This window comes from Eublepharis macularius, chromosome 6 (genome assembly GCF_028583425.1).
Source record: "Eublepharis macularius isolate TG4126 chromosome 6, MPM_Emac_v1.0, whole genome shotgun sequence".
In the NCBI taxonomy this organism is placed as follows: Eukaryota; Metazoa; Chordata; class Lepidosauria; order Squamata; family Eublepharidae; genus Eublepharis; species Eublepharis macularius.
In genome coordinates, this window is record NC_072795.1 from 24,068,570 (window position 1) to 24,584,581 (window position 516,012).

At 43.8% G+C, this 516,012-nt stretch overlaps 3 protein-coding genes across 6 annotated transcripts; 1 reads left to right on the forward strand and 2 right to left on the reverse strand.

Annotated features, from left to right (window-relative positions):
* Nucleotides 1-19,138: 19,138 nt before the first annotated feature.
* Nucleotides 19,139-313,097, reverse strand: LOC129332024 (multiple epidermal growth factor-like domains protein 6). Its single transcript, XM_054982775.1, is given in 31 exon segments — nucleotides 19,139-19,185; nucleotides 21,578-21,706; nucleotides 28,893-29,021; nucleotides 30,212-30,340; nucleotides 34,306-34,434; nucleotides 35,177-35,305; nucleotides 37,220-37,345; nucleotides 38,628-38,756; nucleotides 59,643-59,774; nucleotides 66,619-66,747; nucleotides 73,543-73,671; nucleotides 81,465-81,593; nucleotides 98,296-98,424; nucleotides 103,890-103,994; nucleotides 103,997-104,017; nucleotides 108,059-108,193; nucleotides 108,831-108,959; nucleotides 112,911-113,039; nucleotides 115,035-115,166; nucleotides 125,944-126,117; nucleotides 129,139-129,261; nucleotides 130,726-130,848; nucleotides 135,012-135,149; nucleotides 137,053-137,175; nucleotides 139,791-139,913; nucleotides 154,709-154,831; nucleotides 187,227-187,349; nucleotides 307,734-307,838; nucleotides 309,339-309,451; nucleotides 312,438-312,572; nucleotides 313,033-313,097. Coding segments are annotated over 31 exon segments (3,714 nt in total).
* A 61,520-nt stretch (nucleotides 313,098-374,617) lies between these two features.
* GOLIM4 (golgi integral membrane protein 4) lies at nucleotides 374,618-444,267 on the forward strand. 2 transcript variants are annotated; one of them, XM_054982290.1, is made up of 16 exons: nucleotides 374,618-375,548; nucleotides 406,261-406,335; nucleotides 407,228-407,277; nucleotides 408,552-408,605; nucleotides 410,532-410,682; nucleotides 410,893-410,975; nucleotides 413,031-413,114; nucleotides 417,902-418,069; nucleotides 422,511-422,846; nucleotides 428,197-428,435; nucleotides 431,414-431,490; nucleotides 432,365-432,486; nucleotides 434,344-434,514; nucleotides 437,584-437,652; nucleotides 437,898-437,978; nucleotides 439,436-444,267. In XM_054982290.1, exons 1-16 carry the CDS (start codon nucleotides 375,362-375,364, stop codon nucleotides 439,592-439,594), a joined length of 2,106 nt encoding a protein of 701 aa, XP_054838265.1. In that variant the 5' UTR covers nucleotides 374,618-375,361; the 3' UTR covers nucleotides 439,595-444,267. The 2 variants fall into 2 exon arrangements, with proteins under 2 accessions (XP_054838265.1, XP_054838266.1); XM_054982291.1 differs by lacking the exon at nucleotides 413,031-413,114.
* Nucleotides 444,268-481,746: 37,479 nt separating this feature from the next.
* On the reverse strand, nucleotides 481,747-505,948 carry LOC129332823 (uncharacterized). Of its 3 annotated transcripts, none has more exons than XM_054984102.1 (7): nucleotides 505,759-505,948; nucleotides 491,265-491,421; nucleotides 489,185-489,278; nucleotides 486,813-486,931; nucleotides 484,746-484,888; nucleotides 483,296-483,353; nucleotides 481,747-481,880 (listed from the first exon to the last, which is right to left on the reverse strand). In XM_054984102.1, the coding sequence occupies exons 1-7, from the start codon at nucleotides 505,767-505,769 to the stop codon at nucleotides 481,788-481,790; spliced, it is 675 nt and encodes a 224-aa protein (XP_054840077.1). In that variant the 5' UTR covers nucleotides 505,770-505,948; the 3' UTR covers nucleotides 481,747-481,787. The 3 variants fall into 3 exon arrangements, with proteins under 3 accessions (XP_054840077.1, XP_054840075.1, XP_054840074.1); XM_054984100.1 differs by having other exon boundaries at nucleotides 483,184-483,353; XM_054984099.1 differs by having other exon boundaries at nucleotides 483,156-483,353.
* Nucleotides 505,949-516,012: the final 10,064 nt, after the last annotated feature.

Sequence of the window (516,012 nt, forward strand, 5' to 3'; positions counted from 1 at the left end):
GCCAGTTCTTGAAGTCTGGTTTTCTTTCTGAAGGAGATGAGCTCTAATATGGCCCCTGACATCGGCTTTGAGCATATCCCACAATCCAGAAAAGCTGATGTTGTCATTATCATTGGTCTATTTAATATAGATGCATAGAAATTATACAAAGGTGAGATCATGTGGCTGGCTTTCAGTTACATCTGGATTCAGTTCCCCAAACCATGAAATTTGCTGGGTGCCTCTGGACCAACCTAGCCTACTTTATGAGGTTGTTGTCAAGATAAAACAGAGAAAGGGAGCACCATGTGTACTGCCCTGAGCTTCTGGGAGTAGGCCAGAATAAAAAGATTAGATTCAGGGACACTGTGATGATATGGTTATGTGAGAAACAGTTGGAGGGTCCACAAATACTGGTGTAATGCAACTATAGGATTAGAATACTAATGCAACTATGGGATTAGAATAGATACATACAGGGCTCATTTCAAGGGAAAACACGCAGGAACACAGTTCCGGAAGTTCCCCAAAGAGTTCACATGTCAGGTGGCCCCACCCACCTGAATCTCGGCCATTTTGGGCCCGTTTCAGCCTGGATTGGGGCTGAAACAGGCCGGATCGGGCCTCTGACGGGTGGTGGATTACTCTCCCACTCAGCAGCGGCCCGATCCTGACCATTTTGGGCCCTTTTCAGCCCTTTTCAGCCCCTTTTTGCCATTTTGGGCCCAATTTCAGCCCTGAATGGCCAGGACTGGGTCCAAAACAGCCAGGATAGGTGATGTCGGGGTGTGTGGCATATGCAAATCAGTTGTGCTAATGACATACTTTTGGCAATGGCAAGGGGCATGGCATATGCTAATGAGTTGTGTTAATGAGTTCCTCTAGCTCTTTTTCTACGAAATGACCCCTGGATTTACATAAACTAAAGAAAAGAACAGGAGTACTGAAATAGTTAAGATGGAGGGCAACCACAGTGAATTCCAGCCATCCGAGATGTCAAAGCACTTGCATGTATTTGTTAGGAGTGCTAAACCCCTTAATGTCTCACATGACAACAAAGCTCTGACTCTCAAAAGCTCACATCCTGGAAATCTAGTTGGTCTCTAAGGTTCTACTGAACCCGGATCCTGCTCTTCTACTCCTACTACAGGAATTGTAAAAACCTGATCTGAACTACCATAAACTACCCCCTCGTGGCCAGCATTCTTTTTTAGGCAAGGTGCTTGAGGGGGTTGTAACTAAGCAGCTTCAGGGAATCCTGGAGGAGGAAAGATTAACAACAACAACGACGTTCAATTTATATACTGCCCTTCAGGACAACTTAACGTCCACTCAGAATGGTTTACAAAGTGTTATTAATTATCCTCATGACAATCACCCCGTGAGGCAGGTGGGGCTGAGAGAGCTCCGAGAAGCTGTGACTGATCCAAGGTCACTCAGCTGGCTTCAAGAGGAGGAGTGGGGACTCAAACCTGGTTCTCCAGATTAGAGTCCTGCCACTCTTAACCACACCAAACTGGCTCTAGATTTGTTTCAGTCTGGATTCAGGCTGAAATGGTCTTGGTTGTTCTGGCTGATGGACTTTGCCAGGAGATTGATAAGGGAGGTGGGTCCCTGTTGATTCTCCAAGGCTTTTTGGTGGCCATGGCCATGGCATCCTTCTGGAGAGGCTGTCTGAGTTCGGAGTGGGGTGCAACAATGTTTCTGCTTTTGGCTGTTCCAGTACCGGGGGACTGCTGCTCAGCCCTTGTGGCATTTGGGTCATGGTGTTTACCAAGGATCCATTCTTTGCCCCTGAAGAAGGGAGCTTTGACTCTCAAAAGCTAAAACTCTGAAAATCTTATTGGTCTGTAAGGTGCCACTGGACTCCAATCCTGTGTGGATCTGCCTTTGAAAATGGTCCAGAAACCCAGCTTCTCCCAAATGCAGCAGTCAAGCTACTGTCAGTGGTGGGATACGGGGATCAGATCACACTGGTGCTGGAAAATTTGCATTGTCTGCACATTTGTTTCTGGGCAGAGTTCAAAGTGATGGCTCTTACCTTTAAGGCCCTAAATGGCTTGGGGCCAGGGTACCTGAAAGACCGTCTTCTTCCATACTATCCAGTTATCACTGGTGTGTGTAAAGTGCCATCAAGTCACAACAGACTTATGGAGACCCCTGATGGGGCTTTCAAGGCAAGTGAGGTACAGAGGCGGTTTGCCAGTGCCTTCCCTTGCAGAGTCTTCCTTGGTGGTCTTCCATCCAAGTACCGACCCTGCTTAGCTTCTGAGATCTGATGAGATTGGGCTATACCATGTCGCCTTCCCTCCCCCAACTATCAATTAAGATCTGCCTTTCAATCCCTGCTTTCCATGCTCCTGCCTTCAGAGGTGAGGTGGGTGGGAACTAGAGACAGGGCATTTTCTGCAGTGGCACCTCACTTCTGGAACAGCCCCTCTCCACCGCCCTTGAGGCTCACCTGTTACCTACATTACTTTCTTTTGGGCATCAGGCCAACAAAAAATTCTGTTTACCTAGGCTTTTAATTAAGAGGTTGATTTTGTTTGAACCTAATTTTAAAGTCTGGTTTTAGTCTGAGAAATGTGTGATAACCACTTTAAACTTCTCTGTTTCATGCCCTAGCTGTGTTACAAATGCTGGGTTTTAATACCTCTTACGATGTTTTGTTTATGTTTTTAGTTTGTTTTATTTTGTAAGCCACCATGGGCAGCTTCCCTCAAGAGGTGGCACAGACATTTTCCAAACAAATGAACAATAGTGCATACAGATAGTAATGACGTGAGTCTGAAGAAGTAGAGTAGGAAGGCAATTTTAATTGCATGCTTACTCTGGAAGCATCAATACTAGAGTCACACAACTAGGAGATAACGTGGAAGAGATGGAATAGTAATGCAAAAAATTTACTGATGCTTGTGGTTTCATGTAATAAAAAGAAAATGGATAGAAAGCCTAAGAAAGGCAGGAAGTATGAGAGAACCATGTTGTCAGTTCATGAAGCAGAGACAATAGCGAACACGTTTTAGATACTCTCCGTTATTACCCTAAGTCCACTTACCCACAGTAGATACCTGTTGGATTTGTCTCCCTCACTGTCAAGAAAACATGTGTGGATATTAACCATGCCAAGTCTGGTCTGTGGAGCTCTTGTTGAAAAGTTGTCTCGACATTTTTGACTCAACCCCTGACAGTCAGCATTAAGAAAACAACATGCACATAGCAAGAACAATATCATCATTGCTAATCAACAATAAGAAATGTTGCCTGCAAGTCTAAACAGACCGCAAGAATTTTGGACAGCAGCAATGTTTCTGTAGCTTGTGGTGAGGATAGAGCATTTGCTTATGTTCTTATTTGGCTGGATGCTGCAGGGGAAAAATCGTGCCCAATGTGAAGGCAATGTGCTTTGGCTTCATGTCTAACATGAGCTTGACTTTCTGAAGCATAAAGGGAAACCGCAGCGGTGAGGTGGGGCAGCTGGTAACCGTCTCCTGGGCATAACTTGCCCTTATGAAGTGCAACTTTAGATGGGAAGTTATCAACCTGGGAAGGTATATAACCAACCAAACGCACAATTTATGGAGAAACTGAATACTGAAAACCAATCTGTCAGCAGAAGGCAGAGGAACGAGATTATGCCCCAGGTATCTTTCATCCTTAGTTCCTAAATGAGCTAAAGCTGTGTGAAATGGTCCCGTCTTTGTTCCCTTGGCCAGATATTTTGGTGAGGTCTTGTAGTAGAACACAAAAACCGCCTCTCAGTTTCAGCTAAGAAATTGGTCTCGCCAGGACACTTGTTCAGAGCTGGTGCGGGTAGGGGGAAATCAGATGAGGGCAATGGCATTCCGCTTTGCTTTCTTCATACTTTCTGCATTCTCTCAAACACCAGGGCTGAATCCACACACCTGCAGAGTGTCCTGGCATTGTGCTAAATGTTTGCTAAAAACTCAGAACTGTAGCGTCTTTCTAGCGCAATTCAGAAATCGCCGGGACGCTCCACGGGTGTGTGGATTCAGCCCAGCTGGCTGTGCAGTGGAAAATCCATGGTCTTCATGTGCTGTTGGCACTGGGGGGAGGGTAACAACCAAAGGATGCTTTTGCCTCTGGGCTTCTACTTGCGGGGGGGGGGGGCTGGGGGTACCTGGCTGGCCACTGTAGGAAACAAGATGCTGTTACCCAAACCAGTTTCTGCACCAGGCCTGTCATGCAAGAACATTCCCTATTCATGTACAGCCAAGACACAAACTGGGGGGGGGGGGCAAAAAGGAATCTTTCAGTATCTTGTATATATGACTCTCAGTTTGGCACAATAAATATTAGATAAAATAAAGATGGAAGGGAGACAAGCACTTAACAAGCAAGTAACTTATATAGACTAGAATGTGAGGCATCATTATGGAAAAGCAAGAGTAAGCAATTATATCATGGAAACCAATGCAAGTAATTCACTTTGCACGATATGAATATGTAGTTTGTATTACTTTAAGCTAAAAGCCCAATTAAAGTTTCATTTACCCCAAATTATGTTCCTCCTACGTGGCTAGTCCAGAGCAAACCAACCCAGAGAAAGGAAATCGATGAGGGATTGCACAAACTGGAACAGAAAAATGCAGGAGGATAAATAGGAATAGACAATACCAAAGAAGGGAAGGAGTCAGACAGTAGGACAGAGAATGGAGAAGCTAAGAGAAGATAAATAGGTAAACAGGACATAAAGGGTTAATCTTGAGAAAGAACACAGAGTAAGAGGAGAAATCATACTTTGCTCATCTTGAAGAAGTGTCCAGTGATTTTATCATCATCATGATGAAAGAAGATTCTAGAAGGGCACCAAACAACTACAAAAATGGAGGGCTTATGATACTCTTCTTATGTGCTTGAATTTTTAACCAATGAATGAAGTCTGATATTGATGCAATTTGGTGTACAACTAGGATTCCTGAGTGCTATTGATGAAATTTGGACTGCACTATAATTGGTGCCATTTTAGTTTCTGGGACTCACTGGTGTGAGGACAAGACGTGTTGTGATAGGGTAGTTCAGTCCTATTAATGTGGAAGGGGGCACCTCACAGTGTCCAAGAAATGGGTTCACCTGCAATGGTTCTGATTGGGTGCAGAAAACCCTGGAGTGGAGAAAGAGAAAAAGACTGGCCCAAAGGTACTCAGTGAGCTTCATTACTGAGTTGGAATTTAAACCTGGACTACTCAAGTCCTAATCTGACCCTCTAACCTCTACACATGCTCGTTGTTTAGTCCGATCCAGCAGGGATTTTTTTTAAATGTTCTTACACATACATGGATCTGTTGTAGAGACGTGTATTGTGGGGCGGGAGGAATTCAACTTTTTTCCAAGGTAGCTTTCCCTCTTTTTCCTTTCTTTTGGCTAGAGGAAAAAAGTAGCACATCTGCATATGTACTAATTTATAAACACAGAATTCCTCACAAAATGCATTGGAATAACAATGTCATCCAGATGCTTTTAGCATCTGAAGTCAAATGACATTTTATAACTATACCACTAGAGCTTAACAGAATACTCGCAAATATTTGACATTTAGCTTCCAGTTTGGAAATGTACATTTTTTTTAAAGGAATTTGAAAGCAAAAATCAAATTTACAGATTGAATGTGATGTTTAAAATACTTCTAGATTTGTTAGTACGAGGGCAAATCTTGATTGCTTTGATTTTGGTGGGCTTTATATATGAAAATTTTATATACTGTCAGCTACTGGTGGTTGTAGCATGTTATAGATCAGGGGTGGCCAAACTTACTTAACATAAGAGCCACATAGAATAAACGTCAGATGTTTGAGAGCCACAAGACATGATGCACTGAAGTGACTTCAGATGAAGAGGAGGGTTTGGGGGGAGTGTCCTGAAAGTGACATCACAGGAAAGGGTGGGGTTTTGGTGCAGTATGCTGGAAGTGACATCATCAGAAGGGATGGAGCTTGGGAAGAGCCATCACCTGACCTTAGACTTGGAAGTGATGTCACATCCTTGCTAGGCTTCATCCCCAAAGTCCCCAGGCATTTTCTGAGTCAGACCTGGCAACCCCAACATTTTTATTGAAAATATGAAAGACATGGAAAGAAAGAAGAAAAAAAGGGAAAGGGAGGGAAAGACATGGAAAGAAAGAAGGAAAGGGGTGGTTATCTCATTATCACAGGTAACTGATTTCATTTACATAGGCGGGGTCAGGGAGAGTCCAGTGGCACCTGACGTGGGCTTTCGAGGACCACAGTTCCCTTTGTCAGATGCATCTGGCGGGGAGGGCTGTGGTTATCGAAGGCTTGTGCTGCAGTGGAATTGTATGGTCTTGGTGGTGCTGCTGGACTCTTTGATTTTGCTACTACAGACTAACACGGCAAACTCCTTTGAACCTTTACACAAGCAAACTGATCCCCACATCAAAAGGAGCTGTCTGCATCTCCATATCAAAGGAGTTGTTTACATCCCTCCTCTCCTCCTCTATATTTGACCAGTTTCTTTCTGCCCTCCATGCATCTGACGAAGAGAACTGTGGTTCTCGAAAGCTTATGCTACAATAAAATTGGTTAGTCTTAAAGGTGCTACTGGACTCTTTTTGTTGTTGAGCTAAATCACTCTGGCTGATCATTTGGGCTCCAGGCTCAGTATTCAATAGAAATAAACTAAACTAAACTAAAATGTATGGCCATGGTGATACTCAAGAGACCACCGGGAGCCACACAATATGCCTAGAAGAGCCACATGTGGCTCCTGAGCCGCAGTTTGGCCACTCCTGTTATAGATCAAGAGCTGGCAGGTATTAAATACCATTATATGTCAATGATCAAATGCTTTGTTTGTGTGTGTGTTTGTTTGTTGCCCACTTTTTGGCAATTCCTCCAAACCAGCTAACTTTGTGGGACTGCCTTTGGAGACTGTTTGGAAACGTTAATAGGTGCAGAGACCACCATGTGATTCAGCTTTATAGGAACACATGAAGCTGCCCTATACTGAATCAGACCAGTGGTCCATCAAGCTCAGTATTGTCTATTTAGGCTCTCCAGCATCTCAAGTGGAGGTCTTTCACATTACCTACCTCATCTTTTAAAACTGGAGATGCTGGGGATTGAACCTGGAACCTTCCACATGCCAAGCAAAGGCTCTACCAATGAGCGAAGGCCCATCCCCTAAACACATCTTACCAGTATTAGTAGAAGCTCTACTGGCTACCAGTTTGTTTCCCTGCACAATTCAAGCTACCGACTCTTACCTTTAAATCTTTAAATGGCTGGGGAGCCAGATACTTTAAGGACCACCTCTTCCCATTTGAACTTGCCCAGCTTTTAAGATCATCGTCAGATCTTCTTGCATTCCCCAAAGAGCACCTGCTGATGATAGCACATAGGTCATAAACTGCTCATTCCATCTCTTGAGTTCTGGATGGACACCAAATTCATATGATTAGTGCCAGGTTATTCTTCCCAGGTTATTCCTCCTTCCAGCTGTGAAGTGGATGGTCACTGATAGCTTCAGCTCTGGTTATGGAAAAATGGCATTTGTTTCTTGCTTTCTTCTAGGAACTGCTGGAGAGGTATTGAGACTCATTGCTAAGTATAACTCAGACCAAGGTTACCTTCCAAGCATCTTACATTGGAGTCACACATGATTAGTTTACTTTGACTGTTTTTAAAATGGAATAGAGCTGTGAACACTGATCTTAGAGAGATCGGCAGGGTGAGCGAGGGGCTATTTAACTCTTTCCCTTTATTTAACATGTTTAGGCTGCATCTCTGTCTAGAGGACCTCAACATGGCTTACAAGAAAAAAGGGTTCCAAATCACAAAATCTAGCTGGTCGTGGTCCAACAAGCAGGTTACTACAGGCTCCAGGCTACAAGTGAAGGGCCAAGACACTTTGGGTCTTATACCCTTTAGTTTGCATCTCTGCCCCACTGCAGAAAGAAAAGGGGACATCAGCTGCAGAAAGAGGACGGGACGTCAGCTTAGATGGACTTCACTGGCAGCATGCCAGCAGAAACTCCCTCTATTTCCTTCTCTAATGTACATTTGCACTGCTTTTCCTGCTGAAAGTCACTCTCCCCCACTAGCTGCTTTACTCCCAATGAGAAAAATTTACTGCTACCAGTATTCCCCCCCACCCCGGTTCAGGCAAAACCACTTTGGGGACAATAATTTGAGTTAAGTAACTGGTGTAAAGGAAAGAGTAAGAGCCAGCATGTTGTAGTAATTAAAGAGTGTCAGACTAAGATCTGGGAGATCTAGGTTTGAATTTTCACTCTTCTATGGAAGCTTGTGGGAGGGAAGGTGGCATGGCATAGCCCGATCTCGTCACATCTCAGAAGCTAACCAGGGTCAGTACATGGGTGGGAGACCACCAAGGAAGAAGCTGCCGAGGAAGGCTCCTCTGCTTCTCACTTGTGTTGAAAGTCCCTTGCTGAGATCACCTGGCCCTGAGGTCAGGGCCAAGCTACAAGTGACGAATGACACTTGAAAACGGCAAGTGTATTTCTCTCTGTTCACTTGCCCTCCACTCAGTCCACTTGCCGTTCAAGTGTCATTCGTCACTTGTAGCTTGGCCCTCAGTTGTGACTTAATAGCACTTTACACACACACACACACTCGGAAGCTTGCAGGATGACCTGAGGCCACTCACACCATCTCATTCTAACCTACCTCTGAGGGTTGTTGTTGTGAGGAACCAATGGAGAAGAAGAGAACAATATTGTAAGCTGCTTTGGGTCGCCATTGAAGAAAAAGGCAGGATTTAAATATGCCTTCTCTTAATGAACGTTTATAATTTTCAGCCCTGCATAACAGCATTTTGTTAGTATAAACTTTCAATAAAATAATCATGGAACTTTGCTTCAGCCCTTAAAGTAATCGAAATCCACCTCAGCCTTTCTGGCTTTCAAAACGATAGATCTGCACAGGCAGGGCTTTTTTTCAGCTGGAACGCAGTGGAACAGAGTTCCGGCACATCTTGAAAATGGTCACATGGCTGGTGGCCCCGCCCCCTGATCTCCAGACAGAGGAAAGTTTAGATTGTCGGCGCGGAGGGCAATCTAAACTCCCCTTTGTCTGGAGACCAGGGAACGGGCCACCGGCCATGTGACCATTTTCGCCAAGGGCGATTTAAACTTAAAAAAAAAAAACTTGTTCCAACTGACCCAAAGTGATGTCATTGTGCAGTCCTGAGTTCCAGCACTGAGTTCCACCACCTCTGTTCCCAGAAAAAAAGCCCTGCTCACAGGGAATGTGGATGCCGCTGTTTTATTGCACTTCAGTTACAAGAATGCTTGCTAGCAAAGCCTTTCCTCATACATAAAAACATTTCACAATCAAGCTGTATTGTCCACTTTTACTACCAAAATTTGACCAAGAAAAATGAATTGGTAGTTAAAAGCTTGCAGAGCTTTAAAGATAATACTTTCTAAATTGCTTCCTCTTTTCCTGGACAGTTTTTCCATTTAGGGGGTGTGGTGGATGCTTCGAAAATTTTAGTGCTTGGGAAAATGAGAGGTTGATGGCAATGGTTGACTTTGGCATCGTGTTGTGGGAGACGGATGATATGTCTTCTCATCATGGGTAGTCAAGGGCTGGAAAAAAAATCTGAGCTTGCCAAAAGCTGCAGTTTTCTGAGAGTTATGACATAAACACGAGCTTCTTTCTGGATAGTAAATGTCACTTGTTATAAAAATGTTTTAAATCTCTCAGCTGCTATTGAAATGTAAGACTTTTTTGTTTGTATTTTAACATGGATCATCTTTTACTATTGTTGATTGTGTGGTGAGAGTGCCCTCAAGTCATAGTTGACTTATGGCAACCCCTGGCGGGGTTTTCATGGCAAGAGACTAACCGAGATAGTCTGCAACCCTGGTCTTTGTTGGAGGTCTCCCATCCAATTACTAACCAAGGCTGACCCTGCTTAGCTTCTGAGATCTGGCTCACCTGGGCCATCCAGGTCAAGGCATTATTAATTGTACTGGTTCTTTTATATTTTTATGGAATGGTTGTGCACTGCTTTGAGAACTTTGTTGAGAGGCACACCTTAAATAAATACATTTATTTATTTATTTACATCCTGCTTTTCTTCTCAAAGTGGCTGACCAGAAGACCACGGAGATCTGTGAATGTGTTTATTAAAAATGTTTATACACAACAGGATAGTACGTTTTTGACAAACACCTTTACAAGTATCAAGTTCTCTGAAGTACTAAAACTTTGATCTGAGATGTGTTGCTCACAAATTGCTACAAAAAAATCCATGCATACAGACAACTGGCACGAGAACAAAAGATTTAAGCTATAATTATTTTCCTTGATGTAAGTGTTCTGTATGGAGTCATATATGTGACCTCTCAGGCACAGTCTTAAGCTAAGCAACAGCATTCCCATTGCAGTGAAACCTTGGGCTTGATTGTTAGACAGTCATGTAGAGTCAACATTCTCAAGTTACTGATCGGTGAAAGCAAACAACAGAAGCCAAAGCAGAAAACAAAACAAGTCCTAAAACAGTGAACTTCCAGTTTACACAAGGCATGTAGGGCAAACCAGGATCTTTGAGTAAATTCAGTTGCACCTGTTAGAGTAACTGGATTTAAAAAAAAAATTCAGAAAGCACAAGTGTTGCTAGGTTATGACTTATGATATCAAATGCTAATTGGACTGTATGCTGCAATGAATGGAGGGAATATTTATGAAAGGGACATTCTGTAAGGGTTATACATGATGAAGTCAAAGGTACAAATACAACATTACCTTTTATAGTGTGTGTAGAAACCATAATCCCCTTTTAGGCCTTATTTAAGAAAGGCAAATATCTGAATTAAGTCCTGTTTTGACCCATTTATGTCTCAGATGTCCACCCAAATACAGTTCTTTGAGGACTGCATGGTCATTTAATCTTTTTTTTCAAACACAGCCCTATCAGCTCAACATAAACTGCTGATGGGCATTCTTTTGCCTGATATTGGCATGTACAGCTTTGGAAGATGCGGAAAGGCACAGCTTTTCAACAAAAAGGTTTACTAAACTTACATAGGCTTGGTTCACATATAATGTGAAACCAGGATTTACCATAACTATGGGCAGCTGTGACACAAGTGATTGGCTCACAGACAATCACCCAAGTCTTGCTTTGTCTTGACAAATACAGGATTCATCTGTTATCTTTATTGTATGTCAATATGCCCACCTTCCTTGTGATCACATGGCCCATTGCCTTCGTTTTTTCAACCTGTCTCCCCTGCAAAGTCCAGGCTAGTATCCCAACTAGACATAGGCACAAACCACATTATGAACCAAAAAAACCCACGAACCGTCCAATCTTCTGTTCGCGATCCGGCAGTTCGTGAGCATCCATGGCCAACGAACCAGCGTTCGTTAGAGTGCACAGTTCGTTGCATTCTTCTGCGGTTTGTGAAGCCAGACAGTCAGGCATCATCAGTCAATTCCCTTGAAAACAGAGCTGGGGGAATGCCTGAACTCTGTCTGTACTCCTTCTGTCGCCCTGGAAACCCGAATGGAAGCCCAGCTTACCTTGACTTGCAGGTCTTCCTTCCAAACATGGAGCTGCAAAGTGGTTACAACCTGGGAGAAGACACCCAGGGGACGGAGGGGAGAGGGGTGTATCAAATGGGAGTTTCCTGGGGGCCTTGGATTGGAGAAGGTATAACTTCAAGATCCCTCTTGCAATCTTGACCAAACTTGGATGCTGGCTGGAGGAGAGCCTGCTAAACATTCCCCGTGAATATGGGCTCTCTAAATCCAACGGGGGCCGTTCTCACACCCACAAACCACGAACCGGTTCGTCAGCAGGAAAAGTTCGTTGTGGTTCACTAGTTCAGGTTCATCAATGGCACTGAACCACGAACCACCAGTTCATTAAATTTTTATTGGTTCATGCCCATGTCTAATCCCAACTTCCATTGCCATGATGACAGCAGCAGGGAACAAGCCAGGTGGTCCATGTCCATACATTATACAAAATCATAATTAAAACTAGAAGTAGTTAATAAACTAATCAACCTCAAACTAGTGGCTTGGATCCAGTGATGAGCAAATGGACATACACAGACTTAGCACAGTTCTACTTGTGCAACTGTTAGAATATAGCAATGTCCTGTGTACAAATAAAAAGAGAAAAGCGAGCTTTAGTCAGTCAGGATTGAAGGGGGAGTGTCTTCTTTTTAAAATGGTGTCTCTTTGTCTGCAGAATGCTGTTCTTAGGTCTTTCTTCTAGAACTTTGCACACTCCTCAACTAGCAAGGCAGCTAGTTTATTTTCTTCTCATTTCTATCCAGTCTGTTAGTTCTATAAATAAAACTTCTGTTACTGTTAATCCTAACCGCTGCATAGGCACTCTGTGCAACACCCAGCACTTTCCACCTAATATATTATAGTGCCCAGCAATTGGTTGCATTAAGATCTGGCGCAAATGCAGAAACACAAGAAATCTCACTTAGCAGTCACTGCAGCCACAGTCTTTTCCCTCGCATTTCTGCTTCTGCAACAACTCTAGCACAAGTGGAAGTTTTGTACTAGATCCAAGCCATGGCTTCAGATCCTGGTTAGATATAACCCAATTATCCAGAGTTAGTGGAGTAGCCTGTGCCTGGTCACCCATAGTTCATTTAATTAAACTATGGTTTTGTGTGATGTCTGAACAGAGCCATAGACCTCTTGCCAAGTGAGAGTGTGTCTGGCGACAGGAGGTACTTATGGCAAGGTCAGCTGTTATCCGGAGTGTTGTGTACCTCCTTGTACATCCAAAACAGCACCCTGGTGAAATTTGCCCAGATTATTTTTTTTCCTGTGGGACAGACTAGCAACATTATAACCACCGATGCTTCTAAAATGTCTCTTTGGTTCTTAGGGAAGGAATAAGAAGGTATAATTTCCATGTTTGTCCTGCTGGCAACTTCTAACACTGTGTTGGTTATTACTTAGGCAAACAGAAAACCTGCAGCCAATCAAAATAATATCCTTGGCAGGAGAGCTGGGCAAAGTTTAATAGCTCTGGTTCCTCAACATAAAAAGGATAAAAATGGAATAATAATTTCTGGCAACGAGAAGGCAAGGAATATTTAAAATTCTGATTGTTTTCCTATGAGGTTCATGTTATAATTATCGAAGTCTAACCTAAAATATGCAGCTCCATTCTGTCAAACTATGTGTAAATAGAAATTGGCTAGATTTTGACTTCTATGAAACTTCTCCAGGTGTCAGGTCTATTCTCCATAGACCCTTCCCATTGCTGGACTAAATATGTTTGACATAACAAGGTGGTGAGAGAGGGGAGATATGGACTCTTTCAAGTGCCTCAGACCACAAAGGAAGGGCTTGGTCTAAACCTTTTTAGCCTTTCAAATATGGTACTCCTCAGCATTTCAAAAGTTGGCATGGCTTGCCCTGCTCCAGTCCTTTCTTCTTCTCCTTTTGATAGTTCCTTCACAAGGGACTTCATCCTTGTGCAGGCACATCAAAGCTAAAAAGTTGGAAGAAGTAGGCTTAGCCAGCCCCGGGTAGCAGTGTGGCTGCATGCATGGTCAGGAGGCATCTACAGCTCCTTTGCTACAGACATCATTAGCATCAATTCTGACCAATGGAGGTGAATCTACCAGAGCAGAAGATCTTCCTATCCACAGTGGATGGAGTTTTGGTGCTGCTGATGAGAGTCACAAGCTGCCTCTGGTTACATTGATCAAAATGATCAGAAAAGCAACAAAGCATAGTGGTTAGAATATCAGACTAGGATTTGGGGGACCCAGGTTCGAATCTGCCCTGTGTCAGGGAAGCTTGCTGGGTGACCTTGGGCCAGTTACATATACTCACCCAGACCTACTTCACAGGATTGCTGTGACATAAAATGGAGGAGAGGAGAACAATATATACTACTTTGTGTCTCCTTTAAGGAGAAAGGGATAGGAGAAAGGCAGGGTATAAATGATGTAAATAAATAAATAAATAAATAAATACTTTCCCCTCTACTGCTGTATTCAGATATCACTGCAATGAGACTGGTTACTAGGGAAGAAACTAATTCTAATTTGTTGAAGCATGCAGCTGGCACAACAATTTGGAAGCAGAGTGAAGACTTCTTAAACTAGGAAGTCTCCATCCATTCTTCACAAATAAGGGGAGAAGGGAAGGAATGCATGGGCTTCATAACAAACTAGGCTTGTGCTCATCATTAATGTCAAATTCTGCAAGCTGTCTCTAATGCCTAGATCTGAATAACTCCATGGATTTCAAAAAGGCAAGTCTACATTTACACTAATGAAAGAAGGAGACAACCATATCTGATCATACACACTGATGACCTAGAAATGGAATCCTGAGCACTTAAAGGGCCATAACATTTATTTAGGATAGCACTGTAACTTGTAGCAGTTCTGTTATAAACAACAACTTATCTCTGAAGGATGGGTGAAGGGGACTGGCATCAATTTCTCAACACCTCTCACCATTTTCTGTATTGTTTGGTGATATTTCCTACCCCCATTCCATTCTACCAATAAAATGCAGACATCTTGAAATGTGCCAGAGCAATCCCACAAAAAAAGGCAGAGAATTATAGATTACCCAGTTGTTGAGTCAAGCAATATTGAAACAAGTCACCCCTGTGATATCACCATGAACTAGGGTTGCCAGTCCCCTAGTGAGGGCGGGGGATCCCCCGCTCCCACCCTCACCCCCGCTTACCTGGCTGGCAGGGGGATGCACCTCTAGGGGTGCGCTTCTGGGCCATGCAGTGTGCTCCAGACTGAATCAGCCTAAATCGGGGCTGAATTGGCCTGGATTGGGCCGCTGCACAGTGCAGCAGCATTCCCATGCTCCACAGCAGCCCGATCTGGGCTGAATTGGCCCAAATTGGGCCAAATTCAGCCTGGATCAGGACTGATTCAGCCCGGATTGGGCCCCTGTGGAACGTGGGAGCCCACGCAAAGACATCACTTACCAGAAGTGACGTCATCACGTAGGCTGGGAGTGAACGCAACCAGGGAATGGCAGGTTTCGGGCCACCCACCTCCCACCTTGGGGGTGGTGAGACTTGGCAACCCTACCATGAACTCTTACAAGGGAATGGCTCGATAGGGTATATGTTGAGGACAGAAGCAAACTTCCAGCCCCCAGAATTTACCTCTTCTTTGCCTCACAAGATTTCACGGTGAGAACCTGGTAGAATGGATAGCTTGCAGTAAGCAATAAAAGCATACCAATTAGAGAAAGGATAGCAAAGCTTGTTAATGAGAGGATTGGGATTTTAAAAAAATGGGTTTGTTTTAAGGCAAAAAAGAAAAACTGTTTCCTTCCAAAAGATTACTATTGAATGCAAAATTCAAAACCTATGGCAATTTCTTCTCAGCCTTCCAACAAGTATGAGTTTGTTCCTTTGTACAGTATTTTGCAGCTCTGAAACATAATGCCCGAATGCTCTACTCTAATCTGTGTTTTACTAGAGACACTGTAGTAATTCATTTGATTTCAAAAGTAATTCATTTGATTTCAAGAGGCTTTCAAAACTAATCAGTAAGCAAGACGATTTTATCCAGGCGAATTTGAAATGTATTTTACTGTTTTCATTGCTGGCACTATGCTAAGACTATGTTAGATGAGAACGAACACTGCAGTTCTATAAAACAGAGTATAAACAAGTCTGTTAACATTTATGGCACAGTTATGAAATATAAAATATACTACATACTACGGGATATCCACATTCAAACAAAATATGCATAATAGCTACCTGAACAGATTCTCTGGGCTTAATATAATTTATTAAACAATATTTTAGGCATAAAACCTCTCATTCTTTGGTCTTTTATATTGGTATTTTATCTTAACCAACATGAGTGAAAAAAGCCAATGAAACAAAGGTATATTCTAGACCATTGTGAAAATGTACCATTCCCTAAAGAGATTTTTGTTTATTCCATTTCTAGTCTGTAGAAACCAATATTGATACCAATATTGATACTTTCTCCCTTTATGTCTCAGACTATAAATTCAAAATTATTTATCCTGTTTTACAGTACATATTTACAATCTAAAATTCAGAAGGATACTGGAAAACATACAAATGGTAGGCCACAACTGTTTTACAATGAAAATACATAATGGGGGGGGGTTCAAAAAGTGATCTGCAGAAATTTCATAACATACACATGTATGTACAAGGAAAAATTAAAATAAGATCCACTGTACAATGGTATGCATGCAACCTTGTCCTACATTCCTCCACCACAGAGTAAACCAATTTTTTTAACAGATGAAATTGGTATTTTTGCTTACTTAAAATCCTAATTAAAAACCGAACAGATCCTACAATTACTTAACATGTTTGGAGTAAGAGACAAATGAAAGTATCCTGAAGGGCTGGATTCTACATATCCATCCTGCCAAGTATAGCACTTTTCTCCAGCATTAGGAAACTTCAGCTGGTACAGAAGACTTCCATCAGTGGAAGGCATCTGATGCTGGAGGAAAGTTCCACTGTTAGAGGAATGGAGCTGTGGGGTCTAACCCACAGATCTAGGACCAATGCTAATCATGAGGCTACTACCATGACCAACAGAAACTCACATCCAACTCTTTCTCTTCCTGAAACTTTTAGAAAGGGAAACATGCAATGTAATGTGTTCTGCATTTCTCTGCCCCCAAACAGCAACAGCCAATAATGCGGAGCAGGAAAAATGCATAATATGTTTGTGTTATATCTCATGTTTCCCTTACTACAAGTAGCTGGAAGAAGAGGAAAAGGATGTAGGACTGTTGGTGGCAATCCTAGAATGCGTGTCACTTTTAGTTCTGCTCTGGAGGGATAAGTGATATCTGAGTCTACATTAGTTTTGGGAGAAAGAAACCTGTATTTAACCTGTTTGAAGGCCAAACTAAAGATTACCCAAATGAAACAAAACATAGGACATCAAGTAAATTCAACTTGATCTTCCCTTCAGGGAATTCTTTTTCTTGTCAAAAAATGGGACTCAAATCCAAAGAAAAATAATTGTGCAGCTGAACGTACTACAGAGGGAAAAGAGTGTAATTAACTTTCCATAGACTGGGGCAAATGAATAGAATTGAGCACGGTCTGTGTGCCAGGTGCTGGACAAAACGGAAAAGTGCCTAGAGAAGCTGAGAAGTCCACTATGTTGTACAGGTGAGAGGGACAGGGATGGACTATTCTCTTGTTAAATCTTAGACGAAAACTATGAAAACAGAAAGCGATGTGTTGCGGGAGGTCAGTAAACCCCCTTTTAAACACACAATTTCATCCTCTATACTTAGTTTACTAGGAGTTTGCCCACAAGGTGATTTTAACATGTCAATAATATGTGTTAACCCTGTTTGCCCAATGTGCCCTCATGTGGTGCAATTTGGTACTTTACCACATCATAAGAATGATCTGGTTTCAGTGGTTAGCTCTGTTGTGGTGCTGGCTCCACATGAATTTGTTCAAAATGACACAACCCCCTACTGAAATAAAGATTGTGAAATTACCTTACATTGAATTTAATATCTTAAATAAGTATTGTGAGAACCAGATTTCAGGCTGATCATCCCAGTTACTGTACTCATTATTGCAAAGCACAGTGGTTAGTAAACAAAACAAGGACTTGTGGCTGAGACCTTGAATTACTAAATGAAGCGTACTGCCGAGAGAACGCATACTAGAAAATCCCGAAACCTCATGTCTGGATCCGTATCCCTTTGACAAGAGAAATAGTGATGGATGATTAAGAAGGTGGAAATTACTACACAAGTGATACTAATTAATCTTAAGCTGCTTTTTCTTCAGCTAAGATTGATAAGAGGATATACAGCTGAAAATGATCAACAGGCCCTTAGATTTAGGAACGATAACTCGAGAGACATCTAGCACAGGTTTGCAGCTCCAGGTTAGAACCTGCGCCTGGTGTGATGATAACCACTGATTCATTCCCTGGCATCTACAGTCAAGGAATTTCAGGTAGCAGGTGTAGGGAAAGACCTAGAGTAGGTTTGACAGAACAAGGGACTGGCTCAGTATAAGGCAGAGGTAGATGTTCTTGTTTGAAATAAGAATGGTTGGTTGTTCTGGAATACTTCTGTAAATCCAGAGTAGAAGATGGCCAGAGCTACACAGGCAGCAGAATGGGTGGTCCAAGCTGGTAGAATGCTAAGTAGTAAAATGGACTGCCCAACTTCAGACTGCAGGGGAGGCTGGACATTTTTCAAGCTTTCCCATTATTAATAATTGGAAATGAGTGAAAAACTAGCACAGCATGAAAAGGGCTAGACTACAGCTTTTCTCCCTGATGTGTTAATGTTTTAATGGCTGGGATTTTTTCCTATACAGAAGAGCATGAAAAGTACGACCCCTTCTCTCACAGTCCAAAGAGGTACAGGCCATTCTACCCCTTCATTTGGCTATGTGGGTAACTCATGCTTTATGCCTTCATAAATTCTCACCTGGAGAACATGTCATTTACATTTCCCCCCATTTTTAACTAACTTGACACAACTCTAATCACATGCCATAATTTTCACACAACTGCTCAGGGCTCACAACAGAGAGAATCCACATCTGTTTTAAGACTTTCAGCCAGTCAGTTTAATAGAGTTTGGGTACAGGCCTGAAAGCCTGCTTCTGCACGCCGCTCTCTCTTGCTGGATTAAAGCATAAATATTTTACCTCTACTGCCTATTCCACAGAATCAATTGCTTTTTTTTTCATTCTAAAAATATTCGCCTTCCCTAAGCACAGCTGGACTTGACAGAAAAATACACAGGCAACCTACTGAAAAACAAATCAGATCCCACATGGTGCACTTTCTTTAGATCTCCCTGTAATCTGGTTGCTGACAAATATGAAAAAATAGCTGTATTTTCTGGTTATAATAATACAGCACTGACCCTTGGAAAGGATCCTGAGAATGGATTAATCAGAAGGAAGCAGGAGATCAAGAATAAACAAACAGAACAGAATTTAAAAGCTTTAAGTGGGATCCAGCTACTGAACGGATACTGTAGCCTTGCAAGAAGAAGTGTGAATTTTTCAGTACAGTTCGAGCTGAAATGAATAGCAGCTCTCATTTCCAAAGTTAAATACCGTCTGTGCATATAAAACAGTTCATTCATTAGTCCAAGTGTTCCTGTTGTTGCGATCTTGAGAAAGCATTCCCTCACCCCTGAGTTTGTTCTCCATAAAAAGGAAGCTTTGGAGGGCCACCTAGAGAATTACCAAGAAATACATTTAGAGGTCCATAATGCAAATCCCATTTACACAGATTACACAATTTGCCCTTCAGCTACTGAATACAGCACAGATCCTGAAAGAAGGTGCAAGCACTGAACGTAAGAGCCCTACATGACTTCAGTACCTTTTCACCAACAATGCCACCCGGATGACAACTGGGCTATTATTGCGGTTCCTGGTTGTTCACGGTGTTTAGTTTTGCAGGCATGCTTTATATTGATGTACTGTAAAAATAAATACAATGGGCTTTAGCAGTGGGGCCAAGGCCCCACTGCTGCCACAGAGGCAGCAGGAAAGCCACATGGGGTGGCTTCCCTGCGCTGCACCTCAGTCCCCACTGGCTCCGTGGCCCCCAGAGGCAGTGGGAAAGCTGCGTGGGGGAGGCTCCTCCATGCTGCGCCTCCCTGCCAGCTCCACAGGTAGTCCTCTGAGGAGCCACGGATCTCCTCAGTGCAATGTGGCCCTGCAGCCACTGTGGATGTGGCAGGAAGGCCATGGGGGGCTCCCCCATGCTGCGCCTCCCTGCTAGCTGCAGGGTCCCTCAGAGGCCTGCTGCTGACAACTCTCCTTTTATCCTGGCGCAGGCGCACCACAGGACCCTCAGTACACCTGCACCAGGATAAGAGGTGAGTTGTTGAGAATACTGCTCACTTTTAATGTTTAAGGATGGTTTCATTCACTGCTTTGGAACTTCAGTATAAAAATATTGCAAATGAGTAATCAAACCAGGCACAGAGGCGAAGACAGCTCTCTGTTGCTGCTTGTACCAACACCTATAATTCAAAAATATATTGCCTCTGAACATGAAGGATCCATTTTGTGATTATGCCTAATAGTTAATGGCTACAGTTAGATCTATTGTACAAACATCTGCCTAACGATGCAATCCTCTGCAAAGCTATTCCAGTCTAAGCCTAATGAAATCAATTTCATTGGATATCCCCAATTCTAGTTTTGAGTTTATTTTTTCTGTACTATGCCTTATGTTTTAGATAATCACAATAACAACAATAACAACAACAATAAATAATATACATAATAAACAACAACAATAGGAACTAGGATAGGGATTGTCAGCTAGTGGCTCCTGAGCAAAATCTGGCTCTTTATGACACCCATTTGCCAAATGCCAACCCAGATGTGAAAGAGATAGACAATAGCATGACTGGCTTCTAAAACATGTCAGCGGGCAGTAATTTCAATGGCCTTAGACGAGAGTAGCTGTGCATAGCATTGCATTGCTTGATCTTTGGACAACCTGTGCAAATATTTGTTTACACAGGACGTATTATCATATAGATAAAATGACTCCACAATTTTGCCACCTTCTTTGCAGGCTGCACGCTAGGGGCTGGGGAGTGGGTGGAAACTCTGGCCATTTTAAGAGGGTCATGAACAGCATGGAGCAAAGTATTCTCCCATTTGTAGGATTCTGGTGTCAGTAGCAATTGGTCCCTCTATGTTGCTGGGCACCATTTTTTCCTTGCTTCTCTTTAATGCCAGAGTAAAGAATGACGGGGCTTCCCGACAGAACTATGTAGCACTAGCTATGTCATCTTTTAACAGGACTACCAACCAAGAGGGAGAAGGAGGAGCAGATAGACTGGAGAAGATGAAAAGGGAAATTATTTAAATGTTAAAGTAGCCTTTATAATTATTTTTCATTTTTATTTTACATCATGTATACTCACTTTCTCCCCAACAAGAACCCAAAGTAGTGCCCATCGTTCTCATCTTCTCCATTATATCCTCACAACTCTGTGAAGTAGGTTAGGCTGTGTGTGTGTGACTGGCCCAAGGTCACCCAACAAGCTCCTATGGCAGACTAGGGATTCAAATCTGGATCTCCCAGTTGCAACTTGCTAGTCTAACACTAGAACCACTACACCAGACTGGCCATATTGTGTTCATTTGGCATCCTCCCCAGTAGTTACCAGAACCGCTACAGAAGTAGTAGTCTGAAGAGGATTTCTTTCCCTCACGTAGATATTCCACTAGTGAGAATTGCGTAACAGTGATCTAAGAAGCAATCAAAGCAAATTAATTCTGACCTGTAGTAATTCCATAATGCCCTGAAAATGCATGCTGGGAGGAGGAGTCAATAATATTGCTGCTTCCTCATGTCTGTTGCCCAACTAGATGGAAGAAAGATACTCACATGGGAATGAATGATGTTGTTGGCCCCACCTCTACAGTTTTATTAGACAAATATTCAGAATGATTATATGATGGAGAATATTTTCAGTACAACAAGAAATAATTGGCCCTCAACGTAGGTTATCCCCAGAGTGAATGTCAGACATTTTGTGGCCCTCTCTCCCAGAACTGAACATATAAACATTTCTGCTGGCTCATCATGCGTTACCTTCTTCACAAGTTGGTCCCATCCATTTGTGGAGACAAGTGCATCTCCCGTTGCGAGGATTGCATTGGGATTTATTGGCACACTGGCATTGCTGAGAGCAGTTGGGGCCATATCTGTTTGGCCTGCATTCTGCAAAGCCAAAAAAAAAAAAAATGTTTAGCATATGAACCTCACTGATTTTTTTTTAATTGGTAGTACTTTTAGTTTTTTCAAAATAAACTGCTATAAAGCAATGTGGAGAGGGACAGGAAAAGAAATACAAGGATGCTTTTCAGATACCATTGGAACCTGCCACTTCAATTCAGTCAACAGCTTAAAAACTGTTTGGATTGCCTTTAGCTGAAAACATTATTGCCAACTTCCAAAAGTTCAGTGAAGGGGCATCCTGGGAGGATGCTCAAGGGGCTGCATATACTGTCAAGAAAGCGGCATCTACCAATGGGTAGATGCCCTGGATGTACCTCACCAACTGCTGAAGGCAGGTAGGAATTTTCATAAAAATCCAATCTGAATAAGGTTCTTTCTTGAACAAAAAAAATGATCATGACATTTAGCTTTAAATCTCATTTGACAATTTGTGGGGAATTTGCTGTTAAAATATCTTTTTAACTTCAGGAAAAACAGCCTTCTTACGCAAAATGTTTCACAGTTATCCTATGCGAATGACTACCCAGAGGAATTGCTGGTTGTACCCCAGTTAAGAGATTGGAAGCGGGGTGTGACCTTGCAGATTCGTTTCCCCTGCCCTCTCTCCTGTCCTCTCTGGTACAATTTTTTTTCCCCTTCTTTGCCTTATTTGTTCATTCAGGAAAATTTTATACTGCCACCCCAGGGAACCTGCCTGAGATGACTTACAAAATAAAATATAATAAAAGCATAAAACATCATAAAAAGTGATCAATTAAAAGCCAGGATTTTAGAAATCTAGGCAGATCATAAAAATATAGACCACTGAGCAGCTGCAAATAAGTTTTCAGAATAAAAGCGCATTATAAAATGGTGTTGAAAGAGTGACCCCCTTAATTAAAAACCTGGGCAAACAGAAAGGCTTTGGCTTGGTGCCTAATAGAGAGCAATGTAGACACATCAGGCAAGCCTCAAGGGGAAGGGCATTTCCTAAGCAAGGTTCCACTAATGAAAAATCTCTGTCTGTGGTTGCCACCTACCTTATTTCTGAAGCACGGAGAGGCACAGAGAGCAAGCTTATGAGGCAGAACTTAACTGGTTGTACAATATGGGATTAGTCAGGGTTCAGCATTAAACCTTTGTCAATGCAAACAGTGCTTAATGCTAACCATGGTTCCCTTCTTAACCAAGGCTGCACCCCCAAGGCAATGATTCCTCACTGCGTACTCATTGCCACTGTGAATGAAAAGGCATTTCCACATTGCTAAACATGTCATGTGAATTTGTTATGCTTTGTTTCAAAAAGATTTCATCTCTGTGCTCAGCTTTATGCTTGTTTTTCAAATTTTCTGCTCCCACACCCTACTGGATCTCTTTCACTGAATGTCCTAACTGTTGTTCATTATTGTACTTTGCTCAGTGGATATCCCAGCTGTTGATTACACTGTATTTTCACTTGCACTGTGTAATCTGCTTTGGATCTCAGTGAAAAAGGCAGATGATGATGATGATGATGATTTTTATTATTTTTTCTTATTATTACTATTATTATTATTTTTTAAACCTTTTAAAGAAGTCACCTGGGATTCCTAATTAGCTTTAAAAATACACAAAAAATCCTAAAATCCTGGCTGAAGGTCGCCTACGGTGCAGCCCAAAGCAAAGTTATACCTGTCTAACAGTGAAATCCTAAGTGGAGTTACTCCAGTCTAAGCCCAGTGGAGTACTCCAGTCTAAGGGCCAAGCTACACATGATGAATGACACTTGAACAGCAAGTGTATTTCTCCCTGTTCACTTGCCCTCCACTCAATCCACTTGCCGTTCAAGTGTCATTCGTCATGTGTAGCTTGGCCCTAAGTGGAGTAACTTCACTTAGGATTTTACTGTCTATTGAAATGAAACGGCTTAGAATATTCTAACTGTGCTTAGGGCTGTACTGCAAGTAATTTCCATGGCAAAGTGAGAATGTGAACTCAGTTCTCCCTGTAACATCACACTGGTTTTCATCACTTTCAGTTACTGATTGAATTTAAGGTAAATGGCAAGACTGGGTGTTCTGTCGCATTCTCCCCCTCTAGACACCTTATCCCACCTGAACTGTGATGAACACGAGAGAGCTTTTCTTTACCCCATCCAGTTATCATATAATGAACAATGATCTCCAGGCAGTTCAAAATCACAACTCCCATGTGTGGGAGAATTTTTTAGTTAGATTCAGACCCTCCAGCTCTTTCAATTAAGGAAATGTTACGAGACAGACTCTCGCAAACACCTCTGGGCCTGATTTTAATTTAAGTAATAACCACATTTTCATGTTCATAACAATGTGTATTTAAGACATCTGTTTGAAAGTCTGCAATGTTAATTTAGCAGGAGGGGGGAAGCAACCCAATAAAAGCCTGCTATATATTCTCTTTCTCTCTCTCTCTTTTTAAAATTAACATTATGGTTGTTTAATGGGTGCTTTACCAGAGTTCAAATTAAAATCAGTCCTTTTATCTTTATAGCTCGTGCCAAGTCACAGCTGCTCCTGGTTATATCACAGATGAACTGGGCCTAATTGAAAATAAAAATGCAAATAAAATTGGCCCCATAAGAGGTCCCCCCTCCCCAACTTTAGAGGTTGTACCGCCTGTTTAGAAGAAAATAAAAGTGAGGCATATTTTTTTCCCTCCTCCTTTTGCAAAGAGCAGGAAACTTCGCCCTTATTTTTTGGGCTGAGATTCCCCCTTGTGTTCTCCTGCTGGCTAAACAAAAATATATAGCTGGAAAAAAAATTCCTCTGGATTCATGCTGCCTTGCTCGCTTGGGCTGTGTGGTCCTAATTCAAACCGCAAAAGGCTGAAAGATTGAGCTAAGTTGGAATCTTGACCACAGGGCGGTGCAGTGAGAAAGGAAGTCATTTCCTTTTCTTCAGCTCTTCGGGTTGCATCGACTTGTGTTTCCAACATTCTGGGGCACCTCACTCGCCCTGGCTGCCTTTAAAAGCAATTCCTGCCATTTCCCTTTGGAGTTGTGGATCCCAAGTCTGTAAGCAACCAATTGCTTCCAATTCCTTTATACTCTGGACCACATTTCAACACCGGGTTGTTGTTTTTTCATTCACAAGAACTGACTGATAAGTGGAGACAATCTGGGATTACATTCCAATGTAAACCATAAATGCGCTGTTTTATATAACCTCTTTAAGGCCAGCAAGGAGGAGGAATCTGCACGCAGCATCCTTCAATAATTAATTCTGTTTTGTAACTGTAGTTGAGGGTTGGATTCAAAGGTTCCCTTTCTGCTAATAGTGGAAACTTCCTCCTGTGGAAGGTATACGTTCTATTAATGGAAGGCTCCATGCACAGAAGGAAGACTCCAACATTAGTAGAACATAACCTTTTGTCTAAAGCATAGTCCGGAAAAATATCTTCTTGAGAATAAATAATAAATATGACTCAATGCATCATAACTCTGATTAATCAAAAATGCCACTTAAAAATGACTGTGATGTATATATATACCCATGTACAAAAGATTTTTGACTATGTAAACTTGGTACAAACAGCTGTGTGAATCTCTACTTTGATTCCGAAAGGATGATTGGGAAGCTCGTACTCAGGAAGCTTTGTTATTCAACACACAGTTGCATCCCTATTATTACATTCCTACAAATCACTACAAATAAGAGCCCTTCACCCCTAGATTTTGTAAAAAGTGTATTATAGAGCAGATTTCCTACCGGATTATCTACCACTGCTGGACTCAAGATTAAAAAAAAAAATAATGGGAGAATCCAATGCAAAAGTGTTGATTTAAGATTCTTCAAGAATCTTTGCCCCAGGCTTGAACAAAGATTTGAGTTGCACAGTTATGAAAAATGTTAATAGCTAAGCATTACTCATTTCTTTTACAGATGTTAATTAGTTCTGTTTCCCATGTTTCCCATTATACCTTCCTTGATTAGATTTTATGTTTATCCTACTCTGCCCACTTTCTATAGTTAACAGTGGACTCCACCCACTCTTTATGGATTGAATTCCCTTTGACTAGTTATTGTTTCAAAATGCCTTCTCTTTGTAAAATCATACTAACCCAACTGTTGTAACAGATGACTGCTATGGCAGTATACTCTACATATCTGATGAAGTGAACTACAACTCATGGACCTTATGCTGGAATAATTTTAGTCTTTCTGTTGCCACTGGATTTCTGTTTTATTCATCTTCAAAGACTCTGAATGAAGATGTCATGTGCAGCTGTGTATTCCCCCAACAGATTCACCCTTTTCCCATTCAGACTATCCAAGAGAGATTGGAGGAACATCCAGGTCTATACAGGATTTGATTCAACTACAAAATGATCGATATACCTTGTGACTACAAGAAGAGGGAAGTAGAGTTGCTAGGCCAAGCCTGAAGGGCTAGTGCAGGGACATGGTGGAAAGACCAACATTGCAAGCATGATGATGTCACTTCCAGAGAAAATCTGGAAGCATCAGCAGTAGCTCTAGAAATCACTGGAAACTCCATGGTAAAATAGATGGTAGTAAGCTCCATGGTAAAATAGATGCTAGTAAGCTTGGAGTGGCAGCAGGGAATGAGAGCTCAGAGTGGGGGCTCCCCTGCCCCAGCAAGGGGCTTGGCAGCCCTGGGGGAAAGACAGCTTCTATAGCATATATCTGTAGAGAAGAAAAGCCTCATCTTTGGTCACTAACACAAAGTCCAGTGCCTTTGCTATCTAGTAACACATGCACTGTATGCATTTTAGCTTGCCCCACAATTATTCTATCCTCCTCTCCATTTGCAGCAGAATGAGGCAAGCAAGCGATGGTAGTGAGCTGAGGTGGCTAGATTGGATTAAACTAGTGGAAGATTGTGTTTTGGAATGTTTCTCTAAGGGGAAAAAATTCTTGGCAAGTAAAAAAATAAAACCTAACACAGCAGATAGTGTGTTGAGCTGCAATTCTTCCCAATGCACTAGGTTCCACTCTCCCACCCAAGTCATGACACTACAGATATGTAAAACATTTTTTCTGATTTTTTAATCATAAAATGAAAAGCAGCCATGGGATGCTTTGAATTTGAGCTGAGGGGTGGCCTTCTTTCCCCTCTGCCCCTTTTCTACTCAATATCAAATGTGCTCTTCCAGGACCCATTTCTCTCCCCTTCAGTGGAAAAGCACCTGAACAGATATTTTGAGAAGAAGAGAATCACTGAGAGGGTTAAATATCCCCTCTAGGGATCTAGGGATCCTTCAATGCCCACTAGTCTGGATCATGTTCTGCTTGCTGGTCTTGAGCAGGGAGTCAATCTTTTCGTTGAGCAGTTTGTCTGTTTGTGAGCAGCCCAACCCTGTTTAGTGTGCTACTTTCTGAGAGTCTGAACAGTTCAGTGCAATCAGCAACATTTTGCGCATGCACATGCTTATACAGACCAATAACAGTCTTGCTTTCCTTCCCGCATATCTGTAATTGCGATGCACTGCTTGGCAGGCGAATGTTTTAATTAGTGAGCAATAGGAGTGTGTGTAATAAAAATCATGACCCATAACTGTTTCTGGGTCTTACTTGTGACTCTCCAGAACAGAAACACTGGCTGCATTTTTTTAAATACGTTTTTTGTAGTTCTGGCCTTTTCCAGCAACTCAGCATGTGCTTGCATTTCACTTTGGATCTGTACTGATTTCTTGGAGAATTTCTCCCTTCCAATCAGATTGTTACAAAGTAGGAAGCAAAGAGCACTCCCAGCCAATCCCAAGCTGCAGAGAACTGCCATTCTTCTTCCCCCTTACCCTTCTGGGCTGGGGAGAGACTTTTTCCCTTCCTGAAAGTAGAATAGCCTTGGCATGTTCAGTGACCCATAGAATTCTAACTCTTTGCCTAATTTGCTTAAACTTTGGCAGTTCTTTGAAGGACTGCCAGAAGACACTCTGCTGCAGTTTTGGTGACAATTGGTTGAAAAAACAAGGACTCCAAACCACCACCACCCAGTCCCCCATAGGGAATAATGGAAGTGCAACGATGGCTGGGGAGGCAGTCTACAATGGAAGCCTTTCTCACTTTTTGAAAGGAAATAAACAACAAGATACAACAAGAAAGAAAAATGCAGAGTTTTCGGTGGAAAGGTAAAAGAAATTAATATAGACAGGATGTTTTTTTTTAATGCTGGTGGCTGGCTGGAGCTCTCTCCTGTTGGCTGCTGCTTGATGGCCATTTTAGGAATCCACAGAGAGAATATACTGCATTTGCACAGTGAGGGACCTGCTTTGAGGATCTGTAAAATCTCCCCCCACCACCACCCTTTGTTGCTTGAAGCATAAGGTTCTTTAAATTAGAAGGAAGACTGTGTTCTGTGCAATTTTGGTGCCATTGTGCAAAAACAGCTGTCCCAGAGGATCCAGTGGGACCCTCTTCCCCTTCCCCATTGAAAAGAATGGCCACAAAAATCATGAGAACAACAACAAAAGTAACAAATTTCAATCCTGACCTGGCAATAACCCATCAGAAAATTACCCAATCACATTAAACATTTGACTTGACAACCCCAGATCCAAAATGACAATGAAAATTTTCTAGATGCACACCCCTAGTGAGCAAGCCAGTCAGGAAGCCAGCCAGTGTGTTTCTAAAACAGTTTTATAATTTAGTGTTTGTCTAAGCCAGTATCATTGATTTGATTTCATGCATACACATTTTAACACAGACTCATAAGTGCCCTTCCCTCCATTCAGGTAATTTAATTACTTGATCCGTCTGCAACTCCGGGGGAGAACTGATTTCACCTACTTTGTAGATGTAAAAGCAGTCACAAGGAATAAAGAAATGAAATCTCACCACCACAGCTACCGTGTAGCCACAAAACTGTCCAGCAACTGCTTAGGTCGAATTGCAACTGTCAAAATTGGTATGTTTGCCTGTCGAAGACATTCACTCTGAAGTTTGTGGAGCTTCTAATCCCCTTGCCTAGTTGTTCCTCCTCTAAAACTTGCAGCTTCCGGTGGCTTTTTAATACTTTGTAAAAAGCATTAAAAAATTGCTAATGTATCTCTGCTATGTAACATCTAGCTTGACCTTTATTTGTAGGGAACTTTTCTTTTATGCAGAGGACAATTTCACAGTAGTATCTCCTGTCACTATACTACACGTGTATAATAGGCAAGTGTGAAAACACAGAGAAAACAATGATTAAACTCCCATTTTCTTACCAATTTCACACCTGTCCCCAGTCCTGCCAGGCAGGCAAAGGCACTTTCCAGTCACCAGATCACACTGAGATGATCCTTCACAGTCACACCGGTGTTGACATTTATCACCAAACCACCCAGTGGTGCAACCTGAAAAACAGGGCATTGTTATTTTTTATGCCTTATTTAAATTTTTCGTTACATTTACCATTCCAGATTGCAAAAGGAATTTCCATCCCATGATTAACAAGAAGTACAAGAAGAGGAGCAAAGTTATATTAGGAAAGTTAGATGTTGCAGTAACAGGTTAACATATAACGTACTATCCTTATCATAATGTTCCAACATTTGATCTAATGAGGACTGCAGTTATAAGATGATGTAATAAAATTAATGGGTTTTACTTACAATATTATTTAATATCACTGCAGGTGGAACCTATGATGTCCTGGCGAGAGGGGACTGGGGAGAACCTGCCATCTAGGGCTGAGCTTTTCCACCTGCTGGCTGCCAGTAAAAAACTAGAAACCTGCTACTGTTTTGTTGTACACTGGTTATTTCATGTTTGTATTATACTTGGGTGTTTTACATCTGTTAGTGTTTTTTTTTAAAAAAAGACAGGAGGGATATAAATAAAAAACGAATGTTAAGAAATTACATTCCATAGCCACACAGCGTTTTAATGAGAATGACCTGTATACAAAATATGATTTTCTGTTAATAAAAAAGGAAAGAAGGGTTCATCCTTTGACCATAAAAAAGCTACTCTGGGGATGACGAGACCTGCATGGAGAAAAGCTAAGTGGAACAAGGGCTGTAATAAGGATAGAAAGTGAGGGGGACTGAGTGAAAAAGTTGGAAAATGGCCATAATCTCAGCACCACCACCCCACCCCCGGTGCTTCAGCCAGGGAAGGACTGGCCATTACGGCCACTGGAACTTCTTCCAGGGGAAGAGGGGTTGATGGCCTCCACCCATCCTGGGCTGGGCCAGCCTAGTGGTGAGAAGAGCCTGCAAAGGGGAAGGCAACACCCAGCCTGCCTAAGTGAGGAGGTGACACCCAGCCTGTCTAGCCCTAGAAGGAGGCACCTGGTATACCCAAGTCTCAAACAAGGGAGATGGTGCCCAGCATGCCTGAGTAAATTGTGGGGCTTGGAAAGAGGTGACTGACTTGGCAGGGAGGTGGAGCTGGGTTGGGGCAGGGAGGCTGCCCCTCCATCCCTCCTGCTTTGGTGGGGGGGCAGGGCTGGGGCAGAGGAGGACCCTTTTCCAGGGTTGTTTTTCCATCCTCTTGGGCAATTTAAAAATAATATATTTTTTTTACTTTTTAATATTCGTACCTTTTTCACACTGTACGCCTTGGAAGCCAGGAAGACAAAGGCACTGCCCAGTTGTTGCAAGACATGTAGCTCCATTTTTGCAGTGGCACGGATACAGGCATTTGAGACCATAAAATCCAGAAGGGCAGGCTGAGAAACAAAATGATTACATTATTTCAGAAACTCCACCATTCTCACAGGGAGTTGCCACGGTGACCTATCCATTTTTATCCCAAACTTCCTCCAAGAAGCTCCAGACAGTGAGTCTCAGAAGTCTGCAACCTTTTCCAATTAGTAAGACAATGTATGTCAAAATTCAGAGCAAGAGTTCAATAAATAGCCATTGCATGAAAGGCCATTTCATAAGTGAAACTTTGCATTGTAACATTATTGATAACTGACAGGTTGATTCATAATCCATAAAGTTTCTGCAGTCCAAACGCTGGCTTTTGCAAGTCATATATTATGAAGAGGCAGCATGCACAAAGTCTTTCAACACAGGAGTTCCCTTGGTAATTTTTTTCCAGCGCAACGGCATAGATCTGTGCATGGTTTGTACTTGGGAAATGTTCATCCCTATTATTTCCTTTTCTGTCTGTAAAGTACCATCAAGTTACAACTGACTTATGGTGACTCCAGCAAGGGGTTTTCAAGGCACGTGAGAAGCAGAGGTGGTTTGCCATTGCCTTCTTCTGCAGAGACTTCTTTGGTGGTTGCCCATCCAAGTACACAGCTTCTTGGGGGGTCTCTCAGCCCCACCCACCTCACAGGGTGATTGTTGTGAGGATAATAATAACACACTTTGTAAACTGCTCTGAGTGGGCATTAAGTTGCCCTGAAGGGTGGTATATAAATTGAATATTGTTATTATTATTATTACTGACTCTGCTTAGCTTCCAAGATCTGACAAGATCGGGCTGTACTATGCTACCTTCCCTCCCATTTCCCTTCTGCAGAACATCTTTAAGAAGCTGTTTAGACTTATAACAATCTTTGCCTTCCATTCCCTTCACATACTGGTAATCATAGCATTCTATCTATCCCTCCAATATAACACAAAGATGTTATATTTTTTTTAAAAAAAATTGTTTCTGTACTGAATCACATTTGGTTCTAGAGCTATAGGCTGTAAACCCCAGTGTATATAAAGTTCTCCTCCATTTTATCCTCAAAACAACCCTGTGAAGAAAGTTCGGCTAAGAGAGAGTGACTATTTCTTTGGCTAGAGCCCTAGAACGTATAAAGCTACTTTTGCACAAGAACAGAACCTGTATTTGTGACTACACAGAAATGAAGAGCCGGTATAAACCTCATCCCCATCTCAGCACATGGGATGCAGCTGTTCTCAGCTGTAGATGGGAAGAGGGTTAGACCCTGGAAAGATCCTCTAGGGCACAGTTAGGCCACAGGTTGCCCTTCCTTTGTCTTCATCATAAGAATGGTCCAGCAATCTCTTTTGGTGCTACACCTCTGAAGATGCCAGCCACAGCTGCTGGCGAAACGTCAGGAACTACAATGCCAAGACCACGGCAATACAGCCCGGAAAACCCACAACAACCATCGTTCTCCGGCCGTGAAAGCCTTCGACAATCTATGAAGCTTGACAATCAGACAATGGGGCATTAAAAGGTCCTAAGAAGAGGAAATTTGATGAAACTCGCTAATAATCTAAGCTAAGCACGAGTTGACAGATGCAAGCATATTTTCATGCAGTATCTTATTACATGATGGATAATGTAAAATCTTAATGTTTAAGATGACATCATGTGATATGAAAATTCTGTTTGTGGCTATTTTATTTGTAATGACCATTTCACACATTTAAGATCACTTGACCTTGCAATCAAGTAACAGTAGGACCACCTTAAGAGAGAGTCAGTACACTCCAACCCAAATCATTTTATAGCATACAAGAGGAATACAGAAATAGCTTCTGCTTTTCCTTATTCTTTTGAAAAAACAACACGGTACAGGCAACATAGGGTAGCTGATTAAAAAGGGTTGCCCTGTCCCCAATAAAGTGTAAGAGTTCTTACTCTCTATTTTGGATGTTTTGCTGCCCTCACCAAGAACCATATGGACAGGGGGTGGTGTGTCAGTAAATACATGAAATGATGACATCAAATATGGGTCTGTGTTCCCAAAATCTTCGTTCAGATGTCATACAAAACTGTGGTTCGTATTATTGTCATTTACATGGGACACTCTGTTATTATTATAATATGTCATTTAATTAAGGACATTTATATTCCACTTTTCACCCCAAAGGGACCTGAAGAGTCTCACAAAACTATTCCTCCCCAATACAATAATAGAATAAACCAACGAAAACAAACAGAAAGAGATTCCAGGCTGGTCCTGGAATTAAGTTGGCTAAGACAGGCCATGGGCCACAACCCTTTGGCTTTTGTCCTTCGGCTCACACTTCTACCACCACCCAGGCTAGAAGTATCTGTGGGAAGACGAAGACAATACTTCCCGATGGGATTCAGGTTGAGCGTTCTAACTCCCACCTGTCATCATGAACTAATCAACACATGTTAAGCTGCCCTGTACTGATTCAGATCATTGGTCCATCTCAGTCATTACTGACTGCTCAGACTGGCAGCGGCTAACCGGAATCTCAGGCATGGTATTTCATATCACCTATTACCTAGTGCTTAACTGGAGATGTCAGGGGCTGAACCTGAGATGTCTGCTCTGCTTCTGAATCACAGTCCCTCCTCCATTCGGTTGGTGTCACTCAAACCAGGCTTTGAAACCATGAAGTTGGTTTAATCTTAATGATGGTTTCCTGTGATGCACAAATGAGGCAAGCCTGGCTTAATCTTGGCTTGTTCTGCACCCTTGTGCACTTCTTGTCTACTGAAGACTAAAGGTGATGAAACCAGCATTTGCTGAAGCAAACCATGTTTTGAGCAAACACCTGAGAGCAAACAGGTGAACCACAGTAAAAAAATGTCCCATCTATCTTCTAAGGCTCTGAACCAATCCTTCTCATTTAAGCCTTATGCAAATCCCAGAGACTGCCAGCCAATCAGAGCCCTTGGAACTCCACTGGACAGGAGGTGGTGAGCCAACCTCATCTTAAGGAGGGAAAATAAATACTTTTTCCTTCAGTCAGGGATTTGGTGGCTGTGGATAACAGTGTGAGCTTAGATTAGCTTTTATTTTGGCTTTCATTTAGGATTTGGTGTCAGGTTAGCGGAGAGAAGCCGTTTTTAGTAAAATAAATAAATAGACAACCCCCACCCCCGAAGGGGTTGTCTAATCTAGCTTTCTATAGTTTCTATGACCAGGCCCTCTGTGAGGTAAAAGAGGTAAAAGAGTAGCCTGGCAGTAAGCCTGTCGGCTGTGGTAAAAAGGTTACAGTGGAACCTTAAATGCTGAGGAATCCTCTCAGGAGAAAAAAAGAATCAATTCTCCCCTCAGTGTTTGTGTTTGGTTAATTAAGACTCAATTCAATGTGCAGTCTCACAGTGGGGAACATGTATACCCTCTGTGGAGTGCAACTGAGAGCCAGTTGTACACTCCATACTGATTATTCCACACTAAACCTTTAATGTGTTCCACCTTATTATCTGTAAATAAATGTTCGTTGTTCAGTTCTATCTGCATTTTGTCTATCAAGTCAAAACAGCTGTGTGAAAGAGTTTATGCTTATTGCACCAATAAGTACTGTATTATTCTGTTAGGGTCACAGACAAGAATGCAAAGCTTACATGCTACCAACCAGTTAAATATAGCTTGTTTCTGCCCTTTTTACTGATTATGGATGGCTGAGGGGGCTCATACAAATAAAAGGCAGGAACAGAGAAAGGGTAGAATTTGATCAGCCATAAGTCCAGAGGGCATTTACCTTAGAAGTCTTCCTCACCTCTCTTTCTTGTCCTCCCCCCATCCCCTTCTTGTTCTGCCACAGATGGTTTTATATTACATCTGATCATTACAGCAGAGAATTTAGCAAAGGGCATCTTTCAGCGACATCTCTGTAGCATACTGTCTCCATTATGTGTACATGATGTTCACATTAGCTTTCAGCTTCAAACATCAGTGGACATTAATACAGTATCCATGCTGCAAAAGCCAGGCCTTGCTCTTGGCTGACTACTTACTATGTTCACAGGAATGTCCATAATAACCTTCTGGGCAATGACAACAGCCAGTAAACCTGTCACAGGTTCCATTATTCTGGCAAGGGCAATCTAGCTGACAACCTGAACCGTATTTTCCAGGAGTGCATTCTGGAAAAAAGAAAGAAAGAACAAATGAAGATAAACTTACTTGGCTAAGCCACAAAAAATGACCAAGATACACCTCCTTATAAAAGACAAAATGAAGATCTCATAAATGCATTTATTTCATGTTTCCATTCTGCAACTCACTAGGAAATGTGTCCTGCATATTCCAAATGTGTTTTTATCCAGCTGAGATCTTAAGAAAAAAAATTCAGCACCCTGGTGGATTTCATTGTTAAGTAAGGAACCATAACTGTCTCATCATAAAGTATTACATGGATAATAGCTTTGTATCTTCTCTGTAACATTCTGTGTCATTCTAGTGCACTGGTGATTCAACTACCACAGAGTTAGCTCTCTCATGCCATGGTAACTTGGGGTCTAACTAGATATGATTGCTGGAAAGATCTGAAAATGGATCCTCCATGCAGAGAGAAAGAAGCAACCACACAGAGTCCCTTTTTGGATCAGGGCTGTAGGCCTGCCTCACATCCCTTGTATGGTTTTACAGAATGAAAAAGACCCTCTGTCCAGGTTGCTATTACTGTTGAAAAAGAAAAAAGACAGACACCCATTTTGCTTCTTTTTTCCTTCCAGGGTTAACAACTGCAGCTTGCGGGGAGGGCAGTTTTGATTGGTTAATTTGGCCCTTGGTCTGTATTACTTAAGTGGTGGTGACAATTTTACAGTACATGGTGAAACGGACATCCACACCTGCCCAGTGAAAGAAGATAAAATGGAGTAATACCTTTCTCACAATATTTTCCTGTCCAGCCAAGTCCACAGGTACAAGTCCCGTTCATAGGATCACAGACACCATCATTCTTACACAGACATTTTAGCTGACAGTAGGGGCCATATCTTCCCTGGGGACACACTATAGTAAATTAACAAAGCTTTTTTTTAAAGAAGAAAAAAATTACTATAACAACAAAATGGATGCACTAGAAGGAGAACCCCCCGCCCCTGCTTGCAACAACACTCAAATTGACCTTCTCTATGTGGCATAACTAGTACCAGGTTCTATAAAATATTATTTTGCTCAAGACATACAATAATAATTCATTGCCTGGACACCCCCTTATTTTAGCTAGAGAAGCGGACTGCACCACAGAAATGTGTACAGGTGGGAAAACTGACAGGGTGAGTCAGGGTTATTGATGGGGTGACAGCCTCACTCCTCAATATAGTTTGAACCTAAATAGTCTTCCTTTGCAGAACCAGAAAAGGAGTGAAGAAATTAACAAAACAATAAAAAGACCATTAAATCCACAGGAGGGGCCATAGCTTTTTGGCAGAGCATCTGCTCGGCATGCAGAAGGTGCCACGTTCAATCCCCAGCATCTCCAGTTAAAATGATCAGGTACTAGACAATGTAACTCACTCTACACAAGGCTCTCCTTGAGTCTGACCCAGAAATTGCAGCAGGTCCAGAATGCTGCTGTGTGTATCCTGATGGGTACACTATACAGGGCACATGCAATTCCAGCCTTGCAGCAGCTACACTGGCTCCCCATGGAGTTCCAGATTGGGTTCAAGGTTTTGGTTTTAACCTACAAAGCCCTAAACAGCATACCTGAGGGACCGCCTCTTACAGTATGCACCCCTGGAGGGTGCTGAGATCAGCAGGTAAATTTCTACTGGTGATCCATGGCCCCAGGAAGGCTTGACTGGCCCTGACCTGTTAGAGTACACTCGGGCCCGCCAAGATTTTGCATCCTTTCAGCAGGCCTGCAAGACCGATGTTCCACCAGGCATATGGTTGTAGCCAATATTAAATCCACCAAATGAATCTCCCTGCTGGTCTCTACTTGCGGGGGGCTACATGGCCATCTGCCCCCCACACATGAGCAGCCACTGGATACCAATCCACACCTCCACCCTCCTTCATATATGGTGAGCAGGTGAATTGATTAAATGTTGTGTTCCTGAGATTTTATCATTCACTCCTGTATATTTTACCTATCATTGTAACCCACCCTGAGCCTGCTTGTGGGAAAGGTGGGTTATACATTAAACAAATAAACAACAACAATAACAACAACAATAATAATGAAAGACCTCTGCTTGAGACCCTGGAAAGTTGCTGCCAGTCTGAGTAGACAATACTAACTCTGATGGACCAAGAGTCTCAATCAATATAAGACAGCTTCACGTGTTCCCTGCCTGTATGACCCTTCTGTCAGTGGAGGACAGATGGCCAATTTTTGCTGATTCCCCTCTCCCATTGCAGACCCCAACTTCACTTCTCATACTGATTACATTCCCCTGACCCTCAGCAATAGAATTCCAGGAGGTTCTGTGGAGTACAGCAGAATAGGGAAGGTGTGGGAAGAGCCCTGTACCAAGAATTCCACACTGCTTTTACCTCATAGGACACAACCCGGTTCATTCAGAATTGAGCGAACAAATGATACGCTTCTATAAAGATGCTTGTAAAATAGGATAAGAGAATCTTGCTATGACCTTACAAAGGTCATAATAGGAAGAGGCATGAAGTGTAATACTTTTCATAAGGATCTTTTCTAGGCAGAGGTGCCAGAATGGGTTGGCTAGAAAAGGATGATGTATGTTGATCACAAATAGTGGGAGAAAGGGATAATGGGACAAGGATGGAAGGACAGACTAGATAAAGGTAGCAATGAAAGAGCGATTGTTCATAACCACAATCAAAATTTTGTATGCAGGCCTTGTAGAAATTCTGGCACGTTGCTGAGGGCAGGCAGAAATAATCTGTTTACATTTCATATTTTATCTTGGTGTCACACATCAATAGCCGATGGTATTTTACCTTGAAGGCAACTTGGTCCAATTCGGCCAGGTGGACAGTAGCACTTGCCGGTCACTGGGTCACATTGTCCTTTACCACAGGAACAGAACGAGGTGCAATCCTTCCCATAGTGATGCACTGGACAAGCTACAGGAAGACATGTTATCGTTTACCAGATGATCATCAAAATTTGAATCTAAATGTTCCTTTGTTAAAGGCAATTCTTTTAAAAATTATTGCAGGGCAACATTCAGCTTGGCTAGGAATCTGCAGTTATAAAGCTATTTAATGCTGATGATGTTGCTATTTATGACTGAACACCCATCAAGCACAAAAAAGTGAGATCATATCTGCGCTACAAATGTATGGGTTTTATGGCATTTTAATTTTCTTGGCTTCCCCTGAAAGAATACCGGGAACTGTAGTTTAGCAAAGTGTTAAAACTGTCTGTTGGTCCTTCCCTGCTTACCTATCTTCCTAAAAAGATAAACAATTCCCAGGGCTCCTGAGGAATTAAAACCAATGTAGTTCTGTAGTGTAATTTGCACTCTGGATGCCTCTCATAAACAGATTTAAATGCATTTCTTCTCAGCATAACCATCTTCACTATGCCAATAAGCACACTGTTTTAGTGGGCCACATCTGTATACCATATCATATTATGGGCTGCTGTTCTAAATGGAGGCATGTGGCTAAAAATTGATGTGATACTCCCTGTATACATGTGCTCCTGTCTATGTAGTAGGAAGCCCAAACAGAGAGTAAATGAGTCTCAGATTTTAAGCAAGAAGCCTGCCTTAGAGTGATTCCACACACGTTGGATAATGCACTTCCAATCCTTTTTATAGATCATTTGGAATGGATTTTTTCATGTGCGGAACAAAAAATCCACCTCAAACGATTGATAAAGTGCATTGAAAGTGCATTATCCAACGTGTGCGGAATCAGCCCTAGGTGTCTGATGTTAACTCCTCACAGTTATCAATCAGTTCTTAAAGTTTGAGTCAAAGGCAGCATTTTCTATTCTCTTTCGTGGAACAACACTAAATAGCAGTGTATTGTGAATCACTACATGGACCAAAAGTGATTTCCTCAAAGCTATTTGGTGTCAATCAGAAATCCAAACCAAAGTTTTCTATGTAAAAACCCAACCCTCCAGGCGTCTGCACCACACTGGCTCCCCCTATGACCTTCAACTGCCTATTGTAATATGGTCCAAATGCTTAGTTACCAAAGCAGATAACCTTTGCTAGAGGTAGTCACCTATTCCTTGGTAAAACAGAGGGAAAGCAACAGAATTAAACTATTGACTTTCACGTTAAAGTCTGTATGTGACCATATTGCTCGAAATGGTGCAATAAATAAAATCTGTCCAGGGCTGAATGCTAGCATTTGTAGTCGTGAGTGACACCAAAGGGAACTAACTTACTTTCCCCACAGTCCGCTCCAATGAAGCCAGGAGGGCAATCACAGGCTCCTGTTATAGCATCACACTGCCCTCCGTTCAGGCATTTGCATGCTCGCCTGCAGTATGGGCCATAGGTACCTCTTGGACAGCCTAATTAAAAAGCAGGAGGAAAAACAACTGTAAGTATAACCACACAGCTAAACAAAACACGACAGCAACTTATCTATTTATTTAAGTCCAGGTCTGCCCCAAAGACATTTCAAGGGCATGTGGGGATGTCTGCTTTTTGAGGCACAACTAACATTTTTCTTGTATTTACTGCTTACTTAGCTTCTGCCCCCAAGGGCTTCTTACCCTTCCCAAAAGCTCTAGTATTGGAGCACAGTTGGGCATGAAAACAAACGGGCTCATAAAAGGTGAGAAGGTAAGTGCCAGGAAATATGTGTGGGTGGTATCTCCAGCCAGGTACTCATTTTGGTTAAAAAAAATGGATCCCAAACTGCCTTTTCTACACCTCTGGGCCATACCTGGATTGAAACCCACAGCTCTGCAGAAATTAAATACAATGCAATTCCTGTCCAATAGTGCACTATGAGGTTTACTACTGTTAATGAAACTATCGCTAGATCCTGGGTCTGTGAGGAAAGAATGTCAGTGTTCCTTAATGGCTGTTGATAAGTGACAGGAGATTGGGTTGCATCCAGTCTAATTCTTCCACTCTTCCAAAGCACTTCAGCCAGTAGAACAGAATGTTCCTGTCCTGTCATTGTAGCCCAGTGATCTTCACGAAATGCTGCTCCTGGGGGACAGGGGACCCTCAGTAATAGCATGAGGGGTCTGCGGCAGCAAGAAGGAATCAGTGGAAACTGCCCCACCACTTCGGATAGTGGAAAATTTAGTCTAGATCCAGCCCAAAATTTCCTGATTGCTTTCCAATTCTGTCATTCAAAGATCCATTAGAGCTTGGAGCAGATGGCACCTCCCCACCATTAGGGAGGTACAGGAGGGCTGGAGCACTTGGTGAACTGGCCAAATGAGAAACACTTTGAGGGTGACAGTCTTTCCCTTTGGGGGAGGGGGTCTGATATGGGATTGCAAATCTCCAGCCTTGTAGGAGTCAGCCTTTGCCTCCAGCTGTGTTCTACTCATATATTTACAAACAGAGCAAATATTGAAGACACTCTCACTCGTATAACACACACCAAATCTGGTAGAACTTGGAACTTATCACCACTTGGGGAACTGGGGAGTAGATAACAGTAGTAAAGAAAAGAAGGAATTTGATACGACCAATGCAAAGGGCTGACTGAGTATTCCCTTTTGCTTTTTATGAGCCAGCATTTTCAAAAAACCTCAGTAAATCGTAAGATCTAATAGAGCATGTTTACCCCTCAAGAGCAGCATCAGCCCAACAATATCAGGCAGCTTGCCATTTCATCTCAGCCCTTCAAGCATTGCTTGATCAAGTGGGCTTTGGGCAGATCTCTCACCTCAAGTCAGTGGCCTCTAGAAGGTAACTTCAAAGCCAAAGTACACATGATATTGGAATTCTTTGATTGGAACTCCAGATGTATCGTTTGGCATTAAAAAGCAGCCAGAGGGGGCTCAATATAGACTAGGGCTGGGAAATACAGGAGCGTAATATTTCTTCCTTTTGCATTATTTCTCTCATCAAATTCCCTCCTCCTCTTCTGGGCTGCTTTAGGCCCGGGGGAGGGGGGCGGGAAGAGCAGCCAGGGGAGCATTTTGAATCTAAAATAGTGGATCGAAAATTCTGGTTCTAAAATATTTTAGAATATTGGATTTAAAATAGTGTGTATAGAATGAACCTTCCCCATTGCTTCAGCCCCAATCCATAACAGGGCCCTCTATGGCAGCTTTCTAGGGCCAAATTACACACCGGGCATTCCAGTCATGGAATTCAAATGCCATGCACAGCTTTGGCCCTCAGTTCCACCCCCAAAGTTGTGTACATATTTCTGAATTCTGAATGTTTTGTACTTTAAGTACGACTGTCTTTGGCATGTTTCCCCTCTTCAGAAAGTAAAATCATCCAGGGAGCTTGGAAAACAACAGTGTCTGTCGGCCCTTCATAGTAGTCCAGCGCCAAGTCGGCTGGAGCAGGGTTCATTTTCTGAAACTTTTAAAAAAGTATTCTTAAGCAACTGTAATGTATCAAAAATTCCTTTTCTTATACAGAAATATAACAGCACACCAACCACCCATCAAATTGGACCTGTTTCCCTGTCTGTTTGGGTAGAAGATTAATACCGAGCCATAAATGTGGAGTCTAAATTCTATGCTTTGTATGTATATACTTGAAATCTCAATTCCTGGCAAGGAAGAGTGAATCACTCTGGCAGTCTTTTTAATATCTACCCAGCAGATGTGCCAAGAACACACCCTTAATGTAATGAGCTCATTTGGCTCGTCTTTCGATGAATCTTTCGCCCACCCCACTTCCTTTCCAGTCACTGGTTGGCTTTTGTTTCCATCACTTGCTGTTTCAGACACCTGAATCTCTCTCTTCCTCCCCATCTTGTCTTTCACCCTTCCTCCAAAACTCCCCTCTTTTTAGGCAAATCTTGTGGAATTGTTTCCCACTTTGAACTGACAGCACTTTGTTCCCTGATGGGAAATGGCTGTGGTCATTCATGTAATCCTGTCTCTTTACCGGGGGACTAGCCTTCTTTTCCTTATTTATTTCAATTCGAGTGGGTGCAACACACCCACAAATCACACGTCTGAGGCAACATTTAATGCTATCATCACCAGCACATGTCTTCTTGCTGATTCCCGTGTTCCCCCCAAATGGGCTATTCGTAGACAGCGAGGCCAGTTTGTGCACTATTCTACCACTTTTGTAAGGCCAAGTATCCATAAAATGAGGTTTTCAGGTTCCAACTGCCAGTTATCTAATAAAGACATTTTCTAATTTAACAGTTTCCTGTGTATCTGTGTTATGTTTTTTCTGGGAACTGCAGGAATGGCAGCCAACCCTCTAAGTCATTTCCTGATTTCTTCCTTCTGGCCTGGATTAGTCCTGCCATGACCAACAGCTCCTAAATCCTCTCACAGCGGTAGCGTGGAGCAGGGCTTTCCTGACCAACATTTTTAATGACACTGCAAGAACAAAAGCAAACAAACAAACAAAAAAGGACATTGGAAACGTCCCCATTGCCTGCAATGAAGAGGAGAGGGATGATATAAAGTAAAGCCTCCTTCAAGAGGAGATCCTTCCCCCTCTTAGCGGTTGTTGAGCGCACTGCTGGCAGAATGCCCCAAAGAACTGCAACTTCTCCAGGCAAGTCCGACTTGGCAAATTCAAAGGATAATAGCAGTGACAGAAGGAAGTTGAGGAGAAGCTGCTATTCCCTCAACACATACACACACCCTGCCTTCAAATATTTGCTTTCCGTTCCCATCAGTGGCTTCTTTCTAGAGTCCAGAAAATGCTCTGAAAGCCCATCATGCGGTTATAGTGCCAAAGCTAAGCAGCTCTGGCTCTGCACCACTTGGATGGAAGAGCAACAGAGACGCCTATAAGCACTAGTTGGAGCTCTCTGGAGGAAGGACAACAATTACATACAGTAAGTTACTCATGAGAGCGCTTGATCAAATTGGTCTTGATGAAGGGGCTGGGAGAAGAGTGAGGGGAATCTTTCTCTATTATACTTTCTCTATTATACAACCCATGTACAGTGGGAGCAGCTGTGCCTCTGGGCCCTTTTTAGCTCCTTGTGCATTACAGGGAGAAACACCCTACTCATTTGATGGTTGTTGTGGATTTTCCGGGCTGTATTGCCGTGGTCTTGGCATTGTAGTTCCTGATGTTTCGCCAGCAGCTGTGGCTGGCATCTTCAGAGGTGTAGCTACCAAGACCACGGCAATACAGCCCGGAAAACCCACAACAACCATCGCTCTCCAGCCGTGAAAGCCTTCGACAATACACCCTACTCATTTCTTTATTGCAATATTTCTAACCTGTCTTCCACAAAACAGGGGCCCAAGACAGCTCAGCTATCATCATTTTTAAAATGCATTTTAAAAAGCTTTATACTAAAACAATTTAAAACCACAACACAAAATCAGTATTGTCCCACAGTATTGTCTTTAGAGCTGAGAAGAGTAACGGGCTTCTGGGTACCTTTAGCTCTTACCTGAGTCTTCTTCCTTTTTTATATAAACAAATATATTATCTCCTTTACCAGACTTCATATCCATGTGTTCATTTCTTTCTAATTGGGCAGAATACACAGGTACACAGATTTGTGTTTAACAGTATCTAACAGTAGCCCTTTCCAGTTGTTACATCTGGGGGTATCCAACTGCATATACTGAAAGTGTGAGCTACTTACAACCCTACCAATGTGTGGTTACCATTTATTCTGAACAGGACACTGTACATATTTTGTGCTTCAGTATATATTACTTGATATATACAGTGGTAGGCTTCTGCTATATATGTGATTTTTATGTTTGAAAAGAGCTAGTCAGTCCCACTGTCATGTGATATCAAAAAACATTTGAATAAAAGTGTCTTGAGAGTTTTTCTAAAAACTTAGAGGCAGATAAGCGTTTTACCGCCAACGGAAGGCCTTTCTGTAAGGAAGTGGCTACCAATGAAAAGCCTAATGACTGAAGCTATTTTAATCAGAAGTGAAAACAAGAAGAGTGCAGCGGGCACAGAGGCTCATACATGGACAGAAGGACACTAGAGAAACTGGCCTCAAAACATGTTTTCTGTGGAGAAGAAACTTATCTTTGCCATCACCACCACTAGCTCATAGGGCCTGAACATGGGCTCCATGACATGTTCTTTCTGATTTGTCCCAAGTTCTCCACCAGCATCGCTCTAGTCATATTCAAGTCCTCTTCATATTGCCCAGCAAACTGATAAACCAAGGAGCTGGGGAGGGGGGCTCACAGAGCATGGAAGAGGATGCTATGGAGCAACTCTGATTATGGCCTCAGCAAGCCCATCATTCCATGCAGCTATCAGGGCCTTCACACAGTCCCTGGGGAGGCTCTCAAAGTCCCCCACAGCCACCTGGAAACCAACAGAGACCCATTAATCTTTGAAGGTGAGATATCCAAATCAGTCTACCATCCCTTCAGGGCCATGCCTTCAGAAGACAGTCTGACCAAGACAATGGACAAACCTCCACTCCCCAATCGGATCACCAGCAACCCACTCAATGCAGAAAAGAAGGTCTAGTGTAATGTCCTTTTTTATTTCTTGGGCCCATTACAAGCTGAGACAGCTTGTTATGACGGCCATGAAGTCCTGAGCCTGACATGACAGGACGGCCTGACATATATGTTGAGATTCCCTAGGACAATCATACCTGGGGTCCTTAGCATCAAGTTCAAGACCACCCCATCAGATCAGCCTGAGACTATGCAGGTAAGCTAGGCAGATGGTACACCTGTAGGAATCTGTCCCTGGTGCCCAGCACAAGGTACATACAATCAAACCCAGCCTATGCCTGCACCGGGTACTTGATGTTGGGGAAGTGGAAAAGAAATGTGACTCTCCCCCATGCACCCTTTCTCTGGTGCATGTGGTATACTTATGTTCTTGCTACTTAAACTCAGCTGATCTGGCCACACTGATCCATGCTTCTGTAACCTCGCAGCTGAATTACTGCAATGTGCTCTATATGGGACTGCCCTTGAAGACAACCCAGAAAATACAACTGGTCTAGAATGAGGCAGACTGACTACTGTTAGGGGCTAGCTTTTGGGAACATGTGTTACCCATTTTGAAACAACTATTTTTTTTTTTTTTGAAAAATTTTTTATTGGGTTAGAACATTTTTATTTTTACATTACAATCAATTTTCCCCTAATTTTTCGTTTCTAACCCCCTCCCTTTCCCCCCCTTTTGTTGACTTCCAACAGCTTTCCCACCCTCTGTCCCTTTTCCCTTACTTCTATTAAATTCCTCTGTCTAAAACAGATATACATTCTCCATTATATTAAGCAGTGCATCATTAACTCCTTTAATTATTATACACCCAAACTATACGTCTTTAGATAAACAATTTATCCCATTTTCCAGTTTTGAATAATTCTATATAAACCTATATATCATAAACCATAAAAATTTCCCACATTTAAATCAAACAATTTGATTTGTTCTCTATATATCACTCATTTCAACTTTTTATGGTAATTCTATATAACTCCTCAGATACTCAATCAATTTAACTCTTCTATACATTCAGTTTGGTGCATATAAATCTTGTCAAAGAAAGAAAATATTGTTAGTTAGTCAATCCTCATGTTTAAACCTTATCATTAATTATTCTCTATCAGTTGACCTATACATATCTATATATATCTCAATCAATTAATCTAACTGCTTATAAATTCACATTTCTCTTCCTCCCCCGGTAAAGTCACCCCTCTCTTTTATACTTTTATTATATTTCAGTAGTTTTCAAACTGCCACAGTTTTCCTCCCACCTCCCATTTCTTCTCCAGGTATTGTTTCAGCTTCTCCCAGTCTGTGTTGAACTGCCCTGAGTCCAGATCTCTCAGTTTTCTTGTCATCTTGTCCATTTCAGCCATATACAGCAATTTGTAGATCCAATCTTCAATAGTTGGTACTTCTTGTACTTTCCATTTCTGCGCATACAAAAGTCTAGCTGCTGCAGTCATATAAAAAATCAACGTCCTATGATGGGCTGGAATTCCCTCCATTCCCAAGTTTAGCAGCAGGAGTTCTGGGTTCTTATTTATTTGAAACTGTAAAATTTCACTCATTTCTCTTATTATTTCCCCCCAGAACTGCCTAGCTACCTCACACGACCACCACATATGATAGAGGGAGCCCTCATGTTTCTTACATTTCCAGCATTTATTAGAAGTATTTAAATTCCCTAGCGCAATCTTCTTTGGTGTCATGTACCAACGATAGATCATTTTGAAAATGTTCTCTTTAATATTGATACATGTCGTTGTCTTCATTGTAGTTTTCCACAAGTATTCCCATGCCTCCATTGTTATTTCTTTATTGAAATTTATAGCCCATTTCACCATCTGTGTTTTAACTATCTCATCCTCAGTATACCATTTCAGCAATACTTGGTATACCTTGGATATTCTTTTCTTGTCTTCTTTAAGAAGGGTCTGCTCTAGTTCCGAGTTCTCTGTTCGTATGCCCCCTTTTGCAAAGTCTGAGTTGTATAAGTCTCTAATCTGTCTATACTGAAACCAATCATAGTTAGGTGATAGTTCCTCTTGTGTCTTTATTCTAAGTTTAGATACTTCAATCTTAGTTATTTCTTTGTACGTTAAACATTGTTGTTCATTATCCACAGCTCTCGGATCTATCACCTCATATGGAACCACCCACAAGGGGGTTCCTTCTTGTAGGTAAGTTCTATACTTCTTCCAGATTGTAAATAGACTTCTCCTTACAAAATGATGCAGGAACATCGAGTTGACCTTTACTTTGTCATGCCATAGGTATGCGTGCCATCCAAAAATTTTTTTATATCCCTCTAGGGCTAATAGTTTCTTATTCTTTAATGTCATCCACTCTTTTAGCCAAACTAGGCAGATTGCATCATGGTAAAGTCTCAGATTGGGCAGTTGCATTCCGCCTCTCTCCTTTGCATCTTGTAAAACTTTTACTTTCACTCGAGGCTTCTTGCCTGCCCAAACAAAATCTGATATTTTCCTCTGCCATTTTTCAAATTGTTTAGAGTCTCTGATGATTGGTATTGTCTGTAACAAAAACATTACTCTTGGTAACACATTCATCTTAACTGCTGCAATCCTGCCCAACCATGACAGGTTCAATCTATTCCATTTGATCAAGTCTCTCTCTATCTGAGTCCATAATTTTTCATAATTATTCTTGAACAAATCTATATTTTTTGCAGTCAGCTCAACTCCCAAGTATTTCACCTTACTAGTTACTTCACAATCCGTTGTTTCCATTAACAATTGTTGTTTCTGCTTAGTCATGTTTTTGCATAATATCTTTGACTTCTTTTTGTTAATGAAGAAACCTGCCAAATCTCCAAACTCCTTGATCTTGTCTATCACTTTTGGCATGTTCTCCAGTGGGTCTTCTACAATTAACATTATGTCGTCTGCAAATGCTCTGACCTTATATGAATAGTCCTTTATTTTTATTCCTCGTATTTCCTCATCTTGTCGAATTTGTATCATCAGAATCTCCAATACTAAAATGAACAACAATGGAGATAACGGGCAACCTTGTCTTGTTCCTTTACTAATCGTCAATTTTTTGGTCAATTCATCATTCACTACAATTGCTGCAGTCTGGTCTCTATAGATTTCCTTGATTGCTCTGACGAATCTTTCTCCCAGTTGTAGCTTTTCCATAGTGGCAAACATAAAGTCCCAGTTTAAATTGTCAAACGCTTTTTCAGCGTCTACAAAGAAGAAACCAACCTCTTTGTCACAACGCTTGTCGTAGTATTCAATAGCATTGATCACTGTCCTTAAGTTATCTCTTATTTGTCTATCTGGCAAAAAGCCTGCTTGTTCCTCCTCTATGACTTCCGAGAGCCACCCCTTCAATCTCTCCGCCAATATCTTCGCAAAAATTTTATAGTCATTATTGAGTAGTGATATAGGCCTATAATTTTTCACGCTAGTCAGATCTTGGCCCTCTTTTGGGATCAATGATATATTCGCTTCGCTCCAAGTGTCTGGAATTCTTTGATCCCTAAAAACTCCGTTTATCACCTCTTTTAGGAATGGTGCCAGTTCATTGGCCATTGTCTTATAAAATTTAGCCGTAAGTCCATCTGGCCCTGGCGCCTTTCCTAGATTTGCGGATTGTATTGCCATATTTATTTCCTCATCAGTTACTTCACTGTTCAGCTTATTTCTCCAAGCTTCCGAGATCTCTGGAAGTTTGGTTTTCTCCAAATATGATGCTATTGATTCTTTGTTTACTTCTTTTTTATTATACAGCTTAGCGTAAAATTTATAAAAGGCTCTGCTAATGGTAGTCTGCTCCAAATACGTTTTGTTTTCTTCACAAATTTTATTTATTATTTTCTTTTCCCTTTTCTTCTTTAATTGCCATGCCAAATATTTCCCAGGTTTATTAGCACCCTCAAAAGCTTTTTGATTCAGTCTTTTAAGGTTCCACTCCAATTCTTTGTTACTCATTGCTGTTAACTGTTCTTGAAGAATTTTGATTTCCTGATATATTTTCTTTTTCCCTGGTCTCTTTTTTAACTGTACTTCTTTGGCCTTTATTTTCTCCTCAATCTCTTGTCTTTTCTCCTCTTTCTTTTTCCTTGCTCTACCATTTAAGTCCATTAGTATGCCCCTTACAACCGCCTTGTACGCGTCCCAAACTTTACTGGTTGGTACTTCTTTATTCACGTTGTATTGTATAAAAAACTTAGTCTCTCTTCTCAGTGTTTCCATATTCTCACTTTCCTGTAACAGGTCCTCATTTATTCTCCAGGCTTTCCTTTTTCTCCTTTTTCCAAATTTCCACATAATTGGGTTGTGATCTGAGCCTACCATCGGCATTATTTCTACCTCCTTAGTCCATAGCGCTAAGTCCTTTGAGGCCCAGATCATATCAATTCTTGATAATGTAAGATGCCTTGCAGAATAAAAAGTAAACTGTTTGGTTTTAGGATATTCTCTCCTCCATACGTCTTCGAGAGTCTCTTGTTGAATCAACTCAAAAAAAAGCTTTGGCAATAGTCCTCTTTTCTTTTGTGCTTTTGTAGTCTTTTTGTCTAATTCCAAATCTGTCACTCCATTGAAATCTCCAGCAAGAATTATCTGGTCATATACAAGATCGTCTAGGTGCTTCCTTAAGTCCTCAAAGAAGCTTTCCTTTGCACCGTTAGGTGCATAAAGTCCGACTACCAACACTCTCTTTAAGTTCCAATTACATTCCACTGCTACAAATCTAGCTTCCACATCTCTCATAACAAATTTTGGCTGCAGCTCCTCTTTTATATACAACACCACTCCTCTTTTTTTCTTGTTGGAAGCCGCTACAAATTCTTTGCCCAATTTTCCAGATTTTAAATATTTTACATCCTGTTTTCTAATGTGGGTCTCCTGCAAACAAACAATATCACATTTTTGTTTTAGTAGCCAATGAAAAATATTTTTTCTCTTATTCGGTGAGTTTAGTCCATTTACATTCCAAGATAATACTTTACACTCCATATTCATGGTTTTGTTGGTAAGTCTTTTTCATTGTCCTTGATAAATCTCTCCATCTCCCGCTCAGATCTGATGCGTTTTTTTGCCCCTCCAAACTCAAAGGACACTCCTTCCGGTAACTCCCATCTGTATCTGATATTCATGTCCTTCAAAGTCTGAATTAGCACTCTATATTTTTTCCTGTCCAATAACACTGATCTGGGCAGTTCCTTCATTATAATAATCGTCTTGCCATCAATCTCCAATGGATCTTGAAATTGTTTGGTCACAATCCTCTCTTTCATATTTCTAGTTGTAAACTGCACAATCACATCCCTTGGTAGTTTCCTCTGGGTTGCAATTCTCGAGTTCACACGATACGCCACATCTAGGATAGCCACAATTTCCTCCTCCTCCTTCCCCAGGTAATCAGCCAACACCTCAGTCATCTGTTCTTGCGCTGACTTCCCTTCCACTTCTGGCAGACCACGAAAACGAAGCTGCTTCTCCATGTGTTTAGTTTCTGCAACTGACATCCTCCCCTTCACCAGCCTCATCTCTGTTTGTTGCGTGTCTATTAAATTCTCCATCGCGTCTTCTACTGTTTTAACTCTCTGCTGCGTTCCTTGTAATTCACTGCTAATCGTTTCCACACCTTTTTTCACTTCTGACAGCTCCGACTTTACTGTCTGTGTAACTTCCTTGACCTCTTTAATAAGCTCCAATTTCGTGTCCTTAAGTTCTTTCATCATGTCTATAAGTTTTTTGTCCAAGTTTTCTATTGCCGATTGCCACTCTTTTTTCGACATCGTGGGGCTTGCTTTAGCTCGCTCCCACGAATCTGCTCTCTTCCTCAGCTCCGTGGCGTATAATTAAACGTTTTCCTTTTTTTTAAATGTCCCAATCTTTGCCAAAATTAATTTTTTATATCCAAAATGTCGGGCGTCTTTTCTCTATGGTTTCTCTATGTTATTATAATCCAAGATGGCCTACTTCCTCTTCCGCTGAAGCCACGACCCTTCCACTTTCAAAGATGGCGATTCCCCACTTCCTGTCCTTTGGCAAGGGCCGCTTCCCTCCAGCCACTCTATTGTTGTTACGCACTTCCTGTCTCCCGTCTTCCCACAGCAGGTCTCGCGATGGTGTCTTTTTCCCACAGCTCCAAAACCACAGGTATTCAAAACAATAGTCCGGTTTTTGTAATAACTTCTTTAAACTTAGTCTCTTTTAAAATACAACTCCTGCCGAGTCTTCACCTCCTTTTCGCTAGTCTGTTGCAGTTTAAAAGTCTACTTTCTTTCCTCTCTGTTTTTGTCAATCTGTCCCGTTTCAAGAGATAGCGATCTTTACCTTCCATTTTGAAACAACTAAATTGGCTGCCAGTTTGTTTCTGAGTTCAGTTCAAGGTGCTGGTCATAACCTTTAAAGCTCTTCACAACCTGAGACCCACATTTTTAAAGAACCGTCTCTTTCCATATGTTCCAGTGCACTACCTACAGTGGACTCAAATCTATGAAATGGATTCCCTGGAGAGGTGAGGGGAGTCCCCTCCTTGGGAGATATTCCAGAGGCTCTGCAAAACATGCTTGTTTGCCAGGGCTCCTAAGGATGTGTGAAGTTCAGGCATCTTTTAAGGTAGAGGGGGGATGTTAACTTGGTTTTAAAATTGGACATTTTAAAATTATTTTGTAAGCCATCTTAAACTGTGTGGAAAGCCTGGGTATAAATGCTTTAATAATGAATGAATGAATGAATGAATGAATGAATGAATGAATGAATGAATGAATGAATGAATTAATTAATTAATTAATTAATTAATATGCGCCATTCCCTAACACATTCCCCAAGTGAACAAAGGCCTATTAGAGTCAGACAAAACAGAACCAGCCTGTCTTTTTGTGTGAGTCTGAAACTGTCTGTATGGTTCTTAGATTGGTACAACATTCTCCATCTCAAAGATGCACTGCACTTATAAATACCAGCCAAAAGAGGAGCTCGTTGCCAAGTTCCACCTCTTCTTCCTTAACATCTCATTCAACTTACTGGCATCCTGAAACCATTACAATGTTTTCGCTACACATGATTAGTGGTGATGATGGTGGGGGAGGAATTCACACAGCACTATCATTATCAGTGGCAGCTCTGTATTTTTTGTAATTCTACCTTTAAATACTGTCTGTTGCAAGTTTAAATACCCTTTCCCAACATCTTGCACATCTGTATATGGTACAGTCACGCCATGAAGCTTAACATCGCATATAGTTGTACTTTTAAAAGTCAAAACACTGCAGTGCATCAGGAATATAAGGCCTTGTGCTGATTTATGGGCAAATAAAGCTATTCTTATTGCTAGGCTATCTGCTTCCTTTGGTCCCTGCCAAGAGACTATTTCAATTCTTCACTCCAAAATTTGAGAACATGAAAGCCCAGTTGCTCTTGGCGGCTGAAAACTTCTGCTTACCAGCCAGCTACACCTTTTATGGATAACTTCTTATACTTTGCTCTCTTTTTTCCTCCCTCGTAGTACTATAAAGTACAGCAGAGGTTGCCAGGAAAGGTTTCCAACCATATCCAACCACTTGCTTACTGGATTCAGGCCAACTTAAGTTCTCTGGGAGAGGCTTTGTATATTGAACCTGTTTTTAAACAGCATACTGAAAGCTCCTGCAGGGAAGATACTATACAAGTCCATTTTGCATTTAGCCTAAGGCAGTATTTTTATAAATGTTTTTAATATGGGGGGTGGGGTTGCTATCTTCTAAATCTTTGAGGTTCCCTCAACCAAATACCATTTGTGACAGTGGAAGCTACCTTATATAGATCTGGTTCACGTGTTTCCTATTCTGAGGAGGTACGAATGAGAACTTACACAGAAGAAGCATAAAAAGTTTCCTGACGCCTTTAAAAAAAATGAAAAGCAGCCACAGGAGGCTACCAGTTTGAGTCTAGTAATGCAGGAGCAAGGGATGCTTAACCAGATCCCTTTTCCACTGTTTGTCTGCTCAAAATCAACACCACTGCAGGAAGGGGAAGAAGCAAGCAAAACACCAGGAAAAATTCTTATCCAAAAGTCATGAAGAGTCCAGTAAAAAGTGCTGTTTTGGATGGATGCAGTCCTGCCTCCGATTATGTACATTTCCAATCACATAGCTGTAAACCTTTATCTAATTTAAATTTATATGCCTGTTAATATCCTGTTGAAATCAACAAAATGCAAACGGCTCACAGGTATGTGCTGGATTGCAGTGGAAGGACACAATTAGGATTATCAATCTCAAGGTTATTTTCCTGGAATTACAACTGGGCCGCTTTCTTGTGCGAAATCTCACGAGAAGACGCTGTTATCGTGCGAGAAGACGTGATAACAGCGTCTTCTTGTGCGATTTCGCGTGAGATTTCGCTGTTTTCCAGAACAAGGTAAGCCATGTGGAAACAGTCCTGATCTCTAGTCTACAGAAATCAGTTCCTGAAGGAAATAACACCTTCAGCAGAGGGACTCTATGGCATCACACCCCTGCTGAACTCTCTCTACAAATTGTTATCTTCCCCAGACACCTCCCTGAAATCTCCAGGAATTTCTCAAGCTGGAGCTGGCAACCCCAGACACCATCCATCAGCAGTGCACTGTTACTACACACCCTCCGTTCATTTCAGTTGTGCTTCTGCAGGAGGTTCACAGAACTGTATGAAGTATGCCACGAGCAGTGTTGGCTTATTGTTCCTAAAGGACTCAAATCAAATATGTTCCAGTAATTTTGTGCCTATACACAGGATTTTCAATGGAGGAAGGACAAAATTATTTTCATTCCCCTCCCTCAGCAGCGACAGCCAGTGAGTGCTGAAAATGGGAATTTGCATAATTCTTTCCCCCTTCTTTACTATGTAGAAAATACACATTTAAAATTACATATAGAAATTATACTGCCTTGAGCAGGCCTACTCCTCACAAAGGGATCTCTGGAGAGGTGGCATATACATTTTCCAGACAGATTAAGGATAATATTTCTGTACCCTGATAGAAGCCTATCGTAGTTCTGGCTGCTCTGAGCCACAACAAATAAGCCACTTCACACTAGGAATAGGCAAACTTCCCCCGGCTTAATTCAGCTTGGCCAACTGAACTATTTCCCAATTACCAGGAGTGCAAAAAGGGGAACACAAAAGACGCAAATTGCCCTGGGGCTCCACACAGCCGAGGACCCCAATGTATTTGTTCATATTGTCTAACTTGAGGGTGTAAGTGGTCATACTTGCCCTCAAGATATTAAGGCTTATGAATATGGCAATATAATAAGCCCCTCTGCTCATGTGTTTAAAACACAGACAAGCTGCCTGGCTAGGCAGGAGATGGAAAAGTACCGGAATGTGAGAAGTAAGACTAACTTAGCCCCACACCCCGGAGTTTGTGTATAACCATAGAACAATAGAGGTCTCCAGAAGTACTTGAATGAATCCATTCACACACATCCATTCTACCCTTTACCCACTCTCCTATTATAGCCTCACCCATCCAGCCATCGTGGGTCCTTAAATAATCTTTTTACACCTATAGTTCCTCTCAGGAAGACCTAATCAAATCTTCCTAGTTCATTGTCCCACCTTGGAGACAGTTTGCCAGCCTTATTGTCTCACCCTGGAGACAGTTTCCCAGTCCTTTGTCCCACCCTGGGAAGAACCATTAAGGCATTGATTGTTGCGCGTTTTCCAGGCTGTATTGCCGTGGTCTTGGCATTGTATTTCCTGACGTTTCACCAGCAGCTGTGGCTGGCATCTTCAGAGGTGTAGCACCAAAAGACAGAGATCTCTCAGCCTCTCTACACCTCTGAAGATGCCAGCCACAGCTGCTGGCGAAACGTCAGGAACTACAATGCCAAGACCACGGCAATACAGCCCGGAAAACCCACAACAACCATCGTTCTCCGGCCGTGAAAGCCTTCGACAATACATTAAGGCATTGTTTTAGGGCAGAGACTCAGTCCTGCCTCAGGGCATGTTTCACAGTATATCTGACTGTTCTGCCATGTGCTCAGTGTGTGTGTGTGTGTTCTTGACCTTCCACACGCCCTCAGATGCCATGTCTGAGCCCTTCTCCCTGTACCCATTTAACCTTTCCCCTTTGACAGTGGTTTCCCCTTAGGGCAGTGTTTTTCAGAAAGCCTATCTAGTGATCTGGCATTCATGGCTATTAATGAATTTTATCATCATTAAATACTACATGCAAAAATGCTACATGCAAAACTTTATTATCTCTATACTGTATTTCATTCACTTTAATCCTTTTGCACTACTCCTGTTCTAGCCTTCCAGTCCTTCTATGGTTGGAATTATGATCTGAGCCAATGAAGAATTCTTACAGATATGGCACTTGCTTCAGCTAATATCCAAATGTTAGAAGCTATACAAATTTAGATTCCACACTGCCCCTCCTAATTTTCAGTGGCATCTGTGATTTGTACTGGCGTGTCTACCACTTGATGCACAGCGTTGCAATGTGTGAATGCGCCTTGAAGAATCAGTCTGCACAGACCTAAACTTAATTTTGCTGCACTTCAAAGCAGTGCTGGCAGTGGAGGGGGCTCACACATTAATGGGCCACAAAGCCATTTGAAAAATCATATGAACTACATGCATGCATGCTATCTCAATGCCATTAACCCTGAGCCCAAACTCTGTGTATTCATGCATCCTGATAATTATTGCTAAAAGAATACAGCAGATAAAAAACTGCCCCACTTGGGAGACTGCTGCACACAGACCTAAGCAGAAAGCAAAACAATCAAGTCTGCCAAAATCCAGGCTAGAAAGGAGACATTTCACTATTATTTCTGTAAGAGGATATGAAATGCATATAGCAAATACACAATTATAAGGTGGAGATAAAGATGATTATCTTCCTTTTTTTCAAGCAACACCACTGTATTTTCTTATTACTACATTGCTTCAGTCTACAATCCATTTTACAGAAATCACATTAACTCTGTAGACTAAAAAAAAAATTATTAAGAAAGGCTCGGCCAGATGGTGGCACTTAAGTTTTAAGAATACATTCCTCAGCCTAGGATAACAATTAAATTTAAATTAACCTGATTATCCTGTGCAACTTCTGGCTGCTTCTATGGATCAAGTGCAACATCTCCCCCCCCCCCTCTTTTTTAAAATAATTATCATTTGTGCTCAGTTTAATATGAAATTTGGGGGAACTATTTGGAGTCAGTGTAAAGGTGCTGAAAATGAGCATGCAAGGAACTGCTGCAAAACTAAGGGCCAAGCTACAAGTGATGAATGACACTTGAACGGCAAGTGGATTGAGTGGAGGGCAAGTGAACAGGGAGAAATACACTTGCCGTTCAAGTGTCATTCGTCACTTGTAGCTTTGCCCTAAGAGTAAAATTTAGTCGATCAGACACTTAGGGTTTTTTTTTACAGCCCATTCTCAAGATCGTTTTTAAAGTATTTAGAACCAGGAACACAACTATGTATCTGGTGCAACATGACAAATACCACCATCTCTTTCAGACAATATTTTCTTCTCAAGGTTTTATCCTCCAACTTTAAGTCTTATAAATTCAAATCAATAAACTTCTATCACTATGGGGAAAAATAAATGACTGGACAGGGAGATCCAACATTCAAAATCTGCCTGAGCCCGCATCAAAATGTAGGTTTTATTTTCCAGATTCATGGAAATTTTAAAATGTGCTTCCTCACCCTGCAGTTATTCATAATAATAATAACAACAACAACAAAAATGACAACATTAGATTTATATACCAACCTTCAGGACAACTTAACACCCACTCAGAGTGATTTACAAAGTGTGTTATTATTCTCCTCACAACAATCACCCTATGAGGTGGGTGGGGCTGAGAGAGCTCTGGAAGAGCTGTGATTGACCCAAGAACACCTAGTTGGCTTCAAGCAGAGGAGTGGAGAATCAAACCCAGTTCTCCAGATTAGAGTCATGTCACTCTTAACCACTACTGGCTCCCCTACATCAGAGTGAGGGGTTCAAAGGTAGGAGAATATGAGGAAACATGCAACATTAAGTGTTATTCCTAGTCTTTTCCACAAGGGGAGGAGATTTCTTCTGAACAGGAAGCTAGTTTGGTGTAGTGTTTAGTGATGGGACTCTAATCCGGAGAACCGGGTTTGATTCCCCACTCCTCTGCTTGTAGCCAGCTGGGTGTCCTTGGGTCAGTCACAGCTTCTCGGAGCTCTCTCAGCCCCACCACCTCACAGGGTGATTGTTGTGGGGATGATAACAAGATACTTTGTAAACTGCTCTGAGTGGGTATTAAGTTGTCCTGAAGGGCACTATATAGATCAATAATGTTGTTGTTATTATTGTTAAGTTGCAACAGTGTCTCTTGCTTCATTTTGGTTTGGGTGGAATTCTCTGTTTTGATGTCTCTGGTTTCATGTTGGTCCCCTTGATTCACTTTGGTTCGGGGGGGGGCCTTCAGTTTGGCTCTGTTGGGTTTCCTCTTGCATTCGGGAGTGTGCCTTTGGCCCCTGGCAGCCTTGTCCCTGTGTGTTTCTGCCTGAGACCCAGCTTGGAAATGTTTTCCCCACAGGAAACAATGGAGAGCAGCTGGGCAGCTTGTCCAAGGGGCACTTGGGTTTGGAGAGGACTTCAGTTTGGTTGTGTTGGGCTTTCTCTGAGTTAAACTTGCATTTGGGAGTGTGCCTCTGACTGGTGGCTGTCTTGCCCCTGTGTATTGTGACCTGAGAGGCAGTTTGGAAATTTTCCCGTAATAGGGAACGATAAGGGCCATTTGTTCAGTTGGCACTTGGGTTTGGGGGAGACCAGTTTGGTTCTAATGGGCTCCCTCTTGTATTTGGGATTGTGCCTTTGGCCACTGGCAAACTTGCCCCTCTGCTTGGAAATGTTTTCCCATAGGAAACAATAGTGAGTGGCTGGGGGCACCTTCTTCAGCAGCCCATAGAACTGGACCCCAGAGTCCAATCTTCCTGAAACTTGGGAGTTATTTAGAGGATAGTCTGTAGTAGGTTCTCTGAAAAGTTTGCTTCAAAAGTATCCTGCCCCAGATATCCCCCAGATAGTTTTTCCCTTAGAGAATAATGGCCAAATAAATCTAGTACTCTCTGATCTGTCTTAAATGATCAGAGAATCTTTCCCAGATTTCAGGAAACCTGGAATTTTTTCCTGAGATCTCTGAAACCAAGATCTGGATTTCCTAGATTTTTTTTGAGGGATGCACACCCCTATACTTCTCCAATTATGGAAAAAACCCTTCCTTCATACATAAAACTAAGCACATCAGAGAAAGAGCTGACTATAATGTGTCTTCCTAACATATTAGTTTTATAAATACAGATTTACGTGGGTTAATATGGAGGAGCATTCCAACGTGCAATCCTGTACCTGGTGTTGTCTCAGGTGAGCACAGATGAAAAGTGAGGCTTGTCCACACAGCTGTGCTCAGCTCTGGAAGCATTCAACAGGCAGCAAGAAATGCTTGCTGTTTTCCAAGTGGCTGTAAAGACATGATGTTCACCCCGAATTCACACTCTGGAGACTACAAATTTTGGCTGGCGAGACCACCAAGGAAAATTCTTTCGACTGCGCTTAAAACCCCAACACAAGTTTTGTTTGACTACAATTAGCCTCACATTTCACTTCAGGACGAATCCAGTGACACTGCAAATGTCAGTGTGCTGCTGTGGTTAAACTGCCACCCTATGACTGGGGAGACCCAAGTTTAAATCCCCACTCTGCAGTGACACTTACTGGGTCACCTCTCTGTTTTACCTTACAGGATAGTTGTGACTATAAACTGAGAAGGTGGGGTCCAAATTGGCTACCCTTGGTTCCTTGGAGGAAGGACAGAACAAAAATCTCAGAAATAAAATAGCATGAACAACAACATAGCTTTATCCATTTGCCATGATCCACCCTTGCTTAAAAACAAAACAGGGATGGATGGGGGACCTTGAATTAAGTTCTATGTACAGGGTGCATTTTGGGGGGGGGTATGTGTGGAGGCATGTGAAGGAACCCTTAGAGGTGTGCAAAACCCATTTAACTCACAACAAACTTATCAAGTTTGTTTCTCTCTCGATCTTTTTCAAAAGGCAGCAGCAATTCTATTCACTAATTGAAATAAAAGATACTTTTGGTGCAGTCCTAAGCCAAGCTACATTCTTCTAAGTTCCTTGAAGACAATGATCTTAAAAAGTCATCATTATGCTTACTATTGCATTGTAACTCAGAAAGAACACAAGGATATTGCCTAATACAAGAAGATGCATCCAGTTGGTTTTCCATATAGCTGTTTGTACTGAAACACTCTTGTACATGGAATAGAATCAATCACTATTTTCTTTTTTCTTTTTTTTTAAATACACTTTTTAAAGGTTTGGGTAAGTTAACTGATTGATTAATCACTGTGATCCATCAATTAGTGCTTTTAGTGCTAATAAAAACGGTTAACGGATAATCGAGAATGAGTTCTTCCCCTGGCAAAATGTGCTATGTAATAAATTCTACCCGGCTTTAAATCAGTTCTTATATTTAAATTTATATCCCACCTTGCCCCACAGAGGCTTAATGTGGTTTCGAGCATCTTAAAGTGATCAAGGATACATGAAGTACAACTATACACATAAATTCTAAGCTAAAGTTTGTACACCTTTTGCCAGTTTCTACACACACACGCACACAGTATTTATGAACAGCTGATGCATGAAAAGTGTGGTTGAGCCCTTGGTCCTGATCCAAGCACAACTGTTTGCAACACCACAAATACAGCTCAAGACAGGGGTAAGGGATATGACATTTGCACCCCAATGTGGTAGAAAAGCACACTTTTGCCAACACCTTGTAGTGCAAAGGAGGGACATGCTTGATACGCATCAAGATTCGTGCTGCGATTTCCAATTCTGCAAGGGAATCTGTGCACAGAAGTGGCTTCTATGCATTTCCCTTGTCAAATCAAGGCGCTTGTCACTCATTATCACAATAATTCTATATGGTATTTTGGCAAGGCCTAATTTCTGCAACCATAGTTTTCTTTATTTTGCATGATTTTTAAAAAAAAACGAACACTTTTCTATATGATAACAGCTCCCTATCTATTACGTTTTTGCCTGGCCTTTCCTCCAAGAAGCTCAAAGTGGCTTACCTGGACCCATTTTGTCTTGACAGACCCATGACCCAAGGCTTCCTGTTGAGCTTCACAGCAGAATGGACCTACATGGTTTTCTACACACTATAGTAGAGTGGGGACTTGAACCCCTCAGTTCTAGTACAACACTCTAAGTACTGCACTATACTTGCTCATTGTGTCAAGGGAAAGGTGAAAAGTCACAAGCTACATGACTTGGTTCATTGCCAGCTTTCCACACAAAATTGCACATCCATATCCATGCAAAGTTATCACACACAACTGACAAAATGAAATCAAAGACTGCCAAACCCAGTTAAAACCAAGCTCTGAATCAGACTTTACTATTCCCATTTCACAGACTGAGAAGTAGCAAAATGCTAAGGTCATCCAAAAAGTCTGCTGGCGAACAAGGATGGCTTCAAGGCCCAGGCCAAATATACTTCTCAGTGTCTAACGGTCACAATATGATGGCAAAAAGTAACACATCTAATAAGTCTAACACATTGCTCACTTGTACACCAAATAAATGACAAGTACATACACTAAAAGATAAATATGACTCAAACAAGCCAAGACACTAAGTCTAAACAAAAAATTGCTTCGCGTTACTATGGAAAGTTCTCATGAGACCCATGAAAGCTGAAGCTTCCGTTGAAACCATCGGCGCCAGAATCCTGGCATTGCAACCCACTGACGGAATGCTTAAGAGAGAAGACGATGAAGCAAGAATGACACTTACTGAGGTCACAGTGGATTCCGTAGTAACCTGGCAAGCAGCCGCACTGGCCCGTGACATGGTGGCACTCTTCATTCTTTCCAGAGCACTGACATACTTGGTTACAGTTCTCCCCATACGTGCCTGGCAGACAAGCTGAGGGAAGAGGAAATGTAAACCGATGAATTACATTTGTCTTGGTAAACACAGTGCTCAAACAAAGAGCGGGGTAGCATTTATTCAATAAGACCACTGCCTGCAGAAGAATGCTGCCCTCTGGGACTTTGGGTTTATTACGTTTGCTTGGGGATTACTTTGCCGTTTGATTTTGTTTTGCTCGGGTCAATTTGTGCCCAACTGTCAAGGGCCAGTTGCAATTTTCTTGTCACTTAGAGAAAGTCATAGGTGGATGTCAAGGAAAATCGACTAAAATAATAAACTCGGGAGAGTCCCCCCCACCCCACCCTCCACATAGGCATGCAGGCTCTGTCCTTGGCAGATGCCTGAAACCTTCAAGACAGCTTCAGATGCTTAAATAGTTTTATTCTTGGATCTCTCCCTGGTCCTGGAGACCCCCACCAAAGCTTGTGATTCTTGGTATGCATGGTGCCTCCCACATCTTATTTCCAGAAACACATCACAGCAGGGTTTCTAAAGAGCTGGTTCACATTTACAACTGGGTGTACAAGGGCTTCAGTGATGTGTTATTTTAATGCAGGTCCTTTAAAACATGTGTCTCGTTTATTATAAACTAGTAACAAAGTCCATTGTGGGAAAACATACAATGGACTCTAGAAAGGGGAGGGCAAGCAGGCAGGCATTCCCTCCTCCTCCGTCACTGATCCCAGCCGGATGAAGGCGGGGGGGAGGGGCATTTCCACCTGCTCTGCACATGATCCCAGCTGAGTGAATGGGGAGCGGGCATTGCGTCCTGCTCCACACCTGATCCTGGCTGAGTGAAAGGGGCAGGCCTTGCCACCTGCTCCTTGCCTCTTGGCCCGGTGAAGCAGGGGTGGGCATTGCCACCTGCTCCGCTCCTGATCAGCTGGATGAAGAAGGGACAGGCATTGCCTCCTACTTTGCACCTGATTCTGGCTGGGTGAAGTGGGGGTTGCACTACCACCTGCTACACACCTGATTCCAGCAGGTTGAAAAGGGGGCAGGCATTGCCTCCTGCTCTGTGCCTGATCCAAGCCAGATGAAGGGGGGGCCAGCATTGCCTCATGCTACATGCCTGATCCTAGCTGGGTTGGCAGGCATTGCCCACTACTCCACTCCTGATCCCTGCCGGGTGAAGTTGGAGGTGGGCATTATCTTCTTCTGATCCAGGTTGGGAGAAGGGGGAATGGGCATTGTCACCTGCTCCACTCCTGATCTCAACTGGGTGAAGGCAGAGGGCAAGCATTGCCACCTGCTCTGCTCCTGATCCCAGCTGGGTGAAGGCAGAGGGCGGGCATTGCCATCAGCTGGTCCCAGCTGGTGAAGGTGGGCATTGCCATCTCCTGATCCCAGCTGGTGAAGGTGGGGGAGCGGGTATTGCCACCTTCTCCACCCCAAGCCCAGCTGTTTGAAGGCATCTGGGTGAAGGCATCTGCTCCGCTCCTGATCCCAGCTGGGTGAAGGGGGGCGGGCATTGCCGCCTGCTCCATGCCTGATCCCGGCCTGGGTTTCCCACTGTGGCGCACTCTCTGGAGGTCTGGCTGCCTCATCTGGGCTTCCCTCCCCAGCAACGCCCTCTGGTTGCGCACCAGGGTAGGAAGTGAGTTGTCTTGAATATGCTTAGCCTTTTATATAGTGGGATTACATTTTAGGTATTGTTGGAAGCTGCCTTGTGTGTGTTACAGAGAAGGTATAAAAATATTAATTAATTAAAAAACAACACTCTGCATAAACCTTCATCACTTGAGAAGATAGATGATACACAGCAACACTCCTCTAGCATGTGAATTAAATCCATCAGAACACATTATGACAGTAGTGTTTCGAGACAACATGAACATTCTGATGTGCTGGCCCATTCATACATGCAAGCCATTATTTAATGTGGCACAGTGGTACTCAGTCCATAGTTTGCAGAGTCACATTTGCAATAAGCATCAATCAAGTCAGCAGCATGACTTCTGTGTGCCACCCCACCAAACACACACATACAACAATATAAGAGATACCTGTACATTTGTAACTGTAGCTGTGTGTGTGTTATGTGTCATCAAGTCACCTATGACCTACGGCAACCCTATGAAGGAAAGACCCAAGTCCCAAACATCCTATCATTAACAGACTTGCTCAGAGCCAGCAAACTGGAGGACATGGCTTCTCTAATTGAGTCAAGCCATCTCGTTTTAGGTCTTCCTCTTTTTCTACTGCCTTCCACTGTAGCTGTACCCATATGATTTTCTAGGCCCTTTTCTTTTATCCCTAACATGTGGCCTGCATCATCCACCAATTCCTTCAGCAGCTGATGTCTCAAAGTGGGAAGAAGCACCTTAGAACCCAAGCCCCGCTGGGCAATGGTTGTCACATGGGCACTCAAGAGCATATACAACCCCCTGGATACAACAATCCTGATCCCAGCTGGGTGAAGGGGGGCGGGCATTGCCGCCTTGCCTTCATGTAGCATCACACAAATCTGATGCTACATGAAGGCAAGGAGATCTCTATTAAGGGATATAGACATATCATTGGCCATTTTGCAAACTGTCTAACGAAGGGGGTTGTATATGCCCTTGAGTGCCCATGTGACTTGATTTATATTGGCTGTACTCTGAGACCCATCAAAGTGAGGGTGCTGGAGCATATTTCACGAATTCGCAATAACGTGATAGAGGCACCACTCACTCAACACTTTAAGGAACAGAATCACCGGGAGAATAACTTTAAGGTGATGATTCTGGAAGTAGCCAATAAGGGAGAGCGAGAGGGGGTCCAGTCTTGGCTCCTTCGCCGGGAGGCTTACTGGATCTTCAAGCTCGACTCTGTCAAACCAAAGGGTCTGAACAACGAATTATTACTTAACTGCTATTTGTAAAATAAGATTGCCGTGGTGGGGATTGATTTAGTGGGGGTCTGTAGCTTTTACGAGGAAGATAGTTAATCAGCCAGTCATGATAAGAGTGCAATTAACATGAACAGGGGTCGTGCCAGAGAATGCACGGCCGCCTTTCTTCGGGTCAACTGTTTGCCAATGTGTATTATGAAAATGTACCTCTGATGTGATGTGTAAGTATAATAGGGGAATTTTGTACAGCTAAGGGATTAATAATTATGGAACCGGGGAGTTGATGGACCTCTATCCCTATTAGGAAACACGCTCCTGAGGAAGTGGGCACGAAATCTGATGTTTGTAGCCGGCCCCAGATTGAGCGTGAGGAAGGGCTTGTTCCTTACCTGCACATCTATTTTCATCTGAAGGAAGAGGATGATACACTGAAGAAATGCTATCTGAGGAATTGGAGAAATTCACTATCTGAGAAATTGGAGAAATATATTTAAAAGAACTGTCGCGTCTCCATGATTTTCGGTTGTACCTGATATAGTCTGTTGTTGTAGTACCTATTGTGATTGTAGAGTTTAATGTATTGTATTGTATATTAAGTGTTGTTACGTAGTTGGATGAGAATGAATTGTAAAGTATTTATTGAATGGTTATAGTAGCACTAGCACTTGCACTTTAAAGAATTTTTCACTTGACTAAATAATTGGTGTGAACCGTAAGTTTTGTTAGTTACCCGTGGGGTTTTCCCTCCCAGTGCATTCAGCATAGTGATTACGGGTACAGCCATTACTGCCAGTATAAAGAGACACAGGTGGCTCCTGAGCTTCGGTGTGAATATCACTGACGGAGCAACTCTGCCTAAGTATGTTGCTGAAAAACTGTTTCACGTGCGCACATGCTATGGGTTTTCAGAGCATTAAGCGTGCTCATGAAGTGACCGTTAGATTCTGAGAAGCAAAACTTCATTCAATGAAGAGCTAAAACAGGGTTCCCAGTGCTATGGATGCTTTTGGAATTCTGAGGAAGAGCTGCAATGGGAAACAGGACCAATCATAAAATAGCTAGAGGGAGGGGGGGAATCACAAAATGTTTGGAAGTTCCTTGTCAAGTGCCTTCTTAGGATGGAGGCAGCTATTTTTGAATGCAGACCCAGGGAGTTGTCTGGAATATCTCCTGCTCCAGTGAGGTGGAAGAAAACAGCCTCTACGGCAATCCCTGAGATAAGGCATGAGAGCAGGGTGGTTTCAGCCAGTTGCAGCTACTCATTGTAAATGTAAAGGTTGAACCTACAATCCAAAGAACCAGCTTGTAGAACAGTTATTTTCCTTGCAAGTGCATCAGGAGAATCTATCCTGCACATGAAAGCTCTTTTGCATAATTAGTTATTTCCCCATGTGCTTTATTTTGTTAACTTTATTTAAGGAGATCATTGTTCTCCATCTGTTAGGCAACTTGAATGTGGACTGCACAGAGTCCTATGATTTGCAGCTGCATTCCCACTGATGCCAACAGGGGAAAAAAAAAACTAGCTGAAATTCTACTTGCTATTCAGTGTTCTTTGACCATAGCACCCACATTAGTCAGAAATGTGCATTTTCTCTTGATAGACTGAACTGGTTTCTCAGTGTCCACAGTTATCCTTTTTTCTCCTCTTTCCAATTAATGGCCTGGATCCAGCGAATTTTTAACACCATCTTTTCCAGTCCCCCCTCCCCTTAGTACAGCCCCAGTTCCACATGGCTTTTGTTTAAATAGGTCCCACACTCCAAGTATGTTCTGATATGGATAACTCAGGTGAGCCTGATCTTGACAGATCTCAGAAGCTAAGCAGGGTCAGCCTTTGTTAGTAATTGGATGGGAGACCTCCAATGAAGACCAAGGTTGAAGAGGCAGGCAATGGCAAACCATCTCTGTTAGTCTCTTGCCATGGAAATCACACCAGGGGTTGCCATAAGTTAGCTGTGACTTGAGGGCACTCTCCACCACCACGCTTCAAGTGTAGCCTTTATTGGTGGTTGAAGGGGATGCTGCTTTCCTTTTTCACCAGCTGAAAAACTGGTTGCATCCAATCCAATTTCTTGTTCAGTGATGGTTTTTCAGTCCCTAATTTATGTTCGCATCTTCTTATCCAACTGTATAGGCTATACTAACAATTTTAATTTTAATTTTATTTATTTATTACACTTTTATACCATCTCTCCCTCGTACAAGGCTGGTTTACAGCATTAAAAACAGCAATCAATATTATATATTAAAACTAAAAAACATAACACTCCCATTGATGGGTCCCACAAGAATACAATCAATAATAAAGATCCCATGACATCATGGCTGATTAAAGGCCTGCTGAAACAATTTTGCCTTGCACGCCCTGCAGAACTTAGGTAGGTTCTGCAGGGGATGCTTACTATTGGACAGATCATTCCACTAGGATGGGGCCACCACAGAGAAAGCCCTTGACTTGGTGGAAGAGAGACAAACCATTTGAGGACCAATCCTTCAAGTATGATGGTCCCACACCATGTAGAGCTTTAAAGAATAAAACCAGCATCTTAAATTTGATCTGGAAACCAATTGGAGGCCAGTGCAGCTGCCATAAAATAGGCTGCATATCGGCAAACCATGATGAATCAGTCAGGAGCATAGCAGCTGCATTCAGGGTGACCTGCAGTTTCCAGAGCATCTTCAAGGGCAGCCCTGCATAGAGCGAATTACAGTAGTCTAACTGGAGATGACAGTGGCGTGAATCACCATGGCCAGATCCAACTGAGACAGGCATGAGGCCAGCTGGCGAGCCCAGTAAAGATGGTAGAATGCCAATCTTGCTACTCTGGACACCTTATCCAAGGATAGCAAGGTAATCAAACCACCTGGCTCTTCATAGATTCCACCAAAGATACCTGGAACCCATCAAGAACCGGTAGCTGCATTCCCTCCAGAGGCCTGATATTCCCCAACCACATAACTTCCATCCTAGATGAAAAGCTAATGTCCAAAGGGTGAAGGTTTGATTTAGAAGTGGGGACAGGGAATACAATTTATTTCTTCTGTGTCATTGTTTGGGATTGACAGCAGATTCCATGTAAGAAATGATCATGCTCATTTCCTTAACTGATCTGTTATCTATGCAGTGCAAAAGTAAGGAAATGGGACCAGTCTGTCACACTTCCATAGAAGCCAGCCAGAGACCACATATGAAGCTGCCTTATATGGTGTCAGACAATTAACCTATTACAGTCATTACAGTCTGCTCTACGGGCAGAAGCTCTCCAGGGTTTCAAAGATCTTTCATATCACCTACTACCTGATCCTTTTAACTGGAGATGCTGGGGTTTGAACCTGGGACCTTCTGCATGCTGAGCAGATGCTCTCCCTGCTAAGCCACAGCCCCTCCCTGACCGGATATCCTGTTTTCTTTGAGTGGTGCCCTCGAACAACAGAAACTTCTGATTCAATAACCATGTTTTTGGGTTGGAATAATCAAATGACTTCAAGCCAACTGAAGGAAGGCACAGAAGCTCATTCTCTGAGTGATTCCTTGTGTGGTCCGCCTATGGCTCAGCAGAGGACGTCCTGCTCCCTTTGGCCAAATGTTTTTTGTATATAACACTCCATGCAGGTCACTGTATGGCTTTCACAGAGCATAGGCACCAGTCAGGCATGCTCTGATGAAGTTTTGTTTTGCGGATGGAAGGTTCCCAATTTGTTGATTACTTTTCTCTGAGGACAGAGAGATGAGTGAGGGTGCTGAGTTTAAAAGTGTTCAGAACTGGAAAAAGACAGAACGTGAAGAGACGGGGATGAAATTCCCCTGAGGAAGTTATCTACCCTGCGTCACAACTTCTAACCCAATTGATTTCCCAGAATTCCCTGGACTATGAACTGCAAAACATCCTCATGACTCACATGTTTTGCTTGGATAGGTTTCTTTACCCACAGGATAGTCTTCGGACACCACAAAACGAGCTTTATTCCTCCATGACAAAAAAGAAAAAGAAGACTTACTTCTTTCGCAGCCACTGCCCACAAAACCTGGAGGGCAGCCACACTCTCCATTCAAGTGGTTACAAGGGGTGCCAGAAGAACATTTGCAATGTTCAGTGCAGTTCCTACCATAGAAGCCTGGCAAACAAGCTGAAAACACACACACCTCAAAATAATCTCTATTAGGGCCACAAATATGCTTGGTAACTTCACCTAGTTCTGCCCTTTGCTACAATATGGTTGGAAAGGAAATAATTAGAATTGTCACGATTAGAATGCCATCGCTATGAAGAAGGGGCTAAAGCCTTGGGGGGGGGGGGTTGGTTTAGGAAAAAAATGCAAGAGAGGGACATAATATAGGGTTTATAAAATTATGAACCATACAGAGTACGAGAACATTTTCTTGTGGAATACTAAGGCTGTATTCGGGCAGCAAACTTAAGTGTGGATAACTTAAAATGTGCATGAATCGGGCTTGTTGCCAGAGGTGCACGCCCCTTTCCTCCCTCCTTGTGCACAGAAATCCTGGTGGGAAACTAGCTGCAATTCACCATGACATACAAATGCTGGCCTGTAGGTTTAACCAGAAGCCCGTTTCCACTAGGATTGGGGCCCATTTCCGCTGGGATTGGGGCCAAAACTGCCTGGATAGGATAGGTCTCGGGTGGGGGACCCCACCCCTGCCCTGCACCAACCCGATCCGGGCTGTTTTGGGCCCATTCCAGGCAGAAACATGCCCCAAATGGCCATTTTGATCCCATTTCGGCCTGGATTGGGCCGTTTTGTCTAATTGGGGCCAAAACAGCCCTGATTGGGCCACTGTCAGGTGGCGAACACTTCCCCATCTGGTAGCAGCCGAATCCTAGCCATTTCAGGCCTGATCCTGGCCATTTTGGGCCCTTTTCAGCCATTTTGGGCCCAATTCTAGCCCAAAATGGCCAGGATTGGGCCCAAAACAGCCAGGATTGGGCCTCTGACAGGTGGTGAATCACTCTCCCACTCAGTAGCGGCCAGATCCTGACCCTTTGGGGCCCTTTTCTAGCCCTTTTCTGCCCGTTTTTGCCATTTTGGGCCCAATTTCGGCCCTGAATGGCCAGGACTGGGTCCAAAACAGCCAGGATAGGTGATGTCAGAGGGTGTGGCATATGCAAATCAGTTATGCTAATGACACACTTCTGGCAATGGCAAGGGGCATGGCATATGCTAATGCTTTATGCTAATGAGTTCCTGCAGCTCTTTTTCTATGAAATGACCCCTGTTAAAGACATTCTTGGGTTCTTAATGGATAGCTTTGTTGCCTGTGAGCTTATTTCTTTGGCTGGAGAAATCATTAAAGCCTTCCATTGGGCAAATGATGTACCACAAAGGGACTTCAGCAATCCTCCTATTTTCCCTCTCCTCCTGCTATCTATCTAGTATATTTTCATCCTCCAAGGAGTTCAGGGCGGCCTACATCATTTTCTCTCATCTTCATTTTATCCTCACAACAATCCTATGAGACATATTACACTGAGAGACAGTGACTCAGCGAGTGACCCAAGTTCACCCACCAGAGTGGGGATTTGAATGGGGCTCCTAGTATGACACCCTAACCACTATTACATCACACTGGCTATACTATTTGGGACAGGAGAAGGAATACCTCTCCTTTTTCTATACCACCAAGGTTTGTAGATTCCAAAGGACTCTTGCTGTCCTCAGATCTCTGTCTCCTTACAAACATGCATGCCTGTGTTCAGACCTTCTGCTCTCAGTCAAACAATACATTCTGGAAAAATTGTGGGCACAGCTTAAAGGGAATAAAAACAGCCCACATGATCTGGACTTCTGAGAGCTGCTGTAACAGAGTAGTTAAGTGGTTAGGTTGCAAATCAGCACTCTGTCAGTTTGAACCCCACTACTACCTTGAGCTTTGCAGGTGGCCTTGGGTAAGCCACTCCTCTCAGCCCCAGCTCCTCAGCTGTATTGTGGGGATAATAATAACACTGACTTTGTTCACTGTTCTGAGTGTGGCACTAATCTGTCCAGAAGGGAGGTATATTAGCACACTGTTGTTGCTGTTGCTGACATGGATTTCAAATGAGTGCCTCCCAACTGGATCACATGCAGTTGGAGAGAACTTCATAGGAACTCACATTTATCACACCATTTTCCATCTGCCTTATTTCACAGTGACACACCCGAATCAGGTGATGGCAGGAGTAGCTGTGCTCACAATCACACTGTTCCTCACACCGTTCTACAAAGAAACCAGCAGGACAAGCTGAGACAAGAATCAGACACACAGATGTGGGTAAAGACCTTTCCCTGTCAGAAACCCTGGACAGCAGCTGCCGGTCAGAGTAGACAAGACCGAGCTGCCTGCTGCAAGGCAGCTTCTTATGTTTGTATACATCTGTAACATGCTTTTTATGCAGTTAATAGGACTTGAATCAGAAACAACAGGCTTTTCCAAGAATGATGTTGATATATATTCTAAATATATAGAATATATCTTTTTAGACTGTATGAAGCATTTGGTCTACCTGTGAGCTACTCAAGACAGAGATGAAAGTGAAGCTAAATAACCCAATGACCTGCGAAGTTCAAGAGACAACATAAAGGAAAACCAATTAGCTCAGTAGTTCCCAACCTGTGGGCTGAGGACCCCTGAGGGGCCACAGAGTTATTGTAAAGGGTGTATGAATCCATTGTTATTGTAAAAGGTGTATGAATCCATCCATCCTGGGCAGGTTTTTGCCCTCCCCACCTGCGCCTTTTTTCTGGGTTTCCTTCATCGTTGGCCATGCCGCTCCCCGCCCCAGCTCTTGAGTCTGGCTGCCAAATGAGCTTCATCCACCAGCTGGGGCCAGGAGCTTCCGCAAGACACGGCATCTCCCTCTCATTTACCCCAGGGTAGCCTGGTGATTGAGGGAGAGGCTGGGTTGCCCCAGACAGGTCATGCATCTGAAGTTAGCTCTGACTCAAGAATTATCCTGTAATTGGGGTTGTCAGGTCCCTTGAGTCCCCCGGCGGGAGACTGGGACCCCGGCACTTACCCCGGGAAGTGCTGATTCTCCATCGTGCTCGCGTGCTCCCAGCATGCGTGATGACATCACTTCCGGGAAGGTGAGGATGGGGGGACAGCCAAGCATTACTGGGTGCAATTGAGTATTCTCTTCATAAGGAATATTTTATATTGCACTTTCATCACTATTTGTGTTAGATTCTGGTATCTAAGTCATTAGTCTGTCCTGTCTACTACCTTTGACCTAAACTTCTAGTCTCTGAAAGCTGCAAAACAGCACCAGCTATCTCATTAAATGACTGAAAAGCACACTTTCTGTAGACTAAATAAATAATGTGTCTTACACATTTATGTGCTACGAATTTCAAATATATATAGAACGTGTTGTGATGAATAAGATACAAATTCATTTAAAAGTGTTACTGAACTCATAGTAGCTTTTTGTCATTATGGATTTTCCTCAGTCAATGGTTATTAACAGTACAGCCACTATCATGTGGGGATCTGCAATATTTTTCATGTTAAAAAGGGGTCCTCATACTCCAAAAGTTTGGGAACCACTGAAGAGACAGAAAGAAGACATACCTTGAAGGGGGGGAAAGGAAGAAAGGAATCACCAGACCTGAAAGGACAGCAAAGTGTCAGAGAACAAAGAAACGGATTCAGTAATTAATATAACATGGTAAGACAGAAGCTCTAAAATCATTTAGGCATAGTTTTACTGAAGTCTCATATGACCAGACTGGCCATTGTAGCCACTGGGAAAAATTCCAGTGGGCTGGTAGCCTGTGAAAGGGCTCTTCTAGGCTGCTCTGCCCAGCCCTGGAGGAAATCAGGCTTGTGAGGGGACTGCAAGGGCAGCCCCTGAGGGCACTAGTCAGGCGAGGATGAGTGAAGGGAGGCAGGAATTTGCAGCCCTGCATGACTGGTTCTCCTTTTTGGCAAGGGGATAGGGTCAGTCTGCTCAGTCTGCTCCTGTGTCCCATTAAAGGCTCCAGTGCAAATGATATTATGGCAGTACATTGGAAGCAAGTGCTATTGTGTTCAAGGGGCCTTACTCTCTATAAAGCATATTCAGGGTCAAATTTGCACTGATAGTGTACGGGTAATACAATGCTTTCATATTAAACAGGTAAAGGTAAAGGTAGTCCCCTGTGCAAGCACCGAGTCATTACTGACCCATGGGGGGACATCACATCACGACATTGAGAACGAACATTCATTTGTTCTGTATGTTTTGCTTTGTTATATAAACTCAGTTTCATTGATCTAGATGATGCAGTGTTTTCCAATTAAGGTTGGATATTCATTCTTTTAGAAGCATTGTAAGTTTCATGCTATAGCAATTTTAGTGCTTAAGCATCTTTTACCAAGAGGGCCTAATTATTTACATTTTAATATTTATTACCAGTTTTGCTATATACACTTTTTATTATTGTCATCCACACTGCAATTACAGAATTCAATAATTTTTAAAAGAGTGTTGAGGTCATCATAAGGCTGCTGCACCAAATGGGTAAGGTACAGGTGCAGGATTGTTGAAAATCTTTACAAAATACAATCACATAATTGTGGAAGTGCTGCTCCATTGCAAGGAGCAGCACAAACACAGTATTATCATGACATATTTTAGAACATTAAAGGCACTGACAGCATATTTCTTATCTCAATATCACAATGCTCTCTGAGTAGGGTTGCAAGGTCCCCTCACCCTATGGGTGGAAGGTGGGAGGCCTGGCACTCACCTTTTTTGATGACTGAGGATAATAAGTTCAGACAGGTTCCCCTCTGGAGTGAGGAAAAAGGAAACTTTTGCCTTTACTGTAACATCACTGTCCTGAAGAAGAACTCATTTTAAGAATTCTTAGTATAAGTGTCAGCTGAAGCTGAAGCCTGCTTAACACAGACACCATAGAACTGTATTTGGGCAAAGATTGATTGGGTAGTAGGGTAGACTCCCATTCAATCCAAAGGAAGAAGGGTTATATCTTCTTGGGAGAAGAAGATTAATTTCTGCCCATTTTCTAAAGAGGGCTTGGCTCTAAGGAGGACCCCAGGTCTATTGTGAAGGGAAAACAGTTTTAAACTAACTTCAAGAAACCTGAACTGTAATAGGAAACTCTGTGAAGAAACATTGTTGCTGTAACTAAAGTATTAAGTAAACAACCCCTCACTGCAAAGAGCAAAAAATATAAGAAATTAAGCTTCAAGGAAACTATTTTGCCTGTTACACAAAGTGTATTCCATACTACCAACAAAATTTTACCTCAGCACTTTCATTTGGCGTAGCGGTTTGATGTTGTGTACTGGTGTAGTAGTAGCCAGTTTGGTATAGTGGTTAGGAGCGGCAGGACTCTAATCTGGAGAACCAGGTTTGATTCCCCACTCCACTGCTTGAAGCCTGATGGGTGATCTTGGGTCAGTCACAGCTTCTTGGAGCTTTCTCAGCCCCACCCACCTCACAGGGTGATTGTCATGAGGATAATAACAACACACTTTGTAAACTGCTCTGAGTGTGGCATTAAGTTGTCCTGAAGGGCGGTATATAAATCAAAACTTGCTATTATTATTATATTATTCCCTGACTGCCCTTATTCAATCCTTGTCTGTTAAATAAAATTATTTCATTTTGAACATTATACAGTCTCCAGTGCTGTTTCCAACAAAAAGGAAGAGGGCTTCTGCTTCTCCCCATCTAGTTTCTGGGCTGGGCTAAAAAGCCAAAATTATATTTGACTGTTAGGGTGTGACAAACAGACTTGCATACCACAAAGATTAACATGCTACTTGGAGCTGCTCAGCCAAAGCAGGCAAATTGAATTTGGAGGGAAAATCTACCTAAAAGTGGGGGAGTGATGGAGGGGCCGCCGTACCATCAAACTAATTGCAGCTGCTATTAGTTTGATGCTTTAGGCTGATCCTGCACTGGGCAGGGGGTTGGACTAGATGGTCTGTATGGCCCCTTCCAACTCTATGATTCTATGATTCTATGCTAGACTTGCTCACTGCAAAGTTTGTGACAGTCCTAATTTTGTTGCCAATAAAAGGACACTCATTGCCACCTCCCGATCCACCACTGAACAGATCCAGGAGGAAATGTCCATCATCTTCTGGGCTGCTGATGGCAGGGAGGGAGCCAAAACCTTTGCTACCTCAAGAAGTCATTTAGCTGGTCTGGATGGAGCCTTGCCTGAATGTTTCATCTAACACATGCCAGGTCACATGCAACAAATAGTTATTGCATTAATGCCTATTACATGTTTATACTGCAAAGTGTCCTAACTAAAGGTCTGAGATGGTTCCACTTTTAACCACTGATTTTTATGCATGTTTCAATTGTTCTGAGTTACCTTGAGCAAGCTTGTGAAGTTAACATCCAAACCACTGCAATATATGCTTCTTAAACATCTGGATTTATCACTTTTGCTGTCTTCTTGTGAAAAACAGGCTTAGGCTTGCTTCCTGTATTTCCCTCGGACTTCTCTCTGGATTGGATCCTGTGACATCATGCCCACTGTGCTTCTCTTTGGCCACTGTGGAGGCTGTCGTGTTTTTCAAGAAGGCTTATGCCTGCAGTAGAGCTACTGGCAGAGGAAGCAAGCCTCCACAGTGGCCAGACAGAAGCACAATGGAAACCATGTCATAGGATCCAAGCCCTGATTCTTAAAAGCAGACAGTGAGGCAATTAACCTGCAGCTAGGCTGTACCACTTCTGAATGCAAGTAGAGGCCCATTAGAAAAATAAAAATCCAACACACAGAGAACGAGGTTAGAACCCATCTCACTTCCCCGATGGCTAGTTTTCTATGTGAAGGGAGATTATTGAAAAGAAGAGGATAACTTATCAAGCAAATTTTTGCCTGGAGCCTAAACACAGTTTTTCCAGAAAACCTGCTTTCAGGGAACACTCACGTTAAGTTCAAAAATTCACAACATACCTTCTTGACAGAGTGGTCCTCTCCACCCCTTTGTGCAAATACACACACCGGTTGTGTGATCACAGACCGCTCCGTTCTGACAATTACAAACTGGACGGCAGCCTTGCCCATAACTGTTAACCTGACAGGCTGTGAAGAGAGAGGGGAGAGCATGAATCACAAAGCCAAAATCGCAAGACTTCAAAGGAAACATCATAATCATTAGAACTCAATTCAAGGAAAACAAAAAGGGAATTTACTTCAGATGGGCCCATCCTTTCAAGTCATATACACATATTTGCATGCTGAGCATGGCTGACAGAATAACTTGCACCCGCAAATATGTATTACAACGCCCACTGATTTTTTTTCTTTCAAAGCAAAGAATGGAATCATTCACAGGATAGATCAGGCGCCACCTTTCCCTTTTATGGAACATCTCTGTATAAACCAAAGGCCTCACGAAGCCTCACAGCCAGTCTGACAGGCGGGCTCATTTATTTGCTGCTTGGTAAGAAAATTCTCCTGAAAAATCAAGAGTTTTTTTCTTCTATAATTGTTAGAATTGAACTCAACACACTGAGATTTTATTGGATTTCTCCGCAAGGGCTGCAGCCAAGGTGATCTAGATTTCTCTGTATTCTTCCCAAACACCTAAAACAATTATGCAAATTCAGCACAACCACAAAAGGCTCAGGAAAGGTTGCACCAAGATCTGGCCTCAAAACAGCACTGTCCAAAAAGAATGCGCACAGGCTTAGTGCTATTAAGACTGTTTGATCAGCTTGCTAAATTCCGATCTCCGTAATCGAGTTTCCTCTGTAACTTGGCATCTTTGGCTGGTTTCATACACGTCGGATACTACACTAACGGGAAAACCCACTTGCAAATTATTGCTAAAGTGCACTGAAAATGCATTATCCAACACGAGTGAAAGCAGCCTTTGATTGAAGAGTGATGGAAAAAGTGATGGAAGTAAAGGGAATTCTCCAGATTTGTTCTAAAACCATTGCCCAGCACAGGGGAAAGAACTGTGCCCAGATCTGATTCAACAATATATACAAAGGGCCAGGCCTTATATGGGATCCATGAACAAGGGACTGAACTTTGGGATGTTGGAGTCGGATGTCACCAATATGCAGATGACACCCAACTCTGTATCTCGCTATCCAGGTCCCCTCAGTGTGCAGTAGAAATCTTGGATCACTGCCTGACAGCTGTAGTGAAATCACTAAAACCGAACAAATTGACAAGATGGAAGTGATGCTTGTTGGGAAGGCAGAGATCTTGAAGGACATTGTACTCTCTACTTTCAATGGAGTCCGTCTGACCCTTGCAGATGCGCTTAAGAGACCAGGGGTTATATTGGATCCAGAGCTACTACTAGAAAAAAAAGTTAAGGCAGCTGCAAAAACCTCCTTTTACAACCTCACTCTAGCCTAGAAGATGGCTTCTTACCTCAGCACTGCTGACCTGGCCACCTGGATCCATGCTATGGTAACATCATGACTTGACTATTGTAATGCATTATATATAGGTCTCCCATCCAAATTAACTAGCAGACTCCGATTGGTGCAAAACGCTGCAGCGCGACTGCTATCAGGAGCGAGCAGGAGTATGAACATCACCCCCATTCTGCAGTCACTCCATTGACTACCTATCAGCTGCTGAGCTCAGTTCAAGGTATTGGTTATCAGTCACATACAAAGCTCTTCACGGCCTTGGCTCGGCATATCTACAGGACTGCTTCCCTCCATGACATCTTCACTCATCTGAACAGGGTCTCCTGCAGGTGCCACCCTGCACATGGGCGAAATCAACAGCAGCCCATGCACAGGCTTTCTCAATTGTGGCCTCTATCCTGTGGAACAGCCTGCCTGATGAGGCCAGGAGAGCTCCCACTCTCCTAGCTTTCCACAAACAATGCAAAATGAAATTATTTGAAAAGGCTTTCATATTGTAGGGAGGGGCTCTCAGATGCTTTGCTAATGAGTTAAGGACCATAGACTTCACCACTATGTTGCCTTACTTGTTGTCTTAAATACGTGCTCCTATGAGCTACTTGTGCTTCATGTGGTCAAATGTCAGTCCTAGAACTGCTTATGTTCTGTTTCAGCATTTCTTCAACTCCGTATTAGATTCTTACTAATGCTACGTCTTTGTAAAATTGTGTTTATTTACCCCATGGCATTGTTTATGGAAATGTCCTTGAAACTGACTGTACTAATCCCACACTGTGTAATCTGCCTTGAGTCAGTGGGAAAGGCAGGCTATAAATGACATACATAAATAAATAAATAAATAAATAAATAAATAAATAAATAAATAAATAAATAAATAATACACTTTGCACTTCGGCTTTGGGACCACCTGACAGAGAGCAACAACTCAACACTAAGTCACAACACTGTCCATGGAATCCGAAGTTGCAAGGTCTTCAGGCATCCCAAGCTGCAGAGACTTGGCCCGGATCATGCTATTGGTGGCAGACGCCTCCTCCTGTGTGCCAGCAGCAGCTAGGAGCAATCACAACTTCACTAGACTGTGGATGTTTTAGGACTTGCCTTGGACCCCAGCCGGTGGGAGTGATGGCAAGCATACTCTGCAAGATCCTGACCCCCCCCCCTTAGGTTTTTATTGCAATGCAGTATTTTGCCACTTCTCCTTTCCCTGCGGCTCATGACGTGGGTTGTTTGTTTGTACCATCTGCACATGGTCTTCTGCAGCTTCTGGGGATTGCTGAAAGGTATGAAGTGCTCCTTCCTGCAGGCCAGCCCCGAGCCAATTAGCCAAGCCACTACAGATACACAACTTCTGTCGCAGCGAACAGCTAAATGAATGAACACACCTTTGAGCACCCTCTAGAGGGCAAGATTAGAAAAGCAACTTCTGTCGCAAAGATGCAGAGCAGAATCTGCCAAGATTATTTTGTGTCGCCTCTATCGCTCAGTATACAATCCTGGGGTTTCCGAGTCTCACCCCCTAACTTATTTAAAGTACCAGTCCGTGACTCTGAAATGTTCAAATTGATGAGAAAGCAAAGCATTCCTCTGAATTTCTGGGAAACACAGGCCCATCATTTTCACTTTTAAAAATTAACCATTTGTAACACAGGAAAAGAAACAGACCAGAAATAGACCCTGTGAGGGTTGGGTGGTTATCGCCAAATACAGGAACCCTACTTATCATTTCCCACAGTCCCAGGAATATCGAGGATTCTGTAATGTATGAAATGACTCCATCATATGTCAGATTAACCGCACTTGCAGGTGGCAGCTGCTGAAGTGGGCTGTGTGTGTGTGTGAAGAAATTCTGAACACATTTGCTTCACATCATGTGCTAAATATCCTTCAGTGTTGCAGGGGAATGAAGAGGCGACATCACAAGATGTCTGCATTTGGCAGCAGTCACGTAACACATAGAAAAAACAGTTTCAACCTTAGCTGTTTGCAACTTCTATAACTCAGGAAAGCAGAACCAGCCATTTTAAAAAAAAAAAAAACACCACCAGAGATTGGACAGCCCACTCTTCAAACTCCTGAGTCCCACTCAACCGTAGTTATGAGCAAAGCTTATAAATGTTGCAACTGTTAGCACCAGTGCTTCAAATTCACCCTGCAGGCTGGTGCCCCTCTGTGCACACAAGAATAAAAAGCGGGCTAATTCATTTTGTTTGAACTTGTTGACAAGTTCTCTGCAGATGGGCGGGCATCTTCTCTTATCAATAATTTTGAAAGCTTTTTTTATTCATGCTGCACGTTCTCCCTAAGCCAATGGTTTTTAATAGCACAGAATCTTTGAGCAAATCAATTGCTGTCTCAGGTTTCCTACGTCCCTCTGAACCTTTTATTTCTCTCTCCGGAGGAGGTCTCTCCATTACTTTGTGACACCAGGCCTGACTATAAATTTGGTGTCCAGTGTTGCCAGGGGACCTGGAAGCCAGCCATCCTCCTCCTGTTTAAGAACAACCTTTGCAAGAATGCGGCAGTGTCACTGTGTATTACAAGGCCTTACTGGCCAGTCTTAAAATCAAAGTGATAATTCATTGTTCAGCTAAGAGGAAAAGAAGGGGTGGGGGCAACTACCTTTTTGTATTGTTGTTTGACCTTCTCCCTTTTCACTCAGAGGGGGGGGAAAAAACCTCGCAGCAGCTTTGGCATCTTAACTAGTACAAGGAATAAATCAAACATGGTCTGTAAGGTTTTAACAGTCCCAATGCACAAGGACAAATAGAAACTTCGGAGAGAAGTACAGTAGATTATAGCGGGAAGATGAAAGAGGCCAGCATGGCTTAAGATGACAAACTGCATTTCTTAATTAAACTTAATATGCAGAAGGAAAAGATGCAAGGGTTTGGAAAGATCAGTCGATAGATCAGTCACTGCCTTTGCACACGTTTTGAAAGTCAGAACAAATGGCCTGTAACCAAAAGTAAAGCCATTACACCAGAGTCAGAAACACTCTGAAGTCTCAGGCAACACAGAGGGAATACAATAAGGCCATATTTCACCAAACCTAGAGGGCAGCTAGCCAAGGTGGAGGATCTTACTGAGTTGCTCTATTAATAAGTGGTGGGAGGAATTGAGTCAAACATCCACTCCAGAACCATGTACCTTGGAATCTGGGACAAGATTTGGCAGCTTGAATATCTCATTTTTTAAAAAAAAAATTAAAAGAAGGTTCAGGACTCTGCCATAATTATAATATAAAAACAACAACAGTGCACACCATGGCAAAGAAAAAATTAAAGGACATGCTGGCTGTCGTCTGTTGGGGTGGGAGGTGCTTGGAAAAAACAAACCCAGAGGTTTGATCAGGCTGTTGGAGCAGAGGAGCTTCTGAGCTGCGCACTGTGCAAAGCTGGCTCTCTCTCTTTAGGAGTCCATGGGCATTTGGCCAGGAAGGGTGTCTCAGGAAGGGTTTGGGTTCAGAGTGCTACCTGAGCCATCACAGGAGAGTCTAGAGGGCAGCCCTGACTTCATGCAGAGCCCAGTATGGTTGGAAGCAATACTTGCCACCTCTGAATGCCTACGCCTTGTGCTAAGTGAGAATCAAGATGGCAACACTGCGCAGTGTCGTACCATCCAAGTGCAGAAGGGCACAGAGACTTTCCCTATATGCTCCTCTGTTGCTGCAACTCCCTCTGACCCCCAGGAAGATCACTCCAGGGGCTGCGGGATCTGCAGAGGGACAGCTGTGAGGTCATTGGGCTGGAGTGAGATTGGACCAAAGGGGATGGAACTGCCCCCTCCCCTCAGTGGAGCTGCACGTGTGGAACAGAGAGGAGGAGCACCTTCGACCTCTTGTCCTCCTTTAGCTCCAGCCCCCACCAATATGCACAGCTGTTCTTCCACACAGGTCTCACAGCCCTGGAAGTGGTCTCCAGGGGTCAGAAAAAGCAACAACAACAGAAAAGAATGCAGAAAAATGACTCCTTCGGCACATTAAGTGGTAGGATACTGCCCGTGGATTATGGAAGGATGGGGCCTGTAACACCTCATGGCCGTGGCAACTGCAGAGCCTCTTGAATCCCCAGGCCTCCTTTCTCCTGCCTTTCCTCCAAGGCTGCAATTATCAAATACACTTTCAATTGATCTGCCCAGTCCTATTTCAATTATTCTACCTTCTGCCAGCCAAATCCCTAGCAAAACTAAACGTTCAAGACCAGCTCCTTAACTAAACACCTCAACTGCGCACAACATATGCAAATATCTTTCCATTGTATAATTTACTTTGACAGTTGAACTTGAGTTATTATTGGCAACCAGCTTGGATTGAGTGCAGCGTACACACCTTCACAATGTGTTGGCAAGCTCCAAGATGTACCAAACCAAGCCATTTACATTTTTTACTGGCTTAAAATCAGGGACATCTGTATGAATAAGTCATACACTGAGTTTTTTTTATTTAAAAAAATCATTGTTTTGAAGTGTCCAAAAATACCTTTCTTAGTATTTTGTTCCTTTGTAAATGATAATTGGGAATGGTTTCTATGCTGAAATGCTCAAATAAATGATATAATAGTTAAGATGAAATTTACTTTTTCTTAATAGTTAAAAAGACCAGGATGCAAAGAGGCCTAGGTGCACACATCAGGCAGGGAAAGAAGGAAAGGGAAAAGGGGAAGAATTGTGGCTCAGAAGCAGAGCATTTGCTTTGCATGCATAACGTCCAGGGTTCAATCCTTAACATCTCTGGGATCTCAGCAGGTATTGCAGAAGACTTCTCAGTGCCTGAGATCCTGGAGAGACATTGTCAGTTTGAGTAGACAGCACTGAGCTAGATGGACCAATGGTCTGACTTGGTACAAGGCTGCTCCATATATATATGATTTCCCATTCTGTCTGCACCTCCCACCTACAGAGGTAGCTTGGAGGGAGGCCAAAAAGGCACAGGGCATGCATGGCCCTTTAAAACCCAATCAACAATGGAAAACGTAAGGAAGAAGATGTTGACCGACTCTCTTCTATCCAATGCACTGATGCCAACTCTGTTCGCCTGGCAGACATGGAGAATGACATCATCAGTAGGATCATATTGGAAAGGTGTAACACTGAGACAGCATGTTGGCTTGGGCCAATGGAATCAGTTTCATGGTGGCTGAAATAGGTGTTTATCAGACATTCTCTTGCTACACTCATTCCTCGGTTTTGTAAGAGGCCATCTAGTGAAGGGAGCATCAGGCAGCAAAATCGTTTTGATGCATTCTGGGCACCAATGAGATATCAACACTTACAATGTCATCTCAAGGAGTATTCTGCCCCCAACAGACACATTCCTCAGAGGATCTGCCTGTTCATCATCGTTTACCTAACACTGTTTAACTATGTTTAACTTAGGAGTTCGGTGGTAGAGCATCTGCTTTGCATGCAAAAGGGCCCGGGTTCAGTCTCCGACATCTTCGGCTAAAATGAATGGGTAGTAGTGGGTGAGAAAAACCTCTGCCTAAGTCGCTGTACACTCAAATCAGAAAAGATAATGCTAACTTTGATGGACCGCTGATCATACTTGGTATAAGGCAGCTTCCAGTGTCTTTACTCAACTCCTTGTTCTAGATAAGAACAGTTAATATACCAAGTATGTCATGGAGGGATGCATCCATGTGCTTTCTGACATGGAGGAATGGCTTTGCAAAATATGGCACATTAACTCCATGGGAAACTGACAGCACGTAGACAAGCTTGGGATGATAAACAATTTGAACAAGATAATTTTGCTAAAAATGGTACCCATTTTTACAGTATTGGAACAAAACTAAATCTGATGAATGTGTAAATAATGAAGAAATATTTATATTCTATGTTGCATACTATATGATGATTATAAATTATTGTATTTATGTTATTTTATTATAATAAAATGTAAAAAGAAGTGTATTTGGATAACCAGGGGATGCTAATTAACAAATATAGAAGGCAATAGATACAGTAAACATGTGGGAGTAATTTCGAATAGCTAGACCATCATGTAATAATTGGAATAATCAAAAAAATGTATAAATCATCTCTTGTTATCTCCTCTTTGCAAATACAGTGTTCTGCTTTGATTCAGGAAAGGATTGTATGAGCACCTAACCATAAGTTTATTTGCACTGAACTACTTTTTTAAATGTGTGTGTGTGTTTTTGTGTAGGAAGGAAGGAAGGAAGGAAGGAAGGAAGGAAGGAAGGAAGGAAGGAAGAAAGGAAGAAAGGAAGGAAGAAAGGAAGGAAGGAAGGAAGGAAGAAAGGAAGGAAGGAAGGAAGGAAGAAAGGAAGAAAGAAAACTCACCCACCTGCTAACTACTGGGGAATTACTAGAAGGTTAGGGGAAAGAAATGGCATTGCAAATCTCACCACATAGATCAATCTGGCATTCCCACAATGCTGAATCGTGGCCTGCTCATTCAGAGAAGTTTAGAGAAATGTTTTTTCACTACAAGGATTCTTGCTCCGGTATACATACGTCGGTCACACTTGGGTCCCATCCAGCCAGGGAGGCACTGGCACATTCCAGTGATGTGATCGCAGGCAGCTGCGTTCTTACAGTCACACACCTGGCGACACTCGAGCCCAAAAAGGCCATCTGGACAAGCTGGAGATGGAAAACGAAGAGAACGTGATTGTGATTTGTATATATAACCATCTGGCAAAGACTATCCCCTGCCCCCAAATGGAGTCTTTAGGAAATAACAGGGGAATGAATTATTTTAAGCTTTAGTTGCAGAGTTGATCCAAGTGTCTGTCCTTGTGCTGAAGGAAAGCAGGGCTGGTTTTGTAAAACTGGGCTTCCTCAGCTTGAGAATGTATAAATACAACTTATTTGACACTGGCCAGAAAGATAGGTTGTTGATAGAACAGCTCAAAACCTACAGTCAACAGCTGATGTGACTACACGGTAACAGGCCAGCAGAGCTTGTTGTGACGAGGTCAAATGCATCATTCCAGCCAAGCATTGATTCGGTGGGCTACCAAGCAGGTAGTTCCGTGACACACAGACCTTGTGGAAAAGAGTGCCCCATTTTTGGCTCATTTATTTACAGGAATTGCAGGAACTGATATGCTGTGATCTCACCCCTTGCTTATGACACAGGGTTGGATCCATTGAGGGAAGGGATTTCTATCAGCAGAGTAAGAAATATTTCTCTTTTCATAGAATCATAGAGTTGAAAGGGGCCATACAGACCATCTAGTTCATCCATCCTGCTGGAGCTGAGAATGCTCCCTGATATGCAGCTTCTGGTGGACAAGCTGGAGTTCCATAGGTGGTGGCGGAGAGTGCTGTCAAGTCATAGCTAATTTATAGTGACCCCTTTTGGGATTTTCATGACAAGAGATCGACAGAGGTGGTTTGCCATTGCCTGCCTCTGCAACCCTGGTCTTCGTTGGAGGTCTCCCATCCAATTAGTAACCAAGGCCAACCTGGCTAAGCTTCTGAGATTTAACAAGATCGGGCTCACTTGGGCTATCTAGGTCAGAGTGGAAGTCCATAGAAGAAGAGGAAAATCAGTGAAAATCCCCGTCTGCAGAAATCCACCACTGAATCAAAGGTGACTAAAGAGGCACAAGATAGTAGTTTATTAAATTAGGCATGGGATGGAAAAAGTGACAAGAGAGAACTTTTTCTTCCTCTCTGAAAATACTGAAATTCAGGGGCACACAATGAAGCTGATGGACAAAAGAAAATGCTTCTTTATTCAACTAGTAAGCAAACTGCAGAATTCACTGCCAATGGACACCACAAGCATAGATGGTTTTAAAAGGAGATTCGACAGATTCATGGAGGAGCAGTCCATCAATGGCTATTAACAATGGTAACCAAAAGAAACTTCTTTGCTCACAGACAGTAAACCTCTGAATATTATTGCGGGACACAGCATCAGGAGATGGTCTGAGCTCCTAGCCCCTGGATGTTCTGCCCTCCAGGGAAACTGCTGGCTGCTGAGTGAAACAGGATGCTGGACTAGCAAAACGACTGGTCTGAGCCAGTAGGGCTGTTCTTAGATTGAGGTTTAAAAGAGGGAAGAGAAGAAAACCAATGGATTCTAATTAGAGATGGGCATGAACCAAAATATGAACCAAAGTTTGGCATGAACTGGGTTGGTTCATAGTTTGCGAACAGGCGGTTCATCAGAGCCCATTTCTGACGAACCACCACGAACTTTAGGCTGGTTTGTTTGGTTTGTTTTTCGGTTCGTCATTGCAGACAGCCTGGCGCCAATCAATCAGTTTCCTAGGCAATGGGGGATGGGCTTTCTGCAGACCTTCTGCTGACCTGGAAGTGACGATTTGCTGATCTGGAAGTGACATTTCCATGAACCTAACGAACCAGTTCACGAACTGGGGCAGGTTCATGAAAGTTCATGGTTCATGAAACACGATGAACAACGAACCACATGGTTCATTCCCCCCCCCCCCCCGGTTCATGCCCATCTCTAATTCTAATCACATTACATCTGAATTTACTATGTAGTCCAGACAGATTTTGGAGGATATGCTTTTTACTGAGACATCAAGAGCCTATTGATACAACCAGGACATTTTTTTAAAGTAGCACTGGCAGTATTCTAGCTGTCCATTTGTTCATTGTTGAGGGAGAGATGGATTTATTCTGAGCTGCCTTGTTCGCAATAAGCATCTTACAGCCAAGCCTAAGGGCAGTCAGTGATTACAGCCTTGCGTCTGGGCTGGGGGAAAATTATTACTGGCACTGTCTAGGAGAGAGGAGGCACATTTCCCTTTTTAATAAGATGATTTCTGTGCATGCTCCAGGAATGAAGGCTTTAACTGGGCCACAGACTGACAGCACTTCATTTGTGTTTGAGTTACTATCCCTTAAGGCAAAACCCCTTGAAGTCATATTTCTGGGGGGGAAACTGTATCGACAGCCTGTGTGGTATTCTCAACCTATATAAGTATATATAAGTATAGCATCAGTTTGAGCAATGAGAGGCGAGCCTGCCGGGCGTAGCAGCCTTGAAGGAAACAGCAAGAGTTTTCACTGGCCCTCTGCAGCTGCAGTACTGGTGACCTCTTCCATGTCATTCAAAGGCAGGCCTCTTGTGTCTGAGTCTGTCTGTGAGAAGTAACACCATCACTGCCCCCACTGATGAAACTCGGAGTCACTGGCTGTCCTTCATCACCTTAGGTGGACTTGCAGGATTTGAGTCCAGTGGCATCTTAGAAACCAGTAAGATTTTCAGTGTGCATGCTTTTCAGAGTCAAACCTCCCTTCTTCTCTTGACTCTTGAAAGCTTACACCCTGAACATCTTCAAGATGGGTAGCAGTAGAAAAGAGCAAGAGTCTCGTAGCACATATAAGACTAACAAAATTTGTGGTAGGTTATGAGCTTTTTTGAATCACAGTTCACTGTTGGTCTCTAAGGTGACAATTATTCCCCGTTCTTGTTCCCAAAAAGATAATGATGTGTGAGTGGGGTAGGGGGTTACTGTCTGATCCCCTCAGCATTTCCCATTTCCTTCACTGATGCAGGCACCATCTCATAAGACAAACAACTCTTCAGATTTGGACAAAAGGGTCATAGAGATTAGTATCTTCCTAAAGCGCTCTGAATACACATGAAGCTGCTTTATACTGAATCAGGCCATTGGTCCATCAAGGTCAGCATTGTCTACTCAGACGGGCAGTGGCTCTCCAGGACCTCAGGAGTGGACATTAAGTCATCCTGCAGGGCGGTATATAAATCTATTATTATTATTATTATTATTATTATTATTATTATTATTATTATTATTATTATTATTATTATTATTGCATCACCAGAGGATTTGGATAGTGAGATATAGAGCTGGGTCTGTTCCACACATTGATGACATCCAATTCCAAAGCTACGAATGATTTATCCCAGGGCTTTTTGTCAGCCGGAATGCGGTGGAACTGCGTTTCGGCATCTCTAGAAAATGGTCATGTGGTGACCATTAAACCATTAAACTTTAACCCCTTCCTTGCTCCAGCTGACTGTCGACAGTCAGCTGGAGCAAGGGGGGAGTTTAGATCGCCCTCCGTGCCAGTGCGGAAGGTGAATTAAACTTTAAAAATCCCCCCTTGCTCCAGCTGACTGCCAACAGCTCTGCAGCGGCATGGAAAAGGGCATTTAAACCCTGCTGGCTTGCTTGGGCTGCCTGGCAGGAAGCCTCCGCCAAGCTGCTGAAGCTGGGCTTTAAATGCCCCTTTCCCTGCCGCTGCGCAGCGGCACAGAAAGGGCATTTAAACCCAGCCGGCTTGCTTCTGCTGCCTGGCCAGGCAGTGGATTCCATGGTTTAAATGCTGCGCAGTGGCACGGAAAAGGGCATTTAAATCTAGCTGGATTGCTTTTAATTCTTTAGAGCTAAGCCTGGCCTCATTATCTTGTGTTTTTATATCCTCTGGGGGGTGGCTCCGCACTGCGCGATGACCTCACTTTCCAGAAATGATATCATTGCATGGTCCTGGGAGTGCACACATGCTTTGTGTATGTGCATATGATACCAGTGAGTTCTACCACTTCTTTTCCCTGAAAAAAGCCCTGCCTTACACAGAGGTTGAATAAGAGCCAAAACACACGTTAAGAAATACCTAGGTTCAGCACGTGTTCTCTTACCTCAAGGTTTGCCGGGATCTGTAGGAGTCCTGGAAGCTTAAAGTTTAGCATTTACAGAGCAGCAAAAAGGGGAAGGGAAATACAGGCTCCTGTATTTTAAGCTTTAAGCTTCCAGGACACCTTTAAGCTTCCAGGACGCTTACAGATCCTTTAAGCTTCCAGGACTTTAAGCTTCCAGGACCCCTACAGATCTTTAAGCTTCCAGGACGCCTACTTTAAGCTTCCAGGACGCCTACAGATCCCGGCAAACCTTGAGGTAAGAGAACACGTGCTGAACCTGGGTATTTCTTAACGTGTGTTTTGGCTCTAAGATGGAGGATTAGAATGCACCCTGTGGAACCCTGCAAGATAATTCTCAGACTGAGGATAATTGGTCTCCAACAGCAACCTTTTGAGTCTATTCCCTGACTTGTTAAAAAAACAGCCTTCTGATACCCATTTCTGCCTCCACACACCTCAACAGGATGGCATGATCTACTATATCAAAGGCTGCAGAAAGATCCAGGAGCAGCAACAATGAAGCATGGCCTTGAGGTCATCAGTGGATTTCTGGCTTCTGGTCTGAGTGAGTGACCACTATGAGGTTGCACTCCATTCAGCAGCACTCTAATTTAAATGTATTTACTTTATATTGGTGTTTTCTGTTGGTATTAATTTTATCTCTGGATGTTTGTAGAATTAAGCTCTATCTTATTTGGTTTCCTCTTTCTCTCTTTTTATCTTGTTTTTATTTTTTGCTAAAGTCACCAGAGCCATCTCTATCCCAGCCTGGTCTGAAACTGAACTGAAAAGGGTTCAGAGCACCAGAGTTATCCAGGAAAACCTGGAGCTAGTCAGCTACTGCTCTCTCAACCACTTTGCCTAGAAGGAGCAGATCTGAGACTAAGTGAAAAAGAGCCACGTTATATTTGTCTAGGGATGGTTGTTCAAGCAGTGGGCAGATGACCACCTCTTTGAATGGCCAAGGGGAGGCACTTTGAGTTAGTGACTGATTTATGATAGACATCAAGGGCTCATTTATGTTATGTTTTACATGATTCTATCAGCCAGGATGGGCAAAGATCCATTGCACAAGTAGCTGCCTACACAGACGCCAGGATCCTGTCAATATTGATCACTGTAAATGAGTCAAAATGGTTGGGTCATCCGACTCATGTGTCTTGGAACAGACTCTTTAATTGTACATAGTAACGTCAGCCCTTCCAGGATGATACAAATGAGACAAAAGTCATGCGCAGAGCTGTGTCATGGTCTCATGCGAGTCCCACCTCATTGACATAACCCCCTCACTAACAACTGCACATAAAGTATGTCCAGTACAACCACATCCACCAATGGAACAGCATCTGTTAGATTTTGGAGGCATATCCATCTAAGCAGTGCTCTGTGTGCTGGATCAAACACGTGCAACGTTAGCACACTGAGGGCATGCACACTCCACTGGCAGGGTAACAAGACATGAAGGCTGCTTGGTGCACAAAACAGCAATTCATTGAGAAACTAGCCACAAGGAATGCTACTGGGAATAAGCGATTTCCCGGATGTTTAATCTGAGCTTCTCAGCCTCTTTGAATGCATCATATGGGGCTGTGGGGAAACAAGCAAGCCAAGGTATGACTCCTCCTTTCACTTCTGGTGACTCCTGTGAAGTGATATTTGCACGTCCATCTCAGGGAGAGTTCTACATACTCCCAATGATACTAGGACTGGAGCTCAGCTCAACTTTGATGGTGAAAGAATCGGAAAAAGTAAAAAAATATATCTTATATCCTCAAAATAAATGATGCCTTGTAAAATCACGGTGTCTGTAAATAGGCCCAAGAAGAAGGGGAGATATAGCTTGCTGCAAGTTGGCTAATGGATTTCCTTTGGGACTTACACAGTGCGATCCTAAGCAGAGTTACTCCAGTCTAAGCCCACTGATTTCTATGGGCTCAGACTGGTGTAACTCTGTTTAGGATTGCACTGAATGTGTAGTCCTAAGCACAGTTACACCCCATTTACTTAAACTGACTCAGAAATATGTTTCTCTTCTTAGGATTGCACTGTTTTCTTAGTTGGATTTGGATTTGGAAGAGTTCAAATCCTTGCTCAGCCATGTAAGTCACTGGGTGACCTTGGAACAGGCACCGTCTCTCAGTCTAACCTACCAAAGGTGGTTGTTGAGACACCAAACAAGCACAACTTGTGTATATGTCACATGAGCACCACATAGCTCAATTCATCCACATTTTTAAAAATCCCCTCCATATAGGAAAAAAAAATAGCACATGACTGCAGGTTCAGCTAGAACTCTTTTCCCTGGCATCTAGCTTTCTATGCCCATTTGTTACCCTGTACCTTTTTTTCCTAACCATGCCAAAATTTGGTGAGCATACACCCTCCAGCTGAAAATGAGGCCTGGCAGGCATGAATATATTTGCAACCCCTTCCAAATACTGACTTTCTCAGGACATGAAAAGAAACCATGAGGGTGTCACAGCTAGAGATGGGCTCAATCTGAATTACGATTTCAACCCCCCCCCCCCCCCGATTTTGGCGTTTGCGTCATCGTGACTCAGCTAATCGGTTCTGTCCACAGCAACCAATCCACCAGTTGGGAGTTTGCTTGTTCGGGACTTGATCGGATGGGTCAGTTTCTGTTCAGAATTGCAGACACTCTGGCACCTGCAATTTATTCCCGGGGAAACGGAGTCAGGGAAATGAACTGTGTTTGCCCTCCTTCTGTCGCCCTCGAAACATGAATGGAAGCCCAGCTCTCCTTGATTAGCAGGCTTCCTTCCAACCACGGAGCAGCAACCCAGGGGAGGGAGGGGGAAGGGGGTGGGCACAAAGGAAAGGCAAAAGGCAATGCGGGAGGCTGGGAGGCCGCCCGTGCCGTTTGCCTTTCCCCAGGACAAGGGGCATGTGGGCAAGCCAGCCGCCCCTTGTCCTGGGGAAAGGCAAAAGGCAGCACGGGAGGCTGAGAGGCCACCCGCGCTGTTCGCCTTTCCCCAGGACAAGGGGCGGCCGGCTTGTCCACGTGCCCCTTGTCCTGGAGAAAGGCAAAAGGCAGCGCGGGAGGCTGGGAGGCCGCCTGCGCCGTTCGCCTTTCCCCAGGACAAGGGGCGTGCGGACAAGCCAGCCGCCCCTTGTCTTGTGGGGCAGGTGAATGGCGCAGGCAGCCTCCGAGCCACTCGCGCTGGTGCCAGCTCCGCAGCGCACCAGGACAGCCGGCTTGCTGCGCGGGCAGGGGCGACGCAGGAGCACGCACACGCAAGAGCCTGACTATGGTTGCCCTGGGCGCTGGCCTCCCCGATTCCCAATTTCGGACCGGAAACAAGACTTGATCGGTTAGAGTCGGGGATCTGCGTTCGGCGGCAGCCCAGATCCATGAACGGCTTAATCGGAATTTTTTTTTGGATCGTGCCCATGTCTAGTCACAGCATTGACTATGTGATCTCTTGCTGGTTGGGATCACTTACTCCAAGGAAACATTTCAGGATCATTAGAAGACATGACATTACATGGGCTGACTTTTGGCTTTTATTGTTATGATAGATTCCCTGTTTCTTTTATGATACTGTTATTGTGACGTGCTGCCTCAAGCCCCTTTTGATGCAAAGAGAGAAAGACATACGTGTGATTTCCATTACCGGCAACCTTAAGCAGTAGCCATTCAATGAAGAACAGTATTTCCAACCTTGCTAGCATAAACTAGGCCTACATACAATCTGGTAAAGAACAGTCTGTAATGGAACCCCAGCTGGGTTCTCTGCTCATTTTGCCCTCTTTCCATAGCCTCCGAGGCAGAGTAAAGCCAATGGATTTTGCTGAACATGTTCTATAGCAGTTACATAGTTTGATAGCTGTCCTAGATACACATAATTTTTTTTAAAAAGCAATGCACAATTCCATGGAGTTTGAAACAAGATCAAAAGCTCACACGTTTCATTCTAAGGGATGGCTGAAATCATTGTTTCATTTGGCCTACTTGCTGCATTTTTCCTCATACTGACTTAGACGGATCCCTACAGATATATTGCACACGTACTTGAACAAGTGTTTTCTCCAAGGTGAATGTCCTGTGCTTCTTTGTCCCAACATATTTTGATGCAACCTGAGAGCTTCCCCTTCCTTCCTCCCCCCCCCCCAATCGAATCAAAAAGTTTTTGATTTTTGATGTATTGTCGAAGGCTTTCACGGCCGGAGAACGATGGTTGTTGGGGGTTTTCCGGGCTGTATTGCCGTGGTCTTGGCATTGTAGTTCCTGACGTTTCGCCAGCAGCTGTGGCTGGCATCTTCAGAGGTGTAGCACCAAAAGACAGAGATCTCTCAGTGTCACAGTGTGGAAAAGATGTAGGTCATTTGTATCTACTCAGGAGGGGTGGGGTTGAGCTGAGTCATTCTGTAAGAGTTTCCCAGGGTGTGGAATGCTAATGGCGGGAGGCTTCACTGTAACCTGAGGAGGTTCTTTTGCATATGGATTGGTGCTTGATGTGCTAATCTTCTCTGCAGGGCTATTGTCGGGTGTGGAGTGTTTTGTTGGCCTGGTGTTTTTCAGAACTGGAGCCCATGCTCTGTTCATTCTTAAGGTTTCTTCTTTCCTGTTGAAGTTTTGCTTATGCTTGTGAATTTCAATGGCTTCCCTGTGCAGTCTGACAAAGTAGTTGGAAGTGTTGTCCAGTATTTTGGTGTCCTGGAATAAGATACTGTGCCCTGTTTGAGTTAGGCTATGTTCAGCCACTGCTGATTTTTCAGGCTGTCCAAGTCTGCAGTGTCTTTCATGTTCTTTTATTCTTGTCTGGATGCTACGCTTTGTGGTCCCGATGTAAACTTGTCCACAGCTGCAGGGTATACGGTATACTCCTGCAGAGGTGAGGGGGTCTCTGCTGTCTTTTGCTGATCGTAGCATCTGTTGTATTTTTCGGGTGGGTCTGAATACTGCTTGAAGGTTATGCTTTTCCATAAGCTTTCCCATCTGATCAGTAATTCCTTTGATATATGGCAAAAACACTTTTCCTGTAGGTGACTGTTTTTCCTTGGTTGTTTGATTCATCCTGGGTTTGATTGCTCTTCGAAACTCTTACAGAATGACTCAGCTCAACCCCACCCCTCCTGAGTAGATACAAATGACCTACATCTTTTCCACACTGTGACACTGAGAGATCTCTGTCTTTTGGTGCTACACCTCTGAAGATGCCAGCCACAGCTGCTGGCGAAACGTCAGGAACTACAATGCCGACTTCCGGTTTGGGATTCATGGAGGTCTAACGCAGCTCCATTTGTGGAGCTGACCGGATTGCCGTTTTAACCGGCCGGAGGGGTGAAAATAACCCGCGGCCGACTGCTCTCAGGCGGGGAGCAGGCAAAGAACGCTCAAGACCCTAGGGTGAGTTAGATCTCGGACGAGGGGGGGCTCTACACAAGGAGTCTCCCCCCCGATCCTTGAGGTCCCACCTTGCGACGGGTCGGCTATAATCTCTGCGGCAATTTTGGGGCCAATTCGGCTGGCATAAGACCTACATACCCAAGCTTCGATCGGGGAGGGAAGTCGAGAGGAGAATTTAAGATCGAAACAGCGATTACAACCCGAGAAAGCTGGAGAGAAGGTAAAGATCGCTATCTCTTGAAACGGGACAGATTGACAAAAATAGAGAGGAAATAAAGTAGACTTTTAAACTGCAACAGACTAGCGAAAAGGAGGTGAAGACTCGGCAGGAGTTGTATTTTAAAAGAGACTAAGTTTAAAGAAGTTATTACAAAAATCGGACTATTGTTTTGAATACCTGTGGTTTTGGAGCTGTGGGAAAAAGACACCATCGCGAGACCTGCTGTGGGAAGACGGGAGACAGGAAGTGCGTAACAACAATAGAGTGGCTGGAGGGAAGCGGCCCTTGCCAAAGGACAGGAAGTGGGGAATCGCCATCTTTGAAAGTGGAAGGGTCGTGGCTTCAGCGGAAGAGGAAGTAGGCCATCTTGGATTATAATAACATAGAGAAACCATAGAGAATAGACGCCCGACATTTTGGATATAAAAAATTAATGTTGGCAAAGATTGGGACATTTAAAAAAAAAAAAAAAGGAAAACGTTTAATTATACGCCACGGAGCTGAGGAAGAGAGCAGATTCGTGGGAGCGAGCTAAAGCAAGCCCCACGATGTCGAAAAAAGAGTGGCAATCGGCAATAGAAAACTTGGACAAAAAACTTATAGACATGATGAAAGAACTTAAGGACACGAAATTGGAGCTTATTAAAGAGGTTAAGGAAGTTACACAGACAGTAAAGTCGGAGCTGTCAGAAGTGAAAAAAGGTGTGGAAACGATTAGCAGTGAATTACAAGGAACGCAGCAGAGAGTTAAAACAGTAGAAGACGCGATGGAGAATTTAATAGACACGCAACAAACAGAGATGAGGCTGGTGAAGGGGAGGATGTCAGTTGCAGAAACTAAACACATGGAGAAGCAGCTTCGTTTTCGCGGTCTGCCAGAAGTGGAAGGGAAGTCAGCGCAAGAACAGATGACTGAGGTGTTGGCTGATTACCTGGGGAAGGAGGAGGAGGAAATTGTGGCTATCCTAGATGTGGCGTATCGTGTGAACTCGAGAATTGCAACCCAGAGGAAACTACCAAGGGATGTGATTGTGCAGTTTACAACTAGAAATATGAAAGAGAGGATTGTGACCAAACAATTTCAAGATCCATTGGAGATTGATGGCAAGACGATTATTATAATGAAGGAACTGCCCAGATCAGTGTTATTGGACAGGAAAAAATATAGAGTGCTAATTCAGACTTTGAAGGACATGAATATCAGATACAGATGGGAGTTACCGGAAGGAGTGTCCTTTGAGTTTGGAGGGGCAAAAAAACGCATCAGATCTGAGCGGGAGATGGAGAGATTTATCAAGGACAATGAAAAAGACTTACCAACAAAACCATGAATATGGAGTGTAAAGTATTATCTTGGAATGTAAATGGACTAAACTCACCGAATAAGAGAAAAAATATTTTTCATTGGCTACTAAAACAAAAATGTGATATTGTTTGTTTGCAGGAGACCCATATTAGAAAACAGGATGTAAAATATTTAAAATCTGGAAAATTGGGCAAAGAATTTGTAGCGGCTTCCAACAAGAAAAAAAGAGGAGTGGTGTTGTATATAAAAGAGGAGCTGCAGCCAAAATTTGTTATGAGAGATGTGGAAGCTAGATTTGTAGCAGTGGAATGTAATTGGAACTTAAAGAGAGTGTTGGTAGTCGGACTTTATGCACCTAACGGTGCAAAGGAAAGCTTCTTTGAGGACTTAAGGAAGCACCTAGACGATCTTGTATATGACCAGATAATTCTTGCTGGAGATTTCAATGGAGTGACAGATTTGGAATTAGACAAAAAGACTACAAAAGCACAAAAGAAAAGAGGACTATTGCCAAAGCTTTTTTTTGAGTTGATTCAACAAGAGACTCTCGAAGACGTATGGAGGAGAGAATATCCTAAAACCAAACAGTTTACTTTTTATTCTGCAAGGCATCTTACATTATCAAGAATTGATATGATCTGGGCCTCAAAGGACTTAGCGCTATGGACTAAGGAGGTAGAAATAATGCCGATGGTAGGCTCAGATCACAACCCAATTATGTGGAAATTTGGAAAAAGGAGAAAAAGGAAAGCCTGGAGAATAAATGAGGACCTGTTACAGGAAAGTGAGAATATGGAAACACTGAGAAGAGAGACTAAGTTTTTTATACAATACAACGTGAATAAAGAAGTACCAACCAGTAAAGTTTGGGACGCGTACAAGGCGGTTGTAAGGGGCATACTAATGGACTTAAACGGTAGAGCAAGGAAAAAGAAAGAGGAGAAAAGACAAGAGATTGAGGAGAAAATAAAGGCCAAAGAAGTACAGTTAAAAAAGAGACCAGGGAAAAAGAAAATACATCAGGAAATCAAAATTCTTCAAGAACAGTTAACAGCAATGAGTAACAAAGAATTGGAGTGGAACTTTAAAAGACTGAATCAAAAAGCTTTTGAGGGTGCTAATAAACCTGGGAAATATTTGGCATGGCAATTAAAGAAGAAAAGGGAAAAGAAAATAATAAATAAAATTTGTGAAGAAAATAAAACGTATTTGGAGCAGACTACCATTAGCAGAGCCTTTTATAAATTTTACGCTAAGCTGTATAATAAAAAAGAAGTAAACAAAGAATCAATAGCATCATATTTGGAGAAAACCAAACTTCCAGAGATCTCGGAAGCTTGGAGAAATAAGCTGAACAGTGAAGTAACTGATGAGGAAATAAATATGGCAATACAATCCGCAAATCTAGGAAAGGCGCCAGGGCCAGATGGACTTACGGCTAAACTTTATAAGACAATGGCCAATGAACTGGCACCATTCCTAAAAGAGGTGATGAACGGAGTTTTTAGGGATCAAAGAATTCCAGACACTTGGAGCGAAGCGAATATATCATTGATCCCAAAAGAGGGCCAAGATCTGACTAGCGTGAAAAATTATAGGCCTATATCACTACTCAATAATGACTATAAAATTTTTGCGAAGATATTGGCGGAGAGATTGAAGGGGTGGCTCTCGGAAGTCATAGAGGAGGAACAAGCAGGCTTTTTGCCAGACAGACAAATAAGGGACAACTTAAGGACAGTGATCAATGCTATTGAATACTACGACAAGCGTTGTGACAAAGAGGTTGGTTTCTTCTTTGTAGACGCTGAAAAAGCGTTTGACAATTTAAACTGGGACTTTATGTTTGCCACTATGGAAAAGCTACAACTGGGAGAAAGATTCGTCAGAGCAATCAAGGAAATCTATAGAGACCAGACTGCAGCAATTGTAGTGAATGATGAATTGACCAAAAAATTGACGATTAGTAAAGGAACAAGACAAGGTTGCCCGTTATCTCCATTGTTGTTCATTTTAGTATTGGAGATTCTGATGATACAAATTCGACAAGATGAGGAAATACGAGGAATAAAAATAAAGGATTATTCATATAAGGTCAGAGCATTTGCAGACGACATAATGTTAATTGTAGAAGACCCACTGGAGAACATGCCAAAAGTGATAGACAAGATCAAGGAGTTTGGAGATTTGGCAGGTTTCTTCATTAACAAAAAGAAGTCAAAGATATTATGCAAAAACATGACTAAGCAGAAACAACAATTGTTAATGGAAACAACGGATTGTGAAGTAACTAGTAAGGTGAAATACTTGGGAGTTGAGCTGACTGCAAAAAATATAGATTTGTTCAAGAATAATTATGAAAAATTATGGACTCAGATAGAGAGAGACTTGATCAAATGGAATAGATTGAACCTGTCATGGTTGGGCAGGATTGCAGCAGTTAAGATGAATGTGTTACCAAGAGTAATGTTTTTGTTACAGACAATACCAATCATCAGAGACTCTAAACAATTTGAAAAATGGCAGAGGAAAATATCAGATTTTGTTTGGGCAGGCAAGAAGCCTCGAGTGAAAGTAAAAGTTTTACAAGATGCAAAGGAGAGAGGCGGAATGCAACTGCCCAATCTGAGACTTTACCATGATGCAATCTGCCTAGTTTGGCTAAAAGAGTGGATGACATTAAAGAATAAGAAACTATTAGCCCTAGAGGGATATAAAAAAATTTTTGGATGGCACGCATACCTATGGCATGACAAAGTAAAGGTCAACTCGATGTTCCTGCATCATTTTGTAAGGAGAAGTCTATTTACAATCTGGAAGAAGTATAGAACTTACCTACAAGAAGGAACCCCCTTGTGGGTGGTTCCATATGAGGTGATAGATCCGAGAGCTGTGGATAATGAACAACAATGTTTAACGTACAAAGAAATAACTAAGATTGAAGTATCTAAACTTAGAATAAAGACGCAAGAGGAACTATCACCTAACTATGATTGGTTTCAGTATAGACAGATTAGAGACTTATACAACTCAGACTTTGCAAAAGGGGGCATACGAACAGAGAACTCGGAACTAGAGCAGACCCTTCTTAAAGAAGACAAGAAAAGAATATCCAAGGTATACCAAGTATTGCTGAAATGGTATACTGAGGATGAGATAGTTAAAACACAGATGGTGAAATGGGCTATAAATTTCAATAAAGAAATAACAATGGAGGCATGGGAATACTTGTGGAAAACTACAATGAAGACAACGACATGTATCAATATTAAAGAGAACATTTTCAAAATGATCTATCGTTGGTACATGACACCAAAGAAGATTGCGCTAGGGAATTTGAATACTTCTAATAAATGCTGGAAATGTAAGAAACATGAGGGCTCCCTCTATCATATGTGGTGGTCGTGTGAGGTAGCTAGGCAGTTCTGGGGGGAAATAATAAGAGAAATGAGTGAAATTTTACAGTTTCAAATAAATAAGAACCCAGAACTCCTGCTGCTAAACTTGGGAATGGAGGGAATTCCAGCCCATCATAGGACGTTGATTTTTTATATGACTGCAGCAGCTAGACTTTTGTATGCGCAGAAATGGAAAGTACAAGAAGTACCAACTATTGAAGATTGGATCTACAAATTGCTGTATATGGCTGAAATGGACAAGATGACAAGAATACTGAGAGATCTGGACTCAGGGCAGTTCAACACAGACTGGGAGAAGCTGAAACAATACCTGGAGAAGAAATGGGAGGTGGGAGGAAAACTGTGGCAGTTTGAGAACTACTGAAATATAATAAAAGTATAAAAGAGAGGGGTGACTTTACCGGGGGAGGAAGAGAAATGTGAATTTATAAGCAGTTAGATTAATTGATTGAGATATATATAGATATGTATAGGTCAACTGATAGAGAATAATTAATGATAAGGTTTAAACATGAGGATTGACTAACTAACAATATTTTCTTTCTTTGACAAGATTTATATGCACCAAACTGAATGTATAGAAGAGTTAAATTGATTGAGTATCTGAGGAGTTATATAGAATTACCATAAAAAGTTGAAATGAGTAATATATAGAGAATAAATCAAATTGTTTGATTTAAATGTGGGAAATTTTTATGGTTTATATATTTTTATAGGTTTATATAGAATTATTCAAAACTGGAAAATGGGATAAATTGTTTATCTAAAGACGTATAGTTTGGGTGTATAATAATTAAAGGAGTTAATGATGCACTGCTTAATATAATGGAGAATGTATATCTGTTTTAGACAGAGGAATTTAATAGAAGTAAGGGAAAAGGGACAGAGGGTGGGAAAGCTGTTGGAAGTCAACAAAAGGGGGGGAAAGGGAGGGGGTTAGAAACGAAAAATTAGGGGAAAATTGATTGTAATGTAAAAATAAAAATGTTCTAACCCAATAAAAAATTTTTCAAAAAAAAAAAAAAAAAGGAACTACAATGCCAAGACCACGGCAATACAGCCCGGAAAACCCCCAACAACCATTTTTGATTTTTATTCAGTCCTCCTGATTAGGGTTGCCAGGTCCAGACTGGGAAATTCCTGGAGATTTTGGGAGTGGAGCCTGGAGAAGGCAGGGGATGGGGAGGGAAGGGATCTCAGCAGGGTACAGTGACATACAGTCCACCCTCCAAAGCAGCCTTTTTCTCCAGGGCAACTGAGCGCTGTGGCCTGGAGATCAGTTATAATTCCAGGGGATCTCCAGCTACCACCTGGAGGCTGGCACCTCTAGTCCTGATTAAAAGTATTACAATATCATCCCTGCCGGGATTCTATTTGAAAGAAAAAATAGCTTTACGCATTTTTTTGTCTATATTGCAAACTACTCTTGTTTCCTCTAGAGGGCAGCATATGCAAACAAGAGACAGAATCTGCAATTTACCCAGGAACTCCGGGCACTAGAACATTATGAACAAACTTGATACACCAGTTTGCATGAAAAACAGCACAAGAGATTTTGCTCAAAGGACAGAGGATTCTATTCCAGTGTTACTGACCTTGGACTTTTGTTTGCAAAGGGCTTGCTTAAATCTGCATTGCCACTGCACCTCAAAGAACACATGAAGCTGCCTTATACTGAATCAGACCATTGGTCCATCAAGGTCAGCATTGTATATTCAGATTGGCAGTGGGTCTCCAGGGTCTCAGGCAGAGATCTTTCCCATCACCTACTACCGGATCCTTTAAACTGAAAGTGCTGGGGATTGAACCCGGGGCCTTCCGCATGCCAAGCAGATGCTCGACCGCTGAGCCATGGCCCCTCCTCAAGTAGATGAAGAATATTCTTCATTTACTTTTCTTGCATTTCCAGGTTCAGATGACAAAGAGATTTGGCAATGGACTGGCAGGTAGGAAACTCAATCCAAACCACCCACTGCTTTCTTTTAGCAAAAGCTATTCTGCCGCAACCGACAACACAAGTTTTAAAAGCAGATTTCCAAATATTCCACCTCCAGGGGAGTCTTTTCAGGTGGACAATTTAACTGCAGTAAATGGGTGTGTAAATGCCAGTCTTAATTGCCGCTGAAGTACCCACTAAACTTGGTTCTGAGAAGATCACCGAGGGACTATGGGTGCCTCGTGCTTGCTTAACCAGGATTAAGAGATTAGACCCATTTGCTTCACATGGGCCAAGTTTATCACTGAGCTGATGGATTTTCCCAGGAGGATCAATATAATCGTTATGACAAATTTTAAATCTCCAGAAAACATCTGTTGAGAAATATGTTGATTTTCATCTGTAAGGAAAAATTGGGAAAGTGGGGGAGAGGGAGAGAAATACCTCTCTCGCAAAAGGTTCCCAGCCAGCCAGCTGCACAATCGCAGGCTCCACTCACGGAGTCGCAGGCAGCTCCGTTCTTGCACTGACAGCTGGACTTACAGCTTGGGCCAAATGTTCCCTTGGGGCAACCTGCAGACACAGAACAACAACTGCACATGGGATCAAGCTGAGCCCAGGCTTGTGGATCAAGTCTGGGTGCTCCAATCAGTCTAAAAGCCAGTCCATTCGCACAAAATCAAGGAACGATGCTGGAATAAATGCCTGCAGGAACATTCTGAGAGCCAAGCTATGAGAGACGAATTACACTTGCCTGGCAAGTGAACAGACTCACGTGTATTCCTCCCTGTTCACTTGCCATTCACTTGCGCTCCACTTAAGTGAGTCTGTTCACTTGCCAGGCAAGTGTAATTCGTCACTTGTAGCTTAGCTCTGAGCTCTGCTGCACAGTAGAGGGCGCTCCAGAGCAATCGTGTCCACAGCCAGGATGGTCTTTCTAGTTCACAGACTGACTGAGGATGAGACAGAAGTGCCAAACTTTCTGGCCAAAAAAAGGAATCCCCAAGTAATGGGATGAAACCATCCAGATTCATCAACTTCCTAGGGCAGACCATCCTAACCAGCCCTTCCTCCTTGCAGAGGTTCTGAACACTTAGCTGCCACCTGACAGCTATGATGATTCTATGACTCACTTTGAATTTAGGCAGATCACGAGAGGGAGGGCACGAAGGGACGAGCCAGTGCAAGGCTCTTGCTGCCCCTTCTTACATGCCGATCACCACTTTGGGGTCAGGAAGAAATCTTCCTCCAGTCCAGGCTGTACTGGGGCCATGGATCCTGAAAGTGTTTTTTGCCTCCTCTGGGCATAGAGCTGTGGTCACTGGGGGAAGTGGGAGGGGGGAGGTAGCTGTGAATTTCCAGCATTGTGCAGGGGGGTTTGACTACATGACTGTTGGGAGTCCCTTCCTGCTCTACATTTCTATGTTTCTAATAATTTTAATAAAGCGCTTTGGAATTCCAAATACTAACCATTAGTATTGTAATTTTCATTCACTGGAATATATCATCAGTTAACTTCCATATTAAAAAAAATACAGATATGGAAAGGACGACTACTCGTATCTAATGAGGAGAGAAGAATGGGTATGTTCACCCACTCACAGTATTCTCACCCTAGTGCTACATCTGGCATGCAAATAAATGGTGAAATAAGAGCTTTTATTATTTTCATCAGATTAATGGTTGAAGGTCCACACAGGCAGACATAAACCAGGTGCCTGTGTGGGAGTTCTGGAAGCACGCCGACAGAGAACAGAACGTGGCCCTGGATGCCGGATGGAGCTTCCCCCAAGACTCAGCCTTCGTTTAGAAAAAAACAGGAGTTACAGTAGCAAGTTTAAATCTGCCTAGAAGACCCTTTAAAAGATGGAAGCTATGCTATTTTGAAAGGCAGTCTAGAAGTTCCTCCCTATACATGGACACAGGGAGAACTCAATCTCTTCTTCCAGATCATTTCCATGTGGCTGATGCTCTTCGGCATCCTTCTCAATGGCAACCACACTTTAAATACACATCAAGTGTATTTGTCCACATTCATTTACTTCTTTTATAGTGTGGAGTCACACCTTTCTAAGCATAAGGGTAGCTCTGCTTATAATTACACAGCTACAGCCTGCCTTTCTTTCATCATGAAACTCAAGGTGACACACACAGGGCTTTCCAACAGGCCTCTCATACAGGCAGTGACCAGATGCAAGCTAGCTTCGCTCCGGCATGGCGGCTGCAGCTTAGATTGTCCTGACTGGGGCTGCAGAGAGCCGCTGCAGGCCTCCTGACAGAGATTTCCTTTACCTCAATCTGGCTCAAACATCATTGGACAATAAATCACTTGACTTGTCAGGGTACCCCAAATTTTGTCCCCTTCGTGTCCCCCACTCCACTGGCTTGCCTCCAGCCATCACCTGGGACCATCTCTGCCCTCTTTTGGGGATGTGTTCCTGCACTCTCTTCTTCCTCTCCTTTGGCCACTAACTCCATTGCCTATTTTAGATCTTCATCTCCTTTGGGGGGGGGGCAGCAACACGTTTCTTTTTGGCAAGGTAAACTTTTTAAGATGCCACATACATTGATGCTTGTGTATGTATGTCTTGCATATGTATATAAATAATAAAACAATGAAATGAAACATAAATTTCATTTGACAGTCTATACCAGGAACAAGAGGAGGAGATATAAGGCATTTGAATGATCCTAACACAAAGTCCAAGCGCCAAAGTCCAAATCTGAAAATAAACTCTCTTCTGCAAGGGCAAAACATTCTAGTGTTCCGGAAATATGACTTTCCCCAAGTGAACTTCTCAATGTCATGAAGGATGTACCAGCTGGACCTTTTCCTAGATGTGTGGAATAGGAAAAACAGTTTCCTGCTTGTGGGTTCTAAGAACTCCCCACTCCTGGGCTTTGACATGGTTAGGGGCTTACTTAGTTCACAACGATTTCCGGTGTAGCCTGCTTCACAGATGCAGCTCCCAGTGACAGCATCACAACTTTCATTGCTGTTCTTGCAGTCACATGAGTTTCTGCAGAGTTGTCCCCAATAGCCAGGATCACAAGCTGTAGAAGAAAAGAACGGAGGATGCATTTTATGTAGGAAGCATCCAATGGAGTGACTCTACGAAGAAGGAAGCATTTTATGCAGGAAGCATTACATGGTGACTTTTATTTTGCTGTGATCTCCCAGTATAGACTTCATGGACTTAGGAGTCTATAAAATCAGTATCGACTCACACTGAAAACACGAAGGAGAAAAAAGTTAACAGTGGTAGGATGAGTTTGGGAGTCCCTGGAGATCACTGAGAGTCAACTGAGACTCAGGAGCAAGTGAGAGGTGCATTAGGAGAAAATTTGTCCCAAATAATTTCATTTTTGCTGTTCACTATGGAGAAGAGGAGGGTTGCTTTGCTTGTGTCTTGGTTGGCAGGATAATGAGTCAAAGGGCACAGCAAACACTGCTGGCCATTTACCTCTTAGGCAATTCAAAACAGAGTCTTTGTTATAATTTAGCTGGGATCAGGGCACTAATTTCCCCTGTATGCTTGTGCATTGTTATACACAACCATGTGCAAAAAATGACCAGCCTCCCAGAAGCATGGGCTTGCATTCTATCACTGCTCTCAGTCAACTCTGAAGCCTTCCTCCAACCTCTCTCAGAGCTCTCTCAGCCCCACCCACCTCACAGGGCGATTGTCATGAGGATAATAATAACACACTTTGTAAACCACTCTCAGTGGATATTAAGTTGCCCTGAATGGCGGAATATAAATCGAATGTTATTATGTTATTATAAGGAGTCTTTCACCAACAGAAGTGCCTCTTCCACTGAAGGAAGAGTCACTATTCTCAGCAGAAAAAATGGAGGGAGGCCTCAGACCTGGCTGTGTGGTGGTATACGCACCATGATTGCTACATTTCAGTCTCCCAGAGTAGAACTGGTGTCATTCACAGTGGGAAGTGATGTTGCTGTCCTTTTGTATCCTCCCCTTTCGAGTACTCTGAGATATACGTTACGCTGGTGTTTACGCTGGTGGCCTTCGGCTTCCATCTGAGCCGGAGAAGAGCTCCTCCCTCTCACTTCCACCTAATTATTTTTGCAGCAAGTACTGCTGCTCTTTCAACATGGAATGAGGGAAGTCTCTCTTCTCCGGAGTTACATTGGTAGTGTTAGAGCAAGATCTGGGTCCAGTGGCACTGTAAGGACCAACTAGATTTTCAGGTTATGAGCTTCCAAGAGTCAACACTCCCTTCATCAGTTAGAATAATCCTTCTAGGTGGTGGCAGCAGCTGGAGAATAGGAAGGAGGTCTCCATTTCCTTCTTCTGGGTGCTCTCCTCTTTTACCCCAGAATCCTGAACTTGGTTATGGCAGTATTTGAGGCATCAGTGGTCCTGGGAAATATAGTTCTTTCCCTCCTCAGCAGGGTATCTAGCAATCAGGGTGCTAGGAAGGAGGAAGAGGAGGGCACCAAGGAAAGGTAGTTCTTTCTTCTCTCTGACCTTGGTGCAGCCATGTGCTACCACCAACACATCTAGAGGGGATACAGAGGGACCGCGCTCACCTTCCATTCATCCTTATCACCTCTCCCTATTCTGTGTTGGAACAAGTAGGAACATCTGCAGTGCCATCCAAAGCACAGTCCACTGAAGTCATAGGGCTTATAAAGCTGCAAGATTGGTTGGATAACAAAGAGTTTTGGAGGGTTCAAATGCAGGGAGCTTGGGCCAAGGACTCAGAACTGAGAGATCACAGCGAGGATGAGAGACCCAAAGCAGTTTTGAGCAAGGGTGAGAAAGCCACAGAAATTATGAGCGAGGGTCAGAATGAAATCCATAGCAATTATGAGTGAGGGTGAGAAACCCATAGCAATTATGAGTGAGGATGAAAACTCATAGCAATTATGAGCAACCAGAGATCTTGGTGATGGGGGGTGGGGGTGGAATCTTTTCCCCCAAGACTCCTTCCACCATTGCCTGGCTTGGCTGGTGTCTTTGCAATTCAAAACTGAGGGACTTCGCTGATAACTATGGTTGAGTGTATACTTCGGGTTGCTGCTGTCTGATGTGTCAGATGGTGGCTTTGTTTTCTCCTAGTTCAACTATTCTCCAAATTGTTGTGATTTAAAGAAAAAAAAGAGAGAGAACCCTGAGAATGCCATCTAGAGTTCCTCAGAGGTAGAGCATAGGATAGCAAACAGGACAGGTAAGTAATCACAAATGGGTGCTATAGAACAAGCATACATTAACTAACTTGTTGTGACACATGCAATGCAGGGGAGTGCTGTGGCTCAGTGGAAGAGTCTCTGCCTTGCATCTACAAGGTCCCAAATTCAATCCCCAGCATGTCCAGTTTAAAAGGACCAAGAAGTCGGTGTCATGAAAGGCCTCTGCCTGGAGAGCCACCGCCAGTTTAAGGAGACAGTACTGACCTTGATGGTCCAACAGTCTGATTTGGTGTAAGAAGGTTTCATGTATGTTCAGACAGACATGACATAATCTTGTCTCTCCAACTGTTCTGATGTTAATCATTTGCGATGCATGGCACAGAATCTCACCTGACATTCATAGCCAAGCTTTAGGGGACTGCCATCCCAACCTAAGGCACTGAGAGGCCCTTGCTTGTGGAGACAAGCCTTTCCTCAAACATCAGGAATTAGCCTCGAACTAAGCTGCCTTGAAAATGTGTGTGTGTGTGTGTTTTGTAACCGGTTGTCAATCTGAGCACTGAAGGCTCGGAGGAACCAGTGCACAGTGACGGAATGAAGTTTGCCTATCGAGACTCTTCGCTTCACCGGCCATCACCCTCAGTACTGTAGACTTAAGATAATTAAGGATTATCACCAGCCAGGCTGCATAAAGCCATAAATACACAATTTCAGAAGCAATAAGATTAGCAGGTTGGGGCATACATACATACATATATATATATCAGGAAAGTTTAATTGCCTACAAAGCAGCCAAGCTGGTTCTTTAGGATTTCGATTCCGTCAGCTGAGATGGAAGGAAGAGGTGCCGATAATGGGGGGGGGGGGCGCTTTGACTTGCATTGCTTGCAGACATGGCCGATCCAACGTGGGGGACACACACATTCCCCCGTGATGGGGTTACACACAGCATTGCTATTACAGCTGCATTGCAGCAAGCAGTTTTTCCATGGTAACCAGCAGGACATGCTGGGAAAGAGGTAAACACGCAGCACTTGTCACTCAGATATCTTAACTTAAACAAAGGCATCTGCTTCACATGGGAGAGAACGTCTCTGATCACTGGCCAGTCCTTATGATCTGCAGGGATAGAAGGGAATGGGTGGGCATATCACCTATCCCATGACTACCCTCTGTTCCATGCACTGTGCAACTGAACTGCACCTTCCGGACCGATAACCCACTCATTACTCTGATGGTGCCATACCAGCCACTTTGCACAAGAATGGTATAGCATTGCATTTCCATGGTTTCAGTAGCATTTCAGTGGTTTTGGACTTGTGCACTTTTCTCTCTGTGTGTATTTATGAGAACTTACAATGCAATTCATTTATACTCCACTTTTTTTTTTTTGCCCGATATGGATTACAAAATGTTAAAAAATACAAAAAATGTAATTAAAAACATTTTTTTAGAACATTTGTTTGCTATCTTGCTTTGCTGACGGCAACTTATAACTAAAACAATAAAAGCAAGATAAGGAAAACAAGTCAATAAAACAAGCCAATATGAATAAAAATAATAAAAGTATCTAATTCTTAATACTTAGCAATGTTTTATATACCACTTTCAGTATTCATAGTGCTTCATGGACATCGTGCGTGCGTGTTATGTGCTGTCAAGTCACTTCCGACTTACGGTGCCCCTATGAATTAACAACCTCCAGAATATACTATCATAAACAGCTTTGCTTAGATCTTGCAAACTGAAGGACATGGCTTCCTTTATTAAGCAATCTCATTTTGGGCCTTCCTCTTTTCCTATTGCCTTTCACTTTTCCTAGCATTATTGTCTTTTCTACTGAGTCCTGTCTTCTCACAATGTAACCAAAGTAAAATAGCCTGTTTGGTCATGGACATTAGCCTGTTGCAATTCTTACAAGGATAGTGTAAAGTAGATCAGTATTATTATCTGAACATTGCAGAGAGAGGAGATAGTTGAGTCTGAGGCTGATTCCGCACATGTTGGATAATGCACTTCCAATCCTCTTTAGAGATCATTTGGAACTGAATTTTTCGAGTGTGAAACAAAAAATCCACTTCCAAACAATAGCTAAAGTGCATTGAAAGTGCATTATCCAATGTGTGTGGAATCAGCCTGAGTGTTCAGGACTGCCTAAGGCACCAATCTTGGCAACCAGGAACCTCTCAGATCCTAATTTCATCTCTGACTTATTTTGCTATATTAATAAGCCACTCTGATTTCTACTGATTTCTAAATGAAGTCCAATGACTTACAAGTGTTACAGTGTTCTCCAGTGTACCCTGATGGACATTCACATTTCCCAGTCACTTTGTTACACTGTCCTCCATTCTCACAGAGTTCACACGGGAACTGACAGTTCACACCCCAGAAACCATTAGGGCACTCTAGAAAAACAAAAAGAACAAGGAATCAGCACACGACCAATATAGGTATAGATCAATCTGTCTCCTACAGTGGTATTCACTCCATGGCTTGCAGTCACATTCACAATTATCAATCAAAAGAGCCACGTTTACTTACTGCTTTGGCATGAGGATTTCGCTTCAGGGAGGCTAGCAGCTTACCCGTTCCTCTAGAGGTGGCTGTTTCAAGGGGGGAACCAACTGCCAACTAAAAGCACCACTAGCCATGGGCCTTGCAGGCACCACATTGGGGAATGATGCTCAGAAGAACCACACGTGTCATGCCTCAAGAGCCGCATGTGGCTCCCAAGCACCTGAGTGAATCACACCGGTCTATTACATATTTATTCCATCCTTCTGTCAAGGAACTCGGGTGCTTTGCATCATCCACCTCCCCCATTTTCTCTTCACCACCATGGGAAGCAGGTTAGGCTGAGAGTGCACGACTGCTCTAAGTTCACCCAGCAAGCTTCACGGCTTAGTGGGTATTACCTGGGTCACCTAGAGGCTAGTCAGACACCTCCACATTCCCACTGGAGAGGGAAGAGGCCATCGTTTTTCATGCAGTTCCTGAATGAAGCCAATGTTTTGTTTTACCTTTTCTATGAAGTGGGCCTATTAACTTACAGCTCAAGAATTTCCTTGACTCAGTGGAAGGGTGCTGGCTTTGCATCCCCAACATCTCTACTTAAAACGATCAGGCTGGTGATGTGAAAGACTCCACCTGAGACGCTGGACAGTTGCTGCCAGTCAGAGTAGACAATACTAACCCTGACAGAACAAAAGGAATGAGGCAGTTTCATATGCTAAATTGGCCCTGACCCGACAACTGTTTACTTCTAATAAGTCCTACCCAGTTCAACTGGGTTTGCTTTCAAGTAAAAGTGCCTAGCTCTGCAGACTCAGAAGATCAACAGGTTCTCTGAACTTCCATGTGCTCAAGATTTTACCTCTTTCAGAGTTAAAATTTGGAACCCGTGATAATCCTGACAGTGTGTGCGTGCCAACAGGATGACATTTGGCACTCTGAAAATACGAACTGTCCAGCCTCTGGATCCCAAAGTGCTCCACTGCATGCCTCTGCCCTGTGCCACACGCTCAACCTGCCTGAGCCACACCCTGTTAAGAGACTAAGGCAAAGAATGCAGACTGCGCACCTAGGGTAACAAGGCCATCTGAGGCATTAGAAGACACCTGCAGCAGAAACTGCAAAACAAATTAAATACCCAGCTTTAGAAATAAGCCCTACTGACTCGTTCCATAGAAGCATGAACAATTATTAAAAGGATGTGGATGAACTATAAAACTGCCTTCGATCTCAGAGAAAAAAGGCAGACAGTAAGCAAACAATCAGGAAAGTCTGGACTGAAACTAATCCTAGCCTCACAGAAACAAACACATTTGGCAAAGCACAGTGTTTACACTGCTTTCGGAAAGAGATCATCTGGGAATTCTGCTAAAGTTTTCCCGGTCCTATCCTAGACGAGGTCCTGAAATTTCAACGTTCCGGCCCAACTTTGTTCTTTCCCCCATGTTCAATGATGTCCCACTCCAGGAGCCAACAGCAGCTCCCAATGCTGTAAGGCAGCGAAGTTCAGAACACGAGGTGGGCTGGCGGCTCAACTGCAAACCCGTAGGAATGCCTAATGAATTTGGTCCAAACTCAAAAAGGTTGAGGGGTTTGCATAGTTCAAGGTTGCCACGTGCCCAGAGGTCTTATTTCCATTGGCAGTTTGGCTTTTTAAAAAGAATCTATGTTCCTTATAATTTGGAAACTGAGGCTATATTCAGATGATACAACAAGCTGGTATTAAACTAGCATATGGACAAACCTGGCTTGTTGCTTAGACTCCAGCCCACCCCTCCTTCCTTGCTTCTTGCATAGAGAATCCCAATTAGAAACGGCTCCATTTTCCTGCGATGTGCAGATGGTGGCATGTGTGTTGACTGGAGTTAGGCCCTGCAACTAGGATTCTAATCCAGTTTTTAATGCAGTTTTAAAATGCCAGTGGGATGGGGGGGGTGGGGGCGGTAATTCCAAGTAACCCGGATACCTGCATTTGTATATCATGGTTACCTGGAGTCAGTTTGTAACCAGGATCCTCCACTCAAGAAGAGAGGCACGTGCACAAGTCAGGCAGCAGGTCATGTTCACACACATCCCCGTTTGGCGTCACCTTGTCCTGACACCAGAGAGGGGAATCATTTGCCAGCATTAAGGCTTTAGCAAAGAGTGGCTTGCATGCAGAAGCAGGACCTTTTGCAGAATGCTCAGACATGGTACTCGTCCTTGAACGCCCCCCGCCCCCACCCCAAGCTGGATTTCAATGCACGCATGCAAAGCCTGACAATCGTCTGTTTGGATTCTGCCCTTTCCCACCAAAGAGCTTATTGGCTCGATTTTTAAAAGGAAAGAGCTATACACATGTAGCCCCAATGCCTTCCACGGTAGGAGCTACGTTTTTTAAGGGCCACGCATCGCATGCACAGCTCTGGCACCTTTTGACGGATCAGAACCTTAAGAGGACATCCAACTTTACGAAGAATAGCAGTAACTAAGTCAAATATTGCATGATGAACCTGTGTGAAGAAAGGATCCCAACCAAACAGCAAGTTAACGTACCTTTTTGACACTTGTTTCCTTCATAACCTGGTTTACAGATGCATGAACCATTTCTGGGATCGCAATCCAAAGTGTTCTGTTTTAAGCACCAGCATTCTTCTGAGCATCCTGCTCCAAAGACCCATTTGGGACAAGCTATAGTCAGAATAGGGGAAACTATTAACATTATAACTAGGTTGATAGGACTCAATTACATTGCAGAGAGTCTAGACAAATTAATCAATGCCAGTCTAAAACTCCAGTGCAACCCAGAGAAAGTGATCAAGGGACAGTTTGATAGAAGGAAGGAAAGCAGTCTTATTCAGAATGCAGTCTTAGAAACAATGTCATAATTTCACATAAGAGAAAAAGATGTGCTGAGCACCAGAGGTTACGAACGTTTATAAAACAAGATTAATGGCTGCACGTGTGCATGAAAGCAGAGGGTTATACAGAGACATAAAGACAATAAACAATGTACGACAGCTTTGTGCATTAACTGCTGTTTTTTTGTGCATTACTGTGAATGTTATTGCTGAGGTTTTGTACATGGATTGCTATGTTTTCTGTGCATTATCATCAATGTCTTTGTACATTGTTTATTATTATTAAAGCACATGTGCAGCCATTAATTGTGTTTTATAAACGTTTATAACCTCTGGTGCTCAGCACATCTTTTTCTCTTCTCCTTGTAGAGGTTTCTCCTCTTCCTTTGTTTTTATCATTTCACATAAGCCATATCTCTCAGGTATTTAAGTATATTCCTTACATTGGTCAGAGTGATTTGACTTACTTAGGTGGCAAAAGCGGCCGTACAACCCGGGGTCACACAAACAGGCTCCATAAAATCTGTGGCAGTGTCCATTGTGAGCACAATTACATTTCTTGTTGCAGTGCTTCCCAAAACGTCCTTTGGGGCAACCTGACAGATATTGAGCGGGGCAGGGGAGAGAACGGAGGGTTGTAATGAACAATGGTACTGTTTTCTCTGTTTATATTACAAATATACTAACAGAGCACCATGGAAGATCCATCTATTGCTGGCAGTTCTGTGAAATGTGATCACTTTCCGCACACCCTGTGCACACCCTTTCCAGTGTGCTACATTTGATTAGAAACAAAGAGACCTGGATTCAAATCTCTCCTTGGCTACGAAGCTCATTAACTGATCTTTGGCAAGTTGTCCTCTTTCATTAGGCCCAACCTACCTCGCAGGGTTGCAGTGAGGATAAAATAAAGGAGGAGTAACCCATATGTGCTGTTCTGAACTCCATGAAGGAAGGGTGGGCTACGAATTCAAAGGAGAAAAATACATTTATGTTGGTTCCGCTGCTCACAACGTGGGTGGCAAATGTCTGGGACCTCAGGACCTACTACTACATACTGGACAGTCTTTTCTGCTGTACCCATCTTTAGGGAGCTTATCCAGGAAGGGATATGCTGGAGAGGGATGCTAAGAGTGCCGTAGCCAGGCACTGGGAGATGAACTGCTACCAGGCAAATTTGCAGGGACATTTAGCATGGAGATCCTTTAGGGACTATGTGCCTGATATCCATTTATTCTGGATACGGGCCTTTTTGAACGGGTGGAGCTTGGGATACGTGCATGCAGCATCAAGTGCTTGCAGGGCAACTTCTCTACTATTAATTCCACTGCTTTGTTTTAAATGGATCTGGCTCTTTTTTTGCCAACATACCTCGCCAGCTATTAATAGGTGGCATTTTAGCGATCTTACAAATATATTATAGAGTAGAAATAGCATATGGTAGTTGGTCTTCCAGAACAAAGCTTGTAAATCATGAACTATATATTGTTTTGGTTTTTGTGGGTTTTCCAGGCTGTATTGCCGTGGTCTTGGCATTGTCGTTCCTGACGTTTCGCCAGCAGCTGTGGCTGGCATCTTCAGAGGTGTAGCACCAAAAGACAGAGATCTCTCAGTGTCACAGATCTCTCACTGTGACACTGAGAGATCTCTGTCTTTTGGTGCTACACCTCTGAAGATGCCAGCCACAGCTGCTGGCGAAACGTCAGGAACGACAATGCCAAGACCACGGCAATACAGCCCGGAAAACCCACAACAACCATCGTTCTCCGGCCATGAAAGCCTTCGACAATATATATTGTTTTCTCCACCTGATACTGCATTATAAATGTATATTTACTTTTAGAAGCAATACCATTTTTAGAGACCACTGAAGAAGTGTTGGGTTGAAATGTGCTTAGTCCACATGATTGTTTATCTAAAAATTTTCTTAGCTTATGATATTTTATTTTTGAACTTAAGTAGGGGACCCACAAGAACTTGCAGGGGGCATCTCACTTCCCCACCCCCCACTATTTTCTTTCCGTACACTGGAAGTCCCTACAGCATCTCACCTTTTCCTTTTCCCTTCTGACTCTCCCACTCACTGACCAACGTGCCTATATCTCTCCCAGTCTTCTGTTTTCTCTGCATCCCTACCCCTGGCAGCCTCTTCCTGGGAAGTCTGGCCAATTTTTTCAGTGCTGACTGTGAGGCCATGCCCGGTTGTGCGTTGGGAACCCACAACAAGTATTGGCAGGGCACATGCCATTTCCCTTGTACCCCCCCTCCCCATACTATTCCCTCTTTCCATCTTCCTGGCAGCCACCATATTCTCAAATTTCCCTGCTCCCTTCCTTCCCACCCACCCACTCATCTTTTATCTGTCCATCACTTATATGTATCATTTATTTGTTTCATTTATACTCTGCTTTTCTCTAAAACAGCTACCCAAAGCAGCTTACATCATTTCCAACTCCACTTTATCCTCCCAACAATCCTGTGAGGTAGGTGGGGAAGAGACTGTGTGACTGGCCCAGAATTACCCAGTGAGCTTTCACATCAGAGTGGAGATTTGAACCTGGGTCTCCCAGATCGTAGTTTGAAACTCTAACCGCCACACTGGATTTTGTGACTGCTGTTGAACAGTAACAAGTAGGTGGGTCTGGGTAAGTCATGCAAGCTGCATGATAGCAAATTGCCTGGTGGCTACTGCCCGACCTGATCCCAAAGAGGGAATCCTCCCTCAAAGGCCAAAACAGCCCTGGAAAGGGCCCTGCCCCCTTCTCCTGCCTTTTCCTGACTGAAAAAACGGCTTGAATACTATTGTGGTTGCTAAGCAACTGCCACTGAGGGCATCTGTTTGTTAGAACAACAGGCATTTTTTATCATTTTGGGGTTTTTTAACCCCTACCTCACATATATTTTTCTTAGAAGTCAGATTTTCCTGAAAACCTGGAGCTTTTCTCAGGTTTGTAGAAAGATTTGCCTTGCCTGTCCATGGCCCAGTCTCTGTATTTAGGTATCCGCAGATGGGGCCATGCTGAGAATTAGATATATTTGTCACAAGTCCTTTATCAGGAAGTGGCACATGCGATATCTCACAATAAATATACACAGGAGCACCCTCTGCAATTGTTTTAGTGCAGTAGCATAAATCCCCACATGGTTCTCACCCCAATATGGGCAGCTGTTCACCACAAACATTTAATCATCTCTAAGAAGCCCTTTGGTCCCTAATGATCTTTATCAGCCATTCCCACCACATTCTAACAACCCACCTCTCCCTCCAATACAACTTAAAGATTTTAATTTCTTTTTCAAAGAGAGACATTTGATTCTATAGTGAGCCAAATTTGACTCTAGAACCATAAATGGCAGACTTCTGCTCTGGAGGCATTTATTTATTTATTTGATTTATACCCCGCCCTCCCCACAGTTGGGCTCAGGGCAGCTAACATTAAAAAATGCATTAAAAGTTACAAAACCATAAAATCAATAATAATTTTTTTTAAAAGTCATTAAAATAGTCCAGGACCAGGTTATTTAAACAAATATTGGGAGTCTGTATATGGGCATAGCAGATGGCCGAGGGCAGCCTCAGAAAAAGTGGTGGTCTTAGATGGAAAAAGGAGGACACCCGCTGGCACTCAGCCAAAGGCCCGGCAGAACATCTGTTTTACAGGCCCTGCAGAACTGTAACAGGTCCTGCAGGGCCCGGATTTCCAGCAGGAGAACGTTCCACCAGGCCGGAGCCAGGGCAGGAAAAGTCCTGGCCCTGGTGGAGGCCAGACGCATGTCCTTCGGGCCAGGGACCACCAGGAGTTGCTTGTCTGCAGAGCACAACACCCTGCAGGGGACCTTAATGGAAGAGGCGGTCCCACAGGTATGGAGGTACCAGTCCATGAAGGGCTTTAAATACCAAGGTTAACACCGTGAACAGGATCTGGAACTCCACTGAGAGCCAGTGCAGCTGGCACAGCACAGGATGAATGTGTGCTCGGATTGGCGTTCCGGTAAGGATGCGTGCCGCTGCATTCTGGACCAGCTGTAACTTCCGGGTCAGGCCCAAGGGCAGCCCAGCATACAGTGAGTTGCAGTAGTCTAGCCTGGAGGTGACCATTGCATAGATTATTGTGGCCAGGTCCCGGGGCAAAAGACAGGGCGCCAGTTGCCTGGCCTGTCGAAGATGAAAAAAGGCAGACCTGGCAACAGTCATGACCCGGGCCTCGGCTGAAAGTGTGGCATCTAAGGTCACACCCAGGCTCCTCACCATCAACGAAGGTTTCAATTGTACCCTGTTGAGGACTGGGAGCCATATATGGGCATAGCAGCCCATCGAGGATCACTGGGATCATTATACAAAACCATCTGAAGAAATCAGTTGCCTAAACTCCAGTGTCCAGATCCAATCTTTCCCAGAAAGATTGTTTCAAACCCCAGAATGGACTGTTGTGTCTATTTTATACTGACAGAGGCTTTATATTACACATCAATGCCAATTAAAATAAGACAATGGCCTAAACCACAGGCAATAATAAGGTGGCCAAGATAAACAATAAAATTCTGACCGTCTTCACAAAACTTTCCATTAATTCCTGGTGGGCAATGACAGTCCCCTGTCGCAGGGTCGCAGGAACCTCCGTTCTGACACTTGCAGAGGCTGCGACAATCTTTCCCGTAGGTCCCCACGGAGCAGGCTGCAATGAAAGGGTAGAAGATGAACGAGCAAAGCAATCTTTCACCTGCATTAGGGATGAAGAGAAATTATGTTTCTGCTATTGTGCTGGAGTGAGATGGAGCTATTAGGGAACGGTTTTACACAAACAGCCCGCATGCAAGGCTGAGCTGGAGCAGATCCTGTAGACAACAATATTTATTTGTTTGCTACTGAGCGCTGTAGTGAATTGCAATGCATCACACCAGTGTAACTATGTGCTATAAAGAGTGTGGGTTGGATGCTGTGAATACATTCAGCTAATGGTGGTCATTTCACACAGCAGAAGGAGCCATTTCAAGATGCAAGAAGTGGAACAGATTGACAGGATCCAATTCTGGGTCCTTCCTGGGTGCGTGGGAAGTGGTTGGTGGCAGCAACTACCTTCTTTTACCAGCTTCATCTGCCCTGGTTTCATCTAGATTAGATTGCTGCAATGCTCTCTACATGGGGTTGCCCATTTGGAAACTTCAACTGGTGCAGAATGCTGCAGCCAGGGTTTTAACCGGAGTGGGTCATATGGCCAATCTACACTGGCTCCCAATTTGTTTCTGGCTGTAATTCAGGGTGCTGCTGTTGACTTTCAAAGCCCTTTATGGTTTGGGACCAATATACATGAAGCACCGCCTAGTCCTTTATAAACCTACCTGACCACTGTGGTCATCTTCTGAGGCCCTGCTTCAGGTTCCCTCACTTTCTGAGATTAGGCAGATGACAATCCAGGAGAAGGCCTTCTTGGTCACGGCACTAAAACTCTGGAACTCTCTCCCCAGGGAGATTTGTCTATCCCCTTCTGTCGTTACTTTCTGCCTGCGGGTGAAGTCTTTTTTGTTTCGTTCGGCATTCCTTCAGCGATCCCTCCTTTGTGCCCAATGTCTTGTTTTTATTGTTTTTATTGTTGTTATGTTGTTTGTTTTTAGCTCTTGTTTAACTGTTGTTACTGTTTTGGTTGGTTTTAATCATTTTAAAATGTGATTTTTTATTATGTATGTTTCTATTTGTTAGCTGCCCCGGTGGCCCTTACGAGAGCAGAAAGGCGGGATATAAATTTTGTTCAATAAATAAGTAATTCCCTTCTCTGCTTGCCTTCTCCCTCACAGCCCCAGGCCCCTAGTATCGCTACTGCTTGCTCACTCAAAAGGAACCCGGTTGAGTGGCAAGGAACACTAGCTGATCCCCACCTAGGTTGCTGACATGCCATGGTGGTCTGGAGGAGCAAGCCTGTAGATGAGGACAGGTTTTTGCCACAGCCCAAAGAAAGAAGGAAGGCAGCAGCCACTCCCAGAACATGTTTGTCGAGGTAGTAGTGGGTTTCCCCAGGGCCTGGGCCATTGTCAGTTCCTGAAGATCTGGCATCCTAACATCAGGTCTGATGTCCTAATACATAGCTGGTGGGTTGCATTCAGCATGGTGGGTCATACTGTGCAAACCTGTGTTAGACTGCATTCACGCATCACAGCGGACTGTGCAATCAATATACCATAGCAATCATTTGCACCTGGAGTGTCTTGTCTGCACTGGAAAATCCAGCTGAGAATGATTGCTATAGCACAACAACAGCACAATGCAACTTTACGCACAGTTACCCTCTTCTAAGCCCACTGAGTTCAAGGGGTTTAACTCTGCTGAGGACTGCACTGACAAAGCATGTTAAAACAGGGACAAGGGTTATTCCACACTGATACAAATGTTAATACACATTGATGGGCAAGGTGACCAAATGAAAAGGAGCAAGAGACACTGATGAGTTTTGATTTTTTTCTTTTACGAACTCCACTCCAAGGAGCACTAAAATATACAGGCACAGCCTTACACTGGCCATTAAATGTATAAACAATTATTAGACAAAGTAAAGGATTTTGCTCCCTTGCCACTAAAAGACTCACAGGGCTAGAGGTCACCCCCATTAACATTTTAAGCGCAGCTATGCAAGAACAGCAGATAGGCTGGGGAATGTTGCCAAATGTCCAATACTTACTTTCATTACAGATAACGCCAGTCCAACCAGGTGGGCAGTCACAGCTGCTGTTTTCACTGCTGCATTTCCCTCTGTTCATACAATCAGAACAGCTTAAGCTGCAGTCACTGCCAAATGTGTTATCCAGGCAAACTGGAATGAAAAAAGCACATCGTTGGACTTGGACTTCCAGATTCAGTGTCCTCCATTCATACAATGGAGTCGGGGACGATTTCTTATTTATTGGCAGATACTATTCTGAAAATAACGGTCTCAGTGGCGAAATTTCTGTCAATAATAATTTCACTGAAATGCAAAATCAGTTTGAAATAAGTTTTAGGTGAGACTCAGCACTGTCATCTCTATTTAGATATAGTCAAGTTTTATTTTTCTTATATTTAAATGCTGAATTTTAATTATATGACCCATTTTTATCTATTTTATAAAATATCCTATTTATCATATATTTTTATCTTATAGATCCTGTACTTTTAAGCTGTTGTTATTTAGTAATTGCATATTTGTACTTGATTTTAACTGTATTAAATTATGCTTCAGGCCTATGGCCATATAAGCAGAACAAATGATGGCCATTTCCACACGGCTTACCTTATTCTGCAAAATAGCGAAATCTCGCGAGAAGACGCTGTTATCATGTCTTCTTGCAAGATTTCATGCGAGATTTCTCTATTTTGCAGAATAAAGTAAGCCATGTGGAAACAACCGATGATGATGATACAATATTCGTGTGTGTATGTAAAGCGCCAGTAAGTTGTAGCCAACTTATGGTGACCCCATAAGGTTTTCAAGGCGTGAGACAAACAGAGGTGGTTTGCCATTGCCTGCCTCTGTGTAGTGAGTCTGGACTTCCTTGGTTAGTTGGTTAGTCTTAAGGGTGCTACTGGACCCCTTACTATTTTGCAACTACAGAATAACATGGCTAACTCCTCTGGATCTATGGACTTCCTTGATGAGCTCCTATTCATGGACTAACCAGGACTGACCCTGCTTAGCTTCCAAAACCTAACAAGATCAGGCTAGCCAGGGCCATCCAGGCCAGGGCTCATATGATATTTATATTGGTCTTTATAAAAGAACCCATCTGCAAGTTGAATGACTGTGAGGGAAGGAAGAGCGGGTATGAGTGTCCTGGCTCTGCCCCCCAATCTCTGTGCAACTGGCACATCAAATGCATGGAACGAATGCGAAGAGAAAGTGTCTATGCATAACGCTTCCTCCCCGTGATCAGTGATGCAGCTTTCACAACACTGCCAATTACAATGAGCAGGACAGACACTTCCTCCACCCATTTGCTCCAAGCAGAAGACTTCGTGATTGTACAGAGGCAGGGAACTGGGAGAGCATGCTTGCTTGTACTCACTCTCCCTCCCTGCACAGGCCATCAGTGCCTGGACAAGTCATCTTGACTGGGCTACTGCATTGTGCTTTCTCCTTACTACAGACAATTACTTATAGCAGTCCAAAATCAACAGCCCAGAATAGACGCGGCAGGGGGATAGAGAGCCAAGCTACAAGTGACGTCTTACACAGGTTGGACACTTGTCAGCTTACCTCAAGTTTTGATGGGAAATGTAGGCGTCCTGGTTTTACAGACTGGCTCTCCATTACAGCTGCAAGACCAGGATGCCTACACTTCCCATCAAAACTTGAGGGAAGCTGACAAGTGTCCAACCTGTGGCAGGCGTCACTTGTAGCTTAGCTCAGAGAGTCTATGAAGACAGAGACAAGCTTGTTTGGGATAAAATGACTAGCTACAATCTGGTTCACAAACCAAAGGTAGGGCAAAATTGCAGTTGCCTGCAATCACTAGTAGTTTGGATCTACCTCTCAAATAGCCCTTACAGAATGTTAAACGAAGATGAAGAGACAACTGGTGCAGAAGAAAAAGATTCTTTAATAATTGTACAATCCCTACGCATTTTGCATGCAGCTTCATCAGGGGGAATCTTCCAGATTCTTTTTAGTTCTGTTCCTGTATACGCACTTTAGCAGAGGGGTGGTACAATTTCTTCTGCACCATCTCTTCATTTTCATTTTACTGTGGTGCACCCCCCCTCACCCCTTTATCATTCCTTACAGAATGTGGCCTAAGTGACTGTAGATCATTGAGTGATATTCCAAAACATAAACACATCAACAAATAAAAATCCATGAGGATATGTGGATACTTTTTCTCTATATATCAGTGTGAAATGTAAAGTTCCCTTTTCTCACTTTCACAGTAATCCTGCATACAAACTGTTCCTGGGTTCTCACCCTTTCTCAAACTTTTCCCCTTCCTACAGCTCCCGGCCATCAGCTACTGAGCAAAAGGTCACTCCTTTCCAGCCTCACATCCTGCTTCCACAGCGAAAGTGATTCTTCACCATTCCACATTTTTCCATACTCTTGCCCTTCCCACTTTTTAAGCTTAGTGTCATCCTTCTAGCCAGGGCTTTTTTTTTCCTGGGAAAAGAGGTGGTGGAACTCAGTGATGGAACTCAGGACTGCACAATGATGTCACTTTGGGTCAGCTGGAACAAGGGGGGAGATTTGTAAAGTTTTAATCACCCTTGGCAAAAATGGTCACATGGCTGGTGGCCCCACCCCCTGATCTCCAGACAGAGGGGAGTTTAGATTGCCCTCTGCGCCACTGTGTGGAGGGCAATCTAAACTCCCCTCTGTCTGGAGATCAGGCGGCGGGGCCACTGGCCATGTGACCATTTTCAAGTGGTACCGGAACTCCGTTCCACCGCATTCCTGCTGAAAAAAAGCCCTGCTTCTAGCTGTCAGGTCCAGTGTATATCTAAACTGTACTGACTCCATTTTCTAATGCTTCTAGTGTTTAAGTGCTTTCTTCCCAGGTGCACCAGTTCCCAGGCAGCATTCCCACCGGAGGCGACTGTTTTGTCTAACACCGTTCCACCAAGCATTGGCCTTGAAGGAGAGCAGCTTCCCAGGACTGAGAGATGTTGTTTTGAGAACTGTGGGGGGAGGCAAATCCAGATGGGTATTGTTACTTTGTACCTCATGCTTTGCCCTTCATTGGTAACAATGACTGTGTACCATCCTGAGTCTCCTATTCAGGACTGTGGACTATAATGGACCTTTTCTGCAGTAAAGTTTCCTTATTCAATCAATGGACTCCTGTTTGCTTTTGAAAGGGAACCTGTAGGAAGAGCCTTATCTAGCCACAAGCTGACATTTTGTTACCAATCATGCCTGAGTCGGGCCCAGCGGAATCCAAGGGAATCCCGGACAAGGATCCCTTGTTTGATCCGTATGCGTCCCCCGACAGTCAAACAGCGCAACCCCAAGAACCTCAAGAACTGGTGTCGGTCGGGGCCGGAGCTTCGACCTCCACACCGCCTCTCATCGACCTCGGCGGTGAGGGGACCAGGCCGAAGGCTACCGCTCTCCCCTTGATCTCGTTACCCACCCCGTCGGAGTGGGGAGCCAGACCCCGAGAAACGCGAGAGCGCCGGGCCGGAGGACTACATCCTAGAGTTTCGATGGACGGGCGCCGAAGCCTAGGAACTGTCCCTGAGCTGGATAGCAGCCAACCGTGGCTGTTTTGGAACAGGACGACCGAACGTACGGACGGGAATACATCCCACCGCGGCGCCCTGAGTTGGGATTATTCGGAACTTGCTCCATGGAAAGAACCAACGGAAGTTCCTGAACAAAGTTGGGTGCAGATGCAAAGTCGCACCCATGCTGTAGATTCCGGGATCTCGGCAGTGACGGGTCTAGCCAAAGGAATTTTAGCAGCGAGATCGAGAGTCGATCAAGGAGATCCTCCGCCTTGGGAGCCGTTTTCCCCGGTGAGTACAACTGAGGGAGATTCCGCTACGGGGCAACCGGGTCCAAGCCGAATGCAACAGTTGGAAGCTAGACTGATTGACATGGAGGAAAGTTTGGCTCATGCCATCCACCTAATCTCAGCGATGGGGGCAGGAGAGAGGCTTTCACCTGAAGAAATGGCTGTACAAATAGCCACCCTCCAAAGCGTTATGTCCTATCCAGTGGAGGACGTTGGAGAACCGGGGGAAACGCCCGAGGAACCCCCTAGATTAGACGAAATTCCGCCTAGCGGGGATACTCCAGCTGAGGCACCCGGAGAGACTCCAACGGAAACCCCTAAATCAGACGGGGATACACCTGCCGAGGAGACTCCAGCTGAGCGGCCTGGAGAGGGGGAAGAAGGACCAACCCGTCCAACCGAGACGACGGTGATACCCCCTCCTGCTTCTACAACGACGGTACGGCCGACTCAGACGGAAGAGCCTCCGGCTCCTCCTGGGGAGGAATTGCCACAACAACCACGAGAAGCGGTCCCCATTCAACTAACCCCGAGGGACGGCCTACCGGCACCTCAAGATCAGCCTCTGCTTCCCAGGATCACGGCGTCGGGAGGGGCAAGCCCGCGCGACCCACCACCCATCAGACCTTCGCCGCTGCGGCCCCTTCCCCTTCGACCGCAGTTAACCCCGTTGCAGCAACCGATACGTTTGCCACTTGATCAACCCGTGTTACCACCTCCGAACCAACCGGTGGGACCTACACCACTACGACCCCACCAACCCATCCCTCAGCGGCCGGTCATTACTCAGCCGCACAGGCCACCTCCACCTCAACCGCTACTGCCAGCACCTCCTGTATTGCCACCACAAGCCCGACCGAGATTGCAGCCGCCTGTCCGACCACGACTGCAGCCACCGGCCCAGCCGAGAGCACCACCGCCAGCCCAGCCGAGACCGCCACCCCCGGCTCAACCGGTGAGGCCGCCGCCAGCACCGCTACCACAACCGGGTCCCCCCATACCTCAAGTGCCATTGATGCTTCCGACGGACTTCTACCCAGCACCAGCTCCGAGGCAAGACCTCCCGATGGGTTGGGTGAAACTGGAAGCTACTTTTGATGGAGATCCCTCCAAACTGGGATTTTTCTTAGTGCAAGTGGTGCAATTCTTCAACCGGTGGGGACACCTCTTCGGCAGCGAGGCCAGTCAAATTGAACATCTCGGCTCCCGCTTACAAGGCAAAGCAGCGGACTGGTATGTAGGACTATACAATATCGGGGCCCCGGAACTCGATACTCTCCAGGGGTTGGTGGATGCTATCCGAGCGCAATATGAAGACCCCTTAGAGGAAACCAGGGCCCGAACAGAATTGCAAGCCCTTAAACAGGGCAGTATGTCGGCGAGAGACTATATTACGAAATTCCGACAATTGGCCGCCAAATGCCCTAGGTGTGAGGAGTCCACCAAAATCATTCTGTTCAAGCAAGGACTAAACCCGAGACTTTTGGACAGAGCCCTCATGCAGGACAATCCCCCTACGTTGTTAGGTTGGATCCAACTTGCATGCGAAGTTGAGAATCGCATTTTGGAAGTCCGTTTGGTTGAACAACAACAACAAACGGGACAAAGAAGACCCTTGACTTTACAGAAGGGAGGACGGGGAGCTGGGTACGCCACCCGTGGAGCGAGAGATGCTAGATGGCAACAAGGGCTGTGTTTGCAATGCGGACAAGCCGGTCACTTTGCAGCACAATGCCCCTACCGGCCTGTGCAAAGACCTCCGCTTCAACTACGGCGCTCAACCCTTGCTCCATTTCCTACTCTCCAACGCCCGATTCCCGCGCCACGCGCGAACAGAGGCCGCGGCGCTTCCCAAAGGCCCGCCTCAGAGAGAGGACTGGAAGCGGAAGAAGTTATGGAATACGACCCCGCTTCCCCAAACGCAGAAGTCAATCCAGAAAGCCCCCAGTCGGGAAACGAGATGGATCTGTCGTAAGAGGGCCCAAACGACAGATCCACCCCAAGCCCGTCCCTGCACGGAACCGGCCGCCTGGGTCCATCTTATTCATGCCAGTAACTCTAATCAACCCAGAGAGAAAAATGCACATCCGAGTGCAAGCCCTTATCGACTCGGGCTGTTCGAGAGACATCATCGCCCCAGCTCTAGTCAATGGACTAGTCTTACCAACTCGGGAATTACAAAATCCAGTAATCTTTGAACAAATGGATGGCACCAATATGAACCCCGTTACCACTGAGACCATCCCAGTGATCACAGGCATGGGACAACATTGGGAAAAGAGGTCTTTTGTCATCAGCTCCACTGCCAAATACCCGTTAATTCTAGGCAAGTGGCTATGTGATCACAATCCCTACATAGACTGGGCACAAGGATGTATCACCTTCAGTCATGCCAACTGCAAAAATCACCGTTGGAACCAAAACTGGGGCAATGATCCAACTCATACTGAAAAGGCCCTTCTTACTCAAGAAGAAATCAACCAAATACCCGAACCGTATTGGCCTTTTCTAAACGCTTTTTCCGAGGAGGAAGCTGATACTCTACCCCCGCACCGACGAACGGACTGTGCGGTGGAAATTTTACCCGGAGCCTCACTGCCCAAAGGACGACTCTATCCCATGAGTCTCCATGAACGAGAAGAGCTCCGGAAATTCATCGACACCAACCTCCAACGAGGGTTCATCCGCCCAGCCAACAGCCCCCACGCCGCTCCGGTTCTCTTCGTGAAAAAGAAGGATGGGGGACTACGACTGTGCACGGACTTTCGAGGACTTAATGCAGTGTCCACCAACAACGCCTATCCTATACCACTCATCCGAGACCTTCTCAACGTCGTGGCCCAAGGTAAGATCTTTACAAAATTAGACTTAAAAGATGCTTACTTCCACGTCCGTATCAAGGCAGGGGATGAGTGGAAAACAGCATTTAATACGCCCCTCGGACAATATGAATACCTAGTTATGCCTTTTGGATTGACGGGAGCCCCGTCTGTATTTATGTCCATGATAAACGAAGTTCTGCACGAATTTCTGTACAAAGGGGTGGTGGTGTACCTTGATGATGTCTTAATTTATTCAGACACAGAGGAAGAACATATTCAAATGGTACAAAAGGTCCTGGCCACCTTGATGAATAATAAACTACCCATCAAGTTGTCCAAATGTGAATTCCATAAAACCGAACTCACTTACCTTGGGTATTGCATCTCCCAAGAGGGTTTAAAAATGGATCCAACCAAAATACAAGCAATTCAAGAATGGCAAACACCCACCACCCGTAAAGAACTACAATCCTTCCTGGGTTTTGCCAACTTCTATAGAGACTTTATAGCAAATTTCGCCCAAATCACGCTCCCCTTAACAGAATTGTTGAAAACAAAAGATAAAGGGGACCAAGCTAAAAAACCCTCCTCCAAACTACAATGGACCTCCGATTGCCAAACTGCTTTCGAATGCCTGAAAAAGCAATTTGTAACGGAACCCATCCTCTCCCACCCCAACGAACAGTCCCCTTTCGTAGTGCAAGTCGACGCCAGCGATACGGCAATAGGGGGAGTTTTACTGCAGAAGGGGGAGGATGGAAAGTTGCGGCCTTGTGCGTTCTTGTCTAGAAAATTTTCGGAGGCGGAAAGGAATTGGAATGTGTGGGAGAAGGAGGCTTTTGCAGTAAAAGCAGCCCTTACTAATTGGAGACATTGGCTGGAGGGGGCGCGATACCCCTTCGAGGTTTGGACAGATCATAAAAATCTGGAGGCCCTCCGAAGCCCACGCAGACTAAATGCCAAGCAATTGCGATGGGCGGAATTCTTTTCCAAATTCAACTTCACTCTAAATTATCTCCCGGGCAAGACTAACTTTTTGGCGGATGCCCTATCACGCATGCCCCAACACAGGAGCAAACGGGAGGAGACTGTCGACACGGTCTTCTCGCCTACGCAACTTGGGGGCGTGGTGACTACTCGCAGTCGAGCCAAACAGCCCCTCCCGGCCAACCAGGAGTGGAAATCGAAACTTAAAACTGAGGTGGAAAAGGAGGGGGATAAGGCTCCGCGAAACAAGCTGGTCCAATCCCCACAGGGGGATTGGCTAGCGGGGAGCAAGTTTTATGTCCCAGACAGCCTCCGGCTGGAGGTTTTGCAGCGCTGTCATGATGCTCCCACTGCTGGTCATTATGGGTATCTGAAAACATTGCATCTAATCCAAAGGCAGTTCTGGTGGCCGGGCATGCGCAAAGACATTTCCCAATATGTTAGTTCCTGCCCCGTTTGCCTCAGCGCCAAAACCAGAAAAGGAAAACCTCCGGGTCTCCTGCAACCATTGGAAACACCCAACAGACCTTGGGAAATAATATCTATGGACTTTATCACTGATCTACCTGTTTCAAAAGGACATAATTGCATTTTAGTCGTGGTAGATCTGTTCTCCAAACAAGCTCATTTTATTCCCTGTACTGCTATACCCACCGCTCGAAAACTAGCAGATTTATTTTTAAAACACATCGTAAAATTACATTCTTTTCCGTCCAAGGTGATTTCGGATCGCGGCGGACAGTTCGTTGCCAACTTCTGGCGGGAGCTTTTGAGAATGTTGAATATTGAGCAAGGCATCAGCTCAAGCCACCACCCACAAACCGACGGACAATCCGAAAAAACAAACCAGATACTAGAACAGTTTCTTCGTTGCTACATTAATTTCCAACAAGATAATTGGGTAGACCTTCTCCCTCTGGCCGAATTCTCATATAACAACAGTGTACACGCTTCAACTGGAGAGGCCCCTTTCAAAATTGTCTATGGAGCTCACTTCAATCCCTTCCCGTTGGACGCTCCCCCTCTCCATTCCTCTAATTTGCCAGATGTATCTTCGTGGTGGGGGGAGGCGGCGCAACAATGGACTCTTATTAAGAAACATCTTGAAAAAGCCAAACTGGATTACAAAAAATACGCAGATCGCCATCGTGTGGCCGAATGGGATTTACAACCTGGAGATCATGTGTATATTTCCACAAAGAACCTGAAACTAGCTCAGACAAGCCGCAAACTCGCTCTGAAATTCCTAGGACCCTTCCCTGTGCGCAAAATAATAAATAAAGTGACTGTTGCTGTAACTTTGCCCAAGAACTTACGCCACGTACACGATACGTTCCATGTCAGTCTTTTAAAAAGAGCTCCTACCGATGACAAGTGGCACATCAAAGCTCCACCCATTCCAACTTTGATTGACGACCAAATACACTATGAGGTGCAACAAATTTTGGACTCTAAACTCAAACGAAATCAGCTTTTTTACCTCATTAGATGGAAGGACTTTGATTCTGGGTACGATGAGTGGGTGAACTCTGTACATGTTCATGCTCCTAAATTAACCAAAGCTTTTCATACTCGCTACCCATATAAACCAGGGGGGGATCTGTTTTAAGGGGGGCAGAATGTCAGGTCCAGTGTATATCTAAACTGTACTGACTCCATTTTCTAATGCTTCTAGTGTTTAAGTGCTTTCTTCCCAGGTGCACCAGTTCCCAGGCAGCATTCCCACCGGAGGCGACTGTTTTGTCTAACACCGTTCCACCAAGCATTGGCCTTGAAGGAGAGCAGCTTCCCAGGACTGAGAGATGTTGTTTTGAGAACTGTGGGGGGAGGCAAATCCAGATGGGTATTGTTACTTTGTACCTCATGCTTTGCCCTTCATTGGTAACAATGACTGTGTACCATCCTGAGTCTCCTATTCAGGACTGTGGACTATAATGGACCTTTTCTGCAGTAAAGTTTCCTTATTCAATCAATGGACTCCTGTTTGCTTTTGAAAGGGAACCTGTAGGAAGAGCCTTATCTAGCCACAAGCTGACACTAGCTAAGCATTTGCTCTACACTGTGACCATTTTCAAGAGGTACCGGAACTCCATTCCACCGCATTCCTGCTGAAAAAAAGCCCTGCTTCTAGCTAAGCATTTGCTCTACACTTCTGATTAAAAACTCCACTTGTCTCATGGTCAGTTCGTACCACAGTAATTCATTAGACTATGACTTCTGCTTTAATCATAGTCTTGGAGCAGGATGGCGGATCCTTCTAGGACATCTAGCCCAACCTTCCACTCAAAGCAGGAAATGCAAAGCTAGAGCACTCCTAACAGACGGTTCAGTTTTTGCTGGAAGTCCTACAGCGAGGAACAGTCTACCTACACCCAATGTAATTGGCTCTGTTGTTGAACAACTCTTACAATTTCTTCTAACGTTCAACCAAAATTGATTTTCCTGTAACTGAAGCCCACTAGTCTTGCCTTCTGGAACAGCAGACAATAAGCCTTTGCCCTTTTCTATGTCACAGTATTTCAGGTCTTTGATGAGCACAATAATACCACCCAGCCTATTTTTTGTAGCCTCAACTACCAAGTTCCTTCAAACATTTCTTGTAGGATTTGATTTGAAGACCCCTGATCATTTGAATCTGTTCTAATTTGTCACACCAGGATTAGAAGGGACACTCCTTTTAATGTTGTGGCATCACCTGTCTTCCTCTTAGCTCCAGATTTCTCTTCCCAAAGATCTCATTCCTAGCAGAGCTGATCCTTCATTCTACAGATATATTTCACCTCCAAAGATCTTCTTCTTGTAAGTACCGGAAAGAGTTTTGTGAAAACTAAAAGACTAATTAATTTATTGTGGCATAAGTTTCCATGAGCCAGAGCTCCCTACATCCTCACCTACATGTGAACACAGGAAGTTGCCTTATCCCACGTCAGATCATTGGTCTGTCAATGCCAGTAATGTCTACTCTGACTGGTAGCATCTTGCCAGGGTCTCATGTAGAGCTCTTTCACATCACATACCACCTGCTCCTTTTAAATGAGGATGCTGGGGATTGAACCTGGGATCTTTGGCATGCCAAGTAGACAATCTACCACTGAACCACAGCTACAACTCTACTGTGGCTTCTGCTACAATAAATTCATTAGTCTTCAAGGTGACACAAGACTCTGTTGTTTCGGCTCTTGGAGACTAATAATAGGCTATGTGCTCTGCCTTTCTTCTGGTCTGAGCTGATCCACCGTTGCATGGAAATACACCCATCCCATGTTTGCTTTGAAAATCCCCCCCTAAATTATCTCACCGGTTTTGTGCTCAAGAGCAAGTTCTCCACGAACATCTTGTTCCAGATCCTCATAGAAGGAATCAAGTGAGGTACTGAAATGAAGGAGCTGAGGTGGACTTCTGAAGCGAAGGTAAGGAATCTTGACATCTTCCAGCTCTTCGTCTTCCTCTTCTAATTCCTCATCATCTTGTGCTAAGTGTAGAGATGCTTTTTCAGTTTAGAAGACATGTTCATTTTATATACAGAACAGTATGATGTTCACATCAATAACTAAACTACATTACTACTAAAGGGAAATAAAAATAGATGGAATCAGCAAAACCTTCAGAGAATCAGTGTGTAGTGGTGGGCTGAATGTCGGACGGGCACTGTGGAGATGCAGGTTCAAAGCTCACTATGCCATGAAACTCACTGGGTGACCTTGAACCAGCCACACTTTCAGCCTAATTTACCTCACAGGGTTCTTGCGGCAATAAAATGTGTGTATGGGAAGGGGGCTGATTTCACTGCAGGAAGCACACAATAAAAAAGGTACTAGACAGATGAATTGGTTCTTCTGTGTGGCCTTAGGGAGAGCTAATTTTGAAAACTGACAGTTCCAGGAATTTGTTTTGGGAATGAATGAGTTAAGCAACAACCACCAAGCCACATGCTAAGGCACTAGTGTTTTGCAAAATAATGCAGAGTGGGACAAGAGAAACAAATTAATTGAAAAGTGCCCTGTGAACTCAAAGTACTTTCCTACTGAAGGAAATGCCCAGTGCACCTCTGGACGAGTCACCCCTCTGACACTGCCTCTCTTTGATCAGCCTCCTCTGGTGAAAGGTGAGGGCAGGTGATTCTTCCACATCACATCACTACACAATTCTATTGCTCCTGACGTAGAGGTGGAACAGAGTTACTTGCCCACACAAGAAGAATGACAGCATGGTCTAGTGGACTAGAGTCTGGGAGACTCATTTTTGAATCTCACCTCTACAGTGGATGTTTGCTGGGCCACATTAGGCCAGTCCCCCCTAACCTGCCTCATAGGGTTGTTGTGAGGGTAAAGTAGAAAAGGAGAGAAACTTTGTAAGCTATTCTGGGATCTTAGGGGCGAGAAAAGTGGGTATAAATGAAGTAAATAAGTACACACAGAAACAAATGGGATGGGCTCCTTGGAAAGCAGGTAGTTTCTGTCTTACACAGATTAAAACCTAAACTTTACGATACGTAAGTGTACTTCCAATTTCTGTTCAGGAAAAAAAAGTGTACTTCAGCGATCAAAAGTATGGAAATCACTGAGTTAAGAATTGCAAAGAATTGTTCATCTTAGGATCACCTGCACCAGGTGCACGGATAAGGTTTGCTGGAAAGGCCACTCTGAGCAGATGGATGCTTTGTTTGTTGCCTGAGTTACGTTGTGTATGCACTGAATACTCCCTTCAAATTGTTTGTCATCGGAACAATGTGAGATTTTACACATCGCTGCTTAACCTACCTTAGGGAGGCTAATTATGGCGTCCTGCAAAACAAAGGATTTAGACAAGCTGTTTGTCACTTTTGCTGGGTAATCTGAGCATCTCTTGAAAAAAAGTGCCTACCAAGCAAGCTGTTATCTATCTGCCTTAAATTCCATTGATTTCTGGGTGACATGCAAGCCATTGGGCCACAGCTAAGGAGAGCACAAATAATTTAAAGATGTGACATTTGAACCAAAGGCATGCAATACCTAATGATACATTTTGTTCTAAAGGGAGCACACAACTAAATTAAAAGCTAGCATTTTCACAAATCACGCACTTTAAAATAAATATACCGTTACAACCTAGATCGCATTTTTAATTCTGTAACAAAAAAGGCTGGTTGAAATCCAAAGTAAAGACTTTGGTTTCTCCTGCTATGGCATTAAAGTCAGTCGTTTTAGGAATTTAGTTTTTTAATACGTCTAGGAATTCAGCAATATCCAGTCCAGGGTCAGTGTCAGCATAACCCCAGGTTGAGCTTCTGCTGAGGCCCACGTCCCCAGTAGAGCTCACTGCTGCTGAGCCCCTGCTCATGCTGCTCTGCTGTCCCCTGTATGTGTGCCATCATGCAGGGCTGGTTCCAGGTTTAGGGGAGCCATGGGAAGAGAGTCGACCCCCCTCTCCTCTGTCCACCACCAAGCTCTCATGCCTTCCTTCCCTCCAAACCACCTGACACTTCCTACCTGCTTTCATGTCCTTTTCTAGCCTGCTCACAAGCCCTCCCACCACTTCTCATGCTCACAGACATCTGAAGACCTTTCCCAGTGGCACCAGGCAGTGCACACAGCAGGGAGCATGGGTGACAGAGCACTAACAAGTGAATGGGTAGGGGGTGCTGACAGCAGTGGGATCTGCCAGAAACCGTGGGCCCCAGGAGCTTCCCCACCTCGGGGTATGGTGTTATCAGCCCTGCCATCTGGAGAAGGGCATCTGGTGGTGTGTGAGGCAGGGAGTGAGGGTGGTGGGAGGGCTCAGAAGTGCATGGGTGTGGCCACACAGGTAGACAGAGGAGGAGGTCACATGCGTGGGTGAATGGGTTATAAGCTGGTAGAGCAGCAAAAGCATGGGAGGGTGATTCGGACATAGGTCACTCCAAAAACTGGGGCTTACCCTGATCCATTTGGCTAGAAACCAGATCCCTTGAAAGAGACCTCATTTTTAAAGAGCATACATCATCTACAAGCTTCAGTTTCCATTTACAAATCCCAATTGTAACTTCTAAAATCCTGGACAGTAACTCGAATTTTCATTCAGGACAACTTTCCTTTCCTTTTCCTTTCCTCTCCAGTTCCTTTCATCCAATGATCTTAAGCAGCAGATAAAGAGTCTTTATTTCTATAAGGAAAATATGGTGGCGAGATACTTGGCCACGGCCAGCATAGTCCTTGGGCGTCTATCCACCAACAGATAAGGAACTATATTATCTTTGGATAAAATGGAAGATAATTTAGTTTTAAAAAGAACAATCCATAATATGTGATTAAAATTATAATGAGGGCATTCCAATATCATATGGGACAGGTAGTCAACCTTTTTCAAATCACATTGGCAGAGTCTGTCCAAATAAGATAAATTACTGTATCTCCCATGTAGGACTGCTGTGGGGGCAGCATTCTGGTGTGTGAGCATGAATGCTTTGCAATAGCAAGGCACTGTTAGGTTTTTAATGTAGGCTGGGCGACTTTCCTAACTTGATGGCATTCCTTACAGCTGCAAGACTGTCCATTGATGCCAAGCCGGTATCCATCCTCACATGCACATTCATAGGAACCCAAGGAATTAATGCAGCGTTGGTCACAACCATCAGTGTCAGCGAGGCATTCGTCCACATCTACAGCATGAAGCAAGGAAAGTCAAACAGAGAGGTAGTTAGGAATAAGGAGAAAATGGGGTGGAGCTGGTCATTTTTTTATTTAAAATATGTATATCCCACCTTGCTGCAAATCTCAAGGCAGCTCACAACCTAATTAAAGCATAAAATAAACAACCCATGAATATACAGCAAACCGAAACAAAGCAGAACAAAAATAGCATAAACAGTATCAAATATTCTTTGACTGCTCCTAACAATACACTTTTCCTTGTGTCCTTCTCCTGCTCCGCCTGATCAGGTGTTTGTTGTAATTTGTATGCTGGCAATGTAATTCCCACCCTCACCTGCATGACCCAGGCGAGCCAGATCTCATCAGAGCTCAGAAACTAAGCAGGGCCAGCCCTGGTTAGTCCTTGGATTGGAGACCACCAAGGAAGTCCAGGGTCGCTGTGTAATGGCAAGCAATGACAAACCACCTCTGTTAGCCTCTTGCCTTGAAAACCTTGTGGGGTTGCCATAAGTCAGCTGCAACTTAACAGCACTTTTACACACAAGGTCATTTCCTGGCATGCACGGATCTGATTTGAATCAGGACCACAGCATGTGGTGATAGGGGGCTTAAGGCCTTCCCTCTGTGTTGTTTTCCCAACCTGATATAATCCTAGGAGGGCATTATGGCCCCACTGGGGAAACTTGAGTGTATCCCATCCATACATGTCCTAAGAGGGCAAACGGCCCTCCCTTCCAGGCCCATTCAGGTCAGGAAAATGGCACAGGGTGATAAGGCTTGAGATCTCTTTCCCTATGCGTGGTGGCTTTGTTCCAAACCAGGCCTATACATGAATTAAGTTCCCAGTATGAAACTGACAAAGGGATGTGATTGTGCTACACCTAGGAGGAGGCAAGGAAAATGTAACGTGGAGTTAGGCCCCTGCTATCCAAATGTCCTCCTGGCAAGATGAAGCAGCTGTTGTCTGGGGTTTTGCTCAGCATCTTGCAATTTCCACCAAAACATTTCAATGGATCATTATATTCTGTCATATACCCCAATGGCAGAACATAATGCTGGAGGGGAGGCTCTTTATTTCCTTATTATATTTATATCTCATCTTTCTTCCATGGCAGAGCTTAAAGAGGCATACACAGGGCTGCCAGTGGGTTGTCCCACCCAAGCTCTGGCCAGACCCAGAGCAGCTTAATTTTGGCACAGCTACTGACATAGTGCAGTTCTATACTGAGCTGTACCTTCTACAGCCATGGACTCTGTTTAGGATTCCACTGTGAAATATGTGCCCTCAAACACATATTCTAAACTCCAGATTTTCATGTAGAGAAAGGGACATCGCCATTGCTTGTGGGACCAGAGCTGACAAGCAGAATCCGTCACACAGGTAAATCGTTCAAACAATCCCTCATTCTACAGTTCTGAATGAGTCTTTGGAGGTGCACCATGACAGTGCCTAACAATCCTTATGTGCTTACCATCACACCCACAGCCGTCAGGGTTAAGCCGGAATCCTGCCTTGCAGCCACACTCGTAGCCTCCGAGGTAGTTGATGCAGAATTGTGAACAGCAGCCATCTCCTGTCTCACATTCGTCCAAGTCTACAGGCACCAAGAAAAAGAATTCTTATGAAAATGTCAAAGAAGAAACAAAAAATAATACTATGCACAGGTGCACAATGCACAGGTCTTAGGAGAGGTTTATTTATAGGAAGATTCAGCCAGATGATCAGTTTGGGGAGAGGCTCTATACCTCTCCCATTGTCAAAAGGAGTAATCCCAGAGTACACAATACAAACTATTATCACAATTTTATAATTTTTTATGAATTTCTATAAAGTGCTATAAGTGCAAAACTGCCTAATTTCATAAATACTTGTCTATACAATAAATACCATTAACAACATTTCATATAAAATATTCATAACAATACAATTATAACAACAATCCAATTGGTGGGAGAAATACACAAAGATGATTAGTCAGTTCGATTCATGTATATCAGTTCATTCATATTGGTGCACCAGGCACTCACACCAATCAAAGTAAAAGCTGAAGCTGCAAGATAGCTCGATGAAATTTAAGAAGCAGTGAAGCAGAGAAGCTGTAAGATTTAATGACGTTGTGAAGCTGTAAAGTTGTCAATTGCCACACCTATGGGTTTTGCCAGCATACTTTGTCCAATCCCATTTCGTATTACCACTTCTTCACAGGCATATTTCTATAGTCATTGCTTCAAACAATCTCACACCACCATATTGGTATTCTCCTGACGGCAGACCACACATTAACACTGGTTGGGTTCAAAGTCCTTTTCTTGTGTAACAGTCACGCATGAGTGGTGGGTTCTCCTCAAATCCTGCTTGCACAGTGCCCAACATGGATCACAACTGAGGCACACTCAGAGGGATTCGGCCTTCTCCACATACCATTTTCTTGACCTGAAACATGCATTATTTGGGAAACCCTTAAGTATAGAGAGGGGTTTGCCTAGCTGGTCGAATATCACAATGTGCAGGGGGAGAAAACGAAACACTGGGAGAGGGGGTGAAGCTTCTTCTCCATATGTGCCTGAGTCATGATTGAAATTAGACACCACACATGCAGGAATGAAGGAGAACCCACCACTCAAGTATGACTGTTACAGGAAATGGGGTGGGGACCACGGATCCAACCTGTATACTTGGTAATGTATGAATGAGGGTTAGGCATGGTTCTGTAGAGTCTATTTGCTGTCACTGCATATGAATTTTAGTTTTTTAAATTTCTCCTAAGAAAATGAGGTCATAATTCGTTAAAACAGAACGAAAAATATGACTGCATTCAGATTTAATTTTCAACCGAAATTAAGCTGGGGTGTACATGCGCCTAGCTTGTCTGCCACTCAGCCATCTATGTCTCCCTCCCCTCCCTCTTTCTTTCCAGTCAAGAGAATCCCTGTCAAAACTAGCTCTGGTTACCTGGCGACATAAGAATGCAAATGTACAAGTTAACCAGAGGTAGTTCTCTACACCACAAAACAGTACTATAAACTGGGATTAAACTGGTTTGGAATCCTGGGTGGGGGAATTATCTCTGGTTAACCCATGCACTTGCATTCACACCTCATGGGATTATCTATGTGATGGGGAGGGGAGAAGAAGGAAGGCATGAGGGCTTGCGTGCAACCTTGGCAGCAAGCGGGGTTAATGGACATTCCAGTTTAATGTCAGTTAAAAGTAATGTCTGAATGCATCTATAACATTTTCAGCTAAAAAAAGAATACGTTTTTCAAAACTGCTTCTTTATTTTTAAATGCAGAGGAGTTAGCCGTGTTAGTCTGTGGTAGCAAAATCAAAAAGAGTCCAGTAGCACCTTTAAGACTAACCAATTTTATTGTAGCATAAGCTTTCGAGAATCAAGTTCTCTTCATCAGATGCCTGATACAGATACTGGCCAAATACAGAAGAGCAGGAGAGAGAAGAGAGGCGGCAATTAGGGGGGGAGGGGGAGGGAGCAATCAAAACATTCCTTTGCTAGTATATGTAAACATCTCCTTTTGGTGTGTGTATCAGTTGGCTTCAAAGGAGTTTGCCCTGTTAGTTTGTAGCAGCCAAACAGCTAGACCATCCAATTCTGTCCTTCTGCTCTGTACATTGGACAAACCAGCCAACCTCTACGCAAAAGAATAAATGGACACAAATCTGACATTAGAAATGGAAACGTCCAGAAACCAGTGGGAGAACACTTCAATCTACCAGGACATTCCATCAAAGACTTAAAGGTCACTGTAGTTCAACAGAAACCTTTCAAAAACAAAATCCAACGGGAGGCTGCTGAACTGGAATTCATATGCAAATTTGACTCTGTCAAGCTGGGACTGAATAGGGACTATGAATGGTTATCACATTACCACAGGTAACAGATTTCCTTTACAGAGGTGGGGTCTGGGGGAGCTCAGTGGCACCTGGTGTGGGCTTTCGGGGACCACAGATCTCTTTGTCAGATGCATCTGGCAGGGAGAGCTGTGGTTGTCGAAGGCCCATACTACATTGGAATTGGATGGTCTAGCTGTTTGGCTGCTACAAACTAACAGGGCAAACTCCTTTGAAGCCAACTGATACACACACCAAAAGGAGATGTTTACATATACTAGCAAAGGAATGTTTTGATTGCTCCCTCCGCCTCCCCCCCTAATTGCCGCCTCTCTTCTCTCTCCTGCTCTTCTGTATTTGGCCAGTATCTGTATCAGGCATCTGACGAAGAGAACTTGATTCTCGAAAGCTTATGCTACAATAAAATTGGTTAGTCTTAAAGGTGCTACTGGACTCTTTTTTATTTTTAAAAAGATGCAGCCATTGTTGACGACTCAGTGACTTTGTGACACCCAGTGACTTTGCTGTAGCTGGAACTGCAGATGTCCTAAAATTGCTGACCCACTACAATGAAACAAGGCAGAAACGAACCTCAGATTGATCTAAAAGATTTGCTATCTGAAAGGTACTTGCCCAGTGCTGAATTTGCAGAGTTCCATTGAAGGAAGCAACAAGAAAAGCAAAAGGTGAGAGTAGCAATTAACCTTGGAAAGAGTGCTAACATTATTAGGGAATGCAGGCAACGAGGACAGAGAAGGAAGGGGGAGAAAGTGTAATCAATCAGTGGAGGTTAGAGGCCCGTGCGAAATTGATTAATGCAGGTTATTGGAACTGGCAATGTTGCTTCCCCTGAAAATGTCACAAAAAGGCTCCCGGGCAATATTTCAGATCATATCAAAGCTTCCCTAGTTCTATTAAAACTTATGGTGCCTTGAAGCATGTTGCCTATCAGTTAGTAGAAAATATTCTCTTTCCTCCCTCATATAATAGATTTTAACTTCCTCTGCTGAAGTGTCTGCTCTGGTACCATCTCATTCCACTTAAGCAACCTCAGCTTTAATGCAGACAACTACTTACACCTTAGCAGATATTATTTCCATTAGTTATGCTGAATTCTATTGCTTACGCAAAGTTGCCAAGCTGGAAAAAGGCCAGAAGAGGGTAAACAAAAGATAAAGGGTTTGAAACATTTTTCCTATGAGGAATGGCTTCAGAGTTTGGAACTTTTCAGTTTTGAAAAAGGCAATGAAGTTTATAGAATTATGCATGGTGGTGGAGAGGGCCATCAAGTCACAGCTGACATATGGTAACCTCCTAGTGGGGTTTTTATGGTAAGAGACTAACAGAGATGGTTTGCCAATGCCTACCTCTGCAACTCTGGTCTTTATTGGAGGTCTCCCATCCAATTATTAATCAAGGCTTACCCTGCTTAGCTTCTGAGATCTGATGAGATCAGGCTCACCTGGGCTACCCAGCTCAGGAAAATTACTCATAGGATGGAGAAATTGAATAGAGAGTGGTTTTCAACCCGTCCCATAATACCAGAACTTGGGGGCATCCAACAAAATTGTTGGGCAGTAGATCCAAGGCAGACAAAAGAATTTGCTTTTTTTTACCCAATGAGTAACTAAATTCTGGAATTCTCTACGAAGGGAGCCACGTGATGCCCACAAAGATACATTGTTTCAAAGGCGGATTTAAAAAGAATAGAGTTGGTGCAGTGGGAAAATTAATTTTAATTCTACTCTGAGACCCCTCTGCATTTCACAAACACTTTATCTGGAAGGACCTGAAATAAATACAAGAATAAAGGTTTACCTTAAAAACGTTAATTAAAATGCATAATTTTAAAAGCGCTCAACCACAGGCCGCAGTCTCCTTCAAAATGGAATAAATTTGATAGTGCATCACCTGTGCATGTCTTCCCATCCAAATCCAAGACGTATCTTTGGTTACAAGAACACAGAGGCCCACTGGTTGAATGCTCACAGAGATGAGAACAACCGCCATTGTTGTCTTCACAACTATTGACAATTTCCATTTCGATGCCTTTCGGGAAAAGGAACAAATTATTGTCATCAGCGAAGAAGAGAAAGAGGGTTGCTCCTTCCAGACTGTAAGAAGACTCGTGTAGCTTTGTTCAGCCCATTGAATTTCGCCATGTCTGGCTCTTCCCATCCATATAGATAGGGTTTATTTATTTTATGCTATTTCTTCAATGTTTATACCACTTCTCTTCAATCAGGCTCTGGCAACTGGTGGGAGATGGATGGGGAGACGGGGGCATGTAATTACTGCAATGTCACTCCCAGCAGACCCTGGAAATGATATCACATAGGTGTGATGCTCCAGGATTCCCTCAAAACACTATGGTTTTACCATAGAGTTGGGTGGCAAGTCCCAGAGCATGATGATACCACTTCTGGGGTTGCCATTTTGTAGACACCAACTGTGGCGTTTGTGGGAGTTCAAGACCTATCCCTTGTATGAGTCTCCATACACTGCCCCACTTCTTGCCCTTCCCAGGGGCTGCAGCGCCTCAGATGGAAAAGAAGGAGGAGGTTCCCTTCAGTTTTTTTCTCTGAGGCTAGTTAGTCCTCCACCCTGGCTCATGGCTTATAAGGCCGATGTGCCATGCTGTACAGGCGTTGTTGTCTCCCCCAGTCTCTCATGAGAAGGGAAGTTCTCCTGATAGATTGAGATTGAAAATGTACGTGGTTTTTCTTGATCCTGCCCCTTTCCTCAGCATCCAGCCACTATCAGCTATTTGTGGTAGTGACAGAACCTTTAAGAGCCCAAACTGCAGGGGTAGAGGGTCTTCTGTGTGCCTGCCATGGTGTATACTGTCCCTTTTAAGCTGACTGGTAGGAGGAGGAGAAGCCCAGAGGCCAACCCAATGTCAGTTCAGGCACTGATCCTGGACACCAGCTGTTAAATCTCCCTGCGCCTCAAGTTTTGCGTGCCAACAGCTAAACAAGCAACATAAGCAGATGCCGTTTGAGTCCTGGTTCAGACAGTGGAGTGGGAAGTGCATTTCTCACACTGCTCTGATTATGAATGAAGGAAACACATGGGAATGGCTGTGGTTCAGTGGGTTAACATCTTCTGCCTTTCATGAAGAAGGCCTCAGGTTCAATCTTCTGGACTCTTTGCTATTTTGCTACTAAAGACTAACACGGCTAACTCCTCTGGATCTATGACCTTAGAATGGAGTAACTCTGTTCTGTCTCAGAATAATTTTACACTTTCCCTTACTTTCTACCTCCCTTCAAATAGCTTCAGTGTTGACTGTGAAGCATTTCCACGCTGATGGTCAGTCCTCTCTTGCTCAAGAGTTGCTCAGAACAGAAGAATTGAGAAACACCATTTTGATGGAGGCAGTTAATGGATTAAACAGCCTTGGCTTTCCAACTGTCTTATTATTTTCACTGTTTCAGAGTTTGGGGCTAAGTGGGAAGATTCACAGACATTTTAAGATCATACTATAGCTTTAAGTCAGTTATGAGATGAAAACTCACATACATGAGTTCCAGGTGAGTTTCTTCAAATTTCTGGCTGTATCCAGGATGTAAAATGAGGACCGTGGGGGCAATGAGAGATGGGCAGAAATATTCAATCTAAAAACAGTAGTATGAACATGTTCTTTGTGTAGCTCCAGGAACTCTCAGACACATTATTATTATTTACAGTCTCTCAAAGGTAAATCAGAAGTAGCATCTGCTTCTTGAAATGCAGAGGGCATAGTTCAGGTTTGGAATTCATGCTCACGACCACGAGAAACCTGTGGCTTGAGCACCCCTACAAAATGGAGCATATACTTTAAATTTAGGTGTGCATTATCTGTAGAGTGCTAACCATATCGGCTCTTCAGCAAAACAACGCACAACCAAAGGCACACCATTTCCTAGACCAACATGGCCTCCAAATGCATTTCTGCAAAAATATCACTTACGGTAGCATTGTCTCCCGTTAGCCCCAAGCTCAAAGCCTGGATTACAAATACAGGCAAAAGACCCCAGAGTGTTCACGCAGCGATGAGTACATCTAGCTGTCCCCTCAGCACATTCGTCAATATCTACGAAACAAAAGAGTAGAGGGAATCATCACCTTCACTATGAGACTGTCAGGGAATTTTTTCCCCAAGCGAACAAGTCTGTCAATGAGTGGGCATCTGCTGCAGAAGATTCTGGGGCATGCTTTAGGGCAATGATCTCAAGTGTGGTGGTTTTGGATGCTATGGTACCCACCAATGTGTTTTCTGACACCCACTGGCACCTTCCCCCAGAAGCAAAGAGACAATCCTGCATATCCTCAGGAAACAACACATTTGGGTGTGCAGGGAGCAACCATTCAGAAACAGCTTCTCCCACCATCGGATGTCACTTGGATTAGAACCTCTCAACGTATTGTGACTGCCACACAAGACGGCCATTTTTTAAAACTGTTCCCAACTTGCATGGCAGCTATTTTGGGGTGGTACCCATTATCATTCCCAAAGTTTCAAAAGTGCCCATATGCTTAATAAAGGTTAGGAATTCCTGTTCTAGGGTAAGGCTTCTAAAGGGGATTAGACAAGTTTATGGAAGACAGGTCCATCAATGGCTATTAGCCACAATGCCTAAATAGGATGTCTGTATTCCAGAACAGTAATCTCTTTTTTAAAAGCGCTGGGGGGAAACAACAAGGGGATGCTTTGACGTCTGTGTCCTGCCTAAAAAGCTTTTAAGGGCATTTGGTTGGCTGTTATGGGAGACAGGATTCTGGACTGAAGAAAATGGATTTGGTCTCATCCAACACATCTGCTCTTATATTCTACATAATCCATGCAGGTAGAGCAGTGGCTCAGCTTATTTGGGCCTTATCATTACCCTCTTTTAATGGGGAAAAGATGTTCTAGAACACACCCAACTTTCTCCTGCAGTTGTGAATTGCAGAGGAAGAGAGATTGTGGTTGTCAAGTGGTATGTCAGGGAAGCAATTATGCAATTATGTATGTAGATAATTGTGTATATAATTATGGATCTTCTCTAACGAAGGGAGTTTGACTTTCAAAAGCTTATACCCTGAACATCTTGTTGGTCTTTTAAGGTGCTACTGGACTTGAATCTTGCTGTTCTACTACAGACCCACACAGCTACCCACCTGAAACAAGAAATGCATGTATACAGAGCCCAGACTGAACACTACTATTTTTGTCAGTATATGTGGAGCTCACTGTGGATTGAAGTGAGTGAATGAACCAAAGGTAGGAAGGAGAACAGAAGGAAAAATGTGAATTGGAACCCCACAACTTTCTGAGATGAATCATGGAGGAAAATACCACAGAAACGTTCATAGGTACTGTCACAGCTGGCTGGGGCCCAGGGAAGCTCTCCGAGGTTTTCTCGGAAGGGCCCAGAGTACCCAACTGATCCCTTTTGTTTACTCTCTCCTAGTAGGTTTTATTTATTAAGTGACTGAATTAGGCATGAGGACCCAGGCAGAATAATAAAGAACTTTATTTTAAAAGGTTTATTAATAACAGGTGTTCAAAACTTTCTAAAATAAAGAGAATAGTAAAGGTTGGCGAATAAACAAACTAACACACCTTAATGCGTCTAACTAAACTGTTCTTAACTGTCTCTTAGTGACTGGCTTCCAACTGTCTCTCACCCCTTCAGGATGAGCCATCACTCCTTTTACAGCAGCCTCTCCTTGGCTCTGCTCCTAGGAGTGAACCCCCTCCCACTGCAGTGAGGCCTTTTATCCCTTCTCTCAGGCACCATCCCTTACTTTCCTATAGGTACACTTTTCCCTCAGAATCTACTATTACCCTATCACAGGGGCCAAAAGGAACTTGGGAGATGTAGGCCCTGCAGTCACTTTAGTGCAGGCTTCCCCAGAGCCACTAGGCCTCACTAAGCCCAGGCTCATAACAGGTACATGCCCTATCATGAGAAGTAGGGTTACCAGGTGCCCGTTGGTGGCGGGCAAACTCCTGGGGATTTGCCCCCTCTTCCACCGATTGCTGAGTGATCGGCGGGAGGGGGCAAACTCCCAGAGTGTGCCCGCCACTGGCATGCACCTCAGGAGCATGTGCTGTGTGCACGCTCCCACCCCTCATGCTGGCCGCAGGAGCATCCCTGCGCTCCAATTTGGCCCCAAACTGGCCAGATCGGAGCGTGGGAGTGCTCCCGTGGCGGGCGCAACAACGTCACTTACAGAAGTGACATTGCCACACACATGGCATGGTGACATCACTTCCAGAAGTGACATCATCACGCCGCCGCCAGAGTGCGTGTGCGTGAGGGTAAGTTTCAGGCCCCTATCGTCCCACTGAGAGGCAACCCTAATGCAAAGAAATGCAGTAGTGAAGAACAGTTCATCTTCCCCACCTGTGTTCAAGAAAGAGGAAAGTTTGTAGGGAATTACCAGACTCTAATGGACCACTTCACTCTAAATGTTCTTTCCCAACCAGCTTCTTACAAGAAGCTTACAAGAAGTTGGTGTGAATGTAGGTGGTACAAGTATCACTGAAGTGAGACCTCCCATGTTGTGTCTTGAGCCCTGGAGACAGTCCTGATAAGAAATTTAAGTAACTTTCGTATTAGAAACCATGCTCTAGTACCCACTACAGCTAAACTGATTTCAGAAGAAGGCTGCATTTAACATTTCCTGTTTTATTTTATTTTCTCACAAATAGTTCTTTACCTGCACAAGACTTCCCATCTGCAGAAAGGCGATGTCCAGAATAGCAGTCACACTTTGCAAGTCCACTTTCATTTCGGCAGATATGTAAGCAGCCACCATTTCCACCTGCACAGGGGTCAAGCCCTGAAAGCAAACACCAGGAAAACAACTGAATAAGAGTCAAAGATTCTTGCATGATTATTTTGCATGAGCATAATTACATAATGCAATACACATACACACTACAATTGACCCACATCCAGCTGACACCAGTTGCAGTAGCTTCTACAACATCACAATAATTTCTGTCTTAAGAAATCCATTCCAGTGATTGGCCACAAACAATTTAAGCAGTCCATCTGTCAGGCAAACTTCAACCTACCTTGAAGTATTACCAAACCAGCCAATGTGTACAATGGTTCAGTGTTCATGAAGCTATTTTCCAAATGACAAAAAAAAGAGAGGAATGAATTAGAGGGATCTTTCAAAAACCCCACTTAATGATATTCTTAGTTCCCTACAGTGCCAAATAGCTTTTCCTAATATTCTGCAGAGATCCGTCACAGATTCTTCCATGTGCCTCTCTGCCGGCCAACAGTTTTCTGTGCCAGTAGTTCAAAACTGATGAAAATTGCTTGTACAGCTTTTTTTTTTTTTTGCAATTTGGCCAATGCCATTGCTCAAACATGTCTGGGAAACTGCAACTGGTTTTTAATGACCAGAGATCCTGATGTGTGTGTGTGAGAGGGGGGAGGGTTACAACCGAGAATACTGCAGAATCCAAAAGAATGTTTGCAACCGCACCTCCAAGGATACGAAACCGACCTCTAATTATTTGCAAGGCTGATAATGAATCCGTAGTTTCAGGAATTCAAGTATTCAGATAATATTACAAGTTTTTAGCATATGCCTCAGAGACAACTAGTAGAAAAGAGACCAACTGCACAGCAGAACAGACCACAACACAAGTCTCTGAAAATGAGCCCCCACCTAGGGTTCCATACACCAAGGTATGTTGATTTCAGCTGGTGACACCTGAGGAATTGGACATGATACTTAGAAGTCTGCCACCTACCCCATCTGGCTTGCCTCTTACTAATTTATTGTCCTGAAGGGACTCAAAGGGGCTCATAACAGCATCATGCAATATAAATAATTCAAACAAGCAAAACACCAACATGTCTAGGGCTAAGCAGGATTCAGGAGTTGGTTCATCCAATGGAATCTGCTGCCAGCCAAAACGCCAAGAGTTCTTTGGCTCTTTCCCTTCAGCAAATGCCCAAGGGATCATACCTCATGCCCAAGCTTTATAATATCTGGGATAAGAGGAAAGCAAACTTATTGCAGATGGAATTCAGCTGCTTCTAGTTGTTGCCCCCAAGATCTTCCTCACACTCCCACCCACTGTGGCTAATAATCTCTTTCTGTAAGGAATTGGCCAATAGGTCTGGCACAGTATAAACACCTCATTAAAGGAGGGGCCTGTTTCAGACACTCTGGAGGCAATTCCAGGCTTCATCTACACCAATCAATCAGTTCTGGCTTCAAGAGTAGACTGGGACATTAAAACAGCTCTGGACAAAGTTGCTTGATCGCCTGGGGTTGCAGCCTCCAGGTGGTAGCTGGAAATCTCCCAGAATTACTAGTGAACTCCAAGTGACAGAGATCAGTTCCCTTGGAGAACATGGCTGCTTTGGAGGGTGGGATCTATTGGAGGGTGGGCTCTACGGTATTATGTGGCCTCCATTTAAAAAAATCTTAGATAAAGAAAGTGTAGGTAAATGTAAGGGTGAAGCACACTGAAACAAAAAAACCCATGCTAATGGAGTCTGAACTTGCCAAGATCATGAGGGAAACAGACTTTGGAAACCAGAGTTCCACATAGGGTTGCCAGGTCCAGGTTGGGAAATTCCTGGAGATTTGGGGGGGCGGAGCCTGAAGAGGGTGGGGTTTGGGGAGGGGCCTCAGTGGGGTATAATTCCATAGAGTTCACCCTTCAAAGCAGCCATTTTCTCCAGGGGAACTAATCTCTGTTGCCTGGAGATCAGTTGTAATTCCGGGAGATCTCCAGCTATCACCTGGAGGCTGGCAAGCCTAGTTCCACAGCAATGAAAAAAGCAAACTCAGTTCTGGATGTAGTGATGGCCACAAGCATAGACAGCTTTAAAAGGGGATTAGACATATCCATGGAGGATAGGTCTACAGTGGTGACTAGTTATGCTGACCTCCAGATTCAGTGACAGTAAACCTCTGAATACCAGTGCCAGGAGGCAACTTCAGGGGAAGGCCTCAGCCTCTATGGCCTGCTGATGGCCCTCCTCAATATATAAGACAGTATGCTGTACTAGACAGACCATAAGTCTGATCCAGCAGGACTCTGCATATGTTCTCTTTGGATGTTCTTAAAAGCAGATGGCTGAGCAGAAAAGATGGACATCACTCAGTGGCAGAGCACATGCATGCAAAAGTCCCTGGGTTTGACCCCTGCTAAAAGGATGGCAGGAGTCTTGGGAAAGACCTTCCTCTGCCAGAAGCCCTGGAGATCTGTAAACAGTCAGAGCAGACCATACTCTGCTGGAGAGACCAATGTTCTGGCTTACTGTAAGGCAGCTTCAAGACTAAATCAGGCATGCTGAGAACTTTGCAGAGAACATGCTCTCCAGGTGAATTTACCCAGTTCAGATGCAAGCAACCTACTCACAAACCAAGCCTCAGATTTGCTTGCCTCAACGTCACTGATCACCGCGCAACTTGAACACCAAGCCTAGTGGCTCGGTTGCCTCAAAAGGCTGGGCTGGTTCAGAGAAGTCCCAGCAGTCAGTGAAAGTGGAAGAATTTATCCCCTATCGAGGCAGTTACTTTTACACTTCCTCAGACAAGTCCCTGCTACAAACAAAACTGAGTTGCAGAAACACGGGCCTTGGAACCTTAACTGTTTATGAATAGCTTATGGCAAGCCTTGTGCAGAAGTCAGACCATATGGTGCTGAGCATATGATGAGCTTTCTATGGGAGCTTGAGTAGAATTAGGCTACAAGATTTGGCAAATGAGCCCTCCACTGGATCAATGGAAATACAGGTTATCACAAGCTTAATGGGATTTAAAAATCCTCAGACTACCAAGGTCATATTTCCTTCCTAGGAAACCACTACGGAAAGGTAAACCAAAGCCTGCATCTCATGCAAAGCATTGCTAAGTTTACAGATTCTTCAATTGGTCCATTTGATTAAGACTGTAGTGGTTTTGATGCTATGCATTAAATTAGTCCAACAAGTTAAAAATGCCCATGATGACCAAAGGAATGGCAGCTGTCTCTGAAGACCTGAGCACAGTCTCTTGTCAAACATTTCGTTTCTATATCGGTAATCTTCCTGTTACGCCAAATCTAGGTGGTTTCCAAAAACATATATTGTAAATGCTATCAAAGAAACCCAGTTTTAAAAACCAAGCAATTAACACTCTCCGTTACAATCATAGTGTTTAAGGAAAGAAAGAGACAACCTAAAGCAACCATCTTATCTGGTGTCCTCTGTGTTATTGGATGAGCCTCCCTACCAGAGTCCAGCTGGGAGGGTGCTGTATTATTATCCTGGCCCCCCATACGAATCAACCTGACTGGAATGTCACACCCCTCAGCAGGGGTGGATGTTAAGGATGAAGACTGCCATCTTGGAGACTGCAAATTGTAAAATTTACGTGTATCATGATTGTATGATTTTATTGTGATTTTAAATTGTATTTATGCCTGATGTAACCGGCTAAGAATAGAATAGAATAGAATAGAATAGAATAGAATAGAATAGAATAGAATAGAATAGAATCTTGGCTCTTACAATCTCATATCTTATGAAATTGGAAATTGTGTGCAAAGAAGACTAAGGAAGTTTCTTGCACTCCTGTCAGTCCCTGCCAGCCTCAGGCTTGTCTCAGTGACACTGAAACTCAAAGCTGCACGCCAAAATAATGTCCTTTAAGATCCATGTAACTCTCAGCTGAGGAGATAAGATCTGGGCAATCAGGCCTAGAAGAGGATATAAGGGCTCAGCTGTCCCACTTCCTGTACTTCTGTGATAAGAATACAGCCTCCACCTCTCAGCTGATTCTCATTTTTTTTTTGTACTTGCATATGCATAGTACCTATAAGGAGATGTAAATGGTTTCCAATCAAAAGCAGCATCTTTCTTATGCCTAACAAGGTCGTTCACTGAGGCATGTTATAAAGCGACTCAAGTCCAAATTGTACCTGGGTCCCATCATGTGAAGGATGCGCATGCAGAATTACGATCATGTCTCTTCAAAGCACTCAGATACGATCCTGGCTGCTTTGCAGGAGGCGTATGCCTTACCAAGGAGCATGTGTAGTTTGGCCCATATGAAATATAAAGTGGGAACCCACTCGGTTATTTACTTGCTACCTATGAATCTACTGCCAGTACAAGCTGGCTCAACTGAAAGTCTACTCCCTTGAGATTCCAGCCCTGCTTTCCACAGACTTATAAGCCAGCGGCAACCGAACATCCCTTGCTTGTGGATGCCACCTTGATCATCCAAGCATAATGAAAAATACAGGCAGATTCTGAAGTTTTGAAAACTATTCAAATGGAAAGGAGGTCCAATCATTTTGTTGAGAAGGCCAAATCTTCCCCAATCCCTCTATCTGTCAGCCTTTACTCTTAGCTGGATTCTGATCAAATCCACCACCATCTGGACCAGGCATCCATTCTGAACCAAAACTGCCAGCTTCAGTTCAGGTGTAAAAATGAAAAGCCTGGCTAGCGATCACCAGTGTCCCGATGATATCGAATCCTTAAATGTCTCAATTATCTAACTTAATGAATGAATATAAACAGTGATGAACCCCATAAAGAGGGTTAGGGGCCGTAACCATCATTTGACATCTAACCAAAGTTATGAGTGGAGCCCCTACAACACTGCCCAGAGAAAATAGCAGTAACTGCAAAAGTCAACTTCATAAATTCCGACCCACCCCCCCTGCAACACTGTAGATTGTGGGCTAAATGAGACAATGTGATATAAACATCCATCAAGAGGCACATAACTGGAGCATCTTAAGATACCTTAAATCATTACAGCAGTTATTTTCAAATCCTTTTCATGGTCATTGTGGAAAGCTCATTTCCTGTTGCTTATGACATGTAAAACATCTCCGTTCCACGCAGCTTGCTCAATTACGTTTTATTTATTTATTTACATCATTTATAGTCGACCTTTCTCACTGAGACTTGAGGTGGATTACACAGTGAGAGTCAGCACACCAATCTCAAAGGCATTTCAATAAAAAATGCAATAGGGTATATAAATACAAATTTGCAAAGATTCACACTAGCAAGAATCCAATATAGAGTTGAAGAAATGCTAAAACACAGCATAAACCATTCTAAGACTGACATATTAAACAACATAGAAACGATCCCGGAGAATCACACAGTGACAGACATGATAGTACATGATAGTAAAGTCTAGTCCTTCCCTAGCCCTTTACTTACGTACCTCTTTGAGACTACTTCTTTACAGTACAGCCCTCGTATTAGAGTAATATAAATCCTCTTGAATAATTCAGTTTTTCATAGTTTGTGGAAAACCTGGAGAGGGTGAGCTTTCCTGATCTCTTCAGACAGGCTATTCCATAAGGTGGGAGCCACGACATGTACAGACAGCTGTTGATTTTGCTCTTGTGCAAGGTGGCACCTGCAGAAGGCCCTGTTCAGATAAGTGAAGCTGCCGTGGTGGGACACAGGCAGAGGGGCAGTCCATGGATATGCTGGACCAAGGCCATGAAGAATTTAAAAGCATATTTCCTGCTCTCTACTGTAAAGAATTTCACATTCTTGTGTTCCCTCTTCAACTCCTATTCCTAGCTGATGCAAGGAGTCAACAAAAAGTAGTTAAGTCAAAAGGGTCTCTATATGAACTCAGAGGAGAACTTCCAATCCTCTCATTTTGTGAGTGGTCACTACTGATTACCAGCAAGCAGGAAATGGGAAAGTGACCTCCATCTAGCTAGCAGAATTGGCATACGGATGGAAGGGAGATTATCATTAGGAGAAAACAACATTGGTAGCTTTGACATGCCCCAAACTGGAAGCTTCTATTCATGAAATACGTTCTCTTTCAAGAGAATATCTTCATGCTACCTTTTCTACAAGAAGAGTCACTTAAAAATAGCCTAAGAAAAGCCAGAGTGAACCTTTTCTTTTTAAAAAAAATACTGCTGGTGCTTTAGAAATAGTAAACTGTAAGTGTTCCTTTCAACATGTATTTTATCTTTATCGAAACACTATAGTATCCCATTAGATTTTACTTGAGTGGGTGAAAAAAAAACATTCTCAGAAGTTTTCTGCCCCAGGGGCCAACATTTTGGTTCTACTTCTATTCAAGGGAAGCTGTACCAGTGAATCAGTCTGTAGGGACAAAACAGGTAAGAAGAATCTTCTTCAATATATCACTTAGCAGTTTTACTGCTCGGTAACATCCATTAAATAGCTATGCAATAATTTTTAAAAAATTAGTATAGCCAGGAAATCAGTTTAGGAATACAGGCTGATTAGCTCATCCAAACTTGCTTCCCAGTTAAATATGGCCACTGGCTAAAAGGGGTTTAAAAGGGGAGGGACAGATTTATGGAGGTCTGGCTGTTAGCCCATGACAGCTGAATAGGACTTCAAAGAACACATATGTGAATGCATTCTTGAAGCTGTGTTATACCAAGTCAGACCCTTGGTCTATCAAGGGCTGATTCCACACACGTTGGATAATGCATTTCCAATCCTCTTTAGAGATAATTTGGAACTGAATTTTTCAAGTGTGAAACAAAAAAATCCACTTCCAAACGATAGCTAAAGTGCATTGAAAGTGCATTATCCAACGTGTGTGGCATCGCTAAAGGTCAGTATTGTCTACTCTGGCTGGAACCAGCTCTTCAGGGTTTCAAGCAGAGGTTTTTCACTTCACTAATTACCTGATCTTTTTAACTGGAGATACCAGGGTTTGAACCTGGGACCTTCTGCATGTCAAGCAGATGCTCTTCCCCTGAATCATGGCCTCACCACTAAAGTCCATAGGCAAAAATACTAATTGTTAGAGAGCAACTAAAAGATGAGAACCGCTGCCTATGAAATCTGACTAATCATTACTGGAAACAACATGCTGGATTTGACAGACTATTGGTCTGACCCAGCACGGCTACTCTTATATCTGAAGCGAAAGTGAAGAAAAGACAAATGTTTATATTCATGCTGCCTTTCAGTTCTACACCAGGCACCCCAAGGCTACTTAAACATTAAAAACTCATATCTATATATTAAAACATCATTATAAAAGCCAACCAGAGGGTTTAATAAAAGAACACAGTGCCATCAAGCAACCAATCGGTCACCTCAAAGGCATTCCGGAAGAAGAGAGTATTCAGTTTTGTCTAAGAGGCCTGTCAAGATGGTGCCAGATTTGCTTCCCGGGAGAAGTTATTCTACAACCTAAGGATGAAGTTTACAGATGGATAACACTTTGGAATAAACAAATGTGGGAAATCAAAACACTTCCTATAACCATCTTTTCCAAAGACTGAAAAGCTCAGCGGTTTCCTTTCCAACATATGTCTTTTGACCCAAGGAGACTTCACTCCCTCCTTTCTCAGCCTCCCCCACTTGCACATTAGACCTTTTGGCTTAGAGTGGCCCTTGGAAGAATTCACATCTCCAGATGCCAGTGCTGCACTTAGTACAACATGAACCTTTGGTAAAAGCATCGTGGCGTCAGCAGCTTATGGTCAGGCCTTAGACTGCATTTTTCATTAGGGCCGGTTATCCTGTTCCCCACTCTCCCCCCCCCCCCAAAGCTTTCTTCACCGATAAACTTCATACACCAAATACAGAAACGATCAAAAGGACAGTCGAGAGGTGAGACTCCTTCCCCCCACACACATATTAGCACACTGTTGTTGTACCACTGATTGGTTGATTAAAAACCTTTATATCCTACCCTTTCTCCTAAACCCAAGGTGGCACCCGGCAGTTCAAAGTACAGAAATAGCATACACAGGGCTTTTTTTTCTGGGAAAAGAGGTGGTGGAACTCAGTGGGTTGCCCTCAGAGAAATAGTCACATGGCTGGTGGCCCCGCCCCCTGATCTCCAGACAGAGGGGAGTTGAGATTGCCCTCTGCGCTGCTCAGTGGCACGGAGGGTGATCTAAACTCCCCTCTGTCTGGAGATCAGGGGGCGGGGCCACCAGCCAAGTGACCATTTTCAAGAGGTTCCGGAACTCCGTTCCCCTGCGTTCCCCCTGAAAAAAAGCCCTGAGCATACTTAATTAAAAATAACACAGCTTCATAGTTTACCAGAGCTAGGCCTGATCACATTCAGTTCCAATGAACAATTATTTATTGAAAATATTAAAAGACTGGGTGGATTTCGAGGGATCTCAGGATCCCTTGAAAGATATTAATCCAGTTTGCTATTAAGAATCCATTACGAATAGGATATTTTCCTGGTAGGGGGCAGAACTTGTTGGCTCTAAACTGCCCTAAGAAACAGCAAAATAACCCAGTGGTTGGTCCCCAAGTGCATCGAGTCCTCTGCTTAAAACCAAGGAATATAAAAGAATGGATTCAGCAGATGTCATGTTATCCATACTTCACTGAGCTGTTTTTCACATTTTAAGCTGAAATCAATTGGGATTGCAACCACAATCTCTCTGTGCCGATATGCAGATTTGCAAAGCATGTTAATCCTTTCCACAGAACTTGGCAACAGCAATTGGGATTCTATGCACCATTGCTCTGGTATCTCAATTAAGATATCTATTTGCTTTGATTTTTTCCCCCAATGTGATAAAATACAACTTTTTATAAACATAGGGTTTTGAATGGGTGATTTTTAAATGCCTGGCTCTATTCATCATCTTTTTAAGCTCTGACTTTCCATTTACATCTCCAAGGACCAATATTTAGGGTTAATTAGCCTTATCACACACCAAGGTTTAAAATTGGCCTGCATTTATGCCAATGAAGCTGGCAGAGCTCTTCTGTTGTATTCACTTAATTCCTCACATCTCATTCAGTCTCACTAGAGAAGATCACTCAGCCAATTTGGGTAAAATCTAGCCATTTATTGAAGTTTATGATGAACAGGAAGAAAAAGCTCTGCCAATCACACTCATATGAAACAAACAAAGGAAAACTACTAGCAAAACTACTTGATACTGTTGATATTGCAGAGACTCATGAGTCTTTTTTAGATGTAATGTTTGGAGGTATCCAACCGTGCGTATTCGGAGTGAGTGCCACGATCCTTCTAATTTGTGTGGTGGACATTTTGTTTAAATAGGGTACCGCACATATCAGTTTGGTGACATGGTTAAGAGCAGCGGGTCTCTAATCTGGAGAGCTGGGTTTGATTCCCCACTCCTCCACTTGAAGCCAGCTGGGTGACCTTGGGTCAGTCACAGCTTCCAGGAGCTCTCTCAGCCCCACCCACCTCACAGGTTGATTAATGTTGTGGGGATAATAATAACATTCTTTGTAAACTGCTCTGAGTGGGAGTTAAGTTGTCCTGAAGGGCAGTATATAAATCGAATGTTGTTGTTGTTATATAGGAAGCTGAAAATACGTATGGTGTCCTCTTCAGACAAAATGGTTACCACATGTATCAGGACTGTGGGAAATGTATGCTTCCAGTACAGGCAGCTGGTTACCTTCAAACACGGCATCTAAAAACGTTATGGTCAAATAAGCAGGTATCTGTTAGTTTTTGAGTAAATCCTACCACCTTTTCCACTGGACCTAGAGAGAGGAGTGGCCCCTTATTCCTAATAAGGCATAGCTAGGTACTGCGGAAAGGGGCTGCAGTGAAGAGGAAGATCATTCTTCATCTCACTTGCACCAGAGGTAAAACGGATAGGAGCCAAACCTTTGTGCTTTAAAAGAAGCATTTTAAAAACACTACGTATTTCTTGGACACCCCTCCAGGCTGCCTGAGGTGGCTAAAGATTGAAGACTCTCTCTCTTGAGTGGAATGACAGGTTATGTGTATTGTAGGGATGTTGCCAGGGCAGCTCTCCCATGAATTCCCTCCCTCAACATGTAGGAATGCTGCGACGTGATGCCATCATGCTGCGTGGCCTGACTCCTAATGGTGTGAAGTTGGAGCAGAAAAACTTTCAATATAATATATGACAGGAAAGGGGAAAAGATGTTTCTAGCAGCAGTATGACAGAAGGATGCCAGCTTCCAGGTGGTGGCTGGAGATCTCCCGGAATTATAGTTGATCTCCAGGCCACAGAGATCAGTTCCCCTGGAGAAAATGGCTGCTATGGAAGATGGACTCTATGGCATTATACCCAGCTGAGGTCCCTCCCTCCACAAATCCTGCCCTGTCCAGGCTACACTCCCTAAATCTCCTGGAATTTCTCAACTTGGGGCTGGCAACCCTATCACAGACAGAATTCAGCTGCTTCTAGTTGTTGCCCATAAGATCTTCCTCACACTCCCACCCACTGTGGCTAATAATCTCTTTCTGTAAGGTATTGGCCAATAGGTCTGGGACAGTATAAGTGCCTCATTAAAGGAGGGGCCCAGATCACACCCAAATCAATACAGATTGCACCCAAATTGGCCCAGATTGCATATGAATCAGGTGCAATTCGGCCCCCTGTGGAGCATGGGAGTTCAGGCCAGGAGTGCGTATGTGCTGTGTGCGCGAATGAGAAAAGACAACGTAGGTGCCAGGCATCAAGCCTCCCATCCAGGGGGTGGGGGGACCTGGCAACCTCATATCCCACTCAGGCCCCTCCCCCAACCCCACCCTTTCCAGGCTCCACCCCCAAAATTTCCAGGAATTTCCCTACCTGGACCTGGCAACCATATGCTTGCCTCATTTTGGTAATTTTGTCAATTTCCCTCCTGAATGGCAACAACTTGCACGATGTCCTGCTCAATTAGCATGCATGTCCTGCATTTCCTGCTCAATTAGGCCTAGTTTACACAACAGACTTTGAACCAACCTTATGTTCAGAGGCCTCTGGTGAGTATAGCAGCAACTGTCAGAAGTGAAAGCTACAAGCACCAACAGAGTATCTCTTTCCGGTACAGGCAGTGAGACCGCTGGCTGCTGATTGGACACTCACCAAACATACAAACTGTCATGTCTGCCTACCATTCATCCATGCCATTCATATATTCTTTGCTCTCTGTATTGATCTGATCAATGTATTAATGTATTAATACCCTGTGTGCTTTCATGTCATGCTCATATACTGTAACCATTATAATCATGCCATCCTTGGCCTGCCTAAAAACAAAAGTACTAATGCTGAGCCTGTTATCTCTGGAGTCTGCTTGTTGACCTTGCAGCTGTACGGTAATTTTTCACAAGAGACAGAGAGAGTTGGATTCCTTGTAATCTTTTGCTGTTCTCTGCCCAGACAAAGCTATTGTGTTCTCATGAGACTTAGGGATTTTCGCACCTCGTTGCTAACTGCCCAAGGGGAGGGGGGAATCATGCTCCTTATATCAAAGTGCATATGCTTGTATCTTCATTCCTGCCAACTTATCCATCTATGGAAGTACCCATGACCTTACTGGATCTCAATAATAAAACCTTTTCATCCAATGCACTGGAGTGCTTGCTGTGAGGGAATTGTGATTCTCAAAAGCTTATGCTACAGTAAAATTGGTTAGTCTTAAAGGTGCTACTGGACTCTTTTCTATTTTTGCTACTACAGACTAACACGGCTAACTCCTCTGGATCTATATGCCCTAACTGTAACATCACTGTCTTGAGGAGGAATTCTAGTTAGGAATTCCAAGTATAAAAGCCAGCACAAGCTGAAACTCATTTACACAAACACGATAGAACTGGAGGGGGCGGTGTTTTTGGCAAAGTGTGATTGGGTAGTAAGTGGAGAATCCCATTCAAGCCAAGTGAAGAAGGGTTATATCTTCTTGGGAGAAGAAGAATTCCTGCCCAGTGTCTAAAGGGGGTTTGGCTCTTGAGGAGGACCCCAAGGTCTGTTGTAAACGGAAAACAGTTTTGAACCAACTTCAGGAAACCTGAGTTGTCGAAAGGAACTCTGTGAAAAAACGTTGCTGTAACCAAAGTATTAAACACAATACCTCTCACTATTATGAACTAAGAATAAGAAACTAAGCTTCAAGAAAACTATTTTGCCTGTGACTTAAAATAATATTCTGTTCTACCAACAAATTTTATCTCAGCTCTTTCATTCTCTGACTGCCCTTATTCCATCCCTGCCTTTTCAATAAAGTTGGTGTTTCTTTTGAATGTATTGTCGAAGGCTTTCACGGCCGGAGAACGATGGTTGTTGTGGGTTTTCTGGGCTGTATTGCCGTGGTCTTGGCATTGTAGTTCCTGTGACACTGAGAGATCTCTGTCTTTTGGTGCTACACCTCTGACGATGCCAGCCACAGCTGCTGGCGAAACGTCAGGAACTACAATGCCAAGACCACGGCAATACAGCCCGGAAAACCCACAACAACCATCTTTCTTTTGAATGTTATACAGTCTCCAATGCCATTTCTAACCTAGAGGAAGAGGGCTCTTGCTTTCCCCTCCATGAAGTTTCTGGGATGGACTAAAAAGCCAAAAATATAACTGCTTATCAGGGTGGGACATGAAAGAACTTTAAAACCACAAATAGAGATATGCTCAGCCAAAGCAGGCAAACTTGGATTTTGGTGGGAAAATCTGCCTCAGAGTGAGGGAGTCAAGTGGGGGGTCCAGGCTAATCAAGGAACTATCCATCAACACCACATCTAAATGAAATTCACCCCTATAGAATAATCTACAATTTACATTTAGAAGATGACTGTAATTGAGGACTCAGCTTACACGAAAACAGGTGGTCCCTCAGGGATTCTGGTCTTGGACTGCTTAGAGTTTTAAATTATGGAATTTCCTTTCCACTGAATTTCAGCAAGCTTGTTCTCCTTAGAAAGGCAACTGATATCTTTGTGGTCTGCAAGGGAATGTTGGCTGAATTGTTTTTCTAGCTCCATCTGGAGCAGATATTAAAGGCATCAACCTGCAAGCATCTGACAGACAACATGGTGATACAAGGAAGTCAGCATGGATTTGTCCCCAACAGGATGTGCCAGACCAACGACTACGACCGAGTGACAGGCTTATTGGATCACGGGAATGCTATCGATGTAGTTTATCTGGATTTCAGTAAAGCTTTTGACAAGGTTCCTCATGATGTTCTGGTGGATAAACTGGAGGACTGTGGACTGGTCTCTAATGTGGTTAGATGGATGGGGAACCAGCTAGATAACTGCACCCAAAGAGTAGTTGTCAATGGCATCACATCTGATTGGAGGGAGGTGACCAGTGGAGTGCCACAGGGCTCAGTTCTGGGCACAGCGCTTTTCAATATTTTTATAAATGATATGGATGTGGATATGAAAGGATCACTCACTAAATTCACAGATGACACCAAACTGGGAGGAATAGCAAACACCCTTGAAGATAGGGATCGAATTCAATGAGATCTGAACACACTGAAAAAGTGGGGAGATTTGAATAAGATGCGATTTAACAGATAAGTGCCAGCTTCTCCACCTGGGTAACAAACAAAAATGCAAAGCATGCATACTGGATGAGGGGTATACTTCTTGGTAGCAGTGTATATGAACAAGATCTTGGGATACCCAGTGGATGGGAAGCTAAATATGAACAGTCAGTGTGATGCAGCAGCAAAAAAGGCGAATGCAATCTCGAGGTGTAACATCCAAATCACAGGATGTCATTGTCCACTGTACTACCACATGGGTCAGGCCCCACCTAGACTACTGCATGCAGTTCTGGAGGCCTGACTTCAAAAAGGATATAGACAAATTGGATCAGAAGCAGAGGAAAGCAACCAAGATGAACAGGGACCTGAAGATCAAGCCATACAAGGAAATACTCAGGGACCTGGTAATGTTCAGTTTGGAGAAGAGGAGGTTGAGGGGAGACATGATTAGTCTCTTTAAGTATCATCATCATCTACCTTTATTGGCATAAGTCTCTTCAAGTACTTAAAAGGCTGTCGCTTAAAGGAGAGAAGAGAGCTGTTCCTGTGGGCAACAGATGATAGGACCCAAAACAGTGGGTTTAAAATACAGGAGGGAAGGTACCAGCTAGACATTAGGAAAAGCTTCTTCACATTAAGAGTAACTCAGCAGAGCAATTGGCTGCCTAGGGAGGTGGTGGATTCCCCCTCATTGGCAGTCTTCAAGGAGCAGCTGGATGAATACGTATGGGGGATGCTTTAGGCTGTTCCTGCATTGGACCAGATGGTTTATAAGGCCCCTTCCAACCCTATTATTCTATGATCTCTAGCTTTTATTCTTCACTTTGCTTTAATGCCCTTTTCTTTTTACTGCTAGCGCTTTTCATTCTGATGTTACAATGGCTATCATGTTTATATTTTTCACATCAGTTTTTATGGTGAGCAATCTGATTAATCTGAAGCCTAAAGGAAACTGTAGTGAACTTTCCAAAGGGCAGTGGGTTTAACAAGGACATTGAAACAGCACATTCCCAAACATACATCACATACAGAGAGCACCATTAATTCAGCATCTTACTTATGCTTAATACTCAAAATCGAAAGAGCGGAGATTATTTTATTTATTTATTTACAGATTTTTTTACCCTGCCTTTTCACCCTCATAGGGCCACCAAAGCAGCTCACAAATTAAAGCATGCATTCATGACGCTCAAGTGCAATATAATAAAAAGTCAGAACCGACCTTGTAACATTTCTGACCACATAAGAATGGTTATATAATTTTTGTTTAAAACAAATCTATATATTTTGCTTTTCCCAAAGACCGCAGCGTTAAAGGCTTCCCTTTTTCATTTTGCACTCATGGATTTACTTCTCCCCAAAGTGCTGCATAAATATTACCATCATTACTCACTTATGCAGGTACGTCCATCAGTATGCAGTCGATATTCTTTATCGCATTCACAGTGGTAGGACCCCACAGTGTTAATACAACTCTGCTGGCAGCCTCCATTTCTTACTGTGCATTCGTCAATATCTAAAAGGTGAGAGACGCATGGTTGAGATGTTATAGGCTCACTTGTCTTCATAACACAGTCGTGTCCATTTCTTTGCCAAATACTGGCCATGTGATATGAACCTTTGGACTGTAGATCCGAAGCTAAAGATTTGGTGGTTTTTGTCAAATCAGTTTTTATCAAGTTGTCCACTTTTCTCAACTTCTCTGTGACCTGGTTTTTCAGGCCCCGAGACCTCTGTTTCCCTAATGCCCTTATCTCCCTCTCTTCCTCCTCCCTATAACCACAACACAAGTACAACACAAACTTCTCTTCTTTCTAAATCCAGTTGTAGGATACCACCTATCCCAGTCATAATTGTCAGCACGGATAGTGTTGCAGCCTAAATGTGGTACTCGGAGGGTGATAGGAAATAGAAGCTTCTCTTTTTCCATCAGACATAGCACCACAACACAAGGCGGAACCTATCTATATCTTTCACATACCTATGGCTTAGGAGGCAAGATTGTCACAACATAAAAAATTACATTACATTCTGCAGCTTGGAATTTGGACACAGCATGGACGAAAACTGGGCAGCTGTTAATCTCTTTTACACACCCACATGCACACACAAACACACACAGACACCTGATAGACTGCCAAGTCACGCTTTACCTCTCTTGTTGGCACATGGATCTGTCACGCCAATATAAAAAGAGAAGTGTGAAAAGACAGTGTACCAATGGAATACCTTGTATTTTCCATCTCTTCAGAGCACCTAATCCTCTGAATTCAACTGAAAACCATAACTTTTAATTCCACAGGAGCAAGGCCCGGCTGTCTGCCTTTTGTGATCTTGCATTTGCCATAAACCTGGAAGAGATTTTCTTTACTATCACCTTGAAGATGCACAAAAGCTAAGGGCAGGAGTCACTGAAATTCAATAGCCTTCTCTGATACTCATCCTCTTGCGGATGCAGCAAGCCCTTCTTCACAATCTTCAGCCTAATAAAATTCCTATGTTCCTTTTTACAGAGAAACAGGTCTTGAAATTGCACCTGAAGTGAAAGAAATGCCTTGTCACCAAATCAATTTGACAATGCCTTGATTTTTGTTTGGTCAGAAGAGAAGTCCAGGGACATTCTTAATCAATAGAGGCCCAAGTAGAGGTTCAAAGGGCGTAATAATTGGATTTTGTAGATGCAATGAGGCTACCTACAACAGCAGTTCTTCAAACCGTTTGTCTCCCTGCTCCTTCTCAGTCTCTTGCACTGGGTTAAATCTGGTGCCTTGAGTATCAACACCTGTTCCCTAAAGAAGGATCTAAGAAGTTTTTCTATTGGGAAAAGAAAAGTTTGTCTTACCCAGCGTTTGTATCAATGGTTGTGCAAAGAGTATCAACAATGGACAGCATACATCCTTGTGTGCAATCATTTTCTCTCCAGGTTTCTATTAGAGATGGGCACAAACCACAAAAAAACTGAACCATGACGTTCATGGTTCATGGATTTTCACAAACCAGGAACCACAAACTGGCACAAACTGGGGTAAGTTTATGAATCAGTTCGTGGTTCATGGGGTTTAAACACCCCTTTCCGGCCGCTTAGCAGCAGCAGGGAAACAGGCATTTGACAGTTTAAAAGGCCCTGTCCTGCCTTGCAAGTGGCAGGACCCTTTAAACTATCAGCTGGCAGGTGGCAGGGGGGATCCCTGTGTGGATCCCCACGCAGATCCCTGCGCAGCGTGGTGGAGGAAGCTGAAAATGGCCTCCCCACCCCTCAAATGGCCACCATGGCAGCCATTTGAGGGGCAGAGAGGCCATTTTCAGCAGTAGAGAAAGCCGAAAATGGCCTTCCCACCCCTCAAATGGCCACCGCAGTGGCCGTTTGAGGGGCAGAAAGGCTGTTTCTGGCCTCCTCCACCACCCTGCGGACCCACGCAGTGGCAGAAGAGGCCAAAAATGGCCTTCCCATCCCTCGCAGGAGGAGGGGGAGGATTCCATGGGCCCGCAGGGCAAGGAAAGTGTGGGGCTGGGGGGGTTGGACAGTTTATAGGGTCCCTTTAAACTATCAGCTGGCAGGTGGCAAGTTTATATGGCCATTTCCCTGTGGAAATGGCCATTTAAACTGCCTTTTACAACCCAAACGAACCAGTAGATCAGTTCGTGGAAGTTCATGGAAACGAGCTTCCACGAACCACTGGTTCGCGAACCACAAAGCCACCTGGTTTGTGCATTTTTTAGGGTCGTAATTCGATTTGTGCCCATCTCTAGTTTCTATACCGAGCAATGAGCAGGATACGTGTACAAAGTTGTAGCGGTAAAGGGAACAGGGAAGGAAATTTCTACCCCTATCCCCACCACAACCTTGCATGGATCTCACACAATCATTGTTCATTATAGAAATCTGGAGGGATCCTTTCCTTGGGGGAGACTGCATTTTTCCACTTGGATCCTCCCACTGCAAAATGTGGACCAGGGAGTATTGAGGAGAAAACTCTTTGCAGGAGGCTCAGAAATGGGCAGGAAAGGGCTTGGCTTGCTCAGATGCAGCTTCATATTCAGCCAGTTCCTCTTCCTCCAGTTATTTCAAAGTTAGGGTTGGCTGAGGATGAGTGTAGAAGTCTGCATCTCTATCCCTTTACCCAGTGATCCAAACCTTGTTCCTAATCACCCCCTGCACTGATTGTGCATGTGGTGTTGTCTTGGTAAGGAAGACATACATGGCAAGTGGCGTACTTCCCCAGAGCTCAGCCCAACCACCTCTCAAAATCAACAGTAGGCAACGGCACCATTGGTGTCATGCCAATTGAACTCTCCCCCTATCAGCACACCTGTTACCTGTGAACCCTTTGACTTCAAAAAAGGATTGCAGTGCAGGATTGACTTGACCTGCCACCATTTTTTTTGCAGAGGAACACAAATTCTCTGACTTGGACCAACCCTTTATGTTGAGTTGTCCTCAGGCTGACAGACCAAGGTCACTAGAAATTAAACTTGAATGGCAGCATGTTTACCAATTCAAGGTTGGTGGTTTCTGGTAGTCACCTAGGTTGGTCTGCAGAAGAACAGCAGGATATGAGTCCAGTGGCACCTTAAAGACCAACAAGATTTTCAGGATGCGCGACAAGATTCGATCTGAAGAAGGGAGCTTTGACTCTCAAAAGCTTACACCCTTAAAATCTTAGAAAAAAGCAAAAGTCCAGTAGCACCTATAAGACTAACACAATTTGTGATAGTCTGAGCTTTCGTGAGTCACATCTTACTTCCTCAGATACCTGAGGTGATTCATGAAAACTCATACCCTACCACAAATTGTGTTAGTTTTATAGATGCCAGTGGACTCTTGTTCTTTTTTCCAGCCTCTGAATTTCAAAAGTGTCTACAGGTTTAATAATGCTGGGAGGCCCTGCTATCGACACTCAGGTATCTGAGGAACTGAGCTATGACTCACGAAAGCTCATACCCTACCACAAATTTTGTTAGTCTTATAGGTGCTACTGGGCTCTTTCCTCTTTTCTACCGCTACAGACAGACCCATCTCGACCTGTAAATCTTGTTGGTCTCTAAGGTGCCAATGGACTCAAATTGTGCTGTTCAACTTCACATTGGGAAATTCCCGGAGATTTGGGTGTACAACCTGAGAAGGGTGGAGTTGGGGAGAGACCTCAGTGGAGTACTATGCTAGAGACTATCCTCTAAAGCAGCCATTTTATCCAGGGGAACTGTTGCCTGCAGATCAACTGCAATTCTGGAAGATCTCCAGGCCCTACCTGGAAGTTGACAACCCTAAATGAGAGGAAGAAACACTGTATCAGCTTTTGAATGAAAAAAACATCTGCTTTCTTATTTACTTTTTCAAAATAATATCAGCTTTGTATTTGCCTTTCATGATTTTTAATGCTTATGTTAATTTAATCAAAACCAGCCTTATAAATATGAAAGAAAAAAATTGAGAGAAAAGAGCTGGAGAGACAACTCTGAAAATAAAAGAGATCCTTGGTTTTTCAGGCCTAAATTAAAGACTATTATGAGATTTGTTGTTAACACTTTACATGTAAAACATACTCATTTCATGTAAGTGCTAGAAATGACTGGAGCTCGTTTTAAAAAACCAAGTACTAGCCCTGGAGTTTCATATTCACGTAAGACATACAGCACAAGGCTATATTTTTGTGTATGCAAACCATCTGGAACCTTTTTGGCATTAGCAGATGTTGCTTGAGATGTAAATAATAAACATATCTTCCAATTCCACTTACGTTATACCAAGTCTGGTCAAAGTCTTCTATTTGAACTTTGATATTACCACATCAAGCCAAGCAAAGAATGCCATTCCTTCAAGAACATTTTTCATTCATGGAAAAAATGAGATGGTTCAGTTTCTGAGGGGATACAGGGCTGGATCCAGCCAGCTTTTGGGAGCAATCTCAACCAATCTCAGCCCCAGTTCCAAATGCCTTTTGCCCACGATGGTCCCACAACCTGCAGCATAATCCTTTCGATGGGTCAGAAGGGACCCCTTCCTCCCGTTTTTACAAGCAGAAATCTGATTGGAGTCAACCCAAAAGGCTGTTTTTCGATGGGTGGAGGTAAAATTAGTTTATATTTCCAAATACATGATGGACAAATTACTATATAGGTTTGAGATAAACTGCAACGCCTGCCTGGCATATGTAAACTGCCTCCAATCCTGGTCCACCACTTTTTTGAGCTTCAAAGAACGATATTAAAAAGGGTGGGAAAAAAGAAACTTTCATGATCCGACAATTAACTGGGAAGTCAAACTGAGGGCTTAAAATAAAAAGGAGAATGATTCATGAAGTGTCAAGGCTGGTGATATTCCCACATGCTGCTATGAGAAAGCGCCTCCTCTTTTTCACATGCCTGATAAAACAACAGCGTTACACATCATTACTATCTTCTCCAGCACATCAGAGGTGAAAATAAAAATCATGCTGAACAAAAGCCAACATACAGTTATGTGTATTTATAAGTCAAAGGCTGGATCTATAGGTGGGCATGAAAATGCATCCCCGCTATGGCAGCAGCAGCAGCAAGCAGGGTGGGAACGCCGCCCACACACATCCGTTCCTGCTTTGTTGCTGCCTCCAGCTCCTACACTGCTCCTTCCTTTTCTCTTTTACATCTGCTCATGGTCCAGAACGCTCATGTTCTTGATGGAGCTGCACTGTATCACTATAGTGACATTCAGCTGGGTGGTGGTGGAGAGTGCCCTCAAGTCATAGCTGACTTATGCCGACCCCTAGTGGAGTTTTCATGGCAGGAGACTGGCAGAGGTGATTTGTCATTGCCTGCCTCTTCAACCCTGGTCTTCATTAGAGGTCTCCCATCCAATTACTAACAAAGGCTAACCCTGCTTAGCTTCCAAGATCTGATGAGACTAGGCTCACCTGGGCTATCCCAGGGTAAGGGGGGGAAACCCTTACCCCAGGGTAAAGGGGGGGGGGTTGGCCTGCTGCAGGCTGCTGTATTTCACCATTTCAAAAATGGAGTTTCATCCCAACCATTCTCCTGCAGTGGCTAGGTGGAATATCCAAACAGATGCCGCACCTGTAGACACGCTGGGCTTTCCCCTTTAGACAGATGAAGTAAGGTTTATATGTTTTCCAGATGAAAGGAGCAAAAACCAGAGCGAGTTTGGCAAAACATAGTCTGGATGCTCCAATTTACTGAAGGCTTCCCATTGTAGAGAAAAATTCCCATGTGGAAAATGCTATAGAGTCCCCTGTTGCCCAACCCCCTGATCAACACAAGAAGCCTAAATCAAGAGCATCCCTGCTAGACTGCTATCCAGCCCCGCCTGAAGGCCTCCAGTGAGGGAGAGACCCCTCTTGTGACTGGTTCCACTGCTTGTCCACTGTTACCATCAGGACATTTCTCTTAATCTACCCCCCTAGGCCATTAGGCGCAGTTGTGCCCTCCGAAGTAGTAAAGAACCAATCTTTGTCCTCAGTCTGTTCTGTAGGCTAAACATAACTGTTTTTTTCCCTCAACGCTTCATCATAGGACTTCTTTTACAGACCGCCAACTGTCTTCAATGACCCCCTCTGAATCCATTCCAACTTGCTTTGGCGCAAGATATAAAAGAAATGTTATGAAATATTGATATCATAATATATAGAAAGACTGTTTTAAAAAAAACTGAGTAGGCCCATTTGTCCGTCTGAAGTGGAAATGTTTAAAAGGGTTGCCAGTCCCCCAGGAGAAACTGAGGCAGAGCCTAGCAGGAAGTGACATCTGTGGACGCTTTAGCACTTACAAAATGCTCTATATTATTACCATAGAGTGTTTGTAAAATGCTTGAGTGTCCATGTGTCACTTCCACTTTCTACAGGAAGCACACTAGCTGGCAAAGGGTCAAGAAGACCCCTGGCATCTCTATTGTTCACCCTGGCAGGCATCAGCTAGCTCTGTTCCTTTGACAAGCAAATAACGGGCCCATGGCTCAGAGGGAGTACGTGAGTTTTCACACAGGTGTTCAAAGGTTACATGCATGGCATTACCAGTTAAAGAATCTCAGGCAGCTGGTGTCAGGAAAGAGTTTTTGCTGAAAAAAGATACCAGACAGTATTTATTCTAATGTACATCCACAAAAGTTTATATTTTGTCCATCAGTGTCAAGCACAATTCATCAGAAAATGAAACTTGAGAATCTCAAAATTGGCCACCAGCAACAGGATGATCGTGAGTGCTGAAGTGCCAAAACGGGATTGGACCATGTTGGCCCAGATTATTGCCAGAACACTCCCTTTGGTTACAGTGCTCTTTCTAAAGGAAACTAAGTTTTTCTGCATAACTCGCCAGAAAATAAAGCCACAACGCTCAAAATTGGCCACCTGCTTCAGGATGATAGTGGGAGTTGCACCGCCAAAAAAGAAGGGAATTGGAACCTCCTGGCCCATGTAATCTTGAGAAACCCCCAACGCCACGCTTCTGGGCATGGAGTAAGGGCCACTGTGGGGGAGGGTATTTGGGAATTTCCTGTATTATGCAGGGGGTTGGACTAGAGGACCCTAGAGGTCCCTTCCAACCCTGTGATTCTATTGGCAATGGAGGCTAAGGTCCTTCATTTGTGGCAAGAAATCATCAGAAAATGAAGCTACACACCTCCAGATTGGCCATAAGCTTCAGGATCATGATGGCATCATATCAGTTGGGGGGAAAGGGCAATGCTGTGCACTGAACTGGACGCCTTGTATGAGAAGTCACCTGTTGTAGAGAGCTGCTGTAGCATAGTGGTTAAGTGGATGAGCTGTGAATCAGTGCTCAGCTAGTGCAACGCCCACTACTGCCATGAACTCTGCAGGTGGTCTTGGGTAAGCCACTCCACCCAGCCCCAGCTGCATTGTGGGGATAATAATAACACTGACTTTTTTCACCACTTTGAGTGTGGCACTAATCTGTCCAGAAGCGTGGTATATAAGCACTCTGTTGTTGTTGTTGTTGTTGTTATTATTTTGTTGTTGTCATCGTCGTCGTCGTCGTCATTGGCTTCAGCACTCCTCTTAATTTCACCTTAACAATTCCTCCCTCTAATACAACAGATCTCAATTAAAATGCTTTTTTCAGTTTTCTAGTAAGTTGTGCTACCAAACTCAGCATGTGCTTCTCTGAAGTGTTGTGCTTAATAGTTTAATTCTGGTCCCTACTCATATTTTACAGGTGAGCGGGCACACACGCACACACGCACCGATCAGTGCCTGCATTTAAGTCATATAAAAGGAAAGTGCTGTGATTATTTGTGAAGTGGGACTTAGTCTCTTTCTCTCAGCAGGCTATGACAGTTTGAAAATATAGTTATGCTGAAAACACACAGAGGAAAAATGTCTGATCTTTTGAAAACCTCTGTACTTTGACAGCAGCTAGACAGATGCACTCTTTCCAAGCTTGGTTAGCGGCTTTCCACACTTCATCAGCTTCCCTTCCCACCATGACATCACACAGTAGGCAGGTGTTGCTACAGAGGTAGACCCATGCAAACGTGGGCCTAATTCGATCTGCTGCCATCTAAGCCAGATTGCAGCTGCAGCAAATGTGTTGAATGCTGTTAGACCCTTGGCCAATTGAGGCCAGTCTATGCCGACTCACTAGCAGTGGGCCTCTGAGGTCTCAGGGGAGGTCTGTCATATCTCTTACCAGAGCTTTTTTTCAGCAGGAATGCGGTGGAACGGAGTTCCGGAACCTCTTGAAAATGGTCACATGGCTGGTGGCCCTGCCCCCTGATCTCCAGACAGAGGGGAGTTTAGATTGCTCTCCGCGCTGCTGGAGCAGCATGGAGGGCAATCTAAACTCCCCTCTGTCTGGAGATCAGGGGGCAGGGCCACCAGCCATGTGACCATTTTCTCCAAGGGCAATTTAAACTTTAAACCCCGCCCCCCTGTTCCAGCTGACCCAAAGTGACATCGTTGTGTGGTCTTGAGTTCCACGACTTAGTTCCACCACCTCTATTCCCAGAAAAAAAGCCCTGTCTCTTACCATCTAATCCTTTCAACTGGAGATGCTCTGCCACAGAGCCACATAGCAGTGTTCAATTACGTAACCCTCATTCACAGATTGAATTGAAGAAAGGATTATTTATTTATATCCATGAAGCAGTGGGAGGGGTTTATTTGGCATAGGATAAGGGTCAGATGGCTCTGGGGGATATTAGCTTTCTGTTTTCTAACCGCATGACTGCTGGGAAACTTAATCAGGTATATATCTGCTGGCAGCAATATTTTTTTTATTATTATTACAAAATTAATACTCAGCCTTTCTGCCCTCATTAGGGCAACCAAGGCACTGCTAACAGGTTAAAAACATACATAATAAAAACACACCTTTAAAACCATTAAAACCAAACAAAAAACACCAATAAAACAATTAAATCAAGATAAAATACACATAGAAAACATTAAAGCAACAATTGAAACGTACGGCAGGAAGGAGGGATCCACTAAGGGAATATAAAACAAAATAGTCTTCACCCACTGGCAGAAGCCAGTAACAGAAAGGGACAGGCGAGAGAGTTCCAGAATCTCAGAGCCATGACTGAGTTGACTCTCTGGGTTGCCACCCGCCTAATCTCACAAGGTAGGAGCATGTGAAGCAGAGCATTTATTTCTCACTGAGACTCAAGGCAGATTACAGTGTGAGATTAGTACAGTCAATTTCAAGGTCATTTTCATAAACAATGCCATAGGGTAAATAAACACAAGTTTTCAAAGACATAGCATTAGCAAGACTCCAACACAGAGTTGAAGAAATGCTGAATCAGAACATAAGCAATTCTAGGGCTGACATTAGACAGGCAGCTCCTAGTGATCAGGTAAACCCTTAGAAAAATAATCCAGCAGCAGAAGCATAGTACAGTAGTGCTAAACAACTAAATGTCATTTAAACAAACCCTAAAAGAAGTTCGAACATACTACTGTTGTTTTTAGATTTGTTCTAGTATGTCCAACCCATACATACATCATCACGGGTTGGACCCAGGCAGCTTCTTAACTTAACCCCACTCAATTAATCTCCTTATTACAGCCCTCCCCCTCCCCCATTACTTTTATCCATGCAGATCCCATCATCTCCAGTATTTCCCTTTCTGATGGTTAGAGGAGACCCTCTCCTTCCTTTTTCATCAGTTGAAAAGCTGATTGGATCTAACCCTCTATAAAAGTACATAATGTATCTTCCACAAACACAGATGCATGTATTAACAGCAAGCTCCAAAGGTTCAGCCACAGAGGTGGACAAGAAAAGATATTTCAAATGAAATGTGCAAACGAAGTGAAGATGTGCAGATTACAGGGGGCTTGGTATGCAACAGAGCCCACCCGGAATAGGGAACAGGTTATCTTTTCCCACAATGGTGTATTTTATTTAGCTATTTATCCCCTGCTTTTTCCTCCAACAGGTAAAGGGGCTTACAACATCATGCTCCTGACCTCCATTTTATTCTCCCCATAGCCACCCTGTGAGGTAGCTTCAGTTGGGTAGCTATATTGGTCTGTAGCAGAAGAGCAAGATTCAGGTCCAGTAGCACCTTAAAGACCAACTAGATTTTCAGGGTATAAGCTTTGACTCTTAAAAGCTCATACCCTGGAAATCTAGTTGGTCTTTAAGGTGCTACTGGACCCAAATCTTGCTCCGGTGAAGTAGGTTCAATGTCCCCAAACAAATTTCCATGGCAGATGGGGATGGGCTCCTAGATCCCAGTCTGACATCCTAACCACTATACCATGCTGCCTCGTTTCAGACCCATCCCAGATCCAGTGAATGGTTCCCATTAAAAGAGTGAAAACAATCATTTTGTGTATGGAAGAAGCGTGGGATGGGAGTCATAAGTGAAATGAATACATAATGGGGCTATACTTGGAGACCCCCTGGGTGGAGCAAGCAACACTTGCCTCCCACCATTCACAGTGGCTGGATCAGCATCCCCTGACAGAGCTCCCACGGGTGGTCTAAGTTGTCTCTAAGCATGCTCCCACAGATGCACTACAACTCTTTCAGCATATCAGCCTTTTTCTCTACATGTAGACTAGTCATCACAAAAGCTGGGATTTCGCTGGCACTAAACACAGGGGAGAAAATTATCAAAAGAACTCCTATTTTTAGGTTCACTGTTAACTTTGCTTGGGGCTGGATTTGATAGGTACTGTATTTGGGAGCTTCCGTTGACACACAATACATTTGTGGGTGGTTTTTAGCACATCAGAATGATAGTTATGTAAACCGAAGCTGTTATGTTCTAGACTTCTAGGTGCTGGCTTTTACTTATGCAGTTATTAAAGATGGGCCAAAGATATTCAGAAAACATTATCTACTTTGTTCCCTCAGTTATCTACTTTTATTCCTCAGAGACTAGTCAAATGTTCGGATCTACCCCAAGTAAATTTTTGTGTGGGACTCCATTGCCTCAGAAGGCATGTGAGGGTTCATTCGCTTGAAAATGTCTGCATGTCAAAGCCTTTTCTGCTTCTGTAAAATTAACAACACAAGGGAAGAAATAAGGCTACAATTCTTATTGCAGTCATGCTGAACCATGAATAACCGTGAATTTTAGAATGCTTGAGATTCCAAGCAAGAGCATCAAGTGTATAACAACTAGAGATGGGAACAAACTGAAATATGAACCAAAATTAAGCACAAACCGGGCCGGTTCGTGGTTCATGGACAGCAGTTCGTCAGATCCAATTTCTTTTTTTTTTTTGAAAAATTTTTTATTGGGTTAGGATCAAATGTTTACACATTACAGTCAATATTCCCATTTCCCAATTTCTAACCCCCTCCCTTTCCCCCCCCCATTTTGTTGACTTTCAACAGTTTTCCAACCCTTTATCCCTTTTCCCTTACTCTTTATATATTCCTCTATCTAACAAATATATATTCTCCCTTTATTCTAAGCAATACTTCTTTAACTGTTTTTAATACTCTGTACCCTGACTATGAGTCCCTTTTTCCATAATGGATAAACAATTTATCCCATTTTTCATTATTTCACTTTCAAATATTTCTATATATCATAAACTATGTAAACCGTACATTCATATAAATCAGCCAGTTTAACTTATACTCTATATGTTATTCATTCTATCTTCTTCTTTCTATTTTAATTATATTTGTTTACATTAGTATTTCTATTCCCCTTCAATCATAAGTCTATATATGATATCAATCAATTTGACTCATATACAACTTCAAATAAACATATTCAGTTTGGTACATTGTACGGAATCAAAAAGAAAATATTATTAGTTAATCAATCCTTATAGTTAACCCTTATGATTAATTATTTTCTATCAATATTCTATTTGTTATTCTATATATATCAATCTAATATCATAACTGCTTAGAAATTCTCTTTTACCTCTTCTCCTCCCCGGTAAAGTCACCCCCTCTACATTTTATTATACTTCAGTAGTTCTCAAACTGCCACAGTTCTCCTCCCACCTCCCATTTCTTCTCCAAATATTGTTTCAGCTTCTCCCAGTCTGTGTTAAACTGTCCTGAGTCCAGGTTTCTCAATTTTCTTGTCATTTTGTCCATTTCTGCCATATACAGCAATTTGTGGATCCAATCTTCAATGGTTGGCACTTCTTGTATTTTCCATTTTTGCGCATACAAAAGTCTAGCTGCTGCCGTCATGTAAAATATCAACGTCCTATGATGGGCTGGAATTCCCTCCATTCCCAAGTTTAGTAGCAGGAGTTCTGGGTTCTTATTAATTTGAAATTGTAAAATCTCACTCATTTCTCTTATTATTTCCCCCCAGTACTGCCTAGCTACCTCACACGTCCACCACATATGGTAGAGGGAGCCCTCATGCTTCCTGCATTTCCAGCATTTATTAGAAGTGTTCAAATTCCCTAGCGCAATCTTCTTTGGTGTCATGTACCAACGGTAAATCATTTTGTAAATGTTCTCTTTAATTCTAGTGCATGTCGTTGTCTTCATTGTAGTCTTCCACAAGTATTCCCATGCCTCCATTGTTATTTCTTTGTTGAAATTTATGGCCCATTTCACCATTTGTCCTTTAACTATTTCATCCTCAGTATACCATTTCAGCAGTGCTTGGTATACCTTAGATATTCTTTTCTTGTCCTCTTTAAGAAGGGTCTGCTCTAGTTCCGAGTTTTCTGTTCATATACCTCCCTTTACAGAGTCCGAGTTATATAAATCTCTAATCTGTCTATACTGGAACCAATCATAATAAGGTGATAGTTCCTCCTGAGTCTTTATTCTGAGTTTAGATTCTTCAGTTCTAGTTATTTCTTTATAAGTTAGACATTGTTGCTCATTATCAACAGCTCTCGGATCTATCACCTCATATGGAACTACCCACAAAGGGGTTCCTTCTTCCAGATAGATTCTATACTTCTTCCAGATTATATATAAACTTCTCCGTATATAGTGATGCAGGAACATCGAGTTCGCCTTTACTTTATCATGCCATAAGTATGCGTGCCATCCAAATATTTTTTTATATCCCTCTAGGGCTAGTAATTTCTTATTCTTTAACGTCATCCACTCCTTCAACCACACCAAGCAAATTGCGTCATGGTAAAGTCTTAGATTGGGCAGTTGCATTCCGCCTCTTTCCTTTGCATCTTGTAAAACTTTCATTTTCACTCGAGGCTTCTTGCCTGCCCATACAAAGTCTGATATTTTCCTCTGCCATTTTTCAAATTGCTAAGAGTCACTGATGATTGGTATTGTCTGTAGCAAAAACATTACTCTTGGTAACACATTCATCTTAACTGCTGCAATCCTTCCCAACCATGACAAATTTAGTCTGTTCCATTTAATCAAATCTCTCTCTATCTGAGTCCATAGTTTTTCATAGTTGTTTTTAAATAAGTCTATATTCTTAGCAGTCAGTTCGATTCCCAAATATTTCACCTTACTTGTTACTTCACAATCCGTTATTTCCGTTAACAATTGTTGTTTCTGCTTAGTCATATTTTTGCATAGTATCTTTGACTTCTTTTTATTAATATAAAAACCTGCCAAGTCTCCGAACTCCTTAATCTTATCTATCACTTTTGGCATGTTCTCCAGTGGGTCTTCTACAATTAACATTATGTCATCCGCAAATGCTCTGACCTTATATGAATAGTCCTTTATTTTAATTCCTCGAATTTTTTCATCTTGTCGTATTTGTATCATCAGGATCTCCAATACCAAAATGAACAGCAGTGGAGACAACGGGCAACCTTGTCTTGTTCCTTTACTTATAATCAATTTCTTAGTCGCTTCATCATTCACCACAATTGCTGCAGTCTAGTCTCTGTAAATTTCCTTAATTGCTCTAATGAATCTTTCTCCCAATTGTAGCTTTTCCATAGTGGCAAACATAAAGTCCCAGTTTAAATTATCAAACGCCTTTTCAGCATCAACAAAGAAGAAACCAACCTCTTTGTCACAACGCTTGTCATAATATTCAATAGCATTAATCACTGTCCTTAAATTGTCTCTGATTTGTCTGTCTGGCAAAAAGCCTGCTTGTTTCTCCTCAATGACTTCCGAAAGCCACCCCTTCAGTCTCTCCGCCAGAATCTTCGCAAAGATTTTATAATCATTGTTAAGTAGCGATATAGGTCTGTAGTTTTTCACATTAGTCAAGTCTTGGCCCTCTTTGGGGATCAATGATATATTCGCTTCATTCCAGGTATCTGGAATCCGCTGGTCCTTTAAAACTCCATTGATCACCTCTTTTAGGAATGGTGCCAGTTCATTGGCCATTACCTTATAAAATTTCGCTGTAAGTCCATCTGGCCCTGGCGCCTTTCCTAGATTTGCAGATTGTATTGCCTTGTTTAGTTCTTCACCTGTTACTTCACTGTTCAGTTTATTTCTCCAAGCTTCCGAAATTACTGGAAGTTTCATTTTCTCCAAATATAATGCTATTGACTCTTTATTTACCTCTTTCTTATTATACAACTTAGTGTAGAATTTGTAAAAGGCTCTGCTAATGGTAGTCTGTTCCAAATACGTTTTATTATCTTCGCAAATTCTATTTATTATTTTCTTTTCCCTTCTCTTCTTCAGTTGCCATGCCAAATACTTCCCAGGTTTATTTGCACCTTCAAACGCTTTCTGATTCAATCTTTTAAGATTCCACTCCAATTCCTTATTATTCATTGCTGTTAACTGTTCTTGAAGTATTTTAATTTCCTGATATAATTTCTTTTTCCCTGGTCTCTTTTTTAACTGTATTTCTTTGGCTTTTATTTTCTCCTCAATCTCTTGTCTTTTCTCCTCTTTCTTTTTTCTTGCTCTACCATTTAAGTCCATTAGTATGCCCCTTATAACCGCCTTATAAGCGTCCCAAACTTTGTCAGTTGGTACTTCTTTATTTACGTTGTATTGTATGAAGAACTTCTCAACATCTCTCTTCTCTCTCTTCTCTCTTCTCTCTCTCTTCATGTCTCTCTTCTCAACATCTCCATATTCTCTCCTTCCTGTAGCAAGTCCTCATTTATTCTCCATGCTTTCCTTTTTCTCCTTTTCCCTAATTTCCACATGATTGGATTATGATCTGAGCCTACCATCGGCATTATTTCTACCTCCTTAGTCCAGAACGCTAAGTCTTTTGAGGCCCAGATCATATCAATTCTTGATAGTGTACAGTGCCTTGCAGAATAAAAAGTAAATTGTCTACTTTTAGGATATTCTCTTCTCCATACATCTTCTAAAGTCTCCTGTTGTATCAAGTCAAAAAAGAGCTTTGGTAATAGTCCTCTTTTCTTTTGTGCAGTTGTTGTCTTTTTATCTAATTCCAAGTTCGTCACTCCATTGAAGTCTCCGGCAAGAATTATCTGGTCGTATGAAAGATCATCTAGTTGCTTCCTCAAATCCTCAAAGAAGCTTTCCTTTGCACCGTTAGGTGCATAAACTCCGACTACCAACACTCTCTTTAAGTCCCAAGTACATTCCACTGCAATAAATCTGGCTTCCACATCTTTCATTACAAATTTTGGCTGTAGCTCCTCCTTTATGTACAACACCACTCCTCTTTTTTTCTTGTTGGAGGCTGCTACAAATTCTTTGCCCAATTTTCCAGATTTTAAATATTTTACATCCTGCTTTCTGATATGGGTCTCTTGCAAACAAACAATGTCACATTTTTGTTTTAATAGCCAGTGGAAAATATTTTTTCTCTTATTCGGTGAGTTTAGTCCATTTACATTCCAAGATAAAACTTTACACTCCATACTCATAGTCTTGTTGGTAAGTCTTTTTCATTGTCCCTTATAAATCGCTCCATCTCTCGCTCAGATCTGATGCGCTTTTTGGCCCCTCCAAACTCAAAGGACACACCTTCTGGTAACTCCCATCTGTACCTGATTTTCATGTCCTTCAAGATCTGAATTAGCACTTTGTATTTTTTCCGATCTGATAACACTGACCTGGGTAATTCCTTCATTATGATAATCGTCTTGCCATCAATCTCCAATGGATCTTGAAACTGTTTTGTCACAATCTTCTCTTTCATATTTCGTGTCGTAAACTGCACAATCACGTCTCTTGGTAATTTCCTCTGGGTTGCAATTCTCGAGTTCACACGATATGCCACATCTAGGATAGCCACAACTTCCTCCTCCTCCTTCCCCAGGTATTCAGCTAACACCTCAGTCATCTGTTCTTGCACTGACTTTCCTTCCACTTCTGGCAAGCCACGAAAACGTAACTGCTTCTCCATGTGTTTAGTTTCTGCAACTGACATTCTCCCCCTCATCAGTCTCATCTCTGTTTGTTGCGTGTCTGCTAAGTTCTCCATCGCGTCTTCTACTGTTTTAACTCTCTGCTGCGTTCCTTGTAGTTCACTTTGTATTGTTTCCATACCTTTTTTCACTTCTGACAGCTCCGATTTTACTGTCTGTGTAACCTCTTTAACCTCTTTAATCAGCTCCAATTTCGTGTCCTTAAGTTCTTTAATCACATCTAAAAGTTTTTTATCCAGGTTTTCTATTGCCGATTGCCACTCTTTTTTTGACATCATGGGGCTTGCTTTGGCTCGCTCCCACGAGTCCGCTCTCTTCCTTAACTCCGTGGCGTAAAATTTAATGTCCTTTTATTTCAAATGTCCCGGTCTTCTTACAAAAATTAAATTTTAAAGAGTCCAAAATGTCGGGCGTCTTTTCTCTATGGTTTCTCTATGATTTTGCAATCCAAGATGGCCTACTTCCTTTTCCGCTGAGGCCGCGACCCTTCCCCTTTCAAAGATGGCGATTCCCTTCTTCCTGCCCTCCAGCAAGGGCCGCTTCTCTCCAGCAACTCTATTGTTGTTACGCACTTCCTGTCTCCCAACTTCCCACAGTAGGTCTCGCGATGGTATCTTTTTCTCACAGCTCCATAACCGCAAGTATTCAAAACAATAGTCCAATTCCTTTAATAACTTCTTTAAACTGAGTCTCTTTTCAAATACAACTCTTGCCGAGTCTTCCCCTCTTTATCGTTAGCCTGTTGCAGTTTGAAAATCTACTTTTATTCCTCTCTGCTTTTATCAATCTGTCCCGTAACAGAAGATAGTGATCTTTACCTTCTCATTCACTTTTCTCGGGTTGTAATCGCTGTTTCGATTTTAACTTCTCTTCTCCGTTTCTTCCCCCAATCGAAGCTTGGGTATGTAGGTCTTATGCCAGCTGAATTGGCCCCAGAACTGCCGCAGAGATTGTAGCCGACCTGTCGCAGGGTGGGACCTCAAGGATCGGGAGGGGACCCGTTGTGTAGAGCCCCCCCTCGTCCGAGATCTAGCACACCCTAGGGTCTTGAGCGTTCTTTGCCTGCTCTCCGCCTGAGAGCAGTCGGCCGCGGGCTATTTTCCCCCGCCGGCCACTTAAAACGGCAGTCCGGTCAGCTCCGCAAATGGAGCTGCGTTAGACCTCCATGAATCCCAAACCGGAAGTCCGTCAGATCCAATTTCTGATGAACCGCAACAAACTTTAAGCTGGTTCATTTGGTTCGTTTTTTGGTTCGTGACTGCAGATAGCCTGGTGCCAATCAATCAGTTTCCTAGGCAACAGGGGATGGACTTCTTGCAGACCTTCTGATGACCTGGAAGTGACCTTCTGCTGACCCAGCAGTGATGATTTTCTGACTCGGATGTGCTGTTTTCACGAACCAATCGAACTGGTTCCTGAACCAGGGGCGGGTTCGTGAAAGTTCATGGTTCGTGGTTTGTGAAATTTGACGAACCACGAACCGCATGGTTCGGTTTTTTTCTGGTTCGTGCCCATCTCTAATAACAACTACAGACCGATTGCAGTAGGTTGTTTTCTCAAACTTTTATACTACTATCTTACAAGTCTTCTCCCCTTGGTCACCCACCAATTCAGTTCCTTCTAATCTAACAACACTCTCCAACAGAGTTGTCAATCAACCAGGGAGACAAAGGCCTAGATGGTTTTCTTCCTTTGGAAGCAGTTGCCATCCAAACAAGGCCATGGTTCCCCCTACTCCCCAAGGCTTTTTAAAAATGTTTTTTGCATTAATCCTGGAATTGCTAGAAACCCACCAACAACCATTAGGCTCTTTTCTTTTCCACCCTTGGAATTGATCTTAGCCCTGCCCAGTTACAAGACTTGTAAGCTTACTGCCCATGTGGATCAACATTTTTTCTTTCAAGCCACTTGCTGACTAAGGAGTCAGAATGATTGAATTTAACTTGAAATAAACTAGGACATTTAACCCATAAATGATGAGATTCCTCCCTGCAGCATACCATGTCCTTAATCACTGCTATTCCTGGCAAACAAATACAAATACTGTTTGGAAACATAATGACCAGAACATTATTTTTCAGAATACAGAGAACTATGAGAACACATCACATGCTCCTGAGAGGCTCTAATAATTGCCAGCTTCCTGGCATCTGTGTCACACAAGGTACTGATCTGTAAACTGTAAGCCATATACTTTCTGTCCTATTCACATTTATGTTTGACATTTATGTTCACTTCCTTTGTGCTTTTATTATTTTAAAAGTATCAACAGGTTTTTATTTCTTTTGGATGTTAACAGGTATTTTGTTGAGTTTTTATTAAAGGAAACATCAGAGGTTTGCTAAGACCTGGAAATATTTTAATCTAATAAAGACACTGTCATAGCCTGGGGCACCCTCTCCCCAGGGGAGAAATGGTGGAGCATGGTAGCCGCAGCCATAGGAAGGCAGCAGCCCAGTTGCAGGGTTGAGAGAAGAGCATCAGAGCTGACAGGAACAAGGGAGGAGTAGACAGGAGAAAGGCCAACCAATACCAGCTCCCTATGGAGCTACAGCCTCCTCTGGTGTGAAGGCCTCCCCTTGAGACAAAAGGGCATGCTCAGGAGGAAAGAAACAGGAACTGGAAGTGGCCAGGGGAAGAGAGATAATGAGCAGTGGGAAGTCAGGATTGGATCCTTTTCAGAGAGTACCAAGCCTCCTGGAGACATACCTGGCCTAGAGGGATGCCAGAAGGAACTTTCCCCACCTGACCCAGGAAGCCCACTTTTGCCCCACTCTTAGCTGCCACTGCTTACCTGGCTGGCGGATGGGGAGGGGCGTTAGCAGTCCGACCCCCTCCTCCCACTGATGGGCGGTTTATAGATATGAAATCATAAACACCCTCTCTCAAATATTATAAGCACAAGGCACTGCCTGGCATAAAATAAGACAAAATGGATGCCAGCCAGGTAAGAGCTTGGGAAAATATTTCAGAAGGTGAATCAGAGCAGCTGACTGACTAATGGCCCCCTCCAGGCCCTAGAGAGAGTCATATAATTTAGAAAAATGAGGTCGTGAAACTCAAGACCACACAACGATGTCACTTTGGGTCAGCTGGAACAAGGGGGGGAGTTTTTTAAAATTTAAATTGCCCTTGGAGAAAATGGTCACATGGCTGGTGGCCCTGCCCCCTGATCTCCAGACAGAGGGGAGTTTAGATTGCCCTCCATGCTGCTCCAGCAGCGCGGAGGGCAATCTAAACTCCCCTCTGTCTGGAGATCAGGGGGTGGGGCCACCAGCCATGTGACCATTTTCTCCTAAGGCAACCCACTGAATTCCACCACCTCTTTTCCCAGAAAAAAAGCCCTGCCCATAGTCTACCTCAGGAAGACCTATTAAGCCTCTCCTAACTCATTATCCACTTCCGGAAAACCCATTAAATCGTTTTGTGTGTCAACTTGCGCCAGATAATTTGGGCATCACCTTGCCCAACATGTCAGCTTGCCCCAGGGACTCCCTAGCCACCAATATGTGTGTATGTGTGTACATTTGGGTCTCTTCTACTTCTCTCTGTGAAATGCTGGTCATTTCATTGCTGCATCCATGAACCTCTATCCTCGAGACTGCTAACTATAGCCTTTCCCAAAATTGCTTTCTCCTCTTTACTCCCTGATTTCCTCTTATTTAGCTTCATATATGTGCTGTGTGTGTTTGTATGTTTGCCTTTTTATTTCTTTTTAAATAAAAACCTTTCCAGTTGAATATCTAGCAAGTTCATTTCAAGAGTTCTCTTAAGGGAATAATCCCTGTAAACGTAGGTGGAGAATCCCACTTACCCCACCTCTCACATTGTCTCCTTTAAGCTAATTCCCCCAACTAATTAGGAGATTACCTATTTGGGTAACAGAAGGGGCAGGCTAGCAGGCATGCCCATGCCTCCCAGATATTATATCATTCCAGCATGACCTGGAACTGGTGGTTGCACCATGGCCAATTTGTAAACAATTGACATGACCCATTGCTTCTGGGTTGCAATGATGTAATTGTTGGTGAATGCAGGCATGCACAGGTACTTGTGCCCCCCCACAAGGGTTACCAGCCTCCAGTGGGAGCAGGGATCCCTCGCTCTTAGCTTCTGCCCACCCCCCCCCCGCCACCTCTCACCTGGCTGATAGAGGGAATGCTCGTGTAACGTGCTTGGAATTATGTCATTCCCAGCATGATCCGGAAGCAATGGGTCGCACCAGGGGCTGATTTGATAAAAATTGGCTCCAAACACTAAGACCCCGCTGGCACACACACCCCAATTCCCCCCCATCCCTTGCTTTCTGTTGTATAGGACCTGGCAACCCTACCACACCCCCTAATTTTGACTTGGGGGGGGGAGATCTGGCAACCCTGTGAGTATGAGAGAAGACAGAAAGGTGCCTGTCTTTTGAAAGTTCAGGAAAACTGACAACATACTTTCAGGGGTTCCTCCACAACAGTTCCAGAGAGGGGGGTGGGCTGTGTTGGACTGCTGAAGCAAGAACAAACAGGATCCTTGTGGCACGTTAATAATATTTGATTCCAGTAGGCACAAGCTTTTCTAGATTAGAACTATATGAAGAAGTGGGCTTCTCTTGGAATAAAACGCTGTTCATGTTTAAAATTGCCACAAGAATGTTGTTTATTTTTCCTCCACACCCCATAAACTTTTTAAAGTGCTGAAATTCTCAGAACCACTTTGCCACAACCAGTTTGTTTTTTAAAACATTACAGACTATATCCTACGTTCTGTCATATATAAGGTAAGCTACCATGCAAAATGCAAGATCCTCTTATTTTTCTCTTTCAAGAAGAATTTCAGTTAAAATGACTACTCTGACGACCGATTTGTAGTTTTTACTAATTCCTTGGAAAACAAACTATAATTATATCTTCAGAATTGCCCATTAGGTGCTAACTGTCTTTTCAGAGACAATATCCACAATGGGTGAGATTCTCACATGTGCTCCAAAAGTAATTCATTTAACTTCAATGGGATTAATTCAGAATCAGCGCTTGGCACAAGGCAGCCATGCAAAATCCTGCTAGCACATTTCCCCCACATTTTATAAAGAGCATCCATTTATTCTTGACAACTGCAAAGTGTATTCCTATAATTGCAGAGATAACAGCCCAACCGATTACAATTCTTCCTCCCTTTTCAAATAAACAAATTATTGCCATTTAGAAAGGTGGAAATGTTGTCTTAATTCATAATTTACACTCCAAAGCTATTCATAAATGCCAACAACAGCTAATATAATGATTGTATGCACAAATTGCTATTGTTTTAATTAAGAAGACCAATAAAATCTGGGGGGGAAATAATCACATTAAGATTTAGTTGTGCAAGCTTCCAAGGTAAATATAAAAAGAACTAACCTCAAATTTCATCGGCCAAATTTTCTGATACCTTTCCCTACAGCCACTTAGCATGAACACATGAAACTGTTTTATATAGTCAGAACATTGGTCATGCAAGGTCAGTATGGGTTACTTTGACTAGAGGAGGCTCTCCGGGATCCTAGGCAAAGGACTTTCATATCACCTACCAGCTGATCTTTTTCACTGGAAATGTTGGGGACTGAACCTGCAGCCTTCTGCATACAAAGCAGACACTTTGTGACTGTTCTACTATTAGGGTTTTCCCAATCACTGCAAGCTTCTAGAAAGACAACGGCATTCAGACTAGACAATACTGAGCAAGATAGATCGGCAGTCTGTCTCAGCATAAGGCACTGATGAGACACTGATGAAATGTCATGGCAACTGTATTAGAGATCCTGGAGTTCTCCATCTACCATGCTACCTCCTAGAGCGGACAACTTGGTTGAAGAAAAAGGTCCTCAAAGAACTCCTTTATCTATTCAGATCTTCCATTTGTAGGGTACATTGGTACTTTCTTCATAGTTTGACCTAACTATACAAATTATGGGCTTTTGCTGGCCCTGTTCTCTAGGAGCAGCATTTCAGAGGACACTTTTAGGCTACAGTGGGAGGAGGAAGACCATAAAGTCTCTCTCCACAGGCAGAAAATGTCTACCCATCAAAATGTTCAGCTGCCTCTGAAACTTAAAATGTCATAAATATATATATTTTGGGTGCTATTTGATGCCATTTTCCCTCCTGGATAATGTTCCTTTCAAGCTGTTAAATGGGAGATCCTGTGACTGCAGTCATAAATAGGATGCTTTAACATTAAGCGGCCAGAGCTGACTGCATGGTTCTCTCAGTGACAGCAACTGGGGACAGATGGAGAGTGAGGGTGGCATAAACACATAAGCAATCATTTTTGCAAGCTAAGCTCAGGAGTAAGCATTTGGGCTTTGCAGAGACACCTCGCATTCTCTTCCTCTTGCATTTCATTTCCCTTTGAATCCTCTGTTCAGTTTTTTCCTATGCCTGTGCATGCACGGATTTATCTGCCCAATGTGCAGTGACTCAAAAAAGGATGTGGTACCTTAAAGAATAACAGTGCAATCTTAACACAGTTACTCCAGTCTGAACCCATTGAAAACCGTTATTTCAATTGAATTAGACTGGATTAACTCTATATAGGATTGCACTGTACTTCTTGGGAACTTTTCACTTTAATTATTTATTGACTGGGAAATAAAAGTGTCATAAAATCAAGGTGTGGCCTTTACAGCCTCAAAGTAAATGCTGAAGATTAGTACCTGACTCTAAGGCTGAATTTGAGACCAGTGGCACCTTAGAGACCCAAAAGATTTTCAGAGTGTAAGCTTTCAAGAGTCAGAGCTCTTTTCTTCTACCTACCTAAAACTAAGGCTGCAATACAGAATATTTGTCTCAACGTTTATGCATTTCAAAAGTCATGGTATTTGCCAAATGGTGTGATGAGAATGTCTACCGATCAAGTTACAGGCATAGGACTATTAACCAAATCAGCACAACAAAGGATTCTTTTGATCAACAAGTGATCACAGATTGTCACTCATCTCTGACTTCTGGAAATGTGATGGAAGAAAACCTGATGATATAAATGAGAAGTGACAACCTAGCAAAGGGAGTTCGCACAGGGGTCATGAACTTCGTAGCTAATTTCTAAAGTTTACCCAAGTGAAGAGAGATGCATTAAAGCTTGTGTCACACGCTCCAGAAGACAAACTGTGTGGATGAACTGGCGTCTTGAACTCTGGTACTGAGCAGGATAGGGTGGTAATTTCTACCTTTTTTAACCGTAAGGCTTGTCAGTATTTCAAGGTGGATGTATATGCAGAAAAACAGTAACAACAAAAAGGTGTAATATTAATTGGGAGCTAGGACAAATTTAGCAAAATAACCAAAATCCTACAACATGGGAATAACAAGGACTGCAGCAAAACATGTAGATACATTAAAAGTGATATATAAATGATAAAAATAAAAACTTTCCCCCAACAACATGGTACTCCTGCGTCACGATACCTGAAGTGTCCAGGTGCAGATGGAATCCATCCTGAAATATTTTACTGCAACGAATACCAATTGCTAGTGATGGTTAGTATAACCAAGCATTCCATTTGTCCAAACTCTATGTGCTACTAATTCAAAAACAACCACCACCAGCAGCTATCCAAATACAAACTTTAAATTTAGGCAACCCATAGCCCCCATTAAGTCCAAGGAACCTAGATCTGAACCCACAAGTGAGGGATTATGGTTCATTTTTATGGAAACACCCATGCTAGGTGGAAACCTGAATTCAATTTTTCAAACTGTGTCATATATACATACTGCATTATCTGCCTATCAGTGGGACACAGGAGATAAAACTGCCATAATACAACAAGCATAAAACTTCCTTCTGAGAGGCTAATCAATCCACCCCCTCCAGCATTTTAATTCAGCTGTGCAGTTATTTCACTGAACTGGAATTTATTTCACATCTGGAATTTGCTTCAAGATATAAGCACTGCTTATTCCAGTGCTGTGAGACAATCGAAAACCTTGCACTCTAAACAAACTATAGATTATGGAACAGGCTCTCAAACTGTCAGAGTAGGTTTCCCAAACTCATTGCAACTGCCTAAGGCTCTCCCAATGTTAAGGTTAAAGGCCAATTTAAATTATAAAAGAGCTACAGCGAGGCTTCTGAAAAACATTTGCCTACTGCGGGGGTAATATAAGTGTGCTAAGACAACACATCTATCTAGCCGTAATGCAGTAGGGAGAGAGAGATCTCTGAATCAGAGTTCAAGAGGACTATGGAACAAAATTAGGCAGACAATCCAATCAGGACTGCAAATCAGCCAGGCTGTTTGCTATTGAACAGTGCACTTGAAGTGAGAAGCAAAAGCATTGGGGTAGATAGCCAAGGAGAAAATTGCTAGTCTGTTCTTTGCTCCAGTTCCAGTTTGCTTGAACCTGCTTCCCGAATGCTATCCCTGGTATCAGTTGCGACCATCATATTTGTGCTCTTCTAGTTAAAACCTAGGGCCTAATTACATGTGCACTAATCACATATTTAATGGGGGGGGGAACCTCAACCAAACTTGCATTTTATGTGTGATCGTACTCACCTTCAAAATGGTTGTGGGGGGGGGGAGGACTTGCAAGTGCATGCGAGACGGAAGGAAAGGCTTTGTCATTCCCTGCTTTCTACTCATTGGGCCTTTGCAGATACAAGAGGGGGGGAGGAAATCTCTGACTGCCATTTTCAGGTATCTGCTTGAAAGTATCTTCAGCAGGAAGACAAACAGCTTTCCCCCCCATAGCTCTTGTGTCTCTGCAAAAATGCTTTTGGTAAAAAGCAAGGATGGACGAAGCCTGTCCTCCCTCCACACACCTACTTCTCAGCCTCCCCGCAAACCATTTTGAACATTAGTGAGGTCACATGTAAAATGCGAGTTCAGTTGCAGTTTCTTCCCAATAAAGATGTGTTTGGTATACATGTAATCAGGCCCCTAGTTGCTGCTGAGGGACAGGAGAATGAAAGGATGAACATACAGCAGCTCCAGCTCCAAGCTTCTTTATGGCCATAAAGTACAAGCACAGCAGGAGCATCCATGCTAGTGCCACATCCCCACGCTTGGGGATCTAAAGAAGGAAGAACAGGGGGTGTTCCTTTAAGCCAGGTATAGAATCTCAGTAGCAGCTCTCCGGCATAAGAGGCAGTGGAAAGTGTTCTCCCTTGTATTCAAGTTTGTGTGAAGTATGGATCAAGCTGTAAAATGGCCCAGTCAGGCACGTGTTCTGATAATACATGGAACAGAAGTGTGAGAAAATATATAAAGGAATAAGCACATATGCATTAAAATCAATTACTACGTCTTTGGCAGTCTTTTATAAATATTGTTCTGCGGTATAAATAGAATACTGATGGGGTTGGGCCATGGCTTACTGGTATAGCATCTACTTCACATTCAGAAGAACCCAGGTTCAATTCCTAGCCTTTTCAGTTGTAAGAAAAGATAGATCAGATGTGGAAGACCTCTAATTGTCAGTTTGGTGTAGTGGTTAAGAGCGGCAGGACTCTAATCTGTAGAACCGGGTTTGATTCCCCACTCCTCTGCTTGAAGTCAGCTGGGTGATTTGGGGTCAGTCACAGCTCTCTCAGAGCCCTCTCAGCCCCACCCACCTCACAGGGTGATTGTCATGAGGATAATAATAACACACTCTATAAACCGTTCTGAGCACGCATTAAGTTGTCCTGAAGGGCAGTATATAAATCAAATGTTGTTGTTGTAGTTGATGCCCTTGAGAGCTGCTAGTAAGTTAGAGTAGATAAGATTGAACTTGACAGACCAACGGTTAGTCAGCTTTATGAGTGTTCATATGTCCCTGGATAATTAATATAGCAATAAGCAGCAGTTTTCCATGAACAGCTATCACAGACCATTGTGTTTTAAACCCCTGTCTTGCTAGAGCTGGTGAACTGGAATAGTATTCTTTGTTCTCAGGGTTGCAGCACACAGTTGGGCCAAACCAGTGTATCTGCAACTGATCCAGAGAGGACTTCCCTGCCTGAAAACCCCAGAAGCTTCTTTCACAATACACCACCAGTTTGGGGTGACAGTGGTGGCTAACATTTTGACCCACTATGAACTATCTTCCAACATATCCTTCTTAGAACAGTAAGCAGTATTAGGATGGACAAATCTTGTTGCTTGGAAAAATAATTGATATCTGGAGGACTTACAGAATGACTCTGTTTAGTATGCTAGAAAATTTTAATCAATCTAAAGACGAATAGGAAATAAAATTGGTTTCTTCTTAGTATCTAGGATCGAGTCCATGCTGATCATGGTAAAAAGCTTGTAGCATTAGCAGGAATTCTGCATAGCTTTCATTGTTTCTGGATATATGAAGCTTAAGAGCCCACCCAAAGAAATTCATCTGGGAAGTGGATAGGAAACCTGACTTAAAAGGAAATGGGTGTTGAAGCACTTTTCAAAACCATCCATTCAACAGTAGCTGGTAGTTTCCTGGAGAAGTTAACCCAGCCACTTTCCAGCGAGGGAAAGAGGAGTGGGGAAGAAAAAGTTAAATTGCAAAATGCGTTTTTGCTGCCATGCACCTAGCCAGTGAAAAATACTAGGAAACAGAAGATTGGGGGTAGGTGAATGAAATCCTAGTTCAGAAAAAGCTTGTATTCAAGAGAAGTGAAAGAGCTGTTATATGTACTTTGCATACAGAAATGCACTTCTTGTGAAAGCCATTCATTTTTCCTATAAGAAACTATCAGAGTCTCTCTACACTAGTCATCTTACATGAGAACACTCAAGTGTAGGAAGATGCAATGTTAGCTGGTAAGTGTGGTTTAAAAAGACAGAGCCAAAGGCTCTGTCAATTTCATCTCTCTACACTAGGGTAGTTTAAAAAGACAGAGCTGGCAGAGATCGCTCCTTAGGTTTGTTAATTTCATTTTCACCTCCCAGAAGGCTCTGTCAATTTCACCTCTCCTTCCAGGAGGCGAAGATGAAATTAACAAACGCTCTGACCAGCAATTTGCAGATGTCTTTTTAAACTCCACTTCCTGGCTAACATTGTGTCTCTCTACACTTGAATGTCCTCGTGTAAGACATCTCATGTAGAGAGACTCTCAGAGAGCAAAGGCTTTTTCAGTAGAAGTGTTTTAAATGCCAGACCTATATGTAAGAGAATACGAGCAATTCAAGTCAAAGCTATTAAAGATGTCTATCCACACCCAGGTGCAACGCAACAGTATACTGAAGCCTCATACTTGTAGACCAACACTACAATGAAGCCCCATAAACATTACAGTGGCAAAGCAGCTCCGGTGGTGTGTCCATTACCCACTTCCAGAGGGACACATCATAAGTGCTAGAACACCAGCTGACACAGTTGGTAGAATGAATGACAAAGCTTTTTTCTTAACAGTACCATTTCAGAGCACTGACAGTAGGGTCGTTTCAGTGCTCCCTCTCCACCGCAAAACCCTTTTCCTGAAAACTGAACAATAAAGTAGCTGGGGAGAAAGGAAGGCTGAACCCACTTCTTTGTCCTACTCAGTTTTCTGTCTCCAGGACATTATTTCCATAGGATGTCATTCAAACATTACCCCCCCCCCCCCAACACACACACAATGATGTGGTATACTCTAAAAAAAATAATTGCCTCTTGTCTCTGCTGGCTGTTTATATTAGCTCATTTTATACTGAGATGATATTCAATGACACCAGCAGACATAATCTGGGGTATAGGGTTACCAGTTCCTTGGTGGGGGAACTCCTGCTCCCAGCCTCTACCTCCCGCCACCTCTCACCTGGCAAGGTGGGGAGGAGAAGCGGGAATGGGCCAAGGAACTCCATAGCATGCTCCTGTATGATTTGGAGCACTTTTATGTTGCGCTGGGAAAGATGCCATCCCCGGCACGATGCAGAAGTGATGTGTTGCGCATGAGGCTGATTTATTAAATACCAGCCCCAAACACGAGATTGAGGGCTGATTTTTACCGAATCAGCCCAGGGCATGACCCGTCATTTCCACATCATGCCAGGATTGACATCATTCCTGGTGTGATACAGAAGTGCTTCAGAGTATGTGCACGATGCGCGTGAGGTGAGTCCTTCTGTTGAGCCAACACTCATGACCCCCCCCCCCCATCCACTGCTTTCATGCCAGGGGCTCTGGCAACCCCACTGAGGTACCAATTGTGGCTACTACTCCTTACCTGACTGAGCATCTGTACTATTACATTGTGCCTACGGTGTTCCCTTGCTGGCAGCATAATGCGTTCTACTCATGCACAACAGCAATTTTAAGGATGGTGTGAGGCTTCTTCCTCTCCCATTCTGTCCGATGCCCCTTGGCCATCCCAGAGGTCTCCAAGGGAGGCTCCCCTCCACCAGGACCCTGAACAGGCGAAGGAAGGAGTTGCATCACCTTATTCCTCTTTTAGCCCTGGCTCTGTGATCTCTCAGACTGCAGAGCCACTCCGAACTTCCTCACTGGCCTGTTCCTTTTGCAGGGCCCTTTTGAAGGCCTCTACTCCCTCTTCCCTATCCCCATCTGGCAATCCAGGCCCTCCTGCCAGGAAGGCAGGGAGAGCTCCCTTTGGCCGGCTGGCTGTCAACCACAGCAGCCCCCGCCCGATGGGGATATTGCCAGCTGGTATAGGGCACAGGGCTCTTGCTATATAGCAGAGGGCTCCTGCCAACCCTGCCTCGGCTTCCCTGGACCTCCCCTGGACCTCCCACACTCTTAACCACTACACCAAACTGTACCTTTTCAAGCGCACTGCAAGAGTGCTAGCTTTCATAAAGCTGAAAACATGGGTGGATATGTACTGAACAGATAATACAGGTGTCCCTGATGAAAACACGTTCACAAGTGAGAGCCAGTTTGATGGAGTGGTTAAGAGCATGGGACTCTTGGGTCAGTACAGCAGCTTAGTTGCCCCTTTCCTATGAGAGCCAGTTTGGTATAGTGGTTAAGAGTGGTAGGACTCTAACCAGGAGAGCTGGGTTTGACTCCCCACTCCTCCCCTTGAAGCCAGCTGGGTGACCTTGGGTCAGCCACAGCTTCTCGGAGCTCTCTCAGCCCCACCCACTTCACAGGGTGTTTTGTTGTGGGAATAATAATAACATACTTTGTAAACTGCTCTGGGCATTAAGTTGTCCTGAAGGGCGGTATATAAATTGAATGTTGTTATTATCATTATTACTAAGTTAGAAGAGAGTCAAAAGAGATGGAGATCGCTTTCAAGATGTAACAATCAAGTCATGAAATCTGATCTAAGATATGACACTCTTGGCCATGTATTTTCCTAGACTAAAGGAAAAAGAAACTAAAATGTTCGTCTGGCAACTGTGTTGGTCTGCAGTAGAACAGCAGGATTTGAGTCCAGTGGCACTTTAGAGACCAACAAGGTTTTGAGGGTGTAAGCTTATGAAAGTCAAAACTTCCTAGGTATCTGAAGAAGGCAGCTCTGAGTCTCGAAAGGTTACACCCTGAAAATCTTGCTGGTTTCTAAGGTGCCCCTGGACTCAAATCCTAAAATGTTTATCAGTTTGCTTCCACTTGCCCCTGCTCTGAATAAACTATTTAGTACTCTTAAAGTATATTGATACGAAGATGGCTGTGCCGATTCCCAGTCATATAAGACACAGAATTCATAACACTCTTGATATTAAAAGGCAAATATATCTTTGGACACTGCAGGGGAAAAGGAATGAGCTGCTAAGCATAACACAGAGAGGACCTGTTAGGAAGAATAACGCCGGAGGATCCTTTTCCTTTTACCAAGTCAACTGCAGACTCTAATTCAACCCAAGTCAACTGTCTGGATTAAAAAAGAGAAGCCTTTGGCAAAATAAACATTGTGGTTCATCTCAGATATTGCTAGCTATTAGACTGAGAGAGATTTGCTAGCATTTTTAAAAAGCTCAACACATAAAGAAAATCAGATGAACTTTCCCTGCCTTGGCCAACCAATCCTGTCACCAGGAACAGAAATCATACCCTGGAGATGGAGAGATTACTTCAGTTTCCAGGTAACTTGTTTGAAGCAAGTGAGAAATTAAAGCTCAAACTATCCCACTTAAACATTATGTCTGTGTGCATCAAGAGGCCAGCAACCACATATCATGATCATGTTGTTCCTGATATGCACCGTCACCGTGTTGACCGAACGGGGACATTGTGTGTACTTTGCATGTGCATACTGCTTTGGTACAAGCAAACTGACCAACAGATTTTCCATGGATTGGTTCATGCATAATAAAGCTTCATGTGCATGCAAAAATAAGTCCCTGCTCAGTCAACATTGTGAGCACACACATTTTGAACTGCATACTAATACATGCAGCTACCAGCTTCCTCATACATGCAGACATCATGTCTGAAAAGGACTACTGTTCTTTGTCTATTTCTTCACAAGGCTCTCAAAAAATCTTGGAGGCTGAATTGCACCAGAATATATGTTACTTCTCCAATTAGAAAGCTTATTGCTCATTCCAAGTGGCTGGCATCATCAAGTTACACAAGGTTATATTTTAGAATGCACTGTAATCCACAGGAAATATTAAAGTTAAAATAACCAATTTTTGTAGGGCTTTCCAAATGACATTGGTGAATGACGATGGGGCATGGGAAAAGCTCCACACCTGACCTATCTGTATGCAAGTGAATGAGAACTGAGAGAACCCTAAGAGTCTCCACTTGTACACATGCCTTCCAAGGGCTGAGCTTGCCTTTCTGCTCCCTATCTGCACATGCACGTTCATTCTCCTTGGGTCCTTTGAAAATGGTGCATGACCTGCATTGCACCAGAGAAAGACCCTGCAAAAGGCAAAAGCTGTAAATAAAAGACGACAAAAAGCCATGGACCATCCAAGCTGAAAATGGTCAAACAGCCACGTTTCATGTCCCATGCCACTCTGTCGGCATTGAAACATGGAAGCCACACATTAATTAATTAATTAATTAATTAATTAATTCATTCATTCATTCATTCATTCATTCATTCATTCATTCATTCATTCAGTTAGATTTTTAGTCCACCCTCCCTGCCAGGCGGGCTCAGGGCAGAGTACAACATTTCAATTTACATAAATACAGTTAAAAACAGATAAAACAGTATACACACAACATTAAAACATGATGTAATCACAGGTCCATCCTTGACTCTTCACATCCAGCATTTAAACAGGACTGTACAGGCACAACAACAACAACATTTGATTTATATACCACCCCTCAGGACAACTTAATGCCACACTCAGAGAGGTTTACAAAGTGTGTTATTATTATCCTCACAACAATCACCCTGTGAGGTGGGTGAGGCTGAGAGAGCTCGGAGAAGCTGTGCCCAAGGTCACCCAGCTGGCTTCAAGCGGAGGAGTGGGGAATCAAACTCGGCTCTCCAGGTTAGAGTCCTGTCACTCTTAACCACTATACCAAACTGGCTCTCATAGGAGAGGGGCAACTAAGCAGCTGTACTGGCATTGAATTTTCAAAGTGAAGAGAGAATCTCTGCAACCCAGATAAAAAAAGGGAGTCTGGCTGGCAGCTTAAAGATTAACACACATTATCTAGCAGGGAAAACCTCCTATCATCCAATGCAACAAGGACAGCGTAGCTCAAGGAGGCAAAAGAGAAATGCAATTAAGTCAATTACAGTATATTGATACATATAATATACTGATTTTATTCATATACATATAATACTCCTGTTTTATTCTGCAGATACAGATTAATATGGCTGCTTATCTGAAACGCTCCCTATAACCAGATCACTATTCTGTTTTATTGAAGAAGTACCTAAAACTACCAGTTTCAGGGAGGTAGCTGTGTTGATCTGCAGTAGAACAGAAGGATTCGAGTCCAGTGGTAGCTTAGAGACCAACAAGATTTTTTCAAGGGTATAAGTTTTTGAGAGTCAAAGCTCTGAAGTACCTGAAAAACAGAGCTTTGACTCTCTTGCTGTTCTAAAATTACCAGGTGCTGCTCAATATATTTAAGATGAAACCTCATCAGCAGCTAGCAACAAAAAACTGGGTCACTGACAAAGCAATGCAAATTATATTCAATTTTTTTCCATTTCCAAAAGCCCCTTTGAAGTATATAAAGATGCAACAGCATTGGTATAATCTAAACACATATCTGCATTCTCAACTAAACAGTTTGAACACATAACCATTAAATTGATTTCCAAAAAACAAAACACCCACTTGCTTTCATTCAGGAAGGGTTCCTTTGTACCTCATCAAGCCAGAGACCCTACACAGGCTGTTACCTTCACAGGTTTTCTTGTCTTCTCCCAGCTTCTGGCCTGTTGGACATTTGCAATAGTAGCTACCGATTGTATTGCAACACTGTTCCTGACAGCCTCCATTCTCCACAGCACATTCATTTACATCTGTAACAAGAAGCATTTCATGAGGGTTAGGCACAGGAAATATAATACAACAGGATGCAAAATCAGCTCCTCTGCTCATTGCAAGCATGTATATGTTACCTGCCAACCCAAACACAATCCACCTGTAAGGAATACTGGTTTATCAGGTGGTTCTATGACCATTTTGTGTTTGCTACCTACCAGGGACTACGACGCAAGCATCTCACAGGCCACAATACATGGCTGATGGGTCGTAAGGTTTAGAAACCTTTACCATTATTCTCGACTCTAGATGCACAAATTAATCACATTTGTCAAAGACTCCATCAGGTTCTCCAACTGGAATAATACTAACAACATGTGACATATTGTGTTACGTATACAATTCTTTATCTGAGTTAAGATATTCTTTCCCCATTGAAAATGGCTTTTGGATGATTACTTTGAATTTAAAGAAGTGAGGCACTTCTGCTTGCCTGAGAGTGTGCTACAGAAACCAATGAACCCATGAAAACCAACTAAGCAAAAGATAACCAATGTATAATAATTCGTGTATATCATAATTTGTGTATATTATTAGGTAAGGAAATATTTAAATACAACACGTATTTCTGTTAAACAATACACACTGTAAAGGAATTTGAATATTGTAATTACCTTTGATACTTCCTTTGTCTTGTTTAACAGAAACACATGTTGTATTTAAATATTTCCTTACCTAATAATATACATGAATTATTACACATTGGTTGTTTTTTGCTTAGTTAGTTTTCGCAGGTTCATTCGTTTCTGAAGCTTTTTCCCGTGATACTCTCTTAGGTCTCTGACCAAGATTGTGTGCATCTCTTTGTGTGTCTCCATCCCTTACACTACATTCACACCAGGGCCTCCTTTTAGTATTTTTTTTAATAATGTTGAGAGAATTCCTGTTCTGCTGGCAGAAGTCTACATGAGGTTATTGGGGTCCAATCAATAAGTCACGGACAAACTGCAGCCTTCATGCTGCACATGCTACAGTTTGGATCTGACCAGCTTCTCTGCTGGTGAAAAAGGAATGGAAGTAACCATCCTTAGCTATGACCTGGCTGAGATCGGCTGAAAAAACTGGCTGGATCCAATGCAGAATGTATTTAGTGAACCTCTGTTCACATTCAGTAGGCCTCTTAAGCTTCCTGTTCTGAGATCCCAAAAGGAAAATTTAAAAGAAATTAGGTAAACTACATTTTGCAAGGCACTAGAGTTGCCAGTCTCCCACTGGGGACAGGGGATCCCCCGCTCCCATCTTCCACCCCTGCTTATCTGGCCAGCTGGGGAGGCATGGGCTTCCTGGGGGTTTGCTCCCAGGCAGTGCAGTGTGCTCCTGTGGGCCCAAATTGGCCTGGAATGGAATGCTGTGGAGCATGGAAGCGCTCCCGCATGCTGCAGCTGCCCATTCTAGGCCGATCTTGGCTGATTTGAGGCCGAATTGGCCCGGATCAGGCCACTGTGGAGCGCAGGAGCACTCCCATGTTTCACAGCAGTCTGTTCCGGGCCAATTCGGCTCCTGGGGTGGCTGCAGCCATGTGATGATTTCACTTCCCAGCAGTGATGTCATCGCACTGGCCTAGAAGAGCACACATGCGAGACCTGTCATAGCTCACTGGACCTCTAAGAAGCCACTGGGGTGAAATAAGTTCTGTGGAAAGCTCTACGACTGAGCTACGGTCCCTCCTCCTCCAGATGCTAGAGCCAATAATGATTATAAATCATTAACACTAATAAAGAACCCAATCATAGATAATTACAATTTTCTGCTCACTATGATTTTTGCTTGGAGGCTGAAGAACTTTCCAAATATTTGGAGTAACTACTCACAGACACAGAGAGAGAGAGAGAGAGAGAGAGAGAGAGAAGATTATCTGTTTACCTAAGTCACACTGCAGTTTAAGATAGGTGTCAAGGGCGACACGAAGTCCAGCACCAGCACCCAAAAGGACAGCACAACTATTGATGCTAGGGTCTTTGACAATAGCATATTTGTAAATTAATCTTTTCCTGCTTGCAATACCTACTTTCTCTTGAGCTGAGCACTGGCAATCTGTTCCCAATTTATATCGAGTCGTATTTTGAGCATATCTGTATCTGTGCCGTAAGTGGCATTCCTCATCACTTAGGCAGCTGGCCGGTAGCTGCTACTGCTAAGTGCACAGAACTTACGAGATTGCTACAGCCGATGGGAAACTGCAATTTCCTCAGCCTTCAGATTCAACCACAGAAGCAACAGTTCCCATCAAGGCAAGCGGATACTGGAGAAAACGGGAAAAATCACTCACAGGATGGCTCCTCCCCAGTCAAAGTTTATATTTAAAGAACTTGTCCTTGTGGCAGATTGTCCCACATTCACAAAGGTGAGGATTATGAAATGGGACTGGAACTAGTGTGGAAGGGTCGGATACCTCAGTGCGTGCACAAGCAGGCCATTTGCAGACATTCCCACTGAATTTTTACAAATGCCTTAACCTTTCTGAGCATTCAACCAAGACGCTCGCAAAAATGCAAGATTTTTTCACATCGCGCACAGGGATGTTTTCCCATCACAAAAAGCAACCCATGTCAAGACTGCTTCTCACATTATGATCTAAAGACACATCTTGGAGAAGATATGAGACAATGTGCCTTGGGAAATTCAGCATTCTGAGATGTCAAGATTTCCAGCGCAGCCTCTCCACTCTTCTTCTGGAACTAGCTACACGGATTGTACTTCTCACGTAACATGGACTTGCATCTTTTGAAACAGCCATTGCTCACTATGATGTAAGAAAATGGACCTTGTTTCCCTGTAGAGAGGCGAGAACTGCTTTTAAAGCTAATTGATCAGTGTTTCCTGCTTTAGTGCAACAATGTCAATCTAAACCATATTATGCATACTCAAAAGTGAACAATCACTCACTGGTAGCAACACCACAGCAACCAAGCCCCAGGAAAAGCTCCAGATTGTCAAAAATTATCAGGGTCTAACATGCATATCTTTCACACTGCATATTTTCATACAGACCAGAAAATGTGCCAACAATTTTCCAATTAAACAGCAACACTGCATAGGAATTATCAGTTATTATGACTTCCTTACACTGCATACTGCATTAACCATATTCTTTTGAAAGAGAGAGCTTAGAAAGCAGGCATTCATAACTTTGCTTGTAGCCTTCAGTTAAAATCCATCCCAAGTCTCAAAGCCCATGAAAGGTGACAAAGTTTGCAAAAGCCCACTGATTTACAGTAGCAGTACTTTGACATAAGAAACTTCCATATAAGTGCAGGATGCTTTAGCCAAGATCGTGACTTGAGTGGGTTGCAGCAAACATATCACTCCAGTCATGGCTCATCTACACTAGCTCCCCATCTGTTTGCAGGCACAATTCAAAGTTCTAGTGCGGACATTTAAAGCCCCATACCTGAAGGAACAGCTATCAACTTTTGAACCTACCCAACCACTGCAGTGATCTTTAGAGGCCCTGCTTTGGATGCCCCATTCTTCTGAAATTAGACAGGTGGCAATCTGGGAGAGGACCTTCTTGGTAGTGGCACCAAAATTCTAGAACCCTTTCTCCAGGGAGATTCACCTTCCCCGTCTGTTCTGTCCTCCATCAGCAAGAAAATACTGCTTTGCTTTACTTGGCCTTCCCACAGTGATCCCCCTTCCTCCTCAAAGTTTTAACTATTGTTTTATCTTTTGTACTTATCTTAAACTCTGTTTTTAAATTGTTTTAATAATGCATGTATGTGTTGGTTTTGATAGCTTTTAAGATGAGATTTTAATTTGTATGTTTTAAATTTGTTAGCCTCCTTGGTGGCCCTGTGAGGACAAAAATGAGGGTGAAATTTTTGTACATAACTACATAAATAGTATCGAATTGGAGCGGGAGTTCACAAGACTAGTTTTCCTTAAAAACACAGAAACATAGAGCTGGAAGGGATCCCAGGAGTCACGTAATGCAGCCCCCTGCACAATGCAGGAAATTCACATCTCCGTCCCCACCCAATCTACCCATATGTCCTTCAGAGGGCCTTGTGGTCAGCGGACAAGCAGCTGCTGGTGGTCCCCAGGCCGAGGGACATTCGCCAGGCCTCAACCAAGCCAGAGCTTTTCTCAGCCTGGCGCCAGCCTGGGGGAATGCTCTTCCGGTTGAGATTTGAACCCTGCGAGATCTGTTACAGTTCCACAGGGCCCATAAAATGAGCCATTCTGCCGGGCTTATGGCTGAGGTGACTCGTCCCTCCTGACTGCCCGTGTCTCGCCACCCTGCACTTTACAGCTTTACTCAGCCTTTTAACTGGAACTGACGCCTCTTTGTAATTGTAATTTATTGATACTGTTATGGTTTTATTATTTTAATAAATTATAGTTCTCTATTTTAATACTGTTGTGACCCGCCTGGACCCTGCTTGCAGGGAATGGCCAGTGCTCTATGCCCAGAAGAAGGAAAAACCCTCCAGGATCCCCAGCCAAGCTGACCTGGAGGAAAATTCCTTCCTGACCCCAAAGTGGAGATTGGTATTACCCTTGGCATATAAGAAGGGGCCATGAGAGCCCAGCCCTGGCTCATCCCTTCCTGCCCTAAAATTCATACCGAGTGATAAAATCAAACTGGAGTGGGAGTTCACCAGACTAGTTTTCATGGGGGGAGGGGGAATCAGGGTGACTTTTTTCTCCTCAAACGGGATTCACCTGAATTCTTAAGCTCGCTTCATTCTCCTTTCTTTGTGCTTTCCTTGTATTGCACCCAGTTCCTTTTGTTTCATAGTGTGGTTTCTTTTGACCCTGCCTGTGTTCTACACATTCACCTTCACTCATTCCTGCCCATTCTCTTCCCTGCCCTTCCCTTTATCACATTTCTAATCTTCTTCGAACCCCTTGTGCTATTTCTCTTCTCTGAACAACACTATATGCCTAGAACTTGCTCCCTTTAAAGACAACTTCCTCTTTGAACCACTTTAAGAACGACTTTTCCCATTTTTTCTTGTGCACACTCTTTCTTCTTGACCTACTATTTTACTTTCCTTTGGTTTCTGTATTTATTGGGTGGTATTCAGTCACCCCTATTCTCCTCCTTACTATACCTCCCATCCCACCGGGCTTTTGTCCATACAGGCTCCCAAGCACAGCCTATTTAGGTGGCCACAAGGGACTCTTCATTCCTTTTCATCAGAGGAAAAGCTGGTTGGAATCTACCTATTATATATAGGCTTTTTTCCCTTTCCTTAATTTTAGCGTAATTCACTCATCCAGTGCAAGGACGTCCCTTTCCCCCTCCTAGTTCCCTCTCCATGTGTTTCTTTTTTAAAAAAAATATTGCCAATCTACAGATAGGAACCCGCTTCACTGTATTTCAGTACAGCACTTAGAATATACTAGGTACTTTTAGAAGAGGGGGAATCATGATCTACACCAACACAACTGTATGTGCATAGATTTTCTCTTTCTTTTTATCTCTCCCCCACCTCCCCCAAAATCAAGGCTTCCCAGTTACACCTGGGTGGTCCTTGTGCCTTCCAGTCCACTCATGGTGCTGGTGCAACAGGGGCAGTGCGCATAATTTATTCCTCTCTATGCAGTGACTAGTGCTGCTAGGCTAAGCTTGGAAACCTTGGGAGCGAGGGTGGGGCGAGCAAATTTCCAGCAATCCCTAGAGCTATCCTATGTTTTCCCAGAAGTGACATTGCAACACAGATTTTTCTTTCTTTCTTAATTTTCCCCCCACCACTGCTCAAAGTGATGGCAGGCAAATGTGTCTGCCGGCAGGCAGCCACTAGTCATAGCAGGAGACCTAGCAGCTAGGCTTCCAACTGCCTGCCAGTGGTGGGCAAACTCCCGAGGATTCATATCGAGTCATAGAATCAAACTGAAGTGGGAGTTCACTGTGGGGAAAAAGAGGGGAGGGGGAATCAGGGTGACTTTTTTCGCCTCAAACATGATTCACCTGAATTCTTAAGCTCGCTTCATTCTCCTTTCCCCGAGGTTGCCCGCCATCAGCAGACACCACAGGAGCGTGTGCTATGCATGCACTATGCATGCGCTCTCAACCGGCGCAGCAACATCACTTCTGGAAGTGATGTTGTTGCACCACCCGTGTTTCCCCGCTTCGTTTGGGGTCAATTTGGGCCTGTGTGGAGCACGGAAGCGCTCGTACGGCCAGCGTGATGGTGTCACTTCCGCAAGTGATGTCATCACGCCAGCTTCGGGGCGCACACACGTGTAAGTGCCAGGTACTCCACCTTCCCGACAGGAGGTGAGGGGTACCTGGCAATGCTACTAGCAGCTCTAGCAGTGACCACCCCCTCAGCAATTGTGAAGGTGTAAACTCCTTTTAAAAAGTGCTACTTTTATGTTCACTTGGAGAGCAGGGAAGACACAGCTATTCTGCTGTTCCTTACCATGACTACATTTCTTAAAACATATAATTCATGTCCCATTGAAATCAAGGCAAAACTCCACTGAGCTTGAATGACCCATGACATAGGCTGCAGTGCTAATGTAACTTTTCTGGGATTAAGCCCCATTGAATAACATGGGACTGACTTTGAGTAAAACGGCTTAGGGTTGCTTCTATAATCCATTCACTTTCATTTTTTTTACATTAAAAAGTAGCAACAGCCCCAGAACAATTAACTCATATTATAATTAAATGAAACCACATACCACAATACAGCAACAGAAACACGACACAAAAAGTAAATGGAAACCTCTGCCTTACCTCCCAAACACCTACTAGAATAAAAATGCTTTTAACTAATCTTTGGAAGGTGAGGATGGAATCATCTTGGCAGGACTCCCTGAGGAAGCAATTCCAAAGGCAGGTCACTGCTGCCAAGAAAAAATCTGTCCCTCATCTGTCCCTCAATTTGCCCTGAGACGAATCTCTCTACATGAGACATCTTACACAAAGACGCTCAAGTGTAGAGAGACGCAATGTTCGTTTAAAAGCATAGTTTTAAAAGATAGAGCTGGCGGAGACCGCTCCTCAGTGGCTTTCTTATTTTCATCTTCACCTCCCCAAAGGGGAGGTGAAATTGACAGCGCCTTCAAAGAGATGAAGATGAAATTAACAAAGACACTGAGGAGTGATCTCCTCTGGCTCTGTCTTTTTAAACTACCCTCATGTAGAGAGGTGAAATTGACAGAGCCTTAATTTTAAGAGAAGTGAAATTGACAGAGGGGACTTCAGCTATCTTCTGAAGATCTCGGGTACAGGAAAGCCCACACAGGAGAAGGCATTATATTAAATAACTCAATCTTTGACTGCCTAGGGCTTTAAATGTTAAAACCAGTAGTGTAGGTGGAAACCAGTCAGGAACCAGTACCATTCTTTTAGAATCAGCATGGAGCCTTTTTACTGGCTCATACAAATCATCAATCAGGCAACTACATTCAGAATTAAATTTCTTGCAGGTTTTCGAAGATTGCCATTTAACATGCGATTCAAAAGTTTCAGCTTGACCTTACCAAGGCATGTATTGCAGGGTCTGGTTCACTCCTCTGTGGGAACAGGTGTCGCCGGAGAATCATCCTAAACCAGTGGTTGCCAACCATTAATGAGAACTAGTAACAAAAAATATCCTGAACTACTACACCCCCAGGCATGATACCAAGGTTTGTTGTGTCCTAGAAATGCAACATGGACTAGGAAGAACATCAGAAATGAAGTTACCAGCCAAGCAGGCATAGAGAAAAATCGTATGAAGTAAGGATTGTTTATAGACAACATGATAAAAGCCTTTCATCAAACTCTGCTGGATAAGTACCACAAGGAAAGCCGCAGTCCCTAGAATTAGCATCTGATTTCCTGACAGGCTGCATGTGGTGCCTGCTACTCCCAGCCTAGGAAAATAGCCAGGAAGGACAGCACAGAAAGCTGGTAACAGACCCAGAAGATTCAGGAGGGTCCCACATGCCCTTCTGCTCAGAGAGGGACGAATGGGAGAAACATCACTGATGCCAGTGGCAACACCTGAACTGTGCTTTTGTTCTGCTCTTCCTGCCTCCCAGTATAAAAATTGGCCGGGGTCTAAGCCCTTTGTTACCGAGCAGCCCCCCCTCCCTCCAGAGGCCAGCCGCGAACTGGGTCTGAGTTCTACACTAAAAGACTGCCATGCCTGTGTTCCTCTAATACATGTGTCAGTTTCATATCTGATGCTGCAACAGACTGACAGTTCCTGGACAATTGCTCTCAAAACTCTTACGTGGCACTGCCCTGCTCAAGCTTATATCTGGACTCTCCTGTGTGATGCTGCCCTGTTGCCAACCATGGACTGTGTCTTAAACGCTGCTCCCTTGCCTGCCATGAGAGCTTGCCTCACTCTGGGCTCCAGCTACGCTGCCAGCAGCCAGATGCCAGCCAGGGGAAACCTTCTGCGAGGGTGGCCAGGCGCTCCCTGGCCAGCTCCTGCCGGGAGCCTCCCGTGGGCTGATTGTCCTCACTGCCAGACAATCTGCTGCTAAGCCCTAGCCAACAACCAAGAAGCCGAGGGGAACAGCCTGCTTTGGGAAGCCATTGCGAAGGAGCGAGCAGATCACGTACGCTGCAAGAGAATCCCACTCTCCTCCGCATTTCTTAACACCTATCCAGGATGGAGATTGATCATCAGTCAGCCAGGGCAATCAACAAGCGCACATCAAAGCAACCTTTGCACCCCGGACTTGAAGGCACCAGGATGGGTGCTGGGAACGAGCAAACGGCCCGGTTCCCCTTCCTCCTCCCCATCCCCTCTCCCCAAAGGTGTCATTTATAAATTAATCAGACTTCAAACATGGTCCAATCAAGGCTGTCCTGATGGGCTCAAACCCTTTGATTTAAGTCGTGAGAACCACTGACAGGGGCGCCAGCCCCTGGGTGCTTTGAAAGTATATAAGCTAGCCCCTCAAACCTGAGGGTGCGCGCGCGCCAGCCCCATCCCACTTCCTTGCTGTCTCTCCGTGATTCCAGTGCGGGCGCTGGATCATGTCACGTCTATATCTCTGACATGCCTACTGCTTGTGAGTATGCCCTTTGTCATCGTGGGGTTCCTGCTCAGGTCTCTAATTTTCATACTCTGTATTTCTTAGATCTTGTATGTAATCTTGGATGTGTGTGTAATTTCAGGCATACATCACACTATTAGAAAATACACTTATTGACTGAACATCTGTAGTCTGCCTCTTTGTCACGGGGATTCTGAAAATGGACCTTGGTATAGCTGGCTAGATCCGCGCTGTTTTAGTTCTGGACTGCTAAGCTAACTCCCCATCCTATTAATAGAGCAGTTCCAGTAACACCTTGGACACAAGCAGAAGGGCAAGTCTTTTACTCTTAGCTTGTAACTTGTGCCCATCAATGCACTGGACTGCTGGATTCTGGACCAGTTAAGTTACAATTGATTACTTGATGCTTCTTTTATTTAAACTTTATTTTTAATAGTTATTTCACTGTGTTTATTAATATTGTAAGTTTCTTTGGGTCCTTTCAAGGAGAAAAATGGTGAATAAGTTCTCTCTTCTGGCACAGGTCAGTTTCCTTTCCAAAATCACATCTGAAACCAGAAACAGTGGAGTCCAATTGATATAAGTGATTATGCTTATACTGTGGTTAATCCTCTGATTCCAGACTAATTAGCAGAGCAATCCTAAACAGAGTTACTCCAGTCTAAGCCCACTGAAATCAATGGGCTTAGACCGCAGTAACTCTCTTTAGGATTGCACTGTTAGTCAACTCAGACAACAAATTAGAAATACCTACGTAGAACAACCCCAGCACTTAGCAAAAATGTGTCTTTGCTCTGTCAACATCGATGACAAAATTCACATTGATCTTACAGTATATCATAGCCTCCTACATGCTTTTTTGGAAACTAAGAACAATATAACTGCAGAACCAAAAAAGGATTTGTCAGTACTATCATAACAACAGTTTGATTTTTCCTTGCACAATGGTATCCCGCCATCCTTGTATTAACATGACCCTGTGCAAAGTTTCACAAAAGTGTAAATGAAGGAGACGTTCACCCTCAACCCCATCACCTCATGTTCACTTTAGGAACCATTTGGACATTATTTCCCTTCAGGATAGTCCCCATTGAGAAAGAACAAACAGAAAGACAATTTAAAAGCTCTTTGTGTTCTTCTGCCAGTGCAAGTTAATTCACCGCCATAGCCATGATGAAAATGAGAGCCAGTTTGGTGTAGTGGTTAAGAGTGTGGGACTGTAATCTGGAGAGCAGGGTTTGATTCCCCACTCCTCCACTTGAAGCCAGCTGGGTGACCTTGGGCTAGTCACAGTTCTCTGGAGCTCTCTCAGCCCCACCCACCTCAGAGGGTGTTTTGTTGTGGGGATAATTAATGACATACTTCGTAAACTGCTCTGAGTGGGCATTAAGTTGTCCTGAAGGGCGGTATATAAATTGAATGTTATTATTATATTATTATAATAAATGTGGATTTAAAACGTTAGATTTGTATATCCATGGTGAAGGGAGTTTGCACTCTATGGATATACGCATGTTCCTGGTGGCCTCGCACGTTTCCTGCTTTGCCCTTCCTCCATTCCCTTCACTGTGCAGTGAAGGGGTAAAACAACCAAGAAGTTCAAATGACACAAAGGCTTTTTTATTTGTTCTTAGCACATGTTCCCATTACATGGGGAGCAGAAGAAAGGTATAACCACAAGATTGTGTTATGTAGCCTTTTTAAAAATCTGTCCTGGGGAAGGAAAATAATATTTGAATAGGTCCCTAATTCTGACATTCTAAAGGGAGTCACCCAAAACCCATTTAAGACAATAGGTTTAGAAGGGTGTAACTGTTTAGGTTTGCAGTGTAAACCTGTAAACTGAATCTGCTTCACTTATGAAAAGTTTCTCCAGAGGCGCCAAATTCCACATGATACTTATTTGCTCTAGTCAACAGCATTCTGTAATTCAAGCAGGGCCTCGCTTGAAGTCAATCCCTTTTACATGGATTAAGCTGCATCACAGCTCCTGTGACTTTTATCGTATTCTTCCTAAGAATTCCAAATTTCTATCCAAAGGGAATTCTCCCTGGATGAACTGTTTTGCTTTGTGGAATCTATGCTGCAAAACAAGAACTGTTTGCATAACCATTTTGCCCAATTTCTGTTTGGGGGTGAACAGCTCACAAGTAATTACATGGAGAGGCATTATTAGAAAACTGTGGAACTGCAACAAAGAACCTGAGCTTTGCATACACAGCCACAGAAATGAGGTTTGCTAAGGACAGTTGAAACAGAGAACTAGAAAACACGATGCAGCAAAACTATGAATGGAATGAGTAGCACTTCATGCCACTTCTTGTGTACAATGAGACAAATTTGTCCAACCTCTTCCCTTGCAGTCTGACAACATTTAAGTCTATTTGGTACAGCAACAGGGGAAAGGGCAGGAGGAAACATGGGGCAGGACGCGCAGTGGTTGCAGACTCACTTGGTATCTCAGACTTTAAAAAAGTATAGTCACAATATTTACACTTCGCAAGCCAGTATGGTGTAGTGGTTAGAGTATCAGATGAGGATCTGACCCAGGTTCGAATCCCCACTCTGCTATAGAAGCTTGCTGGGTGACCTTAGGCCAGGCACACACTCTCAGCCTAACCTACCTCTCAGGCATATTGTGAGGATAAAATTGAGAGGAAAATTATATAAGCTACTTTGGAGAGAAAGGCTTATACTACATTGGAATTGGATGGTCTGGTTGTTTTATTGCTACAAACCAACACGGCAAACTTCTTTGAAGCCTCACACAAGCCAATTAATGTCCACTCCAAAAGGAGATGTTTACATTTATTGGCAAAGGAATGTTTTGGTTGAACCCTCCCTCCCCCCCCTAACTGCATCTTCTCTCTCCTCCTCTCCTCCCCCCTCCTCTTCTATATTTGACCAGTTTCTGTTCCATGCATCTGACGGAGAGAACTTGATTCTCCAAAGCTTAAGCTACAATAAAATTGGTTAGTCTTAAAGGTGCTAGTGGACTCTTTTTGATATTCCAAAGACCCTGCATCACATAACACTTATTAGGCATTCTCAGTGTTGCTTTGGACTTATGGATGTAAGCAAGGTTGCAAAGGGAATCCAGTATCCTGCGAAGCTGTTGTCTCTCGGGGGCTGTATAAGGTACCTTTCATACCACACTGAAGAAAAATAATAATGGCCATGAAGGAAGCCTACTGCTTTATAATAGACATGGAAACAACCTCTTTCCTAAAGCCCTGCTCTACTAAGAGACTTCTTTTTTTAAAGTAAGCAAAAAACAAACACAAGTACAATCATGATATAAGCCTCTCTGTATTAAATAGGGATTTCTCAGCATGCAATTACTTTTCTCAGTTGGATGTATATTTCTTTTATTAATGGAATTAGAAAACACATATTCATTAGGAATATTTCACCTGGAGACAGGCTTTTTTGTAGCACTGTGTGAGCTGGCATTAGAAAGCCAACCTCCCATGAGACCCCCACTCCCCCAAACCCAGAAATTCTTGAAAATAGTCACTGGGTAAGATTTACTTCCCATTTAGTGTGAAAAGTAATATACCTATTTGACCTTCTTGCAGGTCAAATTCAGACCCTCAAGAAACCCATATCCTTCTACCATGCAATAAGACTCTCTTGTCTGAGGCAGTATCTATTCAGTTTTCACTAAACTTCTCCTTGAATCTGGGAGGCATCTGGGGGCCTTGGGACATCTTTCTTACTCTTTGCTTAGGGCAGGCTATGATACGAGATCAGATGAGACTGTCTGAATGCTGTGCATATGATGAAATGCAGAATCGTATTTTCAACAATGTGGTTTAACTTTTAATTTCAAACACATTGGCTTCCTGGTAGGTGGCAGGGCTGAGGATACTGGAACAATGTGGTATGGCAGATACGGAAAAGGGTACAACCTGTTTGGATTATGGGTGGAACCTAGCAGAACCTGGATATTTATGGATGCAGCTTGAATTTTAACGGTTTTTCAGATCTGACAGTTTTATTGGTCAAACCAGTAAATTTCTGTTTGGTAACCCAACATTAACACAGGGAGGACCGAAGGCCCATATACGGTTGCCACATCTGGGAACTTTAGAGACAGGGCAAGGAGCAGAAATGATGGTATGCTATGCCTCAACATCACTTCCAAGTGAAAACCTGGACACGATGCAACATCAGCATGTTAGGGAATACTCTGGAATCGCCATTGGGGGATTTCTCCCAGAAGTGACATCAACATGTAATGCAAAGTCGTTTGTGCCCCCACATTTCTCCTGCTGGCCGGGACTGAAGTGCAGGTGGGAGGTTTGGGCCACCAGGAGGCTGTCTGCCCAAAGTGGGAAAATGGTAACCCTAGACCCACATGGCGGTGGTGGTGGTGAAGTGGGCATGATTCCTTCTCTGTCATCACTGCATCAGCACAGAGCCAGCGAGCTGAAGAGGATGTGTACTACATTTCTTGGGCACACTGTTGGCAATAAAACCAAGGACAATAGCAAAAACTGTGTCCAGCCGTCAACCTGGTCTCAAACTCACTGGGGAGCCAGCCAGTCAAGTTAGAGAAAGCCTACTCTAAACAGGGTTGCCAGCTCCAGGTTGGGAAATTCCTGGAGATTTGGGGGGTGGAGCCTGGAGAGGGCAGGGCTTGGGGAAGGAAGAGGGCTCAGCAGAGTATATTTCCATAGAATTCACCCTCCAAACCAGCCATTTTCTCCAGGGGAATTGATCTCTGCAGCCTGGAGATTAATTGAAATTCTGGGAGATCTCCAGCCACCACCTGGAGGCTGGCAACCCTAACCCCAAACAGGGAGAGAGCAGGGGTTGCAGTCACAGCTCTGTAGGGCTGCTGCCAGGCACCATCCCAATGCGATGCCAATCACCTGGCTGGGTGATGCAGCCCAGCCAGGTGATTGGCAGCTGAGTGTGGCTCCTTTAACTCTCAGCTGTGGCATGAGGTAGCTGCTGCTGAGGACACAGGGCAGGAGAGGAGGCAATGAAGAGGAGCCAGGAGCAGCTCCAAACCTCCCATGGGACTTTCTCATCCTGATCCTGGGCCTTGCTATTGGGCCTGAAAAGCTTGCTGCCCAGTTCCCAAAAGGGAGCATGATGCTGGCCAAGGAAGAAGGAGCGTTCCTCTCCAGGCTGTGAGGAAGAAGCCCTGGAGAAGAGGAAAAGGAACCAGGTGAGAGGCCCTCTTCCCATTTGCATTCTGAGGCCTAGTGCAGCCTAAAAAGAGGATAACAGATGGAACAGCCACCTCAGGTGAAAGAGAAAAGCAGTGCTTCTCCCTTCATGATCTCATGCAGTGTGCATGGCCTCCTCTCACCTTGTACAAATGATAAAAATGGCCTCGCTTCCCACAGCAGCCATTTTGAGGCTGCACCCACCACCCTGTGTCAGAATTCCAAAGGTGCTCACAGGCTCAAAAAGGTTGGGCACTTCTGTCAGGGCAGGATCGATGTGGGGGGGCAGGGGGGTAGTCTGCTCCCAACGCCACCAAATAGGGGGTGCCGGGTGCAGCTGCCAGCTGCCAGGAGTGCACGGGCAGCTGAGCAGAGGGCTGGGAGGCCGCCTGCACCATTCGCCTGCCCCACTGATGGCACGTGTGCGCCAAGCCAGCCGCCCCATCAGTGGGGCAGGTGAATGGCACGGGTGGCCTCCCAGCCCTCTGCTCAGCCACCCACCACTGCCAGCTCTGCAGCACATTGTGCGCTGGGGTGGCTGGCTTGCCACATGGGCGGCAGGCCTCCGGCCCCTGTATGATAACATCACAGAAATGACATCATCACGCAGTGCTGGGAGCGCGCACATGCTGCGCGCCTGCGGGGAGGGGGGGGTGGGGAGGGGCCAGACTTGGGTTGCCCTGGGCGCTGGCAACCCTAGATCCAGCCCTGACTTCTGTTCAAGAGGTTTTTGCTTCTTGATAATTGCTGTCACTTTGAAGATGGTGCAAAACAGAACACAAACATTCTTCTAGGCAGCAACAAGGATAAAAGTTCTGTGCCCCCCTCCCACGCCACCACTACCGCTTTTTAGATGCAGCTTACCGGAATTCCTTTCCTGCAGAAGGAGCTCTGACTAGCAGCTCTTGAACAGGAGGGATGCCTGCAGCTTTCAGACTGAATTTCGTGATTAAGTGGCAGATGGAAAGAAGAGGACAAACAGCTAGTGCCAGATCATAAGATCTGGCCCCCTGCCACCTTCCTCCATTACTCCCAGCAAGAATCTTTAATTTTCCTGTGTTGATAGTCATTAAAAAAAAAAAACCCTTCCTCCTCTCTTGTTAATAATCAGGCTGCTGTATTGGGTCAAGGAAAGTGATGTAACACAAGAACAAAAGAAGTGTCTTATGGTACCTTAACATTTATTGTAGCATAAGCTCTCATGGGCTTGAGCCCACTTTGTGCAAAGCAGTAAAGGGTATCCTCAGTCACCAGAGTATAAAGGGATAAAGGGGGTTTGCCTGCCCTCATGCCTGCTTTGGCCTTTCTCTTCTTCATTTTTACTAGTACCACCTGCTAGGATTATATACTCTGTTCAGAATGCCGTTCCAGGAGGGTGCTAAAGAAAATGTAAATTATACATAAATTATATTTATGCCTCGATTGTACATGTAATTGTAAAGTTATTACATGCAAAGACTGTTGTTGTTTTTTAAACTCCACCATCTTGAAGTCGCCTCTCTGGGATATTTTTTCTTGCACCCACTTTGTAGCTGACTGACACCTATGCCAACCATAAAAGTTAAAAGGGTACTATCATTTCCTCTTTATTTATTTACTTCATTTCCCCCTGCCTTTCTGACCAATGCAGACCCAGAGTAGTTTACATCATTGTCTTTTCTTCCATTTTGTCTTCACAATAATGCTTTGAGATAAGTTAGGCTGAGAAAGAACAACCAGCCCAAGGTCAACCAGTAGGATTCCCAGGTGCCCACTTGTGGCAAGAAAACTCCAGGCAGTTTGTCCCTCTGCCCACCAATTGCTCAAAGCAGCAGAGCAGGCCAAAAGGAAATGGGGCTTGTACAACTATTTCCTGAGAATGATAATATGCTGTTCTTTCAGGAATTAAGGCATAGTCACAAAATGTGATGTAAAATGAAACATGGAAGCAAATATACCACCAGAGTTTTAGTAGGTGCATCGGTCTTGGTAGAAGAGCAAGATTCAGGCACCTTAAAAATCAACAAGATTTCCAGGATACAAGCTTTGGAGAGTCAAAGCTCTTCACCAGATACAAGATGCCAAAAGAGTGTTAAAGACTAGACTGCAAGTCACAGAACAGGAAAACTCTAGAAGCATGAAATCCTCTAGCCAATTTTTAAAGGGAATATTGTGTGACCCAATTAGTTGATTTAATATGATGTTTTAGAATGAGTGGAGGCTGAATGTCATAGGAGTGCATCTTGTCCCAAGTTTTTCTAGGGCTCCCTCCCCTCCTTCCTCTCTTTTCAAGGACAAAACAACACGTAGGAAAGATAATTAGATCTACATCTATTTAAAACTCGTAGAGGGACCCGCAGGGAAGCAGTTAGTCCCTGATATTTCAATTGCCTAATTAGGTTTTGGAAACCTCTTCAACAACCTGTGGCCAAAGGGGCAGAGGCAGAATCAAGCACACGATAGCAAAACACTCCAGTTTAGGCACCCAAAAGGAGAACAGACGGCACAAAAAGAAGTAAGTCATCATCAGCAAGGTTTTGAAACAGGATACGGTCCCTTCGGAAGAAAACTTACCAGGACAATTTTTGTACAATTTTGTTTTTATTTCATCCTTTTCTCAGTGATCCATTGTCATAAATGAGCATTTACATAGTCCGTAGATTTTATTTTCGTAATTGTTAACTTTTGCATGCTAAATACAAAATAAATTCTTTTGTTTTTAATCTGTGTGGTTTTCTAGTCTTTCTGCATGCCAGTAACTGCCCCCGATAGTAGCAAAAGTGATTATTTGTTTGTTTGTTTATAGTACACCTTTCTCACTGAGATCCAAAGCAGATTACAATATGACCAACAGCTAGGACATTCAATGAACAAATACAATAGGGTTACAAAAGACTTATACCTTCTGGGTTACAGAAGTTTGAAAACCATCATAAATCCAAACACAGAGAGGAAACGGTGATGAAAACACTGTTGAAACAAAGCATAAGTAATTTATCATGATATCTTTAACAACATGGAAGCCCACATCAACAGGCAGTAGAAGAACAGTCTACACTCTTTGTGCCTACCAAGGCATCTCTCTGACCCTGTTCTTATAGGGAATTTGAGAAAATCCTCCCTGGATAGATTCCCAATATTGGCTCAGCTATCAAGAATTTGCTTCATTCCCAAAGCAAGTTAGAATAAAGAAGGGGGGAAGGAGAGTTACTAGAGAAAGGCCTTCTATTCACTTTGAAGAAATTCTTTTATTGCCAAGGGAGATAACCCTACAAGACTGACTTACCCCCTACTGGTGGAATGACAATGGCAGAAATGTGGAAGAATTAAGCAGTTGGTGGAATTCTCCTCACTGGGGTCTAGTAACTTGAGACAATGCTACAGTATAAACCTGGAGCCATAGTTTAAAACAAATTGTGTGTGATACTGATACATTTACCATAATTGCACTGGGTTGTTCTGGACAACAGCAAGCTTAACAGCCCTGAAAATTGTACCCATAATTGTATGCAATCTCATGTCTTCATGCTTGTCAGATGTCAAAGGTGATTAGAAGATGAAATGAAAATCCCTCTTAATTTCCATGTCAGTCTTTGCTGAGCAACAAGATTTGCACTCGAGGCCAAGAAGGAGCCCATGCCAAGCTTTCACACCCCAGTGTAGATTTGACTTTATGATCTGACTACCTGTCAACCAACTCATGTTGACGTACAGCCTTGGCAAATTAATTTACAGCCATCAACAAGCAGAATTTTACATCTTTCAGGTTGTATTTTCCACCTCAGCTACTATAAAGCATCACGTTATCTTTGATGCCGAGTCCTACAATGACAGCAAGAAAGAAGGAATCTGTCCGGAAATATTTACAAAGAGAGGGCCCTTGCAAAGAGGACAAATTCACTTGTACAAATATCTGTATAAACACAGCATCATGTCACATGCTTAACACATTAAGGTCATGGAGAATGCTATCAACTTAACTTCGTACTGGCTCAGAGCTGCACGCAACACACACAATGAAGAACTTCGTGCATCTGGAGAGTTCAGTTTAAGAAACAGCTAACGTAAGACGATATTCGTTGATGTGATCAGCAGCAATGATGTTATGTGACACCTGACAATACCACTCTTGCATCTCCAAGGTATCAACTGAAACCTGCAATCTAAACCTGCAAAGTGGCTGAGATCACTTTTTAAAAGATTTACAATAGATGCGGAGAGTGCAACTACTAGGCTAAAAGGTTCAAAGCCTTGTATAACTTGTGACCCACCAAGCTGAAAGCAGCCTGCCAGTCATATATATCATCTATACGCCTGATCCCTCTTTGCCCTTCTGTGCTTTCCACTGTGGGCAAACAGCAAAAGCAGGCAACTTTGGGTGCCCCTGTTGGACCACCTTACATGAATACATTCATCTGGCCCGCTACAATTCTTACATCAAGTCAGACCATTGGTTCCTATACTGTATATCAGTGCTGTTTACCCAGATTGGAACTAGCTGTTCAGGGTCTCAGGGAGAGAAGAAACATAGCATTTAGTAGGCCCATGTGTGCTCTGCTCCAAATTTACACTTCTCTCTTTTTTTCTCAACCACATATTCCCTTATATCTATTGATCACTGGTGTACACTGATGCCAACATTCATTGACTTACAGAGGTCTTAAAATGGTTGAAGTACATCCAAACTGTTCAGTTGAGACCTGGTGCATGCATCATCCCAAACACCCCAAATACAGGAAACATACATCTCTCTCCTTCACATTTTGTAAACATGGTCTGCTCTTTGCTCAGAGCAAGACACAGGACAAAGAGAATGCCTTGCTGTGCTAGAATATTGGAAAAGAGCAAGATTCACGAAAGCTCATATCCTACCACAAATTTTGTTAGTCTTACAGGTGGTACTGTACTTTTGCTCTTTTCTACTGCTTCATACTGGCTAACATGGCTACCCATCTTGTGCTGGAATAGTTCTACCTTCACCACTCTGGATGCAGGGAGGTGTAGTTTGCAGTAGCAGCCAGGAACCTAGCTACACTTATTAAAAACAATTATGGGGATGAATAAATGTAGTCAGGGCTTTTTTTCTGGGAAAAGAGGTGGTGGAACTCAGTGGGTTGCCCTCGGAGAAAATGGCCACATGGCTGGTGGCCCCGCCCCCTGATCTCCAGACAGAGGGGAGTTTAGATTGCCATCCGCGCTGCTTGGCAGCATGGAGGGCAATCTAAACTTCCCTCTGTCTGGAGATCAGGGGGTGGGGCCACAAGCCATGTGACCATTTTCAAGAGGTTCCGGAACTCCATTCCACCGTGTTCCAGCTGAAAAAAAGCCCTGGATGTAGTAGACAGAGGGTTGGAGCCAGACTAGTATTTCTGCAGGTGCAAGATTTCTCCCCGTGGAGGGTGATTTTCTTGCCTCCCTCCTCCTCAGTAGCTCTTGTTCCTGGAAGAGAAGGGGACCCTCAGGAACACAATTTCAGGTAGGGATGCCAGGTCCCTTGTGGGGTAAAACAGGGACAGGGGTTGCACCCCCCCCTTATGCCAGAAAATGATGTGGAAGCGTGTTCCCCCCCACCAGTGCCTTTTCCCCACCGGCTGCAGGTAGAGGCAAGTGGCCTGGCATTTTAATTTTAAGGAGGCATTTCAGGTTGCAATGAGAGAGGAAGGCAAAAAAAACTGTGCTCCGTGGGTGGAAATCAGTGCACCCATGGAAACCTCTTTTCTGGGTACAAGCCAGATAAACATATCTGTTCAAAGCAGCAAATTAGTTTGTGCAGAAGGAAGCCTATCAGAAGACTGCATTTCTCAGCCTCTTGCTGCAAGATGAGAGATAGATAGATAGACAGACAGGCATTTGAAAGTTAGACATTTTCTTTTCCCACACGTGTAATGCCTTACTTTAAGTTTCTGATTCGATTCCAAAAGTCCATGCCCACACACAAAAAGGGAAAACCTCACGCACAACTATTCAACAAGAAAAAAATACAACTTTTTACCAAAGTCATTAACGCAATGAAAGAAAATTATTCCCCATTTGTCAAAGACCTTAAGGAAGCCAGGAGATGATCGGAATGACAGATGAATAGAGGAGTCTCTCTCCAAATGATCTATAAAGCAGATCAATCAATGCCATTTGCACAGGCCTTTTGGAAATTATACTTCCGCTGATGCTCCAGATTTGTCCTGTATGGGTTTTGCTGCTCAAACTCCAAAAATATATCAATAATTGCACTAAACAGTGTGTCCAGCTTTCTTTTCAGCCTTGCTAAATGCAAATCTGGATTAATGCAGCTCTCCAGCGCCTTTAGCTCAAAGGATATCCTGGAGGTGACCCATTTCCTCTTCTGCCACACTGTTTAGCAAAGGGAAAGACTGCTGCAGGGGAACAATCCCTGTTTACCAGATCTAGAGAACTAAAAATGGCCCACTTTTCCTTGTAGAGGACACATGGAGGGACAAGGCAACAAGCAGAAGCAAGTCAAAATGGATTATGGGTAAGCACTGATAATGAGTGAGGAAATGTCCAGAGATATGATGAGCCTTGTTCCCAGCTGAGGTGCAAGATCGGAGAGCTATGGGTGGGAGTCCTAGGGAAGCACGGGCAAAGCATTCCATCCAGCTAGCTTATCTAAGCCCAGTTTCAGCTCTCAAGAGGAGCTGGTACGTGCTCTAAGCAGAAAGGAGAGGGCAAGACACACTTGCATCCTCACACATCCTTGCAAGCCCTGTTTGGTCAATAAGATCTCCCCATGCTGCCAGGCAAGTTTGGATAAACTGGAGAAGTTCAGTTACGCCTTTTTTCTCGAGTCTGGATTCCTTTCCATTGGAGGGTTGGAAGAGGAGGGGAGAGGGACCGGGCACTTCCCTGGTGTTGGGCATGAGGTCCTTATTTGCATGTGCGCTGTGTGTGCATACACCCTGGGGCTGGCACAGTGACCTCATTTCCAGAAGTGACGTCATTACGCCAGCTGCGCAAATGCCCTTGCACTCCGCATGGGGCCGATTCAGCCTGGTTGGGGCCCAAATCAGTCCCAAACGAAGCACGGGAATGCTCCCACAGCTGGTGCGACGTCACTTTCAGAAGTGACATTGCCACAGCCCCAAGAAGTGCACGCGTGGCACGTGTTCCCTTGGTGCCTTCTGGTGGCAGGCAACCTCCAGGGGGCTTGCTACCTCCTGCCAATTGCTGAGCAATCAGTGGACAAGGGGCCAAATCCCCAGGAGTTTGCCCACCACTGACGGGCACCTGGGAACCGTACCCATTGGCTACTTTGCCTTGCAACTATGAGCCTGTCTACACAAGACATCTTACATGGGGACACTCAAGCGAAAGATCTTACACTAGTTCTTCCATTGTGGATACACATGCACTGCTAGAAGACAGAGTACACTTGAATATAAAACCACACAGAAAGTGAATCGCTTCAGCATCTCCATGTAAAATGAGACTTCGGAGGCCTGGAAGCAGAAAGCTTCCAGTCCTTGGAAGCTTGGAGAGGTGGGGTTTGGGGAGAGAAGGGACCTCAGCAGGGTATCCTTACAAGTTGTCGACGTACTTAGGCTGGCAGGAGACTCCGCCATGTATGTTTAAGTGTTAGGTTATTTAGCTTTTATTGTCTTATCTATCCTTTTTTCACACGCTCTAAAAATTTGCCTTTTATTCACCTCGTTAATAAATATACATTTTACAACTCTGTGGTGTTTCACTGGTTTGGGGCTTCAATCTGAAGCAGTGCCTAGGCCAACTCTGGTCCTATGGTAACTTTGTAACTTTTGGGTGGGACTCAACTTTGCTGACTCCCAGATATAGTTCAGTAAGATATAGTCCCACACAGGGGTCATTTCGTAGAAAAAGAGCTGGAGGAACTTATTAGCATAGCTCATTAGCATAACTCATTAGCATATGTCACGCCCTTTGACATCAGCAGCAGTGTGTCATTGGCATAACTGATATGCATATGCCACACCCCCTGACATCACCTATCCTGGCTGTTTTGGACCCAATCTGGCCGTTCAAACCAGGCTGAAACGAGTCAGGTGGGCAGGGCCACCTGACATGTGACCTCTTTGGGGAACTACCGAAACTGTGTTCCTGCGCGTTCCCCCTCAAAATAAGCCCTGATCCCAGATATAGTCCAGTAAGGCTTAAGCCTTAGTTCCCCAGCCTCAGAGCTAGGATTTAGGGCCAAGCTACACATGACGAATGACACTTGAATGGCAAGAGGATTGAGTGGAGGACAAGTGAACAGGGAGAAATACACTTGCCGTTCAAGTGTCATTCGTCATGTGTAGCTTGGCCCTCAGTTGAGGAACTGGTGATAACAACCAAGGTGGGTGACTGGGGTTCCTCTGAATAGCCTTTCCCTAAACGACCTTTGTGTTTCCCATGTCTTTGTCACAGGTCTGTTAAAAAGAGAGAGAAAAAATCTATTCATTTATTATTGGTTTACTTTATTTCTATCCAGTCTTCTCCCCAATGGAAACTCAAAGCAGGTTACATTGTTTTTCTCTCCTCCATTTTATCCTCACCACAAAACTGTGAGGTAGGTTAGGCAAGGTGTGTGACTGGCCCTAGGTCACCCATTAACCTTCCATAACAGAGTGGGGATTCAAACCTGGGTCTCTTTGGGTGCAGCCTGACAACCCCAGGTAGATGGGGATGACCTGTTAACAGTGGTGAAATAGGGAAAGGTCCAGATTCCCCATCTCATCAGATCTCAAAAGCTAAGCAGGGTCATCCCTAGTCAGTATTTGGATGGGAGACCCCCAAGGAAGGCCAGGGTTGCTATAGAGATGCAGGCAACAGCAAACCACCTCTGAACATCTTTGCCTTGAGAACCCTATGGGATCGCCATAAGACGGCTGCAACTTGACAGTGAAGAAGAAGAAGAAACAACAACCAAACATTTGCAGTGCAAAGATTTATCTCAAAGTCTCTTCCTCCTTTCAGACCTATGACAGTGGCTTGCATCATGACAGCAGCTTTCCCCCCATATGTTTGGATCATACATTAGTTGAAAGAACAAACAGGCCTGGGAATATTGGATAGAAGACAACAGGTTGCGCCAAAAGTTTAAAGCACTAAAAGACACTTTCAATATGCAGGCCAAATGAAAATAACATCTGGAAGCCTAGTTTTTGAAACAACATAGGCCTCAGAGACAGCCCAAACTTTTGAGACACACAGCCAACACATCAGCATCTGCAATAAGTTTTGTATGTGTTGCTGAATTTTAAAATTACACTCTCCGGTGTGTTGGACAATGTAGGTCTCATCATCCATCCTTTCCCGTGTATAACATTGCAATGCTGGGCAATTATGATTCTGAACAGCAGCATCACTCAGAGGTTAAAGCCAAAATCTATTTATCTCTTATTTGTTTACATCATATATACCTTCCCAATGGAGTGCACTGCTGTAACATGGTGGTTAAATGGTCATGTTGCAAATCAGTACTCTGCTGGTTTGAATCCCATGAGCTCAGCAGGTGGCCTTAGCTAATCTACTCTTCCCAGCCCCAGCTGTATTGTAGGGATAACAACATTAACTCTGTTCACCAATCTGAGTGGACACAACTGCCAGAAGGGTGATATATAAGCACACTTTTTTTGTTGTGAATGGAGACTCATGGTGTCTTACATCATTCTCTTTTCCTCCAATTTATCCTCAAAACAACACTGCAAGGTGGTTTAGGTAGAGTGCGTCACCCATTAATCTTCCATGACTGAGTGGGAATTCAAACCTGGGTCTTCCTGATCCTACACCAGACCACTACACGAGACAGGCAGTGCAATGAATGAAGCTATAGAGAAAGAGTCTTGAGGTGGTACAGAGACTATAAAACGTCTGTCTGTCTACAACTGGGGACTGCCATTTTGAATGCCCACTACATTAAAAAAAAAAAAGATGACCAGGCAAACATGTCTTGCTTAATTTCTTCAATTATATGAGGCTAGTTATGTCAAATGTTGCCTGGTGAAGTTACTCTCAAGCACAGCAGTGCGCTCAGAAGCTTTGCACCTGCGCAGTGGTTGCTTATGCTATAGGGACAGGTAATTGTAAGTCATGGCTGGTTTTGCTCCAGTCCAACAATTAACTCATCTCTTTGACAAGAGAAGAGTGTTATGATTGGGTCCTTAAATTCACTGACTTGTCTTGCAATGCACAAAATTGCTTGCAGTTCATCCCCTCTGCACCTGTGCAGTTGGACACATTTTTAAATGAGCCATCAGATAGATTACATTGCCCACTTGCTGTGTCTCCTCCTTCAGCAGTGTCTGCTTGAGAAGTGATTGCAAGGACAATGGTAAGAGTAGCAGGGTTCAGACACAGACACAGAAGGTTCATATCTACTTCTAAGTCTCAATTTTAAAAAATCTCAAACTGTTTTCTTTCAACTATGTGCCTTTTAAAAAATGGGAGGTAGTGACTAGAGATGGGCACGAACCAAACTACAAACCAAAATTCATGACAAACCAGGCTGGTTCATGGTTCACGAATCAGCAGTTCGTCAGATCCCATTTCTGACAAACCGCCACAAAATTTTCGCTGGTTTGTTTTATTTTTTGGTTCATCACTGCAGACAGTCTGGTGCTGATAAATCAGTTTCCTAGGCAACAAGGGATGGACTTCCTGCAGACCTTCTGCTGACCTGGAAGTGACCTTCCGCTGGCCCAGAAGTGACAATTTTCTGACCTGGATGTTGTCAGGCTATGGATGACAGGAAGGCAGATCTCTGGCCCATTTGCAATAAGACTCCAGTACTTAGTCAAATGGATTTTATTCAGAAATCAGTTCATTCTAATATACAGTTCCATAGGTCTACTTAGGAACAAGGCAAGCCACTAAGCAGCATGAACAAAGACTTGATAGGAATGACCACATGGGAAAAATACATTTCTTTTCTAGCTTATTCCTCCTCCCCCTTCCTTTTCAAAACAGCTTTTGCCACACTTTCTTGGTGAGAACTTTCTGCATACTCGTGATATTGCATTTTGTTGCTAGGGAAAAAGACATATCAAAGCCTGAGTACAAGGTTACTCATAGATAAGCACCTATGAAAGCCTGAGAAATGGTTAGAGCACTAGCACAAGAAAAAGGGAGTTACATCAGGTTCACTGGAAAAGAGATGGGATTACATTAGAACCCAAGTCATAACTACAAGTCCAAGCAGTTACACACAGAATAACATTGGCATGAATGAATGGGCACAGACAGACATAACAGATGTGACGTTTTCACGAACCAAACAAACGGGTTTGCGAACCAGGGGGCAGGTTTGTGAAAGTTCGTGGTTCGTGAAATTTGATGAAGCACGAACCACATGGTTCAATTTTTTTCCGGTTTGTGCCCATCTCTAGTAGTGAGACAGGCAGGGGTAGCTGCCTCTAGGAGCAGACTTGAGGTACAAATCAGATGTATTTAAACTAGCATCTGATAATTTGCTGAATGATCAGCTCCTGGCTTGCAACCAGTGTCCTGGATGTAACATGATCATACTTGAATGATGCAAATGGAAATGGAAATGGAAATCTGGAAGTGGACATGCTAGAAACTCTCTTCCTGCTGTACTATGTAAAAACAGCAGAGCAGAGTTATTTTTACATAGCAAAGCATTTGAAAAAAATGACATTCTGCTCTTACAGTCTGAATTGGCACATTCTGCTTTACTTTCATAGTCTATTTCTGTCTGATCCTGCCAGCACCTTTGGTATCCTCCTGACACAAAGAGTGCAATCCTTTGGAGACTTACTCCAATCTAAGCCCATTGACTTCAACAGGCTTAGACTGGAGTAACTCTCCATAGGACTGCACTGAAAATGGCTGCCGCAGGATGCAGAGCTAACCATAAAATGTCAGGGGGATAGTCATTTTTAAATGAACATACTGTGTTAAAATATTTTCTTGCACATACATAGCTTCTCTTTAGTCATTCAGTGATGATCCTTCAGATGTGGTGGCAGCTGCTGCCCCCCCCCCCAAAGTTTTTAAAAATCTTCACTGCCAGTCAGAAGTAATGCTGGACAAAAGCCCCACCTGGTCCCGTCCACTTTCTACAAACGGTGGAAAACTGAAAATGCTTGGTGACAACAGTCAATTTTGAATTTGATTTGCATGTGATACTTTTTTTTAACATAAGGAAACATTAGCAGATGCTGCCTGAAATTGTTCATCTGTTAATTAACATTAAACACCATTTCCTAATCTTAAAAAATATTCCCAATCTACTGGATGCTTCTATACAAGCCACATACACTGAGAAAGAGCACCTAGCAACAGAGAAGAGGGGAGGAGACTGAAACTAAACCCAGACAAGAAGAAAGTGGTGCTGGTTGGGAAGGCAGAGATGCCGAACTACATTGTGCTTCCCACTTTCAGTGGAGTTCGTCTGACCCTTGCAGACTCAGTCAAGAGTCTAGGGGTTATACTGGATCCAGTGCTACTGCTAGAAAAGCAAATTAAGGCAACTGCAAAAAATGTTTTCCACAAATTCACCCTAGCCTGGAAGATGGCCCCCTTCCTGGACACGGCCAATCTGGCCACCTGGATCCATGCCATGGTAACATCGAGACATGACTACAGCAATGCACTGTACATTGGTCTTCCCTCTAAATTAACTTGGAGACTCCAGCTGGTGTAGAACGCTGCAGCTCAACTATTATTGAGAGCTAGGAGGACCATGAATATTTTTCCCATTCTACAGTCACTCCTTTGGCTTCCTAGCAGTTACCAAGCCCAACTCAATGTATTGGCTATCATCTACAAAGCTCTCCTCGGCCTTGGATCTATGAGACTGCCTCTCTCCATATATTCCACCATGGCAACTTCACTAATCTGAACAGGCCCTTGCATATGGGCAAAATCAACAGCTGCTTGTATACAAGCATTCTCTGCGATGGCTCCCACTTTATGGAACGGCCTACCTGAGGTGCTTAGGAAAACTCCCCCTCTCCTGGTCTTCTGTAAAAAATACAAAACCAAATTCTTCACCAGGGCATTTTGCTCTGATGGGAGGGCTGTACTGTAAGAAAGTAGTCTCAAGAGATCCCTCAGTAAAGGGACAAGGAAGAACCACAGACTTCATTACTATTGCTATAAGTATAATTTTACTGGATATTTCCTATGTTGTTTAAAATATCAGTCATGGAATTTGCCTATGCTCTTTCAACATTGTTAACCATTACATGTATACTGAAATGTCATGGCATTGATTGCACTGACTTACATCATGTACTCCACCTTGAATCTCAGTGAGAAAGGTGGACTATAAATGAGGTAAATAAATAAGTAAATGAGAGCCAGTTTAATATAGTGGTTAGAGCAATGGACTAGAATCTGGGCAACCCAGGTTCCTATCCACATTCTGCCATGGAAGCTTGCTAGGTGACCTGGGCCCACAGTCAGTCTCTCAGTCTAGCCTGCCTCACAGGGTTGTTCTGAGGATAAAATGGAGGAGACGAGAATAATGTAAGCCTCTTTCGGTCCCTATTGGGGAGAAAATCAGAGTATAAATGAAATAAAATAAATGAGAGGAGAGAGTCATGGAGTTCTCAAGGCAATGTCATATTTGTATTCAGTCATGCCATGATTGTCTGTATGTTGTAACCACAACGCTCATTATTAACCTGATGTATTCTCTCCTTAGTACAAGTGTTACTTTTTGAGACCCAGAGTGAGCCTCTCCTGTTATCTTATAGAAATATGCTCCTCTAAGCTAGCACTAACCTTGGAGCGTCCAGATGCTAGCTCTTGCTACTTCGCCCAGATAATGGGAATATAACCATAACTAAAAAGGGTTCTCACAGGACCCATGTATACTGCGTGCCAAAACCTTAATAGTTATTTGAGCGCGGGAAAATCAAGCATAACATAGAACTGCTTGCCTTGCCTCATCACTTCTATCAAGCTCCGTGCTGGAGTGCAGACCTGAACTGTAAAATCCTAAATAAAGCTTTTCTACTGGAAATAAAGCTCTTCACTGGAGAGGGGCTGAGGGGTCTGCCTGCCAGGAACTGACAGGCAACAAAAAGTTCGTTGTGAAGGCAGATGTGAGATGGGATGATATAGGTTCAAAATCCCATTTAAATTGAGAGGCGCAAATCCTCACAGCTCCTGAAACCAAGTATGGGTCGCCTTCTAGTTTGTTCACGAGGTCTCACCCAACCTTGATTTCTGGAGCCGATGAAGTTACCAAAGAAAAGCTGAAAGACTCCTGTGCAATCCTGTAACTCATAGTGAACTCCTTAAAGTTTATCATTCAAACAAGAAATATTTGATGCTAGCCCATCCCAACTACCTCTGCCTCGCATTTCCAAAGCAAGAAACCGAGCAGATAACAGATAGGGATGCTGTTCATTCACATCTTGAAAAAATAAGAAGCACAAGGAATATATCCTCTTTTCCCCTCCTAATACATGTTGAGTGAGAATGGAGAGAACTTTTTCCACCCAAAACTTCTCTACTTCCTGCATGCCCAACTCTTTTTGCCTCTTGGCACACCACATAAACCTGGTTACATTAGAAAGACTGTCATAGCTGTGCTGTTGGTAGGTAGGCTGATTTTGACCAGCTAAGATTTTTCTTTGTTTTTATGAACTGTTCTTTTGTTTTCATAACAAAATTTACATAGTTTTATTGTTAGCTGCCACAGTTTCTTTGACAGAAAAGTAAGATTTTTAATATTTTAAATATAAAATAAGGCCATAGAAGGGGGAAGAGGTGTGTGATGTCTATGCTGGTATTCTACAGCTCAATGTAGAATCAACACTTAATCCAGTGATACTCGGTGACTTGCCAATCAACATTTGGCTTTTCAACATGTCACCTGTGGGTCTCCTGTGCACTGTTTCCCGATATAGAACCTGCCCCATGCCTACATTCATATATTAAATTATTATTTTAATATCTTTTCAGATGTTTCTTAACCTGAGAGACCTAAATTGGGTGGAAAGGAAGGATACAAATGTTTAAAATAAATAAATAATAAAATGAGGTTAGCAGTGAGGAAGGTTTTAGAAAGTGATTTTCATTTTGGATTTCACCGAGTTATTTATTTTCAACTTGAGGTTAGCAGTGGGAAAGGGACTATGTTCTTGCTTTATAAAACTATTACTTTGCTGTTGATTGTGGATGTGCAGTTATATCCACTCCCGACAGGGAAAGATAGGAAGCAACCAAAACAAAACAAAAAGATAGATAAATTTCCTGCACAATTTGCCATTGACATCATTTTTGTGTTGTCTCTCTTGCAATTTACGGAAGCTGATAAACATTCCCCTCTCGTTCTGCAATATATTTTCCCCCTTCAAGGAAGTCTATTTTCTATTACCATGTAAACTGCTGGATTGCCAGCCAGACTAGCCTCATTAATCTTGTCCCAAGGTAGAGGAGTTAGCACTTCTTTACAACATTTCTGAGCTTATGTCTATTTCTTCCCTGTTGCCTTAGCTGAAAAAAAGCCTCATCTTTACAGGATTGTAGTGCCATAAACCAAAGAGGTGACCCCCTCAAAGGACACAGGGATGAATTTCTAATAAGGTCAGCCTATATGTGACCTTTAAAAATGTCCCTATGACTAATGCTAATGGTTGGCAAGAAGAAATACAAAAGGGACAGTATTTCCTGCCATGATGCTGCTATGAGAAGAGAATCGGCAACTGCCAAGCATCTTGCTATTCTTGGCCTTCTAAAAATATCCCTTTGAGGTAAAGCACTGAATAATAATAATTATTATTATCTTCTTCTTCATCATCATCATCATCATCATCATCATTAATTAGATTTGTAATCCGCTCTCCCCGCCAGGCAGGCTCAGAGTGGCTAACATGCACAAAAATAATACAATATATAAATATCCACACAGTTAAAATAACCTTATAAAGAATATAAAACAGCCTGGTAGCAGTACAACAACCTTCTCTAGCGGCACTATAGTGCAACCCACACCTTATCATCCTGAGTCCCAGGTGGCAGATGACGACAAACCACTCACAGGAACCAAGAAGGGGACAGACTCCTTCTCGACCAGTGGGAGGCTAAAAAGGAGGCCCAAAAGCCTGGCAGAACATTTCTGTCTTACAGGCCCAGCAGAATGATAATAAATCCCACTGGGCCTGAGTTGTTTCAGACAGAGAGTTCCACCAGGTTGGGGCCAGGGTTGAGAAGGCCCGGGACCTGGTCGAGGCGAGTCGAATCTCCTTGGGGCCAGGGACCACCAGTAGGTTTTTTCCTCTGGGGAACATAAGGTGAGAGGCGGTCCCACAGGTATGTTGGTGCCAGTCCACTAAGGGCTTTTACAGGTCAGTACCAAAACCTTGAACCTGACTCAGAACTCCACTGGGAACCGGTGCGGCTGGCACAGCACAGGTGTCACATGTGATCAGAGCGGAGTCCTTGTCAAGAGATGCGCCGCTGCATTCTGTACCAGTTGTAACTTCCAGAGCAGGCCCAAGGCAGCCCAGTGTAGAGCGAGTTACAGTAGTCCAATATGGAAGTGACTGTTGCATGGATCGCTGTTGCTAGGTCACGGGGAGCAAGCAAGTCACTCCCTTTACATAGGGCAGAGATCAAACTTCGCTTAAAATGAAATGATGAAGCTAGGTGGAGGTTATGGCTCAAGTAAAATGTCTGCACAAGTTCTAAATCAGGAAAACAATTTTCACAAGACTAGTGGACATTCTTGGTGGGTGGGTGGCTGCAGAGGCCTAAATTTCTATGAAGTCGAACCTACATAGAAATGTTGAAGTGAAGTTGTAGAGACACCTGCTGAAGGGAACTGTCTAAATAATTTGGTAGGAGGTAAAAAAATTTAATAACTTCCCCTCCTCACATCCACGTGCTTCACATAGAGAACATCTTCCCAAATAGCATGCTTCAAGGGCTTCCCTTGATGCTGCAGTAGGAGCATGAATATAGTAACCACCTAAGTAGGATGAACAGTGTGGTCTTTGTGAATCTGCTAGAAGAGGGGGAGAAAGTCAACATATACCGGGAATGTTTTCTTTTTTATTAACGTTTTTGTAAAGTTCATAACCATAGTAGCATCAAATCCCTGTATAAGCAGAGTTATTTACCAGTCCTCTTCTAATTCCATTCCAGCAACACACAAAAAGGCACACTATGTGCGCAAAAACGCACATAGTTATTCTTGATGGAGCTATACAACTATGGAACTCCCCCACTCTAGAAGTTCACCCAGTTCCAAGAAACACACATTAACTCTATCTTTTTTTCCTCTGCTCAATCTTTACACAAATCATACCGTAATAAGAGCCTATCGGTTGTCCTGATGTAACTCAACGAACAAGACCAGCAACACAAAACAGAGTCGAGATCAAGCTGATGGATAGAAGCCCAGGTGAACAGAGACCAGAATACAAGGGACAGATACAAGAAGTACGATTCAGTCTTTGAAGCCAAAACTACAAAAGGGGAGTCCAAAGTGTAAGGGCCTGGGGTAAGAAGCATAAGCCAGGACAGGATAAGGAAAGCAAAAGCACTAAACCTAGGCTGTTTTCACACGGCCAGGCGCCCGGAAGATCGTGCAAAACTCATGCCATAAAAGTGTCTTCCTAGCGCAATTTCTCAGCACGATCCCCTTTAATGGCCCTTTTTCTGATGTCATCGGGCCATTAAAGGGGATCGTGCTAGGAAAACGCTTCATGCTGTGAGTTTGCACCATCTCCCAGGGCGTGTGTGAAAATGGCCCTAGTCTGGGACAGGTTCTCAAAGGCTGTCAAATGGACCAGACTGAGGAATCAGCTCGCATTCCCAAGTTTTATAGGACCTGAGACACTATGATTGGCTCCTTGGATCACATGCTGTAGCCAAGTGAGGTGATCCCAGAACAGAAGAGACACTGCAGCCTAGGTGGTAAAATCAAAAAGAGTCCAGTAGCACCTTTAAGACTAACCAATTTTATTATAGACCAGCAGATCTAGACTGGGAAGAGCCCCAGTTTGGCTCTGTAAAGCGCCACTTACACAGTGTTGTACAGTGGTTAAAGTCTCAGCCATGAAGCTCACTAGATGACCTTGAGCAGTCCTTCTCTCAGCCTAACCTACTTCACAAAGTTGTTATGAGGATAAAACAGGGGAAGAAAGTACCGTGTATGCTATCCACAGTTTCTTAGGAGGAAGGGAAGAAAAGTAATAGGCCGCCCCATTTCCTAAGATATATATGAACGGGGGGGGGGGGGAATTCTTTGCTTTATGCTAAATATCTGTATTTGCATTTTCTCTTCAAAAGAAATGTAATCCATTGCCCTTCCGAGAGAGTCTTCCTAAGCACACATAAAAACGGATCTATTTGGAAAAGCTCAAAGTTTGCTTTATGAGGCCAGATGCACATAAGCCAACATTAATAACATGCTTTGTAAACTGCTCTTAGTGGGTGTTAAGTCATCCTGAAGGGTGGTATATAAATTGAATGTTATTGTTATTATTATTACAAGTAGTAGTAGTAATAACAACAACAATAATAACAACATTTAATTTAGATACCGCCCTTCAGGACAACTTAACATCCACTCAAAGCGGTTCACAAAAGGTGTTATTATTACCCTCACAACAATCACCTTGTGAGATGAGTGGGGCTGAGAGAACTTCTAGAACAGTGATGGCGAACCTTTTTGAGTCCGAGTGCCCAAACTGCAACACAAAACCAACTTATTTATTTCAAAGTGCCAGCACTGCAATTAAACCTGAATACTGAGGTTTTAGTTAAGAAAAAACAACTCATACAGTTGTCCCAACTAATTAACATCTCTCTCTCTCTCTCTCTCTCTCACTCACTCACTCACTCACTAAACAGCCACGACTGAAAGTAAAGCAAGTTAAATCAAAGCAGTTTGCCCTTCTTTAGACCAGCTGCCCTGCTTGCAAGCACTCTCTCTCTCTCTCCCTCTCCCTCACTCAAGAGCCACAACTGAAAGTAAAGCAAGTTAAATCAAAGCAGTTTGCCCTTCTTTAGACCAGCAGCCCTGCTTGCAGGCTCTCTCTCTCTCTCTCTCTCTCTCTCTCTCTCTCTCTCTCTCTCTCTCTCTCTCTCTCATGAGCCATGACTGAAAGTAAAGCAAGTTAAATCAAAGCAGCTTACTCTTCTTTAGAAAGCCAGCCCCAGCAGCCTGGCTCCTGCCTCCGCTTCCTGCTGCTAAAGAGACGGGCAGCAAGGAGGCAGCCTTGAGCAAAAGGAATCATGTGGGCAGGGCCAAAACCCATGTGATCTCTGCTCAGAACGCCGTTGCAGGCGTTCCCCCTCCAAATGAGCCCTGGACCTAGCGATCAGTGACTTGGCTTGCATGCCCACAGAGAGGGCTCTGCGTGCCAGCTGTGGCACATGTGCCATAGGTTTGCCATCGCTGTTCTGGAAGCTGTGACTGACCCAAGGTCACCCAGCTGGCTTCAGGCGGAGGACTGGGGAATCTCACCAAACTGTCCTTAGCTTCCTATATTCCCTCAACCATTCTGAGATCCATTTCATATGAACATATGAAACTGCCTTAGACCAGACCTTTGGTCTATCAAGGTCAGTATTGTTTACTCTTACTGGCAACTGCCTTTCCAGACTCATGTGAAGGTCTTTCACATCACCTCCTACCAGCTCCTCTTAACTGGAGATGCCGGGGATTGATCCTGGAACCTTCTGTAGGCAAGGCAGAGGTTCAGCCACTGAGCCACAGCCTCTTACTATATCTTTGGTGTGATTGCTTCCTTGTTAATCAGTTCATTATTAATCACATTCATCGTTGTGTATTTTCTAAGCACTCTGTCAGGAATAACCAAGTGGCTGGATATCGTTAAGTGTCAATTTGATATGGCAGACATTTTTAACAAACTGAAATCTTATAGAGGGCTATGAATATATAATTGGAATATTTTTTTAACAAATTGGAAAAGCTTGCCAAAGGCAGCCACATAGATATACAGGTTGTGGCTATATTTAAAAATTTATAACCCACATTTGTCCGCTGTTTGAAGCAATTCACAACTTAATTAAAACCACAGTAAAACTGTAACATGGCACTTCTCTATGTTAGCCCCAGGCCAGACCAACAGACCAGTAAATCTTTCAATCTGAGAATGCCCACTGAAATTGCACTTTTCTATGCTAGGCCAGCAAAAGGGGTCTGTGCATTTCCTTTTGGAGGCTGTTCCAGAGAAGAGAAGCAGGAAATGAGAAAGAAAAGGCTCACTTCTGACCTAGTATGGATGGCCACAGCTCTTGGTACCACAGACCAACTCACAATTATGGTTGACGTGTAAGTTGCTGGAGGCCAAGGTACTCCTCCAAGCCTGAAGGTCCCACATTTCATCTTTTATTATCCTTTCCTCAAGGTTGTGCCAGCATTGGGCTGTTAAAACTCATTCACACAACTATCTTACCTTGACACAAGAATGGCCACTGATGATTCTGGAGAAGGTAGCAGAGCAGCCCGCTGCCTATATGGTAATGCCTGTAGTTAGAGTTGCCAACCTCCCGGTGCAGCCTGAAGACCTCCCACAATTACAATTTTCAGGCCATAGAGATTGCTGGGGAAAATGAGTTTCCTGGTCTACTCTTGATCATTTTGCAAGTTATTGATAGAACATGTGGGAGAGCAAAATGGACGGTGATAACAAAAGCAGTGTTAAGCACTTCCAAGTCCATTGACTGAGGGCAGAAAAAAATACTTGAGCCATGCCCGCCTCTGCTTTCTGACTTTTCACTTTCCCACATGTCTGGAGACCATCTCATCCCCAGATTCCTCACCACTGGAGCCCCACCCCACCAAGCAGGAGAGCGGCCAGCAGAAGCCATGGGAGTTTAAGCCCCATAGTCACAATGTCAGGCTGAAGAACCCCAGGAACTCCAGAAGGCCATCTCAAGAGAGGGGAGGGAGTTAACAGACTCTGTGAGGACTCTATGACTTTAAGTGGGTGGTGCTTAATGGGTTCCATACATCTCCGAAGGCTTAGCAAGATTACCAGAGAGACCTGGCTGAATATCATCCCCTTTCCCATGAGACTGTCTTTGGGAAGTAAATTCTATTTTTTAAAATATAAAAGATCAACATGTACAGGAGCACTGCTGGAAAAATAATATTTCTGCCGAGCTCCTGACACTTCTGTTTGAGCAAACTGCAAGACGATTGCCCTCAGCTGTTCACGTGACCAGGCCTTTGATGAGATCAATTCACTATACGACTAAATTAGCTTTTTTAATCTTCTCGTACTAATCTAGCGTCATGGATTAAGACTGTTTTAATTACAATTTTCATGCCAAGGGACTGTATAAATATTTGTGGCTTCAGATGTTCCTTCCTTGACACTTACAGTGCTCACGCACACTGATGCTAGACTGCAGAAGAAGAATCGAATGCCAGTGTTCTTCCATTTTAAACAGAGAATACTGCCACATGGTTGTTTTGTTTAACAGCTTTTCTAAATATAATCAATCCAGCCAATGAAGCTGAAGATTTGACACTATAACCATTTAAACCCTATTTTGAGGGGTTGCATCCAACCAGCTTTTCAACTGGTAAAAAAGGAAGGAGGAACCTCTTTGACCACCAAAAAGGCTATGCTGGGGATCAGAGGATCTGAATGGCCAAAATCATGTGAGGCAGTGGCTGTAGTAAGGAGAGGAACTGGGAAGGGCTATATTTATAGCTTTCATTCTCACTCCATTCACCCCAAAGACTTGGGCACAAGGTTTATTTATTATTTACTTCATTTACATCCCACCTTTCTCCCCAATGAAGATCCAAGGCAGCTTCTATCATTCTCCTCCATTTTTTTCCTCACAATCCTGGGTGAGGTAGGTTAGGTGACAAAGTGTGACTGGCTCAAGTTACCCAGCAAGCTTCCATGGCAGAGTGGGGATTAGAACCTGGGGCTCCCAGATTCTAATCCAACACTCTCACCGCTACACCTCACTGGTAATAGGGCTGAGCCAGGACTAACAAGAACACCCAAAAGGTAAGAATTATCAAGCAAAACCTGTCTTGTATTTATTATCAATTCCAAATAATAAACCAAAACTAAAGAGCAATTTCACCAGACTGATTTCCACTGGAGTAAAATGGATCCAATGAAGATGATATCAGAGGACAGCAAAACGAGTTTGTACCTGGGTCCTTGTCATATTACCCTGTGTTTATATCATGCTATATACTTCATGGTATATGTTTATATCAATTGTGGCTCCCTGTTACTCTATGGCAAATAGATCTGGTAAAAGTATGCTTAAATTTTGGTTTACAGTTCGTTATATCCTTCCCCTTGGGATCCATACATTCCAGAACATTTTTACTTGACAATTTGTACCGTTTGGATATGCTGGGTGGTTGTGGCTCTACTTTAGACTTTTGGTTCACTGGAGGAACTGTTTTCTCCAGCTCCAGAGCTGCTGTAGCACAGTGATTTGAATCCCACTACTACCTTGAGCTCTGCAGGTGGCCTTGAGTAAGCCTCTCATCCAAGCTCCAGCTGTAATGTGGGGATGATGGTACTACTGACTCTGAGTGGGGTCATAGCTCTGAGTGGGGCATCTATAAGTCTAGAAGAGCAGTATATAGACACAGCCTTCTTGTTGTTGTGATTATTTTCAGGGCTTTTTTTCTGGGAAAAGAGGTGGTGGAACTCAGTGGGTTGCCCTCGGAGAAAATGGTCACATGGCTGGTGGCCCCGCCCGCTGATCTCCAGACAGAGGGGAGTTGAGATTGACCTCCACGCTGCTGGAGTGGTGTGGAGGGCAATCTAAACTGTCTGAGATCAGGGGGTGGGGCCACCAGCCATGTGACCATTTTCAAGAGGTTCCGGAACTCCGTTCCCCCGCGATCCCCCTGAAAATAAGCCCTGATTATTGTTATCTTTTGTTAGGTATAGACCTGCCAATCTCCAGGAGGGGCCTCCCAGAATTCTCCCTGAGTTAAAACTGATCTCCAGACTACAGAAAACAGCTCCCCTGAGCTAGGAGCACACTGGTATGAAAAAATAGCCCTGGAAAAGGGCCCTTGCCCAAACTCCTCTGTTTTCTCCATCTGTTCCTCTGAGAAACATTCCCCCTCAAGCCAGCCCCATGTGGCTTGGCCAGGCTCCCTTTGCTTGGCCAGCTGTGTCCTTCTCTGTGCCAGGAATGTGCATGTCCATCTCCACACAGGGATGGGGGCAAGGCTGACCCAGGCACATCCTTCCGTATGCCAGGCAGGATCAGGCTGGGCCAAGCGCATCCTTCCTCATGCCAGGTGGAGCAAGGTCCGCCAGCTCAAGGCAGTGGCAGATCATGCCCACTTTCATTAGGGGTGAGGGTGGCCCCCCAGTGCGGCACACACCGTGCCCCCAAGCAATGGGCCCACAAGGACTTTTCCTGTTGGCCATGATGGCAAATCCACTCCTACCCTAGACAAAATGGTACTTTTGGAGGGGAGATTCTATGGTCTCACAGGCCCACTAAGCTCCCTCCCCTCCCTAAATTCTTCCCTTCCCAGGCACTGCTCCCAAATATCCAGGGATTTCCTGAGCCAGATTTGGCAACCCTCTTTAGGGACCATGGTGTCTAATAGTACGCAGTAACAATAAATACAGCTTCCAGTCAACAGGTATTGATACGGTCCTGGGTATCGCTTCCATAATTTTTGTAGCATACAGTATTTGCTGCTGCGATATTTTCCTTTAGAGATTTTGAGAACTGTGAAAATAACTTCTTATTCAGGGGGTAATTTCAATGTTTACTTGAAATTGATTACTCTGCTGCAGTTCCTTATCTGCATATAAATTCCACCAGCATCTATTTCATATTTTCCACTGAAAACATTATTTTTTTTAAAAATCTTTATTTTATTAGGAAAATCTATCAAAATTATCTGTCCTGCACACTGCTGCTTCTAACAATGCAATATGCTGAAAAGCTTCACAGAAATGTAAGCTAAGATTTATAGGTTATAATGAAGGCATCCTTAAATAAGTTTGATCTTTAAAAGAGGAATCTATATTTCAAATAGCAATTACTTTGCTAGTAAGAAGCAGGATAAAATCTCTTTGACTGAGGCCATTAAACAGAATGCTGTATTTACATCCCAGAATATCCTAGGCTACAAGATTTGGTGTGTTGCCTTTTTTTAGTGACACTGTAAATATTCTAAGCGATGCAAGAAAGCTGTTAGTGTACAAAGATTCATGCAACAAAGATAACCTCCAAATAAATCAAAGCTGCAATTTTATGCATACTTACTTGAGAGTAAGCCTCAAGGAACACTATGCTACAATAATTATGCTACAATAAAATTGTACAATATGCTACAATAAACATTATGCTGCAATAAAATTGGTTAGTCTTAAAGGTGCTACTGGACTCTTTTTGATTTTGCTACCACAGACTAACACGGCTAACTCCTCTGCATCTAGGAACACTAAGAATTACTTCTGAGTAATTATGCATAGGCTGCCTATCTAGCCTTTTCCAAACATTACATTTACGATGTATTGTCGAAGGCTTTCACGGCCGGAGAACGATGGTTGTTGGGGGTTTTCCGGGCTGTCTTGCCGTGGTCTTGGCATTGTAGTTCCTGACGTTTCGCCAGCAGCTGTGGCTGGCATCTTCAGAGGTGTAGCACCAAAAGACAGAGATCCCTCAGTGTCACAGTGTGGAAAAGATGTAGGTCATTTGTATCTACTCAGGAGGGGTGGGGTTGAGCTGAGTCATTCTGTAAGAGTTTCCCAGGGTGTGGAATGCTAATGGCGGGAGGCTTCACTGTATCCTGAGGCGGTTCTTTTGCATATGGATTGGTGCTTGATGTGCTAATCTTCTCTGCAGGGCTATTGTCGGGTGTGGAGTGTTTTGTTGGCCTGGTGTTTTTCAGAACTGGAGCCCATGCTCTGTTCATTCTTAAGGTTTCTTCTTTCCTGTTGAAGTTTTGCTTATGCTTGTGAATTTCAATGGCTTCCCTGTGCAGTCTGACAAAGTAGTTGGAAGTGTTGTCCAGTATTTTGGTGTCCTGGAATAAGATACTGTGCCCTGTTTGAGTTAGGCTATGTTCAGCCACTGCTGATTTTTCAGGCTGTCCAAGTCTGCAGTGTCTTTCATGTTCTTTTATTCTTGTCTGGATGCTACGCTTTGTGGTCCCGATGTAAACTTGTCCACAGCTGCAGGGTATACGGTATACTCCTGCAGAGGTGAGGGGATCTCTGCTGTCTTTTGCTGATCGTAGCATCTGTTGTATTTTTCGGGTGGGTCTGAATACTGCTTGAAGGTTATGCTTTTTCATAAGCTTTCCCATCTGATCAGTAATTCCTTTGATATATGGCAAAAACACTTTTCCTGTGGGAGACTGTTTTTCTTTGGTTGTTTGATTCATCCTGGGTTTGATTGCTCTTCGGATTTCATTTCTGGAGTAGCCATTTGCCTGAAGTGCGTGGTTTAGATGATTAATTTCCTCATTGAGAAAGCGCGGCTCACATATCCGTCTTGCACGATCCACTAATGTTTTCATTATGCCTCTTTTCTGTCGGGGGTGGTGATTGGAGTTTTTGTGTAAGTACCGATCAGTGTGAGTTGGTTTCCTGTAGACCTTGTGACCTAACTGAAAGTTTGCTTTGCGGATGACCAAGGTATCCAGGAATGAGAGTTTTCCCTCACTTTCTTTCTCCATTGTGAATTGTATGTTCAGGTGGATGTTGTTGAGATGATTCAAAAACTCCATCAATTCTTCCTCCCCATGGCTCCAAATGATGAATGTATCATCCACAAACCGGAACCATACACTGGGTTTGTGGGGTGCTGATTCTAGAGCTGTTTTTTCAAAATGTTCCATGTAGAAGTTTGCTATAACTGGGCTGAGTGGGCTCCCCATGGCCACCCCATCCATCTGTTCATAGAATTCGTTGTCCCATTGGAAGTAACTGGTTGTCAGACAATGATGGAATAAGGCTGTTACATCCTCTGGGAAAATCTGATTAATCAGTGCAATAGTGTCTTTTACTGGAACCTTGGTAAACAGGGATACAACATCAAAACTGACAAGTATGTCTTGTGGATTGAGTTTCAGAGAACTGATTTTGTTGATGAAATCTGCTGAATCTTTGATGTAAGACGAGGTTTTCCCGATGTGGTCCTGCAGGAGATCTGCCAGATGTCTAGCTAATTCATATGTCGGTGAACCAATGGCACTCACAATGGGTCGGAGTGGGACTGAATCTTTATGTATTTTGGGGAGTCCATATAGTCTAGGTGGCTGTGCTTCTGTCTTGCATAGTTTGCTGTGCGTGTCGGGATGTAGTGAGGAATTCTTGATCAGCGCATTTGTTAGCCTGGTGATTTTGCAAGTGGGATCTCGTTTTAGTTTTTTGTAGGTGGAGGGGGTCCAGGAGTTCCTTAATCTTCTTTTTGTATTCCTCCGTTTTCACGATCACTGTAGCATTGCCTTTATCAGCTGGTAGAATGATGATGTCTGGATCTGCATTGAGGGTCTTGATGGCATTTCTCTCCTTGCGTGTTATATTGCTGGTGGGAAGCTTTGCCTTTCGTAGAATCCTGGCTGTCTCTCCTCTTATTTCCTCAGCTTCCTCTTCAGGTAGATGACGGATGGCAGCTTCTACATTTGCAATGATGTCTTCCACAGGAATTCTGGTGGGGGTGACTGCAAAGTTTCCTCCCTTTGCCAAGATGGAGGTTTCTTCTGGTGAGAGTTGACGGTCTGTCAGATTGATGACAATGCGTGCATTGTCGAGCATTGGGCTTGTCTGTCTTTTTTCCTGTAGTTTGTTAAACTTCTGCTTCTGTCTGGATGTGTGGTTGGTAAACACTTGTTCCATCTTCCTGTAGGTGAGATTATCGACCTTGTCCCAATCCTGACTTCTCATTTTATGGCTCATTTTATGACAGACCGTCAACTCTCACCAGAAGAAACCTCCATCTTGGCAAAGGGAGGAAACTTTGCAGTCACCCCCACCAGAATTCCTGTGGAAGACATCATTGCAAATGTAGAAGCTGCCATCCGTCATCTACCTGAAGAGGAAGCTGAGGAAATAAGAGGAGAGACAGCCAGGATTCTACGAAAGGCAAAGCTTCCCACCAGCAATATAACACGCAAGGAGAGAAATGCCATCAAGACCCTCAATGCAGATCCAGACATCATCATTCTACCAGCTGATAAAGGCAATGCTACAGTGATCGTGAAAATGGAGGAATACAAAAAGAAGATTAAGGAACTCCTGGACCCCTCCACCTACAAAAAACTAAAACGAGATCCCACTTGCAAAATCACCAGGCTAACAAATGCGCTGATCAAGAATTCCTCACTACATCCCGACACGCACAGCAAACTATGCAAGACAGAAGCACAGCCACCTAGACTATATGGACTCCCCAAAATACATAAAGATTCAGTCCCACTCCGACCCATTGTGAGTGCCATTGGTTCACCGACATATGAATTAGCTAGACATCTGGCAGATCTCCTGCAGGACCACATCGGGAAAACCTCGTCTTACATCAAAGATTCAGCAGATTTCATCAACAAAATCAGTTCTCTGAAACTCAATCCACAAGACATACTTGTCAGTTTTGATGTTGTATCCCTGTTTACCAAGGTTCCAGTAAAAGACACTATTGCACTGATTAATCAGATTTTCCCAGAGGATGTAACAGCCTTATTCCATCATTGTCTGACAACCAGTTACTTCCAATGGGACAACGAATTCTATGAACAGATGGATGGGGTGGCCATGGGGAGCCCACTCAGCCCAGTTATAGCAAACTTCTACATGGAACATTTTGAAAAAACAGCTCTAGAATCAGCACCCCACAAACCCAGTGTATGGTTCCGGTTTGTGGATGATACATTCATCATTTGGAGCCATGGGGAGGAAGAATTGATGGAGTTTTTGAATCATCTCAACAACATCCACCTGAACATACAATTCACAATGGAGAAAGAAAGTGAGGGAAAACTCTCATTCCTGGATACCTTGGTCATCCGCAAAGCAAACTTTCAGTTAGGTCACAAGGTCTACAGGAAACCAACTCACACTGATCGGTACTTACACAAAAACTCCAATCACCACCCCCGACAGAAAAGAGGCATAATGAAAACATTAGTGGATCGTGCAAGACGGATATGTGAGCCGCGCTTTCTCAATGAGGAAATTAATCATCTAAACCACGCACTTCAGGCAAATGGCTACTCCAGAAATGAAATCCGAAGAGCAATCAAACCCAGGATGAATCAAACAACCAAAGAAAAACAGTCTCCCACAGGAAAAGTGTTTTTGCCATATATCAAAGGAATTACTGATCAGATGGGAAAGCTTATGAAAAAGCATAACCTTCAAGCAGTATTCAGACCCACCCGAAAAATACAACAGATGCTACGATCAGCAAAAGACAGCAGAGATCCCCTCACCTCTGCAGGAGTATACCGTATACCCTGCAGCTGTGGACAAGTTTACATCGGGACCACAAAGCGTAGCATCCAGACAAGAATAAAAGAACATGAAAGACACTGCAGACTTGGACAGCCTGAAAAATCAGCAGTGGCTGAACATAGCCTAACTCAAACAGGGCACAGTATCTTATTCCAGGACACCAAAATACTGGACAACACTTCCAACTACTTTGTCAGACTGCACATGGAAGCCATTGAAATTCACAAGCATAAGCAAAACTTCAACAGGAAAGAAGAAACCTTAAGAATGAACAGAGCATGGGCTCCAGTTCTGAAAAACACCAGGCCAACAAAACACTCCACACCCGACAATAGCCCTGCAGAGAAGATTAGCACATCAAGCACCAATCCATATGCAAAAGAACCGCCTCAGGATACAGTGAAGCCTCCCGCCATTAGCATTCCACACCCTGGGAAACTCTTACAGAATGACTCAGCTCAACCCCACCCCTCCTGAGTAGATACAAATGACCTACATCTTTTCCACACTGTGACACTGAGGGATCTCTGTCTTTTGGTGCTACACCTCTGAAGATGCCAGCCACAGCTGCTGGCGAAACGTCAGGAACTACAATGCCAAGACCACGGCAAGACAGCCCGGAAAACCCCCAACAACCATTACATTTACGGTTGTTCAACAGCACATCCCAGCAACATGCGCTACCCACAATCCTCCTCATACACATTGTCACCATTTCATGTGTATCTGGAGGATTGCGGGTAGTAGTGCACACTTTCAGTACATGTTGTGGGTAGTTGTGCACAGTTTCAGTACATGTTGGATACCCCAAACCTAGTGCGTGAAAATAGCTTACATCTTCTTTTCATCTGAAAAAATGCATGCAAATATACAGATCATCCCAGAAAATGACCACGATAGTTCATGAACTACTTATAGCAGTGGCCCTGGTCACCAGGCAGTTTTTCTGAAGCACTACATTATGGGGGGAAAGGATTGAGATGATGGGTCACTTACCCTTACATCTGCAGATGCATGTCTGTAGGATCCAGGCACAGACACTCTACTGATAAACCTCTTTCTTTGCCTCTTGGCTGGTAATTATAAGACACTTTCAGGAATGAGGACACATTTGGTCCAGGGACCTCTAGTTTCTCAAGTTACATGAGAGACAGCAGACATGCCTGATTTAACAACAACATTTAATGTATATACCACCCCTTAAGACAACTTAACATCCACTCACAGCGGCTTACAAAGTGTGTTATTATTATAATCCTCACAACAATCAGCCTGTGAGGCAGAGAGAGCTCTGAGAAAGCTGTGACTCACCCAAGGTCACCCAGCTGTCTTTAAGTGGAAGATGAGGAATCAAACCCGGTTCTCCAGATTAGAGTCCTGCTGCTCTTAACCACTACACCAAACTGGCTCTCAGCTCTCTAAGCTTTGTCCTTCCTGTAGATGGGGGACTTCTGCAAGAAGATTTATTCATAACTCAGGTACTACCCAACTGAGCAAGGAAGATCTCCACACAATAACAGGCTCCCATGTGGTACACAGAGCTTACTTCAACTTTGCTACTGTCACTTCTCACCAGGAGGTCCATTGTCACCTCCCCTCTCTCTGGCAGCACCAACAAATAGTTTCTCTCCCTCAATGCTACCTCCTTTTACTTTACTGCCATCTGCCTCTCCTCAGTGCCCTCCCCCTCATCAGAATCCAGCTGTATCATCCACATTTTCAGTCTCCTGCTCTGAACTCCCTGACAGAGTGTGTTCTTGCCCTCACACCCAGACTTGGGTCCCTTCTTTTTATTCTGGCTCCTGCTGACTCCGTGTATGCTCTTTTAATGAGCAAGCCATCTCATCAGTGGAAAGCACAGTCAAGTCATAGCTGATTTACGGTGACAACTGCTGGGGTTTTCAAAGCAAAAGAGGCAAACAGAGGCGGTTTGCCATTGCTAGCACTGTATCCAGGCACTGTACCCAGGTCTTCCTTGAACGTCTCCCATCTAATTACCAACCAAGAGATGCCTGGGCTATCCAGGGCAGCCATCCCATTAGCCAGCCAATATGGTAAGTACCCCAAATTTCCATGCTCAGGAAGAGCACGTCTACCCAGCAGCCAAGCCCAGAGAGGCCCTTCCTGTTCTCTCATTAACTGATCTTCTTGCAGAGCTTTCTCCAGTACTACTGTGCCCAAGTATTGATGGATCCTCTTCACTCTACTGGAGTACCTGAAGAGAGGAGCACTGGAAACTCCTGGGGGGCAATATGGAAAGGGAAATACAGACTTGCATAAACTGAGATAGTGTGACTTCAAGGCTACCCTAATGAATCAGAGGCCTTGATCAGGATTTGAACAAGAGCCTTGAGTGTTTAAATGCAGCCCTATGAACAGAACCATATTAGGCCTAAAATTCTGGGGAAATCTTTTATTTTTTAAATGCCAATCAAAAATGCAAGGAACGCCCCCTCCCTCCCAACTCATAATTTACAGAATCTGTTCTCATCTACTAACTCTTTCCAGGGTTTTAGATCTGCTGGTTCTGGCCTGTTTTGTGCATAGGACTACCAACCTCCAAATGAGGGCTGGAGATCTCCTGGAATTGCAACAGGATCAGTTCCCCTGGAGCAAATGGCTGCCTTAGAAGGTGGACTCAATGGAATTATACCTGCTGTGGTCCCCCCACTTCCTAAACTTACCTTCTCCACCCCCAAATCTCCAGATATTTCCCAAACAGGAGTTGGCAACCTTATTTGTGCACCTACTTTAGCTGAGATGAGGTCACAGAGCATGCTGGATAAAACTTTTTTGATGGCAGCATCAACCTTGGGACCCTCTTTTCCCAAGAAGCTACCTGGCCCCTTCACCGCTGGCCATTTGAAAACTAAGCCCCCCCCCACCCCGCAAAAACAGTATATTACAGGTGGCCTCAGGACAAAGATGAGATGACTGTTTTTATTCTTGTTCCTCCCTAAAATTTCCTGGGTCAGCCAGCATCAGTGAGGAGGCGGGAAGGGGGACAAAACTCCCTCCCTCCTTTCCACTTTTGTCAGCAGAGCTCCAATTTGGTAAAAGGTGACTTGGTCCTTTCTCCTCCTCACTGCAACCCACCAATCTACACAGCTGTTCATCCACTTGGGTCTTGAGACTATGGAAATCCCCTGTTGTGGGGTCAGAAATGGCTGCAAGGGAGGCTGATGTCCTAATTATATACTTGCAAGGGGCATTTTTAATACAGGGAAGGATTCACAAATATGAAATCTGAGGAGGTGCACCCCTCATCCCACTGCTACGTGTGTGGATCAATGTTAAAACTGCTGTTAAAACACAGAATATTTTTGCCTGCAAATGTCGAGGCTTGAAGAAAGCAATTGCTTACCCACTGCCTTAATCCTCTCTGGCCAACATGGCAATATCACCAAGGAGTCTAAAACTCAGTAATTCACATTAATGTTTATGAAGCATAATCTGGGGTGTAATGGCTTTAAAAGGAAGCCCTCCCTCTTTGCATTAATTTTTTTTTTACAACCTAATAAGCAGGTTTTCCAAAACAGGAGACTCTGATTTGGGAGAGAAATAATTGCTTCTCTCTCTGAACAGGGCATTTCTACAAGCTGCTTCGGTGCTGATAATATTTAAATCAGTCATATATACAAGACACATAGCGAGCGACTGTATTTTTCAGCACTTTATTTTCCCCCAAGAAATGCTCAGGGGGATTTCGATCCATAAAAAGAAGCCACATCGATCATGTTTTTGGGTTTCCTATCAAAAGAACACAGAGCAATTGTTTTTCTCCAGCGTAAGTAAAGAAGAACCATAAACATTCCAGCATGGAATTGAAGAGTTAACTTGTCAGCATAAATCAGGAGTTGCCTGAGCACAGACCATAAAACTAAGAAGCAGCTGAGTGTCTGGTCTCCGCCCATTCATTCCCTGTGATTTATCTTTTTGTAGTAATAAAGCAGGCGGGTCCTAAGGGGGCTGGAAGTAAGGAGCAAACCGGAGAGTAATCTACGGCTCTTTTGTCCACACTCATCAGTCAAAAGCTTCAGCAAGAATACACCATGTTGAATTAATCACCAATATTTCATACCAGCTGCATCGGCACACACAATTTCGTTCAGAGATGGGATCAGGCATTTGCCTTCCTTGGTCTTTGGCACCCAGGATGGGAGTTTGATGGCCCCTCCCCTCTGAGGTTAGGAGAGTGGGCCAATCTTTGCTCCCCACCACACTGAGGATGGGACACGTACACATGCATGCATGATTTACATACGCTCCCCCTACAACCCTTAAAGGAAGTGGAAGGAAATGAGAAATGTGGCAAACATCTGTATCACAATGTACAGTGATAGACATGCAATCCCAAAAGTTGCAAGCCCTGCTTCATGCAATCAGTTAAGCAAGGCCCAACAGGCCCCACAGCAGCCCCACCAGCTCTCCAGGCTGTGCCAATGACTCACTTTTATCCTGGTGCAGGCGCACTTGCAGACCCCTCAGTGTGCCTGTGCAGGGATAAAAAGTGAGACATTGCCAATATGGCTCAGCTTTTATATAGTAGGATTAGGGAAACATGAAATGCCACTATTTTTAGGATGTTTCATGGGCCAGTATTTTTCCATCAATAACTTAAAAGGGTGGTAGGTGGTGCACTTCAAAGTAAATGAAATGCAATAGTTACTGATGATTTTTAGAAGACATCTAAATCATCAGTTGCTTTTAACATCTGAGATTTAATTGTTTACCACACTAAAAAGAACAATAGAGCCTTCAGAGATAAAAGCATCAGATAAAATTTAGTCTGAGCTATACATGTTGACGTATGCTTATACACAGCTCAAGAGCATTCCATTAACACTGTGCTCAGTACTGCCACTAGAAACTGTTCCTTTATCCATGAAAATCTATGATTTCCTATGAGTTCCCTCTTAGGAATTATTCACGCAGCTGCTTTTTGGGGTTCACTTTCATTGTGGGGAACAGGGGACCAGAACTGGGAAGAACCTGCTATCATCTGGAATGAATTTCATTCTTCTCCACTGACAGGTACTTAGACTGGGCATGGTCAGAGAGATAAACCAAAGTTCTGTTGGCCGTTGCCTCATAAGTAGGGGTGTGCAAAGGCACTCTGTTTCGTGTTTCTTGTTTCGGGTTTACACGAAACAAGAATCTGTTTCGGAAACAGCAAAACCCGAAACGGCTAGCCGTTTCGGGTTTAGCGTTTCGGGGTTGTTTCGGGTTGTTTCGGATTTCTTTCGGTTTTTTCCAATGGGAAAATGCCTCCATCTTCCCGGACGCCTGGGGGAGGCATTTTCCCACTGAATCAAGCCAAAATTGGTGGGGTCCTTTCTCTAACGCCTCTCTAACAACCCCCCAAGTTTCAGACCGATTAGACTTTGGCGGGCCATGTTATGGCCCCCCAAACCAGGTCCCCCTATCCTCGCATATCAAAGGGAAGGGTGAGCATATTGTTAGCTTGCTGCTGCTCATCTTCTTCTTCATTATTTCCTATGGGGAAAAAGTGAAGAGGCAGGCTTCCTTTGCCAGGGGTGGCATTTTGCATGCAAAATGCTCCCCAACCCTCTGGGGCCCTTCTCCCACCCTTCCTTCCACCCCCCACCAAGGCTCAGCCTGCTCCCACTTGGGGGGGCATTTCATGGCCTACCCAAGTAGGTGCTCTTTTCTCTATTACTTACAGCTGGGGGAGGCTTGTCTTGCCAGGGGTGGCATTTTGCATGCAAAATGCCCCCCAACCCTCAGGGGCCCTTCTCCCACCTTTCCTCCCACCCCCCACCAAGGCACAGCCTGCTCCCACTTGGGAGGGGCATTTCATGGCCTCCCCAAGTAGGTGCTCTTTTCTCTACTACTTACAGCTGGGGGAGGCTTGTCTTGCCAGGGGTGGCATTTTGCATGCAAAATGCCCCCCAACCCTCAGGGGCCCTTCTCCCACCTCTACTCCCACCCCCCACCAAGGCTCAGCCTGCTCCCACTTGGGGGGCATTTCATGGCCTCCCCAAGTAGGTGCTCTCAGCCCCCAAAGTCCACCCCTTACAGCCCCATACAAACCCAATTCCCCCCCAGCTGCCACACACAGACCCAAACCCCCACATTAGCCCCCCACAGACCCAAATCCACCCCCAGCAGCCCCACACCCATAACCCCAGGAACAGGCTGGCAAAGGCCAGCCCTCACCCTTTGTTCCCTATGCTGGGAACTTCTAAACTCTCTTTCCCTGGACAATTCTGCACAGCCCAGGGGTGCCACAATGGTGGGCACACTTCTGAGTGCCAGCTGGTCCCTGTGAAAGAGCACCTGAACCAAAGACACCCTCCCTCAAATTCCCCCACCACCTACAGAGATGGCTGGCCAGCCAGCCCCATTGTTCCCTATGATGGGAACCAACTGCACAACAAAGAATAAAACACAAACAACACAAAATAAAGTTTTTTAAAAATTATTTTCTCCCTTTCAAAGTACAAGTAGGCAAAGCATTATGACACATTACACCAGCAGTCCCCCACACAGAAAAATAACACAACTCACTTAACATCAGAGAATCACAAAGCACAATTCCTGTCAAAAACACTTTATTTCTTGAACAGCTTTAGGTTACACAGCAGGGGGGCACACCAAAGGGCATGGCAGCAGTATCTTACACAAAAATAACACAACTCACTTAACATCAGAGAATCACAAAAGCAGAATTCCTGTCAAAAACACTTTATTTCTTGAACAGCTTTAGGTTACACAGTAGGAGGGCACAACAGGGCATGATAGCAGTGTACTACACAAAATAATACAACCCACTTCACCGTTTTTGACAGCAATTGTGTTTGGGTGATTCTCTGATGTGAAGTGAGTTGTGTTATTTTTGTGTAGTACACTGCTTTCATGCCCTGTTGTGCCTTCCTACTGTGTAACCTAAAGCAATTAAAGAAATAAAGTGCTTTTGACAGCAATTTTTGGGGTGATTCTTTAATGTGAAGTGAGTTGTGTTATTTTTGTGTAAGATACTGCTGCCATGCCCTTTGGTGTTTAGCCCTGCTGTGTAACCTAAAGCTGTTCAAGAAATAAAGTGTTTTTGACATGAATTGTGTTTTTGTGATTCTCTGATGTTAAGTGAGTTGAGTTATTTTTCTGTGTGGGGGACTGCTGGTGTAATGTGTCATAATGCTTTGCCTACTTGTACTTTGAAAGGGAGAAAATAATTTTTAAAAAACTTTATTTTGTGCTGTTCGTGTTTTATTCTTTGTTGTGCAGTTGGTTCCCATCATAGGGAACAATGGAGCTGGCTGGCCAGCCATCTCTGTAGGTGGTGGGGGAATTTGAGGGAGGGTGTCTGTGGTTCAGATGCTCTTTCACAGGGACCAGCTGGCACTCAGAAGTGTGCCCACCATTGTGGCACCCCTGGGCTGTGCTGAATTGCCCAGGGAAAGAGAGTTTAGAAGTTCCCAGCATAGGGAACAAAGGGAGAGGGCTGGCCTTTGCCAGCCTGTTCCTGGGGTTATGGGTGTGGGGCTGCTGGGGGCGGATTTGGGTCTGTGAGGAGCTAATGTGGGGATTTGGGTCTGTGTGTGGCAGCTGGGGGGGAATTGGGTTTGTGTGGGGCTGTAGGGGGTGGACTTTGGGGGCTGAGAGCACCTACTTGAGGAGGCCATGAAATGTCCCCCCCCCAAGTGGGAGCAGGCTGAGCCTTGGTGGGGGGTGGGAGTAGAGGTGGGAGAAGGGCCCCTGAGGGTTGGGGGGCATTTTGCATGCAAAATGCCACCCCTGGCAAGACAAGCCTCCCCCAGCTGTAAGTAGTAGAGAAAAGAGCACCTACTTGGGGAGGCCATGAAATGCCCCCCCCCAAGTGGGAGCAGGCTGTGCCTTGGTGGGGGGTGGGAGGAAAGGTGGGAGAAGGGCCCCTGAGGGTTGGGGGGCATTTTGCATGCAAAATGCCACCCCTGGCAAGACAAGCCTCCCCCAGCTGTAAGTAGTAGAGAAAAGAGCACCTACTTGGGGAGGCCATGAAATGCCCCCTCAAGTGAGAGCAGGCTGTGCCTTGGTGGGGGGTGGGAGGAAGGGTGGGAGAAGGGCCCCAGAGGGTTGGGGGGCATTTTGCATGCAAAATGCCACCCCTGGCAAAGGAAGCCTGCCTCTTCATTTTTTCCCCATAGGAAATAATGAAGAAGAAGATGAGCAGCAGCAAGCTAACAATATGCTCACCCTTCCCTTTGTTATGCGAGGATAGGGGGACCTGGTTTGGGGGGCCATAACATGGCCCGCCAAAGTCCAATCGGTCTGAAACTTGGGAGGTTGTTAGAGAGAAGTTAGAAGAAGGTCCCCACCAATTTTGGCTTGATTTGGTGGGAAAATGCCTTCCCCAGGCATCCGGGAAGACGGAGGCATTTTCCCATTGAAAAACCCGAAACAACCCGAAACAACCCAAAACGTTTCGGGTTATTTTGTTTCGGATAAACCGAAACGTTTCGGGTTTCCCAAAACGTTTTGGATAACCCAAAACAACCCGAAACAAGTTTGTTTCGGGTTTCTTTCGGGTTTCAGAAACCCGAATTGCACACCCCTACTCATAAGTTATGGTCTACTGTCTACAGTAGCCAGCTCAGTGGATCTGGGCCTGCCTAGGTTACATTTGTGGTATTTTACGTTTTTGTTAACAAGTTATTGTTAACTTGGTTGGTCTGGAAATTTCTCTCAGCTTCTTTGGGCCCCTTCAGGAGAAAAGTAGCACAAAAATTCTCAAAGTAAGTGAACAAATCTATTTAGGCCTTTTCAGCAGTAGCTGTGGTAAGATGTCCATCGGCTTTCATTTTCTCCACTGCTCCTGCTCTTTATCTAATTGCCATTCCAAATGATCGTTTTTGAAACATTCACAGTGACATGTTAAAGCAGAAGCTACATCTGTGGTGGCATATTTAGACAATCATCTGTGGTAGCAAAAAAAAAATCACATAGTGAAAATAGCAACTTGTGAATCCTTCATAGTCGACATCTCTGGGAGCTTTCTGGGCAGGGCAACAGGTGGAGATGAAGTCTGGCAACTCTTGATGTCACGTCTACCCAAACACCTGAATGAGACCTGTGTTGAACAATGCTTAAGCCATCAAATGATCTCCCTACTCCAGTTTGGTGTAGTGGTTAAGAGCACGGGACTCTAATCTGGAGAGCCAGGTTTGATTCCCCACTCCTCCACTTGAAGCCAGCTGGGTGACCTTGGGCTAGTCACAGCTCTCTGGGCCCCACCCACCTCACAGGGTGTTTTGTTGTGGGAATAATGATGACATACTTTGTAAACCCCTCTGAATGGGCATTAAGTTGTCCTGAAGGGCGGTATATAAATCAAATGTTGTTGTTGTTGTTGTTGTTGTTATTACTTTCCATATCAGAGACTGAACACAATATTTAAACAACCTGGATTTACACTCCACTTTTTTTTTGAGGTGATCAATCAGGAATCAAAAGGAAGAGAAAACCAGCCCTAGAAAATTGTTCTAAGTCTGCAGTTGTTGAAGGATTTACAGGCCTTCTTTCCTTATCTGCCCAGCACACCCAACTTTGCTCTGAAAGTGGTAAGCAATAAATCAGCATGTCCATTTTCTATCAACCAAGAATGTTTAAATGAAGAAGGCAACTAACACTTCAGCTCTGCATACCAATCAGTCATTTTCCACATTCTTCCTGTATTCACATCCCACAATACCAAACCAATAAAAGCAAGAATGTTCATGCTAAAAATGTGTTGTCATTTGAATGCAAATATTTGCTATGGCAAATGTAAGTGTGTAAAAGTCTAACCCCAAGCAGAGTTGTCCATTGGAGTGAATGGGCTCAGAATGGTATAACTGCTAAAGATTGCACTGTAAATTGGGTGGGTCATTAACAGATTTTGCAGTTGAAGGGGCCTTAATACTCAATCAAACTATCATCCATCAAAATCAGTCTTATCTACTGGGAGCCAGTTTGGTGTAGTGGTTAAGAGCGTGGGACTAATCTGGAGAACCAGGTTTGATTCCCCACTCCTGCACTTGAAGCCAGCTGGGTGACCTTGAGTCAGTAACAGCTTCTTGGAGCTCTCTCAGCCCCACCCACCTCACAGGGCATTTTTGTTGTGGGGATAATAATGACATACTTTGTAAACTGCTCTGAGTGGGCATTGTCCTGAAGGGCACTATGTAAATCGAATGTTAATATTATTATTACTCAGAATGGCAGCAACTCTTCAGGGTATCTCACATCACCTATCATCACCTGATCCTTTTATCTGGGGATGCTGGGGATTGAACCTGGAGAATTTCTGCATGTGAAACAGCAGCTTTTCCACTGAGCCACAGCCCTCAGAATACAATGTGCAAAGTACTGCTCTATCCAATGGTAAACAGGTTGTGCCCTGTGAGGATCACATAAACAGTACCTTGGGGCTATGTAGATAAGGTATCTACATAGCTGGGGAATTGTCTTGATATGCAAAAAAATGACTGAGTTTGTAGATCAACCATTTTTTAAAAAATGGCCTAATGAGAACTAAATATGCTCCAGAGATGGCCTGATGAGAACAGCTGTGTCTCATTTAAAGGGGAGGGGGGATGAGAAATCAGCCTGGCCCAGCAACCGAGACCTCAGAAAACCTGAAAGGGAGAATTTTGGGGGTGACAGGGTGGAATATCCCATTGTTACCCCCTCCCCAGCAATTCTGCATGATAAGTTATCTATTTCCCCTCCCTACAGTTATATAAAGACGGATCTTTATTATGATTTTTTCTGCTGAGTACAGTCACTGCCGCACTGCAAAGCTTGTTTGTTAGTAACTCTCCAATCTATGGACACGTCATCAAAGTATATAGATGGAAAGCAACGATAACAACTTGGGTGACAATATATGATTGAAACAGCATCTGGAAAATTCATGTATGAGCTGCTGACTCATCCTTGATAGGACCAATTTACGCTTTACACTGCCAGCTCTTTGATACAATAATGTTTTCAGGGATAAATCACTATAAAATTTTTAGTGAAGCCATGCAGCGGAAGTATTACCGTAAGGGCTCATTGGCACATGGTTCACAGTGTATTACTGAATGGTTTGGTTTCTGCTTTTAAACTATTTATTGCTGCTGTAAGACATTAGAAATGGGACCAAAAATCTGAATTAACAGATGTCCCAAACATCAGGATTTTTCATTATAATCAGTAATTATAATCTAGCCCGTTTCTAATCATCCATCTCTTTGGGTGACTTTTCCAGGGTCCTGGGCACCAACCTCTTTCCAATCTACAGCCTGGATATTCCTGGAGCAGTACCAAGGACTGAATGCAGGGGCTTATGCATTCAAAGCATGTGCTCATCATTGATCTAAAAGTATTGTCACTGTTACACAAAAGTGCCAGATGCTTCACTGCAGCATAAACATGACAGATTCTCAAAATCTGTCAAGAATTTTCAAGTCAGGGAACTTGATTGAAGCAACTCCAAGAGCAAAACTTAACGAGCAAGAGCTTACTTTTACCCTAAGTTCAACTATATCAGTGGGAAAGAAAGAGGCTTCTTAACATATTCATTTGTAAATGGATTGTTACAAAAACACATCTCAAGCTACCTGTCAAATTTTTAAAGATAGCTTTGAACTTCCCCGTCCTTAGAAGTTGGACGAGAAACCAAAGTACACTCACATCACCTCTCTTTAAACTCAGACATACCATTTGTCATTACAATAGTTAGTGGCTGAGCATGTCTATATGCAAGCTGAATAAAGAAATGTGCATGTCACAACTACTTGCTATTTTACATGCCACTGGTATACAATATTTATAGGCCATTTGGCACAAAACTTAAGATGAAAGTAGGGTTCTGTACATAACCTAGGCCGGGGTCCCCAACGTGGTGCCTGTGAGCACAATTGTGCCCATTAACACTTTTTCTGGTGCCCATCAAGTGTTTTTAGAAAGTGGGTGGGGCCAGGTGGGGCTTTTGCAAAGCATGGCATATTGGAGGTTTGATTGGCTGGGCAGATTTTTAAAAATATTGCTTTGGCAGAAACTGCTTCCACAGCACAAGGAACTTCACTGTGTGTTTGAAGGTAAATTGTGGCAGCCATTTTGTGGCTGGCTCCATCTCCTGCAGCAGCCATTTTGTGGCAGCCATATCGTTGCTGTGCCCTCCACACTGTGCCAGAATTCCAAATGTGCCTACAGCCCCAAAAGCTCCTGACCTAGACTACCAGTCACCAGATTTTGTTTGAAGCAAAACTTAATATAATCATGTTTTAGAGATTTCTATCCCCAACCTTCCTGCTACAATCAAAGTCGTAAGAGGCAGCATTAACAGCAGATGTGGTGCTCTGTACAAACATCTGAAGTATTTTGAAGGCAACCAAAACGATCTCAACAAAACTGACTAAACTTCTTGGGGAAGTTTCTGCACACCCTTATAACATTTTGTGCTCTGTGTCTTAGACGATCACTGTGTGAATGGGCAACCCATAGGAACCATCATCGCCACTTATTCCTCCCCTTACTGCCAACTTTAAAAGAAACTACTTTACAGTGAACTTTCCCAGGCTCAAATTTGGAGCAACAATGAAGAATTCTGGAGGGCAGAACACTTTCCCCTGAGTGTTCTCATCACGCTTGTCAATTTGCAAGGCAATTCCATCACTCAACCACCACCCCAAATTGCCCAACTCACCTTGCTATAGCCGTGTACACTGCTGTGGGACCAGCCAGCAAGCCTGTCTGAAATTGGTGTCTCCTTTGACCTCTCCAGCTGAGTGGGAAGGAGACTTTTTCTCATTTCCTCCTCTTCTCTCTCCCAGTGCCTGAAACACTGTTTTTGCATTGACTGAGAAATAGAAGAATGTGCCATGAAACTGCAACAAACTTGTGGCAACCCCAACAATAAAGTGTTCAATGCAAGAAATGAGCAGAAGTGGTTTGCCATTCCCTTCCTCCATGTATCAACTCCAGTCTTTCTTGGTGGTCTCCCATCTAAGTACTGACTGTGGCCGATGCTGCTTAGCTCTCAGGCCCTGATGAGTTCGGGCCAAACTGGGCTAGGCTGTTGGAACTGACTGAAAGCTGGGGAAATTGAATGCCCTGCAAATTTCCCCAGTGTTTCCAGAACTTTGGACATTGCCAAAACAGCATTCGTAGTACAGAGGAAGAGGACTTCGTCACTGGCTTAGAAAAGAATTCAGGACAGTATTGCATGTAGATATATTGAAAGCAAGCATTATGTGTCACCGTAATATCCACTGCCCCCATCCCCTGCCACAGACAGCAAGTCCAAAAAAGTGTTCACAGAACACTTAGCTCTAGATGACCCAAATAAATGAGCAAGCACCTCAAAGACCAACTAGATTTCCAGGGTATGAGCTTTCGAGAGTCAGATTGGTGGGACAAAGGGATCTTTGACTCTCGAAAGCTCATACCCTGGAAATCTAGGTGGTCTTTAAGGTGCTACTGGACCCAAGTCTTGCTCTTCTACTGCAGACCAACACTGTTACTCACCTGAAACTACCAAGTAAATGAGAGACCAGAGCTTCTGACCTTTCAGCATCCATTACATGTAACAACCAAATCCATTCCAGTCCCTTACTCATAGAATCATACCTGATTCATGACTCCAGATCTCTCTGTGCCCAAACTCCTCCCTCTTCCCTCATCTCTTTCTGTAACTTTCCTAATAAATATGAGAAAAATGATTTTATCTTTATTGTATCTGATGAAGTGAGAGCCAACTCATGAAAGCTCATGTTGTTAGCCTTTTAAGGTGCCACTGGATCTCTGTTTTATTTTGCTATAATATACTAACATGGCTATCCCTCCCAAATAAGTAAGCCAAGCCACTCATTACAAATCAATCTTTCAGCTATTTCATTAGATATGACTATAGTGTTCCATGAAGCTATTGACAACACAGTCCCTAAAGACATGTAGCTCGCAGGTGCAGTAAAGAAAGAAGTCTCATATTGAAACTGACGCAACATAAGAAATTCCTAGCTACTTATGACCCCTAGAGAGCCGTTTCCCTATGCATTTCCAACCGTGACCTCAAAGCCTCCTTTTCACTTGATTACTGATGCACAACTTTCGATTATGAGAAACTTTTCACCTGGAATTTCACCTCAAGGTGACCTGCCTATCTTACAGAAGTCATTTTTGAAATATTGCAGTGTACCAAAGTGCAGCACAGCTAGGTTTTTTACAAGGGATACATTATGATTTCGGTTATAATTTATGTACAATTAAATGATTTAAGCACAAAGAAAGGTGTAAGAGGCAGTGTTGGGGGAAAGTGATGCTACACAACAGGCTGCATCACACTTCTCAAATAGACTGCATAAATGTTGCTTGTTGGGATGTAATTACATGCATTTTGTTTCATTTCTTTTAGTTTTTGTGCATAGTTGGGAAGATCATTTTCATTCCTCCTGTTTTCTACAGCAAATTTCCAGCTTTCACTCTTTACACAGTTTTTATGCAATTTTACACCAAACCCCTCATCATTTTAACAACAATACTTTGGAATTTTGTTAATATAGCCAGGAAAAAAGGACAACCATCACTTCATCCCAAACATGAAAGAACCATAAAAGAAACTTTAACATTCAAATAAAGCTAAAATGCAGTAATATCTCTCATTTTCTCTTATACATGTGCCCAACATGTGTCTAATTCTCTTAGTATATACATTACAGAACCCATCACCAATTGGATCTTTTTGCAACAACAAAAGAAAACACTAAAATACATAAGTGACTCATTCATGACACACAGAGGAGTATGTGCAGGAGGGGGAGGCTATATACAGTTTCCGACATAAAATGTAGGGTATCAATGTACGATATGTCAGCCAATGTACCAGTGTCAGCCATACCATCTCAAGTTCATACTCCTGCTCATCTCCAATGTGATTTATGCCATTACATGTCAGCAATGCCCTTCCACCCTCTGCAATGGACAAACTGGCCAGTCCCTTCGACAAAGAATTAATGGACAGAAGTCTGACATCAGAAGCCACAATTTTCAAAAACCAGTGGGGGAACATTTTAACCTTCCAGACATTCAGTTGCTGACCTGAAAGAAGCAGTTATCCCTCTCAAAGGGAGACTGGAATGGGAGACTGCTGAATTGCAACTGATAACAAAACTCATGACAATGCATCCACCGGGATTGATTCAAGACCTAGGCTTCCTGTATCATTACCAATGCTGATTTCTCCACACCCACTACCCCTCTGCATACCCCACCTTATCCAATCATGCCTGCTATTGTCATTCACCAGCTGTTGTCATTCAGTGTCTGAAATCACTCCACTCTCCAAGATATAAGGACAGATGGACTCACATTCTAGCTGTATCTGAAGAAGTGAGCTGTGACTCACAAAAGCTCATACCCTACCACAAATGTTGTTAGTCTTATAGGTGCTATTGGACTCTTGCTCTTTTCTCCTGCTCCAGACAGACTAACATGGCTACCCATCTTGATCTATCAATGTAGAAAATGTATCTCTTGTCACATAAGTAAGCTCATGTAATGAGTACCATTTCCATGGGTAATAAACTGAAAAATCCTACTTGCTAAATTCCATCTATATGTGTCCTACCATATCTGCTGCTGTAGACTGTTCTTCTTTAAGATGTAAAGGAAGTCCTTGATAATATATTTGCTTAAGTGAATACTTCCGATAGCTGTAGTTCATCATGCAAAAAAAGGGACAGATTTGTTATTGGAAAGCTAGTCGTCCAACATATCCTATCTTGTTCGGCAGAATGCACATTAGATTCCTAGTGCAGCAGTGATTGACACTTGCTGAATTCTATCTGCCAGAGCAGTAGATTTTCTGTGTCATGACCAAAATTGTAATCCAGTATTATTAACCCCATATTGTATCTGCAGGGAGGGAGGGATGTGATTCAAATAATAGAGGCTTGTATTATGCTTCAGACAGGATTTGAACTGGGCTCAGAGTTCACCCTTTTTTACACTTTGCTACATTACCGCTCAACAGAGTAGGAGAATTGATTGCATTATCATGTTTCCAAATTGTGAGTCCCAATTTTCTCACAAATTTTCTGGGAAACAATCTTCTGCATTCATGGATGTTTTTCATGTTATTACCTTTTTTTAAGCCTAAAGGAGTTAACTTGCTTTTTTAAAAGTTAATGCAACATTTAAAATCCACGTCCACTTTTAAGAGAAACAGAGAAGACATTCGTTAACTTTTATTGTTTTCTTGTGAACTGAACACTGGAGGTTCAATGACTTTGAAATGCACTTGCAACAAAGATTTGGCAGCGGCTGTGAGGATAGAGTGACCAATGCAGAAATAATGAGAAACTGAAACCTGGAGGCACATCACTAGGAAAGCCAGGGATGTACGCATAGATGACAAGAGATCGATACATGCTGAAGACAACAGAATGGGTTTCACAGAGGAGAATGATGAGTCAGGTCAAGTAGAGATGAGAAGGACAGAATAGAAAATGGCTGCCTAACATCTGTACAAAGAGGCTGAGAGGCAAGCAGGTGACATACAAAATGGGCTGTGAGAGGCCTACTGCTAACACATAACGGAGGTCCCCATCAAAGTTTCTTGGGATGACATAGGGTCAAACCACATGAGACAAAATATACTTGAATTACACTCGAATAGAGATGGGCACAAAATGGGAAAAAACAAAATGAGCGTTTTGTGTTTCATCACATTTCACAAATCACGAACTTTCACAAAGTTGAGCCGATTCGTCAAAACCCAGGGCACTTCAATGCCCCCCTTCATACCCAGAGATGCCAAACTCACAGGGAGACTTCAGCAGGCTCTCCTCCACCTACCCGCACCCAATAAGCCAGCAAGAACAAATGCTCTAAATAAGAATATAAGCAAAGAAAATTAAAGAAAAAAAAAGGTAGACCTCAGTCAAGCTAGGCCCCAGAGCTAGGCAATGCCCTGAGACTGGGATTGGGTGGGGTGGAGGAAAGAAGGCACCCTCACCCTATGACCTTTCCAGCAAGGCCAAGAGCTGAAAATAAGAGGCTTTTCAGTTTCTTTTAAAGCAGCAGCAAATCCAGCCCAAAGCTCCCAATTCCACTCTCTCACTCCAAATCTCTCACTCTTCCTCTGTCTACTGGAACTGAAAAGCACAAGGCAGAGAGCTGTGCCTTATATAAGAAATGCTCACATAGAGCAGAATAGGAGGTCTCTGGTTGGCAGACAGACCTGCCTAACAGGGTTTGGAGGGATGAGATTGGTGTTCCCATGGCTGCAGAAGGCCCATCTCTTCAGTTGCCTAGGGGATTAACCCCCCTGCTCCTTGTTGTATAGGTTAGAATGGAAGCTCTCACATTGGCAGGGAGAGCTGCCTATCAAGGTTATGTGGGCTAAGATTGGGGTTTCCAATGGCAATAAAAGGTCTGCAGACATTCCGGACCTATGTTGCCTAGGGAATCAGTGGCTCGGCGCCAGCCTGTCTGGCATCACAAATCATTCACAAATCGAACAAATCAGCCCCCAAAGTCATGAAATTTGTGCAAACCGCAGCCCCACAAAATGCATTTTGCAAAACACAAATTGGGCCAATTCGTCATGAAATTTAATTCATATTTTAATTTGTGCTCATGTCTACACTCGAATTACACTCAAATACACTCAAATTACAAAATACACTCAAATTACCCATGTAATTCGAGTGTATTTTGCCTTGTGAGACCCACAGTGCTGTCATCGGGCTTGTAGCCAAGAGCATTCCTGCAGGGGTTCTGTTTGTGAAGACCAGCAGCTCCCATAGGCAACTGTCTAAGTGGAACTGCAATCCAAGCGACTCATGAAAATAATATTTACTTATTTATAGCGCACCTTTCTCACCAAGACTCGAGGCAAATTATGAAATGCAAAAAACCCAATTCTATTGGAAAGCAAAGCAATAGGATGAGAGTTACAGAATAAGAAAACAGCACAAATTTTAAAAAAATGCCTAAGGGCTGATATCCCAATAATTCAGGTAGGAGGAACCTTATTTTGGCCACCGACCCCATGTTTTGTCCTAAGGAAATCCAAGATACTTTTTAAAGTATGGTAACCAAATCTAAAACAATGGCTGATATATATACATTACTCTATTTGTATTTATTTGTAAAATAACTGGGGTAGTATAGTCTCTTTGAGATTGGCTCACATATCGGAAAGTTCATGGTTCAAATCTTGATTCTGATATAAACCCATAAAACCAGCAGTTATCAAATTTTAGCAACCCATGAACCCCCATTTTAATTAGAAGAATGTAGACTCTAAGCCACCCATTCTCTCTTGTTGGCACACACCACATACTGGACAACTCCAGAGCCAAGGGCATACTGCAAGCTGCACATGACCTATGGAGGCTTCCATCTGCTCATGTTCTTTAAATAATATGAGAGCATTATTAGCTATGTTTTAAAGGCAAGTTTATTAACATGTTTGTATTATTTGTACATGGTCAACCATTTCAGACGGTAACTGAGTCTCAGAAAGCCCAGCTGTAATCAATCTTGGCCCTTGATTAGAAAGGACTTTGCACTAAAGACTGCTGGAAATTTCCTTATTGGTTAATAACTTTTAAAATAGAGGCTGTGTGAACAGGAGTAGAATGAGACCTGGAAAAAAATTCAGTACTGCTCTTAAGAAGAGAAAAAGACCAACATCACACAAAACCTGAGCTTCCAGTATCCATCTAAAACATGCCACTGACTATTGTTTGTAGATGCAGAGAGGTGTGTATGTGTCTGTGTGGCTGATTCCACACACACTGGATAATGCACTTTCAATGCACTTTCAATGCACTTTATCAATTGTTTGAAGTGGATTTTTTGTTCCGCACATGAAAAAATCTGTTCCAAATTATCTATAAGGAGGATTAGAAGTGCATTATCCAACGTGTGCGGAATCAGCCTGTCTCTCTTGCCTACATGCTGAACTCTTTTTGCACTGGAAAATACAGTAAATAATCAGTTACATTTTATACCAGAAATAATGATGATGACAATATTAGGTTCATACTCATTGGTGCCACCCAACCAATTAGATTTCCTAGGGCTAAGCTATTTAGTTCTCAGTAACCAATCAGTGCATCTTCTGCCTCAGGCTTCTAGGTGATCTGTAAGCTAGGAGACTGTAGACAGCAGTAATTCTATAAACCTTCTACCTTTCAAAAGAGAGAAGAGACAATTCCATCCCCTTCCATTGAGATGGAAAGTCCATGCATACATTCTTTGAAAAATTGAAGGACTCTGTTTTCATGATAGGCAGATAAGCATGAGAAGGTTCTTACAAATCAATGTACAAATCAGCCCAGTGGAGTATTATAAGAGACTTCCAATGATCCTTGGACCAACAATCCTTGCTTAGATGAATTGAGGCAAGCCCCTCTCTCGGGCTTCCTCCCATCTTCAATATGGGAATAATAATAAAAGTAACTGCACTTATATACTGCTCTTCTAAATTGATTACTGTCATACCAAGAGAGGTGAACGATGTCAATGTTATTATTACCCCCAAAATACAGCTGGGGAGCCGGGGCTGAGGGGAGTGGCTTACCCAAGGCTACATGCTGAGCTCATGGCAGTAGTGGGATTTGAAACAGCAGAGTGCTAATTTGCAGGCTAACCTATGCTACAGCAGGTAACAACAGCCTACATTGCAGGTATGTTGTAAAGTTTATTTATTTATTTACATTTATACTCTACTTTTCTCCCCAACAAAGACCCAAACCAGCTTACAACCAGTTCTCCCATTCTCCATTTTATTCTCACAACATCCCTGCAAGGTAGATTAGGCCGAGAGTGACCAGCCCAAGTATGCTTCCATGGCAAAGTGGTAATTTGGAGCTGGATATCCCAGATCCTAGCCTGACACCCTAACCACTACCCCATGCTGGCACAAGACAAATCAAACAAGACAATATACGTGAAGCACTCTGAACACCTCTGAAAACACTATATAAATGCTAAGTATACATGAAGCACTCCAGCCTTCACATTTCAAGTGCACAGTATTTTAAAACTGAAATCTTTTGAAGTATTAGATTTCCCCCCTCACACTATTAATTATACTGTGCCAGAAATGTCCAGTGTAATCCCAGCCACCAAAACCCAGCTAAAAATAGAAATCCCTTAAAATGATTCTGCAAACTGATTCTAACAATTGTGAACATGACATCTGTATCTGTTTTTAAAAATGAAATAACACAACAAGACATTCATTGGCCTGATAATATCTGTAGATCTGTAACAGAGTTTAGAAAATAGTTATACAATATTTTGTTTCCTAATCCAAATCAGATTTAAAGCATTTCTATCTTTGTCGAGTTATCTTGTTTTATGAGACAGCTTGAAAACATTGTTGAATGTAATTATATGAGCATTCAACACAGCTTGGACTTATCTTGCATACAAAAGAAGTACACAAGGGAGAAAGGAAGAAGAAAACACAATGCAACAAAGGGGAATTTGGAAAGAAGCCATTCTAGATAAGAGCCCTTAAAGCAGACCTAAATTTTACAAGAATCATAGGGCTACCTCTGAAAATGGCAGCCCTGCATCATCGTTATCCCCCAACATCTACTACAATTTTTCTCATGCCTTATTGTCACTGAGGTATGCACTTCCCTGCTCTTATTTTTCACAGATGGGGGTATGACAATTTACAATATTATAACTAGAGATGGGTATGAACAGAAAAAAAATGAACATGAGGTTTGTTGTTCGTTGCCATCCATGAATGAACAACCACAAACATGGCCCTGTTCACGAACATGTTCATGGTTGGCTGTTCATGAGGACCAGCAGGCTCTCTTCCAGCCATCATCCAAGTTTGGTCAAGATCCCTATTGCACCACTCCCAGAAACCTGACCTGAGCAGGCAGCAGGAAAGGTACCAATAATAAATAATAGCTTGGCCCAGAGACTGGCAGCAGCCCTGGAACTTGAAGGGGTAGATCCCTATCCCACCACACATGAAGAAAGTTCAAGCTCCAATGCACTCTATCAAAATGCCAACAGCAACTGTCTCTCCCTCTCCATGGTCTGCAAACTAAGCCAGAGCTGGGAGCCTCCGTCCCCCCTGCTCTTTGCTCCTTTGTAACAAATTTTGAGCTCCATACTTGAAAGGAAGACCTCCCTATCAAGCTAAATTGGGCTTAGATTGGGGTTTCCAGGGCAACAGCAGGAGTTCAGACAGAGTTCAGACAATCCCTGCCTAAGTTGCCAAGGGAATTGATTGCAGGTGCCAGACTGTCTGGCTTGACAAACAGCAACGGACACTAATGGACAAGGCTTGCAATGACCACCTGTTCATTGCAATGACCACCTGTTGCAATGACCACCTGTTCGACCACCTGGGCCTCACGAACAGCTTGTTCACAAACAGCAGATTGGGTTGTTCGTGGCTTTTTTTTGTTCATATTGCTGTTTGTCCCCATCTCTAATTATGACATCAAGGCATGGGATAATTTACATTAAACAGGAAGGCTGAGCTTGACACAAGTCTGCCATTTACAATGGCAGTCCTGAGTTTTTCTGTTAATGTTTAAGGGTATAACTAAACAACTAGCCCTCAGGTCACTCCACTGAGGCCACCAGAATAAACAGCCTGATCCCAAGCATCAGACTGGGCACCAGATTCCCTGTAACAGCATTAAGGGAACAACTCATCAATGGATCCCAAGGATTTCAGGCAGAGGAAAGGAACTCTAACCTTTGGATAGGCAAAGAAGCCCTCACTGGCATTATGTCAGGGTTCCATGCAGGGCTTTTTTTCTGGGAAAAGAGGTGGTGGAACTCAGTGGGTTGCCCTCGGAGAAAATGGTCACATGGCTGGTGGCCCCGCCCCCTGATCTCCAGACAGAGGGGAGTTGAGATTGCCTTCGGTGCGGAGAACAATCTAAACTCCCCTCTGTCTGGAGATCAGGGGGCTGGGCCACCAGCCATGTGACCATTTTCAAGAGGTTCCAGAACTCCATTCCACCGCGTTCCTGCTGAAAAAAAGCCCTGGTTCTGTGAAGTATTTAGTGTGGTCTCTCCTCATCCATTGGTGAGACTTTGCCTCCATCATATGCCAGGAGACGTCAATTGAAATTAAGCCAATTTGAATCAAACTAAATGCAAGTAATTTTTTTTTGGCTTGTCCTTTGGATATTATTTATTTATTTATTTATTTAAATTTATATTCCGCCCTCCCCGCATTAGCAGGCTCAGGGCAGATTACAATCGATATAGTAATTTAAAATGCATATAACTTTAAAACCAATAAAACCACATAAATATTTAAAACACACAGCAGCAGACTTCTCCAATAACCACCACCCAACCATCTCCAAAGTATTTAACAGGCTGGGTGGGTAGGGGGGCATGTTTTCCTCTAGTTGGCCAGCAGGAAGGCCCAACCAGCGTCAATCATATGCCTGGCGGAACAGCTCTGTCTTGCAGGCCCAGCGGAAGGATAACAAATCCAGCTGGGCCCTAGTCTCTTTAGACAGAGCGTTCCACCAGGTTGGAGCCAGGACCGAAAAAGCCCTGGCCCTGGTCGATGCTAGGCAGGCCTCCCTGTGGCCAGGGACCACCAACTGCTGTTTGTCACTGGATCAAAGCATCCTCTGGGGCTCATATAGGGAGGGGAGGTCCCACAGATACACCGGTCCCAGTCTGCATAGGGCTTTATAGGTTAATATAGGTTAATACCAAAACCTTGAATCTGATCTGGTACTATGGTTGTTGTGGGTTTTCCGGGCTGTATTGCCGTGGTCTTGGCATTGTTGTTCCTGATGTTTCGCCAGCAGCTGTGGCTGGCATCTTCAGAGGTGTAGCACCAAAAGACAGAGATCTCTCAGTGTCACTGAGAGTGACACTGAGTGATCTCTGAGTGACACTGAGAGATCTGACACTGAGTGACACTGAGAGCGGGACCACAAGTGACGCCTGACACAGGTTGGACACTTGCCAGCTTCCCTCAAGTTTTGATGGGAAATGTAGGCAGCTTGGCGGAATGTTGGACAAGTGACAGTTGAAAAGTCCACTGGACAGCAGTCAGAGAGTCAAGCTGCAAGACCAGGATGCCTACATTTCCCATCAAAACTTGAGGGAAGCTGACTAGTGTCCAACCTGTGTCAGGCGTCACTTGTGGTCCCGCTCTGAGAGATCTCTGTCTTTTGGTGCTACACCTCTGAAGATGCCAGCCACAGCTGCTGGCAAAATGTCAGGAACGACAATGCCAAGACCACGGCAATACAGCCCGGAAAACCCACAACAACCATCGTTCTCCGGCCGTGAAAGCCTTCGACAATACATTGATCTGGTACTCTTCCAGTACTCCAATGCAGCTGGCACAATACCGGTTTAACGTGTGCATTAGAAGGCACTCTGGTGACGACACGCACCGCCGCATTTTGGACCCGTTGTAACTGCCACATCAAGTTCAAGGGAAGCCCTGCATAGCGCATGTTACAGCCTAGACCACTGTAGTTAAGTCGCAGGTCGCAAGATAGGGGGTGAGTTGTCTGGTCTGCTGGAGATGGAAGAATGATGACGTGGCAACCGCCATGACGTGGGCCTCCATTTTCAAGGAGGCATCCAGGATCACCCCCAGGCTCCTAACTCTCAGAGGTGGTGTAAGCACCACCCCATCAACTGTAGGAAGCCTGGGCCACCAAATCCACACTCACATGACTCAAGTACAGGATCTCCGTCTTCGAGGGGTTTAACTTCAGCTGACTCTGGCTCAATCATCCAGCCACGGCTTCAAAAGCATGCTCCAGGACATCCAGGGCCGATCCAGGCCATCCATCCATCAACAGGTATAGCTGGGTGTCATCAGCGTACTGATGACACCCAAGCCTGAAATTTCACACCAGCTGGGCGAGGGGATGCATACAGATGTTGAACAATAACAGGGAGAGTATTGCCTCCTGCAGCACACCATACACTAGTGGATAGCGGGATGACAACTTCTCCCCTAGCACCACCCTCTGTCCTCGACTATGGAGAAAGGAGACAAGCCACTGTAATGCCGTCCCTTGAATTCTCACGTCGGCAAGGTGGTGGGTCAGAAGATCATAATCGACCATATAGAATGCTGCCGAAAGATCTAGTAAAATCAGCAGCGCTGTTCCACCTCAATCCAGGTGTCTGCGAAGATCATCCGTGAGGGCAACCAGCAGTGTCTCGGTCCCATGGCCCAGGTGGAAGCCGGACTGGAAGGGATCCAGGGCTGGGGTCTCCTTCAGGAAACTCTGCAGCTGTTTCTCCGCCGCCCGCTCAATCACCTTACCCAGAAACGGGAGGTTTGAGACTGGGCGGTAACTGAGCAGGTTGGTGGGATCCAGTGATGGTTTCTTTAACAGGGACCTCACCACAGCCTCCTTTAGTGCCCCGGGAAAACCCCCGGAGCCCAAGGATGTGTTGATAATATTTCAGATACAAAAGTGCATATTCATCTATCTGGCAAATTTTTCTTCCGCCCTTCCTCCAACACACTCAGGGCAGCATATACAGTTTTCTGTGTCATAGTTTTCCTGGTTCCTTCACAAAAACCCTAAGACTGAGGCAAGTTATGTCAAGAGAGCACAGAACTGGCCCAAAGTTGCCCAGTGAACTTCAAGGCCAAATGGGAATTTCCAATGGATCTCCCAAGTTCTAATCAAACAATAACTACTACACCAGATTTACCTCTAAATATGTTATTTATATCTGTTTCAATCATGATGATATCATCATCTAGAAAGGTAATCCACAACATCCTTTCATGCAGTGCAAATTCCTTTTTTGTACTGTGGTACTTTATCTGTTTCAAGCCTTCAGAGAGAATCACTCAGTAACGCTGCTGAGGCGTTGGGTTTATGATGAGAAAACTTGCTTCGGAGGACAAATAAAGAAATGAGACCTAGAAAAAAGCTACATTTTTTTTAATGAGGATTTGAACTTTAAATCACTTGACTAGAGTCAGAAAGTCTTTTTATGCTTTAGCAATTCAACTATAAAACAGAGATAGAAGCAGGAGAAAAAACGGGTGTTTCACTAGGCTGAACTCTCATGTGTAAACATCCATGCAATTCTGTCTCCCAGGATCAGAGAGGATTAATGCTCAGATAGATATTGCTGCCAAATGAAAAGAGAGGATATTCATATTTCATGATTTGCAAGTCTTCATTTGCATTCAAATTCAAGTCATTTATTTGTTGAAAAGATGCTTCAGTTTAAACATATTCCACAGCTAAAGGTCTCCCCTTTAAAACCTAATTTAACCTTCCACAAACTCAATAACCAGGGTAGGCAAAAAGGAACCCAAAGTGATGAATTAAAATTCTAAACAGCGAGGGCTTCATCGCAATTATTCTTGTTGCAGCTAGCTTCCGACTAAGACGACAACATCTGCTATCACAAAGGGCAAAGCAGGAAATTTCACCCTGTGTGACCAAAGGCTGATGTACTGTCCACTACTCCATCCTGATATCAGCTCCTTCCCAAGAACCCTACTATCATAACAGCAACAACAACAACAACAACATTTGATTTATATACCGCCCTTCAGGACAACTTAACATTCGCTCAGAGCAGTTTACAAAGTATGTTATTATTATCCCCACACCAACCACCCTTTGAGTGAGTCTGAGAGAGCCCCCAAAAGCTGTGACTGACCCAAGGTCACCCAGCTGGTTACAAGTGGAGGAGTGGGGAATCAAACCCAGTTCTCTTCAATTAGAGTCCCGCTGCTCTTAACCACTACATCAAACTAGCATACACACAAGCTTATGTACAGTTATTCTAGTCAAGCCTAATGAAATCAACTCACGTTGAATATTTATCAAAATATTTATATCCTACCTCTCCTCACAGTGGCTTACAAATTAAAAAAAATACAGAATAAAATAAAACCCCAAATCACCCTTCTCCCTAAAAGATGCTTGCACTATTAATCACCTTTATCAAACAAAATGGCCCCGCAACACTTTCTAAAATTGTCTAGGGACAGTGCCCACTTCAACTCCTCAGGGAGCCGTGACTGTTCCACAAACTGGAAGATTCAACAGAAAAGGTACAGGTTTTAGTTTATGCTGTAAGCAAGGAGACGAATAGCTGGTGGCAACATGAGGACTGCAACTGCAATATATTTGATGGTCCTTTAGATATATTGTCGAAGGCTTTCACGGCCGGAGAACTGGCATATCCTTTAGATATGCCAGTACAAGACCCTGAAAGGTTTGACAGGTCATAACCAGCACCATGAATTGAAACAAACTGGCGGCCAATGTAGCTGTTTTAAGATAGGAGATGTAAATTCTCATGGGCTAGCCCCTGACAATAATTAGGCTGCTACAGTATATTCTTGTTGTCTTCAAGGGCAGCCCAACAAAGAGGACATTACAGTAATCTAGCCACACCCTCTGCATAGGATTGTATTGTAACATTACTAGAGCAGCTTGAGAAACAGACGCCAGGGAGAAGCAACCATACCACTAGGGATGGAAGAACATGTTCTTGTCCCATTTCTTTTCATTTTCCTACATTGTTAAAACTTTTCATTTTGTCCACTTTCATTACTGGTGTTCCCAATTTATTTTTCTTCTATGGAATCTTTGGATCACTTTATGCAATTTTTAAGGTTATGCGCTAGAGAGACACAAAAACAGGTGTAAATTTAAATAATAATATTTCTCTCCAGTTTCGTTAGTATAATAAGGAAAAACAGATTGCAGTTTTGCCCTGAGCACAGAGAAGCCATGTTGGAAACTGGAATTTTCAAATCAAAACTGTGTGTTCACAAAGTTCATTAACAACCATCAATATCACTCGCCCCAACCTAACAATTGGCCTTTGGGATAACATCTCTAAGATGAAAAAAAAACCCTCACTGACATATCTCTGCATTAAACGGTACATCCTATTTATAGCTAGGTATTTCTTTCTAGGCCAGCTTAAAATTATTCGCTACTGAACTCCATTCCATCCTTCTATATTTGCGCATCCTGGCTGCTTTTCTTCAGTTCTCCAGTTCTCATGAGAGCTCATTTATAGCTCAGCTCAGAAGACAGTCATTCAGTCTGTCTCAGTACCCATTAATGGCCAACACAGTGAGCTAGCATACAGGAGGTAAAAGTCGATTAGTTCTCCAAGGTGTCCTTGGGATGTTGTTACTTGTTTGAAGTTGCTTCCTTCTAGGTGCCTCCTGGTGCCAAAACAACTTGTTCATTCTTACAGGGGGCGTTTGTGCACTCACTGATTCTTACCATACCAGAGAATATCTGGTCCAAGCACGACAGCCTTGATAGGACACCACAGCAAACTTCCAAGTAAAAACTTTTACAGCCCAAGCTATAAATCTCCTGTGTTCTAGACTGCAAGACGAGTAATTTTCACACCTCCCCAACTGCACTAGCTTGAGTGTAACCCAGGAGCACTGAACAGCAATGAACACGTTATGACCAAGTACATCACAAGCACACCTCAGTGGCAATGCAACAAGGATCCTGGCAGGATTCACTCGGCCCAATCGACTGCCAATAGATATGACCGAGCACACAAGGAGGAGAGGCTGCTTCCAAAGCCTATCTGTCCTGAGGGTCTATGCGCCACTCATTATGTGCAACTCGAGACCCTTAAATTACCTTCCACCTGGCAATGCTAAATGAAGCAAAAGAAGCCTGCCGCTGCTCGTTTTCCAAGCCCAAGCACATCCGCACAGTGGCAGCTATAATTTGGCCATTATTGCATTATAGCAAAACAGATGGCTACTGAAAATGACTTCTGTATTCTTGGACTGAGTTCTACAGTCCCCAGTCAGACGAACAAGCGCCAGACAGAAGTCAGCTTAACTAAGGTCTATCAGGTATGACCCCAATTACTGCACTCCAAATAAACGATTAAAAACTTTGATTATTGTATATTATAGAAGCGTGGGATTAAAATGCTCCTAAGCAAATTTGGAAGGGGGGGCATTTTCCTTTAATTTCACTGGATCGTGCTTCAAAGTACATGACCCAAATAATTTCGCCTAAGGCTCTGTGTTCAAGTCTCAATCTGCCTCCAAATGAATGGCCTAATGTTCCATTCCTTGTCCAGATCCCACTGGAGTGGTTAAGCCTAAAGCGGTCGTATTTGACCAAGGCCACATATCTTCCCACACAGGCCACAGAAACAGGGGGATGGCTTTTCATCAAGAAGACTGGCTTACAATATAGAAGACGCAAGCCATTATATTTAGCTGTTTCCCTTTACAAAGACATCTGTCTCATCCACTTCTTACAATGCAGGTCTATTTCCAGAGTTAAAAGCCCTTCTGAATAATTCAGTTTTGCATCGTTTGCAGAGAGGAGGAACTTCTCTGACCTTTTCAAGTAGGCCATTCCAGAAGGTAGGGGCCCCCAATGAGAATGTGTGTGTACGGGCAGCTGTTGATGTTGTGTATTTGCAGGGTGGTATCTGCAGAAGGCCCTATTCACATGAGCCTTTTCTGGAGTCAGACCATCAGTCCACAAAGCTTACTATTACCAATCCTGACTGGCAGTGGCAGTTTAGTGTCACAGAGAAAGGTCTCCATGGGGAAAATAGCAACTCCCTGGAGCCATTTTTATTGGGAATGGGAGAGAAGGCTTAAATCCCTCTTGCAATCACTATTGGCAGGGCTTTTTTCTGGGAAAAGAGGTGGTGGAACTCAGTGGGTTGCCCTCGGAGAAAATAGTCACATGGCTGGTGGCCCCGCCCCCTGATCTCCAGACAGAGGGGAGTTTAGATTGCCCTCCGAGGGCAATCTAAACTCCCCTCTGTCTGGAGATCAGGGGGCGGGACCACCAGCCATGTGACCATTTTCAAGAGGTTCCAGAACTCCGTTCCGAGGCGTTCCAGCTGAAAAAAAGCCCTGACTATTGGAATCCCACTCACCTCATTACTATAGTACTATATTAAAATAAAACCAGGAACTCTTTTCATGGTACTCCAGCACTTTGGCTTGGCCATAAGATCCTGGAGGTATCAGGGATAGAAACCTGGGACCTTCTGCCAGCAAAGCAATTGCTCTACTACGGAGTCACATATGTGCACCTGAGATCCTTTAATTAGAAATTCAAAGCTCTGCGCAAATTTTGCAAGCTACACTTTCACACTGTTGTCGTACCAAGAAAACAGAGAACCGCATACAGATATACACCACCCTTCCATCCCAAAAATCTCATGAGCAGCTGAAGCACAACTTGAAATGTTGGTTAAAATGCTACATGAAATGAGATCCATGATCAGATCTGTCACAATTTATTATTTCAACGAATGGGATCTGTGATAGGAAGGACACATTGGATCTGGACCGCACTGCTGGGAAAGAGAGGCAGTGTCCCCAATTTATTTTGTATTTTATTTTAAAGATGCTTCCACCCAGCCTTTCCCCCGACTTGATTTAATTTAAAATTATCTCCACGGACTATCAGCTATGCAAGAGGAATGCATAGGTACTTTTCTTCTCTATTTTAAAGAACAAACTTATGTACTAAAAATAAAAAACCACACCATGCTTTTCATATTTCCTTTTCTTTGCTCTTTGGTGGAATGGAATGTAAGTGAACAACACATTCTCTTTGCCCTAGCCTATTATTTTTCACCAACAGCTGCTTTTGAAACTCACCTGTTAAATCCAACGTACTACTTCAGACTGCAGAAACTAGAGAGATCTTGGCTGCAAGGGATAAACAGGGCAGGGTGATTAATAGAAGTTTGCTGACTCCACCAGTGTGGAATCGCGCCAGGAGATGCTCCAATTCACCTTCCTTTCAGGGAGATATGTACGGCAGCACTTTTATGGCGCACAAAAGATAAAACTAACGAGCATATATATTAGCTCTTGCTTCTTCGGCTGCTCCTTTTTCGAGGAAGTCTCTATTTTGGGAAGATAATGTATCTTTCAAAGATTTTAATTATATATGCTTTGGCCACTCATTCATTATACTAGTAATATTACATCTTCCTTCAATAAAAAGGGATTTTTAACATTTTAAGATTCTTGTGGGTTAGACCCACTTTGAGATTCCAGTTAGGTAACAAGTCAGAATGTAGCAGCAAAATGTGGTATTTTGAAAACTTTAAAAACAAAACAAAACACTGGATTAATTTGTATTAGTCTTTAGAATGCCGGTAGACTCCTGTTTTAATTAATCGATTTGGGGGGTGGGGGAACCTTTTTGTTTCCAGTGTTTGTGAAACAACATAGCTGAATTTTGGTAAAACTTCATTTAAAAAGCCAATTTTTCTTCCACGTTATATGCTGCCATAACAGAGTACCTCTTTTGCTACACTGGCAAAAAAAGAGAGGCCTCTGCCCCATAACAGAGGGAAAGGAGAGACGAAGGGAGGTTGAAGGTGGGAAAAAAGAGGTTTGTGTACCTAAGACTTTATTGTCAAGGTCCATGAAGAGAAGGTGATTTTCAAAGGAAGTGAAAGAGATGGCACTTGGATTTGGATCAGAGGCACCCTTGATCAAATTCCTTGCTCAACAGTGACTGAGGAGCTACAGAACAGTCCCCGTCCCTATCCAGCTTCTATTGTGTTCAAGGGATCAACTGGGGAACCAAGAGAGAGAGAGCATTTTCCCATTTCCATCAAAAGGAAATTCCAGCCAGCTGAATGGAGTTCAAAACAAGCATCACCATCACCATCGAAGGTTACTTATTTATCATCATCATCATCATCACAACATTTAATTTATATACCGCTCTTCAGGACAACTTAACACCCCCTCAGAGTGGTTTACAAAGTATGCCATTATTAAAGCAGCAGGGAAACACTCCTCTTCCAATGTTTTTGGGAACACAGCAAGACCCCTTCAGGAGTATGTGGGCTGCAGACTCCTGGGGCACAATGGACATGTCCTACCCAAGGACCAGAGGCAGCATAGTCAGGCACTTCCCAAGGCCTGAACTTGCCAGAGAGGCTGCCCCTAACTGGAGATGCTGGGATGACCTTTCATTTCACAGTTGAAGAAGTGTCTGGGAGGCAACTGAGCACAAGGAAACTATGCTCTGCTGCCTCTCCACAGGCTCATCACAATTGGCTCAGAGTCACAACCACATCCTATGACCCTCGTTGGTTAGCCTTGGGCCTATCACTCTTTCTCAGCCTAGTTTACCTCAAGTGGTTGTTGCAATGATAGAGGAGAGACTGAAGTTGTAAGTTGGGGAGGGAAGGGATAGGATACCATACAGCCCTCTCTCTGAAGCTGGGTGGATCTTTGTAGTCTGGAGATCAGTTATAATTCCAGGAGAACACCAGGTCCCACCTGAAAGTTGCCAACCCTATGGACGTCCCCTGTGAAAGCTCAGTTTCCTCTTCCCTGTGATTGGGCAGCAGAGCTAGGGCCACTTCCCGGGCAAGCTCTCTTGCACAAGGAGCCACGAGCACCCCCCTCCATGAGCCCCATTCGTTTCTTTTAAAAGTACTTCCTTACTTTCCCCTTTTGGCAAGGAAATTACATCAATTAATCTTGACACCGATACGGCAACCCATTTTAGGGCACACCAGAATTTAGTTTTAAGGGAATGGTAATTAAGCGCAAAACCTGATGAGCAGAAGCAGCACGTTTCTGGAAGTCGGTCATTAAAGCAGAGGCAGCGTTATCTGCCTCATTGTTTAATAAGATTTATTAGAGCAGTGGGGGGAAATTAAATAGTAACCCAAAAGGTGAACACATTATTCATAAAGTATCAGGTGAATCATTCTGCCTTCTTAACAGGCTTCAAGGCTGACAGCATTTCTCTGTTTCAGCTCATTTGGCTCTTTTTTAGGACACTCCTTTAGGGATGCATGAAACCTTCTCATGTATTGCTTTGGATACTTGCATTTAGCTGCATTTGGACTTCTGCCAAAGTGGCTGTGCAGTTTTGGCAAAGAACAGGATTTTTCTTCTTATTTGATAGCCCAGCATACATGTATAAGGATCCCCATTTAAAAAAAGAGAAGACAGGTATTGTGTTTTAATGGCTGTAGTTGATTTCATTGTTGTTCTTTAGAAGTTTGTCCCAAACTTGTTGTCTGTTGCTGAGCAGACTACACTGCTCAATACAGAAAGGAAAAAGGTGGAACAGAAGGAAAAAGAAGTTGTAGGAGAACACGGAGCAGGCAGAAGAAGGACAGATGAATGAAAACTTACACTGGGATCCTGCCTTTGCGTAGCACCAAGCCTCGCATCAGATAGCCCTGGACTAGTTTGCAGTAATGAGTCAACATTTTTAAAAAAGAAAGAGGAAACACATTCTACAGCAATAGAAGAAAACTCAATAACGACCCCAAAGGTGGGGGAGAGGCTCTTAGCTGAAGGGTTCAGTTTTAAAAGCAAAAACAACGCACTGACGCCTGTGTATGCGGTGTCAAGTCTCTTCCGACTTATGGCGACCCTATGAATTAATGACCTCCAAAGCGTATGATTAACAACTTTGCTCAGATCTTGCTAGCTGAAGGCCGTGGCTTCCTTTATTGAGTCAACTTATCTCATTTTGAGTCTTCCTCTTTTCCTTCTGCCTTCCATCTTTCCTAGCATTATTCACTTTTCCAGAGAGTCTTGTCTTCTCATGATGTGACCAAAGTACAATAGGGACCTCATTTTGCAGCCTAATTTGTTAGATATTGACTTTTGATACCACTGAAAACAGCAGAGGACAGAACGGTTCCCACCAGCCAAGCTCAAGTTTCTCACCTTCTTTCTCCCACTGCAGCCAGAATGTCCCCCAAAATGCTGCGGCTGAGGCACGGGGGTGGGCACAGAACTGCAAGAACCAAGATTCAGAGATGCCTCCCCCATTAGTGAAAATGCTCTGTGGGATCCAACCCACAAAGTCTGTGTTGGGTTCAAAGTTGCACTATTAGGCAGAGGGTAACTAAAGGATCACACAGGGCTAAACTGTTAATTGTTGTTGTTGGTTTTATTGGTCTGGTAGTTTATGGTTAGTGCATATTATTCAGCTAATGTTGTTTGGACTTAAATAAAATAAATTCCTGGTTCTGGGTTGCAATTAATTTGGTGAAAAGAACACAATAGAGTTTTTAGTTTAAAAGAGTGATTCCCCAAAAGTTCATCCCAAATGTTAACCATCCCATACTTTGGGGGGTGGGGGGAGTATTACATTTTAGGATTGCTCAGATTTCTAAGTGAAGATGCCCGCTTTGCCTCCTCTGGCCAGGTTTGCCTTTGCCAAGAAGAACTGCTTAGACTCATGTGCCACTGTAAAGCCTAGCAAGTTTATTGTGGCTTGACCTTTTCTAAGCCATCTCATCAGATGCACAAACACATCATTAGGGACTCCCCCTCCTGATAGAAACCATTCAGATAAAAAAATGTAGGAGTAAATTATACCTTAACAAGCAGCAGAAACTCCCTATTAACATTCATATTTCTTTTATACCCTGACACGTTTTAGGTTCGTAATTAGTCTCATTATTGTCTCTTGACAATTCTTAATTTATTTGCTATGATTACTTCCCTGACAAAATGTGACAATTAAGTTAAACAAGTTAGCCTCAGCACCAAGGGGGAAAAAAACCTGACCTGGAATAGAAATCCCATTTTAATAAAGCAAGCACGGAGAATACATTTCTCATAGGCAAATAGAATTTTTATGCATCTGAATTGACAATGGCTAGCAAAGTTAAAGGCAAAAACCAAAAGATCTTTTCTGTTTATCTTTTGAACTAGTCAAGGGTATTTTTATTTTTGTTGATATTTCTAGGACATTCACTCAAAAAGCATGTAAGCTGCAATGATCCCCCTAAAACTTAAGTGGAAGAACCTGATCTGACAATTGGAGCTGCCTCCAGCTAGCCATTGTAAGGAAAAAGGACATTAAACTAGATGGGTCCTTGGTCTAATCCAGCAGGGCTCTTCTTACATTCTTAAATGAACATTTGTACAGCCTATTTTTCTATCTAAGTGGATGCAAGAGGCCAGTGGGAGAAACAGAGGGGAAACAGGGAGAGGCAGGCTGGGACACAGGCCGAGGATGTGGGTGCACTTGTTTCCCTGGCCAATGACTTCATTACTAGTATGACCCAGAAGCAACAGGTCACTCCAGAGCTGATTCAGTAAAAACCAGCCCCAGGTACAACTCGTCACTTCTGGGTCGTGCTGGAAATGACATCATTGGTCCAGGATGGAGTGTGCATGCTTCATGCATGCACACAGGTCAGTATCTGTTGCCTCACCCAGTCCCCACCCCCCACCCCCGAGTTGACATGGAGAGGGACCTGGCAACCTTGGGAAAGCATTATACCCATTTTAAGCAACAATGAAATGAAAGGAAGATACATTCATATCGGTTTATCATTCAGTTTTGACTTTCTCCAGATTTCGTGAACTGGTCAATTGCCCCACCATCTTCCAAACACAGGAAGGAAGCAGCTGCCAGATTAGTCTACAAATTAGGGTCTAGATACAAGTGACTGTCTTTTCCCTCACACATTCTCCCTCACATTCCCTCAGGAATAGGGGTGCCATTCCCCTCCCCATGGTGGGGGATCCCCTACTCCCACCTTCCTCCCCTGAACCCACTTACTTGGCTGGTAGGGATGTGTGCTCCCTGGGGTGCCCCCTCAGGTGGCACAACATGCCCCCACACTCACAGCAGACTGAATCAGGCCCCACAACAGGCCTGTTTCAGGCCAAACTGTGCCCCACAGCAGGCCATTCAGCCTCTCAGGGAGCACCCTTTGACCTGTGGGGCCGCCCTTTGACCTGTGTGATGATGTCACTTCCCGGAAGTGATGTCATCGTGCAAGCCAGAAGCGTACGTGCAGAATCCAACAAGGTATGTGCCAGGCTCCCAATCTCCTGCTGGGGGACTCAAGGGACCTGGCAACCCTACTCAGGAATGTGACTTCTGCCAGTAGGTGGGAATAAATGGACAAGAGTAGAATGGAAAATTCCCCATGGATCTGTGTTAGGACCAGTGCTATCAATTTATTCATAAATGACCTGAAATTCTGAGTGAGCAGTATGGAATCACAGTGACACCAAATTATTTACGATAGTGAAAACCCAAGTGGTTTGTGCGGAGCCCCAAAAGGAACTCTCCGCACTAGCTGAGTGAGATCTGAAATGGCAGATAAAATTCAATGTAAGTAAGTGCAAAGTAATGCATGTTGGGGCAAAAAAAATCCTAAATTCACATCTACACTAGTGCGGTCTGACTTGACAGGCCAAGAAAAATACCTTGGAGTTGTGGATAGCTCACTGAAATGTCAAGATGGTGTGCAGTGATGATTTTTAAAAAGGTAGTTTCCCTGTGGCAGAATCTTCAGGAAAGGGACGTAGAGTAAAACTGTCAGTACAGTAATATCCTTATACAAGTCAGTGATGCAGTTGCAGCCTGCATGAATACTGGAAACTGTGGGCGGGGGGGGGGGGAGGGAGGAACCAACAGTGATTGTCAATCACAGGTTAAATGAATGATGACTTGCACAAACCCAGTAGAGGTTGAATGTGAGCAAGGAAGTTGCGGATCATAATTATTTAATTGATGTGCTGAAGATTCAAGGAAGGTTCAGAATTAAAAATATTTCAGAATCCCTAAAATATTTCCTACTTTTGGTGAGAACAGATGAGCATTTGACTGCACATCTGTATGAGACAAAAGGCAAACATTTTCCTTAGCATTTCCCTGGATTATTCCCAGATACATACACATTGTGATAACATAGCCATTTGAAAAAAGATAATTGGTAATTTGGAAATACTTAAACATCTGTCTTAGGATAAAGAACCTTACCAGTTACCTGGCACGTCCAACTACGTGGTAAGTCATGTTTTACTATGCCCCTACTCAGGGCTTTTTTTCTGGGAAAAGAGGTGGTGGAACTCAGTGGGTTGCCCTCAGAGAAAATGGTCACATGGCTGGTGGCCCCGCCTCCTGATCTCCAGACAGAGGAGAGTTTAGATTGCCCTCTGTGCCGCAGCGTGGAGGTCAATCTCAACTCCCCTCTGTCTGGAGATCAGGGGGCGGGGCCACCAGCCATGTGACCATTTTGAAGAGGTTCCAGAACTCCGTTCCCCCGTGTTCCCCCTGAAAAAAAGCCCTGCCCCTACTACCCCAGACATTTCTTTCTATTAAAAGGGAGAATGGACATAATTTAAAACTTGGCAAAGTCTCAGCACGAGCAACAAACAACTACTTCCACACGTGGCTGTGATAACCTCCCAGTTAAGATTTTTATTTAAATGCTATGATGTGATAAATGGTCATTTGTAGTTATTCTGTGATGTTGAAAAATCTATGAGAAGATCTCAAAAACAAGTCTAGTCCCCATGACTGAGAAACCACTCAAACCTCTATATTTCTTGACCAAGAGCAGAGTTACCAAAGACGACACTTGCCACCATATCATGTAACAATTTACAATACTATTGATATGTAAAAATATACAAACCGGCAATGCTTTTGCACTGCAATTGTGTAGAGAAACAGTCAACTCTTTGTATTCTGGTAGCCAGAAGTTTTGTGCAGCAATAAGCCCTTTTAATTATTTAATTATACTGCATAGACACACCAGCAAATTTCAAATGTAAGCTGCAGAGTTTTGTTCAGGATGTAGGGCAAGAGATACAGAGTCCTGGAAGCCTGAGATTTCAAGCAAACATTTAGCAAATTGATGAAATTCAGCTACTGGACAAGAACTCTTCTCTGTGCCAGCGAATTAGATGTCAGTTGCAATGATTGCTTATAAGAAATAGTGATTTAAAATCTTTCACAAAAACAAATCAACATTGACTTGATCCTCTTCATTTGGCAACTGTCAATAATTTTTATAAATGCGCATTTATGAAAGCTGTTGAATGTGGCCGAAAGTAGAGAGGCTACAGGAAGAGATACTACCCCCTGTACTAAGTTATGTAAAGTTAAATGATTAATACAACTGAAAATAGTCTTCAGTGGCATTGACAATGCAGTAAATCTCTGCTGGCAGAAGGAATTTCCATCAGATAAATAGGAATTCCTTATCTCCCCCTCCTTTAGCAGTTCAAAGCATCGCTCCTGGGGAAGAGGAAAGAGTGAAGAATAGCACAGACCGGGAGTTAGAAGTCTGCAGTAGGAGAAAACTGATCAAAATTCCACCCAGCCCGGTCCATTAACAGAAATTTTCTGCGGGATCCACCTGCTTGTTTAGAACTCAAAAATGGTGTCTCTCTATAGGGAGCCCAATGCTACCAAACATAGGGAAGGGAATGTGTTACTAGAAAAATAAGACTGCCTAAAAGAATCCCAGTGTATCCTGACTTGCTTCTTTGGAATGACATCACTTCCTGTATATTGACCAGAGGCAATGGTGAATCAATGCTGAATTGGGCCTCCCTACTCCTAAGGGTATTACGTGATGGTGACTTAATTTTTCAAATTCATCTTCTCTCACGGCACACTTTTTGTTCATCGTTGGTCCAGTGTTACCAGTAGTTTTGTTGGGCGGCCTCTGCCAAGTAGATATTGGGTTATGTCAAAAAGAATTTTAAATAAAACAACTGGAAAAGTCTTCTTTGGAAATTCAAGAGAATGGCAAAGGAAAGGTAGAAAGGGAAGAAGGACTGTGAGGGAGACTGGAACACAAGCTAATGTGTTTGCTATATTTGCTTAAAATTGTATACAAGAAATTTAAACAAAAAAAGAAACCTCCTTCTTTCCTACACTGAGTTCTAAAACAGACATAACAGCACCCTCATGGCTGCCCCCACCTCGTGACAGCAACCTAAAGTCATGGTGGAGGGCTGAGGCATTCTTGTCCCATGTGCACACACACCTCATCAAGTGCTGAAATGCCTACCCCCCCATGACTATTTTGGCACTTGAAAAGGCATGCAGGAGGAACAAAAGGGCCGTGCAAACGGTATCAAGCCTTGTGGCATTTTAAAATGGTGCTGAGATCCTCACGGCAGCCATAAGGACGCCATCACACCTAGTTTGTCCCTAAGCCATTGTTAAAACGCTGAGGGTGAAAGGTCAAACTGGAAGAACAAAAACATCACAGCATATACAGTCCAAGAAATATGTAAGTATTCCAAATGGCAGAAAATCAAACATATCCAAATCTTGAGGTGAGGATACTTACATGCTGGAAGCCAGAATAAGAGTCATTTACCACGCCATCCTTTAACTTCCTGAGGGGGAAACTTCCAAATTTGCACTACAACATGGCTTGTCCCTGGAGTTCCTAACCTCCAGGTGGTGGCTGGAGATCTCCCAGAATTACAACTGATCTCCAGTCAACTGAGATCAGTTTTGCTGCAGAAAATGGCTGACTTGGAAGGTGGACTCTATGGCATTATACTGACCTGAGGTCCCACCCCTCACCAAACCCCTCTCTCCCCAGGCTCTACCCCCAAAATCTCCAGGAATTTCACTATCAGGAGCTGGCAAACCTACTTGTCCCCCACTCCATCTCCCATCTACTGTTTGTTATAGTCTTTTCGAATATAAAATATTACAGTTTCATCATTGCTAAGCTAAAAATATGAAGTCTCACAATGGTTGCCTAACTCAGTGTTATGAGCAATTAGAGATGTGCACGAACCAAAATATGAACAAAAATTCATTAAGAACCAGGCCAGTTCATGGTTTGTGAACCAGCAGTTCATCAAATCGCATTTTGGACGAACTGCCATGAACTTTAGGCTGGTTCATTTGGTTCATTTTCTGGTTCATCACGGCAGACAGCCTGGTGCCGATCAGTTTCCTAAGCAGCAGGGGATGGACTTCCTGCAGACCTTCTGCTGACCCAGAAGTGACAATTTTTTGACCTGGATGTGACGTTTTCACGAATCAGGCGAACCAGTTCGCGAACCGGGGGCAGGTTCATGAAAGTTTGTGGTTCATGGTTCATGAAATTTGATGAACCACGAACCACATGGTTCGGTTTTTCCTCAGTTCAGACCCATCTCTATTAGCAATGATGGAGAACTGTAGACCTGTAGCAATTAATGCATGCATACTGCTGCACTGCCTCATGGAAACAGTAGTACTTTACTTACTCCCTGTATATCTTTTCAATTATGGATCCTGACTGCACAGATACAAAAAGAGGGCCAATGTCAAGTGATCTATACTCGAAAGGTAGGTGCCTGATTGTTACTACAACTGAATAGTTCTAAATTGTCTGTAAGTTCAGTTACATGTTGGATTATTTGTTAATAAAAGTTTATTTTTAAAAAAAGAAGTAGGTGCCTGAAATTGTGCTGAAATGAGCAGGGCTGGAAAAGGTGCACCATCCCTTCCAGATGGTGAACTAAAGAATTTGGGCTGTATTCTTTCCAAAAAGAATGGAGCAAAGCAGGTTTGGAGAAAAGTGCGCTGAGAATGGGGCTGGGGGAGACTGGGGGGAAAGGACAATTACAAAATGGCATTGTGTGAAAGAGCCGGGAAAAAGGACTCCAGTTTACAAGTGAAGGTGAAAGAAGAACTCTATGTGGTAACAGCCTAACAAAACCCACAAAGACTTCTGGCTTCCTTGCGGAAATATTTAGAGGAACATACCCATATCCTAACATCTAGATGCTCCATTCGGACTGCTCCTGTTCAAAAGAAAAATTGCTTCAAAAACCAGACCTCTGGCTGCCTGACGTGTTTTTTTGTAAAAAGCACAACATCCCAGTTTGAAGAAAGGGACCACTCGTACCTCCTCTATCTTTACACTTGAGCAGAAGAGGCACAGTGGGGGTTAAACCCCATGCTGGGTGGGGGGAGGAATTTCAGCACCCTCGGCCTGACTTAAAGGCTCTTCTTGTTCTTGTCCCAAGTTTTTGGCGGCAAAGGACTCTGCAAATGTTTTGCAGAAGTAGACAAATAAAAAATAACTAGAAAGCTCTTTTTTTAAAAAATGTCCCCACTTTCCTGTCAGCCTGATAATGTATAGCTAGAGTGAGAAACACAAAGCAATGTATTATCAAGACTTGGGCAAGTTCTAACAGAGGCTACAAGGAAAGAAGAAGTTAATCACCAAGAAGTTATATTTGGGGGCAGCCACATGTTCATCATAACATTTAGTTTGGCCTCCAGGTCCCAATGAAGTCACTAAGATTTAGCAGAACTTTCAGTTTGGCCTCAAGTCTCATTAAGTCTCCAAGATTTACCTAAGCATGAACAGCCAAGCTACACCTGTGTCCCTAATGGATTACTAAATTAAGTTGCCAGTATAGTCCTCCTTTCTTCTCCTACCTGCTTATCTACGCAGCAATGAAAAGCTGATGTCACACCAATGATAAAACAGGTTAGCACCAAACATAGTCCTCACTTATCTTTGAGGAGAAGGTATAATTCACTTTAATTTGCGAAAACGGTATCATTCCGTGCAGTGACGAGTACTGAGAGCACCTGTGTTTACGAACATTACCGGGAAAATGAGATAAAATGAAGAAGTGAAGCGAGCAGGAGACAACGGCGATTGCCAGGTGTGTAATTAAACATAGAGAAATGGGGAAGAACAAAAAGCTTTCCTCAACTATTTTTCACAGGGCTTTATTTAATATTTTTTACAGCAGTATTCTCACTACAGTTACTAATGGAAGTAAACAGGCCATAACTTGCACAGCCTTCAGTGAAAATGACACCCCAGTCCAAAAATCAAATTATCTTCAATTAGAAGATAAAAGCTATCACCAGGGACTATAGCCATTGTCAGGTTCACAAAAGCGTCAGATAAACAGCTTGTCATTCATTCTCTCTCTTTCACTTTAGTTATCCATAAGTGCTGATTTATATGCAGTATGTGGATGAGCAGATTACCGTTTACGCCAGGCCACAATCAACCAAGAGAGTTCTTGTGGAATTTCCAATCCCAGCAACATGGACGCAAAGTTATGCAGAGAACTAGCTCACTGTAATGGCATGTAAGCCACTTTGGGTCCCCTCACAGTGGAGAAAGTTGGGTAAATGAATTTAAATTAAAAATGAAGCAATGGTAAAGGTTCTGTTAGTTTGCTTCTTAGAAGAAGAACCTCTCTCCCACATATATTTGTCTTCAAGAAATTCTTCCTTTCTTACCTCACCAGATCTACTCAGGGTTATCCATGGAATAGGGTTGCCAGGACCCCTCAATCTCCCAGCAGGGAATTGGGGCCTGGCTCTTACCTTTGAGAAGGGGGAAAGCGCGCATGCGAAGTGACATCATCACACAGCCCTGGGAGCATGACTGTGGATTGGGCCTGTTTTGAGGCGCTGCGGAGCGCAGGAGTGCTCCTACGCTCCACAGCACCTGAAACGGGCCCGTTTGGGTGCGGATCGGGCCCGTTTTGAGCAAGCTGTGGAGTGCAGGAGCGCTCCGCAGCGGCCCAAAACAGGCCCAATCCGTGCCAAAATGGGCCTGATCCTGGTTGTTGCTGTGTGCAGAAGTGCGCAGCACCGCAGGGGAGCGCACACAGAAGGTGCACCCCCTGCTGGCCAGGTAAATGGGGGTGGGGTGTGGGGGGAGGGGTAGGGGATCCCCACCCCCACTGGGGGTCTGACATCCCTACCATGGAACCACCATGTAACAAACTTTATGTGCATGCACTTCCGTGCTCCCCCATCACACCAAAAAATGACATCATTTTCCAGTGTGACAGAGGAGCCACAGGATGGACTGAAGCCCAGTTGAGTAAAAATTGCTTTATTTTCATAAAGAAAACACCTCTGTGCTCACTATATCTTATTTACTGGCTTTCTATGGATACGTGCAAGCCAATGATATCCGAAAGAGAGATATTAATATATTTCTTGGCAGAGGTGGAACATCCATCATTACTATGTACCTGCATCTTTATTCAAGTGAGCAATTGTCCGGCTTCAGTTGAACAACTTTCCTCCAAATTAAAAAAAAAATGTATTATGTATTTTTCCAAGAAAGAGATCCTTTTGTGAATTTCATTTTGATCAGTATATGTAATCTATGAGTATTATATAAACAGCACGTTACATAAAATAATTGTTTCCTTTTCTGCAGTGATTTCTAAGGAAGTTCCAATAAACCGGAATACACACAAATACTTATACACAGAAATTACAGTATGACGAAGGCAGCTCTGACTCTCGAAAGCTCATTCCCTGGAAATCTAGTTGGTCTTTAATGTGCTACTTAACCTGAATCTTCGTTAATATGCTACAAAAGACATACCCTAGGGTTGCCTTAATTAAATTAAATTAAAAGTAAATGAAATTAATAAAATGAAATTTATATATATATATGTATATATATATATATATACATATATATATATATATATATATATATATATATATATATATATATAAAATCACCCTGAATTATTCACCAGAAATCTTACAGCTTGGAAGGTGATATATTAGTAGCAATAGCAGTACACTATTATATACACAAGTTCTCCCTCATTATTCCATTCTTCCCTTCAAGCAGCTTACAAAAGCTTACATGGGGTTCTTGTTTAGGTAAGTTAGGAGGCGATTTGAGCTTCATTGATGAACAGGGATTTATTTATGTATTTATTTATTTACAGCCTGCCTTTCCCACTGGGACTAAAGGCACAGAGTAAGCCAATATAAACAACAGGATGGGGCATCCAATAGCCAATGCAACAGGATTTGGATCGTAGAAATCTGTAATCAACCAAAAATATAAACACAATTGAAGCAAAACATGAGTAGTAAAAATTACATGATAGGATCGTAATCACAATAACAGACAATACAAATTATACATTGTAGCATAGACCACAGTCTGTTTCACAAAAGAATTCTTTTTTACAGCAAAGCCGTATCTGTGCAAAAAAGCCCTTTGGAATAATTCAGTTTTGCATAGTTTGCAGAAAGCCAGGAGAGCGGGAGCCTTCCTGACCTCATCAGGCACATGGGCTTTCTACAGCCCATTTTCCTATCCCACTACACTAATCTGCTTTATCCTAGATGTGTATCATCTTACTCTATATATATTTAGGGGACCCAAAAGAGCTTGTAATGTCATTCTCTCATCTTCCATTTTATCCTCACAACAACCATGTGAGGTAAGCTAGACTGAGAGTATATGACTGGCCCAAAGTCACCCAGTGAGCTTCCATGACTGGGGTGGGGGGTGGGGGTGGGTAGAATTCAAACCTAGGTCTCCTGGAAATTAATCTGACACTCCCCCCACAAGTCTTGCCATTAGGTCTTCATTTCAGTCCGTGTTGTTGACATTTTTCATATAGTTCTTCCCCTCTCCTGCCACCCAGTTTAATTACCTGACTTGACCATCCAGAACTGGGTTCCACAAGTGGAAAAGCATCAAGGAAAAAGTAAACCAAACTCCTCCACCACAGGTACTGTCCACTGCAAAGCTGCTTGGCAGCAGCACCAGTCAGATAGTGGCAAGACAAGAAGGTTCCAAGGCTCAGCTCATGAGTGACCAGGGCAGTCAAAAACTGTGTTCGCTTCCCCACATACTCGCCAGGAAGCTCATGGCACCTCCAGTCCTAGTTCAAAATACTAACCAATATACCACACGTGCTCTTCCTTCGGCTGCTTCCACACACATTGGATAATCCACTTTCAATACACTTTAGTGAACATTTGTAACTGCTTTTCCATGTGTGGAACAAAAAATCCACTTCCAAAGGATTGCTAAAGTGCATTGAAAGTACATTATTCAACGTGTGTGGAAATGGCCTTACTCTGCCATTGCCATCAACTAACTTTTTTTCACTACCCATTTCAAATCTTCCCTTCTCCTTTATTCCTGCATTATACATCCAAATAATTCGTTTTTGACGGATCACTTGCGATGGTTGAGGGGGGCGGGGGAGCAGGTTAAGGCCCCACCAACCACTGCCTCAAACTCGCCTTTGGCCTCTGAGGATGGCAAGCGGATGTCCAGATGACCTTCTTCAAGGAGCCAGATTTAGCAATGAAGCCATCATTTGCTGTCCTCAATTCACAGATATTCTGCAGTTTCCTCAACGATACTCCAGCTGCTTACAGCATAAGAAACGTCAGACGCTGAAACAACTTCTGCATTATCAACAGCATGCAAACACTCATGTATGACAACGGCACCCGCATTTCACCATGCCCGCATGCTGTAGAAAGCTGCAGTTGCCAGTGGCTTCTGCTCGTTTGCACACACCGGAAAAAGCACACCCTTCAGGCACAACCATCTACACATTTGATGTGGCTCTCAATTTCGTTATAAAAACACAGTTACATGATTCAAAAAGGAAAGAGAGAAAGACACACCACTAGAACATGGGGGATTTTTTAAAGTTAGATTTCTTTTTCTTTTTCCAGTCTTGCAGCATAAAGGAATGATCAGTTCCTGAAAGGGGAGGGTGGGTAATTGAAAAACCAGAGCATAAGCACTCCATAAACTGGTAAAGAAATTTGGCTCTCCTTTTGCTCTTAAGCCTGCTTTACTCTTCCCCATTGCATTGAGTCACCACCTGAATCTTCCCCAGCCACTGTAAAATGCAAAGCAATTTACCCAGTTTACCAAATGCTGCAGCACCGAGACATTAAAATTTCATCAAGGATGCCCAATTTTCAATGAGAAATCACAAACGATTTCTGATCTCCAAAGTCAAGGAATCTCTTCCTACTGTAAGTTAGTTTTTTGGACTCGGGTATTGTTTTCAGTGCATTCCATCACTGTAACCTCTAAGCCAGAGGGTTTGAAAACTATGCACCTTCCAGGAACAGTTTTCAGTTAGACCTGCATGCCTCACAAACTGTCCACTGTGAAGGATTCCGAGACATGTTCTAGGGCACACAGTTTATGCAAGGCACTCAGACAAGCAAGGTGTACCTCAGAGTTGCCTTGCAGTAGACCTTCACATGGTTGTACCTTGTAGGGGAAACCTGGTCGTCCCGGAGAACCCATATTATCTTCATTGGGCAACTCCTGGTGAACTTTCAAGCTGTTCCAAGATTCCACTGCTTCAGAACTCATACTCTCGGTTCACCATCTTTTGCTTGTATTAATTTTCAACCCCACCGCATCCCCATTGACTACCTTAAGTCTCCCAAAAATGCCTGCCCTCCTGAACAACATGATTTGCATCAACTCCGGGAAATGTCTCAGACTTTGACAATTGAGAAGAGCCTGACTGTTCCTGTTCTCCATGCCTCTTCAGTAATGTAAAAATAGGGGAACTTTCACATGGGAAGAATCAAAGCAGCACTTCCTGCATAGGTTCTTCCCAACCAGCTCCTGTATTAGAACACCTGAATCAGATCATTGGGCGAGCAAGGTCAGTACTGACTACTTCAGTTGGCAGCGACTCTCCAGGGTCTGGGGTGGAACTCTTCCACTGCACCTACTACCTAATCCTTTTCATTGGGGATGTTGAGGATTTACCTGGGATGCAGGGCTCATTTCAAGGGGGAACTCGCCGGAACGCAGTTCCGGCAGTTCCCCAAAGAGGTCACATGTCAGGTGGCTCTGCCCTCCTGACTCTCAGCCATTTTGGGCCCGTTTCAGCCTGGATTGGGCCTCTGACAGGTGGTAGATCACTCTCCCACTCAGCAGCGGCCCAATCTTGACCATTTTGGGTCCCTTTTCGGCCCTTTTCAGCCCTTTTTTGCCATTTTGGGCCCCATTCCAGCCCTGAATAGCCAGGATTGGGTCTAAAACAGCCAGGATAGATGATGTCAGGAGGTGTGGCATATGCAGATCAGTTATGCTAATGACACACTTCCAGTGGTGGCAAGGGGCGTGGCATATGCTAATGAGTTATGCTAATAAGTTCCTCCAGCTCTTTTTCTACAAAATGGTGCTGAGCCATGGTTCTTCCCCTTACAAAGGAAAGAACCATAAAGGAACTCACCAGAATAGTCTCTTAATGACAGAAACAGCCCTTCTTCGAACTTGAAAAGTTCCATGAAGACCATTTCTGACTATCAAACTGTGTGAACAACTATTTAAAAAAAACCAAACCCAAACCACTCAAGAGGTCATGTAACACAACGACACAAACATTTTATTTATTTATTTATTTACGTTATTTATAGTCTACCTTTCTCACTGAGACTCAAGGAGATTTATACCCTATCTTGAACTACACAACTGTATAAATTAACGAGGCATAAAAAAAGGTTGAGTTCCAAGCTAAGAAACAGATAAAACATATTCACACTTTACTAAAAGTCTTGCTTTCTTCTCTTTAAAAAATCCTAAATCAATACAGAAGAGACTTAGGAGATCATATATCTAAGCCATCTAGCGGTAGGCACATTCTTGCCAAGCCTCTGTTAACAGAGTTCTCTGCTTTTCTAATGAAAAGATCTCAGACTCCAGGGAACAGCCTTCTGCTTTGTTTAATAGTAACAATTTAATAAAGCAGATATAATCCAGAGAGGTCTTCAGGGATACACACACTGGATAAAATCCATGTGTGTGTTTTCAGCTCTGTTCTAAGAAGACTACTGCTTTTATTCTCATAGGACCCCCCAAAAAATTACGCATGCAGAACACAACTGTTGTCTCTACTCCTTTACAATTTATTTATTAAGCAACATTGGAAATATATGTTACTTTACCAGCTATTAAAAGCATCAGAGTATTATCCAAGCCACTTAAATGCAATCACAGCCTATGGAAAATACACAGTGTGCAAGGCCATTTTGAGGCACTGACGGGTTCATAAACTCGTGGTGGGTGCTCATGTTTAAGTAGAATCCCCTGGAATCATGTCAAAAGAAAAGCTCAGCTTTTGACGTGCATTTCTGTTGATGCGTCATGCAACAAAAGATCATTTAGATATGGCCATGGATAAAATTACTAGTGCTTTTGAAAATAAAACCAATGGTGCACCAGATTATGATTCCAATGGACACATTAAGCTCCTCCAGCCACACTTTCAAAAGAACATGAATCCGCACAATGCTGCCTCCTTCCCTGAGCAGCTCCGTGGTGAAGAGACCCTTTCATAAGGGCTCAAGAGCCCAGCCCACCACCTTGCATGGCAACTGGTCCCGTAAACTTCCCTGTTCTTCTCCCACTATACACACACAGCATCCATGCACACTGCTCTGAGCATACATTGGAACTACTCAAATATACTTCATCAACAAGCCAAGAAAAAGGGGGAATTGGACTGTATTTAGGAAAAGGCTTAAACAACCCAAACATCATAAAGGGATGTGTTTCTCTTAACTGTTATTGGAAAGGATGTAGGTTTTAAGCTGCCTTATGGAAAGTCACTAGGGGAAACGTAATTTGCTGTATCCTCCTATTGGTGTAGATTTCAAATAGTTAATGCAGCCCAGAGACCGGAGATCTTCAAAATAAAAAATGTCAGAAAGGCTGGAAAGGAAGCTCTGCTTTCAACTGCTACCATTCCACCTTTGCTTCTGATCAAATGGCTAACTCAGAGGGCTTTTCAAAATGAGCCCTTAATATTAAAAAAAATGAGCATAATTGCTAATAGGCATTTCCTAAAAGAGCAAACACAAAATGAAATTGTCAGAAATTACAGTTCTAAGTTGGATTGTTTCTGTCCTTTGCAGATAAATCTCAGTAATAGCTGCTTTTAAAAAGACTGGTTACGACCCTGCTCTTCCTTGAGGCTCCACAAGAAAAGGATTCTCTAACTGAAATACATCAATAAATAAATCCCCCAGCGTCATCACTGCTGTGCAGAACAAACCAGCAACTACACCCAAGCGGAAGCCCTCCCCATGTCATGCAGGACAAGCCAGCAGCCAATTCCTTCAGACTCCAGGCATGCAGGCCTCCCCCAACCCTAGCAAAAGCTGTGAACTGTAAGGCCCTCTGGATTCCTGGTGACAACAGTTTGCATCCAGTTAAATGTCTCATCTCCAACAAAGTGGAATTCTGTTAACACAAAGATAATTGAACATGCAGTGGCCCCGGATAAGTGCAAGCTATATGGCAGAGTGAGGATATGAACCCAGGTTTGCCAGATTCTAGCCCAACACTATACCACACTGGTTCTCTGAACTATGTTACTTTGGGATGAAGGATTTTGGGGGAAGGATGAATACCATCACCCTGACATGGACAGCCCAGGCAAGCCTAATCCCACCTGCTCTCAGAAGCTAAGCAGGGTCAGCTTTGTTTAGCAATTGGATGGGAGACCTGCAACGAAGACCAGGGTTGCAGAGGCAGGGCAATGGCAAACTACCTCTGCTAGTCTCTTGCCATGCAACCCCCACCAGCTGTCACCATAAGTCACTATGACCTGACGGTACTCTCCACCACCACATGAATACCTTCATTCCCTCCAAGCTATAGGAAAAGATGCCTTGAAAGCTGAACGACTGCAATTTCCAATTTACTGGCAGCACTATGTTGAATCCAATGTACTTGGCTCAAGACAGAACACACCACTGTCCTCCAGGCTCCATAAAAAAGCATTTTTTTCTATTGCACTACAAGACAGACACAAGGTTGTACATGACAATTCTGTGCAGAAAACGAGTCTCTTAATTAAAAAAAACCGTATTAATTAGTATTCACATAGCATTTTCCTCCAATATGGCTGGATGATGGATGTTCAGCTGGGGTAGTCTTTTCCATCACTGCATATACATGCTGGGAAAAACAACCCTTAGGGCATGAGCTGCAGATTGGTAGAGTGATTGGATCTCAAGAAGTATTTTAAGGTTGCCCTGTTGGCCCTCTCACCTTCATGTTCCAGAAGGCAAGCTAACAGGCAGAGTTCAAGGCAAGACTTAATCAGAAACAATCACAAGACTTTGGAGTTTAGGAAAGTTAAAAACAGCCACAAATTATACCACCATCTCTAATGTGTGATTTGTTCTTTGTGCTAGCAGAGTCAGCTTGTTAATGTTTTGCCTTGTTATATATTCATACACCTTGCAACGTTCAGCTAATATATCTTAACAGATTTTTTAAAAAATTAACACAGAGAGCCAGTCTACTTCCTTTCAAATTATAGTCAAACACACGCCTTTCTCTGAGATAACTAAGAGCCAAGCTACAAGTGACTTTTTTTCATGTGGAGAACACTTGACCATTTTCGCAAGTTTTCCTGGGAAGTGAAGTCCGAGTGTCCTTCCCCTCTCTGTTAGAATCGCTGCCTGAAGAGCCGGGGAGCTGCTCTGGAGAAAGCCGCCATGTCGGTGAAGCTCCAGCCACAGCGACAGCGGAAGAATCTGCTGCTGCTCTAACATGCCCTTCCCCTGCTCCTGAGCTCCTGGAGAAAAACTGGAATGAGGCCATGTTAGAGCAGCAGCAGGTTCTTCCACTGTCGCTGCAGCTGGAGCTTCACTGACGCGGCGGCTCTCCGGGAGCAGGAGACCCAGGAAGAAAGTAGCAGCTGCCCGCCCCTTAACAATCATTAGGAGCCCTCTTGTCCAGCAGGATTGTGACTGGAGGAACGATTTGCAAAAGCTGCTGCTGCCGCCGGCTTTCTCTGGCTCTTCAGGCAGCGATTCTAGCAGAGAGGGGAAGGACACTCGGACTTCACTTCCCAGGAAAACTTGCGAGAATGATCAAGTGTTCTCCACGTGAAAAAAGTCACTTGTAGCTTGGCTCTAAGTCAGAAAATACTGTTTTGGGCTTCCCATAGTAGGTAGTTTCAGTGGCAGACTTAAATAAGGCAGGTCTCCTTGGAATGAGAGGATCATGGAGACTTGCGATACAATTCCATGCACATTTACTTAGAATTTACACCCCTCAGTTAAGTTACGACGCATAGGATTGGACTATTTTATTATTTTATTTATTTATTCTCTTCATTTATACACCGCCTTTCTCCCCAGTGGGGGGACCCAAAGCCGCTTACATGGTCCTCTCCTCCATTTTATCCTCACAACAACCCTGAGAGAGAAAGAGATGGCCCAACAAACTTCCATGCACAGCGGTGAGTGGAGCCTGAGTCTCCCAAATCCTGGTCCGACATTCTATCACTATGCCACACTGGCTCACTACTACAGTGTTTACCTTGAGAACCAGTGAGGTGCAGTGCTTAGTGTGTCGAACTAGGATCTGAAAGATCCATCATTCAACTCACCACTTTGCTGTGAAGTTCACTGGATGTGTTTGATCTAGTCACTCCTCGCAGTCTAACCTATCTCAGAGGATGATAAAGTAGAGAAAGGATAGCCATGCACATCACTTTGGGCTTCCTGAAAGAAGAGTGGGGACAAAAACACTAAATCTATCAAGAGAGTCCAGTCCAAATTAGCTGGCCTTCAAGGCAGTGACATTCCCCCAAAAGCAATAACATAGCCTTGGCAATCTCAAATCAATACGAAACGACAGACAGGGTCGCCAGCCTCCAGGTAGTGGCTGGAAATCTCCTGGAATTACCACTGATCTCCAGGACACTGAGATCAGTTTCCCTGGCTGCTTTAGAGGATGGATTCTAGGGCATTATACTCTGCTGTGGTTTCTCCTCTCCCCAAACCCCACTGTCTCCAGGTTCCACACCCCCAAACCTCCAGAAATTTCTCAGCCTCGAGTTGGCAACCCTATGCATTCCTCTCGCAAGCATCGCAGATTTTTGTAACTAGTAACAACTAGGAATTCAAGCAATTCTGTCACCACCTTCAAGTAACACACTGTACAGAACCCTTGCATATCTGGAGGGCAAGCTTACCGTTACGCAGTAATGGATGGAAGCCATCCCAAAGGAAGGAAGTCAAATGATAATTATGTCCTCTCCTTGCTTAGTTAAATATCGAATGAAAAAACAAAGTATGTTTGGCCACTGTACTGAGCAGATACCTGCCAGCTACAAACATTTGCATTAAATAACTGAACAAGATAACCTTGATCTACGATGCATTACCAGAAGTGTGCCAACGAGACTCACTACGTCAGAAACAAAAATATTTTCTTCTACTGTTAAGTGGGAACTCAAGTGTTGCACTTGTAGACATTTTCCTGTTGATGTTTCGATAACAGCCATTTTAAAAAGCGGAAAATGAGACGGCAGCAATGCATTAGCATCTTACTGAGGTTTTGTAAATTAATCCTGAGGGAATGGGCAGACTAGCAGAGCGTCAGCTAATAAGGAAAACCAGCAGACACGACGCGGGTCAACAGTTGCCAGCAAGCAGGAATTTGCAAGGACCCAGGACCATTTATTTATCCGCAGCGTGCACAAAGTGTTTTTCATTTGCAAAATGCGTAAGAGTGACCCTTAGCATGTTCAGTTATCAGCCCTTGGAAATAACAACAGGGGAAGAAAAAGCAGGCCTAGAGGGAGAAAAAGCAAGGCTTGAAGTTTGTTGTGGTGGTGAGGGCTGGGGAAATGTAAAGAAGACTCCAAGTTACAACCAAGCAGTCACATACTATCAACTCTTGGTCCAAAGCAGTCAAAAGGACATGAGTGGGAGCTGCAGATTAACCCGTTTCCACTTGCACATCTTTCTAGTCATGTGGTATGGTCCAAAGACATGAACACAAGCCCCTGAGAGTCACCGGCGCTGCTTGTGGAACAGAACACAGCCATAAAACTGAATGCCATACACACACACACCTTTGCTAATGTGAAATTACCTTTGAACTGTGATAGAAACAAGTATGTGCCTGCAGACAGCTTCCACATGATGGGGATAGCATTTCTGAGCCATTGACCTCATGGTAACAGGGATCCCTGAACATCAGAAGACATGCGAGCCTGACCTGAGCCCAGGAGTTCCTCTGCATATTCCTGAAGCATGTCTCCAATAGCTGTATAGCACAAACTGGGAAGGGGAACATTGGCAGGACCTTCTACAGGCCCAAAGCACTGTTGTGGGAACCTGCAGCAGATCACACCTCAATTTTTTTAAAACTTAATACGCGGGTTTGGTCTATGAACGTATAAGGTTAAAAAAGACAGATTGCTGTGAAAAGTTTTAATTCTACAACGTAATAGGATGATCTTTCTTTCTTTCTTTCTTTCTTTCTTTCTTTCTTTCTTTCTTTCTTTCTTTCTTTCTTTCTACTCTGCTTTTCTCCCAAGTGGAGATCCAAAGCAGTTTACCACATCATTCATCTCTCCTCTGTTTTATGCTCACCGTATCACCCTCTGAAGCTGGGGGACTGGCTGCGTCAAGGTCACCCACTGAGGTTCCACGGCTGGATGAGAACTGAACTCCCAGATCCTAGACCAACGCTCTAAGCACTGCATGGTACTAGTTCCAGTTCGGTACAGAGAAACGAACCTCAGTCCTCAATCATTTCCCTGAGGCAAGGGAAAGGTTTGTTGAAAGGCTGCTCATAGGTTATTAACATTTTAGCACAAAAGACTCTGGAACTGGAAATAAATGTTAATAGATTTTTTAAAAAGTCATTAAATACTGTAGATGTTAGCCAACCAACCACTTAATAGATATGCAGTATGCAAATATAAAAATACGAGCAGACAATTATCTTTAGCATTTCAAATAGGTTATTGTTATTAGCTGCTCGGTACAAACACACTTCACTGCGGGGCTCACAGCTCTCCCTGCCTCACAAACTAAGCAATGCTTTGACTGGTCTGGAGATTTCCAAATGGCACAACTCTACAACCATCGATCTGGAGTACAAGTGCTGTTCTCCATTGCATGCCCAACCTCTAAATTTGCCACCTTGGCGGGGAACGCAGAAATTCATTATAAGCCGAGTAAATTATGCAAATTAGAGAAATATTTCTCATTTTATGTGAATCCAAACTGCATTCAAGAGAACTAGCAGTAACACTGCATTTATTATTACTATTTAACTAGTAACAAAGCCCGTTGTGGGAAAAAATACAATGGGCTCTAGAAAGGAGAGGGCAGGCAGGTGGGCATTGCCTCCTCATCCGTGACTGATCCCAACCAGGAAAAAGCGGGGGACAGACATTGGCACCTGCTTGTCTCTTGATCCCAGCCGGGTGAAGGGGGGCAGGCATCGCCATCTGCTCCGCACCTGATTCCGGCAGGATAAATGGGAGGTGGGCATTGCCACCTGCTCTGATCCTGATCCCAACCGTGTGAAGTGGGCACAGGCATTGCCTCCTGCTCTGCACCTGATTCCATCCAAGTGAAAGGGGCGGGCATTGCTGCCTGTTCCATGTCTGATCCCAACAGGGTGAAGGGGGAGTGGACATTTCCACCGGCTCCGCTCCTGATCCCAGCAGTGTGAAGAAGAGTTGGACATTGCCTCCTGCTCCATGCCTAATCCCAGCTGGGAGAAGATGGGGGCAGGCATTGCCACCTGCTCTGCGTCTGATCCCAGCTGGATGAAAGCGGAGGGTGGGCACCATCCCCTGCTCCGCACCTGATCCCAACTGGGTGAAGGCGGGAGGTGGACATCACCACCTGCTCCATGCCTGATCCCAGCTGGGTGAAGGTGGCAGGCAGCCATTGCCACCTGCTCCACTCCTGATCAAAGCTGGGTGAAGGGGGGGCTGGCTTTGCCACCTGCTCTGCATTTGATTCCAGCTGAGTGAAAGCAGGGGGGGTGGGCATTGTCCCCTTCTCCGCTGCTGAAGGCAGGGGGAAGGCGGGGTGGGCATTGCTGTCAGGCTCTGCCCTGGGCACTGCTATATCAGGTGCCGGTGTGCCTGACCTCGATTCTGGGAAGCCATCAGGGACCATGCAGGTTCTTGCTCTGTGGAAGGAGGGAGGTATACATCACCCTCGCTACCTCTCAGTCCACTCACAGGCCTACTCAACCTGACAGAGTCCCAGCTGCCTCCCTTTGCTCCTCGCCTTCCAGAGCCTCCGTCCTCCTTGCCTCCAGGCTCGCTCTTCCTCCTGTCCTTCATTGATCTCCCTCCTTTCAGCTTCTCTCCCTCTCTCCCTCTCCCAAACTCCACCACACTCCTACACTACCCATCACACCCTGTGGGTAGGCTTCCCTTATATCCCTTCACCCATTCCTGGCTCCACCTGCCAGCCATGCCCCCCAGCACGGCCCTGACTGTCCTAGGCAGCCACACCTGGGGCTGCTCTGCTGGCTGCTCTGGGCAGCCACACCTGTGCCTTCTTTGAGGCTTTCTTTGCTGGCAGCCCCACCTGTGGTTGCTTTGCTCCCAGCCTCACCTGGGCCTTCTAGGCTGCCTGCAGGTTGGGATGTGGCTCTGTGCTGCCTTTCCTCCACTGCCGATAAGGTTGCTTGCTGGCCTGCTGATGGCTGGCTGTCCCCTCTTCCTGTGCCTTCTCCCTCTGGTCTGGTCCCCTCCTGGTTGTCCTCACTCTCCCTGCCTGGCCTCCTGGCATCCCACTGGAGGGTGGGGCTAGCTGGCTCCCACCTCCTCCATCGGACCCTCTGCAGCTTGGGTGCTTCTTTTTCCCCCTCTGTTGCTGGCCCATTCAGGACCTGGGTGTTCATCAGGGCAGCTGGGTAGCTGTCCCCCAGTTGCCTCCCGTCTCCTCCTCCTAGTAAGTCCGGGGGCTGCAACTCAGACCCCAGACAATTGCCACCTGCTCCGCTCCTGATTCCAGCTGGATGAAGGTGGTGGGCAGGCACTGCTGCCTGTTCTGTGCCTGATCCCACCCGGGGCTTCCCACCGCAGCATGCTCTCAGAGGGACAGGCTGCCTCTTCCAGGCTTCCCTCTATAGCAGCGCCCTCTGGAGGTGCACCAGGGTAGGAAGTGAGTTGTCTGGAACACTGTAAGCCTTTTCTATAGTAGGATTCTTCCCAAAGACATACAATCTGTAGGCACACAATCCAGAAAGAGACAGAAGCAGCTTGTCAGTTGCTGGGCTATTTTTTTATTTTATTTTTTACAAAAAATAGCAGTAAAAGTTGGGAGAAAATATGAGGAGGGTGAAGAACCAAGAGAAAGATGCCAGGCTTCTTCAAAGAGAAATAGCTTGATGAGAATTCCAAGCAAAGAAAAACAAGCGAAGAAGTATGAACATGAAAAAGAGCTGGAGAAAATATGCAGTTTGAAGTACAAATTGGTATTAGCAGAACAAAGTATATGAGGAACAGGGATATCGTTCTGTGATCATCCCATCTATAAACAGTAAAATGCAGCATACTGGAATATTTAAAGGGAAAGGAGAGAGAGAGAAATCTCAAAGCTGTAGAAACCATGAACTGGTGCCTGGAGACACTTCAGTTGGGACGGGGGGTGGGTGGGGTGGAGGGACAGAATGCAGGCTAATAAACTGAAGCTTAATCCCCAGAAGACTGACGTGCCACTGGTGAACAGAAGGTCTAACCTGGTATTTTAGGTGACACCAGTTCTGTAGTTTCCCTAGACAGGAAAGATCTGGCCACTGTGGTGCATGTCCTGTGGTGCATGTCCTGGTTACATCTAGATTAGATTACTGCAATGCACTCTACATGGGGCAGCCCTTGAAAAGTGTTTAGAAACTTCTATTGGTGCAAAAGGCTGCAGCCAGGATTTTGACTGGTGTAGGCTATAGGGGCCTTATCCCTCCAGTCTTGGCACCATCAAAACTTGCTCCAAACTTCTTTCCAGGCACAATTCAAGGTGCAGGTGTTGATCTTCGTTGCCCTATATGGTCTGAGACCAACATACCTGAAGGGCCGCCTATTGCCTTATCGACTGCTCAACCACCATGATCATCTTCAGAGGTCCTGCTTCGGGTGTCCCCATTTTCTGAGATTAAATGGGTGGTGACCCAGGAGAGGGTCTTCCTGGCCATGGCACCCAAACCCTTGGAACTCTCTCCCCTGGAAGATTTATCTGTCTCGCTCTTAATCCCACCTTTCCTGCAAGGATTATTATTATTACTGGTGGGCTGCATGGTATGAATGTTTGAAAATGTTCCACTCTAGTGTTTGGGCAAGCAAGAAATTATACCTTGGACCCCATGAGATCCTTGAGCCATACTCTTGAGGCAGAACTTCCCAAACTCCCCATCACAGAGAAGCCCTCAATATTTTGTTTCTTGTGGTCAGGGGACCACCATGGTCATCACTGGGGAGGGAAGGTATCTGAATGTGATTGGGTGAGATTGACAGATCCTCCTCTGTGTACAGTATCATTCTACTGTTGGAAACGGATCGTAGGATTCAGTCTAAAATGGATAGGCCAAATAGGGAAATATAAAATCATAATAGTTGCTGTAGCATAGTGGTTAAGTGGTTGGGCTGCAAATCAGCACTCTGTTGGTTCACATTCCACTTTGCCCAGAAGGGGGCCTTCCGTAAGCGCTGCTCTTGGCCTCAGCTCCCCAGCTGTATTGTGGGGATAATGATAAAACTGACTTTATTCACTGCTCTGAGTGGGGCACTAATCTGTTTAGAAGAGCTGTATATAAGCACAGTTATTATTTGACAGCTGCTGTAACACAGTAGTTAAGTGGTTGAGCTGCCAATTTGCACTCTGCTGGTTTGAATCTCACTACTGCCATGAACTCTGCGAGTGGCCTTGGGCAAGCCACTCCTTCGGCAAGCCACTCCTTTCAGCCCCAGCTATATTGTGGGGATAATAATGACAGTGACTTTGTTCACCGCTCTGAATGGGACACTAATCTGTCTAGAAGAGCGATATACAAGCTCAATTTGTTATTATTACTATTATTATGTGAACTGACTTTCAATCCACCATCCTTAATCCTAGGGATCTGCTTCCTGGGTGGCAACAGAATTCAAGGGAGGGGGGAACAACAAACGCTACAGGACAGAAGTAGCAAAAGGTTGGTAGGAAGAGCTCCTCTCCTGGCTCTCATCACCATCCTCATTACACTACTGATAGTTTCGGGTGGCAATCCATTTACCACGGCAGTCAATCATTACCCTGCCAGCCTGTTGGCATTATCATTTATCCTGACAAGCGGATAATGGAGAAAACTGGGAGGTTCTGTGACTGATGAGCATCTAAGAAACGAGGAGGCTCGTTTGTATTTTTGGTTCAGAAAGGGGCGGGGGGAGGATAGGCATCGTTGCTGCTGCCCTGCAACAAGCTGGACTGAAAATAGACTGGAATAATACCAAAGGAATACTTGCTGTATTCCCCCACCCCACCCCTATCTTTGCCAGCCTGGTAGCTCGGTCACACCAAAGTCACCCTTCCCATTGTTTCCCACTCTGCAGAAAGCTCTTAAAGGTGGGGACCTTGCTTTTTGGAGGGGTTCATTATGGTGTGAGTATACATTAATTTACATTAATGTATAAAGCATCATATACCTTGACAAACATGTAAAGAAAAATAAGGAATACAATGTTGAATCTATCGGCGAGTGCCAAATGACACTAGGGAACTTGTGATCGAATCTGCAGGGGTGTGGCTTAGCTGCCAAAAGCAGAAATGGGATCCCCCAGGGCCATAGTGCTGGAAAAGGGGGGGAGTTATTGTCACACCCCACCCCACAACATTTTTGTGCATGTGCATGTGTGTGAAGTGCCACCAAGTCACAGCCAACTTAAGGTGACTCCATAGGGGCTTCACAGCAAGAGATTCCCAGAGGGGGTTTCCCATTGCCTGCCTCTGCATAGTGACCCTAAACTTCCTTGGTGATCTCTCATCCAAGTACTAACTAGAGCTGACCCTGCTTAGCTTCCACGTTATTTGCTTGATCAATATTATGATGCTCTTCTTTCTACCTAACTGGGCTAAACAGTTGTCCATACTGGGACCTAAAGCAGTGAGGAGGCATTTTCCAAAACAGGACTTGGGGGAGTTAACCCCCTCTTCCTCAGCTGTAGACCTGATCTCCATCCGCCATAACTGCTTTTTTCCTGCATGTCTAGGGATCCAGTTGTGGATCCCTAGTAACATGGGTAGTTTAGCCTTCAGAGAATAAAAATAAGCAAAACTTGTGTCTGAGGGCCAAGCTACAAGTGACAAATGACACTTGAACAGCAAGTGGATTGAGTGGAGCGCAAGTGAACCAGGGTCGAATCCACATTCACCCATTACCCGCATGTTTATCGGATATCTTCCGTTTGCCTCCAATCCGTGTTTTTTTCCTCTTCGTTCACATCCCTGCTTCCAATCCGCCTTTCTCGCGCGTCCCTCCGGTCACACGGCCGCTCGAAAACTGCTTTTTTGGGCGGGACCTTTTTTCCCCACCCATTTTTTAAAAAAAATTTTGAGCTCACTTTTCCGTTATTTCGATCTTGTGTTATAAAGAAACATCATTGAAGATAATGATGCCTCTCTTTCCCCCACTGACAGCACTGATGGCTCTTCCGTTTCTTTTTTGGAAATTTTGAAGCATGCGGGAAGCTTTCGTGGGCATTTCCTATGCAGGACAGTTCAGTGCTCGAATTTTACTGAAGTTTCACAAAGCCAAGCTTTGGGCGGGTTCAGGCCGGTCAGTCACTTTGGATGAAGAGGCTGGTTTGAAAGGTGGTTTGAAAGGTGCAGTTTGAAAGGCTGGTTTGAAAGGTGCGGGTTGCATGTCTGTGCGAGTGGAGCGTGCCGAGACGCAACCCAGCCGTCCGCTCCCCCTTCCCCCCTCTCCAAGACTGGAGCGGCAGCGCCTGCGGGGTCAAGCCGGCTTGGTGGCCAGAGGGCCGTTTACCCCAAGGGGGGAAGGCTGCGCCCCCTCCCCACCTGCGGACCGCCGCGCTGATGGGCGACCTCGCAGGGGCAGGCGCCCCGCGAGCTGGGCCTCTGCGTGGCGAGCGCCTGAGCCGGAGCGCCCACAGTGGAGAGGGCGCCTCGCAGCGCAGCGCATCCTCGCCCCCCCCCCCAGCAGCGCAGCACTGGCTCACTGCAGAGAGAGGCTTGGAGGGACGCAGCTGTCTCCTCGGCCGGCATCCCTGGCCCGCCGCCGCCTGCTTCTCTCGGCAGCAGTTTTTAAAATCCCTGTTCGTCTTCAGCCCCCCTCCGCGGATGTGCCAGCCCACGGGCCAAGCCACCTTTGCAAGCCCCGCCGTTCGGCTCAGCCGGGGATGCCTCGGCCAGTCCCTTCTCCGCTCTGAGCCGGAAGCCTCCAGCTGCGCCCGGGCTTCGACTCGGTCTGCCGGGCACCTTCTTGACCCCGGCGGGAGAGGAGGCGAGCTATGAGCCCGCCGGCTTCCCAGCGCCTCCAGCCCCGCCGCTGGGGCGGCCCTCGGCAGCGACTGTTTTCTTTATTTTGAATGATTGATTCACTGTAATTTCGATATTACAGTAATATAAAATAAAAAAATAAAGAACAGTTAAAAAGGAAGTTTTGTGAGTCCGTTCTGAGGATGGATTCACCCCAAAATGATTTTTCAAACTACCAGATTTGATTCAGAAACAGCATAATCAATAAATCCAATGCTATGAAGTCAAAAACAGTCTTTTGCAGACTACGGAGCACTTGCAAGTTGAATCAGCCAATAGGAACTCTCGGAACGGCCGGAGAGACAGGAAGGGGGTGGTTTTTAAAAAAACCGCGTAAATTGCGCATTGGACTGTTCACGGCCACCGTGAAACTCCCGTTGAAAAACTGTGACCACATATTCGGGAGAAATGCGAATGAAATGCGTCTGTTTAATGAGGTAATGTGACCGGCACTCGGGATTGCGGGGAGAATGCGGGGAAAACGCGGAAAAAAAGAAGTAATGTGGATTTGGCCCAGGAGAAATACACTTGCTGTTCAAGTGTCATTTGTCACTTGTAGCTTCGCCCTGAGAATCTCTCTGCACAAGACATCTTACATGAGAACGCTCAAGTGTAGAGAGACACAATGTTAGCCAGGAAGCGTAGTTTAAAAAGACAGAGCCATCAAATATTGCTCCTCGGAGGGTTTGTTAATTTCCTCTTATTGAGTGAGTGATTCCGCACACGTTGGATAATGCACTTCCAATCCTCTTTATACATCATTTGGAACGGATTTTTTTGTGTGCGGAACAAAAAATCCACCTCAAACGATTGATAAAGTGCATTGAAAGTGTATTATTCAACATGTGCAGAATCAGCCAGAGCCTTTGGAGAGGTGAAGAGGACATTAACAAACCCTCTGAGGAGCAATCTTTGCTGGCTCCTGTTTAATCTAAAATACATTTATTATCAAGATATACTTATAAAAATTGCAGGTGGCAAATACCATCTTAAAACAACGCCTCTTCTCCATCTCTTTCACAAAGGAGAGTGTGTGTCTTCCAGGATTATGATTCATTCCTCCCTCTATTCTCCTCCCTGCCATCAAACTATACATTGCATACACCTTGGGGCAGGTACCTGTGATTTTGCTTAAAGTGCCATGTATACTGATAGCGTTATATAAATATTACTATTATTCTTATTAGATTGTTCTTCTACTTTATGGCATGGGTTGCAACAAAAATAGCTTTAAGAGTACTTCACTGGAAGATGCAGAATTGTTTAGACCTCAGCTTTATATCAGTAATAGGATCCCCCCCCCACCCCATTTATCTGTAAAGGATGCAAAGCAAATGTTGGCAATCTAACTGATGGATATTGCCTCTCCCATCTCTGTCAGCTTTTCTAAGCTCCACAAGGCTACAAAATTACCGTGCGAGAAAACAGATTCAGGTCAGCAACCCTGAATATAAAGTGCTTGCAATACTGGCGACAGCAAGGAAAGCAATTGCCTGTGAATTCTTGGTGAACCTAAAGCAATTAGATTTACAAAAAGGAAACTGTTCGAAAGAAGTTCTCTATAAAAGGCAAACGCCAATACCATTCCCATTATTTTAGTACATCAAGACTGAAAGACCACTATCAAAATATTTCAGGCCCTGTTAAAAGAAATGGTGGCCAGTTTTCTTGAAGGTGACCGTGAAGAAAGAGTTGGCATTTCCCAACTCTGTGGCTTGAAAAAGATTATCATGGTGCATTTTAGGGTGGCAGGAAGGGAGTTTGCGAGAGATGCTGAGCACAGCACTCTCATTTTCAGCAGTTAAACCAGTGTTACTAGGGTTGCCAGCTCCAAGTTGGGAAATTCCTGGAGATCTGGGGGGAGAAACCTGGAGAAAGTGGGGTTTGAAGAGGGAAAGGACCTTGGCAGGGCATAATTCCATAGAGTCCACTCCCAAAAGTAGCCATTTTCTCCAGGTGAACTGATCTCTGTGGCCTGGAGAACAGTTATAATTCCGAGAGATCTCCAGCCACTACCTGGAGGCTGGCAACCCTAAGTGTTACACTACTGCTTCCACTGCAAACATAAACAGCAGACATGTCCCTAAATATCCAATGCACAATTAGGAACCCTGATAAGCCATGTTATTGTGGTGTGGGTCTGCTGGGATGCACATCTGCCATTCATACTTACGATTCATTGAATTTTCTTTAATTGTATTATTGATTCAGCAGCCTGAATAGCCTGAGCTCATCAGAGTCAGATGCTAAGCAGGGTCAGCCATGGTTAGTACTGGGATAAGAGAGGAAGACTGAAGTTGCAAGGCAATGGCGAACCACCCCAGCTCATCTCTCGCCTTGAAAACCTCAACAGGGGTCACCATAAGTCAGTTGCAACTTGACACCACTGTATTATTATTATTGATTTATTGTTTAATATTTCTCCTTGTTTTGTTTCTCAGTTATCTGGAGAGGCAGGCTAGATATGTGCTGAATAAAATAACAAACTTGAGCATGTTTATTCCAGGAATTATTTGTGCAGTACTGGCAAATCTTCAGCAGGCTTGAGAACGCCATTAAGCAAGAAGAGTCTCTTAGAAGGACAGGGGGTCTCTCTCCTGCAAGCGTGCAGACTAGTAACAGAAGGAAGATACTTGTCTCCGAGCCTCAGGCCGGCTCCCCATCTGCAACAAGGGGATGTTGCAAGGGTTACTGAGACAGCATGTTTCAAGCATTTCCGACACTGAAAAGACAAACTGTTTGTTTACTTACTTCATTTATATCCCACTTTTCTCCCAATGGGGATCCAAGGTGGCTTGCAACATTCCCTCTTCTCCCTTTTATCTTCACTCCAATGCTGTGAGATATGTTAGGTTGACCATGTCTGACTAGCCTGGGTTGCCAGCTTCCAGGTGGAGCCTGGAGTTCTCCCGGATTTATAACTGATCTTAAGACTACAGAGATCAGTCTCTCCCAGACAAAATGGCAGCCTTGAAAGGAGGAATTTATGGCATCACATCTCGGCTGAGCAACCTCCCCCACCCCCAACTCCATCCTCCCCAAGCTCCACCCACAAATCCCCAGGAATGTCTTACTCAGAGCTGGCAACCCTATCACCCAGCAAGCTTCCATGGCACAGTCGGCATTCAAACATGGGTTTTCCAGATCCTTCTCTGACACTAACCACTACACTACCCTGGCTCTCTATGTAAATACTTATTACTAGAGAAGTCCCTCCTTGTACTCTATTAAAAAGCAAATGACCAGTCACAAGAAGGGTTTGGAAGCTACCATTCAGAAAACTGTTTTAAAAAGGCCACCATTTCTCTATTTGAAGAAGTGGGGGGGGGGGAGACCCACGCTCACTCTGGACATCTCATATAACCCCATTTCTGTTTCAGGAGACAGGGAGACATTCAAGGAGGGGTGATTATTTGTTTATACTACACTTTTCTCTGCAGTAGTACCCACAGCGGCTTATAATATTGTTCCCTGCCCAACAACATTGTGAGGCTGAGCAAGAGAGAGTACCTGGCCTGAGGTCACCTAGCAACCTCCCATGGCTGAGTGGATCTGGGTCTCCCAGAAAATGTTGCCAACATTCTGACCCACTGCGCCAGGCTGGCCTTGCAGGCTTCTGGAAGTAAGAAGCAGCAGACGGGCGGGGGGAGAGGTACCTCAGTTATTCAAGAGGGCTTCTTACTCAGATAGGAGGGCTGTACTGTAGGGAAGTGGTCGCAAAGAGATGCTTCACTGAAGAGATGGGGAACATAGACTTCACTGCTATGCACTACCTGTTGCCTTACATCCTACCGGTTGCTTCAAGCATGTACTCCTATGTACTATCTGTTGTTTTAAATATGGGCCGTTTCCACACTACTCACCTTCATCTGGAACGCTGCAGAACATCACAAAAAACCCGTGGAAGATAGCGTCTTCTCGCGCGAGTTTTGTGCAGCATCGCGCAAAACTCACACGAGAAGACGCTATCTTCCACATTTTTTTTGCGATGTTCTGCAGCGTTCCAGATGAAGGTGAGTAGTGTGGAAACGGCCATGATCCTACGGGGTAGTTCTATGTTGTTTAATGTCCGTCTTAGAATTGCATATGTTCTGTTTCAGCATTTCTTCAACTCTGTATTGGAATTTTGCTGATGGTATGTCTTTGTAAATGGGTATTTACATACCCTATGGCATTTTTATCGAAATGCCCTTGTATTGTACTAAACATATACTATGTAACCCACCTTGAGTGAGAAAGGCGAACTATAAACAAACAAACAAACAGCATCAATCAGGGCTGGAAGTTTTATCCTTCATGTGACACCTGCAGCCACCCCCAAAAAACACTCTGTGCCACATTATTAACATCCTTTGGTCTGAGCATGTATAGAGGTGATCTATTTTATATGCCACAAGAATGTCTAAAGAATTGCCATTCACCTGTGAATGCCAATAATTGTTCACAAAGGTTGTCCGGGATCAAACATCTAAAGATGCACCAGTGAACGTTGGCAATCACAGCCGGTGTGATTTGTCAGTATTTACTGCTGTATTGCCAAAAACAGAGAACTATTTTCTGACAAGCAGGAGATGAATTTTGCAAAAGTCTGATAACAGCTCCCCATTTCCCTCATTGTTAGTTTGTTTTTTAAATCCACCAATAAAGACTGACAAATCATACTGACAATGCTTGTTAAACTTCAACAGCACATCTTTAGGTTTTCAGTCATTCACAAATTTTGTTTGGGACTGTAGGCATTCACAGAAGAATGCCGGCTTTTGGGACACCCACTGTAGCATACAAACAAAACATCTACCTGACATGTTTCCCAGTAATTGTAAAGCCTTCTAACTATTATGTTCTAGATCTTTTCCCCCTTAACCCAGAAGTGCAGTCTAAAATGCTGGACCCATGACATTTGATTAGAAATCATAAAACAGCCCCTACCCAAAACACCCCTTAAATATGCCACATATCCTGGGAAATCTTTGTTCCCGTTAATACTTGTTCAATGAGCTCTCTCTCCAAATGACAAGGGTTTTCTTTTAAAAAAAAAATCATCTCTAATGCAAGCGGCTTTGTGGGCTACAAGCATTATCCATTCTCCAGCAGCAGTTGCTAAAACCACGGGGTTGCAGGCTCCTAATTAGATCCAGCTGCCCCTACTGTGAGCTCAGTCATTTTGAAGGGAGCAGGAATACGGAGCGGTTGATGGTGGGTCTCGTTCCTGACAGACAGCGTAATTAACTTTGCGGCTGTTCTTACAGGAAAAAGGCGGCAGAGCCGAAAAGGTGCTTGAATGACTGTAACACGTTATGCGGGCGAAGGAACTGAACCGCTTAATCGCCAAACTCGAGGAAGCACAGCAGTCATTTTTGCAGGGGGAGATAACTAGAACATGCATCCTTCCTTTAATTCCGTTGTTCTGAGACATGCAATTAACAGGTATTGCACAAACACTCACACCAGCATTTGGTAGTTGGGCCTGGATACTTGAGTACTTGGGTGGGGGCTGAAGGAAAAGTAGACTTCTGTGCCTTGGTCACTTCACAGTAGGAGACAATACGGGCTATAGCTCTTCTCTTACAAGGCAAAAGGCTGTGGCTCAGAGCATCTGCTTTGCATGTAGAAGGCCCCAAGTTCAGTCTCTGGCATCTGCAGTTAAAAGGATCAGGTAACTGGTGATATGAAAGATCTCTACCCAAATCCTTAGAGAGTTCTGCCAGTCAGAATAGACAGCGCTGACCTTGACAGAACAACGGTCTGAATCAATGGGCTATTTCACACTCATGGTTTAAATCACCATTAGTCAGCTGTCACCACGATCACAATGGCTTCGGCTTGGCGCTTGCTCGTTTTACATTGTCCCTGACAATTTCAAGTTGCCTTCAGGCAATCCTGGAATTTAGGGGAGCCTAGTTAGGTGTTATAAATGTATCATCCTAGCTCTTGCATCCTGTCTGAAGATAAACAAGAAGGGCACTGGGTGGCCTTGGGCCAATTCTTTCTCTCAGCTTAATCCAATAGTCCTCAACTCCTGGGTCAGGAACTGTTGGGTCACACTCCACTACAGAGTTGCTGTTTAGAAGAACCTGCTACCAGTACACATGTAGGTCACCGTACCTCCTGTGCCCCTTCACATACATGAAAGGAACGCCAAACAAGGTCATTCAGTGGCGGAGGGGATATGTCCGTTGCTGTTATTGGAGGCTTGTTCTTCATCACAGTACCGCTCCAGTTTCTCAGCCTGTGTTCCTAACCATAACTCTTTTGGTTGGTTGCCCACAGTCCTAGCCCTGGCACAGATAGCTCATAATTCTGCTCACACACCTTCTTCCTGTCATGTGACTGATGTCACACAACTTCCTATCATATGCCTGCAGCTTACTGTGGTTCCAGCCTGGAAGGGTTGAAAACTGCCACCCTAACCAGTTGTAAGAATACAATATAGGAGAATGGGGAACCTGTAAAGTGCTCTGAGCTTCTTGGAAGAATGGCAGAATAAAAACAAGATCTAAAGCAAGCCATCAAATAAAAATGTGGTAGATGGAGAGAGCCTTCAACTTGGTCCAGATGCTGGGATCAGCAAGATTTAGACTACCACCTGAGATGTCCACAAGTGCTCCATTTCAATGTGTCTGTTCAGCTGGAAAGCAACTAATGCTTTACATTCGGGCGGGGGGGGGAGAGCAATTGCATGCCCCACCTGCAACCTTATTTATATCCCACCTTTCTCCTCTTTTCCATTTTATCCTCACAACAACCTTGTGAGGTAGGCTGAGAGTGTGTGACTGGCCTAAGGTCACCCAGCAAGCTTCCATGGCAGAGTGGAGACTCCATCCTGGTTCTTGCAGATCCGAGTCCATCACTAACCACTATAGTGGTGGCAAAATCTGCCCAGCCTTCTCCTTGTACCTATCCCATTTTTATCCAGATCTTCCTTCAAGGAGCTCAGGGGCAGCGCTCTCTAACCCCTCCTCCAGGTTACCCTAATTGACCCTTGAGGGTTGTTATGAGGCCAAAAAAGTGACTGGCCCAAGGTCAGCCAATAACCTGGAGGGCTATGCAGGCAGGGATTTGAATCCAGGACTCCTTGGTTCTAATCCAACACTCTACCCACTATACCATACTCTCTCTTGGCAACAGTGTTGCAATAACCTAGGCTCCCTGTTAGGGACTTTAAAGCACTCCCTCTTGGGGTTACCCAAACTGGCTCTTCTGCCACATGTGTCAGAAAGATGGGTACTTCACTGATAATAGCAGCAGCAAAATCCACTATTCCCCCACCCAGCACCCCTACTCATCCATCTCTGGCCATGTTTGTTCCCTTGTTTACCTAAGAATTGCAAATGGCAGCAGCCGAAGAAGCAAACATTTATTTCTAGTTAGTCCAGCCTCCCCAGCCAGCAAAGTAAATAGCCTCTCCGGTCTCCCATATTAAGGATGCATTTACTCTCAACTGGTTATTCTTGAGCCCATTTACTGCTGTCACATTTGTTTGGCACTTTGTGGTTCTCCGCCCGCCTACCCGTTGCTCTGTGCTAATAGCTCTAAAGTTCAGGTACTCAAGGGCAGTTTGTCAAGATGTGTGGATTAATATCTTGTCACATCTGGGAAGGAACCAGGCAATGATTTTTCAATCTGCATTTTACAGTTCTCACCACAAAATGTCCAAGCTTCATTCCTCCTACCTTTTCTTAGTGGTGCTTGAGAGAACTTTAATTTGGGGGGATGGAGGCTGTATTAGTGGTGAAAAACACAGGTTAAGTGCTCTTCCTCTGCAACTTTTAACCAGGGAATGGAAACACACGCATAGGGACTGTAATTCCTTGTGGTGCTTTTCAGCAACCTCAAAATTTTTAACCCAGAACACTGAATTAAGTCAGAGTCAAAAGATTTTCACCTAATAAAATGAGTACTTATAATGAGCATAAGAAGAGATCTGTTAGATCGGACCAACTGGTCCCTCTAGTCCAGCATCTTACTTCCAGCCAGCCATACCCCCAGAAAGTGTGAAATAGATACCCAACAGCTGGCATACAAAGGCACACTAACTCTGAACATGGCTATTAGCCACCTTGGCTAATAGACACTGATTGACCTATTTTGCGTAACATTTGCCTGATCTCCTCTACTTTTACTGCTACATCTACCATGACAATTTCATGTGGACTGAATTCCATAAGTTATGAGTGATATGAAGAAGTGTTTCATTTTGTCTGTTCTAACTAGACATGGGCACAAAACTAAAAATGAAGCAATTTTGGTTACGAAACTGGCCGTTTCATTTCTCACGAAACAGTGTTTTGTGGTGCCACAGCTTTCAGGGTTTTCACGAAATTCGTGACTTTTTTTGCCTGTTTCGTTTGTTTCATGAATGTTTCATGAGTGCGGACAGGCTGGCGCTGATCCATTGATTCCCTTGGCAACAATGGGCCCAGACCTTTTGTTGCCACTGGAAACCCCAATCACAGCACACTTACCCTTGATGGGCAGCTCTCCTAGCCATCTGGAGAGCTTCCATTCTGCCCTATATAGCCAGGAGCTGGGGGTCAATCTCCTAGGCAACCATGGAGGTGGGCCTTCTGTAGCCATGGGTACCCCAATCTCACCCCTCCAAACCCTGTTAGGCAGGTCTGTCAGCCAACCACAGACCTCCTGTTCTCCTCTATGTGGATGTTTTCTATAAAATGCCTCCCTCTCTCTTCCTCATGTCTCAGTCCTGGGAGTCAGAGGGAGTGGGAGGACTGGTTGTTATTGCAGTGATAGTTGGATTGTGCTTTGGCTGCTGCTGCTGCTGCTCAGAGCTGATTTAAAAGAGATTGAAAAAGAAGCCTCTTTTCAAGCTCTTGGCCTTGCTGTGGGAAGGCTGGGTGAGGGTGCCTTCCCCACCCCCAGCCTAGTCTCAGTAACAAAACTCCTTGTACAGAATGAGAGTAAAACCTAAAGGGAACTTTTAACATAGTGGAGCACCTATTTTTTAACATCCAGTCTAACAGTGAGTTCTGGAGAGCTCAAAAGCTTCCACACCATTTTGTGCCATAATTCTGACTGGCAAGCCCCTCCCCTCACTCCAGATATGCAAGGGCTGGCTAACATTCAACAGTGGTGGGGAGAGGCCACCCTACACCCATTCATTTTGTAGTTATTCAAGCAGAACCCGAGCTGAAGTCCCCCTGCAAGTTTGGTATCTCTCTGGTTGAAGGAGACCGTTGAAATCCTCCTGGTTTTGACAAATCACGAAACTAATGAATTGTTTCATGAAACTAGTCAATTTTGTGAAAATTTGTGGCTCACGATTTGGGAGAAATGATGAAACACAAACTTCTCATTTCGGTTTTTTTCCGTTTCATGCTCATGTGTAGTTTTGACCTGACTTCCTGTCAACTTCATCAGATGTCGTCTAAGTTTTATGTTTTTCCAAGAGAAAAGGTTCTTGGAATTCACTTTCCCTAAACCTTCTGCTAACAGAAGGTGAATTTTTATCAGCTGCTGAGGGCTTCTTTGCCCCCCACAACTATAGCCCAAAATTCTCCACAAAAATGCTGTTTCTGGGAGACAGTGGACCACCCAGGAACAAGAAAAAGAGACAGCCAGAGTTCGAGAACAAGATGAGGGAAATTCCCCTTCCTTCTGCAGAAATTCTCAACAGGAGCCAACCTATAATTTTATAATCTATTATGTTCCTCCTCCCCATTATGTAGACTTTTTTTCTAAACTAAAAAGACCCACATTCTTTAGCCCTTGCTTACAGAGAAGATATTCCAATGATAACTCTGGCTGCTCTTTTTTGCACTTTTTCCCCCCAGCTCTACATTACCCTTTTTAAGATGGTGTTATGAGAACTGTAAACAGTTACACACAAACATTTTAAAATTTATTTTGTCCTTTTTATCATTGATGCCTGTTTTTCAGATTGACACAGACAGTTCTCTGGTGGGTAAGAGTGTTAGCTTGAAGCTAGAGAAACCTGGGTTCATATCCCGACCTCCCTGAACTCACAATGATGTTTACTCTCAAACCTTTGGTGTCAACTGGACGTGGGACCCCTCTACCTTTGTTTCCCCTGCCAGAAGCCCAGTGTACAAACTTGGCAGAAAAGCAGTCAACGGAGCTACACCCTTGAATGCATCTCCAGGCTGTGCAGAATTTTTACTTGCCACACAGCTCTTAAAACCACCAGAGCTGAAAAGTAGCATCCTTAGCACAAAATAACTTTGTCAATTATTAAAGTGTTTTTTCCCAAAAGTTGCAGAAAAAGGAGAAATTTAACTTTGTCAATTATTAAGGTTTTTTCCCCTCCAATAGTTGCAGGAAAAGGATAAATTTAACAGATGCCGTTTTTTACAACATAGAGATGCAGTTATGGAACAGCTAGCTGCCTTGGCTGAATTTCTGCTATTCAAGCACCTGTTGAAGGTACAGGATTTTAGCAATGAAAAAAAGAGAGCGCACGCGTCCCTAGCGGGAAATAATTCTGTTATTGGCAGTAGATTCCCTGGAGCAAAGGCAAGCGATAGAAAATGACAAATTGCATCATTTTAATTCCACTTCTGACAATCAGCCTTTTCTCTGCATGTTGTAAGGGAAAGCCTGATGCTCCATAAAACCCCTTTACAAATGCCATGTCACAATGAGTACCTAGTGTCCAGCTGTAGTTATACTTTTAAAACTGTTTTTCCCTCCATGAACACTGAAGAAAGCCTGATGCTTCTCTCCAGCTACTTTTTGTTAAACACCACCTGTAATTTGGCAAGAAATGGGGTTTCTTTGCTGTCTTCTGAGGGCTCCCTCCCCCCTTTGCCTTCTCTTCAGAGCTGCTGCCAAGCAGATGCACCTTCAACACAGGCCCACAGCTCTTCAAGTTCATCCCTCAAGATGCAGTCAATTCTTGGCAGGCTTCTTTTACTCCCTCCTCAGCAATAATACTTGCCAAGTTCCCACTGTCGATCTAACCCTTCCAGAAGGTCAGGTATAACCACAAGCATTGTGACACTGTTTCCACCTAGCAAGCGGAGGTGAAAGGTTTGCTTCAGAGGGAAGGTGACGTTTGCCCTGTGTGGTAAATGAAAGGTACACTGAGGTCACTAGGAGAGTGGAGAGCTGACAGCATAAACTGTATTCTCTCTCTTGTTGCTTTTACTGAAGTTACATGAAAATATCGAAGCTTTCTGGATACTGTTTGGGTCAAAGGCTTCAAAAACACACCAAAATACATTGCAAAGATTTTGATTCAGCTGAAATTTACCAAAGAGAAAACACTTAGAGAGATATTTCAGCCTCCTACTGTGGGTTTTGATTACGAGCCAATTATTGCTACAATTTGGTCATGAATGGATGTCAGGCTTTTCTCCCCCACTCCCACCAGCTTTTTTTGACAGAAAAAAAATGAAGCTTATAATATTTTTAAGCTAGAGTTTATGGGTAATAATCTAGTTAACTCAATCTGCTTCCACATGGAGATGACTCCCCATTTTATCAACCAATAATAGCTATATCACTGTCATATAATGGTGCTATAGAAATGTAGTTACTACTGATTTGATAAAGCCAGCAAAAAGCCTACCGTATGTGTGTGGCAGAGGGAGGGATGTGGGCACAAGATGTTAGCAGTCACTCCTCTTCTCCCACTGAGGGGCAGTTTATAGATATGAAATCATAAACACCCGCCCTCAAATGTCAGAAGCACAAGGCACTGCCTGGCCTGAAATGAAACAAAATGGATGCCAGCTGGGTAAGAACCTGGAAAATATTTTAGAAGGGGAGTCAGGGCAGTTGACTGACTAATGGCCCCCTCCATGCCCTGGAGAGATGCATAATTTAGGACAATGAAGTCTCTCAAGAGACTTCTGACTAATGCTCAGCCTCACTTTCCCTCACACATTTACCCTAATTAAGTACCACCTAACACTATTTCCCAAAACTGGTAGCTTTCCCCATCTGGTACTCATAGACTCATTAAGCACCATTTATACCATACATATACCCCCAAATCCATTTGGGCCTTCTCTTCTCTGGTCATTTCGTTGCTGCCTCCATCTTTGAGTGGTAATTATAGTTTTCCCCAAAACTGCTTTCTCCCCTCTCCTCCTTGATTTTCTCTTAGTTAGCCTTGTATGTTTTCTGTGTGTGATTGTATGTTTACCCTTTTATTTCTCTTTTAATAAAAACCTGGCCAGTTTGTTTTGAGAGTTCTCTTAAGGGAAAAATCCTCGTAAGCATTGGTGGAGAATCCCAGTTACCCCCACCCCTTGCTTTGTCTCCTTTAAGCTATTTCCCCCTCCCAACTAATTAGGAGACTGCCTATTTGGGTAACAGAGGGGAAACAGTGCTGATGTGAATGGTGAAGTAAGGAAATCTCGCCTCCCCATCCACATGGTAAGTGAACCCTCGCTGAGCACAACCTTTCCCAGAAGATCATACCAAAGCTGGTTTTGGAAAGAACAGTCGAAAGTAAAGGAAGCCACAGGAGTGCATGACTTGCAGGACAACTGTGAGAACAAGTCATGTGGAAGATTTAACAAAAAGCTGCAGTTTTAGACTGAAGCTGAAGCAAAACACTTATGTAGAATGAACCTAAACTGCTGCACTTCACACTTGCTTGGAATGCATGCCATGTCTGGGTCTGCCAAGGAAAATGCAGAATTCAGATTGGAGTAGACAGGAGTTATTTCATACCCTTGTGACCGCTTGATTCGAAGGCAGTGAAGAGAGCTGCAATGCCGTAGTGGGAACAGTTATGAACCGACAGCCCTTGCTCCCAGATTCGGGGTCTGTAAAGCCACATTCAGTCTTCAGGAGACTCACAACAGAGCACATAATTCCAAGAGGACACCATCTTTCTTGCCTAAATGCCCAATGAGGATATTTTGTCCCCAAATTCTGACTGCCTTCTGAATGAAAGGGAAGGGAGACGGCACTCCACACATACATACCTGTCTCCCCAGACACAAGGCTACCTATTTCTTCCCTTCCAAACTTTTACCTATTCCTATTCTCAGCAAGATTTCTTCTCTATACCCCATCAACCTAAATTACAAAGCTGACTATAGCTATCATTGCTTTTCTTCCTTTCTCACCCTCAACAATGTCTACCCTCAATTATGGCGGGCCCCACCCACTATATTGTGCCCCTAGTTAAAATTCTTTTTGCTGCTTGGAGCAGTGCTAGCCGCATTTAGCTGGCAGATATTAACGGATTTCCCAAATCAAACTGGGAAGCAAGGGGCAGGCAATATATTGACCTCTTGGGACATTCCCACATTTTTCAGCCAAACACTGCCATGAACTTCAAAGTTGTGTCCCATTGGTGGTGGTAGCCAAATCAGTAGGGGAGGTCACTGGCATTTTCTCCTAAGGAATTTCACTTCTCATTTTGTTTTCCATTTATTTCTGAGCTCCAGCACAGCAGAAACTTAATGCACCACTAACTTATGCAGTTACAAGTTTGGGGGGGGGGGGAGAGCCATGTCGGTCTGCCACTTGAAGAGCAAGATTTGAAGCCAGTGGTACCTTAGAGACCAACAGGATTTCCAGGACATAAGCCTTCAAAAGTCAAAGCTTCATATCTGATGAAGGGAGCTCTGACTGTCAAAAGCTTATAACCTGGCGATCTTGTCAGTCTCTAAGGTGCTACAGGACTCGAATCTTGTTCACCAACTTAAGTAAGTCTCCTCGCTCTCATAGACTGAAGTTATAACTTACTCTATTGGCCAGCCATGATGTTTCACTTGGCATTCTGTTCTGTGCAGCATGGGAATTTCCTTTAAAGGTGAAATCAGAATGAATCTTGGTGTGCGCTGAAAGCAAGACTACATTTCGGACACCTATACTAATTCAAGAGGGATATGGAGAGAAAGACGTAAAATAGACAGTGGATGGAAGCTTGTGGTGAGGGAACCATGAGTTCCTCAGCCATGAACCCATGAAGCTGCCTTATACTGAATCACTTGGTCCATCAAAGTCAATATTGCCTACTCAGACTGGCATCAGCTCTCCAGGGTCTCAGGTTGAGGTCTTTCACATCACCTACTGCCCGATCTTTTAGTGCCAGATGCCATCATTGATCTCTCAGTGAAATTGTTGCTATGAATGTCAAGACAATATGAATCCTGCTCTTCATCTGACGTCTGAACACAGTTTAATTTTCAAGAACTGGAGAAAAGATGAAAAAATACTGGATCATGCTAAACCTAGAAGGCCAGACCAAAACTGTTACGCCCCTATAAAGATGGAAATATTGATGAGAGCTAGTATGGGACAGAAACAAGGACACTGTCAAGCATTATTGATGCTATGCCTACGCTTCAATCTCACTTCTGAGTCCTGACACTAACAGTGAAATCCTAAGCAGAGTTGCTCCCGTCTAAGCCCATTGATTTAAATGGGCTTTGACTGGAGTAACTCTGCTTAGGATTTCACTGTAAACAGGGCTTTTTTTCAGCAGGAACGCGGTAGAATGGAGTTCCGGAACCTCTTGAAAATGGTCACATGGTTGATGGCCCCGCCCCCTGATCTCCAGACAGAGGGGAGTTTAGATTGCCCTCCACGCCGCCAAGTGGCACGGAGGGCAATCTAAACTCCCCTCTGTCTGGAGATCAGGGGGCGGGGCCACTAGCCATGTGACCATTTTCTCCAAGGGCAACCCACTGAGTTCCACCACCTCTTTTCCCAGAAAAAAAGCCCTGACTGTAAATATCTTAGTAGAACTCAAAGGAAAAGACATGGTCCTTTAAAAAGACAGTCTTCTGTATTCCCCACTAACATTCACATTTTTAAAAGACCAGCTTCTTCCATTGTTGAACTGGTTTAAAAATGCAAGTACGTTTCAAGAAAAACCGGCACCTAGTTCTTAAAAAGCAACAAAACTCTAAAGTGAAAATAAGCAAACCTCTCTAATATTTCTTACCAAGCAAGAGGCTCTCTTAATCCCAAATAAGCAAACTTCTCTAGCATTTGTTACCAAGAGAAAGGCTACCTCATCCCAAATTTTAATCCTTTATCTTAAAATAAAATTTTACTTTCGGTAATTTTTTTTAAATTAAATTCAAAGATATGCAGGAATGGTCCTCCTGCCCCAATATTCCGCATTCCGCCTTGTTCTATGAATCATAATCAAAATAACCCCAACGTTGAAATATCTCCCATTTCTGGCTTACAAAATATACCATAACAACTCGTGGGGAGTCATTAGGCTCTATCTTGTAAATTGCAAGGGAATGGCTCCCTATTACAGATTATGATACCCCTGGGCTGTCCTCATTCATGTCAGGGAACTGTTAAAAGCCTTCTACACACCACAGCTCAATGTAATGCATTAATAATGGCTCTGTTTTAAAAAAAACTACTCACTACCTTTTCATCCCAGTGCAGTCAAGGGCTGATGCAGATGCCCAATAACCAGATGAAAAAGATTACTCAGGTTAGAAATGTACATTGCAACACACTTTAGTATTTTTTTTTAAATCAGATTTAACCCAATCTTTCCTACCTATATGTCCAATGAAACGACATGGATTGCATTGATAGGTCATAGATGCAGAGAAGTTAGCCGTGTTAGTCTGTGGTAGCAAAATCAAAAAGAGTCCAGTAGCACCTTTAAGACTAACCAATTTTATTTTAGCATAAGCTTTCGAGAATCAAGTGACGAAGAGAACTTGATTCTTGAAAGCTTATGCTAAAATAAAATTGGTTAGTCTTAAAGGTGCTACTGGACTCTTTTTGATATTGATAGGTCACCATTCGAACACAAAGAGTTCCCAAGAGGCTTCCTTTCTAGGCATTGACCACAGCCGATTTGCTTAGCTTTGGTTCTTACAGGTGTTATTTAGATACATCTGAAGATGAAGGTCTTTGCTCAGGCAGGCTCACACCACAAGAAATTTCTTAGACAAGTCGTTAATACTCATTTTTCATGTTGTTGTTTATATTCTGCTTTCCTTCCATGGTGGTATTTGAGGCAGCAGTTCCCAGAATCTCCCCCATCTAGGCACGGACCAGACCCATACCAGCTTATCTTCAGCAAGTTAACTTTATCACTGTAGTGTTCAGGGGGAAGACAGTATGGGCCTGTCAGAATACCAGGAAGAAAGTGGCCAATGGTACCTCCCACTTTCTGCTTTGAACCCCTCCACATCCACTAGAGAAAGACAGTGCCAATTTGGTATAGTGGTTATGAGTGGCAGGACTTAATCTGGAGAACCAGGTTTGATTCCCCATTCTTCCAGCTGAGTGACCTTGGGTCATACACAGATCTCTTAGAGCTCTCTCAGCCCACCCACCTCACAGGGTGATTGTTGTGAGGATAATAATAACACTGACTTGTTAACTGCTTTGAGTGGGAACCTAATCTGTCCTGAAGAGCGGCATAACAACAAAAAGTTGTTATATAAGGATAAGGCTGTGAATAAACGTAGGATATTTTCATCTCTGGTGGCCACGCCCATTGATGCAACCCACCTTAGATAAGTACACAGTCCACTTGTGGGTTATGATGCCAACTAAAGGCCAATCATATAGACCTTGCTACTAGTATGAAAATGAAGAAAAACTTTACAAGGCCAATAAGATTTTAATCACATGAAATTGATCCTGATTTGATATCAGGGAGTGGTTGACACAAACAAAAGAATGCAGCAGTTGTATCATCGTTCTTTCCTGAAAAAACTACAAGCAAGTTTTCAACCACAAAGAAGCAATTTCAACCCTACTCCCTTTCTGAACATCGTCCCAATTCATGTTAAAAACAGTGCTTACAAGCTCAGTCGCAAGCTCAGAATGCATACCTGCTAGAGTTGTTTGCAACAGCATGGTGAGCTTTTGCATTCCTTTCTGAGAACAAATGACCTTGACCATTTACTTACGAATGGATTTTTTTCACCTACAGTAACTAATTTGCAGATCTACTCCTGGCAGCGTCTCAACAGCCATTAACAAATAACGAAATTCTAGAAGCGATGACTGCGGAAATTCCATTTGGATGCTCAGCCGTCGGTAGAAAGTGTGCAGCCCCCCCCCCCCCAGATAAAAACCCTTCCCCGTTGCAAAGAACCAGACTACGCGGCATTGTTTTCACGGCATCGTGTCAGCACTCGTCAGCTCCCCAGGAAATAACAACCGCACAATCTCGTTTGGATTCCAGGATCTGAACTTTATCGCTGCACACCCTGTAGCTCCAACAATTTCCCTGTCTTTGAATGCCATATGCCTTGTCTGCTCCAGGGAATGCCTTAGTGCTTAGACATTAAAGTAATCGTTGCATTGACAACTGGAGATTGGAAGCGTTGCCTCGGATTCCTCTGGCATTCCCCTGTCGAAGCCAAAGGGAGCACTAAAGTTTCTGCTGAAGTTGACATTGTGCAGATGCTGATGGAAACACAGCCTGTTTTTGTGCTTCCAACAGAATGACATACATCTGTTCACTACTTTATGCCTTGTTTTTATACTGATAATCTTATGGTTATTGTTTATTATTTTATTTATTTATTCATGTCATTTATAGTCCGCCTTTGTCACTGAGACTCAAGGCAGATTAGTACAATGCAAGATTAGTACAGTCAATATCAGGAACATTTCCATGAACAATGCCATAGGGTAAATAGATACAAGTTCACAAAGACATTTGCAGGAATCCAATACAACGTAGTGGTGAGTTCTATGGTTCCTAACTCATCTGAGATCTCGTCCCTAAAATTTGTTTCTATCTATTGATTCATTTAGGACATTTATATCCTACTTTTGTCCTAGTTAGAACTTGAGGGAGGTAACAAGAAGAGAGGAAATGCAAAAATAATCATCTATTAGATTAACATGTATCATTAAAAACACAAAAACTGGAAACAGTTACAACCTGAGCCCATTCAAGCTGCCCTACCAGTGTCTGTCTTACCTCTTCTGGGAGGCTGTTCTACAGCAACATTGACCATCATATTCTCAAGAGTGAGGCTAGTTTATAGTATTTTCTGAGCTTCCACCAGCAGGTCTCTGGAGAAGCAGCATGTAAACTTTCCAAATAAATAACTCTATGTTGCATCTATAAGAGCAGAATGACTCACCCAATTTCCTCCATGCAATTTAAGATGAGAATGAATGAGGATCACATCAGCATCATTAAACTACACTGGAGAACATTCCATTGGAGAATGAGAACACTCTCACATTCTGCATCGTCCCAATTATGTATGTGACCAGCTAACCTAGTTCCAGCTAACCTAGTTCCAGGGAAGGAAAGATTTCATTCGGAAAGGTGACTATTGGTAAATGACCTAGAGCAGCTTATATATGTGGAGACACTAAGGTTACCCTTCTCTCTTCCAACTTTGCTCATCTATAAAAATAACAAGACACAAGAGTTTTACAGTGCAATCCTAATCCAGTCTAAACCCATTGATTTCAATGGAGTTAGGTTGGTATAACTCTATTTAGGATTGCATTGTGAGTCATACATACAAAGCAGCCCCCTGCAAATTCTACACAACCACTTGCAGCTTACAATGCAGCAGGGATACTAACTGAATGACTCACAGCACAGGAACTATGCTGTCATGATGCCTAGATTCATGCTCCCCGCATAAGACATAGAATGCTTACCCAAATCTAGGCAACTCTGGATTTTGTGGGTCATGCATGAACTCATGACCCACAAACACAAACACATGACAGAGTAAAATGACTCAAAATGATGTGCCAAGAGAACAAAGTCAATGCAGCTTCAATACCTCTCAGTGGATTTTCATGTAATAATGGTAGGGTTGCCAATCTCTAGGTGAGGCCTGGAGTTCTCTTGGAATTACAACTTATCTCCGCATTACAGAGATCAATTCTCCTGGAGGAAAGGGTAGCTCTGGAGGATGGAATCTATGGCTTCACATCCCTGCTGAGTTCTCTCATCTGTCAAAACTCCACCCTCCCCAAGCACCACTCACCAAATCTCCAGGAATTTTCCAAGCCAGAGTTAGCAATCCTAAATGATGGTACAATGCTGACAGGACCCATTTCAGGATAATCCAAACGTTCTAACTCACCATATTGGCAGTGTGAGCCCTGAAATCCCTCTGAACAGTAGCACATCTGAGTTGTTTCACCAGAGCATTTCCCTCCATTGAAGCAGGTACTGACAGAGCACAAAGCTAGGAAGCAAAGAGGGAATCAGCAAGGAAGCAAGTGTTATGTATGAAATTTACAAAGTCTCCAAGACAACAAACATTGCAACTATAGGTGGGCACGAACCAAAATACAAATTGAAGTTCTTCAACGAACTGGGCCAGGCCGGTTCATGGTTCACGAACAAGCGGTTCGCGGGAGCTCATTTCTCATGAACTGTGACAAATGTTCGCCCGGTTCGTTTGGTTCGTATTTTAGTTCATCACTGCAGACTGCCTGGCACCTATCAATCAGTTTCCTAGGCAATGGCTCTCTGCAGACCTTCTGCTGACCCAGAAGTGATATTTTCACGAACCAAATGAACTGGTTCGCAAACTGGGGCAAGTTCATGAAAGTTCGTGGTTCATGAAATGCGATGAACCACGAACCGCACGGTTTGGGATTTTCCCAGTGTATGCCCATCTCTAGTTGCAACTCCTACTTAGATATCAATTTGCACAATCTGCCCTTCCAATCAAACACTGTATGACACAAGCAAACCTGAGATTGCTACCAAATAAAATAGGGAGCTATCTGTATCTTTCTGACAAGTCTGTTTCCAGCTATGAGTGTCAGAAGCTCAATGGCAGAACAAGAACATGTGCTTGGCATTCAAAAGGTTCCAGTTTCAATGCTGGCATCTCCCATTAAAGGACCTCAGGTCCTTTCGGCAGCTTCAAACACACTTTTGGCTTTCACACACAATCTTTTTATGAGTACACTTAAGGCAGTGTTTCCTAAACAGGGTTCTGCAGGACATTGACAGGGTTTCCATGAGAAACCATGGGAAAAAATAAACAAAAAATGAAATATTGCAAAAATTCCAAATATCCAAATTCGGCCAAGAATTCAACATTTGTACAAAAATAAACAAGCCCAAATATCCCAGTGAAAGTCATATTGATTTTGGATGTGAACTTTGTTTGGATGTTTAAATACACTTTATTTTGATTTGATGTTTGAAAACAAAGATTAGCTAATACAAAAAGACAGAAAAATGCTTCACTTTTTTCCTTACAATGTAAGCCAACCTATTTGTTTGTTTGTTTATTCATTCTAATTTTTATTTTTCGAGTGTTTATACCACCTCCCCCTCAAACAAGATCCAAAACAGTTCACAAAGATTAATATCCATTAAAATTGGGAAGATCCCATCAGAATACAGCCAGTAAAACAATGTAGTCTAATAACTGGGACTGCCCAAAATGAAGCAGCGAGGTGGCAAAAATTCCAAATGCTGCATCACGGCTGGTTAAAAGCCGGCTGAAAGAGTTCTGCCTCGTATGCCGTGCCGAACCGCAAGAAATCTTTTTATTTACTTATTTTATACACACAGACACACACACATATAGACATATATGTGGGTGATATACATAGATGTCTCCTCCACGGAAAAAAGATTGGGAAACTTTGATCTAAGGTGTATTCTCAGCTAAGCTTCACAGTGTGAGAAGCAGTCCCCAATACTGGGCAAACCCAACACTTACGGCGTAAGCATCCAGGTTCATCATCCTCTCTCCTGCCCCAGCCCGGACAGCATTTAAAGACGGTGCGATGTTCCACGCTGTACACTTGCTTGTAGATGGTATAGTAGCCAGTCCTTAAAAAGGTATAAAGGACTGTCTTAGTTAGAAGTTGTTCAGTCATTGTCTACACCCATCACATAATAAATACAAAGAACTTTGTAGCTCTTTGTATACAAAGGAGTGGATTTCCCAAGCACATTTCGGGGTTTCCCCATCTCTCCCGTTTGGGGAAAGATCACAGCAAAGCCAGGGGAGCACCCACATTGATACGAAAGTACAGATCTTCCCAGCCCTGGCCACATCAGTGCCATATTCCTTGTCCAGTTTCCCTGCAGCAGCCACTGGAATGTTCTTTTTTTTAAAAAATCAAAAATTGAATGTTATTAGAGTGGCAGAAAAAAGCAAGACTCTGAATTCAATTTGTGCACTTGCCCTCAAAGACAGCAATGCTGTATTCCCTTAGTCTGAGATGGGAACCTATTTTATTACTATTGTTTCTTCACAAGCTTGTGTCACAAGCTTGTGCAAAGGAAGCTAACCTCCTCTATACAGCACCCCTATCTGTGTGGTCAAATCAAACACACGAGCAGCCGTTTCCGAATCATCACATTTGTAGAACGCTGCAGTCAAGAACTAATGATACAGAATCATTTTTTCTTCCAGCCAAAGAGAAAGGGTTTTTTTTTGTAAGACCAGCCTTGAAATTAAGAGTCCACAGACCCTTTAATTAGTCCAGATTTGAGGTGAGAACATGGACTTAATTTGTAATAAAAGAAAAAAGAAGAAAGAAACAAGATAACTTGATCACAAAGGATAACCAAAAATTTGTTCAAGGAGCGGTTTCAAAGGATGAATAAGGGATGGACGCACTCCTAGGTTAATACAAAAGGGATACAATTCTGTAATTATTTAGCCAGTGCTCATCTTGAGAGTTTCATGCTGTTTGGACGTATGTTACGGCCACCATTGATATGACTGCTGTTGTAAAAGCTAATAGCTAAAGCAGTAAAATTTTATTACTCATCTGCCTGCCCTGGCACTCCTAAATTTATCCTATGCAGTACTTCTATGGCATAGACGAACCAACTGTTTTCCAATTAAGAAAGGCTTCACTACCTGTTACTACCTGTTACTTGAGGCCCCTTCCCTACCCAAACCCTGCCCTCTCCAGGATCCGCTCCCCAAATCTCCAGGAATTTCCCAATCGGGCAACTCTACTGGAAAAAAAAATACATACAACCATATCATGAATACTTCTTCCTCCTTTATTTAAAGTCTGTCTATTCTACATTCAGTGCAAAAGTTACTTTACACCTCTGGGAGTGATCGCTGAGTTTCTGCTACTTTCATAATTTTTAATGAGCGCAATTTTTAATAAACAAAAAACATTTTTTAAAAAATAACACTCTCAGAGAAAGGGCAGGAAGCAAACAACCACACTTCCATGTAACATGCCTGGATCCAACTCTAGCCAAGAGCACCTCCCCTTCTCCCAGCTTCTAAATGTTGTTAGAAGATAGGGCAAGAAGCAATCGAGAGGTAATGGTCAGTATTGCATAGGGGTTAAAGTGCTGGACTGGGACCTAGAAGAACCAGATTAGAATCCGTTTTGCAGAGGAAGCTCACCAGGTGTTCTTTGGCCCATCACAGATTCAGCCTAACCTACCTCACAAGGTTGATTTGAGGATAAAACAGGGGAAGAGAGATTCATGTGATACGCAGCTTTGGGTCCCCATTGGGAAGCAAAGAGCAGTAAAAATTACAAAAATCAATAAAAATAAAGAAGCCAGGGGATGAACCCCACTCCAACGAACATTTTTGTTCAGCTGTCACAGGCAATCCTATTCCTCATCATGTTATTCAAGCTTTATGCAAACATGCATATTACTCCCTTTCTGCAGTCATTCCATCAGCTACCCATCAGTTACTGGGCTCAAGTCAAGGTTTTGGCTATTACATACTAAGCCCTCATATCTATTTTATTTATTTATTTAATGTTATTTATAGACCGCCTTTCTCACTGAGTCTCAAGGCGGATTACATAGTGTGAGCTTAGTACAATCAGTATCAAGGACATTTCCATAAACAATGTCATAGGATTTTACAAAGACATGGCATTAGCAAGGATCCAATACAGAGTTGAAGAATTGCTGAAACAGAACATAATCAATTCTAGGACTGACGTTAGATAACATGAAGCACAGATAGTATATAGGAGTACATATTCAAAGCAACAAGTAATATGTAAGGCAACAGAGTGGTGAAGTCTATGGGCCCTAACTCCTTAGCGGAGCATCTGAGACCCCTTCCCTACAATACTTCCCTATCTGAGTAAAAAGCCTTTTGGAATAATTCGGTTTTGCATTGTTTGTGGAAAGCCAGGAGAGTGGGGGCTCTCCTGACTTCCTCAGCCAGGCCGTTCCACAGGGTAGGGAACTGTCTAACTCCACATGGTACACCACAGCATCTGAGCAGGGCCTTAAGCAGGAGCCGCCCTGCATGCTAGCAAAATCAACAGCTACGTTTACATGTGGTGGCCGCTTCCTTATGGAACAGCCTGCCTGAAGAGGTCAGGAAGGCTCTTAAGTCTCCTGGCTTTCCGCAAACTATGCAAAACCGAATTATTCAGGAGGGCCTTCATACACAGGTAATAAGCTGTACCGGAAGGAGATGGTTCAAAGAAACACCTTGATAAAGAATAGGGACTGTGGAGAGTACTACTGCGTGCTGTCTGTTATGTATGTTCCTGCTGGGTTGCTTCCACGTCGTTTTCACATGTTGTGTCAAATTGCTTATGTTTGTTTCAACTTTTGTTTCAACTCTGTATCAAACTCCTACTTGTTCTCAAATTTCTGTATTGTTTACTGAATGTCCTACCTGTTGATTGTATTGAATTACATTGTGTAATCTCCCTTGAGTCTCAGTGAGAAAGGCAGACTATAAGTAACATAAATATAGTAAATAGATAAAATAATTCCTGTGAACCTTCTTGGGAACCTTTCTTTGGCTGAAAAGCAAGATAAATTGTAATGAACACACACATACAAGATTGTGCATTACCTCCTCTCATGGCTCACACACCACCTCCGGACTGCACAATCCTGTTTCCATGTTTTCACAAAACGGGCGAAGGCTTGAACACACGGCTGCTGATGAGCCACCATTGCTAATTCTTGTTCTGGACATACGTTTGGCCTGGAACGTAGGAGAAAGAGTAAATCAATGCCACAACAACAGGTAACTCAGGAACAGCATCGACCAGCCCCACATGACACTCACAGGAACACATGAAGTTATCTTATTCTGAACTGGTGCATCGAGAGCCGTCTACTCAGACTGGCAGCAGCTCTCCCAAGGTGGACGTCTTTGACATCACCTACTGCCTGGTCCTTTTAACTGGAGGTGCCAAGGATTGAACCTGGGACCTTCTGCATGAGAAGCAGATACTCTACCACTGAGTGGCAACCCTTTCCCTTATGCACTGATACTCTTATCCACTTATCCCCTCCACCGAGCCACAGTCCCAAATCTTATTCTGATCATCCAAACATTGGATCCTGGTCCAGCTTTCTAATCACTGCATCAGTAGCTTTTGTTTATTGAATGACGTTCCCATGTTCCATTGCTAGCTACGAAGTGATGTTCTGGGAGATACCAAAAATAACAAGCCTGATGGAGTGTAGAGCGTGCTTGAAGCTGCAAGGAACCATAGGACGGCATCGGGGTGAGGAAAATCCCATGTTAGCACTCCAATGAAGACATGTGTTTCTTCATTGCACGGGTGCAAGCAAGGAAACACAAGGGTAGTTGCCAATGTGACTGAAACTGCCCATCTGCTAAATGAACAATTAAAATAGCAGGTGGAACAAGGAAGCGTCATTTACAGAAGAAGAATGTCGTGACTGATTTGGACCTCAGTCTCCCAGATACAGCATAAGGCCAGTCCTCAGGCAAACTGCCCTTAGAGGCAGAAACTATGGCTGTAGGGCGATCATTCTTATTCACCAGATTTCTTCTTCGGCCGTTTCCACACATCCTTAAAGGGACAGCCCACTCACCAAATGCTGGTGGCTTTTCTCCTTGACTCCAGATGTCTCCGTTTTCAAAACGGTTGCAGGCTGTTTGGCTTTCATTTTTTTGGTGATTTTTCTGGGACCGCGGGAAATTGCAGTGCCAGAAAAGGAAAAGGAAATGGAAGCCATATCGCCTGCAACCGTTTTGAAAATGGAGACATCTAGAGTCAAGGAGAAAAGCCACCAGCATTCAGTGAGTGGGCCGTCACTTTAAGGACGTGTGGAAGCGGCCTTTCTCCTATTTGGAAAGTGGAAGCAGGTGAGTTTAAAAGAAGCAAGATGGGCGCCCTCAGCAAGAGGCCCAAAGTTTAGATAGCAGCATTTGTTCACTAAAGAAGGATCAAACTAGTCAGTGGGTTGTTCTGTAAGCATTAAATACATAATTTCAACTTACAGAAAAGCATTTCCTTAACATGCACATTAAGGAAAGGTGATGTAGTTTATGTCATGTTTACCGAGTCCACACTCGAAGTGTGATTAATCCCCACAAAAATCAACAAATTAGGCCCGCCACAAGAAAACTACTGTGCCCTCCCAGTTCTGGAAGCAGTAAGAAGTCAAATAGTGCTACATGGCTTGGACGGACAGTTGTTCAATAGAGGATCTGCTACCCCACCCCGGTCCAGTAGCCAGCATCATCAGCTAAAGGTTTTCAGGAAGAAGGACTGAGGGCCAAGCTACACATGACGAATGACACTTGAACGGCAAGTGTATTTCTCCCTGTTCACTTGCCCTCCACTCAATCCACTTGCCGTTCAAGTGTCATTCGTCATGTGTAGCTTGGCCCTGAGAAACTAACTGGACATTAAAAACTGCACAAGTTTGCTGTAGGAAGTTGCAGCTAGACTGCAGCTGCTAGTTCCTGGGGGCAACTTGGAAGTAAAGTAAATGGGCAGCCAGGCCCAATTCAAATTGGGATCATTGCATGGGAGAAAGAGGAATTCTCGTCTTCTCCTCTGTGCTGTTTTGGTGACTGAGGGCCAAACTACAAGTGACGAATGACACTTGAACGGCAAGTGTCAACGGAATTCACTTGCCCTCCACTTGCTCTCCACTCGATCCACTTGCTGTTCAAGTATCATTTGTCACTTGTAGCTTGGCCCTGAGAAAGGCTAGGGGCCATAGGGAGGCAAAGCTCGTTATTTGCTCAATGGGAGGCAGCTTGCACACTGAATGCTCGCAAGTGCAAGCTCTAGGATTGCCAGCTCTAGGTTGGGATATTCCTGGAGATTTGGGGGGTGGAGCCTCAAGAAGGCTGGGTTTGGGGAGGGGAGAGACCTAAGCAGGGTATAATGATATAGACTCCACCCCCCAAAGCAGCCATTTTCTCCAGGTAAACTAAGGTCTATGGCCTGGAGATCTGTTGTAATTCTGGGAGATCTCCAGCCACCACCTGGAGGCTGGCAAGCCTAGCTAGCTCCCCACAGAGCAAATAATGCTGCCCGCAAACTCTGGGCTGTTTCAGCTGCCAAAAATGGCACAGGGGAGAAGACTGGAATTCCTCCTTCTCTGGCACAGTGGCCCCAGTCTGAATCAAGCCTTGCTACGCTTTTACACATAAGGCACCACCAGGAGCTAGCAACTACTGTATAGGTGCAAGTCCCCTCGGTGAACTCATGCAGTTTGTAATGTGTAGCTGGGCTCTGAGCAAGGCCTCTCTTTTCCAGGCTCTGGAGAGTTGCTGCCAGACAAGGAGGGCAATACTGAGTAATATAACCCAATGGACTGCCTGAGAATAAAGTTGATTTAAATGTTTCGTTTCAGCTGGACAAGAAGTGCTTGTAGTGCCTGGGTATATACAAGAGCAGCAAAATGGAAGCAAACAGACTCCTATAAGCAACCAGCAAAGACCTGCATCATATTTTCAAAGACAGCCTCATAGCCCCAAGTTGTTTCCAAAGGTGCCATCTTACAAATGGGTACAATCAGCAACCACTCCTTCACATGCATTCCACCTTATGCAACAGCCAGGGCTGGCTTCAGCATCACTGGTGCCTGAGGCAGCGTAAGGCTGCTGCTGTGCGCATGCGCATGTGCTGGACTGGATTGCATGATGACATCACTGCATGTGACGTCATCACACAGGGCTGGCGCACACACGGGGGGCCTTCAGCCCTCCCATTCAGTTGTTCTGCGGGCCAGGCACAGCCAGCCGCCCTGGCTGCTGGCTGCACCTGTCCCGCAGAGCAACTAAATGGGAGGCTGCCCCACGCTGCCACCGCCAGCACACACTCCTGGCCGGGTGCAGCAGCTGTGGGCCAGACGCAGCAGGCAGACGGGGCGGCGCGCAGTGGTATGCATCCTCCCAGCTCTCCAGCTCAGATGCTCTGTGCGCCGCCCTGCAGCTGTGTGCCACCGCCAGCGGTGGTGGCAGCACAGAGCAACTGGGCAGCAGGGCTGGGAGGCTGCCCACTCAGTGGCCCTGCGCTGCTGCTGCCAGCACACGCTCCTGGCAGGGCGCAGCAGCACGGGACAATTGAGCTTGGTGGTGCACGCCCCCGCCCCTGGGCCAGCACCCCCTCCAGCACCTTAGCGCCTGAGGTGGCTGCCAGCCCAGCCTTAATGGGCGGGCCGGCCCTGGCAACAGCCTGCATTTTTATTGGATTTCTTATGCTGTCTGATTGTCCCCCAGCAAGAAAGGTGGGCTATGAATAAAGTAAATAAATCAGTAACCAGCTTTCCTTCTTCCCTCTACCTCAGCCATTTCACTTATCTCCAGGGTGTCCCCTTCAAAATGCAGAAGGCAGAGATTTTCAGAAATCACATTTAATACACACACACACACACATACACACAATCCTTCCCCAAACCCTCAGTGCTAAACATATTTTCCTGGCTCTTTTGACAACGCCAGACTATGGCTAGCAGTGTCTCATTGCTACCTAGAGATCTTCAGAAATGGAACAGAAAGAATACAAACAAAATAACCGGTCTTCTACATCCCTAGAGTTGCAGATAAATCTAATAAGCATAGGATGAGCTCACACTTAATGGATACATCAAGCAAGAACTCACAAATGCAAAATTGCCATTACCGACTGAAACATCAATGGCTCAATTGCCTGGTTGTTACTGCAAGCCACTCTGTTACTGCAGTGGTGGGGAAACAGCCTTTAAACAACACAATATCTACTGCATTCTTATCCTGCTCTCAAGTCAGCGTAGTGCTCCTCACAACAGCCCTATGAAGTAGGCCAAATGACACCCAGTGAGCTTGAAGGCGGCAGGAGGATTTCAAACCTGTCTCCAAGATCAGCCTTTTAACCACTGCACTATTTATTGTTGTTGTTGTTACTGCTGTTGTTGAATGAGATCCCCATAATCAGCTATGAACTGATAGAGCAGTCGAGTGAATTATATGGACATGTGAATGAGACCAGGAAGTTTGAAAGAAAACCTGACATCTACTGATCTGCATAAAATTACAGATAATTTCTTCATCCAAATTTTTAAAGGCAAAAAAACCTTTAAAATATATAGAAGAATGACTTGTACTAGATCTTTTCAATCCGATCAGCAGAAAACAGATTACACAATGTCTGGTTAGTGGTTAGGATCAAATTCCACATTAAACTTTCCTCAGAAAGTTGTCTCTGAAGATCATTCAGTGTCCTCTCTCAAATGGTTCCCATACAGGCACTACCAGTATGTTAAGGTATACAAAATCAATCTCTGGTTAATTTCCCCCAACCCAAATCCCTCATTTTACCTTGTAAATACTCAGATATTTTTAAAAGGAACTTGAACATTACGTGCATCTTTCTTTGCCAAAGTTAACTTTAAAATACCAGGGAAAGGGCATTCTTTTAGAGCAGCCTCCTGTTAAAAGGACAGCTTCCGCCATCTTGAGGCATTAGGAATGCGAAAGTTGAAGTTCTGCCTGCCACTGCAGACATATCTTGAGGAAAGGTCCTACTGCTGCAGGAACCTAATTAGTGGCCGTTCCCAAGACATCTGCGAAAGCTGTTAGGCCCTTCAGCATCCTTCGCCCAGCGATCTATTAATATATTCTGCTTTTCCTTTTACAGCTCGGCAGGTTTAAATTCATAATTAAAACAAGGTAATTCCACAGGAAAGCCACTGAAAGCTCTGAAAACACCCGCAGCTCAAAACCCTTTAAATACCCTAAAACAGGGGTCCTCAATGTAGTGCCCATGGGCACAATTTTAGGCTTCCTAGTTGCCCACTAGTGGCCAGCAATTTCCTGGGGTTTGCCCCGTTGCCTGCTGACTGCTGGTGATCGGCAGGAGGTGGCACCTGCCACTGGCAGGCAACCCGGGAAAGAGTGCACCGGGAGTGTTCCTGGCACGGCAGGGCAACATTACTTTCTGAAGTGACGTCATCATGCTGGCCACAGGCATGCTCCCATGCTTTGACCCCAAATGGGCTGAATTGGCTTCATGCACAGTGCGGGGAGCACGCCCATGGCCAGCATGATGATACTTCTCAGAAGTGATGTCATTGTGTCCCACCAGGCGCACATTCACACTTTGCACACATCCAAGAAGACAACTTCCATTAAGTCCTTTCCCCCCCTGCCCCGGAAGGTATAGGGACCTGGGAACTCAAGCATTTTTAGAAAGTGAGTGGGACCTAGTGGGGGTTTTGCCCAGCAGGGCCTCTGGGCGTTTGATTATCTGTGCAGATTTTCAAAAACATTGCCTTGGCAAAAGCTGCTTCCACAGCACAAGGATCTTCACTGTGTGTCTGAAGGTAAGCTACAGCGGCCATTTTGGAGCTGGCTCCATCCCTTACAGCAGTCATTTTAGGGCAGCCATTTTGTAGCTGTGCCCACCGCATTGCATCAGAATTCCAAATGTGCCTGCAGACTCAAAAAAGGTTGGGGAATCCTGCCCTAAGAAATAAAGCCGCTTCCCAAGAATCTTCAAAGAAATTGTAAACTTCATCTGATTAGCAAGCCTGTTTTGCCAAGTGGGAGCCACTTAGGTTTGCCAGCCTCCAGGTGATAGCTGGAGATTTCCTGGAATGACATCTGATCTCCAGGCAACAGAGATCAGTTCCCCTGGAGAAAATGGCTGCTTTGAAGGGTGTACTCTATGGAATTATACCCCACTGAGGCCCCTCACCTCCCCAAACCCCACCCTCTCCAGGCTCCACCCCCCAAATCTCCAGGAATTTCCCAACCTGGACCTGGCAACCCTAGAACCACTACTGAGAAGGAAGAGGGTCTAGTAGGCCACCTTAAGAGAGACATTCATAAGATGGCAACCAGAGGCCCACAACTGGCACATGGGTCATAAGAGGAGAGGTGGTTCTTCAGATATGGTCCATGAAGGGCTTTAAAGGGCACAATGAGCATCTTGAATTGAAATTAGAAACAGACTGGATACCAATGAAGCCTTTTTAAAACAGGTTAGGGGAGTTCCTAGCCCCGCCCTGATAAGACCGGCTGCTGTACTTTTGACCCAGCTGAAACTTTCAGGGTGTATTCAAGGGCAGCTCCATATAGAGCACATTACAGTAGTCCAACCACAGATTTACAAAAGCATGGATTAGCCTGGCTGTCATCTCAGTCTATGCAACCATACTTACTACCTGGACCAGTTTTATTATGACTGCCTCATGCCTCTTTGTTGCAAACCCTTCAGCGCAGCTGCAGCTCCTCTTATTAATTTATTTTAAAATCCGTACACTTTTCAAAACAGTTTTTAAAGGAACTCACAAAAATTAGTCAGAAAACAGACTGCAACAATTTTTTAAAATCACAAGGTTGTAGCAATAATCACAGCCAGCATTAAATTTAAATTTTCAGAATAAAAACACACTATCTTCAGAATATCTTCGGTTTGGAAAGTCTCTCTGAATAAGAACAGCTGTGCATCGACAGCGCACAGCAGTGGCCTTGCTCTCCCAGACTTATAAATTAACACAGGAGAGAGGTGCGGGATGAATCAGCAAACAAACTGTATAAACCGCACCCTACTAACTAGATTATATGAATATATCAACTTGTTTAATAAAGCACTTTCATAAGAATCATTAATACAAGCATAATACAAATTCACATCATCTGAGGATCCACATCCATCATAACCCAATTCAAATATATAATTTTTGTTGTGCTGTGCAAGATTCTAATATAATAAAGGTAACTGCTGACGGGTTGCCAGCAGGAACTCCCGTTCCGGAATCCCTTTATCAAAGCAGTTACTTAAACAGTTTTGATGGATGACATTTCAATAAATATAGTAGCAGTTCAATACATTTTCCCAAAAGTTAAAGTGCAAAGTGGCAATCTGCTCAATGGCGTCAGGGATTCCGGAACGGGAGTTCCTGCTGGCAACCCGTCAGCAGTTACCTTTATTATATTAGAATCTTGCACAGCACAACAAAAATTATATATTTGAATTGGGTTATGATGGATGTGGATCCTCAGATGATGTGAATTTGTATTATGCTTGTATTAATGATTCTTATGAAAGTGCTTTATTAAACAAGTTGATATATTCATATAATCTAGTTAGTAGGGTGCGGTTTATACAGTTTGTTTGCTCCCAGACTTATAGCCTGCACCACCATGCTCATTGCCACACTCTACATTCAAACACCACCCCAACGTTGTCCCTCATTGGTAGCAGTTAAATCAATATGCATAGGCTCCAGCACCCTCTCCTAAGTAACTATATATCATATTTTGTTCTTATAGGTGTTAAGATTCAGTGCAGCAGAAAATCTGCCAGTGCCCCTGCTCGGCCACTCTCATCCCTCCACAACTTATAGGACCGGGGTGGATGCTTCACGGAGTGGACCTCCTTGGACAGACCGTTCCAAAGAGTTGATGCTGCAGAGAAGGTGAGCCCTCTAGTGGTGGAAGACAGAAGACCAACTGCTCAAAGGACCTCAAGTGGAGCGTGGAGAAAAGTCCTTCACCCATATCTGCCCAAGACCTGTTCACCTGAAGATCTTCCAAAACATAGCTGTGAGAGGCTTATTGATTAGCACTGAGTCTAATTCCCGACTGCTAATTTTCAATGGCTTGACCAGCCTTCTGTGGCCAATCTGCACAAACGCCAATGTCAGTTTACCCATCAGAAACTTAATTCTGCAGAAGTGTGTATCAATCCAGTTTGGTAAGAGCCAGTTTGGTGTAGTGGTTAAGAGCAGCAGGAGTCTAATCTGGAGAACTGGATTTGATTCCCCACTCCTCCACTTGAAGCCAGCTGGGTAACCTTGGGTCAGTCACAGCTCCTTCAGAGCTCTCTCAGCTCCACCCACCTCACAGGGTGATTGTTGTGGGGATAATAATAACATACTTTGTAAAGTGCTCTGAGTGGGTTTTAAGTTGTCCTGAAGGGTGATATGTAAATCAAATATTATTATTATTTATTATTAATCCAAGTGTGCATCAATCCAACAAAAGCCGTTGCCAACCATGTATCTGACCCATCTACTGAAAATATCTAGCAAACCTGGAGACCAAACCAATTCAGAGATCTGTATGCAGTGCAATGCACAGTGCTCCTGCACATCTGGATTCACCATTCCCTTCAATAGAGTGGACAATACTATCTATGGAAATGTCTGCTCCACAGGAGCGATCAGAGAAGTTTGTGCGAACACTGGAGGGATTGCTGGATCAACTCTTTCTCAGAGAATACAGTAGAGGATGCTTCCTATTCTGCATTCTTTCCAAGCACATTTAGTACAAAGCCAGGCATTTTTTTGTCTTTAACTCAAAAAACCTGATCGTTTGTATATACCACCATGGCAGCTGTTCATTTCCCAACACATTTCATGAGCTTTTCATGCCAAGGAATGCTTCTTGCCTCTTGAAGTTTGAAATTCTGTATATGCTGCATATATTATTATTTACCTGTTTATTTATAGCCCACCTTTCAAACTGAGTCTCAAGGCATATTACAGACTAAAGAACCAATGTATATAGCATAAGATAACCAGTGAATGATGTTTTAGAACTGGGATTACAAAATTAGAAAGCAATGTGAATAGAACAAACAAACAAGGTATACGATAAAAAATGTAGAAGTGGAATCGGTGATACAGACTTAAGACAACTTATACTGGGATTTTCAAGGCAAGAGACTAGCTGACGTGACTTGGAATCACCTGCCTCTGCAAACCTGGTCTTCTTTGGTGGTCTCCCATCCAATTACCAACCCAAGTCAACCCTGCTTAGCTTCTGAGATCAGGCTTACCTGGACTATCCAAGTCAGAGCATAAATAAAATTACAAAGATAGAAGGGAAATTACAAAGGTAGAAGACAATACAATAAAAGTAAGATGGTACCTACAACATTAGCTGCCATAGACTACGTTCTCGTTCCATCATAAAGATACCCTCCTGGTATGTTCCATTATATTGCAATTTGAATTCTTTTTCTTTTAAATGCCTTCATTAACATTTCTGTTCTGCAGAATGATAGAAGTGCTGGAGCCTTCCTGACCACCTCAGGTAGGCCATTCCACAGGGTGGGACTCACCAAAGAGAAGGCACATGAACAGGCAGAGGCTGATCTTACCCAGCTGCAAGAAAACACCGCTAAATTAGAAATGATTGTCACCTGAAAACATAAATTTGCTTTAATGGATACCCAGCATTTTCCTCTGCCTGCTATTGTCTGCAGACAATTAAGGTGCATACAGATATGTATAGGTTAAGAGGCAAACCCACAGATGTTTCACCCTTGCCCAGAGCCAGAGATGCAGCATTCCTCAGAGGGTCAAGCTCAGAAGTAATCCATTCTTCGCTTCTCCAACATAAGCGAGTGGTGCAGAGTGCCCATTGGTTGGCTCGCGTGACAGTCAGGAAGCTGCCTCTCCATCCCCTGCCTGGAACATGGTTTTAATATTTTTAATGGATTGGATTTTATAAGGCACTAGATTAACATGCAAGGTACCTGGAAAAGGTGCTTAAAAAAACCAAAAGCCATCTAGTGCCAGGCTGCAACCTGGAGTGTCATTATAGGAAAAACAGTAGAGGGAATGGTTTGTACCTTGTAACAAATACAAAAGACCCACAGAGAGGCTTCGATATCACAGCCTTGAACCCGTGTCCTGTTCATTTGCAAGCCATTAAAAATCTGAATCAGCTTGCAACTTTAAATGGTGCTATTATGTTCCGCCATGCAAGGGTTTTTAGTGAAGACAAACATCTAAAGATTAATTAGTGCTTCTGAACCTTGGCAATTTCTTCCTTCCCTCTCTTCCCCTGTAACCTTCAACCAAGATCACCGCTTGTTGATTGCCTTCATGAGCCATGAGTGTGGGCAAGAACAGACATATTCTCAGTGGTTTCTTTCTAGTTTGGGAAGGATTTTTCTATAATAGAGTTATGTGCATTGATTTGAATCAGTTTAAGTATGGTGGATTATGGCGCCTGTCTTCAGAAATATGAAGCATTAAAAGAGAACTGAAAGATCTTGTGGGTATCTTAATTCACTGAGACCTGCTTTCAAACAAACATGTTTACGACTGACAACATGTTTGCAAGCTTTGCACAAAAGATCCAGAAGAACACACAAGAACACCAAATTTCTTTATTTACTTCGTTTAGCTGCAGAGGAATCAGAGAAAGTGTCCTTTTTCTCAAATCTGCAGTGTCAGAGAAACTGCAACACATGGATGGGAAACGGCAGTTGATGTGGATTAAACGCGCATTTATAAGGTTTAGATATTTGTGTGATTATGAATAAAAACTACTACATTCAATTTATATACTGCCCTTCAGAACAACTTAATGCCCAATCAGAGCATTTACAAAGTGTGTTATTATTATCCTCATTACTCACCCTGTGAGGTGGGTGGGGCTGAGAGAGCTCTGAGAGAGCTGTGACTGACTAACAGCTGACTGGACTATCTATTGCAATGGTGTTTTGAAAAATTTGGGGAAATTCTGAGGGAGTTTCCTTCACCTCCAGAAACCATTGTTAGATGTTCCTCAGTTAAGAAGCCACCAGTTCATTAGTGGACAAGTTTCCTTGACTAGCAGCTTGCCCACCTCTATCTTTTCTTCCTCGGTGATGTGGAACTATGTTTCTAGGTCACACTCTCAGCTGATGTGCAGTGATGGTATGGTTCGATGTGCGATGAGAACTGACCATGCAACTCCTCCCAACCCACCATCACATGCAAAGGGTCCCCAGAAGAAAGCATGCCTGAAAGGAAGAAAGACGAGGGGTGGAAATCCTGGTCTCTTGAGTCACTGCTATCAGGAAGTATTATTTTAACTTTCAATATCCCCTTGTAGAGCATTTTTTCTTTCCACTGGCCCAGTATGTGTCACACAAAATCTATATAAACCATACATATCCAATATCTTCTCCTCCCATACCAAGCATTTGATGAAGTAGGGTGTGGTCTGTGACTTCTCAGAGTTTTGATTATCTTAACTTTTTAAGCTGCTTTCCCAAAGCTGCAACAGGCTTTCAAACTCATCCTATGAAACTGAAGTAGAACTTGGCACTGGAAACAATTACTTGGCTGAACATATGCATTTCCAGGGTCAACTGGGCATTTTACAGCCTGTGTTTACGCACCTTTTTCTTAAACACTACTGACACTGCTATACAAAAATACAGCATCCAATTTTTTTCCCAACAGGTATGGTGCTTGTGTACCAGAAAATGGTAGTTGATGTGTTTCTAACAGTAGGAGAAAGCTGACACTTGAAACAGCTTTAATGTGTGTCAATGTTAGAGTATCACCTACCTGTGGGAAATCTCAAAGACATATTTGAGAGTCTCTGAGGAAAGCAGCTCCCAGGTTAATTCGCACGTGCTAATGACATGCTAACTGCAATCACCACTTGACAAACCAGTGTGTGAAACTGTTTGCAACAGTAACTACCTAATGAGTCATTGGCAAACACACACACAAAAAGGAACCAAATTTCCTCACTTCAGAGCTCTAGAGGCTGGTCACAACTTTATTTTTGGGGACAGCAAGGCTTGAAGGCAGGGACTTTGCCAAATCATTCGGTTTGTGGAAAAACCCACACATGAAAAGCTGAAGCCTATATCAAGTCCTAAGAGACCACTTCAAGCTTGGGTGCTGCAAAGATAAACATGTGACTTGGTCCTCCGAATGGGAGCTGTGGCAGTGTGACAAAGTGGCAGTGAGCAGCCATGACTCACCATACGGAGATGGAGGCCAGCTGTTTAAACCTGTGAATGTATCCTTAAAATATCCCCCATAAAATGGTAGCTTCAAAGCAGCTCTACCTGATAAAGGCACTAATAGACCCCTTTCCATTTTCCTGACTCCCCTCAAGACTACAGCCCTTTTCAGATGTTCCTTGCTCATACTAGAAGCCTATCTACTATATGTAGATCTTCCAGATTTGTGCGGTCGCCATGAGCGAACAGGGTCAACACACGGATTAACCATACATTTATTCATCTATTTACCTCATTTATACCCCACCCTTCTCCCCAATGGGGACTTGAAGCAGCTTACATCATACTCCTCACCTCCATTTTATCCTCACAACCCTGTGAGACAGGTAAGGCTGCGAATGTGTGAGCAGCCCAAGGACATCCAGTGAGCTTCCACGGCAGAGTGGGGATTTGAACCTGGGCCTCCCAGATCCTAGTCTCTAACCACTACCCTACAATGGCTCTCATATACAATTCCAGTACATGCAAATTGACCACAGGATTTTTCAAGTTCACATTCACACATAAGGGAGCCGTGCATGCCTAGCATATATGTACATTGCCTGTTGACACAACACAGTGACCATGTGAATTGGGAAGATGGTACACGCTCCCAATATGCACAGTTGAAGGACTCCCGGTATGCATGATTTTTAATACTTGAAAATAGCTTAAGTCTCTCTTTCACTGATCCCTTCCCTGTTTAATAACCCCCAGAGAACTGAAATCTGCAGCAATTGCATAAAGTGGATATCAAGAAAAAACCATCCCATTCAACTTTTTGCCACAAACCAGGCAGCGCCTCTAATCCATTATCTGACACACAAGAACAAACAAGGCGCTTCACTCAGCCTGCACAAAGCCACACACTTTCATTCATCCACCCTAATTACCTCCTTCCTGATTAGATATTCTGACACAAATGCAGATTGAAGCCGTTGCTCTCTTGATCAAATACTCAATGAAAAGGTTCAGTTTGCTCTTTTACTCTCTGCTCTTTTGGTCATATTTACTATTATTGCAGTTTGCTCGTTTACAATTTTGGTCCTGTGCTAACGTGAAGTTCCTGGTCTCCAACCCTGGGCTACATCCAAACATCACTGGATATTGTACTACAGCATTCATCTGTGAATGGATTACCCCTCTGGTGACAAGCCAACCACTTGTGAATGGCTGCTATAGCCCAAGGAGTACAAGGGATTCAGCGATGTGCAGGTGCAACCCTAGATTGGGAGCATATGTACTCCTTTCTTGCCTTACACCCTTTCTGTCCCATTTCCCCACCCACTCTGCCCTTCCTTGGCTTCCTTTGACCACAGTTTCACATTCTATTCACACTAACAAAGGTTAAAGTCAACCAGGATTGCTTCAGAAACCACGATTCACGGTTTTGATGCCCTCCTGCTTAGCTGCAACAATAGATAATGCCATAAACCAGGACCACATTATCCTAACCATGATGAGAGAACCACTTTGGCGCAGCATGCAGAGCAGTGGGCCTGGGCGGGAGAGTTCAGATTTCTGCGTGCCGTGAAGCTTACTGGGTGAGCCATTCTCAGCCTAGCCTTCCTCACAGGGCTGGAGTGAGGGTAAAATGCAGTACATGGAACCATGTAAGTCAGCCTAAGCTCCTGGAGGAATGGCACGCAGCTGTGGCTCAGTGGTGGTGCAGCGGCTTGGCATGCGGAAGGTCCCAGGTTCAATCCCAGGCATCTCTAGTAAAAAAAGATCATGCGAAAGACCTCCGCCTGAGACCCTGCAGAGCTAGTGCCAGTCCAAGTAGACAATACTGACCTTGATAGACTAATGGTCTGATTCAGGATAAGGCAGCTTCATGTGTTCATATAAATAATTACAACCACAGTTTGTAAGAGGAGATGAGGGAGACTGCCTAAACCTGCAACACAGTTTGGACCTTGGAAATGTTATTCCTGCATCAGACTTCTGACTGTTCTTCAAGGAAGGCAATAAAGATTATATCAAAGGATAACTGAACCACAACACATCCATATCCTGCCCCATGTAACGTTATTCATTAGACACATAGGACAATCAGCAGGAGCTGATAATATAGAGCGCACCCATCCTACGGGCCACTCTGCATTTTTCACGCAATGTTCATCCTAGAAGAAGCCTGGCACACTTGCTTATTTGCTATGTGCCATGAGGAAGGTTGCATTTCACCAGTGATGGCACACAAGTAGAGGGGTTATCACGAATGCCCCCAGACTGTGGGAGACTTCATTTATGAGAAATCTACTGCCAGCGAACCCCACGCCACATCTCATGCAAACGAACATACAGATCCCATGACATGCATTCAGTCGGAAACTGCCACCCATCAGGATTTGCTGCCAGGCATTCTCACCAAAGCCGTTCCCTGCTCTTCTCCCACGTGAAAGCGTGCTCAAAAGGTGCAAAAAATGGAAGATGTGGAGGATACTGGTGAGCCACTTGGGGTTCCCACCGGGGAGAAAACTGGGTTTAAACTAAGCGAGTAACCACAATGCTGGTCCAACACCTAAAGGCTTGTTTTGTCACACGTGAAGTGGCTGCGAATTCCATGGAATGCCCAGGCATCTATGCTTAGAAATGCCGGGTGGCATTTCCTTGCCTATTTGGTGGGAGGAAAAGGTTCCCCGAATGTGGGTGAAAAGTTGCAGGAGATGCAATCCACCCCATGTTTACTGGGCAGTAAGTCCCACTGAACTCTGCTGGACTCATTGTCACTTAAGCGTGTGCAGAATCACTACCCAAGTCTGAGAAATCTATTTTTCCTTCTTCATTGTATAGGGTTTCTATTCCAGCCATTCCAACCTTTTAGCAACATTTTCTTCCCCTCAAGGAGAGGCGTCTTCTTGGCAACTGAGCAAGGAAGGGAGCTTGGCTCTTGAATGTTTATACCTGGGGAAGTCTTGCTGTTTAAGGCGCTACTGGACTCAAATCTCACTCAGATCCAACTAGGGTTGCCAACTCCGAGCTGAGGAATTCCTGGAGACTTGGGGGGGGGTGGAGCCTGGGGAGGGCAGGGACGTCAACAGGGTATAATGCCATAGGACCCCCCCCACACACGCACACTCCAAAGAAGCCGTTTTCTCCAAGGAAACTGATTTATGAGACCGGCAGATCAGTTGTAATTCCAGGAGATCTCCTTGCCCCACCTCCCCTTTCCTCCCCCACCCTACCTTTCTGTCCCGAGCAGAATCCCCCCCACGCCCCTTTCCCCAAACTACCGAAGCCGCCCCGGATGAGCGCCCAGCCGCGCGCCTAAGAAACCGGGGCGAAAGGAGCCGCTCGCTTCACTTACATGCCCGGCTGAAGTTGCCCGGGCGAGGCGTCCAGGCTGCAGAGGCAGCACAACAGGCTGCCCAGGAGGCTCAGGCGCCCCAGCCGCGCTCTGCCGGCGCCCATCTCGCCGGGGAGGCGGGAGCCCGGGCGGCGCAAGGGCGGCGAGCCGAGCCCAGGCGGGCAGCGGAGGGCTCAAGAGGGGGCGCATGCCATCGGGCGCCTCCGGTCAGGTGCCGCCGCCCGAAGCTGAGCGGCCGGGGAGGAGCCGGTCCGAAGGCAGCGGCGCCCCGGGAGGCGACTCTCTGGAGACGAGGCGCCGCGGCTCCTGCAGCAGCCCGGGGAGAAGCCGAGGCGAGGCGAGCTCCTCCGCGCCAGCAACAGGCGCCACCTCGCAGCCCTCCAAATCTTTTAAAGCCTCGGCCGAGCGAATCAGAGACGTCGGGGGCCTCGCTCCGCCCACCCTGTGGAGGTAGGAGAGGGGGAGGCAAGTATTGGGAGCTGGACGGCGAAGCGACGCTGCTGGCGGGTCTTGCTTGCTTAGCGCGAACGAGCCAAGAGCTGAACTCGACATTCCGCGCAAACGGACAGCCCCGGAGGATGCGGAGTTAAGCGCGCTTAACAGCGCCTTCCCTATACAGATCTGAAGCAGAAGCTTTGACTCGCCAAAGCTCGTGCCCTCAACATCTTATTGGCCTCTAAGGTGCTACTGGACTCCAGTCCTGCTGTCCCTATGCAGAGTGACTCCAGTCTCAACTCGTTTGGAATTAATGGGTTTAAAGTGGAGTGACGCTGCATAAAAGTTGCACTGAAACCCGTCTGCACAGAAGAAACGCCTCTCCCCTTTCAACACGGGTCATACGAATCCGTCCCGTATTCAAAAGCAATTCTGGTTACCAGGTCAGGAATTCTGCGATAGGAATAGACCAGAACACGCATTTGGACGAAGAGACGATTCTAACAAAGGAAATGAGAAAATGTTTGCCTTGGTTAGTACAGAAATCTTGGGGGAGGAGATATTAATGAATGAACAGACCTGTGACCTGATGGGGTTTAAAGAACCAATTTCAGTCAGGGGGATCAAGTGTTTAAGCTGATGTTTTAGGAAGGGGGGAATTCAGAGGTGAATTCTACTCATTAAAAAACTTCTGCACATCAAAGAATGGCCGAGCCTAGACCTTTCTCCCCTGCTTGCTAATGGTCTTCATTAAGAGGGGATGTTGAAATAAACACTCTGCCTAGCCCATCCGCCTCTAGCCTAATTGGTTGTCTGTCAAAATCAGAGTAAATAATGCAATTCACAGCACCATTCGAAGCAGAATTACAGCTTTCTAAGACAATTGAAGTCAATGGACTTCGAAAAGCAGAACTGCTGGTAGTTTGCATCTATTTTCTCTGCTTCCAGATTTGTCTTCTATGGGGAGCTGCTGCTTGCTATCTTCCCTAGCAGGTATTCAAGGAGTACAGAAACACAGCAAGGAGACTTCCCTCCCGTCAAGGTAGCTGCTCCCCCGCCCCCATGCCAAGCCCTCTGCTGCTCAGATTTTCTGCTTGTGTTGATATCCGTGATCCTGCTCCAACTGCTCTCCTTTCATTCATTTGTTCTCTCATGTGCCCCCTTTTCCACACACTGACCCGTTGGCTCCTTGGGGACCTTATTTTGCAGCACTTCTGGCTTTCCCCTCCCCTGCAATGGAGGAATCAGCCCATAACTTTGAGCTATATTGTTCTTGTGTTCTTTGTTTCCCCAGCAATGTCTAGATTCAGCACCAATTTTGCAAATTTAAACTGGGAGATACCAGCCTCTCTTTACAACGGGATTCTCACCAAGTCTCTCTCTCTGTCTCAACTCCTTTCTTTCTCCCCTCCTTCTATAATTTTCCCTATCGAAATTCCTAAAAATGATTCTCTCCGCCCTAATAATTCCTTCTTTCCAGCATCTGAAGAAGTGAGCTTTGACTCAGGAAAGCTCGTGCTTAGATCAATATGGTTGGTCTTGAAAGTACCTCCTGGACTGTTTTACTCTACTGCAACAACTAACACAGTTACCCCGCTGCAAAGTCCTGCCATTACCCCCATGCAATCTCAGGTTTCTCTCTCTCTGTGTGTGTGTGTGTACCATCAAGTTGCAATCAACTTATGGCAACCCTAGCAAGAGGCTGTCAAGGCATGTCAGAAGCGGAAGTGGTTTGCAATTTGCCTTCTTCTGCAGAGTCTTCTTCGGCGTCACCCATCCAAGTACCGACCCTGCTTAGCTTCCAATATCTGGCGAGATCGGGCTATTCCATGCCGCCTTCCCTCCCAATCTCAAGTTACTGCTTCTGAATTTAGAGACTCTATTCAGTCACCACAACTAGTAGCTATTGATGGGCCTGTTCTCCATGAATCTGTATAATCCCATTTTAAAGCCAATTAAACTAGTGGCCATCACTACATTAAGTGCCTGTGAATTACCCAAGTCAAATACTCTAGAAGTGAAGAATTCCTTCCTTATGCCTACCCTAGATTTTCTTTTCTGGAATCTACTGCCCAACAGCTTCATAGGGTTCCCATACGTTCTGGTATTATTATGATAGATGGGGAAAATGTTCTTTCTATGCCCTTTCTCCACCCTGCGGTAGTTCTGTGAATCTCTATCCTGTCCTCCCTTACTGGGCCATCCTGAGCAGAGATGACTTGGAGGACAACAACTGTCTCTCTACAGGAGACATCTGACATGTGAAGAACACGTGTCGAGAGAAGCAATGGTTATAATAATAATGACATTTGATTTATATACCACCCTTCAGGACAACTTAATGCCCAGTCAGAGCGGTTTACAAATTATGTTATTATTATCCCCAGAACAAAACACCCTGTGAGGTGGGTGGGGCTGAGAGAGCTCCTGGAAGCTGTGACTGACACAAGGTCACCCAGCTGGTAGCTGGGAAGGGTGGTTTAAAAAGACAAAGCTGGTGGCAGGGCAAAGGCTTTGCTATACATTGGGGCTGTGAACTGCCAGAAGGGAAACTTCAGTCTGTTAAAACCTCTCCAGGTCCAAGCCCAGCTCTGGAAGGCAGCTCCAGCCTATTTCCATCCCTCCCTGCCCTCTGGCAGATGAAATTGACAGAGCCTTCTAGGAGACAAAGACGAAATGAACAATCCCTCTAAGGAGCGATCTCCACCCACTCTGTCTTTTTAAACTGCACTTCCTGGCTAACATTGCATCTCCCTACACTTGATGAACATGTGCCAAGGCGTCTTATGTAGACAGGCTCTCAGTTTAAGTATTTTAATAAGTATTTAATAAATACTTAGATTTGTTGGGAGATGCAGTGTTTATTTGGGGGGGGGGCGTAATTTCAAACTTAGTTTTGGTATCTTCTCTTTGATTTTCTATTAGATGCTTAATCATGTTGCCACTATCTTTCTTCCCACCTCCTCTTTATCCAGACCAAAGACGCTGCATGGAGTGGAGGAGGAGGAAGTTAAAAGAGGAGGAGGGTGCAGAAAGGAGGAATAGGGCAGCAGTGTCAACTAGAAAACAGGAGAATTTAAAACATGCCAGATTAAAAGCAAAACAGTTTGGGTGTAAGCTGGATCTAAGCGCAGAAAGAGAGGAGAGGGAAGCGGAAGCCACCCAAAATCGATGTTCTACAATAGTGTCCCACTGATTATGACCATGGACACTTACAACCACGACTACTCCAGTTACCCGACACGTGCACAGACTAGAGCTACAGGAAACATGTTCACTTGGAGTAAAATGGACACGGGCAGGTAGGAACAGACATGATTCTAGACACTCGCATAGCCTCGTGTAATTCGTCTCGTCTAGTTCAACTCTGAGCTTTGTGTCTGAAGAAGGGAGATTGACTCTCAAAAGCTTACACACTGAAAACCTTGTGGGCCTTTAAGGTGTCACTGGACTCAAATCTTACTTTTTCATTAGTTTACCCTAATATGAGCCATTTGCTATCATTTCTATTCATCTATTGCAGTTTCAACAGCATTATTTCAACAGCATTATTAGACTATTTGATGATCATTAACTATTAAAAAAGGAGAATGTGGTTGGGGTTGCTCGTCTTTTGCAGTTACCAGAGAGAAGGGAAGAAGAGCACCAACAAGAGGAAGCAGTCCCAGGTGAACCTTCAGCCTCCTCCAATGCCACTCTGAGGCCTCTGCAGCGATGGAGTATGATGCTCGTCTGCCCTCCTTGTTAGTGAGGAGATAGAAGGGCAGCACCTGTATCACATGATCTGTCAGCTGTTGATCTTCAGGCAGCTGTCACTCTAACACCAGCTGACCGCCTCCATATCTAGGTTTGATTGTTGGAAAAGGTGAGTTAAAATCTTCATTAACCTCGCTGGATGAGCAAAATTTAGATCCTGTAGCATCTTAAAGACCACCTCATCTAACATCCCTATCTAACAAAGGGAGCTCTGACTCTCAAAAGCTCATACCCTGGAAATGGAGGTGGTCTTTAAGGTGCTACTGGACTCAAATCTCGCTTTTCTACTACAGTGCAACATGGCTACCCACCTGAGGCTAATTGTGGGCAATTCTGTTGGTTTTTGGCGGGGGGGGGGATTACAATCCTTTCAATTCATTTTATTGGTTTTTATACTTTGTATATATGAGTTGCTCATTTTCTGAGTGAGGAATAAGTTTAACTACAAATTCATCTAATCTTACTATCTTTCAGAAAGTTGTCAGTTGTCTCCTTCTCCTCCCTCGACAGGCCTAATAAAGAACTGACTGGGGGTGGGCCAACTCTGGGCTCTTCCGATGCCCTCTCCTCAGGGCTCACCCAAGATGAGTGAAGGGAATCTGGGCCAGTGACCCCCCCCCCATTTTCCTGACCTTCCCACCTCAGAGGTTTTAAAGAGGCTGCTCCGCCTGCCTGCCCAGGCTCCAGGAGGCCTCAGCTACTGCTGGCCTCCTCTGGCCTGTTCCCAGGTGTCGCCTGCTGCCTGAGCCATGCCTTCTGCCTGAGGTTTGTGCCTGGTCTGCAAGGCCTTGAGGTTGCTGCTGATGTACCTCTGGACATGACCTTGCTGTTGCTCCTTTCCCCACAGCCCCTGGTCAAGCTGCCTACCTCAGTGGTGCCTGGGCACAGCTGCCCCCTGCCAGAAGCTCCTCTGGAATAGGTGAGTGCAGGGTAGGACTGCTGAGACACAAGCACAGCTTTCCAGTTACAGTATGTTACTTCTTGAGTTGCAGTGCAGGAACCCCAAAAAGAATTGCAGATAAAGTCATAAACTTTAGTATCAGAGCTGAATATTAATTACAGCTGATATATCATTTTTAACCTGGAACTAACTGGAGGCTCCCACTGCGTTAAAAACAAAAGGAAAGGAAACAGCCAAAAATACTCCGGTGATCATTTTCCCCCAGCCAGTTCCTAGCAAAGATTGATTAGCCTTTTAGCAAGGTGACTTTCAAAATCTACCTGAGAACACTCGTAAAATACCGTTCAACATTCTTTTCAAACCAACTTCTTTGTATGGCTGTATTACAAGCGTTTGTGTACAGCCTGATCCAATGCATGTTTACTCAGAAGTAAGTCCCACTGTGTTCACTCCTACATCTGTGTGCCTGGGCGTGCAGGAAGAATGCAAAAGGGCATTCAAAAATGCATGGGTAAACAGATTCTCTGGTAGAATAGAAAGCTTTGGCTCTTTTCATAGAAAAACACATAGCATTAATAACAATATAAAGTACTAATTTATGCTTTAATGAGAGACAGATGTACGGTAACACTGTTCCTATTGCATTGCTAAATTTTGCAATCCACCTTGTATCTGGGTGAGAAAGGCAGACTGTAAATCAGGTAAGTAAATAAATGGTCATTGTCCATACCATTCCACTAACTTTTTGAGAGTGGCAAATGATATAATTATTTCTCATGCCAGCACCCCGGAGCCTTGGAGATGGGTGAAGTGTGGGGACAGCCAGTATGATGTTAATAAAAAAATAATGAAACCAGTAGCACCTTTAAGGCTAACCAACTTTATTGTTGCATATACTAGCAAAGGAATGTTTTGATTGCACCTTCCCCCTTCCTCCCCCTAATTGCCTCTTCTCTCTCCTCCTCTTCTGTATTTGACCAGTCTCTGTATCAGGCATCTGACGAAGAGAACTTGATTCTCAAAAGCTTATGCTACAATAAAATTGGTTAGTCTTAAAGGTGCTACTGGACTCTTTTTGATTTTGTCAGATGTGGTTCTCGAAAACTTATGCTACAGTAGAGTTTGTTAGTCTTAAAGGTGCTACTGGACTCTCTTACTATTTTGCTCCTACAGACTAACACAGCTAACTCCTCTGGATCTATGATGTAATTTGTGAGATCCAGATTTGAATCTTCTCCATATTTCCATGGAAGTTCACTGGGAGATCTTGGGGTAGTCACTTTCTCTGCCTCAGTCTAAGGTAGCAATGGTTGCTGTGAGGATAAAATGGAAGAGGGAAAGATGATGTGGTAAGCAACTTTGGGTCCCCATGGGGAGAAAATTGGGTTATAAATACATAAATAAATACATAAATAAAAATTTCAGATCAGTAGCCATGTTGTTCTGTAGTAGAAGAGGTCCAGTAGTACCTTAAAGACCAACTTAATTTCCAGAGTATGAGTGTTTGCATGCACTTTTGAGAGCCAATTTGGTGTAGTGGTTAAGAGTGTGGGACTCTAATCTGGAGAACTGGGTTTGATTCCCCACTCGTGAGCTTGAAGCCAGCTGGGTGACCTTAGGTCAGTCACAGCTTCTAGGAGCTCTCTCAGCCCCACCCACCTCACAGGATGATTGTTGTGAGGATAACAATAACACACTTTGTAAACCAAAGTTTTACAAACTTTGGGCGTTAAGTTGTCCTGAAGGCAGTATATAAATCCATTTTTATTATCTGATGAAGAAAGCGCCGACCCTTGAAAGCTCGTACCCTGAGGAAATCGGGTTCATAAATAAACAAGTGAACTGTTGAGGAGTAACTACATCATCAGTCTGCTTCCCAAGATTTTAACACGAGAGAAGCTCAGAACATCTGGGTTTGCCCAGAATTGTTGAATGTATGAAAACTCAGTGCAAGGCAAGCGTGATTACATGGCAGGGTAATGCAGGAAATCTTATGCAGAAAACTGTAAGAGGATGGGAACATCTGCACACACACTTCCCTCATCAGCCTCTGCTATCCTCCTCTACTATTTGCTGGGGAAAACACCTCCAAGATATTACCAGCTTCCTGTATTAACTGGTTTTCGCCAATATGGGACCACCCAAGATAAACCAGCTCAACGAATCTAACGCCATCTTGGGGAGAAGACTGATGTACCATTTTAAGTATGGGGGTAGTTTGATCGTACCTTTGCAGCCACTTATTTTTAGGATGATGCGTGGCTACTCAAACCACTTCCATTTGGTTTTCTTTGGTTTTCACGCTTAGTTTTCACACTTGATGGTGCTTTTCTGGTCCCCAAGTGGAAGTGTGAGAAGTTGACACCTTTATCTGTCACCGGGTAATTGAACCTATCTGACAAAGGGAGCTTGACTCGTGAAAACGCACCCAGGAAAAACCTTGTTGTTCTTTAAGGTGCTGCTGGAGTTGAACCTTTCTCATCTACTGCAGACCAACATGGCTCTCCACCTGAAACCAACTGAAATTGTTCTGATATGAAACTTTGCCAATGATGTAAGCATACATTCCAAAAATTTCTAGATATTTGGGATTCTCCCTATTTTCTGATGTCGGTCCCTGCCAAAACATTGCCCAATTTAGTTATTAATTTTGCCTCCAGGCGATGCCTGGTTAAATCATTCAGTGTAAGTCATTAGACTGTCCTCCTTCAGGTTTTATTTCCCTCTATACTCTAGTTGTTACATCTCAGAGCAAACATAGCTTATCTCTGATGTTCATGCATGTAAATTAAGTGTACACTAAGGCACCGTGTAGTGCACAGCCTGCCATTTCACATGCCGCAGCCGCTGTTTTGGGCTGCTGCTAACTTATTAAAGACAAATAGGATTTTTTCCCCTTGTACATCTTTCAACAGGAAAAATACCCATTTGGCTTTTAAATCAGTCAAACAGCTGTTGCCATCTTGCAGAGGACACAAACAGAGCAAACCTAGTATAGTATAATAGTGGGGGTTGGCAGGAATATGGCCAATGATTGGGGTGTCAAGGGTGTTCCTATTTTCAGCTCTGAAATCTTGAAGGTATGGTGTAAACAGGCTGCTACATCAGAAAAAAAAATCAAATTATTCGTCGCAGTGCTCAATCCACCACTTCATGGTAGAAAGAAAATTATTGCAGCTTTAGGTCTATAGAGGAAGAAATCCCCCCCCCCCCGTTTGATAACCAAACTGCCTTCTTTTTTTATCCCCAGGAAAACCGTAACTGTATCTGAAAGTCTTCTCCAATCTAGTTCTTTTAACACATGGCGCTCCATCTATAATGCAGAGCAGAGTTAAAATGTTTGCATCTCCAGAGAGTAGAGGGAATGAAGATGGATGAATGAGCCTTAATTTTGCACTCTCCAGAGTGGCCGATATTTGCATCTGCATTATTTGCTGTCAAATGCAAAGAAAATAATTGGAAAGGGGGGGGGGTGCACTTTAAGGACCATGCGCCATCAAACACGCATACAATTGCAGGAAGAAAGAACCACTTTATTACATGCCCAAACATTTATCTACAGCTTTATGAAATTTAACACCGGCAGCGGCAACTCACTCGTGTTGCACTTGTATTCCCAGTTATGAATTCTATGCTTCTGAAGTAGTTTTTGGCAATTTTCCCATCACGGGTCCTGATTTATGGAAATCATCCTGGCCCCTGACAACACAGCTCAATCCTGGGCACATACTGAATTCAGTAGGAGTTTTGCTACAGTAGAAATTAGAGGTTGTTTATGTGAGATCAGTACACAAATCTATTAGGAGTAGCTGTCCTTTCTGTGAATGAAAAAATGAAAAATTTCAGATCAGACTACGCCTTTGAAGTACATGAAAATAATTACCATGCCATGTCAGACAGTGTGGAACAGTGAGTTGAAGACCTATTAAATCTGCCCGAAAAATATGGAATTACTTATAATAGAGGATATATTTCAGTGGAGATTGACATTTCTAGAACTGTACGCTGCTATAGCTTTGCTGTCTGATGATTTTCTGTGGGCTAGTAATAGGTTTGGTCTGGAGTGACGTACCTGGTGGGATCCAGGGGCTATGGTAAAAAAAAGGTTCCTTAATGGGCGTTACATGTTAGGAGAGAGCTCTCTCAATAAGACATCAGAGATTGAAGGAAATGACCCCAGGATGTATTTGCCCTTGCCAGTCTCTGTGAAGAGACTGATTTTGCAAAAAGACTAAGAAAAGAAAAAAGACAGACAAAACCCCCTGTGAGTTGACTGAAGCAGCTTGAGCATGTGGGATCCAGTGGGCTTGCCACCTTAGTCTGTTGCAGCTGTAGCCATTTAAAGGCTACACTTTTATTGTAGCACAAGCCACATGGGGAAGTGGGTCAGCTGCTGCCCCACAGGACACCTCTTTGCCCTCAGCTGGGCTCTACTTGTATAAAGCAAATATATTTTTAAAAGTCATAAGAGCCCCGAGTTCTCTCTTCCAAAGAGAACCAACCCATAGAACGTCTCTGTGTTTTGCTCAACACAATTCATGACATCTGGCTGTTATCCAGGTGTGGGGTTGTTGAGTGTTTTTGCGTTGTTGTTAACGTAAACCTTACCAAATATTTATTTAAAAGTTTGTGGCATGTCTTCACCTGTGTAGTAGATCCAGGCCTGAAAAAGTGCCCTCTAGAGAGAGGGCATTTCTACCTTCCCCTCACACCACAAAATGACAATTTTCCAGCGCAAAGCTACGGGTTGAGTTAGAGGACAATTTGGTAAAAATTACTCTCTGTGTTCAGTCAAGGGACTTCTGTTGTGGCTGTGAAGAAAAGCGGTTTCTTAGAGCTTGTGAAGAAGAGAGATTATTTCATCGAGTGTGCAACACAACCATTCCGCCGTTTGAGAGACTTCCCTTTCTTTTCACCAACTTTAGGATTACTGAGGGCCAAGCTACACATGACGAATGACACTTGAACAGCAAGTGGATTGAGTGGAGGGCAAGTGAACAGAGAGAAATACACTTGCCGTTCAAGTGTCATTCGTCATGTGTAGCTTGGCCCTCAGTATAATTTATTATTCTCACTGTTTTGTTTAAACTTCCAATTCTGAACCCATTGTTTCCTTGCCTTTAAATAAAAGCTATTGGTTTAAGTGCCGTCTGGGTTTTGAAAGAGGCAAATTCAATTCTGTGTCCACTAACCTGGCCCTTTTAAGGCCAATTGGGTTACAATAATAATAAATAATAACGATAGCAAAAAATGTGACCTGAAGTTGAATATAGAACGAATAACGAGAGGAATAAGAGTGCTTTGTGCTGATTCTCAGTTATGTGTATTGTCTGAGCGGACATTCTTTTGGAAAACAAATAAACGTGATAAACAAAACTGCTAGGTCAGAACAATAACCTACGTAGCTCAATATTCTGTCTCTTGTCAGTGGCCAGGAAAATGTCTCACAAAGCTTCTTAGGTAGACCAGGATAGCAACTCCTATGAGCTGTTTTCTCTTTTTAGGCGTATCTTGCCCTTTATAATAGCATGGTTTACTTTTAGGATAATATAAATTAAGCTTCAGAAAATCCTCAGACGACTGTACGTAACAGGCAACTCCGGCAAGATGCAAGTCCTATCAGTAATAACAGAGCAAAGGAACAGTCCAATGGAGCCCGGTGGAAGAGCCTACGCTTCGCTCCTTATCATCTCTGATTAAACCAGTTCAGGCAGGACATGTTGGGAAAAGAGGCTTTTTTTGCCTGAGACTCAAAAAGATTCTGCCAGATGGAGCAAGAAAGACAAAGCTACATGGGCAAATGGTCTATGGCAGCTTCATATACTCCAAGAAACACCTGTTAGCTTGGCTGTTTCACTAGGACAGTTGCTGTCTGATCTTTTATCTCCAAATATCTTATACAGAAAGGATTAGTGACGTGATGTGTTTACAAAAGGCAACCTTCCATTAGCAGAGAATGAGATAGCTATAGACCGTGCCCACACTTAGGCCTTTCCCTCTCTGAAAGAGATCAGAATAGCATTAGCCTGGCACGAACATGATTTTCTCTTCTGCCCAATGAACTGAAAGGAGTTTGCTGGCCCCTGGCATCTGAAAGATAACAACAAACAATTCCTGCTTGGATTAAAACGGGAATGATATCCCATTGAGAGGTATGGAACAGAAGTCCAAGTTTTTGGATGTGAGATGTCACGGAAAGGGTGGAAGTTGCTAGGGAGGTATCACAGAGCGGTTTCAAGCCTTCTAAATTTCAGAGCAAAAAAAGAGATTATTTATTTATTTATTGACCTTCCTAATTGAAACTCAAGGTGGATTATGCAATGTAAATCACTGAAGTCAGTAGAATAAGGCATCTGAAAAGCAGAGTAATAGGACTAGGATTACAGGAATTTGAAAACAAAGCATGTGTATGAGACACGATATGTTAACAGTGCCAAAGGAGGAATTATATAGGTAGGTAAGAAGTAAGAGCAAGATAATACATAGATAATACATAAAGCAAGCAAATAATATACATTGTACATTAGCCATTCCCTCTGTTCATCACCTTCTTGCATCACACTATAGTCCTGCAGCTTTCATAAGAATGCCCTGTCCTTATGAACAAATCTGTTTTACACAGTTTGTTCTTCCTGATTAAAGATTGCCTTCACACTGATTTCTTCTCGTTCTTTGCCTCATCTCATCACTCAGGATTTGGGTTTAATGACTTCTAGATTAGGGCAGAATACAACCCTTAATCAGGGGTGAAACGACAAGGTCACAATGACAAGGGCCGACTCCAGACGGCCCTCCGCATCCCGAAACATCGCGCATCATCACGCGTTGTCGCACAGAAAACGTGAAATATCGCGTTTTCTCGCGTGAGTTTTGCACGACCTCGGGATGCAGAGGGCTGCCTGGAATCGGCCAAGATTAGGCTGAGCAAGTGAATGGCTCAAGGTCACCCAGCGAGCTTCCATGGCAGACTCGAGATCGGAACCTGGCTCTCCCAGCTCTTAGTTCAGCACTTTAACCACTCCGCCAAAGTGGCTTTTCATTTTTAATTCCAAATTTCTTACTGGTATCGTCTCTCTTAAGGGGCTGGAAGTAGAAGATTGGAAGTACCACTGCGGCCATTTTCATACTGGTACTGAGTATTCACTTGTACCGCCTTATCACCCCTGCACTCTTGGAAGAGGCTGTGGCTCAGTGGCTGGGCATCTGCTTGGCATGCAGAAAGCCCCACGTTCAATCCCCAGCATCTCCAATTAAAAGGGCCATGTAGTAGGCAAGGTGACCTGAAAGAGCCACTGCGAGTAGGTGAATGGACCCCAGTGGTCCAATGTTCCGATTCACTATACGGCAGCTTCATGTGTCCCTTCAACATCCAGCGAGAGAAACATCATTACCTATTATTTTTATTCTTGTTTGCATACATGGAAGCAATGATAGTGCAGTGGTTTCATTAGCTCAGTTTCCTATCCACGGGGGGGGGGGGGGGTTTGCAGGCAAAATCACACCTTCATTCATGCTGGGAGCCAGCAGGTGACTTTAACTTTTAGAAAGATCCGTAGCTCAGCACCTATTTTGCATGCATGATATCCCTGGCTCAGTTGCTCGCCATCTCCAGTGAAAGGAGTTTGGATGGCAAGATTAGGATCAATCTCTGCCTCAGGCCCCTGGACAGCCACTGCCAGGCAGTGGAGACTTGTCTAGATCAGCTTTTCCCAGCCTGTGGGTTGGGACCCCAAAGTGGGTCACAAAGCCTCTGAAAGTGGGTCGCAGGCCTACTCTTTGTACACTTCTCTTTCTTCCTTGCCAGATTCTCCATTCTCATCTCACCCTTTGTGACAATAATGGGGTGGAAAAGCTGTCTGGTAACTACTAATTTTATGCTAGTAGCTGGAAGAAGCAGGGGCGGGGAGGCTGGAGAGTAGGTGAGAGCTATTCAGTGCATGGGAAAGCAAGAGGAGGAGAGAAAGAGGTGTGTGCGAGTGTAAGCTCTGTCTTGGTGCTGCTCCTTCAGCATCCCAACCTCTTTCTCAGCCCTCTGCAGTGCCTCCCTGCCCTCTGTCTGCTGTAGGAGATGCATTGCACTGAGCTATTTGCCACCTCCCTTTTTGCCAACATCTGCCATCTTCTTCCATCTCCTCAACCTGCAACCCCGCCCTCCCACGCCTTCTCAGTCTCTTGGGCCAGCTCTGGATGTGTCATGATGATACCAAGTAAATTTGTACTTGTGGGTCACCATACCAAAAAGGTTAGGAACCTCTGGCCTAGATAGACCAATAGGTGGCAAAAGGCAGCTTCATATGTTCAGTTTAAGCAGCCTTTTGAAAGGCGTCAGTTCAAAAAAAAAAGTTTTTGCTTTCTGTGTTGGAAAGCTGAATACCCCGTTCTTTTCTTGCCCATCACTCCACATTTCAAGGTGTGAACTGGAGCTTCCTACAACGACATAGTTAATGGATAACCTCTGGGTATGCCTATTGTATGTTTTCTCTATGTGCGCTGGAGTTACAGACAGAATGACTTTCAAGCTGACACGGCAGGCAGCACATTGTCTTTTCATGCTGTCGTGTTCCTTTGTTGATGTCTCTCTTTTTAGAATACTTTTCTCCACGCACCACCAATTGTCTTTTGTTTTCACACAGTTGGGAAGGCTGAGCTAATCTCTATTTAACCACAAAACCACAATCTGCTCTGTGTGAGGGGTCCCAAAAAGCAGCATCTCAGTCTATTTTTCCCTCCAATTTGGTCACAAAAGTGTCCTTTCTATGTCACTTACTTAGTTGGTTCAAAGTGCACTTGTCCACAGCTGTACCATCATTTTGCAAACGTGTTTTCATAGTTAGCTAATGAAGAGGCTGAGAGAATAATCTATGGGCTGAAGGGTCGCCAGTTCAAATCTTGCCTCTGCACTGATAAACCATTTCCTCCTCCGTCTAATCTCTTCCTTTTCTATCTGTGACAATTTTTAAACCTGTCCTTACTTCAAGGATCCCAAGATGTCACCTCCCTCCTCCATTTTATCCTCATAACAACTCTGTGAGGTAGATTAAGGTGATAGACTATGGCTGGACCAAGATAATAATAGCATGCTTATATACCGCTCTTCTAGACAGATTTGTGCCCCACTCAGAGCAGTGAACAAAGTCAGTGTTGTTATTATTATCCCCATAATACAGCTGGAGAGCTGGGGCTGAGAGGAAACGCTTACCCAAGGCCATCTGCTGAGCTCATGGCAGTAGAGGGATTCGAACTAGCAGAGTGCTGATTTGCATCCCAGCCAATGAAGCACTATGCTACATATCATGAAGTGATTTTCATGGCTGAACCTTGATATACCCAGTCCTTGGCAAACACTATACAGCACGGTCAGCACTCTTTTACAAGTGAAGAGGCAAAGTGCATTAAAATTCAGAGCCAGAGATCAACAAAGAGCCAGGATAGGAAAGTCAACTATAGAATTTAACGTTAGCGCAAGTTTCTGCAGCCCAAATACTGGTTGTTGTACATCCTTCATTTAGAAGTGGCACGTGCATGATCTCATACTTAATATGCACAGAACAATGCACAATTGCTTTAGTACATGGCATAAATCTGTTCATGGTTTGCACCTGGATTACTGGCAACTGTTCACCCCATCATTTCCCTTTTTGGAAAGCATTTCTAAAGAAGCCCTTTTGTCCCATACAAGCATTTGCCTGCCATTCCCTTCACATCTTGGTTATCCCAGCTTCCCGCTTACGCCTCCAACATACTTAAAGATGTAATTTTCTTTTGTAAGAACAATGTATTTATTTACTTATTTATTGAAAACATTTGTATGCCAACTTTCTACCCAAATTTCTTTAAAGCTTCTCTATGCTGCCTTCTACCAAAACAGGGTGGCTCAATGCAGCAATCAAAATCTTTAAAAATTCCAACATTAAAACAACTTTTAAAATAAAATATGTATTTAAAAATTCGATAAAACCACGTAAGCTCACATAACAGCAAAACAAGGGAGGGAAGCCAATAGCAGTTATTTGGTATACCAAACAAAACAGAGGGAGACGAACAAATCTCCCTGGGGAAGAATATCCAAAGTGTGGTTCTGTACTGACATTTGACTCTTAAGCCATACATTGCAAACCCCAACACTATACCATGTACATTTGTGCTGTGAAAACGCAGTGGGATGGGAGATCTTTGAATGGATCTACTTCTAAATTACAGCTATGTGAGGCACTGGGGCCATAGGGAGTTTTAACTTTTTGCCCGGGAACTGCTTTCCCATCCAAAATGGTTGCCTGGGCCTGCATACTTACGGTTAGATGTAGTAAGAAATCTCCCCCCCTAATTGCCTCTTCCCTCTCTTGCTCTTCTGTGTTTGACCAGTCTCTGTATCAGGCATCTGATGAAGAGAACTTGGTTCTCGAAAGCTTATGCTAAAATAAAATTGGTTAGTCTTAAAGGTGCTACTGGACTCTTTTTGATTTTGCTACCACAGACTAACACGGCTAACTTCTCTGCATCTAAGAAATTTTTAATTTTTTTTATCTGACCCAAAATCTCAGTCTCCTACTCACCTTCCCAAAGATTTGTGCAGTATGTGTATGACCAGGGCCTTTTTTCTGGGAAAACAGGTGCTGGAACTCAGTGGATTGCCAGCACAGGGGGCAACTCCTGGCAGGAGGTAGTGCCCCTGTGCGCAAAGTGCATGCACACTCCCAGGACTGCACAATGATGTCACTTTGGGTCAGCTGGAACAAGGGGGAGTTTTTTAAAGTTAAAATGGTCACATGGCTGGTGGCCCTGCCCCCTGATCTCCAGACAGAGGGGAGTTTAGATTGCCCTCTGAGCAGTGGCATGGAGGGTGATCTATACTCCCCTCTGTCTGGAGATCGGGGGGGGGGGGGACACCGGCCATGTGACCATTTTCAAGAGGTGCCAGAATTCCGTTTCACCGCATTCCAGCTGGAAAAAAAGCCCTGTGTACGACAGTGCAAGATCTGAGTCTAGCAGCAACTTAAAGAACAGCAAGATTTCCAGGATATAAGATTTTGAGAGTCAAAGTTCTCTTCAAAGCTCATACATTGGAAATCTTGTTGATCTTTAAGGTGATACTGTACTGAAATCTACTGCAGACCAACACAGCTACTCACCCACAACTATATGTATGATATCACTTTTAATCAAATTAAAAGAATGCCAGAGCTAATTTGCAGAATCTTGGGAAATGGTAAACGGGGAGACACTCTGGTCTGATATTGCAAGCTTTTCCCGTAATGAATAAGAAAATCACTATGGATGGAGTTTGTCTTTATTTTCCAAGGACAAAATTTCCAAGGACAAGCATAAGCTTCACATAAATGATGAGTTGCAAATGATTTTGCAATTGATAGGCTAGTGTAACAATACATCATCTGTCTATGCATTATAATTCTTATGGCATCACTTTCATGTTTCTTTGATGCCATATTGGGAAATTTCCAGGACTGTCATCCAAATGTCGAATTCAGAGCTGATTTAAGTATATCTATTAATCAATTAATTGATTAAATCTGCATACACTTGCATATTAATGAAACTCTTTTTCCAAAGGAAGTGCATACTTTGCTTTTAGCTGATGCACCATTTTAGAAGAGGGATTTATGGTGTCAGAGATAAAGGGAAAATGTCTCTTCTAAGATGGCATCGTAGACCTGCAATTTTTGTTCGCAATTGCATCAATTATTGTTATTAGCTTTATATAGATCTTCTGAGTGTTCTGAACATCTCACATATATTATCTTCTTGGAATCCTTACAACAACCCTGTCACAACCATCAGACTACTCTTAAGTCAGCAGCTAATTCGTATCTAGTGGACTTTGAGATGGTATTTTAAAAAGTTAAATCCTGCATAGAACACATGCATGGTTGAAAATCAGCAAGAATTCCAGGGTTTTCCATAGTTGTCAAGAACTGAAATAGGACTTGGATAAAAGCTTTATTTTGTGACACAGCCAGTTTGCCAGCTCTGATTTAGGAGATGGGGGCAGTGCCTGGAAAGGGCAGAGTTTGATGAGGAGAGGGAGCTCTATGGGGATTGCTGCCCCTCCAGGACTTCCATTTCTCCTAGGCACTATTGTATACCATGGAGTCTGCCTTCCAAAATTGCCATTTTCTCAAAGAGAACTGATCTCTGTAGTTTGTAGATTACTTGTAATTCCAGGATAACTCCACCTCCCCGCCCCCCACCGCCATGGAGGTTCGTAACCCTAAGTGTGATACACAACTCTGCAATTAATTAAAGGTGCTTTCAAATCTTTCCCCCAAGCGTGTCAGCATTTTACAAAATGCGTATGAAAGGCTTCTGGGAATGTACCACTGCTGACGTAGTTCATCTGAAATGAGAAGTCAAGGTTTTCAGAGAAAACCACATGCAACTGCACACCAAAATCCCATCCATTCCCATTTCTGCCTGCTTCCAGGAGAACCATCTGATCACGTTTTAATGTTTCAAGACCTCGTGGTTGTCGATAAAGAAACTTTGCCATTTGAACTGTGTGCAGTACTGATGAGTACTCTGCTATTAGGTATACAAAAACTACCATCTGGGTTTGGTTTTGATATATATTATCAGCAAACTGAAGAATTCAGCGAGCTAAGAGGTTACACAGCGGATTGCTTCAGATTTTCTTTCCTTAATTTGTTGACCGGAGTTCACTTTAATAAGTGGCCCTGGAGAGCAACCGTTTACGGTATTAATATTTAATTAGGAATGTGTAGCTTCATAAATCAAAGGCAATCGTGTCAACTATCTATGGAGGCAAAAGGCTGGAATATTCGTTTATTTCTCAAGAATCTTTACTGGTGAAACAAATAGAGCAGCAACCAGAGAGTGAGGAAGCGAGCTATTGCAGATAAAATGCACCATCATAAAAACTTGGAGATGCTCAGGCTAGACCTAGACTCATTGTCCTCTAGTGATTCTCAGAGGTCTAACTTCATTGACACACAGTGAAATCCTAAGCAGAGTTACTCCACTCTAAGCCCACTGAAATCAATGGGCTTAGGCTGGAGTGACTATGCTTCGGATTTCACTGTCAGGCTTTATTGGAAGCAAAGTGTAATAACAACCTGGGGGCAACAACCAGAACTCCTCCCTTAGTTCTTTTGACCTCTGCATTTTCTAGTTCCTTGTACTAATTATATACAGTCTTTATTAGAATAACTATTCTAATTGGGGCCAAACTAGACATGCTATTTCAGTAGATCCAGGTTCAAATCCCCATTCTGATGAGCAAGCTCACTGGGTGACTTTGGGCCAGCCACATGCTCAGCCTAACCTACCACCAAGGTTTGTTGTGAGAATAAAATGGACGACAGGAGAATGATGTAAGCCACTTTGAGTCTCCATTGGGGAGAAAGGTGGGGTATAAATGAAGGAAATAAATAAAATTGAACTCAATAATGTCAAAGAACGCTCTCCAGCTGAATGCAGACAGAGAAAAAATGTTACTCTGTGGCTTGCTACTCTGCTTAGGAGAATTTCAGTCATTCCTCCAGCATTTAAAAACTTTTCCACTAGAGGTAGAGCTTCTTTAAATGGAGGAAAGCTTCACGTTTTATAGAGCAGATGAGTAGGATACAGGGCATTTTTTCTGCATATGTTCTGTCCATCACAAGTTGTTAATGTGCAATGATGATTGAAGAGAGGGTTGATTTGGTTCACGTACCTCTCAATGCTCAAAATGCACATATAAAATGCCTTCAAAGACTCTCATCACATGATCATCTGGAAGTAGGGTTGCCATCCTCTAAGTATGGCCTGGAGATCTCCTGGAATTACAACTGATCTCCAGACTGCAGAGCTCAATTCCCTGGGATAAAGTGGCCGCTTTGGTGGGTAGACTATATGGCACTATACCCTGCTGAGGTCCCTCCCCAACCCCCACCATCTCCAGGCTCCACCCCCTCAAATCTCCAGGTATTTTCCAAGGTGGAGTTGGCAATTTTACTTGGAAGTAGCGTTGCCATCCGCCTGTGGGCAGTGGGCAAGCCTCTCAGGCCCCACAGGGCCTCTTCACTCCAGTGCATGCAAGGGTTGGGGATGGGGAACGATGTTGTATGATGCCATAACATCATTTCCAGTTTACATCCGCCAATGACATCGCAACAGTCTAGAAATTCACCCACCTCTGCTGTAAGGGCTTGAAGATGAGCACAGAATGGTGGTTCTGCAACTCTCAGGTCCTGCTCATTTTTCCTAATATATCTCTAGTGCTCTGTCCTTGTAGGTCTATTTTCAGATCTTCTGTGCAAAGGTTAAACTTCCCGTGTGTTTAAAACCTGCATCTCAGCCACACTCCTGGGGTACTGAATGAATAAAAACATATTTAGTTTCATTGGTAGGTAACCTCTGCGGCATCCTTTGCCCAATTTGTGAAGGGCAAAGAGCCTTTGAGCAAACAAGCAGAGCCATATTATGTCAGGAAGTCATGTGGTGCCTCTCGCTGCAAACCACAGGACGCCACAAAATAATCTGACTTCCCTGGCACTCTGCAAAGAGTTTGATCTTTGGCAAATCTTACAACACTTCTCTGCCCTCCTTCCTGTGCTTTTCACTGAAACAATCTTCTCCAGGTGCCCGGAAATTGCTCCTGGTTCCCCCTCGCCCTTCTTTTCACTCTAGCACACAACTTAAAGCCTCCATTACGGGCAAAGCCTTTCTTGAAGTTTGGTGGCTTCATTATTTGCATTTGTGGCTTCTGAAGCCATGGAGGAATTCTTTAATACTTGACTGAAACCAAACGGTAATGGCTAGTCCTGCATTTAGTGGTCACCTGACCTAGCCTTCCCGGAGAATATGCAAACAAACTTCAAATCTAAATGTGTTGCCCACGGGGTGGAGTTATATGCCTCATTCTATTTTTTTCTGGAAATGTAGGTTTGGTGGTTGTTGTGGGTTTTCCGGGCTGTATTGCCGTGGTCTTGGCATTGTAGTTCCTGACGTTTCGCCAGCAGCTGTGGCTGGCATCTTCAGAGGTGTAGCACCAAAAGACAGAGATCTCTCAGTGTCATAGTGTGGAAAAGATGTAGGTCATAATCGATAATCGATGTAGGTCATAATCGATGTAGGTTGATAATCTCACTTGTCCATTGAGAAGCAAAGATTTAGCAGCGGGGGAAGGAATTCCTAGTGAAGAACGTCAGGAACTACAATGCCAAGACCACGGCAATACAGCCCGGAAAACCCACAACAACCATCGTTCTCCGGCCGTGAAAGCCTTCGACAATACAATGTAGGTTTGGCTTTGCAAAAAGAACAACACGTGCTGGAATTGTTTTGACTGCTCCTGAGTATTTCACTGCTGCACAATTCAAGAGACACAGCAGGCTTTCCCACAAGATCACAGCCCTCTACTTCATTTGAGCATTTCACATTCCTCTACTTATTTATTATTTTAAATAGCTATGCGTCCATCCTCTCAGATAAAAGTATAGTTCTCGGGACAGCTAACAAACCAGTTAACAGAACAATCCAATTAAAGAGCACAGAACAACAAAATGTGAATTTTTCTTTTTTCTTTTTTTTTTCTTTTAGAAAAAAAATGTGAATTTTTCAAACAGCAAGAAACATTCATTGAGTGGCGGACCCCACCCCCCACCAAGGATTAAAAGCTGTTATTTATTTATATCCCACTTTTTGTCCCTATGGGGACCCAAAATTGCTTACAGTATAATTCTTTCCTCTCTCTTTCATTTTATCTTCACAACAATCCCATGACATAGGTTAGACTAAGGGCCAAGCTACAAGTGACAAATGACACTTGAACAGCAAGTGTATTTCTCCCTGTTCACTTGCCCTCCACTCAATCCACTTGCCGTTCAAGTGTCATTTGTCACTTGTAGCTTGGCCCTGAGAGCCAAGCTACAAGAGACCAATTACACAAGGATGAGCACATGTAGGGAGTTGCAACGTTATCCGGGAAGCCGAGTTTTAAGAGATTGGAAGTCTTTGTCAATTTCCCCCCTCTACAGAGCCAGGGAGATCATGGCTCAGAGGGTTTATTTCTTCTTTGCCTCTTAAAAGGGGAGGTGAAACTGGCAGAGCCTTTGGGAGGCAAAGAGGAAATTAACAAACCTTCTGAGCAGCAATCTCCCTGGCTCTGTAGAGAGGGGAAATTGACAAAGCCTTCGATCTCTTTTAAAATTCACCTTCCTGGCTAATATTGTGACTCCCTTAACGTGCTCCTCCATGTGTAATTCATCTTTTGTAGCTTAGCTCTGAGAAAGTGTTACTGGCCCAGAGCAAAGGTTCAAACCTGGGTCTCCCAGATCCTAGTCCACACTGTAACCTATACAACACTGGCACTCTAATATATCATTAGCCTAACTTACAAGTAAGTCCTGAAGAACTGATCAATAGATGGACCTCTAGAGATCACCTGGAGAAAAATGGCTGCTTCAGGGGCTGGACTGTATGGCATTAGACCCTACTGAGGTCCCTCCTATCCTCAAACTCCACCTTCCCCAAGGTTCTCACCCCCAAATCTTCAGGAATTTCTCAACTTGGAGTTGGCAACCCTAGTTACACCATCCTGGCACTGGAATGGTGTCAGCATATTTTTAGTTATGCTGGCTTTTTTGGAGACGAGGAAGCTTATACAACTCTTCTAGACAGATTAGTGCCCCACTCAGAGTGGTAAACAGTGTTATTATTATTCCCACAATACAGCTGGGGATCTTGGGCTGAGAGGAGTGGCTTAACCAAAGCCACCTGCTGAGTTCATGACAGCAGTGGGATTTGAACCAGCAGAGTGCTGGCTCACAGTCCAACCACTTAAGCACTCTGCTGCAACAGCTCTCAGTTTACTTAGGGAGAAGCTTTGTATATACCATATAAACATATAGAATGTTTGTCCAGGGTCTGAGGCTCAGCCCCCAGACTTACCAGGAGAAGGGGATGGGAGGCAGTTGGGAGACAGCCACCTAGCCACCCCAACGGGCACCCAGGATCAGAGCAGACCAACAACAGAAAGGGGGAAGGAAGCATCCTCACCACAGGAGGGCAAAGAAGCACCCAAGCCTCAGACAGTCAGGTGAGGCAGGTGGAAGCCAGCTAGCCTTACCAGACAGAGAGAAGAGGCAGCCAACGCAGCACAGAGCCACGCCCCAGTCTGCAGGCCAGCTGGAAGGCAGTAGCCTAGTCCAGGAGAAGTCAGGAGCAAAACAATCCCAGGTGAAGACACCTGAGGCAATCTGCAGGAAAAGCTTGCCAGCCAGATAAGGAGGCACAGGTGTACCTGCCCCAATCAGCCAGCAGAGCAAGCCCAGGTGCAACTGTCTGAGTCAGCCAGGGCCGTGGATAGAGTGCAGGAGGGGGGGGCGTGGCTGACAGGTGGCGCAGGGAAGAGATGAAGGGATAAAAGGGAAGTCCACCCACAGTGCAGGGTGGGTTGTGTAGGAGTTTGGGGGGAGGGGAGGGGGAGGGGGAGGGGGAGGGGGAAAGAGGGGAGGGGGAGGGGGAGGGGGAGGGGGAGGGAGGGAAGGGGAGAGAGGGGGAGAGGGGGAGAGAGAGGGAGGGGAGAGAGGGGGAGAGGGAGAGAGGGGGGAGAGGAGGAGAGAGGGGGGAGAGGGAGGGAGGGAGAGAGAGGAGGGAGAGGGGGAGAGGGGGAGAGGGGGAGAGAGGGGGAGAGGGGGAGGGAGGGAGGGAGAGGGAGGGAGGGATGGGGAGAGGGGGAGAGAGGGGGAGGGGAGAGAGGGGGAGGGAGAGGGAGAGAGGGAGGGAGGGGGAGAGAGGGGGAGAGGGGGGGAGAGAGAGGGGGAGAGGGGGAGGGAGAGGGGGGAGAGGGAGGAGAGAGAGAGGGGAGAGGGAGAGGGGGGAGAGGGGAGAGGGGGAGGAGGAGGGGGGAAAGCTGGAAGAAGTAGGAGTGAGAGAGATGAAGAACAGGAGGAAGAGCAAGCCCAGAGGAGACGAGCAGAGCAGAGGCTGTGAAAGGTGAGGACAAAGGGGATGCAGCCAGGACTCTGTCAGGTTGAGCAGGCCTGGGAGTGGACTGAGCAGGAGTGAGGGTGATGTATACCCCCCTCCTTCCACAGATCAAGAGCCTACACTGTCCCTGATGGCTTCCCAGAATCAAGATCAGGTGTGCTGGCGCCCAGCATAGTAGCACTCATGGCAGAAGCTGACAATGTTATTTAACAAATAAAGAAGAGATGTGAATGTGCTTTGGTTCACAAATAGTTGGACAGAAGCTGGTGGTTTTTAACATGGATTCTGTCAAGCTTCAAAAATCTAGCAGAGATGTGGACCCTTTGCAGATATACCAGAACCTAGCAGGCTTCATCAGCTGAAAAGGAATGGGAATGTTGGAGGATTCTTTTCACTTCTATGCTGTAATCCAAAGCATATGTCCTGGGATATAAGTCCTGTTGAACTCTGTGGAACTTACTTGCAAGGAAATAGGTTTAGATACGGTCAGACAGGACTCCCCTCTAAATGCGAGCAAACTAGCCCATGAGCTGTTAAACATATGGAACATGAGAGCAAGCTCTGCTAACTCAGATACTCAGAAATGTTGCCTGAAGATCATACAAATCAGTGGTCAGGTTCTTTAAGGGGCACAACAAGGCTTGCTTATTTCCAGGTGGAGCGTGGAGATATCTCAGAATTACAAAAGCTCCAGACTACAGATATCAGTTCTGGAGAAAACGGCTCCTTTGGAGGGTGGACTGTATGGCATTATATCTCACTTCTTCCTCAAGCCCTGCCTTCCCCAGACTCTACTCCCAAATTCTCTAGGAATTGTGCAACACAGAGTTAGCAACCCTAGGCACTACTCTCTGTCTCTCATTTTTTGCACCATAGTTGCATTTTTCACAAACTTCTTCACCATGGATTTTAATCTTGTTCTGAGGTGGTCTCCTATCTCCCTGCAGTTGCTAGTTCCCTACTTTCATGGCAATGTCTAGTGTAATCTATATAAACATACAGAATGAGGCATTTCTCTCTGGGATTTAATCAGATCTTCTACTACAAAAGCAAAGCCAGCAGCCTTGAAAAGGTTTTCAAAGAAAGAGGAAAAGACACAGTTAGTGAGCAACAAGCTGTAGTTATTTGTTACCCAATTATCTTTCTGCTAATTTGTCTTAAAAGCAGCTAACAAGGCCAGTTTTTCTCCCTTTCAGCATTAAAACTTTCGGACCATTTCCTGCATTTTTTTTAAAAAAATCTGCTTTCAGAATTGTTGTAAGGAATAATAAAAGCAAGCTCCTTTGTTGTGATGTCTTCTGCCCAATGGGTCGGAACCAGGGGTCCCTTTCCGCTAAGTGAGGAATTATCCATTGGTGGAATGAGTCCTTCTGTCGGAGTAAAACTCTTTTAGTTGGAAGACTCCTCTGGTGGAAGAAGGTTCCCTGGACAGAAGATTCCTTGAAGTCAGGGGCTGGCCATTTAATTTACAGGGGAATTTCCCAGTGGGCCACTGTCCTAGAGGTCCACTGGTGGCTAAGACCAAGCCCCGGCAACTCTGCCAGTGCCTAAGGGTCACTTGACGCAGACTCCTTGTCAGTTGGTGTCAGCTCACAAATTGCCTCTTCCTCGCCAGTGTTCATTTTTGCCCCCAGAGCTGCTCTGCCGTTGTGGCTTGCTCTAGTGCCACAGTCTCTTCCAAGCCCACTCTGATTGCAGCAGAAGGGAAACAGCGGATCCAATCCAGTGTGTTTTATTTAAAAACAAAAAACTTTGACTGCAAAATACACTTGAGATCAACCCAATGGACCCTTTCACCTGCCCCACCTACTAGACTGGGACATTTGGTACCCCTGAGGATTTTGGCCTTGTCCTTGTGTTGCTCCTCTTCTCCAAAACACTTTGCTAGAAGATGTTTCCTAACTTTTCTATGTTTAAAGGCATTGGGAGTGATCTTAAGCGTGTCTTGTCAGAAATAAGTTCCATGTAATTCAGTGGAACTTACTCCCAGGAAAGTGCCCTGTCAGAACTAGTTCTGACAGAGTTGTTAGAACAATTGCTATGAGATTTCAAAAATGTAGATCTGTTTTAATGAGATTGGGATAAGCTGCATTTGGCAGACAAGTTTGACTCTGGACTCATTCTGCTAGCTGAGATGTTTTCCCCTGATGGAAGGAGGCTTCCGCTGACACAAGGAACTCTTCTGCTGACATAAGGAACTCTTCTCCTGACACAAGGAACTCTTCCCCTGACACAAGGATCTTGTGTTTGGGAGAAGTCTCCTTCTGCTGAAGGAAAGCACCTCCACGAGTGGAATGCATCCATGAGATCCAGCCTAATGGAAAGTCAGGATAGAAATATTTCAAGTAAATAAATTAATGGCATCAAAATTGTAGATATTAAAAATGAACTATTTCAGATCTGAAAGATATTAAGAATGAGCACTTGAAAGCTGGGTCCTTTAATAGGAATATCTGCACTTATATATAGGGTTGCCAGGTCCCTTCACTCTCCTGGCTGCAGATCGGGACACTGGCTCTTACATCCCTCATTCCTCTCTTCTTCCTCTCTCTCACGCACAGCGCACACATGTGCTCCTGGCTGGCGGGAAGTGACATCATCATACGGGTCAAAGGGCAGCCTGGGAGTGCTCCCGCACGCACCAAAGAGCTGAACCCCCCCCCCGTGGGGCCCGATTCAGCCGAAACAGGCCCGCTGAGGAGCGCAGGAGTGTGCTGCGCCACCTGGGGTGCACTGTGTCACTGGTGTGTGTGTGTGTGTGCGCCCGCCCGCCCCAGGGGGCACACCCCCTGCTGGCCTGGAAAGTGGGGGCAGGGATGGGAGGTGGGAGCAGGGGATCCCCCGCCCCGGACCTACTTATATACCACTTTTCTAGACAGCCCCAATCAGAGCAGTGAATGGTCAGTGTTATCAATACCTCACCTTCAGTGCAGCTGGGACTGAGAGGACTGGTTTACCCAAGGTCACCCGCTGAGCTCATGGAATCTGAACCAGCAGAATGCTAATCCCCACCCTACCACTTAACCGCTATGCTACAGCAGCTTTCCATATTCAAGGTTTTAAGAACAATCAGTTTCTCAAAAGCAGCCATTTTTGGTCTAAAATAATAGTATTGACAATGTTAAACCCAGGAAAAGAAAACACAATTCTTATATGTAATGTTCTATAGCAAGCAAATCATTCTTAACAAGCTTATAAGTAAATTTGAAAATGGAATGAGAACAGTGAATTTTTTATCTAGACAGAATTAGTCAATACAGTGGTTTAATAACAAAACTATAATGAATGATGGTTACTTTTTTTTAAAGGCTTCTAATTTATCCCAATCAAAGGATAAAATGGTTTATTTATTTATGGGGCCACTAAGCATTCTAACAGAAATACCATCAAGACGCAGTTAGTTATGCTCTTTCCCAGCATAATTCCCCTGGTGCCATCTAGTGGATATGTTGTAGGTTAACAGAATGACTTTGAGGGGGGGGCCTCTTTTTTTTAAAAAAACCTGAGTGGATAACGTTCTTTAGCCTAAGAACCATAGGCCAAACTGTTTATTTTATGTGAAACATTTACATGCCATCTTTCTCTCAAAGCGCTTAATGATTAGAAACAACTGCTTATGAAAGGGAAAGGCAAGAAGAAAATGGAAGAAGAAACAAGCAAACACAGATACAGTCGCATAGTTAATTGTTTTGTAATGATCAGAAGGAATGGCCTGGTGAGGGAGGAGAAGGGCCAGATGGCAGTGGGTTCCAGGCAGCAGTGCTGACCCCATTGCTTTTGGTGCCCTAGGCACTGCCCTGTCCCACACTGCAAGGAAACAACTGCTCGCCCTCCCCCCAGTACTGTGGCATGGTAAGAAACCGCAGCCCCACACTGCACCATGGCAGGAATCCGCCACCTGCCCTCCTTGCCCCTCTCTCATCATGGAGACATGGCACCACCACCCTCCTTGCCTTCCTCTGCATGAAGGCATGGAAGGGCAAGAAGCCACCAATCCCCCACCAGAGTGGCAGTGAGGCGATGTGAGACAGCGAGGGAAGGAGGCCTGTCCTGCCAAACCCCAGTGGAGGGGTGGAGAAAAAAGGGGAGACTCCCTGAAGCCACCCACTGGAACCAGGGGGTGCCTCTCAGGCTGTTGATTACTGTGACAGACCTGGGGACTGGGTTTAGGAGGGCTGGTGGCACCCATCCATCTATTGCCTAGGGCTGCCTTGTGGAAGGGCCAGTCCTGCCCATCAAGCTGACAAAGGGGGCCTCTGAAGTTAAGCCCCACCATTATTTCATGGTGTGTGGCAGCAAATAGGACTCCCAGGAGGTTTTTCACACAGCTAGCCTTTCAGCTGTACCCTATCCTTGGTCCAACCCATGCATTCTCTGTGGTGGCCCCTACCCTGTGGAACGGCCTGCCTGAGAAGGTCAGGAGAGCCCCCACTCTCCTGGCCTCCTCAAAGGATGCAAAACTGAATTATTCAAAAGGAGTTTTTACTCAGATAAGAGGGCTGTATTGCAGAGAGATGATCTCAAAGAGATGCTTTACTAACGAGTTCGGGAGGGACCACTGTGTTGCCTTACGTCCCATGTGCTCCTATGTGTTACCCGTGTTCCAAGTATGATCCTATTGGGTAGTTCTATGTTGTCTAATGTCAGTCCTAGAACTGCTTATGTTCTGTTTCAGCATTTCTTCAATTCTGTATTGGATTCTTGCTAATGCTATGTCTTTGTAAACTTGCATTTATTTACCCTATGGCGTTGGTTATGGAAATGTCATTGATATTGACTGTACCAACCACCTTGAGTCTCAGTGAGAAAGGTGGATTATAAATGTCATTAATAATAAATAAATAATTAAATAAATAAAACAGATGGCGAACACTCCAAGCGCTCAAGCTGTGGTTTTTCACTTCACCTACTGCTTGATGTTAACTGGAGATACTGGGGATTGAACCTGGCCAGAGAGCCATGTGTACCCCTTCTGTGTTGTGATATAAGAACATAAGATATAAGCACATAAGAAGAGCCGTGCTAGATCATGATAACCTTTAATATTATTTGATTTTTAAAGCAATGTATGGCTTGGGGCTGGCATACCTTAAGAACTACCTTCTCCTGTATGAATGTACCCATGCTCTCTGGTCATCTTTGGAGACCCTGTTTTGGATGCCCTCGCCATCTAAGGCAAGATGAGCAGCAACTGCCAGTCTCCCAGTTGGGGGCAGGGGATGCCTTGCTCCCAGCCTCTGCCTCCCGCTGCCACTCACCTGGCCAGCGGGGGTGGAGAGGGGAAGGCCACAGGGAACGGGCCCAGGAGGCAAAAAACCTCCCAGGCCAGAGCATTGAGGATGCACTTCCATGGGTGCAATGACATCTCTCCCAGAAATCTCAAAAGGTGAGTGCCGGGTCTCCCCTCCTGCTAAGAGGGTAAGGGGACCTAAGAAAGGGTTTGTGATGGAGCAACTGCCTTTATGAGGTGTCATAGAATACAGCTCTTACTCCTTCTCTCCAGGCAAAGAAGCTGAATACCCAGATGAGGAGATAGCTGAGGTCCAGAAGGGAGCACCCAAAAGGGTTTATACTGGCTTTGTCTTTGTGTTCCTCAACAGCAGTCAATGTTTCCTTCTGAATGGCCCACACCATAGCAGCGCCAGCAGAATCTTTTTCCGGAGTGGCTCCAACTATGTGGGCTGGCCTGCCAGACGTGGTCTCTAGGCCACTGTCACAACCAGCTTTAAGGAAAGCCAGTTAGGAAATACTTTTTCTTTACAGATTGCTTTGCTATCTGTTTAATTGTGTTATTAATTCCAGAGTGCTTTTCCTTTCTGGCTGAGCCGCTCTCTTGGTTATCTGATTTACTATAATTTTTCTGTGCATATGAAAATGGTTGAAATGCAAAATATTTCATTGTTTTTAATGTATGACTTTTAAGATCTGTAAGAACTGTAAGTCACCTCAAGCTTCACAGAAAAATCAGGATATACATATTTTAAAATAAAATAAATGAAATGAAATAAGCTGCCTGCTCCATCTCTGCGTATTCTCTGGAATAACTTTCAAAGTGTTCTGGATAGCCTTTCAAAGTAACTACCAGGGCTTACTTTGGAGTAACTCTGCCATCATGGTGTAGTGGTTAGCATGCCAGACTAGGATCAGGGAGACCCAGGTTCGAATCCCCACTCCATCATGTGAAGATTGCTGGGTGATCTTGGGCCAGTCACACCAACTCAGCCTAAGCTAAGTCACAAGGTCGTTGTGAAGATGAGGGAGGGGGGGAAGTATGAGATTGTAAAGCTGTTTGGGCCCCCATTGTGGAGAAAATCAGATTATAAATATCCCATTGGGAGAAAATCAGAGTATAAATATCTTAATAAATATGATTGGGGTCAACCTTGGGGTCAGGTAGCAATTTTCCCCAGGCCGGTTGGCTGGGGATCTTGAAGGTGCTTTACCATCTTCTGGGCATGGTCACTGTGTGTGGCAGGGGGGAGGTATTTGTGAATTTCCTGCATTGTGCAGTGGGTTGGACTAGATGACCCTAGAGGTCATCTAGACCTAGAGGTCCCTTCTAACCCTGTGATTCTATGATTGGATTCTAAGTGTCTGGTTGTCTTGATGTTTTCATGATGTTAGATTTTTTTAAAGTGCTGTTTTACTAGACTGTATGGACTAACACAAAAAATGGGATATAAATTTAGCACCTTATACCCCCCCCTTCTTCTGTCAAGAGAATAGCACCTCTGTCTTTGAAAGCAGCGTTCTTTCCAACCATTCTGCATCCCACTGCAATTACACACTTTGCCCATATTCCTGTCTTGGGGATCTGCTGATATCCAGGAACAAAATGTCAGGGTCTTCATGGGGCCAGAACAGGATGGGGTAGTGGGAACTCCTGTTCTACATGCTACATATTAGTTGTGAGACTACCGCTTACAGTCTTTATTTAGATCATGGGATAAAAGTTTCACATTTGGTAATGATAAATTAGTAGCCACATGTTCTGTCTTTTTCTGGTTTACATAGAGTCAGCTTAAGGTCAAGTACAGGGAGCCCCATGGCGCAGAGTGGTAAGCTGCAGTCCAAGCTCTGTTCACGACCTGAGTTTGATCCTGGAGGAAGCCAGGTTCAGGTAGCTGGCTCAAGGTTGACTCAGCCTTCCACCCTTCCGAGGTTGGTAAAATGAGTACCCAGTTTCTTGGGAGTAAAGTGTAGATGACTGGGGAAGGCAATGGCAAACCCTGTAAAAAGTCTGCTAAGAAAACATCATGATGTGACGTCCCCCCCAAGGATCAGTAATGACTTGGTGCTTGTACAGGGGACTACCTTTACCTAAGGTCAAGTACAACGTCACAAAACACTGAAGCATTCACCCACAGTAAGCAAATATTTTGCCCTAGCTGGGTGGATTTTTATAGTTGTTGGAGGGGAAAAAATAATCTGTGTTATTTCAAACACATAATTAGAAGTCACAACTATGCAGTGCTAATTGGGAACTGGAGTCTTTCTGCATTTTACCATCACACTTGTGGGATGAAGAATATTTCTTTCACAGTGTATTCTCATTACAAGGTGTTAGAAAGCATCGACAGATTCACTTAATGTGCATAATACGTGAAAAGCATGAGGTAACCAATGTTCCTTGTATTTTTAAATAAGCTTTTAAAAGTCTGTCACAGAAATAAGGTAATGTTTTCAAATCTGATCTACTTACATTAGCTGAAAATCCCTAGAGCACGAAGGTGAGTTTAACAGCAATTCTCTCTTTACATTACCCGTATTTATCTGAAAAGCAAACTTTTCTTCTCCACATGGGCCATCAAGGAAAAGGGAGCTCTGCTTATAAATTCACATTTCTCTTCCTCCCCCGGTAAAGTCGATTAATTGATTGAGATATATATAGATATGTATAGGTCAACTGATAGAGAATAATTAATGATAAGGTTTAAACATGAGGATTGACTAACTAACAATATTTTCTTTCTTTGACAAGATTTATATGCACCAAACTGAATGTATAGAAGAGTTAAATTGATTGAGTATCTGAGGAGTTATATAGAATTACCATAAAAAGTTGAAATGAGTAATATATAGAGAATAAATCAAATTGTTTGATTTAAATGTGGGAAATTTTTATGGTTTATATATTTTTATAGGTTTATATAGAATTATTCAAAACTGGAAAATGGGATAAATTGTTTATCTAAAGACGTATAGTTTGGGTGTATAATAATTAAAGGAGTTAATGATGCACTGCTTAATATAATGGAGAATGTATATCTGTTTTAGACAGAGGAATTTAATAGAAGTAAGGGAAAAGGGACAGAGGGTGGGAAAGCTGTTGGAAGTCAACAAAAGGGGGGGAAAGGGAGGGGGTTAGAAACGAAAAATTAGGGGAAAATTGATTGTAATGTAAAAATAAAAATGTTCTAACCCAATAAAAAATTTTTCAAAAAAAAAAAAAAAAGGAAAAGGGAGCTCTTTTGAATCTGCATACAAGTTACAGTTATGTACAGTGGTAAAATAATCTTTTGTATATAATCTTTTTTAAGGGAGGTCATCTTATATTCAGGGTAGCCTTCCTTTTGGGTAAATATGGTCAATTGGATATTATTTTTAATGCTGACTACAGGTTGTGATGCCTCAAACATCACAATGAACAGTTCTAAAAGACAAACATACTACGTTCGACAGCTGAGGTTGCTTGCGAACCGAGTCTCGGATGTCCTTGCTCTACTGCAGTTAGGACCGCTGCCAGGATTTTTTGTGCCTTAGGCAAGGCTAACTACTTGCGCCCTTCCCCCCCGCCCACACTGCTAACCAATTTTCAAAAACAGATGAATTGTAGGAAAAACGAAAATCACAAATCTTGAAATTGCTAAATTCTGGAAAAAATTATGAGAATAATTAATACAACAATCTTTGATTTTCTTTTTCAAATACAAAACAGTTTTAGTGCACAAATCACAAATCATTTTGAATAATCCTGAGAACTGTGATGTTAAAATTTAAGTCTTTTGAACGTTGCCATTTCAGGCACGTCAAAATCTCATTTTGCGTGCGTTGCTTTGCAAATTTTGTCACCTGTTCCTTCAGGTCAAGTGCTCATGCTTGGGTATGTTCAATTGATACAGTCGCCCAACCAACTAGTCTCTTTTGCAGCATTGTTGAGTGTATGTCCATTTTCATAAGTGTGAACTTTGAGAAACTGCGTTTGCTACTTGCCACTGACACTGGAAGTGTGAGAAGGATCCTTAGAGCAACAGGAGTTTTTGTTGTACTATGAAGAGAAGTTCTCCTTGGGCAGCATAGACTTTGGAAGTCTTCAAGCTATATAAGTTCACAGCACAGATCTTCAGCATCAATATCTTTGTTTCCATTGTGCATCAATGACGTTTCCAGTTTCTTGCTGGACTTAAGTACATCTTCAGTAAAGCTAAATAGGGAAGCTAAGTAGGGAATTATATTGTAGCTGTTGGAATTTCTCTTCAACTGATTGTGTGGCCATGTTTCACACAGCATAATAGACCTACTTTGAATTTCTTCTTTGGTTTTTGTGGTGCCTGTTCTTGGGCCCCATACTCAAACTGCTGGTTTTTTTCTCCTTTTTCTAACTTGTTCTGTCTCAAAGTTTGGTAGTATTTCTTGCTGCTCTACAATCTCAGTAGCATCTATCAAAACTTGTTGAAAACCCTCATCACACCTACAGCACACAAGGTAATTCTTGGTCACTTGCCATTGGCTTGTAGCTGAATTTACTTTGTAGTAGCTTGCTTGTAAAATTAATTTCAAAAAGGATGTTGTACCATGTAACAAAGGACACCACCAGGGCTTTTTTTCCAGCAGGAACACAGTGGAACGGAGTTCCGGAACCTCTTGAAAACAGTCACATGGCTGGTGGCCCCGCCCACTGATCTCCAGACAGAGGGGAGTTTAGATTGCCCTCCGCGCCACTGAGCGCCACGGAGGGCAATCTAAACTCCCCTCTGTCTGGAGATCAGGGGGCGGGGCCACCAGCCATGTGACTGTTTTCTCTGAGGGCAACCCACTGAGTTCTACCACCTCTGGACACCACAAACTTCAACTTACAAATTGCATCAGTGAGGGCCTTAGCTTCAATTCAAGAAGTATTTCCAGATAAATTTCTTAGGTTTGTGCCGTAAAAGATCTCTATTAAAGCATCATATATACTACCAAGATGATATCTCAGTGGTTTCAAAGCATTTTTCTGACTCTCTCATCTTGTTTGACTCAATGGCTTAACGGTTATGCCTGATACGGCTAATTAGAATTTGCCAACACTGAGTCAATGCAGAGACATAATTAAAGATCTGTTGAACCAAACTGAAGAAACTTGTTGCTTCCAGACAACGCTTAGCGGCCTCATTGACTACCAAGTTTAAAGAGTTTGCATTGCAGGACACCAAAAAGGCATGTGGATTTATGTCTCGGACTCTCTTTTTTTGCCATTTTCTTTAACTTTCATGTTACTCTCATTATCATAACCTGACCCCGCAGATTCTCAAGTGGTAATCCTATTTGCTTAAACTGTCCAAGAAGAGTTTCTGTCATAAAGGCACCTGTAGTCTCCTGTAGTGGAACAAATCCCAAGAAATGTTCTTTTATTATAACCTCAGGCTCAGACATCTAGGTATCTGATAGTTTGATTACATTGACATAATGTAAAACCATTGTCATTTGTTCAATATGACTAATATCAGGTGCGCAGTCTAGAATAACTGAGTAGTATTTGGCTAAGTTTACACTTGCTGAAATTTGCTGCTTTATAGCACCTGCTACTAGCTGTATAAGCTCATTTAGGATATTTTTTCCTAAGTAGTGAACCATTGTTTTTTCATCTTTAACTCTGCGCAAAAATTGATGATAGGATCAAAAAGGGCTAAATATTCTACAAACTTCAAAAAATTTCCATTGTTAGCACTGTACAGCTTTTCACGTGTACCCAGAATGCCAAGTTTGGCATGCCGAGAACTCTGACCAAGACAATCAAGCATTCCAAGATTTGTTGCCAATATTGTTCTTCTTGCAGAGTAAAGCGATACCATTGCCTCATGTGATCTGGACGCTGTACTGATATACTATACTGTATCAGTATACAGTATACACTATACTGATACAGCCTCATATTGCATTTGCCTTTTTAGCTACAGCATTACACTGCTGACTCAGGTTCAGTGTATGATCTAAAATTCATTTTGTAGTGGAGCAAACAACGGAACACTCCGTTCCTTAAACTTGAAGGTTTCTTTATTAACAGTAACTGTAGGGCAGGTAACTTGAGCTTGGAAGAAAAGATACAAGAATATATAACTGAAGGCTGTTTCTTTTCCACTAGGCCCAGGGTTGTCCAGTATGCTGGTTCTGAAGAGTTCTTGGTAGGCCCTGCACTCCTGCAGGCTTCTAGCAGGGAAGTGAAATTGTGTCCCTCCTACACTCCTGCTTGCACACAGGCCTACCGGGATAACTTTTTCAAGCGGCAGTATACAACAAAATCAGTCCTTCCTCACAGTCTGAATGATTGGGTCAGGTAATTAAGTGACACAGAGGGGAGCGGGGAGTACTGTTTGGCATGCAGAAGTTCCCAGGCTCAATAGCTAGTATTTCTCGTTAAAAGGATCTGATAGTAGGTGATGTGAAAGACCTCTGTCTGAGACTCTGGAGAACTGCTACCCATCAGACAATAGTGACCTCCATAGACCAATGATCTGACTCAGTACAAGGGAACTTCATGGGTGTTCGTGTGTGACTAGCTCAGACGTATATTCCAAAACCACTTTCGTTGTTGTGAGCATTTGAGAGAGCCGGTGTGGTGTTGTGATTAGAATGCTGGACCGGAATCTGGGAGACCCAGGTTGGAATCCCTACTTCGCCAAGGAAGCTTGCTGGGTGATCTTGGACCAGTCACATATTCTTAGCCTAACCTATCTCACAGGGTTGTTGTGAAGATAAAATGGAGGACAGGAGAACGATGTAAGCCACCTTGTGTCCCCACCCCATTGCGGAGAAAGGTGGGGTATAAATGAAGTAAATAAATAAATGTGGAAAAATACAATGGGCTCTAGAAAACTGATTTGGCAGGACCCCACTGCAGGGCCTTAGGAGGGCTGCACCACTGCACCAGGCTTCCCTACCACCTCTGTGGCTGCTGCAGGACCTTGGGAGGGCTGCAACTTCGCGCTGGGCCTTCCCATTGCCTCCGCAGCCACTGTGGGGCCTTGGGTGGGCTGCACTGCCATACTGGGCCTCCCTGCCACTTCTGCAGCCCATCAGGCAGCAGGGAGACCCAGTACAGCAGTGTGGCCCTCCCAAGGCCCCACAGTGGCCTCGCCACCACACTGGGCCTTCCCACTTTGGTAGCGACCTCCTCAGGGCCTTCAGAGCACCGCACCGCCATGCTGGTCCTTCCTGCTTTGGCAGTGGGGCCTCCCAGGCAAGCCATATTGCTGGTGATTACTCACTTTTTATTCCTGCAGAGGGGCCTATGAGTGCACCTGTGTGAAGATAAACAGTGAATCATTGCAAATACAGCTTGCCTTTTATATAGTAGGATGTGCAATTTTGCTCACACCTGCACACATACACATGTAACCGCCCCCAATATGAAAGTCTTACTTTTTCTGTGAATTATTCCCCCCTACCTTCCCCTGGCATGATTTCCTGTTAGGGTTAATGGGAAATTGAGTTTTACTAGTCCCCACTGTAAAGACAATAATGTTTGGGAAAGTGGAAGTAAGTAAGAAAAGAGGAAGACCCAAAATAAGATGGCTGGACTCAATAAAAAAGTCATGTCCTTCAGTCTGCAAGATCTGAGCAAGGCTGCTAATGATGAAACATTTTGGAGGCCTTTCCTTCATGATAGTAGTGGAAAGTCCTAGTTGCCATAAGTTAGTTCTTCCTCCGAAAACCTCCAAGACTGATTTTGATTCCCAGTGGACCACTCTGGAAGACTATTTATTGGACTTACAGAGTAACTACCCACAAGCTATTATGATAGCGGGTGGGAGAGACTTCAATGCCAGAACTGGTTTAAATGATAACGAACTGCTCCTCTCCAAACTCTGGAAAGATGACTTCTTCTAATACAACGCCGCAGAGGGAACACGCCACTCCAAGGACAAGGGGCTAAGATGATAAATATGGTTTCTAAATTGTCCCTGGCAATTATTAACAGAAATAACACCATCAGTTCTTCAGGAGATTATATGTTCATCTCCCCACAAGGAGCAAGTGTAATTGACTATATGCTAATTGGAGATTCCTGCCTCTCCAAAGTATTAGAGTTCAAGGTAGAAGACTATGGAATAAGTGACCATCTCCCAGTATCCATGAAAATATCAATGGAGACCACATCAGAATTGAGTACTGGCCAAATTGGATCCAAAGTATTAACATCTAAATGAAGATGGTTCAAAAGATCGGTTGAAGGTGCTATAAAAGTGCTCCACACTATTGAAGCACAAAATCTGAAAAAGAAGGTTCAGATGGAACAAGATTGTCACACAGCATTGGAATCCATAGCACTGCTCATCAAACTGTTTGAGAGAGCCAGTTTGGTGTAGTGGTTAAGAGTGCGGGACTCTAATCTGGAGACCCAGGTTTGATTCCCCCCTCCTCCGCCTGAAGCCAGCTGGGTGAACTTGGGCTAGTCACAGTTCTCTGGAGCTCTCTCAGCCCCACCCACCTCACAGGGTGTTTTGTTGTGGGGATAATAATGGCATACTTTGTAAACTGCTCTGAGTGGGCATTAAGTTGTCCTGAAGGGTGGTATATAAATCGAATGTTGTTGTTATCGTTATTGTTAAATCTAGTTCTATTAAGTAGCAGGAATAAAAAGGGGAAATCAAACAATTTCTACCATCACACAAAAAGTAGGCTTGTTAAGGACTGCAGGAAGACCAAAAACCAAGTTGTGGAACTACAAACTTTTTAGACACAGTAACATGACTATCACATGACATTAATTGATATGAGCCAGAAGGGAATGTAAAGCTATGCCGAAGAAGAAAAAGTGCCAGTCTATGAAATCTTTATGGGACAATATAATTGCAGAAACCAAAGGGAAACCTAATACGTTTCTATGGCATTTAATTACTCCAACACTGAAACCACGAAATAACACTATAACTCCCATATTATCAACTACCTGAGAAAAGCTTTTTAAGAACCTCTGTAAGAAGCATAATCTCGAACTGGATTTGGACTTTGAAATCAATCTTAAGCAAATTCCAAAATGGAAATGCGGGACAGTCGAATTGATGAAAGCTCTGAGAATGACAAAATCCCCTGGCCCTGATGTATTCCCTGCTGAACTTCTGACGATAGCCCCTGATCGTTGGAATCAAGTGCTTGCACCTTTATTCACATTGGTAAATCGGGATGGAATTATTCCAGATACTTGGAAAACCTCACTGATTACACCTATACATAAAAAAGGCAATAAAACTGATCCAAACAATTATTGATCTATTAGTCTCCTGGCAGTAAGAGGCAAGCTGTATACATCTCTTTTGCAAAAAAGCCCCTGCTGCACTGGATAGACAAAGGGGAGGTAATGGGCAACAAGCAAGCTGGCTTCAGAAACAGTCACTCTTGCGTGGACCATTGCAAATATGTGTTAGACATGCCCGGTTTCCTATATGCAGCATTCATTGATTTAATGGCTGCCTTTGACTCTGTGCATGGCTGTGGAATAAGCTAAATGCTGCATGTTTACCCAAGAGATTGTTAAAGCTAATAATGAACCTCTGCTCTGAAAATTCATTATGTGTTAAATTAAACAATCGGGATCTATATCAAATCAAAATACCTGTCTAAAGAGGTATCCACCAGGGCTGAGTCTTTGTGCTTCATATATTCAACCTATATTTACATGATTTTGTTCCATACTTGCAAGGCACCTCCACCCATGCCTCGTATCCGGGAAATCACCTATTGCCTGACTTGCTATATGCTGACAACCTTGTTTTGCTCTCCAGAACTCAGATTGCTTTAAAGCACACTATAAAAGCATTAATCGCCTATTGCAATAGTAAACTCTTGACGATAAATGAAGATAAATCTAATGGTATTTACAAAGTCAACAATATGATTAAACGAAAGATGGAAAATTGGTATGCACGTATTACAATAGGTCGACAAATTTAGATATCTAGGAATCATGTTCCAGTCAAATTTACCTTGGCCCAGGCATGTTCAATATCTCAAACAGAAAACTGGCTTAGCTTTGTTGGCTTTGAGGAAGTTCTTCTTTATCCAAGAAGCTCAATATGTGCCAGCACTTTTGAAGGTATACAAGGCTCTTGTGATACAACACATAGTGTATGGCTCCCAGATCGGGTTCCTGGGCCCAATAGAACAACTTGATAGACTCCAGCTAACCTTCTTTCACAAAATATTTGCTTTACCACCATGTATAGCTTCTGCAGTCGTACTACTCAAACTGAGCCTTCCCAATATTTCAACATTAATCTGGAAAGCTATAGTCAGCTTTAAGTTCAGACTGCTAAATTCTGAAGATTTCCCAGTTTTCAGCAGATCAGCAACCCATGAGTGCTGTTGGTCAAAATGGAATAGAGCTGTGGATATGGAAACAAACCAACTGGGTTCATGGAAATCAAGGAATCTCACTGCAAGAAGATGAGTATTACTTATAGCGAAGCTGCTTAAACAGGACTGAGACTCCATCCAAAAAGATGCTGTATGAAAATGCTCCCCCCTCCATCTGGGAATTAAGTGCTCTACCCAGTTTGATCCCCCTCTCTATCTCTATCTATGCTGGCAGTCCCAAAATTGAGGTGGTCATACATGATCACACATTGCCATGCGCTGCCAACAGCCCAGATGAAGGGCCATTTCCTTAAGACACCTCCAGATCAGCGCTTTTGTGACAGTCCTGTGGCAGTGGTCGATTCGTTGTCCCATACTTTTTTCTACTGTCCAAAGAATGCAACAGCCAGAAAGAGATTCCTTAGGAAATGGCTATTGAAGTATACGGCCCTCCCTGACACTTCAAGTTTAAGATTACTTCTGGGTAGCCTCTGCAGAAGCTGCATTGCGGATGTGGCAAACTTTTGTTTTACTGTGATTTTGATTGCTTAAATTCTTTTTTTATAGTTTGTAGCCTATGGGCTGTTAAACTTGAATAAACTTGATAAGTTAGAAGTGACTTGATGGTACGTAACATACCACACACACCATACTAGTCAAGGGCAAGGAGTTCAGGGTCTTGAGAAATGTTCCAAAAAAAGGTGAGATGGGAGCTCTCCCGGTGGGCAGGGGGAGGACTGTTTCAGGCAGTCCTGGTCTGATCAGAAGTGCTGGGATTTGGCAGACAATTCCAAATAGGTTGACTCTCCTTTGGCTGATCTAATTATTTGATCCAGAGGAGTTAGCCATGTTAGTCTATGGTCGCAAAATAGGAAAGAGTCCAGTAGCACCTTTAAGACTAACCAACTTTATTGTAGCATAAGCTTTTGAGAACCACAGTTATGCACCTGACAAAGAGAACTGTGGTTCGCGGAAGCTTATGCTACAATAAAGTTGGTTAATCTTAAAGGTGCTACTGGACTCTTTACTAATTATTTGAGAATTGCTAACATGGAGGGAAATTCTTTTCGTGTCAATGTTAAAGCAGCTGGTTGCCTTTGTGCCTAAACGTACATTGAGAGGCTTTGATGACCACATACTAGACCAGGAAGGCTTCTCAGCTCATGGGGTGATGAGATTAGGTGAGGTCCTCCTCTGGTCTTTCCTTGTGGCAACAGTCAAAAACTACCTTGTTTCAAATACAGAGAGAAGAGGAGCTAGTCCCATCACCAAGATGAAGGGAGAAAGAGAAAAATATCAACCCAAGCGGAGGCTTGTTCAGAATTTAGGCAATTCTAAGTGCGCCTATTTCAAGCTTCTGACATGTGGAAAAGAGTAGCAGTTTTCCATGCACTTGGAGTGGGTTTCTGACTTCAAGGGTTGATCTATATTTGTTTTCTGCCTTCCTGCACATTACAGTGTGTGTCTGACTTCAGTCTTAGCCACCTGCTGCTTCATATAATTATTAAGGAAATCATTTTTCCTTTTGTTTCGGCACAAGCAATCCATTAGATGGCGCCCAACATCTGGAATATAACCTCCTACTGTCTTGCAAGAAGTATTGCCACTTAGCATTCATAACACGACAGAAGCACCCAGGAAGTTCTGTGGAGCAGCAATATTCTCAAATACGGGCAGCTACCATATTCTATGGGGCTATAATGTTTCCGGTGTGTGTGTGTTTTTTGCTGCTGTCAAGTTGCCGCTGACTTATGGCAACCCCTCATGGGATTCCAATGCAAAAGGCATTCAGACCCGGTTGGCATTGCTGCCTCTGCATAACAAACCCCTGAATTTCCTTGGTGGCCAACGCTGCTTTAACTTCAGAGACCAGGATCAGGCTAGCCTGGGCTACTCAAAATCTGTCTAGATTATTATATATGTAAAGATATTACTTAAGCATACATTTCTATAAAATTTATTTCCTTGAGTTTATTTTCGTACTCATATTCTTTGTAAAAGGTGAAACAAATGGGGAAAAACTAATACATTTAACAACCGGTCCGTAAAACATTGAGCTAGCCTACTCAAGTCTTAACTTTGCTTTCCGCTTTAACTTGCTCTTCTTCCCTGCAGGGGGCATCATTCGAACATCTGAATTGGATCCAGCCAGCTTTTTCTCTTAGTTCCCATCTTTACTATGGCCTCTATCCTGCATTTTTATTAACTGTGGCCTCTGTCCCACATTTACCTCTCCTCTTTCCCATATTTTTTTCCTACATCATTCCAGGCCAGAAGCTGAGCATAAACTACGGGCAAACAAACCAGAAATTTGCAGTCTTTATGTTCTGGATAGTCAAAAACTTTTCATGGAAATTTTAATTGAGTTTTCAAACTGGCAAGTCAATAGTGAAATCCCCCAAAATGAATCCGAGTACAGAATAGATTTTCTACTCTGTCCTTTGACTATGGGGGGAGAGGAGAGAGAGAGAGAATGCTAAAGGTTGTCTTATTCTGTTTTAATTATATGAATGCATAAATGTATTTTAGAACTTCAGATCACGGATCCATCTATTTCTGTATTATCAATTCTGACCCTCGAGGGTTTCTGGCAGGGAAGCATCATTCCAAACATCTGCTTCCTGCTGGGATTCATTAATGGAAGTTATCTGGGATTGCACCTGGAATTTTCTGCATGTAAAGCATATCCTCTACCACAGAACTGCAGCTCCTCTTCTGCTTCATTAAAACATTATACATATAGCAGCCAAGGAGATCTATAGATACATAATCCAGTCCAGTCTAGAAGGAGGAGGCGGATGATACAGTTAAATGGACAAAGAAGAAAAACCCCTCTCCTAATGGAGAAAGTTGTACGTAATGGAGCCAGGGTAAAGTACTGCTGTCATGTGAAGGAAAAAAGAACATGAAATTTGTCCAACTCGTGTCCTTGGTTACAGAAGTGGTATCATGACCTGTGCACACTGCCGCAGACTTCTGCTATTGGCAGAAATTTCTTTTGTGCCAGGAGAGAGAGAACCATGAGTTTTATGGTGTAGACGTACTCACATTTTATAGGGCTTGATTGCCAGTTAGGTCTACCCAATATTTATATATCCAGTGCATATATGGTCAGATTATATAATATGATACCTAGTGTCTCAGTAATGTGAACACCAGCACTGTAAGGTAGTCCAGGACCATCTACACCGCCCATCAGTTTGGAGTTTCTGCTTAAGCCCTGCACTTTGTGGCTCATCTTCAAATATAAGGTGGGATATTTTTGTTGTGATGTTTTCTTGTTATGCTGCTGGTTTAACATTTGACCACTGTGTTATTCAAATATGCCTCATCAGCTGTTTGGCTAAGAGGCTTTGCAGGATATAAGCATGTTAATTAGTTTAAACTTATAAGGACCATTTTGCAGACTGGGGGTTGGGGAAGGGTGGTAGCTGTGAGAGACACTTGGCTAAGGTCACTCACAACTGGAACAAGGGTCTACTGGTTTGTGTCTGGCAAAGCAGTTCCAAAGACTTAAGGACCTTATATTTTCTTAAAAGCGGGTGCCAATTTCTGCAAATCCCCGCCCCCTCACTGCTACAGCACAGTGAGTTTCTTGGAATTTTGTCCGGGGGTGGGGGGTGGGCAGTGGACCCACAGCAACAGCATAGAAGCCAAAGGGGGGGGGATCTGTGGTGGGACAGTCAATCAGTAGAAATAAGCACCCTCTCTTAAGAAAACTTTACTGTTCTTGTGCCATCAGAACAGTTGTGGTTAGAGATGTACCTGGGAATATATAATGTATTCTACTGTTACATTAGTTCCCTATTCCAGAGGAGACTATTAATTGCACAGATAAAAAAACCTGGGTTTAGCAACAGTTAAAAATGGGTTATCTTTGTATTCTGTCTGATAAGCCCGGTCAACCTATTCCAGTACAAGATGACATAATTTCCAGCTTGCCTTCTTTTATTGCTTCCTCTGAACAAAAAGGGGAACTTTTAAATGTGCAATGCAATTTATAGGCATGAAATGTGTGAAACATGGTTAAAGAAGGAATGGGCGCACAGAGAAGACTTCTGAGGACAGCTACACATGCAAGAACAACCACCTTTTGAGCTCAGACCCCGAGTTCATCTAGTTCAGCATTTCCATCTCCTACCATGTCAGTCCTGGTGTGTCAAGAAGCTCATAAAGTGGGCGAGACAGCACAGCTCCCTCTATATTTTTTTCTAGAGGACTGCTGTTTACTGTTGGGACACCTAATTAATCTCACCCTTTCTCAAAAGATCCAGAGAAGTTAGCCTGTAGTCGCAAAATAGCGAAGAGTCCAGTAGCACCTTTAAGACTAATCTACTTTATTGTCGCATAAGCTTTTGAGAAGCACAGTTCTCTTCATCAGATGCTACAATAAAGATGGTTAGTCTTAAAGGTGCTGTCTGAAGTTCCCATTCTTGTGATTTAATGGATTGTATCTGAGGGGGAAAAAAGTTCCTTCTGTCAAGATTCTCAAATGCTAGCAAGTGAGGTATATAACCTTTGTGTATATTTCAGATGGGGAGTGGGGGACTCGAGAGCGTGCCAGACTTCCTGCTTCAGGAATCTTAAAAGTAGGCTGTGCATAAACAGTCCAAACCATCAGCGTATTTACATAGCTTTCTGTGTATACACATTAACCCCGGGAGACATTCTAGCTGTGTAAACAAGGCATGTGTATACAGGTGTGCAAGCACATCTAAGAGACAGGGCAGATTTGTAAAGGCCACAACAATATTGTGATACCTGCCCAACTGAGGGTAGAAGCTGTGGCAAATGCTCTACAAAGCTCCATCCAGACTACAACTGAAAATGCAAGGAAATGACCGGAGAAAATGAAGTCAGCAGACCTCAGGCAGGCCACCCCATACTTTCTTTCTCTCACACATAAACAAAAAAAGAAAAACACCACTCTGAGAAATACACACATGAAACAGCAGGAATTGGGTCCAGTGGCTCCTTAGAACCAGCAAGATTTTCAGCGTGTAAGTTTTTGAGAGACAGAGCTTCCTTCTTCAGACACATGTCTAAAGAAGACAGCTCTGACTCTCGGAAGCTTACATTCTGAAAATCTTGTTGGTCTCTAAGGTGTCAGTGGACTCAATTCCAACATGGTTACCCACTTAAACACACATAAAAGACTCAGGACTTCCTCCATTCCCTGTCATGTGCATTTATAATCACATGTAGTCAGAGAGCACGTAACAAAAACATTCTGGGGAAAATGCCAGAGATGTGCTACAGAACAGAGCAGATTTCTGTCAGGAACATTTCTTCGCGGTTCATTCCCTAGAATACAATCTGTTTGGGTGAAATGATAAATCATGGTCATTTTGTAGCTGGTGTGGACGAAAAAGTAAATAAAAGGGAAGAATTTGGAACATTTGGTTCAAAGCAAAATCAAAATTGCTACTACCTGGCTCTTTGATTAACACCTAACCAAAGCAGGTGAGCGCTTGTGAATAAAGAGCCAGTTTGGTGTAGAAGTTAAGAGTGCAGGACTCTAATCTGAAGAACCGGGTTTGATTCTCCACTCTGCTTGAAGCCAGCTGGGTGACCTTGGGTCAGTCACAGCTTCTAGGAGCTCTCTTAGCCCCACGCTTTTTTCCTGGGACAAGAGGTGGTGGAACTCAGTGGTGGAACTCAAGACCGCACAATGACATCACTTGGGGTCAGCTGGAACAAGGGGGGAGTTTTTTAAAGTTTAAACTGCCCTCGGTGAAAATGGTCACATGGCCGGTGGCCCCGCCCCCTGATCTCCAGAGATCTCCTGGAGATCAGGGGGCAGGGCCACTGACCATGTGACCATTTTCAAGAGGTGCCGGAACTCTGCTCCACCGCGTTCCTGCTGAAAAAAAGCCCTGAATACACCTATCCTCCAGGAATATTCTGTCTCCTGATTTGAATCTTTGTGTCCCAGCATCTCATCTGTTACATGGTGGCTGTAAGAGCAGCCAGCCTTACTTCACCAGGATGCTGAAAGAATTATTGACATAATGTATGTGAAGCATAAAGCATACACATTCAATATTTTGCTGATTAATGGGTTATTTAACAGTGAAAAGATATTTTATCAGCTAAAAAGGCAACACAAATTAATTGACCAGCACTTAAAAATTATTTTAAATATACAGTAGTTCTCTCTGTTCTCTCACACGAAGTGATGCCTCTTCTAAAATGCATTTACCACAATGCATAGGTGCACCATCCAACAACAAAGGAGGTTTTCTCTCCTCAAAATAATTGTTTTATATACACGGTATATATTTTTAAATCAAATACTTGGTGAATTTTTTTAAAGTCATTGATTTCTTTACTTGGGTTTCACTTTCCAAAGAGAGAGAGTTGTGGTTGTACATTGCAGAAAACTCCACTTAATATTTTCTCTCCACTGTGTGCATATCTAGCTACTGACTGAAGATTCACTTCACCCATTTACTTTATTTAGGTTATTTATGGTCTGCCTTTCTCACTGAGACTCAAGGCGGATTACACTGTGTAAATCAATACAATCAACCGCTGGGACATTCAATAAACAGCACAAAAGGGGAAAGATTGCAAAAAATTTGAAACAACGTTGAAACAAAAAAAATAAGCGATATGACACAACATAATAAACTACACTGACACTCTTTATTGAAACATCGCTTGGAACCATTTCCTTACCGTACAGCCCTATTACCTGAATAATTCGGTTTTGCAGTTTGCAGAAAGCCGGGTGCTTTCCTGATACTTCTGGTGAAATGGCCTCTGCAGCGTCAATACGCAGTGTAATCCTGTCCAGACCAGAGCTACTCCAATCTAAACCTCAGTGGTTTCAACGATGGTTAGACTGGAGTATATCATGTTTTCATCCCACTCTTCACTCAGGCAGCTAAGGATGCCATATGTGGTTGGCTGAGAGATTTTTAAAGATTTGGGGTGGAACCTGGGGAGGGTCGGGTTTGGGGAGAGGAGGGATCTCAGTGGGATCTAATGCCATACATTCTACCTTCCAAAGCAGGTCTCCAGGGGAGCTGCTGTCTGTGGTCTGGAGACCAGTCGTAATTCTCTGAGATCTCCAGGCCCCACCTGGAGGTTGGCTTCTCTAATCTGTCCAGTGAGATGGGGCAGGTTCTTTCCGTGGGCTTCACGTCTAAGAAGGGGGTGTATCTTTGCTTAGAATCGCATGCACCTTTAAAGTGCCAAAAGAAACTAAGTTCCAGGTAGGTAGCAATGTTGCTCTGTAACAGAAGAGCAAGATTTGGATCCAGTAGCACCTTAAAGACCAACTCTAGTTCCCACGGCCCCTTCTTACACGCCCAGGGTAATGCCAGTTTGGTTAGGGATCCTGGTGATATTTTGCCATCTTCTGGGCAGGGGTCACTGGAGGTGTGTGGGGAGGAGGTAGTTGTGAATTTCCTGCGCTATGCAGGGGGTTGGACTAGATGACTCTTGAGATCCCTTCCAACCCTATGATTCCATAATTCTAATTAGATTTCCAGGATATGAGCTCTAAGAGTTAGAGCTCCCTCCTGAAAAGGTCCAGAGGAGTTAGCCGTGTTAGTCTGTAGTAGCAAAATCGAAGAGTCCTGTAGGACCTTTAAGACTAACCAACTTTACTGTAGCATAAGCTTTCGAGAATCACAGTTCTCTTCGTCAGATCTGACGAAGAGAACTGTGATTCTCGAAAGCTTATGCTACAGTAAAGTTGGTTAGTCTTAAAGGTGATACTGGACTCTTTTCGATTTTGCTTCTCGAAAGGGACCAGCTAGCTCGTCTTTAAGGTGCTACTGGACCGGAATCTCATTTTAAGAAGTCAGCAATAGGTACCGATCCCATCTGGATTTTGTTTAATAACCTTCCACACTAACGCATTAATGCTCGCACACAAAAGGATGAAGAGAGACGCGCTCCCCGACCCCGACGGAGCCCAAACCCTCCCCCAGCTCCGCCCCGCCCCCCTTCAGCGCGCTCCGGACTGGGAAAAAGCGGAGGGCGGGAGCGAGAAGAGAGCGCGCGTCAGAGCGACGCGGCGCGCGGCCAATCCACGCCAGGCTCGCCTCTCCGAGGGGTGGGGAGAATCGCGAGGTTGTGCCCAATGAAGCCGAGGCCGGAGCGGGACTTCCTTCGGGGATCCCGCTGGAAGAAAGCAGCCCAGGAGTGGAGGTGACACGTAAGAGCGGGGCTGGAAGGTGGCCAAGGCGAGGCAGGGAAAAGGAAGTTTCTCCCCCCTCCCCATCACTTTTGCAAGTGCAAAGAAGCAACTTCAGCCTCGGGGTGAGGGAGAGGCTGATTGGGAGAGATCGCCTAAGAGATCTCCGAAGATCTCGCCCGGGGAAATGGCTCTTGCAAGGATTTTCTAAAGCCCTTCGAGGCGCGCGGTTGGAGCACCTGGGGAGGACCCGCGAGCGACTTTTGCAGGGAGGAAAGAACTCCCTCCAGCCCAAGAGCCGCTTTGGAGAGATCTGCTGCGAGATCCCCCCCAAAGTAAGTCGCCTGCAGGGTCCGATCTCTGGAGATGCCCCGTGGCTCCCCCTGAGCCTGCCTCCCGGATTCGCGCTTCATGCCCAGAGTCAGTGGAAAGGTGCCTGTGCAGCCATCCGGGCGGGCACAGGGCAAGACTCCCTAGCAGGCGGAGCTACTTCTTCACTCTCGGTTGTCCTGGGAAAAGTTCTCTTTCCCCTTCCCCCACATCGCTGGTCCCTCGCTCCTCTCCAGCCTGGGGGCAACATGACCTCCGATGGCTGGTCGAGCTAAGGTCGCAGCAGGTTGGAGAGAGCAGTGGGGTCTATGGCAGCAGCTGCGCTGGCGGGGCTCAGATTCTCTGATGCTGAGTGCTGCCTGAAAGCAAAGGTCTGAGGGCACCTGGGAAAGGGACTATGGGCAACGGGATGTGCTCCCGAAAGCAGAAGCGGATCCTGCAAACCCTCTTGCTCTTGACTGTGGTCTTCGGCTTCATCTATGGGGCGATGCTCTACTATGAGGTGCAGAACCAGCTGAGGAAGGCTGAAGCCGTGGCCCTTAAGTATCAGCAGCACCAGGAGTCCCTCTCGGCACAATTGCAAGGTAAAAAAGGCTTTTCTCCGCCTGCCTGCTAAGGCTCCCTCCTACCTCCTTCACACCTGCAAAATGCTCTTTTCGTCTGTCTTCTGGCGGGTGGAGCCCAGAGCATTACTGGGCTGTAGTTCTGGCACACAGCTGTGTGGTGCAAAGTCTGTTGACGTTGACAAATGGGAACCTGGTGGAACTGTTTAACACACTTTTCTTCTAGGATCCACTTTTCCAATGCATGCAGCAGATCTTTTGTTGGTAGATTGTACACCGTACAATCTGAAGTAGAACAGCAGGATTTGAGTCCAGCGGCACCTGAAAGACCGACAAGATTTTCAGGGTGTAAGCTTTCAAGAGTCAAAGTTCCTTTCTTCAGATACTGAAAGATACATTATCCGAAGAAGGGAGCTCTGACTCTTGAAATCTTATACTCTGAACATCTAAGATGCCACTGGACTCAAATCCAGATTGTACACAGACACACACACCGGCAGTATACGGGGAAGTGCTGTAACCAGCAGGTCAACACACAGAATGCGAGAAGTCCAGGTTTCAACATTATTTTGGGAAATTCAAACGTGTACAGTCCCCTCTCTTAACACGCAAGAGCAGTAACTGTTGATAATGCAATTTCCTTAGTTTAGCTGTGCTAATTTAACACCAGTCCTGAGGCATCCTTGCTCTTTGTTCAATCCTGGGGAAATACAATCAAATTTCTGCAGGTTTGCTTTGAAGCCTTCACCAGGGCAACAGAGCAGATGCAGCTGTGGGTCTGAAGGCAATACAGGAATCTGTGCCTGGGTCAAATCAATGCCCATTTAGTTCAATGCTCTTTCCTTCCAGTGGCCAACAAGCTCTCAAGTAGGACGTGAAGAAGATGGTCATCTTTCGCTCTTCATTGCCAGAGATATACTGCCTTGGAGCATGGAGGTTCTATTTAGTTGTCTTGGTTGATAGATCTATCCGGTCCAAACCATTGAAGCTACAGCTTGTGGCAGCACATACAATAATTTATGTGTTGTGTGAAGCAGTACTTCCATGCATCAGGATGGTATCAGATGGGTCGTTGTGTTGGTCTGCAGTAGAAGAGCAAGATTTGAATCCAGTAGCACCTTAAAGACCAACAAGATTTCAAGGGTATGCATGTTTGAGAGTCAAGGCTTCCTTTGTTAAAGTGCTATTGGACTCAAAATCTTGCTCTTCCGGGCATCAGTCCACCATCCAACTTAATCACAGAGGTTGGAGACTTCCTTCTCTTCATTGCAGTCATGCCAATCATAGTTTTATTCAACTCGCTTCTCTGTTTTAGTTTGAGAGAGAGAGACATCTGCGTAGCTTTCCTTAAATGAAAGATGCCCCCACCTCTTGATCCTTTTTGTTGCTTTCAGAGTTCCTAAGTTTGAAGGACATTAACAGATAAAAATACTCTTGCGGTGAATTCAGATTGAAGCACTGTTCTTTCATTGACACAGCCCATATTATGGCCAAATAGCTGGTTGTGGTTTAGGGGCAGGGCTTTTTTTCAGGGGGAACGTGGGGGAACGGAGTTCCGGAACCTCTTGAAAATGGTCACATGGCTGGTGGCCACACCCCCTGATCTCCAGACAGAGGGGAATTTAGATTTCCCTCCGCACCTGATCTGGAGATCAAGGGGCGGGGCCACCAGCCATGTGACCATTTTCTCCAAGGGCAACCCACTGAGTTCCACCACCTCTTTTCCCAGAAAAAAAGCCCTGTTTAGGGGTGATTGCAAATGGTTGATTCAGCCCTGGGAATTTTATTTAGTTTATTTTAATTTATGTCATTTATACCCTGCCTTTCTCCCCAATGGGCACCCAAAGTGGTTTTCATCATTCTTCTCCCCTCCATTTTCTTCTCCGTTTTCTTCTCTCCTCACAACCCTGTGAGGTAGGTTAGACTGAGTGTGTGTGACTGGCCCAAGGTCACCCAGTGAGCTTCCATGGCAGAATGGTGATTCGAACCTGGATCCCTTAAATCCTAGACGGACACTCTAACCACTACACCGCACTGGCTTTCTTGTGGTGATACAAGTTCTCTGCTTTTCTAACTAAAGCGTGTCCCAAATGAAACTTGCCGTTAAACAACATGACACATCCCCTGCTGCCTTAAATTATTGTTTGGGCTATTTATTATTATTTTGGTGATAAATAAACTGATGTGGCTGGCTTAACATGCAAAGTGTCCTTATTCTGGAATGATCAGCTGCTAACCCCAGTGTACTGTAGTGGTGAGAGAGAGGCTAGGATCTGGGAGATCAGGGTCCAAATCCTCGCTCTGCCGTGGAAGCTCGCAGTGGCCCTGTCATTCGCTCTGAACCTAGCCTCCCTCACAAGGTTGGTGTGAGGATAAGATGGAGGCGGAGACAATGGTGCCTACTGCCCTGAGCTTGGGAAAAGCACATAAAAATATACGGAATATATAGCCAAAGGGACTGGAATTAGTTTCTGACCATTGATCAGAAGCGCAGACAATTTTTCATCAAGGTTTGCTGATAGTCTGCCACATAAGGAAACAGGGAACAAATGTTTTGAAGAGTCGAGAAGTGGAAAGATTCCATATAGTAAAGTTAAGTTTTGTCTAGTGTTTGCGTGCTGTGTCTCTTGCACGCTTGTTTGGGACCTCTTTCTGAGTGTTCCATAACTGCAAAGCTGTACTGTATTGTCTTATGAAACCTGGTCAAAGGGGAATTGATGGTTTGTGCCATAAAATACACATCAAGCCTTCAGCTGCTCTCTGAAGGATAGAGTTGCATCTCCTCTACTAAAAAGAAAATAATACAGAATTGACTGCTTCTGATCTGTGTGTCGACCAATGATGCAGAAGACCACAAAAAACCAGGTTACAACAGTGACCTAAATCCAAGATTAACAACAACAATTGTGCACATACTCCTCCTCTAGACAGATTAGTGCCCTACTCAGAGCGGTGAACAAAGTCAGTGTTGTTATGACAACACAGCTGGGGCTGAGAAGAGTGGCTTACTCAAGGCCACCTGCTGAGTTCATAGCAGTGGTGGGATTTGAACCAGCAGGGAAGCTTGGTGTAGTGGTTAAGAGCAGCAGACTCTAATCTGGAGAATCGGATTTGATTCCTCCTTCCTCCGCTTGAAGTCAGCTGGGTGACCTTGAGTCAGTCACAGCTTCTCAGAGCTCTCTCAGCCCTGCCCACTCCTCACAGGGTGATTATTGTGAAGATAATAACAACATACTGAGTAGGCATTAAGTTGTCGTGTTGTTGTTGTTATTATTATTAACCAGTATGCTACAGCAGGTGATTAGAAACCTTCAAGATGGAATGTGGCTCAGAGGTAAAGCATGCGACTTATGTGCCAGAAGTCCCTGGTTCAGTCTCTGCTATCTCCAGTTAAAGGGCCTTGGGAAGCAGAGGCTGGAGAAGACCCTCCTTTGCTGGAGAGCTACTATCAATCAAAATAGTCACTACTTAACTAGACATATTAGCAGAGTGGCTCCATAGATTCTTACCAAAGTGACTCGAATATATCAGTTTTACTTGAGGATAACTCAGCATTGAGGGTAGTACATCTGCTTTGAGGTCTCCTGGGTTACTCAAAGTAGGTTTAAATTAAATTATTGAAAACGTTCTCGAAAGCATCATTTTAGTTAGATTTGTGGATGGCAGAGAAACTGCAGCATTTAAGCCTAGAACGCCTATGTTCAAACCATGTCAAAATATGATATTTAGAATCCCTGTTCAATATTAACAGAATGCATGCAATCTTTGACATTAAATCCCTTTTTGCTTTCAATGATGCTTTGACAACTATTGTTCTCTTCCCTTCCCATGCTTTTCATCTTGGTTGAAATTCCATGCATAACAGGAGATTTATTGAGCTGTTACAGGGGGATCATAAAAGATTGGTAGACTGTGTTTTGCTTGGTGAGTTGTAAGTTGTGCCAACTCTGTTCTGTTCTTCTTCTTTTTTTTTTTTACCAATGTGTACTATACACTATCCTCCCCCCACCCCCCTTTCCGGATGGGTTAGGTTACACATCGAAATAAATGACGTTTGTATGAGATGAAATATTCAGATGTCTATCCATAAAAATTAAAAACAGGAGTCAGATGTGAGCCCAGGTTTCCCAGGCCCGCCAACTCCTAGCTCTGTTCTCAGATTTGACTGATGTCATTTGTATGCTGATGTGATGGTAGAGATTACTCTCCCGTGGTAGGTTTGCAAGAATTAATGTTCCATGAAGCAACACCAAGAAGAGGAATGTAGTTAATAATAAAGTATGGTATTCAGAATCTGTTTGTTATTAGCATAATTCATGAAATCTTTGACCCTGCACCTTCCGAAAGTGATTGTCTTAGATTGGCTATTGGGATTATTTATTTATTTCCCAGGTGCTAATAATTCAGCTACGGTTAGTTCAGCCAGAGCATTAATTAATGGAACAATCTTAATAATAACTCTTTAGCACATACCTAGCATTGGTGGCTTTTCACCAACATGATCTCAGTGAATCAGGGATGGCCAGCTGGCAGTCCATGGAGCAATTATATCCAGGCCCTTTGCAGCCCTAGCAGATATTCAGCAAGTTGTAAAAATGTTCCCTTCTCTTACAAGGGAAAGAAACTGTTGTCTGAGGCTATATGAAACAGATATTATGTTGTTTACTTCCTTTATGCTCCTCCTTTCTCATTAAAACTCAAGGAGGATTATAGAATTAAAAAACAGTGCAATAAAACTGGACTACAAAATTAGAGAACAATATTAAAAAAAGGATACTATAGCCAATAAATATTGCAGTATTTAAAAAAAACTCTGCCTAGTATGTTCCACAAACACTGGTTTGGATCTAACTTGCTTTTAAACATAGTTATTCCCAATGTCCTTCCTTACTAACCCCTCTCCCCCATGGCTTTTGTCCATGTTTTTTTCATAGATCCCAGTGTAGCCTTTTTGGGTGGTCAAAGGGAACTCTCTCCCTATTTTATCAGGTTAAAAGTTGGTTTGTTCCAACCTGTTAAAACTACAATCCTTTTCCCTTTGTAAAAATGCCCCCGCCCCCCGAACAGTTCCACTTTACACATGCTACACTCTGGATTTTTTAAGTAATGGTGAATTTGTGCCCTGACTACTAGGTGTTAAAGAGCTAGATATCTGTGGAGGTCATTTGTGTGGCAAAATAAGCTCCATGTAACCAACCAGTGACACTACCTGGAAAGTAGAGCGGCCACTGAATGTACAGACTGTAGCCATTCCAGGTATAAACAACGGCTCCCAGACTTACTTGGGGGCTGGGATTGCGGTGATGCAGGGGAGGTGAGCGGGGAGGCAGCATGGTGGCCGCCATGTTGTGGAGGGGCGAGGAATGACCAGGGGCCAGGGGAGCACACCCAGGCACATCTGGTGCAGGCCCCCTGGTCTGGAAAGCTGGCCTCCGCCCCTCGGCACTTGGCACCCAGCCCTCCCTTTTGTCACAACTTTGGAGTGAGTAGGCTGTAGATTGGGGAATTGGGCACCGAGCCGTTTGGGGGAAACAGGGCCCTCAGGCTCAGTTGCCCTATTATGGGGATCCCCATATGGGGTCTGGGGAGTGAGGAATGGCTGGTGCATGCCCAGTCAGGAGCTGTCAATCCGCCTCACTCCCAGGTGGCAGGGGATGATTCACACAGGGGTGTGTACTCATGTGGCATCCCACTGACTGTCATCCCATGGTTCCCCCCCCCCTCAGCAGGGGTCTGTGTGGGTCACTGGTTTGGCAGGTGGGTCAGCCGATGCTCGGATCCGTGCCCTATGCGTGCCTTTGCTCCCTGAGCTGTAATCTCAATAAAGTTGTGGCCTCTTTACCTCCAGCACTGTGTCTGTGTGTTTTGTCGCTGTGCCCCCTTCCCGCTGTCCTCCCCCACTTAACACTCGTCTGCAAATCCTCAACAGGAAGTATTTGTGCGTAACTCAAAGCTTGAGTTGTCCAAGATTACATCTCTGTAATGGTCAGTTTTTTGGATGTCTTCCTAAATATTGTAGCATCAGAAGGGACCTAAATATTGTAGCCATGCTTCAGAAGGACCATGCTGGTCTTCTGCGATTGGCTTGTGAGTTGTGAGAGAACTGTTGCTCCTTCCTGTCACACGTTTTGGCCCTGGCCCTGTATCCAGGCAACATGTGCTGAACATTCCCTAGGCGGAAGGCAGCACTTAGCTTATATCTTTCACGGGTAATATCCAATATTTGATGGATATTAACATTCATGGGTGAATGCTGATCATCCCACATGATTTTGTGGCCTCCGGAAATAGATTTTGTACTTCCCTACTTGTTACACATAGATGGAGAATGCTAACAGTCACATCTAGCAAAAGCTCATTAGGCACCTATCAACTCACAAAACGTGATTCATCCAGTTCATTTGCTAGATTTCAGGTATGAGCTGAAGGTTGGTTCAAACATGCATGTTCATTATGATGATAACTGTGCTGCACGTTGTCTACTCAGGAAAATCCAGGAGGTGAATTAATACAGCACAATATCCAGTGATGTGTGGAATCTATCAAATATCACAAATCAAACGTTTGTCTCATGCTGTACCTCATTGGTAGCACAATGTTTTTCAGTGGCATCTTTTCACAGATTCAGCCAGATATCAAGCAATGAGAAGTAGTCTCAGGCTTATGATATACACATAGATCCACTCAGAAGGAAAATGGAAAGCAAGCAAATTGGCTCTGCCTCCATGCTTATCACCAAGCATGCTTTCCTTGCCCTGCCCCCATGCTCCTTGTGTGAGCACTGTGCCTACATGGAAACACTGCATGCATAGCTTAGAATCATATAGGGTTGGAAGGTACCTGTAGGGTCATCCAGTCCCACCCCCTGCACAATGCAGGAAATTAACAACTACACCCCTGACTGCCTCAGTGACCCCTGTTCCATGCCCAGAAGATGGCAAAATACCTCCAGGATCCATAGCCCAACTGGCCTGTGGAAATTTGCTACCTGACCCCAAGGTGGCAATTGACATTACCCTGGGCATGTAAGAAGGGCCACGATTCTGCCCTCCCCCTCATGACCTGCCCAGGTTCACAGAATCAGCATTGTTGTCAGATGGCTATCTAGCCTCTGTTTAAAAACCTCCAAAGAAGGAGAGCCCACCACCTTCCAAGGAAGCCTGTTCTACTGAGGGACTGCTCTGTCAGAAAGTTATTCCTGATGTTTAGCCAAAAACTTGATTTAATTTCAAGCCGTTGGTTCTGGTCTGACCTGGGGCAGTGGAAAACAACTCTGTGCCATCCTCTATATGACAGCCCTTCAAGTACTTGAAGATGGTTATCATATCACCTCTCAGTCATCTCGTCTCCAGGCTAAACATTCTGACCTCCTTCAGCCTTTCATAATAGGACTTGGCCTCCAGACCCCTCACCATCTTCGTTGCCTTCCTCTGAAAACGTTCCAGCTTGTCTATATCCTTCTTAAATTGTGGTGCCCCAAACTGAACACAGTAGGTGAGGTCTAACCAGAGGAGAGTAGAGCGATTATCATCACTTCCTGTGATCTGGACACTATGGTTCTGTTGACACAGCCCAGAACCGGATTTGCCTTTTTAGCTACCACAACACACTGCTGACTCATGTTCAGTGTATGGTCTACTAAGACCCCTAGATCCTTTTTGCACATACTACTGCCAAGACAAGTCTCCCCCATCCTATAATTACGCATTTCATTTTTCCTTCCTAAATGCAGAACTTTGCATTTATCTCTATTGACATTTTATTTTTTTAGCCCAGTTTTCCAGCCTGTCAAGATTATCCTGTATCCTGACTCTGTCTTCGATCGTATTTGCTACCCCTCCCAATTTAGTATCATCTGCAAATTTAATAAGCATTCCCTCTATTCTTTCCTCCAAATTCATTTATAAAAATTCCCCTATTATTGGAAACGCTGTGCCCTTTATAGATCTAGAGTAGTTAGCCGTGTTTCTCTGTAGTCGCAAAATAGTGAAGAGTCCAGTAGCACCTTTACGATTAACCAACTTTATTGTAGCATAAGCTTATTCTACAGTAAAGTTGGTTAGTCTTAAAAGTGCTACTGGACTCTTTACTATTTTGTGCCCTTTGTAGATGTTTAGTTTCGGCACATCAACCATGCATAAGGAGTGTGTGCTACATGCAATCCTCCCAATATGCATAGTCTCCATTTTATGTGAATAGGGCAATGTGCATAGTTTATGTGTGTGATCTGGGCACTGGATTTTTGAGGATCCACATTTATTCATACTGAAGCTGTTAAGTATATGGGGGAAAATACACGCATTACTCTATTTACACAAAATAGTAATCATGTTCCTGTGGGAATGTATTAGTAACTGGGCAACTGAATCTATCCTGCTTCGGAAATAATGCTTGTTCCAGGATGAAATGCTTTAGTATTGTTGTAAGAAGACCGACTCAGTGTGTCAAATGGGGGAAAAGAAATATTTTTGGCTAGGAAGTGGCAGGCTGCAAGAGAGCTGCTGTGGTGCCTTGGCATATTTGAAGAGCAGCCGCTGGAAACGCACATCCTGTTCCTTTGTGAAGTTAAAATCCAACAAGTTTGTGTTTTCCGATTTCCTTGTGCCAAGCTTGGAAAGCATGGGGCATTGGTCCTGAAATGGGCAGGTGTGTAGGGGACCTTTAGTCCCTTGCTATCTGTGATCTGAAGCAAATGCTGGTTGGGTGTTTGGTTATGAAAATAAACACCCGCACTGAATGAAGGTCAGTGCTCTGAAGCACTCAATCAGAAGACTAACGGATCACAGAGCAATTGATCCGAGGAGGTGTTCCCAAGACAGTTTACTACAGTTTAATTAAACTCTCATCATCCTCTGGCAAGCCTTTTGTTCACACAGAGACAGCTGAAATGTAGGAAAGGATTTCCAGTTATCATTAAAGTGTGGAGAGGAGTTTCTGCTCTGCATTAAATGGCTTGTTTTTAAAATGAATGTGTTGACTCATCCATGGATAATGCTTCATTTCAAAGTGTTTAACACAACTCAGATTTGACGCGTCTTAGCTGAATTTTAGAGCAGGTTATGTAAAAAAGCATTGGGGAGATAAGGACGATCAGTGATGCACACAATTGACCTGTGAAGATTATCGCATAATCAAGAGACGAAACACGCACTTGTGAACTGCCTTCTGTTCCGTTCCATACGAGCCAGGCTGCACTAAGGGGTTCACTCCTTTGCTATTCCTAAATTTACATTGCATTGTATAAGAGCATTAGTCTTTTGGCTTTCCCCCTGCTTCTTCCTCACTTGGTATCTTCCTTTTAGCACTGCATAGGTAAGTAGAGGAGAATAGAGGGGAGGCAAAAGGGGGAAAGCGACAAGAATGTTTGATCCGTGAATGCCTGTCCTGGCTGGCTGAACAAATATCAAGGGAGTATTCTTCCTCCTTACCTGAGTTTGAATATCAGTGAGAGAAGGAAATCCAGTACAGAAAAAGACTCATTTGTAGTTAACACTTGTTTAGAACTATGTTCATGCGAATGTGTGTGTGAGCGTATGTATGTTTGTGCACATACGGTGTACTAGCATAACTCTTAATAATAATAATTGTTGTTAAAAGAAGACCGAATCAGCGTGTCAAATGGGGGAAAATAAATATTTTTGGCTAGGAACTGGCAATGTGGCAGAGCTTACCACTCTGCCCCATAGCGCAGAGTGGTAAGCTGCAGTATTGGAGCCCAAGCTCTGCTCACGACCTGAGTTCGATCCTGGTGGAAGCTGGGTTCAGGTAGCCGGCTCAAGGTTGACACAGCCTTCCATTCTTCCAAGGTTGGTAAAATGAATACCCAGTTTCCTGGGGGTAAAGTGTAAACTGGGGAAGGCAATGGCAAACCACGCCTTAAAAAGTCTGCCAAGAAAACGTCATGATGTGACGTCCCCCCATGGGTCAGCAATGACTCGGTGCTTGCACAGGGGACTACCTTTACCTTTACCTAACAACAACAACATTCGATTTATATACCGCCCTTCAGGACAACTTAATGTCCACTCAGAGCGTTTTACAAAGTATGTCATTATTATCCCCACATTATCAGGGTGGGGCTGAGAGAGCTCCAGAGAACTGTGACTAGCCCAAGGTCACCCAGCTGGCTTCAAATGGAGGAGCGGGGAATCAAACCCAGCTCTCCAGATTAGAGTCCTGCGCTCTTATCCACTACACCAAACTGGCTCTCTCTTGCCAGTGGACCGCTTTTTTTAGTTTAAAAAGTGTGTAAAATCCCATCAGTATGAATGCAATAAATGACATTCTGTATACACTACATTAAAAAAACTCCAAAGTTCTATTCCAATTTAGTTAATATTTTTACCTCACCTTTCTTTTCCTAAGAGGTCTGGAAGTGGCTTACATATTGAGAATACTCATCACTTGTAGATAAAATCAAAAACAACAATAAAGTGCAAGAAAATACCAACAAATAACAGTGAACGAGAGTAAAAAATGAAAACGCAGGTCTATTGGGAAGTAAGTTTCACTTTATTCTCTCAGGCTTACTCCCAGGAAACTGTTCTTAGGATTGCAGCCTAAATTTCTTCTAAATAACCTCCTACGTTTTACCCAAAGTCTAGTATTATGAATGGCAGTGTGCTCTTTTTTTAAACTCTCCCCGTTTCCTTCCAACAAAAACTGAAAAAAGAGAATATTTTACATCATTGAGCAACCAATGCAGCCGTTGCTATAAAACTAGGTAACAAACACCCTTGTTAGATGTTGTCACTTGATCTTTCATTTTTTAAACTGTATTTTAGGCGTTCCTTTTTCTTAGATGAAAGTATGCAAATATTTGTTCTTTCAGTTTTCACATATTTCAGAGCTCTTGAAGGTTAAAACATCCTAGCAGTGTTCAGAGCACAAACATGAAGTATGTATAATTGGGATTCACCATGAGCAGAACTACAAGTGACAAAAGGCACAGATTGGACACTTGTCAGCTTTCCTCAAGTTTTGATGGGAAATGTAGGCATCCTAGGGCCAAGCTACAAGTGACAAATGACTCTTGAACGGCAAGTGGATTGAGTGGAGGGCAAGTGAACAGGGAGAAACACACTTGCTGTTCAAGTGTCATTCGTCACGTAGCTTCGCCCCTAGTCTTGCAGCTTGGCTCTCTGACTGCTGTCCAATGGACTTTTCAACTGTCACTTGTCCAACATTCCGCCAAGCTGCCTACATTTCCCATCAAAACTTGAGGGAAGCTGACAAGTGTCCAATCTGTTCCTTTTGTCACTTGTAGTTCTGCTCTAAATGTCTAGTTAAAAAAAATTCAGATAACTGCCTAGTAAATTTGTTTAGAATAATTTATTTAAAAGAGCAAAAAGATAATACATTTGATAACCTGTTGTTAAAAAAACAAATTAGTTAACTGTTAGTATGAAACGAGTTGGATCCAACACAACGTTACCTTTGGGGGTGCAAGGATTTCATAAGCAGAACGCAAACTTCTCAGCTCTGCCTTCCCTTGGCAGCTCAAAATGCCCCTGAAAGCTTTTCCTGAGAATCTTCTCTCTCCCTGGGACAGCCTTTTGAGTTGTCGAGGGAAGGGAGAGCTAAGTTCACATTCCATGGCCGGAAGTCCTTGCACCCTCAAAGGAAATGCTGTGCTGGATTCAACCCAATGACATTAACTTTTTACAAGAAGCGTAATGAATTTTGCAGCTTTTAACAATCTGGTGAATGATGTGGTGAACTTAAACAGTAGGTGACCATGATGGTCCATAGCAAAATCCATAAACAGAATCCACATAACGCCTTTTATTAAGGATTGCCAAAGAAACACGAGACATTTTTCAGGCTCTCAAGTTCTTCAGAACTCTTTATCGCACAGTGCGATGGACAGGAGGGTGTCCTGCCCCTGAAAGGGAAAACAGCCACTCAGCTGAGCTGCCCCAGCATCCAGTCACCTTTCAGGATGGGGTTGGATGTTGGAAAGGAGCACAGCAGCAGTTGGTGAGGGTCTGCCTGAGCGAGCGAGCAGGAAGTATAAAGGGTGGCTCTGTCCGATAGGGTGGCAGAATGATCTGGCTCTACCTGTGGGAAAGGACAGAACACCCAGTTGTCGTGATCCCTCTGACCGGCCTCATAACTCTGATTCGGAAGGCTCAGAGGAAGAGCCTGAGGAGCCAAGGCCAGCGAACCAGGAGGACCAGCAGGATCAGGGAGGGCCTGACCCTGCCTGAACACCTGTGGACCATGCTCCAGCAGCACCAGAGCCTGCAAAGAAGACTTTGCCACTGGTTTTTGAGACAGCCAGTAGGCCTCCACCATGCAGGAAACAAACCTGAGTCCGTAGCCCTTCAGGACCCACTCCCACACCACCAGAGCTGCATCAGGGCTGAGACAGAGCAAAGGAGGCAAAGTGCCAGGCTGGCAGTGTGCAGTCCCAACCCTGATCCAGAACAGGGCTTTGGGAGCAGGACTTCTTTGCAGGATCCTGACCAAAGCACAGGACAGGAGCCTCCACACCTGACGGGAAGTGGAGCTGAGCCAGATCAACTCCTAGCCTATTAAGGCTGAGGTTGGGAAGTCTGCATGGCTGGATCAACAGGTACACTGTGCTCCTTTTCCTGTGCCAGTCTAGTCATCGAAGCCTGGGGCCTTACTCCAGCGGAGCTCAGACTTGGCCTGCCTGCATAGCAGGACAGGTGGGATGCTTGTCTCAGATGATAATCAACTGACTCTTGGGAAATGGCTGGCTGGTGTGAGAGGAATCCTGTGTGAAAGGATCTGACTTGGTGGCTAGTCAGTGAAAGCCTCTTTGTACTTAAAAATATTAAAGAGAACTTGAACCGTAATCTGAATCTACAACTTGCTGAAGTTTAAGTGCCTCACCCAGGTTTCTCCTTGGAACGTTGGGAGATCTGGGCTGCATCTGTTCTTTAAAACCAAGCTGTCAATAAATAAATCTTTGTTGTCTAGTTAAACCTCCAGCTTCAGTGATTTCTGTATTCAGTACAAAACTTGCCTCATCCTGGCAGCAAACCCAAAACCTTTACACGCACTACTGTAAGAACATCTAGCAACTGAGGGGAAGGTTTACATTTCAGTACACACCTAGTTCGCCAGAATGTGTGGATTCCCTCAGCTGGAGGAAAAGGCCTGTCACACACTGGATATTCAAAAAGGGCCATGGTGTTAAGGCCTCATTGTCATCTTGTATAAGATACTTAGCTGACTTCAATGGCAAAGTGTGTGTGGGTCGCTGTTAATCAGATTCCACGAGCGCTCTTTCTTTTAATCCTGGAACACCAAGGGCTGCCTAGGGTTTCAATTTTTAATTAAAAAAAACCTAAGAAATAATCCAAAGTTGCAGTAACTATGAAAAAAATATCAGTTGCAGCAGGCCAATTCTTAAAGGATGTATAGGGGGTGACCTATAAAGTTTTGCTCTGCTGTTGATCCTTGATGGCTTCAGGGGTTGGGATCTAGCAATGCTTTCTCTGGCTCCTGCTAACTAAAGACCACCATGACCACTTACATTTCAGAGCATTTGACTGGTTGTGTGACAGCTGCCAGGGTGGTCTTGGCCAACGAGCAACAAGGGCAGCTGTCCTGGGCCCATGATGGGACTTACAGCCCCACCCCTAGGCCTGCCAGTCCTTCACCGGGAGTGGGGGATTTCTTACTCCCAGCCTCTGCCCACCCTCACCTGGCTGGTGGGAGGAAACGACCCAGGGAACAGGCAGGGGGGGCAAAAAACCTCCTGGGCCAGAGTGCAGTGGGTGTGCTCCCCACAGGCGCAATGACATCACTTCCGGAAGTGATGTCATTGTGCCCTGCAGAGAAGATTCCCAAGGTCCTCCCCCCAGAGTCCTCCCCCCACCAGGAAGGTAAGGGGACCTCACAACTCTACCCACCCCTCAAAGGAGGGGGTGGGGGAGAAGAAGGGAAGGCTCCTGTTGCTGCTTGTACCTGCTTCATCTGGGGCTCAGGAAGATGGCTTCCAGCAGCAGTGGTGGCTCCCACCCACCTCACACAAGTTGATGATGGCCACTCTTGGCTTGGTCCTGGTGGTTCAGGCTCCATCCTGAGCTTTTGCTCAGGACCCCAGAATCACTAAGGGCGAAGCTACAAGTGACGAATGACACTTGAACGGCAAGTGTATTTCTCCCTGTTCACTTGCGTTCCACTCAATTCACTTGCTGTTCAAGTTGTAGCTTGGCCCTAAGACTTTCCCTGACCATAGACGTAATATAAAACATAGATGTAGGAGAAGAAACTGCAGTGGGATGCTCACTTGCAATGTGAGTTTGGCCTTCTCCTGGCTCCACAGTTTTCAGGATATCTGGGGCTGGGGAAATCCAATATTCCCTTCACCTTTGCTGCTGCCTCCCTCTGTTTGTTGCCATTACAGTATCCTGTATTTGTGTGGCCTTGAGGGTTGCTGTGGGCAACTCAGAATGGCACCTTTACTCTAACACTTTGCTTAACTCCAGTGAAGGCCAGGCCATCAATATTGGATATGTGATGCCAGCAAACAGAATGTTAGTACATTTGTCAGTCTTACTTTGAATGCCTTTAAATTTTCTTTTTAAAATGCCACACTTACATTTGTTAATTTATACATTCATCTTTCCTGTTTTTTCTTATAAAGGAGGAAATATTCTTAACTATAGTTTTGAAATTACTTTTGGGATGAAGAGGAGATGGGTTTGTGATGTTGTAGTGTGCTAGTCAATATACACAATCTCTCTATAGATGGAATTTTCCTGTTCAAGTCCCACTACAAAAACCTGTGCCAGATTTGTTTAAAGGCCTGCCTTAGAGCAGAAGTACATCTGTTCACAAATAAGCAAAATTACTGTGCCCCTCTCAAAATGGCATGTTTGTGTTCTTTTTCAAATGATATGGCAGCATGGGATATTTCTAGAGAAGCAGGAAGAAAATAGTTTTATGTGGCATTTCTTCCAGTGTGTATTTTCTAAACAAGGGTTTGTTCATGCTTGAAGAGATTAAAGGACATCCTACCATGGCCAGTTATGCAGAAATTAATCCCACTGAAGTCTGTGAGCTTAAGCCTGTGTAACTAGGTGCAAGGTTGTAGCAAAAATCTATAAATAGTTACCTGGACTTTCTCCCTTACTGAGTTGGATCAGCCAGTTGTTCTTTTGTGAAATGGATACTGATGTAATTTTGGAAGGGCAGGAATGTGAGCTCAGCAGGCTGAAATGCTTTAAATAGGAATGACTCTGTAGTCTTGAGGAAGAATTAAAAACATGCACGCCCAAACTAGCTCCAGGAAATGTGATAGCATGGAACGTCTAGACAGATCTCAATAAAAGTGGGGGAGCAGAGGATGAGGGGGTATTAAGTGAGCATCCAAGAATAAAACCAAAGGGGAGCCCTGGAATATATTTAGTGCACTATCTGTGCAAACCTGAACTGAGTTATGCTGTTCTCATAAGACCATGGATGTAGAAGGGATTCAGATTGTAAAGGGAATCTCCATATTCAAAGGCAGTAAACCTGTCTTTGTGCTCCCAAGGCAACATCAAGGAAGGCCTTGGCCTCTGCCCTGTTTCTTAGTCCTCGAGGGCAACTGGTTGGCCACTGTGTGAAACAGGACTAGATGACTACTGGTCTGATCCAGCAGAGCTCTTCATATGTTCTTAAAGCACTGTTAAGTTTCCATTTTCCCTCAATGCACTGTTAAGTTTCCCTTTTCCCTAAACCATCTCAAAATCATCTCTCCCCTCACCCCAATTTTCCTTCTCAAAATTGGCATTCATTTCGACTCTCTAGTACATTTTGACCCTGCCTTTTCCCAGGGAGTTCAAGGAGATATACATGGATCTCCTTTCCCCACTTTATCCTCACAACAGCCTTCTGGCTAGGTTAGGCTGCTGAGGAATTGTGGGAATAATTTGGAAGTTCCACCCTACTGTGCAAGGTTTCCCCCCCTCCACAATGCTGTAAGTTCTCAGGGGCTTCAGTAGGATATTTCCACCTTCCCTAATTTCTGCTTTATCTGAATTCCAGTTGCTCTCAATATTCTGCGCTCCTAGAGCATATTGAGGCCATTTTAAAAGTTCTTCTCATTTCCTTTGGTTAATTTACAAATCATATTTTTCTGCCTTGAGGGAGTAGAAACACCTTAAGTTTTCTGTGGCTAGTCGGGTTCTGCTGCTCTTAACATCTATACAAGGGTCAGCTGGATATTATTAGGTATAGTGATAGATTGTGAATGTTTTGTCTTTTCATTTGTTATGCCATCAAGGGAATATTTACAGTTTTATTATTATTTAATGTGACCTGCACATGGACATCAGGAAAATTATGTAAAGAAAGAGGGTTGGATTGGGGAGTATTTTCTGTCAGGGTGTCAAATTACTGATACAGGTAAATGTGGGCCCTTCAGGAAAACTTAATGCCCACTCAGAGCAGTTTACAAAGTGTATTATTATTATCCTCACAACAAAACACCCTGTGAGGTGGGTGGGGCTGAGAGAGCTCTGAGAAGCTGTGACTGACCCAAGGTCACCCAGCTGGCTTCAAGCGGAGGAGTGGGGAATCAAACTCAGATCTCTACACCAAACTTAAATGAATTTGTTTGCAATGATAGAGTTCAGGAGGAGAAGAGTGTTTGCTGAAAGTCTTCATATCCTGCTTTTCCATTGTAATTGTTCAAAGCCTCTCAGATCAAAATTAATATACAGTTTTAACAGTCTGATTAATCAAATAAGCAGTACCAGAAGTTTAGTTATTTATTTAGAACATTTTTATGTCTCCTCTCTAGGAACCTGCCTGAGGCAGCTTACAAAACAAAGTAATAAAAACAAAACATTAAAAGTTATGAATTAAAACCCGGCATTAAAAGGTCCCAGCCTAGCATAGAAAACATAGATCATAAAGACAAGCCACGCACAGCTTAAAACAAGTTTCCAGGCTAAAATTATATTTAAAAATCAACTCCTTTAAAAGCCTGGATGAACTAAAATGTTTTGGCTTGGTGCCTAACAGAAAACAACATATTTTATAATGGCAACTAATGAAACATGAGTAGAAATCAAAGTAGCAGAGTAAAAGCAACTGATAATCACTGTATTGCTGCCAAAATTCAGAACCCAAAGCCAAATGAAACAGAAAAGTCTTTACCTGGTACCTGAATGTCAATGATGAAAAGGGCCAGGGCGCTGTAGACAGAGTACCACCCCCAAAAAGGCCCTGGCCCTGGTAATCACCTGCTTCGCTCCCATTAGCTGAGAACCCCAGGAAAAAAGCATCTTAAAAGGGTTTTTAGCTCAATAAGCTTCACTTTTGCCTATCAAGGAATTAGAGGCAAAATTTCATCAAGGCATTGTGCGCTGCATTTGTACCACAGTGGTACAAAGTTTGCACTATTTTGTGCTTGAAACTTCTGTGATATACTAGCCCCTGAAAGTTATGCACCTGTGTGTTAAGCTCCCAGTATTGCACCTGGCAGAGAATTGGCACTGTATAATTATTTATTAGAGGTAGCTGCAGAAAGGTTCCAGAACAAACAGGATTACTTCTTGTTACTGATGGTAACAGACCACTACAGGATTACTTCTTGTTACTGATGGTAACAGACCACTACAGGATTACTTCTTGTTACTGATGGTAACAGACCACTGATAAGTTCGTTGCTTCTTCCTGATTCTGTGAGGTTTTAGAACCAAGATTGGTTCTCCACAGGCCTTGTGAGTCAGCAGCTCTCTAGAATGTTTATGAGTGAGATGAAGAACAGAATTAAGTGAGAGATGAGGACACCAATAGCACATTCTGGGGGGCTGGGAAAAGGCCCCTCCTCTGTTGTGTTCTCTCCACAGAAAATAGAATAACCAACACAGTCATCCTCTTGTGGCAAAGAGTGAAAATTGTAACCTTCCAGAAGGTTGTTTTGCTAAGGAAACGTCCTGCTAGTTTGGCCTGCTTTAGTTTGTGTTCAGATGTTATCCTGAAGTGACAAAGCAAGACTTACTGAGGTGTTTCAAGCCACACGTGTTGTTGCTTTTCTGAGCTTGCCTGCTTGGCCACAGTCTTCAGGCTGACTTGTTATGTTACAAGGTGGGATTGTGTGTGTTCTTGTTTGGTTGCAATGGCAAAACACTAGATAGTTTTCAAGCGGTTCCAATAATGCAACGGTACAAGAAGAGCACACTCATTATTTCTCTCCTGTTTGTTCAACAAGGCAGTTTCCTGACCTTTATTAGTGTCTCTGATTAAATGCCAGCAAGATGGGTTCCTGGTTTCCAACAGATCACTTCCAACCCTGCAAGGAGCCAAATAACACACTAATTATTGGATGATGTTTGCTGTGCAGTTCTCTGGGCAGGAGATTATCAATGTTTTACTAATGTTATTAATTAGGCACCCTAATTTACTGACGTATCTATGAATAATTTCAGCGTTATATCCTAAACTACCACCTTTTTGCTATTTTGTTTTTTGAGAGTGGGCATGGATAGAGAGACTGTTTTATGGAGCGCTTCCTTGTTTGCTCTGAAAACGAGCAAGTGTTTAGGACTTGGGTAGGAAACGGGAACAGGACTCCTTTCCTCCTTCCCAGGCTTTATTACAGGTAGGATCAAGGATCAAGGATTATGTTGAAATAAGTTGTTTGGAAATGAAACTATATGGTAATAAACTTTTCACAATTCACATTGTACCAATTTGAACAAGAAACGTTACGAGGTTGCGCAACCCAATTGTGTATAGCCCTTCCAAGAGTACATAGAATTACAGATAATTACAGTGCTTTATGATGGAAATGCAAATGAGATAAAGACCTGTTTCCCAGCCATGGTGATCGTGTCCATGTGTGAAGATGCTTTGGTTTAATGTAAATATAGCAATTAAGAGAACTGCAGCCTTAGGTACCACTTGATCCCTTAATATTTGTATGGTATATGCAAAAAATAACCAAAAGACGCTATAATCATGCCAAGCACTGAAGAAAAGTTGATACTTTTACAGTTAGAAAAGTGGGAGAGATGTAGGGGTATGTCTGCAATTAGGGATCCCATTCCCCTGGTGGCGGGGGGGGGGGGGTTCCCCGCTCCCAGCCTCTGCCCCTCTCCACCTCTTACCTGGCTGATGTGGGAAAAGGTGAAGGAACGAACCTGGGAGCCCCGCATCACTCTCCTATGTGCTCTGGAGCACTTCCTTGTTCCTCCAGGTATGACATCATTCCTGGCACAATGCAGAAGCAACAGGTCGCATACAAGGCCGTGATAAAAATTGGCCCAAAATTTGGCTCAAAATTGGCCCAAAACTAGTCCTCCTGGCGTCCCCCCCCCATCTCTTCCCCCGGTTTCAAGCCCGGGAACCTTGAAACCCTAGTCTGCCTAGCTGTACTAATACATTATATGAGAAAGAAAGTGTGAAGAGAAAATTATAATTTTGCTAACATATCTTATTAAATATGCAGTAAGGCACGTATATTACCCAATGCTTACCATGTTTGAGTTCTTGCATGATGTCATATATTTTTGTAACAAAAAGTACATTGTGTTGGATACTTTAGTTATGAGATACGGCTTTATATTTGTTGCTTCATTGATAGAATTTTTGTGTAAATAAGAAACTCAAAAAACGAGGTTTGAGTCACTTTTCTTGGAGAACCATTGGTTATATCTTTATTTACTTTTTGTATAGTCCTCCTTTCTCATTGAGCCTGTTCTTTATCTCCTCTTTTTTAAAATTCTGGAAATGAATACTCAGCTGGTTTGTATCATCTGTTGAAAGTAGAAAGTGGCAATATTAGTTTTATGGCTTTTGTGTTTTGCTTGTAATGAGTGTATGGGAAAGAAGCTGTTATCTTAAGGACCGCTCTATTAATATATGCACTAGCAATTAACAGTGCAATAATTCAGAGTCCAGTAGCTTTTAGCTGAATGCAGAGTATAAGATTAGGGGAAGGGTAGTGTGTCTGAAAACTTGAGTGTCCTGTGGGAGAATTACATAATACCAACTGGGGACTTTATGTTGCAACTTGGATTCAAATTGCGTGACTTTTATCTGTTATGCTTTTGTGGGGGGGCATACTGGAGCAGACTGATAGTGTGCATTTTTAGAGTTATTGGGGATCTGGGCACAGTCTGAAAGCTTTGGGTTTTAGCTTCTTCTCAGGCTTTCTATGACTGGACAAAATAGTTTGCAGGATTCGGTGCAGGGACATTATCTTGAGAGAATAAATCACATGAGAATGACTGGCAAAGTCACCCTGTTAGTGAATTGATCACATCCTCAAAAGTAGCCTATATACTTGCAGCTTGTCCCAGTTACACCAATACGGTTCAGGCGTTTAAAAATGAGTGAAGGTTACAATGTTATTCTTTTTTATAAAAAATGCAAATCAGATACCTATGGACAGTATTGCAAAACTGGAATTAGAGTGATTCAGTTATGCATATGCATTTATTGGGGATATATTATCCTGGGCTCAAAGGGCAACTGACAAGCCAAAAACTTACAATATAACATAATCTCAACGAGGGGAGTGTGTGTCAGTTTGTGGGCAGCTGGGATAAATTGAATTAAACTACATCCCCTTCCCCCACCCCAAAATTGTAGAAGTGACTAAATCCACTTGCAGCAAATCAACTTTGAAGAAGTGGTTTAACAGTTTTTAGACAATGGTAACCACAACTCCCCTGGAGGTTTGCTCTTTGGCACTTGTCTGTTTGAGAAAACAGCAGAGCCAGGAAAAATATTTGCAACCCTAGAATGTTTAATAATTGCACATAGGATTAGGTAATTTCCTTACACTCTAAGAGAACCGGTTCTGGTGACACGTCAAGGAAGAAGTGACTTGAAACAAATTATCCATTCAGAAAAGTATCTTTAAAAACAGGGCATGCTTTGGCTAAACTTTGGTCTTTCTCTAATGCAGGTCTTCATCAGGGACACAGGCACAATTCAGTACAATCAAAAAGACATTTAAGAATGAGTCTTAAATGGCACTCTGGCTCTGTGAGGCCCCAGAGACACTTACCCAGACTGTGGCCGTTACTTAAAAGCAAAAGAGGATGGTTGTGATGACCCTCACGGGTACACTTCAAACAATGCTTAATGACCGGGCACAAAAAGGAGGATAAAATAACTACCGTCCAGTCTAAATATACCAAATGTACCATTCTTGAGCAAGGTGATTGAACGAGTGGTGGCTGGGCAATTTCAAGGATTCCTGAATGAGGGAGACTGTTTGGATCCATTCCTGTCTGGTTTCAGGCCTGGTCAACAGCTGCCCTGATGGATAACTTGCACTGGAAGAAGGACAGAGGGAGTACAACCCTGTTAATTCTCCTGGACCTCTTGGTGACTTTTTATACCGTCGATCATGGTGACCTTCTGGCCCAACTTTTGGGGTTGTGTTTGGGAGGCACTGTTCTGTGGTAGTTTCAGTCCTACCTTGAAGGTAGGTTTCAAAGTATGGTGTGGGGCAACTGCTTCTCCACCTGTTGGCCACAGGCTCCTGCAAGGTTCTGTCTTATCTCATGTGCTTTTCAGTATTTCCATAAAGCCGCTGGGAGAGGTTATCTGGAGATCTGAGCTGAGTTGCCACTAACATGCGGCTGACACACAGCTCTTTCTTGGGCTTCTGACAGATTGCAGGGAGGCTGTGGAAATTGTGAACAGGTGCTCAGAGGCAATTTTTGGTATGGATGAGGGTTAACAAACTGAAATTTAATCCTGACAAAATGGAGGGGCTGCTTGTTGGGGGAAGTTTTGACCCAGGAATTGGGATGTCTCTCATTCTGGATGGGGTTGCACTCCCCCTAAAGGAGCAGGTTTGTAGCTTGGGAGTGCTACTGGACTGGGACCTCCTGAATAAACAGGTGGGAGTGGTGGTCAGGGGAGCCTTCCACCACCTTCAGCTGGTGAACCAGCTGAAGCCCTTCCTGGGCAGGAATGATCTTGCCACTGTGGTACATGCCCTGATAACATCTAGATTAGATTACTCTACATGGGACTGCCCATGGAAGACTGTATGAAAACTGAAGCTGGTATAGAATGCTGTGGCCAGAATGTTGACTGGAGTGGGTTGTAGAGACCATAGCTGATTCCGCACACGTTGGATAATGCATTTCCAGTCCTCTTTAGAGATCATTTGGAACTGAATTTTTCTAGTGTGAAATTAAAAAAAATCCACTTCCAAACAATAGCTAAAGTGCATTGAAAGTGCATTATCCAACGTGTGCGGAATCAGCCCATATCACTTCAGTCTTGTTCTATCTACACTCTTAGTTTGCTTCTGGGCTCAATTCAAGGTATTGACCTTTGAAGCCCTGTACAGCTGGAGACTAGTATACCTTAAGGACTGCCTACTTCCATATGAACCTACCTATCCTCTCCAGTCAACTAGTTTTTGAGCTGGCTTAACATGATGGCTAAGAGAATGAGCTGTGATCAAAAAGGTCACTAGTTCAAATCTCACCAGTGCTACAAATTCACTAGGGGACCTTTGGCAAGCTGTTCTCTGTGGCCCCTCCTCTCCTCTGCAATGTGGTTATAATACCGGGGCTGTTGTAAATATGTCTAGGTAATGTGTGTGAGGTGCTTTGAATACTGAAAATGCGGTATAAATTCTAAACAAGCATGGCCAGTTTTAACTAAATAGTGTCTTCTGTTTTCAGCCAGTCAGCCCAGTTGCCCTGTGAAGTTTATGAACAGAGAGTAGATGATGGAGATAAGAACATAAGCAAACCATGCCAGATCAGTCCAATGGTTCTTCTTGCCCGGCATTCAGTCTCCTACCGTGGCCAATCAGCAGGTTGCCCCAGAACATCTGCAAGCAGGGATGCTGAGCCCAAAATTGCCTCCAGAAACTGTTATTCTGAGATATACTCCCTGTGAGGTTCCTTTTAGCTATCGTAGCTAATAGCCATTGATGGGCTGATCCTCTATATATTTGTTTCATCTCCTTTTAAACCACAGTAACTGCATCTTGTAACGGTGAGTTCCACAAGTTAATTCTACATTGTATGAAGAAGTAGTTGTTTGTCTCCTTACCAGGATAAGCAGGATTTGAATCCAGTGGCACCTTAGAGATGAACAAGATTTTCAGATATCTGAAGAAGGAATATTTGACTCCCGAAAGCTTATACCCTGAAAATCCTATTGGTCTTTAAGGTGTCACTGGACTCAAATCTTGCTGCAGACCAACTGTTACCAGAACTGCGCTTTATTATAATGGGGAAATTAGCTATAGCAGTCTGTAACTTAAAATTAGCGCGGATCTTAACCTATGTCTACGGAGGTCCCGATTCCAGACACTCTAGTGAAAAAGAGGCATACAAAGAACACACGAGATCTAAGAAATACAGAGTAGAAAATACAGAGACGTTCACATTAGCTGGTTCCCAACGATGGTGGGGAATACTCACTTATCCTGAAGCGAAGCCGAGACACAACAGCGAGGTGGCCCAATGCCAGCACTGGGACCACAGACGGACAGCAAGGGGTTCTGGATAGGATGGCCTGAGCACCGTGTGGTCTGGGAGACCAGCTTAAATACCCCAAAACGTACCCTGGGGCTGGTGCTGTACTTGGTGGTTCTCACAGATTAAAACAAAGGTTCTAATGGGCTACTGAATGGCTTGGATGGGCCACTTTAGTAATCAGATTGTGATAAGTGACACCTCAGGAAGAGGGGACAAAAGAGGGAGGGGGAAATCCGAGTGGGCTGAAAGGATGTTCCAGCGGACAGGGCTTGTCCTGATGTCATCAGCTCTGGAATGCGGAGGTTTCTTTGAGATGCATTCTCTAAGTGCTTGGGATGGTCGGCACTTAGTTCCTTCTCCTGGGCGGCTCCTAAGATATGCAGAGCGGGGCGAGGTACTCTCGCTGCGGACGTGGTGTGCCCGCTTCGCCGAAATGGCTTCCCAAAGCAGTCTTTTCCTCTGGGTCTTCTGGCTGCCTAAGAACATGGATGCCGGCTGGGCATAGCTGGGGCTGGATAGCAGGCTGCCCGGTAGCGAGGGCAAGCTTGGCGACCGACCCGCGGGAGGCTCCAGGCGGGAACTGACCAGGGAGCGCCTAGCCAGGCTCGCTGGAGGTTTCCCCGGCAGGCGCCCGGCTGCTAGCAGCGGCCCATATGAGGCAGGCTTCCATGGAGGCAGGGGGAACAGCACACAAAACACAGTCCAAAGCAGGGAACAGGCACGGTCCGTGGCAGATGGCAATGCAGGCACGGGGCACACTTGTAATAAAGTCCAAACACACACTGGGAAGTCCAGATACAGGGCAGGGCAGGGCTGCCCAGGAAAAGAGTCCTTTGTGCAGTTATCCAAACATGGAGTCAGGGAACTACACAGTCTATTGCAGCAGCAAGGTAATTGACACGCAGGCAGGAAACTGACACGTGTAACAGAACACACACGTGCAAAGCAGTCTTTGGTGCAGCAGTAAAACAGCAACGCAGGAAACTTTAACACAGTTCATGGCAGGCCTTAAAGCAGGAGAGGGGGCCTACTTGGCAACACAACATGGGTACTTACCTGAAACTGTCTTTGAATAAGGTTTACATAGCTAATCTTATAACTGTCAAGAGAAAAAAATCCATGTACATTTTACTGCAGATTTGTAATGAGATTCTGGGGAAATGAATGCAATCTGTCCACTCGCTATAATTTATTTGATTTAGAAATGTCATTACTTATGTGAACCTAAAACACACCAGTTTCCAGCAGTGTCCTTCGGGCTGAGCCACTTGCCTCCACCCCTTCTTGAATGAAAAAGGAAGAATGCAGAAGGAATGAATAAGCTCTTGGTTTTCAAGAGCATCTAATGCCAAGTGGAAAATTTTGGGAGAACAGAGATACTGCTTATTCCAGGTTTTTTTTAAAATGGGTTACAAACATCCAGGCAGAACTGAATATTGATGCCTCTGAGTTGGAAAAATTCATTTCTAATTAAGATAATATTAATGATTATTAAAATATGATCCCCCCAACCATTACTTTTGTAAAAATAGAAATCAGAGAAGAATTTTCTGTAAAATCCAGCCCAGCAGTGAAGACTTCATTGGTATAAAAATTATAAATGTCAAGAAGGTGCTTTGCAGTTGATGAAACGATTTTTTCCCCTACAAGACCCTATGTTCTGCTAATAAAACATAGAAGGTCTGTGCAAAATATAGGGAAATCTGCTTAAAAGCAACCTACAGCCCAAACTTAACAGTACAATCCTAAGAAGAGTTACTCCAGTCTAAGCCTATTGAAATCAATTGGTTTAGAATGGAGTAACTCTTTTTAGGCTTGTGCTGTAACTCTCCCCCCCCATTTATACATACATACATATGTATATATGCATACACACACATAAAATATCATTTACCTTTTTTATTAAAAAGATCCCCCTCTCAATCAGAACTGCAGAACATGCCTTGTTTGTGATTTTCCCTGTGTTGAGCATTGAATGCCAATTGATTGCTTAACCAAATGAGCTACCTGTATATGCATAGGGGCATCAGATCATTTCAGTCCTCATTTATGCTGATAACGATAGAAATGATTTGTGGGTTTGGGACAAGCTGAGCAGCTGTCTGAATTAAGGTGGAATCATCAATGAAATTAATTGCATTCATCAAGAGGGGATTTTATGACACGGGGAGTGCAAACCTGCGTACAGCTAAGTGGATTAAATTCCATTGAAGTGATTGGCTTGCGCCAGACATATTGCAAAAGATGCTTTGCTGCTTTGTGAACGAGCTTTGGAGAATCTGTGGCTCTCATGCTTCTCCCTTCCGCTCATGCACGGCCAAATATTTAGCCACATCTGTTTCCAGAGGCCAGAGTTTGCCATTATGCCTGAATCTCCCAACTGTGGCTTCAGCTTGCCCTGAAGATTAAGCTTGCCTTCTCTCGTTTAGTCTTGGTTTGCAAGATCAGAAATAGCTAATGAAGTTCTTGAGGGTGAACAGCAAAGTGTGTCTGTGTGAGAGAGAGTTTGAGCCTGAGGAACCTCCGTATTTGTTCACGTGGCATGCCTGTGAGATTTCAGCTTGTAATCTCTGTCCCTATACAGTTATATGCACAAGGACTTGAGAATTCAGTGTGGCAACGCTGTGTACGCATGCTTACGACTAGGACCTTCATTCAAACTGGCAGTTGTGAGTAGATGTTTTGTGTAGCACCACAGTATGCAGGCCCTCAGTGGTGATTCTCTCACACTGGTTGTGGTACACATTTTTTACAGTTGTGGTGTGAATTATGCATCTTCTGTAATTGCCTGCAGTCCTGCATAGTGGATTTTTGTTCAGAAGATTAAGGGGGAGGGCGGTTTTAACGTTTTGTTCTGCTGTGGTCTCTTTCCCCCCTGCCCCAGTCAACTCTGGCAAGAAAAAAAAAGTGTAATCCGATTGCAAATAATTCTGGCATGTCTTGATGTATTACTGTTTCCCTTGGCTTGTATTGACTGACTTTGGATGTCTGTCAGAGTTTATTGTCACTTTAGGTTACAGTTCTTGTCTCGTATGAACCGGTTTACCTGTTCATACCGCTACACCTTTGACTTCTCTTGTTTTGCATTATGTACAGAAGGGGTGAGAGAGGAGTTCCAATATCCATCTTTCATTCATTCAAAATAAAGAACCTCTAAACTGTTTTTAAATGATTGCATCATCTTGCAGTTTAAAAAAAATCAAGCCAAGTTCAGCTGCCATAGTTTTCTTTTGAAATGATGTAGTAATCTGTGTAATTGTGAAATAGTACTTTAAGTATTATTTTTTCCATCTCTGTTACAAAGTAAGAAGTCCTCTGGTGGCCTGATACTGTGTTTTTGCTTTCTCTGGAATAAAAGCATTTTTGCCCACATGACTTATTCCTGATTTTTTTAGCATTTGATCCACAAGCTTTGCAATTGGTTTGGTATGGTTGTTCTGCACATCTGCCCACCCTCTGCATTTTTACTATTGTGGAGTTGGTCCATTTTCTTTATGTAGCTTAAATAATCAGGATTTTCAAGGGAGGGTGCTATCTTCATCGGTGACATCACAGCACACACACCCCTTTATTTTTTTTCACATGCTTATATCGGTATATTGCTATAAGAGCTGATTTTTAAAAAGTTTGAATTTGAACACACTGCCTGTCTTTGTGTAGGGAAGCCTAAAAGGAAAGCAGCTCCATCACTCATACTTAATTCCCCCCTCTCCCCTGTGGTCCAAACCAGAGAGCCCCGTCCTGGCTGACCTGGAACCAGGAGACAGAGGGCAAACTGGTAGGGCAAACTGACCTCTTTGGGCATGGAGTTTGGAGCAACAGTGCATATGTAGTTTTCAAACGACACTGCTTTTTCTGACACTGGAAGTGGCTGGACACTGTCCCAGGGCCACCTAGGGTTGCCAGGTCCCTCTAGCCTCCCAGCAGGATGGTTGGTACCTGGCACTTACCTTCCACTGCCCAGTTTTGAATCGTCTCTCGCTCGCAAAGCTCGCATGTGCTCCAGCCACGGTGTGATGATGTCACTTCTGGAAGTGATGTCACCATACTGAGTGCACGGCGATGTCACTTCTGTAAGTGCCATCATCATGCTGGCCGCAGAAGCACTCCCACGCTCTGTAGAGCTCAGATTAGGCCAGTTTGGGGCCTAAATTCGTCCCAAATGGAGTGCGGGGATACTCCCATGGCCAGCGTAACGGGTGGGAGCATGTGCACGCCTCACGTTCCTGAGGTGCTTGCTGGTGGCGGGCAAGCTCCAGGAGTTTGCCCACTCCCGCCTATCGCTGGGCGATTGGTGGATGAGGGGGCAGATCCCTGGGAGTTTGCCCGTCACCAGCGGGCACCAGGAGTTTTGCAATTTTTTTTTTAATTGTCATTTTCATATCACTGTATTAACCTACCACTGTAATAATAGATGCAGCAGTTTCTCTGAATTCACAGCTTTCACTTTTTAAAAAGGTAAATCTCTAGCCCCTTCCTGTGTGGAGATATAAGGAAAAAGGCATTACCTTGCATAATTGAACTTCCAAAAAGCTTTTAACAAAATCCCTCACCAGAGGTTCCTGATTAAATCTAACAGTCATGGGATAAGAAGATGGATCCTCTTGTGGATTAGAAACTGGTCAAATAACAGGAAATAGAGAATATGCATAAATGATAAATGGACAACTTTCACAATGAAGGGAAATAAGCAATATAGTTCCACAGGGCTCAGTATTGGAATCAGCATGTAATTTGTTCATAAATTATCTGTAGCTGGAGGTCAGCAGCAGGGTGGCCAAACTCACGGTTGACACCTGATCATTCAGGATGGTGAAAACCAGAGTGGATCATGAACATCACTCCAAATTGGGCGTGTAGGCAATTTGGCAATTTTGAGAGCCAGTTTGGTGTAGTGATTAAGAGCAGCAGGACTCTAATCTGGAGAGCAGGGTTTGATTCCCCACTCCTCCACTTGAAGCCAGCTGGGTGACCTTGGGCTAGTCACAGCTCTCTGGAGCTCTCTCAGCCCCACCCACCTCACAGGGTGTTTTGTTGTGGAGATAATAATGTGACACTGAGAGATCTCTGTCTTTTGGTGCTACACCTCTGAAGATGCCAGCCACAGCTGCTGGCGAAATGTCAGGAACTACAATGCCAAGACCACGGCAATGCAGCCCGGAAGACCCACAACAACCATCAATAATGACATACTTTGTAAACCACTCTGAGTGGGCATTAAGTTGTCCTGAAGGGCAATGTATAAATAAAATGTTGTTATTGTTATTATTTTAACAACAACAATAACAACAACAATAATAATATGGGTTGTGATGTAAGTGTAAAAAAATCCTAATTGCAGTACATCATAATTTTAAATGTACTCTAATGTGGTCTGAAGTCATAGTGACTGACCATGAAGGAGAACTTGGAGTCCTAGAGGGATAACTTGATGAAAATGAAGTTCTGGGGTTGAAAAAGGCAAATTCTATGCCAGGAAATGTTAAGAAAAGGGTCGAAAACAAAATGGCCAGTACCAGAATATGCTTGTATAGATCACTGAAGCAGTCTCATTTAGATCACTGGGCCATGTTTTGGCTACCGTATCTTGCAAAAGAGTGTGGCACATAGTGTAGTGTGTGCAGGAAGGGGTGTAGAAAATAGAGAAAACTTTTTTCCTCTCTCATAATAGTAGAACTCAGAGGCTCTGAGTGAAGTTGATTGGTGAATTATAACTGGAGGAACAGCAGAGAAAGAGTATGAGAAAAGGGCTGGTTTCAGTTGGGAGGGGAGCTATGATTCAGCCAAAGTCTTTGAGGGTGAGTGGGAAGGAGAGTTTTGAGAAGGGATCCTGAAAGGGGGGGGGGCAGTTGCCACATATATGTTAAGAGAGGGACTGATCTTTCCACAAAATGTTTCATGTTTGTAAATCTGTCTGTCAACCCTCTCCTGGATTATGCCTGAGAAGGAGATTTTTATGCCTGAGAGGGAAGGGAGGTGATTAGAATGTGTTGGAAGATGTTGTGTATAGATTTATGTGAGTCAAAAGAGTTATGTAGGCCTCAGCGAGATGGGGCAAATAGCAGGATCTTTACCAATGTATACCAGGATTGTTCCCTTAGAGGACTCTCTAATAAACAGGCAGGTGTCCAACAGGAATGGTTTTTATTAAAGGAAAATAACAAGGCAAACACACAGAACACACGCAACATACACACAGAGCTAAATAGGATGGCAGCGAGGAAAAGAGAAAGCCGTTTCAGGGAGGGTTATAGTTACCAGTCTTGAAGAAGGAGAAGAGGTCTGTGGAGGAGCAGTTTAACGACCAGCGTTTCAAAAAGAGGAAGGTTCAAATATGCGTCTGAGGGTGCGCATAGGCTCCCAGCGCACGCGCGCACACACACACACAGAGCTATGTCTGAGGGAAGCCCAATTGTAGTGTGAATGGTATCATGTTATATGATTTTCCTTTGTGTACATTTAGTACTGCTCTCATCAGTATGGTACTAACTGAGCCAAGTTGCAGAGAGCACCTTATTTTCCCTTGAATCTCCCTCCTCACATTATTTTCCTCCACCGGGCAAACCATATAGCCTCAACTTTCCATGCTACCTTTTTTCCTTCCCAACCCACCAATCTTTTATCTGTTCCCGTCTCCAGATATATTTATCATTTATTTACTTCATTTATACCCCACTTTTCTCTACATCGGGGACCCAAAGCAGCTTACAGTATTCTTCTATTTTCCAATTTACCCTCTCAGCAACCATGTGTGATAGGTTAGACTGGCCCAAGGTCACCCAACAGACTTCCATGGCTGAATGGGGATTCAGAAATGGGTCTCACAGATTCTACTGCAAACCTCTCACAACTACACCACACTGGCTTTTGTAGGATGGCTGCTGTTGAACAGTAGCAAGAAAGGCACGGGGTAGCAAGTCCTGGCCCTGATGAGTCCTCCCTCAAATGCAAAAACAGTCCTAGAAAGGACCCTTCCCCGTCTCCATACATTTTACTGAAAGAAACCAAGCTTCTTGGCTGGCAAAACTGTTATGGTTGTCTGGTAACGGCCACTGAGGGCATTCTTTTCTTAAAGCGACAGGCACTGCTTCTTTTGTTTTGGGTTTTTAAATTCTTCCATTTTTAAAAAAGATTTCAGATAGTTCTGCAAATATGAGACTTTTCTAAGGTTTGTAGAAAGATATGTCTTGTCTGTCCATTGCCCCAGTCTCTGGATTTAAACATCCTCAGATGGGGCCTTGTTGAGAATTATATTTATTGATTTATTGAATGACTGCCTATATCGTCTTACTTTTCAGTTGTATATGAGCATCGGTCAAGGTTGGAAAAGTCTTTACAAAAGGAGAGGCTTGAACACAAGAAAGCAAAAGAAGGTAACGTCTTAAATTTCAGTTGACTTTACAAGACTTTTTGCTTGGTTACATCTGGCTGTAGCAGAGACTTCGCACTCATGTTAACTGATCCAAGAGTTTGTAGAATTCAGGGTTTCCTGGAATTTAATGAGCACCTTGAATAGATGATGATTTTCCAGAGCATTTATAAACAGCTTCATTTTCAACTGAAAACTCTTTACAATGCTAAAATGAAAAGTTAAATGCTTCCTGCTCCCAGTGTAAGAAAATTCTCTTCTGCAACTTAATGGTTTTTTGGTGCCATCTAGTGGCCCACTATAAACCTCATCCTGTTTGCAAGAATGTGCACTGAACTAAAGATGCATTTTACTCTTGTCCTCTAAATACGTATTTTATGACCCGTTCTTATAACTCATTTCCCCAGCCAGTTGGGGATGGGAATGCATTTTCTGCACAATGATAACAAGACCATATGAAGCTGGCTTTTGCCAAGTCAGACTAGTTGTCTGTTCTTAGTCCAGTTGACATTGCACTGTGAACCTCTCATTGAAGTAAACCCTGTGTGTGTACATTGCTGGTTAACTGCCACATGAAGTGTGTGCATGTGCGGGAGGGAGGGAGAGAGACAGAGACAGAGAATGGACCCTGATGGAACTTTAAAAATTCCTCACATCACCTCACACGCGATGGTGAAGTTGGTTCACGGACTCAGTTGCCTTTCTCCAAATACATAGTAATGAATTGTAAAGAAATCAAGATATGTGTGTACAGCCTCAGGGCTGCAAACTGATTCCAGCAAAAAAGTTTGTTTGGTCTAAAAATCCTTCCACAGACTGTAGCCTAGCCTCCTCTGTTTGTAAATATACAAGCCTCATTTTTTCAAACCTCTACTCCCTCCCTCTTTATTTTTCAGACTTTCTTGTTTATAAATTAGAAGCGCAAGAAACATTAAATAAAGGAAAGGTAAGTGAACAGACAAATTCAAGAAGAATGTGTGTGTGTGTGTGTGTGTGTGTGTGTGTGTGTGCATGTCCACGTGCCCGCATGCGTGTGCATGTGTGTATTTAATAAAAAATATTACTTTGAGCAACAGAATCCCAAGCAAGATAGTCTATTCAGGTCAGGAGCCCAGAAAGAATAGGTGAGCTTATAACTGCCTATCCTCAAGTCTAGTGGTACAGCATGAAGACACAGTTCTTGGCATCAAGTATTCCAAAAGGAGAAAAGAAACAGGATTGTGTGTCATTGTGTGCCAAATAGGAGCTCTGGAAGCACACAGACACGGGGTTTGAAGTCACTTAACACTTTGGTGAAGGGGTTTGTCCCCTGTTATAGGACAAGTGGAGATGTTTGATGAGAATCTTTTCTCTGTATTGTCGAAGGCTTTCACGGCCGGAGAACGATGGCTGTTGTGGGTTTTCCGGGCTGTATTGCCGTGGTCTTTTCCACACTGTGACACTGAGAGATCTCTGTCTTTTGGTGCTACACCTCTGAAGATGCCAGCCACAGCTGCTGGTGAAACGTCAGGAACTACAATGCCAAAACCACGGCAATACAGCCCGGAAAACCCACAACAGCCAATCTTTTCTCTCTTTGCCTGGGAAGTGGGAAGGGGAGCAAAGAGGGGGCTAGGTGTATATCCTGAGTGAATGAGTGGGTTCTGGGGTCCTGGAATAATTCCAGACAAGGTAGAGGAAAGGAGAGTTCCAGGCAGGGAGGGAGTATATTTCGGGGCAGATTTAGCCTCAGCCAAGAATTTGTTGAGAATTTCAGACTGCAAATGGCACTCGTCCAAATGGGAGCAAAACAGAGGCTGACCCAAATAAGGGCCTGGATTTTGTGTTAAGTAATGGAAATTCTAATAGTGACATGTTATGCTAGTGTCTGATAACAAACTGATCAATTGCTAGGGATCTGAATGTAAGGCACTGGATAAGACAAGATTTTTCCAAGCGACTCCCAGGAATGTGTGTTTGGCTCTGGCAAGTGTGACGGAATTAGGAGCGGCCCTGTTTCCTCTGCTGGTTCACTGCCTTTTGTTTCTGTGATGTCCAGATTCTTATTTGTTTGCTGAGATGCAAGGGGAAAAAAGGAAAAGAAAAAGAAGAAGAAAGCTAACTTCACTGCTGAGATGGAAGGATCATGAACAAAATGGAGGCAGGCTTTCAACCCAGCTGTGCAGGAAAGCTACTAATGATGTCGGCTAACTATATATTGCTCTTTTCCCTGTTTTACAGCAAGATTCCAATAGTAGATATAGCGCCCTGAATGTACAACACCAGATGCTGAAGGTAGATACAAATTTTCATAAAAATCCAATCTGAATAAGGTTCTTTCTTTAACAAAAATGATGATGACATTTAACTTCAAATCTCGTTTGACATTTGAGGGGAATTTGCTGTTAAAATATGGTTTTGACTTCAGGGAAGACAGCCTTCTTACGCAAAATGTTTCACAGTTATCCTATGCGAATGACTACCCAGTGGAATTGCTGGCGGCACCCCAGTTAAGAGATTGGAAGCGGGGTGTGACCTTGTGGATTCTTTCCCCCTCACTTCTTTCCTGTCCTCTCGTGGTAAAAATTGGCTTCTTCCTTGCCTTGTTTGTTCATTCAAGAAAATTTCATGCTGCCTCCCCAGGAAACCTGCCTGAGATGACTTACAAAATAAAATGCAATAAAAGCATAAAACATCACAAAAGTGATTAATTAAAATCCAGAATTTAAAAAACCCAGCCAGAGCATAAAAACCTAGATCATTGAGTGTGTGTGCCCTCAAGTCAGAGTTGACTTATGGCGACCCCTGGCGGGGTTTCCATGGCAAGAAACTATCAGCAGTGGTTTGCTATTGCCTGCCTCTGCAACCCTGGTCGTTGTTGGAGGTCTCCCATCCAATTACTAACCAAGGCTGACCCTGTTTAGCTTCTGAGATGTGACAAGATCAGGCTCACCTGGGCTGTCCAAGTCAGGGCAGATCATTGAATAGATGAACATAAGTTTTCAGATTAAAAGTATATTATAAGATGGTGTTTAAAGGTCAACCCCTTAACTAAAAGCCTAGGAGAACAGAAACACTTTGGCCTGGTGCTTAACAACATAGGCAGGCCTCAAGGAGAAGGGCATTCCCTAAGCAAGGCTCCACTAATGAAAAGGTGCTACCAATGAAAAGGCTCTGTCTGTAGTTGCCACCTACCTTACTTCTGAAGTGTGGAGAGGCATGGATAGCAGGGCTTGTGAGGCAGATCTTAATTGATTGTACAATATGGGATTAGCCAAGGTTCAGCATGAAACCATTGTCAATGCTAACAGTGCTTAATGCTAACCATGGTTCCCTTCTTAACCAAGGCTGCATCCCCAAGGCATGGTTCCTCTTTGTGTACTCATTGCCACTGTGAATGAAAAGACATTTGCAGTGGCAATGGAAGACCCTCGCAGGGGCATTCTCCGTTCTTTCCTCAATATCCATTTGTGTCCACAATTTCCTATCCTACCACTGGAGGGTTTTTTGCCAGCTTTAAAAGTCATTTGTGGCTATAGTGTTATGATGCTATAGCAAATATAACAGCTGCAGATATTTTTTTAAAAAAAATCTGCCAAAGGGCAGGCACAAGGGAATACTAAATAAAAATGGTGGTAGTATGAGCAGGGAGGTCAAAAAATCTGCATCTTTCAGCCCGCATGTTGGGCACGCCCACTGTGAATACGATCTTTCCCAAATCTGTACCGAAGCAGGGTTGGAAAGTAATTGTAGCATAGCAAGGGAAAGCATGGAGGGTGGACAATTGCTCTATGATGGGCAAATACCACCCTCTCCAAAAAACCCTGTTCCACTTTGAGAGAGAAGGTGGAGCAAAATGTCTTTGCAGCAGTAGCCCAAATTATCTCATGACTTTAAAGGTTATGTCTATGTCTCTTGCTCTCATCCCTAGGATGAGTTTGCTCTGGAAATACTAGTTCATACAGCTAGGCAGGTGTTCAGGTGAAGAATTCCTTAGTGATCGTTTCAGGGGGGTACCCGTATTGGTGTGCGGAAGAACAGCAAGATTCGAGTTCAAGGATTTAAGCGTTCAGGGATTTCCATTCCTACTTGTATCTGATGAAGGGAGCTTGTCTCTCAAAGGCTTATACCCTGGGAATCTTGTTGGTCTTTACTGTGCTGCTGGACTCGAATCTTTGTGATGGTGTATGTACCCCATTTTTGTTTTTCACTCTTTGCAAGAGCCAACATGAAGAACTAAAGAAACTGCATGGGGAGCTGGAGGATGAGCACCGGAAACAGGCAGAAGACTTCAGCAGAGCAGTTAATGATCACAAGCAGAGATATGTGGAGCTGCAGCAGGAGAAGGGGCAGGAGCTCTCCAAGCTGAAGGGTATCGACCTGTGTCACTTAATTGAATTTGGCAGGTGGGAGGTAGCCTGCTTTCGAGACTTTGCCCACCTGTAAGGCATGGAATGAGTTTTCAGTCGTGAAGGAGAGCAAATATTTAAGAACATGCATAATTAGGATTCCCTGCGGGGCGTAAATCTCATCTTTTTTGGCTGTGGGATCAATTTCTGTATTTGTATTGAATTTTTAATAGAATCCCTGTATAATCTGAGAGAAGAGAACAGGCAGCTGAGAAAAGCCCATCAAGATATTCATACACAGCTTCAAGATGTGAAGGTAAGACTCTGATCTTCCATAATGGGGGGGGGGGAGATAACGTTCCCTCATCCAGCAGAAATGGCACCAGAGGTCTTTTTTAAAATTCCAAAAATAACTGACTGGCTTAGAGGGGAAAGGTCAGGTGAAATCAGGGGATGAAATTTCTGAGGTAATTCAACATAGATATCTTTGAGGTAAAATCAGTACATGGACAGACTTCAGACTTCAGTTCTTATGCTCTTCACAGAAACTTCAAGGCTTATGTTTTGAGGCTTTAGTTCCCTTGTTTTCCCTCAAGCACTCTAGTATATTTTATTTTACTTTTCTCTTTCTGTTCTGAAGTTAGGAATGCGGATACCCACTTTGTAGGTATCAATCTCCTTCTCTTCGCACATCAGTGCTTTCTTTCAGTTGTTAACTGAATCTGAAGGTCTCCACAGGCAGTTTCCAACCACACCCGACCAGAGATTTCTCCATCCTCCAGAGTTAACTCCCTGTTGGACTGGGTAGGGAAAATCTCCTCTACTTAGAAGATCTATCCCCTTTCTTTGGCTCCTTTTGGGAGTCTGCAGCTACTTCCCAAACCTCCTTGCCAACTTTCCCCAGTTCTCCTGCCGGTGTTAAAACTGCTCTCCGTTATGACTCCCATCTCCCAACCCTTCCCGCTCCATTCCTCTCTCTGTTAGGACTGAAAAACAGACCCTTCTCTTCCAACTCATAATAATAATAGTAATAATAATAACATTCAATTTATATACCACCCTTCAGGACAACTTAATGCCCACTCAGAGCGGTTTACGAAGCATGCCACATATTAACCCCACAACAAAACACCCTGTGAGGTGGGTGGGGCTGAGAGAGCCCCACTACACTAAACTGGCTTGGTGAAACCACTACACAAAACTGGCATCAAATGCCTTGGAGTAGCCTGTCACTCAAAGCCTGTCACTCACAACCTGTCTGTGAAGGATTAACCCTTAATAGTCTTGCAGCTGTGTGTACAGCTCTTCCAGGCTTTTTAAAACGTGCAGTCCATCACAGGAGGAAATATCCCTCGTTTTTCACAGGGGGAAATACTCCTCATCTGCAAAAATGAATAAAAATCCTATAACTGGACAATAAGATTGCAACTGAGGACCATTCTACATAGTATGCTGTTACTGGATTCTTCCCGGAGTCTGCCCTGGGGGTTACGCTGTGGGAGAGGAGGGAAAGAGTGTAGATTGAAAATTCCCAATCCAAGGATTTCTTTACTCTCTGAAGTGTTTATGGGATTCTGGAGCTTCTGGGGTTTCCCTTCAGCTCAGCACAGAGTACATTCTTCGTCGCTATTTTTCAATATTTATTACATTTATGCCTCAGTCTTCTGTTAAGTTACCCAGGATAGTCTTCAAAAGTCAGAACATCTAAATACAGTGTGAAGACAAACACAGGCCACAAACAATTCCCGCACACGTACCCCCCTAAAATTTCAGCCCTGAATAACGCCCCCCTCCCCAAATCCCCAGAAATATAACTAAGATTTAAAAAAACCAACAGGTCAGCAAGAAATGTTTAATAATAAATTCCGATAAAACCCCACAGCACAGCAGTTATAAAAAGCAGAAAAATCGTAGTCAGGAGCCCAGCATAGAAATTATAATACTGAAATCAGCCCCCCGGCCTCTGGAAAGGAACTGGATCAGTGGAACAGTCCTGACAGAAGTAGGGGAAGGAAAGATCACTACAGCCTCCCAATCTGTGAGGTTGTTACTTCACACAAGTCTTGTGACCCTGCTGTGGGAAGGGGAAAACAGGAAAGATCAGTGGAGTGCAGGACCCAGCCCACTTGTCTTAACTCTCCTCTGGAAAGCCAATGAAAAAGGCCCCTGGGTGGACATTTTGGAAATATGTAAATAAATGCACTTCTCTTGATTCAATGATGAAAAGGCAGGTAAGAGACCAGACCGAATTTTTATTGAGCTAACCACCATAAGAAATTCTTTTTGGTTTTAAGGAACAAATGGCACTTGTCTTGGTGTCTGATGAAACCCACAGGGAATCAGATTTGATGTATGTTTTTCTTTCGTGTAGCTGCAGCATAAGAACTTACTCTCTCAACATGACCAGCTTGTAGTGACGTTGGAAGAACACAAGAGTGCGCTAGATGCTGCACAGGTCAGCCGGGAGAGTGACTTTGCATTTACTCCGCTTTTCATGAACAGCAGTTCTTCCTCTTCCTAAAATTTCCTTCCTCTCTATTTCTGCTGACAATGACTTTTATGCATGCAAACCCTCTTCATGTGGGGAATCTCCGGTTAACAAGCAGCATGGCCTCTAGGGGAGAGAAATGAATGCCTGGACACATTTTTTGTCAAGCCAGAATTACAGCACAGTGAATTTTTTTCGTTTCTTGAGAACTTAATTATGGACTGGAGTGAATGCATGTATGGATAACAACTGAGTCTTTTTTCTTGTCTCGGAGGCTGTAACCTAAGTCTTCAGTGGGTTTTCTCCTTCCAGATGGCTATACCTTTAGTTCTCGGATCTTCCATCACTCAAGGGAAATCCAAATGGGAAATTTTCTGACAAGTGAGTGAATGGGTCCCAAAGGCAAACACATAAACTTCAAAGTTTGCTTCCACATGGACCTTTCGCTTGGGTTTGGCAACCAGCCAGAGGTGGAGTTTTTTGAGCCTGTGTGTGATGTCATCCTTGTTTTGTCCACTTCCCGAGTTTTCCCCTTATTTGCTCCATTCTTTCCCAAACGCACTTTGATACAGCCTTTTCTGAAAGATCACACTCAGACTAGGTTTGCAGCTGTGGGGATGAGAAGGTGCATACTTTTGAACCTCTCACCCACATTGCAGTCATTTTATTGTTATCAGCCCCTTGCATCAGCTGTCCCCAACCCCAAAAGCCACAAGAGAGTTTTTTGATCAGTACTTGCTATAGTGCTATAACGTAGCAAGTACTGATATTTTTTAAGCTTGCAAAAAGTCCTCCAATGCTAAAGGAAAATGGTAGGTATGAGGGGAAGACCAAGAAAAGATTTGACATATTCCTCTGTGTGGATGCTCTGTTACTGCAGAAGTTTTTCTGTTGTCGGTGGAAATGACTGTACAGTGGAAATGTTGGGGAAGCAACCAACATTGGGAATGAAATGTTTTGTTCAATTTGTATTTCCACCCTTCCTTCGAGAAATGTTGAGGTTCTTGTTTATCTTTAGAGAGAAGTTAGGCTGAGAGGTAGCAACTTTCCCAAGGCCGCCTGTTGAGCTTCCAGCCACTGACCTGCCCCAAGCCTGCTTAGCTTCAGCTAGATGCCTGCATCCCATACCTTCCAGCCGTACCCTGAGAGTTCGCTTTCTCTGACATGGGCGGACCATGCTTTCAAGATTTTGAGTGGCTCTCAATTTTTCTTTAGACAAAACATAGAATGGAGGAAGAAAACAGAAAGGGAGGGAGGGAAGCAAAACATATTCCATCCTCCCTCCAAAGAACTCACACTGGTGTATAATAACTGGCAGATCCTATTTTTCCCCTCACAACAGCCCTATGATGTAGGCCAGCTGAGATGGTCCATGCAGTGAACTTTATGGCTGCCAAAGGAGCGGAGAATCTCCCTGATTTCTGAACTCATCACTTCATTGTACTTGTTGTCCAGTAGAAGAGGCAAACTGTTGGGGATCTTTTTTTTTTTAAATCACATTTACAGAACTCAAAGAATTGCAGACAATTGCTGAGTAGCCACTTGCCTGCAAACTTGCCCCGAGGCTGTGCCAACCACACTGGGGAGTCTGTCGTGTTTAGTATCCAGCCATACGGCGAGGCAGTTTTTACCACGGATCCCCAACTGTGCCCTTACTATTTAGAGTAAACACTCTTAAAGTGCCAGCAGCGTTGTTTTTTTGCGTTGTTCCTTGCCGCTGCAGGCAGAGTCCTTCAGGATTTGTCGACGCTGCAGATGGCCGTGCTATGCAGAAACCAGATGGTGAATTTGCAAGCAGCGCCGTGGTCTCTTGTCACCTCCAAAATAACATTTTCTCAGCCTGATCCAACACAAATGCTGGCAAAGGGGGTGTTTGTGCTGCTTGCTGGGGGAGCAGCTGTGCAGGAGGCAGGGAGCAGGCTTGTGACAAATTTTACAAACTGCTGGCTGACTGGAGTGGAGCAGCTACGGCAGGATCAGACGATAGTTTTATTTCAGAGGAATCAGCTGTGGGACAGACTATCCCATGGACTGTCCTGCTTCCGTGTGTGTTCGTGGGTGTTTGTGATGCTTCAGAACCTGCAAAATCCATTTCACCTGAGATCGCAGTGAGGCAAGAAGGACCAGTATGTACATCATAGGAAAATGGTGGCGGTACCTCATGCCCTTTTCAGCTCTGTCCATCTCCAGACTTGGCAGTGTCAGTCTCTGGGACTGGGATTGCTTGCCCCAAAGTGTGTTTGACAAGCCTCCTTGCTTCATCTAATGGCTGCTTTACACTCATTTACTGTTATTTATTTAGCTACTTATAGCCTTCTTTTCTTCCCAGTGGGGACCCAGAGCGGCATCTGCTCCCCGCCTCCATTTTATCCTCCCAACAGCCTTGTGAGGTGGATTAGGCTGGGAGGGAGTCACTGGCCCAAGGTTTCCCAGATTCCAGGACAGAGTCAGGATTCGAACCTGTGATACTTTAACAAAAACACCCCACCTTTACATTTTTCCTACATATTATTAAGCTTTTAAAATATTTATCGCCTTGACAAACAATGAGTGCATAGATTGGGCAGCTGACTCGGGAAGGGGGGTGTAGCTGTTATTTTTCAATTTTCAGTAAGGCTGTTGTTGGCTCCAAGAAACCAGTCCCACAGAGGGCCGAACTACTGGGCAATCTGGAGTCACCCCTTTATGGGCCAAGCTACAAGTGATGAATGACACTTGAATGGCACTTGATCAAGTGGAGCGCAAGTGGAGCGCAAGTGAACAGGGGGGAATACATGTGAGAGCGGGACCACAAGTGACGCCTGACACAGGTTGGACACTAGTCAGCTTCCCTCAAGTTTTGATGGGAAATGTAGGCATCCTGGTCTTGCAGCTTGACTCTCTGACTGCTGTCCAATGGACTTTTCAACTGTCACTTGTCCAACATTCCACCAAGCTGCCTACATTTCCCATCAAAACTTGAGGGAAGCTGGCAAGTGTCCAACCTGTGTCAGGTGTCATTTGTGGTCCTGCTCTGAGTCTGTTCACTTGCCGTTCAAGTGTCATTCGTCACTTGTAGCTTGGCCCTAACTCTCTCGGTTTGACCAGAAGAAAACACAGCATTACGGGTAGTGGTACATCTAAATGCTGCTGGATGGGCAGCAACCCCTCTCCTCACTGTGGAACATCATGAACATCTAGAACAGGACAGCTGAATCAGGAGGACAGAGGCAACAGGAAGTGTTGGCTGCACTAACCTGTGTGGCAGGTTTCTCTGGGCAATGAGGGAACTCCAGTTTAGGCCTGCACCTGACAAGCACCCGCTTGGCTTTTGTCCTCTCTGATGGGACTTGCCCCCAAAGAAAATAAAAATATGGAAGGAGCCAATGAGGAATAGAAGCGAAGCCTGCGTCTTGGGGGGGGAGGGCAGTAATTAAGGTTTGTTTGTACCATCTGAGGATTAATCTTGGGGGAATCTAGACACAAAGCTGAAAAGGAGTCTGGTGAGGGAAAACTGGATGGTTGAGAGTCAATCTCCAGCACTTCGGCACTGGTCCATGTTGGGGTGCTTCTAGTGGTTGCTTCTTGCAGCCAAATCACGAGTTGGGAATCTGATCCCCGTGTCATCGTGGGTTTGGCCCTCAGATTTTTAACTGCTGAGTGGCTCCCCCATTGCAGCCCCAGAGAAAAGGATGAGTGTGATGTGACAGCAGGCAGCTAGGTTGGGACGAGTGTCACGGGCTCTTGTCTGATTGGAATGGAATAGCTGTGGTGGGATCAGGGATGGGTGGGGCCACGACTCAGCAGAAGAGCATCTGCTTTACAAGCAGAAGGTTGCTGGTTCAGTCCCCAGTATCTCCAGGTAAAAGGATATGTTAGGGTTCAGGTAGACTTCTCCCTGAGACCGTGGAGAGCTTGTTGCCAGAGTAGACAAGGCTGACCTTGAGAGATTAGTGGTCTGACTCGGTGTAAAGGGGCTTCATGTATTTGTGTAATACTTCAGGATGAGGCTGTGGTTGTTAAACAGTCTTAGGCAGCTTCATGTGTTTTTGATCTTTTCAGAGGAGCTTGCCCCGAGGCCCCCAATTGAGCAACTCCGTGCCCCATTTCTGAGGGAGAAGAATTGCTCGAATGCAACTGCTGGGTATAGAGACCTTTGGATTGAGCGCCTATGTCAGACATTTCTTTAGACTGAGATGAAAATTATCTGCATTGCGTCTCTACTGCACAAATGATGTTGCGTCCTGTGCTGAACCAGGGCATATTTTGTGCTGCTATGTTTATCCTCAAAACAGTCACTATTTTTTGTGTGTGGCAGATAATTTGTATTTCATAACCTGCTACAAAGAGGAACCATTGCGTTAATAAAGGGAAGCCAGTTTTCTTACAAGCATCTGAACAAGTGCATGAGATTAACTCTGTCCTCCTGTTGTTATCTTGGCAACCCACAGTGCCTCCTCTCTCTGTGTATTTTTAAAGGTTGAAAGGAAATGTAATAATTCACTTCTGACAGTCTGTTCTTCTGCGTGGCATGAAAAACTAATCCCCATTTCTTTGCTGTGGGGATTTTACGCTACACTTTGCATGTCCGCTGCAATGTATTAAGTTGGCACACACCGGAGCATAGAGACATCTAGCTGTAGCACATGCGTGTTTTTGGTCTGGTTTGTGCTTTTACTTTTAAAACATGGCCTTATGACTTACTGACTTCACTGCCATTTTTAATAAGAAACAGGTTATCGGACAGATTTGTAATGGCTCCATTTGAATTCCAGTCCCAGGTAGAGGAATACAGACAGCTGAAGGACACTCTTAAAAAGATGCCAAGTTTCCAAAAGCCTGAAAGTTTCCACCAGCAACATGCTGTGCAAGTGACGCCAGCACCTTCGCCCACAAGTGACTCCAAAGCACATGACTCAAACATGGCTGGACGGCAAAAGGAGGTAGGAAGAGCCAGCTGGCGAAGCAATAATAATCAGCGTTTTAGGTTGTGATTTTTGTGTGTGTGTATAACAAACCCAGGTAATTTCAGTAAACGTGACAACAAGTTAGGGAGATCAGGATGGATACATGTGCTACGATCAGGGACTGGTGCGTAATTTTATTTTGTATTGCAGATTAACAGTGAAATCCTAAGTAGAGTTACTCCAGTCTGAGCCCACTGAAGGCTTAGGGTTTCAATGTGAGTTTTGCTTCCCCTTGACTTTGCTTTTCAGATGACACATGTACGCTGCTGGTTTCCCTTTCGCCCTTCTTGCTGGGCTGGGCTGTCTACCTTTTATAAGAGAAATTTCGAAGAGCATTTCCGGGCTCTCTTCTGGAACATGTGAAATAGTGGTAAAGAACAAAGTGTGTTTTGAACCATTTTCAGAATGCTTTCCCCCTCATTAACCAGAAAATTGCCACAGCAGTTTAGTCCAGTGGGGCCTTAGAGACCGACAAGATCTTCAGAGCGTAAGCTTACGAGAGTCAGAGCAGGAGGAGGGAGCTCTGACCCTGGAAAGCCTACACTCTGAAAATCTTATTGGTCTCTAAGGTCCCACTGGACTCAAATCCTGCTGTTTTAATGCAGACCAACATGGCTACCCACCTAAACTATCCAGAAAATTGCAGTTAGCTGTCTCCCATATTAGTGGGAAGGGCTTTGTGAGGTGTCCCTTGGCTATCAAGCCTCAGAAGCAAAGATTCCCTGTCAGTGTTCAAGGAGTCTTCATTAAATGGAAACTTCTTCCTCCATGAATTGCACCCAGTGCCACACCCATGCCATCCTTGTCAGGCCCAAATAGTAGCCTGCCTAAGACGATGAAAACTCCATTGTCTGTCCTCAGGTGGAGAATGAGGAACAGGTGTCACTTGCTGTGCCTGGGAGATATGAAGTACAGTGCTGTCCAGGGCTTTTTTTCTGGGAAAAGAGGTGGTGGAACTCAGTGGGTTGCCCTCGGAGAAAATGGTCACATGGCTGGTGGCCCTACCCCCTGATCTCCAGACAGAGGGGAGTTTAGATACAATAAAGGGGAGTTTAGATACACCTGCGCTAGGCGGCGCAGGTGGCAATCTAAACTCCCCTCTGTCTGGAGATCAGGGGGTGGGGCCACCAGCCATGTGACCATTTTCAAGAGGTTCCGGAACTCTGTTCCACTGCATTCCTGCTGAAAAAAAGCCCTAGTGCTGTCTATTCTGTGTATTACAGACACAGCCTTGGGTACAGCTGGCTCTTCCATAGTTGGGGAGGTGCCTGAGTTCTGCCCATACTCTTTTTTTTAAAGTTTCTCTCTTTCTCTCCCCACCCTTTTCAAGGTAAAAATGGGAACTCCCACCTCCCATCATTATTTCCAGCTGGACAAGGGAGAGGCCTTGTGTTCTGAGCATCCAACAGGCTTTCAAGGTGGCGAGCATCACATCTAGGGAAGCTTGATCCCCTGAAACCACTCATTTAATCGAAGCTGTTTGTAGTTGCAGAGCGGAAGTGCTTAAGTAGAGATGGGGTTTGCTATTGGCTACTAGACTAGGGGATGTCTAGGAGGAATTTCCAGCGGCAAGTATGTGAAACTTCCTGTGGCACCTTATGGGGTCTCAAGGATAGCTCTGCCAGTCTTCCCCGATCCTCCTTCCTCCTCTTTGGAGCGCATGGTCATTGGCACAGGGTGCGATTGCCTTTTGGGTAACTGTTTATTGTATTTATCTCACTGGGTCTCCTCAGTGGGGACCCAGTGCAGCTTACATCGTTTTCCTGTCCTCCATTTTATCCTCTCAACAACAGCCCTGTGTGTTAGGCTAGATGGAGAGAGAGTGACTGGCCCAAGGTCACCCAGTGAGCTTCCGTGGCAGTGCGGGGATTCCAGCCTGGTTCGCCCAGATCCTAGGCTGACACTCTAACCACTACACCACACTACGTGCATTTAACAGACTGTGGGACTGTTAGCTGATTTTGAGCTCTGTTTGTGTCTATCAGTGCAAGTGTGACTGATTTTTATTATGCAAAGGATTTTTTAAAAAATACACACCCTTCATAGCTTAATTATGGGAAATGTTGAGTGAAGTTTTGTACTGTGGGCTTTTACTCTGCTTGAAGTATAATGGAGACTGCATGAACACTTGCAGAATTCCATTTCAGTGTGGCTGACACTGCTTGAAGGGGAAAGCGAGGCACTGCCAGGTAACAAATAGGAGTTGTCAGTTTGTAACTTGCTCCGTGATGGAGAGACATTTGATGGTCATGATCAAAATTGACCCTGAGTAAGCTGCCACTGTATAGACCTGATAGTGCTCCTCCTTTGCCTTCACCCCAACTTACAGAAGAGGAGCTAGAGACCCCTCAGCGATTTTATTTTGCCTTCCTCCCCACTTATCACAGAATAGATATAACCAGTGTGTGTAGTGGTTAGTGCTGGTCTAAGATCTGGGAGACCCTGGTTCAAATTCTCAGTCTGTCTGTCATGGAAGCTCATTCTCTCAGCCTAGCCTACCTCACAAGGTTGTTGTGAGGATTAAACCAGAGGAGAGGGGAATGATGGAAATATCTATTCAATTAAATAGACCTAGCCGTGTTTCTGCTTTGTGTCAGATGAAGCTGAGTTTCCTTTTGGAGGCCACTTGAAAGGCTCTGATGGGGCAGTAAGAAAATGTGGCAGTCTGTAAAGAACAGGAAAATGAGGGCAGTGGTTTGTTTTAAGAGTGGCTGCATTTGTTTTTGTGGGGGCTTGGATGACCTAAAGTCTTAAGGGAAACATTTTACGTGCTTTACTGGTTTAGGTGTATGGGCATACACATTCTGCAATGGCTCTGAGAGTGAACATTTGGAACTTTGCTCTTTCCAAATGTCACATGGCCATAGTTAACTGAGAGAAAGTCACTTAAAACCCCAGGTGTCATCTTTGTTTCATATCCAACTTCCGTTTTTATTTAAAGGGGGAATCTTTTTTTTTTTTTTTTGTAAAATAAAGGATTATCCCCATAAAAAATAATAAAATACAGAAGGAATAAAATGCAACAACAGGCTGACTTGGATCTGTAAAACAAGCTCTTGGCAGTAAACGTGGCTGGTGACTTGGAAGGCAAACGGTTGCATAAACATGGCTGACATGAGGCAATCTATTTAAAGCAAAAGCTGTATGCAATTCAAACATGAAGCATTCGCACAGGCAGCTGAGCTCTTCACTGATAACATCTCTCATTTTTAATATTTCACACATGGATGTATGCCGTTTAATGGCTTATCGCTTGATGATGATAACTTCCTGCTCTGATTCACAGCAGAACATGTGAATCGCCTTCAACTTTTCAGGTTGTTTTGTGCTTGAGGTGATGGGGCAATTTTGGCTCCTGTGTTTAATGTCTGACACAAGCGTTTGTGTAATATCCACCAGTATTTGATAAAAGATGCTTTGTTGAGTCAAATCAAGATTGATCTCGTTCCACCATATTGGTGTCCAAAAGCAGCTTCCCTGGCTCCCTTGGAAAGTTCATAGGCAGAGTATGAAATACAGAGCTTTCTTGTTTGTTTCTAACACCTGGAAATCAGAGGTCTGTGGACATGTATTTTATACACTGATTCTTACTTTTATATGTATATTAAACACTGATTACGTACACATGTGCCTTGACCTGGATAGCCCAGGTGAGCCTGATTTCGTCAGATCTCAGAAGCTAAGCAGGGTCAGCCTTGGTTAGTACTTGGATGGGAGACCTCCAACAAAGACCAGGGTTGCAGAGGCAGGCAATGTCATACCACCTCTGATAGCCTCTTGCCATGAAAACCCCACCAGGGGTCGCCATAAGTCAGCCATGACTTGACGGCACTTTCCACCACATGTACATACATACTGATAGATAATCAGAGGCAAATTTACAAGAATTTATTTTTTATTATTATTATTTTTATGTCATTTATGGTCACCTTCCTGAGACTCACAGCAGATTACACAGTGTGAGAGTAGTACAGTCAGTCTCAAGGACAATTTCATAAACAAAGATAAATAAACACAAGCTTACAAAGACATAGCATTAGCAAGAATCCAATACAGAGTTGAAGAAATGCTGAAGCAGAACTTAAAGCAATTCTAGGGCTGACATAGGAGCACAGAGTTAAAGCTAGTACATAAGGCAACATAGTGGTGAAGTCTATGGTCCCTAAATCATTAACGGAGCATTTGAGACCCCTCCCTACAATACAAACGCCTTTTTGAATAATTTGGTTTTGCATTATTTGCAGAAGGTCAGGAGACTGGGAGCTCTCCTGACCTCCTTAGGCATGCTTTTCCACAGGGTAGGGGCCACCACAGAGAAAGCCCATGTATGGGCTGCTGTTGATTTCGCCCACGTGCAGGACTCTGTCGTACTGGTTTACTGAAAGCAGCCCAGACTGAATATTCTGTACTGTTGCAGGTTACCCTGAATGGTGAATCTCCTCAGGAAGGAGAAGAAATCCACACTGAAGGAAGAGAAGACAGAGCCGATCCGTTTCATCCTGGTAGAAAAGCGAGCGACGGTCGTGCTCACCAGGAACTAAACATTCAGCAGAAACAAGAAGCTGGAGAAGATGAAGAGCAGCACCTGGAACAGGTGGAAGAGGAGCACAGAAAGGAACTCGAAGAGGAAGAAATGGAGCAAGCAGGGCAACCTGAACGCTTAGCAGAAGATCTGGACCAAGCCCCAGAAGAGCACGAATGGAAGGAGAAGGAAGAAGAAACCAACACCCTCCCTGAACATGCTCACTTGGAGGTGCTTTATTTTCTCTCTCTATCTTTAGTCCTTGGCTCAGTGGGTGAGAGCTGCTTTGCATGCTGCAGGTGACTATCAGTTGCCAGCATCTTCAGTTCATGGGCAACCGAAAGACCTTTACCTGAGGCTCTGGAGAACCACTGCCAGTCAGAGTAGATAGTACTGACTCTATAGACCAGTCCTTACACCAGTTCTTTTCCTGCTTCCCTATTTTTCCCCTTAAACTCATTCTGTTCCCAGCAAGAGGACAATGAGCATGCACAAGAATTTTTAAAAGAGAATTTTTAAAATATAATTTCACATAAAAATATTTTTTCTGCATACCTAGTGGCTCCCCTGAAAATACAGAAATCGATATCTTTAGGTGACCCTTTTTTGCTGTTCACCCAAGTTCATTGTCAGGTGGAAATGACTTTAAAAGAGACAACACAGGAAGCATTTAGTTAAACATGGTAGCTCTATGAAAACCAGAATGTTGCTTGCAAGAAAGCAGGTGACCCAGATATGATGTGGAGCATGTTAGGAAAATAATTACAGAGCTTTATGTTCCATTCAGCAATCACAGGCCAGTAAATTAGAAGGATTTAGGTCCAATGGCACCTTAGAGACCAACAAGATTCTCAGGGTGTAAGCTTTAGAGAGACAGAGCTTCCTTCTTCAGACGCTATCTTGTTGGTCTCTAAGGTACCCCGGGACTCAAATCCGGCTGTTCTATTAGACCAACATGACTACCCACCTAAAACAGTCCAGTAAATTGCAACCAAGAAAGTTTGAGCAACCTGTTGCAAGGCATTTTAAAGTAAATGTCTGCAACTTTTTTGACTCGAAAATATTTCCAGTCGAAAAGACAAACTCCCAAATTGGACACCCATGGTTTTACCTTTTATCCCACTCTCCTTTCAAAGTGCTCAGGGTAATTTATGTAGTTTTTTACCCATTTTATGGGTGTAACAACTCTGTCAGTTAAATTTGGCTGAGAGAAAAGCTCACTGGTTGAAGAATTACCAATAAGCTTTGTAGCTAATGAAGGGTTTGAAACAAAAAAGAGAGAGGGAACCCTTTAAACCAATAGAGAAAACTACTCTTCGACTGCAGACCTGCACGGTTACCCAGCTGAAGCTATATTCAAATAATTTGTACAATAGAAGAAATGATTATCACTAGGGGTGTGCACCTGCATAACCCTCCTCCCCCTCCCATTGAGGGGGAAAAGTGGGCGGGGTGGCAAGCAGTACTTTTCTTGCTGTACAATACAACACAACACAATACAATACAATACAAATAGCTTCGGAAAGCTGTGCTTTGGGATTCCCGAATAGGCTCAGCAATTCTGGGCCCTATTTGGGAATCCCGAATCTTTACAAATTGGGCCCGATTCAGGTTAAAAACCCCAATCGGAAACACGAAGTGCACTTCCTTAATTATCACTACTTTCACAGTACATAAATAGTATAAGGCACGTGAAAGAAACATGTAAAGATGAATAAATAACAATTGAAAAGTGGTCCAAATACAATTCTTCCAGATATTCAGAGGGCAAAATTCTGTGATGGTTTGCTAGCAGCTCCTTTTTGAATATCCTTCTTCACAAACACAGACTGGTTCCTTTTTAAAGACCACGTTTGCAAATAAATTACAGAGCAGTGAATTGCAGACTTTCTCTCATACCCATTCCAATTTGCATCTCAGATATTTGCAGGCATTAGAAAATCCAGTCGCTTCTGTCTGGCCTTCTTTGTTGCTTATGAGAGCTCTAGTCCGTGCTGATTTTTGCAGGGGTGTGTGTGTTTGTGGCTATGGTCTCCTTCCACTCCTTCCACTTTCCCCCACTTTGGGTCTTCTGAAAAGCGTGGAAACAGGGCAGTATGCCTGATTCTCCTGCCACATTGACTCTCCAACTTTTTGTTGTGTGAGAACTCTTGCTTTGTAATCTACTGTTGGCTTTAGTGGCCTTTTCTCTCCCATTTCAAACCTCCAAAAACATTTCTCTGATGTGGAGATTTTCTTTTCCTTTTAAAAATGTGTTTTCTGTTTAGCCCCATTATATTTTTATGATTACAAGCGCAATAGGTATTTCAATACCCCTTTCTTTGTTTTGATACAACCAGTCTGTTCCCCAGGCAAAAATGAATCCTCCAGAACTTATTATTCTCTTTGGTTCTCTTATTTTCTTTTTTCTCTTCCTCATTTCATTCTTTACTTTTCTTCATTTTGCGCTTTGTGTTTGTTTTCTTTCTTTTCCTCATTCAAACTTTCTTTCAGCATTCCCATCCTGTTTCTTAACCTGGTAGCTTCCTTTCCTCCCATTGTATTGCCTTTTATTAATCTTTCTGTCACTGCTTCATCATTTTAAAATTGCCTTTGTTTTTTTTTTACATCCTTTCTCCCTTTCTCTTCTGTTTCCTTTTTTCTCCACGTTTCCTCTCAGTATCTTCTTCCCTGTTTTCCCTCTCTATTCTCCAAGCCAGTAGACTATAAAAGCAAAGCCATCCCAAACCAATATTTTACATGCAAGCCATTTTTAGAGCCAATCTGGCTAAAGAAAGGGATGTAAATACATCAGATAAATACATTGTATATGTGTATGCATTGCAGTGTGCTTCGCAGTGCCACTATGTGAAGCCTTGAACTTGACTTGTGGCCTGTCTCTCAAAAAGTCTGGCCACAGCTGCCTTAGTTAATTAATCAGTTAACTTTTCTAGCCCTGCTAGAAACATCTTATTTAAAAAAACGCACACACAAGAGGCATTCAACCTGCAGGCAGCATGTTTGTGACCAAGCCAGGATGTTACTTACCATAGTTATCACAGACCCCGACAAATGCCTTCCACAAACTCAATCTAGCTCGAAAGATGGCCCCCTACCTTGACATGGCTGATCTGGATCCGCAGCATGGTAACATTGAGACTAGACTACTGTAATGCACTCTATTTAGGTCTCCCCTCAAAGTCAACTCAGAGACTTCAGTTGGTGCAGAATGCCGCAGCTCAATTATGGCCAGGAGCTAGGTGGAGAAAGCATGTTACTTCCATTCTGCAGTCATTCCATTGGCTACCCATCACTTAAAGGGCTCAAGCCAAGGTTTCGGCTATCACATGCAAAGACCTTTGTGGCCTTGGTGTATCATATTTATGAGAGCACCTCTCTCCCTATGCTTCGCTTATCCGCACAAGGCCACTTGCAGATACCACCCTGCAAACTGGCAAAATCAATAGCTGCTCCTACACGCATATTCTCTGTAATGTCCCCCATCTTAACAAATGGCCTCCCTGAAGAGGTCAGGGAGGCTCCTACGCCCCTGGCTTTCTGCAAACTATGCAAACTGAATTATTAAGAAGGGCTTTCATACACTGGTAGTAGGGCTGTACTGAATGGAAATGGTTTAAAAAGATGCTTCAATCAAGGCTCTTGCTGTTGTTTATTATGTCATGTCAAATTGCTTTTTTTTTGTTTCTACATTGTTTCCAATTTCTGCAGTCTGTATCCTTTTGTATTGTTTATTGAATGTCCCAGCTGTTGATTGTATTGAAATACACTGGGTAATCCACCTTGAGTCTTAGTGAGAAAAGTGGACTATAAATAACATTTATACTCAGTGGCTCAGGAACTGTCTGTGGCTCTTTGAGCACCTTTCCCCGTGGTGGCGTCTGCCCCATGTTTCAGGGAAGTGGGCACGGCTCTTGCCCAATGGGACTTGTGGTAGGCAGCTAGTTCCTACCTTAAAACAGCCGGTGCTGGAGGAATGGATGAGCTGTGAGCCTTCCTGAAGTGCAGATCACATGCCATGGATAGAAGTAAATGTGGATCTTGATAGTAATTGTGAATGTGGTACTTTGCAGCTCTTGGAGTGAGTGCCACTATCATAGACCTTTTGTAACTCCAGTGCACTCTTTCCTTCATCCAGATCTGTTCTGACATTTTACCTCAGAAATTGGTGTGCCTCAAGGAACTGTGGGTCTCAGGGGGCAGGCAGGTAGAGTACGTGCAGGGTATGTTTAGCGTTTGCAGTAAATAGAATCTGAAAGCGGCAGCTTTGCCTTCTGGGTCGTGTCTCAAGGACACAAAACTGTGCTTGTTTGGTTTCAGCCTAGTGCCTCCCCGTATTTATCCAGCTAACAAATTCAACCCATATTTCAAGCTCCATTAGATCTTGCTAGTGACTTGCAGCCAGAGATCTGGCAGCTGTTCCAGCTGATACTGTGAAATTATTCTCCTTTGACCCTTGCCTGTTTTTTTGGGGTTCCTTGGTCTACAGCTTCCAACATTTACTTCGTGTGCTCATTCCACTTTTCTGAAGCCAGTAGCATATACCTCCTCCTCTGTGTGTTTTATTTCCTTTTGCCCATTTACTCAACAACATTTGCCTCTTTCCTGTGGTATTTCCGTTCAGGTATTTGCTTTTCGGGAAGCCCAGGATCCTGTGATGTAGAGGAATAGGGATCAAATCCTTGCAGTTTCACTCCCTTTTTGGTGAGGGAGTGTAGGGGAATCCTGAGGTGCAAATTTGTTTTCTCCATTTCTTTGAAGGAGATTTATTCTATTTATTTTATTTTGAGGCAGTACACATCCTCCCCTCCCTTATTTTATACTTGACCTTGTATGGTAGTGTTGGTGAATATGCTTCACCATCACAAGCACAATGCATTGCTCATGTAGAACAATAGTCTTGGTCAGTAAAAGACCTCCTAATTGATGGAAATGGTCACAATGGGACATCAGGAAGTGGTTAAAAAGGCCATGGTTACATCAGCCCTCAGAAATGAGAGAGAGAGAGAGACTACATGCCATGCTTTTCTGAGAAAGGTGAGCATCTCTTCTCTGCCACTTTTCCATTGTACTGCTTTCCAGGCCCTGCTGTCTGTGTTCGTACCCCACCTACTGAAATGGGACAAGCGGTGGGGAGAGACAGGGCTTTTTCAGTGGTGGCTCCTTGTGTTTGGAATGCACTCCTTCTTGACGCTCATCTGGCATCTGCCCATCTGTCCTTTAGGTGTCAGGCCAAAATATTTCTCTTTCCCTAGGCTTTTAACTAAGGGCCTCCATCCTTTTAGCTGTTGTTCTGGTCCGCTTCTAGCCTAAGGAGTGTTCCGTGAATATCATTTTAGGCTGCTGAATGATGTTTTATGTTGTTTTTATGTCCATGGCTTGTTTTTATGTCTTCTTTTATGCCTTGATTTTTACGTTGTGTTTATTATTTTTTCTGTATTGTTTTTCCTTTGTAAGTTGCCTCACGTGGGCCTCTGGAGAGGCGACACACATTTTTTTTTTAAGTGTCCACTTGGAGTTGCTGTGCAGTTCACAGTTCTCTGCCTAAGACTTGAAATATGTTCCACTTTGTGTTGTCCGCCAGGAATTGGCTACAGCGAAGACTATAACAAGGTATAAATCGGCCTACGAAGAGCAGCTGGAGCAGCAGCGGCTGGCTGCCCAAAGAGCAGAAGAAGCCAATCGCCTGAGGGAACATCAAGAGTCCCTGCACCAGGGGAGACTACAAGAGCAGTTGCTACGGCAGCAGCAGCTTCAAGAGAAAGAGCTGTCATTACGGAGACAGGCTGAACGGGACGAAGAACAATATAAACAACACCTAAGGTTGGTTATCTTTAAGAATGAACTTTGGTTCCTGTCACCACTGAGAGAGGAATTTAGTGAGTCAAACTTAGTAGAATCTTCTACAGTTTTTTGTTGTGGATACACAATCTGTTTTGCACGATCCATGTCAGCTGCCAAGATGTATGTATGAACCAGGCCTAAGAAGGAATGTTCGGTTTCTTTGTCACATATTTTTTGTCTCCTGTCTTCTCTCCAAGGAGCCCAGGGCAGTGTACATGATTCTTTTTCTCCATTTTATACTTGCAACCGTCCTGTGAGAGCGCGAGTGGCCCCAAGTCACTCAGTGAGCTTTGTGGCAGGGTGAGATTTGAACCCAGGACTCTTAGACCCTTGTCTAACATTGTACTTCGCTGATTCTCATAGCAATATCATGTTCCAGCACCAACCTTTTTTGAAGTGGCGTTTTCAGTGCCTGGCCCTAACATACTAATTACACAGTAGTTATTAAATGTCTGCCTAGAACAGAATTTAAAGAGATCAATCTGTAAGCATCTGAAGGACTGCTCAGTGATCTGGGGAAGTCAGCACGGTTTTCGTTCTAACAGATCTTGCCAGACCGACCTGGTTTCCTTCTTTGATCGAGTGATGAACTTTCTGGATCATGGGAACTCTGTTGATGTGATTTATCTGGATTTCAGTAAAGCTTTTGATAAGGTCCCCCATGACATTCTGATGGGCAAACTGGAAGACTGTGGACTGGACTATAGGGCAGTTCAGTGGATAGGGAACTGGTTAGAGGACCGCACCCAAAGAGTTGTGGTCAATGGCGTTTCATCAGATTGGAGGGAGGTGTCCAGTGGGGTGTCTCCACAGGGCTCGGTTTTGGGCCCGGTACTTTTCAATATTTTTATCAGTGATCTGGATGAAGGAGAGGAAGGGCTGCTCATAAAATTTGCTGATGATACCAAATTGGGAGGAGTAGCAAACACCCAAGAAGATAGAATTAAAATTCAACAAGACCTGAGTGCTCAGGAGAAGTGGGCAGCTGTTAATAAGATGCAATTCAACAAAGACAAGTGCACAGTATTACATCTGGGCCACACAAATGGGAAGCACCAATACTGGATGAGGGATACACTTCTGGGCAGTCGTATATGTGAAAGGGATCTTGGGGTAAGAGTGGACTGTAAACTAAATATGAGCAGTCAGTGTGATGCAGTGGCAAAAAAGGCTAATTCAATCTTGGGTTGTATCAAAGGGGCCATAGCATTGAAATCGCAGGAGGTCATAGCCCCTCTATACTGCCTTGGTCAGGCTGCACCTGGAGTATTGTGTGCAGTTCTGGAGGCCTCACTTCAAAAAGGATGTGGACAAAATCGAGAGGGTGCAGAGGAGAGCGAAGGGGATGATCAGGGGTCTGGAGACTGAGCCCTACGAGGAAAGGCTGAGGGCCTTGGGAATGTTTAGTTTGGAGAAGAGGAGGTTGAGGGGGGGGGGGGACATGATTGCTCTTTTTAAATATTTAAAAGGCTGTCATTTGGAGGAGGGCAAGGAGCTGTTCCAGTTGGCAGCAGAGGGTAGGACCCGAAGCAATAGGCTTAAATTACATGTGCAAAGGTACTGGCTGGATATTAGGAAAAACTTTTTCACAGTCAGAGTAGTTCAAAAGTGGAATCAGCTGCCTAGAGAGGTGGTGAGCTCCCCCTCATTGGCAGTTTTGAAGAGGAGGCTGGATGAATACTTGTCAGAGATGCTTTAGGCTGATCCTGCACTGGGCAGGGGGTTGGACTGGATGGTCTGTATGGCCCCTTCCAACTCTATGATTCTATATTCTATGTGCCTTCAGAGAATCTTTTCCACATGAATTAATTGGCCAGTTTTTGTCATGGAATCTCTCCTTGTTGCAGAAGATCCGGGGGGGGGGGGTTAAGAAACACATGAGTTCCCCCAGAGCGCCAACAAGACTTGCTGGGCCTTATTGTCACTCTGTATGAAGTGAGAATACATTCCTAAATTAATCAAGCACAGATTGCACATCTTTGGGGATATTTATTATTTATATTTTAAAAATATATATTTAATATTGGCTTTAAGTGGGTAGAGTGGGGAAGTTTGCCAGCCGCAACTAAGCTTCACATTGAGGAACCCCAGGAGTTCAAGAGAACAAAATTGGATAACCACTTCCCTCCTCACAGTGCAGTCCTAATGAAGTTACACCTTTCTAAGCCTATTGTCTTCAGTGGATTTAATAATAATAACTGCACTTATATACCACTCTTCTAAACAGATTGGTGCCTCACCCAGAGCGGTGAACAAGTCAGTGTTGTTATTACCCCCACAATACAGCTGGGGAGCTGGGGCTGAGAAGAGAGGCTTACCCGAGGCCACCTACTGAGCTCATGGCAGTAGTGGGATTCGAACCAGCTGAGTGCTGATTCACAGCTGAACCACTTAACCACTGTTGCACTGTAATAATTCCTTGCTTTGTCATGGTAGGAAAGAAGGGGTTGGAGCAGTATTATCTGTTTGAAAGTGGGTAGTGGGTCAACAGGGAGATGTGCTTTAGCTTCCATCCCATGCTTACGGACATACAGCAACGTAATTCAATAAAGACAGCAGGGCAGCTCTCTTTCTTGGTCTCCCAGGCTTCTGGAAGATGAGTGGTGAGTTGTGTCTGGCCAGGCCCTCCAGAAGTGATAGGCTTCCTACTTGATGGGGATGGGAGGGGGGGCACAAGGCCTTTCCCTCCTCTTTGCTGACATAATCGTAGCTGGCAGGGCAGCAGAAGGGGCCTATTGGGAAATGACACGATTGTTGTCTCCCTCAGCCAGCGAGCAAAGTGAAGCCTTCTTTTTTCTCTTCCCTTCCACATATCCCTTTTGACCTGGAATACCAAATGAGCACTTAGCCGGTTGAATTTTTTTTTTTAAAGTGAACAGTTTGTAATGGCCTGCCTGTTTTCTAGTAGCAAAGGCCTCCTGTGACTCTGAACTGACCTGTCTATATACTGTTTTCAGCCAGCAGTCTCATTATGACAATCTAGATCAGGATATCGTACAAGGAGAGGAGCAAGGGGCTCAGGAAGAAGATGAAAGTGAGTGATCTCCCCCACACCCTTTTTTTATAGATTGTTCTTCTCTCATTCAAGACTCAATAGCATTAACATACGACTGAACATTCATTAAAAGCTTTTTAAAAATCATTTTTATTATTCATTATATAAGTACACAGAAGGTTCTAGCCTTACATCATTATTATTCATATTCCAATAATCTGTAAACAGTCTCCCCGTTTGTCAAATAAAGATGCATCTCCATTTCTGTAATAGACCAAATATGTTAATTTCTCCATTTGGATAATTTCCAGAAAGGGAATAAGCTGTTCCCTTGTAGTAGGAGCTGTATGCAACTGCCAGGGCTTACTTAGCTTTTTTTTTTAAGCAAATGGATGATAACCAAGCAAGAGAAAGCACCAGTTCCTCCTACGAGAGAAATGCTTATCGCATTGGGCTTCGAACTGGATGCCCGCATGTTGTGGGAGTGGCCGTGAATTAGTCGTTCACCTGGCTGTGCCTGTTTTCTACATACACCCGTAGTTCTGTGCTGATGGTCTTAGATTTCACTTGGCATCCAGTTGTGGAGTTGGATCCAGCAGGATGTTTCCTCTGATGGACAGTTCTATCCACAGAGCATGACTTCCCTGACTCCCCCGTCCCGCTTCGGATGAAATCCCCCCTCTAATTCAGGAGCAGCATATGGGAGGAGGAGCAAGTTGGGCTGAAGTGGGAGGGAAGAGGTGAGACCAGCATATTCCGCAGGCGGAAACTTTTCCATTAATGGAAAGGCTCCTTCGAATCTAAGCCTTGGGGTATTTTTGTGGGTTACAAATCTGGTGCTTCGTTTGTGACGGTCTTTTTTTTTTAAAATGTGGGAGGCAACGAATGAATCATCTGAATTGTTTTTGATCAGACTATGAGCAGCATAACCAGCATGCCCAAGAAGCGGAGGAGGAGGAAGATCCAAACAATGCAAACGAGCAGCAGGGTCGGGATCTGGACCACCGAGCAGAAAGCGAGCAGAACGAGGAAGCTGTGAGTTTTTCTTACTGGAGATGGTCCTTAATATTTACCAAATGTGCATCTTTGAACTGACTTGCCTATACCTGGCATTAACTGGAGCCAGTCTTTGTAGCGGTTACCGTACTGAAAGTGATTTACCTTCTGATAGAGGCAAAAAGAAAGAATGGGCAGCACTATATAGAGAGAAAACAAGGAAACACACAAAGTCCCCAGCTGGTAGTTACAAATAAAGATGTACTGATACAAGTGAATGGCTGCTCGCATTTCAGTTTTTTAAGAAATCAGGGGCAGAAAGTCCTTTTTGTGTCCTGGACTAGTAAAGCAGCTGTATCGGGACTTTTTTTTTGCAGGGAATGGGGCCAGTCAGTAAGCATCAGTAATAACATTTAGCACTTCAAGTGTTCAAAGCACTTAACTTGCGCTATCTTATTAAGCACGGCAGTGTTGTTCAGTTATGGGCTGGTGGCTTTTGCCCTAGGCCAGCTAATGAACTCGTAGCAGATTCACTCCAAGAATTTCACAGCTCTCAGTCTCTTAGGCCTGGTTATACATGCCATGAATTGAGCTGGAAGAAGATGGACTGTACTGCTTCAGGCTACAAGTGGAAGGTACCATTTTTTATTTGTCCTACATGTCCAGAAATTCCAGGCAAATTAAAAAAGAAATCACAAGGTCCTGGCCTGGTCCCTGTTGCATCAGTTTTCTGCTTACAAGCAATTGTTTTTATGCAAAAGAAGGTTTTGAAATACGATCCTCCAACTGTCGTCTGAGGTGATAGTCTGTTCTACAACCTTACCGCCTCATCCAACAGCATGTATAGACCAAGCCTTACTTAAATTTATTATAATAAGCATACTGGGAGCCCTTGGGTGCTTTTTCAGCTTAACCAACCTTACACTGTTGTTATGAAGATATGTGTGGACAGGAGCCCTGCATGTCACCCTGTGGTAAAAAGGAAGAGTAAAAATCAAATTGATAAATAGGTCCCATACAAACAAGCACTCACTTTCATCCCCTGTATATGGCAGTATTCACTGGTGTCAGTTCAGAGGAATTAATAATAACAATAACAGTGTGCTTATATACCGCCCTTCTGGACAGATTAGTGCCCCACTCAGAGCGGTGAACAAAGTCAGTGTTATTATTATCCTCACAATACAACTGGGGAGCTGGGGTGGAGAGGAGGGGCTGACCCAAGGTCACCTGCAGAGTTCATGGTAGTAGTGGGAGTTGAACTAGCAGAGAGCTGATTCACAGCTCAGCCATTTAACCGATATGCTACAGCAGCTGTCTAAATTTGATCCCGATTTAGATGACGATTGGATGGAGTGACCACCTGGCTTGTTATAATAGACAGAGTGTTGATTTAGGGTGGTTGTGAGCATAAACAGGAATAGCATTTTATATGATACCCAGAAGCCTTAAGGAGAAATCTGTCTGTCTATCTATTTCATTTATACCCTGACTTCCTCCCCAATGAGGACACAAAGTGGCTGATATCCTTCTCCTGTCCTCCATTTCATCCTCACAACTCTCTGAAGCAGGTTAGGCTGAGAATGTGTGACTGGCCCAAGGCCACCTAACAAACTTGCGTGGCAGAGTGGGGAATGTGGATCTCCCAGGTGCTAGTCCAGTTCTCTAACCGCTACACTACACTGGCTCTCAAATACTGATGTGATGAAATTCCAACCTGGGCGAGAGTCACTTCAGCAAAGGCCTTTGAATTTGAGCCAATGGTGGAACTCAGGTTTGGAGCGATAATGAAGGGAGAACCATGTGCACCGGTCTGAGCTGTTTTGAGGAAGGGTGGGATGAAAAATGCACCAGACAAACTGGATTTTGAAATTCTTTTTGACTCTTTCCTAACAGCAGAAGGCAGCTGCGGATGATGTCAACCCGGCTGACGATCCCAACAATCAGGGAGAAGATGAGTTTGAGGAAGCAGAACAAGAGAGAGAGGAGACTGTCCCTGAGGAGGACAAGCCGCTGAAACCACATGATCAGAAACCAGAGAATCCTGAGGTGGAGGAACATTTAGTGGTGAGTGTGTGAAAAGACAAAGGGGGCTCTCCAAGGGGGCTTCAGTAGCACAGCCTTGTTTGTTACTTCACAACTCCAACATCAAGCAAAGAGTCGCCAGATGCATCTGACGAAGAGAGCTGTGGCTCTCGAAAGCTTATGCTGCAATAAAGTTGGTTAGTCTTAAAGGTGCTACTGGACTCTTTGCTATGAGAAGTTCTAAAAATGAATTCTGGAACTGGTGCGTGTGTGGTTTTGCCACAGTTTTTAAAACTTTCCTGGCCATTTGTTCTGTTAAGAAAGTACCCATATAAAGACTTGTTCTACCAAAATTAATGATTTATCCTTGCGTTGAGCCACTAATTTATAAAAGTCTAGCACTGTAACAATAAAGTTTCAAATCTGGAATCTCACCACCTCTATTCTCCCATTTATCTAGTATTGAGGTTAATTTTATTGTTTTGTTCCCCATATAAATTAATTCATCCTTCTTTGCCATTCCTTCAACTTCTTATCTGGTGTAGAAGCTGGAAAGTTAGAGAACAAAAAGGCTGAGCTCTGGTAAAAAAAATCATTTTAATAATATTAATCTGGCCAAGAAAAAACAGTCCTAAAACTGACCCTAAAGACAAATTTAGACTATTACAGAGTTGGAATTCATCTTAACTGGGTCTTTACAGTCTCTCAGCATTAATACCTAACTCATTTATCATTGTCTTTCATACTTTGTTGTAAAAATGTTGTTCTAATTTAGATGCATCTATCCATATTATTCCATATTATATAAGTACAAGCAGGAGGCCCACAAGGACTTGCGGGGAGGCATATTATTTCCCTATGTATCCCCCACCCTACTATTTCCAGTCCCTTCTCTGGCAGTCCCCATAGCCGCTCCTCTTTTCCTGCTCCCTTTTCTCCTTCCCACCTACTTTATCTGCTCCCCCCATCTTCAGCTTTCCCTCCTTCCCATCCTTAAGCAGCCGCTTCATAAGAAAAGTCAGTGATCACTGGTGCCACTAGGCCAGGTCAAGTTGTGTAGGGGCCACCACTGTTGGTGGGCCAAGCCAAGTTCCATGGGGACCATCAGCAGGCTCGGCCAACTTGTGTGGGACCCAACCAGCCTTTCAGCTGGTGAAAAAGAAAAGGGGGATCCCCTTCAACCATGAAAAAACACAGTGCTGAGGCTCATGGAATGTGTATGGACAAAAGCCTTGTGGGGTGGAGTGGGGGTAGGCTATAGTAAGGAAGGAAATTGGTCAAGGTTGTGTTTAAAAGTTGGTTGGATCCAACTCACCATATGTTATATACAGGTAATTACAATACTGTACTTCTTAGCTTGAGAAAATACATTTGTAGACATTTTCAGTTGTACTGAATATTCTGCATTCTTTCAGATGTCTTATCCTCTTTTCTTTAGCTGAACTCAAAGCAGCATGTGAGCCAACGAAATAAAATCGAACCACCCATGAAACATAATAAAACTATATATCTGTTAATAATAAAAACACAGCACCATATAATATAGCTCAATTTACTAAATCACTGTTTGAACAAAAGTTTTTTTTTCCTCAGTGGCTCCTGAAAATTATGTTATATTTTGACAGAGCTCCTTGAGAGAAAGTTCAGTAATATTATTTTATTTTATTTTTTATTTATTTATTCAATTTATTCAATTCATTTATTCAATTCATTTATTCAATTCAATTTATTCAATTAATACGGCTTTGAATCTAACACAACCTGGATCTTGTGTATGAAATTGTTTGGGAAGGGTTTCAAGTCAAAGTTATTAAGAATGAAAGCCAAGATCTTGAAAAGCTTCTCATGCCAATGTAGACATTCCACAGTTTAGCAGAATTATTATGAGCAAGAAGAGTCCGTAGGACTTTCTGTATGTTCTCGTCTTACCCCGTCTTGAGTGAGAATTCGTCTTTCCTCTGTCCTTAACCTCTATCAAGTGTTGTATTGGTACCAGGGTTTTTTTTCTGGGAAAAGAGGTGGTGGAACTCAGTGGGTTGCCCTCGGAGAAAATGGTCACATGGCTGGTGGCCCCGCTAAGCGGCGTGGAGGGCAATCTCAACTTCCCTCTGTCTGGAGATCAGGGGGCGGGGCCACCAGCCATGTGACCATTTTCAAGAGGTTCTGGAACTCCGTTCCCCAGCGTTCCCCCTGAAAAAAAAGCCCTGATTGGTACTAATGGTTTGGGTCCTGCCAATGCTGGCGCAAGAGGGAAGAGGGGCCCACCCTCCAAAAGTCCTGGCATCTCCATGAACAAACAGCCATGGAGGATTGATAGGGCTGCAATGAGGGAGGGAAATGAACAAGATTGCCACTCCTTCTTGTGGCAATAGCAAAGCTGGTAGGATCCAACCCAGTGCTGTTCACTTGGTTAAGACTTACCAGGCTTCTTTCTTTTTATCTAGCTTCAAACCATAGTTCTTAATTCTGCTTACAATGACAGCTTGGTTAGCTTTAGCTGCAATCAACATGGGTGCAGGCATGTTTGGTTTTGGTAAGGGGGAGAGTGCGGAACATGAAGAATTTGCAGCAGAAAGAAAGGATCGAGTAGAGGAAGCACGCCATCTTTCAGCCTGCTCTCCATCTTTGAGAGGAGGAGGAGGAGAGTGCCCTCTAGCTGACTTAGGGCGACCCCTGGTGAGGTTTTCATGGCAAGAGACTAATAGAAGTGGTTTTCCATTGCCAGCCTCTGTAACCCTGGGCTTCGTTGGAGGAATCCCATCCAATTACTAACCAAGGCCGACCCTGCTTAGCTTCTGAGCTCTCATGAGATCGGGCTCACCTGGGCTATCCAGGTTAGGGTCTTCATCTCTGAGCAGTTGGTTAAATACTCAATCAGTAGCTCTATCTGTACTAAACCTCAGAGAATCAAGAGTCCTTGAGACACAGGTCCTTGCTATCTATTATCTTGCCTTTCGTTATGCTTGCTTTCAGTTCCCTGGAGTGCAAACCAACAAGTAAATAGACGTGTTTCAGTAAATGCTGCACCAGCAGAGATGTTTGCTGCCAAACAGAGGTGTCAGCTACATTCACAGCTACATTAATCAGTTCTGTTCTTTCAATTGTCTGCAGATGGTGGGTAACCCTGATCAACAAGAAGACAATGTAGACGAGCAATACCAGGAGGAGGGAGAAGAAGAGGTAATGTAAACCATGGACCATGGAGGGTTGAGGATACTTTTGGATTTGGGGTTTGCAAGTAGCATAAACCTCTTCTTTTGTATAAACAGAGAAGAAAATTCCCATTCTTTTCCTTTGAATTCTGCTGGAATTCTCCTCCTATTCCTTATATCACGAAGGCATCTTTCTAAAGGTGCAAGTGAGACACCCGTGGACTTTAATGAAGCCTTGCTTGTTCCACTGTTGAGTGTATGTATTTCTTACAGGCTCAGGGAGATCTGACTGAAGAGAAGAAGAGAGATCTGGAACACAACGGTGTAGAGCCTTATGGAGAAAATGACGAAAATGTATGTAGACAAAATGCCCAATGTATGTGGCAGACACCTGAGGTTTGGGGAGGTAGGCTTGGTTCAGAGGGTTTGAAGAGCTGGTTGGTTGTAATGGTTAAAATAATGGCTTAGACAACCAAATTGGAATTGATCTCTGGGATGTTGTTCTGAGGACAGAGTGCAGAACCATGTGATAAAGTAGGAAGGAAAGCAGGATATGAATGACAAGAAGCAGCAGCAGAAGAAGCAACAGCAGTCAGTTGGCAATACTGGAGTGGTCAACTGACCAACATCTCAAACCATATTCCGGGTAAAAATAAGAAATTACAGCCAGCAGATGTAAAGACTAGACATGGGCACGAACCAAAAAAATTTATCGAACCAGTGGATCGTGGTTCGGTGCGGACCACGATCCCAAATTCCCGAACAGCAACGACCATCTCCTGTCCCTGAACCGAACCCGGATCGTGGATCGTAGAAAACGCAGCAGGGCGCACCACTGTTCCCAGCCCATGGCTATTTATAAGCATGGGTCCCATTCAGCAACACAGGAGGTCTGTGTTTGGCCGTCAGAGCTGCCTATCAGGGTTTGCAGGGATGATATTGGAGTGCCCATGGCTACAGAACACCCCCTTCCCCCTCCCTCCCCTGGGTGTCTTCTCCCAATTTGTAACTGCTTTGCAGCTCCGTGGTTGGAAGGAAGTCCTGCTGATCAGGGAAAGCTGGGCTTCCATTTGGGTTTCCAGGGCAACAGAAGGAGGGCAGACAGAGCTCAGGCATTCCCCTGGCTCCGTTGCCAGGGGAATAGATTGCTGGCGCCTGAGTGTCTGGATTCCCGAACTGAGCCCGAACACCACAATCCAGGCCCCTCCTGACCGCTGGATCATTGGCCGCGGACAATCACAATCCGCCGGGTCATGATCGCGCGATCGCCATTTTCGTGGGGTTTTGATGCTCGTAACACTGTTCGTGCCCATCTCTAGTAAAGACTCAGTCTTACTCCAAGGATCCAAGCAACGCTTTATATGGTTTTACCTTCACCATTTTATCCTCTTAAACAACCCTGTCCAAAAGATGAAGCTGAGAGAGTGTGACTGGCCCAAGGTCACACAGAGAGCTTTGCAGCAGTGTCAGGATTTGAACACAGGTGTCCCAGATCCTAGTCAGGCACTGTCTGCTGGGCATGTTTGACACTGCAGCTAGGGTTCTGTTAGGTTTGCATCTTTCTAGCAAGTACATACCCATAGAATAGAACTAAAGGGAGTCTCTGAAGTTCAATTTTTCCTGAATTGAACCATCTGCAGTCATGCAACGAACCTCTTTTATTCTCTTTTGTAACTTCTGGCTCTCTAATGTGCATTTTATGTTTTGCCGTAGCTGATGCAGTAGTACCAGAGGTGTGGTTTTATTCTGTTTTCAAAATGTTGGATGATTTGTTCTCATTGTTCTGACATTCTGGCGCGCTGCCCATTCAGGCTGAAGAGAAAATGAGTGAAGGCGTAGATCAAGAACAAGAAATTCAAGAAGAAACCAACCCCAAAGAAGGTCACGATGAAAACTACGAGGAGGAGGAAGAGGAGGAGGAAGAGGGTGGCGCCGTGGCAGCCAAAGCCCACAGACGAGGAGAGATGTGAAACTTGGTCAAACCACAAAGGGTCACTTGACAAATTGGTAACCTGCTTGGAAGGAAAAAAATGTAGATGCTGGAGAAAGATAGAGCTTACCTTCTTATATATCTATCTTCATTTTTTATTTTATTTCTTGTGCCGTTTATATAAATGCAGTATTTTATTAGATTAGCATTTCTTTCATATCAGTTTGTATGTGACAAGAAAAAGAATACAAAGGATGTTCTTCTATTTCCCACCCCCTATAATTTTATAGTGTTTCTTTTTTAAAGTTTGAGTACCTGTTTAAACAAAGGTCTGTTCACATTGTCCAAATAGCCTCTGATGTTTAGTTTCTGATGCATGGTAAGGGGGGAAACCTTAGTGCCTACGCTTGATGTATGTTGAAAGGCTGGAGGTGGGCGGTGTTCCAGCCCTCTCTCAGTCAGAGCCTTCATACACACCCAGCAGGACAGCCCTGTCCAATATAGTGCCTTAACAGTCACCTTCAGTTTAAAGGAATTAGACCTGAATCTCATTTGCAGAGACTGTACAGGGGACACCTGGCATTTGGTGTAGCCCCTGAGGTAGCATGCTAAGAGTAGCAATGTTTCAAACCACCAGCTCACATACTGCCCCATGGGAACTGCTCCCCTGAGGTGAGATCTAACGTGGCGGTAGTATATGTACAAAGACCACGATGTTGTGAATGGGACCGATTGTTTGGGTCCTTTGCCACACAGTCATTGCCCTTTCTCCTGATGGGGAGAGGTTTGGGTGGGAAGATCTGAGCAGTGGGCTTCTAACCATGTGGTAGCCTCCCCACCCCCCCACCCCCATATCACAAAGGGGTTAGGGCATAGTGCAGGGCCCTGGGTTCAAATCTTGGCATCTCCTTAAGAGATCATAAATTGCAGATGTCAGGAAAAACCTTTCTCTGCCTGAGTCCCTAGCGAGCTGCTGCCAGTCAAGAGTAGACAATAGAGCTAGTTTGAGCAAAGGTCTGACTCATTATAAAGTAGCTGGCATCAAACGTTTATATTTATTGCTCATGCTGCAAGGGGTGCCAAAGCGCTTGTGACCTTAACTCTGTGGTGTTTTAATTTTAAAATATGGACACAATCCACAAGATTTTAAAGAGCACAGTCTCGTAGATTTAGAGATGTTACACTTTTAACAGTTGCTTATATAGGGATTGAATTATCAGCTGACTCTGAAATTCAGTTTGCATCAGGAAAAAGATTCATGGGGAAAGCCTATATCATGACTAGGGATGTGTGATTTGGTATGCCTGGTTTAAAAATATGTCTGAAGAATACATATTTGGCATTATTTGGGTGTATCCAGATATATAGTCAGGTATATTCGTATAAATCGGAATTTACATTTGCGGATCATCTGGATATAATCGGGTATATGCAGGAATTGCATTTTAAAAGTTGCAGCAGCTTGTTTCCCTGCTGCAGGAGGAAAGGGAAAGGAGGCAGTGTTACTGTGTGTGTGTGTGTGTGTGTGTGTGTGTGTGTGTGTGTGTGTGTGTGTGTGTGTGTGTGTCTGCGTCAGTGTTGCCTGCCTTACCATATGCCGTTGCCAGTTCTGGCTGACTGCCTTGAGGCTACTGGCTTGCCAGTTTGGGGGCTGGGATTCTTTGGTATGATGTTGGTTCTGTGGGGCTTGCATTGGCTATGAGTTCTGTATGGCACCTATAAGTGACACTGCTTCTTTAGGCTTGTATTAGTATCTCTTGCTTCAGTTTGGCTCTGTGGGGATCCTCTGATTTGGTGTTGGCTTTGCTGGGATTCTCCAGTTTGATGTTTTTGTTGGGCTTTGTTGGTTCTGCTTGCATAGGGAGGCTTGGCCAGTATTGTTGCTCTTGTATGTTTGGCTAGGGCTCTTTTTTAGGCTTCTTCCTTTGCCCTGGATAAAGCATTGGATAATGGTAACCCCTCCCCCTAGAGGAAATAATGAAGAGTGGTGAGGGCACCTTTTCAGGGGTCCATAGAATTGGGCCCATTGACCCAATCAACTTGAAACTTGGAGAGGCTTTAGTGGACAGCAATTTTGGTGCAGTTTTCTTGAAAAAGGCCCCTCTAGTTCCCTCCCCCCTGAAAGATTCCCCCATATGGAATAATGGAGCTGAATATATTTGGAATTCCAAATAAAACCCAAATCTGAATACCATACTAGTATTTTTGGACTCGAATATTGGGAGTACCAAATATATATGGTAATCCAGATACCCGAATCTGAAAAATACCGGGGTGGTGGTGGTGGTTAGTGTACGCTAGTCATGGCCCATGTAAGTGGAAGAGCTTCTGTGTTGCATGCAGAAGGTTCCAGGTTCAGTCCCTGGCATCTTCAGTTAAAAAGATCAGGCAGCAGGTGAGGTGAAAGTCCTCTGCCTGAGAACCTAAAGAGCTTTTGCCAGTCAAAGTAGATGATACTGACCTTGAGCAACTCATGGTCTGATCAGTATAGGCAGCTTTGTGTGTTCACCCTAATCCAAATCAGCCCTCAATTCTTCTCCAGCCTGTTTATAAGCCTTAAAAATCTGCACATCTGTTCGTAGATATCTCACTACCACATCTACTCGGGCCCCAGTTTGATTTCCCCATGGATCTTACTTGATCTGGAGGTGGAAAACCTGTGTGTGGGCTGTATTGCATCATACTGCAGTTGGGAGCTCATGTGACTTCAGGCTTCTCTGTTCCAAAAAGTTCTCTGCATCTGGAAAAGAAGCATGTCAGGGAAAAGGGTTCTAGCTTCGTCTTGTCCTTGACACTGTAGCTTTTCATGGAGGAACGGTCACATGTGAGCCCTCACCTCCATGCACAAATGTGAAAAATGCTTCCAACTATTGTGATTGGTTATCGGTGATGAGAGATTGTAAACTCTGCCTGAAACTCGATTTAGTATTCTTTTTAACAACAGAAGCAAGACGTAGTAGCAACTTGATGGCCTGTCATCTGTAAATACTTATCCAGGTCAGTGTTTCTGTACATGTATGTGTGAAATGTGGCACGACGCATATGTCCAGTACGAGCATAATGGTCCCAATCACCCTACCCACAGGTCACTTTTTTGTCATGTTTCATTTCTCCTGTCAAGAGGAAAGGCTACCATCATTTGAGGAATGGTCGCAGATGACGTTTCTCTAGTGACAATATTTTAGCTTTATTCTGCAGTGTCCCCTTGAAGGCTGGAGACTGGGGATTGACAATCCAAATGCTGTCCCTTAATTGTACACACGGTGGAGATATGTATTCCTTGTTTAATGCCCTGATAATATAATTTTATTTTTTAAAGTGGTACAGCTTAATCAGAGTTGTGTAAATCCCCCTGAACTGGTCATTGGTACTTTTGATTTCCCTGAACCCCTCCAGCCCCCACTGAAAGGACTGGAAATGGTTCCAGAAGGACCGGAGCCCAAGAACTCTGCCTTCTGCGCACTTGTCGCCATGCTTATCCCTCCAGAATTATAGTAGTGACCAGAAGGACGTTGGCTGTGTTTCCTTAGAAAATCTGCCATGTTTGGCCAGAGAAAAGATGGGTGTGGAGCAACAGATGTAGGAGACTGTCCTAGAAGAGCAATGGCTAGCCTGGCAATTACGGCCTTGGTGATGCTAGTTTGATTCATTCAGCTCCGTTCCCGTTGGATTACGTTGTGGAGTTCCAACTGTGTCCAGTGGTCTTTTGGCAGTTGTTCTCAATTGTGCTCATCTGAGGATGTTGTAATGTGTGTCATGGCATGCCCTCAGATAACACAGCAGCATCCTGGCATTGTTTTTTGTGGTCACGGTGAAGCTATTTGAGGGTCCACCCTTGGTGAGATTTGCAGCTGGATTTCTCAAGTCATGTCTGCAGACAAGCTGTGTCACTTGTTATGTCTGTCATGCTATCCTGTCCCTAGAAATACATTGTGAGCGGGAGGTGATATGGATCCTGAAAACTCGGCCAGGACAGCTGCTGAGCCCAGTGGGCCTTGCCATACACAGTATGAAAGCATCTCAGAACTCTCTGCAGTGATTAGATCTCGTAGCCCAACACGCAGGCCTTCTGATGCAGACAGGTCATGGGTTACCCAAAGGTAGGAAGACTGAATTCTCTGTGTACCCTGTGCAGTCTCACTTTGGAAATTGTGCCTGTACAAACCAGTCCTGGAACCATCCCTCAGGAATACAAAGTCCTCTTCACTGAGGTAAAAAATTCTACTTTATTCCAACATAGGAGACAACATTTAGCTACAGAGGCCTGCTCACTGATGGGAAGCATCCCTGTCTGTTTAAAGAAACCGAGTACGATACATAACTGAAGGCTTCTGTTACTTCAACCCACTTTTTTATCTGAATGTAATATAATTAATTTCATACTTGCCTGATGATAATTTGCTTTTGTAGATGTTTGGAAATTAATTTTATATAGTTTTTTTTAAAAAAGCCTGTCCTTCACATTTCATAGGACTGTGTGTCAGTGTTTATGTCGGCTTTTCTAACTACCATAATTAGGATTTATCTTGTATGTGTGGGGAGGAGGGGGGGGAGATGTCCCAGTTTACATATACAACTGTAAAATGTAAAATATGTACATAATCTTTGGAAATACAACTATTTTGATAAATTTGTGTGTATTTTTAATGCAATGGGGCTGTATTTAATTATTTGAGGCATATTTGGGTGCCATCAATAAAAAGTAGACTCTGAGATCCTGTTTTTTTTTTCTTGCTCTAGTTCTTGGTGGCTTGTCACAGTTCTATGTGTGTCCTTCTGTTTGTTCTCTTCTTTCCCTAGTCTGAAACATATCTTACCTGGTTCATCTCAATCCAGTCTGTTTGACACCGGAACCAAGTTGTGGGAAGGAATCCCATTTTGATAGTTAACAGAATAATCATTCTGGTGGTGAACCAAATTATGTTGATTAAAAATTGCATAGTTTTATTTTTAATTAACTTTTTCAAAAACAATATCACAAAATACAACTAAATACAACAATCCTCAATTTCTAACAGTTTGTAAAGTACAATATTGCCAATAAAATTCCACAACTAACTGAATAATACAAACATAGATGGTTATAAATTTCCAATTTCACAGTAGATATATCCATTAGTAGCTATTCAATTACTAGATATTTAAATATATAAATTCAAATCTCTGGATTAATGATCGTGTAGTAAGGTAGCTTTGTAATTAAGAGGCCATTTTTTGTGAGAAAATCCAGAAAAGGGTGCCATTTTTCATAAAAGTAAGTTGAGTTACAAGGATCTGATGCTAGCTGCATCCTTTCTGAGATCTTATCCATGATAAGTTGTTCCCACACCTTGGAATACCATACATCTAGATTTGGGGGGAGATGTGATAAAAATTGCATAGTTTTCAAAAACGTCCCATCCTTTATTGCCGACGAGCCCACAGGGCAATCCTGTTTATTATAGTACATCCTTCTCACAATCCCTCCTGCTCGAGTGATGGGCTTTTATCTGAAGCAACCTCTTTACTCCAAAACAGCCTGCTGAAGGGTATGAAAGAAGCTCCCACCTTACTCGCTTTTTGGAGGGGCTGCCAAGCCAAAATGATTGAAAAGGGAATTTGGGACACTGTGAAGGAGCACAGACATATGAAGCTGCCTTATACTGAATCAGACTCTTGGTCCATCAAAATCAGTATTCTCCACTCAGACTGGCAGCAGTTCTCCAAAGTCTCGGGTGGAGGTTTTTCACATTGCCTAGTAGCTGATCCTTTTAGCTGGAGATACCTGGGATTGAACCTGAGACCTTCTATGTGCCCGACAAATGCTCTACCACTGAGCCACAGCCCTGACCACCTCAATTGGTGAAAGGATGCATTGATGGTCTAAACTGATGGTGGAAAGATTATCATTGCTGCCAAGCTGAGTGTTCGGCTCTTGGCTTGCTACCTGTGGCCTTGGATGAACTGGCCTGCTGGATTCAGGACCAGTTTGTTTTTTAATTAATTAATTTTTTTCTCTTGTAAGTTGCTTTAGGGTCCATGGGGCGGGGGGGGGGGGAAGCAGGGAATAAGAATTTAAGTATGTAAATTGGCAATTGCTGTTTGGAGGAAACTGTTGCCCTATTTCAGGCTGTATCATTATTGACGACTTGTTGCTTTTTTTTTTTTTTAAATCTTGTGTCATTACATGGCTTGGGTCCCAATGTCAGATTGCTACATCTTTTAAATAAATGTCAGGGCAGAAAGGTAGCTTAGTCTCCAAAACCAATGGCAAATTTCATTGAGCTGGAAGGAAGTTCTTGTGGGCAACTCTCCAATCTATTCCTTTCAAAGCTATCTTGCCTCTAATGCAGCATTGCTTCAGTTTACAGGTACCTTTATACTTTTGTGCCCCAGTTCAGCAAAACAGATCAATATGCAGAAGCAAGACTGAGCTTTTACAGCTTGTGTTGATGCTGATGCACATTGGGCTGCATATCCCCAGCTACTCTATTGTGTTCCCCTGGGCCCTATTGAGCTACCTGACTGGAAATCATTTGCAATGTGACTTGGGATGCATATCCCCCTCTGAAGCCATTAGTCATTATGCCTTGCACAACTGGATGCACACAGACAGAGGCAGATGGGGTCCAGGTTCCTTTATTCAATCTTCCTGCCTTTGGGAGTGAATGAGTTTATCCAAACAGATGCTTGTCTGACCTGTTCTTGAAAATCTCCTGTAAGGGGGGGGGGTTCTACCATTTCTAAGACAATGTATTCCAGTATTTCTACTGTTATTAGTCAAAATATTCCACCTAATGTTCCCTCTATATCTTTTTTTCCCCTTTGTGTTATGAGAACTTTTCTATTTTGTCTTCATGAGGGCATCTGATCTTCGTTGCAAGCAAGGCTGCCTTCCCCACAAATGACAGTCAGAGGCCAGGATAAAGTTATGCAATTGGATATCAAAGAAGAAACAGCAGCCCTAACTGCTAGAATGCTCCTAGGAACACACGGATTAATGGCATTTGGTCTGAAGCCTCCAGAGCTTCTGCACACCTGTGGCCAGGAATGATTGACTCATGTTTCCTGGAGAATCACCTGAGAGCCGAGGGCCTTCCTCACAGCATACAGATTTCTGCAGTAATTCAGTCACCAGCTCTGGCACTCAGGAAACTCAGCTATCCCACCCAGATCATCCTGCTGTCTTTGATTGTCTCATCTAGCACAACAATATTTGGACTTTCGCACGCTCCCATTCTGAGTTCACTGCCCTCACATCCCTCACCTGAGTTCAGTGTCCAAAATTCACACACCATTAGGAAACCAAACACTGCACCCTCCATCCAAACCCAGTGTGGATCATAAACTGCACAAATTGAGCTGATAACAGAACTCCCTATTGAAGTGTGGCTACTGTGTGTGTGTGTGTGTGTGTTACGTGCTGTCAAGTCACCTGTAACCTATGGTGACCCTATGAACGAAAGACCTCCCAAACGTCCTATCATTTACAATTTTGCAAACTGGAGGATGTGGCTTCCTTTACTGAATCTTTGCTGTAGAATTTTGGGCATCTCTTTCCTTGTGTGGGAAATTAACGTGATGGTCAGATAGTTGCTGCACTCTTTTTTGGAACTGGAATGTAAACTGGGTGTTTCCAGTTTGTGGACCATTCTTTTCTTTTCCATATTTGTTGATAGATTCTTAAGATTTTGATAGCCTCAGTTTCTGTAACTTGAAATAATTCTATTGGTATCCAGATGCTTTGTTTTTCCCTGTTGCTTTGAGTGCAGCTTTCATTTCACTTTCTGAGATTTCTGGTTTTTCATCAAAAGATTCTTCTTTGAATGTATCTGTCATCCTTCCATCTCTTCTGTATAGTCCTTCAGTGTATTGTTTCCATCTTTCCTTTATCTTACATTATGGCTGCCTTTCCTAGTTTTGCATTTGGTTCCTCCTCTATGCCAAATCACTGAAACACCACCCTCCCTTTGACCCTGGACCTTCATTCCTTGCTTGGGTCCCCCAACTCGGTAGCTGGTTCTGTACCTGAGCCTGCTTCCCCAACTTTGCAGTTGGTTTTCTGAATCACGGAGTCCTTCACTTTTAGGTTTTCCAGGTCCCCTTACCCTCCCAGCCGGAATGGGGGACCAAGTACTCACCTTCCAAGTTGTCTTTGCGCATGCACAAAGCGCCTGTGTGCTCCCAGGGCAACATGATGACACCACTTCTAGGAAGGCCAAATTGGCCCACTGTGAAGCGTGGGAGCACTTCCAGGCCCTGCGTGATGACATCATTTCCCAGAAGTGATGTCATTGTGTCGTCCTGGGAGCACGTACGCTTTGTGACCATACGAGAAGAAGGAAGGTGAATGCCAGGTCCCTCCCTCCTTCCAGGAATGCACTCAGAAGGCATGTTTCCCTGCCTTCCCCCCCAGTACCAGCCAAGTGAGTCGTGGCAGGGAGTGAAGGGTGGGAGTGAAGGATCCTGTGCCCCCACTGGGGGACCTGAGATTCCTATTCACTTTGGATCTCCAGTTTCATTGATGCATGCAGTACAGATTTTTCCTTCATTCCAGACCAGCTTTCCTCCTCTTCTGCCTTGGATCACAGGCTCACAGACTCCTCCCCCTCCCCTTTTTTTCTTTGCACCCTTTATTTCCCCTTAGATTCCCATTCACTCCACTGCTAGAAATGTGTTACTGTATTGCACTGCTGGCTCATGTTTTGCTTTTCCTCGCATTTCTTCTTCCTAGCCTTGTATCTTGTTAAGGGAATAAATATTGGTACTTTTTGAGATTCTATACCTTTCTCTGTCTCATTTTCCTTCTTAAATCAAAGCGCTGAGCAAAACTGAAACCAAGGTGCAACGTTTCCTCAGCTCCCATCCACTGGAACCACTACTATACTTAAGACTCCTGGATGACATGTTCATCATTTGGACCCATGGGAAGGAAGCCCTTGAGAGATTTCATCAGGACTTCAACAACTTTCACCCTGCTATCAACCTGAGCCTGGACCACTCTGCACAACAGGTACACTTCCTGGACACCACTGTACAACTACATAATGGACGGATAAATACCACCTTATACAGGAAACCAACAGACCGATATATCTACATGCCTCCAGCTACCACCCTAAACATACCACTGTATGTAGTTCAACAGAAACCTTTCAAAAAATCCAACGGGAGGCTGCTGAATTGGAATTCATATGCAAATTTGACTCTGTCAAGCTGGGACTGAATAGGGACTATGAATGGTTATCTCATTATCACAGGTAACTGATTTCCTTTACAGAGGCGGGGTCAGGGGGAGTCCAGTGGCACCTGACGTGGGCTTTCGAGGACCACAGTTCTTTGTCAGATGCATCTGGCAGGGAGGACTGTGGTTATCGAGGGCTTGTGCTGCAGTGCTGCTGAACTCTTTTTGATTTTGCTACTACAGACTAACACGGCAAACTCCTTTGAATCTTTACACAAGCAAATTGATCCCCACACCAAAAGGAGCTGTCTGCATCTCCTTATCAAAAGAGTTGTTCACATCCCCCCTCTCCTCCTTCCCCCCTTCCCCCCCTCTCCTCCTCTATATTTGGCCAGTTTCCTTCTGCCCTCCATGCATCTGACGAAGAGAACGTGATTCTCGAAAGCTTATGCTACAATAAAATTGGTTAGTCTTAAAGGTGCTACTGGACTCTTTTTGATTTTACTCCGGATTGTTTGACTCTCAAATAGTTGACCTGGCGATGCTGTTTGATCCTACAAACATGAAAAAGACGCTTTACGCATTATGGATCTGGTGTGTGTGAGCTGCTTGGGTAACATCTTTGGCCTCTTCTCAGTAAGGACGTTTCTAAAAGTTGCTTTCTCCAAATTTCTTCTAGGATTTTAAAGTTACAAATTATCTCATTTTTGGAAAGAAGCATCAGTGCATTGGGAGATCTCTGTTGGCTGGACTTATATAAACAGACCTTCAGTTTGTTCCCCTCTTGTATTCCTCAGCCTTGCTGATGAGCGTGTGTGCTTTTATAAAAGACTGCCCCACAAAATATGCTATGATGTGATCTTATATATAATTGCATTAACATTCTGCCTGCTTGCAAATCAGTGAATGATGCACAACAGAATCTTGGTGTAATCCATCATATTTAATGACACCAAAATAGCTTTTTGCAGCATTGTATCAATGTATATAAGCACAATGGTAGTGTAGAAGGGGACAAGATGCTAAGGCAAAGAGAGCTTAGAAAACTGTGCAAGATCTGGATTTAAAGTTAGAACTTCCTCGAGTAAAACGAATTTTAGATGAGTAAGAGAGACAATTTCTTGAACCTTCAAGCATGGCGGAAATCTTATGTCAGGAGTGCATAACATATGGCTCACCTACATATGCATCCCCTCCACTTCAAATCCCCAGTGCAGACTTTGTAATGGACCTGACACACCCCTAATTTTGCCTGAACAGAAAGGTGATGCTCATAAAACATTTTGGATCTGTATGGCTACTGTCTAGGGCAGTGAAAGATTGCTTTGTCTGGGCAGGAGGAGACCTTTCACCACACCTAGATGTAGTGGTTGAGTAGTGGAAACGGGTGCATATACTAGTTGACAGGAAGTGTGTGGGTAGAGTCCTGGGCTACAGACAAAAGTTTGTGTTCTGTACAGAGATAACATTCGGTTTATATACCACCCTTCAGGACAACTTAACGCCCACTCAGAGTGGTTTACAAAGTATATTGTTATTCTCCTCACATAACAATCACCCTGTGAGGTGGGTGGGGCTGAAAGAGCTCTGAGAGATGTGGCTGACCCAAGGTCACCCAGCTGGCTTCAAGCGGAGGAATGAGAAGGGAGATGAGAGGGATCAAGCAGAGGAGATGGGAGGGGTCAGGTGGCAGTTTGAGAGCATACCGAGAAGAGGAGAAAAATGGAGGGAAACACCCAGATCCAAGGGAACAGAAGGATTTTTCTGGGAGCTTTGAGAGTTTTGTAAGGAAAGAAAAAGGCAATAGAAGCTGATTTTCCTCATGTTTAGAGCAGGCAGCCAAATGTTTGTGCAGGTGACAAATCCCAGTATCTAATCATTTTCTGTATCAGGTCACAGTCTAATGATTTCTTCAAAGACTTTCTGGAAGGTTTTTCGATTCTGAATTATTATGTATAAACAGCGACATTTATATTTTAGCAATTGAAATAGCTGCAGAATGTCAGGCGCCACGCATCCAAAGCTTCTGAAAAATAGCAAGATAAAAACATTCCCCTTAATATGCGCAACGTATCATTTTGACTTCGGGAAGAAATTCAATATTTTTTGTTGGCTTAGTTTTAGGGTTATGCATTACTTTCCCAGTCATCAGCCATTTCTTTCAAAGGGGGGGGGGATAAGCATGCCTGCCAAATCAACTCAAAATTCACCCTTACGTTTTTGTTGGAATTTAAATGCCATCATTAAATCTTAGCTGAATCCTGGAATATAAAAGAGGTGCTAGTGTATGTTATATTAAATACATTTTTATGGCTCCTGGGAAGAGAAAGATGTGCATCGTGTGGGCCAATCCTATGCATTGCCTACTCAGAAGGAAGCCCTATCATGTTCACTGGGGCTTGCTTTAGGGTCAGTGTGCTTAGGATTGCACTGTGACACTGAGAGAGCTCTGTCTTTTGGTGCTATACCTCTGAAGATGCCAGTCACAGCTGCTGGCGAAACGTCAGGAACTACAATGCCAAGACCACGGCTATGCAGCCCGGAAAATCCACAACAACCATCGTTCTCCAGCCGTGAAAGCCTTCGACAATATATTTCTATGTTGCTCTAATGTTTTAATGCTATAATAATATGTTAGCTGCCCTAACCTGTATAGCCCAGACAAGCCTGATCTTGGGAGATCTTGGAAGTTAAGCAGGGTCAGCCTTGGTTAGTAATTGGATGAAGACCTCTAAAGAAGACAAGTGTTGCAGAGGCAGGCAATGGCAAACCACCTCTGCTAGTCTGTTACCTTGATACCCCACCAGGGGGTCACCATAAGTCAGCTATGACTTGATGGTGCTTTCCACCATCAATGTGTCACCTATTGATTTTTTTTTTTAAGCCCTGTTGTGGTGACATTGGGCAGGCAGAGAATGGCAGCCATGAGAGGCTGAAGCAAGGAAGATAGTGTTGATATGAGGGGAAAATGTAAAAATGCATGTTTTCCCTTCCACATGGCATGCAAAGGCATTTTAGATCATGATCTTGCTCAAAATATCACATCCAGGGCTCATTTTGAGGAGGAATGCTCAGGAACGCAGTTCTGGTAGTTCTCCAAAGAGCTCACATGTCAGGCGGCCCCGCCTACCTGATTTTCAGCCATTTTGGGCCCCTTTCAGCCAGGATTGGTCCTCAAATGGCCAGGATTGGGCCTCTGACAGGTAGTGGATCACTCTCCTGCTCAGCAGCAGCCCAAATCTGACCATTTTGGACCCCCTTTTGCCATTTTGGGCCCAATTTCAGCCCTGAATGGCCAGGATTGGATCCAAAACAGCCAGGATAGGTGATGTCAGGGGGTGTGGCATATGCAAATCAGGAATGCCAATGACTCATTTCCGGTGGTGTCAAGGGGTATGGCATATGCTAATGAGTTCCTGCAGCTCTTTTACGAAATGACCCCAGATCACATCAAAATGGGTTTGGGAAAGATGGCAGTAACACATGGAAGTGGGGTAAAAAGTGCTCCCCAAACAGCACTGCAGTAAGGAAGCCAAGAAAGACATTCATGTGAAAGCAGCCGTATACTGCTTTCAGCTAAGTCAAACCAGACATGACATGGGAGGTCTGTGATAAGGATGATCCATGACTTTTGTTCTTAAACATGTATTAGCATTAGATGTTGGGGAAAGAGTTTGGCAACTGTGCTTTTCTCTTTGATGGATTGTCTGGAGCTGGACCTGTCGGCTCCATCCTTACCCATGGTGGTGAGTAGCAGGATGGCCCCCGTTATAGCCAAGACTCCAGGAAGTTCCGTGGGAACAAAGAGGATGGCCTGGGAGGAAGCCACCATGCAGACAAGGCGATGTGGTGCTGGGTTATGCACTTGCTGCCACTCACATGGCAGGCCTGTGGCAGGATGCCTGCCCAATGTGTGGAGGCTCATGGGGGGGGGTGTTGTCATTGGTTGGGGCAGGGCAGCAGGTGCAGAGCACAACAGGGCAAGAAGTCCCATTAGAGGACAGGTTCATCCTGGCAGATGCTTTAAAAGGGTCTGCAAATCCTGGCAGGTCCTTTAAAAGGGAGTCAGGAGAGCAGTCAGCAAGGAAGGGCCCAGCCTCAAGGGTGCACAGGAGGAAGAAGCCCATGGCAGAGGAGAGAGGGACTGGGGTGGCCACTCCCCCTCCTCCCCCATTACCGAGGCTCGCTCGCTCGCTCTCTCTCTCTCAGATCCAGTGTATTTGGAACCCCTCCTGCATTGGTAACAATAGAGGGAAATGTTACATATTCCTCCTCCCAACATCCTCCCTTGATCATCAAAGGAACTGTGTCAACCAGCTTAATCTTTTTTTTTTTAAAAGGGAGATCCTTCTCGCAATAACAGATTCAACTAATGAGGAAAAAAACAAAAACCAGTGTTATCTTGACCTCTGTAGGTCACCTCTTCTTTCAAACTAATTTTTCATGTGCTCTTTACCCAGCCAATGTCCTCTCTCCTGCTCCTCAAGGCACCTTGAACGTGATGGTAAACTGAAATGGTTGAATTCTAGACTGTATCGCTTTATTATGAAGGCAGGGAATCATCAGTGATCCATACCTCATGTCTGCTTATTCAAGTTCATTTGACTCAGGTCACTTGTTCTTCAAATAGTTAGGAATTCTGTGAACTTTGCAAAATGGATTGTTGAATTTCTCTTGTTTTCGGGGCCTATTTTATGGTTGATCAAAAACCCCTCTACGATGACCTCAACCAGGAGTCCCCAAACTTTTCAAGCCAGCAGGCTCCTTCGGAATTCTGACTCAGAGCGGTGGGTGCAACTGTAAAATGGCTGCCATGGGAGGTGGAGCCAACTGTGAAATGGGCGCCATGGGAGGTGGAGCCAACTGCAAAATGGCCACCAGAAGAGGCAGAGCCACTACAAAATGTCACTGAGGTTAATATGCATAACTCTAAGTAACTACAGCATTCCAGGCAGAAGCTCTGTTTAATACAATGTCTTTAAAAATGTACTTTAAAAAAATACTTGTATATACACTCACATTAATGCATTGAAGAAGATCCTTGTGCTATGGTGACAGCTATTGCTGAAGCGACTTTTAAAATCTCTGAAAAGTCAATCATATCTCCAAAGACCCTGCTAGGCAAAAGCCCCAACTGGCCTCAGCCACTTTCTAAAAACACTTGGCGAGCACCAGGAAAGGTGTTTGCAGGTGTCACAATGCCCAAGCCACCAAGTTGGGGACTCTTATCTCAACTATTAGCTCACAATCAAAACAAACAGCATTTGAAGCATTCCCATAACTCTGCATTGGCAACGTTCAGTATGGCGGTTGGTTGGGTAGCTGTTGCTGATTCATGGTTGCAATTGATATGCATCCAGAGCCAATTGCTTAAATCAGAAGTTACCTATAAATAGCATTCATTCATAACAGGTGAACAAAGGAAGCAGCCAGATACTGAATCAGACCATCAGTCCATCAGTGTTAGTATTGGCTAACCACACTGGCAGCAGCTCTCCAGGGTCTCAGGCAGAGGTCTTTCACATCACCTATTACCTGATCTTTTTCACTGGAGATGCTGGGGATTGAACCCGGGACCTTCAGCACGCAAAGCAGATGCTCTTCTGAGCTACAGACCCTCAAATAGCATATAAATAATGGTTATTGGCATTATTTTGTGGATACAAGTTTTTGCATAGCCTTATGGGAGTTTTAATCCCCCCTCCAAGCATCATTTAATTCTCAGACTTCATCATACACCCACAGGGGCGGCGCAAGGGTTTCTGGCGCTCGCGGCCGGCTGGCCAGATGCTCCCCGATGCACGCAAGCGTGCGCGCGCACTCTAGCCTGCGTGATGACATCACGTGTGATGTCATCACGGGAGCGTGCGCGCGTGCGCCACTGCCGCCGGCCTGATCACTGCGGCGGGCGGCTCTGACGGTGTGCGGGTGGCCTCCAAACTCTCCTGCTCGGTTGCCTGCACCACCGCAGATGCCTGCCCGTGGTGGCTGCGCCCGGCTGGGGGCGTGTGCTGGTGGCGGCGGTGGTGGCGCAGGGTGGGAGGACTAGGAGGTCGCAGCTCTGTGACGCGTGTTCCCACCCCCTGCGCCTCCTCCGGCGCTCCCTCCGGCACCCCGCACCTGAGGCCACCACCTACCTGGCCTCAATGGGCGCGCCGGCCCTGTACACCCATGTTGGAGAGGGAATTGATTTCACCTACCGTGCAAGTGCAAAAGTGGTTGCAATGCAGATGACAATGAAACTCCGTAACTGCACTTACTGTGCAGCTGGACAGTTGTTTGTCAGCTATTTCAATTGGCCAGTTGTGATGGGAAGAGATCCAGGATTTTGCTCAGAAGTGGCCACAGCAGTCAAAAATGTTATGATGTCCTCCCAGAGAGGTTTGTCTGTCTCCCTATAGCAGGTGTGGCCAAACTACGGCTCGGGAGCCACATGTGGCTCTTCTAGACATATTGTGTAGCTTCCGGTAGTCTCTGAGTATTGCCGTGGCCATACATTTTATTTTAGTTTAGTTTATTTCCCTCTCTCCCTTCCCTCCCTTCCCTCCTTTCTTTCCATGTCTTTTCCTCCCTTTTCCTTTTTTCCTTCTTTCCTTCTTTCTTACCATGTCTTTCATATTTTCAGTAAAAATGTTTTATAACTTATCTTTTATCTCAGATTTGTTTTGTTTTACTGGCTTTGGCTGCAATAATAAAATTTTAAAAAATTAAAATGTTGGAATTGCCAGGTCTGACTCAGAAAATACCTGGGGACTTTATGGGTGAAGCCTAGCAAGGATGTGACATCACTTTTGTGATGTCACTTCCAAGTCAAAGGTCAGGTGATGGCTCTTCCCAAACTCCACCCCTTCTGATGATGTCACTTCCAGCATATGGCACCAAAATGTGCTTGTATGTTTATATTATCTTATTTTTTATATTATTTTAAATGCTGTTTTTAATCTTCAAATGTTTCCATGTTCACTGCCTTGGGGATCCTACAGTATTTGGTAGAAATATGGCACAAAAAGGTTTTCAATCAATCGATCGATCGATTGATTAAATAAGAAAGAAAGAAAGAAAGAAAGAAAGAAAGAAAGAAAGAAAGAAAGAAAGAAAGAAAGAAAACATTCACTATGAGGTTGGCAGCACTTTTACTGTTAGGCAAACAAATGGAGAGGCAAGCAGCCATGGCAAACCATGTGCAACGGGACCCAACCAACAGTTAAAAAAAATGTGAAAATACTCATGATCCAAACCTAAGCAAAACGAGCAATAGAGACACAAGCCAGGAAGCTTGCCTTTCCCCAAATCAGGACCAAAACATCTTTTAAAAAACAAACATGTAAAAACAAACATGTAAAACATTTTTGATCTCTTTTTGAGCATTAGAAAAAAATGAACATTTTTTGGAGAATCAGGCATCCCTGGTAAAAGTGGATTTGTTTGTTTGTCTGTTATTTCAGTGTATGCTTATCAGTAGAATCGAGCTTCTAATCTATGTTATTGGTTTTGAACACCGCTAATTGCACCAAGCGCTGCTGCCTAGTTTAAAATTGTCAGAAGCAGGCTTGAGGTCAGACTTGAAAACTGAATTCCTTATTTGAATAGTGAGCCCTGGGGGTTCCTTTTTTCTCCTGCAGTTATTTCCCTGGAATGATTTGTTTCTGGATGGAAGCCAGCTCTAATTTCCACAAGATTCTATCGAGCTCTCTGCACACATCTCTGTTTACTGATCTTTCAGCCACCAATTAGCATCCCATCTGCACAGCCGTTTAATACTGTTGTGTGTGTTGTGGCCTAGCTTACAAAAAAAGCCATTCGAAGGTGAATAGATTTATATTTTAATAGTCAAATAATTTGAACATAGTGTATTGTATTATTTTAATTTACTTCCTTTATCCCCCCCCAATGGGGATCAATCATTCTCCTCTCCTCCATATTTTTCCTCACAACAAACCCTGTGAGGTAGGTTAGGCTAAGAGAATGTGGCTGGCGCTGAGCTTCCATGACAAAGTGGGGAATCAAACCTGGGTCACCTCAGTCCTCGTCGGTCACTATAGCCATTACACCACATGGTATTTTAATGGTCAGAGACCATCAAACTACTTCAATGATGGGGAGACTCTCATGTGTAGGTTTAGGAGAGGGGCCATGGCTTTGCATGCAGGAGTTCCCAGGTTCGACCCCCCCCCAAGCATCCGAAGTTGAAAGGTGATATGAAAGATCTCCACTTGTGACCCTGAAGAGCAACTGCCAGTCAAAGTAAATAATATTGACCTTGATAGGGCAAGATTCTGACTTCATCTAAAGCAGCTTCGTGTGTACCTCCAACTCTATAATTCACGCATCCATGGCTCATTAATATGGATGCTATGGCTAAGGTCTTTCTTCAACAGCAAACTGCAACATCGTATGTTTTGGTATGAAGACCCTCATGATCAGTCTTATTCCACTGTGAAATAGGGCCATAGATCTAGGTCCCAGGTTTTTTAAAGGATTGTACAATATAGGTTATGTTTGTGGCTGTGATCCTAAGCAAACCAAATTAGAACTGCATTCCAGTCAAATAAAAGGGACTTAATTCCCAGTACATTTTCTTCCGATTTACATGAAATTAATAATGAGCAGGTGGTATACTACTTGTCGAAAGCTATTTAAACTTAATAAACAAGGAATTCAGAGGCATTTTAGAGACTAACAGAATTTATTTCAACATCAGCCTTCGTAAGTGCGCACTTCACAAATCTGGTGAAGTGAGCTCTCTCCAAACCATATGCTAGAATAAATTTTGTTAGTCTCTAAAGTGCCATTGGAAATCCTGTATTACTTTCCTGCTACAGACTAATACGGTGACCCATCTGGAATTATTTAAACTTATTGGCACATACAATCCCTTATGCTGCAAGTATAAGAATTTTTTTCACGTGGCATTGACCTGAAAATCTCCAGTTTCCTTCTGCTTCATCTTTCTCTGAATAAACTCACAATTCCTTATTTGTGCATGAGACGATGGGTGACGTTTTATTTTCCAAAACTTCCTGGTTCTTTTATTGGTTTTCTAATTCATGCCACTGCCGGAGGTCACTTTAATGTTATTTGTAGTACTAATCCTGGGTTTTCTTTTATGCTGTTGCTTTTTTACTCTTAGGATATTTTGGTTGCTGTTACTGATTTGATTTGTGAGCTGCCTTGAGAACCACCTCTGTATAGCAGTGAATTCAAAAATTAAAAACTATACGATTATAAAAGTAAATATCATATGTACCAAAATACTGGGAAAATACCTACAGCGGAAGAATGGGAATGCAAGAAAATGTGGGGAAGGGTTTATTTTAGAGGCAGTGTGATAAAATGACTAGAGTGTCACATTAGACCTGGAGAAACCTGAGGTCAAATTCCTACTCATCCATGAAATTCATTGGCTGACCTTGGGCCACTCATACACTCTGGGCCTAACATACCATGCTAAGTGAGGCAATGGCCATTTCCATACATCCTTAAAGAGACGGCCCACTCACCAAACGCTGGTGACTTCTCCCCTTGACTCCAGATTTCTCCATTTTCAAAATGGTTGCGGGCTGTTTGGTTTCTGTTTTTTCGGTGCCTTTTCTGGGACCGCAGTTTTCTGGCCAAAAAACAGAAGCCAAACAGCCTGCAGCCATTTTGAAAGTGGAGATGTCTGGACTCTGGAGTCAAGGGGAAAAGTCTCCAGCATTTGATGAGTGGGCCATCCCTTTAAAGATGTACAGAAATGGAGGAGGGAAGAAACATGTATACTGCGTGGAAGAGCAAGTTCAAGCAAGTCTACTCAGAAGTAACTCCTATTTTTTCAGTGGGGCATACTCTAAGGAAAGTGTTTCTAGGATTACAGCCCAGGGCTACTTGGAGCAAGGGTGGTATGAAATGATTGACTGACTGATTTATTAATTGATAGAATTACTTTTCTGCTTTCAGAATTCATCCTGATCCGAGAACTCATTGTCTATTTTTGCAAATTCTGCCTCTGTGATCTCTATTTTGGCAGCTTTAAGTCAGCACTAACTTTAGGGAATTTTAATGGTATTTGTCAGTTCTACTCAATGCACACTCTTTTGCTTAAATCTGGGCTAACTCCAGTATTAAAATTGTTATGGCTAAACCTCTGTGCTATATAAGAAACTAAAGGCAGCCATACAGTACATTTAAAGAAAAATAGCAATTGTATGTTGCTTATTAGAAGAGTAAAAGGCACCTTTCCACAAAAGGAGATCATAGATTTAGCTTATGGTAAACAACCATCAAATGGGTCTGAAAATCAATACTGTAATTTTATAATTCTATAGGTTTTTTGAAGGGTGAAACTAAAGGCAGCAAACCATCGACCAAATGATGTAAAAACTTATTTCATTTTTGCTGATCAACACAAGTTAACAGCCCACCAAACAGCCCACCTGTGTACAAGTAATATATAGCAGATCAATGGCCTGAATCAGACTACAAAAATCCTTTTCTGTTAATCTGGAAGTACTTTTCACTTGACATAGGTGAGTAGGAAAGCTACAATTTACAAACCTGCTGGCCATGTTGAAATGAGCTGAATTTACATGCTATGATGTGCCCCTCATAAGCCATTGGTTTGGATGGTGAAGCTCTCCACAGTCACTGCTAATTCCAGGGAACCATTCTAAGCAGGCCCCCTTGGATGTATGTCCCATTTTATTCAACTGGACTTCTTCCTAGATAAGTGTTCACAGGATTGCAGCCTCCATGTCTTACTAGGCCCTAAAATAACAGGAGCAATTGATGGGAGGACATTGATTGAGCCTGCAATACTAGTGGAAGAGAGTTTGTCTCCCCCCATGCCGTTTGTCTAATTGGACACAGTTCCTCCCCCCCCACCCCCAATTGGGAAAAAGACAGACATGAGCATTGTGCTTGTCTTTTTCCCTGCTGGATCTTAAAGCAGCCCTGAAGAGAAAGAATAAATGTCTCGCCACAGTCTTAAATCAGTCTTAAATCGCTCCTCATGTATACTTTTTAGGGGCAAATGGCACATTGGAAAAAATGATGTTCAAGAAGCCTTCTGTTCATATTAGTGTTTAAACATTTTTTTCTTAAACATTCAGAATTGAATCACAAAAAATAGTGAAATAAAAAGAAGTGTTGGAAAGGGTGGAGGGCAAAAACTGCATAGACTCATTCTGTTCTAGCCTTGCCTGTTTGAACTGGTTGGCTCAATTTTGGGGTGCAGAAGATCCCCCGTCCCTCTGCCCAAGGCATTCCACAGAGAAAAAATGAACTTACAAAAGAGGTGCTTGCCTTGCTTATTTTCATCCTGGTGGGGTAGGAATGAATGGCTAGAGCTTGACTCTCTAGTGCGTGCCCATTTTGATCCCCCAAAACAGAGTGGACCTGCCTTCATGTGTATAAATTGGAGTTGTGTGCTCTTTCCCTGCCATCTGGGAACCGTACTTCATTCCATTAAGTTCTGGACATGTGCTTGTTTGGTGAATGCTACCCGACTGATGATTTTCCACAGCAGTGACAGTGCAAACGACACACATGCAGTGTCACATAGCTGATTTTCAATACTTTGAATTCTTGTACTGCTCCCTGGGAAGCACAGTTTGGTCCATTCAATTCTGAACTAAGCACAGGCATAAAAACAGTCCATACCAAAATAGCTGATTTTAAATGACGCATGAACTGCTTATGATTTATTTATTTATTTGAGCATTTATACACCACCTTTCCACGTGGTACAAGGCAGCTTACAATAATAGCTAAAAACATTTCCAGATGACCTTCTGTCATATGTAATCTAAACAAGCCAGAGCAGTGGGAACATGGGTCAAGAGCAGCTACCAAGTCAGTCATCATGCAGAATGCTGCCGCTGCATAGGTTTTTTTAAACAAAGAAGGGGCTACACAAGGCCCTTCTTGAATTGCAAGATCACTGAAGTGACCATATAAGTTCTCAGCAATGAACATGTATTAAGTTCAGTTTTTCAAATTTCTGTTTTCTGAACATGAAATCATTACTAGTTGGAAGTTCCAGTCACAGGACTGGAGTCTACCTAAAATTCCTATTGTGTGTGGTGTACGTGCACGTGTGTATGTGTGTGTGTGTGGGGGACTTTCACCTAACTCCACCTGATGCAGCAGACGTCTAAACTTCCAAGTTATTCCAAGGTGTGTGTGTTACCCATCTCCTAGGCGGCAGCATTTCGGGCAAATTTCAGGGTGGAAGGGGGAAGTGAGGAAGTTGTGCTTCCATGGATGAAAAGCCTTTTATCTGCCATAGAACAACATCACAAGTAGATCAGTCCTAATTCACCCCATTTCATTCTTTACCAATGTGTTTAGGAGGCAAATCCATTTTACAAGTAGAACTCGATACTTAATAATAGGGTTAAGTAGGAAAAAGCTTCTGTGACAGGATTTTAATATTGTATTAGTAATAGCAGATTGCCTTTCTGGTCCATTCTAGCTATCTCTCAAGATACTATGTCCAGGGATGTAAGGAAATCCTACTGAAATGTGATAGAAGCCGTTAAATATCCTTCTTTTTAAAGTGCTATTGCTAACTGGTCATGTAAAGCAGCCTTATTCCCCCCACCTCACCAAAAAAAACCCTTTGGCCTGACTAAACACATTAAAATATATTTTTTAATTTGCTAAGGAACTTAACTTTATATTATTTGTGAATTCATTACTTTTTCATTCTGTGAAAACAACACCAACACTTTCACATTCTCACATCAGCATGATATTTGCTTATTCTCTGGGGCCCAAGTGCATGGCAGTTACTATTTTTAATAATAATTTTAAAATAAGAAATTGTAGTATTTAATTTTTCCTCAGACCCTTTAATTTACCACTGAAGAGGCTATAAATCAGATGGGCATTAGGGTTGGATTTGGGTTGGCAGACCTTGCCTGGGAGGGTCTAGCAACCAACAGGAGGTTTGGCAGAATGGGTAGAGGAGTACAATGTCGTATCACTTATAGGGGAAATCTGGAAGTGACATAAGGTAGCTCTAGGAATCTCCAGAAACTCTATGGTTTTGTTACCAAGTTTCTACTGCCACCCATCCCCTGGTTTGGCCCCTGGGAGACCTGGCAACCCTAACCTCCCTGTATATATATAAGAGAGAGAGAGAGAGAGAGAGAGAGAGAGAGAGAGAGAGAGAGAGAGAGAGAGAGAGAGAGAGAGATTTCTGCAAAGCTGGAGTGTTCCTCAAGTTTGTGGGAAAATGTATCTTGTCTCTTCATGGCTCCAGTCTCCAGATTTAAGTAGCCACAGATGGGAACATGTTGAGAATTAGATATATGGATGATCCACATATTTGTTGAATCTGTAATTCACATTTCAGTATATACCCTTAAGACAATCTTGGGTGTCCTCCTTAAAAAACATAATGTATGTAGTAGCCCAAGACAGCTGTGATGATAGTGGTAAAGCAAGATTAAGATGGGAAGCCCTGTTAGTCTGTCTGTAGCAGTAGAAAAGAGCAAGAGTCCAGTAGTACCTATGAGACTAACAAAATTTGTAGTAGGGTATGAGCTTTTGTGAGCCACAGTTCACTTCTTCAGATAAAGCAGCAGAAGAAATCTTCACTTAATATGTAAAATATGTGCAATGGAATCATTCAGGAGGACTTTTTTTGTAAAGGGAATAGGGTTATGATTTATACCTGTGATGTTTTAGGCAGTTTTCATTGCTTTGTTTGTTGTATACATAGGGTTCCATGGTGCCTGCCGGTGGAGGGCAAACTCCTGGAGATTTGCCCCTTCATGGCAATTACAAGCAAGGAAGTGAAAACACAACCAAGGGATAAAGCAACAATTTACCAATTATATTAGAAGGAAACAACGTACTAGGTACTAAAGTGACTAAGTGCTAAGCAGCAATAGATTCTCTAAGAGTACATTAGATAGATTCTCTAAGAGTACATTAGTTGCATACACGAAGCTATAAACCACTAGGGCAAACAGCCAAGTGCAAACATAGTCTGTAACTCCAATACATTTTCACGTGGAATTAGGTGGGACAGTCCAGATAATCCAATGAGGTGACCGGGAGTAACAATAAAGTCCAATAATATTTTCACTAGGTTTAACCCATTGTCTTTTCCTTTTTCATAGAAGAAATTTAAGATGGCAGGCTTCCAAAGCCTGAAGACTCGACAAGGAACTGGTTATCAAGACGCTTGTTTCCGAGGAGCTTGCTTCATCAGGAGTCAAACAGACCTTGCCATCAACAACTGCAAAAAAGCAATGCTTAATAAAATACATTTACAAATACAAATACATGTGTCAATGGTCCTTCTTGTTAGACAATTGCACTCACCCACGCTGGTGCATTGCTATTCTCTAGTGGCAGCCGGACGTACCCTCTCCTGACCGTGAACAATTATTTAGCAGCAGAAACCAGCTTTTTAAGAAATCTCTCTTAAAGGTGCCAACCTCTTGAAAGCATCTGTTACTAAATTGATATTATAAGAAGCAGGAAAGGTTCAATTCCAAATCAAGGCCAGATGGCGTCAAGCTATTTAACTTGTGTATCCATCTAGCTTCCTGCCTTAGTAACAGTTGCTGGACTTTTTGTTGCAACCCTTTAGGGGCCATGTATAGCACTGTATATTTCAAATCCGTTTCCTTGCAGTTGTTGATGTACTCTTAGAGAATCTATTGCTGCTTAGCACTTAGTCACTTTAATAAGCTTGTGTGTAGGTTGGACCTATTACATTGTTTCCTTCTAATATAATTGGTAAATTGTTGCTTTATCCCCTGGTTGCGTTTTTCACTTCCTTGCTTGTATCTATTCCAAGGGTGCTTTGTCTTTTCCCTCATGTCAATTGGCAGGCACCTCAGGAGAGCGCACTGCACATGCACTCCCTACCGGCACGGTGATGTCACTTCTGTAAGTGATGTTGTCGCACTGCCCACAGGAGCTTTCCGTGCTTTATTTGAGGCTGATTTGGGCCCCAAACCAGCAGAATTGGCTCCATGCGGAGCACAGGAGTGCTTGTGCAGCCAGCACGATGACATCACTTCCAGAAGTGATGTCATCACATCGATGCCGGAGCGCATGAGGATTTGAATGGAGCCAGCAGAAGGTAAGCACCAGGTCCCAACCCTCCTGGCAGGAGAATAGAGGGACCTGGCAATCCTATGTATACACCATACTGGTGTCTCTATTTTTATAATCCAGTTTTGTTTCATCACTGACTGTATATAATGTACCATTTTATTGTATGTTGTATACTGCTTTAGTGTGCAGTCTAATTTTTTAATCTTGTATTATTGCATTGCTGAATCTATGTATTATGTTGCTCTGATAGTATTGTTTTTAATTGTGTGATCTGCCCTGAGTCTCAGGAAGCAAGGTGACCTAGCAGGCAGGCAGGCAGGCAGGCTTTATTCTGTCTTCTCTTGTATGCCCCAAGTCAAACTTCAGTGCAGTAGAATGTGTTCTGAACCTCCCTGTAATGGCAAGTTTTGCAGTGGCTTCAAGTCCTGCCTGATTTCATCTTGAAACTTTTGGAATTTCATATACACAGCAATGGCAATAAACTGAACAGCCGTCTATCTTAATCTAGCAGCAAAACATTCCTCTGATTTATGGCCTCCCTTGTTGTGCCCTGTTAAGTTAAATGGCCTCCAGAGAGTTGAGACAGAATTTAATCCGGCCTCCTTTATATAGACCTATAAAAAAGATATTTACATCGCTGGCGTATGGTGTACTGGTCCCAGAATGAGCCAGTTCCTGCTTTTTGTAGGAGAGTGTGCAGCTAGCTTTCAGGACTTGTATAGAAAACATTTCTCTAGCCCTACAGATTGAAGAGATCAGGATTGGAGGATTTCAGCTCCTGTAAAGAGACAAAGGTTGCTTGTCACTTTTGGAGTGCGCTGTTAATCGTTGCATGCTAGGCAGAAATATTTTACTCATTTCTTATATTTCTTCTTATCCTGCCCTTCTTTCCAGAAGCACAGCACATGCCTATATCACCCCCTACTCTATTTTGTCCTCACAGAAGTAGGTTAGACTGAGTCATTGGTACAAAGGCACCCAGTGAAGGTCAGAGCCAGGTAGGGATTTGAACTAGGGTCTTCCTAAAATCCTTCCATACCACACTGTCTTTTGAGAAGATTTTCCCTGTGCTGAGGAAAACGATACCTGGCAAATTTCTGTTCAAGGGAAGGGCTAGCAACTGTTCCATGAAAAACAGTAACAAATAATAAGACTGTCTGCACTTCATCAGTGCCCATGACAGGATTGCCCAATGGGCAGAGCTGGCGCATTGATTCTACTTCTCCTCTCCTCCATTCATTAGAATGAAACTGTTAGCCCCCTACTGGGAACTGTAGCTTGGGATCTTACTGACCAAACACAAAAGCCTAATTTAAAATTAAATCAATCCAGCCGCAACAATCCAGTCAGTATCCTCCCGAGAGAAGTAATTGCCCCTCAGCAGCTTTAGGCTCCATTGGGCCAGACTGAGGGCCAAGCTACAAGTGATGAATGACACTTGAACGGCAAGTGGATTGAGTGGAGGGCAAGTGAACAAGGAGAAATACACTTGCCGTTCAAGTGTCATTCATCACTTGTAGCTTGGCCCTGAGTCCTCCTAGGCCAGAGGGCACCCAAGGAACTAACTGCATAACACAACTGTGCCTCCGGAGCTGCTGTTTCCCCTTTTGCCTACAGTTCTGTTTGGGCACATGACTCCAGAAGCCAATCACAAAACCTCAGGCCCTCTGAAGCCTGGACCCTCAAGTGGCTTCCTCAGCCTGGGACAATTTGCCAGGAAGTGGGAATCAGGTCCGGATCAAGTGAAGCATGTTTCACTTTCATCAGTGTTGTCTTCTTGGAACTCGACCCTGCCTGCATTTTGGACAGTTTGAATGGCGTTAACTGAATTTTGCACCTTTGGCCTCTTACACTTCGGACTGCTCACTCAGAATTGTGGCTTCTAGCCTGATCTTGACCCTTCTTCTCACCTCTGGCTCTACACATTGATTAATGACCAGTAGTGAAACCTCTTTGCTGTTTCCACCCCTTCTTTTCCCTATTTCACTGTGTAATCCGCCTTGAGTCTCAATGAGCCAGTTTGGTGTAATGGTTAAGAGCAGCAGGTCTGTAATCTGGAGAACCAGGTTTGATTCCCCACTCCTCGGTCTGAAGCCAGCTGGGTGACCTTGGGTCTGTCACAGCTCTTACAGAGCTCTTTCAGCCCCACCCATCTCACAGGGTGATTGTTGTGGGGATAATAATAACATACTTCGTAAACCGCTCTGAATGGATGTTATGTTGTCCTGAAGGGTGGTATATAAATATTTTATTATTATTATTCATGAGAAGGCGGACTCTAAATGATGTAAACAAACAAACAAATAAAATATTGGTGCTTAGAACTGGTGAGGGTTAGCAATCCCCCACAGAGAGATGTCTTGGGAAAGGGTCAGCTCCCACCTCCCAAACTCCACCTATTTCTCTGTGGAGATTATGTCTTCTTCCCATCCAAACAGAGAAGCCGCATTGTATCTCAGATTGTCTCTCTTACCACTTTTCCTTCTTTTACACCTGGGCTGCAACCTTGAAGCCTGCCTTGCCTTTTCTGCTTTGGGACGTGAGCCACTCTGAGGCAGTTGTGGACACGGTTGGCTCAAACAGTTTTGCCACCCAAAGCGGGCGATGTGTGCCCATCCATTACAGGACTAGGTTGAGTCCGAGCAGTACCATAAAGCCTGGGAAGCAGGGGCTCAGGTGGGTTATAAGCTATGTCTGGTGTCAGCCAGGAGGCAGACAAGCCCAAGTGGTTTGCCTTGGACCCTGCCAGTGACCCTGCAGACCTGGGAGGAGAAACGTCGGTCACCTCCTCCCACACTCACTGTGGCACTCCAAGCAGCTGCAGGGGGTCATTGGGCCCTGGACTGGCCCTGGCTATAGCTTGATTCCTTGGCTTGTGCTTGAGGTGGACTTAGGGATGCTGGGCTACCAGCTGGAACTATATGGGCAGGCCCAGAGGCAGAAATGACATTCTGCAAAGCATGACATCACATCCATTGGAAAACCCAGATGTGACATGAGCATGTCTGGCAATGCTCCCTGTGCCATCCCCAAAAGCTCCATGGTAAGTATATCACACCCTTAAGTGGGCTGCTGGAACAAAAGTCCAACTGACTACATCTCCCGGAAAACTCAGCACTTGCCTCTCTGAGATGAAGAAAATGCTACGTTTTTCTTGATAAGAAAAACTACATTCTGATGCATGCAAACGAACACTTAACGGCGCTTACGGCTTGCAAAGTTGTCCTTGCACTTGGACCGGAACTCTTATATCCACAAGGGGATGATGCAATGACTAATTACTGCCTGAAGGCAAAATCCAGGTGCTGCAAAACCAGAGTAAATGTTTGTATGCCTTAAAAAAAGCACTGCTGAAACTAACCAAGGCAGTACAAGAGGAATGATGGGATACTTTCAAGAAGGAGAACGGGATATACTGTGCTATCGTAGTGGCTGATAGTGTGAGCTGTAAACCAGGAAGTCCCTAGATAAAATCTGCCTTTAGCCGTGAACTCATTTGACAGCATTAGGCAAGCTACCCTCTTCCTATCGATTACATCCCCCCCCCCGCCTTCCTTCTGAAGAGCTTGCGGCAGCATACATGATTCTCTTCATTCCTTTTGCCTTCACAACGCCCCTGTGAAGCTGATTGTACTGAGGGATACGACTGACCCATGGCCACTCAGTGAACTAAGAAGTATAAGGACTCAGCATCCCCTCGTCTTAGCGACTGTGGGCACACTGTCTCACTTTCTTTCAAACTTAGCTCACTATCAGCAATAAAGGAATAATAATGCTGGCCTCTTATAGGGCTGTCATGTGAAATGCACTTAAAATGCCATTGCAGTCCTAACTGTAATAATCCCCATATGTGGATTATTAGTTCAAACATCAAAATCAAAAAGAGTCCAGTAGCACCTTTAAGACTAACCAATTTTATTGTAGCATAAGCTTTCGAGAATCAAGTTCTCTTCATCAGATGCATAGTACACTATGCATCTGACGAAGAGAACTTGATTCTCGAAAGCTTATGCTACAATAAAATTGGTTAGTCTTAAAGGTGCTACTGGACTCTTTTTGATTTTGCTACTACAGACTAACACGGCTAACTCCTCTGGATCTAGTTCAAACATCTTTGTTGATAATTAGTACAACTGTGTTCTTGCTGCTTCTGTATGGTTTGTGGGCCTTAACAAAGACTGGCTGACTGCTTTGAGCTCAAATGTAAGAATGCAAGGAGTTGTCCATTATGAGTCAAATCACTGGTCCCTTTGTCTAGTACATTTTAATCAAGCTTACCATTCTTCTGGTCGGGGCCTCCAAATACTATGTATGGAAGTGATTTTTAGCAAATCACCCCCTGGCACAACCTGCAGCTTTTGCAGCTGCAAAAAATGCTTTCTACAAACATAGGGCCAAACTACAAGTGACAAATGACACAGGTTGGACAATTGTCAGCTTCCCTCAAGTTCTGATGGGAAATGTAGGCAGCTTGGTGGAATGTCGGACAAGTGACAGTTGAAAAGTCTATTGGACAGCAGTTGGAGAGCCAGGCTGCAAGACCAGGATGCCTCCATTTCCCATCAAAACTTGAGGGAAGCTGACAAGTGTCCAACCTGTGTCAATTGTCACTTGTAGCCTGGCCCTCAGTCTATCCTGGAAGATGGCCCCCTTCCTGGACACAGCCAATCTGGCCACCTGGGTTCATGCCATGGTAACATTGAGACTTGACTACTGTAATGCGTTGTACATAGATCTGCGCTCTAAGTTAACTCAGAGACTCCAGTTGGTGCAGAACTCTGTAGTTGGGTTATTATCTGGAGCTAGGAGGAGCACACATATTACTTCTATTCTTCAGTCACTTCATTGGCTACCTATCAGTTACTGGGCTCAATTCAAGGTATTGGCTATCTCATACAAAGCTCTTCTCGGCCTTGGTCCCTCATATTTATGGGGCCACCTCTTTCCCTATGTTCCACCATGGCAGCTTCACTTATCTGAACAGGGCCTTCAGCTTCAGGAGCCATCTTGCACATGGGCAAGATCAACAGCCACTTGTACACACGCATTCTCAGTGGTGGCCCCCCCATTGTAGAATGACCTATCTAAAGAGGTCAGGAAAACTCCCACTCTCCTGGCTTCTGTAAGCTATGCAAAACCGAATTGTTCAAGGGGGCTTTTAACTTAGACTAGAGGGCTTTACTGTAAGGAAATGATCTCAAAGAGATGCATCAGCAAAGGGATAGGGTCTATAGACTTTACTGCTATGTACCATCTATTGCTGTAAGTATGATCCTACTGGGTATTTCTGTGTTATTTCATATGTCAGTCTTAGAAATGCTTATGCTCTCTTTCAGCATTTCTTCAACTCTGTAGTGGATTTCTGCTGGTTTTAACACTTTTCAAATTTGCATTTATATGCCATATTGTTTATTGAAATGTCTTTGAAATTGACTGCACTGACTCAAACTGTGTAATCTGCCTAGAGTTTCAGTGAGAAAGGCGGATTACAAATAATGAAAATGATAAATAATAATGAAGTGCCCCCCCACAAGTACCTGCGGGTTCTATGCAACTGGGCCCAGTGGCTGGAACCATGCAATATTTTCCCAGTGAAAGGCTGCCAGGGAGTGAAAAGAAGGGAAAGCTGAAGGAGGGGCAGGTAAAGGTATGTTGGCAGGTGGGTGGAAAGGAGGGATGGAAACAGGAAAAGGGGAGAGGTTAAAGGGGCTTTCTGGGAAGGGAAAGAGGGAATGGGGGAGAGGGGGAAATGAGATGCACCCCACAAGTCCTTGCAAGTTCCTTGACTGAATTTTAAATTTGTAAAGATGCTGCAATTGGCAACACCTTTTTGTTAAATGTATACTCAGTGGCAAGGTCCGTGTCATGCCTGAAATGGCCCTGAACAGGTTTTCCTTTCTTCACCTGTGGCAAATAAAAGGTCTAGTCCCATTAGCAGGGCTTTTTTTCAGCGGGAACATGGTGGAACAGAGTTCTGGCACCTCTTAAAAATGGTCACATGGCCAGTGGCCCTGCCCTCTGATCTCCAGACAGAGGGGCAGCAGTGCAGAGGGCAATCTAAACTTCTCTCTGTCTGGAGATCAGGGGGTGGGGCCACTGGCCATGTGACCATTTTCGCTGAGGGCAATTTAAACTTTAAAAAACTCCCCCCTTGTTCCAGCTCACCCAAAGTGACGTCATTGTGCGGCCTTGCGTTCCGCCACTGAGTTCCACCACCTCTTTTCCCAGAAAAAAAGCCCTGCCCATTAGTCACAATGTTATCTAACCCCAGTTATGAGTGACCCCCAAAAGAATCCTTTGGCCACACACAATCGAAGTCATGGAACAGTATCTTACATCAGAGCTCTGAACTTTAAAGTTTCAAGCTGGCAGCCATGTTAGACTGTAGTGTGGTAGTAGAAAGTGCCATCAGTCATAGCTGACTGATGGCAACCCCTGCTGGGGTTTTCAAGGCAACAAACTAACAGAGGTGGCTTGTTATTGCTTTCCTCTGCAGTCCTGGTCTTCTTTGAAGTAGTAGACCAAAATTTGAGTCCAGTATATCTTGGAAAATTTTGTTGGACTTTAGTTGCTCTTGAACGATAAGACATGAATAGCAGGGGAGCACCGTGACCCAAGAACCGTTGGCTTTCGGAAGTCAGTGAGGGGGAAGGAATATTTCTCTCTTCCCATACTTTTGATCAAAGCACAGCATTAATTAAAGACATCCCCTACATGGGAATAGCTTGAACTGCTACTCAAAGTCTTCTTTGAAACTTCTTGGCCCTAAAGCATGAGACTGGTTCTTGCAAGATAAATAATCAAAACTATTTATATTTCCTTTACAAATGCAGTTCCTGGAACTCTATAATCAAGTCAAGAAGGACCCGTTGGAGGAAAGCTCCATCCTGTAGCCTAAGGTAGTATTCCGCACTCAGCTAAGATATTGTTTTGAACTCTGTGGGAGTTTCCTCTTTGTCCACTGTGAAGGCAGTCCTCCACTGTGGAGCGCGTTCCTCTGCCATTAGGAACTTCCATGCAAGATGCTATGTTTTGCATGGAAGGATGGGCTGGAAGGTTTATATCAGTGCTTAGTTCTCGTGGCCCTTCCTTACATGCCCAGGGTAATGCCAATCACCACTTCCGGGGTCAGGAAGCAATTTTCTCCAGGTCACTTTTACCAGGGATCCTGGAGGGTTTTTTCGCCCTCTTGTGGGCATGGAGCAGGGGTCATTGGGGGGTATGGGGGAGGCAGTTGTGAATTTCCTGCCTTGTGCGGGGGGGGGGGGGGATGGACTAGACCCTGAAGGTTCCTTCCAACTCTATAATTCTATGATGCCTAGTTCTAAAGCAGAGGTATAGACTCCAAGCCAGTGGCTTTAGGTTCCCATTATTAAGACCTCTTGTCTGCATCAAATTCACTTTCCAAAAGGTTGGGCAGGCTGGAGATCTAACTTTGGGAGTTTAGTATACAAATAATTAGAGGGGGAATTTTCCCAACATGTAATTTAATAGGAACAACCAAAAGGCTGAAATAGTGAAACTGTAGATTAGATTTTGGCATGTAGCTGGCATTTCATTTAAAGTCTCCCCTCCCCCCCCCAGCCCGCCATTGCTCCTAGAGCTCAAGCTAATATTGCATTTATTTTGCTGAGGATGATCTATTTCACTTTAATGTCCCAGACAGTTATTCTGCGGTCCATTGCTCGTGATCTGGGAGCTTTCCCTCTTTTCGCAGCTGCTGTTTATTGACTGGTGCAAGTCTGTTTCTCTTTACCAGAAAACGTAAAATGCTGGGGCAGCGTATGATACAGAAGGTGAGGATAAATGCTTTGGACTCTGACTTCAATAAAGGCCCTGGCTTTATCAATATTGCTTTGACCCTCTATAGTCACGGGAACTTTGTGATTGTTTTTACTATTAGTCCTGCATGTATGTATTCGGAAATAGCACTTCTGAAATGAGTAGGGTCACCCAAGGGAAAGATTTTTGAGAATAGAATTTATTTAAAAATATGTGTCCTGCTGTTTCTCAGCTAAAATTTCCAAGGGGGCTGACTAGGGGTGCCAGGTTCCCCAGGGGTCAAACTAGACAGGGGACGAGGAGAAGCGGGGTAGTTATCTGCACACACACTCCCACACCCACCTGTTGCAGTGGAAAATGATGTCATTTTCCAAAGCAACAAGGAAGCAGGCATCCATGTTCCTCCTCCAGGGGCTTTCCCTCCCAACAAGGCCAGGTGAGTGGAGGTGAGAGGGCAGGGGTTGGGGGCAGAGGATCTCCTTCTCCCAGTGGGGGACGGCAATCCTACAGCTTACACAGGTAAAATAATAATCAGTTCACCTACAAAAATATTACTATATAGCTAAAAATTGGAATAATAAAAAAAACCCTGAACAAAATCCACAAAAGCAGCAAACAACTTAAACAGGCAGGAAAATTTCCACCTTGCATCTAAAACTAGAAAAGTTAGGTACCAGGTGTGCTGCTTTGAGGAGGGAGAGCCGGTGTGGTTTATTGGTCAAACTGGGATCTGCGAGACCCACATTCAAATCCCTGCTCTGCCATGGAAGCTTGCTGGGTGATCTTGGGCCAGTCATACATACTCAGTCTAACCTACCTCACAGGGTTGTTATGAAGATAAAGTAAAGGAGGGAGGAATGTTTTAAGCTGCTTTGGGGGAGAAAGGCAAGGTATAAAGGAAACAACAACAAAAAGATGAGTCACCACCAAAGACAAAGCCCTGTCTTTAGTGATCTCTCCCTCTACATTTGAGTCCAGGGACACAGAGTGGAGGTCTTTGCTGCTGAAATTCTTAATTGGTGAGTCGGCCCATCTCCCTCTGTTCATAAAGGGACTGAAATAGACATTGGGCTTGCTCATATGGCTTCTTGGCTAATTTTGGTGGTGATGGGCATGTTCCTTTGCAGTAGGGTTACCAGTCCTCCACTGGGGGTGGGGGGATTCCCCTCTCCCACCCTTTACCCCTGTCCTTGCTTGCCTGGCTGGCGGAGGAGGCATGGGCCTCCCAGGGGTGTGCTCCTGGGTAGAGATGGGCACGAATAGAATTACAACCCAAAAAAACGTATGAACCAGGCAGGTTCGTGGTTTGTGAACCAGTGGTTCATGGAAGCTTGTTTCCAAGAACTTCCATGAACTGGGCTACTGGTTTGTTTGGGTTGTAAAGGGGCAGTTTAAATGTAAACTTTTCCTGCGGCTTGCAAGTGGCAGGTCCTTTTAAACTATCAGCTGGCAGGCAGCACGGGCGATCCCTGCCCAAACCACAGCCCCCAGCCCCACCTCCACAGCCCCAGCCCCATACTTACCTTACCCTGCGGGACCACAGCGTCCTTCCCCTCCTCCCGCAAGGGGCGGGAAGGCTGTTTTTAGCCTCTTCCACCACTGTGTGGGCCCACAGGGCAGCGGAAGAGGCCGAAAATAGCCTTCCCGTCCCTCAACTGGCTGCCGTGGCCGCCATTTGAGGGGCAGGGAGGCCGTTTTCGGCAGCAGAAGGGGTGGGGTGGGGTCTGGGATTTGGGCAGTTTAAAGGGCCCTGCCACTTGCAAGCCACAGGTCCCTTTAAACTATCAGCTGGCAGGCAGCGAGGGGGGGATCCCCCCTGCTGCCTGCCAACTGATAGTTTAAAGGGACCTGCCACTTGCAAGGCAGGAAAGGGCCCTTTAAACTGTCAAATGCTCCTTTCCCTGCCGCTACTTAGTGGCCAGAAAGGAGCATTTAAACCCCACGGTCCATGAACCACGAACCGGTTCGTAAACTGGCCCCAGCTCGTGCTGGTTTGTGGTTCGTGAAAATCCATGAACCACGAACCTCATGGTTCGTTTTTTTTGGTGGTTCATGCCCATCTCTACTCCTGGGTGGCGTAGTATGCTCTGGAGGGCACAGCGTGCTCCCAGGAACCCTATCCTGCCCAAATCATGCCTGAATTGGCCCATATCGGGCTACTGCAGAGCACGGCAGTGCTCCTGTGCTCAGCAGCAGCATGTTCCAGGCTGATTTGGGCCCAAATCCAGCCTGATTCAGGCCCAATTCAGGTGGAATTGCGCTCAATTTGCCCCTCCCCCAGAGTGTGGGAGCACTCCTGGAGAAGGCTGTGCCCTGCGCAATGACATCACTTCCCAGAAGAGATGTCATCACGCGGGCCCTGGAGAACATGCGACCTCCGATGAAACATATAGGTTCCGGGGCCCCCACCTTCCACTGGGAGAACAGGGGGACCTGGCAACCCTACTTTGCAGCTATCTATTGGGTTTGCCCTATGAGTACAAAGTCCATGCGTACAACTGAACACACAGCTTTCTGGGTTGGGGCACATCACTTTTACCTTTGAAATTATGAAGGCATTTCATAAAAAACGATGCTGGGTGCAACAGCAGTGGTATATTGTGAAGTGTTTTAATTCTGGCTAGAGTTGCCCCCATAAGAACTCCAAAATGTGCAAACCACCCTCCTTATGTCAACATCACTGCAGGATGCTTATATTACTGTCATTCCAAAGCCAGACAAAAACCATACTCAATATGCAAATTTTCAACCTGTTTATTTGATGAATGTGGAGGATGCTGAGATATTAACTGCCATTCTTGATGTCAGACTTCAGAGAGTTATTAGAACTTTGGTGCATGTAGACCAGGTAGGGTTTATACAAAGTCGGCAAAGATCTGATCATCTTAGATTGATCACTGATCTGATTGCATTAAATAGAAAGAGGTCTGATCAAGTGCTATTCTTTCACTTGCTGGTGAAAAAGCGTTTGACAAAATATATTGGAAATTTATTTTCTCTACATTGATTAAATTTGGCTTCCTTCATGAATTTTTGAAATGGATTAGAATTTTGTCTTCATCCTCTAGATCTAGGATACAGACCAAGGGTATTTTTTCTGCACCATGCCCTCTTGAAAGAGGGTTGTCCTTTTTCTCCTCTCATTTTTGATTATGTTTGGAACCTCTGGCTTGTGCTATTAGACAAAGGTCAAATCCACATTCACCCATTACCCGCATGTTTATCGGATATCTTCCGCTTGCCTCCAATCCGTGATTTTTTCCTCTTCGTTCACATTCCTGCTTCCAATCCGTCTTTCTCGCGCGTCCCTCCGGTCACACAGCCGCTCGAAAACTGCTTTTTGGGGCGGGACCTTTTTTCCCGCCCATTTTTTAAAATGTTTTTGAGCGCACTTTTCCGTTATTTCGATCTTGCCTTATAAAGAAACATCATTGAAGATAATGATGCCTCTCTTTCCCCCACTGACAGCACTGATGGCTCTCTCCCGTTTCTTTTTTGGAAATTTGGAAGCATGTGGGAAGCTTTCGTGGGCATTTCCTATGCAGGACAGTTCAGTGCCTGAATTTTACTGAAGTTTCACTTCCTTGGAGTGTCATTATTTCAATATTTCGTAATTTCAATATTACAGTAATATAAAATAAAAAAAATAAAAAACAGTTAAAAAGGAAGTTTTGCGAGTCCGTTCTGAGGATTGATTCACCCCAAAATGATTTTTCAAACTACCAGATTTGATTCAGAAACAGCATAATCAATAAATCCTATGCTATGAAGTCAAAAACAGTCTTTTGCAGACTACGGAGCACTTGCAAGTTGAATCAGCCAATAGGAACTCTCGGAACGGCCAGAGAGACAGGAAGGGGGGTGGTTTTTAAAAAAACCACGTAAATTGCGCATTGGCCCGTTCACGGCCACCGTGAAACTCCCGTTGAAAACCTGTGACCACATATTCGGGAGAAATGCGAATGAAATGCGTCTGTTTAATGAGGTAATGTGACTGGCACTTGGGATTGCGTGGGGAATGCGGGGAACATGCGACTTAGAATGAGTAATGTGGATTTGACCAAAGTAATAATATACACGGGTTTACACATAAAACTTTAGAATCTAAAATTATTTTATATGCAGATGGCCTTTTATTATTTATTTCAGAACCTCAGTCTTCCATTCCTGAATTAATGAGTTTGATTAATAATTTTGGTGATCTGTCTGGTTATTCAATTAATTGGACAAAATCAGAACTGATGCCATTGGGAGACAATATATCACAGAGTGTCATTACTGAGTGACATTTTCAATGGTGCCCAGATGCTATTACTTAACTTGGAATATTAATTCCAAGGAATATTAAGTACATGATTTTGTTGAATTTTAATAAACTGATTTTGGATACATCCTTGCATATGCTTTGGACATGTTCTGTCATTCAGTCCTTTTGGGAGGAAGTTTTTAATCATATTAATTTTGTGTTAGAAAACTCATTTATTTTTGAGAATGTTAATGTCCTGTTAAACTACTTGCCTGTCTCTTGGAATTTAACCGATGGTCAATAGAATTGGACCCTCTGTGCCCATACAGTTGCTAAAAGACTTGTACTAAAACACTGAAAGGACAAAACTTCCTCTGCAGAAGTCACCACACATTGTTTGAAACAGCTGACAGAATTTGAAAACTGCAAAGAATTAAGAACTCGTTTCGGTAAAACTAACACAATGTGGCCATTAATTAAATTATGACAGATAATGTGAATGAAACCCCTTCAAACTAGCAGAGTTGTTGTGGACCACCTTACATTTTATTCTGTAAAATTTAAAAGAGGAAATTCATATCACAGCTTCATGACTACATCAAGGAAAGAGTTCTTAACCTATCAATAAAATTCATGAGAGCAGAGTAGAAGAAGCCCCATTGTGAAGAAAGGTGAAGTATAAATCAAGTAAATAAATAAATACTCATTTGATCTGAGAGCCAGTTTGGTTAAGAGCATGGGACTCTAATCTGGAGAGCAGGGTTTGATTCCCCACTCCTCTACTTGAAGCCAGCTGGGTGATCTTGGGCTAGTCACAGTTCTCTGGAGCTCTCTCAGCCCCACCCACCTCACAGGGTGTTTGTTGTGGGGATAGTAATAGCATACTTTGTAAACTGTTCTGAGTGGGCATTAAGTTGTCCTGAAGGGCGGTATATAAATCAAATGTTATTTTTATTATTATTATTATCTGCTGTTCTAAACAAGGAGGGATTATAATGTCAGACATACTTATTAAGGTAAACTGGTCCCAGTCCCTTTAGGGATTTTAAGTTTAAAACCAGTTTATTAAATTTTCAGTATCTGAAAAAAAACTTACAAAGTTTGTGGCAATATCCGAATATATTGAAATGTAATCAATTCAAAGACATAGATGGCTCACCTATGTGGATTGCCAGCCAATTGCAGGAGTACATGGGAGAGGTGCTGGTGGCATAATGGTATGCTGTCACTTCTAAGAAAAACTTGGAAGTGATGTAATGCTTCTCTAGGAATTCCTGGAAACCCCATGGTAATCATAGAGTTTCTGGCAATTCCTTGAGCCCTGCAGTGTCACTTCTGGTTTTCCCCCAACCAACAGAATTTTTTAAAATTAATTTTTCTCCCAAAGGAGCAGCAGAAGGAACTGGAGGTTCTGGCGGGAAGTATCCCATCATAGTGGGAGAATTGGCAACCTGGAGGGGAGAGGTGTTCCCTTTTCCAACTATTTTTCATACTTTATGATACTATCCGTCAGCAAAGTTTCTCTAGTTTCAGTGACTTTTCTTCTGGAGGAAGAACTGCTTAAACTGGAGGAAATCTTAGACTGGAGGAAAGCTTCAAATTTAGCCAAGTAGGATGGTGAAATACAGGTCTACCATGGTGATGAAAATCATTCCCTTGAGCTTGAAGTAAAAGAGGTGCTGTCAGCGTTTGTTGCAGCCTCCCTACTCTGCTTATTCACTGAACAGCTGAAAGACATTGTTCAAACTGTTCAGCACAGCATGAATGTTGTGTTTCCTTTTTAATTTGTGGGGGAATCCCACCCCCCAAAACAAATTAAAAAGCAAAAGCAATATATCAATGCCCACCTGTACCGGAGCCATTTTTTGACCCTGGTTTCTTTCTGCAGTAGTTTTGCTCACCCTGTTACCAGGAAAACTCAGTTCTCCAGTTTTTGTCTGCACCCTGCTTAGCCCTTAGCCTATTAGGTGTCTGGAACCCCGACACACATTTATTATTACTATTTCCCCCTAGCTTTTTATATCCTCTTTCAGGCACTGGGCTGGAAGAAGTGCTCGCCTTTTAAAGACTACCCAAGGACACTGTGTACAACATTAGAATTGATGAGCAGCCTGATTGATCTGCCTCTTCCTGGAGACGCACCTGCTCCACCTGTGATTTATGCCATCGACGTGGGCTACATAGTGTTGGCTGACCTGCTAATGTTGAACGTGCTGATTGCAATGATGGATGATGTGTACTCGAGAGTCGAGCACGAGAAAGAATTATAGAGTTGCCAGGATTTGGAGGGTGAATCTAGTGAAATCTCTGGGTCCCAAGGCAGGGCACCCTTTACCTAAAGCACCCCCAATGCATTCATGCATATATATATATAGGATCAAAAAATCCACCTCAAACGATAGATAAAGTGCATTGAAAGTGCATTATCCAACGTGTGCGGAATCAGCCAAAGTCTCTATGAACATATTGGCAGAATTAGAGGGAATCCATCTCTCTTTCCTCCAGATTGGCATAAGGCGTTTGCTGCATCCAAAATTTCAGCTCCAAATTCTATCCCTATGATGGCACCCCCATATATACCAGCCTCCTTTAGGACACACACACAGGTCCCATTAGGTAGTTTAGAAATCACTGCTGTAGGGGTACCCTTTGTTATCCTGTCTAGGCACCACCATCTTGCATACTGAGAACCACTGTGCTAAGGTAACCAACCCCATCAACTGGCTTTCCATTTTCAAAGAATGCTTTTGGTCACTTCCAGCTTCTTTGTGCCTTGACTATTCATGAGTGCAGTGGTCATTGCTAATTCATCACCGTCCCTGCCTGCAGCTTTCTCCCCAAACTGATTACATTTATTTATACTATTCCTTTGATCCCTGGCATATGCTATATGTGAACCCCCATTTCTTATTGTCAGCACTTTCAATTATTAAGCGTGGCAGAGTGCACACAACCTGAAAAATACATATATATCTTGGACGGAGATCACAAATGAAAAATGATGGCTCTGAAACAACTTAATAGCTTGCTTCTGACTATAGTTGCCGCAACTGCGCCCCTGTGTGCTTTATACATGTATCCAAATTGATCAAAGCATCAATCAGTGTATGTGTTAAATTCATTTTTCTCTTTTAATGCTGATAGCTGAGGGATTCTTGCATGGCTCTCCATTTTGTGGATGGCCAAATGTATGGCAAAGTGAAAGCTGCTTTATTATGGATGAAAGGGATTTGATTTTAATCTGTTGAGGAGGGAGAAGGCAGAAAACAAATGGTTCTATTATCCTCCATTGCAATACATTTGGTGAAGGGGTGCAGTGCATCTCTGGACCAAGGAATTAGAGGACTACTATGTCTTTTTGCAACTGGTTATTTCTTTGTGCTGTACCGAGACCCTCTTATACCCAATCCTGCAGTACCAAACATTACAGGAACTTGTATATATTCAATCCAGGGACAAAACTCACATTCCCAGAGGCCAGCACTGTAGACACTCCTGTGTTAAAATGTGTTAATTTCTTAGCCAGATACTACACAGCAACTAGATATTCATGGCTTGTGAACATGGAGATTTTCTCTAGCTCTTGTGGCTAACAATTGTAATAGATCTGTTACACACAAACAGGTCTATTGCTCTAACAAAGGCATCTAAGAGCCTCGCTACAAGTGACATCTTTCACGCGAACGGCACTTGATCATTTTCGCAAGTCTTTCTGGGTACTGAAGTCCCTCTCCCACACCCCTTTTCCTTCTGTTCCTTCCCCTCTCTGTTAGCACGGCTGCCTGAAGAGACGGAGAAAGCCTACGACAGCAGCTTTTGCAAATCGTCTTGCTGGGGGGTGGGGGATGCTCTGGAGAAAGCTGACATGTCGGTGAAGTCCTCCCCTCTCTGTTAGAACTGTTAGGATCGCTGCCTTAAAAGTCAGAGAAAGCCTGCGTTTGCAAATCGTTTCTCCAGTCGCAAGCCTGCTCTCAATGATCTTTGGGGGCGGGCAGCTGCAACTTTGCTAATCGTCTTGCTCGGGGAGGGGGGGAAATACTCTAGAGAAAGCTTCCCCCCCCTCCCCGAGCAAGACGATTAGCAAAGTTGCAGCTGCCCGCCCCCAAAGATCATTGAGAGCAGGCTTGCGACTGGAGAAATGATTTGCAAACGCAGGTTGAGATGCAGGCAAGAAACAAACTACTATGTAAGGTTGCTAGGCCTGCTGATCATCGTGGTAGGGGAAAGTGGAGGCAGCTGTGTCTGACCCCAGTCTACAGTCTTGAAACCCCCCAAATCTCTATGGTAAAGACCATAGTAATTTTGAGGGAGTATTCCTAGAGTGTTGACCATCTCGTCCAGGTCTGGACACAATTCCCTCTCCTCTGCAACTTTCTTCCACCAAGATGATCAGCACTGGCAAGCAAGTGAATTACTGGGCAAACGCTTGCTGGGGACAGGCAGATGGCAACCCTAAACCAATATGTAATTTTCATATAAAAGATCAGCACTGCCAACTCTGGCTTGGGAAATTCATGGTGATTAGAGGAAATTGCCTGGGAGGGCAGCGTTTGGACAGGGAACTCAGCTGGTGTGTGATGCCACAGGGTCTGCCCTCTGAAGCTGCCGTTTCCTCCAGGGGAATAGATCTCTGCAGTTTGGAGATCAGTTTTAATTCTGGGAGAACTTCAGGTCCTCTTTTGAGATTGGTGACCCTATAAAAGATACAGGAGAAACTAGACCCAGAAATAGGGTTGCAAGATCTGGTGTTTCCTACCAGTGCCTGAAGCACTGGCGGGAGGAAATGGGGGTACACTGGCATTGTGCTGGCATGCTGATGTCACTTCTGGTGAAAACAGAAGTGATGTCATGAACATTCTAGGATTTGCAAAAACTCTTATGGTTCTAACAAAGAGGTTTTACAAAGCACTGGAAGTGATGTCAGTGTGCTGTCTTGATGCCAGCATTTTCCTCTGACTCTCTCAGGCCATTTTGTAAATAAAGAGTTCCCAGGGCTCCTTTTGGTTGTGTGGTTCTTACAAGACTATATTGTAAGATTTACTTTTAAAAGTCATTACTTACTCATCACGTACAGGACTGCCCTCATTTTGGATTCTGTAATAACCAAATTCCATTATTAGGTATTGATGAGGGTGTAAAAACAACTGCCTCTCGGAGTGCCAAACAAGATAATACACACAGATATAAAATTCCCCAATGGCCTTTTAAAAGGAAAATTGAAAGATGCATTGGATCAAGGTGATTGGGAGCAAAGGCCTAGCAGGGGTGGGGGAGCTTCATGCTTTCCTCTTTTCCTTGCTCCCACTTATGCCCACACAGCTGCTTGTTTCACCCCCTGAAAATTTTGCTTTTGGAACTGGAGAGGGTGGGGGTAAAATGGGGCTGATTTGGAGTCAGAAAAACAGCCAGCTGGGAAAGCGTTAAGGGCACTACTCTCCACTGGTGGTGACCACTCTGGCACCTAATGGTGTGCATTGCTGCTCCTCCATGGACTGCTTCCACCAGTGACTGTTCAGCAGGGTGTTTTTTTGGGAGACACAAGACATCCAGGCCCTCGGCACCTGCAGTGCGGCTCCCCTTCTCCTAGAACTGTCTCCTGCGTAACCATCTCTCCCTTTCTCTGTACATGAAGCAATCTTTATAACAGTGATAAGAACAGGTACTTGCCTCTGCTTGTTTTCATCTTCCCATCCCATCCCATCATTTTGTTGGAGATTATTACACAGTGTGGAATTTCCATCAGTGCAGCGACAGAAAGGAAGTATCTAACTAAACAGAATTTCTAGTGGTCAAGGGATGGCCTTTCATTACTTCCGCACAGTGGCTTTTCTTGATGTCGATTTTGGAAACTTTGGGCACAGTTTGTGCTGAGGCCTGACCATGAACAGGATGAGAGACTTCTTGCGTTCATAGTATTTATTTCATTAAAAATGGCAAGCCCTTCAATCCCATCACAAAAAGGAATGCTATAGTATGGTACACATTTTAGACAGAAAACTGGTTACTGGTGGAGGATAATCCTCTGGCAATTTCAGGATTCCATCCAGCATCTTCAAGTTTGGCAATTTGGAGAACACGCTGGGAGAGAACAAGACGTAGGAGAAAATTAATGCTTTTCTCATATCCCGTTGTTAGCCAGGTCTAGTGCATGTTATTTTACTGTCATGTCCTAACGTAGTAGCCAGAAAACATTTGTAGATAAGCCGCCAAGCCTTTACATTCAAGTGAATTTCAATTGCAGTGGGGGGAAAGTCACCGCATGGTGACATTCTGCTCTTTGCCTTCTTCTTCATCTAAAGGTTTTTTGTGAATGTGTCACCGTATCATCAAATTCTGAACCACAGCCTGAAAAAATTGAATCTTCCCAATGATGCAGTTAAATGTAAATATAGGGGTAGGCTTTGCAACAAAAAGAAAATATTGCCAGATGCTGAAACCACAGTAGGGTTCCCAACCTCTAGGTGGTAGCTGGAGATCTCCCAGAAATTCAACTGATCTCCAGGTGACAGAAATCAGTTCTCGTGGAGCAAATGGCTGCCTTGAAAGGTGGACTCAATGGCATTATTCCCAGCTGAAGTCCCTCTTTTTCCCAAACCCCACCCTCCCCAGGCAGGCTCCACCCACAAAATCTCTAGGAATTTCCCAGCCTGAAGCTGGCAACCCACAGTATAAGAAAGATGTGCATAAGTTGAAAAGGACTCAGTGGAGAGACACATAGAACAGCACAGGCAACTACTGGCAAACATGCCAAATAGGGGCACACTAGACCATTTTGCCTGCCCAAAAGCAGGATTGTGATCGATCGGCTGGATCAGAGTTTTTGATGTCATTGACCGGAGCTCCTTCTGGCCCCACCCTGGTAAGTGCCAGTAGACCTACAACAATGTACTGAGTAAATGTGCCACGTTGCTGATCGGTGTGTTTCAACTGTGAAATGGGTACAAGAGCTTTTCAGCTACCATATACAGTGCGGCTACCTCTCTGAAGCAGAGGGGATGGAGGGATGCAAGCATTTTAATGCTGGTGAAAAGGGGAGGTCTTTGTTGGCAATCATTGGACCTGCATGGACAAAAGCCACATGAGAGGGGGACCGTAACAAGGAGAACTGGGCAAAGGTTAAGCAAGATTGGCTGAATCTAACCCTATGACTCCCTTCTCTTATGTTGGATCTTATGATACTCTTCCATTAAGTTGTGCTTCAAGGGAGGAAGACTTCATCTGATGAAGAATGACTTTGTCAGATGAAACAAGGCTTCATGGAGAAAAGCCTTTCTTTTGCTGGGAGGGTGTCATAGGATCCAAGCCATTATTTTCTCATCTCTCATCACACTGCAACGTTATGCTAAAACTTACAGCTGCCTGTAGTTTTCATGAAACTCACAGGGGTTCCTCTTGAGAACAAGAGATTCTAGTGGAGTGTGTCTGAGGCCTGATAGCCCATGTAGAGTTTCAATATTGTTCTCTTCTAGGGACAGATGTCGAATCTCGGGTACCTTTGGCAGCTGTTTGAAGGATGTAAAATGATTTTTGTTGAGTTTCAGTTCTTTGCATCTGTAAAATGTATAAAAGTGTGAACTAGCAGGTACCACATATAAAGAAGTAGTTTCAACTCACAAATGACTTTAAAAATGGATTTTTTGCTTAGGAAGCAAAGCACTAGACATTTACACTGGTGCGGCCTCTCAGAAAACAACGGCACTACATTAGTGCCAATAACAATGTATCTCCTGTACTATATCAGTTACGCTCACTGAAGTCCTATTTGCCCCACATATATTAGCTTCGTTCATATGCAGAGTCATTTGGCTGAAGGGCATACCACACAAAATCATGGAATGATGTTCTAAGCTTTCATGTATTTTCATGCTATGGCACTTTTAATGCTTCTGGGCTTTTCTGTGGTTTTTATGCTTTGGGGGTTTACTGGCTGGTTCTTAATTATTGCTCATTTTAATGATTTTATGTTTTTATGATTTTATCTTGCTTTATTTTGTGTGCCCCCACAAACAGGTATGTGAAGTGGCAGCATCTAAATGTCTTACATAAATAAGTAAAATTTAAACCACACAAAAGGTTCTGGAAAACACAGAGGCCCTTGTGATGGTAGCTCTATGTTGTGAGGTCACCACCGCAGCAGAATTCCTTCTCATATCACTAGTAGATCCTCTGGGTTCTAGAAACGGGAGCCAGAATGGTATTGTATGGGAACAACCCCTCTTAAAGACTGGTATCACTTTACCAACGGCTTCTAGCATTGCCTTCATGGCAAAAGAAGGAGCTCTTCTGGCAGTTATTCTTCTATCAGGAGGAACCCTAACCTACTCTCTGGCAAGGCTGATTCCATAATTGAGGAGTTTTCAGACAAATGCCTTCTTGTGTGCAAACAGAAGTGGCAAAACTCTAGCTGAAGTCTGCAACATCTCATGAACATTTGTATGAACCGGCCCATGGGACCAAACCGCACTGGGATTTCTCTGGCTGGCCTTTCTAAGCATCTTTTATTTGTAAAGAGCAGCTGAGTAGGTCACCAAAGGCACAGGGTAAGGGCTTTATTCCTTCTTCCTGTGCCATGGCCCTGGGCTAAATTGGCTCCATGGAGCTGCTATCTGCCTTGTTGGAAAGAAACACAGCATATACATGTGTGCCAAAGCCTTTTTCCCACATAGCTGCCATAATTGAGAAGAGATGCATGGAAATTCCAACCATTGAAACTCTCAGTGCTGCATTTACTCTGGACCAATTTCTAGAGAGCCACTTCACTGAAATATTGCCCTGGCCATCATTTGCTACACTGAATGAAGTATCAAATGCTGAAATAACTTTGGTCCTGTAATGAACTCGCACCCTGACAATACTGTTTGCAGATGTGATTACAGATACATGGAATAACGTTTCCATTAACTGAGTTAATTCTCTAAAAAAAATTGATAGAATCTCATCTACCTTGGCAAGCATATGGCACTTAGATCCGTCAAGAAGTTGTCTACCAACCAAAGCCTCTCCACTCGAATCAATCGCCGGAGAATCCTTTTAAAATTTTCCACCTGATAAAGGTCACCCAGATCCTGATATGAAAGATTTAAACTCTGCAAGAAGGAAAGGAACACACAAACAGATTACTTCTATTTTGTTTTCTTTTCATTTACTTGTAATTCAGTTCTTCTGCACATGACATGTCCTTCACAGCATGAATTAGATTACAGTCTCCAGTCCTAAGTACACTTTCTTCCAAGGATTGCTCTCTTATACTGCAAATCTCCCCAGTTACTCCCTTCTCAGCCCATTAAGTTAAAGGGTGCTGCTAATTTCTGTACAACACAGAAGCTGTACAGACATTCATTTCATCATGGAGTTTACCACATTCCTACACTAATGTGCAATGTAAGGTCAGGCCTTGCTTTCCACTTAGCAAACTGACCAAGCTACTTAGGGTTAAGTCAGATAACTCTGGGAGTGTTTGCTTTTGTATATGAGCTTCCTGCCCTAGATCCTCAAATTGGTTCCCTATTGAATGTGTGTTCTGTGCTAACCTTATGAATTAACGACCTCCAAAATGTCTTCTTGTTAACAGCCTTGCTCAGGTCTTGCATACTGAAGGCCATGGCTTCCTTGTTTGCGTCAAACCAACTCACGCTGGGTCTTCTTTTCCTACTGCCTTCCACCTCTCATAACATTATTGTCTTTTCTAGTGAGTCTTGTGTACTTGTTGTATCTGACTGAAAACGAATGAGGATGCTAATTTTGACCCAAGCACAGGAAGAACTTTGTTGCCCTGTTTAGTAGACATTCACTCTATTTACCATAGTGGAGACAGCTGCTTTGCCCACAGGTGCCAAGAATAAACCAGAGATTGTTGATGGGAGTGGAGAAATGCTTTTTAACAACAACAACAACAACAACAACAACAACCAACAACAACGTTTGATTTATATACTACCCTTCAGGACAACTTAATGCTCACTCAGAGTGGTTTACAAAGTGTTATTATTATTATCCTCTCGACAATCACCCTGTGAGGTGGGTGGGGCTGAGAGAGCTCTAGGAGAGCTGTGACTGACCCAAGGCCACCCAGCTGGCTTCAAGTGGAGAAGTGGGGAATCAAACCTGGTTCTCCAGATAAGAGTCCCACGCTCTTAACCACTACACCAAATTGGGTCTCAGTTTGTAGATGTGGATGGTATCAAAAACCTTCACCCCCAGTTGAAAAAGTGTACTGTAACTGAGAACAGGTGGAGTGGGGAGGGAAAGCCAGAAGCTTTCTAACCATGCTGAAGATTTCTAATGCAGTCCTTGGCAGAGTTATACCCTTCTTGAGTCCAATGGCCTTAGAAGGGTGTAACTCTGCTTAGGACACCCTGCAACTACAGTGATTGCTAATGCAACCATTGTAACTGGTTCCACTTACCAGTGCAGAGTCTACTGAAGGAGAAGGATGCAGAACTGGATGATAACTCATCACAACCAAACCCAATTCCCATTCACGCTTTAATAAAGTTAATATAAACAGTCTGATTGCAATAAATAGCAACATTGAGTAGCTGTTTTCTCCTGGCTGGATTCTGATTCCAGGAGTCAGACAGGCTCAGAGAGGAAAAACATCTCAAGCATCGGAGCATAGTGAAATAAGGCACAGAAGGGGGCAGGATGCAGACTCCCGCGTTCCGAATCATCCCTCCCTGGGGGTGCCATGGAAATGAGAATTCGAAGTACCTCTCAAGCGGGCACGCTTCCCCTTATCTCGTTGCAGTTTAGCCTGGAGGGTGCCAAGGGTAACGGGGTACAATCTCAGATTATTTCATTTTAGTCGGGTGAAAGATGGAAATGTGTTTCCCAGTGAAACTGATGGAAATGAGTAAGACAAAAATAATTCAAGCAGGTGCAACAGAAAATAAATTACAGGTAAAGAAAATAAGTTACAAGTGTGGAAGAACTGAAAATAATACAAGAAAAATGTCTGTGCGCGTCTCTAGTGGAGGGAGTGTTTCTAGAAATATGTCAAAAAATGCTCACCAGACAGTCCTCCCAATTCTCTTGCAACCTTTTTTCCCACTTCTCTTTCTCCGTTGCCTGCTTTTTCCCATAGTGAACGTGATGTTTTCTTCTGAAAAAACAGTCTTCGGCAGAAGGTCCTGTTGCAGGAGGGGGAGAGAGTGCAAGATTCATTCCAGCACTGCATTGCTGCTTGTATCATTTGTTTCTTTCACACCCTCTTTTTGCTGAAAAAACATGGGAAAAACTTGCAAGGGGGAGTAATGACTGGCAAACAATACCACGGCAGGATCTGGGGGAAATCAATGCTGTTGAGAAGCTGAGCCGCCCCAAAAACTCCATTCAGAAGAGCCTTCAGTTGTTACATTTATTGCACTCCTACCATGCACGATGGGACAGCGCACCACTTGTGTTTGTCTTGATAGGCATGATGGTCATTTTATCTGAATTAGGCAACGTACACATATTCCAGCTTTGTGACCTGCAAATGCATACCTAGAAAAATCAGGATTTCTGCCTTGTTCAGACAAAATGCCAATCATGCATATTGAGATGGTTGTATAATAATAATACTAATAACTGCGCTGATATACTGCTGTTCTAGACAGATTAGTGCCCCGCTTAGAGCGGTGAACAAAGTCAGTGCTATTATTATCCCCACAATACAGCTGGGGAGCTGGGGCAGAGAGGAGAGGCTTACCAAGGTCACCTGCTGAGCTTATGGCAGTAGTGGGATTTGAACCAGCAGAGTGCTGATTTGCAGTCCAACCACTTAACCACTATGTTACAGCTTGCACTTCTGGTACGTGCAGCGGTAACTAAGTGACTGAAAAGGACTACTGTCTCCAACTCTGCATGATAATTATTGTCTCCAGTCGATATTTAATAGCATAGTTTTCTCATTCCTGTTTGGGTGGATTATAGCTTTCCTCTGATGAAATTGTATTCACGGTGGTGAATAGTGGGGAATTAATATCAAGACAACGCAACCTGGCAAAACTTATCTCTGTACCAGAAGCATCACATTAGATAGCAAATTTGGCGTATCGGGGAAGTCCACATAGTTAAGATAATGGACTGCCACACTGTATTGCTTTCAAGATTGCTTTTGGGGATGGTGGCAGTTGCCAGGAGAACAAACCAGCATGCTTTGAGCTGATTCGCATTCCAAATATCTTTTATCAATATTGCCAGGTTTTGAGCTTTTTGTTCTTTTCTATCATCTGATAACTCCAGCCTTTAGGAACTTAGGAACGGTCATGTTTCTCTTGCCCACGATCCTGACCACAGTTAGACTATTTAACTCCTATTGATCATTATAATTAATACAGCCTACTGAGTAATGAATTTTCATTAAGTGATAAGCCACCTTTCAACCAACTAATCAATTAATAGATTGATTCAATTAAAGTAACATTATACATGAGTGGAAGCTATCTATATCAGGGTAGCACATGCTCATTGGGGAATGGATGGGCTCTCTTTACTTATTTTGCTTTATTTATACCCCACTTTTTTCATGTTGGGAACCCCAAAGTGGCTTACAGCCCTTTCTCCTTCTCCATTTTATCCTCATGACAACCCTGTGATGTAGGTGGAGTGTCTGTGACTGGCCCCAAATCAAGCTTCCATGGCAGAGTAGAGATTCCAGTCCAGACCTCTCAGACCCTAGTCTGACATCCTAATCACTACACAACTCTCCAGCAAGCTTCCTGGCTATGATTTGATCACCAATCTGGATTTTTTTCTTACATTCCCCCTGTTTTTAACTACCATTAATTAAATTTAATTTAATGTATTCAATTTATACTCCGCCCTCCCCACACCAGCGGGCTCAGAGCAGATCACAACAAGGCTTAAAACACATTACACAGTTCAAACCATTATTACCATTAAAAACATAAAATACTACAGACCACAGTTTAAAATACCACATCTATATAAATATAGAAACAAGAAGCATAGCAGCACATAATCTGGACGATCACCTTTTCACCTCTCCAAAGCGTTTTTACCAGAAAAATATGTGGGAGATGGAAGATGTCATTGGACGGGAGGGTATATACTTTATTCCCCCCGACCAGGGGGAGGGGGGCACCGCCTAGCATCAACCATATGCCTGGCAGAACAGCTCCATCTTACAGGCCTGGCGAAATGCTAACAAATCTTGCCAGGCCCTAGTCTCATAAGACAGAGTGCTCCATCAGGCTGGGGCCAGGACCGAAAAAGCCCCGGCCCTCCCTAGGGCCAGGGATCTTTAATAGATATTTATCGCTCGAGCAAAGAGTCCTCTGGGGCTCATATGGGGAGAGGCAGTCCCGCAGGTACATTGGTCCCAGTCCGCATAGTCCCAGTCCATGGAGACTAGCTACCAACCAGATTCTTTTGGGTACCTTCTCTCACTCGGGGGCAGCGGATTTGACTCCCTTGAACATCGTGCTCTTCTAATTCGTGCCAGGTGAGATATTTGAATGAATCTGATGGAAGCTTGAAAACAGAGGAGTAACATCAGTATACATTTCCTTAACTGACATATGACAATTAACCAATACAAAGTGTCCATATTTCCCCACCCCACCCCATGGGAATTTTCAATTTCCAATGCATGTTCATACCCATATAGTGGCTGCGGCTACAATGGAGATGAAAGCATGTTCTACCGTCACATTTGCAGCTGGATTGTTTCCAATGCAGAGGTATCCCCCACCCGCCCCAGGCTAGTTTTTGGAATTTGAAATAAAGCCGTCCTTTTATTCCTTTTTATTCCTGTTGGTCACATGTGGCCCTTGTAGGGGTGCCACTTGCCTGCTTTTGGTGGGCAGCCCCCCACCAAAGCATCCCCATTCCCTGTTGATACTCAATGGACCAGTGGGAGTAAATGGGAAGAGAGGAAATAATGTACGGTGAAGCCACAAAGTTTTTTCTGGTTTTGTAAGTGGAAGTGATGTTACCGTGTTGCTCTAGCATTCTCCTGAAACTCTATGGTAAAAAATGACATTGCAGTCTAGCTGGACTGAAACTCTGTGGTAAAAAAGGACATTGTGGTCTAGCCAGACACTGCTCAGGTGATTTGCTGCTCCCCAGTCTCCAAAGAGTTGCCAGCTGAGGGCAGACAACCCAAGGCCCCTACAAAAAGTCTCCTTGCAATTCAACTTGATGGGACACCACCCAGACTGCTTACGATTGATTACAATGGACTGAAGCATGTGCAACTTCGTGTTGGATCGTGGCCTTAAGCTCCATCTCCCTGTTGAAGACACAGCCCTTCTTTGTTATCTCACCTGTGCCCCTGCTGAGAGTCTGCCACAGCTAGGTGCTGGGAGACCCACAACTGGATTTTTTCAATTGAAACGGCTGCTGTGCATGAGTCAAATTCAAATCAGGGCCATATACAGCTGGCAGGTTAACTCTTCCATTCTGCAGTTTTGCCAATCAAAACTAGCTCCATTGCACTGTCATGAGTCAACTCTCTTCTTACTGTCCCTGGAGGGTTAGTTCTGATCGAAGAAACTACATAATGTAACCCACTGCTCAATGCAGAAAATCCCAAGCCAGACTATTCCTGAGATAGTTAACCCTCTTTTCCCCAACCTGTGCGTCTACCATTTCTATTTTTTAAAAAAATTCTGGTCATGGATCTCCCAGAGTTTTGTCTGGTTAAAACCTGAAGCTCCAAATCAAGCACTTGGGGAAAGCAGAAGCAAAAGCATTGCGTTGTCACATGAGCAAGGTTGGATAATGGGGTCTCCTTTGCTGGAAGCCATCAAACCAAAGTTGGTCAGCCATTTGTCAGGAATGTTCTAGCTTTGGATTTCCTGCACTGAGCAGGGGGGCACACTAAATGGCCTATGAGATGGGAATAGGGTTGCCAGGTCCCCAGACGGTGAAAGCAGGGGATGGTGGGGTAACTGGGGTGGGGGGAGTAACAAGTCACGCCAAGGGCCAATTGAGTAAAAATCAACCCGCAAACCACTAGACTTCTGTGTTATGCTGGGAATGACGTTATTCCCAGTGCAAAGAAGGGGTACTCTGGAGCACATAGGAGCGTGTTTCACCCTCACTGCGCTGTTCTTGCAACCCACCAGCCAGATGAGAGATGGCCGGGAGTCACCAGGGGACTGGCAAGCCTAGATGGGAAACGGAGAGGAAAATAAGACCGTTCAATACACCAAACTTTTCACAATGTTATATAATGAACTTTTATAATGAAGCTGGAGGAAGCAATTCTGTGAGGGATAGAAATTGCCCCCAGAAGGGTGGACAGGGAAGACTGTCAGGTGGGCTGGCATTCCCTGCTACTTCAGTCCATTCATACGGTACCTCTCCATCCACCATTTCAATAACTGTCCCCTCATCTTAGAAGGCTGAGAAAGGGAGAAAGATCGCACTATCGCGATGCAGTCGGAGATGCTAATAATGAGGTTACCATCAACTTGTGCTTCGTTCCACTGACCCCAGAACCAGAATGCTTACTGGAGAGGCAATGCCGGAATCGCGGCTCTGCTGGAGGAGTTCTCTGTTCCTTGATGATAGCACCGGCAAAGGGATTTCGGGATCACTGAGGTCAGAACAGGGGGATGAATAGGAGGCACTGAATCTAAGACAGCTGGTGTTGTTCAGACCTGAGGAACTAAGCAGGTAAACGTTTTAAAGGGACAGAGCAGCTATTGGTCTGATGAACTGTGTTTGAGATTCAACTATGTTGCTAGGATTTTTGAGCTCAGATGCAAGGCACGTTATTGGACTTCTGACCCACCCACCCACCTTCTCTCACAACTGCATCTAAACATTATTCAATACCCAGTCTTCTCTTTCTTCTCTCCCCATTCCTGCCCCTATAAGATTTCTATAAAAATACATTATTTCAAAAATATATCAATACTGTATCTGGATAAATGTGCATGTTGCTTCTAATTCTTCTGACTTGATCCCACAGCCTGAATCACATTTTTCCCTTTGTGCCTTCTTGTCAGCTTATTTATTTTTGCTTCTACTAAAATTCATCTTTCTTACCGTTCTTGCGCAGTGAAAGATCTTTAACCATTCTTGACACACAAACCTTCCTGAGGCCTAACTACTCAATATATTGTTTAGGGATCCATAGTCTACTCCATGTCCTGTCAACCAGATGTACACGGAAGTTTCATGTTCAGATTGGGTCCCCAGAACATAGGGAGATGGGTATTAAGCCTCCCCACCTCTATCTGGTTTACCTCCTGGAGATACACTATTTGCCCCAATGGGGAAACTTATGTAAACTGTTGGAAGAGGGCTTTTTACTTAGATAGGACTGGAGGGCTGTACTGTAAAGAAGTGGTCTCAAAGAGATGCACGAGTAAAGATATAGGGACCATTGACTTTACTACTATGTACTACCAGGCTTTTTTTCTGGGAAAAGAGGTGGTGGAACTCAGGACTGCACTTTGGGTGAGCTGGAACAAGGGGGGGGGGGTTAAAGTTTAAATCACCCTCAGTGAAAATGGTCACATGTCCAGTGGCCCCAGAGGGCAATCTAAACTCTCCTCTGTCTGGCAATCAGGGGGCGGGGCCACCAGTCATGTGAGCATTTTCAAGAGGTGCCGGAACTCCGTTCCACCACGTTCCAGCTGAAAAAAAGCCCTGTGTATTACTACGTACTGTCTGTTGCTGTAAGTATGATCTTACTGTGTAGTTCTATGTTGTTTAATAGGTCAGTCTTAGAATTCATTAAGCTCTGTTTCATCATTTCTGTACTGACTCACAAGGTGTAATCTGCCTTGAGGCTCAGTGAGAGAGGCGGACTACAAATAAGGTAAACAAACAAACAAAGAAACCAATGCCGATTTCCTTGACAGGTAGGCTTGCCAGGCCTCCCATTATGGTGAGAGGCCTCCGCCAACAAGCCCTGTTGCCTGCCAGTCCTTGGGCTGATGGTTGGAGAAAAATAAAATAAAAAAACAGTGATGTCGTTGATGTCGCTATGTCACTTCTGGGTATAACTCAGAAGTGGCAAAGCTCCTTTGTCACTTCCAGGTTGTACCCAGTAGTGTAATGACTTTGGCGACATCACATGTATGCCCGCATATCTCCCACTCCCAGTTCTCCTACAGTTGCCATTCTTGTCCTGGTAAACCTGCCAACCCTGGCAAATGGGAGCTCCCTGGAACTGTTTCAGGTTGGAAAAATAACATAAGGGCAGGCTTAAACTCCTTCTCCTCATGTTCCATGGTCAAACCCTGCATGCCTGTGGATTCAGTTCTATGCATGGTACTTCCAGCACACATCTGGGCCAACAGGGCCCAGGCAAGACCTGTAAATAATGTATCATGCAGTTAAGCCCTTAGGAAGTCTTGGCTCTGCTCTCCAAGGCAGCACCAAGGCCATTCCATAGCACCTCAAGTGGTATTGGAGAACAGATGCAGGGCATGGAAGCAGATATATTACCAAGCTACTGCTCTGGAAAAGGAGAGCTTTACACTAATACACCTAGCTCAAGGCAGCCCCCAGAAAAAGCCTGTGATAAATGACCCACTGGGGCTAGCACCTATGCTCTGTGAATGCTACATCATTGTTGAGATCATTTTAACGGCCTGAAAAGCAAAGAAAGAGCTTGAAGAGTTGATGCTACATTACATTAAAACATTTAAAATACATAAATGTACACGATGGTGTGAAACATGGTGCTAAAATGATCTTGGGGAATGCACAGAGTTTATTGCGGCTTTCAATATGCTACTCCTTTGATAAGACTGTAATAGTGCTGGATCTAAGAAAAAGTCCATCTCATCTCACATTCTGTGTGCAACGATGGTTAGCATTGGATGGGGTCTGAGTTAGAGATGCAAGGAGGGGATCAGGGAAATTTGAATTCCTACCCCCTTGAACACTTTCCCCCCCTCCTGTTTTTCCTATAATAAAATTGGAAATATGGGGGCACAGTAAGAGAAACTCCTATGAAATATTTTCTGCTTTAGAATGAGCAGAATTATTTTTAAGACAAAGCTTTATTCACATCATAGTATAAACACATGCTCGCTCACTCTCTCTCAAATATTGGGTATATTTGTAATTGTTGTTGTAGAAAACTTACTCCTTTAAATCCCATGAATACACCAAGTAGTATCATGTTGCTAAAGCAAGTCCCCCCCCCCAAAAAATTTTCCCAGAAATATTTCATCTCTAGTCTGAATTGGTGGACTGATTAGGAAAGTGATATTTTGGTTGCGGGAGATAATTCAATGAAAATGTTGACTCTCTGTGGCAGTAGTGAAATAAACCTGCAAAGTCCATGCTAGGAATTCTATGCTAGAAAATTCTATGCTACAAAGTAGTAACAGGCCCATTTCTCACTTTGGAATTCAACTTGCCTAAGCCAGCTATTTCCCTAAAAGGTCAGAAAATGCCTTGCTGTTTCTGAGCACAGCATGTTCTTTAAATAAACTCCCTTTCTTAAAGGGTGTTTATGAGACTGCATCAAACTCTTACCCACTAGTCAAAAGCTTCGTGAACAAACAGCTGAGATTCTCCTTCTAAAAGTAGCACGTAGCGGCAGAATCCTGTGAACCCCAAAGTCTCAGGAAGGGTTTTGGGGGGAGACAAGGGGAAATCCCAAAGACGGTTGAGATTCCTTGGAACTAGGACTGCCAAGTCCAGGTTGGGAAATTCCTGGAGATTTCAGAGTGGAGCCTGGCGTAGGCAGGATTTAGGAGGCAGATGCACGTCAGTGTGATGTAATGACAAAACAGCCATTTTCTCCAGGGGAACTGATCTCCATGGTCTGGAACCTGTTGTGATTCTGGATGATCTTCAGGTTCTACCATAGAGTTACTAGCAATTCCAAAAGAGGACTGATGTCACTTCCAGGAAAAACGTGGAAGTGATATCAGCTGTCAGCCTGATGGAAATTTTTTAAATTTTTCTCCCATTGCCCCTCCAAGTGGTGGCAGGAAGAGAGGGTTGCTAGCAGGAGATCTCACACCATAGCAGGAGGCCTGACAAACCTACGTTTGTCTTACCTCACCACTGATTATCCTACCTTGTCAAGCTAAATCTGACCCACAGGAATTTGGTGGGCAGAACTGAAATGAGTTTGTCTTTTATAGCATAAATGGTACACTGTTCCACGTTGTGATTCCAAAGAAATGGACACCTCTAAAGGCTCAGAGATGTCTGCTGCGGAATGCCTTGATGGGGATTCCTTTTGATCTTCAGTAGCACAGCAGATGTGGCATGCCACACTCCGGTTATTGTACAAGCCCCATGATCTGTCACAATACATGATTATAACCGATGCAGAAGGGAACTGTAAAATGCACTGGTAAGGACGGTAATGGAAGTTTCCCTCTAAAGCAACAGCATATACCCCAATTTAGGCATGAGACTGGCAATGCAAACAGCCTTCCTGGTGCATGGATCAGGAAGGATGACATTTAGACCATGCTGCAACTCATGCAAAATAAGTACTGGCACTTTGTTTGCACACCAGCCCATTGCAGTATAGGGGCTGGGAAGATCTGCGTTAGAATCCTCATTTTGCCATGGGTGACCTTGGGCCAAGTGACTCTCAGCCTCACAGGGGAAGTGCAAGGGTAGAACTGAGGAAGGAAGAAACTTGTACATTTCCCTGAGTGAGAAAAAAATGTAATCAATTATATTCAGGGGTCAATTCGTAGAAAAAGAGCTGGAGGAACTCATTAGCATAACTTATTAGCATATGCCATGCCTCTTGCCATCATCTGAAGTGTGTCATTAGCATAACAGATCTGCATATGCCACACCCCCTAACATTACCTATCCTGGGTGTTTTGGACCCAATCCTGGCCATTCAGGGTTGAAATTGGGCCCAAAATGGCAAAAAGGGGCTGAAAATGGCCGAAAAGGGGCCCAAAATGGTCAGGATCAGGCTGCTGCTGAGTGGGAGAGTGATCCACCACCCGTCAGAAGCCCAATCCGGGCTGAAACAGGCCCAAAATGTCCGAGAGTCAGGTGGGCGGGGCCACTTGACATGTGACTTCTTTAGGGAACTGCCGGAACTGCGTTCCAACACGTCCCCCCTCAAAATGAGCCCTGATTATATTTACAAGGACTATAGATCTCTGGTGTGCTACGGGCTGAACTAGACAATAGAATGTTTTCATGGTGATCTCTTGGGTTACCCCACTATTTTGTTGGTGAGTTTCCACTGGGAAATTCCTTTTAACTGTGCTATGGGGCCTGATTCTGATTGGGACCACCATGGTGTGGGGGGAGGAGGGATCCTGCCTTCCCCTCTGCACCATTTTTCCAAATGGAAATCGAGGAGTTATTTGTCCAGACACTCCGGTTCTGTTTTGGGTCAGAAAAATGGCTGAGGGGGAAAGAAGGAGCCCATTCTTCCCCCACACTGTGGTGGTCCTGGCCAGAATAGAGCTCCACAGGACAGTTCAAAGGAGTGGGAACTCTTGCCTACAAAACAGTGGGGCACCCCCAGGGGCAGCCATCTCATCTAGTTTGGCCCTAAGTAGCCTTGTACATGTTCCAGCAGTTTAAACAACAGCTTGAGCCTATACAAAGTGACACAGTGCCTCACCTGAATTCAGCCTAAGAATCATAAAATACTAAAGTGTCTTAACCAGTGTGATGCTGGAACATCAGTGTTTTGATTGGTCCAGCATTTCTAAAAGATGCAGGATCTTGACTTTGGATTGGTGGAGGAAAGAAGATAAAAGATTCAAGATTCCTTGCCTGCAACCGCCCCTCTCCCCCGCCACTGTCGCATGATTTCACTGATTGGACCCCTCAACACTTTTTAGCCCTTGTAGGGGAAAAAGAAGGGGAAAGAGAGTGTGTCTGTCTTTTATCCTTTCCAGGGATAATAACAGTGTAGGAACATTAATCAGTAAAACCGTGAGGGGGCAGAAGGGCTTCTGCAATTGGCTTGGGAAACTATTTTTACATCCATCTATTAGTACATCAATAAAGACATGGGATTTATTGTGCTGCTGTCATCCAAATAGGCACATGAGATGCTGTGGTGCAAAGATTTGGGCCCTCTTTGAATTATGCATCCTGTGATGACTTTTCTTTGTATTACAGAGTACAATCATCTGACACATTACAGCAGGGCCATGACTCAGTGGAAGAACATCTGCTTTGCATACAGAAAGTCTTAAATGCAATCCTGTGTGTGTGTGTGTGTATTATGTGAAGTCAAGTTGCCTCCAACCTGTGGCAACCTTATGAAAGAAAGACCTCCAAAATGTCCTTTCATTAACAGACTTGCTCAGATCTTGCACACTGGAGGACGTGGCTTCTTTTATTGAGTCAAGCCATCTAGTTTTGGGTCTTCCTCTTTTCCTACTGCCTTCCACTTTTCCTAGCATGATTGACTTTTCCAGAGTATCTTGTCTTCTCATGATGTGACCAAAGTACAATAGCCTTAGTTTTGTCATTTGAACTTCTAGGGAGGATTCAGGCTTGATTTGATCTAGAACCCACTTATTTGTCTTTTTGGCTGTCTATGGTATCTGCAAAACTCTCTTCCAGAACCACATTTCAAATGAATCAGTTTTCGCCCTGTCAGATTTCTTCACTGTCCTACTTTCACATCCATACATAGCAATGGGGAATACCATAGTTTGGATTATCTTGATCTTGGTTCCCAGAGAGACATCTTTATCTTTAAGGATCTTCTCTAGCTCTCTCACAGCTGTTCTTCCAAATCTCAATCTTCTGATTTCTTCATTGCAGTTTCCTCAATCCCAAGTAGCTTTTGTTAAAAGGATGAAGTAGGTGATGTGAAAGACCTCCACCTGAAACCCTGGAGAGCCATTAGCAGTCAGAGTAGACAAGACCGATCTTGATTAGGGTTGTCAAGTTACCTGCTATGGCAGGTGATCTCTTGTCATTGTCTCCCACCTCCCCCATTTGAGCAACAGGGGGAAGCTGGTGAGGGGAAGACATTGACACATCAACAATTCCAGGTAAAAGTCAGAAGCGATATCTCCAATGCTCTAGGATTTCATCAACCATAGAGAGCAGTGAAACTCTAGAATGTCAGTGACATCACTTCCAGCTAAAACCTGGAAGTGACATCAAAACATCAAGGACATCTTTTCCTCCCATGTTCGCCCCCCTGAAGTTTTCCAGGGTTCCAGTCATGTGTCTTACAACCCTAACCTTGATGGATCAGTTGTGTGACTCAGTATAATGCACCTTCTTGTGTGTCATAGTGGTGAAAAATGCCATTATGCACATGGCATTTTATTCCACCTTTCCTTCAAAGAGCTCAGCATGGCTTACATTGTTCTTCCCTCTTCCATTTTATCTTCCTATAAGTTAAGTTAGGCTGAGAGAAAGTGACTGGCCCAATGTCACCCAATGAGCTTCCATGGCAGAGTGGGGATTTGAACCTGATTCTCCCAGATCCTAGTCCAAGACTTTAACCACTACGCTATGCTGGCCTAAGAATTATTTTAAAGGTATGCATGATTTGTGAGATGGCAGCCTTAATTTAAAGACAGGGTTTCTTTACAGAATAAGAACACTTCTTCTTTTTTTTTTAAAGAGTAAAAGATGGTGACCTCCAAAAATGTCAGCCCGCCAGACTCCATCCATCTAACTTGTCCAACATAACCCAGTCTCGATTCTCCCTGGCTCAAAGTGGATTTTTCAAGAACATTGCCAATGTTATGCTTCAATGACCCTGAAACAAATCCTCTTTTAGCTGCTGTGACTCTTCAGTACAGCCAGGTGCTTAACAAGGAGGTAAAAGGTAACATAAGGGAGCTATTTATCTAAGGAAGGTGTTTCTGAGCTTTAAAGTATCTGTTTTTATATATTTCTGACTCTAGCAAGACATACAGATGTGTTAGCTGTAGAAATGTGTTCCTTGGGTTTTATCGATTCATTTAGTATTTTTTATTCTACCCTTCCTCCAAGGAGCTTGCATCGCTCTCCTCTTCTTCATTTTACTCTCACAACAATCCTGGTAGGTAGGTAGGCTAAGGGAGAGAGTGTCAGGAAGGGATTCACTCAGCAAACTTCATAGTAGACTGGAAATTTGACCACGGGTACTAGATTGATGCTGTAACGGGTAGGCAATGCTGGCTTTCAGAAGAGTTGTGAAAATGGGATGTCATTGCCCCACTATATATCACATTGGACATGCCCCACCTGGAGTATTGTCTGCAGTTCTGGAGGCCTCATTTCAAAAAGGATGTGGACAAATTGGAACGGGTGCAGAGGAGAGCAACCAGGATGATCAGGGGCTTGGAGATGAAGGCCTACAAAGATAGACTGAGGGACATGGGAATGTTCAGTTTGGAGAAGAGTTTGGAGAATGTTCAGTTCAGTTTGGAGAAGAGGAGGTTGAGGGGAGACATGATTGTTGTCTTTGACAGTAGAAAAGAGCAAGAGTCCAGTAGTACCTATAAGACTAACAAAATTTGTGGTAGGGTATGAGCTTTCGTAAGCCACAGCTCACTTCTTCAGATACAGCTAGAATGTGGTGGTGAGGGATCCCCTGTCCCCACTGGAGGATGGGCAACCCTAGTTTCCCTGGAGAAAATGGCTGCTTTGAACGATGAACCCTATTATATCCCGCTGAGGTTCCTCCCCTCCCCAAACTCTTCCCTCCCCTGTCTCTACCCCTGAAATCCCAAGGAATTTCCATACTCAAAGCTGGCAACCTTGCTCAGCAGGCACCACACAATCTGGCCATAGTTTTCCAGGGAAGAGGCTGTCAGGAGGAGGAAGGGAGGAAAAGCTGCAGATAAGGGGGGAAATAAAGGTAGATTGATTGATGGATGGGGAGGCAAGAGAGAAAGAAACAGGGAAATAAAAGAGGCTATGGGGACTGCCAGGAAAGGGAAAGAGGAAACAGCGGAGGAGGGGAAAATGTAATTCCCCTTGTAAGTTCTTGCAGGTGACTGCTTATGTGTGCATTATTTGCTTGTTTATGCTAGGTTTGCATTGATTGTAACTGCATAGTCACAGGATTTTAAAACTGAATGTAGAAAAGGTGATCAGTTAGATGGTCCTGCTTCCTTTTTTAAAAAAATCATTACCTCTTTAGGGTGAGCAAAAACTAATTGAGGCAGGAGAAATGGGATGCAATTTAAAACAATTACAGCTTACTATATTTTAAACCATTCCAACTTTCTGCCTTGATTGGAAAGCCCGTTGGCTTGGCCTGACTCTCTGTACAGCCCCACTGGGAGACGCTCTCTCTATTAGGTCAGCCATTAAGGGAGAAAAATGAAATTTATGCTGTCTATCTAGGCAGAGTTATTTCCTTCTTTTTGCCTGTAGTGAGAAATCAGTTGTTACCATAAATCATAGTTCTTACTTCGGAGAGGAATGCATTTCACTAATGCTCTAACTGAAATCTGCTACACTGATAGGTCTTGGTGTTTTTCATCCTCTTCCACCATAATTTATAACAGGAGAAGACTTTCTTCAGGTGGTGTTGCTAGCATTTTAGGCTACCTGGGAATAGATTTCTGGGGACAAGCTGGATGAGATATAACTAGAGGTGGGCAGGAACTGAAATACAAACCAAAGTTTGTCACAAACTTGGCCGTTTTTTGGTTTGTGAACCATTTGTTTGTCAGAGGGCATTTCTGACAAACTGGGATGAACCACGACGATTTTTAGGCTGGTTCATTTGTTTTGTTTTTTTGGTTCATCACTGCAGACAGCCTGGCGCCAATCAATCAGTTTCCTAGGCAATGGGGGGATGGGCTTTCTGCAGACCTTCTGCTGCCCCAGAAGTGAGGTATTCATGAACCAAATGAACCGGTTCACAAACCGGGCAATTTCATGCTGGTTTGTGGTCCGTTGTTCGTGAAACATGATGAACCACGAACTGCAATGAAGTGCCATTTTCCCGGTTTGTGCCCATCTCTAGACATAATTCAATAATCTTTGGGCTGATGCACACATTCATGTTCATCTGTCATTGGCTCTGGTATTGGTGAGCCTTTCTTGCTAGATGAGGTTGCCATTTTCCAGGAGGGGCGACAGAAACGAATGAAGAATCATGGAAACTTTTCTAAACTGTCAAGTGTCTTCTGCCTCATCTCCAATGTAAATGTGTGATGCTGTTGGAAAAGCAGGCACATATGACTGGAGCTGTACTTGGCCACAGCACACATCTTGGAAGGAGGGTGTCATGAAATCAGGCAGGATGAGACTGTCTATGGGGGATAGTATTTGGCAGATACAGTGACTAAGGACCCGGGTGGAATCTTTCAGTCTACTGGAAAATTGACTGGTAATTCTGGATGGCTGCCCAATGAGAAAACATTCCCATCTCTTTGATCTGGAAACACCTTTTTATTAGACTAGGGAAATGGTACTGTTTTGGGCAGGGGTCATTTCGTAGAAAAAGAGCTGGAGGAACTCATTAGCATAACTCATTAGCCTATGCCATGCCCCTTGATATCACTGGAAGTGTCATTAGCATAACTGATTTGCATATGCCACACCCCCTGACATCACCTATCCTGGCTGTTTTGGACCCAATCCTGGCCATTCAGGGCCAAAATTGGGCCCAAAATGGCAAAAGGGTCTGAAAATGGCTGAAAAGGGGCCCAAAATGGTCAAGATCGGGCTGCTGCTGTGCGGGAGAGTGATCCACCACCCATCAGAGGCCCGATCCAGGACATTTCGGCCCCAATCCAGGCTGAAACAGGCCCCAAATGGCTGAGAGTCAGGTGGGCAGGGTCACCTGTCATGTGACCTCTTTGGGGAACTACTGGAACTGCGTTCCTGCACGTTCCCCCTCGAAATGAGCCCTGGTTTTGGGATCCAGAACTTTAAGCCCAGATTGGGCAATATGCTTTGGCCTGATTACACGAGCGCTATACATGAGTATTGGTGGGAAACCCCAACTGAACTTGCACTTTACAAGTGGCTGTGCTCACCTTCCAAATGGTTTAGGGGGGGAGATGATGGGCTCATGATGAGTATACGTGCATGGAGGAAGGAGAGACTTTGTTGGACCCTCCTTCCTACCCAGCATGCTTTGCAGATACAAAACAGCTGTGGTGGGTGTGGTGTTAGTCTGACTGCCTTTTTCATGTGTCTGCTCAGGAGACACGTATCTCCAGCAGTAAGTCAAACAGTCCACCCCTGCCCCATGGCTTATTTGTTTCTGCAAAAGTGCACTGGGTGGAAAGCAGGGATGGATGAAGCATCTCCTTCTTCTGTGTACATGCTTGTGAGCCCAAAGCCCCTCACCATTGTGAAGGTAAGTGCATCATATGTAAACTATGAGTTCAGTTGGGGTTTCTCCCCATTAAACATGTGTTTTGCACACAATGGCTCCTTTCACACACATTGGATAATCCACTTTCAATACTCTTTAGTGAACATTTGAAACTGATTTTCCATGTGTGGAACAAAAAATCCACTTCAAAAGGATTGCGGAAGTGCATTGAAAGTGCATTATTCAACGTGTGTGGAAATGGCCATATAATCAGGCCTGTGAATACCACAGAGTCAATGAATTGCTACTGACAGAAACATGCGACTTGAATAAGAACAGCTCCAAAGTTTCAACTTGCTTATTATAACAGCCCCTTCTTTAAATAAATAATCACTTAGTAAAGTTACCCCTTTCCCCCTACAGGCACTATGCCATACTGGGAGTCATGGCAGATAAAAAAGGGGGATTTGTTTCAGGATCACTTCCACAGAAGGGGAGATGATTATCTTGCAAAATCCATCCTGAGCTGGGGGAACAGCGGCAGGTTGGATGGAGTTTGAAGCACAAGTGTTTCAGTGGCAAACCTTCAACCAAGAAGTTTCCCATTCTACAAAACAGTCTTTCATTATTAAATTGGAGTTTTCAAATTATATTCAAGGTTCTGGTTGGAGGGTAAGACCCCCTTTTCCATTTAAACCAATCAACCCCACCCTGTCTATAGTTCTGTTCTTGCTCCAAGTGATTACTCATCTGTATGAATGAATTTCCTTCCATTGCAATCCCTCATTTTGATCCTTCTATTCCCGGGGAGCCACAGATCCATGGAGAACAAGTGGGGGGATCACGGTATTGTCTTGGAGAGCAAAAAGCAGGAAGAGCACAGCGGGAGGCAGGGAAGCTGCCATTTATGTCCTGCAGCTCACACTGCATAGGATCCAAGCCCCAGTTGTGAACATTCAAAATGAGATCAAATACATCCCAAATACGTGCTTGGCATTTTCTACACAATATGGAAAGCATTTGAAATGATACCCCTTTTTTTTCAAAGGAAGGTTCACAAATAATGTGGGCTACAACCTTGAGCTTTTCGGAGGGTGGGATTTGGAAGGACCTGTTTTAGGATTGCATGACTTGTTTCTGCCTTCATAGGTAGCTTTCTGCACTTTAGTAATTAACTGGTTTTGTGCAGAAACACCATTCTATAGCTGAGGATTGCACAGTCTTTCCATGTTCCGTAAAGGTACGTTTGCTTTAGTAGTTGTGAAATGTCTTTATACTCCATTTGTTGACACACACATGGGATTAATGAACCTGTTTTCTCTCCAGTCCCCAAAATCTTACTTATAATGGAGACAGACAGGTGTCAGTCTTATGAATCGCTCCAAAGACAATCAGATCAGGTCGACCCGCAACCCCATCAGCCACCAAAACAAAATTCATGTTGAATGAGGTTGGTGCTGGCAGCTCTGTGTTGTTTATCAACTACTGCAAGATTAGTACAGTTTAAGACTGTACTAATACAAAAGAAATCGATAATTTCTGATGATTAACTATGGTCATCTGTAGCAGCAAAATAAAACTGAAGCCCAGTAGAACCTTAAAACCTTTAGGATTCAGAGCTCACTTCATCAGATGCACAAAGTGAACATCTGTTAGACAGATGAACACATTGGATGTACCCTTTGTGGATCTGATGGAAGTGACCTCTGATATATGAAAAATAATGCTGGACTGAATTTTGTTAATCTTTATGGTGCCGCTGAATGTTTTATTTTAATACATCAACAAGAAAACAGATATGCACTATTCAGCTAGAAAAAACTCCCTCCTCTCCTTGCTGTGTGGGAAAGCACTGGAAAGGGTCATTTCAGACCTTGGGCTAGGAGTCTTGGAAAGCAAAAAGTAGTGATAAGAAAAGCTAATCATATATCAGTGGGCTACAGAGCTCAAGGCTGATCAGTAACCCAATGCAGCCATGTGTGAAATCAGCAACGGCACAAACATGGGGCAGGCACTGTAGAAAATAGGGAAAGTACCCCTCTTCCTATCTATCTGGTTCTCCTGCCCCAGATATGGTTTCTATCAGTCAGTAGCTAGAAGTGCAGCCATGTTTGTAACACCAGTCTTTTCTTATTTTTAGAGCAAAAAGAAAAAAGGAATGTGCATTGCCATAAATTACTATGGATAGAGTACATATTCTCCTGCATTATATGGGAGGGTATTACTATCCTGTGTGTGTGGGGGGGGGGGGTACAGTCATCAGCTCTTGAAATAAAATGTGGCACTTGGAAGAGGAGCCTAAAGTGACACTTAATACCCAGAGCCAAGGAAGTTTTTTCCTGCAAGAACTGAGGTGAAGCCTAGTGGTTTTGGGTTGGAGTTTGGGTTGGATCCCCAGGAAAAGCCCAGAGTAAAAGCAGAATATCCACCAAATATTCACAGCTAAAATATACATGGTAGGGACAGTGTTGCCCCTTTCCTTCCTGGCCTGAGAAATGAAAACACATAGCCAGACCGCATTGGTCCTGGTCGGTTGGCAGCCCTGGTGGGTGCTAGAGAAACAAGGGGGTTTAGAACAGTCTGTGCCTCTCCTCTGGAAAGTTGTGGCTCAGTGACGGTGATTCTGCTTCACATGAAGGAGGTCTTAGGCTCAGTCCCCAGTATCTCCAGTTAACAAAGTTTTGGATGCTGGTAGTAGGTGATGTGAAAAGCATCTGCCTGAGACCCTTGTCAGAAAGCAGGCAACACTGACTGAGGGTAAGGCACGTCCACGTATTCCAAAGCTTCTGAGGTGGCTGGCTACGAAAGGCCTGAAGCAAAATCTGGCAAAGGCAGCCTGTTCTCTGTTTTCCAAAGGCCTAAAGACTTGCCTGCCCTGAGGGGAGGGCTAGACCAGCCAGGAAGCCCAGGCCAAGACCACCAATGGCTTGAAAGAATTTTTGTATCTTTTTTTTTTGGTATCTTTTATTTTACTATTTTTGTATCTTTTTATTTTACTTTTGTATCTTTTATATCTTTTGTATTTTTTTTATTTTGCCTCTTTAAATTGTAACTCACTGTGGGATGCATTAGCTGTAAGGTGGTTTAAAAATGCACGAAATAAATAAATAAAATGATGATGATGATCAAGAAGTACTGCTTTAAAGTGCTGTGTAACTATTAAGCTACAGTAGTATTTGTGGTGATAATTGAGACATATCTACCACAAGAAACCTGGTGGAAGTTGACCATTCTTCATATTCTCCCTGTATTATTCCCCCCTCACCATAGGAAGCTTTACACATAACAATATATTGTTTGTATTTTATTAGAACCTTTGACTAGAGCGACAGAACCATTTGGAAACAATTCCGCTAATGTACCCTCCCCCTCCCGTGCGGCAGAAGTGAATTATTGTCCTAACATTTGGGCATTCATTTCCTTGTACATGGAAAATGTTCCTTCCTTGCAGTTCATGCACAATTAACATAATTAGCCGCATCACATGCAATTAGCCATTGCCAGAGGATATATAACCAGCATGGCAATCTTATCAATAATGATTACATATTTAATATCATACTCAACCAGCTGTTTTGCACCAACTTTTCATAAATAATCCATTTTTGTAGAAGATGCTATTTGTCTTCAGTAATGAATAAGTGACATATTTCTTCTTGCCTTTCATCGCACAAGAGCCGCTCTCAATTGCCGTTAACGGCATGTTTATAAAGATACTCAATCCTGTAACCCTATCTTGGTTTTGCAAAGTGTGTCAAGTCAATAGTGCCAAGACTAAAGTTACTTTCGTTCTCCTACCTTTCAGACATGGCGTGCAGCGAGGCAAAGTTTTCAAGGCTTCCATGAAGCTAGTTCCTGTCTGCAAAAGCTTTTCTTTCCATCTTTCTTCCCTCTGTGGTTGCAGCTCAACAGCATCCCTTTGAAAAGGCAGAACCCCCTTCAGGGTCTTGGCCGGAACTCTGTGGATTCGGCATCACCAGGGAGACGGTCTGTCAGCGTTCAGTTTAGGAGGTATTGTTACCAATCTCTTAAGTGCCTCAAAGGATTTCCTGTGTTGCTCTTCTAGCCAATAGGAAAAGGCCCCTTTTCCTTCGAAGTTTGCTGGAGGCTGTGGATTCTCTTGAGAAGCAGGACAAATCTGTGATGTCCTCACTTATTTTCAGCGTTTTTAATTTCTCTCTGATTTCTGATAATACTTATATTTTTAGCCCATCCACTCTCCAAGAACTCAAGGTATGGGCTATCCTATATTGCCACTCTGAACAACCCTGTGAAATGGGTTAGGATAAAAGAAGGTCACTTGCCCAAGCTCACCCCTTTTGCTTCATGGCTGTATGGATTTGAACCCAGATCTCCCTGGCAGCAGCTTGCCAACTACAGGTTGGGAAATTCCTGGAGATTTTGGGGTGCAGCCTGGGAAGGGTGGGATTTGAGGAGGGAGGCAATAAAGTTGCCAACTTCCAGGTGGGGCCTGGAGAACTCCTGGAATGACAAGTGATCTCCAGACTATAGAGATCCGATTCCCTGGAGGAAATTGGGGCTTTAGAAGATGGGCTCTATGGACTCACATGCCTGCTGAGCTCCCTCCCCAGGCTCTACCCCCAGATCTACAGGAATTTTCCAACCCTGAGTTGGTAACCCTATTGGAGATGTGTGTGTGGGGGGGTTATAACGCCATGGATCCACCCTCCAAAGCGGCCATTTCCTCCAGGGGAACTGATCTCTGTAGTCTGGAGATTAGTTGTCATTCCAGGTGATCTCCAGGCTCCACTTGGAGGATGGCAACCCTACCCTGGTCCAGCATTCTAATCCATACACTGCCCTAGCTCACAAATGTATTGTGATGGGGGAGATGGCTCTGGTAGCTTTAGTAGATGACCCCGTCTGAATGTAGACAAAGGCTATGCTTTGTTGTTGTTCCTTTGATACAGTAGATCATACCATCCTGTTAATGTGTTTGGAAGCAGAAGCAGATATCAGGGGATGGGCCATGGACTGGTTTAAATCATTCCTCATGGAACAGACTCAAAGTGTTGCTGTTGGAGACAAGCTATCTTCAGGGTGGGAATTATCTTGTAGAGTTCCACAGGGTGCAATCTTATCCCCCATCTTAAGCAATCATTCTGTAAAACTTTTAGGAAAATTCATATGTAGATATGGAATTGGATGTCATCAATATGTGGATGACACCCAATTCTATATTTCGCTATCCAACTCACCAGGTGATGCAGTAGCGATCTTGGGCTACTGCCTGACAGTAGTGGCCAAATGGCTGAAAGTGAACAAACTGAAATGGACAGGACAGAAGTGATGCTGGTTGGGAAGGCAGAGATATTGAAAGACATTGTGCTCCCCCCACTATCTATGGGATTCAGTTCCAAGGTATCGGCTCTCACATACAAAACTCTTCATGGCTTTGCTCCCTCATGTTTGCCAGACCGTCTCTCTCCCTGTGCTCCACCATGGCAGCTTCATTCATCTGAGTAGGGACTTCTTCAGGTGCCACCCTCCAATTGGGCAAAATCAACAGCTGCCCATTCAGATGCATTCTTTGGCCTGTCCTTATGGAATTATCTTCCTCAGGGCTTTTTTTTCAGCTGGAACATGGTGGAACGGAGTTCCAGAACCTCTTGAAAATGGTCACATGGCTGGTGGCCCTGCCCCCTGATCTCCAGACAGAGGGGAGATTAGATTGCCCTCCCTGCCATGGCATGGAGGGCAATCTAAACTCCCCTCTGTCTGGAGATCAGGGGGCAGGACCACCAGCCATGTGACCATTTTCTCTGAGGGCAACCCACTGAGTTCCACCACCTCTTTTCCCAGAAAAAAAGCCCTGATTTTCCTGATGAAATGAGGAGGGTTCCCATTTTCCTAGCTTTCCACAAACTGAGAGCCACTTTGGTGTAGTGGTTAAGATCAGCAGAACTCTAATCTGGAGAACTGGGTTTGATTCCCTACTCCTCCACTTGAAGCCAGCTGGGTGACCTTGGGTCAGTCACAGCTCTCTCAGAGCTCTCTCAGCCCCACCCACCTCACAGGGTGATTGTTGTGAGGATAATAATATCACTGACTTGTTAACTGCTCTGAGTGTTGCACGAATCTGTCCTGAAGAGAGGTATATAAGCCCAAGGTGGTGGTGGTGGTTGTTGTTGTTCTTGTTGTTAAAGTATGCAAAACTGAATTATTCTGGAGGGCTTTTTTGCACAGGAAGGAGGTTTGTACTGTAAGGAAAGGGTTCAGTGAGATGCTTTGGTTAAGGGACAGGGGCTGTGGAGTATACTATTGTGTACTTGGGTAGCTTCTGCTTCATTTATATGCCATGTCTAACTATTTATGCTTTGATTCAGCATTGTCTCCGCTCTATATTAGGATTTCTGTTTGCATTCAATTTTCTGCAGTCCACAGCCTGTCGCACTGTTATTGAATGTCCAAGCCATAGATCTTGTTGACTCACACTGAGTAATCTGCCTTGAGTCTCAGCGAGAAAGGCGCACTATGAATAATACAAATAATAAAAAAATAAGGCTCTAATTCAATATAAGGCATCTGTAGGTGAAAGGGTTGTCTTGGATTTTGTCGATGGATTGTAAAAGGCCAGTGGGGAAAAAAACTTGCAAAAAGTACAGTTCCCTCTCTTTGTTTTACTCTTTCCCTACTACTGTCAAAAGTTACACATTCTAGAATGAGATGGCATCGCCAGATTGCATGAAACGGGCACGTTCAGAATATTCATTAATTACAGTGTTGGGCAAAATGTTCTGTAAAGCTCTGCACATCATCATGTGTCACCAGATAATTAATGCTCAAGGCAGAAGATAAAAGAGAGAAATTCTCAATCCAGTAAGGTTAAGTATTCCTCAGTGACTGTGAAGGCATGGATTGCACTAATGATGTTACTGAGTTTTGGAGCTTGTGTGTATTTGTGAAGGTTTGGAAATGAATCCCTCAGTTTGAAAATAATGAGCTCTTACGATCTGAGAGAAAAATCACTGAATTTTGGCTTTGCTTGTAAATTAACTCAGATTGTTCCAAGATGCCTCTGCTTCCTCCCGCTTTCTGTCTCTAAAACTTATTTTCCAGTTGCAGCAACTGGGTCGGTGGGGTAGTGGTGGAAGATGAGCTAAGGGAAGAGATGTTCCAAGTACAGATCCTGAGAATTGTATGGTAATGAAGGCCAGGCCTGTTGCTGGATAATAGGGTTGCCAGCTGTAGCTTAGAAAATTCCTGGAGAGGTGGAGCCCAGAGAGGGTGTGGTTTGGGAAGCGGAGGGGCTTCAGTGGAGTATAATGCAGCATATGGAGTTTTCCATGCACATGCATCAATGTTATTCAGGGCTCATTTTGAGGGGGAATGTGCAGGAACGCAGTTCTGGCAGTTCCCCAAATCGGTCCCATGTCAGGTGGCCCCACCCACCTGACTCTCGGCCATTTTGGGCCTGTTTCAGCCTGGATTGGTGCTAAAATGGCCCGGATAGGGCCTCTGACGGGTGCTGGATCACTATCCCGCTCAGCAGCAGCCTGATCCTGACCATTTTGGGCCCCTTTTTGGCCATTTTCAGACCCTTTTGGGCCATTTTGGGCCCAATTTTGGCCCTTAAAGGCCAGGATTGGGTCCAAAACAGCCAGGATAGGTGATGTCAGGGTGTGTGGCAGTTATGCTAATGACACACTTCTGGTGATGGCAAGAGGCGTGGCATATGCTAATGAGTTATGCTAATGAGTTCCTCCAGCTCTTTTTCTACAAAATGACCCCTGATGTTATTCAAATAAATTCCCATTGGGGCCATTTCACCTCTGGGTAAATGTATGTGTGGGGGAGGCAGGAACCATCTCGTCTGCTATGTCACAGTCCTGAATCAAATTAGCTTCCTCAGACTTTACAAGCAACAGTTCCTGGAGTTGCTGTGTGACTGAAGTGAAAGCAGTTTTTTAAAAAAACAATATTGTATAATTTGGCCCTAAGTGTTGACAAATGAGCCATGATCTCTTGTCTCCTAAGTGGTATACCAACTTGCACTGAGGTAGCAGCAGTAAGGAGAATTTGGGCGAAACCTCCAATGGTGTCCTCTTATATTTATTTATTAACAAAATTGGTATTCCGGCTTTCTGTCCAGTCAGGGCCATCAAGGCAGATAACAGTTAAAACATATATTAAAAATCATCACAACAATTAATAAAAACAGTTAAGGCCAAAACTAAAATACATATTCAAAGCACATGAAAGAGTAATTAAAACTTAGGGCAGGAAGCATGGATCACTAAAGACAATCAAAAAACGTCTTCACCCGCTGTTGGAAGACAGTGACAGAGACAGAGGGACAAATATGCCTAGGGCAAGAGTTCCATAGTTTTGGTGCCACTGCCAAAAAGACCCTCCCAGTTTGCCACCTGACTAATCTAAGAAGGTGAAGGCACCTGATGCAGGGACAATGACCGTAGTGGCTGGTCTGTAGTTTGTATGGGAGTAGGTTATACGCATCATGATTAGAGATGGGCACGAACAGCAATAAGGACAAAAAAAGCCACAAACAGCCCAATCTGCTGTTTGTGAAAAAGCTGTTCATGAGGCCCCATTCTAAACAAACAGGTGGTCGTTGCAAGCCTTGTTCGTTGCTGTTCGTTGCTGTTTATCAAGCCAGACAGTCTGGCAACTGCAATCAATTCCGTTGGAAACTCAGGCAGGGATTGTCTGAACTCTGTCTGAACTCCTGCTGTTGCCCTGGAAACCCCAATCTAAGCCCAATTTAGCTTGAGAGGCAGGTCTTCCTTCCAAGTGTGGACTGGAGCTCCAAATTTGTTACAAGAGGAAAAGACCAGGGGGGAGGGGGGCTCCCAGCTCTGGCTTTCAGGGAGAGACAGCTGCTGTCAGAGAGGCAGGGTGAGTGCATTAGAGCTTGAATTGTCTTTGTGTGTGGTGGGATAGGGATCTACCCCTTCAGGTTCCAGGGCTGCTGCCAGGCTCTGGGACCAAGCTATTATTTATTATTGGTATATTTCCTGCTGCCTGCTCAGGTAGGGTTTCTGGGAGTGGTGCAGTAGGGATCTTGATGGCTGGAGGAGAGCCAGCTCGCCCCCACGAACAACGAACAATGAACATGTTCATGACAGGATCATGTTTGTCAGTGTGTGTTGTTTGTTGTTCATGGATGTACAAAAGAACAAACCCACAGTAGCATACCTATGTACTCTTTAGCAAGGGCTAACCATGCCCTCACTGTAGCTAAAAGATTTATATACTACAACACCGGAAAAATAAATGCCTGCTTTCTATAATTCACTGGATTGAGGACCTTACAACCTTATCATTATTTGAATGTATGGCATATGGATAATAATTGCATTTGGACTTAAGTTTAGGCATCTGGAAACCTTTTGTAGATGCTTATGTGTAGACCTACCACTATTGTTGCCATCTTTTTTATTTTGTATGTAGTTGGTTTTAATTTTCAAAAGAAAAAAAATCAAAAAATAAAACAGGTTGGGGAGGAAAAAAAGATATCTAGGACATTACCTGAAGGCCTTGTAAGCATCCTCTGCAAACTGCTGTGCAGGAATGCAGATTTAAAACTGTTCTGGTGTCAGATTGCACCCTTGGCCTTCTGAGGGGGAAAAGCAAATAATGGAAGCATCCCATAAGGTGATCTTGAGCCCAATGGTAGCACAAAGTCTTCTGATGTACAGAAACATGTCTGGATTATGCCACCATCTGCACCAGTAGGAAAACAGGTGGAAACTCCTAACATTTTGTTAACATTAATTTTCTTTACAAGAAGATCGATTGTGTTTTAAATTTTAGCTTCATTTGAAAAACCAAAGGATCTGGTGATCAGGCTGCAATCCGGCATAAAAAAAATGCAAGCTCTAGATTTTGCTCATGAGTTTGTGTTGGATCGTGGTCTTGGTGTATCTGTTACACTGAATGTCCAACATTTGGTAAATCTCAGCATTGGCAGTCCGACACGCATATGGTGACTGTCTGACCATTCAGAGAGATCGGTGCAGATTGATTGTAAAAAGCCCTCTAGCAAAAAGTGCTGTATCTGTACCACGATGCATTATTTATTACAAGCTGCTCTGAGTCCCTGCAAGAAAACTGGCTATAAAAAGCTGTAAAGAAATTACGCAAACACTAAGATTTTTTATGGCATTCCATGTGTGTTCATTTTGGGGAGGGAGGAGGGATCATTGAGGACTGCCAAGCAAAATCAAAAAATCTTCACCTTTTGTCCGAAGATGGAAGCAGAAGGGGATAGGTGAATCTCCCTAGGGCCAGTGTTTTGGACCTTCTCAGTAGCGACACCAAAACTAGAACTCCCTCCTCAGAGTAGGGTTGCCAGCCTCCAGGTAGTGGCTGGAGATCTCCCGGAATTACAACTGGTCTCCAGGCCACAGAGATCAGTTCACCTGGAGAAAATGGCTACTTTGGGGGGTGGAGTCTATGGAATTATGCCATGCCCAGGTCCTTTCCCTCCCCAAACGCCACTTTTTCCAGGTTTCTCCAGGTTTCACCCCCCAGATCTCCAGGAATTTCCCAACTTGAGATTCACCTGTCCCCTTCTGTTGCCATCTTCTGCCACAGAGTGAAGCCATCTTGGCATTCCCTCAGTGATCCTTCCTCCCTTCTCAATGTTTTTAACTGTTTTTATCTTTTGTGTTTGATTTAGTGCATTTAAGTATTGGTTTTAATAGCTTTTAGGATGATGATTTAATTTGTATGTTTTAAATTTGTTAGCTGCCTTGGTGTCCCTGTGAGGGCAGAAAGGTGAGGTAAACATCTTGTAAACAAATAAATTTACCATGGCAGACCATTTGGAATATCTTCCCTTGGGAGGTACCATAGCTTCGTGGTAGAATCGTGTAGGTCCCAGGTTCAATCCATGGTATCCCCAATTAAAAGGATAAAGTAGGAGGTGATAGGAAAGACCATAGAGTCTGGAGAGCCATTGCCAGACAGGACAGACAATACTGACATTTGATAGACTAATGGTCTGATTAAGCATAAGGCAGATTCATGCTATTTACCCAGTATATTTATTTGCTGTTTTGCTCCCTAAAGGAACCCAAAACATCTTCCCCAATGTGGTGCTCATAGTGCCATCTGACACCTTTCCTGGTACCTGTCGAGTGTTTTTAGGAAATGGGTGGGCCTTTTTCCCATCAGGGCTTTTAATTGTCTATTTGAGATCTGACTGGCTGTACAGATTTAGAAACAAAACAAAACATTGCTTCAGTAACAGCTGCCACCACAGCACAAGGATCTTCACTGTGTGACTGAAGGTAAGCTGTATGTATGCAAGAAAATATTTTTAACGTGTTCATTTTTGAAGGCATCCTGTTAAACAGCTTCTGCTCAAGATGTTGAAGGGTTATTTTAGAGATATGTATAATCTCATTCCCTGACATTTTGTGGTTGGCTCTGCTTCCAAGGCAGCCATTTGATGGTTGCACCCCCACCCTGTGACAGAATTCCAAAGATGCCTGCAGGCTCAAAAAAATTGGGGATCCCTGACTTACAGCATTAATAACTACAACAATAAAAAATACAGTTTAAATAAAACAAATAGAAGTAACCAACCATAACTTGAATCTGTTGGTCCAGTTCATTTAAAGCCATGAGCCATGGCCTAAGAGCCAAGAGCCCAGATAGGGTTTCAAGGTCCCTTTACCCTTCTAGCAGGAGGGGCGGTGGACCTGGCACTGAACTTGTTCTTCATCTTTGCACACATGCAACGTGTGTGCCCACTCCCAAGGTGGCGTAATGATGAAGGTACCTGCACTGTGAGAAACCTATATATGCTTGATATTTACATGTAACCATTATTCCTGGCAAAGATGGCGTAAGATCATGATACTGGCAGCTTTTCAATAAAGTACTTCTACTATCTGTAGTAAAGCCTTTTGAGAGTTTCTTGGCAGATCCTTACATCTTGATCCCCAGAAGCAAACTTGGGGTGACCTCATTGGAATGCAGCAAGATAGGGAAGGTGGGGAAAACCTGCTCTGAAAGCTTTGCTTTACCCACGGTGATTTAGAGCCAGACTTAGGACAATAGTATAACCCCCACATTGCAGATGAGGACAAAGATGAAAGACACAGTTTGCATAAGCTCACCAAACAAGCTTATGATGGAGGCAAAATATGGACTTGCTCTTAAAAGCCCATTCATAACTATGGTATTAGATGGGTAACCATGTTGGTCTGCAGTAGAACAGCAGGATGTGAGTCCAGTGGCACCTTAGAGACCAACATGATTTTTAGGGTGCAAGCTTTCAAGAGTCAGAGATAGAGATGGGCACGAACCAGAAAAAAACTGAACCATCCGGTTCGTGGTTCATCAAATTTCAAGAACCATGAACCACAAACTTTCACGAACCTGCCCCTGGTTCACGAACCAGTTCATTTGGTTCGTGAAAATGGCACATCCGAATCAGAAAACCATCACTTCCGGGTCAGCAGAAGGTCTGCAGGAAGTCCATCCCCTGTTGCCTAGGAAACTGATTGATTGACACCAGGCTGTCTGCAGTCATGAACCAAAAAACGAACCAAACAAACCAGCCTAAAGTTTGTGGTGGTTCGTCAGAAATGGGATCTGACGAACCGTGGCTCACGAACCATGAACCAGCCTGGTTCATGCTTAATTTTGGTTCGTATTTTGGTTCGTGCCCATCTCTAGTCAGAGCGCCCTTCTTCAGACTCTTGAAAGCTTATACCCTGAAAATCTTGTTGGTCACTAAGGAGACACTGGACACAAACTCTGCCATTTATAACTTTGTCCTCTTTTCCTTTATAAGAACTAGAACACCTGCTTCATGGTACTCCTTACATCATTGAGGCTTTACTGTGCAATCCTTAACAGAGTTACACTATTCTAATTCCATTAAAGTCACTGGACTTAGAAGAGTGGAACTTTGCTTAGGACTGCACCTGTTAGCCACTGAGGCAGAAGCAGAAGCGATGTCCTTGGTACTCTTCAAGTCCTTCATGCATTGCAATCTATTTTTACTCTTGTATTCAAGCTCCTGAGACCTGTATTGTGCGTCATGATTCACAAAATGGCAGCAATCAATAAAGCATTCCCCCTAGATACAGATTGTTCAAGAGCCAAAGTCAGGGAGAATTTCTAACAAATACAGAAAGAAATGGCCAAGGGTTGTTGGGCTCACCTCTTAAATTCACATTGAAAGTTTTGTGACAGCCAGTGTGGTATATTGGTTAGAGTGTTGGTCGAGGATCATTGAAGAGTTACTGAGAATCCATGAGATCAACAGTCAGTGCAGTACGGTGGATAGACTAGGATCTGGGAGGTTTAAATCCCCATTCTGCCATGGAAGCTTGCTGGGTGACCTTGGACCAGTCACGCACTCTCAGCCTATCCTCAATATTTTCAGTTCCCATTAGAGAGAAAGATGAGGTTTAAGTAAGTAAGTAAGTAAGTAAGTAAGTAAGTAAGTAAGTAAGTAAGTAAGTAAGTAAGTAAGTAAGTAAGTAAGTAAGTAAGTAAGTAAGTAAGTAATGTTCTCACTCAAAAGTCTTATACCTTGATTTCATTTTCTACTTTTGTATGTAGAAGTCAGGGGAAATCACCAAACAGACTTTAAAATAAATAAATTTAGCAAAAATTGCTTGGAGTTGTTTGGGTCCATTAGCAAAAATTAAAAACTGACAGTATTTTGTTAGGACTAAAACTTCTGAAAGTAGTTAACATGCTGTCAAATTTACTCTTGTTCAGGTTGGATATCAATTTTTAAAAACTTAAAAGGGATGGTGGCGGTGGGCTGCCTGCAGTTTCCAATAGTCATAACATGGCGTGCAGAAGGCATTATGCAGATACTAGGTGCAAATAAAATAAAATCCTAGGTTGCACCAAAAGCTACTGGAACAAAGAAGCAACATCTGTTCTCCCTGAGAAAACATAAAAACCAGCAGCAGTTTGCTTCTGTCACTAATTGGAACATATGTTTTTCAAACTTATTTAAAACTGGGATTTTCAGGATTCTAATGGGAACTCAGGGAGGCGCAGATACATATGGCCTTCAAACTATTGCTTGCATGT

Excerpts from the sequence above, each read along its gene's own strand:
- GOLIM4 (XM_054982290.1), top strand. The coding sequence starts at position 375,362 with ATGGGCAACGGGATGTGCTCCCGAAAGCAGAAGCGGATCCTGCAAACC. Across the intron at positions 410,683-410,892 it reads GGAGCTCTCCAAGCTGAAGG|AATCCCTGTATAATCTGAGA; the intron begins GTATCGACCTGT and ends AATTTTTAATAG. Across the intron at positions 432,487-434,343 it reads GCGAGCAGAACGAGGAAGCT|CAGAAGGCAGCTGCGGATGA; the intron begins GTGAGTTTTTCT and ends CTTTCCTAACAG.
- LOC129332823 (XM_054984099.1), bottom strand. Across the intron at positions 489,279-491,264 it reads ATTCCGGCATTGCCTCTCCA|CTTCCATCAGATTCATTCAA; the intron begins GTAAGCATTCTG and ends TCTGTTTTCAAG. Across the intron at positions 481,881-483,155 it reads CATGAAAACTACAGGCAGCT|CGTGTTCTCCAAATTGCCAA; the intron begins GTAAGTTTTAGC and ends GTTCTCTCCCAG.